The sequence below is a fragment of the Canis lupus genome, chromosome 11 (genome assembly GCF_048164855.1).
Source record: "Canis lupus baileyi chromosome 11, mCanLup2.hap1, whole genome shotgun sequence".
In the NCBI taxonomy this organism is placed as follows: domain Eukaryota; kingdom Metazoa; phylum Chordata; class Mammalia; order Carnivora; family Canidae; genus Canis; species Canis lupus.
The window spans coordinates 37,896,469-38,473,184 of NC_132848.1; the positions used below are offsets into that span (position 1 = coordinate 37,896,469).

The 576,716-nt window shown below is 39.3% G+C and overlaps 6 protein-coding genes, 3 long non-coding RNA genes and 2 pseudogenes across 31 annotated transcripts; 4 read left to right on the forward strand and 7 right to left on the reverse strand.

Annotated features, from left to right (window-relative positions):
- Window positions 1–7,077: 7,077 nt before the first annotated feature.
- Window positions 7,078–153,541, reverse strand: LIMS1 (LIM zinc finger domain containing 1). Of its 12 annotated transcripts, none has more exons than XM_072844339.1 (11): window positions 153,383–153,541; window positions 31,855–32,014; window positions 18,832–18,898; window positions 17,647–17,767; window positions 17,004–17,153; window positions 15,475–15,625; window positions 14,879–14,971; window positions 14,050–14,098; window positions 12,171–12,246; window positions 11,791–11,983; window positions 7,078–9,826 (listed from the first exon to the last, which is right to left on the reverse strand). In XM_072844339.1, the coding sequence occupies exons 1-10, from the start codon at window positions 153,412–153,414 to the stop codon at window positions 11,836–11,838; spliced, it is 1,047 nt and encodes a 348-aa protein (XP_072700440.1). In that variant the 5' UTR covers window positions 153,415–153,541; the 3' UTR covers window positions 7,078–9,826; window positions 11,791–11,835. The 12 variants fall into 12 exon arrangements, with proteins under 12 accessions (XP_072700440.1, XP_072700446.1, XP_072700442.1 ...); XM_072844345.1 differs by lacking the exon at window positions 153,383–153,541 and adding an exon at window positions 119,053–119,210; XM_072844341.1 differs by lacking the exon at window positions 153,383–153,541 and adding an exon at window positions 100,115–100,289.
- A 22,282-nt stretch (window positions 153,542–175,823) lies between these two features.
- On the forward strand, window positions 175,824–176,861 carry LOC140642253 (GPN-loop GTPase 1-like; annotated as a pseudogene).
- A 589-nt stretch (window positions 176,862–177,450) lies between these two features.
- LOC140642254 (uncharacterized) lies at window positions 177,451–180,009 on the reverse strand. The gene is made up of 3 exons (XR_012038745.1): window positions 179,889–180,009; window positions 179,545–179,618; window positions 177,451–178,379 (listed from the first exon to the last, which is right to left on the reverse strand). It is a non-coding gene; the product is annotated as an uncharacterized lncRNA (long non-coding RNA).
- Window positions 180,010–191,372: 11,363 nt separating this feature from the next.
- GCC2 (GRIP and coiled-coil domain containing 2) lies at window positions 191,373–245,718 on the reverse strand. 3 transcript variants are annotated; one of them, XM_072844347.1, is made up of 23 exons: window positions 245,604–245,718; window positions 245,230–245,286; window positions 243,962–244,046; window positions 242,379–242,446; window positions 237,642–237,746; window positions 234,501–236,960; window positions 233,704–233,773; window positions 230,652–230,752; window positions 230,457–230,555; window positions 224,258–224,377; window positions 220,747–220,911; window positions 220,320–220,424; window positions 219,527–219,689; window positions 212,451–212,551; window positions 212,290–212,367; window positions 211,304–211,441; window positions 210,283–210,404; window positions 208,743–208,919; window positions 205,296–205,513; window positions 203,710–203,904; window positions 201,981–202,120; window positions 199,985–200,186; window positions 191,373–193,604 (listed from the first exon to the last, which is right to left on the reverse strand). In XM_072844347.1, exons 1-23 carry the CDS (start codon window positions 245,607–245,609, stop codon window positions 193,534–193,536), a joined length of 5,046 nt encoding a protein of 1,681 aa, XP_072700448.1. In that variant the 5' UTR covers window positions 245,610–245,718; the 3' UTR covers window positions 191,373–193,533. The 3 variants fall into 3 exon arrangements, with proteins under 3 accessions (XP_072700448.1, XP_072700450.1, XP_072700449.1); XM_072844349.1 differs by having other exon boundaries at window positions 245,181–245,286; window positions 245,604–245,622; XM_072844348.1 differs by lacking the exon at window positions 199,985–200,186 and having other exon boundaries at window positions 191,926–193,604.
- Window positions 245,719–245,844: 126 nt separating this feature from the next.
- LOC140643019 (uncharacterized) lies at window positions 245,845–406,448 on the forward strand. 8 transcript variants are annotated; one of them, XR_012039396.1, is made up of 7 exons: window positions 245,845–246,401; window positions 300,927–301,100; window positions 329,772–329,962; window positions 337,016–337,128; window positions 341,553–341,675; window positions 380,004–380,111; window positions 403,657–406,447. It is a non-coding gene; the product is annotated as an uncharacterized lncRNA (long non-coding RNA). The 8 variants fall into 8 exon arrangements; XR_012039400.1 differs by having other exon boundaries at window positions 300,933–301,100; XR_012039399.1 differs by lacking the exon at window positions 403,657–406,447 and adding an exon at window positions 391,176–392,207.
- SULT1C4 (sulfotransferase family 1C member 4) lies at window positions 309,329–319,037 on the reverse strand. The gene is made up of 7 exons (XM_072844353.1): window positions 318,632–319,037; window positions 317,570–317,695; window positions 316,471–316,568; window positions 315,431–315,557; window positions 315,120–315,214; window positions 311,536–311,716; window positions 309,329–310,614 (listed from the first exon to the last, which is right to left on the reverse strand). The coding sequence occupies exons 1-7, from the start codon at window positions 318,798–318,800 to the stop codon at window positions 310,499–310,501; spliced, it is 912 nt and encodes a 303-aa protein (XP_072700454.1). The 5' UTR covers window positions 318,801–319,037; the 3' UTR covers window positions 309,329–310,498.
- Window positions 313,071–314,577, reverse strand: LOC140643017 (heterogeneous nuclear ribonucleoprotein A1-like; annotated as a pseudogene).
- On the reverse strand, window positions 375,859–405,074 carry SULT1C2 (sulfotransferase family 1C member 2). 2 transcript variants are annotated; one of them, XM_072844351.1, is made up of 9 exons: window positions 404,854–405,074; window positions 393,302–393,552; window positions 391,516–391,693; window positions 390,934–391,059; window positions 384,444–384,541; window positions 379,966–380,092; window positions 379,421–379,515; window positions 379,108–379,288; window positions 375,859–377,989 (listed from the first exon to the last, which is right to left on the reverse strand). In XM_072844351.1, exons 2-9 carry the CDS (start codon window positions 393,485–393,487, stop codon window positions 377,880–377,882), a joined length of 1,101 nt encoding a protein of 366 aa, XP_072700452.1. In that variant the 5' UTR covers window positions 393,488–393,552; window positions 404,854–405,074; the 3' UTR covers window positions 375,859–377,879. The 2 variants fall into 2 exon arrangements, with proteins under 2 accessions (XP_072700452.1, XP_072700453.1); XM_072844352.1 differs by lacking the exon at window positions 393,302–393,552 and having other exon boundaries at window positions 404,854–405,073.
- A 19,224-nt stretch (window positions 406,449–425,672) lies between the features above and the next one.
- On the reverse strand, window positions 425,673–459,846 carry LOC140643020 (sulfotransferase 1C1-like). 2 transcript variants are annotated; one of them, XM_072844355.1, is made up of 8 exons: window positions 459,657–459,846; window positions 444,510–444,685; window positions 442,433–442,561; window positions 433,785–433,882; window positions 430,430–430,556; window positions 429,315–429,409; window positions 427,470–427,650; window positions 425,673–427,239 (listed from the first exon to the last, which is right to left on the reverse strand). In XM_072844355.1, the coding sequence occupies exons 2-8, from the start codon at window positions 444,679–444,681 to the stop codon at window positions 427,127–427,129; spliced, it is 915 nt and encodes a 304-aa protein (XP_072700456.1). In that variant the 5' UTR covers window positions 444,682–444,685; window positions 459,657–459,846; the 3' UTR covers window positions 425,673–427,126. The 2 variants fall into 2 exon arrangements, with proteins under 2 accessions (XP_072700456.1, XP_072700457.1); XM_072844356.1 differs by having other exon boundaries at window positions 444,510–444,709.
- Window positions 459,472–479,140, forward strand: LOC140643021 (uncharacterized). The gene is made up of 4 exons (XR_012039404.1): window positions 459,472–459,838; window positions 461,415–461,535; window positions 462,734–462,798; window positions 478,790–479,140. It is a non-coding gene; the product is annotated as an uncharacterized lncRNA (long non-coding RNA).
- A 2,575-nt stretch (window positions 479,141–481,715) lies between these two features.
- On the forward strand, window positions 481,716–482,123 carry LOC140642255 (large ribosomal subunit protein eL39-like). Its single transcript, XM_072842690.1, has one exon. It carries the CDS (start codon window positions 481,762–481,764, stop codon window positions 481,915–481,917), a length of 156 nt encoding a protein of 51 aa, XP_072698791.1. The 5' UTR covers window positions 481,716–481,761; the 3' UTR covers window positions 481,918–482,123.
- Window positions 482,124–576,716: the final 94,593 nt, after the last annotated feature.

A 576,716-nucleotide genomic window follows, 5' to 3' on the forward strand; every position in this document is an offset into this window, starting at 1 on the left:
CAAAAAAGAAATCACAAGGGAAATTTTTAAAAATACCTTGAGGGATGCCTGGGTGGCTCAGCGGTTGGGTATCTGCCTTCAGCTCAGGGAGGGATCCACCAAGTCCCACATCGGGCTCCCTGCATAGAGTCTGCTCCTCCCTCTGCCTATGTCTCTGCCTCTCTCCTCTGTCTCTCATGAATGAATAAATAAAATCTTTTTAAAAATAAGTTAAAAATACCTTGAGATGAATGAAAATAAAGATACAACATACCAAAACTCATGGGGTGCAGTTAAAGTGGTACTTAGAGGGAAATTTATAGCTGAAAAGTCCTATATTTAAAAAGAATGATCTCAAATTAATAGCCTAAACCTTAACATATAGAAAAAGTAGGGACACCTTGGTGGCTCAGTTGGTTAGGTGTCCAATCTTAATATCAGCTTGGGTCTTGATCTCAGGGTCATAAGTTCAGGCCCCACTTTGGGCTCCCTGCTGGCCATGGAGCCCACTTGAAGGGAAAAAAAAAGACATAGAAAAAGAAGAACAGGGATCCCTGGGTGGCGCAGCGGTTTAGCCCCTGCCTTTGGCCCAGGGCACGATCCTGGAGACCCAGGATCGAATCCCACGTCGGGCTCCCGGTGCATGGAGCCTGCTTCTCCCTCTGCCTGTGTCTCTGCCCCCCCCCCCTCTCTCTCTCTCTCTGTGACTATCATAAATAAATAAATAAATAAATAAATAAATAAATAAATAAAATTTTAAAAAAAGAAAAAGAACAAACTAAGCATAAAGCAAGTAGAAGGGAGGAAATAACAAAGATTAGAGCTGAAATTGGTGAAATAGACTAGAAAAATAGTAGAAAAAACAAAAAAATCCAATGAAAAAATAGGTAGAAAACTTAGAAAAAAAAAAAAACTGAGACATTTCTTCAAAAATGATATGCAGGGATCCCTGGGTGGCGCAGCGGTTTGGCGCCTGCCTTTGGCCCAGGGCGCGATCCTGGAGACCCAGGATCGAATCCCACGTTGGGCTCCCGGTGCATGGAGCCTGCTTCTCCCTCTGCCTGTGTCTCAGCCTCTCTCCTCTCTCTGTGTGACTATCATAAATAAATTAAAAAAATTAAAAAAAAACAATTCCATTTAGAATAGCATCATAAAAATAAAATACTTATGAATAAATTTAACCAAAGAAATGTAAGATTTGTAGATTGAAAAGTACACATTTTCTAAAGGAATTAAAGGAGAGCCAAATAAATGGAAAGATATCCCATGTTCATGAATTGGATGAAAGCATGTGTCTGCACAAAAACTTGCATACAAATATTTGCAGCAGGAACACTTGGGTGGCTCAGTGGTTGAGCATCTGCCTTCGGCTCAGGTCATGATCCTGGGGTCCTGGGATCAAGTGCCACATCAGGCTCCACGGAGGGAGCCTACTTCTCCCTCTGTGGTTGTCTCTGTCCCTCTCTCTGCGTTTCTCATGAATAAATAATAAAGTCTCAAAAAAAAAAAAAAAAGACAGCAGCGCGATTCCTAACAGGCAAAGGTGGAAACCGCTCAAATGTCCATTAACTGTAAATTTATAAACAAAATGTGGTATCCCCATATAGCAATATTCTCTCATTCAAAAGCAGTGAAGAACTGATATATGCTTCAGTGTGGATAAACATTGACAACATTATGCTAATTAAAAGAGACCAGTCACTAAGACAACATATTATATAATTCAATTTATATGAAATATCCAGAACATGCAAATTTATAAACACAGAAGTTGCCTAGTGGTTGCTAAGGGATGAGAGAGGGTTTGGGGAGGGAAGGCTAACATGAATGGAATGGAATGGAATGGAATGGAATGGAATGGAATGGAATGGAATGGAATGGTCCTATAATTAATCATGGGGATGGCTGATTAACCTTGTGAATACACTAAAGAGAGAGAGAGAGAGGAGAGAATCACTGAATTAAGTTAAATGCTCTGGAGAGTATAGATATTTTTGTTGAGGCAGACAATCCACCCTGGTGCAGCGATTAGGTCCAAACCGCAAGTTCCAGCTCCTTTTCTATAATCTGCAGTTCCAAAGTCAGTGGGGTTCCCAGACTGTGGACGGGCTCCTCAAGCTCTGGCCCCCTCGTGTGCCACCTAGTGGCCGGGTGGGGGCCCTGGGTGGTGGCCGGCTAGCTGTGTGGTCTGTGGTGTGTTGAGCAGGATGGTCTGTTCAGGGGCAGCTCAGGAAGGAGCCCTGGAATTCAGAACCACCTCTGGGGTTCTCGACTTTTATTTCCTGAAGGGTCTGGTTTTGAGTCTTCTGATCAGAAAGCTGAGGCTTGACCTACTAGGCCACGCACGTCTGCCTCTGGGACCAAGCAGAGGGGGGCAGAGCTGGAACAAAAGTAACACAGTTTTCACCCTCTTGGTGTCACCTCTTGGGAGCAGAGCTGCACCAGGTGGAGTTTCTCCCCTTTGAGCTCTGGTTCCTGGGTGCCCAGGGCTGAGGGATCCTCAGAGGGTCCTGGAAAGCCCCCTCCCTGTTGCTGGGTCCCCCAACCCCAGATCAGCTGTCACCACCATTGGCAGATCTTTCCAGATTCCCTAGAATGAGTGGGTCTCTCCTGGGTGCAGTCTTCGAATCCTACTCCCATTCCTAAGGTGGGTTCTAGCCACGCTGTCCTTGGAGGCATCTCGTTGGCCCCGGTCCAGGTGAGCCTTCCACGGCTGGATGTTTAGGGCTGCTTCACTGTCTTCCAGCGCAGGGACTGACAGGAGTTTACCTTCAATAAATGTCTCTTGCATTGGTCTACTTGGGGTTTGCCCATTCCCCACTTCTGACTGGCATCCTCATATCGGGCATAGGAAAGTCATCAAGCTCATGACAATCGTGTATGAACTGAGCAGGCAACAAGCAAGGACCCAGGGGAGTTTTCCAAGTAGCATATGAATGTTTCTGCATGGATTTTAATAACCTTTGGTCGGTCTTTTTAAGGCTTTTGTTTCCCCATTTTTGCCTGTCTGCTGGTAGAAGTTGCTAGAAAGCTTGGTTCTGGATAGTTTAGGACTTACCACACAAAGTTAAATGGCCCTGGCTGCCCTCTGAAGGAATCTATGATTTTATTTATTTTTAATTTTTAAAAGATTTTATTTATTTATTCATGAGAGACAGAGAGGCAGAGACACAGGCAGAGGGAGAAGCAGGCTCCCTGGGGATCCCTGGGTGGCTCAGTGGTTTAGCGCCTGCCTTTGGCCCAGAGCATGATCCTGGAGTCCCGGGATGGAGTCCCACGTCGGGCTCCCGGCATGGAGCCTGCTTCTCCGTCCTCCTGTGTCTCTGCCTCTCTCTCTCTTTGTGTCTATTATGAATAAATAAATAAAATCTTAAAAAAAAAAAAAAAGCAGGCTCCCTGTGGGGAGGCCAATCTGGGACTCGATCCCAAGGACCCTGAGGATCATGACCTGAGCCCGAGGCAGATGCTCAACTCCAGCCCACCCAGGAGGGAAATAACCATATAAAGTTTTCAAAAAGAGAATAACGTTTAAGTATGGTATCTCCTGTTTAAATGTGGGGTTTGGGAGGATTCACTGGAAAGCAATATGAATAATTTTCAAAATGTTGATACGTCGACTCCAATATAATCCCTCTTCCAGGGTTTAACATGGTGCTAAAGGTATGTGGCAAACCAATATCCTTCTAGTAAGCTGCTCCTTTTATGCTTGTCTCTAATATTTTGTGGACTGAGATATTCTTCTCGGGCTATATAAACACAACATAGATTTCTAGGGAATATGAGTCCAGTCGCTGCCAGTACAATTTTAAATTTAAGAAGCCATTTGGGGATCCCTGGGTGGCGCAGTGGTTTAGCGCCTGCCTTTGGCCCAGGGCGCGATCCTGGAGACCCGGGATCGAATCCCACGTCAGGCTCCCGGTGCATGGAGCCTGCTTCTCCCTCTGCCTGTGTCTCTGCCTCTCTCTCTCTCTCTCTGTGACTATCATAAATAAATAAAAATTTAAAAAAAAAAAAAATAAGAAGCCATTTGGCCTATGTACCAATTAGTGACAGTCATCAGGTAGGAAATCTCCTACTTGATCTTGTGGCACCAAAAATTGTAATATGGCAGTAGGATTAGAAAGTAAAAAAGGAAATCCCAAGGTTTTAGAAGTCAGAAGAAATCACACTTTTTTCTTTCAAAACACTGGGGTCTCTGCAGTGGAGAAGTTGAGTCAGGTGAGGCACATGAGGCCCCCAGAGCTAGTGCACATACCCAGTCCCCTGTTGACTGGATTCCAGAAGATGAGGGGGTGAATCTGAGGCATGGAACTCGTGATCCACCCAGGACAGTCTTAAGATTTGGGCAATCACAGTACAGTTTAGGGAGCGGAGCACACCTGGAACAGAGCTTTACTTTCAATTCTGCTAAGTTAGAATTTTTGGGGCTTTATACAAGAGCTGCTTTAAAAAGGTCACCACTGGGGCACCTGGGTGGCTTAGAGGTTGAGCAGCTGCCGTCGGCCTAGGGCATGATCCTGGAGACCAGGGATTGAGTCCCATGTCGTGCTCCCTGCATGGAGCTTGCTTCTCCCTCTGCCTGTGCCTCTGCCTCTCTCTCTCTCTCTGTGTGTGTGTGTGTCTCGTGAATAAATAAAATCTTAATAAAATAAAAATAAATAAAAAGCTCACTGCTGCTCCGAGGATGGAGGAAAATTTGCCAACAACAACAAAAGATGTAAGCAATACTGCAGATGCATTAACAAAACACGTTAAAAAAATAACGTTACCATTTCCATTACTGTAGTATAGTATTAATTCTGGCAAACTGGAAAACACTACCTGAATTGAATAAAGCCCTCCTTCTTCCCTGCCAGAAAACCCCAAACCATCTCATTCATTCATTCATTCATTCATTCATTCATTCATTCATATCTATCATCTATCATCTATCTATCTATCATCTATCATCATCTATCTAAGAGCTTGTGAGCAGGGGAAAGGGAGCCTGAGGCGGGGCTCGATCCAAGGACCCCAGGATCATGATCTGAGCTGAAGGCAGATGCTTCACCGACTGAGCTACCCAGGCGCCCAACAACCATTTTACTAACATTTTCTAAAGATTGATTTATTTATTTTAGAGAGCGACACAGAGCGAGCGAGTGAGCGCCCGGGCGCCCCCCTGCCGCCCCCCCCATCACACCCCTCGCTGAAGATCCAGCACCTTTTGGAGCCTTCGGTCCCCCGCGCGAGGGGTGCTCCGCTGCCGAGACCTGCAGACCGGGTGCCCAGCCTCACCACATCCCGCATCTCTCCTCCTGGGGCGGGAGGAGCACAAAGGGGAGGAGTCCGAGGCTCGCAGGGACCCAGAATCGTCCAAGCAGGTGCAGGACGATGAAGGGCAGGAGAGGATGGTGCCCTGGGAGAGGAATACGCCTCGAGAGCACCACACACAGAGCCTCAGGGCTTGCTGATCCGCACATCCTTTGCTTAGAAGTGAAAAATAGGGATCCCTGGGTGGCGCAGCGGTTTGGCGCCTGCCTTTGGCCCGGGGCGTGATCCTGGAGACCCGGGATCGAATCCCACGTCGGGCTCCCGGTGCATGGAGCCTGCTTCTCCCTCTGCCTGTGTCTCTGCCTCTCTCTCTCTCTCTCTCTCTCTCTCTGTGACTATCATGAATAAATAAAATCTTTAAAAAAAAAAAAAAGTGAAAAATAGTGGAATTATGGTGAATAGTGGAAGACCTCACCACTGTTCCGTATGGTTCAGGGAATTGGTTGAACCACAACCATATACATGAATAGTTCTACTTTATATTCAAGAATACTTGAATTTCTCTCTCTCCCTCTCACAACCCCCCCCCCCCCAACAGAGTAGAAACCTTTATAAATTTGGAATCACGAGAGTACTTGGGTTCGAATTCTGGATATGCCACTTTTAAATCGAGCAACCTCAGAGGACCTACTTAATGTCCCTATGCAACCCTCTGCTACAGTGTGGAAAGAACTTTAACTCCTGTAATTGTAAAGATTAAAAAGATAGTATTTGTGGAAACCGCCTTGTGAATTTTATATAGAGAATGTTTAATTTGATATTCTTACATGAATGTAGATTATGACTACTTAAATTCTGTTCCAAAAAAACTACATGTAGTAAAAATTCTAAATGACTTTAAGTGAAACTTTTTTTAAAAATTGAGATATAATTGACATATAACATTCTATTAATATCAGATATGCATGATTCAGTAATATTTCTGAAATGGTGAAAGTCTAGTTATCCATCATCATACATAATTACAAAATGTTTTATTCTCATAAGAACTTTTAAGATCTACTCTTAGCAACTTTAAGGTATACAATACAGTATTATTAATTACAGTCACCATGCTGTGTAGTGCATCTCTACGACTTTGATTTACAATTGGAAGTTTGTGCTTTCTAATCCCCAACACCTGGCTTCTGGCAATCACCAATCTGTTCTCTACTGATAAGTTTGTTTAAGATTCCATATGTGAGATCACGATACTTGTCTTTCCGATTTGCTTTACATAGCATAAAGCCCTCAAGTTCCATCTGTGTCGTTGCAAATGGCAAAATTTCCTTTTTTTATGGCTGAATAAAATTCCAGTTTGTGTATGTGTGTGTGTGTATACACACCACAATTTCTTTATTCATTCATCCTTAGATGGACACTGAGGTTGTTTCCCAAACAGTTTTTTCTTTTTTTTTTTTTTTTGTAAAGATTTATTTTAGAGAGAGTGACAGCGAGTGAGGGGGTGGGGACAGAGGGAGAGAATCTTCAAGTAGATCCCTACTGAATGCAGAGTCTGACTCAGAGCTCAATCTCAGGAGCCATGAGATCATGACCTGAGCTGAAACCAAGAGTAGGACACTTAACCGACTGAGTAACCCAGGCGCCCCTTACAGATTTTATTTTTAAAAGTAATTTCTACACCCAACATGGGGCTCACACTCACAACCTGAGATCAAGAGTTGTACGCTCCACCAAATGAGCCAGCCAGCCAGGCACCCCACCAAGATGGTTTTCTTAAACATTAGTCCTATCTTCTCGTAGTTCTATGCCTCAGTCTTCCAAATGAAACAATGGACAATAGGATTATTCTTAATAATCATGAGCATTTATTAAGCACCAAGAGTATACTGCAATGGTTGCTATATAAAAGCTTATTTAACAATATAGTGTCCCTGCCATCGAGCTTACAATCTAAAATGAAATACAAGAATGCTGTTAAGACTACCTCAAAATTTCCTTAACTTAGAAATGGCTATTTTGGCAAGTAAGTGAGGCAAAGTGGCCTATCATTTTAGGTACAATGTTAATAAGGCTTTGAACATGATCCAGATGTCAGTGTGCAGCCTTAAGCCAGCACCCCGACATTTCCCTCAATTATATTAGGCTTGGTGAGAAAAAGAGCACTTAGAAGTTGGGTAAGAAGAATGAATTATTTCAAATTGCCTTGTAGGACTTTAAACAGAGAAATGCTTACCAGCCTGAGTTTTTCCACAGCCAGGAAAAACTCTACAAAAAATATTATGAGCTCAACCAAGCCCGTCTTCTATTCCACAAACTTTCGACTTCCTCCTCCTTTCCCAGGGCTGCAATGATGCATCTATCAGGGAAGAAAGTACTGTATCTAGACAAAATATCCTGAAGTAGCAGAGACTTACCATATCAAACTTCCAGGAGATATTAACTTGTATTTTAAAAGAAGAATGAGCAGACAGCAGCAGGGCTGCAGGAGAAGCCTGGCTACATAAGATACATAAACAAAGCAGCTGAGCTCAGTTCAGGCATCTTCAAACCGGTTGAGAATATGGGTAAGTGGTTATTTTACTGTTCCTTATTTCTGGTGTTAGGGGTATTTGACAATTTAGCATCAAGACCCCAAATTGTAAAGCCTGTACTATTTTGTCTATATCCAGAGTATTTAATAAATACTTTCAAAGTTTTCCTTGCTGGTCATGTATTAGCTGACAAAGGCACACTGAAGGGATTTTGATTCTTACTGTCAAATGCAAAGACTGTTTTAAACTTCTGAGTACATACAGTCTTAAACTATATATTGATTATTTTCAATCGCTGATAATTCTTTGAATTCTAAAAGAACACTAAAAAGTAATACGTTATAAATGATCAGAAAACCGAAATAGAATTTACTCTGTAAAGTGCATGCACAAACTTTTAAAAACATACATGCATAGAAATATTTTAATGGCAGAGTGGTACATCCTGAGTTTTTTTTTTTTTTTAATGGCAAAATGACATTTCAGCAATTTTTTTAGAAACCAATAATTTCTTCCTTAAAAAGTCTATGTTGGGAACTTTTTTTAAAATGGTAACACAGCAGCAGCAACATTTAACAAATATTCACAAAATTTGGTTTGCATACAAGTTTATCAAGAAAGAATGGCCAGAAACTTCAAGATAAAATAAAAACACTTTTTATAAAGTAGAATAATCTACTACTTTTGACCTAAAATTGACATTTAAACATCCCCCTTCCAATTTAAAAGTGTCATTTTAATCTCCTCCCTATAGTAAATAAAATCCAATTACAAGATTTGAAATGAAAAACTTGAAACATCTATCCATATCATTCTCTTTTGACAAGATGACAAAAATTAATTATCTCCCACAAAAAGGAGGGAAAATAAAAAATCAAGTATCACCATAGCTGTGGTAGAGGATTTTGGGTTTACAAATCTCAGTCAATGCACTTATTTTTGGTATTGCATGAAATAGCTAGAATTCCTGAATAACATATGTGTTTTTCTAAGACAAGGCAAGTTTGATTACATATAAAGCATAGACATTAGCATGGTTATAAAGGCAGTAAGACCAATACATATACATTCACTTGTTTTTAAGTGATACATTCCAAGCTACATAAAATTTAATTTTGTGTCCTATTCTAAGACCTACATCTTTGACCTTAAGCTTAGAAGCATACTTGCTATAATATGTTAAAAAATACTTCATTTCTTCCAATATCATAAAGTATACTGAATTTTCAAATGCCTAGTATAAATTTTTTTTGCACAAAATTTAGAAAGGCATACTATTAGCTAGCTATAACTACTGTGTTAAATAACTGTAGGAAGGAAGAAGTTCACAAGGAGAACAAATTATAAAACCAAGCATAATTATTGCATTTAACAACAACAAAAAGAAATCAAGTAGTTCTGAATACACTTGTTTCTTGTCTTAGTAATGTGTGTACTCCTCTTATAGCTACTAGTTTGGTAAACATACTTGGATTCTACAAGAGTTCTTTTCCTTGGCTGGTTATTTTTCTTCCTTATGTCCTTCCTAGCAGCAGTTTGAATTATTTATCTTTTGAATACAAAGTAAAACAATGTTTCCATTTTTAAAAAAAATCTGAGTCCTGTGAAAGCTGACTCCCTACTTTCATTTTTAAAAGTTAAACTAATTTTTTTGGACCTTAATTAAAATCTAACATCTATACCATGTGTTGTCTGTTGTTAAATATAGTCTACATTTTGACAAGTTGATAAGGGTTATTAACAAAAGCAAATCATGATTTCATCTGTGTTTTAATTACACAAGCTTTTTTTCTTTTTTAATGAGAAGGAAATGAAGAAACTCATTCATACAGGCCCTCTTTACTCTCAACTATTTTGAGATACAGCTTTAAATAGGGTGGATCAAGTCAAGTAATGTTGGTAATCTCTTTTATTTGCATAGAAGAGAGAAAAAAAATAAAGGAAGTTATTTCCTTCCTAAGGTCTCAGCTAGTTTCTTGAGTCTTTTCTTCAGCTCCAATGGAAATTTCTCATAGCACTTCTTACAGACGGGCTTCATGTCAAACTCCACAAATTTATTCCTAAAGACAGTAACAATAAAGGAAATAAGTAGAAATGTATTCAACACATATATAAATAATGTGAGGTAATTTTACTGAAGTAAATGAAGACACATGACATTGATATTCAGAGCAAAAAACTAATTCTCATCTCAACTTTTGTCATTGTAGTAAATGTAAAAAATTACAATATCATTTGAAAAAAGTCCTTATAAATTGATCTTATACATCTATCTGTATAATACAAAACATAATTACATTTTGGTCTGTACTATGTATATAGGACATCTAATGTCAGTATAGTTTAGGTAAGTAAAATCAATCACACATTAAAGTACTATGTAAACTGCCCAGGGTTGTATTTCTGTAATTTGAATGACCTTCTCTTTGTTGAAGGCAAAATAATCTTAATTAATATTTTAAATGAGGTAGGCTATGAGGTTTCATCTTTCTTTGCATAAAATGGTTTGCCTCCTATCTCCAACAACAACAAAAATCACTTTCAAAGAAATCTTAAATTGCAATGTACTATTTTGATTGGCTATCTGACAGAAAGGTTGGTGGGGTGACATAGGACAGTTTTTAGTCACTCTTAGGAAACAGAAATGAAATAGACTGCCTGTGGTTCCATTCTGTGAATGGTTAACTGTATGGAGAACTCAATTCTTTTTTTAAAAGCTAGAGCAAGACACATTATCAGTTTACTTGTAAAACAGTTCTGGAGAGACCAGGTTTTCAGGCAGCTTAACTGTCTGCTATGCATTTCCAAATGGTAATTACAATTTTGTATTACCGTTGGAATCTAGGGTCCTATGCTGTGAACTGAGGAAATATACAACCTTATAACCTGTGCCTTCTCTTAACTTGTTTTTAGGTGGCACTTCTGGAACAAATCCAGTGGTATATTATTATACGGCAAATGATTAAATCAGGTGATACAATTTTAAAGAGCAAAGTTAATTCCTAATCAAATATTTAATAAAATGAAAACTCTTTTATTTTCAAGCATCACATGGAAAGTATTCCCTTCTGTTTTTCACAGAGATATTAATGCTGAGAGAAATTCAAATGATGTTATTTTTTCACTGACAGTTTGATTTAAATAGTATTCCTGAGTTTTTATTTTCTCCCAAAGACTTCTTAGCAAGAAAGCTATTAAAACTGCCATTTTTTTGGATAAAGGAAATAAATTATCACTGCTTTCAGGGATACTGCTAAGCAAATCTCAACTGTTTTAATTTTACATTTGAATTTTAATTCCTCTTTATGGAAGGAAACAAAAACTGTGCCAATAAAAAACTTCTGGGGCTCGGAACACAATGGTGACTGAGAAGGAACAATGGGACAATCATGCTAGTAATTCAGCAGAATTTCAAAGACTGAAATATTTCCTATAAAAATCAGGAATAGAGTAGGGTTTGAAAACATCAAGAAGATGAATTCATAAACAGCAGCAATGAGCACTCTATGAAAGTGCACACAGACACCAAAGTCAGTGGATTTATTATGTACAGTAGTGGTCTTTGCTTAGATATGAAACATGCTGAGGGGATTTAACAGAGCCTAGAACATGTGGCACTTGGAATTTATCAATTAAATTATTTTTGGCAAAGAAACCAAAAACCAGGATTCTAAAAGCTGTAATTACCAGAGAAAAATACTTTAAAAACTTTTCCCAATATCTATTAAAGACTGGAATTCTTCCTTTTGAATCCACTTGTTAAAAAAAAAAAAAAATCTATACCATGTTGTGATCTAAACAAGGAGATGAGGGAGTCGACAGATTAAGGGAAATAAGTACAAGCTGGTAGTAGGTGGGGATTTATTAACGTAGGCTTTAATAATTTTAATAATTAAGCAAAAGGACCAGCTCTACACCGGAAAAGTACTTGTATTTCAATCTCTGACAGCTACAAATACATGCCAAAAAGAAACAAAAGAAGCAAAAGACCAAAACAGAACAAAATATACTCTAAAGAACTAACCAAAGAAGAAAGCAGTGAAAATGATGACAGAAGGGACAGAAAAGTTTACAAACAGACTGGCTTTTTCTTTTTCTGCTTCTCCTTATCCTTTGCTTCTCTCTCCCGTTTGGCAAGTCGCCTCTTAAATTCTTCTGGCATTTTTTCATAACAGTGTTTGCAGACTGGTTTTAGATCAATTTCAACAAACTTATCCCTTTGAGCAGAACAAAGAAGGAATAGAAGAAAGAACATAAAACAATTAAAAGAAGAACCTTTACTTTCAGAAGGCCTACACTGAAAAAATAAGGAATCAATTCTCTTTCTAAAAATTGTATTTTATAAGAATGTTACCCCAACGTGTTCAGTCTTAGGATTCACACTGGACAAAACTGTAGACTTACTTGAGTGTTAATTTAGTGTTGCAGGTCGAGCAGGCAAAACAGTTGACACACCAGGCCTTATTCAGAGCAGAGACCACTAGAGGAAATGGAAAGACAACTGGTCACACACATTGGTATGGAAAGCAGCGGAGCTGACACTTTCAACTCAAAGAGAGCTGAGGTGGCTTCCATGACGCGTGGAAGAGGTTCTCAAGAGCTTTTCTTTTCTTTTCTTTTCTTTTCTTTTCTTTTCTTTCTTTTCTTTTCTTTTTTCAAGAGGTTTTCTTACAAAAGAATCACATGACTAAAAATTTTAGTGCTGCTAATGTTTACTGAATCAATCAAATCAATTTATTTAAGGCTATTTTTTCCACATTTAAAAAAAAATGGAGCACTTATGTCTTCCATGACTGTAGGCTTCATCTTAGGGAAGATTACGATCACCATTTTCAATCTTTATTTATAGTTAACATTTTTCTTCTTTCCTTGAGGTATATAAATGGTATGTACCATGTCTTCCCATCAAAGCCTGGCCTCTCACTCCCATGGATGACGGGGGGTAGATATTCAACATGCATTACGTCACTCAGATGAGCTTTTCTGGCACAGGGCCTGCCTACGAGCACACTTGCTATTACCTTTCCATGCCGACTGCCACTGGCCCAACAAAGAAATATGGACAAGATAAGTAATTTAAAAAAATCCAGGGGTGGGGATCCCTGGGTGGATCCCTGGTTTAGCACCTGCCTTCGGCCCAGGGCGTGGTCCTGGAGTCCTAGGATCAAATCCCACATCGGGCTCCCTGCATGGAGCCTGCTTCTCCCTCTGCCTATGTCTCTGCCTCTCTCTCTCTCTCTCTCTCTCTCTGTCTCTCATGAATGAATAAATAAAATCTTTTTAAAAAAAATCCAGGGGTGCCTAGGTAGCCTCAGCTGGTTAAGTGTCTGCCTTTGGCTCAGGTCGTGATCCCAGGGTCCTGGGATGGGGCCCTGCATCAGGCTCCTACTCAGTGGGCAGCCTGCTTCTCCCTCTGCCGCTGCCACTGCTTGTGCTCGCTCGCTTGCTCACTCTCAAATAAGTAAATAAAATATTTTAAAAAAATCCAGACATTAACTTATTTGTCTGTGGAAGTTTTTCTCTCAAAGCTGACAAGAAGTGAGCTTCCTTTGACAGCTTCTCTCACCTGACAATTACCCCTCATAGGAGGGAGTTAAGTTTTATTTTCTATGGCACTGAAGAGTGCTCTCCTGAACTACTCCTTTCACAAGCTGCATCATGGGCAGTGTTTTGCAAAGTATTTCCCAAGTTGGGTTCTCTGACGAGAACCATGAAGCATGCTGCAAACAAGAATGTTTAAAACTTTGCCAGGAAGTTTCTAGCAGAATTGTGCTAGCCACTATTAGCAAACACAGCTGCTTCTGTTTTGTCCCAGTTAATTAGTCCTGCCTAATTACCACAGGACAAGGCTGGCCAGCCTAGAAATGTCTATAGAAAACTGCCAGGTTTTAGCATCTGCAGGGTTAAAGTGACTCTCGCTGACTGCCATGGCAGACTGAGCTGTTCCTAATAAACACCGCCCTACAGCTTCCAAGTTATATAATTCCAGGGGATAGAAATAGAAACAGATCTCAAGGTTGGCCACGAATGTTCCCACAATATCTACCGTAACAATCCCGTGGCACTGCCCTAAAGTATTTATCATAAAGGAGTAACATATCCAACTCTTAGGGTATTATCATCTCAGCTATGGATGACTTGAGAAATATGCCAAAGACAGAAAAAAAGTAACTGATAATGATCATATTCCAAACAGCAGCAGTCAGTGACTGCTAAATTTTCACATTACCAAAGTGTTTTTGTGTCAAAATGATGCCATATAAAAATACCTACAGACACGTACCATCACCCTCTATAACACGGTTGCAGTGGAAACAAACATCACCAAATAGCTGAAAATGAAAAAAAAAAAAAAAAAAGGTGGTAAAAATTCAAGATGTGTTAAACTAAGTTTTATAACATCAAACAATTTAATATAATTTCTGTTCTTTCTACCATTTAAAACAAATTACTGGCTACCTAGATCCAGAATTACCAGTACTAGAGAAAATTAGTAAAGTTCACTGACTAGTTTTTGCTTTTTACAGTGAAAATAATTTACATTTCATCACTATCAAAAACAAAAGAAGGCTTTGGAAATGGTCCAAATTTAAGGAAGCTAAAGGAAAATAACAACCCTAGACAGGGTCCGGCTCTGGAGTGGAAAAAAATGATACAAGGACATTACTGATACAAGCGACAAAACTGGAATAAGTACACTAGAGTATTATATCCATACTGATTAACTACAATTATCTAAGAGCACTCCATATTCTTGGGAAATATAAAGTGACATATTTAGGGGTAAAGGACCACGATGAACTTATCAGCAAATAATTCAGAAAACATAGGTGCATATATAATACATATATTTGTATATAAAGATATGTGCATTTATTAATGTATCATTTTATAGAGAAAAACACATGCAAATGACGAAGTAAAAGGTACATAGGTATTCTTTATATTTTTATTTTACAACCTTCCTGTGAGTCTAAAATTATCTCCCAAATAAAAAGTCAAAAGGAGAGCTCTCAGTCCAATGTACATTTTCCAAGAGATTTCCTTGTAGCTAAAATATTAAGTTCAAATTCATCTAAGTGTATCTAGTATCCAATGAGTACAAACCATACCTGGTTATAGTGGGTTTCGCAATAGGCCAGGCCCTTCCTTTCATAATGGCGATGTCCAAGAAATGGCTTTTCACACTTGGCACAAACAAAATGCTGAAAGAAATTGCTAGAGGTCATTTTTGAATTGCCATCTTTTATTTATTTAATGAAGTAAAACTCCAAAGTTAAACTATCCTCAAGGAAGACACATGCAAGTCTGATATAGTTACTTCACTTTGCCAGGGCTCCCCCTGTGACATGTTCAGTCTTACTTAATTCAGGTGTCTTGAATTAAGGTTCTGACAGGTTAAAGACATGGCCTATTTAAACAACACAGAATGAGAAAAGAGGTCAACATGTTAGTAGCATCTATAAGGGAGGGGCTGTTGGATATGGACCATGACATTTCCTGCTTCAAGGATTTAAGAACAAAAGAGCACATCCTGTATCATTACTGAGAGATCACAAAAGCAGTGTGTATTCTATATTAATTTTCTACAAGGTCATTTGTCTCAAAAATGTCCATATTTAATCTTCAGAATCTCCTACACTTGCCAGCACATCTGAATGATGGAAATTCAAAAGTCCTGGTTACTCCTCCACCATTTCAGACTCACCTCCACATGCCACTGCTTGCCCATGGCATTCACCACACGCCCTTCAATGGGCCGTCGACAAGCGCCACAGATGGGCACTCCCATTTTATCATGGCACGGCAGGCAGTACAGTTCTCCCTTCAGCTCCCGGGCATCAGCTGTCAGCTCCTTCCTGTCCATGAGGAAGATACCCAACTAAATACTACTACTGAGAGAGAAGAAACAAGCAGCCAATGTGGCTGACATACTTTGTAGCAGGTTTTTGAAGACTCATTCTAACAATCCCTGTAACTTTTTTTTCCCTCAGTGTTGTTCACAGTAGCCTAAATTAATAGGCTTGAATGGGTTTCAGATTCCTGTCAAAACATCATCATGCAACGATGATAAAATGTACAAATAAGTCTGGATACTGATCATATTTATCACTTCCTTGTCTATTATCACATTATAATCCCTCTGTCTTTCTTAAAAAGCTAGAAGAGAATCATCACAATGTTCAGGATGGACTCGGTAATACTATCTTTCCAAAATAACTGAGGTTAGTTAGAGACTAGTTCCATTTACTGACAATTAATTGTTGCAGGTTATTAAGAGTTAACAGTTAACAGAAAATAAACAAATGAAATGCCCAGAACGTTCCTCCTCCAAATGCTAACGTTCACTATTATTTTCTGTCCTTCATCAGTAAACATTTAGGCAGAGGTGGCACCAATTAGCCAAATAGACTTGTTTACATTTCATCTGTTTTAAGTAATTCCTTAGAAGTGCTAATGACAAATGAACAGAGAAAAATTCCACAGAGTAAAAAAATAAAAAAGAAAAAAAAGAAAACTTCCAGAGTGAAATAGGCAAGAAAATAAGATATAAACTGATAATCACAAATAAAAGATGTGATTTTTTTGTACTTACAGCACAAAGTTGTTTTCTTGATCTTTAGCTTACCCTTATTTCTCTCCACCCTGCAATAATTTAGCATGTGCGTTCACACTGATTATATTAAACTCTTTCCATTTAATTTTTAGATAATTTAGAAAATTGTAACCTAATAATTTATCATGAGTTTCTGAAGAAAAAAATTTCCTTTAAAGTAAATAAAGCAAAATTAAATAAAAGTAGCTTAGGATATTTTAAGATAACACTCTATTACAACTGAAAAAAATTATGTAGGTACAAAGAGAAGACTTTTTAAGAGTTCTTTTTTTTTGGTCCTGTGTTGAGAAAACAGTGATCAAAAATAGTTTTGGGGCAGTTGAGGATATTTTACTATTGACTGAATATTTAGAGGTATGTGGATATGTACATATGTACACACACACATATACATACACATGGGGGGAGTGTATGCTAAGCACACTCAAATGTGGTAAAATGTTAAGTGATGAAACTCAATCATAGGTATTTTTTATATTATTCTCTTGACTTCTTATAGGTCTTAAATTTTCTAGATTACAAGTTGGAGAAAAACAATCGGGTGTGCTGGAGTAACAGAAATACAGAAATATGTGATCTTTCATTTTATTTCTACTATTTATGTAATCAAATGGCAATACCCGCAATTGGCACAGTTGAAATGGTCTGGATGGTAAGGGTCATTCTTGAATATCAGCGGCTGCTCATCAATGATGGCATGGCATTTCTGGCAGATGTATTTTCCAAGGCCTCTGGCTTTCTCACGATTATGACAGGGGCGACATAGATGTCTAAACAAAGCCAAAACTTTTTTAGAAACTTAAATTTAAAATCTGAGGTTCTTTCTAATAATTAAAAAGAAATACGCCCTAAAAAAGAGTTAAATAAATCATTTTTATGTTTTTTTTTTAAGATTTTATTTATTTACTTGACAGAGAGAGAGCAGGAGTAGGCAAAACAGCAAGGAGAAGGAGAGGGAGAAGCAGGCTCTGCAGTGAGCAAGGAGCTTGGCATAGGGCTATATCCCAGGACCTTGGGACCCTGACCTGAGCCAAAGGCAGACACTCAACCCACTGAGCCAGTGACTGATCTTTAAGAAACTCCATTTTAAGTATGTATCCTGCTTCTGTTGGCCCAGGGACACAGAATTCTCGGGTCCTCTCATAACAGATAGCAGGCAAACTGATACACTGAGGTCTTGAGTCTCAGTCCCAGGGGAAAACATGCATGGCCTTGTAGTAGTTACTTCTCCAACCACACCTGATGAGGATGAAAAACTCCTACCTCCCAGCATTCTTGACAAACCCAATATCTGCCAGCACTTCCTGGCAGAGGTCACAGCGGAAGCACTCAGGATGCCAGCTGTTATTCATGGCTTTGATCACTCGGCCAATGATGAATTCACCTGTGGGAAAGTAACACAAAGGACATCCAGTGTGCACCCTATTGCTAAAAGCACTAAGGCAAAAGACACGGAAAAAAAATATATGTCTAATACTTTCTCCACAACTCGGGCTTTCTAGGTATGTGTTGGCCACAGTGAGCACTGCATTAGGAGGAAGCTTTCACCTGTGTCCTTGGTTGTGATTCTGTAGTCATAGTTTCTGGTTGTCTTATCACATCTCTGGATCTGGTTTTCTCTTTTCCCAATGATATACAGGGTTCTCTTAAATGCCTTTTACTTCTGGTCATTACCGACAGAGAAAACTGAAATCCACAGCACATTTTCTTGAAACCTATACCTAATTTCTTCTTTCACTAAATTTTAGAACATTCTACTCAGTTTCTCCAATGTCTGGAGACCTTCTAGTGGAATTGTTAGCAACCAGTGAGGTGGCTAAAATGCAAGCAAGTTAAACACTTGTATAACACACAGCCATCCTTAAGCATCTGAAGCACCCCTCCAATATTTTCCCTCTCTCAGCAACCCCAAAAGTGAGTAGGTAAAGGCTAAATTAACAGGGGGCAGGCACATTTCAAAAGATCATCTGATAAAAATCTTAATCAAAAACTAACTTTACAGTAGATGTCCTTAAAAATCATTTCTCTCTGGGTTTTGACACTCTTGTTATATATGTTTGTTATATATGTATACATATATATATTTAAAGATTTGTTATATATGTATACATATATATATTTAAAGATTGATTGATTGATTGATTTATGATAGACAGAGAAAGAGAGAGAGAGAGAGAGGCAGAGACACAGGAGGAGGGAGAAGCAGGCTCCATGCTGGGAGCCCGACGCGGGACCCGATCCTGGGACTCCAGGATTGCGCCCTGGGCCAAAGGCAGGCGCTAAACCACTGAGCCACCCAGAGATCCCCAGTTTGTTATATATTAATGTTAAGGCAAAGGACTGATAAAGCACCTGGATGCTACTTATAATGAGCACCCAACACCATTTTCACCACTGACATAATTTTGAGACTCACTTTTTACTTTGCCATTCAGCAGCAAAACTTACCACACTGATGACAGCAAGGAGCAAAGAGCATCTGAAAGTCATGTTCACAATACTTCCTTCCTTCAAACTGAAATAGAAAGTACCATCAATTTGTACAGATGAAACAATCACAGGATGAATATAATTATTCTGTGGAGACATATAGGAAAGTTGTTTTTGAACTAAGTGCTCTACCCTAATAATTTATAATTCTACTGAGAGTTTTAAAAGCAGATGTACTTTTGTACCTTCCCTAAAGATACACCAAACAACTGAGGTGACACCTGATATGGCTCCAGAATCCAGTGGCCTCCCTTTACTGATGCTCTTTTCTGGCTTGCGGACTCATCTTGAAGAGTCTAATTGAGAGCTGTAGACCCCTCTCCTGAGAAAACAGTCACATACACACAAACCCCTTCTCACTTTTTTTTTTTTGGGGGGGGGGCTGATATCTGAAATGTACCACAAGCTTAAATATTTACAAATGGTAGGTATTCTAGTATATTTTAGATTTACACATTTTAAAGTGAGGCCAAAACTGATTTAAAAAATAAATATTCTATTTTAATAGTTGGAAAAATTTTTATCCTCCACTTTTCTCCTTGAACTATTTCCATTTCATTTCCCCCAAAGTTTTATCCTGGTGTGATATTTTTCCCCTAAACTCTATACTGAAGTCTTTTTTTTAAAAAAGATTTTATTTACTCATGAGAGACACAGAGACATACGCAGAGGGAGAAGCAGGTTCCCTGTGGGGAGCCTGATGCAGGACTCGATCCCCAGACCCGGGATCACGACCTGAGTGGAAGGCAGACACTTAACCGCTAAGCCATCCAGGCACCCCTATACTAAAGTCTTCAACGGATCACCCTACCATACTTCTTAGCAATTAAAATGTTATGAAACTTTAAATTTTGTTTTACTTTATGAACCCATAAGGCTCTAAAACATTCTTTTTCTTCTGGATTAATTTACCATTACAATGATTATTAATACACAAATGGTCAAAACATGAATATGTCACAAATGGCAAATTTCACTTTCCACTATTTACTTGAAAAGCCTATCTTAATGAGATGAGCAGGGCTCCTCTTCCTCTCACAATTATTCCATGTATCCACGGATTGATATGACCTACCATTGGAAGACTCAGGGTTCAACATTAATTTTTATTTTGGGGGTTGCTTTTAACCTCTTCACATAAATAAGTCATGAGAATTATATCCTGTCACCCTTTGAATCATCGAACCCCTTGCAAGTTGTATGTCAAATATATCACATGCTATTTGACTATCAAAATCTATTTTTAATGATGTATCAATAGTCAACTCAGTTTGCTCAATCATGGAAATTAGCTGGAGATTTGCTCAATTTATTGAACCTACTCGGCTATAATTAATTGGCAGACCCGCAAAGCAGATTTTGTGCCAGAAAAAGGCTTACTTCATTTTGAAATTCAAATGAATAATGAATAAGCTCTGATACATTTAATGAATCTGTTTTTAAAAGTTAGAAACAGGTGGTAATACACTGATACGTTTATTGCTGTATTAGCCAATCCTGTGTCATATTGCACTGTATAGCCCCAAGCAGGGGTTATTTATGAAGCAGATATGTTCCTTTACTGGATATATATTACATATATATGTAGAAATCTCATGTTTTGCTTTTAGCAGTAGTCAAAAACTATTAAAATATAGACTCAGAATCAACTCCATTGATTTAGTCGGAAACCATAAATTGTTTACCACACACCCCAGTGTGGTGAAAGACCAAGGCTCAAAATTGTTTGTGTCAACTGGCCACTTATATTTAATAGCAAAAGACTGGTTAATGATAATAATGCATCACAACATCTTTAGAAGGAAAGGAGTGTGTGTGTGTGTGTGTGTGTGTGTGTGTGTGTTTGTGTGGCAGTTTTATTACAGTTTTTAAAATCAGTAATTTTTAATGGAAACAACTTGGCCAAAGATCTGTCACAGAATTTGGAGACCCATTAAAACAAAGTTTAATAAAAAAAAGAAAGAAAAGGAACACTCAACTTTTAGTTTGTATTTAACAAAAGGGGGAGACATATATTGTTTCAAATAAAAACAAAATGAATCCAGCAGTCAGTATATATATTATATTTACTGGCAGAAGGTAGACAAAATCAAGATGAGTTGTAATTTGAATAAGTCTTTTTCTTTTCTTTTTAAAAGATTATTTATTTCTTTATTTTAGAGAGAGGGAGAAAGCACAAGGAGGGAGGAGGGACAGAGGGAGAGGGAGAAGCAGACTCCTTGCTGAGCACGGAAGCCGGACATTGGGCTGGATTCTGGGACCCTGAGATCATGACCTGAGCCAAAGACAGATGCTTAACTGACTGAGCCACCCAGGCACCCAGTCTTTTTTTTTTTTTTTAAGATTTATTTATTTATTTTAGAGGGAGAGGGAGTGGGCAGGGGAGGAGGAGAGGGAGAGGAAGAGAATCGCAAGCAGACTCCCCACTAAGTATGGAGCCTGAAATGGTGCTTGATCCCACAACCCTGAGATTATGACCTGAGCCAAAACCAAAAATTGGATGCTTAACCACTGGAGCCACCCAGGCGCCCCTCGAGTAAGTCTTTTAAGATGTGATTCAAATAGGTAGCATAGCGTAGCAGTTAAGAACACTGACCATGGATCCGAAAGGCCCGAGTTTAAATTCTGGCTGAAGAACCACTGGCTGTGTGGCTTTGGCCAAGTTGTTTAACCTCTCAATGCCTTGTGAGAGTCACCAAGCCTCTTCTGTTTTGGCTGTTTGTTCTGGCTTTTAACATAAACTCATCATGTTTATAATTTCTTACCACTGCTCTTTCTGCTTTGCTCTTATAGGATTCTCCCTTTAAAAGGATGAGTCCTGTAGTATAAATATACAGAGGAATACCATTCAGCCATAAAAAAGAAGGGAATCCTGCTATTTGCAAAACAATGGACAGAACTGCATGCCATTATGCTGAAATAAATAAGTCAGGCAGAGAAAGACCAACACTGTGTGATCTCACTTATATGTGGAATCTAAAAATGCCAAACTCACAGAAACAGTGAATAGACTGGTAGTTACTGGGGTTTGGAGGGATGGGGGAAATGGGGAAATGTCAGGCAAGGGGCAAACTTCTAGTTATAAAATAAGTAAGTTCTGGGGATCTAATGTACAGATATAGTTAACAATACTGTATGGTAGACTTGAAGTCTGCTAAGAGAGTGGATCTTAAATGTTCTCACCACACAAACACACACACACGATAATTACATGAGGTGATGGATGTGTTGACTAACCTTACTGTGGTTATCATTTCACAATATGCACATATATCAAATCATCATGTTGTATACCTTAAACTTACACAATGCTGTCTGTTGATTAAATTTCAATAAAACTAAAGAAAAAGAATGAATCCTTTTGATTAGGAATGAAAAAGGCAAAGTCTTAAAAGGAAGTTCTCATGATTACTCCCCACATTTCCAAATCTGCCACAATTCTGAATATAGAACATCCAACACAGTTCCAGGCTTCATCCTTAACAAGAAAATTCATGAGGTAGGGAAAGACTGGAAGGCTTACAACTTTGAGGACACGTGACTAATGTCTTCTGATTCGTGTCCTGGAGCAATTATTCATAGTAAGATTTGAGATTCCTTTTTCTTGTGAGGTGAGAGAAGTGTTACTGTGAATATAAATATATTATCAGACAAATTAACTTTCAGAAGAAGACTTCAGAAATTTAGTTCCCTGAAACCAAGATACAAGGATCCAGGAATAGATTCTCTGGAAACCATCCATATTCCAAACCCCTTGCATATCCTGAAGTGTGCTTACTCATACAGAATGTCTAAGAACTCTGGTTGTTGCCACCTGCAAGGAACAGGGATTGTTCAGTATGGAGGAGGATGAACCAAAAATAGCTCTGCTCTGTACTGTTTTGAGTTCTGTGAAGATTCTCTTTGAGGGTGGGGAGATCCTGCTGCTTTAAAGAAAGCTCAGAATTAGAAACTTGTCTCATTTCAAGGTAAGTGCAAGCAAACGCTGACGATCTTCACTTGGTGATTTGTACTGGTTTGTTGTCAATGGTTTTGAAGTGAGAGGGTCAGCAGACAAGCACCTCCTCTGGTTGGAAAGTTTCCTCTCCACCAGACCTCCCTTCTCAGGGTTCAGCCTTCCTGAGTAATTATGATTCTGTATAAGAGGAAATGAGTGAAGAAATCTCTTTGTAAACCCTCTTTCCACTAAATCATTCATCATAAATTGGCCTTTCCTGTTATGCATTTTGTGATAGGGAAAAAAGGACGCATCTGGGAAATTCAAACTAAAGAGAGAGAGAAAGGAATCTGAAGTATTAACAAAGAACCTAGCCCCTAAATGTGTACTATGCTGAACTGAAAAAGGCTGCACACCACATTCCTAGTCCTTAGTTCAATCTACTGGGATTTGTAATGTTTCTGGAATTATATCTCTCTTTAACTGTTGGTTCCATTTTACTTACAAAAGTATCTTCAAAGGGGAAATATTAAGATGATCCTTTTACTGGAGATACTCCAAGATGTCACAAAGTTAGATTTAGGAGTCATTACAGTGGCTATATATAGTCGATGTCAGGGCCTCTGGTCTCCATAGGTATTCCCAGCCCTGCCCCTGCCCCAGAAATGGCATTTAAACAGCCTTCTCATGCCACCGCTGACTTGGTTTTTTACCTATATTTCTTCATATGTACTGGAGGATGATTGGAGCTACTAGCAACTCATGAAAACCAGCACTGATGGAAAGAGATTTCCCTTTGAAGCTAACTACAATACCAATTCAAAGATCACTAATCATATAGAACTCATACATTTATCCAACCCTTCTAAATTTTCCTGGTCTGAAAATGAGGAAAGTACCATGGAAGCCACCTTAGTTCTGCCCAAATCATTGTGAAAACTGTATTCACTCCTAGGACTAGGGCGCAGTGTGGTCTACACGCCTGTCACACATTGTGTTGTAAGCTTTCCATAATATTTACTGAATGAATGAAGCAGCAGTCATGGCCACATATAAGGGACCATTATTTCTCAGTCCTAGGAAACCATTTCAGTTTTGGAGTCAGGGCATCATCCTTGAGCAGACAGGCAAGTGTGAGATAAAATCCTGACCTGGGGCAGCCCAGGTGGTTCAGTGGTTTAATGCCGCCTTCAGTCTAGGGCCTGATCCTGGAGACCTGGGATCGAGTCCCACGTCCAGTTCCCTTCATGGAGCCTGCTTCTGCCTCTGCCTGTGTCTCTGCCTCTCTCTCTTTCTCATGAATAAATACATAAAATATATATAAAAAAAAAAGTCCTGATCTGACCACATCCCCACTAGTTAACTATGGGCAAGGCCTCTGAGCCTCTCATAGCCACATGTAAGTTGGGAATAAAAATACCTAATTTGCAGGGTTTGCAGGGAATCAGAAGAATGAAGTTTGTAACCTCACTCATAACAGAGGTTTAGTTATTTCGGAAATAAAAATATTAATGTAACTCACAAGTCTTTTAAAATCAGCAACTATAGGTCATTTATCCACATATAACGTACTACATTCAAGGCAAGGCGAAGGACTGTGAAGTAAGACAAATGAGGTGACCTTACTCTCAAGAGACTCACATGATACAAGAAACAGCACCTCAACTCTTGGTGCTAGTGTTGGAAAGCACTACCACTGTGACTGTTTTAACGTGTTCCTCGTTTTTATTACTACCCTGATCACTACCTGCTGATACAGACAAAACTAAAAGAATCAATAATACTTAAAAGTTGTTTAAAATTAAAATGCAGAAGTAGGGCATTTGAAAAGAGAAAAATAAATTTGTTTGTGGAACCAGTTCTAATTACCACATAAATAGTATACCTTGCTTTGCTGAGAATGATATTTTCATTATGAATAGCTGAGTGATGACTATCCAAGAATGGTATACTTATCTTTCCTTGTGCCTATTTAAACCAGAAGATTAGGCTTTCTGGAAGGTCTTTTTAAGTGAAATCTGTTTAGAAATACTTTTTAATTAAATTTATGGCACAGGAATTAACTCTAAGTGCAGTCAAGTTCTTAGAGACAGAAAAAGGGTTTTGTTTAATGAGGGTATCGTCTAAACAACCTGGGAAACATGCTCACCTAAAATGGACTTGGTATTACCATAGTGAAGTTCATAACCTCCTCAAAGGGACACACTCATTTAGTGGTTCTCAGCTGAGGGTGAGTTAGCTCCCCAATGGGTATTTGGCAATGTATAGAGAAACTTTTAGTTGTCACAACTGGGGAATCTAGTGGGTAGAGTGGTATTATTAAACATTCTACAATGTACAGGACAGCCTCTCAAAAAAAGAATTATCCAGCTCAAAATGTCAACAGTGGGGGATCCCTGGGTGGCGCAGTGGTTTAGTGCCTGCCTTTGGCCCAGGGTGCGATCCTGGAGACCCAGGATCGAGTCCCACATCAGGCTCCCGGTGCATGGAGCCTGCTTCTCCCTCTGCCTGTGTCTCCGCCTCTCTCTCTCTCTCTGTGGGACTATCATAAATAAATTAAAAAAAAAAATGTCAACAGTGCTGCTGCTTGAGGAAGCCTGGTTTAGTGTGTGCAAGCGTTACTTTATTTGAGCAGTACTCACCGGGAAGTGGTACTAGGGAGTGAGCTAACTTACTAGGTACGGTACATGCTACCTTGTAATTATCTTGTTAGAGAAAACTGAAATTCAAAAATGTTAAATAACTTGCAAAGCCAGCATTGCTGGGATTCATTCCCCAGCTGTCAGACGCTAAAATCTGTGCTGGCTTCTTCTGTATCCATCACCTCTCTTAGGCAGACTAATAGAGAATATAACCTAGAGGTCTTATATTATCTTGTGGGTTTTATTTATTTATTTATTTATTTATTTATTTATTTATTTATTTATTATCTTGTGGGTTTCTATTAAGAACTTAAAAATCATGATTGAAAGGTCTCCTGGCTTCTCTGCCAATACACACTGTGAACTTGAGAATTGGCCATCTGAACACAGATGAAGAGGTAATTCTATTGCGTGTGGAACCCTGAATTACTAGGTTCCTTTTTTGACCATGTACCAATAAAGACAATTCACCCTCTGCACCCACTGCACAAATCTGAGAAAAATGCTGAGGTCCTGAAATAGACTAATTATGGATACATGTTTCCTGAGAAATCCTAGGATGCCGGCTTCACTGGCAGCTTCTCTCAGTCAGGGGACCCTCTAAAGGCAAGACACTAGGCTAGAAGCTGTTGCAGATGTACATGCTGACAACCTGTAAAATCACATCATGATTGTTTTCTAAAAACAACTATCTTCCATTTATTAAGCTCTTTTACCAAGTAGTAGGCACTCTGCTGAAACATTATAAACATCATCCTATTCTAGTTTTCAGGAGATTCTGGGGCGGGCGGGGGGGGGGGGGGTCTGTGCTCAGGTAGATTTAACTTCTCCCTATTACCAAACAGTCTATAATACTGTGAAGTTTTCATATCTTTTAATGATTCAATCTTGGGCAGTCCAGTTTAACCCACTGTAGGGTAAGTTCCTTAAGACTCTAGCCAGCTTGCTCATCATTCTACTCCTAGAATGTAACATGGGCTGCCTGACACATTGTAACTGCCTAATGAATATTATAAACATTGTTAAATGGTGAATAAAGGATGAATAAACAACTCTTGTGGAAAATCTCATGAATGTCTGACAGACTGAAGTTCTTTGGTCATCTCCAATCTGTGAGAGTTCCTCAGTCTTGCACTGTCTTACATGACCTTGACATTTTTAAAGGGTACTGGTCAGCTGTTTTATAGAGTGATCCTCATTATGGGTTTGTCTCCTGATTAGGCTGAAGTCGCAGATCTGGAGGGATAATACCACAGAGGTTTAATGTGCTCTATTTCTTGCATCATATTGGGGAGTACATAATCTCAACAGGATTTCTTAATGGTCATGTGAACCTTGATCACTTGGTTAGGACGGTATCTGCTAGGTTTTGCCACTGCAAAGTTACTACTTTATACCTCCTCTATTTTTTTTTTTTAAAGATTTTATTTATTTGAGAGAGAGAGAGAAAGAGAGAGAGAGAGAGAGAAAGAGAGCACAAACCAGGGGGAGAGGCAGAGGGAGAAGCAGACACCATCTGAGCAGGGAGCCTAACGTGGGGTTTGATCCCAAGACCCTGGGATCACGACCTGAGCTGAAGGCAGACACTCAGCTGACTGAGCCACCCAGGTGCCTCTATGTTACCCTTTCTATAGCCCCGTCAGAAGTGAGTCATTAAGTCCAGTCCATATACAAAGAGAGAATTGTGCTCTTTCTTTTCCATTTAATATATGCTCTTGGAGATAGAGTTTAAAGTTATTTGAGTCATTTAAACAAACTGGGAGGAAGGGAGCTTTTAATATAAGAAATAGTACTCTAAGTATCAGAAGTGATTATATTAAAATCCCAACTAGATATAACATGTTACTCAATAACAGAAGATTTTGGTAAGGTCAGTACCCTCCCAAAGATCATTCTTCACTATGACTCTTCCATTATACCTCCTCTGCAAAACACACAAAAATTAAAAGTAATTGCATTTAGTGTTATGTGTCTATAAACTACTTTCAAATAATTTGGCAGGAGATGGGTGTGGAGGATGTGTGTGTGAGATGCACAAGGGCACATGATACTCGTATTATTCTTTCAACTTTTCTGTAGGTTTTATTTTTTAAAAAAGATTTTTATTTATTTATTCATGAGAAACACACACACACAGAGAGACAGAGACAGAGACAGAGAGAGAGAGAGGGGCAGAGACACAGGCAGAGGGAGAAGCAGGCTCCATGCAGGGAGCCTGATGTGGGACTCAATCCCAGGACTCTAGGATCACGCCCTGGGCCAAGGCAGATGCTCAATGGCTGAGCCACCCAGGTATCCCTTTTCTGTAGGTTTTAAACAAAAAGTTTGTTTATTCAATACTATCACACTGGCCTGAACTAACATATCAAGTCAGCGGTCCACATATGGTACTGAAAATACATCATGGCTCAGGCTTCTACTCAAAACTGAAATCTCCTTTGTTTCTATTTAAGAATTCATTTCTTTCATCCACCACTCTGGACAACAAAGCCTGGACAATGTTCATGGGATGAACGACGGGTAAATGAGTAAAGTGTACCAAGATTTTGAAGTGTATGTTAGAAAATGTCTGCCTTGGCTCCTAGTGGGTATATTAGCATTTTATCTTGCCATCTTTACTATCCAAGTACCGTATACACGGGATTGTATTTATTAAGCACCTAGTAGTCATCAAATACTGTATAACAAACGATAGAAATACCAAATTAATGAGGACAGTCCCGACACCAAGGTATTTAAAGTTAGAGGGAAAGAAGATAAACATATAAAGAAACATGTACAATGCTCTCCAAACTAAAGATATAAACAAAATGTTGTGTGTACTTAAAGAAGATAAACCGAAGTGAGACAGATGGGAGTGTCCTGAGAACATGACTGATGTGGTCTTGTAATAAAAACACCCTGAGTAAAGCAGTCATTGATGACAGAAGCTATGGAGCCCAAGAATCATGAGACCAACTTTTTATTCTTTGGTGGTGATGGATTACAGTCTTGATGGCAAACTTTAAGTTCACTAGCTGAACCACATGATCTGGTGGGACTGAAGTTCATCTTGAGTTAAGGAGCCAATGCAGGTAATAAACCTGGATGCTGCTAACTCATGCTTAAGAGGAGCTGCAGATGAGCCAGAAATAGCTGAGCTCAGTCAGCTTACCTCCAGACAAACATCTTTGTGAGTGGGTAGGAAACTAGTGTAGTGCTAGATTCGCCTTCAGGGCCATAGGGAGGAGCATCCTGGCCATCTGATCCAAAGTATCAGACATTCCACAGTAAAAGTGAATCCCATTTTCAAGGGGAAGTAAGTGCAGAGAACCCACGTAGAAGTCTTCAGAACTAATCCTATGGAGAAAAGAGTAGGGACTATGGAAATAAGGGAAAGATGATGTTTTAATAATAAGACAAAAGCAATATCAAAGCTGTAGAGTGGAAAGGACACATTTACTATTAGTTTTTTAAAGGATTTTATTTATTCAGAGACAGAGTGAGAGCGGAGTCAGGGGAGGAGCAGAGGAAGCAGACTCCTGAGCGTGGAGCTTGACATGAGCCTGATCTTATGATGCTGAGATCATAACCTGAGTCAAAATCAAGAGTTGGTCATTTAACTGACTGGGCCACCCAGCCACCCCACATTTGCTATTATTAGATACAGCAAGACTAATGTATGTACGTGTGTCTCACATGGAAAAGCAAGCCAGGTAAATTTTGGGGCTTCCTTTTCAATAACTGAAAATACAGACTATTTCTTGGAAGCCTTGGATAGCTTTCTCTCTAATATCATTCAACTAAAGGAAAGGCTGGATTTTCCACGTGCAGGTTTACAAATTTCTGGCCTTGGAAATGGGGTTTTGATGATAAGCATAGCTAAAATAGCAATCTTCCTCAGGATCCCAAGGACCTTAACCTGGGCAACAGCCCATTAATAGACAAGTTCTAAGTATTCGTAACATTCTGGAATAATATCAGACAGATCCAGGGAGCATATTTATAGTCCACAAGTGAAGAGGAGTAAGAGGTGGGCAGGAGGACAAGTGTGAGTCATGCTTTATTCTGTTCTGCCAAAAGCTCTCACAGAGCTTTCCCTCTGACTAAGCACAAGTGGCCTGGCAACTGACAGGCTGCAGATGAAGAACCAGGACCTTAGGGGGTGATCATGCTTGACAACATTATGAATTCCAAAGTGCTCGGCAAACCGACCATATAATATGGAATTAATGTTTGGAAACACAAACTCTGTCTTTCTCTTTTGGGTCCTTTTTTTGCTCCCCTGACTCTCTCCTAAGGCTTCTGCCATAACTACTCACTTTAATAAAAATATATTAAATTTGGGACACCTGGATGGCTCAGTGATTGAGCGCCGCCTTCAGCTCAGGTCCTGATCCTGAGATCGAGGACGGAGTCCTGCATCAGGCTCCTCACATTGAGCCTGCTCCTCCCTCTGCCTATGTCTTTGCCTCAATCTCTCGCTCTGTGTGTGTCTCTCATGAATAAATAAATAAAATAAAAAAAAATCTTAGATTTGAAAAGAATATTCAAGGGAAAGAATACCATATTGGGCATTAGTAACCAAACTAAGTTCTAATCCCATTTGTGTCACAGATCTGCTGTGTTACAGGGACTTTTCAACCTCTGTGGGCCTAGAGTGGGGGAAAAACGTAGGGGTAAGGTTGGGATTGACAGAGTATGAAGGCTCATTTCCTCAGGAGGCAGACTCCTGACTCTCTTAAGTCACCTCCTGGCACGCCCCTGCTGTGCTGACCTGAGAACCTGAGTGTTCCATCAAGACACAGAAGCAGGTCTTGTCCTTTTACTCCCGACTGAGGACCACCCTTCTTGCCCTTGCTCCCTTTCTCTCCCTGCTGCCCAGACCCCTAGAGATTTCCTTTTCTTCTTCAGGAATCTGTCACTCTCCTCATTACCACTGGCAGCCTCTCCCACAGTCTTCAGGGGGACCTGTCACCTTGATGTCAAGAGGTGTAGCCCCTGCTCCAGCCGCCTCCTGCCTTCCCTCCTACTGTGCCTCTCTTGACTGTCACTTGCCATTCCCAGCTCAATGCCATGACCTTTGACAGAAAAAGAGATCTCCCTGCCCAGGGAAAGAGGAAGAAATGAAAGCAAAGAGAACAAGGATTCCTGTTCCTCTTGCTAGGGTTTTTAGAGTGGGGAATGCAGCTTCTAGGATACAGCAGGAGCTCAAAAATATGTTCTGGTGAATAAAATAGTGCTCCCTAATCAAATCTCTTAAAGCTGTTATGTTATTATATACAGGGCAGTTTTGTATGTTATGAGCATATGATGGGCTTAATAGCTTTTCTGCAGGCTGGGCTGGAAACCTGTCTCTCAGGAGGCATTGTTTCTATGGGAAAATGTGGTCTGAGTGGCAAACAATTGACTTACTAATGACTGTTAAAAATTACCTTTCCTTCCTCAGGAATGGCTTTTAAAAGAGGGAAATTAAAAAATGTGCTAGGCAAAGAAGAAATCAAAGCGCAGCCATTTCTGGCTATACCATAATTCTATGTACGTATATTATTGTAGAGAGACACACATATATAAGTATGTAAGGAATAAGCTGGTAAAAGTATACTATCTAACTGGGCGCACGCGCACACACACACACACACACACACGCCTCCATAGACTAGCCCCCTAAACAGACATATTCTGTGAGAAGGGGTTTCAGTGATGGTAAGAAGAAATACAAAGGAAGTACAGACACCATGAGGTAACACAGGAGAATCAAGAACAAGAATTTGAGGGGTACCTGGTTGTCTCAGTTGGGGAAGCATGTGACTCTTGATCTCAGGGTTGTGAGTTTGAGCCCTACATTGGGTATGGAGATTACTTAAAAAAATAAAATCTTAAAAAAAGGGAAAAGATTTTGGAAAAGAAGATACATAGTATAGCTTAATATGGACAGACTATCCCTCCAAAATAACCAAACAAAATCCTCCTTAGCAAATAAATGCATGGAAGCTCCTACTCGTTGCATGAAAGGTAGGTAGGTAATGGATGCCCTGCTTTAGAGAAGATATTTCATGGTGCTCTGAGTTGGGGAAAGACAGAGGCAGGCATTATTAGTAAGGCATGTGTAGGGGGCATACAAGTGGGGACCTGAGTGGAAAAGCCAAAAAACCTGTGGCTAATGTTTATAAAAGGACTCTGCTGATGTGTGCAGGTCTGACAGGTGGAATCACAAGGTACTTAGGGTTCTGAAGGAGGGAGGCGGACTGAACAATATACATGGGGGGCATCTGTCAGGGCACTCTGCACATGAGCCATCGCTCAAATACCATATACTTCAATACAATTTTCACACCAAAATTTAAAGCAAAGAAGAATGCCTCAAAACAAGGGGAAGGGCAGAGGAAACAGTGCCCTGTGCTTCTGTCTGGGCTGACTCACCTCATAGAAGAGTCCCTCTGGAAACTGCTGGAAGCACTGAGCACACACGAAGCACTGCTCGTGGTACAGCTCCCCGTTACTGTTTACTATCTTCTCGGCGGGTGCAAAGCCCCCCTTGCAGCGTTCACAGGTGGCGTTGGCCAGAGCATTGGCCATGTTGCTGTAATACACAAAGGACAGGGAGTCACAGACTGTCTACCTTTTCTTAGACTTCAGACCAAATGACATGAAGAACTGAGGAGAACATTCTATCTGATCACAAAAATCATATTGCAGCCGTAAAGCCCAATTTCTTGTGTCTTAAGAACTCAAACTGCTCCCACCTCTTTGTGGGTGTTCAAAGAGCCTCCTGCTTGGATTCTTTTTCTTTAGCCTTTCTGACATTCTTCTTGCTAAATATACTGTGAGTACCTACTTCCTGTGAGGAACTAGGGATAGAGACAGAAGCCAAGCTTTGCCCTCCAGGAAGGAGCCTGAGGTTACAGCTTAAATAAGCAGCCTAATTAAAATATCCACAGGTCACCATCTCCAGGCCACTATCTCTCCCTTCTGAGGACAGAATCTAAACTGCATGTCAATTGAACACCGAATCCTGACACAGGTTATCTCTCTGGTTAGATCCTGCTGAAAGCAACTGTTGCAAGTAGTTCTTTTTTTTTTTTTTTTAAAGATAGATTCATTCATTCATTCATTCATGAAAAACACAGGGAGAGAGAGGGGCAGAGACACAGGCAGAGGGAGAAGCAGGCTCCATGCATGGAGCCCGATGCAGACTTGATCCCAAGTCTCCAGGATCACACCCTGGGCTGAAGGCGGCGCTAAACCACTGAGCCACCTGGGCTGCCCGCAAGTAGTTCTTAAACCAGACTGCCTTAATCCTGTAATCTCATTGGTAAAACAAGCATTGAACGCTAACATTGTAAGTTGTTTCTTAAAGTCACAGGATACATTGTGAAGATCCTTTTATGGACATGACACAGGAGGTTCAGGGAATTGGAGTGACCAGCCCAATGTTGTGACATGGTGAAGCTCAGTAGTTAGGGGAAGACATAGGACCAGAATCCAGAGTCCCTGTTCATAAAATCACAACCGGATTACGGTATCAATTTTGAACACTCAAGAGGACGTGATAGGGACACCATCACACTTTGCACATCAGGCAGTCACATTACCACCGATGACCCCAGTGACCTGGTCTCTCTCGCTTGCTGTCAATCCACTGCACCGTGAAACATACAAGAGGCACTTGATAAATGGACCCGCATCCTAACTAACCTTTGTGGAGTCTGGAAGAAGAAAAGTATATACTCAGATAATTATTTCGTTCTAACAAGCCCTGAGTTTCACATAAAGAACTGCTTCATTCTAAAAGGCTTTGAAGTGGGGAAGGTCACCTAACCAGAGTCATTGTTGGCCAGTTTGTTCTTCACAATTGGTAAGTTTATTTTCAGATGCCCAATGAGAGTACAAGCTCTACCTGTGTGTCTAGTTGCCTGGTGCAGCCTGTACCACCCAGATATTGAGTCAATCCACCTCAAAAAGTTATGGCCAACATTCTCTAGAATCTTCACAGCCACCCTATCAGGCAGGTGAGGAGTTTTCATCTTACAGACAGATTAACTGCCTTGTCCCCTCAGTTTTCCTGTTTCCTTAGCAGAAGGGCTCACACATACCTTGTCTCACCTCCATCCCACCCCAGTGGAAGATACCTTTGCCTTCTTGTCCCAAATGTTTCAAAGAATAGTATTGCTCTTCTGTAGCCTTTCCATAATGAGCCCCATGTAGAAGTACCACATTCATAACCACATATCAACTCACACCTCAACTTTACTTCATAGGTTTAAATATAGAATTAAAACATCACAAAAAAAAAAAAAAAGAAAGAAAAAAAAAAAAGGAAGAGAGGCAGCCTCAGTGCTTGGCAAATCTGGCCTAAGTCTCATACTAAAATAAATTTTCTACTTTGTCATTTTAAAATTACTGTGGGTTATGGAGAGAAATGCGTCACATTCCCTTCTTCATGTGGCTTTGGCATAAGCCAGATGAATTGTAGCAGTTTTAGCAAAGCTCTTGGAAGGGTCTGCACTTCCCCTTTCTCCTAATCAAAATCTGCAGGTGTCCCTGGATGAAGTATGGTAAACCAACACCTGCCCTAATATCGTTTCGAGGAAAAAATTTTTAAAAAGTATATAACTCTGAAAGCCAGAAGATGCTACCCAAATATAAAGGCATCATTATTAATTTTGAATCCTCTCAAAAGATTCACCAGATCCTTATAATTTTCACAGAACTCTCAAAAAGCAGGAAGAGAAGAACATTCTGGAATATCCTGCTCCATTATCTAGATCAAGTAGTTCTCAAAGTATAGGGGTCACTGTGACCCATTTAGGGGTTCAAAAGGTCCTTTTTCCACCTGCATCTGTGGGAGGCCTATTTTCTTTGTATATATATCTAAGGCAACATATAACACTAAGATAAATGCAGAAACAGAACTGAGAAACTGTCTTAGACTGTCATTAATGAAGATTTGAAAATATGTAATTCAATGCCACTTTTCCCACCAAACTTTTTTCATTTTGGAAAGAGTTATTTTTCATAAAAATTAACACTTATGAATAAATGCATAATGAGTTTATGTATCTCAAATGAATACATATTTAATTTTGTTCTTAGTTTGTATTTTCAGTAAATATTGATAAGCAAAAGCTCTCTGCAGACCTCAATACCTTTTTATTATTTATTTATTTATTTATTTATTCATTCATTCATTCATTCATTCATTCATTCATTCATTCATGAGAGACACAGAGAGGCAGAGACACAGGCAGAGGAAGAACCAGGCTCCACGTAGGGAACCCGATGCGGAACTCGATTCCAGGTCTCCAGGATCACGCCTTGGGCCAAAGGCGGCACTAAACCGCTGAGCCACCTGGGCTGCCCTTAAGAGTGGAAAGCAGTCCTAATATCAAAGCATTTGTCACCTGTTTCCTACTCATTGTACTAAACACTGTTTATATTCTAATTCAAATACTGAAATAGTGAGAAAATAGGTAGACAGTTTCTCATACACAGGAAAAATAAACTAGCTTTGGAGATAATATGTATTTTTGAAGAAGTATTCCTTTTAATAACAAGCAGGATAAGAAAAGAAACTACATTAGAGGAAACTTTCAGGAAAGAACCCCTAATAATCTCACTAACCTACTGAACTGTTTACATTAACTTTCCTTTCTTGTCTTTGACCCTCTGGCACTATATATTTCTTTCAATTGACTGTTTTTTTGAGCAGTTTTAAGTTTACAGTGAAACTGAGGCAAAAGGAGTCGAGTTCCCCTTCATCCCCACGTGCAAGCCTCCCCTGCTACCAACATCTCTACCATAAACGTAGTCTGTTATGACTGATGATGAATCTACAGTGACCTATGCATTTGTTTATAACTGTTTTTTATATATAAAAGTTACATTTTAGAAGTCATGAATGATAGTTACAACTGTCATCTGGCTAGTTATAATTAGTCGGCTAATTTTTCAAAAAAGGATTTTTGCTAAGAAGTATTGATGATAAAGAATATATATGTTGGGAAATATATATGTAGAAGCCTTTAGTACAGAACCTTCACATTTGGCCAGTAATAACTGATTTACCCAATCCACTTCTACAGATGAACCATACACAGAAAACTTGGTATCACTGGGCTTTTTTTCAAGTGTCTCACTGTTAAAAGTATGTAAAACAAATTTGCTGGCATCAAAACGAAAAAAATGTGTAAATCCAAAAAGCATCTTAAGAGTCCACAGAGCATTTTGGTTACAGTATAATTATAATTGCCCAATTACATTTAAACAGAACTCTTTATAAGTCGTGAAAACAGAGGACATCTGTTATAATACCACACATAATAGATTAATGGAAATAGAGAATCAGGTCAGTTAAATTCCCCTTAACTCATAATTGACAAATTGAGGATTTGCAGTTAATTCTAAGCTTATGACTTTGCGGAAGATCAACAATCTTCCATGAGTCTAACTACTACTTTGCACTACTTTTTAAAATTGTTTGCTAAAACTCATTTAATAACATGAATTAGACTTTTTAGAGTTAATGGCATATATATGGCATATATATATATACACACACACACACACACACACACACCTACATTTGCTAAATACACAACATTCTTATTTATTGATTCAATCCCCTTAAGACAATATTAAGAAATCCAGTTTGCCTACCTCAAATTGCTGTTAAACCTAACAAAAATGTGTATCTTTATCAACAGTCTGTAATTCAGTTTTACTGTTTCCCTCAACCAACTTGTCATCTGTGGGAAGTTTAAGAGTATACAATCTTTCTATTATAAACCCTGCCAGCAGCAACTCTAAGCCTCCCCCTTGGACTACATAATGAAAATGTACTATTATGAGGAACCTACTGAACACAAAGACATTACTACTATTACTTTAAAGGCAGCATTTTCCTTTACTTCTGCATCTCATCTGGTGTATCTCCCCGCCTGCTGGAATAGGCCTCCCTCCCCTCCATCACTCTGGAATGCCCCTGCTCAGAGTCGAGGAAATAAAACTATCAATGGCTACTGAACTCAAAGCCCAAGCAGACTAGATCTGGAAGATAGGAGCTCCTCTTCCAGGAGAGGAGACACTTACAATTTTGCATAAAAGTCACAAAACTCCTTGTAGACCTTTACGTCACTGTGCCTGCGCTGTAATTTGGACACAGCCCGCTCGTCTTCATTGCCATTAGCCTGGTGGACACTGTTAAGGACTGCCTGGGGGATTTCTTCATTCTCTGGGATAACACAAGGGTGCACCCTGCCCGGGAACGCCATCCCAGGGTGCCTGAGAGCTCCAAGCCCGGGGCAGAGAGTAGCAGGGCAGGGGACGGAGAAACAATATCCAGGCCTCCCCTGCTTCCCTGCCAGGGTCACTCCCACTGTTCCCACACACGTCAGCCCTGCGTTTGCCAGGGTCGCTCCTGGCCCTTCATATTAAGAGCTCTAACAGCAAAGCAGTCACTTGCTGTGCCAGTCCTGAGTTTTGAGGCATTTCTGGAAGCTCTAGAAAACATTCCCCAGAGCAGTGACACAGTCTTTGCTGGAGCAGCCTTCCCGGCAGACTGTGTCTGTAAACACTGCTTCAGAAATAGAGGACTGGTTGGCAGGGTCCAAGAGAAACAAACATCCACATGCCCTGGGGGATCTGTCACCAGGCATTATCCACATGAACACTGTGGTTCTTGTAAAACACCCTCAGATATTGTTTCTAACAAGCTCCCCACTGAGGCTAACGCAGCTGGCACACACTGGGGGACATCTTAATGCCCAGGACATGCTTGTCAGCTATGCCCATGGCTATCTTTCACCAAGGATCTGTGAGTCCCTAAGAATTTGGAGCTACTTTTGACTCTTATTGATCCTAGCAGTTGGCACATAGCAAGAGCTGGATGATGTGTTCAATGAATGGACACGAGGAAATAGGAAAGAGTTGGGCATCTAGTTAGAAACCCTCAGCTAATCCTGGTCTTTATTATGGTTAAAGATGCTGCTGGCATTCCTGCTATAGTCAGTCCACATTGCTGTCATCTTGCAGCAGTACTGCAGAAGAGGAGGGTGATGATGTAGGCCATGGGCAATACAAGGGCTCAAAACATTTCTCCAGGAACAGTCCTCTGAGCACCAAGGTGCCCTCCTAACCAAAATTAAGGTACCAAGGACCACTAAAGAAAGAAACACTAGAGATGAGAGCCATGAAATCAACAGCAAACAAACAGACAAAATGCAGCTGGGATTCCAAGTAACAACTAATAAATAATAATGCTATGCATTATGCTCATTATTGCATCCCTTATAAGGTAGGTATTATTTACAGGTGAGGAACTGAGATTCAAGGAGGCTGAATAACCCAGTAAGTACGTGGTAGAGTCAAGATTTAAATCTAGGGAGCTTCATCCTAGAGCCTATGTTGTCAACTACCATGTGAGAAAATGGTTAAACACAATCACTGGAGAACAAAATAAGTTAACTAGAAAAGATTAAGTAGTAGGTACAAATGAGATAGAAGCCCAAAATGAGATCTAGTCTTCCCTCTTTGAACCCTAAAGATCTCAGAGTACAAGTCAGAAATTAAAAGGCTGTGGGCTACGGATCCTCCCCAAGCCCCAAGCCTGTGGCTAATGCAGTAGGAAAAATCATCATTTTTAAATAGGAAAGAAGTGACCTCCTGGTTGAAATGGTGAATGAGATCTTGACATTTACAGCAACCTGGATGGGCATAGAGGATATTATGCTAAGTGAAATAAGTCAGGAAAAGACAAATACTATATATATAATTTCATTTACATGTGTAATCTAAAACAAAACAAAACAATGAATAAAGAAACAAAAGCAGAAACAGACCCATAAATACAGAGAACTGATGGCTGCCAATGGGGGAGGGGTGTAATGTGTGGGGGGAGTGGGTAACATGGGTGAAGGGAAGTGGGAGATACAGGCTTCCATTTTGGGGATGAATAAGTCACAGGGATAAAGGCACAGCACAAGGGATATAGACAATGGTATTATAATAGCATTGTATGGTGACAAATGGTAGCCACGTTTGTAGTGAGCATGCCATAGGTTATAAAGCTGTCAAATCACTGTTGTACACCTGAAACTAATATAATAGTATCAACTATACTTTAATTTAAAAAAACCACACACACACACACACACACAAAACCAAAATACATACAAGCAAAAATTTAAAAAAATTTTGGATAAAATATAGGATAATATAGGAGAATAGTTTTTTTATATGAAAAGGTTTTTTGAAGATTTATTTATTTTAGAGAGAGCGAGCAAGAGAGAGAGGGTACATGAGCATGCACATGGAGGGAAGGGCTGGGGGAGAGAATCTTCAAGCAGACACCCTGCTGAGCATGGAGCCCAGATTGGGGCCCTATCTCATGACCCATGAGATCATCACCTGAGCTGAAAACAAGGGTCAGACGCTCAATCAACGGAGCCACTCAGGCTCCCCCATAAATTTTTTTTAAATAAAATTGTATGGGTGTTTCCAGTAACTGATGCATTTTTTGATCCTAGCAGTTGACACACAGCAGGAGTTGGATGATGTGTTCGTAATACATTCATTCATGCCTGAGGAAAAAAGCTATCAGGCTCTATTTGTTTTCCTTATGATATTCTTACAGTTTTTTTTTTTAAAGATTTATGTATTTATTCATGAGAAACATACAGAGGCAGTGACACAGGCAGAGGGAGAAGCAGGCTCTCCAGGGGCCTGCTGTGTGACTCAATCCCAGGATCTCAGGATTACAACTGGAGCCGAAGCCAGAGGCTCAACTACTGAGCTCCCCAGGTGCCCCTATTCTTATAGTTTTTAATCCATACTAGTTACAGTGATTGCAAATCATGTTCATTCTCCTGCCAGAAACATCATTAGATCCAAATACTCAGCCCACACTGATGTGACACTACTTGGAGATACCAAGCAAAGGGCAGAATGCTGAAGGAGGTCCTGGAGACTTCCCTTTCTTTCAGTTCAAACAGTTTCCAGGGGATTATGCTATTTAAGAAATGCTATGTTAAGGTGAAGCAGGTAGGAGACCCTCCATTGTTTCTGCTTTCCTCTACTTCCAGCTGGGACCATGTTACTGAGTGTGTGCTTGGCACATAGTAAGTCCAAATAGACTTCAATAGAAGTTACCTCAATAAGAGTCAGTTTTGGGGCAGCCCGGGTGGCTCACTGGTTTAGCATCACCCTCAGCTCAGGGTGTGATCCTGGAGACCTGAGATCCAGTCCCACATGGGGTCCCTGCATGAAGCTTGCTTGTGTCTCCGCACCTCTCTCTCTCTCTCTCTCTCTCTCTCTGCCTCTGTCTCTCAAGAATAAATAAAATCTTTAAAAAAAGAGTTTTTGATTGAAGGTATCATACACGATGTTAATATTTTTAAACTATTTAATCAATCAGTGTGACTATATGGATGTTAAGGCTGATTTGTGGCTGTCTCTTTGTTTACAGTTTTGCCAGATCTCATTCTTTCCTTCTTTCCTTCTTTCCTTCTTTCCTTCTTTCCTCCCCTCCCCTCCCCTCCCCTCCCCTCCCCTCCCCTCTCCTCTCCTCTCCTCTCCTCTCCTTTCCTTTCCTTTCCTTTTATTACCAAGAAATATCCTAATGGCAGCTGAGAGGGAGAGGGGAAATTGAAGCTCTAAAGAAAGAAAAGATGGGGCAGGACAGAGCCCGATCATCTATCCTAAATCTCCTTCCTAAGAACTCCTCCCCAGGAACAAAAGACCCTGGCCAACTGACTTCTGCAGAGAAATTCCCTGAACTTTACACATGCTACTTATGCTGAAACAACAAAGGAACTCACATAGTAAGGGTCAAGGCCAACCAGGAAGGCTTAGCCCCTGCAATTGTGAATGAGCTCTGTATTCAGAAGCTAGTGGCAACAGGCTGCCCGGTCCTTTAAAAACTTTTCCATTACGGTCTATAGTGTCTTAAAAAAGTAACTGCTCATATTAGGGGCCCCTGGGTGGCTCAGTCGGTTAATTGTCCAACTCTTGATCTCAGCGCTATGAATTCAAGCCCCATAGTGGGCTTCACATTGGGTTGGGTGTGGAGCCTACTTAAAAAAACAAAAGAAAAAAAAAAGTAACTGCTCTCATTATGCCACTGTTTGCTTATTTGCATTATTTTATATCACATCTGAACACATGGAACTTTTAATGAGCTCACAATGCAACAGGGCTAAGGGGTACCTGAGAAGTGCCTGCTGAATGAATAAACAAGCCACAGCCTGTTTCTGAGTACACAAAGTACTCAGGGAAACAATATATGGATATATATGGTTTTCCCATCATTCAAGCATATAAAGGTGCAGATCTCTGCTTTAGTGCCAAGTGCTGAGTGCAGAGGGCTCTCTGTGTGTCCTAGTACCTGAGTAAGGATATCTGAGTAAGGACCATGTGGCCACTGCAAGGTCAGGTGGTGCTATTCACAAAGACTGCATAGGGGAGTCGGCTGGTCAATCACTTCTTATCCAGTTACCACAGGAAAGAGCTAGAAGAAACGTGTGGTTATTTTCCCAGGAGGACATGGGGGTCATTTTGGGCCAAACAAACACCATGGCTTAAGTTCTATATCCAGGCATTTTCCTACTTTCAAACCACTTTTGACACTTAATAATGTCGCTGTTAAGAAATGTAAACAATCCTTTTAGACTATGTTGCAACCATGAGAAGAATACTTATCTGAACATTTCTGATGGAAAATACTACTCTCACTACAGTGGCATCAAAATAGTCCTTGAAGGAGGGCAGGAGGCATATCTGCTGTTAGGCTGGCAGCTCTAGTGTCCTGTAAAGAATGCTGCTGGGCTTCAGATTCTACCAGTCTAGCTAACTCTATGATTTCAGCCAAAACAAATTCTACCCGATGTACCCGTAGCCAGAAACAAATAACCTACTTAGAGATATCACACAAAAATATTGTAGCTATTTGCAGGAGCTCAAATAATTAAAGCATGGATATAATCATGAGCATGGTTGGCCAAAAGTAATAATCAACTTTTTAATAACTGGTATTTTAAAATTAAAATTCTCTCTAATAGCAACAACTGAACTATGTGCATCACTACTAAATAGTTCATCTATGTGGTTCTTAAAATCCAAGCTGAACATTTTGACCAATTGCTTCTAAAACACAGGACTCTAATACAGAAAAAAAGGCAGTGCTATTACATGTTTAATGCCATTCCACAGACAGGCATACATGGATGGCTAAGCCAAGCCCTTGGCAATAACAACTATTAGAATGTAGCTTCTTCAATTTCAATCAAAGTCTTCCATGGATACTGGAGTATTCAATTGTTCAATTGTTGAGACAGCCGGGTTAAATTAATATATGGCAAAATGAATTATTCACTATGAAAATTCACTATGATTCTCTATTCTACTCAAATGGAAAATTTAATCTTATTTTCTTCCTATTATTAAAAACACAACAGTCATGACATGCAAGTAAAGATAATGGAGCTGGAAAGTTCTTTCTCATTTCCCAGGGACTAGGACAAATGCACTGTGTTTTCTTTCAACGACAGTGAGGAAAGAGACAAAGTTCAGTTAGTTGGCCAGAGAGGATATGGAGTTGCAATTCACATGCCATTTTGCCCTGTCTGTTAGGATCGTTTCCTAATTCTGGATTGCACAAGCAAAAAAAAAAAAAAAAAAAAGTATTACAACACAGATGAGAGAGTGAGAAAGAAATAAGATGCACATCTTAAACTAACTTCAAAGACAGGCGCATTTGTTACCTCCCCGCACAGGCACTGCTTATGGATCACAATCAAAGCAGGTAAGAACCTCTGGCTTTGTTACTGTACGTTAGAAATAACTGAAGAGAATAAGTGAAAAACATCACTGCCTCACAAAGAGGAAAGAACAGACTTAAAGGACCTCCCTATTTACCAGTAACCCCTTCCCCAGGGCCTCCCACTCTTCCCAAATACTTAGACCAGACCAACAGTGACCCAGAGGCAGTGACTCGAGAAGGTTATTTGTATCTGATTGTAACACCTTCTTAAATGAAACTCACCTAAAAGTTAGAGACTCTTTGATATTGGAGACAGATTTATAGCACCCCAAACCTTGTGCTAGTGGAAGAAGCGGGTTCATATCCCTCATAAGGAAAATGAGTGAAACACAACTCAATCTCAGGTTGATGGGTTTTCAAGAAGTAAACTTTAGGCATACCTTCAGTCCTAAAGTCAATAATTAAAATATAATGTTTCTAGTGAAAGCTGGTGAGGTGCAAATTTTTTATCTGATGTCTAAAACTGTCCTGGTTTTATTCTTGATGCCTACAGGAGAAGAATCCCCAGTCAGGAGCCATCAGGCCGAGAGCTGCCACATGTTCGCCCAGTGCCATGAAGGTCCTGTGACACAAGACAGATCCTGAGAGTGCTCCGCAGCTCAGAAATACTCTGCCCACAACAGGCATAAATTACTGAAAATTATATAGTTCAGTTTCTCAATTTTAACAAATTTAAAAAGTACTGACAACCTACTTAGTGGCCTAATTCTTGGGAAGTATCTCAATCTAGACAATCTCTAGAAGTTTTCCAACATTACTCCAAAATAAACCCATACCCATACTTCAGTGTAAAAAGGACGTGGAGCCTAGGAAAAGTGCAGGAACAAGACTGAAATAAAGCTTACGATGTTCTCCTGTTCCACTCTGAAACAAACAGGTCTACTTTATTAAGAGATGTTCTGAACCATGTGCAGAGAGAAATCAACAGAGTTCAAGACTTGTGGCACCTTTCTCTCTCTGGTACAAGCACAAGAGCGTAGATTTCCTGCCTACAACTAGCCACCCTTTCTCTGCAACAGTGACATTCTCATCCTGCAATGCAATCCACAATAGAAGGAAAGGCACAAAACTAGATCAGGAAAGTAGCAGGATGTGTGGCAACAAGGCAAAATCAATAATAACAGAAAACCAACAAAGGACATGAACAACGGGGCAGCCTCAGTTTCTAGAAGCTGTATGGGTATGGAAGTATGAGCATTCTGGGATGGGATTACTGGGTTGCACTCTGTCGTTTGGCAAGTTGAATTTCTCTACCCCCAGCAACCCCAAAGCAACACAGCTTGTTATAGAACATTTATAAAAGGTAGTGAAGACTCACTCATAATCCTGCAATCTAGTGATGAGCAATGCAACATGTTAATCTCTACTCCTTATAAAATACACATACACACACATGATTGTAAACAAAGGCAGGATTGTTGCAAGGTGATTGTTTAGAATTATCTTTATTCCTAGTACTGGACATAAAAAGATATAAAGTTCTTTAAATGAATACTACTGACTCCTTTTCCCCTGAACTCTCTGCCTCTCTGAAACTTGCCCAGTCCTCTTCTATTTCTATTTCTATTTCTATTCAAGGTCTTCTCTAAGAAGCCCCCTTTGAGCATTTCAGCCTGTACTAATCTGTTTAGCATCTATAGGGCTCACTGAGTATCCTGTTCAGTTGTGTTCTGTATTGCAAAGGCACTTCTCTCAAGAACACCATGAGCCCTTTAGTGTGAAAACTTCTGGAGTCTTTACATCAAGCACCCTCTTAAGCAATTAAACTGACTTTTTTTTTTTTTTAAGATTTCATTTATTTATTCATGAGAGACAGAGAGAGAGAGAGAGAGAGAGAGAAAGAAAGACAGAGAGAGGCAGAGACACAGGCAGAGGGAGAAGCAGGCTCCATGCAGGGGGTCCGATGTAGGACTCAATCCCGGAACTCCAGGATCATGCCCTGGGCTGAAGACGGTGCTAAACCGCTGAGCCACCAGGGCTGCCCCAAACTGACCCTTTTGTGAAAAGTTGCTAAACAGAATTGGGGAGGTGCTCATAAGCTGCCACCCTCCCCAGAAATTCAAGACAACTCAGTGTAAATTGATTGATTCTTAAAGATTTTATGTATTTATTCATGAGAGACACACAGAGAGAGGTAGAGACATAGGCAGAGGGGAGAAGCAGGCTCCCTGTGGGGAGCCTGATGTAGGACTTGATTCTGGGACCATGACCTGAGCCAAAGGCAGACACTCAACCACTGAGCCACCCAGGCGTCCCTCAGTGTAGCTTTAGTATGTAATTCAGCATAGTTCTTTTGTCAGTAAAGGTAACTTTCTTAACTGTCATCACTGCAGTCTGAAATCTATATGCTTTCTAAACAAACTTTCTATCACTAGATGCTCATGTTGTTCAAATAAGTGGAGTGTTTGGTCAACTGAAAAAACATTCTTAAAATTCTCTTTCATAGGCTGGGAAATTTTTCTCTGATTTTTCAAACATCTTCACTGGAAAATGTCTCTGTAGCGGTTCCTCCATTATCCAAATTATTTCTCCCTGTTATTCATACTGTGACCCACTAACACATATTCTCACCACTAAACATCTTTTTAAAAAGACACCTTGTGTCCTGACCAAAATAGATGAATTTGGGAAAGCCTGGTATTTCAAATATAGAACAGTATTTTTAGCTAAGAGTGTTGACTGGCTTACCAGGGAAATCCTTCAGTGAATCCACGGGTTCCTTATATGGTTGGGGTGGCCATCATCACCAAACTTTCTGGCTCTAAATGACATTCTTATTTTAGTTCTGACTCAGCCAAGGATACCTCACTGAACACTGACCTTCAGCTAAGTTGGGAGAAGAAGCCAACAGGAGTTCTTATTTTGTGAATAAGCTTAACATAAGGTCTGCTTTCCTCAATAAGATAAAAGAAAATGAGAGTTTCAGTATGGAAGGACAGAAAAAACCCACTGTACTCAAGTCAAATGAAAACAATCCTTTCAAACTTAAATCTATATATCTTTCATTTTCAGTTGTTTTCTTTTTAACATAGAACATATTTTACATATATTTTATTGCATTAAACAATATTTGAAAATATTGGACAGGATTAAGTAGAAGAACTGAAAAATATTTTTTTGCAACCTTTAAAAAGGCTTCTTTTCTTTCATTAACTTCAAATTTTGTGAAGTGCATACAGAGAGACAAGGAATTGTTTTAAATACCATAAGAATTACTATTAATGTGATCAAAAGATGTGGAGATGATATAAGGTCACAGGAGGCCTGAGCATCTGATGGTGTCATTGTAAGTCTATCTGGTACTCAGCTAGAGCTTCAGTTCTCCCAGGTGTCTTCTGCATATACCTCTTCTTCTTCTGGATCCTGTCCTCAGCTCTTCTCTCTCCCCATTGAGCTCACCATTCTCTGGCACAGAATGAAGTCTGGGTTTTTTAAAGTGGTTTACCAGTTTAGGTAGGAAGCTCTTGGTTCTGATCCTTTAGCTCTTTTCAAAGAGACACATTCATGAGTCCAGCAGTAATATATAAGAGTATGATCATTATGACTATAAACAGACCCCTCATTTCCTGATGGAAGATTATTGGAATATTTTTGGTATGCTGATGATGGGAAAGTGGTCTTTTTCCGCCGCTTGCCTCTGGTCCTGGGGCCTTTCAGCAGAGGGCGCTAGAGAGACCAACCGGAGGAAAAGGTTTTTGCATGCCGTTCCTTGCATGCTCCCTTGGCAAGCTCCTGGGAGCAGAGCCTTCTCCATTACAGCCTCCAGCAGCACACACAGCTTCTTCAGCATCCAGGTTGTGTAGGTATGACAGCCAAAAGCAGCCAGTTGGCAAGCAGCTTGTCTGGTGGAAGTGCCTAGTGGTTCTGCAGCAGGACACCTCTGTCTCCTGCAGTGAGTGGCAGCCCACAGCACTCTGACCGCCCCCCTACCTGGCCTCTCCAACCACCCTGCCCACCTCCCCCATTCTCAGCAGTTCTGGAATGGAGCATCTTGTGGCATCCTGTATGGAGGGTCTCCCACAAATTCAGATTTCCAGCATGTTTCACTGGTGTGGCATCATAGCAATTTCTCTGCTACTCCCATGAGCAATGAATGAGTCTTGGGTGGGGAGGAGGGCTCCTCCTCGCTAGCTCTCTTTAGCCCTGGAGTGGTAGCTTCTGCTTATAGCTACTATTCCTGTACTCTTAGCATTCTTTTTATTTCTTACTAGCCAATCCCTTACTACTGCAAACCTCTGTTGGAATTAACTCTTTTTATGTTTTTATTAAACCTTGCTCCTTCAAATTACCGTGTGGTTTTTCTCTTCTAATTGGATCCTGACTGAACCTCGGCTGATCCGCGGCCAAAGTCAGGACTCTTAACTGACTGTTATTAGACCTTGTAGGATCCTTTATCCAATATGAGGCATTTGTCTCACTTAAAACAACGTGCCTGCATATGAAACTAGAAAGGGACAGGAGGAGTGGATTATAACATAAAAAAGCCCAGCATAATAAAATGACCAGTTAGATGAGAGTTCAAACCATCTGACTTTACTTTGTTTCTCCATGCCAACAAATAGACTCCCTACTTAACTCGGGGCAAGCAAGAGGCAAGAGTTCTCTACTCTCCTCACCTGCCCAGTAGAGAACATGCATCCCTTCCCATAAGCACTCTCTAGTACAAGGGACTTGTTTGGGGACCAATTTGGGTTCTTACCGTATTTTCACACTAGGTATTAACACAGGAAAGAGACAAAAACAAGGGGACACACCTCCGTTTTGGTCCTCAAGAAACAAAAGATCACAGTAAAGGAATCCATGTCACCTTGTGGTCAAGGAGCCCACCTGTGGCCACAGCCAGAAAGCACAGGTCCCGGATGGCCTGAAATGCCAGCCCTGCGAGGCCCCCAGGCCTACACCACGTTTCTGGGCTTCCACAGTTTCTGAAGGTTCAGGCAGAATCTAAAATGTGACATAATATTCTAAACAACTTCCGTCATAGAATGTGCTAAGAGATGACACATTATTACTATTACTATTACTTATTACTATCTCTTCTGTCGTCTCCTCATCTGCCTCACTTTCAGGCCCCATATATACAGAAGCTGAACCGAATGGTGGTCACAAGAAACAGGCAGGAGTCACTGAACTGTGAGTGCTGCAGGAAACATGGCAGCAGCCCAGCCCCGAGGTCCTTCTTTCCCTTCCCTTTACAGACATCCTGGTAGCAGCTGTCTGCAGCCCTAAACAGGCTAGTGATGGACCAACTTCACAAGAGCTGTCTTTGTTCAGCCTGCCCTCCACCCCCCATTCTTGCAGGACTCCTTGAGGACACTGCTCACTGCTCCCTCCTCCTCCTCCAGCATGGCCTCTATCTGCCACAAAGAGACTAGAGACATTATCTAGTTTCCATCCAACCACAAACCTTCCAGAAATACTATTTCTGAAGAACAATGTACAAGAGAGAAATCAAGAAAAAGGCTTGGGGAGAGAAACAATACCATGGAGCTCGCAGACACTATTTCAGTTACTTTAATATAATTGAGGTTTACACATGTGTACGTGCACACATGTGTGTGCGTTTTGTCTTTTAATATTTAATTACTTAATGATATTAAGTGAAACTTAAACCTTCCTGGTGGTAGGGCATGGAGACTCCTGCTCTAATCCTTTTACAAACAGAACTGATTCCAAAGGTTTCAGTTTAGGACAGCAAACGTGTACTTGGAAGACCATGCCTATCCAAACCTTAACAAACATAGCAACAAGTGCTTTTTCGCAACGGTCTGCCACCAGAACACAGGTGTCGTGAAAACCACGGCTAAACCTAAACCAAAATGGGAAAGGAAAAGACTCACGTCAACATCATCGTCATTGGACACATGGATTCAAGCAAGTCTACTGTTACTGGCCATCTGATCTACAAATGTGGTGGGATCAACAAAAGAACTATCGAAAAATTTGAGGAGGCTGCTGAGGTGGGAAAAGGCTCCTTCAAGTATGCCTGGGTCTTGGATGAACTGAAAGCTGAACGTGAACGTGATATCACCATTGATATCTCCCTGTGGAAATTTGAGACCAGCAAGTGTTATGTGACCATCATTGATGCCCCAGGACACAGAGACTTTATCAAAAACATGATTACAGGCACATCTTAGGCTGACTGTGCTGTCCTGATTGTTGCTGCTGGTGTTGGTGAATTTGAAGCAGGTATCTCCAAGAATGGGCAGCCCCGTGAGCATGCCCTTCTGGCTTACACACTGGGTGTAAAACAAGTAATTGTTGGTGTTAACAAAATGGAGTCCACTGAACCACCCTACAGGCAGAAGAGATACAAGGAAATCATTAAGGAAGTCAGCACCTACATTAAGAAAATTGGCTACAACCCCAACACAATAGCATTTGTGCTATTGGAATGGAATACATGCTGGAATGTATGACATGCTGGAATGGTGACATGGAATGGTGACGTGCTGGAGCCAAGTGCTAACATGCCTTGGTTCAAGGGATGGAAAGTCACCCGTAAAGATGGGAATGCCAGTGGAGCCACTGCTTGAAGCTCTGGATTGCATTCTGCCACCAACTGGTCCAACTGATAAGCCCTTGCGTCTGCCTCTCCAGGACGTCTACAAAATTGGTGGTATTGGTACTGTCCCAGTGGGTTGAGTGGAGACTGGTGTTCTTAAGCCTGGCATGGTGGTCACCTTGCTCCAGTCAATGCTACAACTGAAGTAAAGTCTGTTGAAATGCACCATGAAGCTTTGAGTGAGGCTCTTCCTGGGGACAATGTGGGCTTCAATGTCAAGAACGTATCTGTCAAAAATGTTCATCGTGGCAACATGGCTGGTGACAGCAAAAATGACCACCAATGAAAGCAGCTGGCCTCACGGCTCAGGTGATTATCCTGAACCATCCAGGCCAAATCAGTGCTGGATATGCACCTGTGCTGGATTGTCACACAGATATTACTTGCAAGTTTGCTGAGCTGAAGAAGACAGATCGTCGTTCTGGAAAAAAGCTGGAAGATGTCCCAAGTTCTTGAAATCTGGGGATGCTGCCATTGTTGATATGGTTCCTGGCAAACCTATGTGTGTTGAGAGTTTCTCTGACTATCCTCCTCTGGGCCGTTTTGCTGTTCGTGACGTGAGACAGACCGTTGCTGTGGGTGTCATCAAAGCAGTGGACAAGAAGGCAGCTGGAGCTGGTCAAGTCACCAAGTCTGCCCAGAAAGCTCAGAAGGTTAAATGAATATAATCCCCAATACCTGCCACCCCAGTCTTAATCAGTGGTGGAAGAACAGTCTCAGAACTGTTTGTGTCAATTGGCCATTTAAGTTTAATAGTAAAAGACTGGTTAATGATAACAATGCATCGTAAAACCTTCAGAAGGAAAGGAGAATGTTTTGTAGACCATTTTTTTTTTTTTTTTTTGGTGCATGTGTGGCAGTTTTAAGTTATTAGTTTTTAAAATCAGTACTTTTTAATGGAAACAACTTGACCAAAAATCTGTCACAGAATTTTGAGACCCATTAAAACAAAAGTTTAATGAGAAAAAAACAAAACAAAACATTGCAACATGTAAAACAGAACAATCCCTTTTCACGGCATAAATAAGGAAGCAAAATATCATCAAAACTAACTTGGTACCAGGTCAAATTATAAGCTGGGAAAATAGAGCAGAATAATTGAGTTCTCAAACAGCCTGGAATATAGGAAAGCAAATCATATGACGACATGCTGAGAATGGTTCACATAAAGTAATTCAGTATGGCCTGAATATAAGTAAAAGCTGTCTAAAACAACAACAACAAAAAAACAAAACAAAACAAACAACAACAAAAGAGCTGTCTAGCCCTCGAATGATCGTATCTGTGATGGTTGCATCAAAAGTCAATGATCTGCCTCTATTAAAAGTGGCAGTAATTTCTATATTTCCACAGATAGCAACATTCCAGACTAGTAGAGACAAATGACTACATGTTTATTTCAAGAAACAGTTTTATCTAAAATAAGGGAAATAATTCTGTGTTAAAGGATAAATGAAAAACAAACACCAAATCAATTGCTATGAGTTAAGATGCTGCCAAAAGTGAAGAGACAGAACCACTAATATTTTAAAAGGGCAAACCCAAATTTTATACGGCTGTCATGATAAACATTTAAGTCATACGGGATGCACGAATACTTTCAGGGACAGAGGGGGAAGGGATACGGAAGGAAATCACGTGGTATAGTTTATTACCCTGAGCATAAATATAATCAGTGCTCAATATTATAATGGCTCAAAAAAGTAATGCCAGTGTTTTCTCATCCAGAAATCGATTTGTAGGCTTAGGATGCAGGTACAGATTGCCTCTAGGTACACCGCTTATATAAACACAGATGAACATTTACCTTCCCTTTTACTTAATGTTTCCATGTAAAGGTTGACAGCCTGAGTCATTATTACAGAGCCCAGAGGCCATAACCCCAGGGATCACGTTTAGCTCTGTAGAAGCAGTTTCAGACACTCAGGCCATGATTCATATTTTGGTTCTTTAGTAACTTTTGCATTTCCTCTTACATTTTTTTTTAAAGATTTTATTTATTTATTCATGGGAGACACAGAGGCAGAGACACAGGAAGAGGGAGAAGCAGGGTCCCTGTGGAGAGCCGAATGCAGGACTCAATCCCAGGACCTGAGCCAAAGGCAGATGCTCAACCTCAACTGCTGAGCCACCCAGAAGCCCCTCCCTCTTACATTTTCAAGACTGAAGAGGCAGAGAAAGAAGCTGGAGGCTTTTCTGCAGCTCATTTACCATTCATTTGACCCAAAACATCATTTGTGCTATAAAGTTTGGCACTGCCTGGCAAGAAACAAACTGTCCTAAACCATGAAAATTCTGAGTACATGCTCCCTTGGGTATTTCTTGATTTCATCATACTTTTTGAAAATCTTGCTTTTTTTTTTAAAGATTTATTTATTTATTTGCATGAAAGAAAGAGGAGGGGCAGAGAGAGGGGGAGAATCTCAAGCTGATTCCTCCCTGAGGAGCCCTGAGATCATGAACTGTGGTGAAATCAAGAGTCAGATGCTCAACTGACTGAGCCACCCAGGTGCCCTGAGAATCTTGCACATGTTAAGTGGCTCCAGCACTTAACTTTTAACAAGATGTCTTTCAAGGGAGAGAAGGTGGCTGAATTCCAACAAATTACTAACAGGTACTCAGGAAGCAAAGTAGAACGTTTCTCTCTTCAAAGAAAGAGAAACAAACATTCTGCTTTGCAAACATGTGTCTTCCCAAATAGTAAAAATGAAAAGTGTCTAGTTATTTGATATTCAAAATGAAATACAATAAATCTTTGAGTATCTCTAAATCTGTTAATTATTCAGTTGGCAAGTGGAGAAACTCAAGCTCTTAAAGTCAATTACTAAGTGGTGATACCAGATATTGGACCTAGTCTCTACTAACCCGGACTCGGAAAGCTTTCTTAGATGGCTCACATTTCATTAGCCAAACTGTTATTTTCAAAATAAACTTATTTGTTTCATTCTACAAATGAAACAAATCCATCTCTACCATGAAGGTAAGAGCAGTAAATGAGATGTTAAGTCTAATCTTTCCATACAAATTGTAAAAGGCTTAATAATGACCATAGGTAGACATCCTAGTTAAGATTAAGTGGCTCAGATCCCTTTCCACCCTCCTCCTCCCATCAACCTCCAAATCTCAAGTCGGAGCCACAAATGCAGAAATCCTGGTTGGGTTTATATATCACTGACAGGCAAGTAGCTGACAGGCTGTTGTTATGGATGTTGGACAAGGCACAACCACTGATAAGCCCAGTAAGGGATGAATTTTAATGTGATAGTTACATATGAGGAGGGAAAGGTTAAAATTATGTCACTTACCATAATATAAATCAAACAATTATAATTATTGAAAACTTGTTTTTTAAAAAAAGATGTTATTTATTCATTCATGAGAGACAGAGAGAGAGGCAGAGACACAGGCAGAGGGAGAAGCAGGCTTCCTCTGTGGAGCCTGATGCAGGACTCAATCCCTGAACCCCAGGATCACAACCTGAGCCGAAGGCAGATGCTCAACCACTGAGCCACACAGGCGTCCCATTTATTGAAGATTTCAAATACATATTAAACTAGTGGGAATAGTAAGATGAATCCCATCAAACCCAAGTCAACGCAAAAAGTTAGAAACCATGATCGATTTTTGTTTTATCTATTCTTCAACTATAAAGTATTTTGAAGTAAATTTCATACGTATCATTTGATCCATAAATTCTTCAGCATATAACAATACATATTTAAACTCTTATTTCCTACAGGGATATAATGTAAATTATATTACAATGTAATGTAAATTTTGAAGGAGGCTCAGTAGAGAGATGCTTGATTTCCACTATTTCAAAATTACAGACTGTTAGAAGTATAAGCAGGCTGTCCTCCACCAGCTTTCAGCAGCTGCCACAGGGCTGGGGGAAGGTTCAGGAAAAGAATCCGGTCTAGCCATCCCACCCCTTTCCTTCTCATCACTTCCACAGAGCATCACTGCTTTTGTTCTATACACCACAGTGCCCAGGGAAATCCTGTCTGGAAAATATGATTTTTTTGAAAAGCTTCTGATTGGACCTTCTATTCCTTTTCTCAGATTTTCAGATACTTGTTTTTTTGTTTGTCTTATTTTGTTTGGTTTGGATTTTTTGGGGTTTTGTTTTTGCTCTGTTCCTATGAAAACTGGAAGCTGTAAATACATGGACTGGTTTTCTGAAATGGTCTGATATTTTACCACTTCTATTATGAGTGAAAACTAATTCACTGGTATATACCAGTTTTTGTTTTTTTTTTTAAGATTTTATTTATTTATTCATGAGAGAGACAGAGAGAGAAGCAGGCTCCATGCAGGAAGCCCAATGTGGGACTCGATCCCGGGACTCCAGGATCACACCCTGGGCCAAAGGCAGGCGCCAAACCGCTGGGCCACCCGGGGATCCCCTGGTATATATCAGTTTTAACTGGTAATTGAGTTGATCAATCTCAGTTGCTATTTCTCTATATAAAGCTCAGAAGACCATCCTAGGCTCATTCATAGAGAAGCATTTGCCTAGAAACCACCCTGTAAATCCTTCTTTTTTTCCCTCAAACATAGCTGAAACATTACAAATAAGTAGCCCACATGTAAGCTGTGGCTTCTTTCTATTCCCATGCATACTCATATTTCTTCCCTATAATATTGTCATTCCCATTATACCCCTAAGGAATCAGAATTCTGACAATAAAATATACTATTTCATCTCAGTAGCATTCAACGATGCCTTAAGTAGCTGTTAATAGCAGATGGCAATATAAAGATGTCGAAAGGTGACCGTAGTAAGTTTCTGCTGAATTGCAGAGTTGATTATGGTGGCCACAAAACCTATCAGTATCGAACAGACATTTTTCCAAAGAAGACAAACAGGTGGCCAACAAACACATGAAAAGATGCTCAACCTCATTAATCAGGGAAACTGCAAATCAAAACCACAATGTGATATCACTTTACACCAATCAGAATGGCTGTTATCAAAACAACAAGAAATAACAATTTGTTGGTGAGGGTGTGGAGAAAGGCACTTGTGCCTATTAGTGGGAATGTAAACTGGCACAGTCATTTTAGGTAATAGTATGGAGGTTCCTCAAAAAATTAAAAATAGAAGTACCATATGACCCACTAATTCCACTTCTCAGTATCTAGTCAAAGAAAACAAAAACACTAGTTTAAACAACATATGAATGGATATCTTTATCTTGCTATTTGTGACAACATGGATGGACTTTTAGGGTATTATGCTAAGTGAAGTCAGACAAAAAGACAAATACCATATAATTTCACTTATATGTGGAATCTAAAAAACAAATAACATAAAAAACAGAAATAGACTACATAAATACTGAGAACAAAATGATGGTTGCTAGAGGGGAAGAGGGGATGGACAAAAAAGGCTGAAGAGGATTAAAAGGTACAAACTTTCAGTGGTAAAATAAACCACAGGGATGAAAAGTATAGAATAGGGGATATAATCAATAATATTATAATCATATTGTATTGTAACAGATGGTAACTACATTTACATGGTGAGCATTTAGTTATGTATATGATTATTGAATCACTATGTTGTATACCTGAAACTCAGAATATATTGTATGTCAATTATACTTCAAAAAGTTTTTTTTAAATTTTTATTTATTTATGATAGTCACACAGAGAGAGAGAGAGGCAGAGACATAGGCAGAGGGAGAAGCAGGCTCCATGCACTGGGAGTCCGACGTGGGATTCGATCCCAGGTCTCCAGGATCGCGCCCTGGGCCAAAGGCAGGCGCTAAACCGCTGCGTCACCCAGGGATCCTGTCAATTATACTTCAATAACAAAAAATTTAAAAAGCCTATCTATATTGCCTTATGCACATGTAATCAAAGAAGCATTAAAAAAACTTCTAAAACAGTCATGTTTTTAAAAGCCCCACCTATGTCATCTAATGACTTTAAATTTAGTTTGGAAAGAAAAACCCAAATACTCATTCTGATTTCACTACTTCTTCAATAAATGATCTAAACCAGTGCTTCCACAGTTCATTTCATTCATTTATTCATTCACAAATATTAACTGAACATCTACTAGTCTAAATTGTGCTAGTCACTAAATGAGTTAGACATTACTCCAGCCTGGATCTGACAGTCACCTGTTCACAGAAGGTATCTGATGCCATGAATACTGCAGAGCTTTGGAAATACCAGCAGCAACAACATATGAGAAATTGAGAAGCAGGAACGAGTAGGAAAACTAAGAAAAGGCAGCACTGGGGACATGAACAAAGGAGAAATCTTTAAGAAGGAAGCATTACTCATAATTTCAAAGGTGGGCAGCCCGGGTGGCTCAGCAGTTTAGCGCCGCCTTCAGCCCAGGGCGGGATCCTGGAGACCCGGGATCGAGTCCCATGTCAGGTTCCCTGCATAGAGCCTGCTTCTCCCTTTGCCTGTGTCTCTGCCTCTCTCTCTCTCTGTGTCTCTAATGAATAAATAAAATCTTAAAAAAAGAAAAAAATAAATGTTTATACTTTCAAAGGTAAGTAAAGGGAAAGTCACGTAATTTATGTGAGAGCCTTGGGACTGGGAGGTGGGCCCCCCCTCCTATGACAGATACTAATGAACAGTGTACAGTGTTATATATACTAATGAACTAAAGTACAGTGAACAGACTCACCACTCATGGATGCATGAGAGGGATGACCAGATAAAGGCTGCAAAGAGAGAAAACTTAACCTAAGGGCCTGGCTCTGGATCTGTGATGTGTGACCATAAGGGCCAGCTGGCCCAGCTTATCATCAGGGAATACAAGGAACCACAACATTGACAACAAGCTACCATAATTTTAATTTCTTCCTGCAACTCAGTGAACTTTTATAGAGTATTATGTAGAAACCACTGTAGAGGGAGAAAAAAAAACAGGGGGGAGTGCAAATCCCTCACAAATGATCAATGCACAGCTTTGCCTTCAGACATCTTAATTCAGCAAAGGAGCTGAGATGCATGTACAGCTGACAGTGATTTCAGCTACACTGTGTCCAACAGGACAGAGAAGCACATGGCACTGGGCAGGGGAACGGTGATGAGAAGCACTGGACTTGGGGTTGGAGAATTCTGGTCTGTCCCAGTCACACCTTTTGCTACTTGGGCAAAGGCAGGATTAAACAAGAGAACATGTGAAAATGCCTAATAGTGCTAGGATCGTACAAGCTTTACAAGCTACTTTCTTTCCTGGGTTCCCTTTGATTTCATTCAACAAACATTTACTGAAGCCCCACAATAAAGTAGTAGGTGGAGGGGATCGCTGGGTGGCTCAGCAGTTTGGCGCCTGCCTTTGGCTCAGGGCACCAGCCTGGAGACCCAGGATCGAGTCCCACCTCGGGCTCCCGGCATGGAGCCTGATTCTCCCTCCTCCTGTGTCTCTGCCTCTCTCTCTCTCTGTCTATCATGAATAAATAAATAAATCTTTAAAAAAAAATAAAGTAGTAGGCGGAAAGTAAAGTCAAGAAAGCTACAGCAGGATAGGCGTACACAGGAGAGGTGGGCATGGCATTCTCTTCATTCACAGAGTCAAGGGCACTGATGATATGGTCTAGAGAGTTGGAAAAATGGATTGTGAATGAAGGGAAACAAGGGCTGGTTTGACAACATGTCAACACTTAACCACCTGACTGACTTGGTGCTCTTATTCTCTATGCGATGTACATGGTTGGTCCTGATGCCCTAACTTAATTCCTTCCAGGTTCCCCAGGCTCAGTCAAGGGGCACAGCCCACCCCTTCCCGGCAGGCAGCCCCGAGGATGGCCCTGGAGACCCCACTTCCTGGAACCAACAAAGATTCTCTCCTTGATGAACTCCAGTCAGGCTCTTATAAGCTCGTTCTTACTGGACCCTGACTTCTGAGCTTACTCCAGTTTTACCAAAAGCCCCGTTAGGTCAGAGTAACTAACCTCCCACCCTTGCTATCTGCTCAGCCTCTCCAACTATTCAGGTTCCCTATCCTCTCCACCTCCCCACAGCTTTCAGCGAGAATGTCAGGTCAGTTTCGCCAGAATCCCCCCATACCTGTGATGTTTCTTCTCAGTAATTCTCTATCCACTGACCCCTACTCTGTTCCTGGGCTACGAATTCTACTTTTCCTCGCTGTATTTGGAGTTGAGCCCCATCTCACTCTGCCTGTGGGAAGCCCCACTGCAGTGGTCCCTACACTTATCTTGATCCTGAATAGTCTGCCTTATTGTTGTTTAACAGGTGTCACTGGATATTGTTTTTCTTTAACAATTTTCACAGCTTTGTAGAATGCCCTCATTTGCAGGGTAGGCTGGACTTACTGACTTGCTTCTCATGAAGGTATTACAGTAAAAGCAGTTAAGTCAGTTCTGAGATTTGGTTATAAAAAAGACTGTGGCTGCCATCTTGAGCTCTCTCCCTCTCCTGGATCACTCTCCCATTGAGCCTTGAAAAGACTACAGCCCTGACCAAAAGCTCAAGGGCAGTATCACAAGACCCTGAGCCAAAGCCACTGAATTAAGATGTACCTGGATTCCTCACTCACAGAAACTGTGGGATAACAAATGCTCATCATTTTAAAGCTATAGTTAGTAAATCAGTACCCACAGGCTAAATGTGGCTCACTGCTTCCAGAAATATAATTTTATTGGCACACACACAGCTCATTCACTTATGTATTTTCTACAGCTGTGTTCACACTACAACAGCAGAATTGAGTAGTTGGGACACGGAACGTATGGTGTGCACAACCCATAACATTTATTATCTGGCCCTTTACAAAGAAGTGTGCCACCTCTGGTTGCCCCTAAATTTGGGGGTAATTTGCTATTCAGTAATAGATAACTAATGCACGCTGATCCTGTAGCATCACAGCTATTCCTCTAGATATAGAATATTTTTTATTTCTCTCTGTAATTCTGTTTTTCCTACCATACACAAGGTTCCATATCAGCAAATAATGAATGTTTTAGTCAATTTCATATCCCCATTTCCGTGGCACATAGTAAGACCTTAATAAATGTAGACTGAACCAAGAATGTCTAGACAAATATATTTTACATACTAATGTGGGAAACATACAACCTAGAAATATATCCTTTAAATAAAATACATTACATTGAGAAAAGCCAAAATTACAAGTGGTGCTGAATAGCTACTATTTCCAGTTGAATCCGTTTTAAAGGTATTTGTTGAGTGCCACAAATGAAACAATGATTCTAGATCCAAGAAAACTATTATCTTTTAAACTGGCCATTCATTCATAAAAATATTTTATTTTTTTGAGAGAGAGAGAGCATGCTCATGACCTGAGCCGAAGGCAGACTGAACTGACTGAGCCACCCAGGCACCACTAAACTGGCTATACTTTTATAAAACCTCATTGTTTAAAATACCTGTATATCAGTTGCATCGGATACTTCCAAGATTATTGCCATTGTTTTATTTATTTATTTATTTATTTATTTATTTATTTATTTATTTATTTAATTTATGATAGTCACCCAGAGAGAGAGAGAGAGAGAGGCAGAGACACAGGCAGAGGGAGAAGCAGGCTCCATGCACCGGGAGCCCAACGTGGGATTCGATCCCGGGTCTCCAGGATCGCGCCCTGGGCCAAAGGCAGGCGCTAAACCGCTGCGCCACCCAGGGATCCCGCCGTTGTTTTAAACATGAAACAATATATTTTCCACCACCTGGAAGGCTTATTGAAAATTTCCAAAACACTGTAGAAATTTCAGTTTTATCCCAACAAATTCTGCATATCAGAATTAAAAACTAAAGTTGGCAGCAGTAACTGTCAAACATAAGTCAACATTCTACATGCAATGATTCACTGCAGCTTCCTATCTCATCTGGTTCCCTTCACATTCTGTTTGCCAGAGGCAGGAGGACAATATTATAGACAAAGATAAAACTTGGATATTCTTGCAATGTCCAATTTTAAGGAATATACTCATTATGACATATAAATGTAATACTTTTAGCTTTTTAAACCTGGATATTTTTTCTGGCAAATATCTATGAAGAAGAGGCTGAAAAATTCCATTTTTTGTTTCAATCTTATTATTTACAGGCAAGCACATGAGGTTAACCTTTACTTATACATTCAATGGTAAATTTTTAACTTTTAAGATATGATCAAGTATATTCAAAACTTCCACATAAGAAAACTTACTCTAAAACGTAAGTGAAGGACACCTGGGTGGCTCATTCAGTTAAGCATCAGCCTTTGGCTCAGGTCATGATCCCAGGACGTGGGTCCCACTAGGATGAGTCCCATTTTGGGCTCCCTGCTCAGCGGGGAGTCTGCTTCTTCCTTTCTCTATGCCCCTCCCCCCTGCTCATGTTCTCTCTCTCTCTCAAATAAATAAAATCTTAAAAAAAAAAAAAAAAAAAAACACCTAAGTGAAGCCCAAGTTTTGTGGTTAAGAGCTCATACTCTGAACATAGGACACAAATGGGTATGGCCCTGGGTTCAAACCTCAACTGCCCAAATTACCAATCATGTGCCTTTACAGAGAGTCCTTTCCTGTCTTGGAGGAAAGTGGGAAATCAGTGGCACCTCACAGGATTATTGTGAGGATTCAGTGAGGCTATGAAGCACTTACCACACAGCCAGAAAAGCACTAAATGGTATGAAAGGTCAAGGTGACTTTTAAAAACAGTTAATGAGTTTATAGTTATATGGGACATGTGTATTGATAATCTTACTGTAGGTTCGGGAAAAATTTTAAATAGGACACAAAAAAATACAAACTTTATAAACAGAAAAGAAAATCAAGTATCTTCTGCTTTTCAAAAGCTACTTACAAAAATAAGACAAGCTACAAACTGGGAGGAAACATTTGCAAAATATTTATCTGATGAAAGACTCTTATGTAGAATACAACAAACACTGTTCAAGCTTAATTCTATTAAGAAACATCCCAATAAAAGATGGGCAAAAATTCAACATTTTCCCAAAAATACATAGATTGCAAATAAGCACATGAATTGATGCTCAAATATATGAGTCATTAAGAAAATGCAAATTAAAACCACAATTAAAACACTAAAACACACCCTCAGAATGGTTAAAATTGAAAAGAAATTTACCAAACCAAGCGTTGGTGAGAATGCGGACAAATGGAACCCTCAGACACTGCTGGTGGAACTATAAATGGTACAATTTCTTTGGAAAGCATTTTAGAATTTTTTTTTCTTTTTCAATACTTAAAAAAAATCAGTGGCAGTCCTGAGGCTGACTCCCTGCTGAGATAGAGCCAGAGGACACTGAGATCTTGACCTGACCCGAAATCAAGGGTCTGCCACTTAACCTACTGAGCCACCCAAGCACCCCTAGACATCTCTCAAAAAACTTAATATACATAACCTAGCCAACAACCAGTCATTCCACCCAAGAGAAATGAAACTACATGTCCTAGGGGCACCTGGGTGGCTCAGTGGTTGAGCATCTGCCTTTTGGCTCAGGGCGTGATCCTGGAGTCCCAGGATTGAGTCCCTGCATCGGGTTCCCCACAGGGAGCCTGCTTCTCCTTCTGCCTATGTCTCTGCCTCTCTCTCTCTGTGTCTCTCATGAATAAATAAATAAAAATTTTTTAAAAAATTAAAAAAAGAAAGAAAGTACATGTCCTTGCAAGGACTCGTACAACAATGTTCACAGCAGCTTTATTTGTCATAGCCAAAAACTGGAACCAACTCAAATGTCAACCAACAAGCAACTGGCTAAACAGATTATAACCTTTCTGTAAGATGGAACATCACTCAAGGATACAACGGAATGGGCTGCTGATACAAGCAACAACATGAATGGATCTCAAACTAAGTATGCTGAGTTAAAAAGCCAGTTAAAACAGAGAAAACATTATTGTATGATTCTATTTTATTTTTTATTTTTTTTTAAAGATTTTAAAAATTTATTTATTCAGAGAGAGAGGCAGAGACACAGGCAGAGGGAGAAGCAGGCTCCATGCAGGGAGTCTGACGTGGGACTCGATCCTGGGTCTCCAGCATCACACCCCGGGCTGAAGGTGGCACTAAACCGCTGCGCCACTGGGGCTGCCGTATGATTCTACTTTATATGAAAGTCTAAAAAATACAAAGTAATCTAGAGTGACAAAAGGCAGAGCAAAGTCCTTAGGGATGCAGGGAAGGATTATATAATTAGGCATGAGGAAACTCTGTGGATGATGAGCAGGCTCATTATTTTGATTGTGGTGAGAATATCACTGTGTATAGGCGTCAAAATTGATCAAACTGCACATTAAAATTGTGCGCTTCACTGAGATTCATTAGTTCAACCTCAATAAAGCTGTTTCTTAAAAAAAACTGCACACCAGAATGATTTTTAATCTTTATACACTGCTGTATGAACACATCACACCACTGCTATGGGTTGAATTTTGTCACCTAAAAAGATATGTTGATGTCCTAACCCCTGGTATCCATGAATAGGATCTTATTTGGAAACAGAATCTTTGCAGATATAATTAAGATACAAGTTAAGATGACTGGTGTACTTACAGAAAGAGGAGAGAAGCCACAGAGATAAGACACACCCATAGGGTAGAACACCGTATGAGACAACGGCACACATGGAAAGGAGGCCATGTCACAAAAGAGGCAGAGCGTGGAACATCTACAAGCCAACTAGTAAACAACCATTGCCAGCACATGCCAGAAGCTAGAAGAGGCAAGGAAAGATTCTCTCCTTCACGTTTCAGAGGAAATACAGGCCTGCTGACACAGTGATTTCTCACTTCTAGTCTTCAGAACTGTGAGACAGTAAACGTGCTGTTTAAAGCCACCCAGTTCGTGGTACTTTGTTACGGCAGCTCTATGAAACTAACACAACCTTTAAAAAGACTTAAAAAGTTGGGGGATGCCTGGCTGGCTCAGTCAGTAGAGCACTGACTCTTGGTCTTGGGGTTGTAAGTTGACCCCCCATACTGGGTGTAGAGGTTACTTAAAAATAAAATCTTAAAAGAAAAAGCTTGAGGGGCACCTGGGTGGCTCAGTTGGTTGAGTGTCTGACTCTTGGTTTCAGCTCAGGTTATGATCTCTGGGTAGTGGGATAGAGCCTTGCATTGGACTCTGTCTGCACTTAGTGTGGAATCTGCTGGAGATTACCTCCATCTCCTCCTCCCCCTGCTCAAGCTCTCTCTCAAAGTAAATAAATAAATAAATGCATACATACATACATAAATAAAATCTTAAAAGAAACAAAAACTTAAAGGAGTTGTATATGCGAAAACATATTTATTTCTAAAAGTAGATTTTTAAAAAAGATTTTATTAATTCATGAGGAACAGAGAGAGAGAGAGAGAGGCAAAGACACAGGCAGAGGGAGAAGCAGGCTCCCTACAGGGTCCCTGATGTAGGACTCAATCCCAGGACCCTGGGATCACGCATGAGCTGAAGGCAGACGCTCAACCATTGAGCTACCCAGGTGCCCCTAAAAGTACATATCCTATAGGAGAATATTTGTGTCCAAAGTTGGTTTTAACTCTTTTTTTTTTTTTTTTTTTTTTTTTTATGATAGTCACACACACACAGAGAGAGAGGCAGAGACATAGGCAGAGGGAGAAGCAGGCTCCATGCACTGGGAGCCCGACGTGGGATTCAATCCCGGGTCTCCAGGATCGTGCCTTGGGCCAAAGGCAGGCGCCAAACCGCTGCGCCACCCAGGGATCCCCCAAAGTTGGTTTTAATCGCAGAATGGCCACTGGGTCTCACAGATACATAATAAATGCCTGTTTGTCCAAAATACACATTTAGGGCAGCCCAGGTGGCTCAGTGGTTTAGCGCCACCTTCAGCCCAGGGCCTGATCCTGGAAACCCAGGATCGAGTCCCATGTCAGGCTCCCTGCATGGAGCCTGCTTCTCCCTCTGCCTGTGTCTCTGCCTCTCTCTGTCTCTCTCATGAATAAATAAATAAAATCTTTTAAAAAAATAAAATAAAAACCTTAGTCATTTAAAAAATACACATTTATATATAAATATATACAAAATAAATAATACATTTCATTTTAATAGCATCTATCCAAATGATATAGGTAATGTGTTAAGTTTTTTAGTCAACTGCAATTTTTCTAATAAATGATTTATCATTGATACTTTAAGGTTTTTGTGTGTTTTAAACCAATAGGAAAGCAATTATAATGATTAAAATCTTGGTATTTAATTGTCATAGTAAATCACTTAGAAAGTATTATGTGTATTGACAACAAATTCACAAATTGATTCCAAAGTTGAGGTTCATTCCAAAATGTCTCTTTCCTATACAGAAAAACAGAAAAGGCATCTTTATCTCAAGACTTTTCACTACTTTTAACTATTCCTTTCATACACCTAATTTTTAAGCATTAACATTGCTATTTTTAATTTTAGCATATGCTCTCTAAAGTTATATAGAAATACTTTAGGTGACAAAAAAAACATATTTCCCTTTAGAAAAGAAGTTTTCCCAAACTACTTAAACATAAAATGACCATGATCTTTTGTTCATGGTATTTTGGTACATATAAAGAGGTATAGAGGTACCACTGCCACTTAAGTTTCTCATTTCTTCACTCATTCAATGAGGAATAGGTACTGGACAATGATGACCCACCAGGTACTATGGTAGATGCTAGAGATGCAAAAGAAGTAAGGCAAGGCCTTTGGTCTTGGAGAATCCTCTCTTTATTAATAGAGAGGGGCATAGGAGAGGGACAAGTTAAATGAGAAGACTGAGGAAGGGTGTGCCTATAAAACCAATTATTACAATATAAATACTTGTGGATTTTACTCTTAAAAACATGTGTAATTGAGATATAACTGACACTGTAAGTTTGAGGTAGCCAATCCAACCTGTTGGTTTGATACATTTATACATTGTAATACTATTCCTACAGTAGTTTTAGCTAACATCTCTACCATGTCACATAATTATCATTTCCTTTTTGTGTTAAGAATAGTTAAGATCTAGTCTCAGCAACTTTGAAGTGTTTAGTACAGTAGTGTTGACTATAAGTATAATTACTATGTTGGGTATTAGATATCCAGCACTTATTTATCTACTAGTTGCAAGTTTGTACCCTTTAAAACAACATCTTTTTAATTCCCTACACCTTAGGCCCTGGTAACCATCATTCGACTCAGTTCTTACAAGCTGAGTTTTTTTTTTGGTTCCACACATAAGATCATACTAGTATTTGTCTTTCTCTGACTTATCTCAGCATAATGCTCTCAAGGTCTATCCATGTTGTCACAGTTGCCAAGATTTCCTTTCTTTTTCATGGCTGAATAATATTCTAGTGCATATGTTTGTCTATATCACACTCTTAAACCCACAAGAAAGCACTATTTACTACCTTTAATTTTATTTTTAAAGATTTTATTATTTATTCGTGAGAGGGGTGCAGACACAGGCAGAGGGAGAAGCAGGCTCCCCTGCAGGGAACCCGATGTGGGACTCGATCCAGGATCATGAACTCAGCCAAAGGCAGATGCTCAACCACAGCCAACCAGGCATCCCTATTTACTACCTTTTAAAATGCAACCCTGGCAAACTGATACCTCTGTGTACCAGAGAGAGAGAAATATGTTATTAATTGTGTGATGTGTTCACTGTTAGAAGATTAAATGTGCTCTCACTGAACCATTAAATAATAGACAAAAATGGCAAAGCTTCAGTTTTATCCCAATTGTCTACTATATTTCTAAGACTAAAATACGAACATTGGTTTTTCATTCAAAAGACAGGCAAAGAAATGATTAGCAAACTACAAAGCAAGTGTGCAAGGAAATGCACAGCCTACGATGACCTACTCCAACCTCAACCGAACGCAGAGCACTAACTTACTTGAATCAAAGGACAGGAACTGGTTAATAAGGATGATCACCTTTTCCAATTTTAGGTTCTTCTTCCCTATTGAATTGTGAGTTAAAAAACAAACACTTCTGAGAACATGAGCCTTCGTAATACAGTGCCTGACCTATAACAAGGGCTCAATCAATGGTAATGTATTATTCAGGAACACATGATCTGAGTTTTCTGTTCTGAAACCACGTCAAGGACATTCCTACTACTTAAAAATGATTATGTACTATATCTAGAAAGATATGAGATCAGAACGCTTACTTAATAACCAGAAAGTAAAGGTTACTTTTCTTTGCACTTCCTCCTACTCCTGGTCATCCAGTTTCATCAGGAAAAGGGAGGAAAGACAGCACATGGAGGTTCTAACAAGTGACTTCTCAATGATTCATCCAGTCAACTTCACATAAGGATACAAACTTCAAAGTATTTTTTCTTTTTTTCACACTTATTTCAAGATTGACACAGCCCTGACTTTATCCCAGTATGATCAATCTAACTGTGCTGTGGGGAGGGTAGAGGCATAACTAAAGGAACAACAGAGAAAGATCAAGGGTTCTTTATGTCAGCACGAGATCAAGGATATAATGCCACTGTAGCAAAAAACTACCGGAGACAATATATGCAAATAAGCTTGGCTGTGTTCCAATAAAACTTTATTTATGGACATTGAAATCTGAATTTCATGTAATTTTCATTGTCATGAAATATGCTTTTTATTTATTTATTTTTTAAGATTTTATTTCTTTATTCATGAGAGACAGAGAGAGAGAGAGGCAGAGACACAGGCAGAGGGAGAAGCAGGCTCCATGCAGGGAGCCCGATCCAAGACTCGATCCAGGACTCCAGGATCACGCCCTGGGCGGAAGGCAGGCGCTAAACTGCTAAGCCACCCAGGGATCCCCAAAATATACTTTTTTTTAAGATTTTATTTATTCATGAGAGACATACAGATTGAGAGAGAGAGAGAGAGGCAGAGACACAGGCTGAGGGGGAAGCAGGCTCCATGCAGGGAGCCGGACTTGGGACTCAATTCTGGGACTCCAGGATCAGGCCCTGGGCTGAAGGTGGTGCTAAACCACTGAGCCACCTGGGCTGCCCCGAAATATGCTTTTTAAAAATTTTTTCCAACCACCAAAAAATATAAAATCCATCCTAAGCTCATGGGCCATAGAAAAACAGCCAGTGGGCAAGACTTGGCAAATGTTTCTATGTAAACTGTTTCTTTCTTTAAAAAAAAAAAAAAAAAAAGATTTATTTACTTATGATACAGAGAGAGAGAGAGAGAGAGAGAGAGGCAGAGACACAGGAGGAGGGAGAAGCAGGCTCCATGCCAGAAGCCCGACGTGGGACTTGATCCTGGGACTCCAGGATCGCGCCCTGGGCCAAAGGCAGGCGCTAAACCACTGAGCCACCCAGGGATCCCCTGTAAACTATGTTTCAAACCTAGCCAGTCAAGAGTTTGAATTTTGACATGTCCCCAATCAAGTATTTACAGATCCCTTTATATCTATCTGAGGCAGAGCAAAAGTAACAGAATTTTAAGGCTGTGTGTGTGCATGCGTGTGTGGATTGTTTAGCTGTGTTTTTCATTCCAGCTTCCTCAAAAAACAAACAGGCTGCAACATAGTCTAAGAGATGGAATAAATAGCTAAGAAGTAGATATATATAAATATCTTACATACAATTTTTGAGCATCAAAAATTCCAAGGAAAAAAGGGTGAATGCTCTGTAGAGGCATAAGGCTCAAAACAAGTTCTCAGCCCACTGACATAAAAGTGTGAGCTACTTTGTGCTAATGAGTCCACTGCTTAATTCAAAAGTTAAACTAAACCAGTTCTATCCAGGTCATGAGAGATGGCCCTAAAGACAATCTATACGCCTTTATACAGAGAGAATTCTGGGGTATAAATGAATATCCATGCTCTATCTAAATCCTTAACATTGAGCTTCATGAGGGAAAGTAATTCCCAATTGCTGCTTAGGCATGTTAGAACCTAGCCAAAATTAAGGACATGCTCCAGACCTCAAGACAAAGGCCCATAGTGACAACTACTATTTAAACAGCATAAATGGCCATACTGTAACCCTCAAATGTAGAGAATAATATTCTATTATACAAAGTATGCAAGTACAGCAGGGTTTGGCTTATATTTAGTACTTCAAAATAAAAATCTGTAAAGAGTCAGTGTTTTTCATGCGGACTTTCACAAGTGTGAAGCCAGGGTAGTTTTCATGTCTTTCACAGTACTCCTTAGACACTTGTGTTGTTTCAGAGCACAGTCTTTTATTTTAACTTACAAGAAAAATGTTTTTTTGGCAATGGGCACAGTTCTTTTATCTTTGATAGTCCTGTCAGGGTCCATAAACATGCCAAAATAGTGAACACAAGAGTGAGAAGGAATGCAAGCAGGAATGGGTCTTGCGCAAAACTGAGCCGGTGTAAGAGATGTTTGATACTACATGCATTCAAAGTCAAACAACTGCTTGCATGAAGAGCACCTGTTGGTCAGTCCATGTGCCAAAACTGTGGTGTGCCTTGGGGGGAAGAACTGTGTCCAATCCATCACCACTCTTTGTCTAGCACAGGGTAGGCACCCAATAAAAATTAGTTGAATAATGCATGAAAGCCATTAACCCTACAGTACTTCACACAAGATAATAATACCCCTGCCTCAGTAGGTTGGGAGTAAGGATTTTGAGCTAGAAAACGTTGCTGAGGGATCCCTGGGTGGCGCAGCGGTTTAGCGCCTGCCTTTGACCCAGGGCGCGATCCTGGAGACCCGGGATCGAATCCCACGACAGGCTCCCGGTGCATGGAGCCTGCTTCTCTCTCTGCCTGTGTCTCTGCCTCTCTCTCTCTGTGTCTATCATGAATAAATAAATAAAATCTTTAAAAAAAAAAAAAAAGAAAAGAAAACGTTGCTGAATAGCAGCAGTTATATTTTTATCCTCATTCTAAAGAACAAACTGAGGTTCAACATTACATAACTTGTCCAAACCAGTGGTGCTGAAATGGGTGTGCCTACCCTCCCTGATTCTTATTAGCTAAGAAACCCGATTTAATACTAAACATAGGCTTCCTGTAAAATTAGAAAAAAAAAAAAAAAAAAAAAAACGATTCTCCAAATTGATATAAAGTCCACAAAGAGACAATTGCCTATTTTTCCTAGCTAAGCACTGCACTCCAAATAATGGTCATTCTCTCTGCTTAGAAGCTAGAGAAATGGCAGAAACATAAGTCCAGGGAACTACATCACCAGACTGGGTGAAAATATATTTCCCCTTAACTCAGTGGAACAAGCAATACTTCTTAAGAATTATTCTTCCTCCTTTGATTCAAAGTCAAGACAGACGAAAAATATCTAGTTGTTTCGAAGGTCATTATAATTATGTGAATAACTACCTCCTTGGGCATATAGGCAATTTTATTCATCGTACTTTTGTTACTGTCTGAAAAGAAGTAAAATATGATTAGTCTCAAATATTGTTTTACATATCTTAATTTTTTTTTAAAGGGAATTCTTTAGGACCCCAAATGTGAAATTAAAACTGTTTCTGGTAACTTTTCACTCTTGGATCAAGAGTAGACTGGAGTCTAAACTAAATGTTGACTTTAGAGGCCACTTCCAACAGCCTATCTGGTTTGCAAAAGAGAGCTCAATATTTTCACTAAACCTCATATAATCTGTAACAATTGAAACTCTGAAGGCTTTAAATTTTGTCTAATCCAATCAATTCAAAGTTAATACATTAAATGTCCCTAAGAGACACCTGATACAGTAAGGAATAAATTCTAATAATGTTAGTACCGATCACAGTCCTTTAATGTTACTATTCTCTTCAAAGAGTAATGACAGAGGGGCGCCTGGGTGGCTCAGGCAGTTCAGCGTCTACATTCAGCTCAGGTCATGATCCTGGGGTCCTGGGATCCAGCCCCAGGTGCACTCCCTGCTCAGCAGGGAGTCTGCTTCTCCCTCTCCCCTTCTGCCTGTGTGCTCTCTCTCTCTCACATAAAAAATAAAACATTGGGCAGCCCAGGTGGCTCAGTGGTTTAGCACTGCCTTCAGCCCAGGGCCTGATCCTGGGGACCCCGGATCAAGTCCCACGTCCCGCTCCCTGCATGGAGCCTGCTTCTCCCTCTGTCTGTGTCTCTGCCTCTCTCTTTCTGTGTCTCTCATGAATAAATAAATAAAAATCTTAAAAAATAAATAAAAAAATATTTTAAAAACCCAACAAAAGGTAATTAAAGAGTTGATAATTTTCAAGTAAATGTTTCACTCCCAAACTACAGCTCTTGTAGTATATATAGCTTGCTGCAAGGCAAATAAATACAAGGTAACAGAAGTTTAAAAAGGCTTCCTTGACAATTTTTCCCTATCAAATTTCAATACTGAATTTAAAGCAAATTCTAAAAATGAAGTTATAGAAACAAAAAAGAAATAGTACACAGCATGTAAGTATTTCTCCCACCGTCTAATTGAAATATTCAAATACTTAAACCACGAGTCCATAAACAAATTTAAGTACTATACAGTAAATGTAATAAAAAGAAAAGGAAGTCTCTCTTTACTGCAGCCTCCTGTCAGCAGTAAAACAGGAACACTTCATCTCAGAAACAGAAAATCTAAACCCTTCACAGTTAACATAGTATTTTAACATATAGGTTAATGTTGCAGGGACATTTTAGAACCTAAAAATCCAAAACCAATTCTCAGTAGCTGTAACAAAACTAAAACTGTGTTGTTGGAGGCAAATTAACTTTGAAAACAAACAAAAAAATCCCCCCTAACCTTTTAGTTAAAATGCTCTCCAGATTTTTGATGTCCTTCCTTCCTAGGTTACATTCACTGGTTTCTGCATTCCTTTGCTGAATCTATTTCAATAACAAAGAATCCTCTTTGAACATCCCCAACCCCCACCCAAAATTCAAAGAAAAATTCCACACAGAAACTATGTTCTAATAAAACAAAGTAATCTATCTTTAAACTAAGGGGAGGAGGAATTAATTGTTTCCAATTTTAAATATTACTTTGATGATTGTATAATTTTTAAAGACATAACAGCACTGCAGGTTTGGAGAATAGCTAAAACAACTCACAGGATTTGTAAAGAAATGGAAAATGAGTTCTAGTTTTGCACAGTTCCAATCCAGCACAATCTTGGGATTGTGTTCAGTCTTTAATTACAGACTGAGAGGTTCCAATGGAACCTCTCTTCAATGTGTATTCCCTACTGCTGCATCCATTTAGGCACGGATCTCACCGCAATCACTAGGTGCCTTGACCTCCAGCCAACCATGACTTTGCACTCACCTTAGCTCTTCCTCCGGTAACCCATTTAGTCTCACACTATCGGGGCGATCTCGTCTTCTCCGGTAGAGACCTGAGTGTGACAGCTCTTTAAGCTGTAATGCAGTCATACTTCTCCCTACACATCAGTTAACTGACAATTGGATGCATTTATGCTGAGCAGAGTGGCTGCCAGAGCTCAGAAAGAGCGTGACTCTTGCCGGGACCTCAGCACACCTGACCAGAGTTGGAAACCTCCAGGCAAGCCTGGCTAAGCACAGCTTCCTGTTTCTCTGTTGGTACACACCCTCCTCAGCGAGGCCTGGCCCGTCTTATCTCAGGGCCTTGCACCTTGGAGGGGGTGGGGGAGTCAGTGACCTGAGTTGCTCACATGTTTACTAATAAGCAAAGTTTAATTGTTATGAACAATCCAATCACACCAATTCCCTTATAAATTTTTCCAGCATCGCTCTGAATTAAAATTGGGCTAAAAAGCTCCAGTAAGGTAATGACTAAAGAAGGGTCCTGCCCTATTTTATTTGCCAGGAAATCCAATAACACTCCACAAGCAGCTGTCAGTTTAAAGAAGTGCCTGGTCATCATGAGCTCTTCGGGATATTTTCCTTCAAAAAAAAAAAAAAAATTGTACTGAGAGACTGAGGGAAGCAGTGCAATTCCTCTCTCTCCCCTCTCTACTTAAAATCCTCTTTAGAAAGGAAGGAAATGTCTTTTCTTTTCCCCTAAATATTATTCAAAAATTCATAACTGAAAGGAACTGAAAGTGGTTTCTTCCTTCAATTTCCATTCAATGATTTTCTAAATGTAACTACCTACTCTAAAAATTCCCTCTCATCAAATGTGCACCTCAGAAGCCACACTGTCTGCCTAAAGGTGTTCTGGGTGCCTGTGCAGCCCTTGTAGTTAGTGGCATATCTGATCCTAGATGGTGATGAAGTTACAAAGGAGATTTGTTTTGGTGTGTATGGAGTGTGAGTGCTTTTGCAAGAGGGGTCTGCAGATAATGGAGGACAGATAACATGGAGCAAGTCCTTTATCTTTAAAGGCTTCAAATGACAACATCAGTGCAACAGCATGCAGGATTCTAGCCTCCGTTTCTGATTCTCAATACAAATCACCATCTCACAGACACAGGCTAGATTCTTGGCAAGTTCTTAGCTAATCATCTGACTTCATGGTTCCAATAATTTCTCTTTGAGTAATCTGTATCAGTTTCTTTCCCTTCTAGAATGCCCTCAATAAGAGCACAGGAAGATGTCTCTGAAACTTCCTTTTGCACCATGGGTTAAAGCGTTAACATATTCCCCCAACAGTATCTCTACAAAGATTAAGGTACCCACAAGGAAAGGGGGGAGGGGTCTATACCTTACTTCTACTCAGGACATGCTAGCACCCCTCAGGGCTACTATTCATCACCCCAGTTCCACCACCTCAATGAAAGAACAGATAGATTCTTACAGCTGCCATCAAAATGTAACATATGTTTTTAAAGATGCAAGGAAAAAATTACTAATTATAATACTAGATTTAAATAGTCATGAAACACATAAAAAAATCAAGTGACAAATTTACCTCTTTGTCTTTCTGGAAGGACACACACACATAAAAAGGGTAATACTGGAGGCTTCTGGGGAGCTTGGGGACAAGAGCAGAAGAAAGCCTTTCTGTTTATAAAGTTCTGCTCTGAACTTTGAATATAGAAGATCTGCATATGCCTTTTGTATGAAACTCTAGGATCCCACTGAGACCTAAAGTACAGAAAAACTTAAAGTTTACAGTAACAGAAACATATAAAATTAGGATTCCTAAAGTGTCTAATTCTCACATTCTTGTCAAGATACGTGTGAATAACAAATAAAGAGCAACAACCACCAATCTTCAGTTTCTTTTTCACTCAAGGCATCAGGACAGAATAGATGCCCAATGAATAAAACACAAATTAATTTTGTATTTACTACAAACACAGAGACCTCAACAGTATTTTTTTCCCTTTTCAGGCTTTTATTTAAATTCTACTTAGAATACAGTGTAATATTAGTTTCAAGAAACCCCAACATTAAACAGTATTCGGTTCTATAAAAGATAAAAATAAGAGATGCTGATTTTTAATAGAGCTTTAAAAGAAGTAATGCAGCATGCTGACAAGGAAAACATGCTTGGCAACTACTAAAGGTTAACAAGACAGGAAACACCTCGCTGTGTAGGATGAATCCTGTATTTGATGAGTCTAAGGTTAAAAGGATGTGACCAGAAAAAAAAAAAAAAAAGTTCCCGAGCTATATAACAAACACACTGAAACAATTCTTACCCTCTGACTTTTTTTTTAAAAGATTTTATTTATTTATTCATGAGAGACACATGCAGAGAGAGAGGCAGAGACACAGGCAGAGGGAGAAGCAGGCTCCAGTGCAGGGAGCCCGAAGTGGGACTCAATCCCAGGGCTCCAGGATCACGCCCTGGGCTGATGACGGTGCTAAACCACTGGGCCACCTGGGCTGCCCACCCTCTGATTTTTAAAATGGCTGTAATGACAAATGGGAACCTGAGCAAATCAATGCTTATGGGGGTCTAACAAAATTGCCACAATGAGTAAAACTAAATTCTGGGCTAGGGCAAAGCTTTTCTTACTTTGTTTTTTCACTGAGGAGGCTTCCTCTTTGTCCCCAGCACTCCCTCAGATATGCTGGGATTTTACTGAGCTGTAAGTAGAATGAGGGGAAGGATACACGGCCACACAGCTGGGTACCTGCACAATTTCTAAAGGGAAATTCACAAATGCCACAAAACACACCACTGACTGACCAGCCAGATTACCAACTTCTCTCCTCACAGCAGTGTTCCTGAACTTCAGCACCAAGGGAGGGAGAGCACACCCTTGGAACAACAGGGTGGTGGCCAGCAAAGGCAATCTCTTGTCATTTTTTTTTTTTTTTTTACTTTCATACTTTTCCATAGAAACAGAGCTATCAATTATACCTTCTGTTTACAGTACAGAGGGAAGCCTATGCAAGTGCCTCTTCCGTGGGCCCCTATACAGGGAAACGTTTCAGGTTCACACTCCAAGCATGTCTGAAGGCTGAAGGCCAAGCTAGCCTCCCATTCAATGTGGAATTCCCTACTATCTTTCTCCACGGGGGCTCACTCCTATATAGTATCATTTGCCTGGGATTCTCTGAACCTAATTACAACTTTTTATTCACTTCTATCCAAACTGTTGGGTTCTCTTTGAACCTGTACTTTGACATAATTAGATACCTGTTCCAGCTTAACATCATCAGAATAGCTGATAATTTCTTCTACAGGTTTAAGCTCTTGATTGAGATGACTCAATACAAGTTCTTCGGAGCATCACACAAGTCCTGTTCTGCCAGGCTAATCTAACCCAGTGGGTTTTCACCTTTCAGAGGGTCAGAGACCTTTTATAGATCTGATGAAAGTAAATGACTCTCAGAAAATGCATGTGAGCACATTTTTATCACCATTTCAGGGAACTGATAGTTTCTTCAGAAGCCAACAGATGGACTTTACCTTGGGTCTTTTTTTTTTTTAAGATTTTATTCATTTATTCATGAGATACAGAGAGAGAGAGAGAGAGAGAGAGAGAGAGAGAGAGGCAGAGACACAGGCAGAGGGAGAAACAGGTTCCATGCAGGAAGCCTGATGTGGGATTCAATCCCGGGTCTCCAGGATCACACCCTGGGCCGAAGGCAGGCGCTAAACCGCTGAGCCACCTGGGCTGCCCTACCTTGGATCTTCTGATTTGCACTGATCTTCCCCCTTCTCTGAAAACCTGTAGCATCACAGAAAATAGGACTGTGGATCTAATTTGTTCCTTTAATATATATTTATTCAGTGTTCTGTAATGGGCTAGACACTGTTTGTCTCTTCTACATTTCTTCTAACTAATCATTCTGCCACTGATCTTACCCTCTTCTAATCTATCCTCCAAATTTCAAAGTGCTCTTTTAAAATATAAACTGATCAGGGGATCCCTGGGTGGCTCAGCGGTTTCGCGCCTGCCTTTGGCCCAGGGCGCGATCCTGGAGTCCTGGGATCGAGTCCCGCATCGGGCTCCCGGCATGGAGCCTGCTTCTCTCTCTCCTCTGCCTGTGTCTCTGCCTCTGTCTCTCTCTCTGTCTATCATAAATAAATAAAAATAAATTTTAAAAAATTGATCATGTACTGATCCTGCTGAAAAACTTTTGAATGGCTCATTGCCATGGGGTGCAAACTGAGCCCAGCTGAGCCTGCACCATCTCCACATCTGCACTGAACTCCAGGTGCTTCCCAGGACAGGCTTCACTTCCTCTCACCTTCTGGCCTTTCCACACATAGTTTCCTAAGACTAGAAGATGGACCAACTCCTAATCATCCCACCAGGACTCAGTATAAGGATGAACTCTTACAAGAAACATTTCTAGACTCTAAGCACTCACAGTTCCCTTTCTGTTGCTCCCAGAGTGCCTTCCCCTAGCAACTGTGCTTGCTTCCTTCTGTCATACTCTCACAGCTCCATGATAGATTGTTTCTCCATCCACCTCTCCCCTTAGGATAACAGGTCTGTGACGGTAGCAATACATCTAATTGATAACTGTGTTCAGAAGGCCAGATACACGGTAGGTATTTGTTAAATAAGTTCTTTGGTTTAGTGGTTCAACCAATTGATTTTGAGATCCTAATCACTTAGCATTACCTGTGAGATTAAAGCTCCAGATTTTTTTTTTTACATTTAACACTCAATATTACCTAAATGAGATTTTTTAAGATTTTATTTATTTGAGAGAGAGAGAGAGAGAGAGAGAGAGACTGAGCGAATAAGGAGGAGGGAGGGGCAGAGGGAAACAGAGGAGCAGACTCCCACAGAGCAGGGAGCCCAACAGAGGGCTCAATCCCAGGACCCTGAAATCATGACCTGAGCCCAAGGCAGAGGCTTAATCGACTGAGCCACCCAGGTGCCCCTAAATGAGGTTTTTAGAAGGCACATCTACTCCATAGTTTTACAAAATTTACATTCTTGGTGAGACTGTAAAACTCAGAAGCTTTTCATATTTGTAGAGTTGAACAGTACCTCCCACAATATAAATACTTTCCATTTGGGATAAGAAAAAAAATAAACCTAGATTTCTGAGTATATCTGTTTTTTTAGGTTGAAGTATAATTAACATACAATTATATTATTTTTGGGCATACACGATAATGACTCAACAATACTGTATATGACTCCATATTCATCATAAAAAGTGTACTGTTATGACATTATGACAGTTTTTCATGTACTTGATCCAAGTACTCCTTCAGGCATGAGAAGGTAAAGAAATCTAGTTAAACATCAAACCTCTAAAACTGATCATTAGTATTACTAAACTGTCAAGCCAGTGGCAAACTGGCTTCTGTTAGAGTTAACTGGGCCTCATTAGCAGTACCTTTTGTACTAGCTACCAAGAGCCTGTAAAGTGGTCAAACAGTTGTACATTTCCAGGCCATTCATTTCCTTGTGTGACATATAGTAGAGAAGAATTTTATGTCTTGCAATTAACTTTTAACTTAATGAATCCTTTTTTAGTTTAAATTTTATCTCATGAATAATCATTTACAGGGGAAAGCAAACACTCTCTAGTAAAGCAAGAATATCATCCTTTCTCACTATGTCTAACATATTCAATATTCATCTCCTAAACATTTGTTTATCGGCCATGCTATCTCCCTAAAAGAGACCTCTCAAGAGTGTTCTGGGCCATGAATAGGAAGGAAGGACCCGTGCTGACAAAAGACCTGCCACAGAAGAGTTCAAATTCCAATATGCCATCGTAAGCAGGTTCAAGTTCAAATTAACCAGAGCAAAAAAATATAAGACAGAATAAACTAAAAAAAAAAAAAAAAAAAAAAAAGCCCACAGTCAGAAAAAAAATCACCAAAAAATACAGTCCCATTCATAAATAGATGACACTGCCAACTGTCTACAAGTCCCTCTGAACTTTTTCTTTAATTAGCTTTTCTGTAACTCACTCAAGATGGACACACCTGAGTGGACAGGCTGACCTGTCATCAGAAGCTTATGAGAAGCTCACTGTATCATTCTGAGTCAGAGACAGACTGAAGTTTCTCTCACAACCAGCAGTCTGAGGTCATCTATAGTATTTTGCTAGACAATTAATGTTCTCAGAAGATGCTGTCAAGATATGGCAAGTTTTCCTAGCATATTTCAAAGGAATTTGAAATAAAATTTCAAGTAACCTATCCCATCCACATTTTTAGAAGGCTGAGCACAAGGGAAGTTGGTATAAGGATACAAGGAAATCAGAAGACATTCCATGTTTGGCAGCTTACTTTCTGTGTTTGGCATATAAGCACACAGGAAGTCATTTCACTATCAAAGTCCTCAATTCTTCCATTTAGAGACAGAAGCAACTGAACCAGATGATACCAGTGGTCTTTTCCCTAGATTAAAATGACTTGACTTTGGGGCACCTGGGTGGCTCAGTGGTTGAGCATGACCTCATAGCTCAGGTCATGATCCTGGGGTCCTGGGATCAAGTTCCCGCATCGGGCTCCCCACAGGAAGTCTGCTTCTCCTCCCTCTGCTTGTGTCTCTGCCTCTTTCTGTGTCTCTCATGAATAAATAAAATCTTTAAAAAAAACCAACTTGATTTTAAGAAAGGACCTGTGTAACATGATGTGCCAATGTTGATGAAGTTCTAACAGTACACTTTACCCCAATCACTGTGTTAGTGAGAAATCCCATTCCTGAGTAAATTAGGAACACAAGGTTAGGATTTATACATCAGCTCTTCAACAAACATTGTTTGGAGCCTAACATATGCCAGGTCTTCACAGAGTGTAGAGGCAGGAACAGAGGAGAAAGACACTGAGCATCTTTGAATTTTTCTTGATTGTTGCTGTCCTGTTCACTTTCTGTTTCGGTCAAAAGAGCTGCTCCAAAGACAAGATCTAATGAGGATATTAAATACCATGAGAAGGCATCCTGATCATCCCAGCCTCAACACTTGCAGCAAAAACAGAGAATCTTCCTCAACAGAGCCCTGAAATCATAGGGAAGGAATAGGAAGTAGATGTTTGAGGAGGGTTGCACTTTTCTTCCACAAAGTAAACTGTAACGTACCTCATTTGATGCCCTAAACGTGTTTTTGGAAAACGGAATACAAGATTAAACTTTTGTAAACAGAATAATTTTTAATTCTCCAATGAAACTTGTTTTTAAAAAAAATTCTACTGGTAATATTTCAACGAAAGAGAGCTTTTCTGATTATCCAGATTTTCACATAATTCAACTTATATATGTTTTGATACAATTTTTTTAACATTGCTATATCATTTCTACTCTCTCTACCCGTGTACTTCATAGCGCGTTGATATCTGCTGAGCATATTTCTAAACTAAAATCTCATTTGAAAAAATCTAATAGGTGAAGTAATTATGTATGGGAGGACCAAAGAAACAGTTATTTCCATATTCTAAGGCAGGCAAAGTCACAAGCCAGCACTGTGGTCTTCTGAAGCCCCGGAAGAACAAACACGGTTGTGCTCCCTGCCCTGGGATTTCAGGTGTGTTTTAAAGACTAAACCACAATACCTGCCTTACCCCAATATAGGACTCATTACTACAGGCAGCAATGTCAATACATCAACTTTCACAGCAAAACTATTTTCACAAAGTTCTCAAAATATTTCTAGGTTCTGTATGTCTCATCTTAAAGGCAACAACATAAAGAAAATGTTTGTGTCGCCTCATTTCTAATGTCAGCATCATCTTTTCACTGTTATTTTTTTACCTCAGATAAAAGTTCAATTCCATGATAAAAATAGGATTTTTAAGAATGCTCTAAAGACATAATTATTTCAATAAGGGCAATATTTCCTGTACGGTTTTACTGTTCTAGAATGATCAATGGTAATTATTATTCATGATATAGTGCTGTGTGGAAAAAGGCTACAAGGTACTGCATACTCTTTCCATTTTGTACAAAAAGACCACATATGTGTACACCACATATGTGTGCACATCTACACATACACACACCACAGAGTCTGGAAAAGTATATACCAAAATATCTCTGGTTGGTAGGATCTGAAAAGATTAGAAATTATTCTTTTATGGATTATCTATGTTTTCTAAGTCTTCTACAATGTACAAATATAGTTCTATAATAAGGAACCAAAATTTAAAATGTTTAAAATAATGAAGAGAACAAAAATTAAATGAAGATACACTATTCAATCTTCCAAGGGGTTCGTAATCAAATCAGGGAGAAAGAACACCTCATAAATCTCAGTATATATAACCAAATACTAATGCGTCCCCCGGAGTCGGTTGGATTTGAGCGAGAGCTGCAGTACAGGAAAGGGTTTGGGGGAGAGGGAAGTAGAGGGCACTCCAGGTGGAGGAGACATCCTCCCATATGACTAAGAGAGATCTGTCAAAGGGATAATAGGAGCAGCAGACCTTCTAAGGCAGGATCACAGTTTTCAAGGTGGCCTGAAAAAAAATGGAAAGTCATGTGCAGAGGGTTTTTTAGCCCAAGTGTAAGATAAGGGTCCACCTGAGGATCTCATGAGAAAGAGAAGGGGGACAGATACAGACATTACAACAGGCCTGATGGGCAGGGATCGGTAAAAGCGTATAGAAGATTATGCTGTGACCGCCCCATGCCCATCATTGTACTCATACATGTTTAGTGCACACTTAACATGTGGCAAGTTCTGCTCTAAGTTCTTGCGGGGCCTGCAGGCTTCTGGTGGTACTAGTGCTAACCATATAATCACACAAACATATATTTAAAAACACATCAAATGACAGAATAGGCTGCCATGAGAATGCTTACAATAAGGAGCAGGGGGGGATGGCAGAGAAATGTTTCCTGAAATGGAAACATTAGCTCTGATACTGCAAAACCTAAAAGATGAAAAGTCACTAAAGGCTAAAGGGCCTAAGGGGTGGTGAGCATTTGTGGAAACAGGACCATTTGGTACAACGACCTAGGGGCAGGAGGATATGAAATCTGATTGTGTGGTGAAGGGGAAGCGCTGGCAGGTGAGATGAGACAGGCAGTGGCATGTTTCAAGGGGCCTTGTAATTTTTAACTGAAGAGCAATGGGAAGCCACTGTACTGTTAAACAAGGGACCAATACCACAAATTTGTCCACAAAGATTTCTCTCATGGTGGCATGTGGGGAGGGTGGATTTTAAAGGGCAGGTGGGGTTGGGCATGGAGGCAGTTTCCAGGGAAGAGATAACACCCTGAGCTACAGAGGTATGAGAGGAATGTTGGAGGTAACAGAGAAGCCAGGATCATAGACCGACAAAGGGGCAGGAGAGGCAGTAAGCATGGACACTGGTAACACTTCCCACGTTGTTAGTGACATAGCAACACTAACCTGGTAAAATACAGCATGAGCTGTGCTTTATGTTCCTTTAATTTTGTCCACAGAGAGGCAGGCAGTTTAAACCTACTTTGAATCTAATAAAATAATTTTTAAAGAGTGTTTACAAAACAAAAAGCTGGGACACAAAATGTTCGCCTGTCGTTAGTACAAAGTTCAGAGTCTCCTGATTCTCTAATATGGTTGGTCATTACTAACAACAGCAGGGTGCCTACCAAGCACACTATGCATACCATCTAATTTAATTTTCATCCCGGTCATATGAGGTGTGTATCATTATTCTTCCCATATTGCACATAAGGTAACTAGGTGCTAAAAGTTAAATGTCTTCACCAAACAACCTAGCCAATAAGGGAGACAGTGTGGATCTGTGGATCCCAAGTCAGGTCTACCTGACTCAAATGTTCCTGTTTTAGCCATTAACTACACTGTCTCTAGGACCCCAAACACTCTCCTCACACATCATCAATAGGTCCACTCTGACCTGGAACTCCCTTTCAACACTGAAAACTTAACCCAGGAAGCTTCTGGAACTTGACAGGCACAGGAGCCCTGAGGACAAGTCCCAGGCTGTAAACACAGACTAGAGACTGCCAAGCTCACCACAGCCAGCCCACATTTTCCGACCCTGAAAATGAAGAGTAGTCTAGTTATGCTCTAGACTAATATTGTGAATGGGCAGTCTGAGGGCTTGGAAGGAGGCCTGTGGTGTACTCCTGTACAATTCCCCCTGCTACACATCTTCCTCCTTGGCTAACCTTCTCCCACCAGTCTGGAAGCAAAGGCCAGTGAAAGAAAGGAGTCAAATTGGTAATATTCAATTTAACTGAATTCCGGGATTCCGTAAGAGTTCTGCAGGTCAAAATTACCAATGCTACCTCATTTCCTTGCAGAGTACATGGGATGACTCAATGTTTCCAAGAGTTGTGGAAAAAAGAGCAACGATTCTAATGAAAACAGGTTTCCTCCATCAGAGCAAGTCTGCTGAAACCATGCACACTGTTACAGGGGAGGCTTTGGAAGCAACCAAGATAACACAAAGATGTCAGAGGGTGTGGGTGCAGGAAGAGGCCCTGAGAATGTGACCAAGCCCATTTCAATTCCTTTGAGAGCACTTTACACCACAAACAAATGTTAGAGTTTAAACCGCACAGTCAGCTTATAAAGGAGTTAATTCTAAAACACAAACCAATCACTATGTGAGACTAATCAAGAAAGAAAAAAGCATGCAGTTTCATTCCCCAATCATGATGTAAGAATCCCCGTCAAGAGAAAAAAGGTAACTCCTGAAGCCTATATTTGATTGATCTACACATACTAGAGAAATATGTTCTACTGAATAAAAATTCTTAAGATAGAGGTGAAATACCTAAAACTGAATGAGATCCCTGTCACAAAATCAAAGCAAAGAACTCATTTCTAAGGAAATGGTCCCCCCACCCCTGTCATGGGAGCCAGCTTCTTCTCTGACATTCACTATGATTTAGGAAATACTACCTTTGTCAAAAGCTATGTTTACTGAGTGCTTACCATGTGCTAGGAACTGTTCAGAGCACTCTGCATGCATTTATCAAATTTATTTTTTGCAATGGTCAAATAAAGTAATATTATTTCTACTTTAAAGATGATGAAACTGATGTAGCAGTATAAGTAATCTGTCCAAGATCACACATTTTTTATATGATTAAGAATTTGAAACCTTATGCTTCATTTTAATCAAGCTTTTAACCATTACAATATATTGCCTCCTAGCTAGCAAATGGCTATTTTCTCAACAGTAGAAGAGAACTTATCATAAAAAATTATTTTAAAATTCAACCGAGGCTAAATGCAGTGTAGTATCCTGGACTGGATGTTATGAAAGTAATGTAAAACGTTAAGAGGAAACTAGGTGAGGGGTATGGAAGGATTCTCTGAACTCTCTATCTCAGCAACTTTCCCATAAATCTAACAATATTCCAAAATAAAAGTTTATTTTAAAGATTCAAAACTACAATTCAACATGACAAGAAAGCTGGTACCTCCAAAAAGTAATCACAGGAGAGAAAAATGGGGAAGGGATTTTCCTCTAAATTAAAAGTGATTTAAGATACATAACAATCAGTGTATTATTAAAATATGACCTTTGTTTAGATCCTGGTTCAAACAAGCCAACTGTAAAGGAATATTCTTAGGATAGGTGAAAAATTTGATCAGGGAATGGGTGTTGGATGATGCCAAAGAATTATCACTCACTCAGTTAGACATAGTAATAGCATGTTTTTTTGTGTTTTTTTTTTTTTTTTTTTTTTAAGATTTCATTTATTTATTCACAACAGACAGAGAGAGAGAAAGGCAGAGGGAGAAGCAGGCTCCACACAAAGAGCCTGATATGGGACTTGATCCCAGGACAACGGGATCACGCCCTGAGCCAACGGTTGACGCCCAACCACTGAGCCACCCAGGTCTCCCTAGCATATGTTTATATAAGAAAATGTCCATGTTATCAGAGACTAATTTTAAGGTATATTGGGATGAAATGACCTAATGTCTGGGATTTGCTTTAAAATACTACAGTAAATTAAGAGAGAAAAATAGCCCCAATAGCCAAAGCAATTTGAGAAAGAAGAACAAAGCTTATTTCAAACTATATTACAAAGCTACAGTAAACAAAACAGTATAGTATCAGCATAAAACACACACATAGTCCAATGGAACAGAACAGAGAGCCCAGAAATAAGTTTGTGAATTTACAGTTGGTTAATTTATAACAAAGGAGCCAAGAACATACAATGAGGAAAGAACAGTCTCCTTAGTAAATGGTGCTGGGAAAATGGAACCATCACATGCAAAGAATGGCACTGGACCACTCTCTTAAACCAAACACAAAAACTAACTCAAAATGGATTAAAGATTTAAACATAAGACCTGAAACCATAAAAACTCCTAGAAGTAAAACACAGGCAGTAAGCTCCCTCACATCATCTTCACAATGAGTTTTTGATTTGAAACCAAAGGCATGGGAAACCAAAATAAACAAGTGGGACTACATCAAGCTAAAAGCTTCTGCACAGTGAAGAAAACTATCAACAAAATGAAAGGGCAACCTATCAAATGGAAGAAAATATTTGGAAACCATATATATAGGTTAATATCAAAATGTACAAAGAAGTCATACAATTCAATAGCAAACAAACAAACTGATTAAAAATACACAGAGGATCTAGACATTTTTCCAAAGAAGACATAAAGAGGTCCAACAGTGCTCAATATCACTCATCATCAGGGAAATGCAAATCAGAACTACAGTGAGATAGCACCTCACACCACTTAGAATGGCTATTAAATAAAAAGATAAGAAATAACAAGGATGCTGGCAAGGATGTGGAGAAGAGGGAACCCTTGTGCATTGTTGGTGGGAATGTACATTGGTGCAGCCACTGTGGAAAACAGTATGTATACTCTTTTTTATTTTTTAAAAAATATTCTATTTATTTATTCATGAGGGGAGGGGGAGAGAGGGAGAAGCAGAGACATGGGCAGAGGGAGAAACAGGCTCCATGCAGGGAGCCCGGCATGGGACTCGATCCTAGGTCTCCAGGGTCAGGCCCTGGACTGAAGGTGGTGCTAAACCGCTGAGCTACCCGGGCTGCCCAGTATATATATTCCTCAAAAAATTAAAAACAGAACTACCATATGATCCAACAATTCCACTTCTGGGTACTTATCTGAAAGAAACATAAACACCAACTTGAGAAGATATCTGCACCCCCATGTTCACTGAAGCATTATTTACAATAGTCAAGACATCGAACCAACCTAAGTGTTCACTGATGGAGAACGGATAAAGAAAATGTGATATATAGGGGCGCATGGATGGCTCAGTGGGTTGAATCTGCCTCGGCTCAGGTCATGATCCTGGGGTCCTGGGATTGAGCCCTGCATCAGGCTCCTTGCACAGGAGGGAGTTTGCCTCTCCCTCTCTCTCTGCCCCTCCCCTTGCTTGTGCTTGCTCGCTCTCTAATAAATAAATTAAAAACTTTAAAGAGAGAAAATGTGATACAAACACATATGTGTATATACAGAGACACACAATGAAATATTATTCAGTCACAAAAAAGAATGAACTTTTGCCATTTGCAGCTACATGGAAGGACCCTGAGGTCATTATGCTAAATGAAATAAGTGAGACAGAGAAGGACAAATACTGTGTGATCTCACTTATATGCAAAATCTAAAAAAAAGAAAGAAAGAAAGATTCAAAGACTCACAGAGACAGAGAACAGATTGTGGTTTGTCACACATAGGAGTTGCAGGAGCAGCCAGGCAAAATTGGTGAAGGTGGTCAAAATGTACAATTTTCCAGTTTGTAAATAAGTCATGGGGATGTAACATATAGCATGGTGTCTACGCTTAATAATACTGCACTGTATATCTGAAAGTTGCTAAGAGCAGATCTTAAATGTTCTCATTACAAGGAAAAAATTTTGTAACTATCGTAAAAGATGTTTAGACTTATTGTGGTAATCATTTCACAATATATAAATATCAAATCATTATGTTGTATACCTGAAACTAATGTATGTCAATTATATCTCAATTTAAAAAGAGAGACAACAAGGATATGTGAAGCAAATATGGTAATATAGTAAGTATCTCAGGATAATGAGTATATGGAGATTCATTTCTTCCATTTTTATATTAGGAAATTTTCATAATAAAATTATTTTAACTTAAAACAAAATTCCACCAATGGGGATGAAATCAAGCATGAATACCTTGAAGTCAGAACACGATACCCTGACAGCAGTATAAAAACAGCCCACATGCAATGACTGGACAATAGAAAGTCTGGGACAGGATTCCTAGGTTTACTGGGTGCTTTTGTAATGAGGTATCTGAGGATGTCACATGTGAGGGATGTTTAAATAGCTCCATCACACAAAATACAGTAAAGGATATGTTCAATTTCAAAAGAAGGGCACAGGGAGAGAGGAGAAGAGAATATTATTCTAGGTAGAGAAAAAAAAAAGAACAAAGGCATAGAAAGGTGGAAACCTGTCCCACAAAAGAATAGCCTCATTTTGTGGAAACACAGTGGGAACAGAGGAATGCAAAAGATCAGGCATCAAGGCAGCGCCATATTTTGAAGATCTGTCAATGCCAGGCTAGGAAATTTATATGATATGTGATAAAAGGCCATAAATGGTTTGGATTCAGGGTGGATGGAGAGGGTTACAGGCCTGGAGATATCCAGCTGTGGAATACAGTGTAGGCAGCAAGATATACCCATGGGAGGAGGGAAGAGAAGACTCCAGAGTGGAGGTAGAGCCTTCATGATCTGTCAGGTGAAAAGGTTGCTAAGAAAAAACAAAACAAACAATAAAAGCGTATACACTGGGATGCCTGGGTGGCTCAGGATGGAATCCCACATTGGGCTCCCTGCATGGAGCCTGCTTCTCTCTCTGCCTATGTCTCTGCCCCTCTCTCTCTCTCTCTCTCTCTCTCTCTCTGTGTGTCTCTCATGAATAAATAAATAAATAAAATCTTAAAAAAAAAAAAGAGAAAAGCATAACAGGAAATTCTTTTGCAAGCACCCAGGCCAGATGATGCCCCAAATAAGACCACTTTGAACTCTCAGCACTCTCAAATCATCCACCCACTCTCTTTCCCAGCACTCTTGTGGATAACCTCCCCTACTTTAAAGAAAGCAGAAGTCATCTGAAAGAAGCCACCTCAGCTGTCTATAAATCCTCATTTTCACTATTCTCCCCCCTTCTCTCAGGATGACTTCCAGTTTCAACAGAATTTAATCAATGGCACAAAATAATGCTAGTTCTACATTACTGTCATCTTGTTGTAGTGATGATAATAATAATAATTACGGTGTTAATGCTCTACATATTATCTCATTTAATGGTCAGAACACCCTGTGAGACAAGTGCTATCCCTATTTTGCAGAAGTAGAAACCAAGCTCCGTACTTAGTGACAGCAATGGGATCTGAAAGGGGATACCAGGTCCCCAGCTCTCCAGTCTATAATCACTCTACTATACTGTCTCTAAATGCATATCCTTAAGAAAAAAGATGTCAAAAGTTGTGCTTTCTTCAATGGAACACTATGTAGCTACAAAAGAAAAGTCATTAACTAAAGTTAAATAAATCCACATGAATAAATCTAAACAATAATATTAAGTGAAAACCCTAAGTTTCATCGTAACACAAATAGTATACACTATATAAAATCCAAAACAAAAGAAATAATATCATGCACTATTAAGAATACATAAGTGTGTAATAAAAGTATAAAGATATATAGAGAAGTAATACAAATTTAGGAAAATGGTTTCCTCATGGAGGAAAAGTAGGGGTGGGGGATAACCAGAATAGGAAAGTGTACCAAGAGATTTCAACTATATTTGTAATACTTTCTTTCTTTAGATGTGATAGATATTTGAAGGCTTCTTCTACTAAATTCTATATCTCTTCTTTTTTTAAAAAAATAAAAAACAGATGAAGATACAGAGCAGACACTCTCTTAGTACATGTAAGTCCCTAAATTTCAAAGCACTCTTTCTGCCATCATGTGGCTCCTAAAGATACTACATGCATACAATTTTCAGAAAATGAAAGTAAGTTTAAAAAGGGGCATTGCTTTTTTTTTTTTTTTTTTTAAGATTTTATTTATCCATTCATGAGAGACACAGAGAGAGAGAGAGGCAGACATAGGGAGAGGGAGATGCAGGCCCCCCCATGCAAGGAGCCTGATGTGGGACTGGATCCCAGGACCGCAGGATCACACTCTGAGCTGAAGGCAGATGCCCACCCGCTGAGCCACCCAGGCATCCCTAAAAAGGGGCATTGTTAATTCTCAGGTACAATATCACATGAATGTAATCCCTAGTGAAAGCCTGAGCAGCCATCATTTGATATATAACCATCATTAAAAGCATCTTATCACTTCTAAATAATAAAATAGTAGACATAAAACATGATGCTGGTAAAAAGGATTACCCTGGACCCCTATCTTGCCCACTCACAAAAATTAATTTGAAATGGACTAAGAACTTACACGTAAGACCTGAAACTGTAAAACTCCTGAAGAAAACGTAGCAGGAAAGCAATTTGATATTAGTCTTAATAGGGATTTCTTGAATAAGACACCAACAGCACAACCAACAAAAGCAAAAATCAGTAAGTGGGATTTACATCAAAACTAAAAGGCCTCTGCATAGCATAAAAAGCAATCAACAAAATGAAAAGGCAACCTAAGAATGGAAGAAAATATTTCCAAACCATGTATCTAACAGGAGCTAATATCCAAAATATATAAGGAACTCATATAATTCAATGACCAAAACACAAACAACCTGACTAAAACATAGGCAGAGGCCTTGCAAAGATTATCCAAAGATATAAAAATGGCCAACGAATTCATGAAAAAGTGCTCAATATCACTAATCATCAGGGAAATGCAGATCAAAATCACAAGGAAATACCACCTCATAGCTGTTAGAATAGCTATTATCAAAAAGATAAGAGGTAAGTGTCCACAAAAATGTGGAGAAAAGGAAACCCTCGTGCACTGTTGGTGGGAACTGGTGCAGCCACTGTGGAAAACAGTATGGAAGTTCCTCAAAAAATTGAAAATAGAACTACCATATGATCCAGCAATCCCACTTCTGGGTATATATTTGAAGGAAATGAAATCACTGCCTCAAAAAGGTATCTGCATTCCCTCGTTCACTGCAGCATTATTCACAGTAGTTGACACATGGAAACAAGTGTCAACAAGTGTCCACTGATTGATTGATACAAATGGATAAAGAAAATGTGGTCTATGTATGCATACATATGCAATGGAATATTATTCAGCCTAAAAAAGAAGGAAATCCTGACATTTGCAACACAATGATGGACCTTGAGAGTATTATGCTAAATAAAATAAATTAGAGAAAACCAAATACTGTACAATCTCACTTATATGTGGAATCTAAAAACACTGAACTCACAGAAACTGAGAGTAGGATGGTGCTTGCTAAGGGCTGAGGGGTGGAAGAAATGGAGGGTGTAAACTACTAGGTATAAGATGAGTAAGTTTTGGGGATGTAATGCACAGCATGATGACTATCACAATTAAAAAATACATTTTGTTGATGTTAACGAAATGGTGATTGCGTAAGGTGCTGGCTGTGTTAACTAACCTTATCATGGTAAATGTTTCTCAATGTAGACATGTCTTAAATCATCACATCATATTCCTCAAAGTTACACATGTTATGTGGCATTTATAGCTCAATAAGCTGGAAAAATAAAAATTAAAAAAAAAAAAAAAAACAGGGCAGCCTGGGTGGCTCACTGGTTTAGCGCTGCCTTCGGCCCAGGGCATGATCCTGGAGTTCTGGGATCGAGTCCCACGTCAGGCTCCCTGCATGGAGCCTGCTTCTCCCTCTGCCTATGTCTCTGCCCCACCCCCCTCTGTCTCTCATAAGTAAATAAAATCTCAAAAAACAAAAAACAAAAACACATTTTGCTAGGAAGCACACTCAGAAGAAGAGAGTATTATAATAATGAGAGTTATTGGATATAAACTGTTTAAAAGAAAAGCATCAGGATCCCTGGGTGGCGCAGAGGTTTGGTGCCTGCCTTTGGCCCAGGGCACGATCCTGGAGACCCGGGATCGAATCCCACATCGGGCTCCCGGTGCATGGAGCCTGCTTCTCCTTCTGCCTGTGTCTCTACCTCTCTGTCTCTCTCTGTGTGACTATCATGAATAAATAAATAAAATCTTTAAAAAAAAAGAAAAGAAAAGCATCAACATAATATGCATTAGAGACAGTAAGGTTAAACAGTCAAGATTAACAAAAACAGATACAAAGGGCTAGCTTTCAGAGGCAATTCCTTTAATAGGTAAATGAAGATCTAGACACACTTGAAAACCCAGAATAAGCAGAAAGAACAGAGTAAAAAGAAACTCTGTCCATAGTATTAAGTCTCACTTAATTTAGTACTTTATAATTTGGTACCATTAATAGCAAATTTTATGAGAGATCAACATCTCTTTTCTGAATATTTAGGTTAGAGAGAAATAAACCTAAAAACTGTATCACAGTGAATCTTAACTAGATAGAAACATGTCCTGTGTAAAATTAATTGCATACAAGCACTACTTATACAGTAATGGTATCAGACAACTGGCATGCTTCCTTAACTTCTGTCACCAGTCGGGAGAGTGGGGAAGCTGAATATTGCACAGCAATGCTCGCCATGTCCTTTATCTTGATCAAAGGCTGCCAAGCTAAAATCTTGAAGTCATTCTTAGCAACTTCTTTCTCACTAAACCAGTCACCAAAACCAGTTGATTTAATGTATGAAATGTCATCTCCATTTCTCTCTTCATTGATGTTTATGTACCTCACACCCTCCCTACACCATACTGCATACCCAACTGAAGCCCCCATCCTCTATCTCCCTTCCATAAGAGGCTGGGTTCAGAGTCAACCAGACTTGAACTCAGATCCCAGCTTTTGTACTTACTTACTAGCTATTTTTCCCTTATTTCTAAAAAGGGGATGGTTATAACATACCTCACACAGCTCCTATGAAAATCACATGGGCTAATGGAGGTCAAGTGTAGGAGAAGGAGTAACAGAAACCTCACTGAAAACATAGTCAGGAAGCCCTGAAAGGGGAATTCTCACCAATGCACCACTTGCCACAGCCAGCAGAGCCAGCAGGAAGAAGGAAGATAATTCTTATCTTGACAAGAAAGGGTCCTTTTCCCACAGGAATTTTCTCTCACTTTTAAGAAAAAGAGGTACAATCTCTTCCTGCTCCAGAAACCTCCATAGCCCTAGCTCTTGTTCTTCTCCAGTGAACTTTTGTTTACAACAATCTTCCCCAATTTCACGATAACACCTAATAAAAGTGACCTTCGTGTTGTCCGTTTGGACCTGCCTGTGGTTTGCCAGAGTTTGCTGTCCCGAACTGCAACTTCTCTGCTATTCCTGAATAAATACATTTTGCTAGGGAAATAACTATTTTAAGGTTGACAAGTGGCATATAATAAATGTTAAAATACAGAATACATATCAACATTATCACCAATATTTCTCCTTTTCCTCCCTGCAAAGATTTTTTTAATGCAATTCTGATCATGCTATGTCTGTTTAAATATTTCTTTTTTTTTTTTTTAAGATTTTATTTATTTATTCATGAGAGACACAGAGAGAGGCAGAGACATAGGCAGAGAGAGAAGCAGACTCCCTGCAGGTAGCCCTATGCAGAACTCGATCCGAGGACCCCAGGATCATGACCTGAGCTGAAGGCAGACGTTCAACCACTGAGCCACCCAGCCTCCCTTGTTTAAAATATTTCAATGGATGTCTATTTTATATGAAATATGGTTCAAAGACCTTGGCATAACATATGAGACATATGTAGGAGTACTGACAATACTTATGCCATCTCTGACATCAGTTCATGTTCAATTGATGACCTTTTGGTGGCTGTATGTTCCAGGTCCCTTGGAGATTAACATACATACCTTAGAAATGCCTGCCAAGGCCCAGATGGGGAAGGGAGGCTGGTTTGGGCCTATGTTAGAGATATCAGTCTTCCCCATTCCTGATGCACAGGTGATGGCACCAAGATCTAAGCAAAGGTTAGCTATCCATCAGGTGCATGCAAGTCCTCGGAGGTATGGGCAAACGCTCTGATCTCACTACAGTGCCCTTCTGCATATTCTCTTGCTCTATAAAATCTGTAGACTAAGTTCTGGACTTTATGGAAAATATTGCTATCAGTAAATTACCCTGAATAAAACTCTGTTAACTGTATAGAGTCACCTGCTTCCTCTTCTGACCTCAGAGTGCCTTTTCAGTTTGGGGGACACTTTACTATCTCTCCTTTACCTTCTAACAACATAATACTTTACAATGTACTTACCTGTCTGGCCTCATTTCTAGCCATTTTTTTTCTTCCAATTGTGTATCCCCTTCCTGCCATGAATCCCCTTACCCAACTACTGTTCCTCCAACTCAGTGCACTCTTTTGTGTGCCCATGAGGACAAGCAGGGGACAGCCAAAGAAGCCAGTGGGTTACACTAGATGGCTTCCATAAAGCCATCACTGCAAGGAGTGATCACATTCCCCAACTCCGCCCCCTGTGCCTATGGTGCCCAACTGCCCCACAGAAAGAAGGCTGCAGCAGACTCCTGAGGCCTCCCTCTGGCTTTTCTGTCGTTCTAGCTATTACATGGCCACCAGCAAGTTTTCTGCAAAGCCTTCACTTTCCTTGCTTATAAATTAAAGACAGCATATGCTTGCTTCCCTCACATTTTTATTAAGAATTAAATAGGGTATTAATTAAAAACAAACTGGAAAAGATAATAAAGCACTACAGCAACGTTGGTCACTGAATGGTGGGACCTCAATATACTAACTAGTGGGTCACAGAAAAGTCAAAAGAGTATTAGTTTTTAGTATGTTTGCAGCAGAGGGCGAAGATACCCTACACAACTCCTTAAGGATATGTATTTTTAAAATATTTTATTTATTTATTCATGAGAGACAGAGAGAGATGCAGAGGCACAGGCAAAGGGAGAAGCAGGCTCCATGCAGCGAGCTGAATGTGGGGCTTGATCCCGGGACTCCAGGATCATGCTCTGAGCTGAATGCAGATGCTTAACCACTGAGCAAACCAGGCATCCCTCCTTAAGCATATTTTAAGGCACCACTACAAGCACATGCCAGGAAATCATTCCTTATTCCTAACCTTGCTCCAGCATGTGCCTCCTACCACCCACGGATGCCTAAAGCCATCCCCAAACCTCCAGGACTATTTGACATTTCTATAGGTAGAAACTTCTGCCTTGAATGAAATCATTGGGCAAAAGTATCACCCTTGTTTTACAGAATTCAAAAGTGAGGTTTTAATCCTTATCAAAATCTCAATTGTTTTATGCAGAAATAGAAATATCCATTCTAAAATTGTATGAAATTCCAAGAGACCTCAAAAAGCCAAACCAATCTTGAAAGAAACAAACTGGTCTCACACTTCCAGATTTCAAAACTTTCTACAAGTTCCAGTATCAAAATAGTGTGATACTGGCATAGATACACAGACCAGTGGAACAGAATGGAGAGCCTAGAAATAAACCCTCACAAATACGGTCAAATGATTTTAGACAAGGGTGTCAAGACCATTCAATGGTGAAAGGAGAGTCTTTTCAACAAATGGGAAAATTTATTTTTTATTTTAATTAATTTTTTTAAAGCTTTTGAGAAAGAGAGCATGCGTGCATGCACATACGTGTGTGGGGTGGGGGTAGGAGGAGCAGTTGGGGGAGGGAGAGGGAAAGATTCTCAAGTGGGGATCAATCTCAGGACCCTGAGATCATGAGCCAAACCAAGAGTCAGATGTTCAACTACGTGAACCACCTAGGCATCCCAAAATGGGTAAATTTATATCCACATGCAAAAGAATGGAGTTGAACTCTTAACTCACACTATACACAGAAATTAACTCCAAATGGAGCAAATAAAACTATGAAAAGAAAACACATGGGAAAATTCATGACATTGAATTTGGCAACAGTTTCTTGAATAGAACACCAAAGGAAGAGGCAACAAAAGTAAAAACAGAGAACCAGGACTACACATCAACATTAAAAACTTCTGTGCATCAAAAGATATCATCAAAAGAGTTAAAAAACAAATCATGGGATGGGAGAAAATATTTGCACATTATATATTTGAATAAGGAGTTAATATCTAGATTCTATAAAGAACTCATACAATTCAACCACAATAAAAAACCCAACCAGATTTAAAAATGGGCAGAAGACTTGAATAGACTTTTTTCCAAAGAAGGAATACAAATAACTAGTCAGTACATGAAAAGATGTTTGATAGGTGCACTGTTGGTGGGAATATAAAATGGTATAGTCAGTATGGAAAGCAGTATGGCCATGCCCGAAAAATAAAAAATAGAATTACCATGTGACCCAGCAATTCTACTTCTGGGGATATCTATAAGAATTCAAAACAGGGACTCCAAGAGATATCTCTATACACCCATCTTCACAGCAGTGTTGTTCATCACAGCCAAAAGGTGGAAGCGGCACAAATGTCTGTTGACAAATGCATAAACAAGATGTGATAAATATACATGATGGAATATTATTCAGCCTTAAAAAGGAAGGCAATTCTGAGACCTACAATATGAATGAGCCTTAAGGACATTACCCTAGGTGAAATAAGCCAGTCACAAAAAGACAAATACCGTAAGATTAAACTTCATATGAGGTGGTATCTGAAATCGCCAAATCCATATGGACAGAGGGTAAAATGGTGGGTGCCTGGGGCTGGGGGCAGAGGGGAATGTGAAGTTAAGAGTTTCAGTTTTGCAAGACGGAAAGAGTTCTGGGGATGGTAGCACAGCAATGTTTATGTAAAAATGAGGCTCCAAGCTGCAAAGTGGGGGACCTGAATGACTGAAAGATTCTAATTCATCCTTTTCATTTTTTAGGTGTAGGAACAGAATTAAAGTCCCACAAGTAAGACCAGAGAGCAAGACCATACTACACAGCTGACTACCAAAAAAAAAAAAAAAAAAAAAAAAAGAAAAGAAAAAGAAAAGAAAAGAAAAAAAGAGAAAAACGTATAATGCAAAAAGACTCAAAGACAGAAATGACAAGTTGAGTGGGACAAAGACAACAAAGTAGGCGGCACAATCACAGGAAGAGGATGAAAGGGAAATTCCAAGAACATTTTAAAATAATTCCTGTTTTGCTGCAATAGAAGGCTGAAACTATCATTTATCTTGCTCTGGGTAGAGCTGAAGTCTGTGGAAATTTCCATATAAGGTAGTTTGTTCATGGTTGTTTCCTCAAGCAGACATTATAGCTCCCATCTGAAAAAGGCATTAAGCGTTTGGAAGAACTGACTCTTCTGTCAACACCCTGCTCATGTACATTAAAAGCTGTGGTTCCATTCTTAATGGTTAGTAGATTTGCCAAGACATGTCATTCCTCCAACTAAGTATGGATCAGCATCTAGCACTTAATGCCACAGTTTTCCTGTGGTCATTACTGGCGGTGGTGATAATGACTGGTATGACTTTACTGCTCTTCATAAATGGCCCTTTGGTCAGTAATATGCCTTACACGATACGGTAACGTGTCTTTCTTTCAGATTTTATTTTTATGTAATTTCTATATCCACTGTGGGGGGCCTGAACTTACAACCCAGAAATCAAGAGTTGGAGGCTCCACTGACTGAGCCAGCCGAGTCTCCATCTTTACTTTCGTAATTTTCATTTTTAATTTAAGCATAGTTGACACACGGTGTTTACATTAGTTTCAGGTGTACAACACAGTGACTCAATGAGTCTGAACGTTATATCTTCACTTGCTTTTATTTATTATTTTTTAAAGACTTTGTTTATTCATGAGAGAGACAGACAGACAGGCAGAAGCAGGCTCCATGCAAGTAGCCGGACACAGGACTTGATCCCAGGTCTCCAGGATCACGCCCTTGGTTGAAGGCGGCGATAAACCACTGAGCCACTGGGGCTGCCCTCTTTACTTGCTTTTAAAGAGCAGTCCTGTCTTTCATGTATGGTACTTTTCTTCTATAGTTTTCCATCTTAAAAGAAGCTACTCTCCTGCCCCATCTTATTTCCTCCCAATGACTTCAAGGCAGAGCCTCTACCCTCAATTTTTTAGGATAAGTCTAGATACCTTTCTTGGACCTATGCTAATTTAGTAGCCACACAGCAATTTGGAATGTGGCTAGCTCAAACCAAGATGTGCTGTAAATGTAGAATGGAGTTGGGATTTCAAAGATTTAGCTCAGAAAAATGTAAAGTATCTCAATAGTTTTAATATGTTACATAATATGTATATAGTTTGGACATGACAACAGCTTGGCATGTGGAATTAAATAAAATATATTATTAAAATTAATTTCACCCGTTTCTTTGTGTATGCGGCTACTAGAAAAATTTAAATTATACATGTGATGTCGCTCATATTTTGTATTTTTGGATAGCTCCAAATTAGATAATAGAATAAGCCTGGTTTACTGAGGAAGAGCAGCAACCTGGACTCTATCTCTTATTAGCAAAGGCAAATTTCCTCACCTGTGGGTTAGATTCTTCATCCTTAAATATGGGCAGAATGAAACTCCCTCATAGGCTCAAGGACTAACAGAAGGGAAAGCATTTTAGCATTTACCAGCACAAAGTGCGTTCTTGGTAAATGTTACTTCCTTTTCTTTGAAAGTCTCAGAAACCCCGTAGACATGTTGAGTCGCTGGTGTAGTCATCCTGGGGTTAGTCATGGAAAGTCTGGATCGCAATTCTCTTTTTTTCTTTCCTTTCCACTCTAATTACGTCCACAGAATCACTCGTACCAGGCAGAGCTGTGGGGTACTTTCTAAGCAACATCTATCCCCCTTCCCCACAGCTGCATTATCTATTCCCATCATCTGTTTACCTGCCATATTCTTCCTCGCACCTTTCTACTGGTCTATGTGTTAATAAATCATTAAAATGAAGGTCAAAATTCTGGCTGCAGCTCACCTCCTTAGGACTATTATCATTGCTCATCGCTACTGACTAAAGTCATGTGTAGCCTTGTAATTTTAGCTACTTGATGTGTGTACACTATGCTCTCATAAAATGCATGGATACATCCTTTATTTCCCACTAGCATCCCATCAGATATAAAATGAATGAAGACCTTTATAACGGTCTGAGATGTAAGTAAAATCACACTGAATACTGATTTTCGATTACTGACCAGGCCAATCAGGATTATGGGGAATGAAAAGCAATCCCTTTGACTAAGAAATCACATCTAATTTGGCAGTCAGGGGTTTATTTCTGGCTGATTCATCTGTGAAAAATTCTTTTTTGATTTCCTCCAAGCTGTTGCTAACAGTGTGCTGAGCTGGCAACGCTGAAAACAGTTTCTCTCTTGGATGATGCTATTTTCTTATTTTCCAACCAACTTTTCCCAAATACTTGCCATTATTTATTACAGATGTCAATCGTTCTGAAAGTCTGGCTTAAAGAAGTTCATTATGCATCATTGTGATCTAGCCTCTTGATCTCATTCCTCCTCTAAAACGCATTCCACTAGAAGGACAATAACTCCAGGTCCAAGTGCAGCTGGGAGACAGAGAACGACCAGTTCCTGACAGATTTTCTCCCTTTAGAAAAGATGAGGGGTGACGACAGAATAAGAGGGGAGAGGGAAAAAGCTGGTGAGGAAAAGAAAACATACGGGCACCTGGGTGGGTCAGTGGTTGAGCATCTGCCTTTGGCTCAGGTAGTGATGCTGGGGTCCTGAGATCAAGTCCTGAATCAGGCTCCCTGCAGGGAGCCTGCTTCTCCCTCTGCCTATGTCTCTGCCTCTCTCTCTGTCTCTCTCATGAATAAATATATAAAATCTTAAAAAAAAAAAAGAGAGAGAGAGAAGGGGAACAGATTTGAGGAAGAAGAGCAAGAGAGAAAGAAGAAAATCTATGGATGGGAGAGTTTGAAGAGATTCACACTGTTTAGAAAGAGAGAAAAATCATTGAGATCATCAAATACTCAATAAAACTCTATTTCTTTCGATCTTGAGCTCTAGTACTTCTAGATCTTAAAGGAGACATGTATGAATGATGCAGAATAAAATGAAACACAAAGTGGGGAAACAGTCTGGTGGTCCTTCAAAAAGTTAAACATAGAGTTTCCATATGGCTCAGCAATTTCAATTCTGGGACCCCAAAGAACTGAAAACTGGGATTCAAACATACTATTTGTAGCCTTGTGTTCACAGCAGCATTATTCATAATAGCTGGAAGATGGGAACAAATCCTTCCACAGATGAACGGACAAGCAAAATGTGCTATACCCATAGAATGCAGTAATATTTATCCATAAAAAGGAAAGAAATTCTGACACGTGCTACAATATGGATAAACCTCAAAAACATTATGCTAAGTGAAAGAAGCCAGACAAAGAAGCTCTTATGTTATATAAGTCCACTTATATAAATATACAAGAGGCAAATTCATAAAGACAGAAAGGAAATTAAAAGTTATTGTGGCCTAGGAGGAAAGAATGGGGAGTTAATGCTTAATGGGATATAGAGTATCTGGGATGATGAAAAGTTTTTGACATAGTGGCGACAATTGCACAACATCATGAATACAATTAACTGATTTCTACGCTTAAAAATGGTTAAAATGGTACATTCTATGGTACATGTATTTTACCACTATAAAAAAAAAAAAAGAGAAAGAGAGAGAGAGGAGGGAACATTTCTTGACCACCTAAATCCCACCAAATATAAAGCCAGGATCCTTGTACACATGTCAATTAATCACCACTACTTACAGATTAGGAATTAATGCCATTTACAGATAAGGCATCTTTTGACTAAGGTATTTGAACCCATGTCTGGTAGTTCTAAAACCCACAGTCTTTTGATTATACCGAAGTATGTGAAGAATAAAGAGACTCAGTGAATAAATACATGAACGAGAAAGGAAGCTTCTCCTTACAGATCTGAAACTGTCAAATTAGAAAAAAGACCATGAATGGGATGCCTGGGTGGCTCAGGGGTTGAGCGTCTGTCTTTGTGCAGGGTGTGATCCTGGGGTCCTGGGATCAAGTCCGACATTGGGCTCGCTGCATAAGCCTGCTTCTCCCTCTGCCTGTGTCTCTGCCTCTCTCTGTGTGTCTCTCATGAATAAATAAATAAAATCTTAAAAAAAAAAAAAAACATGAATGGTTGAACACAAAGAACTAGCTGTCCAAACAGTTCCCCATGGTGCCAAGAAACTTCCATTTAGCATAGTTTTTAAGCCCTGTAAATATATTGCTAAGAGAATATCTGCCTCTTCTTTCCTCCCAACACAGAATATTTGGTAAAATTCATTTTTCTATTTTTCCATGTTCTATATAACCTATCCCAAACTCTCATCTGGGGTGGTAGAGTACCCATCCTCATCCTCAACAATACCATCATATACTTGTTTGGTATATAAAATACTTTCCTAATACATTACCTCACTTAATTAAATTAGCCACTCTGTAAGATACCATCTCCATTCTGTAGACTGGCAAACTATGCCCCCAAAATGATGCACTCATTTGGAGCTAAAATTTGACCTAGTATAGACACTGGGTAGAGGCAGTTATTGAGGTGCTGTTCATATATATATATATATAATCTTCTGAGAATGAATGTACCAATCAATGTATTGATAAGAACTTTTGGGCAAGATGTAATTCAAAATCACTGTCGGGTTTCTGTATTAAGACGAAAGACCCTTTGAAGTTCCCTTAAACAGCTTCATTTTTTTTTTCTCTGGGAACTCTTAGAGCTGTTGACACCAAGAAACAGTCAATGAGATTTAATAGTCTCTGCTACCTCTGATAAGGCCCTGGTTCAAGTCCCCATCACATCATTCATTGAGACCTCTACTGCAGGATGTTCACATATCTGCTCCTAACAATTGGAACTATTTCTCAGTCATCTTTGTATCCCCAGAACTGAACACAGTGCTTAGCATGGAGTTAAATGTCTACTGTGTGAAGGAATCGCTGGCACAATGTTTTGTATGGTATTGCAATCTCCACTCTCTGGTTCTCCAAGTCTATCCTCCACACTGCAAAGTTACATATATCCCTTCCCTGCAAAAATTACCCCAAAACTTTATATTGCATTCCAGACTGGTACTCCATATGCATTCCCTATCATGCTTATCCCACAAACACATCTTACGTCCTAGCACATTAGATACCTTTAAATTTCTTTGATTTATTCTAGACTCATTTACTGAGCACTTAGAACTCCAGGCACTGGGGACATAGGAGGGAACATGAAAGACAAAGTATCTGAAAGAAAGAGGAGGGACTCCTGAGTGGCTCAGCAGTTGAGCGTCTGTCTTTGGCTCAGGGCGTGATCTCGGGGTTCTGGGATTGAGTCCCACATCAGGCTCCCTGCGAGGTGCCTGTTTCTCCCTCTCCCTATGTCTCTGCCTTCTTCTTCTTCTTCTTTTTTAAAGAAGGTGTGCATATTTTATTACTCATGCCATACAAAATACAATAATGGTGTCTACCTGTATACAAATAGAGCAAGGAGCTATTTCTACCAAACTACCACCAGACTCAACAGCAGTTAAGAAAAATACTTCCACAAACAGTGTGGTAGGACTTTCAATGTAACAGAACATTTTGGTGGGAAAACATTCGGTGAGTGCCTTCAAGGAGCCAGGGCCAAGCCTTTGGGTGGTAGCAGGGGAGAGAGGGACAGTGCAGAAAGATAAGACACCGTCCTTGTTCCTGAGCCATTCACACAGTCTACACTCCCTGTGTTGAAGGCACATGTTTGTGTAGTTGTGCACAATTAATAACATGGCAAGACATCAGTGCTATCACAGCACATAAATAAAATCTTAAAAAAAAAAGAAAAAGAAAAAGAGGAACCCAAGGGCAGGGCACACATCAAGTATGCCCTTGCAGACCAGAATAAGCACTCTAGGTTCCATTCCAGATGAGGTGGAAAGGCAATAGAGGATTCTGAACAGAGAAGTAAAACTGACCTGCAAACCTTTGCTCAAGATGTCACCAACTGTACCTGGAAGAATACCTTTTCCCATCATATTTTAAGTGCTGAAATTCACTCATTCTTCGAAACCCAATTTAACAATCCACTAAATGGTGTTGTCCCTGAGAATTACAGGCCGCTTCTTCTTTTGGTCATCCCCCAGAATTTGACAGTACTCATGCTGGTCTGATTATACCCGGTTATTTATATGTAATTTTTTTTACACCATTGTGTGTATGTTTATCCAAGGTATCTCATTTTTTATTTTATAAGCCATGCACAGTGCCTTGTTGTTGCAAGCTAATGTACCCTTTCTATTAATTTGTAAGACCAAAGCAAAGTGATCATCCTCTTCTTAACCTTTTCTTTCTTGTACTTGAAAAAAAAGAATTGTTTTCCAAATGCTATAACGAGTCCTTATTTCATGACTATGTGTCTATATATAAAAAACATGTATCTATAGGTATATAACATATATAAAATAAGAAAGTCCCTTATACATCACCTCATTCTAGATCATAGCTGTGTTCCTCTCAAGGTTATAATGCTTCTGCAGACTGACTGATAAATAAATGTTTTCATGAATACATTTTAATCTCTAAGGAAGTTCATTGTGTAAGGCAGATCATGTGTATGGCACAAGATCCTTTTGGGGTGAATAATCACCTCTGAACAAATGTTCTACAAATGTGGCTTTGGCACATTAAGGTTGCTTTAGAAATGGCCTACTGGTTAATGAATAAGTAATTCAAACAGTTATAGTTGCTTTTTCCACGCCATGGTAAGACAGATATTCACTAATAGTATTAAACAGTATGTGATTGTTTATTTATTTGTTTAAGAGCCTACACAGAATTTGGGTTAAAAATATTTAATGTAATAAAATGACAAAAAGCATTACTATAAAAATATTCTATGTCTCTGCAGGACCATACACTATCGGCACTAAACACTATTCAAGGTTGTTAATGTTTTCTCTGCAAATCTTCCTCACCCTCTTTGAAACCAATAAAATATGTTTTTACATATACACATATGCTTTCACATATACTCAGTAATTAAATATGCACCCGCAGGAAGTAAGAACCACAAACATGACACTTTACAGCAGTGAAAAGAAAAATTTAATTAGTATTAGTAAGCTACTACAACTTACCCAAGACTGTTTTTCTTACTGGATATGCAAGTTTCAACGAATATCTTTTCGATGAATGTCTTCTTCCAAACTTCCACTTTTCTGCCTTAATAACTTTTGTATACACAGCCCCACCTCTGCAAAAGCAAGTCGATATTCCAAGTACTTTCCTTGCTGTCCCTTCAGACTCCCTTGCTCTCACCTCAAGAATAAAGCATCTCCTTTCCGGTACTTCTGCTCTTGTTTTCACTTATTTATCAGGGCCTGGGCAACCAGTTCAGATCACGGTGAATTATCTTTAAAGGCTCCTGTTTCCTACACCATAAAGTACTTCCTCATCTTAACTTTGTGTCTGTTGCCTCGAGCTATATTTAAGCCAATGAAACCAAGTTGAGGGTTTTTTTTCCTGCATTCAGTCAAGTCACGTGACTCAGTGTGTTACACGATAACCCCAAAGTTCTAAAGCAATAAGGCAACACCCCTAAATGTCATAACTTATATCCTGTTGAGTGTTTTATTATGTACTTAAGAAATTCATCCATAAACTTATTGAAAGCATTGTAATGTGCAGAAAATATTTAGAAAAACAAACAGTAATCAATCAGCTAGAAAGTGGTGGAGCTTTCACAAAAAGATAGCCCCCACCCTTCACCCTTTTGGATCTTGACAGTATCTACATGTTTGAATTAACAGAGCTTCTTTTACTTCTCTAATGCTTTACCACTTCAGTGTTAGGCGGCTAGTCTTATTTTCTCTTCCTGGTGGCTCAGCCCAAGTTTTGAGACAAGCAGGCCAAACTCTACCAGCCTAAGCAGACAAATAGCTCCTTCTGTCCTAGATACCCTTGACAAACAGTGCAGAGAAGGAGTAAGGTCAATACATCTCCCAGGACCCCTGGATGCCAAGTTTCCATTGAAGAATAATAAAGGAATCTTTGGTTGAGCTGGAGGAACTCAGTAGAACTAATTACAGCCTTCCACTTCCATAAATGACGACTTCCTTGCCCTGGCACATTGAGAATAGTATAAGGAAGTTTCTTACACAATTTCTTTACTATAAAGCAGCCATTTTTAGAATGATAACAGCATCTCTCAGAATGATAGGACCTGAGGCGAATCTTTAAAAACAAGAAAACAACTCCTCACCTTTGCTTATTATGCAAACCCGAGAGCCTGGGTACTGGCAGCATTGAGAGACAGCGACTGTCAGTAGAAAGGCAGAAGTGAAAGGCACCCCGAAGGGCCATCTACACCGTAGGGAAGCAGTCTGGTGTCTGGAGAGGTCAAAGAACTCACCCAGGACAAGTTACTGGCACAGTGAGCTCTCAACCTCAGGGCTCTGCCCAGCACTCCCGGGAGCATCTCACAGGCTCCACTTTCATGGCTCACTGTAAAGCCCGACCATCAGAGCTGGGTTTGGACTTTGCACAGAATACTCAACACTGTACAATTCCAGCCGGAGGACTTTTCTGGCCTCAATTCACTTATTCTCTCTTGGGGTGAGTGGGATACAGAAGAAGCTGGAAGTACAAAAGCTGTTTGTGGGTGAGAAGCAGCTTCCCTCCTCATTCCCACAGGGGACAGTACTATACCACAGACAGAGACCCTGGAAAGCAGCCACAAGCACTCCTGGGAGAAGGAAAACAGAACGGAAGTCTTCTGAGCAAGATTCCCAGCATATGGAATTCTCTTCAAGAAAGTAACTTATGTTATTGCAATTAAAATCCAGAAGAGGCAAATATCTGCCACGTCTTTGTGTCCCAATTCTTTACTGATCACCATGCACCATGAAGGGAAACAGTGTTGTGATGGACAAAGGGGCAATGCATGCTCAGGGAGGCCATCAGCAGAAGTCTATCCTGAGTCCTTCTAGCTATCATCTCACCCCCTCCTCCTCTCTTCGGACAAATTTTTCCAGGCAAGAGCAAATCCAGAAGACATTTTTCAATCTTTATCTTACATTTGACACTTATAAACAATGCTCTCCTAGTAATTTTCAATTCAATATCCTTGGTCTCCAGGCCATTACCCCTGTGTTTCTCATCACCCTGTCACTGTCCCCTCCTCCTCTGCTTGCCTTTTAGGTGTGGCAACTTCCCTAATTCAAACCCTAGCTCTCTGCCTGTATCACTATGCACACTGTCCCTGATGACTTCATCATCTCTCATGGCTCCACTTCCTGCATGTTAGCATCATTGGCCAGACCTTTCTACTGAACTCACAGTCACGCATCAAATTGTCTGCTGGCTGCTTTACTCAAAATGACTAAGTAAACCAGTCCCCCTTCCCTTCCATGCTCACAGCCAGCTCTTCCTTTCATATGCCTTCTCTAAAGTATGGCAACATTATCCAACCAGTCACCCAAGGTAGGATCCCCTAATCACTCTTGACATCTTACCCTCAAGCCAACTACTTCTGCTAATTTTAATTCCTAACTCATTTTTAAATGTGTCCCTTTGCCCCACATCATTCTCATTTTTAGCCCTGCTACTGTTCTAGTCCTCATGATTACTCACTTGGTCTGTGGCTGCAGCCTCTTAACTGGGTTCTCTGCCTTCAACCAAATCCAGGAGATCTAACCTGCAAGTCATCTAAACAACCAGGGGTCTCTCAACGGAACTTGCTTAAACTCTACAATGGTTCTCCAGTGCACTGAGCACAAAGGTAAGCCCCTTAAGAAGCCAACAAACCCTATATTTCCTGGCTTGCTAACCCTAATCTCTGGACACTCCCTGCCCCTCACTTTATGCAACCCTGCAGTGACACATGCCATGCAGGCCCTCATCTTGATGCTGCTGCTTATGCTGGCCCCTCAGCCTGACAGATCTTTCCATCTTCCTCTTGCTAACTCTAATATCCTTGTACAACTGAAGCATCAGGTCTTCAAAAAAACCTGTCCCAACTCTTCTCCAACCCCACTCTCCTGTATGTATCAGGCACTCCACTTCAGGGCCCCCATGACGTCCTCTCACTTACATTCTAAAAGCTTTTTTGTCTAACCCATGTGAGGGCAAGAACTGGGCTTCTACTTATCTTATGTAGATAAGTGCCTGTGTCTGCCACACACACTAGGCATTTAATAAAAGTTTAAAACCTGCCTGAGCCTGTAGGAGAGGTAGTGGTTCTTATCTTACAGATAAGGGAAATGATGCTCAGAGAGAGGTTACATGACTTCTTAAAAGTCATCCATGAAGAAGTCTAAGAAGGGAATGTAGAATGCAAAAATGTACTAGCTAAATTGAAGTCTTTTTCTTTTTAAAAGCAGAAAGCCTCTCAGAATTAAGCACAGGGACAGCAAGGAATGCATCTAAGTTTTTATTACTATTACCCTAGAGCCTGACAAGGTATTATCTTGCACACCTGGAGTATTTAATAAATCCTGGGTGGCTCACTAGGACTATATACAGAAAGAGGGTCACTTTCACTTATACACTGTGCAAGGGCAGGTCTGCTTCTCTCCAGCAGATGGAGCTACGGGTCTGTGTCATCACCAGCTACAGTTTGGGAGCCTTGGTAAAGAACCAGCCTTTTTCATCCATTCATTGCAGCGCTTCCTTTTTCCTTTGTAGGACTCACAGATAAAAAGAAATCAGCATACATGTTTTCCATAGAATACCCTCTGAATGTACACAGATCTACTTTGTAACTTGTTCAATGTCCTTGCGTATCTTTTCCTCTCCGGCTTTTTAAAATATCTGGGGGTAATCTCACCCAATTTGATTTACCCGATCAAGTGCTACTGCATGTCTCCATCTTTCTATGTTTCTTAGGTCCTTCTTTATGAAACACATTTATAACCCAACAAGTTTACCATGTTCAGCCCTACACATATATTCTCCTTGGTGTGTCTGCCCTATTTCACTTGAGAAAAAATTAGTTTACCAATCATCTCTCATTTAAAATAAAAAACAATACCCTTTTCAATATACATTTTTTATAATAAATTTATTTTTTATTGGTGTTCAATTTACCAACATACAGAATAACACCCAGTGCTCATCCCGTCAAATGCCCCCCTCAGTGCCGTCACCCATTCACCCCCCTTCCCCCCCGCCCTCCTCCCCTTCCAACACCTCTAGTTTGCTTGCCATAGTTAGGAGTCTTTATGTTCTGTCTCCCTTTCTGATATTTCCCACACATTCTTCTCCCTTCCCTTATATTCCCTTTCACTATTATTTATATTCCCCAAATGAATGAGAACATATAATGTTTGTCCTTCTCCGATTGACTTACTTCACTCAGCATAATACCCTCCAGTTCCATCCACGTTGAAGCAAATGGTGGGTATTTGTCATTTCTAATGGCTGAGTAATATTTCATTGTATACATAAACCACATCTTCTTTATCCATTCATCTTTCAATGGCACCGAGGCTCCTTCCACAGTTTGGCTATTGTGGACATTGCTGCTGTAAACATCGGGGTGCAGGTGTCCCGGCGTTTCACTGCATCTGTATCTTTGGGGTAAATCCCCAACAGTGCAATTGCTGGGTCGTAGGGCAGATCTATTTTTAACTCTTTGAGGAACCTCCATACAGTTTTCCAGAGTGGCTGCACCAGTTCACATTCCCACCAACAGTGTAAGAGGGTTCTCTTTTCTCCGTATCCTCTCCAACATTTGTAGTTTCCTGCCTTGTTAATTTTCCCCATTCTCACTGGTGTGAGGTGGTATCTCATTGTGGTTTTGATTTGTATTTCCCTGATGGCAAGTGATGCAGAGCATTTTCTCATGTGCATGTTGGCCATGTCTATGTCTTCCTCTGTGAGATTTCTCTTCATGTCTTTTGCCCATTTCATGATTGGATTGTTTGTTTCTTTGCTGTTGAGTTGAATAAGTTCTTTATAGATCTTGGAAACTAGCCCTTTATCTGATAGTCATTTGCAAATATCTTCTCCCATTCTGTAGGTTGTCTTTTAGTTTTGTTGACTGTATCCTTTGCTGTGCAAAAGCTTCTTATCTTGATGAAGTCCCAATAGTTCATTTTTGCTTTTGTTTCTTTTGCCTTCGTGGATGTATCTTGCAAGAAGTTACTGTGGCTGAGTTCAAAAACGGTGTTGGCTGTGTTCTCCTCTAGGATTTTGATGGATTCTTGTCTCACATTTAGATCTTTCATCCACTTTGAGTTTATCTTTGTGTATGGTGAAAGAGAGTGGTCTAGTTTCATTCTTCTGCATGTGGATGTCCAATTTTCCCAGCACCATTTATTGAAGAGACTGTCTTTCTTCCAATGGATAGTCTTTCCTCCTTTATCGAATATTTGTTGACCATAAAGTTCAGGGTCCACTTCTGGGTTCTCTATTCTGTTCCGTTGATCTATGTGTCAGTTTTTGTGCCAGTACCACACTGTCATGACCACAGCTTTGTAGTACAACCTGAAATCTGGCATTGTGATGCCCCCAGATATGGTTTTCTTTATTAAAATTCCCCTGGCTATTCGGGGTCTTTTCTGATTCCACGCAAATCTTAAGATTATTTGTTCTAACTCTGAAGAAAGTCCATGGTATTTTGATAGGGATTGCATTAAACGTGTAAATTGCCCTGGGTAACATTGACATTTTCACAATATTAATTCTGCCAATCCATGAGCATGGAATATTTTTCCATCTCTTTGTGTCTTCCTCAATTTCTTTCAGAAGTGTTCTATAGTTTTGAGGGTATAGATCCTTTACCTCTTTGGTTAGGTTTATTCCTAGGTATCTTATGCTTTTGGGTGCAATTGTAAATGGGATTGACTCCTTAATTCCTCTTTCTTCAGTCTCATTGTTAGTGTATAGAAATGCCACTGATTTCTGGGCATTGATTTTGTATCCTGCCACACTACCAAATTGCTGTATGAGTTCTAGCAATCTTGGGGTGGAGGCTTTTGGGTTTTCTATGTAGAGTATCATGTCATTGGCGAAGAGGGAGTGTCTGACTTCTTTGCCAATTTGAATGCCTTTAATGTCTTTTTGTTGTCTGATTGCTGAGGCCAGGACTTCCAGTACTATGTTGAATAGCAGTGGTGAGAGTGGACATCCCTGTCTTGTTCCTGATCTTAGGGGAAAGGCTTCCAGTGCTTCACCATTGAGAATATTTGCTGTGGGCTTTTCATAGATGGCTTTTAAGATGTTGAGGAATGTTCCCTCTATCCCTACACTCTGAAGAGTTTTGATCAGGAATGGATGCTGTATTTTGTCAAATGCTTTCTCTGCATCTAATGAGAGGATCATATGGTTCTTGGTTTTTCTCTTGCTGATATGATGAATCACATTGATTGTTTTACGAGTGTTGAACCAGCCTTGTGTCCCGGGGATAAATCCTACTTGGTCATGGTGAATAATTCTCTTAATGTACTGTTGGATCCTATTGGCTAGTATCTTGTTGAGAATTTTTGCATCCATGTTCATCAGGGATATTGGTCTGTAATTCTCCTTTTTGGTGGGGTCTTTGTCTGGTTTTGGAATTAAGGTGATGCTGGCCTCATAGAACGAATTTGGAAGTACTCCATCTCTTTCTATCTTTCCAAACAGCTTTAGTAGAATAGGTATGGTTTCTTCTTTAAACGCTTGATAGAATTCCCCTGGGAAGCCATCTGGCCCTGGACTTTTGTGTCTTGGGAGGTTTTTGATGACTGCTTCAATTTCCTCCCTGGTTATTGGCCTGTTCAGGTTTTCTATTTCTTAAAAAATGTATTTACTTATTTGAGAGAGAGATAGAAAGCAGAGTGGAGGGGAGAGGGAGAGAGTCTTTAGCAGACTCTACGCTGAACTCGCACACAGGACTCAATATTACGACCCTGAGATCATGACTTGAGCCAAAACCAAGTCAGAAACTTACCTGACTGCACCACTCAGATGCTCCCCAATATATCCTAATTGTTATCTTAAAGGCTTTGAGATTCTGAACAGGATAAAAAAGAAATTAATACTACCTATGAGAGTAGAGCTTTACAGTAAAATCCTGAGCAAACTTCATTTTTCACTCAACTTACAAATTTCAGGGCATTCTTGAAACACTTAGTGTTTACTGAAACTGTGTAAAAGTAGTCCATGATTATACCTAAAATAGAACCAGATGCTATGCTCAGATAATTATAAAAGTTTTTTTAGGGATCCCTGGGTGGCACAGCGGTTTACTGCCTGCCTTTGGCCCAGGGCGTGATCCTGGAGACCCAGGATCGAATCCCACATCGGGCTCCCAGTGCATGGAGCCTGCTTCTCCCTCTGCCTGTGTCTCTGCCTCTCTCTCTTTCTCTCTGTGTGACTATCATAAATAAATAAAAATTAAAAAAAAATTAAAAGTTTTTTTTAAAAAGATTTTATTTATTCATAAGAGACAGAGACAGACAGAGAGAGAGAGAGAGAGAGGCAGAGACACAGGCAGAGGAAGAAGCAGGCTCCATGCAGGGAGCCTGACATGAGACTTGATCCCGGGTGTCCAGGATCCGGCCCTGGGCTGAAGGTGGCGCTAAACCACGGAGCCACCCGGGCTGCCCAAGGGTTTTTTTTTCTTTTGAACTTGCACCAAAGTCCTGTGGATGCAAAGTCCATGACATCTAGCATCCCCAGCCCTCACCAACCCAATGCCTATGTGCCGCTTGCCCAAGCCATTAAAGTAACAAAAAAATACCCCACAAGTTCCTGGTTGCTCCTTAGGGAAGAGTTCTAGCCCCACTGAGAACTACTGCCCTAGAGGATTTCTGAGGCCATTAAGCTACCTGATGGCAAAAGAACTGATTAAAGTATCTAAAGGAACCACCTATCAGGGTTTGACTTGACCATATCACTGAACACTACTAAATTAGAACACTAACTATAAAACTTCCAATTATAATTTAAACTTTTAAATCAAGTCAGTCCCCAGTTTTCAAGTATTTTCAAACTCAGATGAGATTATATCAAGAAAACATGGTCATAGGGGTGCCTGGATGCCAGCCATCTGCCTTCTGCCCAGGTTATGATCCTGGGGTTCGGAGACTGAGCCCCATATCAAGCTCCCTATTCAGCAAAGAAGTTGCTTCTCCCTCTCCCTCTGCTGCTATCCCTCCTTGCATTCGTGCTGTCAAATAAACAAATAAAATCTTAAAAAGAATGAAAGAAAGAAAACAGTGTCATAGAAAAGTAAGCCTTGTCTAACCACAATAATATCTAAACAAAGACCCTAAAGGGCAATACCTGGTCCTAAATGCTCCTAGCTCTGGGAGTCTTTTTGAGTTTGAGCAAGATACAATCCCTAATTGCATCTTGGACCTGTAAGTGTTCAAAGTATAGGAGGATGAGAAGGGGATGCAGCTTGTAAATTTCCATGGCAATACTGTGGGAAGATTCTAGTTGCCCAAGGACATGACAGGAAAGGGACAGTCCTGGCCTATGTCCCTATATCAGAGTGAGAGGACCCTGATGGCAGGATTGGAATTCCAGAAGTAATGAAGCGTCCTTAAATTAAACATGGTCTACACTTAGGTATGCCAACTCAACACTTCAAATGAAAACCCTGTTACCTGCCTGAAATTAGCTCTTCTCCACAGTTCAGTGTTTGTTCTTATCCCTGGCAACAGTGACTGGTCCTGGTTGGGCACTGGACCTGAACTAATAAGCTAATTAGATTCTTTTTCTTGAAAATCAGAAATCTGAGTAGAGACAGTCCTCAGCAGGTAGGATAAGCCAACTAATGGTATCATCCTACAGAGAAATTCCATGGATTCTTCTGCTGAGATGCTAGGAGTTACTCTCGTTCTTTATCCTCTCAGAGACCTGGATGTTTGGCCCTTTCTTTAGTCCTCTGAGCCACCCCACTATCTTTCCAATAACTTCCTTTTAGCTCATGTTTGCCAGAGTCAATTCCTATTATTCATAACCAAGGAAACTTAACAATAAAAGCAGTCAGCCTGACACAAGATGTCCCTGCTCCCAGTGCCATTGCCAAGGTCTGCTCCCCATTTCACACACTCCAATCCAACCATGGGGACCTACCACACGTCAACATCCTATGTTCTTGTCCCTTCTGCTCTTCCTGCCTAGAATGGCATCTTTGCATAATTATCATCAGTTGGGACTCAACCTAAATGTCACTTCCTCTGGGAAAATTTCACTCAGCCTTTCAGACTGCTCATAGGGCCTGGTACTTAGTACTCCTGAAATAAACCTTAAGACTCCACAATTTGTTGCCTGATTCCTCACTGGCCTAAACCCAAATGAAGTTTATTATAAGTGGTGATTCTTATACACAAGTGTATCCCCCTACCTATGCCAGAGAGCAGACTCCTAGTCTCAAAGAAATGAACACACTAGGAAACTAAAAGTCCACTTAAACAATTCAAGTAAGTATTGAGGAAAATGTAATAGGAGTTGAAAAATAAATGTATTTCAGGACACCTCGGTGCCATCCAAGTCTTGGTTTTGACTCAGGTTGTGATCTTAGGGTTGTGAGATCAAGTCCTATGTCAGACTCCACACTGAGCACAGAGTCTACTTAAGATTCCCCCTCCTTCTGTCCTTCCTGCTTATTTTCTCTCTCTCCCTCTCTAAAATAAATAAATAAATCTTTAAAAATTAATAAATTTCTTTGGAATCAAGAGGGTCCTTCACATTCCATGTTAAATAAATTTTAGTATGAATTTATATTCAAAATAACTATGCATTCACTTTGTGAAAATTCATCAACCTGTGTGCTTAATTAAGATTTGTGTACTCTTAAACTGAGTCACTGGGTTGTTGAGCATCTGCCTTCAGCTCAGGGAGCCTGCTTTTTTCTCTGCCTATGCCTCTACCTCTCTGTGTCTCTCATGAATAAATAAATTAAATTTTAAAAAGTAAGATAGCCATCTTCTTTAAAAAAAAAGATTTGTGTACCCCTTTGTATGTATATTAAACATTAACAAAAAAATTTAAATGCTTTTAGCATAGCTGAAAATCACAGCTTTAGACTAGCTATAAGTTCAATATGCACAGAAACACCATATAGTGGTGGAAGGTGCCCTGACTACAAGTAAAAGTCCCTGGGTTACAGTCTTAACTCTACCACTTACTAGCTGTGACATTTTGGTTCAATCAAAATATCTGATATTCAGCTTTAGCAACTACAAAATGGGATAATAACCATTCTGTCTAAATCTCAGGCTCTACAAAGATAAACATAAGAAGTCAAACAAGCTTTTTTTGTTACAAAATTCTGTATCACTTGAGTTTTAGCTGAACGATAAAAATCATAATTATTAAAATGCTACATTTTGGCATGAAAATGCCTGTAAATTCTCATGAATGCATAGCAAAAAAGGTGATATTGGACAACAAATCCAGGGTGTTAACCTGAAAGTCAAGATTGAATTTATTCTTGGAGAAGACAGAAAGGATACCTCTACATCATCATGTTTCTTGGGAACTGGATTAAAAAATTTACATTTCATGAACTAAAACAAACATTTCTCGTACTTATGACAGCTGAGATGCTTTTGAGACTTCAGCCAAAGCATTAAGCCTTCTGGTTACAGGAACCTCTGTGAATGGGGATGCAGGAAAGCATAGATATTTCATACTCCAAACAGTCAAGGTCTTATCATGCCACCAACTTATACAGTTAACTTTAATATTGCAAAACTATTTCAGAATAAAAGCACCTCTATTTAAAGAGAAGATATAACAAATAGGATGGAGTATATATGGGTTAGAAATACACAAGTTCTTACAAACTCAAGTGCAAAGGATTTGCTCTGTTAAGAACTGCAGATGGAAGATAAACTGAGTCATAATTAGAAATTATTGGTGACTACCTGGCAATTTATTATATACTTCCCCATAGGTGTCGAAACATGTACAAGCTCATAAGTACATTCAAGTCATTTGGTAAGAAGGAAGAACAGTTGGACAAGAGTTTATTTCCCAGAAAAAATAGCTTTTCATTTTTTTTTAACTGCCGCACTGTTACATTCCCAGAGATGCTGATCAGTAGTTTAAAAACACATGAAGCTGGGCAGCCCCGGTGGCTCAGCGGTTTAGCGCCACCTTCAGTCCAGGGTGTGATCCTAGAGACCAGGGATGGAGTCCTACGTTGGGCTCCCTGCATGGAGCCTGCTTCTCCCTCTGCCTGTGTCTCTGCCTCTCTCTGTCATGAACAAATAAATAAAATCTTAAAAAAAAAAAAAAAAAAAAAACACATGAAGCATCATTTTCCTCTTACTTAAAAAATGAAGTATTATAATATGGAGAAACTGTTTTTGTTAAAAATGCAAATGGGTAAAAAACAGTAAAAATTAACTTTTGAGCCAATGCAAGTGTTAACTTATCATTACCCACCTTGTACCACTAAAACAAGGGGGTGAGTGGCAAATAAATAAATACTTGTAAGTCCCTTCATTTTTATTTCAGCAAATATGTACCCAATGACTACCATGTAATGAACTGCTGTAGGCACAGGGCACTAAGGATGAGTATGGCACACCCTCTGGCCCTGAGTAACTTCCTAGACTGTGACATACATACAAAGCACATAAGAGAGGCAGTGTTGGCAAGGAGACTCTAGAAATAGCAGAGGCAGTGTTGGCAAGGAGAGACTTCGGAGAGTAAGCTCTACTGGCTGTCCTCAGAAAGCAAAAGGAGGGAAAGGAAAATGCTCAAGGAAAGGAATCACAAAAAAGCACCACCTGCTAGTAAATGTCAGGCTCTGTGCTAAGCCCCAAGGAACAAGGAGACAGTTTCACTGCCTTTCAAGAGCTTATAGTTTATGGGAGACAAGTAATGGTCACTGATCATATAACAATATACTCAGTGTAGAGACAATTCTAAGAGATCATAATGTATTCTGAGAGGTTCAAACGCATTTTCAAGGAATTTGGACATATGAGTCAAGATCAAACCACAGTGTCAGGAAGTTATGAAGCAGTAACAGAAATGAGTGTCCTTATTTGAAGTGGTCAAAAACCTCTGTTAGCCTTTTTCTTCCTACCTAAGGGGAGCACTCTGTCTTTTGAGTACTGATTACTCTCTCTCCAGGATATCTACCATATGCTGCCATATATCAAGAAAAATCTGGGACACATGATAACTAGACTTACTGTGGTGATTATTTTTCAATATATTAATTTTTTAAAAGATTTTATTTATTCATGAGAGACACAGACATAGGCAGAGGGAGGAGCAGGCTCCATGCAGGGAGCCCGATGGGAGACTCGATCCCAGGACTGCGGGATCATGCCCTGAGCCAAAAGGCAGACACTTAACCACTGAGCCACCCAGGCATCCTCATTTTTCAATATATATAATTATGAATTATGTTATGCATAATTATTATGAATTATTATGGTATGCACCTAAAACTAATATAATGTTATGTCAATTATACCTCAATATAAACAAATGAAGGAAGGGAAGGAGGGAGGGAGGGAGGAAGGAAGGAAGGGAAAAAAAGGGAAGGGAAGAGAAGGGAAGGGAGGGGAGGGGAGGGGAGGGGGAGGGAAGGGATCAATGAGCTTATTTTGCCTTTCCGTTCTAGATTATAACCTGAGACCAGGAGCTTTGTTCCTTACCTTAAGATGAATGATAATTGGGACTGACTTGTTATCAAAAATTCTAATCTAACTCCCTCACACGATGAGTAAAACCTGGTATCCAGTAGCTCTTGTTCTTGTACATAAATCCTAAAATCTTATTTTAAAAAACAGAGCTAGGGGTGCCTGGGTGGCACAGTTGATGAGGCATCCAATTCTTGGTTTTGACTCAGGTTCTCTCTCTCTAAAATAAATAAATCTTAAAAGAAAAAACAAAACAGAGCTACAATGATTAGGGGAAATCAGTGATGCATAATGAGCCTCTATTACTGCTGTAATTCTAATATTAACATCAAGACCAGGCCTCTCCCTCATTCCCAAGCCCTCTTACTCATGTTATGTCTCATCTACCACCAACTGTAGAAAAACTTCGAATCCTGGCCTCAGCTGCCTTTGGTTCCTAATGCAGGTGTAGAGCACAAATGCCTATTTGCATTATCTTGCTATTGTTTTCTCCTGCTGGCAACCTCTTTCAAGTTGGTTCTGGCTATAGAATCAAGACTGCTATGTCCCGTGCTATCCAAATATCCACTGACACACACATGCACATGAGACAACAGACTAAATAACCCTGATGACTCAAGACTGACTTCTGGAATAGTCATTACAAATCAAACCATGAAATTCTTTAAAGAAAAAAAAAAAAAACAATGCCTAAAGGAAGAGGAGAAAAGGAGAGTTGGAGCTAAAGCTGCAACCTCTGAAAGTCAGTGTTCAGTCCAGTCCAGACCCACTCAGCCCAGCAGCCCTCCTACAACAAAATGTTATCAAACATAAGAATAAAAAGTCAGGGAAGAGACAGTATACAGAACTGCATCCGACCAAAAGGGCCTCCAGAAAATTTCAAGAAGTGTTTTCTGATGAAAAAGAGCAAGCCAAAAACATCTGGATGGCTAACATAGCTTTAAACAAAGAGGTACTTGTCAGGGCTTGCTACGTGCGCTCCTTGCGATCCTTAAAGGGCAATAAAACAATTCAATATTTTAAGCTAACTTTGGGAGAGCTCAGGTTTTACCAATCAAGGCCAACCTTGCTGATTTCTGTTTTTCATTGTTTGTAGAATGGTTAGTTCACCAAAAGTATATGACTATGTTTGGAAAAAAAATACTACTACTCCAGGTTTAAAAATCCCATCTCCATTCTAACGACATTGGATGGGAAGTTACAAACAATAAAGCAAACTAATAAGAAAAAAAAATAATAGGAAAAATTATTTTACATGATAGGTAACTCCAAGTGTGTGAGGCTTGTTACCAAGGGAATGTTATATATAAGAGATAATATAAGTTCCAAAAGTAATGAGTATCCCCCACCAAATGTGTAAGTATACTTACTCAAAGTATTAAATTTCAACATAGAAATCAGCAAGACATGGGAGGGGGGAGAGGGGGATAAACAGGCAGAGCACAGAGATTTTTAGGGCAGTGAAAATAATCTAAGACCATAATGATGCATATATATATCATAACATTTGTCCAAACATACAACACTTGAAATCATGAATGACAGCATGCCACTCCTCATCTTCCCCAACCCACTCTAGGGTTGGTAGAGGAGGTGACAGGGCAGAGAAGTCCAAGGTTCAGCAGCTAGCTGAACCAGGGCAGGAGTGCAAGAGGTCCTAGTGCAGGGGCTCCAAAACAGACCAGGCTCAGTCACTCACCGCTGACAAAATCCAAAGGCAGAGACAGGAGTGGTGGTGAAACAAGAAAGGAATTTATTTCAGTGAGGCCAACGCCAGGAAGACAGCTGACTAATGTCTCCAAAGTGCTAAAAATACGTCCAGGTGTATGTCTGGAAAATGTGGGACAAAGGATGGTGGGTATATGCAGATGGGAAGTAAAGGTCACCGCCCACCTGCTGCAGGGTCAGTCGTTAGGGTCTGGCTGGCTCAGGGCAGTCCTTAGTGCCTGAGGGGTCGTTTCAGTTCCTGTCAGGGGTGCTTCACCCACGGGTCTTCTGCCTGAGTTAAGAGAGAAACTGGAAAGAACTTAATAAATTAGGAAGTGGAGACTGAGGTCAAAATGGAGGCGGCTGGAGTCCTCTTTTAGGACCACAGGTAAAGGGTCTGGGGCAGAGCTGTTGGCATGTGCTGAAGGGAAGTCGCGGGCAGGGGAGAGCAACCAGACAAGTAAAGAGTCCCAACAAAGGCTCCTGTCAATGCCAAAGAGAGCTATCTGATAAGCACCAGGTCATTCGTAGTAAGGAAGGACTTACATAATCCTTAACTTCAAAGTACTTAGACAAAAGCAATGTCTTCTTTCCAAAGCTTTAATCATCACGTCTCCTTTGAAAATCCTTTCCCTGATTTTGTCTGGCTTTCTATGCCCCCTAGAGAAATTTCATCCACTTAAAAATGGAAACTCAACCCTACAAAACTCATCTATTTTGTACATTTAGGAATAAGATACTCAAAGCCTTGGAAAATATCCAGACCTAATCAAAAGCAAGATTCAAATAGAGAGCAGACTTCCAGTCTAACTCCCTAACAGACATAAATTACACTCCCACAACCAAATGGATTTGCACTTTATTTGAATTCAGGTATCTTTAAACCAGGAGCATAGATAGTGATTAAAAACTGTAAAGCATAACAGAAAAGGCCAAATATGAGTTCAAACCCAGATGAGCCATTTACTAGCTAGGAGAAAGGTCCTTCATATCAGTGAGCATCTCAGAAAACTCCAGGACCTTTACCACTGCCACTAGCTCTGAGTGGTTCTCTCCCCATCAGTCCCTTCAGGTCTCTGCCCAAATGTCATGAAGACTTCTCCAAGTACTCTAACTCAAATGTGCAAGCCCCACTGCCTATCCCCCTGTACCTTTCTCTAGTTTATTTCTTTCTACATCATTTATCACCAACTAATAGGTTTCATTTATTTATGATGTTTCCCCCCAACAAAGATGTGAGCCCCACAAGGTCAGAGAGTTTTATTTGCTCTACTTCCTGTTGACTCCCCCAGAACCTAGGATAAACCTGATCCATAGCAAGAACTCAGAAACATTTAACTGAATATGAACAATATAAACGAGTTAATTCAACCCTCCACTTAGGTTAATATCACCTATACTTCAGGGTTGTTTGTAGAAATTAAAAAAAAAAAAATGTTTTGCCCAGACTGAATCATGAAGAAATAGTCTAAACAGACCAGTTACTAGTAAGGAGACTGAATCAATCATCAAAAACCTCCCAACAAACAAAAGTGCAGGACAGATGGCTTCACTGGTGAATTCTACATTTAAAGAAGAATTAAAATCAACACTTCTCAAACTCTTCCAAAAAAATAAAAGAGGAAGGAACACTTCCAAAACATAAGAGGCCAGCATTATACTGTTGCCAAAACCAGACAAGGCTACCACAAGAAAAGAAAACTATGGACAGCATCCCTGATGAGCACAGATGCAAAAATCCTCTATTAAATATTAGCAAACTGAATTAAACAGTACATCAAAAGGACTATACAGCATGATCAAAGGTAGATTTGTTCCAGCAATGCAAGGAGGGACCAACATGTTACCAATACAAAGGATAAAAATCATATGGTTCTCTCAATACAGAAAGAGGATTTGACAAAATTCAACATCCATTCATGAACTGAAAAACTCAACAAAGTGAGTATAGAGGGAGTGTATGTCAACATAATAAAGGCCAAAGATGACAAGCCCACAAACAACCTCATAAAAGAATGCTTTGCAAATGGGCTGGCATATAGTGAGTATTCAACAACTGTTAGTTTTCTTTCTTTTTTTTTTTTTTAAAGATTTTATTTATTTACTCATGAGAAACAGAGACAGAGAGGCAGAGACACAGGCGGAGGGAGAAGCAGGCTCCATGCAGGGAGCCCGACATGGGACTGGATCCTGGGTCTCCAGGATCAGGCCCTGGGCTGAAGGCAGCGCTAAACCGCCGAGCCACCTGGGCTGCCCTCTTTCATTTCTTAAGTCAAACATTCTGCCAATGTAGAACATTCCAAGTGGGAAATTCTAAGAGTGTGCCAGAGAGATCTCTGAACCCACTGAAGCACATGGGGAAAAGTAGGGTTGTCTATCACAGTGCCACTCAGAGTAGCCTATGACCATGAGATTTTGCTATCAATCTGCACTAAAAACAGTGCAGAAATAAACAAGTACTTAGAAATTTAAAATTTGACAGAGAAATTTTATATCTGCTGAATCTTTTTTTTTTTAAAGATTTTATTTATTTATTCATAGACACAGAGAAAGAGAGGCAGAGACACAGACAGAGGGAGAAGCAGGCTCCATGAAGGGAGCCCGATGTGGGACTCGATCCCGGGTCTCCAGGATCACACCCCAGGCTGCAGGCGGCGCCAAACCGCTGCACCACCAGGGCTGCCCTATATCTGCTGAATCTAAAGAAAAAAATCGAGACTTGTATTCATATGACTTTTTAATTTCATTTTTCTAGTAATCATTTTTATTCCTTTACAGAAGCATCAAACAGCAATGGACTGAATGTTTTTTGTTTGTTTGTTTGTTTGTTTTTTAAAGAAGAGCCTCAATCCTCACTATAGTTTGGAAAGCACTGGCCAACAATGCTTAATGTGGCTGAGGAAGCTGCAGAGCACCAACAAAGCTAACCTACACTACATGTCCAGAACTGTAATTTCATGCAGGGCTCCAGGCCAAGAGAGGTACAAATAAGCCGGTGGGTGGAGACATAGGCTCAAAGACCAGGAACTGGCTCAGGGATCCAGACCAGTTCTAGAATTTAAGAGAATTCTCAAAGACAGTATTTCTTAGAACTTTTTTCTATACATGTCATTAGTGAAAGAGTCCCAGAGATCCAGAGAGAAGAAGAGACAGACAAAGGGGCATGACACAAGTTGAGGATGACATTTTCTTGATTGTGGTGATGATGTCATTAGTCAAAACTTACAGGGGTGCCTGACTGGCTTAGTTGATGGAGTATGCGACTCTTGATCTCAGGGCTGTGTTAGCACCACTCTGGGTGTAGAGATTACTTAAAAATAAAATATTGACAAAAACCTTACAGTGTAAAATTCAAATATGAATGGCTTATTTTATGACAATTATATCTCAATAAAGGGAAATTCATGGAAGGCAAAGGAGAACAATATGACATAAGGATGTGGGTACAAAGTCAGAGTTAAGATATAAGTCTCATGATAAAAAAAAGCTACAGTTACTCAAATCTTCAAAATAACTTTTCTAGTGGCCCTGTAATAGGCCATCTGTAATGCAATCAGTATTTCGACATTTATTCATTGTTTTATGTATGTGTTTTATTATAGTTTTGCAATTGATGCACTAAATTGACATTTTTCAGTAGAACTTTACCCTTTACCCACCTGTTTTAAAATTTAAGGGTCAGTAGTTCTTAGCCTGCAGGCAGAATGTCAGTCAAATCTGGCTGAACTCCAGAAGAACAGATGATGCAGAAGGAGATATTCTCTCTCAACAAATTTTAAGTCTCTCAATTGCCATTCACATATTGAATAGTTCTCCTAGTAATGTCGTTTAGCCCAAGCCTTTCTATCTATATTTTCTTACCATATAGGATTATGTGGTAAATTCTCAAAAACTAAAAAGAGTCTTCAAAGAAAGAAAAGACTAAATGTTTACAATTCACACTATTTGCATAATATTATGTGAGACTACTGTTCCTCAGTTCCCCCAGAATGCTAGTCCAACCTAAGGTGTTATATTTCTGTAAGTGTATCTATCATCCTACCTTAGTCAAATGATGTAGGTAACAATTATATACTTTGTATTGATTTTCAGAGGTATTTACACTGCTTGTAAATAGCTCAAAGAGAAGATCTAGTATAGCTGGACAGCAGAACCAAACATTTCACAATTACTATTTACACTAATATGACCTACAGAATCACTGTTTTGAAAGCTCTTATCATTTCCATACAATGTAATGTGATCAAGGACCCAGACCTATAAACTTTACATAATAGTCTGCTCTCAGTTTCTCCACCCTAAAAAAGACCTTTTTCTCCCTTTAGATAACCTTATAAGGTTATCTAAAATGACTTGTCTTCTTCTATCATTATTTATAAACATTTTATCTTCTGTACTGCATTATAATTCCAACGGAAGGATGCACAACATTAACATCACTCACAATAAATAATATATACAGATACTTAATACTTAATGAAAAAAGGAAAGGAAAGAAGATACAAATAAAGTTTCTATAATAGCCCAGAGATTTTAACAAGAGAATCAGACATTTGCAATGTTTTAGCAACTCTGGAAATGCTACCATTAGTCAAAAAGCTATACATACACATATATTTCCCCTCCCTAGTTAGCTATTCAGTGCTCCTATGGACTGAGTTTTTGGAGAGTCTGTTTTTTAGTCTATTTTTTTAGCTCACTTTAGGTGAAGGGGGAAGAGCTCTGTGCTCTCCGCTTCCCCTCCACCACCAGACCACAGGTCTGGGTACCTTCAGTCCAGCGCTGCTGACCTCCATGCCTCTCCCTTCTGGCTCCTGCATGTTAACTTTCCCTGTTCTTCTCCACTTCCTCTGTGGATGGCCACATGCCCTCGTGAGATGCTGCCCCCACTGTAAATCAGAGTACGAAGAATACAGCCTCTTTGAGTCCTTGGCTCTTTTTCTCCTCCACATCTGTTTGCTTCTGGGAGCTCAGGGCCTCATTAGTTTGCCATTAAAAAGGTTTCCTCCCCCACCACCAACCTGCCAGCAACTTCTGGATTCCAGAGACTTTGGATTTCTGCAAAGCTGGTGTCTCCGGAGCCAAAGAGAATATCTTATTACTGTAATGCCTTGATTTTCTTTTCTCCACATGAATAAATATAAATAATAGTTCAACTCTGTCTAAATCAAGGAAACAAATTCTCCATAATTCTTATAAACATACCATACAAAGATTTACAGATACCTTTCTCCATCTATGTAGCAGTAAACAAGGGGAATAATTAGCATTATTTCTTCCCAAAATAATGGTCTGTCCCTTGTCTTATCACTCTCTTTCCTCTCTCCTTGAAACAACAGTATGGTGGGAAAGAAGTCTCTTCTTCAACAACTGATGCTGGGAAAATCTCATACCCTATGCAAAAGGATGAAACTGGATCCTTATCTTAAACTACACACAGATATTAACTCAAAATGGATTTGGGATCTAAATGTTTAAGATCCCAAACTATAAAACTCCTAGTAGAAAACATAAGGAAAAAGCTGCATGACTTCAGATTGGGCAATGATTTTGTAGATATGACACTCAGCACAAGAAACAAAAGCAAAATAGACAAATGGGGCTACATTAGACCTCAAAAATTTTGTGCACCGAAGGATAAAATCCTTAAAAAAAAAAAATCAACCTATGTAATGGGAGAAAATATTTGCAAATCATATATATAAGAAGGGGTTAATATTCAGAATATATAAAAAACTGTAACTCCAAAATGAAAAAATCAACCTGACTAAAAATTTGGGCAAAGAAGTTGAAACAGTTTTCCAAAGATGATATACCAATGACCAACAAGCATTCAAAATGATGCTCAACATCACAAAACATCAGGGAAGTACAAATAATGGAGAAAACCATAAAAAAACAGATTAACAAGTGTTGGTGAGAATATGGAGAAGTTGGAACCTTGTGAATTATTGGTGGGACTGAAAATATGGAACTGCCATAAAAAAAAAGTGTGGCAGTTCCTCAAAAATTAAAAATAGAACTATCGTGATCTAGCAACCCCACTTCTAGGTATATATCCGAGAAAACTGAACACAGGCTCTCAAAGAGATATGTGCACACCCATGTTCAGAGCACTATTTATAGTAGCCAAGAGGTAAAAGCAACCCAAATATCTATTGATGCATAAACAGATAAACAAACTGCGATACATGTATCTATGCAGTGGTGTACTATACAGCTTTAAAAAGAAGGAAAGTCTGTCACATGCTACAACATGGATGAAGTTGGGGGACATTATGCTGGGTGAAATAAACCAGTCACAACAGGACAAATACTGCATTACTTCACTTACATGAAGTATCTAATGTAATGAAATTTGTCATATAGGAAGAATGATGACTACCGGTGGCTGGGGAGAACAGGAAATGGGGAGTACAGAGTTTCTGTTCTGCAAGATGAAAAAGTTCTGGATATCTGCTTCACAACAATGTGAATATACTTAACACTACTTAACTATGCTATGCACTTAAAAATGGTCAAGATGGTAAAATTTGTATGTTTTTTTAATCACAATAAAAACAAAACAAAACAAAAATCAGTACAATATATTTGAAAGAGCCTGGGTGTGAGTCTTACAGACCCAAGTTTGAAAAAAACATGGTCAGCTCTGCCACTTACTATGTGGCTGTGGGAAAGTTACCCATTCAGAGTCCTTTTCCTCAAGTGCATCACCATCATCAAAGCAGCTAATGCAAATTAAAGGCTTACTGGGTCTTGTACTGCCCTGATGATTCCCCAGGAACCCATGCCTCACAGGAAGGAAAGCAGGTGGGACTATAGTCCCCACTTCACTGGTGAGGAAAGTGGAGCAGAGAAGTGGCCTGAATTGCCCAGGCCCCAGCATAAGTGATGGTGCCTGGTAAATCCTAAAACACTTCATTTTATTGCACACAGACATGAGACAGGGCTAGTAATGCAGAAGATAAAACCAACAGCAAGCATTAAGAACAAAAGGGAGCATAACATATAAAAGAAGCCACAAAGATAGGATTAAGAAAAGTAATTTTACCTTTACAATTTACATTTCTTTAAAGATTTTATTTTTTATTTATTCATGATAGACATAGAGAGAAAGAGAGAGGCAGAGACACAGGCAGAGGGAGAAGCAGGCTCCATGCCAGGAGCTCAACGCGGGACTCAATCCCGGGACTCCAGGATGGCACCCTGGGCCAAAGGCAGGCGCGCTAAACCGCTGAGCCACCCAGGGATCCCACCCACAATTTACATTTCTGAGGATTGGTTTAAAAAGGTCATCTATTCTCTCACCCTGTCTTTTAAACAAGTTCATTCTCTTCCTAAGCATTCATTTTAATATTCAGCTGTCTTCCAAGACAGAATTTTAACTCTACATCAAGATGCAGTGTAAATCAATTTACTTCTTACTTTTTTCTCCAGCTAAGACAGGAAGGAGATGGTTAACACCCTCTGTGATAACTAAATGACTCAATTATGTGCCAGTCATATTTTTTTGGAGACCTTTGTTCCTACCAAATTTTAACTGTCCACTTTAGCTATCTTGCCAGGAATCATACCACCTTGGTTAAGCCCTAACATGATGACATCACTGTAGCAACCTTACATGCATCCCACTTCAACCCCCTTTGTGGAATGCAGACAGGGTATTCAGGAGAGGAAAAAAAAAAGTTACCCCTTGGCTTTTAACAGTACCCAGTGAGCAAGGCTGAGTTGAAAGAATCAAGTATTTCAAAGGTCAATTTGGTTATGGAGCAATTCTGGGTTTAGACAGAAATGGACAAAGGTCAGAGATCTCATCCAGCATACATCCTTCCTGAAACTACAGGTTTTTCTGAAAGAACTGGGGCAGAGTTCTGGCCCTGTCTGATCTTGTAACCCTGGGCTAGAATGACTGCAGTACAATATGCCTGTTTTAGATAATTGCAATAGACAGGTTCCTTCAGGCTACGGTGTGTTATCCACACCCTTATTTCTTTTATCCTCATTTTTTTGTGTGTGTTATCATCATCCCTTACACCTTTTAGAGAACCTCAATTTCAGCTTCAGCCCTAAATTTAATGACACCATAGCTGTAGCAACCTTATAGACCTTCCACTTTCAACCACTCCTGTGGAACTTAATTGTATGCTCAGTCTCAGCATGTGCTAAGCCCTAAACCAGCAGGTTTATCTGAGAAGAGGCATAGCATAATGGTAAAAGTAAGACTGGGTTTGAATTCCGCCAGCAGACAGCCTTTGAACTTGAACTACAACATTGGCTCTGCCCTGGGTCTCCAGACTGTCATCCTACCCTGCAGATTTCATAATTGTGCAACCCAATTCCTGAAGATCAATCAATCTCTCTCTCTCCATATATGCACACTCACATACCCTACTGGTTCTGCCTCTGTATAATGCAGAATATTTATTATTAATTTACTATGTGATCTTGATCATATTGCTTACCCTCTTCAAATCTGTTTCCCCATCTATAAAATGGCTAATAACAGTACTTACTTCATAGTACTTACTTTCTTATCTTTAATGAAGATAAAATATATACAATATGCTAAACTGGAATTCAAAGAGAACTTGAGGTTTAATCAATTCCAAACGTCATGCTTCCAGCCACTATCCTGCTCCTTATGTTTAATCAAAGGGATTCCACACATCTAAAACCAGCAAATTGACTGTTAAGATTTCTTTCAACTAAAGATTAGAAAGTATAGAACTCTTCTATTGTGGATCTTTCCACTGCCCCTCAAATGATAAGTACTTCAGAGAATAAAACGCAATGGAGCTTCTCCTTTAGGGAGACTGCAACCCAAGAGCTGGGAGATGCTTAGGATATTTCAAGCAGGTGAAAAAGATGAGAAGAAATGGCTGAAGGTGCCTCTACAGTCTGATACTGCATGATTCTTTAGAGTAAACATCCAAACATTTACCCTGTCAGCACATGTCACTCTGGATGTGAGCCACATCCTTTAATTTACATCAATTAAAAACAGTATCAACAGAGTGAGAGATTCTGTTAGAAGGCAAGTGACAAATACCATCACCACAGACAGTAAGATGTATACTTACTTGTGTTTGTAGTCAAAAGACAAATACAGCTGATTTTTTTCATTGAGCTACATTCATTAGGGAAGGCTGGGGATCAACCTCTCTGTTGTCGAACTGGAACTAGAACCATACCAATTGGCCTTGAGCCACAGTGCTGGCAAAACCAGTGGTCATTTAATCAAAGCACACACACACACACACACACACAGACATCATTCTGGTTCTACTAAAAGTATATTTCAAACAGAAACATTGGTTAAAACGTTTTGTTTTGTTTTGTTTTTACTAATTCAACAAATACTAACAGGTACTCATAGATGTTGCAGATGTATCAATGAACAAAACTGAAAAATCTTCACCTCGGTGGTCTTCAATAGTATCTCCATGGAGGACAACAAAATTAAAATCCATCCATCCAACCAAGGGGTGTATGTGTGTGTTTTAGAGAAACGTGTCGGGCGAAAAGTAAGGGAGGGAGATCGGGAGTGTCAGGGAAAGAAGAGTTGCAATTTTTGGTAGGGTAGCTGCGGAAGGCCTTACTAAGGAAGCCACATTTGAGTAAAGACCCACAGAAGGTGAGGGAGTGGGCCTGTGACAGAGCATTTTGGACAGAGGAAAGGTGATGAAAGTTTCAGGAATGGAAACCTGGCTGGCGAGCTTGAGAAACAACAAAGCAGGTGTGGTCGAAGGGGAATGAATGAGGGGAAGACCAGTAGGTGGTAAGGCCAGAAGGCAACAGGAGGCCAGATACTGTAGGCTGTGGCTTTTTCTCCGGGTATAATGGAGATCCACTGGAGACCTCTGAACAAGAGTGACAGAATCTGACTTAGATTGTGACAAGATCACTTTGGTTTCTGTTTTAAGAACAGCCTGGAGGGGTGGTGAGGAGGGGAAGAAGGAGGAAATAAGAATAGTTAGGAAGCTAACGCAATAATCCAAATGAGAAAGTGACAGTGAACTCATTATTACTCATTTATTCACTCAGCAAATGTTCATGAGACACACCACTCAGTGCCAGGCTTTCTGCTGGCCCCAGGAATAGAGTTGAACAACTCCACTCAGGAAGGGCTCTAGAGAGCCAGTCTCTTCCACCTTTCCCTCTAGGCAGGACATGAAAAGGTCAAAAGACTTCAAACTGTATACTCCATGGTGGTAAGGGTTGGGGTGGACCTCTATTTGCTTATTGCTAAATCTCCAGCACCTAGAACAGTTCCTGCTATAAGTATCTGAAGAATAAATGACTATCAAATAATTGCTTTCAAGGCTGATTTGGTGCCAAACTACTTTATAAATGGTTGCCTATTTGTTTAAATGTTAATTAACTAATATAAACACAGACACACACTGCTCACAAGTATGTGTTGAAGGAGACTCTTCAGATTCCACAGCAACCATATCACAGAATATGTTCAATTTCACACAGGGTTTCACCTGAGGGTAGGGAGTAGAATATTACGAGTCACAAAGAACATCTTCTAAATATGAACAATATGATCTCCACTAAGAGATGAGAGTTTTATCATGCCCTTTCATAATTCTGAAGTGGCATCTAGTGTAATACAAAACTAATGGTGTGCTGCAAAATAAAATAGTTTCTTAAGTTATTAAGATAGTAGATTATAAGACCATAGTTAGAAAGCTATACTTTCAAACTCCTGAAGGAACATAAGTAATTCTAAATCACAATTAAAATCAACTCATATTTACAGAGTAAGAAATAAATCAAAAGAAACCTTTTCATCATATGTAATGTGAGTTACTTGAGGTGAAGTTAGAAGTTACTTTCAAATGTTTTACTTTACTTTAAAAGTTGTTTTCAGGAACGCCTGGGTGGCTCAGTGGTTGAGCCTCTGCCTCTGGCTCAGGGCATGATCCCGGGGTCCTGGGATCAAGTCCCACATCGGGCTCCCTGCATAGAGCCTGCTTCTCCCTCTGCCTATGTCTCTGCCTCTCTCTCTGTGTCCCTCATGAATAAATAAATAAAATCTTAAAAAAAAAATAAAAATAAAAAATAAAAGTTGCTTTCAAATGTTTTAACATGGTGGAGGCCATTTCAGAATAGCATTTCTAACAGCCACGAAGTCAAGGATTATTACAAGTATTTACTTCCACAGCTTTCGAACATGGATTTTACGTGCAAGCTAAACTAAAGTCAACCTGGAAGGGCATATAAATTATTCCATATGGAATAGCTTCTGGGAAGAGGTGAAGCTTCCTGATCAATCAATCCCAAAAATCATCATTTCCCCCAATGGGAATGGAGTGCTGCATCAGTCACTTTGGCAGTATTATCTTCCTAACTTTAAACGTGTTCTTAAAAGTTCTCTCATAGTGGATGTAAAATGATACCTGTATCCAATACATTCTGCAGATGAAGCCTGTCTGACTAAGTCATGTTAAAAAAGGATGAAACTGCCAGGTCAGAAATGGCACTTTCAGTATTATAAAAATACAAACATGCACTGGTGAGCTGATAGAACCCATTTTACAATTTCTAGGAAAGAAAGGGTAATCAATTTTAAATCTATGATTATCTTCTAGTATATTTCAGAGATACTGCAACAAGAGTTCCACAGTGACTTTCTTCCTAATTCTTTCTGTACCTATAATATTTAGGCATCTAATAATCCAATGTTATTTCTGTTTGATAGAAAGTGTTTTTAGAACAGCAAGATCTTCTATTTTATACTCATATTTCCTTCATTATATATTCAGCCTTTCGTTTTTCACAGGTCATAAAGATGTTAGTGTGTTTACTGATAGAAGTAAATCAATTCATTCTCATCACATACACGAAGGAAGGTACTTGGACCTCAACAATCTCATGAATTATTTTACACTTAAATCTTTGACACATTAACTTAGAGAAACTATCAATTTTCTAATTTGATTAAGGAGGAGAATATACACAAATCTGATAGTGTGTATATTCCAAGTGTTATAAAAGGGTGAGTTCATGAGTCCCATGTTAAACTACTAAATTCTCTAAATTAATGAAAAAACTACAGTCCCAAGAGAAAAAACATAGATCCAACTTATAGTCTATTTCTAAACATATGATAACTATTCATTTTTTAAGAGTCAACTTTTCAGCAATTTAGTGATTCCCCAAAATGTTAAACATAGAACTATCATATGATTTTCAGGTATATACTCAAAAGAATTAAATGCAGGGACTCAAACAGATACCTGTACACCAATGTTCATAGCAGCATTACTCACAATAACCAATACAAGCCCAGGTCAATGGAAATAACCATAAATAGGTAAAACAGATAAGCAAAATACAGTGTATATATACATATATATGTATGTGTATATACACACACACACACACACACACACACAAACACATATATAAACACAATGGAATATCATTCAGCTATAAAAGAAATATAATTCAGACACACACAACATGGATGAACCTTGAGGACCTTATGCTAAGTGAAATAAACCAGACACAAAAAGACAAATTCTGTGTAATTCTACTTATATAAGGTATCTAGACTAGTTAAACAGATAGAGACAGAAGTTCCTGAGCGCTGGGGGCAGGAAAGAATGGAGAGATCTTGTTTAATGAGGACAGAGTTTCTATTTGGGATGACAGAAAGGTTCTAGTTATAGTGGTGATGGTTGTACATAGTGGGGTTTTTTTTAAATTAAAGATTTTATTCATTTATTCATGAGAGCCACAGAGAGAGGCAGAGATATAGGCAGAGAGAGAAGCAGGCTCCGTGTGGGGAGCCTGATGCAGGACTCGATCCCAGGACCCCGGGATCATGCCCTGAGCCAAAGGCAGATGCTCCCATGAGGAGAGGCTTAGGGAAATAAATGATAGCTTGAGAAGGAAGAATTTATGTATAATTGGGATTCCAGAAGAGACTGAGAGAGAGAGAGAGAGAGAGAGAGAGAGAGAGAGAGAAAGAGGACCACAAAGTATATTTGAACATATCATAGCTAAGAAATTCCCAAATCTGGGTTAGGAAACAGGAATTCAGATCCAAGAGATAGAGAGGACCCCCCAAAAAAATCAATAATAACCATTCAACACCTCAACATTTAATAGTGAAACTTGCTAATTTCAAAGATAAAGAAAAAATTCTTAAAGCAGCACAAGACAAGAGATTCTTAACTTATATGGGGAGAGGAACGCCTGGGTGGCTCAGCGGCTAAGCTTCTGCCTTTGGCTCAGGGCATGATCCTAGAGTCCCAGGATCAAGTCCCACATCGGGCTCCCTGCATGGAGCCTGCTTCTCCCTCTACCTATTTCTCTGCCTCTGCGTGTGTGTGTCTCTCATGAATAAATTTTTTAAAAAATCTTAAAAAAAAAAAAAACTTTATATGGGGAGAAATATCTGATTAACAGCATACCTCTCCACAGAGACCTGGCAGGCCAGAAAGGGCTGGCAGGATATATTCAGGGTACTAAATGAGAAGAACATGCAGCCAAGAATACTTTATTCAGCAAGGCTCTCATTCAGAATAGAAGGAGAGATAAAGAGCTTCCAGAATAGGCAGAAACTGAAAGACCATGTGACCACCAAACAGGCTCTGCAAGAAATATTAAGGGGGACCCTATAATACAAAGAGGGAGCCCAAAGAAACAGTCCACAAAAACAGGGACTGAATAGGTAATACAGTGACACTAAATTCCTATACTCAATAGTTACTCTAAATGTAAATGGGCTAAATGATCCCATCAAAAGACGCAGGGTATCGGACTGGATAAAAAAGCAAGACCCATCTATTTGCTGTCTACAAGAGACTCATTTTAGACCTAAGGACACCTCCAGCCTGAAAATGAAGGGGTGGAGAACCATTTACCATTCAAATGGTCCTCAAAAGAAAGCTGGGGTAGCAATCTTCATAACAGATAAATTAGAGTTTATACCAAAGACTGTAGTAAGAGATAAACAGGGACACTATATCATACTTAAAGGGTCTATCCAACAAGAAGACCTAACAATCATGAATATTTATGCCCCTAATGTGGGGGCAGCCAGGTAAATTAATCAATTAATAACCAAAGTAAAGAGATATTTAGATAATAATACACTAATAGTAGGAGACTTCAAAGGCAGATCCTCAACCACTGAGTCACTCGGCGTCTCTAGTTGTATACATAGTTAATGTGAACTTAACACCACTGAATTATACACTTAAAATGATAAATTTTATGTTATATATGTTTCACAATAAATAAGAAAATGAATTAGAAATGAGAAGTAAGCTGAGAAAAAAAGAGTCCAGTTTTCAAAGTAGCTCTACCTCCACCATTTCATGATTAGTTTCATTTTACAAATGAGAAAACTGAGATCCAAATCACCAAAATAGGGGCAAAACATGGGTCAACACTCCAGCCAGTGGGCTCCACAGTGTAGTGGGCTCATATTCTAGAAGGCTCCAGAGTCTTGTGGGCTCTACAGTCTAACACACATCACTTCTAAGTGCAAGTGTGCCCTTTTTCAGGACAGTCGTCCCATTCTTCTTTCTTCTGGCTTTCCTTTCCCTACACCAACCTTCAATCTGAGCAATTAAGTGATCACCACGTGGTCAATGCATTATTCAAAATACTAAGAGAAAAATCTAAAACCAGCAGAAAAAGTAGATATTTTGCAGGAGAATCAGCATATACAATACTCTGGGCATCTAGCATCCATTTCTGTGTATGAACATATTATGATGCTTTCAGGTGCTAGTAATAAAAAATATCTAAAAATAAACCATGAGAAAAATTTGTTATCACACATAATTGAGAGGCTGGAGGCAAGAAGAGATGCAAGCATACAAAAGATCAATAGCTCAATGCCAGAGTCAGAAACCCAGGTTCTTTCTCTCTGCTGTAACAACTTTAGTATCAGATTCATCTCAAGACTAATCCCCTCACGAAACAAAATGACTACCAGTGGAAATAAGGCTCCATTTCCATTATCTGAAGACTGATGACTATGATGATGATGAGCAGGCTTCCTTATTTTTTCTCTCCTGGTGAATGGGAGAGAAAATGCTTACCCAAAACAAAGAATCAGCTTTTCCTCAGGACTGAGTCAAACCATCACATGACTATCCCTGGACCATCAACAGTCACTGAGGGAAAACCATGCTCTGACCAGCTGAGACAAAGGACAGATTTGCATGGCTGTCTACAGGTGAGGGGGAAATAACTGGGGAAATAAACCCTGCATTTTGTTACCAAGAAAACCAAGTGAAATGCATGCTGTTATAATGCCACTATACCAGAACATCTTAAAGTTAAATATGCACACAAAGCCTCTTAAGGATCACACTAAAATGCAGATACAGACTCAGTAGGTCAAGGGAGGGGGTTGAGCCCCAAATTCTGCATTTCCAACAGCTTGCAAATAATACTGATGCTGCTGGTCCCTCTGTATACTTAGGAGCTACTCAATACAAGTTCCTGTATTTTTTCTTTTCTTTTTTTTAAAGATTTTATTTATTTATGGGGGGGGGGGGGGGCAGAGACACAGACAGAGGGAGAAACAGGTTCCATGCAGGGAGCTGATGTGAGACTTGATCCCAGGACTCCAGGATCATGTCCTGGGCCGAAGGCAGGCACCAAACCGCTGAGCCACCCAGGGATCAATAAAAAATATTTATTTATCCCACCAGGGATCAATAAAAAATATTCATTTATTCATTTGAGGGGGGAAAGGGGGCAGAGGGAGAGAATCTTTAAGTAGACTCCCCACTGAGTGTGGAGCCCAATGTAGGGCTTGATCTCACCAACCCAAGATCAAGACCAGAGTCGAAACCAGAAGTTGGGCACTCAACTGAGCCCCCTAGGCATCCTTAGTTTCTGTATTTCTTTCCTCCTCTCGTCAGCAAAGTACCTGCAGTCTCCTGAAGTTATCATGCCATGTATTTGGGCAGGCTGGTTGCCAACTAGGCCCTGGATTTTACGATCCAGCATGCTCTTCTCAGCTGCAATGGCAGCAGGTGTTGAGTACTGTGGGTGACAAATCATCCTGATGCATCCAGAAGCTAAGAAGCTTTTTACACAAAACACTTGGCAAAATAATCAATGGTGATGAATAAACAATGTACTCTAGCTCTAATGGCAAGCCATTATGATTTTATCACCCCATCTGCATCATAGTTTCTATAATAAAGGAAGATACATTTCTTCAGAGAAAGGCTGTCTTCCAGTAGCACTAATCAAAAGACTCCATACTTAAAACTGAAGGGAGGGGTGACAAGTCCTTGAGAATAGAGTATAGATGCCAGAGGCATGCCTTGGTCTGACCCCTTCCAAAGAAGTAAAGAGTAGTTAAGTGGCAAGTGAATACACGGGACATGAGCAGCAACATGTCTTAGGTGTTTCATGGGATCTCCATAACCAGCTAACCCACAACGAGCTGTCATTCCCCATCCCTTCTTTCATCGCTAGATAGGTGAAACCCGGTAAAACATCCAGCAGTTTCCTTGGTTTCAGAACAAAGAGGTCTAAATTTTTGTTCCCCACTAATGAATGAATTCCCAAGAAGCAGTTTAATGCTATAGGAAATGCATGGATTTGAAATTCCAGGATCCAGGTCCTAATTTTAGCTCTGCCACTTAACTAACCAGCTATATGACCCGACAAGTATTTTCTGAGTCTCAGTTTGCTCATCTGAAAAAAGAGGATGATGCTGACCAAGCCTATGTCCAAAAGTTGTGGGGGATTAAATAAAATGGCACAGGAGAAAAGTTCTTTGCAAATCATGAAATGCTGTACAAATGTCTGTCACTATTGTTCAAAGCTCCCTTACAAAGAGCCATCTCAGGTTTGTCCAATGCCAGAGACCTCCATAACTCTGAAGAATTCTCTACATTCAGAGTGAAAATGATCTGGTCCCTGACTCCTCCATATACAACAAATGTCTGCCGGCATCCACAGTGGCAGTCCTGGGCCTGATGCCAGGTCCCCAGAGATTCAGGGACGGCTAGGGTGGGTTTGCCCTAGCCTGCAATTTGGAATTTCCTGTTCCTTAGTGGTTTATGACACTGATGATGATAGTTTACAAAATGAGGGGTTCTTTCTGAGCAAAGAGAATACCACAAAATTGTAACCTTCACGCAAACCGTCATCATTTCTAACGAAAGAAGACTGGTTAGTTTTCTAAAGCCTCTTCCAGTTCTGCCACTTTGGGGTTCTGTGATCCTGAACCTTGCCTCCAAGAAAGCTTAGCCCAGATTCCATCACTATCAAAGCCTCTATTATCATGAATCCCACTTAATCTGCCAAATATCAGCCACTGTCCTCAACTGGCCCTCTACACTTATAAAATAACACTGGCCATTTGTTCAATCATGGAACAATGGTTTTTAAAAGAACTAAAAGTTAGAAGCCCTCTTTTAAATGGCAGCGAGCCCCAAAGGGGTACTCATTCTCTCTCTCAGAAGGAATTTACTTGCATTGAGCCAGACTGAATCCGGGCAGGGGAACAGGAATCACATCAACCACATCAATCCACATTAACCCAGCACCTCCCAGAATCAGCAGCTTGGAAATATTTTTTATTGTGAGGATCTGTTTCTTAAGATATTATGTATTATATGAACTAGAGCATCCATACTACTCCCTTTCATTCTTTCAGACTTATAAAGTGTTCTCCACCTCACCTACCTTCTCACAGTCCTATTATATCTTTAATTAGTACCAGACTGTAGGGCAGCCCGGGTGGCTCAGCGGTTTAGCACCGCCTTCAGCCCAGGGTGTGATCCTGGAGACCGGGGATCGAGTCCCCTGTCGGACTCCCTGCATGGAGCCTGATTCTCTCTCTGCCTGTGTCTCTGCCTCTTTCTCTCTGTCTCAATGAATGAATGAATGAATGAATGAATAAATAAATAAATAAATAAATAAATAAATAAATCTTAAAAAAAAAAAGAAAAGCAAGATGCAGGAAAACATATTTAAAAAAAATAATAATTAGTACCAGACTGTAGAAATTTTCTGTCTGGTCAGTGTCTGTCTTAAAAAACTACAAACAAAATTCTTTGAAGAGAATTCATCTTAGCTGACTTTGCATACCTGATTGGGCACTGGATACTAGGATTAATGAGATATGAATTACCTTTGCTTTGTTGCTGTTTTTAAAAGATTTATTCATTTGAGAGAGACAGAGTGAGCACACACACAAACTAGGGGCACAGGGAGAGAGAATGAATCTCAAGCAGATTCTGGGTTGAGCACAGAGCCCAACACGGGGCTCGATCTCACAACACTGAGATCAGTACCTGAGTCAAAACCAAGAGTCAGATGTTTAGAATCACCTGAATCACCTTTGTTTTTAAAAGGAATGAACTACAAATTGGTGGCACCCTCATGATGGCATATGCTGTTGTCCCCTGATCATTCCCCTTTTTATCATACCAACACCTGTGTTCTCCTTTGGTGAGACTGAGTAAGGAATCCCTGACTTCCAATGGCCAAGGGTGGGCACATACCCAGATCAGGCCAGGCAGACTTTCTAGTCCAGATATGGGAATCTTGAGCCAAATGGTATAAGCATGAAAACCAGCTGGAAAGACTCATCCCAAGAAAGATAATCTGAAGAGACTGTGACTAATACCCCTGTTCTTTCCAAAACCTGAATAATCAGTTTTCCTTTAATCTATTTCACAGCTTTTTAATAACTCTCTTTCTTGACTTCAGTTAGCAGCCAGAATTACTTTCTGTTGTTTGCAAGCAAGAGAACCCAATAGAATGATTAAAGAGAATGCTTAAAAAAGAGAGAGAGAGAGAGAGAGAGAGAGAATGATGAACCCCTCACTTCCTACACAGCACAATATGTAAGTCAGCTTGTAAAACTACAACAGAGATCTTCCAACGAAAAATGCCATCTTCCAGTATTTCACTTAAATGACTAATGCAAGGGGAAAGATTCCATCCATCATATGTACTCTAGGTCCTTTTGAAAACATGGAATAACTCCTTTAATATTTTATGGCCAAAACAGGTGGCACTTCAGACAACAAAGGAATTGGTACTTTCAAACAATGTGCAAATTGTATTTTATTATGGCAAATTTTATTTTGGCAAAATAGAAAGTGTCTATAATGTTGCATCGCACACTGCACACTGTTGTAAACAATCAAGGCAAGATTGTCATGTGAGTTAACATGCAATTTGAGTACATTATACACTCTAAAAACAGAATGAACTTGAACTGTGCAAAGGAACATGACCAGAAAAAGGAGCAAGCCACAGAGACACTTGAGTTCACTGGAAACTCTAGCGTGTTCCATCTTGAGAGATGTACACTTCTTAAGAACTAACAGCAAGGAGAATGAGCCACTGAAAACCGTATCTTTCTCCAAAAGATCAGAAACAAGACAAGGAAGCCACTTCTACCCAACATTGGACTGGTATGTCTAGCCTATCTAGGCAAGAAAAAGAAATAAAAGCATTCATATTGAACAGGATAAAGCAAGACTATCTTTACTTATAGAAAACACGATCATGTGCATCCTAAGGAATATCTTATAAAGCCCTAGGAATCCACATACCAAGAAAACTACTAGAACTAATGAACAGCTTCAGCAAGGAAGGATACAAGAACAACAAACAAACATTCAATTGTATTTTTATACTCTAGCCATGAACAACCCCAAAATAAAATTAAGGAAACAACTCCATTCACAAATAGCATAAGAAAATAAAATACTTACAAATAAAATCACATTGTTGAAAGAAATTAAAGAAGACCTACGTAAATGGAAAGACATCCATGTTCATGGATTGGAAGATTTAAATACTGTTAAGATGGCCGTACTCCTCAAACCGATCTACATATTCAGTGTAATCCCTATCAAAATCTATTTCTGCAGAAATTGACACGCTGATCCTAACATTAATATGAAAAAGCAGGGAACCCAGACCAGGATACAAGTCTTGAAAAAGACAAACAGTTGGAGAACTCATACTTCCTGATTTCAAAATCACTGCACAGCTACAGTAATCAAGACAGCGTGGTGGTATTGGCATAGAGACAGGCACGTGGATCAACAGAGAAGTAACTAAGGTAGCAGAACGCAGATGTATGTACAGAGAATGGGAAAGGCTGGATGCCAATGCTTCTAGTGTAGGAGAATATCGGGCTGATGATTACTGAGTAATACTAGCAGGCCTTTCCCATTCAACATTTATAGAGTGTCTATCCTGTGTAAGAAATTATGTTAGGGATTTAGACATGAAAAAGATGTAATGTTTCAAGTGGTTCAAGCCTAGAAAGGGACAATAGATGCATATAAACCAAGTAAAACACAATGTGATAGCTATTTTACCAATAGTATGAACAAAGTACCACAGTATTACAGAGAAAAGAATTATAAATTTTGCAGTGAAAGAAAATTTTGCAGTGAACATTATCACCAAGGAAGTGCCTTCTGAGTTAGATCTTAAATACGATTAGGAATTTACAAATGTAGGGCACCCCGGATGGCTCAGTGGTTTAGCACCACCTTCAGCCCAGGGCCTGATCCTGGAGACCCAGGATCGAGTCCTGCGTTGGATTCCCTGCATGGAGCCTGCTTCTCCCTTGGCCTGTGTCTCTGCCTCTCTCTCTCTCTTCTCTGTGTTTCTCATTAATAAATAAATTTTTTTTTAAAGGGAACTTACAAATGTAAAAGAAACTAAGAGTGGGATCCAGTGGCCTGAGAAGACTTCTGGGGTTGCGGAGGGTTATTCAAAGCAAGGAAATATAAAGAGGAAATGGAATCTGAAGGAAGAGGATATTGAGATTAGTAGAAAATTAGTAGACTTTGGTTGGGGCTAAATTGTCAAGGGTTTAAAATGCCTTTATCATGTAGGCAATGGAAAACCAGTAAAGGTACTAGAAAGTGAGTCAGTTTCAGGCTATAGATAGAAAGAAAGCAGGCTGTAATGAGGTGGAGAGGGAGAGGCAGAGCTTAGTTTGGTGGAACACAGAGAAGTCCTACTTATCTGGAGAATCATCAAAAAGTTTTTTGAGATGAGCACTAGGTATTATTCTATATGTTGGCAAGTTGAACACCAATAAAAAATAAATGCTGTAATATGAAAGAACCTTGCAAAATAATAAGAAATATATATATTGGGTTTGCCCTCGGCTTTTTTCACAGGGCTCCTAAAACCTTTGTAAATAGGGGTGCTGGGATCATCTTCTGTTCTAACATTTAGTCTTTGACCTTGATTTCTGGCACAAAGCTCCTAAAACCCTTGTAGTTTTCTAAGTGATAAGAGCACTAAGAACATCTTTTGTTCTAATATTTGGTCTTTGACCCCCGTTTCTAACACATGGCTCCTAATTCCCTTGGAATTTCCTGGGTGACAGGAGTGTCTTTTGTTCTACTGAGATGACTCTAAGTAGGCTCCAGGATAACTCCTGGAGTGGAAGACCAAGGCATGATTAGAAGCTTGAAAATTTTACCCTACCCTTCATTCCATAGAGAGGAAAGAGACTAGAAATGGAGTAACCAATTATGCCTAGGCGCGGCCTGTATAAAAGAAAAAAATCCCAAAAGTACAGGGTTGGAAGAGCTTCCAATTTGGTGAACACATCACCAGCATGAGGGTGACACAGCCGAGTCCCGTAGAGGCAGAAGAGCTTGCATCTCTTCCAGACCTCACCCTATGTATCATTCATCTGACTGTTCATCTATACCCTTTATCATATCCTTTAGTAAACTGGTAAATGCAGTATTTCCCCAAGTTCTGTGAGCTGATCTAGCAAATAGACTCTGAGCAGAGGAGGTCCTGGGAACCTCTGATTGGTAGCCACAGCGGACAGAAATTGTGGACAGCTGCAACTTGCAATGGCACGTGAAGTGGAGGGAGAGCAGTCTTGTGTGACTGAGCCCTTACCCTGTGGGATCTGGCATGACCTCTAGGCACATAGTGTCAGAACTGAGTTAAGCTGCAGGACGTGTAGCTGGCATCACAGAGAGTTGCTTGGTGTGGGGAAATCCCACAGTCCTGGCATCAGAAATGCTGGGCATGTGGAAGTGGTGAGAGTGAAGGAGACACACAGGAGGAGAACTCAGCTTCTCCTAATCAAGCCTCAAAAACACTCCCAAGTGAAAGAAGCCAAATGTTAAAGATGATAAAATGTATATTTCAATTTAAATTAAATGTCCAGAAAAGGTAGATTTACACAGACAAAAAACAAGTCACTGTTTGCCTAGGCCTGGGAGCAAGAGAAAGAGGCATGAATGAGAGACCTTTTGGGGGTCACAGAAATGTTCTCAAACAGGATTGCAAGGATGGCTGCACAAGACTATAAATATATGAAGACTTCATATACCTACACAATGGGTGAATTTTATGGAACATAAACTATACTTCAATAAAGCTATTTTTAAAAAAGTTCTTTTTATTTTCTAGCCATTTTCTGCTTCATTGTAAAGTTGTAGTTTACCATGTTCTAATTTCACACACTCCTTTTTTATTAACTAGAAAAGTGATCATGATATAGGGATATTATGAAACTTTAATAACTATCCTTTAAATACCTACATAATTCCACTAAACTGGTATCCTCCGGCTTTTTAAGTGAATTCTCTATCAATATGTATGTATTTTCAAACTTTCCACTAGTATAAATACTGCTGCCAAAATCTTTTCATACATCAAATTCTCTGCACTTTTAGAATAACTTCCTTAGGTTTGATTTACAGGAGTAGAAGTTACAAATCTTTTCACACTTGACACATACTACCAAATTATTTTACTAATAAATTTAATCAATTATAGCTTCACACTAGCAACATATGACAAATATGTTTTTAACAAGCTCTGCTAATATTGTAGGCAATTGATATCTATTTTAATATATACTTCTTTGGTGAGTCACTAGTGTTGAACAATTTTTATATTTTTGTACATAAGTTATATTTTCTCTTTTGTTTCTCTTTTTAAAATATTTTCTCTATTCATCTTTTCGCTATGTATATACTACAGTCTGCATATCCTGATCAATACATTTTATTCTATAGTTTTTATTGCAAATGTTCCCCATCTGTTTTTAATTTACAGAAGTTTAATTTATTTTTATTCAAATATATCTTTTTATAATTCATTCCTAAAACTTCTTTAAAAAATACCTCTCAGGACGCCTGAGTGGCTCGTGGTTTAGCACCTGCTTTGGGCCCAGGGCATGATCCTGGAGTTGCGGGATGGAGTCCCACATTGGGCTCCTCTGCCTATGTCTCTGCTTCTCTCTGTGTCTCTCATGAATAAATAAATAAAATCTTAAAAAAAATATTTCTCACTCTAGGAATCTGATAAATATTTGTTTCTATTTTATTTCAGGTTTATCTGGCTTGATTTTATAAGTAACTATTAAATATCACCCTTTGGAATTTTTCTGATGTCATATAAAACTCTAAACATTTTTCCCCTAACTGCTGACAAATTATCTCACCATTTGTGGGACATAACGGAATAATCTGCTTCTTTTCCACTGCAAAACCTTGTTTATCACATTGCTCATATTATAAACTCTCTCTGGCCCACTGACTTATCTAATACTATCCCAGAGACACACTGTGTGACTTGTATCAACTGCTTAAACAGCTAACACAGCTAATGTCCTCTTCCTCACCACCTTTCTTCCTTCCAACACAACTAGCTTTTTGCTATCCCTTGCCTGTTTATTCCTTTTTTTTTTTTTTAAGATTTTATTTATTTATTCAGGAGAGACACAGATAGAGAGAGAGAGAGAGAGAGGCAGAGACAGAGGCAGAGGGAGAAGCAGGCTCCATGTAGGAAGCCCAATATGAGACTCCAGGATCATGCCCTGGGCTGAAAGGCAGCACTAAACTGCTGAGCCACGTGGGCTGCCCAACCGTTTATTCCTCTTAAGAAACTTCAGGATATTCCATCAATTTTACCAAAAGAGTTCCACCTAGGATTTTGATGAATAATGCTAAAGATATATGTTAATATAGAAAACTGAAGGAGTTCACAAGAAAAAATATTAATGTTTGATCTAAAAGATTTAACCCATTCACCTGGAGGCTTCACTGCTCCATAACGTAGCATCTTCCTATATCAAATAACTATTCCTGCACTAAGTCTAAGGAAGGAAAGCAACTTGTGCATAGTATTGCACAAATACTTGTACTTACACAGTATTACTACAATTATGAAAAGCTGAAGTAAAGCTTCAAGTGTAATTTAATGCCTCCTGGAAGGTATTAATTTATTAGCATTTACTCACATATTATTTTCTGCAATATTTAAATAAATATACTTCACTAACCAAATAAAATATACAGCATTGTTATTCATTCACTTGACAAGTATTTACTGAGTGACTATTATGTGCTATGCCTTGTTATATGAGCTTGGGATACACAGGCATCCCAAAAAGCATAAGTAGCTTTTTGTAAGGTAATGGTACATTCTTAGAACTTAAGCTCTTTATCAAAATATACCTAAAAAAACCAATCTCATATTTCAACTTTCATTACATTTGTTCAGCTAATCTCTAGCAATGCTTCATTTTGCTTCCTCCTGGAAAGCATGATTAACACTAACTGAGCATAAGAAAATTTCATCTCTAAAAAGTTCCCAAGCACTGTATCCTTGGAGTTCCCATCACCCTCTTAATCAGCCTCTGCAGGCTTCACATTCCAGAACCTATCACCACAACTTCCTTCATAGAAAGCACTCTAAATGACCAAATACATTAACAGAAAGATGTGGGTGTTTATTTTAAAAATCAAAAGGGCTCAAGCTCAGAAAACTCTTCTTTTTAAGTCTGGTCTCACGGTCCCAAACTGACCTTTGTGGGGAAAAAAAAGACCTCTGAAATTTTGAGGAATCACTGGAACTTTTATCTTTTTGTTAAATTCAAAACAGAGCTATGTATTAAAATTAAGCATCACTTTTTACACTTCACCAATGTCTTTTGTCATCATTAGTAACATTCCCAAAGGGAAAGCACCTGAAAGTCCTGGAAAACCCAGGTCTAAAATAAAGTACCAAAAGTAAAGTAGCTTTTGTACAATTGTATAATAGTACTCATGATTAAAACATTCTATTAGAAAGCATTAAGAAATTGCCTTAAGCAGATGTCTGCAGATGTTTCATGCTTTGTACAAATCTGGCAAATGCCCAAAAGACAAAAAAAAAAAAAAAATGCCCTGAGATGTGACTTAGCCAGCATTGAAAAAAAAAAAAAAAGAGAGAGAGAGAGAGAGAGAACACATTAGGTCTAGAAATGCCATGAAATTATTTCAGACATTAGCCTTCCATCCACTTCAAAGTTACAACATTGTAAATCTGGTTCATCTCATAAAACAAAGAGCCTATGTCCTATACATATACCTTCAAGATATTTTTAAACACAGTGTTTTCATCATTATTCTCAGTCTTGTAAATATATTCAACCACCTGAAATGGGCTTCCAGATGTCATGGGGCTAGTCACAAAGCTCTTACTTTCTTGGACTAATTTTAAAACACAAAACTAGTCTCTAGCCATGTTTACAAAGGATTCGTGACTATTATAAAAATATCACTACCCACACTCCTAAAACAAAAGGCTGCTCATTTGATGGATGAATTACTTCATTTCGAGTTTCTAAAGAGGACTACATCATATTCCCTAAAACATGCTTCGCTGTGACAATCTACATTGTTTTCCAAAGAAAGACCTATTCTGACAGCCATTCACTAGAACCCAAGGGAATCGGTCAATGTATTTTAATGTGGGCAATGACCAGAAACTGTGATATTCTGGACATCATTTTCCCACACGCTCTCTAAATGAGAAAATGTGAAAGTAGTGAATGAATATTTATTTGTTCTCAACTTTCCCATTAGAGACAGTGGCATTCAAGTCAAGTTTGAGGAATCTGGCTAAATTTTAACCTGTATTTATATGTGTTAGCTGGGTAGAGACCTAAGTCAAAATGCCAAAGGTCCCTTCTTCAATTACAGACTAGACTACACTCATGTCATTTTTATCTGACTACTTCTGTTTTCATCTGATTTATCTGACTGTTTCTGTCTCTGGAAGCCCAGGACCACAACCTGAACCACTACCTCAGAGGGCATCCATCCGGCCCTGGAGCCAGCAGCAGTGGGCAAGCTAACCTGTTCTGAAGATTCTCTCACTGCCACGCTCTGACGGTTTGAAAAAGACAGACATCCTCAGGCTCGCCAAATTCCACGTCTCCCCCAGTGTCCTTCAGTGACACGCAGGATGCTGGCAATTTCCAACAAGGTCCTGTCAGGCTGTCTACCACTCTGGACTACGACTGATCTACTTCCCAGCAACTTCAAGTTCATCCTCACAACCACTGGGAAGTACACCGGTTGTGTGATGAAGTCAGAGTCTAACTGCCACTTGTAATCCAAAGGGTGAGGAAGAAAGCTTTACTCAAAATGTGTGTGTATATATATTTTAAAGATTTTATTCATTTATTTGAGAGAGAGTGCAGGTGCACACATGTGTTTCTGACAGAGACTGAGAAATCTGAGATCTAAAGTGTTCTTTAAAAAAGATCTTTCAGCCATTCCCTTTGGAGACATGAGGGTCCAACCCAGAGAGTTTGGATTACCCAGATAACTGCTTCAATTTCCTATATCCCTCTGCTTTTGGTAAACAAGACAGGAAATGAACAGCACAGTAATTTAATTCAGGTGTCCTAGAAACATTTATTTTCCCTACCCTAATTGACTCTTCATTTTACTTAGAGAATTTTAGTGAAACTTAAGAATAGTTGCTGTCTGAGAAAACTATAGCAGTATAATAAGTCTATAGAAGTTCCAATGGGGAACAGGTGGAAAAATGATAACTATTGCCCATTTAGGTGAACATGTATTTTTAAAAATGTTTTAAGGTCATTGTAGATTCACATGCAGTTCTAAGAAATAATGCAAAGATATCTTGTGTACACTTTACCCAGTTTTTTCAAATGGTAACATCTTATAAAAATGTAGCACACTAACATCACAACCATGAAACTTCTATCACCATAAGGATCCCCATGTTGCCCTTTCGTATCCATACTCTACTCCTCTCCAAACTCTGTCCCCATCCCTATCTCCTCTTAACCACTGGCCACCACTAATATGTTTCCCATCTCTAGAATTCTGTCATTTAGAAAATGCTATATAAATTGAACCACATAGTATGTGATCTTTTGAAACTGGCTTTTTTATTTCATTAAGTATAATGGCCCCAAGGATCTCAAGATCCATTCAAATTGTCACAAAGATCAATAGCCTGGCATTCCTTTTTATTACTGAATAGTATATCATGAGACAAAGGAACTATACTTTGTTTAAACATCTACCCGCTGAAGGACATCTGGGCTGTTTCTAATATCTGAGTATTAAGAATAAAATTGTTTTCTGGGTGTTAAACCAATCTTGTATACCTGGGATAAATCCCATTTGGTCATGCTGTATAATTCTTTTTATACTTTTTTGGATTCAACCTAATATTTTTTTAAAGATTTTATTTATTTATTCATGACAGACACAGAGAGATAGAGGCAAAGACACAGGCAGAAGAAGCAGGCTCCACACAGGGAGCCCGATATGGGACTCGATCCCAGGACTCCAGGGTCATGCCCCAAGCTAAAGGCAGACCCTCAACCACTGAACCAACCAGGTGTCCCTCAAGCTAAAATTTTGTTGAGAATTTTGGCATCTATGTTCACAAGAGATACTGGTCTGAAGTTTCCTTTTCTTGTAATGTCTTTGTCTGTTTGGTGATAGGATAGTGCTAGCTTCATAGAATGTGTTAGGAGGTATTGCTTCTAGTTTTATCCCCTGAAATACTATAGAAAAAAAAATCTGGGCAGCCTGGGTGGCTCAGCAGTTTAGCGCTGCCTTCAGCCCAGGGTGTGATCCTGGAGACCCAGGATCAAATCCCACGTCCAGCTCCCTGCATGGAGCCTGTTTCTCCCTCTGCCTGTGTCTCTGCCTCTCTCTGTGTCTCTCATGAATAAATTAATAAAATCTTAAAAAAAAAAAATCTCCCTACACTATTTGCCAGAATTGGCCAGTGAACCCATATAAGCCTGGAGTTGTTTTGGAAGATTATTATTTATTGAGTCAATTTCTTTCAATAGATACAGACCTATTCAGATCATCTATTTTTTCTTGTGTGAGTTTTGGCAGATTGTGTCTTTCAAGGAATTGGTCCATTTCTAGTAAATTATCAAATGTGTGGGCATTGAGTCATTCACAATATTCCTTTATTATCATTTTAATTTCCATAGGATCTATAGTGATATCCCCTCTTTCATTTCTGGTATTAGTAATTTGTGTCCTCTCTTTTTTTCTTAGCCTGGATATATAGCCTTATCACTTTTTTTTTTTTTTTTAACTTTTCCAAGAACTAGCTTTTGATTTTTACTGATTTTCTCTATTCATTTCCTGTTCTCAATTTCACTGATTTCTGCTCTAATTCTTTCTTTTTTAAAAAAGATTTATTTATTTATTTTAGAGACAGAGAGTGACAGCATGAATGGGGGGAGAGGGAGAGAGAGAATCCAAAAGCAGGCTCCCTGCTCAGTGCAGAGCCCAACAGGGGCTCAATCCCAGGAACCTGAAATCGTGACCTGAGCCAAAACCAAGAGTTTGATATTTCTATAAAGGAAAGATGTCATTTTTTTTCCTCTGGCTACTTTCAAAGTTTTTTTGTATCTTTAGTTTTCAGAAGTGTAATCATGATGTCTTGGCTTGAATTTCTCTGGATTTATCCTGTTTGTGCAGCTTCTTGAGTTGGTACGTTTGCTTGTTAATCTGGAGAAATTCTCAGCCATTATTTCCTCTAGTATTTTTCTACCCCATCCTCTTTCCCTCTCCTTTCAGGATTCAAATGACACAAATATTGGCTCTTTTGTTATAGTTCCAAAAGTCCCTGAGACATTGTCTCCCTACCATCTATTTTCTCTGTTGTTCATTCACACTGGGTAATTTCTATTATTTTAATCTTCCAGTTCACTGATTCTTTCCTCAACCCCCTTTAGTCGAACCTATCCACTGTTGAGTCCTCCATTGAACTTTAACTTTCATGATTATATTTTTCAGCAGCAGAATTTCCATTTGAATCCTCTTTATATCTTATCTTCTATTTCCTTGCTGAGGCTTTCGACTTCATTTGTTTCAAGCATCTTTACAGTTGCTCACTGAAGCATTTTTATTATATGACTGCTTTAAAATTCTTTATCAGATAATTTTAACGTTTCCATCATCTTGGTGCTGAGATCTATTTTATTGTTTTTTTTTTTCTTCACTTTAAGAGGTTCTTGATATGACAAATGATTTCCTAATAAAACATGGATATTTTTATTATGTTACGAAACTGGTTTTCTCTGAAATCACTCTAACAAGGGAGCTCCCTCATTACTGCCAGATAGAGGTATAAGTATGGGTTCCTCACCTGGCCTCTGCTGACACACAAGACATACACTCCTCATTAATGGTGGGTGTGTTTGTACTGACACTGTGATAATGGCGGGGGTGGGGGGGGTGGGGGGGAGCAGACAGGCAGTAATTACCAGCTGGTGAGGATGAAAGTCCTGATTCCCTACTTGGCCTCTGCTGACCCCACCATGACAGGGATGCTGGAGTGTCAAGTTTCAGCCTGATGAGGATGCAAGTCTAGGCTCCCCACTTGGCCTTTGCTGGCATAAGGAGGGATGTGAACACACTTTTTCCTGGGTGTTTGGTTGGAGTAAAACATGTACTGTCTAAATGTTTTATGTCTTGTTAGACTGTCTCTCACCTGGTCCTTGGCTAGAGAAAGCATTCCTTGGTTGTGGTTTTTTGGTCTGCACCTGTTGGCATGTCCAGACTGCCAGATTCTTCAACTCTAAGATTAGAATATATAAGGTAAAAAGAAAACCATGCTGCTGGGACCTGATGAACAACAGAGACTAACAAATTTACCAACTTATCAAACATGCAAACCTTACTTAGATCTCAATTCAGAAAAACTATAAAATAAAATGGATGAACCCTCTACCCCACAAAAAAGGAAAAACCAAGTTCAGAAATAAATACTGTGGTATGGTTGGCAATAAGATGATGTAAAGAAAGAGTAGTAGGGAATAAAACTGGATAGGCTAGTTGGCATGCTAAGGTAAGAGAAAGTCTTGAAATCTCGGCAAAGAACTAGAGAGCTCTGACCTACTGAACAATGCAGTGAATGGAAGAGACACATGCCTCTGTGGGTACAGTGTGAATGCCAGCGCTGTCACTAATGCGTGACTTGGTGAGTTCTTTACCTCTTTAACTTAGTTCCCTCATCTGTAAAATGGGCATTAAACACACTACTTCATGGTGTGGCTGTGAAGGTAAGATCTGTTATGCAGATGTTTAATACCTTTAAAGGACCTTTTGTCAAGTAGGTAATTAATAAAGGCAGTTATCACTAAGAAAGCTTTCAAAGAGTGGCCTGGCAATGAGATGAAATAATCTAAACAAGGATGACTAAACAGCATTTAAATCTCTTCCTAATGTTCAGCGGGTGCTGGGTCTCTGCCACTAGTATACATTACACTGTTAAGTTAAACCAAATGTGAAAGCTATCTTGCCTTACTCAGTTTGGTGACTTTATTCAAACAATGTCACAGGCACTAAGCAGAATCAGCTCTGAACTTTTCAATTCACTAACAAATGAAGGAATAAAAGGAGAAATACAGTTCATTTAAATCTAGTTTGTTTTTCTTTGGACATTTAATGAATTTTGATTAAGACGTTCCCTTACTTTCAGAGATTACAATTTGGCCGAAAAGATTAGACATATACACAAACAACTATGACATAAAACAGAAGCTCATAACTACCAAAAAAAAAAAAAAAAAAAGTGAAAATGCTTTGGGAGAGCAGATACAAGCTCCAAATCCCTAACTCCCTAAGCACACAAGGAGGGCTCGATAAAGTTCCAGAAATGTGTTATTTCATGGGAGAAGTGGCAGTTCTGCCACAAGTGCCAAGAAGATACAGGAGAAGATGATTTTCTGGCCCAAAAGAACAGCATGAGCAAAGACACAGAAACAGGAAACACCAAAGGTTTTCAGAAAATGGCAAGTAGGTAAGAGTTTAACAGCAACACAGACAAAGGGAACTGTGTGTGACAAAGCTATCCAGACAGGCGGGGCCAGAGCACAAAGAGCCTTCAACTTTAGGCTCTAGGCTATGGACTTTATTTGATAGGCAGTAAGAAGTCCTGTTAACATTTTGAAAAATGGAGTAATGTGACTGAAGTGGTGCTTTAGGAAAATCTGGAGCCAACATGAATGGTAGTAGAGGCAAACAGATACCTAGATGATCTGGGACCCGTTTTATCTGCCTTTTTGGTCATTACAGTTGCACCTGCACTGTGCCCTGCACATTAAAAAATCTGTGTAGAGGCATCTGGCTAGCTTAGGAGGTGAAGCATCTACCTTAAGTTTGGGTTGTGATCCCAGATTCCTGGGATCAAGCCCGACATTGGGCTCCCTGCTCAGGGGGCAGCCTGCTTCTCTCTCTCCTCCGTGCTTATGCTCTCTCTCGCTGTCTCTGTCTCTCTCAAATAAATAAATAAAATCTTTTTTTTTACGATGAGAGACAGAGAAAGGCAGAGTACACAGGCAGAGGGAGAAGCAGGCTCCCTACCGGGAGACCAATATGGGACTTGATCCCAGATGAGGGAATCACACCCTGAGCCAAAGGCAGATGGTCAACTGCTGAGCCACCCAGGCGTCCCGATAAATAAAATCTTTGAAAAAAAATTTTACATTAAAAATCTGTGGAATCTACTGCATTGAGAAGGAGGGCAACAAGCTGTGGCAGAGGCAGCAATTACCCACCCTCTCTTCCATGCTATATTAGTAAAGCAGATTCCATATGGGATAGCAATGTGCCCAACTTTAAAATAAAAAACAAACACACAAAAACAAAACCAACAACTCCAACATTTGCCAATGAGAAATAATTTACAATCTGTTTAAGCAGGTGGTATATATTTCACTTAACTGATGCATCAGTAAAGAAGTCTGCCATAGGAAGGAATCTCTCAGACAGTGCCATGTGGGGGAAGTAGACAAGGGTGGTGGACAAGAAGCCCCAAGTCTCTGGGAATGAAGAAACACAATCACCATCATGTGTGCCTACGAATGCCATGTCCCCAAGAACACATTTCCCAGAAGGAATCCACTTGAAAGAGAGTGACATCCAGGACCTTTGTAATAGAACAATTCTAAGGCAACATTTAATAATTCATTCAGACATTTCTAGAACCAATATGTTAATGGGGCTCAGAAATATCAAAGTCTCAACCCTCAAGGCACTTACAATATAGATAGTAAGATAAAATATATATGTAACAAACTATAACAGTGCAATTTGAATGAAGTAACAGAACAAACTAGCATAGTACAGCAGAGAGGACGTCACACTACCTTCAAAGTTTGGGCTCTAGTCCTAACCCTACTATTAACTCACTCTGTGGCCTTGAATAGAGGTAAATAAAAATTACCTCTCTATGCAACTCCGGACTTACAAAATAAAGGAACTTCTTACTGGACTACTACAGTGGACCCACGAAAGTATTGAGTACACTAGTTTAGTAGATTTCAACTTTTTCACATATGAAGCCATTTTTTAAATGCTAGGAAAAATTCTTAATCTTCATGTTACTGTAACTATCTCTTCAGTATATGCTAACAGAGAGCGTATGCTACAAAAACCCTACCACAAATCCCATAACATCTTTAAAAGAACCTGTTCTTTATCAACATTTAAATGACAAACAGGAACACACACAGAATTTTGTCTTTCCCAGTGTTACTATTGTTATCTTACATTCACTTAAAAGATAACCAGGATGAAGGTGAAAAAGAAGAAAGGAATGAAAAAAAGAAATATGGATTCAAAGAAAATTCTAAGGTATGAACTCAGCAAAAATGTGGGTATAGAGAGTGAAGGAAAGGAAGAAATAACAAGTGACTGTATCAGTGCCATTCATAGTGAAGTAGAAGTTGTAAGCTCTGAAAAAAGAACCAGGATGACGGGAAAAATCTACACCAACAACTACAGTTACCATTAACTGAGCATCTACTATGTTTCTGGCGTAATGTCAGATTCTTTAAAAAATTTTACATGCACATGTGGTTAAAAAATATCAAAACAGTACAAAAAGGTATATAGTAAGAAAATTTCCCTCTCGTTCTAGATTCCTAAACTCCTTAGATTCCTAGACACCCTCTCCAGGGGCAACAATTATTAACAGTTTCATTTGTATTTTTCAGAAATGTTTACATTGGCCTTCATATTTACTTCTCACAACAACTCTCTGAGAAAGATGGTATTACTTTATAAATTAAGATGATTAGCCTTAAAGAGGTTGACCAGGTAAGGCCATAGAGACATGAAGGGACAGAGCTGGGATTAGAACATGGGCCCAACCATCCATGCACATACCCACTCTGCACTCAGGGATCTCCTATAGAATACTGGCATGGATATTCATAGGACTTCTTAATAACAAAAAACTGGCCCCAAAATGTCCAACCAAGGACTAGTTATATAAATCATATCACATGTGTATTGTGAACTACTATACAGCCATTAAACCTAAAGTTAAAAACTTATGGTAGGTCTAGATATGCCTCAAAGGAAAACCTGTAAGACAGCTTATTAAGTTAAAAAAATAATTACCAAAAAAAAAAATAATAATTGCCAGAAATATAAGTAAACATTGTTCAATCACCTGGAGGTTCAGTTTGGGATGATGAGAAAGTTCTGGAGATGGAGAGTGGCAATGGCTGCACAGCAATGTGAATGCACTTAATGCCACTGAATGCACACTGAAAAATGATTAAGATGGTACATTTTGCTGTGTGTATTTTACCGCAATTTTTTAAAATCCTAAAAAAAATCAATTGTAGAACAGGACTATGATTCCATATTTGTACAGAGACTGTGCATGCATATAAACATTTTAAATCCTTTGTCTCACTTGATCACACCTGTCCCTCAGACATCCTGATAAGACTCTAGACTTCAAGTGTCTCCCACCTCCAACACATCTCTCAGTGTTCAAACTCAATTTCTAGCACTCTTATTCCTACCCCACACAGAACACACTATCCGGAGCCTGATTTATCTGTAACTTCCCAACCCCTAAGTTATATGTCCCTGTGGATTCATCAAATTCCAAAATATGCTCCAACATGAAAAAAAAAAAATGCTGGAAAATGTTTCTTCCTCTCCTGCCAGTGAGCTTCAATGTGGAAATGTCTGATGAGATCAAATAAGAGAAAAGATGATATTGGTATGAGGGGGATAAAAGCATCATGGGGGCAGAATGCATAGTGTGTGGCAGCAGGGAGAGCAGCCTTTGCTTCTCAAGTATTTTAAAATCGAAGTTTTTGGAAGACAACATGAACAACAGTTCAGCAGGTAATGTAGATGATATTCCTGTGGGTGGGAAACCACAACTTAAGGCATAATTACAAGAAATGTAAAATCGACAAATGGCCTGAGATGTTTGCCTTCTATTTAAGTGCAACCCTAACTAAGAACATGACCTACACCGGGGTGTATTTAAATGATTATCTGAAGAACAAACACAACACTATTAAAAATAGAGACTCTCAGAGCAAAGCTTTGCTCTCCCATTACAGGATCTGCTTAGCTGTTGGGAGTTTCTCTGACCCAGGGGAGCGGCAGAAAGGCCCTCTCTAGGAAGAAAGGAAAGTTCAAGTGCTGTACTCACATCTGGCAAGAGAAAAGATGGTTCAAGGGGCCACCACAGAGGAAAGGGATGGGAACGATAATACATGGAATTTAAAAACCAAAAACGAACAAACAAAACAGAAGCAGACTCATAAACACAGAGAACAAACTGGTGGTGGAGGACAGGGAGCAAGGGCAAAAGAGGTGAAGGAGATTTAGGGGTGCAAACTTCCACTTCGAAAATAAGTTAGTCAAAGGGATGAAAAGCACAAGACAGCAGGACGCCTGGGTGGCTCAGCGGTTGAGCATGTGCCTTTGGCTCTGGGTGTGATTCTGGAGTCCCAGGATCGAGTACCACATAGAGCTCCTTGCATGGACCCTGCTTCTCTCTCTGCCTGTGTCTCTGCCTCTCTCTCTCTCTCTCTGTCTCTCATGAATAAATAAATAAATAAATAAATAAATAAATAAATAAATAAATAAATAAATAAAATACTAAAAAAAATGAAGACTGCAGTCCTAACAGATTGTTTTCTCTAAGCTTACAGGGCATGGAACCACCAGAACTGAAGGTTATCTTTCCACCACCTAATTTTCATTAGTTTCTTAAAAATGAAGAGCCCAACGTCCTCACCCATACAAACAGGCATAGATCACTGAAGTTTCAGGAAGACACTGCCATGACATTTTCCCTTTTCATAACAACACTGCCTATCTAGTCAGGAAAATCCCTAAGGGCAGAAAACTGCTTTTTCCAATGTGGTTCTTCAAGTCTTAGTAAATCCCAGTAAAACTCCCCCAAACTAGAAAGCACGCAGAACAAAAAGCCTTTAGTATATATTTTAAGAGAAATCTTTCTATATATTCTTTTAAAAATATACCAAATATCCACTTCCCTCATCATTTAGGATTATGTCATAAACAGTGGTTCTCCAAATGTGGTCTCAAAACTCTGGACGAAATAGGGGTGGTGGGGGTGCCTCCAAGACTTTTACAGAGGTTTGGGAGATCAAACTCTTTTGATAACAACACTAAGAAGTTCCAGAAAAGTTGCTGTAAGCCTTTTCCACTGTAGTGACATTTTGCAGTGATTAACAAAAAGCAAAGATGGGTATAACTGCTGGCAGCTTGGTGGTGGGACTGAATTCTTCACTTCCATGGACCTGCAGGAAAAGAATGCTAACTTCTCTTTCAAACATCTTTGATGAAAATGGTACAGCCACTTTAGAACAGTTAATCAGTTTCTTAGAAAGTGAAACATGAAATTACCATACAACTCAGAAATTGCACGCTTGGACATTTATCCAAAGGAAAGGAAAACTTGTATCTACATAAAAATCTGCCCACCAACATTCATAGTAGCTTTATTATTAATAGCCCAAACCTGGAAACAGCCCAAATGTCCTTCAACTGGCAAACAGACTATCCCATACTCATAGCATAGAGTACTACTCAGCTACGACAAGGAACTACAATATGTACAACTCAGATACATGTCCAGGGAATTAAGCTGCATTTTTAAAAAGGCAGTCCCAAAAGGTTACATATGTATGATTCTACTTATATAAATTTCGAAATGACAAAATTTTGGAAGTGTTGAACAGATGAGTGGTTTCCAGGCTTTAAGAGGGAGGAAGAAAACGTGGAGGTGGGTGTGGTATAACATGGCAACATGAGGGATCCTTGTGGTGCTGGAATTCACCATTCTATATTTTGACTGTGGTGATAATACATGCACTAACTACTTGTGATAAAATTACACAGAAATACACACACACAGATGACAACAAGTAAAATTGGAAAATGTGAGTAAGACTGATGGATTTTATTACTACCGGCAACATGGTTTGTGATATTACACTACAAAATATCATTGGGGGAAGCTGGGTAAAGGATACACTGGATCTCTCTGAATTATTTCTTATAACTGCAGGTGAATCTATCAAAAATTTCAATTAAAGAATGCATAGTCATGTTCATAGCAGAATTATTCACAGTAGCTTACAGTAGCTTAAACACAGAAGCAACCCAAGTAACCATCAAAGGATGAATAGATTAAAAAAAAAAAAATGGGGCAGCCCCAATGGCCCAGCGGTTTAGCACCGCCTTCAGCCCGGGGTGTGATCCTGGAGAGCTGGGATCGAGTCCCATGTCGGGCTCCCTGCATGGAGCCTGTTTCTCCCTCTGCCTATGTCTCTGCCTCTCTCTCTCTCTCCATGTCTGTCATAAATAAATAAATAAAATATTTTAAAAAAAGATGACTGGTATATACATACAATGGAATATTATTCAGCTCTAAAAAGGAAATTCTGACATGCTACTACATGAACTTTGAGTACATTGTGCTAAGTGAATGCAATAAGACAATCACAAAGAGACAAGTACTGTGTGATTGATTCCATTTATGTGAGGTACCTGGAACAGTCAAAATCAGAGACAGAATACAGAATAGGAATTACCCAGTGGCTGGCAGGGAGGGAGGAACAGAAAGTCGTTGTTTAATGGGTATAGAGTTTTGGTTTTGCAAGGCAAAAAGAATTTCAGAGATGGATGGATGGTGAAAATTATCATCCAACAGCATTAAGGTGCTTAATACCAAAAAAAAAAAAAAAAAAAAGGAGGAGGGATAAAGGACAGACACTAGATCTGGGAGGTGTTCAAGGGTCTTAAAAGGAACAGTTTATATACTCTATACTGTGCATCCACTATATCATTATTCTTAATATCATATATATTTTTAATTTTCTATCGACTTAATATTCAATACATTTTTCAAAAACTGAAAAAGCAGCCTTGAAGTGGTACAAATTATTAATGTTATTAAATCTTGACCGCTGAGCTTCTTGCTACTTGTGATGAAAAGGGAGTCCTGCTGCATACCAAAGTAAGATAGCTGTCTGCAGGAAAAGCACGCATCCCTGAGCGCTGAGGTGAACCAAATGCTTTCTTCATGGTATACCATTTTACTTATTAATGATAAACTATCATTTTTAGGCTTTTTTTTTTAAGATTTTATTTATTCATTTATAGAGACAGAGAGAGAGAGGCAGGCTCCACGCAGGGAGCACGACGTGGGACTCGATCCGGGGTCTCCAGGATCACGCCCTGGGCTGCAGGCGGCACTAAAGCGCTGAGCCACCGGGGCTGCCCTCATTTTTAGACTTTTGTTTTGCAGGCATTTCTTGAAACTCAAATGAGTCCCTCAGTTTGCGGGGAAGCAATTGACAGTAGTTTCCTGCCAATAACACAAATCAAACTTTCAAGTGAAATTCAGAATGGTAGAAAATTTGTTCCCACTGCCTCTAGTTTGAGAGGTTCTCAATACCTAACACGTTTCTAATGCAATCAGTGGTAATGTCAACAAATATTATCTAGCAGTATTGTGTAATGAAATGTGTCAGCATTTGGAAGATCTGCCTAAGTCTACGAACGATATTTTCCAAATGACAAACATATGACGTTACAGTGGGTAACGAGCCCATTCAAACTGCAGGATAGAGCAAAGAATTTCGATCTAGTTACAGTGTGAAAAGTTCACTACCTGATAAAGCTTCAGATTCCAAATCCAAACGAATCTCTAAGAAACTACCATTTACCCAGTTTGGGTGTATCCACAATTATCTGCAAAAGCTTTTAAAAACACTCCCCCCATCCCCAACGAGGTATTTGTGTAAGATCAGATTTTCTTCACAGTTTAGCCAAAACACACGGCCAACAGAGTGCAGAGCATTTAGGAAATTCTGGTTGTTCTTCTACTATGCCAGACATTTAAAAGATTTGCAAAATGTAAAGGAACACCACTCGTCGCACTACTTTTTGTTTAGGAAACTACTACTTTCATAAAAATGTATTATGTCTGCTAACAACACATCATGGATTCGCTGTTTCTTTACTGAATAAGATACGTTAAATGTCCGGGTTTTCACTTGTGATCCAGTAAGTACCTACAGGCGTCAGCATCAGAAGCAGAAAGTTCTTTATTTTCCAGAGTGCTGAGACGAGCCGTTGAGAGCGGCTGGGGTGTGCACAGCGACCCCAGGTCCGCAGACACGTGCGGAGGGGCGCCCAGGGGTCGCGGCCGCCCCCAGCCCCCAGCCCCCAGCCCCCAGCCCCCAGCCCCCGCGGGACCTCTGACCGCCGCCCCCCCGCCCCCCGCCCCAGACCGGCCGGAGCGCCCCGGGGGAGCGCGGGAGCCGGGCGGCGCGGCCAGGCCTGCAGACGCCGCCGCGGTGCGCGAGGGGCTGGGGCGGCGCGCGGGGACGCAGGCCGCCCGCCCGCCCAGCGCGGAGCCGGGGCCGCGGGGAGGCCGGCAGTCGGTCCGCCGCCGACGTGGCGGGGCCGCGCGCAGCGCAGTCCGGCGGGGCCCGGCCCTTACCTGTTGGTCATTCCTGCCGCCACGCCCAGCATCTCCGCAGGCGGCCGTCGTCCCTCCGCACGCCGGCTGCCGGGCCGCTCCGACCGCCGCCTCCTCCCTCGCGCTGCGGCCGGCGGCGGGCTGGCGGGCGGGCGGGCCGCTAGCAGGAAGGGGAGGCGGGCGCGGGGCGGGGAGGCCGCCACCGCCTCCAGCCCTCCGCCCGCAAATGGCCGGGCGCGCCGCGCGGGGGCGCACGCGGGACAGGGCGACGCGGGGGGGCGCGGGGGGGCCGCCAAAGCGGGAACCCGGCCTAGGCCCCGCCCCGGCCCCGCCCCGGCCTAGGCCCCGCCCACGTCCGGCCCGGTTCCCCGGGCATCGCCTCACCTCCGACCGGTCCTCGGCCCCGCCCCCGGCCCCGCCCAGTCCCCGTCTGGCCCCGCCCCCTCTGGGTCCCCTCTCCAGGCACGCGCCGGACACCGTAGGGGGCGGGGCCGCGGGCGGGGGCGGGGCCGCGGGCGGGGGCGGGGCCGGAGCGGGAGGTCTCGCGGGAAGCCGGCGCTCCGGGCGGGCGTGCGCCCACGGGGCTGTGCCTCGGCTCTGGGAGGCGGCGTCGGCCGCGGGGTCAGGAGGCGGGCGGGTGTTTCCTTCTCGGAGACTCCGCTGGTTTTGGTCGGCCGACGGGCTGCAGAGCTGTCCCCGGTGTCTGGGTGGGCGGGCCTGGGTGTCCCCCTGGGACGGTGGGGCCGGCGCGTGCACTCGGGGGGTCCCGGTCTGCGCGGCCGCCGCCGGCCCCGAGCGGCCTGCGGGGCGGAGGGTTTCGCGGGCTGGCGGATGGGGCTGTGCGGCGGCCCGCACCCCAGCCTCCTCCCCGTACCGCGTCTCGTTCTCTTTGCCCGTCATCTCCAGCCGACCCCGAGGTCGGCCAGGGACTGGGCATACGCATAAAGAGCTCAGAGCCCCGGGCTGCGTAGCCAGGCTTACTCTCCCTGGCACCCGGTGCTCAGCGGTTGAGCATCTGCCTTGCGCTCAGGGCGTGGCCCCGGGTCCTGGGATCCAGTCCTGTGTGAGGCCCCACAGGGAGCCCGCTTCTCCCTCTGCCCGTGTCTCTGCCTCTCTCGTCTCTCATGAATAGATAAAGTCTTTTTAAAAAATAGCTAACAAGTATATGAAACGATACTTTATACTACTCACCATTTAGGAAATGCAAATCAGAACCACAGTAAGGTACCACCTCACCCCCATTAGGATGGCTACCCTCAGCAAGTATGGGTGGGAATATGCCGAAGTTAGCAACCTGTGTGTGCACTGTTGCTGGGAATATAAGATGGTGTGGCCACTGTGGAAAACAGTATGATAGTTTATCAAAAGATTGAAAATAGAAGTATTATATGATCCAGCAATCCCACTTCTGGGTATATATACCCAGAGAATTTAAGAGAATTTAAAGCAGGATCACAATGTTCATACCATTACCCACAAGAGTCAAAAGGTGGAAACAACCCAGATAGCCATTGAAGGGTGAATGGATAAACAAAATGGGCATATACACACAATGAAGTATTAGTTGTAAAAAGTAAGAAAATTCTGACACATGATACAACATGAATGAACCTTGAGAACATCATGCTAAGGGAAATAAGCAGACACTAGAAGACAAATACTGTATGAATGAACCCACTTTTTTGGAGTCCCTAGGGTGCTCAAATTTATAGAAACAGAGAATAGAATAATGGCGGGTGGCAGGGGTTGGGAGAGGGAAATGGGAGAGTTATTGACTAATGGGTATAACATTTCAATTTTGTAAGATGAAAAAGTTCTGGAGGTTGGTTGCACAACAACGTGAATGTATTTAACACTACTGAACTACACACTTTAAAATGATTAAGTTGGTGGGATGCCTGGTTGGCTCAGCAGTTACACGTCTACCTTCAGTTCAGGGTGTAATCCTGGGTTTGGGGTTTGAGCCCCACATCCGGCTCCCTGTAAGGATCCTGCTTCTCCCTCTGTCTGTGTCTCTGTGTCTTCCAAGAATTTTTTTTAAAAAAAGGTTAAGGGCAGCCCCAGTGGCTCAGCGGTTTAGCGCCGCCTTCAGTCCAGGGCCTGATCCTGGAGACCCGGGATTGAGTCCCACGTCGGGCTCCCTGCATGGAGCCTGCTTCTCCCTCTGCCTGTGTGTCTACCTCTCTCTCTCTCTCTCTCTCTCTCTCTCTGTCCTTCATGAATAAGTAAATTAAAAATCTTAAAAATAAATAAATAAAAAAGGTTAAGATGGCAAATTTTATGTCATGTATGTTTTACCTCAATTTACAAAATAAAAAGGCAGATGATATGCAATAATAATTAACTCTATGAAATATTTTAAGTAAGGAAATAAAGCAAGGGAGACAAGTTGGTTTAGTATGCTATCATAACACACACTTACCCACTTGTATATGTACAAATATCTGGAATGTTAAGATATACAAGAAACATAACAGGAATTGGATCTGTAGAAGGACCAGGGATTAGGAGTGAGGAGGGAACACACACACAATCTATATTTCCTTAATGGAGTATTACATATTCATCAAAAATTTGTTGTAAGACTGTATCAATACAAGAAAATATGTAATATGATTAATTGTATGGAATAACTTAGACATTTTATATATGGTGTGTGATTTATAAGTAGGTTAAAATGCTTAGAAATTGTGTTTTGCTTGAGTAACAGTTTATGTGAAGTTTTTCTACATTTGTTTTTCAGAAAATTATGTGTATTGATTTTTGGAGAAAAACATGAAAAAAATGTAAAGGCTTCATTTGTCTTGATTTCTCATCTGTCAACTTTCACCTCCCACTTCTTTTTGAACAAGCTCTTATTTGTTGCATGTATACGATTCAATAATTCATCTTTTACTTCATCTTTAAAAAGGGGATCACAATCGCTTGTTTAATTGTTATGCTTGTATTACATAAGGCAGATTTCTTTATGCAGTAGTTTGCTTCCAACATGCTATAGTTTGTGATCAATTAATCTTGCCATTATTTCAGGATAGTTATCTAAAACCTGTGCCTTCTTCTTGGATTCTGATTGGTGGTTTTAAAGTAGTAATTCATTTTTGTCATAGTTACTGTTCTGTGGAATGTACTGTCTGGGGAAGACTACTCTCATAGCTGACCAGTGTCTGTCACAAAGACATGGAAAAAATATTATCTGTAGGTCTTGAATGCTAAATTAAATTTCTTATTGCTCATGTTTCTACAGTTTCCCAGGATGAAAACACAGATGTTCCCATGACTGTTGCATTCATTTCTGTTCTGTCATTACTCAGCTTTCAAAATGAAATTTGGTATTTGTAAGTTCATATGTTATATATAGGTATATATACACACATACACAAATCACATTTTTGCAAGCATTTTGAAGGTTGTGTTCACAATAAACATTTAATACAGTTTTTCTTTTTTTCCACCTTCATTAACTTCCAACAGATAACCATATAATAAGATGGCAAGGAAAAGGGCATTTATTTGTCCCAAAATTATGGATTATCAACCACTATACTGCTTTCTATGTCTATGAATTTGGTCATTCTAGGTACATATAAGTAGAATCATACGATTGTCTTTCTTTCTGTCCTTCCATCCTTCCTACTTTCTTTCTTTCTTTCTTCTTTCATGTAAGTTCTATCCCCAACATGGGGCCTGAACTCATGAACATGGGCCCAAGATCAAGAGTTACATGCTTGGGGCACCTGGGTGCCTCAATAGTTGAGCAATTGCCTTTGGCTCAGGTGGTGATCCCAGGGTCCCAGGATTGAGTCCCACATTAGGTTCCCTGGGAGCCTGCTTCTCCCTCTGCCTCTGTCTGTGTGCCTCTCATGAACAAATAAATAAAATCTTTACAAAAAAGAGTTGCATGCTCTACCCACAATGCCAGTGCCCCCAGCATCTGTCCTTTAGTGACTGGCTTATTTCATTTAGCATAATAATATCCTAAAGGTCCATCCATGTTGTAGAATGTGTTAGAACTTATTTCCTTGTTAAGGCTGAATAATATTCTACTGTATACCATATCTCAGTTTTAGAGCTGGAATTTATATACTGTGATACCAAAGTTACATATATATGTGGGGCTCATTATATTCTGGGCTCATTATCCTAGTCTGTTAGTTAATTCATCTATCTTTGCAACCCCTCTTAATTAGTTTTATATAATTGTTGATATTTGTTAGGGTAAGTCCCTGGTTCTTGATTTTCTTCTTCAGAAGTGCCCTCGCTATTGCCTTTTCCTGTCCTATGTGCATTTTGCAATCATTTTATGAGGTGCCATAGAAATCTTATTACATTTTGGTTGTAATTGCTTTGATTCTATAGATTAATTTGGAAAGAACTGACATCTTGTGATGCTGAATTTCTCTACTCATGAATCTGTTCTTTCTATTTACTTAAGTCTTTAAAATATATTTTAGTGAGTTTTGTGACTTTCTTTCTAGGGATGTTGCATTTATTACATTTATTCCTAGTACTTGGTATTCTCTGATTTACAATAGTATCTTCCAGTTGTTTGCTGATAGTACAATGAAAGTACAATTGACTTTTAAAAATATATGAATCTTATGATCAGACAGCTTGCCAGGTGCTTCTATTTTTTTCTAATATTGAGCCATAGCTTTTTGTGTGTTTAATGTTAACCGTCATATCAGCTGTAAATAATAAATTTTATTTTTTCTTTTCTAGATCTTATTCTTGTATTTTCTTCCTCTTACTTTCTTGTACTATCTAGGGCTTTCAATGCCACATGAAATAAAGTGAGCATCATTTCTGATTTTAAAATGAATGATTCTAATAGTGCCCAGTTAGGATGATGTTTGTGCCTCATTTTTCATACACATTCTTTCTCTGTATAAGAATTTTTTCTCCTATCTTTAATTTACTAAGACTTTATATTAAAATATGTTGAATTTGGTCAAACGACTGTTTTCTTTTTTATCTGTTAATGTAATAACTTATACTTCTGGATTTTCTAATATTAAATTATTTTGCATACCTAGTATAAACCAATTTGTGGTGTATTATCTTCTTTTATATATAGTTGAAATCAATTTATTAATTGAATGTTGTTTCAGAATTTTTAGAACTACAGCTGACTCTTGAAAATGCAAGGGTTGGGGCACTGACCTCCCACACAGGTGAAAATCTGAAAATAACTTTTGACTCCCTCTAAATTTAACTCCTAACAGCCTATTGTTGAACAGAAGCCTTACCAATAACATAGTCAATTAATATATATGTTGTATATGTATCCTATGCTGTATTTTTAGAATAAAGTAGGCTAAAGAAAAGAAAATGTCATTAAGAAAATTGTAAGGAAGAGAAAACACTTACAGTACTTTAGTGAATTTGTTTAAAAATGCACATAAAAGTGGACCTGCACAGTTCAAACTTGTGTTGTTCAAGGATCAACTGTACAAACAACCATCATAACTTTATTATGTGGTTTTTAGGCTTTTAGACTGAAAACATGATATTGTATATTGTACGTATGTTAAGAACCCTCATGGTGGTGACTTATGATTGTTTCTTACCCATTGATTTCAATTCTGTTAACATACAATAGTTGACTTTTCTTGTTCAGAGTTGACATGAGCTATATATCTTAAGATCTGAATAAGAGACCTGCGTACAATTAAGTGTTTAATGAAGCTGCTTCAAATTTCAATCAATACATTTTAATGCTATTTGTATATTATATTTCATTCTTTAAGAAGATTCTGTAACAGAGATGCACACACATATACAAACACACACATGCACACACACATAGACAGACATGCACATGACTAGGTGAACTAAGTTTAGTCCACACTTGGGTTAGACTGCTGTGGGGAAAGGATTATGTGTTTTCCTCCTACTTTTTGCTACATGGTAACATGCAGAGGACAAGTGATTATTGTCCTCATGCTCCATTGCTTTCATTTCATTTTTTATTATCACAACCCTTTCATTTTCTATATCACAACATTCCCCTGACTTAACTAGTGTGGATTTTATTGGTTTCATTATTGAAGAGTTTATTTTGCTTAGTAAAGACATAGTCTTTCAAGCTGTACTTAAGGATTCAGAAAGAATGGTGAATACAAAGCTATCATATTTTTAGTGTATTTCAAGGGAATTTCTTCACCACCACCCTGCCCCAAGTTTGGCATTTCCCATTTGTTTTGCTTTTTTGGTTTTTAGAGTTTTTGCCTTTTAAGTTTAAATGTTTTTCTTTACATAGACATTTAAAATTTTTATTTGATAAAATCTTTCAGTCTTTTCTTTTATGAATCTCTTACTCTTTTGCTCTTATGAGTAGAAAGTTATTTTCTGTCCATTGTGTAAATTGTAGTTAACACCCAAATGATATATTTTTAAATTTTTTATTGCAGTATAATTACTAGTGTTTTGTTAGTTTAGGTGGAGAACATAATGACTCAACAATTCTACACATTACTCAGTGCTCAACATGATAAGTGTAGTCACCATCTGTCACCAAACCATATTATTACAATCTTATTGACTATTCCCTATATTGTCCTTTTCATCTCTGTGACTTATTTAATTTTTTTAGAAGAAACTATTTTTTAAAATATTTTATTTACTTATTCATAGAGACACACACACAGAGAGGCAGAGACACAGGCAGAGGGAGAAGCAGGCTCCATGCAGGGAGCCCGACGTGGGACTCATCCCAGATCTCCAATATCACGCCCTGGGCGGAAGGCGGCGCTAAACCGCTGAGCCACCGGGGCTGCCCGTGTTATCTATTTATCTCACATCTGCTTTATCCATTCGCCTATTGATGGCTACCTGGGTTGCTTTTGTATCTTGGCTTTGTACATAATGCTGCAATAAACATAAGGGTGCATACATCTCTTTGAATTAGGTTTTTTATTTCCTTTGAGTACATACTCAGTAGTGGAACTACTACATCATATGGTGGTTCTATTTTTAAGGGACCTCCATACTGTTTTCCACGGTGGCTGCGCCAATTTTCCTTCCCACCAACAGTACAAGAGGGTTCCTTTTTCTCCGCATCCTTGCCAACACTTGATCTTTTAAATAAAATTCTATATTTAGTGTTAAAAAATTGCTACCCCAACAAAATTTCCCATTGCTAATTATTTAACCTCAGCCTATCGTCATGAACTTCTTGAAGAAATGACCTCCCTGCATTCTTTCAAACATGGGATTTCTGCTAAATACTACCTAGTGGAAGTTTGATATTAGGGAAAATATTATCTTTGTTTTGCCTTGTTTAATAAGAACCAGTGGAGATTTTTATTTTTCAAATGATGATGTTGTTGCCCCAAAGTTTAAGTATGAAAGGATGAAAATCTAAGTCAATATTTACAAAGATACCACATGTTTCTAGTTTAATTTTTTTTTTCTTTTTAGCTACTCCCTAATGGTAAAGCACTAGCGATTTGTTTTTGCAGATTCCTTGTAGCCTGGAAGCCTGTAGCGAGACTGTGTTTTTTCATATTTGCTCTGTACTGCTTCACATCCCTAAGCTTGATCTTTAAACAGTGGGAAAGTTCAGTACTATTATGAAGAAGCTTTCCAAAGTCAAGTATGAATTTTTTATTTCTAAGATTTTGTTAATGAGGACATCTTACTGTGATGATGTAGGCCTTCCTAAATTCTGTACTGGTTCAACTTTGTTTATTAAGTTACAATTTCCAATAAACGTAGAAAAGTGAGATTCATCAATTATTACTGCATACCTATAATACATACTCAGTGACAGATGAGAATCAGAGTGGATATAACTAAGGATATCTTGGTTCTTTAATTCATTGCTGCTAAATGAATTTTAGGTAACACAGAGTATATAAAACTAAGAATGATTTAAGGTGGTAGTCAGAGTGAATTACTGCACACTGATACTCTGTGATGCCACAGGTGAAAATGAAAAAGATACTAAAATTATATCTGCAGATGTACTGAAATGAATTTTGGGAATGAGAATGAAGCAGACAGAAGAGATTTAAAATGATGTTGGTAACTGGTTTTATATTAGGAAACAATTATGGGCTTGTTATGGCACTAATTTGGATTTCATTGTAAGAACCAAGGGCTTTCTTTTTATATTTCCTCTTCTTTCCCCTGAGCAAACATGGGTATAATCAGTTTTTAAATTATAAATAAAGGACATAGATCTTAAGCTTTATTTTCCTGATCCTGGTATAGTCTAGTGTTTCTTTGGAGGCAGATTAAACACTTGTCTCATCTCATGTTATAACAGTAAAATTTTGGTTTTAGTTCAGCTCCTCTGCCCCCGCCCCTCCTTTCCCCTCACCTGTGATTTGCATGGTCATGAACTTAGGTATGTTATCAGGCCTCAGTATATTTGAATAGTAAGTATAATACATCTTAAAATTATCTGTAGTTGTGTGATAGAAGGTCATATTATCTGCTTGGTGCCTAGCACACAATTCCTCACCATAGTAAGTTATTGTCAAACTCTAACCTCAACTCAGCAGATTTTAGACTGGTATCAATTAAACTTATCAATTCATCGTCTTCCTTTGCTTGCAGATTGACTGTACCGTGATTGTCTTAATTTATAGTCTGTAAATTCTCAGGAAGAGCTGTTTTAGTTTACCTGTGCTGCCATGAAGCTGCAGTAACGTTATTTAGGTTTAACTGGGTCTTGGGTTTTAATTCATGGGTTTTTTAATGCAGTCCCAACATGCAACTGTACCCTATTCCTGCTGTGTGTTATAGCTTATGTTCATTTTAGCCAGAGATAAGAGCTGAAACAAAGCCCCTGCAGGAGAGTTGGGAACAGCTGATGTGCAAGCAGGTCTTCAAGTAAAGTTTTAAAACCACAGCGATGTGAGTCCTTTTGTATTAAGTGGGTGGTTACGTAGGTTATTTGATAATCTCTTTCAAGAGGTAAACATACGGAGACAGGGAAATAAATATGTTTCAGATGTTATTCTAACTGATAGATAATGATATTACTAACTAACATATCAGATAAAGGGCTAGTATCCAAGATCTATAAAGAACTTATTCAACTCAAGAGCAAAGAAACAATCCAATCATGAAATGGGCAGAAGACATGAACAGAAATTTCACCAAAGAAGACATACACATGGCCAACAAGCACGTGAGAAAATGCTCTGCATCATTTGTCATCAGGGAGATACAAACCAAAACCACAATGAGATACCATCTCACACCAGTGAGAATGGTGAAGATTAACAAGACAGGAAACAACAAATGTTGGAGAGGATGTGGAGAAAGGGGAACCCTCTTGCACTGTTCGTGGGAATGTGAACTGGTGCAGCCACTCTGGAAAACTGTGTGGAGGTTCCTCAAAGGGTTAAAAATAGAGCTACCCTATGACCCAGCAATTGCACTACTGGGGATTTACCCCAAAGATACAGATGCAGCAAAACACTGGGACGCCTGTACCCCAGTTTTTATAGCAGCAATGTCCACAATAGCCAAACTGTGGGAGGAGCCTCAATGTCCATCAACAGATAAATGGATAAAGAAGATGTGGTTTATATATACAATGGAATATTACTCACCCATTAGAAAGGACGAATACCCACCTTTTGCTTCGACGTGGGTGGAACTAGAGGGTATTGTGCTGAGTTAAATACGCCAATTGGAGCAGGACAGTCATTATATGGTTTCACTCATACAGGGAATATAAGAAATAGTGAAAGGGATTATAGAGGAAAGGAGGGGAACTGAGTGGGGAAAAATTAGAAAGGGTGACAAAACATGAGAGACTCCTAACTCTGGGAAACGAACAAGGGGTAGTGAAAGGAGAGGTGGGCAGAGGGATGGGGTGACTGGATGACGGGCACTGAGGAGGGCACTTGATGGGATGAACACTGGGTGTTATACTAGATGTTGGCAAATCGAACTTCAATAAAAACATATATATATAAATGAAATTACTGACTGGTTATTAGGAGAATGGTTGAAAAAGTATAGACATTTGGGCTCTTTCTATAGTTTGGCTATTGTTAATAATGCTGCTATAAATATTGGGGTGCATGTACTCCTTTGAATCAATATTTTTGTATCCTTTGGGTAAATATCTAGAAGTGCACTTGCTGGTTGATAGGGTATTTCTATTTTTCACTTTCTGAGGAACTTGCATACTGTTTTTCAGAATGGTTGTTCCAGTTTGCATTCCCACCAACAGTGTAAGAAGGTTCCCCTTTCTTTGCATCCTCTCCAAAATTTGTTGTTTCCTGTGTCATTAATTTTAGCCATTCTGACAGGTGTGAGGTGGTGTCTCATCGTGGTTTTGGTTTTATTTCCTTGATGATGAGTGATGTTAAGCATCTTTCCATGTGTCTATTAGCCACATAGATGTCTTCTTCAGAAAAGTGTCTATTCATGTCTTCTGCCCATTTCTTAACTGGATTATTTGTTTCTGAGGTATTGAGTTTGATAAGTTCTTTATCAATCTTGGATACTAACCCTTTATCAGATACATCATTTGCAAATATCTTCTTCCATTCCATAGGTACCTTTTAGTTTTGTTGATTGTTTCCTTTGCGGAAGCTTTTTATCTTGATGAAATCCCAATAGTTCATTTTTTGCTGTTGTTTTCCTTACCTCTAGAGATGTGTCTAGTAAGAAGTTGCTGTGACCGAGGTCAAGCTGATTTTCTCCTCTAGAATTTTGATGGTTTCCTGTCTCACATTTAGGTCTTTTATCCATTTTGAATTTACTTTTATGTATGGTGTAAGAACGTGGTCCAGTGTCATTCTTCTGCGTGTAGCTGTCCAGTTTCCCCCACACCATTTATTGAAAAGACTGTCATTTTTCCATTGAGTATTCATTCCTGCTTTGTCGAAGATGAGGTGACCATAGAGTTGAGGGCCATTTCTGGGTTCTCTATTCTGTTCCATTGATCTATGTCTCTGTTTTTGTGCTAGTACCATACAGTCTTGATGATCACAGCTTTGTAATACACCTTGAAATCCAGAATTGTGATGCCTCCAGCCTTGATTTCTTTTTCAAGAGTGCTTTGGCTGGTCAGGGTCTTTTGTTGTTCCAAACAAGTTTTAGGATTATTTAGGATTGTTTGATGTGAAAAATGCTGGTGGTATATTGATAGAGATTGCATTGAATGTGTAGATTGCTTTGGGTAGTACAGACATTTTAAGAATGTTTGTTCTTCTAATCCATGAGCATGGAATGTGTTCCCATTTCTTGAGTCCTCTTCAACTTCTTTCACCAGCGTTCTATAATTTTCAGAGTGCATTTTTAAAGAACTTTTAAATTAGATCTGTAAAAGCTATGGAATGTTGGAGTGTTTTAGCTCAACTAAGGTAGTTCTTAGTAATGTACAAGATGGAATTTCCAGAATTGATACTGGAGTTAGTTTTTGTAAAAGCGTTTTAAAATTATGAGATTATTTGGAATAAAATTGGTGCTTATGTGGGAACAGGGTTAGAGGATGTTGTCATTCCTTCTTTTCTTTTCTTTTTTTGAATCCCCTCTACACCCATTCTTCCTAATATATTAGAAATTTCTCCTTTTAGAGAATTTTTAACTACCACCTTCATAGCCTTTCTATATATCCTAGATTCACAAACACTGATGATTTAATTTTGCTGCTCATGAAGTACTTTAGAGAATTTTTATTTTTTCTATTTTACGTTTTCAAAAATAATTTAATTGTTACCAATGTGTATAAGTATCACATTAAAATTTTTTTCAGCTGAAAAAATAAACAAAAATTTGCTAGCCCCAACACTCTCGCTATAGCAAAGATGAGTGAAGTAGCCACAGGCCTGTGTGAGGTGAAAGTGGTGGGACTTAGAACAGAATAAAGAAAAGGAATATTGTCCTAAGCACAGAATTTCATAATTATGCTCTGTCCGTATATAATCTCATTTCCAGAAACTGGGAGAAATTTTCATGAAACTTTTGGTCTCTTCAAAAGAATATAAGAAAATATGCTATTTGTGAAGCAGAATCAAGTCCAGGTGTTTTATAGGATAATTGTTTTAACATTTCAAGGAAGAAATATATAAAGCCATGTAAACTGTTCCAGAATGTAGAAAAAGTATCCTAATTCATTTTATACAGTTAGTGTGAACCCAGTACCAAAACTTGTCAAAGAAGGTAGGAAAGGGACGCCTGGGTGGCCCAGCGGTTGAGTGCCTGCCTTTGGCCCGGGCGTGTTTCCGGAGTCCCGGAATCGAGTCCCACATCGGGCTCCCTTCATGGAGCCTGCTTCTCTCTCTGCCTGTGTCTCTGCTTCTCTCTCTCTCTGTGTCTCTCATGAATGAATAATAATAAAAAAAAAGGTAGGAAAGAATTAAATAGATTGAAAAATCTTGAAGAATTATGAACAAAGCAATACCACATGTATATCACTGGAACATTAATCCATGACCAAGTAGGCTAGCATTCATTCTAGAAATACAAGTTTGGCTTTCTAATAAGAAAAATATATTTTATTCTATTTGTAAAGGAGGAAAGCCATACAGTCATTTACTAAATACCTAAAAATGTTATAATTCAATTTATATCCCTGGTAAAACTTACTATGGTATGCTTAAAGGAATATGAAATCAATAACAAATTAACTATGAAGCACTATATACATGCTTCAGGTGAGAAATAAAATTAAGGAATCCACTGAGGAAGCATAACTTTGGGAAAGGAGAAAAAAATATAACCACTTGCAGATGATGTGATTAATTTGAAAATTAGCATTCTTATAAAATTTCAGCAAGATACTCAATTGAAAATAAACATTAAAAATAAAGCATTTACATATCCCAGCAATAGCTAATTAGAGATTGTTTTATTTACAGTAATAATAAACTTGATAGTTTCTATAAAAAATTAATAAACCTTTCTAAAATAGGTTGCCTATGGTAACCCCCAAGCCATTCTCTGTGTCTATGAGCTTGATTTGTTTTGTTTTGTTTTTAATTCCACATATAACTGAGATCATACAGTATTTGTCTTCCACTGTCTGACTTATTTCACTTAGCATCATGCCCTCAGTTTCTGTCCACGTTGTCACAAAATACAAGATCTCATTCTTTTCAATGGCTGAATAATATTTCATTGTGTATATGTATCACAGTTTATTTATTTATTTATTTAAAGATTTTATTTATTTATTCATGAGAGACACAGATAGAGAGGCAGAGACATAGGCAGAGGGAGAAGCAGGCTCCCTGAGGGGAGCCCAATGCAGGACTCCATCCCAGGACCTTGGGATCACAACCTGAGCCGAAGGCTGACGCTCAGCCGCTGAGCCACCCAGGCATCCTTATCACAGTTTTTTAAATCTATTCATCCTTTAAAAGGGATTTAGGTTGGTTCCATATCTTGGCTATTTTATTTAATGCTGCAATTAACATGAGGGTGCACATATCATTGGATTAGTGTTTTCATTTTCTTCAGCTAAATACTCAGAAGTGAAATTGCTGGATCATATGGGAATTCTACTTTTAATTTTTTGAGAAACCTTCAGGCTGTTTTCCACAGGGGCTGCACCAATTTGCATTCCTACCAACAGTGCACAAAGGCTCCCATTCTCTCTAACACTTGTTTCTTGTCTCTTTGGTAATAGCATTCTAACTGGTGTGAGGTGATATCTCATAGTTTTGATTTGCATTTCCCTGTTGATTAGTGATGTTGTACATCTTTTCCTGTACCTGTTGGCCATTTGAATGTCTTCTTTGGAAAAATGTCTATTTAGATCTTTTGCCCATTTGAAAATTGTGTTGCTTGCTTATTTGCTATCAAGTAGTATAAGGTACTATGTATTTTGAATATTAGCCTTTTATCAGATACATGATTTGCAACCTCATTAATAGGTTGCCTTTTCACTCTGTTGATGGGTTCCCTTGCTGTGAAGAAGCCTTTGAATTTGATATAGTCCCAACTGTTTAGTTTTGCTTTTGTGATCTTTGCTTTTGGTGTCAGATTTTAAAAATCATCACCAAGACTGATGTCAAGGAGTTCATTGACTTATTTCTGGGAATCTAATGTGTTCCCCCGATCTATGAACATGGAATGCCTTTCCACTTATTTATATCTTCTTCAATTTCTTTCATCAATGTCTTATAGCTTTAAGTGTACAGGTCTTTCACTTCTTTGGTTAAATCTATTCCTAGGTATTTTGTTCTTTATAATGTAATTCTAACTAGGATTTTTTCCATAATTTCTCATTCTGATAGTTTGCTATTAGTGAATAAAAACAAAATAAGTTTTTGTATATTGATTTTATATCCTGCAATTTCACTGAATTTGTACATTAGTTTTTTGGTGGAGTCTTTAGGGTTTTCTATATATAGTATTATGTCATTTGCAAATAGTGACAGTTTTACTTCTTTCTTTCCAATTTGGATGTGTTTTGTTTCTATTTATCGCGTAATTGCTGTGGCTAGGACTTTCAGTACTGTTGAATAAAAATGGTAAGAGCAGGCATCCTTGTCTTATCCTGATATTAGAGAAAAGGCTCTTGGCTTTTCACCATTGAGGATGATGTCAGTTAAGGGCTTGTCATATACGGTCTTTGTCATGTTGAGGTAAATTCCCTGTATACCTATTTTGTTTAGAGTTTTTATCATAAATCAGTGTTAAATTTTGTCAAATGCCTTTGCTGCATCTATTAAGATTAGCATATGATTTATTTATTTATTTATTTATTTTTTTTTTTCAAACTGTATCCAACTTTATTAAAGATACTTTTCATAAACAATCATGGTATTTCAGGCAGGACATGGGCGGACGATCGTTAACAGTATACAACAACTTTCAAACTCCCTTCTTCAATGGACTACCAAAAACAGAAAGCCATTATAAAACCCAATGAAGTCTTCATGTGATGCTCTGAACAGGGAAAGTTTAGAGGGATGGTTGACAGCTCACATTTAGCATGTTTAACAACTTTTCACAAGTCGACCCTGACTTTCAGGAAATGAAATGAAAATGGCAGAATTATCAATCTGAAGATCCACAAGCTAAAAAAAAGGAACTCTTTTGAGGGACGCCATCTCAGTGGTGAAACTGTAAAGTCCAGATTGCCTGACATACTGGGAACCACTTCTTGGGGTCAGGTTCCAACAGGTCTCTGGGTTTAAGGGAGTCAAGTCTATGTTGAAGGCAGAGAGGGAGAAGAGGACATAAAAAAATGATTTTTAGTTTTTCCACATCACCAAGGTGGCTCACGTGTGTCAACATCAAGGAATCCCTCCTCCTGGGAGCCAAGAGGAAGTTTCTCAAAACTAGAAGGGAAAGGTGTTTTTCCCCATGTTATCAATCTAGCTTCGGAGATATTCTATTAGTGACCTATGCCCTTCCCCCAAAACAAAAATGAAGTGTTCTTTGTGATAACAACATAGCTTTAAAAAAATAGTAAAACAAAATTCTGCTTTTTTATAAAACTTGATTAAAAAATAGTATTTCAAACTGTACAGTCACCAGAAGTACAGTTATCAAAAATGCACACGCTTCACTTGGCATCTCCAGCACCTTCAGCTTTCTGTGCCTGGTCTGTTTTGGTATCTCTCCATTTTCTTCAGGGTTATTTCCATCCTTGCCAGCATCAGCTTTCCCCTTTTTCCCTTTGGGTGCCTTCTCTCCCTTCTTTGCAGGGGCCTTTTGAGACTTGGGCACTGGCTTTGGAGGAGCAGATTTAGCAGATAACCTTGCAGATCTTCTCTGTGGCTCATCCTTCACCTTGGCTTTATCTCCTTTAGCATCCCCTTCAGCCTTTCTCTTGGGCATGGTGGTGAAGGTGGCGGGACGTAAGCGCTGGATGCCGGGATCCGCTTTGGCCGGTCAGGGGTTCGTTCTTGCCTCTTCTTCTTCACACTGCTCAGCATATTATTTTTTATTTTATTTTATTTTATTTTATTTTATTTTATTTTATTTTATTTTATTATTTTTTGATTTTTAAAAAAAGATTTTAAGTAGTCTTTACACCTGGAGTGACTGGGTGGTTCCATTGGTTAAATGTTAGAGTCTTGGTTTTGGCTCACATCATGATCCAGATGTGGTCATAGGATCAAGTCCCACATCAGGCTCTGTGCCTGGTGTGGAGTCTGCCTCAGATTCTCTCCCTCTTCCTCCTGCTCTCTCTCTCCCAAATAAATAAATATGATATAAAAAAGTAATTTCTACATCCAATAAGGGTCTGGAACTCATAGCATGACATCAAGTAGGGATGATATGGGGAGAACTGTTGGCAAGATATTGATGGGATGGGATGAACATGACTTTGGAATTCAGTGAAAGAGAGGAAAAATGTCAAATGACTTCCAGGCTTCTGACTAGTCCAAACAGTGGATGGTGTAGGCATAACGTGAAATAGAACAGATGAGATATGGAAGGGAGGTAGCAAGCAGATGACACATTCAGCATCATACATGCCACATTTGTGGAGCTTTTGGGGAATCCAATATGCAGTAAGATAGATGAATGTAAATGTAAAAAATTTGAAAATTTATGAGTCAAAAATCTAATATATGGGGGACCTGGCTGACTCAGTCAATAAAGCATGCAACTCTTGATCTCAGGGTTGTGAGTTCAAGCCCTATATTGGGTGTATTGCTTAGTTTTAAAAAAATGAAAGTTTACTTATGTTTTTAAAAAAATCTAATAATATAATTAGGGAGGGAGATAAATGAGACAATCATATAAATGAGAGATAAATAATATGACTAGGAGAGAGATAAATGAGATAAATAATTCACAGAGCAAATATTTAAGGGTCTGAAATATTTGGAGAAGCCAGAAAAGTCGTGGGGGAGCAAAAGCAAATGAAATAGGTTAGGTGGGGTTATCAGGGCTGCCTTCCTGAAGCCCAGAATCCAGTTTAAAAGTCGAACAGGCATAATCTTAAAAACTCTGAAATTATATGATTCCACTTACAGGAGGTCCCCAGAGTAGGTCAGATTCATAGAGACGGGAAGTAGAATGGTGGTTGCCAGGGGCTGTGGGGCGGGAGGAGGGATGTATGGGGCAGCTTCGATTCGCACGATGAAAAAATTCTGGAAGTGGATGGTGGTGATGGTTGCACCACAACGTGAATATACCTAATCCCACTGGCCTGTACTCCTAATAGGATGGTAAATTTCATTTTATATGTATTACCTCAACTAGGAAAAATTAAGCAGATAGAAAGACAGTGGCATAATCTGGATATGAACAGCCAAAGGAAAGGGCATGAAGTTAAAATGAGCTGGGTTGAGTCCCAAATGTTAGAGAATGCTAGATTTTCTTTTCTTTTTTCTTTTTTTTAAAGATTTTGTGTATTCACAAGAAACACAGAGAGAGGCAGAGACATAGGCAGAGGGAGAAGCAGGCTCCATGCAGGGAGCCTGATGTGAGACTTGATCCCAGGACCCCAGGATCATGCCCTGAGCCAAAAGTAGACACTCAACCACTGAGCCACCCAAGCATCCCAAGAAGTGCTAGATTTTATATAAAAAAAAAAAAAGTACAGATATAAGTGTATAATGTATATATGGGTGATTTAAAATAAAACCTCAAAGGCAATATTTTTTTTTCAAAGGCAATATTTATGAAAGTATTTATATGTATGTGGTTTGACAGAAGGAAATCTAGGAGAGAAGGTAGGAATCTGTTTTAGTAATTCAGCAAGTGATGTTGACGGGAATGGAGAAAGAGAATGTCGAGAACATCCTAGGGGTGTCTACCCAACTCTTGCTGGTTTGTTTATTTTTAAAAGTAGTTTACTTTAAACTCTTCACCCCTAAATACTTCAGAATGAACCTTTTTAAAGAAGAAAATTACTTTATCACATAATCACAATACAATTCTCACGTCCCATAAAAGCTCAACCACTGAGCCACCGGGTGTCTCCCCAGAAATGCCTTTTTGTGCTGGTTTGTTTAAATTAGGATCTAACAAGGAGCATGCACTGCATTTCATTGTTTTGTTTCTAGACGTTTTTAAAACCAAGTGCAGGGATGCGTGGGTAGTTTAGTGGTTGAGTGTCTGCCTTTGGCTCAGGGCGTGATCCCGGGGTCTGGGATCAAGTCCCACATTGGGCTTCCCACAGGGAGCCTGCTTCTCCCTCTGCCTCTGTCTCTGCCTCTCTCTGTGTCTCTCATGAATAAATAAATAAATCTTAAAAAAAGAAAAGTACAGTACTTGCCAGTTGTCTAAGGCCAATTTTCTTAATTTCTGTGTTTATCTGATTATTTCCTGATGGCTGATTATTTCTTTAACTGTTCTCATTTTTATTTCCAGTAAACTGGATTTTTAATCTAAAGGTTTGAATGTACTTATATCAAACAGTTTTGACAAGGATTCTTCACTTTAATACTATTTTTTCAGACACCACTATTAGAGGTGCTTAGATCACAGTACAAATGTAACCCTTCACTGGAAGGTTATATTCATCTTTTTGCAACCAGGACATATTCTCTTTTCTCTTTAAAGATTTATTATTTGCTTATTTTGAAAGATTTTATTTATTCATTTATTTGAGACAGAGAGACAGTGTGAGCTGGGGGAGGAGCAGAGGTAGAGGGACAAGCTGACTCCACCTGAGGGTAGAACCTGATGCAGGGCTTCTTCATCCCACCACCCTGAGACCAGGACCTGAGCCAAAATCAAGAGTCAGCTGCTTGGGCACATGGATGGCTCAGCAGTTGAGCATCTGCCTACGGCTCAGGTCCTGATCTTAGGGTCCTGGGATTGAGTCCCAGTCCCACATTGGGCTCCCTGTAGGGAGCCTGTTTCTCCTTCTGCCTGTGTGTCTCCCTCTCTCTGTGTGTGTCTCTCATGAATAAATAAATAAAAACTAAAAAAAAAAAAAAAAAAAAAAGAGTCAGATGTTCAACCGGCTGAACCACTCAGGCACCTCAAAGATTTATTTATTTATTTTAGAGCGAGAGAGCATGAGGGAGAGGGGCAGATAGGGAGAAAGAATTTCAAGCCGACTCCACACCAAAGGTGGAGCAGGGCCGCATCTCACAACCCTGAGATCATGACCCTACCCCAGCCAAAACCAAAAGTCCATGCTTAACTGACTATGCCACCCAGGCACCCCTGCAACCAGGACATATTCTAAAAGATTTATCAGCTCTGACCTCAGATTTCACTAGCCTTTCCCTCAGTATCCGATTTCAGGATTCAGTTCATGATCCTTGGCACTCTTATTTTGTGAAATGTCTCTCAGGTTGGGTTGCGTGTTTTCTCATGGTTAGTGTCCATGGATTTTGTGGAAGGATATCACAGAGGTGCAGTGCCTTCCCCAGAGCATCCTATGGGGGTACCCAGCAGCGATAGGTGCCGTGACTGGTAATACCAGCCTTGGCTCCCTGGCTATGTTGGTTTCTCCAATGTAAAGTCACAATTATTCCTTGCAGCCAACAAATATTCATGAGGGAGACACTTTCAGTCATGCAATATCCTGTTCCTTAAACTTTAGTCCACTAATGTTCATATTCATCTTTGATTTTGCCTGCTGCAATTACTAGTTTTGGTATTCTAGCAGTGATTCTTATCTCCCCCACTCCTAACAAATGTGTTAATTGGAATTCTTCTGTATGGAAGAGTCATCCCTTCTCCTCCATTTTGAAGTTCACGCATGGAACTCATGGGTATCTATTTTATTCTGTGGATTACAATCTAATACTATTGTTGTTTATTTAGTTGCTGAAATTGTTCCAGATTTGGCCACTGGGAGCTCTGCCAGGTTGGCCCCTGAGTCCCTTTGATATGCCCCCATCCTTTTGTGTTTTTTAGCACTTCCTTACTTGTTGGCCAGTTTTAAATTTTGTTTTGTAAAATGCAATGAATTTATGCCCTGCATTTATTTCAAGGTTTATGGATTTTTAGCTATTCTAAGGGCTAACAGAACTTTCACACATGTTATACTCTTTAAGAGAAGGAGAGATTTTAATTTAGTTTGTAATTCATGAATGATATTATGAAAAGGTCTGTGATTCTCTAAAGACTCATTTGTCTTTCCTAGGTTTTAGGGGGAAAGCAAGCTAATTATCTGATTATATATTTGATGCTAAGATGGGAATGACCCTGGCCTAATCTTCTTCAATTCACTTTTTAAAAGAGGAGCTTAATAGCCCCCAAGTAATATGTAATTGGAGATGGAGAATGAATATTTTTGAAGAGAGAAGGTGTATTTCTTTTGCTTGCTGGCTTTTAGGGATTGAAGTTCAAGGAAACCCCTTACTTGGCACTTTATTTCTGAAGGCATTTGGAGTTAATTTTAGGACTTAACAGAATGTCTCTTTATTTTTTTTTTTTAATTTTTAAAGGATTTTTTATTATTCATTCATGAGAGATACAGAGAGAGGCAGGGACACAGGCAGAGGGAGAAGCAGACATCCTGTGGGGAGCCCAGTGTGAGACTAGATTCCAGGACCCCCGGATCACGACCTGAGCTGAAGGCAGCCGCTCAACTACTGAGCCACCCAGGTGTCCCAGAATGTCTTTTTAGAACTTCACTGTGTAATAGAAATGTAATATAAGCCACAGATATATGATCATTACAAGTAATTTAAAAATGTTCTAGTAGCCACATTATAGAAAGTAAATAAAAATAGGTGAAATTAATTTTAAGAATGTATTTTACCAACAATACATTTTACTTATGCCAATATCTTCACAATTTTGAAATTTCAGCGTGTGATCATTATAAAAAATTTAATGAAATATGTTATTGTATTTTTTCACATGTCTTTGAAATCTGGGATGTATTCTATATGTACAGCATATCTGAAATTGAAATAGCCACATTTGCACATTTCAATCTTTCAAAAATCCACATATGACTAGGGACTAGTGTATTAGAGCAGTTTTAGAACAAAAGAGATCCTTTAAAATATTTCAGTCATTATCTATAAGGCAGTTTGAAAGCTCATCTGAATGATTTCCCCTTTTCCAGGAAAGGAAGCAGAAATAGTACAGTCATGAAATTCAATTAGTTGCATATTTTATGGGTCCCAGGAGAAATAGGCAAGGCCAGAGAGAATGATCTCAGTCAGAAACTCAGAACGAATCATGTGAATTAAATACTGGACAATGTCCAATACTCAACATGAGTTTGTAGTTTATAATAAGATCATGTTATACCACCATATACAGAGATGTTCTAATTATGCTCAGTGCAGGGAAGTATATTGATACATTGTTCTATAGACTATCTCAGATCCAAACTTTATGAAAAATTATATTTGATCCTTTGGGAATTGAAACTGCACTGAAATAAATACAAACTGTGTTAAATTCCTCAAAGTGGGTCTAAATCCTGGCTTCTACTTTGGTTATAAGAGAAGTAGCGGGGCACCTGGGTGGCTCAGTTGGTTAAGCCTCCAACTTTTGATTTCATCTCTGGCCATGATCTTTGGGTCATGAGACTGAGGCCCACACAGCTCTGCACTGGACATGAAGCCTGCTTAAGATTCTCTCTCTCCCTCTCCCTCTGCCTCTCCCAATCCCACTCATGCACATGTGCATTCTCTCTTTCTACCTCTTAAAAGAGAGAGAGAGAGAGAAAGAAAAGAAAGAAGAAAGAAGAAAGAAAAGAAAGAAGAAAGAAAGAAAGAAAGAAAGAAAGAAAGAAAGAAAGAAAGAAAGAAAGAAAGAAAGAAAGAAAGAAAGAAAGAAAGAAAGAAAGAAAGAAAGAAAGAAAGAAAAAAGTCCCGCTTTTGTGTACAAACAAGACACTGAAACTCAGTGGTAACTAACAAGCAGTGCTCTTACAAACAGGTAATTCTTTCTGGAATCCCATGTACCACTGAATATCAGTATGGCCATAAAGTTGGCTTATTCATTGTTTTCCATGTTTATACGTTTTCTAAGCAATTGAAAGGAATCCCTTTCATTGAAAGACAGCCTATGGTGGGACGTGTAATTGTCCTCAATCTTTATTCCACTAGACTTCTATCACCACCCAACTGTGCAAAGAGTAACATCACACCTACACTCATACAAAACAACTGGAATAATACATCACTGAGTGCTACAGATATACACTGAATAATAAATATTTTGACGTCAAGCAGCCCAGCCTTCATGAACAGATCCCTTCTCTGGGGGAAGTTAATGAAAGTAAAGACTGAAGGAGAAATGGAAGGGCTTCTCAAGGGAGCATGACCTGGAAATCCACTGAGAAAAACAGCCAAGAAGGGATTGCCAGTTCTCAAAAGAGGGCCCCAAAGGTAAGCATACTCTGTTTAGTCAGCAACAACGCTGTTGAGAAATAATGCATAAGATTTAGAAAAGTTGACCAAAACACAAACAAAAGCTCTCCAGGCACATGGAGAGGAGTGGAGAGAACCAGGAGAAAGATGGCGGCACCCACAGAGGCAGCTGAGTCACAGGCCTGGGCATCCTTGGCCCGCAGTGTGTCTGCCGTGTTAGGACCAGTGGGATCTGCAGAACCACCTTTGCACAGGTGATGTACAAGGCGCGGGAGTAGTAGAGGCTTACTGGACACCTGCATAGCCAAGGCTCTCTGCCTTACATGGTTAATCTGGACCCCGCTGTACAGGAAGTACCCTTTCCTGCCACTATCGACATTCATGACACCGTGAAGTATAAAGAAGTCATGAAACAATATGGACTTGTGCCCAGTGGTGGTATAGGGACCTTAATCAATCTCTTTGCTACCAGATTTGATCAGGTGATGAAATTTATTGAGAAGGCCCAGAATATGTTTAAATATGTCTTGATTGACCTACCTGGACAGATTGAGGTGTTCACATGGTCAGCTTCTGGAACAATCATCACCGAGTCCCTGGCATCCTCATTTCCAAAAGTTGTTATACATCAAGAAGTACCAACCCAGTGACCTTCATGTCCAATATACTCTATGCTTGCAGCATCTTGTACAAAACCAAGCTGCCTTTCATTGTGGTTATGAATAAAAGTGACAGCATTGATCACAGCTTTGCAGTGGAATGGATGCAAGATTTTGAGGCTTTCTAAGATGTCTTGAATCAAGAGACTCCATATGTCAGTAACCTGACTTGTTCAATGGGCCTGGTGTTGGATGAGTTTTACAGCTCACTTAGGGAGGTGAGTGCTTTCTGGGCACAGAGTTAGATGAACCCTTCGTGCAAGTCACCAGTGCTGCAGAAGAGTATGAAAGGGCATATCGTCCTGATTATGAACGTCTAGAGAAGTCACTGGCCAGTGCACAGAGCCAGGAGCAGAAAGAACAACTGGAACACCTTCGAAAAGATATGGGCTCAGTAGCCTTGGACACATACTGGACAATGTCCAATACTCAACATGAGTTTGTAGTTTATAACAAACTTAAAGAGAGGCCACAGACAGCTTCTCTCCTGCTCTCAACCCTTCTGACTTGATCCTGACTTGGGGAACTTTGGATGAAGAGGATGACAAAGCCGACAATGATACTGATGATACTGATCACAGAGTTACAGAGGAAAGCTCTGAAGAGCCATCATTCCAGAATTTGATGCAAGAATCAATGGCAGAGTACTGGAAGAGAAACAAGTAGTTTCTAGAAGTCCAAAATTTTGGAACTCTGAAGGAACTATCCTAACCTCTGATTAGGGGCTACTGTAAAGGAAAATTTTGTTCAAAGTAGCAGTTTCTCTTATAGGAAAATTTGACCCAGATGCAGCCAGGGAAAGACCACCGGACCTGACGGGTATATGCCATTGCCCCTTGGCCTTTCCCTTGGATTTATGCAAGGAAGGATATTCTGACTATTCTTGGATCCTGGACAGCCCTTCAAGCCTAAAACTCAAGTTGTATCATTTGAACTCAAGTACTTTTGCTGCTGATAGATGGAAAAGAGAGAACTTACTATTCACCTCCAATTTCTATGAGGCTGGATCTGTCCTCTACTTTCCCATCTTGCCCTTGACCCTGTGCCATGAGTTCCCTCGCCATTTAGCAGAAAGGGAAAGAGGAAGCATGAGCTTGCCCAGGGTGGCAGTAGAGTCTCTTTGGCAACCAATCAATGTTGGGTGCAAGTGGTGCCTCACACAGGGTAGCTCATTGTAGGACAACAGGTTCATTGAAGAGAGTCAGCAAAACATATGATAAATGAATACAAGTCCTGCTTTGGATGGTGACTTGGATAGAGAGTTTTTAATTTAAAAAAATACACAAACCAAAAACCAAAGACCTACTTTTTTCTAAGTTACTAAAAAGGATTCAAGGAACGCCACTAACAGAAATTACGATATTCTGGATAAACTACATATTAAATTGTTTTCATTAATTAGGAAAGCAGTAACAAGAATGATCCAGATGTTATTATATTAGCTTTAAAAATATTGATTTTATACTTAAAATGTAGTATACCTCTCAGAAAAGAATTGTAGCTCCAATTATTTGACTAGGTGATGTTGGTGTTAATATTCTTGGTAGTTAACAACAAAAATATATTCTTGGCAGTGACAATAAGAAGAGTGTGATGAAACTAGTTTGTAACTACACATTTGATGTAGAAAAAAAAATCTGTTTATCGTGTGTGTCCTATGTACCAGACACTGTGCTGGGTCAGGTTTTTACCTGTATCATTTGATTTAATAATATGAGGTTACTATTTTCACTTGAAAACCAGAAATCAGTCAGTTGCATGTAACAGAAATTATACAAATAAGGGTTTCTTTCTCTCATGTAACAAGAAATCTGAGATAAATCAGGGATAGTTTATTAATAAGAATTAAGCAGGATGCCTGGGTGGCTCAGTGGTTGAGCATCTGCCTTCGGCTTGGGACATGATCCCGGAGTTCCGGGATCATGTCCCACATCGGGCTGCCTGCAAGGAGCCTGCTTCTCCCTCTGCCTATGTCCCTGCCTTCTCTCTGTGTCTCTCATGAATAAATAAATAAAATCTTTAAAAAAAAAGAATTAGGGGATCCCTGGGTGGCTCAGCGGTTTGGCGCCTGCCTTTGGCCCAGGGGGCGGTCCTGGAGTCCTGGGATCGGGTCCCACGTCGGGCTCCTGGCATGGAGCCTGCTTCTCCCTCTGCCTGTGTCTCTGCCTCTCTCTCTCTCTGTGTCTATCATGAATAAATAAATAAATAAATATTAAAAAAAAAAAGAATTAACCTATTTTCTTCTGTTTTCAAATCTACCATTCGTAGCAAAACTGTTGCCTCATGGTAACAATATGGCTGCCACAGCTCTATGCAACACATGTACTTTCTAGTCAGGAAGAAGGAGGAAAGTGGTCCAAGAAGGTTCTCATTTCTTTTTCTTAAAATTCATAAACCTTCTCAGGTAGTGGCCAGCAGACTTCCTTATCTTATTCTTCATTGACCAGACATGAGTTACTTGGTCACGCCTAGCTATAAGGAAGGTTGGCAAGGTATCTGGCTTTCAAACATCTAGAACAGGAGGAACAGGGGAGAAGAAAGTGGAATGGCTGATGGGTTAGCCAAGTTATGATGTTCCTATGCCATTTAATGGATGTGGACACTGAGGCACAGCAGGGATAATTAACATACCTAAAGTCATATAGTAAGTAAGTAGCATATGAACACATGAAACCTGGCACTTTGCTTCCAAACCCTGTGCTCCTCTTTACCTCATTGCCTTCTCAGAGTGAAGTTAACTGCAGAAATCATGAGGCTTTTTTTGCATAGAACAATGTGTTGCTTACAGAATTTACTACCGTGAAATATAAAGTTAGTAATATATCATTTTCCTAAACATATTTTTAACTAATGTAGTTATAGCCAACCAATGAAATTAGGTAAATGTTAGTCAAAAAATGTGTATTAAATGGGCGAATTAAGAATTTATTTCTGATATAGAATGCTATGAAATAATCCTACAACACAATATAAATGGAAAGGCAGGCTGGGAGAGAGAAAAATCAAGCTAGAGCAATGATGAGTGGCTTACTTTTGGTTTATCCAGACTTACTCCATGAAATATAGGATCTGGAAGTATTTGGGTGTCTTGACTAGAGTTGAAAAGTTCACAAGAGTTATTTCTATATATAGTAATTATGAAGGTTAATTGTATCTTATCTTGACTGAGACACAGGTGCCTGTATATCTGGTTAAACATTATTCTGGGTGTGTCTGTGGAGGTGTTTCTGGAGGAGAGTAACACTTGAATTGGAGGAGGGAGTGAAGCAGATGGCTCTCGTGTAGATGGGCCCCATTCATTCCGTGGGAGGCCTGAGTAGAACAAAGGGCAGGGTAAGGAGGAACTCACTTTTTTTGTCTTTGAGCTGAGGCATTGGTCTTCTCCATTTGGGCTGAAACTTACACCACTGGCTCTATGATTCTCTGGTTTGCAGAAAAAATCCACAAAAATAAATTTATTTACTGTTGCAAAGTGAGTCTTATTAATCCATTAATTATTGTTTTCTATTGATATTTTTTTATCCAAGATCAATAGATTTAGTAAACACAACAAAAAATAGACAATAATTATAGATCCTAAAACTATAACTTTAACATATGTACTGTGTTGAAATGTGTACTAGTCAGCTCTGGGCTGCCATAACAAAACACCACAGCCCAAGTGGCTTAGAGAACAAAAATCTATTTACTTACAGTTCTGGAGACCAAAAGTCCAAGCTCAAGGTTTGGGCTGATTTGGTTTCTGGCGAGGGCATTCTTCCTGGCAGCCACTTTTTCACTATATCCTCACCTGGTCTTTCCTTATTGCCTGCACATAGGAGAGCAAACTCTAGTCTCTTCCTTTTCTTATAAGGACACCTAATCCAAGAGGACTAGGGTTCCACTTTTATGACCCCATTTAACAATTCTTGTTTACAGGCTTCATTGCTCACAATCACACTGTAGGCGAAGGCTTCCAGATATGAATTTGGGGGGCATGATTCAGTCCATAACTACAGGTGTTAGAGTGGTATCTCTGGTATTTTTGGGTTTTTGTTCATTACGTAAATGTATCATTTACTTGTTTTATTTGAAAAGGATTGTAAAAGAAAAACACAAATCCTTTGCTCTACTTTTCTGACCCTAGGCTCTGTCTCCAAAGGCAACAACTTTCAACTCTTTTCATAGCAGCAATTTTTTTTCTTTTTTCTTGACTATTTTATTTACAAAAAGAGAAAAAGAGAGAGAAGGAGAGAGGGAGAACATGCAGAGTTGAGGGACAGAGGGAGAGGGAGAGAGAGAGAATCTCAAGCATACTCTAGGCTGAGCACAGAGCCTGATGTGGGGCTCCACCTCACAACCTTGAGATCATGACCCAAGCCAAAATCAAGAGTCAGAAGCTTAACTCACTGAGCCACCCAGGCATCTGCAGCAATTTTCTTAATAGCTAAAAATTCGAAACACCAAAATGTCTACCAGCTGAAGTATGCATAAAATACACCATTCAGAATAGCCTGGGTGGCTCAGTGCTTTAGCACCGCCTTCAGCCCAGGGCATGATCCTGGGGACCAGGGATCGAGTGCCATGTCAGGCTCCCTGCATGGAGCCTGTTTCTCCCTCTGCCTGTGTCTCTGCCTCTCTCTGTCTCTGTGTCTTTCAGGAATAAACAAATAAAATCTTAAAAAACGCATTCATACAAGGGATTATTATTTTTTCTTTTTTTAATCTTTTTTTAAAATATTTTTTATTGGTGTTCAATTTACCAACATACAGAATAACCCCCAGTGCCCGTCACCCATTCACTCCCACCCCCCGCCCTCCTCCCCTTCTACCACCCCTAGTTCGTTTCCCAGAATTAGCAGTCTTTACGTTCTGTCTCCCTTTCTGATATTTCCCACACATTTCTTCTCCCTTCCCTTATATTCCCATTCACTATTATTTATATTCCCCAAATGAATGAGAACATATGTTTGTCCTTCTCCGACTAACTTACTTCACTCAGCATAATACCCTCCAGTTCCATCCACGTTGAAGCAAATGGTGGGTATTTGTCATTTCTAAAAGCTGAGTAATATTCCATTGTATACATAAACCACATCTTCTTTACCCACTCATCTTTCGATGGACACTGAGGCTCCTTCCACAGTTTGGCTATTGTGGCCATTGCTGCTATAAATATCGGGGTGCAAGTGTCCTGGCGTTTCATTGCATCTGTATCTTTGGGGTAAATCCCCAACAGTGCAATTGCTGGGTCGTAGGGCAGGTCTATTTTTAACTCTTTGAGGAACCTCCACACAGTTTTCCAGAGTGGCTGCACCAGTTCACATTCCCACCAACAGTGTAAGAGGGTTCCCCTTTCTCCACATCCTCTCCAACATTTGTGGTTTCCTGCCTTGTTAATTTTCCCCATTCTCACTGGTGTGAGGTGGGATCTCATTGTGGTTTTGATTTGTATTTCCCTGATGGCAAGTGATGCAGAACATTTTCACATATGCATGTTGGCCATGTCTATGTCTTCCTCTGTGAGATTTCTCTTCATGTCTTTTGCCCATTTCATGATTGGATTGTTTGTTTCTTTGCTGTTGAGTTGAATAAGTTCTTTATAGATCTTGGAAACTAGCCCTTTATCTGATAGTCATTTGCAAATATCTTCTCCCATTCTGTAGGTTGTCTTTGAGTTTTGTTGACTGTATCCTTTGCTGTGCAAAAGCTTCTTATCATGGGGATCCCTGGGTGGCGCAGCGGTTTAGCGCCTGACTTTGGCGCAGGGCGCGATCCTGGAGACCCGGGATCAAATCCCACATCGGGCTCCCGGTGCATGGAGCCTGCTTCTCCCTCTGCCTGTGTCTCTGCCTCTCTCTCTCTCTCTATCTCTCTCTCTCTGATGACTATCATAAATAAATAAATTTAAAAAAAAAAAAAGCTTCTTATCTTGATGAAGTCTCAGTAGTTCATTTTTGCTTTTGTTTCTTTTGCCTTCGTGGATGTATCTTGCAAGAAGTTACTGTGGCTGAGTTCAAAAACGGTGTTGCTTGTGTTCTCCTCTAGGATTTTGATGGAATCTTGTCTCACATTTAGATCTTTCATCCATTTTGAGTTTATCTTTGTGTATGGTGAAAGAGAGTGGTCTAGTTTCATTCTTCTGCATGTGAATGTCCAATGTTCCCAGCACCATTTATTGAAGAGACTGTCTTTCTTCCAATGGATAGTCTTTCCTCCTTTATCGAATATTAGTTGACCATAAAGTTCAGGGTCCACTTCTGGATTCTCTATTCTGTACCATTGATCTATGTGTCTTGTTTTTGTGCCAGTACCACACTGTCTTGATGACCACAGCTTTGTAGTACAACTTGAAATCTGGCATTGTGATGCCCCCAGATACGTTTTTCTTTATTAAAATTCCCCTGGCTATTCGGGGTCTTTTCTGATTCCACACAAATCTTAAAATAATTTGTTCTAACTCTCTGAAGAAAGTCCATGGTATTTTGATAGGGATTGCATTAAACGTGTAAATTGCCCTGGGTAACATTGACATTTTCACAATATTAATTCTGCCAATCCATGAGCATGGAATATTTTTCCATCTCTTTGTGTCTTCCTCAATTTCTTTCAGAAGTGTTCTATAGTTTTTAGGGTATACATCCTTTACATCTTTGGTTAGGTTTATTCCTAGGTATCTTATGCTTTTGGGTGCAATTGTAAATGGGATTGACTCCTTAATTTCTCTTTCTTCAGTCTCATTGTTAGTGTATAGAAATGCCACTGATTTCTGGGCATTGATTTTGTATCCTGCCACGCTACCGAATTGCTGTATGAGTTCTAGCAATCTTGGGGTGGAGACTTTTGGGTTTTCTAGGTAGAGTATCATGTCATCAGCGAAGAGGGAGAGTTTGACTTCTTCTTTGCCAATTTGAATGCCTTTAATGTCTTTTTGTTGTCTGATTGCTGAGGCTCGGACTTCCAGTACTATGCTGAATAGCAGTGGTGAGAGTGGACATCCCTGTCTTGTTCCTGATATTAGGGGAAAGGCTTCCAGTGCTTCCCCATTGAGAATGATATTTGCTGTGGGCTTTTCGTAGATGGCTTTTAAGATGTTGAGAAATTTTCCCTCTATCCCTACACTCTGAAGAGTTTTGATCAAAAATGGATGCTGTATTTTGTCAAATGCTTTCTCTGCATCTAATGAGAGGATCATATGGTTCTTGGTTTTTCTCTTGCTGATATGTTGAATCACATTGATTGTTTTACGGGTGTTGAACCAGCCTTGCGTCCCAGGGATAAATCCTACTTGGTCATAGTGAATAATTTTCTTAATGTACTGTTGGATCCTATTGGCCAGTATCTTGTTGAGAATTTTTGCATCCATGTTCATCAGGGATATTGGTCTGTAATTCTCCTTTTTGGTGGGGTCTTTGTCTGGTTTTGGAATTAAGGTGATGCTGCCCTCATAGAACGAATTTGGAAGTACTCCATCTCTTTCTATCTTTCCAAACAGCTTTAGGAGAATAGGTATGATTTCTTCTTTAAACGTTTGATAGAATTCCCCTGGGAAGCCATCTGGCCCTGGACTTTTGTGTCTTGGGAGGTTTTTGATGACTGCTTCAATTTCCTCCCTGGTTATTGGCCTGTTAAGGTTTTCTATTTCTTCCTGTTCCAGTTTTGATAGTTTGTGGCTTTCCAGGAATGCGTCCATTTCTTCTAGATTGCCTAATTTATTGGAGTATAGCTGTTCATAATATGTTTTTAAAATCGTTTGTATTTCCTTGGTGTTGGTAGTGATCTCTCCTTTCTCATTCATGATTTTATTAATTTGAGTCTTCTCTCTCTTCTTTTTAATAAGGCTGGCTAATGGTTTATCTATCTTATTAATTCTTTCAAAGAACCAACTCCTGGTTCTGTTGATCTGTTCCACAGTTCTTCTGGTCTCGATTTCGTTGAGTTCTGCTCGAATCTTTATTAACTCTATTCTTCTCCTGGGTGTAGGATCTATTTGCTGTTTTTTCTCTAGTTCCTTTATGTGTAAGGTTAGCTTTTGTATTTGAGTTCTTTCCAGTTTTTGAATGGATGCTTGTATTGTGATATATTTCCCCCTTAGGACTGCTTTTGCTGCATCCCAAAGATTTTGAATGGTTGTATCTTCATTCTCATTAGTTTCCATGAATCTTTTTAATTCTTCCTTAATTTCCTGGTTGACCCTTTCATCTTTTAGCAGGATGGTCCTTAACCTCCACGTGTTTGAGGTCCTTCCAAACTTCTTGTTGTGATAAGTTCTAATTTCAAGGCACTATGGTCTGAGAATATGCAGGGGACGATCCCAATCTTTTGGTATCGGTTCAGACCCAATTTGTGACCCAGTAAGTGGTCTATTCTGGAGAAAGTTCCATGTGCACTTGAGAAGAATGTGTATTCAGTTGCGTTTGGATGTAAAGTTCTGTAGATATCTGTGAAATCCATCTGGTCCAGTGTATCATTTAAAGCTCTCATTTCTTTGGTGATGTTGTGCTTAGAAGACCTATCGAGTATAGAAAGAGCTAGATTGAAGTCACCAAGTATAAGTGTATTATTATCTAAGTATTTCTTCACTTTGGTTATTAATTGATTTATATATTTGGCAGCTCCCACATTTGGGGCATATATATTGAGGATTGTAAGTCCTCTTGTTGGATAGATCCTTTAAGTATGAGATAGTGTCCCCCTTCATCTCTCACTACAGTCTTTGGGGTAAATTTTAGTTTATCTGATATAAGGATGGCTACCCCTGCTTTCTTTTGAGGACCATTCGAATGGTAAATGGTTCTCCAACCTTTTATTTTCAGGCTGTAGGTGTCCTTCTGTCTAAAATGAGTCTCTTGTAGACAGCAAATAGATGGGTCCTGCTTTTTTATCCAGTCTGAAACCCTGCGCCTTTTGATGGGGTCATTAAGCCCGTTCACATTCAGAGTTACTATTGAGAGATATGAGTTTAGTGTCATCATGATATCTATTCAGTCCTTGTTTTTGTGGATTGTTCCACTGAACTTCTTCTTAAAGGGGAATTTTAAGAGTCCCCCTTAAAATTTCTTGCAGAGCTGGTTTGGAGGTCACATATTCTTTCAGTTGCTGCCTGTCTTGGAAGCTCTTTATCTCTCCTTCCATTTCGAATGAGAGCCTTGCTTGATAAAGTATTCTTGGTTGCATGTTCTTCTCATTTAGGACCCTGAATATATCCTGCCAGCCCTTTCTGGCCTGCCAGGTCTCTGTGGAGAGGTCTGCTGTTACCCTAATACTCCTCCCCATAAAAGTCAGGGATTTCTTGTCTCTTGCTGCTTTAAGGATCTTCTCTTTATCTTTGGAGTTTGCAAGCTTCACTATTAAATGTCGAGGTGTTGAACGGTTTTTATTGATTTTAGGGGGGGAATCTCTCTATTTCCTGGATCTGAATGCCTGTTTCCCTTACCAGATTAGGAAAGTTTTCAGCTAGAATTTGTTCAAATACATATTCTGGCCCTCTGTCCCTTTCGGCGCCCTCGGGAACACCAATTAAATGTAGGTTTTTCTTCCTCAGGCTGTCGTTTATTTCCCTTAATCTATCTTCATGGTCTTTTAATCGTTTGTCTCTTTTTTCCTCAGTTTCCCTCTTTGCCATCAACTTGTCTTCTATGTCACTCACTCGTTCTTCCACCTCGTTAACCGTCGTCGTTAGGACTTCTAGTTTGGATTGCATCTCATTCAATTGATTTTTAATTTCTGCCTGATTAGCTCTAAATTCTGCAGTCATGAAGTCTCTTGAGTCCTTTATGCTTTTTTCTAGAGCCACCAGTAGCTGTATAATAGTGCTTCTGAATTGGCTTTCTGACATTGAATTGTAATCCAGGTTTTGTAACTCTGTGGGAGAGAGGACTGTTTCTGATTCTTTCTTTTGAGGTGAGGTTTTCTTTCTAGTCATTTTGCTCAGTGCAGAGTGGCCAAAAAGCCAGTTGTATTGGGAAAAGGAGAAAAAGAGAGGAGAGAAAGAAGGAAAGAAAAGAGAAAGAGAAAAAAAAAAGGAAGAAAAAAAGAAAAAAAAAGAAAAAGAGAAAGAAAAAGAAAGAAAGGGGAAAAAAAGGGTGGGGGAAGCAAACAAATCTAAAAGCAAAACAAAATAAAACAAAAAACTCACGGGGGAGTATCTTCTGACTCTGTATATTTTAAGTCCCTTGACTTCCCCTGGAACTTGTCCGTCTAGCTGGTCTTCTGGGGGAGGGGCCTGTTGTGCTGATTTTCAGGTGTGAGCACTTGGGGGAGCTGCTCTGCCCCCTGCCTGGTGCAGGGCTCAGTGGGGGTTGTTTACCCCGTGAGGCCCCAGGAGGAACAACCTCAGTGGCGGGGCCAGCCCTGGAGCCCTGGAGTCAGCCCCCGCAGTAGCTCCGGAGCTCTCGTCTGCAGGGCCTGGAGGCTCCGGGGCGGGGCCGCTGATCTGCTCAGCTGGGGCAGAAGCGTCCTTGCTGTCCTGGGCCCTCCCGGCCTCTGCCTGTCCCGGGGGGAGGCCGGATCCTGGGCTGTGTCCCGGCGCCCTGTGCTCGGGGCCTGCGCTGTTGGATTCGCGCTCCCGCCCCGCAGCCCCCTCCCCGGAGCCGCCGCCCGAGCCCCCCCACCCCCGCCCAGCTGCTCCCGGGACCGCGCAGCCCCCTCCGCACGGAGCCTCTTCCTCTGCCCGAGCCCCTCCGAGCTGCTCCCGGGGCCGCGCAGCCCCCTCCGCGGAGCCGCCCCCGAGCCCCTCCGAGCTGCTCCGGGTCCCGCTGGTCCCCCGTGCGCGCTGCAGCCCTTAGGGAGCTCGGCGCACTCTCCTGGGCGCGCAGTTGCTCTGTTACTGCCCCAGGGAGCCCGAGGGCATCCCCGCCCTCCTGGGTCCTGCTCCAACTCCCCGCGAGCCCCTTTCCACCGGGAAGGTCGGTGCAGCTCCTGCTCCTCCGGGACGGGGCTCTCCTGTCCTGGGGACACTCGCCCCGGCCTCAGCCCGGCTCCTCGCGGGGCCCCTCCCCCTCGGAGGCCTTTGTTTCTTTACTTCTTTTTCCCGGTCTTCCTACCTTGATAGATGCGCGAACTCTTCTCACTCTAGCATTCCAGCTGGTCTCTCTTTAAATCTCAGGCCGAATTCATAGATTTTCAGGATGATTGGAAGGTTTTCTAGGTAATTTGGTGGGGACAGGTGACTTGGGGACCCCACTCTTCCACCATCTTGCCCCTCCCCCCCAAGGGATTATTATTCAGCAGTAAGAGAATGAGCGCGGCTGCATGCTACAATGCAAACGACCTTGAAAACATTATACCTGGGATGTCTGGGTGGCTCAGTGGTTGAGCATCTGCCTTTGGCTCAGGTTGTGATCCCGGGATCTGGGACGGAGTCCACCATCGGGCTCCCTGCATGGAGCCTGCTTCTCCCTCTGCCTGTGTCTCCGCCTCTCTCTGTGTGTCTCTTGAATAAAGAGGTAAAATCTTTAAAAAAACAAAACAAAACATAATGGCGGTGAAGGAAGTCAGTCACAGAAGACCGCTCCTATGATTCTATTTATATGAAAAGTGTACAACAGGCAGCTCGAGAGACAGAGGATTAGTGGCTGCCTAGGGTTGAGGAGGGCTAACGGGGGAGTGACTGCCAATGGGTAGGGAGTTTCTTTTTTTGGAGGTAATAAAAATTTCTAAACTCAGATTGTGGGGATTCTCTCACAACTCCGTGACTGTACTAAAACCATTGAATGGGGCAGCCTGGGTGGCTCAGCGGTTTAGCACTGCCTTCAGCCCAGGGCCTGATCCTGGAGACCCGGGATCCAGTCCCACCTCAGGCTTCCTGCATGGAGCCTGCTTCTCTCTCTGCCTCTGTCTCTCATGAATAAATAAAATCTTTACAAAAAAATTTAAAAGGAATAAAAAAATAGTTAAAAAAATAAAACCATTGAATGGTAAATGTTCAACAAGGGAACTTTATGGTGTGTAAATTATATGTTGACAAATATGTAAAAAGCAAAACAATGTATCAATAATATCAGGAAGAAAAGATGTATGGTTATGGTGGGGATGGGAAGGAATGCATAGAATGAAGATGTTTGAGTAGATAAGAAAATAATCCTTAACTCCTTAATCCTCTTTCATTCCCACTCGCATCCCTTTACTCTTATTTAAAAATAATTCTTTTTAAACGGACACATTTTCAAAACTAAGCAAATTAAACATATTTCCTCAATATATTTTGTCAGTAATCATCTTTCCACTTCCAACATCTTTCAATAAGATTTTGCACATCAGCTACATTAAATAACCCACGAGCTCCATTTTCTTTCTTCTGAAGAATCCCTGTGGGAAGCCTCGGATCCTGGTCCTTCCTCTTCAAGCTCCAGGCACACTGGGAGCACTCACTCCTCAGCGCTCCCCGCACTCAATCTCCTCCTGGAGACTTCTCACTTCTGTTGTTCTCTCTCGGCATTCTGGAGCATGTTCTCTCAACACGAAAGGCTCAGGGGAAGGCATTTTTCCCCCTGATTTTTAAGGATCTGAAAAATGTATTTTCTCCCACTTACTTGAAAATTTGTTGCTTGTAGAATTTCAGGTTGCAAATCATTTTGCCTCAGAATTTTGAAGGAGTTTCTGCAAGGTCTTCTGGTGTGCTGTGTTGCTTTGTGAGATGTCTGATGCAATTTTCCTCCCCTTCCTGTGTATATGTGACTTTTTTCTCTTTGGCATATTTTTTTCTTTTGTCAATTTTGTTTTAACATTTAGCAATTATTACATTAGAATAACAAATTTCTTTCCGTGCATGCCATTTAACTGCTTCCAAAGAAAGATCTATTATCTCCTTTCTAAATTTCTGGGTTTGAACTTCTTGAGTCCACTTACAAGTGGATTTTTTAATGCAGTACAGAACTGGAAATTTATTTTTTTTCTTATTTTTTTAAATTGTAGTTGACAGAGTGTTATGTTAGTTTCAGGTATACAACATAGTGATTCAACATTTCTATACATTATGTAAAACTGGTGTGTGTAGTCACCATCTGTCACTAGAAACTTTTTTAGAGTTTTATTTGAGAAAGAGAGAGAGAGGTGCGGAGTGGCAGAGGGAGAGGGAGAGAGAAACTTTAGCAGTCTTCTGTCCAGAGTGCAGAGCTTGATGTGGGGCTCGATCCCATGACTCTGAGATCACAACCTGAACCAAAACCCAAGTTAGGACCTTCAACCAACTGTGCTATCCAGGCATCCCTGACACTAGAAACTTTTCAGGATCACTCTTTGTTCCAAAAAGTTATCAATATGCCTTTATTATACTGGATCTCTGTTAAGCCTTTTCTTTTAGATTCCTTAGTTTTGTAAACTTTTTTTGGTAATGTTTCTTTGAAACTTTTTTCTTCTATTTTCATATTTTCAGGGGCCAGAGACTCCCATTAAATTCTGAGCTTCTTAGATTAGAATCTTTTTCTTTTTAATAGTTGCTTTTTTTTGTTCAGTTCCTCCTTGTAAAGTTCCTTTGTAAAGTTCCTTGAATTTTAGTTTGAAGAGTTCGTTCTAGATTTTTATTTTTTAAAGATTTTATTTATTTGTTTATTCATGAGGGACACAAAGAGAGGGAGGCAGAGACAAAGGCAGAGGGAGAAGCAGGCTCTGTGCAGGGAGCCCGACGCGGGACTCGATCCCAGAACCCCGGGACCATGCCCTGAATGGAAGGCAGATGCTCAACCACTGAGCCACCCAGGTTCCCCACACTACATTTTTAATTGTTCATTTTCATTAACTAGCTGATCATATTCCATGAAATCCTGATTCTAGTTCTAGTTTGGGGCAGATTAGATTATAAAGTTTTAAAAACAAGAGGTGATTATAGGTACATGTGCAGGTAAATGTTACATTCACTTGCTGATTACTAAAATCACTTATTGGGATCCCTGGGTGGCTCAGCAGTTGAGTGCCTGCCTTTGGCCCTGGGCGTGATCCAGGGTCCCAGGATTGAATTCCACATGGGGCTCCCTATGGGGAGCCTACTTCTCCCTCTGCCTGTATCTCTGCCTCTCTCTCTGTGTCTCTCATGAATAAAATCTTTAAAAAATAAAATAAAATCGCTTATTCATTAAGCATATTTACTTAGCACTATGCCATGCACTGAAGGACAAAAGGGGGACAAAAAGAAAAGTGAACCGGTAAACCTCGTTGCAGGTTAAAGAAAAAAGATAGCATTAGAAAGGGGGAACTGATATTGGAGTGCACCTCTGTGCTGTGGTGGTGACGTCCACCTCTCGCAGATAGAGATAGGGGCTCAAATAGTCAAAAGCACAGCCTGAGTCAGTCAGTAGTGAAGTAGACATTCTGTCCAGGTCTGAGTGGAGTTTCTCCTCTCACCACTGCACTGTGTTCAGACACTTTAAAGTCACTCTCAAAGCACAGAAGTTTACTGAGGATGCAGGGACATAGTCTAGAACCCACTGAACCTGTCTCGGGCATTAGAATTAAAGCCCCTCCCCACCCCCACTTGTTACTTCTGCATGTCTGCTTAGCCTCCTGTGCTTTCTAGGTGGGCCTTCCCTGCTCCTTCTGGGCATTCCAGAGCTTCTGTCTTTACATATCACAATCCCAATTACACAGAGACTATAATTCAAGTGGACTTTAATCTACTTGGCTTGGGTTAGGGCTCTGTGTCTGGTTCAGTTGATTGCTTGCTCCTTGGTATGGTGGTGAGGCAAAAGTTGCCAGGATGAGGCAGGGACAGAGAGGATTGCTGTCATCTTCGATTCTAGAGAGGTACCACTATGTGGGTTCTGAGTGAGCCCACCCTGAAGGGAAGCCAGGGTGGTCACCTACATTATTGAAACTGAAATTCTATTTCTTCACCATATTTGATGTTCTATTCACATGCAGCTTTCTATTTTGTCCTTTAAAGTAACAATTTGAAGGCCACAACTTGATTCCACCTCCCTCCCCCATGTAATCACATTTTGAATGCAGGGGGAAAAGTCGTCTTCTGTGTCTGACCTATATGTAGATAACCAAATACTTTTTAACACTCATGGGTAAAACTTAGCTCAAAGTCACTCGCAAAGTTGTATCAGGTTGTTTTCCTTAGTGTGCATTTATTTTGAAATAATAGTTGATTTTCAGATACTAAGTCAATATAGGATAGTCTTAGACCAAGTTGTGACCACTACATTCCAACTTAATCATACAGTAGGAGTTACTTTTTTAAGTGTGTCCTGCTATTCATTAAATACCAAACTGTATCTTTATTGGAAATTACACACTCCTCAATACTATATATTCCAGTGACATCACCAGCTAACAATACAGGGTTTAAAAAGAACACAAAATACCGCATGCCTTTAGTAAGGCTTTGCTTTTCCAGTAAGCAGTTCAGTTACACATCTGCCGAAGTTTGTTTAAAGGAATATAATTCTCAAAGTTTGCTGAAAGTAAATATAATTCTTGATCATATACTGTTTGGAGCATAAGCACAGTTCACTGTATACAAGAGATGCTTTACATCACAAAGGAGGCTGAACTTACGAGGTGCCCAAAGAAAGGCTGCCAGTGGCTCCCGGCTCCAGCTGGAAGGCAGAGGTCAGACATGGAAGCATTATGATCTACACGTCACATACCAAGAGGTCCATCTATGTTCTCTCAAGCACCTGATACCCTGGGTCCCAAGAGTCTAAAGACAGTAGTAAGGAAATGTACAATGGCAATTCACAGACTTTAACTCAAAAACTCCAAAGAGAAAATGCCTAACGGAAAAAAGAGTAGGCATAAAAATATGATATGCAGTTAAACATATTTAATAGAAATATTAAAATAATCATTACATTTCCTCGTGCTGAAACCATGAAAGAATATCACTTTGTAACCAAAGTAATAATTTTTATCATGCAAAAAGGTATTTTTATTATTAACATTCGTAAGTAGAGACGGTACTTCAAAACAAGTTTATACAGACTTCAAAAAGGTCTATCTAGACTTACAGTGAAATTTATTTAGATACTATTACACTGTATGCTGCTGGCATATGCATATTCACAGTTTGTAAAGTAAAAAAACTAAACTTTTAAAGTCAGCTCTGAAATGGATGCATTTTCATTAATACATTCACTAGTTAGGTCTGTTCTAAAACAGGAGGAAAACAGATATAGGAGATATTTTTTTAAAGAACAAACTCAACAATATCAGCAGCAAATTTCAGTTAAACTAAATTGGAAACGAAAGGAATGTTCTGAATAATGAATAACTAAGTACAAAGTTGGTTTACCAGCTGAGATTGAAAATCAGAGTATAAATTGGAAGGCTCAAGGAAACTTTACAGAGTATACTGTGTGGTGATTTTTTAATAAATAAATATTAAAAATAGAATTCTCAGATTTACGATTTAAGAACACAATTTTGATCTTGTCCATAAAATATATTCAGAGGCATCGAAGGCAGGTAACACCTTAAGACCTGTGAAAATGTGACTCTGACCTCTAAGGTGTCTTCCTGAAGTTCCTCGTGATGGAGAGTGTATGGAGCTGCTTGTCTGCTGAATCATGGGAAGCACCACTCTCATGTTAGATACAATGCTGAATGACACAGTCAATGTTCTGATAAGTTTTTATTGTAGGAGATGGGAAAGAATTCTCAAAACAGATTCATGGCTTAAAAGTAGATGAACCCTCTCAAGAGCCTGGAGAGATACCATGAAATCACCCCAAGGTAATGAGCTGGTCCCCTATGTTCATGTTCCATGTCACACCAGCCAACACTAGGGCTTCTAATAACATACTGAGTTTTGAGTTATATATATTTTAGAGAAGAAAAAAATAGTTCATTTTACTAAATAAAATGTTAGTTTCATAATTAACTGCACATATTTGCTTTATAATCCCTTAATAAACATGTCAATTTTATGAATAAAGCATTTTCCTTCATATTCTAATTAACAAATTTTCTTTAACAATTTATAATAATAATCTATCTGCACGTTTGCTCTTGCAATAAATAGTCCTGTAACATTATTTTCAAAACCTAAATTCCAGTTGTACTGTACCAAAATTTACTTCAAAATTCACAGTACTGCCTAGATACAGGCGGGTCCTGAGGCTCCACAGAGGGAAAGAGTGACTTTGTTCTTGGTGTTTTCATCTGGCAGCACGCTTGGGAGGTCACAGAGTTAAAGTGCTGTGGACTGGTATCAACACTTCAGGCTGCTGAAAAAGTACTTCATACTTTTACTTCAAGTGGAGACTTTTAAAATACATCTGACTTACATATGTACAAATACACATAGATGTGAATACATACACACACACTTTTGGACAAAAGAATGACAGCAATATACATGAAACTTTTTTGCCAAATGGATTCTATTTGGTTAATAAATAATGTTTTCCCATCAGTCTTATCGAAGTCCAGACCAACTATGCAGATAGGATGCCCATCCGGAGGAACGAGAAGCATTTTCTTCCTCACCTTTGAGGAGTTAAAAAAAAAAAAAAAAAAAGCATTAATCTTCTCATACCATACTTTGACGTTACAAATCTGTTCTTGAACTTTCTGTATTTTTCTACATTAGATATCCAAAATAAAGTCCCCAGCACAGCTAAGTATTACTGACAATAAGGGGAATTTGTACATTCTTTTAAAACAGATGCTTTTGGGGCAGCCCAGGTGGCTCAGCGGTTTAGCACTGCCTTTGGCCCAGGGCAGAATCCTGAAGACCCGGGATCGAGTCCCACGTCGGGGTCCCTGCGTGGAGCCTGCTTCTCCCTCTGCCTGTGTCTCTGCCTCTCTCTCTGTCTCTAATGAATAAATAAAATCTTAAAAAATAAATAAATAAAATAAAATAAAATAAAATAAAACAGAAGCTTTTACATAACTTAGAATCTAAACTCCATAGATGTGTGGTAAACCGCAAAACTAAACCAAGCCAAAAAACCCCGTTTTTAGTCATTTTGCTATCAGGTATATTGAGGTATAATTTACTTATAGTGCAATTCATCTTCTTTAGGTATAGCATCACCATCCTCAATTTTTGCCTTTTTCTAGAAAGCCATATAAATTGGATCACATCTTGTATCTTTTGAGCGTGCTTTCTTTCACTTTGCAGGATACATCTGAGACTTTTCCGTGTTCCTGTGGGTATCAGTAGTTCATTCCTTCTTACTGCTGAGTATGATTCCACTGTGTGGCTTTACCAGTTTGTTTTATTCATTTACCAGTGAAGGATATCTGCACTGTTTCTAGTTTTTCTAATTTAAAAGAAAGCTGCTATAAACTGTTGGACACTACATCTGAGACTAATGACCTGAGCTGAAGGCAGACACTTCATTGTCTGAGCCACCCAGGTGCCCCAAGATTCACCCTTTTAAATGTATAATTCAGTGGTTAGGTTTATGCAGTTTTTTCTTTGTGTGTGAACACAGGCTTTCATTTCTCTTGGATAAGTATCTCAGAGTGGGACAGTTGTTGTACAGTGAATATGTTTAACTTTATAAAAAATGCCAAACTTTTCTAAGTTGTATCACTTCGTTTTGAGTGTTCCAGTTTCTATCTTTTTTATGATCAATACAAACAAATCCTATCATAAAATTCAGAAAAATTCTGGGCTTCCAAGAAAATTTTAGACAAGGCCTCCTTTACTCTTTTCTTCTATTTGTATACAATATATATAATCTGAAAGTTTTACAACCCTAAAAAAAAGTAAAAATCTCATTACATGTCCTCTCCCTCCTCCTTTCCCTTCCTCAGATATGACCATTAAATTCAATATGCTCCTTTCCAGACACCCTTCTGCATTGTCAAGCATACATACGAATCACAAATGATCTCATGCAGAGAAGCACTTCCAAAATTTTAAACAGAGAACTTCCTATAGTTTACAAACCATTTTCATTTCTTTTTCTGTTCACTGGTTTTATCCATGTATTAGTTATGAACTGCTGTGTAACAAACTACTGCAAGCTTATCAGCTTAAACAGCATACATCATCTCAGTTTCTATAGGCCAGGAGACCAGGCCAGGAGGGCTTAGCCAGATCCTCAGGCCACCCGCAGGTTGCATCCAAGGTGTTGGCCCACAATGGGTCTCATCCGAAGAACTGACTGGAGAAGTATCTGCTTCCAAGTTCACGTGGTATGTGGCAGAATTTAGTGCCTCAAGGGCTCATGGACCCACAGGGTCAGTTCCTTGCCACGTGGCCTTTTTTTCCCCTAAGATTTTACTTATTTATTTCAGAGACAGAGAGCGTGAGCCCCAGAGAGGGAGGAGGGCTGGAGGGAGAGAGCGAAGCAGGTTCTCCACAGAGCAGGGAGCATGATGCAGGGCTGGATCCCAGGGGTCCTGGGATGCTTAATTGACTGACCCACCCAGGCGGCCCCACACTGGCCTCTTTAATAATGTCAGCCTGTGAGTGAGTGGAGAAGGCAGAGTCTGCTGATGAGACAGAAGTCAAAATCTAACCTAATCGTGGAGTGACACCCTGTCACCTGTGCTGTATTCTACTGGTTAGAAACAAGTCACTAGGCCAGCCTAATGGCCACTTAAGGCAAGAAGGTTACATAAAAGTGTGAATGCCCGGAAGGCACTGTTGTGGCAAAAGACTTTTTAGAAGTTAGTCTTCCCACAGTCTGCATGGTGAAGAGCTTCTAGAAAGCCAGGGGAAATGATATTGTTAAGCGATGGAAAACTGGGCACTGACTTTGTGTTCTCCCATCAGAGGAGGCAGTGGCCTTGCTCCCCAGAATGATGAAAGCCAGGTACCTGCATTTCCTAAACAAAATGCACAAATCGCTGTGTGTTCATCTGGAAGGAATGGTGCACTTAGAGAAGTCTTGTGACACAACAAAAATTCAGCCGTATCTCAGATCTGGCAGGACTCAGCCCTGTGCAATGTCCTGGCAGCTGTTCATGTCCTCAGGTAAATAGGGACCACAGACAGGCTGAGATAGTGTGCATTTGTGCTCCTGCCCTGAGTAATTGCTCTTTTCTGATAAGATTCTAAGTTCTTTGCAAACCAAATCAGACACTAAGAGTGAGTATGAGTGTGTTCTCTTCCTGTCAGTCTGGAGATGATCAAAAGCTTGATAGTCTTTGCCTTTGTCCTACTGAAATTGTTGGGCCTTTTTCCTCCCTTTTTTCCCCCTTAATTGAGGTAAAATTGGTATATAACCTTCTATTAGGCTTCAGGTCTTTTTCCTCTTTATTTACTTCTACAGAGTATGAGACACTGGTAATACTGTATAGTAAGTAACAATACACAGCTCTGTAAATTATAACCTTGTTGGGGAGCAAAGAAAGATGGAGAGAACCAACTTTCAGTTCTTACTTGAGCAGCAGAGTTGAGATTCCAATCTTGCAAAGAGAAGCACCACATGCCTGCATTATTTAGGGCGTGAACCCTGCTCACCTCAAATTGTGTCTGAAGAAGACAACATCAGAGACTGTAAATGGTCTTTTGTCTTTAAGGCCTTGGTAGAGAAATGTCCTTTGGTCTGGCTGGTGAGGCCCAGGACCCTTAACCATAGCATGGTGACAAGTTTCCTGTTCATGACATTCCTTCCTGCATCTCAGACCTTTCACTTAGGTTTTCCTTATACATGAAGTACATTACATTGCTGAACATTTCCAAGGGAGGCAAATTCTTAAAGATTCCATTGGAAAAGATCTTGAAAAATACTTAAGGTTGAGTTATTCCTTACAGCACGCTAAAGACAGAACTTCACCAATGCTGCTGAGAAGTCCACTGTGAGCCAATCACTCCTTTAAAGGTGATGAGGCAATGGGTCTTCTTTTATGATTTTTCTCTGGCCTTTTTTGGCAGAAGTTTCACTTTTATATGAAGAGGCAGACTTCCTTTTATTTATCCTACTTGAAATTGTATGGAGATTTTTTTCAAATGCGTGGATAGATGTCCTTCAACTCTGAAAAATTTTCATTCTTTTCAAATACTGTTTCTACCTCACTCTTTCCTCTCCTCTCCTTCTAGAACTTTATTAAATATATGTTAGTTGTCTTCATTCTATCCTCTATTACCCACTCTCTGGGAAGAGTTTTCTTCCATTAATTCCTTTGTTTCTCTATGCTGAATTCTTTTTTTTTTTTTTAATTTTATTTATTTATTCATGAGAGACACAGAGAGAAAGAGGCAGAGACACAGAAGCAGGCTCCCTGTGGGGAGCTTAATGCAGGACTCGATTCCAGGACCCTAGGATCATGACCTTTGGCTCAGACACACAACCACTGAGCCACCCAGGTGCCCCTCTCCATGCTGAATTCTAAGTAATTTCTTCTGACCTATCTTTCAGTTCAGTAATTCTCACTTAAGCCATATCTCTATCTGCTACAAGACCATAACCCTTTTAATTCAACTTTTTTTATAAGTCTTCTTTTGTTTGCTCACATAGATAAAAGAAGTGAGTAACTTTTCAAAGGTACATTAGTTTACGTTTAATAAGGGTGGCGGCGGGGGGGTGGGGAGGGTGTCCTTCCTATACACTTAAAGGACTTAGCAAAAAACCTATCTCAGAGTTCTGGGTTTCTAATGAACTTCTTATATGCCCCCTATGGGATGATCAATGATATCTGTGTTACTAGGACTCTTAGGTTAGTCTCTTTGAGATCTTTTAATTAATATATCCTCAACTTACACGAGCCTCTTGAGTGTTAATAACACCTATATTACATTAAACATGCTGGGTTTTTAGAAAGACTATTAGATATGCTAAATATTTTGAGATCGTATCATTTAAGTATGTTTTAATTAAAAATACACATATCCAGGGATGCCTGGGTGGCTCAGTGGTTAAGAGTCTGCCTTCAGCTCAGGGCGTAATCCTGTAGTCCCAGATTGAGTCCCACACTGGGGCTCCCTGCAGGGAGTCTGTTTCTCCCTCTGCCTGTCTCTGCCTCTCTCTGTGTCTCTCATGAATAAATAAAAAAAATCTTAAAAAAGAAAAATACACATATCCAGGGACACCTTGGTGGCTCAGTGGTTGAGCATCTGCATTCAGCTCAGGTTGTGATCCCGGGATCCTGGGATTGAGTCCCGCACTGGGCTCCCCACAGGGAGCCTGTTTCTCCCTCTGCCTGTATCTCTGCCTCTCTATCTCTCATGAATAAATAAATAAATTCTTTAAAAAAAATACACATATTCCTTCCTAAAGTCCTGGTTAATTTTACAATGAAAAAAATAGTTTTAGCTTTGGCAGAATAAACAAAAAATTAATATATAAAATCAAATATGTAGGGTGCCTGGGTAGTTAAGCATCTACCTTCTGCTCAGGTCATATCTCAGGGTCCTGGGATAGAGCCCTGAGTCAGGTTCTGCATTCAGCAAGGAGTCTGCCTGTCTCTTTCCTCCTGCTCCTCCCCCTGCCAGTGCTCTCTCCCTCTCCCTCTCCCCACCTTCTCTCTCAAATAAACAAAATCTTAAAAAAAAAAAAAAAAAAAAAGCAACACGACGTTAACCAGTCAAAAGTGGGACAACTAAACATTCTGGGCTTACTGATGTGATGTCTCAGAAAGCATAAAACACTACCTATGAGGGATTTTTGTTTCCCATTCTGTCCAACTGCACCTGGATCTAAAAAGACTTCTGATTTCCTATTTATAGGAAACAATGGAACAACTTAAATGCTATCTCTCAAAGGGCCAAATCCAGAACTGTGTTTCTGTGGGACAAATGACCAGTTCCTTCAACTACTGATTGACATATTACAAAAATGAGCATGGAAATTGAAATGCTATAGCTAGCAAAACAAAACAGAGCTTAAGGGACATGAGCCAAATGCAGTGTGTGAGCCCTATTAGGGTGCTGTACAAAGACATCTGCGATAATGGGACACTGAGTGTGAACTGGTGCAGATGGCAGAGGAGTCTAATATACAGTGACGCATTTGCTGGGGAAATCATATGATGTGTGGGATTGGCTTTAGAATCTCTAGCTCTGCTCTTCCCCTGTCAAAAGAAGTCTGAGACCATGAAGACTGTTACAGATGAGTGAGAACTACAAGGGCGGAGACCACATTCTGCCTGTATGCTTGAAAAGGTCAATAATAACATTTTAAACTAACAAAAATGAAACCATGATCCTTAAGATGTAGTCTGAAATCAGGTAACAACCACAGTTGTATGTGAATCATTTTAAAGGAGTTTATGGGGCAGCTCTGGTGGCTCAGCGGTTTAGCGCCTCCTTTGGCCCAGGGCATGATCCTGGAGACCCGGGATCGAGTCCCACATCGGGCTCCCTGCATGGAGCCTGCTTCTTCCTCTGCCTGTGTCTCTGCCTCTCTCTCTGTGTCTCTCATGAATAAATAAATAAAATCCTAAAAAAAAATAAAGGAGTTTATGAAATCACAGTATTAAATCTATTTGCCACAAAAATCTAAGCTCCAAACAGGAGAGCTTTAAAGCTGCGTCTGCCTTGCGAAATGGGATTGTTGGGTATGATATAGACCAACGGTTGGGCAGAAGGGGTGAAGGCGAAGGTAGGGAAGGAGGAGAGTAAGCCAATACACCTTAAACAATTATGATATAAAATAAAAACCACATTCTTTGATACAATTCAATGCTAGAATTAAAAGCCTAATTTTCAAAGATCTAACTACAGTATTGTATTTTGATTCATCTTAAAATTTATTATGTACTATAATTGCCCTAAAGTGTTAAAATGTTAGCTTTTCAAATCTAGTTTCAGGTTACATGTATGACAGAACTCACCCAAATGAACAAAATTTAAATGTTTTAAGTCACAATGTCACGCAAAAGAATGTAAGCACACAAAGTCTCAACCACAAGGCCAACACTTAATGTAAGCTATGAAACAGGAGTTCCAATAATTTCCTTTCACCTACCTTGAGCAATTGCAGCCAGTTTTCCCTTTTCCTCAGGACTGAGCTGCAACATTGTATCTATAACAGGAAGGAGTCTCTCTTTCTCACTACCTGGCTTCAAGAAAATGAACTGTAGCAAGACATTCTTCAAGTATTCCAGGTTTGCTACAGACTTTTCTCGTTCCTGATTTCTTTCCAGTCTCCTTATTTCATTTTTGAGGAGCTAATGTTGGAGAAATGAGTTGAAAATGAGTTTTAGGACCTTCAGGTTAATCATCGCAGACTGAACACATGTACTCTTCCTTCTCTTCCCCTTGAAAAGGTGACTAGAAAGTCCCCATTGACTAGACTTGGACAGTCACTGATTAGACTCTAGTCAATGATTAGAAAGGAGAGATTAGGAGAGAAGAAAAAAATAGATGAGAAATAAAGAAATTCCTACAAGATGGGAAGCAGATAAAGTGGAAGAGACTCAGCCCAGTGGCTCACAAGTACTACTGACAAGATGACAGAATAGGTCCCGCAGAAACACCAATAAGCTCCTGCCTCAAAGTACAGAGAAGCACGGGAACTAGGATTGAAAACATGACTGGCGTCAAGTCTACAGAGGTTGGTACCATGATGCTCCCTTCACCTCCTGTTCTCTACAGAAAGTAAACCAGTGGGCTCAGGGCTGTGGGCTAAGTAACACAGTGTAAAGGGGGCAAGCACAGCTTGAAATCAGGACCAAAGTAAACACCTACATCCACCACAAACCCCTTCCCTGCTGCCCTGCTTATAGGCGGCAGGTAGTTATGGCATCCACTGGGAAGTCATGTTTACAGGATGAACAGTATATTTCACCAAAACAAAAGCCATGACAGAGTGAAAGTTCAGGAATGTAAGAAAACCTAACACTACCAGAGAAATGGGGCAACATATGATATGCAAAAGATGGTAGAATGCTAAAGTGTTTGAGGAAGATTTCTGGGTTGAAACAAACAAAAATAGTTGTATTTCATCATTTAGGTTAGTTCAGAAAAGTTAACCAACTCTGTCCTAAAACCTATAGTCATTTTAAAAAGTGACAACCAGGTCTAAGAAACCATTCAAGAATGTAATTTTGTGGAAATATAACATTTGAATAGTCACTTAATTCACTGGGCTAGTTAACAGCTTGTTAGATGGGACAATGTTAGGAAAATGTCATTTTATACACATGCATATTAAAATATTTAGAGGGGAATGTCATAATATATACAATTTACTATGAATAACTGAGTAACTCAGCATTAAAAAATTAATTTATTAACAAGGAGAACTGAGGCCCTGCACAGAGGGAGGATAGTCTATTTGGAGAAGCATTTAGAGGGCAGAGAAGCATGTGCTTTCCAGACAGACATGAGCTGGAACGTTGCTCTACCATTTATCAGCTTCAATCATTCTCTTACCAGGGATTTTGACGGTTAAATACAATGATACATGTAAAGCCCAGTACCTGGTTCACGAGAACTGAATAGGTAGTAGGACTATATTTGGAGAAATGATTTAGCTGTGAGCCAGGGCAGATTGTTTAACTCTCAACTGCTCCACAATTTGCCTGTTGCCTTGTTCCTACTGTCACCTTTAAATAGGAAGGCTTCCTGTGCTACTTTACTATCTCCACTCACAATCTGTGATAAAAAGTTTAATGCTATAAACATCAGCTGAACGATCTAATGAGAAGCGTCCATGGTTTATCTTTAGAATTTAAGGGCCCAGACCCATTTAATTTTTCCATAATCATATGTGGAACAATGACTTATGAACCTATTCTAATCCATTTCTAAATCTATTTTATTTTAGTTTCTTAGGAAAAAAACAGGAATTTAATTAGTTTTTATGCAACATATATCAAAGCAATTAATATTTCTCAGTTTCAGAAATGTAGTATCATAAAGAATCAAGATGTGATGGATGTATTTCATCTGGAGAGTAGAGGTCAAGAAAACTGACCTGTTGCAGAGAATATTTTCTGGGTGGTAGTATTTGAACTTACCTTAATTTGCTCCATAAGGATTGCATTAGTTGCTTCTGTTTCCCGAAGCAGGCCGTTTAAGTGATCAGCACTTTTTGTGGTGGAACTGAGCTTTTGAACCAATTCTTCTTTGGTAAGTTCAGCATGCCATAGAGGAGGCTCTGCAAGATGTTGTTCAAATACTTAATTTTCAAAATTAGAGATTATAGATGAAGATTCTAAGTAAGAAATATATCTAAGCATAGATATTTTACTCTGCAATGTAACTCAGGTCCACTCTCTGCCATTCTTCTACTCAACATATCTCAATCAAAAGGTTGTCGAACATAACACAAATAGGGCAGAATCTCTGCTGTAAAGCATGTAATCTAATAGAATTCAAGCTCTATAAGCCCCAATTCTAGAATTTGTTTGTTCTGTTTCTAGATTGTTCCTATCAGTTTTCCTACTCACACTCCTCTATGTCCTAAGAGTTTATGTCATTTACTTATAAACAAGGGGAGTAATAACATTTGCCAATCATTTATATTACGGATGCTCGTAAGAATTTTGTATGAGGGATGCCTGGGTGGCTCAGATGTTGAGTGTCTGCTTTTGGCTCAGGGCGTGATCCTGGAGTCCCAGATCGAGTCCCACATTGGACTCCCCACATGGAACCTGCTTCTCCCTCTGCCTGTGTCTCTGCCTCTCTCTCTGTGTCTCATGAATAAATAAAATCTTAAAAAAAAAAAGATTTTTGTATGAGGTGGGTAAGGATTATTATTCAAATTCTGTAGACGAGAGAAAAGGCTCAGAGTTGACAAATAATTTTGGCAAAAATCACAAAGCCAGATGTGATTCTGGAGCCCACTCATGGTGCCTCCATGGCGTCAGTACTAACCCTGTCTGGCAGGATTGCAGTTTCCACCCACACCACGATTAGTGACCACAGCCACAAAAAGTCCTTACTCTAGATCCTGAAACTTCAGGAAGAGGGCAGAGACCCCCTGAATTATGAACATTCATGGCAGGTAAGACTAACATATACTGAAGCTTTACTATATTTAATAAATTCAGCGCTAACACTTCACCCAGAGGAGTAAATGAAAGGTGTCAGCTTCTTAGAAGGGTGAGAGAATAGTTCATCCTACTTTTTGATACCACTAGGACTCCAGTCATCCATTTCTGGCTCAAGCTTGGCACAGAACCAGCTCTTTTCTTTTTTTTTTTCTTTCTTTTCTTTTTTCTCTTTTCTTTTCTTTCTTTCTTTTTTTTTTTCTTTCTTTCTTTCTTCTTTCTTTCTTTCTTCTCTTTCTTTTCCTTCCTTCCTTTCTTCTTTCTTTCTCTTTTCTTTCTTTCTTTCTTTCTTTCTTTTCTATCTATCTATTTATCAATCTATCATCCATCTATCTAATTAATTAATTAAAAAGATTTATTTATTTGACAGGGAGAATGTGAGGGAGCAAAGCAGTAGGAATGGTAGGTAAAGAGAGAGGGAGAAGCAGGCTCCCCGCAGAGCAGGGAGCCCAATGCAGGGCTCAATCTCAGGATCCTGATTTCATGACTTGAGCCAAAGGCAGAGATCAACCAGCTGAGCCACAGAACACCCTGCATTTTATTTTTAAAAATCCAACTGTTTCATTCTGTAGGAGAATTTTCCATGTAGGGTGGAACGCTGAAGAAATTTTCTTAGAGTAGCTCAAAGAAAGCATATATAACTTAGAGTTAGGATTTATTAGACAAGAAACAGAGCTAAGTAGGAAAAACATACCCAGTTTAGTTTCAGGAGAATTAAGCAGCTGTTCTAAAGACTGTGTGTGAGTGCCAGAGGAAGATACAGATTCCGTGTCAGTTGTCTCCATTCCTTCTCCCTCCTCCCGGGTTACAGCATACATGTCCAGAAGAGGCAGATCTGTGCTTCTCCTTTCTCGAAGGTTCTTTAAAGGCTGGTGAGAAGCAGCTGGGCCTATTAATTGTTTTTTTAAAGGAAGTGTGAAATTGTTCAAAATCATGGACTCTCTGTATTCAGAGATACACAATGAAATTTAAGTCATCAAAGAGTAATCAAATGGTAATGACAGGGAATCTAAATAACTAGAAGACAAAATAAATGGGATGCATAAAGAATTTTTAAGTCTACCCTAAAAATTTAGTTATTAACTTTTAACCGTTTATGTCATTTCAACAAAAGCTATAAATTATTTGCTACCATCTATATACTATAATAGAAGAGGGCTATACTGTTGCAAAATACTAGCAGAAATTCTAATACTAGACTCTATTTTTGAAGATTATGTATTGCAGAGAGCTGTGTCCTTTCTGACACAATATGCATGCTGAACTCTGCTGAGCACATGTTCTTGTTCATCTCTACCTTATACCTTCACCTCTGCTGGTTCCTACCATTGCCCCCTCACATCTTCGGTGTTCAGCCAAGAAAAGCTTAGAACCCAGGGCAGGGAACTAATCTATTATACTCCCCCAGCCAGGCTTTCCTGCTTGCTGATAGTGAACACTTGCATGGAACTCCAAGATTTTTAAGGCATATTGCTTTATTAATCCTGAGAAACCTGAAGGTCAGAAATTAAATGACTTTGCCCAAGACGTCATAGCAGGGGTAGGGACCAGAATTCTAACCGATATCTTTTAACTCCCAATTTCATTATTTTCCATTCCATGATGTTGTCTCCTCATTTCTCTCAGACCTTAGCCTCCAGCTGCCTATGTTGAAGCACTTGCCAAGATTTCTGATATTGGGCCAATTGCTTATTCCACTGCTGATTCCTAGATCACAATCTTTGGTGTGACAATGTTTCTTCCTTTGATGACTTTTGGCATAGGCTGAATTTCTTACAGCTGGCTTTGGACCATGATGAATGACCCATCACTGCCAATGTCCTGGTGACATTTTTCAAGCTAAGTGGTATTAAGCATAAAGTTGATACTTAATGCTAAAATGTAGTAATAAGTAGCCTCATCTTGTCTGGCATATTCCCATCTCTTTCAGGGAGCAGAATAGAAGAGATAGGTGCAGCTGAACTAAATCTCCAACTAAGAAATATTAAAGGTAAGAAGCTGTATTAACCAATCAATCCTAAAATTCAGTGGGACTTGGGGTGTTTCTAAGCTTCTCACTCTAATATTCCTAAGTACAAAATAGATATGTATAATCAAAAAGGGTTCAAATGGTTCAAATATCTTTTCAGCAAGCAAATCCAAAATTCATTAATCACAAAATTGGCACTGATTGTCACCTAGTAAATTTTCTTTTTTCTTATGAATTTGTGAAGAATATATTTAAGTGATATAACTATGCAAGAACACAAACGACTGAGGTTCTCATACACATACACATACTTCTTGTGGCTGGTTCACTCTTAAGCTGGAAAAGCTGAGCTTCCACCTTGGAGAGCTGCTGCTGTAAGGTTTCCATTGTCTTTCTGTGCTCTTCCTGCAAATGGCGTACTTGATCGCGGAAGCGGCTGTGAAGGACCTCGTTCTGGGACGTCAGTTGGCTCACAGTCTGTGCATGTTCAGACTTCAGCGTCATATTCTCTGATTGTATTGAACACAACCTGAAGGATGAGAGGAACTTATTTCATAGGAAATCTTTCAATCTGACATGCTGACTCAGCTTTTCTCAGCTGGGTTCTACTTGATAATTAGCCTTGAGACATCTACTAAATGTGTGAATTAACTGCTAAGCATACAAAATGGTACAAGTTGTGTTAACCATCTGGGGATTGGCTGTCATCTAGTTCAAATCATCTCTGTGTTCTGTAGTTCCAATCAGGAGCCTTGGTTGAGTAACTGCTACAATGGTTCAGATGAGAAATTCCTTCATTACTTATCAAAAAATAGGGCTGAATTTAGAGCAATGTATAATTATACTTTAAATTAGTCCCCTTTTCAGGTTATCTTATGTGGGAACTCATATAAACACAGGATTACTGTATTTTTTCTTTATTACCTTGAAAACAGGAAAAAAAATTACTTTCTTTTGATTCATAAATAAAGCCTTAAGGAAACCCTTAAAGAAAGTTTTCTGAATAACTTTTGAGCCAAATAACATAAAACTCTGAAACACAAAGGCTTGGTTTACCCCAGCTGTTTTCGAATCTCACGGTGCACCAGAATCATTGGATCCCTTGTTTTTTTTTTTTTTTTTTTTAATTTTTTATTTATTTATGATAGTCACACAGAGAGAGAGAGAGAGAGAGAGAGAGGCAGAGACATAGGCAGAGGGAGAAGCAGGCTCCATGCACCGGGAGCCCGACGTGGGATTCGATCCCGGGTCTCCAGGATCGCGCCCTGGGCCAAAGGCAGGCGCCAAACCACTGCGCCACCCAAGGATCCCCCATTGGATACCTCGTTAAAAATACAGACGTTAAAAAAAAAAAACCAGACATTTAGTTTTCATCCCAGAGCCACTGAATCAGAATGTCCTAGAAATCACCTACTTTTAGCAGTTCTCTATGCGATTTTTAGCCTGGTGTTAGCCAATGCAACTATAATTTGGGAACCACTATTATTAATGGTTCAATTGTAGTCTTGATGTTTTATGTTTGGCTTTGGTAAAAAAAAAAAAAAAAAAAAAAAAAAAGTTTTCTTTTTAAGCCAGGGAGCCACAGTACAAGTACTCTCATAAAAATTCAAACAATATGGAACCAATTATAGAAAAAATTGAGAGCCCTCTTATTCACTCCCACCCCCTGTAGTGTAAAAATCCCAGCTCTAGGAACAGACATTGTTAGTGGTTTAGCAAGTAACATTCCAAGATCTTTTTTCGTATGTACAGATATGAACACCATATAATTTTTTATTTTTATTTTTTTTCCATATAAGGTTTTAAAACAAGATTTAGTGGCTAAAGGGTGATATATAATAAAAACACCGTATGTTTCAGAAAAGGTTTCTTAAGTGCCAAGTTCATATTGATCAATGAATTCAGAAAATGCTAGTGTATATGTTATCCCTCAAATCTGCATTTTTCTGTGAGCATTTTTTCTCTCTCTCTTTTTTAAGATTTTATTTATCCATGAGAGACACAGAGACACAGGCAGAGGGAGAAGCAGGATCCCTGCAGGGAGCCCGACCTGGAACTTGATCCCGGGACCCTAGGCTCATGCCCTGGGCTGAAGGCAGATGCTTAACTGCTGAACCACCCAGGTGTCCCTTGAGCATTTTGTTCAAACACTACTATGAAAATAAAGGAAGAACCATCAGCAGTCACAACAGCAATTTTCTAAGGAAGATAATGGCTACATTATAGAGATAGGGGAAGGTTGGTAGTTTGTAGGGGTCTCAGTGACACATTTGACTTTATCTACTTAAGAGCTAGAAGCTTGACCCCCAACCTGGACCTGGAATGACTATGCTGATGGAAGTTTACTACCTGTCTCAGCTGTTACTGGGGTGTTTATATAGCTGGATCCTCTGGACAATGTAGGTATTAGCTGGTCAGCTTAATTATTCCTCTTGAGCCATTTTTACAATCTCATACAGAGAAAGTATGAATATTAAGATGTTTTAAAAAGAAAAGAATTTCTAAAGATAAGGCTATTCATATTGGGGCATAGACAGTAGCAGCATTATTCTTAATACTTCTGAAAAAGAGGGATAAGACTTCTAAAGATATCTCAAAATACTATTAAGTTTCTAGCACTTAGAGGAACGACTGGCACATAGTAGGTGCCAAAAAAATAGTTACTGAACTATAGAGGCAACACTTGCACTTTATTCATGTTAGCAATATAATTTGCAGTAACTTTTCTAGAATAAAGAATAAATGTGGGAAATTTCTGATGTAAATAGCAAGCATCACTGTATTTCAGCTAATCTTCCAATGAAACCTGGGGATAGGTAGCTAGAAAATTGGTAGATCTTCCCTGAAACTTCTGATTCACATGATTAACATATATAAATTATGTTATTAAAAGATTAGAAAGTCAAAATGAAGCTTTCAAGATTACCATAGATTAGGTATGTATTAAAAGCATACCTGAGATATGTAAAATATTCCAACACCCTTGATGCTCAATGAAGAGCTCTTTTCCTCAGTTTAAGGTACAACAGCTATTACCACTCAATTTCTTTATTACAGGAATTCAAAGTTCCTTGTTCACAATAATCTACTCCTCCTGCCAACACCACTGAGGTCTATTTAGAGTACTGATTAACAAAGGGTAATAATATGACAAGTTGAAGACAGTTGCAAAGGTAAGCTCCATATTCTTGTTCAGTTAGCAGCTGTCTGAATGCTTTCCTCTAGAGAAAAAGAAAAATGCTTGTAATTTGACACCTGAGTTGAAAAGTGGATTTTTTAAAGAAACATTCTGGCCATGAAGGCCAAAGGAAAAACAGATTGCTGGATGAACAGATAAAATTAACTGTTCTTAAAAAAGTGAAGGTTAAAACCAATCAAAAGGGGCTTTAACATAGAAAAACAAAGTTACCAAGCCTCTAAAAATATCTATTTCTTCTTTCTTTTTAAAAGATTTTATTTATATATTTTTGAGAATAAGAGAGAGAGAGAGAGAGAGAGCGCGAGAGAGAGCACATGCACAAGCAGGAGGTGGGCAGAAATAGAGGCAGAGTCTAGAGAATCCCAGAGGCTCAATCTCATGACCTGAGCCGAAATCAAGAGTTGGATGCTTAACTGACTGAGGCACCCAGGTACCCCTAGAAATATCTATTCCTTATTTTCAATTTGTATTTATCCCAAGGAGCAACTCATTAGGAGTTCCAACCAAGAAAAACTTTGCTGCTCAGCACAAACACAGTTAGTACTGCTTGCAACCTTACTTTTCCCGGAGTTCTGCCTCTTTGGACACAGTTTCCTGCAGCATCTTGTTATGCCTTTCTAGCAGAGTATCATGTTCAGACTGTAATGTCTGAAGTTCAGATACACTGATCTGTAAGTTATTTTGGGTGTCCTGTAATTTGATTTTCAGTTGATCAATCAGCATTTCCAGGTGTTCTCTAAAAGAGAAACAGTTTTACAAAAAGTTTTAAAAGAGGTAAACCTGATTTCGTAGTTTCAAATACATTTTATTTTAATCATTTCATCTTTTAATGTCATACACTTGCCATTATTATAGACAATTCTAATGGAAATCTAGTAATTGGAAGAATTCAGAGACCAGGGATAAGTATAATACAGAAGACCTTACTCAGATTTTATATCTTAGCCACTGCAGATTTTCAAAAAAATCTCTGAACTTGTAAATTTCATACTCAAACGGAGAAGAGACTATTAAGTGCATCAAAACAGCCTATTTTGTTATAGTGTTATGCTTTTAGTTAATGTAAAAAAAATCACAGTTCTAAGCTAACCATTATGAGAATGGTATGAACAACAGAATGTCTCAACTGATTCAATAGTTTCTTTTTTTAGAAAAAAATATACATATAAGAAAATAGAAGGAATGCAAAACATTTACATTAAAATAATTTCAATCCAAAATTCCAGCATGATAAAAAAGGCTCTTGTCAATACTGACATTGTCATATTAAAGGCTTCAATATTCAATTTCTGCTTTGAAATTTGAAGGTGAGCTAACAGACAAATTATCTCATTTTTCAGTCTACACTTCCCATATTTAACAGATACTTAAATAAAAAGTAACACAAAAAAAAAAAAACAAAAAACAAAAAAAAAAAAGTAACACAAGTATAAACATACAAACATTGCAGGATATTTAGTCCTACTTAGAACAGTAAGAGGTAGATGTAAAATTACTTTGAATACCGAACCTAAAACAAAACACACAGGCTATAGAATGCCCCATTTCATATTCCTAGTATATTTTTGAATAATTTACAAAAATGATCTGTATGCTAGTTTTAAAGATGCACTAAATAATATACTACTGAAACAAATAATTGATATGATAAATTTAAGAAGAAACATTTAATTCTAGGCTAGAATTTAGTATTGAATTTAAAACTTTTTGAAAGACAAAATGTTTTAAAGCAATTCTATTTAGCCTAATTAATGGTGGGTATAACAAGGAAGCATTTTTATTCTATTTCTAAATTTTCAAAATTGGAAAAACTAATCATAATGTAACTTTAATGTTTGTATTTCTACTCTGACCAGTTCCTGCTACAACAAGATGACACTACTTAGCCTATCTCCTGGTTTTACTGCTTAAATCACACAGTCTTATGAGTTTGTAACCTTCATAGTGATGCTTCCCTGTTGCTACCTGGAGATAGAGTGAAGTCAAAAAACTCTGCTCTCATTACACGTAAAATTCCACAAATTGAATCAAAGCAGAATTTACAACCTACTTGATGGAAAGGGGGAAACCCTGCATGTTCATTTTAATTTATACTTTACCTTTCTTGTTTAGCTCCCTCGGTTTCAGTCTGAGACACAGATTTATTTTTCTGTTGTTTCAGAACATTGTGAACTCGGACTTTGTAGCTCTCAAATTCAGAGGTTATAGCAGCTTGTTCTGCCTATGACATTCAAAAGAGAGAGAATAATTTTTCTACTGCATTTTCTATTGTAACATAATCCTATTTCCTTTTAATGACTTAAGATGAAACATGTTTTAGAAAATGAGTAAAATAACTGACACCCTTTAGCCCCTTGATAAACTTCCCCTAAAAAATGTGCTAGTTAGGCCTTACATCTTTTTAAAAGCCTTTAAAGATAGAATTTTGGTTGACAAGAGATGCTTCTACCATGTTTTCCTCCCTGGTGGATTCAATGAGTACCCATAAATTCTGTAAAGGCATATTTGCCTTTGGAATCTTAAAAGATTTTCACTTATAAGATTTCCTCTTTTCATAAATATAAGAAAAACAAATTCAAAGAAATTAAGCCTCTTAAACTTCAGATTTCTAAAGAGAGTGGGAAAAGTGGAATTCTAGATCTTCCACTTTCCTAATGTGATCTTCTGTGACCCTTCCGCCAAACTGGCTCATTATCAGAGCTGCACCTCTCACAAAGCTACCATATTAGGTCTGCTTTGCATGCTGAAGAAAGTAGACCCTCACAGCCATTCTATCAGAATATTATTTTATAATCATTTGGCCCTCAGAAAGAACTGTACACTTTTTAAATTATAAAATTAAGAGAAAATAACTCTTACACAGAAATTGCAAAACAAGGTGAAAATGGAAACAATGTGTACCCCCATGTCTTCCATTTTAACAACAACAACCAAAAAAGGTTATGCAAGTGACAGGATTAGGATGGGGTTAGAGTTAGGGACAGATGAGCTACACTAAGAATTCATCTAATAAGTGATCTTTTAAACTAAAGCAAATCCTAAAAGGTGAGATCACACCCCTCATGTGAACTGCTTAGGTGATGGTAACACCTGTTCACTGCTTCTGTGTGAAGCATGTACCTTGGCAGCATGGCACTCTTCTTGAAGTGCTGTCACTTTTTGCTGGTAAGCGCTCAGTGTGCGCTGGTGCTGGTCTGCCGAGGTCTTCAGGTGTTCATGAACTTTGTGCTTCTCAGAGGTTATTTCAGCTAGCTGAATCTGGGGCAAAACCTTTCAGTTAAGCTCTAGTAAATTGGATCTTCATGGTTAAACAGATTTTCTTTAAAAATAAACTTGAGTTTGTATCATTTCTATATATATATAAGAGATAATTAGATAGAATTAAAACTATTATTGAAAGAATAGAGACAATATAATAGAATATTTTCCCAATAAATTATTTCAGTTTTCCTTAAATCAAAATTAGTCATAAGTGATAATAAAAAAAATCCAGACTACTTGTTATAGTTCAATGTCTAATTGAATATATTAAGACATTATATATAAATTGGATATTAAAAAATATAAATAATGTAAATATACATGTAACATGTATACGACATTAAGTATATAGAACCATTTTTATTCTTGTGACTGCACTATCATTTTGAAAGCTCTGATGCAGGTCTGAGGCCATGCACTATTCTTAGTGCATTAAGGATTTTCAAATACATGAAGAGAATCTAGCTTAAGCTAAATGGGATACTCCAGTTATATGCCATATTTGGCTTACTGCTTTTACTTTTTAAATGAAGGACATTTAGGAGAAAGAAATGTGTGTATAAAAATATGTACATATAGGGACACCTGGGTGGCTCAGTGGTTGATCGTTTGCCTTTGGCTCAGGGCATGATCTTGGAGCCCCAGGATTGAGTCCCACAATGGGCTCCCCACAGGGAGCCTGCTTCTCTCCCTCTGCCTATGTCTCTGCCTCTCTCTATCATGAATAAATAAATAAATAAATCTTAAAAAAAAAAGTACATATAGGTATTTGGGAAAATTCCCCCATAGTACCTTAGTTCTACATGGACAGTTTGGTAAATCCTAAAAAGCAATAAGACTCTTACTTTATAGACTTCTACTTGCTGCTGGCTTGCCTCCAGTTCACCCTTCAAAGATGCTTGAAGTATTAAGTGATCAGTTTCCTACAGAATAAGAAACCTGATTAAATTTGAAAAGTGATTCAAAAATACATAAATTGAAATATGAAACTGGGAAATTAACATACTGCTTGCTTTGAATCTGCCAGTTCTTTTTTGGTTTTCACAAGCAGCTGCTTGATTTTGGTGTTTTTTTCCTCATACTGTTGCACTGAAGATTGTAGTGAAGCTAACAAAGGAAATAATTTCAGAACAGATTAAACAATGTTTTTTAAGATTTATTTACTTTCGAGAGAGAAAGAGCATGGGGGGAAGGGCAGAGAGAGCGAGAGAATCTCAAAGCAGACTCTGTGCTGACCACAGAGCTCCATGCGGGGCTTGATCTCATGACCCTGAGGTCATGACTTGAGCCGAAACCAAGAGTTGGCCGTTCAACTGACTGCACCACCCAAGCACCCCAAATAATCTTTATAAATGAATTTAAGTAAATGAATAAGTCTTTTCTTTGCATTTACCTATCTTTAAAAAGAAACTTGTCTTAAAAAAATAAAAGAAAAAAATAAAAATAAACTTGTCTTAGATTTTTATTATGGAATGTTTCAAACATACACAACAGCAGTGACAACTACTGTATCCATCACTCAGCTTTTTTTTTTTTTTTTCCATCACTCAGCTTTACCAATCACTGATACATGGCCAATCTTACAACACAGAACAGGAATCTGTCCCACAGGCTAAAATCTGGCTACTGCCTGTTTGTAAAGAGTTTTGTTAGAACACAATCAAGCTTATTTATTTACATTTGTTCATAGCTGCTTCAGTGCAACAATGATAGTTTTGACTAATGGTGTTGGAGACTATAAAATGGCCTGCAAGGCCTAAAATATTTATTGCCTGGCCCTTGATGGAAAGAGTTCGTCAACTCCTAAACCATATCCTTACCTATTCCTTGTACCCTCTTTGGTTTTGGTTTGTCTGTTTGTTTTTGGTTCTTCATAAGAAATCCATTTGTCTGTACATGTTTCAGTATATATCTTTAAATAAAGTTATATACTTAGTGTGTATTTAAAAGATAAATACTTTTATGAAGTATCTAAAAAAAAAAGTACCTCAAAAGTGGTGCCATATATTTCCAATTCTATCGCCACAGAGGCACATACCTGGTTGTTTTTCTGATACTAATTGTTTGGTAGAATGGGACTGTCAGTGATTGTTCACTAAGGAACATATTGAAACATGATAAAAATAAAAAAACTTTTATGCTAAAGGAGGTTAGAAATGAGTGGATTTACTGTCTAGATCCCAGGTACCCAAATACAACCAGCAAGCAGGCCAAATCTGGCCACAGCCTGTTATGAAGGAAACAAAGAATAGAAGATAGAGACCATGTAGCCTGTGAAGCCATGGAGAATGACTTCCTGGTCCTTTAAGAAAAGTGCTTAATACCTGGTCTAGGCCAGTTACACGGGCACCATGTAATTGTGTTACTAAAATATCTTATAAGCAATGATTAACTTTATAGAGTTATATCCACATATCCAGATCCTATTACTTGGTAAACATGAACTGGTATACTGTAAGAATATATCTTAACTATGCCTTTTTATGATAAGTCTAATTTAGTTATTTCCTGGCAACTATTTGCTTGGCTATAAAAAGCATTTTATAAAGCACAAATTACATACAAAAACCTTTGTTAAGTGCCCCAGGAATTGTGATTAGACACAGTTAGTTCCTGAGCTCAAAGAATAAAAATGAAATGGGGGGATAACATTTCACATAACATAATGCACAATACAAACATTACAAAAGAAATACAAAAGGCTTTGGGGCTCATAGGGGTAAAGGTTATACAAAGTTTGCAAAGGAAACTTAGAACAGGAGACGTTTAAGATTAGGAAGGACTCCAAAGGGTGGGCATGAGAGTGGGAGGGCTAGGACATGAAAGGAGATTTCCTTGAGAGATGAGATCTATAGTTACAGAAAGGCACAAATCATGTCTCAGGAAAAATGAATAGTCTTCTCTGTGAGAGAGTAATGAGAATTAACTTGGAAAGTCAGATTGGGGCCAGATGTTGGTGGGGTTTCATATTAAGACGTGTGTTGCTAATTTATTAGGCAATCTTTTTTTTATGCACAGAACATTGTCCAGATGCTTTATTATCTTTTCCCTACCCTACTGCAACTCCTGAGCTCAGCCTTCTAAGACCTTTGCTGACATGAGTCTCGTGACTTTTGACAGATTCTACACCATTCTGATAAGCTGATCTGATATGCTGGCAGACCAATCTTCCCCCATTGTCTTCAAGAAGAGCCTAAAGATATTGTGGTATTCAGGCACTCCACAAACTAGATAAAATATGTCTTCCTAATTACACCTCACTTCTTCTTAACAGGTCAAGCTTTTCACTGCAACTCCTCAAGACTTCCAAAATTACACCATTGTTACTTTTAATTTTGTTTATTCCATCGCTGCAGAAAGTAATACCCTGTTTCAGTCCGTTTTTTCTTTCCAAACCTTACTTTCAACACTTATCTCGAGCCCTAACTTATGATTCTTTCAGTCTACAGAATCTCTCTCCCCTCTGAACTCTTAAAGAGCACTCACTGCTTATACCACTCATTTCTGTACTTATAGGTGTGAAGTGGGTGTCCTTCTTGAACAAAGCATATCTTTTTAGTTTTTCCAGGGTATCAAGCTTCTCTTTCAGCTTAATAAAAAATATACACATTCACTAATTCACAAAACCAAATGTATGCATTGCAGGAATACAATCTAGAGCTCTGCTCTTCAATTTACACCAGGAACACAGCTGGAAAATATGGTTTTGCATAATGAAAGATCTACACCTAGTGAATTGTCTGGAAACTCTACAATTGTTCAATTATCTGAGTATTCTACATTTTTCCCCTGGATGCAGGTAGATCATCAGAACTATGCATCCATGGCTTCAATGCTTCATTAATTCGTGGAAATTACCGTTATTGAGCTGCGATTTGGCTACAAGCTGAATGAAATATGCACCATGAAATAGTCAAGGGAGATTTGCTACTTTATTTGTTGTGGGAATGCCACTGAGAATACAAATCCAGATTATCAGTGGTTTCTGTTAAAATTAAATATAAAATGGATACTGGGTTTGAAAATTTCCTGAGCAGATAAAACAATTTAAGTCACAAAAGTGAAACTTAATTTAGCTTACTCTGCAAAATAAGTGAACTTGTCATCTAAAAATCCCCACTGTAATATCGAATCATTATAAAGGTTACATTTACTCGTTTTACTTTATAAGCCATCCTGGGCTATCAGTCTTCAAATCTGAAAATTCCAAGTTCATGGCCTAACAGATTCTGATTTAATATTATTTATTGATTTGGTGGTTTTAATTTTGCTATTTCTGGGTGTTTCACATTCCTAAAGGTAGCATTAATTTCAAAAATCACATACGAGACTTTTGAAAACAGATTTCAAGGCCCCACCCCTTAAGATTCTGATTCTTTATATTTGTGCCTGGGCTTTCCAAAAAGCTCTCTGGATATTCAAGTTAGGTCTGGGACCATTGTTCCACATGACAGTGTTCCTTTATAAAAATGCCTTTAAAAAAAAACTTCTCTCACACATCTTAGGATCAAGAAAAGCTGTGTTGCTAACAAGAATCACATTTATTTTAATATTGTGGCTACCATAAACTTTGTAACTGGTAATGTTTCTGTCTTTGAATGGTTTCTGGGAAGCTGAAAGCCAAATTATGGAGACCTTAGTGGTAGCAAAAGTATACAAAACGTATACTTACGTCTTGATTTTATATCTGACTTCACTGTATAGTCCTACACCTCAACATTTCCTTTTATCCCATTTCCTCATTTATATATCTAAAATCGTGTACAGTAGTATTTTTGCACCACCTTAAATTATTTTATGGAACTTCAGCTTCTCATCACGAGGGAATAACATGACCTAGATATACCTTCTGCTGTAAACAATTAGGAAACTGAACAATATGGAAATTCCTGAAACCGAGCTATGATCTCCGAGAAAGGATAAATAAGGTGACCCTTATTACAGTCCTAGCTTTCTGTCTGGAGGTAATTTCTAGACTGTGGAATAGGAGGGGCATCTCCATTACAAACATAATGAAGAGGTAAATGAAATACAGCAAGAACAAAAAAAAAATACAAATGGAATTTCTAGGGATGAAAATATATCTAAAGTGAAAATATTATTGGGTGATATTTAATTATAACATATTAGACCTTGAAGAGAAGTTAAAGACTATTTAATAATTATATATCATTAAATCAATTTTAATAAAAGTGAAAAAAGAAGAGAAATGAAGAAAAACAGAGTATCACTAACCTATGAGATTATATCAAGTGGTCTAATGTATGTAATTGGAGTCCTAGGGAAAAAAAGGGAGGAAGATTTAGACAAAAAGAAGTAAATAATGGCCAAAAATATGACAAATGAAAACTAGAAAAACTACATACAACAAAGAAGCTCAACAAAACACAAGCAGAATATAAACAAGAAATGAAGACACATCAAGGCATATCACAAAATTCTATACTCAGCAAAATTATCTTAAAAAAAAAAAAAGATTTTATTTACTTATTTTAGAGCGAGAGAGAAAGAGAGAGAATACACATGCAGGGACGGGCAGGAGGAGAGAGACAGAAAGAATCTGAAGCAGATTCTGCAATGAGCACAGAGCCCAGTGCAGGGCTCCATCCCACAACCACGAGATCATGACCTGAGGGGAAACCAAGAGATGGATGCTCTCTTGACTGAGCCACCTGGATGCTCCCCAGCAGAACTATCTTTCAAAAATGAAGATTTTTTTTTCAGGCAAACAAAACATGACAGAATTCAATGCCAATAGCCTGCATTGTTAAAGGAAGTTCTTCAGGCAAAAGGAAAGTCACTATTTGATGAAATCCAGATATACATGATGGAATGAAGAGCACTAGAAATGGTAGACATGTGGGTAAGTATATGAAATAAAATTCTCTAGTTTTTCATTTATTTAAAACAGGAATTGGAAAACGTTTTAAATGGTGAGATAACAAATATTATAGGTTTGTAGGTGATACAGTCTGTAACAACTACTCAGTTGTTGTGTAGCACGAAAGCAGCCACAGATGATACACACAAATGGACATAGCTGTTTCAATAAAACGTTCATATAACAGGCAGCTACTGTGGGCCATGGTTTGCTGATCTCTCCTTAATAGATAGCTATTTTCAAACAAAGATAACACAATTATTGTCTGTAACACATGGAAAAGTAAAATGTATGACAAAAATACTACAAAGGGCAAAAGGAGTAAATAATCTATATGAAGTGGTATAATTTACTTAAAAGTAATCCGTAATAAATTCACGACACAGCCGTAATTAGTTCTAAGAACCAACAAAGAGGGGGAACCCTGGGTGGGGTTCAGTGGTTGAGCATCTGCCTTTGGCTCAGGGTGCGATCCTAGGGTCTGGGGATGGAGTCCCACATCGGTCTCCCTGGGAGGAGTCTGGTTCTCCTCCACTGCCTGTGTCTCTGCCTCTCACTGTGTGTCTTTCATGAATAAACACAATCTTTAAAAACAACAACAGCAAAAAATGAACTAACAAAGAGGTATAGGGTAACAAGCTAATAAAGGAGTTAAAATGGAACCATATAAATTACTCAGTTCAAAAGAAGGCAGAAAGAGAGGAAAAAGGAAACATATTACAAAACAAGTAGAAACAATCAACAAGGGCAGCCAAGGTGGCTCAGCGGTATAGCACCGCCTTCAGCCCAGGGCGTGATCCTGGAGATCCAGGATCGAGTCCCATGTTGGGCACCATGCATGGAGCCTGCTTCTCCCTCTGCCTGTGTCTCTGCCTCTCTCTCTCTTCTCAATGTCTTTCATGAATAAATAAATAAAATCTTTAAAAAAAAAAAAAAAACAGTCAACAAGGTAGTAGGTTTAAACCTAATCATATAAATAATTATGTTAAAAATAAATAACTTACACATTCTATTTAAACAGCAGAGGCTATCAGCTTGGAGAGCATTGGAAGAGTCAACTACGTGCTATCTAAAAGAAACACTTTAGAGACTTTGGTCGACAGCTAAAGGATGGGAAAAGACATGCCATGTAAACAAGAAACAAAAGGAAGCTGGAGTGGTTATATTAATACCAAAGTGGACTTTAGAAAAGAAATACCACCAGTAATTAAAAAAAAAAAAAAACATTTCACAATAATAGAGAAATTCAGTTACCAGGAGCAAGTATCAATTCTAAATGTATATGGAGTTAATTCCAGAGTTTCTAAATATATGAAGCCAAAAACGACATGTGAAAAGAGAAAGAAACCCACAGTTATGTTCAGGAAATTCAACATATCTCTCTCAGTATTTGGTAGAGCAGTAGTCAGAAAATCATTAAAAATATAGAAAACCTAAACTGTCACCTGACCTGATTTAACTGACATTAGTTAGAACACGCTATCCAATAACTAATATAGTTGAACACATTGTTTTCAAGTGCCTATGGAGCATTCACCAAAAGAAATCTTATTCTGGGCCATTAAACAAAACTCAATAAACTTAGAAGGACTAAGGTCCTACAGAATATGTTCTCTAACTACAAAGGAATTCAGTAAGAAATCGTTAACAGAAAGATGTGAAATTCCTTTAAATGAATAAAACAACAGACTTCTAAGTAACTCATGGGTCAAAGAAGAAATCCAGAGGAAATTAAAAAATATTTTGAGCTAAATTAAACAAAAGTATAGCATACCAATTTAGGAGATGTGGTTGAAAGAGTGCCTACAGGCATATATATACATCTTTAGATGCTTAATGTTAGAAATTATTTTATGGAGAAAGTGAAATATAATCACCTTAAAAAAAGATTTCACTGATATTTAAATGATCCCACACTGCTTGACAACCAGCAAATTGTGGACAAGACCATTCTTTATCTTTGTATCACTCATGCAGCTTGTACTTAAATATTTAAGTAAATGAATGCATTATGCACCAATACGGACTGTACACATCTAAACAAAAAATAGTCTTACAATCCTCATCGTCCTTAAGAATATTTAGCATTGTGTGAAAGATCTGTTTGGCAGTCAAAGACTGGTGAAATGCACAAATAAGGTTGCTTCCCTGTATTCTGTTATGATTAAATTATAAGTTAAAGTGAATTTTGTTTTACTCACTCATTTCTTCTTGCAGAGTTTCTTGTTTCTGCTTCTGAATTTTAATTTCTTGCTCCAAATCTTCTATCTTGCTGTTTTTATTAGCTAAATTTTGATTTAGTTCTTTCATCAAACGTTCATAATCAGCTATTTCCATATTCATCAATGTGGTTTGCTGGGCATCCTGCACATATCAGAAATAAAAGATCCACATAATAGTTTAACGTTATTTGTAAAATTGCTAATTGCATAACTATAAATTATGCCAAAGGAATAAACACATCCAATTATGCTTTTCTGTAATTCAGAAAGTTTATACATCATATGAAAAAAATAGAAATTGGCACTTTCTATTTGGTAATTTTATAAAATATTTTCATTGAATTTCATCATAGTTTTCATTAACTACAATTGACAGTTCTACACATGGAGCTCTTATTTATAAAATGTTAACATTTAAACAGCTCTTACAATACTTTTCTTTTTAGCCTCATCTTGAAAAAAGTAGAGAAAAATAAGCCAAAGATTTTAAATATGATATGAATTCTAACTTTTGACATTAATTAAATCTTCATGTGTCATATAACAATCCTGTACAAAAAAGGAAGTATCGAACCATTTGTGAGCCTATTCTTCTGAAAAGACAGCATTTACAAAAATGTTAAACTTTCCATTTTTTGAGTCAAACAATTTATACATGATTATGTTTATGCCTCAAAAACCTTGCTTTTGACATTTTTCTTTTCTAAACTATCAGAATCGTTTAACACTATGAATATCGACTTCAGTTTGGAATTTGGGGTTTTATTTTTACCTTTCTAACCAGCTCTAATTCTTGCATGGTTTTCTGAAGCTGTTTCTTTTCCTTCTGAAGTTGTAGCTGAAGTTCTTCAAGTTCATTTATAGAACTGGCATGCTCCTGAAATTAAAAATATTGCCACCCCACCCCCCAAACCAACCAACATTAAAATGGTATGGTATTTTTAAGGGTCTATAAAATAAATCTAACATATTAAAGTAGTAAAGTATTAAAAAGCTTGAAAATCTTTTAATATATAAAAAACATGCACCCCAAAAATCATAGCTGGGGATTCTCCAATTCATAGTTGACATACATCAAGGAATTAAACAACTCTGTTGTATTCACAAATGCTACTCATTAGTAAGTCTTTACTTCACTTAAATGATGTGATAAAAACATCACTATATAACATAAAGTAACCCCACAGGACTGTTTTTACCTTTATCTTCTGCTCTTTCTGAAGTTTTTCAGCTTCCAACTCTTTGTCTGCCACTGCTTTAGCTTTTTGGACTTCTAAAATCTGTACTTCTAATAACTTCACATTAGACTGTAGTGTCTCAATACGAGCTAAGAGATCTTCATTATCAGAATTTAATTTTTCACACTAGAATGACAAATGATTCATGACTGTAAACATGCAGAAAATATGTACAGGAGAAGAAGAATAAAATGATGCATTATAAGATTACTGGCACAGTATGAAAAATGAAGATTTCAAAAATAATTCCACATAATGTAAAATAAAAAGTAAGTTTAAAACACTATTACTGTTAAAATCAATTTAACATTACAAGAGACCAGGAGCACTGGCAGACGAAAAGGCAAAAAAAGAAACAAAACCAAAACCAAAACACCCCAGGAAGCTGAGAAGTAGAGCAATAGGTAAGACAGGATAGTTGTCAGTTGTTTTGTCATATTCTTCTCCCAACAATGGGAAAAAGAAAATGATACTAAGTTTTTATTAATTTTAATGAATTTAATTTTAATTTTTATGCAAAAATTTTGAAATTGAAATATACTTAATTACATTTTATGTTTGCATTTACTCAATTTAAAATTACGTGAAAGGCCCTTTCAAAAAAAAATTTTTTTTAAATTAAAAAAAAAAAAAGGTCCTTTCAACAAAGTGGGCGCAGAGGAACGAACCTGAACATAAGAAAATGCCATATATGAAGCCCACAGCTACACCATACTCAGTGGTGAAAAGCTTTTCCTCTACGATCAGGAATAAGATAAGATTTCCACTCTTGCCATTCTTACTTAACATAGTGTTAGAAGTCCTAGCTACACCAATAAGCAAGAAAAAAAACAAAAAAAAACAAAAAAAACCAGGCATCCAAATTAGAAAGGAAGAAGTAAAACTCACTATTTACAGATGATTACTACGTATAGGAAATCTTAAAGATTCCACCGAAAAAAAGTTAGAGCTAATATATGAATTCAATAGAGCTGCAGAATACAAGATCAATATACAGAAATCTGTTGTGTTTGTATACTTTAATAACAAACTATCAGGAAGAGAAAGTAAGAATAAATAATACCACTTACAACTGTATCATAAAGAAAACAAAAATCTAGTAATAAATTCAACCAAAGAGATGAAAGACCTGTATATTTAAAGCTATAAGACACTGATGAAATAAACTGAAGATGATACAAATGGAAAAATATTCTATGTTCATAGATTGGAAGAATTAATATTTTTCAAATATTAAAATATTGCTATCTGACCAAAGCAATCTATAGATTGGGTGTAATCCCTATCAAAAATCCAATGGCATTTTCTATAGAACTAACTAGAACAACAATTCTAAAATTTGTACAGAACCACAAAAGAGCCCAAATAACCAAAGCAATCTTGAAAAAGAAGAACAAAACTGGAGGGATCATGCTTCCTGATTTCAAACTTTTATAAAAGAACAATACTCAAAACAGTATAGTGCTGGCATAATAACAGACACATAGATCAATGAAACAGAAAAAAAGAGCCCAGAAAAAAACCCACGCATGTCTAGTCAATTCATTTATAACAAAGGAGCCAAGAATATACAATGAGAAAAAGATAGTCTGTTCAAAAAATGGTGTTGGACAAGTTGGATGGCCACTTGAAAAAGAATGAAACTGGACCACTATCTTATTCCTTACACAAAAATTAACTGAAAATGGTTTCAAGATTTGAATGTAAGACCTAAAACCATAAGACTTTTAAGAGATTGGCAGTAAGCTCCTTGACATTGGTATGTCATCGATTTTTTGAACCTGACACCAAAATCAAAGGCAACAAAACCAAAAAATCAGTAAGTGGGACTGAATCAAACTCGACTCCAGGATCGTGCCCTGGGCCAAAGGCAGGCGCCAAACCACTGAGTCACCCAGGGATCCCCTCAAACTCAAAAACTTAACAAAGGAAACCATCAACAGAATGAAAAGGCAGCCTACAGAATGGAAGAGATTATTTGCAAATCCTGTATCTGATAAAGGGTTAATATTCTAAATAAAGAACTCCTACAACTCAATAGTAAAAAACCAAAAATTCAATTTAAAAATGGGCAGGATATATAAATAGACATTTTCCTAAAAACATATAGATGGCCAATAGGTACATGAGAAGATGCTCAACATCATGGATCATCAGAGAAATGTAAATCAAAACCACAACGAGGGACGCCTGGGTGGCTGAGCATCTGCATTGGGCGCAGGGCATGATCCTGGGATCGTGTCCCATATCAGGCTCCCCATAGGGAGCCTGCTTCTCCCTTTGCCTATTTCTCTGCCTCTATCTCTGTCTCTCTCATGAATAAATAAAATCTTTAGAAAAAAGATTTAAAATCACAATGAAGTATCATCTCATACCTGTTAGAATGGCTGTTAAGAAAACAAACAAACAAAAAACAAAAACAAACCTGCAACCACCCCAGAAACAAGAAGTGTTGGCAAGGATATTGAGAAAAGACAATGCCTGTGCAATGTTGATGAGAATATAAATTGGTACAGCCACTGTGGATAAGAGTATGGAAGCTCCTGAAAACTTAAAAACAAAACCACCAAATGATCCAATATTTCAACTTCTGGATATTTATCCAAATAAAACAAAACCAGTAACTCAAAAAGATACATGTACAGCCATGTTCACTGCAGCATGACTTACAATAGCCAGGAATAAGGATGCAACCTAAGTGTTCATTGATGGATGAAATGGATAAAGAAAATGTGGTGTATACATCCAATAGGATAGTATTTGGCCATACAGAAGTATGAAATCTTGCCATCTGTGACAACATGAATGGACCTCAAGAACATGATGCTAACAGAAATAAGTCAGATAGAAAAAGACAAATACTGTATGATTTCACTTATATGGAAAACAATAAATAAATAACAGCTAAGCTCAGAGAGAATATGCCAGAGGCACAGGGCGGGATGTGGGTGAAATGAGTGAAGGATTCAAAGGAAACAAACTTCCAGTTATAAAATAAGTCATGAAATGTAATATAAAGTATGGTGCTATAGTTAATAACAACGTATTGAATGAATATTTGAAAGTTGCTAAGAGTAAATCTTAAAAGTTCTTTTTTTTTTAAAGTTCTAATCACAAGAAAAAAATTTTTTTTAAAGATTTTATTAAAAAAATAAAATAAAGATTTTATTTATTTATTCATGAGAGACACAGAGAGGTAGAGACATAGACAGAGGGAGAAGCAGGCTCCCTATGGGGAGCCAGATGCAGGACTCAATCCTAGAACCACAAGATTGCGACCTAAGCCAAAGGCAGATGCTCAACCACTTGAGCCCCCTGGTGTCCCACAAGAAGAAAATTTTTAACTACGTACGGTGATAGGTGTTAACTAGATTTCACAATATATACAAATCATGATGTTGTACACCTAAATCTTAATTAACATGATGTTATATGTCAATTCTACCTCAAATTTTTTTTTTTTTTTTTTTACCTGAAAAGTCAAATTCCTTAATTGTCTTGTAAGGTCTTCTATGTGATGCTCAAAATTATTAGCACGTTCTTTTTCCAAATCCAACTGCTCTGATTGCTTGTCATATTCTAATAAAAGATTCTTCAATAAAAGACAAAAGGATTTAACTTTAGGCAATTATTATACATTCAACCAGTCGGACTGTATTATCAAGCCATATTGATATAACATTTGAGTCCATTCTGAAAGCTTACAGTATTTAAGTTCAATATTTAGAATATTTAACTGGCATTATATAATAAAATTAGCAAAATTCAGATGACTTTTAGTATGGGGGGAGCTATTCAAAGGCAAAAGGATTTCACGTTTGTACAATATTTAATATCTGTAAGTTAAATATTCTAGTTATCAACAAAAATAAACTTCTGAAACATAAAATTTAAAGTTGCCTACTAACTTCCACCTAAAGAATTCTGATGAGAGAAATAAAAGATAGAGGTACTAATGGAAGAACAGGGGAAGATATTTTATAAAAAGGCTCATTCTCTGTGGCAAATGTTTAACATTTTCTGGACTCTAAAACCAAAGGAATTTTCTTAGTATTTCTGGTTGGCCCCTTCTGAAGAACAAAATACTCAGATCTTTTTGCAACATACTTGCAAATAAGGTTATCCTCCAAAATATGTACAATGAGATTGTTTCCAGACCGCGTGTGGATTTTTTTCCCCTCTCTTATAAATCCCATTTTGTTTTGTTCCTGGAGAACTACCTTCTGCTCTCCTTCATGTAAATGAATTTGTGTGCAAAATAACAAAACCTGAGTTCTCTTTAAATGTTTATTTTGGAAAGCCTAAAAAGTGGCCTTCATCCAGACCAGAACTTTCATGACCTTGGCTCTCCTCAGACTCCTCTGGGGTCTCATGTTTGACAATCATATGCTCTTTCTGGATCTTGCTTGCCAAATCTAATTTTGTTTCCAATTCTGATTTATACATAATCAACTATTATCCACACTGGTAGCTAAGCGTTAGAACCTGAATTTCAATTTTATGGTCTACCCATCTTGTGATTGGCAAAAGGAGGAATTGGAAATCTAGAATCTGGCTTATATATATGTGTGTCCACGTTCACTTTTCTGAGGATTATTACTTCCTGGCATATTGAAAAATCATTTGTCTTGTTTTCCACACAGAGAAGATTCCATGCTTGTTTTGTATTAGTGTAGATTCCTCTGACTCTATAGATCAGAGATCTTTTTCCTCTTAAGTTCTATCAGGTCTTCTTTGTTTTTACTCACTATGGTTCTAACAGTTGTCAAGGACTGCAAAACTTGAATACTAAAGCTGACTATAATTTCTATAGGAAATTCTGATTATAATCACATATCATTCCTAAGGAGAGCATTGGAACAAAAAAATAAATGCCATACATGGCCTAATTTCCTTGATGCATTCCATTTTATGTATATATACATATGCCACATCTTCTTCATCCATTCATCCATTGACAGACATTTGGGCTCTTTCCATAGTTTGGCTATTATTGATAATGCTGCTATAAACATTGGGGTGCACATGCCCCTTTGAGTATTTCTCTATCCTTTGGGAAAATACCTAGTAGTGCAATTGCTGGGTCATAGGGTAGCTCTATTTTTAACTTTTTGAGGAACCTCCATACTGTTTTCCAGAGTAGCTGCACCAGTTTGTATTCCCACCAACAGTGTAAGAGAGCTTCCCTTTCTCCGCATCCTCGCCAACATCAGTTGTTTCTTGGTTGTTAATTTCAGCTATTCTAACAGGAGTGAGGTGGTACCTCACTGTGGTTTGGATATGTATTTTCCTGGGGATAAGGGATGTTGAGTATCTTGTCATGTATCTGCTAGCCAACTGGATGTCTTCTTTATAAAAATGTCTATTTATGTCTTCTGCCCATTTCCTAACTGGATTATTTATCTTTTTTGGGTGGTGGGTTTGGTAAGTTCGATTTTGGATACTAACCTTTTACAGATATGTCATTCACAAACATCTCCTATTACATAGGTACATTTTAGTTTTGTTGTTTCCTTTGCTGTGCGAATAAGCTTTTTATCTTGATAAAGTCTCAATAATTCATTCTTGCTTTTGTTTCCCTTGCCTCCAGCAACATGTCAGGTAAGAAGTTGCTATGGCAGAGGTTAAAGAGGTTGCTGCCCGTGTTCTCCTATAGGATTTTGATGATGTCTTTTCTCACTTTTAGGTTTTTCATCTATTTTGAATATATTTGTATATGACGTAATACAATGGTCCAGTTTCATTCTTCTGCATGTTGTTGTTCAGTTTTCCCAGCACCATTTGTTAAAGAGACTTTTTTCCATTGGATATTCTTTCCTGCTTTGTTGAAGATTAGTTGACCACATAGTTGTAGGTCTATTTCTGGGTTCTCTACTCTGTTCATTGATCTCTGTGTCTGTTTTTGTGCCAGTACCACACTGTCTTGATCACCACAGCTTTGTAATACAGCTTGAAATCCACAATTGTGACGCCTCAAGTTTTGGATTGCTTTTAGTGACCATCATTCTTAAACATATCAGCACTGCTGATTTAATCTTAAATCCTGCTGTTTCATCACAAATGGAATTCCAACCTCACTCAAAGACTGAAAAGATTTTACAACTATAAAACCTATTTTAAAAGCGTTTTAATAGACTTCATTTTTTTTTTTTTTAAGAGTTTAGGTTCACACCAAAACTGAGAGGAAGGCACAGAGGCTTTTCATTATCCTTCCACATCAAATACAGAGCCCAACATTATCAACAGTCCCCATTATAGTGATACACTTATTATACATGACAACCCTATACAAACACATCATCATCCAAAGTCCATGGTTTACATTAGGGTTCATTTTTGGAGCTGTACATTCTCTGGGTTTGGGCAAATTTAAAATGACATACATCCACCATTATAGATTATCATAGTTTCACAAACTAAAAAGAAAAAAACTTTTGTTCCACCTATTTATATTTATCCCTTCCTACCCCAAACCCCTGGGAAACACTTTTTTTTTTTTTTTTTTAAACTGTCTTTTGCCTTTTCCAGAATGTCATATAGTTGGAATCCTATGTTACGTAGACTTTTCAGGTTGGTTTCTTTTGCTTGGTAGTAGTATACATTTAAGTTTCCTCCATGCCTTTTCATGGCTTGATAGCTCATTTCTTTTTTAATGCTGAATAATATTCCATTTTTCAATGTACCACCACAGTCCATCCATTCACCTACTGAAGGTGACTTCAGTTGTTCCCAAATTTTGGCAATCATAAATAAAGCTGCTATAAACACCTATGTGCAGGTTTTTGTGTGGATATGTTTTCAACTCCATTGGGTAAATACCAACGGTTATTAGATTCTATGTTAAGAGCACACTTGGTTTTGTTAAGAAATTGCCACAGTTCTCACCAAATGGCTCTATTTACTATTTTGCATCCCCGCTGGAGCTCCTGAGTGTTCCTTGCTCCATTTCCTTTTCAGCATTTAGTGTTGTTGATGTTTCAGATTTTGGCCATTCTAAGAGGTGTGCAGTGGTTATCTCATTGTTTTCATTTGCACTTCCCTGATGACACATGGCGTGGAATATCTTTTCATGTGCTTATCTGCCATCTATCTTCTTTGGTGCAGTATCTCGTAAATTTTTGGCCTATTTTTTATTCAGGTTTTTGTTTTCTTACTGTTGAGTTTTAGTAGTTCTTTGCATATTTTGGGATAACAGTTCTTCATCAGATACATGTCCTTTGCAAATATTTTCTGTTTCTCTTGACATTTTCAAAGAATGGAAATTTGTAATGTAAATGAAGTGTATATATATATATTCAATTCTATCATGGGTTGTACCCTTGGTGTTCTATCTAAAAAGTCACTGCCATACCCAAATTTATAGGTTTTGTCCTGTTATCTTTTAGGAATTTCATAGTCTAATGTTTTACATTTAGGCTTGTGATCTACTTTGAGTTAATTTTTGTGAAGGATATACGGTCTGGGTCTAGGTTCCTTTTTTTTTTTGCATATGCATGTCCAGTTGTTCCAGCACCACTTGCTGAAAACATCATCTTTGCTCAACTGTCAAAGATCAGTTGACTATATTTATATGGGTGTATTTCTGAGCTCTCTATTCTGTTTGACTGATCTATTTGTCTATTCATCCACCAATACCACATTGTCTTGATCGCTGTAGTGTTATACGTGAGGTCAGGTTAACCCTTCCGTTTTGTTTGTCAATATTGTGTTGTTTTTTCTAAGTCTGACCTATATCATTTCCTTCTCTAAAGAACTTTTTACATTTGTTGAAAGGCAGGTTTTTCTTTGCCTATGAAGCATTTTTATTATGCAGTTATACCTTTCGTTCTTATCTCACAGTTCTTTGATACTCCATTCTCTTTTTTCAGTCTTTTGAAATCTATTATTTTAAACAAAGAATTTGACACACCTGGTCTACCTATGGAGGAAATTAACAAATTAGATTATGGTGTTCTTAAACACTTGAAAGAAGCTGCTAATGGTTTATAAAAGACAAGCCTATATTAAACTTTAAATAAGTGTTTTAAAAAATGAATTGGTTAAATACCTTTATAGATTAAGGATATTAATTCCTTGTCATATTTTCATGTTAATTTTATACAGTTCAATCGCTCTTTTTTGTAACTTTGTTAACTGCTTTAAGTTTAGCCAGAAATCAAATGATTAAATGTTTTATACTAGGTTTTCAAAAATCCCTTTCACTTTTGACAAAATTCTTTAAATCCATCTAGAATTTATTTTGGTGTGTGGGAATGAAGTAAAAATCTAACTCAATTATTGAAGTAGTCATCTAATTCCTTATTTGAAGTAGTCATCTAATTCCTTCTTTGTTGGTTTCTAGGTTTTCAAAAATTACTGGGGTAGTGTAGCTTAGTTGGTATTCCAGTAGATCTGGAACCAGGCTGCCTGAATCTAATCTTGGCTTTACTATACTATTTGTTCTGTGAGTTGAGTCTCTTAATTTCTTTGTGCCTCATATTCCTTGCTTGTAAACTGGCAACGTTAGTAACATATTTCTTGGGTTTTTTTTTTTTTTTTTTTTTTTTTTTGAGAATTAAGTGTGATAAGATATGTAAAGTGCTTAGAAGAGAGCCTGGCCTAGAAGTGTTTGTTGTCATGACTGCATGTTGTGCAGAAGTCTCCATGTCTTCTGTTAAATTAATGTCTTATTTTTACATCCAAAATGTATCAAATTATGATTTCATAAAAAAGATTAGCATTTGCTAAAGCAAGATGTCCATTTTCTTTTTTCACTTTAAAAAATATTAAGTACTCTTGTGAGCTTATTTTCCATTTGAAATTTAGAATTAACAAGATTGCCCAATCCAAAAAAAATCCTAGATTTTTTTAGTGAAACTGTTTTAGAACATATAAACCAATCTGAAAACTAGTATTTCAAATGATAATAGTTGCCATATATATTTTTTACAGTTTTCTTCATGAAGTGCTGAATTTTCTCATTAGAGTTCTTCCAAAAAATAAAATTTTTGGAATTTTCTTATTTCAGTCAATCCCACATGGCTCACTCTCGTCTTTACAATCACCTTTACTGTTCTACACAGTAGTTTCTTATATTTTGTCTATTTGTCTATTATTGCCACTGAAATTTAAGTCCTAAAAGGGCAGGAATTTAGTGTATTTGATTGACTGCGTTTCCCCAGTACTCACTATTTAGCCTGACTGTATAAATATTTGCTGGATACATAAAAAAGAATGTAATGGTATTTATCTTACATTTAGTGATTTCACTGCACTCGTTTTATTTATTTTTTAAATAGATTCTCGTTAGGTTGACAAGCGTTATTACATCCAAAAAATTCTTTCACTTTCTTTTAAACTTGTTCTTTGAGCTTCAAGGTTATTCACTTGGCCAGAATATAAAATAATAACAGTAATAATAGCCATCATTTTTGTTACTTATTTATTAAAAAAAATCGCAAAACAGAAATTTAGTTTTAAAAAACAATAGTTTTGAAGGAACTTTAAAGCTTAGACACTTAAAATCTTGATACTAGGATGCTACCACATTACACACACACACAAAAAAAAAATAGAAAAAAAGGATTTACAATACAAGGTGACTGTGTTATGGACAAGAGTTTTACATTTCTAGCATATTCTTTAACTTGGAAGTTACGAAGATAACTTGATATTAAAATAACTATTTTTACCTTATAGCTTTCTGCTCCTTGAATGAGATCTCTCATGGAAGTAGACAATTGATCCTTTTCTGATCGAACAGAGTCTAGCTCTTCCCGTAGAGTCTGGGCCTATTTTAAATATGATAAGAAGTTTTTTTATGGACAGAAAAACTAGATTTTCTAACATGTAAGATTCTTGAATTTTGCATTTTTAAGTCACTTTACCTCTTTTTTGCTAGAATCTAGTTCTTTCTTTGCCTTCACAGCAACTAGTTTTATCTTATTTATTTTTTCCTCTTTCTCTTTGGATTCTTTTTCCAGATATCCTAAAAACACAAATGAAAAAAATTATAAATTCAAAAAGAAAAAATCTAAATTATTTACTGAAGGTAGGCTTAGAAATTGACTTTTAATCTGGAACACAAAATCTGTAATTTGCAATTAAAAGTAATAAAATAAGTACAGAAAAATATTAGTATCTTTTTTTAAGTGACAGCTTAATTATGCATTACCTAAGCAAGGCAAACAACATACAAAATGTCCATTTCCTACAATCCATCAAAATAGTCTACTTTAAAAAAAATCATTTCATAAGCAGCTAGAAATTGAAGAGGGTATTAGTACTCCTTTAATATTAAAAGATTTCCGGGACGCCTGGGTGGCTCAGGAGTTGAGTGACTGTCTTTGGCTCAGGGCATGATCTTAGAGTCCCAGGATTGAGTCTCACATAGGGCTCCCTGCATGGAACCTGCTTCTCTCTGCTTATGTCTCTGCCTCTCTCTTTCTCTGTCTCTCTCAAGAATAAATAAATAAAATCCTAAAAATATATATTAAAATATTTCCTAGAGGGCACCTGGGTGGCTCAGTTAAGGATCTACCTTCGGCTCAGGTCACAATCTCAAGGTCCTGGGATCAAAGCTCATGTCAGGCTCCCTGCTCAGTGAGGAGTTAGCCTCTCCTTCTCCCTCTGCCCTTCCCCATCCCTTCTTGTGATTTCTCTTTCAAATAAACAAATAAAATCTTAAAAAAAATAAAAAAAAAGATTTCCTAGAAACTCAAGTATGGTAGGACTTTAGGTGGCAATTTGCAAATCAGGGTCATGTAGGGGAAATACCAGGCACAGTTAAATACTTAGGCTCGTAGGCACACTCCTCTTGGTTGGTAGGTATGATTATACAACTAAACCATAATGTGTTTTATTATCCAATCCTGATCTCTCCCTTAATGTCTTTAGCTATCTCCTTTATTTTGACTTCTGTGTGCCAGATAGTTCTTGCTATTTCTGCTTAAATTACAATCTGAATTTGTGTCCTTGCTCATTAATCTAGTGCACCTGTGCTCACAGCTTTTGCCTTCCTGTTGCTCCAGATGACTGTTCTGTCTGTGTGTGTGTATGTGTGGCAACTGTTCTACTTCTGCATTTCATCCTATGTTCTCTCCAATTCTGCAATGCTTCCTCTCTTTTATGCAGCAAATCCCCCTAATGGATTTTTTCCCCTATTATGCAATAAAGAAAATATCAAGAACTTAAAGCCAAGATTGAACAGTGGAAGCCCCAAAGAGGAAGGGAAGAGGCCACAAAAGGATTGGTGAAACATTACACACATAAAGGCAAATCACCACACTTCCCCTCTGGATATCATCTCATCTCTTACCCTGTGTAAGAGCTGTGTACACATGCTCTCAAATTTCTCTTCCTTCATTTTTTTTTTCTTGAATTCATTTCAATTAGGCTGTGGCCTTAGCATATCACAAAACAGGTTATCAAGTTACCAATAACCCTTATGTTGCTTAATCTAATGATTAGTTCATTGCACTAATGTTACTTGACCTATAACAGCATTTACCACAGCTAAGTATTTGTTCCCTCTTCAAACACTTCCATCACTGGCAATTCATTGGTCTTAATTTCCAAAACTTTTTATGCTCTGGGTTTTCCTAACCTGCTGGATGTTCCTTCTCAATGTCCTCTGCTGTTCCAGTCTTTTGGATTTTTAAGTGACAGAGGACTGTCTCTGGTCTTCATCTTTTTTCTACATTCACTTCCTTGGTGATCTCCATCTCATGGCTTTTAATGCAACTATTATGTTAACTAACTTTTTATGTCTGGTCCAGCTCCCTCTCCCTAACTCCAGATTTGCATATTTAGCAATCTACCTGACATCTACATTTTGGTTATTTAAACTTGCCTAGGGGGCACCGAGATGGCCCAATCCGTTAAAGGTTTGCCTTCAGCTCAGGTCATGATCCCAGGGTCGTGGACTCTAGCCCCACATTGGGTTCCCTGGTCAGTGAGGAGCCTGCTTCTCCTTCTCCCTCTGCCTGCTGCTCCCCCTGCTTCTACTCTCTCTGTCAAATAAATAAATAAATAAATAAATAAACAAACAAACAAACAAACTCAAAATAAAACCCAAACAACTTGCCTCAAACTTAGTTCTAATTTCATCTAACTCCACTTGCCCCAATCATCCACTGCAAGAAAACACATTCATTATAAAATCTTCTAACTTCCTTCACCAAACTCGGCACTAAAGAACTATGGTCACTTAAGTATTTGTTTCATTTAAGTGGAAATGAAATAGGTACCCCATAATGTTAATATGATGAAGATGTGTTAGGACAAAGTCCTAACTCCTCTGCACACAGTCTATAGCTTTTGTGATCGGACTCCTGCCTCTCCAGGAACTTCTTGGTATGCTCCTTGATGTTATAGATGTTAATATGCATGTACCTGCTGTGCCCTTCTAGCAGAATACCTTTCTTCTCTTGAGAAATTTCTCATTCTTCAAGACACAACAGAAGTATAGCCCATTCTGTGATGTTGTCCTTATTCAAGACAGTTAATCATGCCTTCCTGCGCTGCCAGCACTATACCTTCTCCATACCTCAAGCTACTACAATATTAGCCCCTTTTGGCACTGAACTCTTTGAAGACATGGTCTGTATCTTAATCACTTTGCTATTACCAGGGCAGAGATAAGCTGGCATCAAAGTAAAGTTTGCTAAATGAATGAAAAAAAAAAAATCCCCAATCATGGAACCATTTATAAAGGGAATCACATCAGTCCTTTGGATTAAACAACAAATCGGTAATTTTGGCAGTAAACAAACTGCCAAACTGCAAACAGATGGCAGAGAAGCAAGAATGAGGACATTAGAAAGAGATAGCTAGTTATTATGATTTAATAACTCATTAATTGGCTACTACACTTCTCAATCTACTCTAACACTAGAAGAATCTGTATAATTTATTGCAACAACATATATAAAATCATACCTATTTTTTCTTCCAGCTCTTTTAGTAAAGAAGGTTGATCATTTTCTATGGGTGATTTCTCTAAGGAATCCTAGATTTTATAGGAAACAAAAAGAAAATCACTTCATTCTCCACAAAGAACTGGCCATCATGTCATGTCATGTACAAGAAAATCCTCATTAAAGAAAACTCACACAAAGAGCAATCTGATGACCAGTTTTTTTTTTACCTTTATAGACCAAGATAATACTGACATTATCATACATATATTTACTATAAAAAAAAGTAGCATCCAAGACCAAGATGAACAACCTGACACACATCAAACACATAATGTAATAAGGGAAAGGTTAAATGATTGCAGTTTATCATACTTTCATAAACTTTTTGGAGAAAAGTCTAAAATCTTGGCTAAAGTTAAATACTGCAATAGCCCACTTTTCTGCTCAACAGTGCTCTTTAAGAAGGGTATATATATGTATATAATGCAAGAATGAAATCCAAGTCTTTTTCATGTAGTTCTGGTGGTGCCTAGTTGAACAATTTTGACACGGACATTTAACCCTCAAATTATTTAATCTTATGCAGGATCAAGATTTTAAAATGATTTAAAACCAGAAAGTCCCCAATGTGACTAGACGATACACAACATGAAAATGATGAAAATGTTTAATGTACTTTCAGAAAATTGTCATTTGAGCTTAAATAATGAAACTTTGCTTCTGACTTCAAAGTGTAAAAATTTAGTTTCATATTTTCTAGAATCTAGGACTAGAGCTAAGTGTTTATTTAAACTAATAAAATTAAAATAATAGTACCTTTAATAATAACAATTGTGCTCTCACATTCTGCAATTCAGCTTCTTTTTGTTCTAGTGATAGCCTCAGATTTTCAAGTTCCTTTGCAAAAATTTGTTCTTCTTCATGGGTTTCATTTTTGCTACATAATTTTTGAGAGGCTTCTTCAACTTGACTTAAAAGATTCTGATTTTCAAGTCTTAGTTTTTCATTAGCATTCTTCATTTCTAGCAGATCAGACTGCAAGCCCTCTTTATGTGACAGGATTTCTTCTAACTCTTTACTTAAAAAAACTTTCTCTTGTTCATGGTCTCTGAGTAAAGACCGAAGTTCTTCACACTGAACTACATTCTCTTCTTGAAGGCACTTCATCTTTTTTTCTAACTCTGCTACCCTCTTATCATACTGAAAAATCAAGTTGTGTTTTTCCTCATTTATTTTAGTTAAGGATTCACCTATAGCTTGTAGGACATTCATGACATCTTGCTCTCCATCTTCTGAAGCTTTGGATCCCATCTGCTTAAGAAAACCATTTAACTGAGTTTTGACAAATAACTTCTGATCCTGCTCATTTTCACACAGTGTACTTAAATTATCTCGTTCCTTAACTGTTAACTGAAGTTTCTTTTCTAATTCAGAAATGTGTTCCCTAAGCATAAAATCTCCTTCTTTTTGGGACAGAAGAGCTTCTAAATTCCTATTCAATTGGCTCTTTTCTGAACTTAATCTGTTATTTTCCTCATAAAGAAACTTGGCTTCAGATGACAGTGCTTCCTGGTCTTCAGACATAGTTTTTAATTGAATCATAAGCTTTTCTAGTTTTTGGTTATTTTGATCCTTTTCTTTTAAAGTTTCTTCTAGTTCTCCTGTTAATTCATTTACCTTTTGTTCTAGTTCAGTGTTGTACTGGCTACTTTGCTTCACTTTTCCCCTAAGTTCTATGTTCAATCGTTCTTCCTTTTCACATTTTTTATTGAGATTATCCATCTCTTCATCAGATAATTTTATTTTACTTATGAAATTATTTTTTTCCTCAGTAAGAGAACTTATCTTTTCTTCAAAGTCTTGTATAATTTTATCTCTCTGATGCAGACTAATTAAACATACTTCATTCTTTTCTTGAAGACTTTTTATGGTATTTTCAAGTTCTCGTACTAATTCTTCTTGGGATAACCTTTCATTTTCTCTCTGGAGACGATTCACAGTTTCAAGAAGAGCATCTTTTTCGTTAAAAGCAGTTCTGAGCTTCTGTTGAAGTTCATTAACATCAGATGCTTGCTGCTGCTTCATTGATTCAAACTCTTGACTTATTTTCCCAGCAGATTCCCCCAGTTCTGTTTGTAAGATTTCCATAATTTCTCGCAAACTCTCATAATTTAAAATTGCTTCTTGCTTTTCTTGCTGTAGGTTTTCACACTGCTCCTTAAGACCCTGTATTTCAAACATTAATGTTAATTTTTCTTTTTCGGAGACTGATAAAAATGTCTCATTTAGTTCTGATATTTCTTTTTGGTGGTGTTCTTTAAGGCTCTGCACTTCTTTATTATGTTGTTCTACAGTATAGCAAAATTGTTTATGTGAATCGTCTAGTTCAAATTTTAATTTTTCAATTACACAGCACTGTTCTTCTTTAGCTAGCAACAATTCATTAATTTTAAACTCCAAGTCTTCTCGTTCATGTAAAAACTCATCCTTTACATGTTGTGCATCAATTTCAAGTTTTAATTTAAGATTATTCATGTAAGTTACCTCATCTTTTAAAATACTATGTTGAGACTCCAATTCTTTTAAGGTATTTTCTAAATGTTTGACTTTTTCATTTACTACTTGTTCTGCATCTTCTTGTAAGACCAAAGGAAACGCCTGATTTTTGTGGTTCGCATTTGGGGCATTCTTTAAGTTTTCTAATTCACATTCACATTTCTCCTGAACGTACATCTCACTTGCCTTGCATTGTGTGACTAAATTCTCCCTTAGCTGGTTTAAATTATTTACTCCTGCTTCATCTTCTTTAGCAGATGCTTCAATTTGGCACATCAATTCTTTAATCTGCTCTTGGTGGGTAGTTCTCAATTGCAAAAGTTCTTCTTTCAAACCATTAATATCTTTTTGGTAATGCTGGGAATTAGCCTCAATGACTTCTTGGAGACGAGTAATTTCTTGCTCCTTTTCATTTGTAGCAGCTCTTAATTGGTTTTGCAGATATAAAATTTGCTCCTCAAAGGCTGGCCTGATATTCTGAATCTCCTCTTGTAGTTTTTTAACTTTATCCTCACAATCACCCTGAAATTTAAGTTGTTCAGAAAGTTCTAACTGTTTTTTTGTTGCTTCTTCCAGTTCCTTTTGCAAGCTAGCTTTATCTTCACTGTGTTTAGAATGTATTATCATTAATTCATTTTTCAGATCTTCAATTTCTTTCACATAGTTTCTTTGTGATTGTTCAAACTCTTTGTACACATCTTCCATCTTAGTTACAGAATCCTATTATAAAAAAAAAAAAGCACACAAAAATTACTTAAGACAAAAGATACACCTAACTGCCTTCAGGAAAAATATTAGCCACAGGCTAATTAGAAAAGGAAGTGAATAAAAATGTACATAGAGAAATATGATATTGAGATTCTGTATCTCAGAATTCTGTGCAGGTGATTAAATATATTATTCAAAGTAATAACTAAATAAACAAAACCCAAAAAGTAATAACTGAAAATAAGAAATCTCTGAATTTAATTTCCTTTTAAAAGGTGCTCAATTGTGTAAGTTGTATTAAGTCACAGTGACTTTAATTAGCATCTCCTGAGTACAATAATAAAGGATTTTTGTAGAAAATTAACTGAGACCCAATAGGCAATTGATCATCCTAGAACTGAATGGATAATATTTAGAGTGTGTGTGAAAATCAACTTACTTAATAAGTACTATTTCACAAAATAAGTATTTTTATTAATTTTTAACAAAGACTGACATAGCAATAAGGAAGATTAAGCAATGCAACAACGTTGGCTCCATCTCCATGTAGCAAGGTGATTTTTTCTTTTTAGGTACCAATTTGTTTTCTTTTAAATTATTAAAATCTTCAGATCAGAAGCTTGTTAAGGTCTTAGCTCTGAAAATCCTCACTATATTAGTCAACAAATAAAAAACATTAAGTTGTTGCTTTACCTCAATCTCCTGCTTCATTTTAATATTTTCCTTCTTCAGACAAAGACACTGTTGCTCAGTCTCTGCTTTTTCCAAAAGAATAGCATCTAGACGTTCAGTCAATGCCTGTTATGGAATAAGATGATTTGTTTGCTGGAGTTTAAACATGGTGGATTGACCACATGCGTAATTTTCTCTTCACCTTTTCCAAAGCTCACTAAAGTAAGGATAACAGATTTAAAAAGCACAAGGAGAAAAGGTGAAAAGAAGTGAGGATATGGGAAATTTCACCATATATCTGAAAACTGAAAAGTAGGGACACCTGGGTGGCTCAGTGGTTGAGCGGCTGCCTTTGGCTCAGGGCATGATCCTTGGGTCCAGGGATGGAGTCCCACATCGGGCTCCCCGCAGTGAGCCTGCTTCTCCCTCTACCTATGTCTCTGCCTCTATGTGTCTTATAAATAAATAAAATATTTAAAAAAAAAATAAAGAAAACTGAAAAGTAGAGGAGGAACTGAATTAGAAGAGCACAGTATAACCTAAAGTACCTTTACAGGGAAGCACATATGAGAAGCTGGCAAATGCTATAGGAAAGTAAAGGCTTGGAATGTGGAGGCTCCAAATACTTAACAGTAACAGGGAAGTATATAATGTGTGGGTTTCAAAAACTGGAGATTGGTTGACAATCTGAGTAGGGAGTGGTTAGAATAATAGATCACCCATGTCTTGTCTTCCTCAGAGACAGATTTATTCTCTGCAGAAATTAAACAGGACAGGAAGGTAATGAAACAGAAACTAGATCAACAAGAGTCAGTTCTTTGAAAAAATGCTAATGAAACAACCTCTAGCAAGACTGACCAAGAGAACACAGAAGTCATAAACAAGATTAAAAAGGAAACATGTCTACATATAAATCAGAGATTAAATAGTTAAAAAGATTATGAACAATTATATGACAATATCAAAAACTGAAATCAAACGAATAAACATTGCTAGAAAAATATAGCTTCACTAACTCAAAAAAAATTAAAAAGTATAATTAATACAATAACTATTTAAAAATCAATCTAGTGGCTTAAAAACTGTGCACTACAGGAAGGAGACATTGAAACTCTCACGGGTGAATTCCATCAGATTTTCAAAGAACAAATTATCCCAATTACACATGAACTTGTCCAGACAAAAAAAGAAGAAATTTCCAAGTTATTCTATAAAATTTGCATAACTAGATACAATTATCCGAAGACTTTACAAACAGGAAAATCATAAATCCAATCCACCATGAATCTGGACAAAGGTAATCCTCAAGGTTAAAATCTAGATAAACATTAAAATCCTAAATAAGTATTAGTACACTATCACCCTAGATCTGCTTGCCTCTGAACTTTCATGAAATAAAGAAAAACTTTATGAAAAACAAAACAGATGCAGAAAATTTAGAGTTCAAGTTACAGATATTATTCAAACGGGTAGAATAAAGCCATTCTTAAATATAGGATAACAATCTTCCTTCCAGGGCAGCCCCGGTGGAGCAGCGGTTTAGCGCTGCCTGCAGCCCAGGGCATGATCCTGGAGACCCTAAATCGAGTCCCACGTCAGGCTCTCTGCATGGAGCCTGCTTCTCCCTCTGCCTGTGTCTCTGCCTCTCTCTCTCTCTGCATCTCTATGAATAAATAAATAAAATCTTTAAAAACAAAACAAAACAAAACAAAACAAATTTTCCTTCCATAAAACCCTCAGAGTGCTACGGAAAGACATGCTTTACAAAGATGAGGTTAACTAAGAAAGTGAATGATATGTAACCAAGCAGACAGGGGGCTGCAACAGTCCTATATTGGACAGCAGTATAGAAACACAGGATCATAGCACAAGGCCAATTTCAGGAAATCTGTGTGGCCGAGCTAGAAAACAACCAGAAAAATTTGTGCAGAACAGAAGGCTCTAGTTAGGAGGTGGTCCAGAAAAAATGGAAAAGAGTATTTGATCTATTTGACCTTTGGAGAGTAGGAGTTGTGAAAGAGCTAAATTTTCATCTACCGTAATAGCAAGTTAATAGCTAAATGTCTAAAATGGATAAATCAAGGAATAGCAATATAACCATATTATTTAGAAACATAGAAATATTCTCAGAAATTATTTAGTGTTATAATGAGCCATTTAGTTATTAGCATTATTTATAAACCATATGCATATATCATTTTGGTAAAACTATTTTAGTTTTAAAATTACTTTTTTTAAATTACATAATACATTGCAATATAAACTTCTGATTGGTAAATATCAGAGAAAGCCTAAATAACATTCATTAATTTTAGAAGATTAGTAGAGGCCATTAACAAAACAGCTGTTAAAAAAAAAAAAAAGATGATTAGAAGCACAGAATGGACAGTTAATTGTCAGGAAATATAGATTTGATTCCAGCAAAGAGATAATAACAAGGATGACATGTACTAGAAATTTCATTATCTTAACATGCAGTTTTCACCTTCCCCTTGCATTTGGAAGCAGTATATAAGTTCACTGCAATACGATACACCTCAAATTCTGGTATGGAAAAGACGATTATTATTCCTATTTTTAAAATAACCGTCAAACATGTCAGCTTTGAATAAAACTTTAGATGTATCCCAATGCACTAAAAGATCATTACCAAAAATAAGAGGAATTCCAGAAATTTTAATTACAATTAAAACTTGAAAAATGCCATACATTTTAAATGTTATATTGCAAACAGAAATTCTGTATTCAGAGTCACATTTTTGCAGTGTATTTTTCCCAATGAAGAGATAAAAACTTAGCAAGCAGCTTTCCAAAGGTACATGTAGAAAACCTATTATATTGCAGTATAGGATTTTTTTTAAATAGAAAAATTAACTGAAAATTAACTGCATCTCTTTCAATCACTCCCTAAAGCATTCTCTCATTAGAATTAAAAACCAAAGGTTTTATTCATGAATTTTGATTCATGAATTTTACCAAACTTACAGTCTGAAACTTGGTGAGGATAACATGCTCAAATATGAAATTAACCTGAAAAGTAAAGCTCATTAACTTAGAGAAATTTTCTAATCTCCTCTTAGAAGTTTTACAGAAAGAAGAAAACACTGATTGGGGATAAGGAGGAAATAGGGTCAGATATTTAGATATTCTGGAATGCAGCTATGTAACAAGTGTTTCAAGGGCTAAAAGTTAACAGATACTAAATTAGAAAGAAGCCTCTGTGGATTTCACTTCAAATACAAAAACATCTTTTTAGTGAGTATGTATTAAATACCCCCCAGAAATATATGGCAATAGCATAATATTCAATAAATTATTGGGAACTTATGTGACAGATGTAATTTTAAGTGCTATGTGTATATTAACTCAAAATACAACACCTTTATGAAAATACAACACCTTTATATTCTCTAGTCTATAGATGAAGGAACTGAAAGGAAGAACTTAGCCATGGCCACGTAAGTAGTACGTGGCAGAGCAGGGACCCAAAGATCTGAATCAGGGTGTCTGGCTCCAGATCAATACTCTTAGGTAAATATCAAGTAGTTTTACTTCAGCTATCACTGATTAAGAAAATACAAAATAACCAAATAAACAAAGAAAACTACTATGAGTTCACTAATACTAGGTAAATCAGTACATTGTGAATCCAAATGGTATTTATGTACACTATGCATACTTCATATACTGTCTTGGCTAAATGAAGAACAAAACAATAGTGTATGATATACACTGAGACTTTTTAAAGCTCTCTTAGAGTATCTCTCTGTGGGTCCTTCAATTGTACACTGCTCACAGTTAGGGATCCCCCTCCCCCGCAAGAAAATAACTTATAAGCTTATAATCAAAGAACAAATAGCAGGACTCAAATTATAAATATAGAATAGAAAAACAGTTATTGCAGAGCTTTGAGAAGTCAAAGAAACTCTAAAGGCTAGGGTGAGCTGGGAGTGGAGGAGGCAGTTAGTTACTATTAAGAGCATGTCAGTAAGAAAAAGCAATTCAGGTTCTTTGACAGGGAACAACAAAACCAGCATCAGTAAGAGTATGCAAAACTAAAGAAAAGAGAGCCTGTTTAGGGAGGTATCAAATACGTCAAGTATGACACCAGGCATTTACCATATAGCCATGGAAATGGAGAGAGTACTGATAAGCTGCAGTGTTATCCTGAAGGAACTATAGGTCACTGGTGGCTGACACATGCAGAGGATAAAAGAAAAAGGAAAACTGGAGTCTCTAAAATTAAAAGGGCTGAAAAACAGTGCTGTCACTGGTTGTCTAGGCAAGGGGATTTGGTCATGCTGAACATAAAACAAGAAAAATAAGCAAGTATTTCCTTCTTCAAACAGCCAGAAATGTCAGTAGTCACATTCAGGAATATATATATATCTACTAACAGATTTTATATATCTATCAGCCTAAAAATCATCATCAAAGTCCTGAACAGGAGTTTTCTGAGGGAGAGAGGGAAGAGCCGGGCTGTGATTAAGGCAACCCCCTAATTACATTGTGTGTGGGATGAAGACGAGAGGAATGCTCATTTCAGAACAGAAAAGGACGAAGAGATCATTTAACTCTGTACAGTCAGAGAGGTAAAAAAACTTAACCAAGGGCAAGGAGGAAGTGGAATAACAGGGACAGAAAGCCAGACAGGACTCTGGCACACTGAAAACTTTAAAGGAAATTTGATTTGTCATTAGGTATTTCCTCTAAGTAAATAAATAAAAATTAAAGCAATAGTCACAACTGTTGCATTACCTTAATAATATCATCAGCTCCTCCAGCAACAGGTTTTGATTTCAATTCCTCAATTTCTTTCTCCAATTCTAAATAATTAAAAAAACTCCAGTTCAGAAATGAAGAAAATCGTCTAAAGTGATAAGCACATCTTTTTTAAAAAAACAAACAAAAAAAATACTATAAGTTAGAATTCATTTAAGCAGCAGATATTTTGAGAGAGTATTAACTTTACCCAGTATTACTTTTTGTCTTTTTTCTTATGAAAAAAAATATGGAAAACTCCAAATAAGAAAATTAGAATAGTATAATTAATACACCCATCACCTTAATTTAACAATTATTACACGGACTCTTGTTTCATTCTGATCTGTATTATCTTCTCCCTTTTCCTTTTTTCTTACCCACCCTGATATTTTTGAAGCAAATCCCAGATATATTATTTTAGCTGTAAATAACTTCTTTATAATCTTTTTTTTATTTATTTTTTATTTATTTATGATAGTCACACAGAGAGAGAGAGAGAGAGAGGCAGAGACATAGGCAGAGGGAGAAGCAGGCTCCATGCACCGGGAGCCCGACATGGGATTCGATCCCGGGTCTCCAGGATTGCGCCCTGGGCCAAAGGCAGGCGCTAAACTGCTGTGCCACCCAGGGATCCCCACTTCTTTATAATCTTAAAGCAACTACTTAACCTCATATTAAGCATAAAGGCTAACCTATTTGCCAACTTATGTCTACCTCTGGAGCCTAGAATATTTTTCCAAATACATTAATCTATCACAAGCTGATCTAATCTTCCTAAACACAGTTTGACCTTTTCTGGTAGAAAATCTTGGCTTTTAGGCTGGGCAGTTAAACATATGGTAGTCATTGGAAATTCATTGCCTTACCACACATATTAAAAAGGATACTAATACCTACATCCTTTTGGAATATAAAGTTGAACAGGCAATCAATCCACCTCAGCAACTTCAGCAAATAAATATACTTAAATATTCAAGGAATGGAAATCTTTTATTATTCTATTTGAGGCCTCTTTTTTCTTCTTTGGGATCACAACCTTAGGTCTTTAACATTTCAACTAACTGCTCTAGAAAAAAAGTGCTTTTTCAGATCAATACATTGCAAATAAAGTAAAAAAAAAGAGTGCTTCATTTTAACAAATTGTTTTTTTTTTTTAGATCCTCTTCCATGACTTTAATAATTCAAAGATTACTGCAGTTTAGAGATGTGAAATGGTTAAAAAAAAAAAAGAATATAGACAAATGGTTAGAATGTAAATAAGAATAATTTCACTTACTAAGATTTTATTGGATTCACTGGTAAACAAGATAAGCCAATATACTATTAAAAATCTACTACTTTAGGGATGCCTAGGTGGCTCAGTGGTTGGGCGCTACCCTTGGGCTCAGGTCGTGATCCTGGGATCCGGACTGAGTCTCGCATGGGGTCCCCGTGAGGAGCCTGCTTCTCCCTCTGCCTGTGTCTCTGCCTCTGTGTCTCTCATGAATAAATAAATAAATCTTTAAAAAATAAAACTACTATTTTTAACCATGTTTCAATGAGATTGTGGGGAAAGATGAATATTTTCAATTCAATACCTGCACATCGGGATTTAGCTTTCTGTATTAGCATCATCTGCTTCTTGGCAAACTTGATAAGATCTTCCTTAGGCAATGTTTCCAGCTGAAAGGTGTAATGATATAACCAATTTGTTATAACTCATGTTTCTATTATGCCACGAAAAAAGAAACATCATGCCACAAAAAAAAAAAAAAATCCCACTGAATAAATCTTTAAGTCAACCAAACCGTATTGTAAAAATTAGGAAATGCAATTTTCACTCAGTAATTACTTGTTAAGCAACTACTATGAAATGTAAAACACAGTGCTATTCTCTCTTTTTTTTTCACAGTACTATTCTCTTATGTACATATACTCTTGGTTAGGTTAAGACTCTTCTGGGTTTTGATTTAATTGTAAAATTAGGGTACTGGGACTAATTCAAGTTCCTGTAAAATTATTCTAATCCAGACTGAATAAGTCTTTGTTACATGAAAATATGTAAGCATAATTACAGCAACAAGAGGAATCAGGATGCATTAAGTCTTTTCAAGAAATCAGGGAAATTGGGAGGCCTGGGTGGCTCAATCCACCTTTGGCTCAGTTGTGATCCTGGGGTCCATGGATCTAGTCCCACATCCGGCTCCCTGCATGGAGCCTGCTTCTCCCTCTGCCTCTCTCTGTGTCTCTCCTGAATAAATAAATAAAACCTTAAAAAAAAAAGAAAAAAGAGACCAGGAAAATTACTTGACCCCTGGGCTGTTTGCTCACGTGTAAAATCTGAATAAAAGTACCTGTGTTACCATTTAAGCTTACCGAAGCTTAAACGAAGTAACTGCGTGTTCCGGTGAAGCGCCAAAACCTTAGTATGCAAGCACTAAACCACTGTCTTTTTACAATCACTGAATGTTAAGCCTAGTATGAGGCCATAAAAATTACCTAATTCAACTTTTTTTTACGTCGTAGGAGGAGAAGTCTAGAGAATAGTCCCTTGACTCCTACTTACGTGTCTGCTCTTTCCACTATATAAATCCTTGCAGATTAGACTACTTTGTTTAATGTCTGAAAAAATGCAGAATATCTGGCAGTGCTAACCAGGACTACGAAGTAAACAAAGTCAACTCTTCATACCAGGAAACTTGAAAAAAAAAAAAAATTCCATCCACCACCAAGCAGATTGGTCACTGTGTGAACTAAAATCGGGACCCCCTGGAGAAGGATCTCCTTTCAACAGGCCGCCCCCTGTCCATTCATCACCCTTCCAGTCTTCAGGGCGCCCGCTACTCAAGCACTGTGTTCTCTTCACCTTGGATTTCCCGGTCCCAGGGGCGGCTGGTGACGCCACCCCATCTTGAACAGGATCCTGCAAAACAAAATCAAACCTAGGTGTCACAACTCCTCCTAATCCCAGACGGAACGCTCCTACGTGAGAATCAGGGAACGAGCAGTGTCGCTGAGGCAAATTGTATACAATCAGGCTGTACAGGGCCAGGTCACCGCGAGGGACTGTCTGGGGCCCGGGGGAGAGGCCGGGGCAGCACCGGGCTGGGGGCACCGGGGCGGGGGGGAGGCTGCCAAGCCCTCCACGATGCCCAGGCCCGTGCCCCAAACCGCGGCGCGACAAGGCCCGGCGGCGAGGGGGTGGGCCCCGCTCCCAGTCTGGCTGCCCGGCAGCGTTACCTCCATGGCAGCGGACCCGCAGCGGCCACGCGACCCCGCAGCCCCGCAGCCGCGCAGCCCGGCCGCCGCCGCCGCCGCCGCCGCCGCCGCTGCCTCCGCACTTCCGTCTGCGGCCGCCTCTGACGTACCTCGGCTGCAGGTTAAAGGTCGCGCTCTTCGGAGTGGCCCCACCCCCCGCGTCTCCATAGCGACAGCCCGGCGGCGCTTCCGCTTCCGCTCCCGCTCCTGCTCCGGGAGGCGGGTCCCCGCGTGCTCCGCCCCCGCTTCCGCTCCGCGGCCGCTGCCTCCTGGGGGAGGGTGGGTTTTCCCTGGGTCGGTGGGCGGGTTCGGCCTGTGGGGTTAGAATCCGGACACGGCCACTATTAGCTATAATTGAGGGCGTGATCCTTCAGGGCCTGGTTTTTCGTCTCCTAAATTCTGTGAGGATGACCGGGGTACCGCCCTGGGGGGCGGGCGCTCCCAGGAGGCCAGCGCCCCATATTTAGGGGCAGCTTCGGAGCGGCGGTCAGACCACGGAAGTCGGGGCGGGGGGGGCGGGGCTTCCTAGGCCGATGGTGGTCCAGCGGGGCGCCGTGTGAGCCCAGGCAGGGCGCCCGCGGGGCCGACGGCCGAGAGGAGGCCCCGGAGCTGTGCCCACGGGGCGGGGAGGCCTCCCGGACGTGGGGAGCGGAGCAGCGACGGGGGAGACACCAGGCAGGAGAAGAGAGCAAGGACCCTCATTCCCAAGGGCACGACCGCTAGAGGTGCTGCTGCAGTGGCCGGAGCTACCGTGGTGTCCCGCCTGCTGTCTTTGCTCAGGTGGTTTGCTGTCACGTCTCCTTTCCCATCACGTCGTCAACAACAAAGCTCATTACCTGGGTAGTTGGCATATGCAGCTTAGTTCCCTGGACTTCGGTAGGGCTATAGCAGTGTGTAGACGCAGCCTACGGCAGTATCGAATGAACGGTAGCTAATTATTACTATGTAAGGAGAGAGGTAACTAATAAAGAACGATTATAGCAGGCAGCGTAGCGGCCTCCCCAGCATCTGCTCCTCTGACAGCAGGACCCGGCCTTGGCGACTCAGGGATAGTGCCTGATGTAAGGTATACAGTCCGTGACATTTGGCATTTCTAGTTCGTATTTTGGTTAAGTGATAATGTTTCTCTCTTTGTCTGAACGTGATTGAAGAAGCCTACAGTCCCGATTGCTGTTGGTGGACATTTGCCACTGTCGATGTAGTTTCGGAATGTAGGTGAGGTTTGTGGGGTGAGGTCTAGAGCCAATGACCAAGAAAGAATTCTTGAGACCTCTTTGGTGCAGAATGGTGGTGTGATTAAAGCATTGGGACAGGACCGGTGAGCTGGAAGAGCAGCTGCCCCGGGGGTTGTGAGGGAGACTGATTTCATACTTGGGAGTTGAGGGAGGTAAGGAGAAGATAGGTTTCCAAAAGGGTTTTCAAATGCCAAAGAGGACCTACAAGATTCTGGAGACTTTGCCATCACCAAGTTAAAGGCTGTTTTAACAACCTTGGGAGCTTCCTGAGGAACGTCTCAACCACGCAGGAGTGGAGGTGGGGGTGGTTTAAAGGGTGTCAGCCTGTGCTTTGTCCTCAGCTAGCCTTCTGCTCCCTCATCACTATGATGGGATGCAGCTTGAGGACAAAATTGAAGATCAGGAAAAAGAACCAAGACAGTCACAGAAGAATGAAGCTGGAGTGTTGACCAATCCATAATGAACGAGTCAATAAACTGTCTTCATTATATGAGCCAGTTAGCATTGGGATTTACTGTTACTTGTAGCAGCAGTGTACATATCTTGGGAGGAAGTTTTTGCCAATTTGAGAAAAACACAAATTCTGTATTACTCCTATATTATTCTGCATTATTATTTCTGTATAATGAGCTACTCGAGAATGAATCCATATATCTGGGCATTGTGCGATGTTGTAAAATGAATGGCTTTCTTGGGGACTAGAAAAATAATCTCAGACGACTTTTCAAAAAACTAGAAACTAATGCCTAAAAGCCATGAAACACTTTAATGTTTTTATGGCAGCAAGTTAACTATTAAAGAAGAGTGAATAAATAGTTTGGCAGGTAGAATTAGAAAGACTCAAAGACTTTCAGCAGCCTTTGGAGAAAAAGAGGACTTTCTGATGCGCTAGATACAGCAGGCACTCTATGCCTGCTTAAACTTATAAACTTAATTGGATCTATTAGTTTGATGTAGAAAATGATCAGTGTGATGAGGGAGCTGAGGACAAAGTACAACCTGACACCCTGAAATCCACCCCACTCCCCACCCCCCCACCCCCCCCACTTCTTTTTTTTTTTTAATTTTTTTTTAATTTTTACTTATTTATGATAGTCACACAGAGAGAGAGAGAGAGAGAGAGAGAGGCAGAGACACAGGCAGAGGGAGAAGCAGGCTCCATGCACTGGGAGCCTGACGTGGGATTCGATCCCGGGACTCCAGGATCCTGCCCTGGGCCAAAGGCAGGCGCTAAACCGCTGCGCCACCCAGGGATCCCACCCCCCCCACTTCTGAGCGGTTATGTGTGGCATTCCTCCAGGAAGCTCCCAACTGTCTTAATGTTAATGCCTTGATAGAGGGGAAAACAACCTTGATAGTATCTTGTAGGTCTTCCTTAGCATGTGAAAATCCTTTTGAAACTTTCCTTTTCCTTACTTCCCCCAACTCCTATACTATCAGCCTCCCCTCACAACCCTGGGGCATCAGCTCTTCCTGCCCCCAGGTCCTGTCTCCTGTGCTTTAATCAAACCACCAAAGAAATCTCAAGAATTCTTTCTTGGTGGTTGGCTCCCTGCCTCACCCCACCAACCCTCACCTATATTTTAAAATTAAGTCAAATGGAATGGAACTTAAAGTCAATTTTTTCCAGGTTTTGAGTAAGCTTAGACCTGAAACTACAGTGATATTTCTTCTGTCTGTTAATATAAAAGAATCTATCTTTATTTTTCCCCTTCCAGTATGAGATCTGATCTAGGTTCATATTGCATTTAATTGTCATGTCTCTTTAGTCATCTTTAAACTGGAACATTTCCGCAGACATTTCTTGGTATTTTACAAAATTGACATTTTTGGTTAATTCTTTTCTATATTTAACTATATATAACTATAACTATATATAATTATATTTAAATATATATCTCCTTCAAACAACCAAGCTCAAAGATATGGAGAACAGATTGGTAGTTGCCAGAGACAGGAGGTGGGGAGTGGGTAAAATGGTAAAATGGGTAAAGGTGGTCAAAAGGTACAAACTTCCAGTTATAAGATATTATTTATCATGGGGATGTAATGTACAGAATGGTGACTATAGTTAATAATATTGTATTGCATATTTGAAAGTTTCTAAAAGAGTGGATCTTAAAAGTTCTCATCACAAGAAAAAAATTGTTTTTGTAACTATGTATGGTGATGGATGTTAAGGACACAATGGTGGATCCCTGGGTGGCGCAGTGGTTTGGCGCCTGCCTTTGGCCCAGGGCGCGATCCTGGAGACCGGGGATCGAATCCCACATCGGGCTCCCGGTGCATGGAGCCTGCTTCTCCCTCTGCCTGTGTCTCTGCCTCTCTCTCTCTCTCTGTGACTATCATAAATAAATAAAAATGAAAAAAAAAACAATATTACTATCATTTAAAAAAAAAAGGACACAATGGTGATCATTTCATAATATATACAAAAAGCAAATCATTATATTGTACGCCTGAAACTAATATATGTTATATGATTAGTGTCAGGTTTAATTCGATGGGTAGTGAAATAGAATAGAGAGGCCAGGCAAAAGTTGGTGGAAACAGGCTTTTAATGGGAAGCTCTCTTGAGCGAGATTCCCTGGCCTGCAGGGGAGGGAGGGCGGGGGGTGGGGAGGGTGGGGAGTATCGCCCAGACAAACCGCAGGGGGGTCTATAGAGAGTTTTCGGCGGGAAGATGGGGGCAGGGCGGCAAGGCGGCATTTTTGGGAGGTTGCTGGCCTGGGGTCGGCCGTTTCCCAACAATTAGAGTTATGTCTCATTTAAAAAAATAGAATTTAAGGCAGCCCAGGTGACTCAGCGGTTTAGCGCCGCCTTCAGCCCAGGGCGTGATCCTGGAGACCCGGGATCGAGTCCCACGTCGGCTCCCTGCATGGAGCCTGCTTCTCCCTCTGCTTGTGTGTATGTCTCTCTCTCTCTGTCTCTCATGAATAAATAAAATCTTTAAAAAATAAAAATAAAAGAAGAATTTTAAAAATTGACGTTTTTGGAGACTGTAGTTCTCACTTTTTATTTTATTTTTTAAAATTAGCATTCAGTAAAATTGACTTTTCTTTTTGCATATAGTTCTTTGAATTTTAATACATGTACAGACTTATGAATCACTGGGACACTCAGCCTGCAGAACAGCTTTACTATCTCTCAAAATTCCTTCCTACTACTCCACTGTAACCACATACTCCTCCCATTCCTAATCACTGGCAACCTCCATATTGATTCTTCATCATTATTGTTTTGTTGTTTCATGAATGTCATATTAATGGAAACATGCAGAATGAAACCGTTGAGACTGCCTTTTTTCTTAGCAAAATACAGTTGAGATTCATCCAAGTTGTTTCACTTAGCAATTTGTTCCCTTTTGTTGCTAAAATTCATTATATGGATATACCATAATTTTTTATCCATAGGGTACATACCTAGAAGTTGCATTTGCTGGCTTCTATGGTAAGCATATGCTTAACTCTTTAAGAAACTGCCACGCTCTCATCCTGATCATTTCATAGGACGTGGCAGAGAAGAAATGATTTTTTTCTTGGGACAGCCACATTTAGTGACCAACTGCCTTAGTAAGGTATGCAGACCATGATATGAGGGAAATGGTCAAAAACCTTTTCCTTTTTTTTTAAGATTTTATTTATTCATGAGAGATACACAGAGAGAGGCAGAGACACAGGCAGAGGGAGAAGCAGGCTCCATGCAGGGAGCCCGATGTGGGACTCGATCCTGGGACTCGATCTTGGGATTCCAGAATCAGGCCCTGGGCTGAAGGCAGGCACCAAACTGCTGAGCCACCCAGGGATCCCCAAGGTCAAAAACCTTTTCGAGTTGATTTGTATGGAGGCTGTTTCAGTGTTTAAGGATAGATACCAAATACCTGTGGATGGCAGGAAGTATGGAAGATCCATTGAATACCTGGTCAGCCCATTGTTAAATAAGCTTTTTTGATAAATGATGTCTATGGTCAAGTTCTAAATTGTCCAGAAAACCAAACACACAATACATAGTGATCTCAGGGTCACAATAGAGTGACTGTGGTTGGCTGGTTACGCTGAAACAACAGCACCATAACCTTAAAAATTGTCATCTGTGATGAGGCAGCTTCAAGAAATAGCCTGAGGTGTGGAGGGGGTGGGGTGGGGATGTTAAGTGTCAGTCAGCCAGGAGACAGCGTGCCAACTTTGGACAGCAGTCACAGGTTTGGAATGCAGAGGCAGCCTGCACAGACGCAGAGCCCTTCCCTCTGCCTTTTCTGTGATGGTGGATGTGTTGTCATGTCTGGTATGATGATGGCTCCAGAGCAGTGCAGGCCCATTAGCAGCTGGATTCTGAGCAATCTCACCAGAGAATGGCTCTTTATGTGGGCTTCTCCATGAAGGCCCCACAAAGTTCAGTCAGTAGCTGTCATTTTTTCCTCTTAGTTCATGGCCTCAAAAAGGGGTGTCTTTCATTCGCCAATCTAAAGTTTTCAAAGTGGCAGACCAGAGATATCTAGGCCGCTGGCAAAAGCCCAAGGGTCAGCAAACATAGAGCAGGAGCTCTGAGAAGAACCTTGAGTTCTGTCCTCTGGGTGGAGATGCCATGTCCATTTTTTTTTTCATGTCCATTTTTGGTGTTGCAGTGCTGGCATTGAGGCTGAACAGTGGCGGTAGTCCAGTGGAAACCACTGAGTTTTAGCTTAGCCAAACCACCCTCAGGATTTAGGGGAGTCTGTGAATGGAGGGCCCAATGAACCAGTAAAATAGTTCACATGACTGAGTGGATGGCAAAATTTTCCTCAGAGAGATAGCTGCCTCTTTTTTTCCATGATTCTGTGAAGCCTGGATGTCTGCGGGGCCAGGCTGGCTGTGTTCTTGAACATACTATTTACATTTGATAAAGTAGCAAGGTTTTGTGAGCCCTGTTCATATTTTCAGTCCTAGGGTTTGAGTCATCCCAAAATGGGAATATTGAGCCAGAGATTTATAAGGCTTACGTGAATCAGTCATTCAATTTTGACCACAGCTCTGTAGCAAGCTAATAGCTGCTTTTCAGAAGGAGTGTACCTGGTAACCCTGACAGGGAGGTACTGAGTTCAAACCCCCAGAGGTACCTCCACATGGAGGCTGCTTCCCTTACCCAGAAGTTCTTGTCAACAAAATCATCAGCCACAGAGACTTTTGGCTCAAAGGGGTTATTAGAGATATGGAGCCCCTAAGGCAGCAAGTGTGTCACAGTGTGCTATACAGCTTCCGATGAAGTCTGTTGTTTTGAACCACATTCCAAAGATATCAGTTTATGGGTTAGCCAGGATGAAGGACCAGGTAAGGCCAACATGAAGCAGGTACTATCCCCAGCACCCAAAGAGCCCAATAAGGAAGGCTTCCACTTTGGGAAGAGAGGCAAGGAGACAGCAGTTTTTCCTTGACTTTCAGAGTGATTGAGCCCTGTTGAGTCTGTTTAGTTGATTCATAGTTCCAAGAAACTTTACTTGTTGTCAGGCCCCTGACTCCTATTGGGGTTTACCAGCTTTCCCTATGGGAAGGGATGTGTTACTCTCCATCAGGGCCATTGAAACTGAGGCTTCCTACTGGCCAACCACCAAATGCACATCATCTCTATAGGGTATGCTTTTGGACATGAGAGGGGGAGGCATTTGCATTAATTCCTAAGGCACCCACTGGTAGCAAATAGAAGAGTTTGTCCCACTAGTCCTTCTTATGTGAGGTTCTTTCTTATTGGGAAGATGCCCTCTGGCACTTGGGGGTTGAGGAAGCACCAGCATGCAACCCATCAGTTCCTATATAACATTCAAATGTAGAAACAGTAGTAGTTGAATCAACTAAAAAGGCCCCTCCCATAAGATCACTTTAGCTTCCTTTCTGCATGATGAACCATGTCTAGACCATCAGTGGATGTGGCTGCTCCCTCCTTACAAGGGTCCAGGTTGCTCCCTCCTTATAAGAGTCCAGATAGGATGATCATAAAAATTTGAGTCTCTTATTCTTGAGGTTTCCTAACATATTCAGGTAGATACATATAGACTTACATGTTCCTCTTGCAGAGAGGCAGACCTTTGCCCAAACCCTAGTCTTTTTGTTTTGTTTTGTTTTGTTTTTAAAGCCTCTGGGTAGAAGGAATGGATAGGAAGAGAAGGATTAGGGATGAGAAGGGAAAGAGCAGCTGTATGCCAGTAAACAAGGCTTTAAATTACATTTTGTTCTAAACAGAGTGGTGGCTGCTTGGAGCTGAACCAAATGAACATCTAATGTTTTTGATCCTCTAAAAGCTCTAGATCCTCATTGCTGACACCATTTGTTTCAGCTGTACAAGATCTTTAAAAAGACAGTCCAGATCAAAAACTGAGAGCCTTTGCCTGAAAGATGCACAAAAAATGTAGGAAATCCGAGCAGAATTGCCTCTCTTTTTTTCCTTTCTTTTTTAAAAAGTTGTCTGTATATTGCAAAGTGGGGCTTGAACTCATGACCCCAAGATCAAGAGTCTCATACTCCTGACTGAGCTAGTGAGGCACCCCAGCATTGCCTCTTAACATTTTATATCTTATGCACTTTCTAACTCACTTATTAGTTTTAGAAGGTTTTTTGTGAATTTTTTTCCCCTTGGATTTTTTACATAAAAAATCATGTCATCTGAGAATAGGGACAATTTTGTACATTCCTTTTTAGAAATGTGCCTTTTTTTTTTTCTTATAGCACAGCCTAAGACTTGTAGTACTGTGTCAAATAGGAGTGTGAGAGTATACACTCTTGCCTCAACCCAACTTAAGTGGAGCAACATTCAGTCTTTGAACATTAAGTATGTTAGCTATCGGTTTTATGTGGATGCCCTTTATCAACCCTGTATACATGTAATAATAATAATAATAACAACCCCTGTTTTAAAAAAAATTTTTTTTAAAGATTTTATTTATTGATTCATAAGAGATACACAGAGAGAGATTGAGAGAGAGAGATTGAGAGAGAGAGGCAGAGACACAAGCAGAGGGAGAAGCAGGCTCCATGCAGGGAGCCTGACATGGGACTTGATCCCAGGTCCCCAGGATCAACACCCTGGGCTGAAGGCGGCGCTAAACCACTGAGCCACCTGGGCTGCCCCAACCCCCTCTGTTTTTAAAACACCATATGCCTTTATTATAAAAATAAAATTTAAGTCTGGTGAAATTAAAAATATGGTTTTCCTTAGTCCCCTATTCTTCTTTTTTTAATTTTAAAAGATTCTTATTTATTTATTTGAGAGACAGAATACAGAAGCAGAAGGAAGAACAGAAGGGAGGGAAAGAGAGAATCTCAAGCAGACTCCCTGCTGAGCACAGAACCTGAAAGAGAGCCCTGTTTCACAACCCTGAGATCATGACCTGAGCCAAAATCAAGAGTCAGATGTTGAATTGACAGAGCAACCCAGGTGCCCCATGTTCACATTTGCTAGATTTCTTAACAAAATATTCTTTTTAGAGTTTGATTGTTTGATTCAGAATGTTAAGACCCATACACTGCAATTGAATTTATATATCTCTTAAGTCTCTTAATCTAAGGGCCTTCTTATCTCTTCCTTTTTCCTTTCAATTATTAAAGAAATAGTGATTTATCTTAAACAGTTTCTTACATTTGGATTTCTCTGATTGTGTCCCATTTACCATATTTCTTTTCCCACTCTATTTGCTATAAATTACTGGATAAATTTAAAGGCTTGGGTGGCTCAGCAGTTTGGTGCCTGCCTTCGGCCCAGGGTGTGATCCTGGAATCCCAGGATCGAGTCCCGCATCGAGCTCCCTGAATGGAGCCTGCTTCTCCCTCTGCTTGTGTCTCTGCCTCTCTCTCTTGCTGTGTCTCTCATGAATAAATAAATAAAATCTTTAAAAAATAAAGGCTTGATCAGACTCTGATTTGTGTGTGTGTGCACGTGTATGTGAAGAGTACTTGATAAAGGGATGTTATGTACTTCCATCAGGAGATATATAAAATCTGTTTCTTGTGATGTGAGCAGTCATTGATGATCATTGACTAGATCATGAGGAGTTGCAAAATGGTGATGTTCTGATCTTATCATGCTTCAATTTGTTAGCTGAAGTTTCTAATTTCCTCTTGGGATGCCTGGGTGACTTAGTGGTTGAGTGTCTGCCTTCAGCCAGGGCATGATCCTGAGTTCCCGGGATCGAGTCCCATATTGGACTCCTTGCATGGAGCCTGCTTCTTTCTGTCTCTGCCTCTCTCTGTGTGTCTCTCATGAATAAGTAAATAAAATCCTTTAAAAAAAAAAAAGAAGAAGAAGAAACTTCCTCTCATTAAATATTTTGTTATCCTGAGGATAAATGTTTGATTCTCATTTATTTACTAGTTTTCACAGCAATGGATTTAATCCCAAATTGACCAATTATGTATTTTTCCACTTGTAATCATTTAACATTAATTTGAAAATGGTTGATGGGAGCATCTAGGTGGCACAGTTGGTTAAGTGTCTGACTCTTAGTTTTGACTCAGGTCATGATCTTGGGGATGTGGAATTGAGTCCTGGGTTGGGCTCCATGCTCAGCATGGAGTCTGCTTAAGACTCTTTCTCCTTCTCCCTCTGCCCTTGTCACCCTCTCTCTCTCTCAAATAAATAAATCTTTTAAAAAAAGGTTATGAATTTCAATCTATTGTAGCTCTTATTCTTTCTGAGGTTCAAATTGTCCCATTTTTGGTTTATGGGAGCCCCTTCAAGTTGGCTGTATAGTTGGCCATGTCTTTTAACACAGATATTTGGTGCTTAGCTCTCCAGGTTGGATGGTACCTCAGAGGTCAGCTGGTTTAATCTCCATTTCCGCTCCATTGTACTCATTTCTGCTTGCCATTCATGGAGCCTTCCTGAGGTGCCCTAATTATGTACTTATGGCTAACTTCCTTCTTGTGTTAAATCATTCTATTCTTTTTTTTTTTTTTAAGATTTTTAATTTATTTATTCATGACAGATTCACAGAGAGAGAGAGAGAGAGGCAGAGACAGAAGCAGGCTGCATGCAGGGAGCCTGATGTGGGACTCGATCCCGGGACTCCAGGATCACACCCTGGGCCAAAGACCGTGCTAAACCACTGGGCCACAGGGGCTGCCCAAATCATTCTATTCTTTTTTAACTCTTCTAATCTAATCTACTTTTCAAATTTTGTTCCTTATAGCTGAAGACAAACAGCATCATCTCTATAGGTAAATCACTTGCAATAAAATAGCAAGTTAATGAGATACTGTGCTCACACCAATCCTGTAGAGGTTGTCCAGGGAAACAGAGCAAGAAATAGTTACATTCCAGGAATGCAGCTGTATGAATAGCTACAGAAGAATTGATGTTGCTATAGCAGAATAGCAACCTGTTTTTCTCATGTTGGACACCAAAAAAAGACTTCTTTTCTTCCTTTTGATCCTCCGTCCCTCATCCTGTCCTCTCTTGGCATTGGGTTGAGTAACACTATCTATAAATTGTAGGTCAGGTAGAGCAGCATGGAACCCTCAGGGAACTGAGGGTCAGTGTGTCCTTAACAATGTCCCCAGGCCACCTAGCAACTGAATACTTCACTCAGTTCCAGTTCCCTGCCATCTGTCTTTCTGGATATCATTTGTGTAAGAATTTTATTTTCTGAGATGATAGAGATGGGCATAATGTCCTTGACCATCTGATAGCTTTTGCCCTTGTTCTTCTGAAGGAAAAAATTCTTTTATTTCTTATCTCACTAGTTACAGTGAGCACTGAAATTCCCAAAATATATTTATCATCTTTTTTACTTTCTTAAGTGAACTAAAGAATATTTATGAATTGATTGTGAGCTCTCTGAGGTCTCCTGATACTCTAAGTCCATAGTAAACATATACTTAGATTTTAGAAAAATAATCTTTAAATTTCACATTCTTTGGACTGATGAATTCATGTTTTTAAGACATATAATAGCATAATGAGACTAACCATGACCAGTTTAATAATGTACTTCTTTTTAGTTATACAGGTAACTTGAGTTCATTGTTGGACATCTGGAAAATACAGGAAAATCTCAAAAAGAAAATAAAAATCACCTTGAAGGGATGCTTGGGTGGCTTAGCGGTTGAGTGTCTGTCTGCCTTTGGCCCAGGATTGAGTCCCACCCAGATCAGGCTCCTTGCAGGGAGCCTCCTTCTCCCTCTTCCTGTGTTTCTCATGAATAAATAAAATCTTTTAAAAAAAATCACCTTCAGCATGTCATAGAAATAGAAAATAGGGGGACACATGGATGGCTCAGAGGTTGAGCATCTGCCTTTGGCCCAAGGCGTGATCCCTAGGTCTGGGATCGAGTCCCATATCAGGCTCCCTGTGGGGAGCTTGCTTCTCCCTCTGCCTATGTCTCTGCCTCTCTCTCTGTGTTTCTTATGAATAAATAAAATCTTAAAAAAAAAAAAAGAAAAAATATAGAGACAGTTGTCATTGTGTTTATCAATAATACATACTATGTTACTGGGCACATTGTATGCTAATGGAGACTGCTTTGTGTCAACCAGCATTATTCATATAATAAAATTTGAGGATGTTGAAAGGCCCTGCCTAAGTAAGTATATCTTCTTCATCAGTTGGCATGGTGCCACCATTTCCTCCTTGTATGATTTAAATGAGAAAGGTGGGGTGTTATTTCCAGAAAGGCCTCATTACAATACACCGGTTATTTAGGGTTCTGAGTGACATTTGATCTTTTGTTCTTAGTACATTGGCAGGTTTTAGTTCAGGAAATTAGTTCTTGGCTCATTAGAGCATCAGCTATATTTGTTAAAGTATGAATCTTGCTCACTTATTTATAAAGGGGCATAAGAAATTAAGGCCAGAGTTTAAGGTATTGGTTAAAGGCTATATAATGGCTAGTGGGAGAATTGGGACCAAAACTGAGGATTCTTTTTTTAATTAGAAAAAAACCTATTTATTTTTAAAACTCCAGTATAGGGTATCCCTGGGTGGCTCAGTGGTTTAGTGCCTGCCTTGAGCCTAGGACGTGATCCTGGAGTCCCGGGATCCAGTCCCACATCAGGCTTCCTGCATGGAGCCTGCTTATCCCTCTGCCTGTGTCTCTGCTTCTCTCTCTCTCTCTCTGTATCTCTCATGAATAAATAAATAAAATCTTTAAAAAATAATAAAATTCCAGTATAATTAATGTACAGTGTTGTATTAATTTCTAGTGTACAATATAGTGATTGAACAATTCTATACATTACTCAGTGCTCATTACAATAAATATACTCTTAATTCCCATCCCCTATTTCACCCATCCCCCTCACCTCCTCTCTGATAACCATCTGTTCTCTTTAATTGTTTTTTGGTTTGTCTCTTTTTTCTTTGATCATTTGTTTTGTTTCTTAAATTCTATATATGAGTGAGATCACATATTTGTCTTTCTCTGGCTTGCTTCACTTCACATTATACTCTAGATCCATCCATTTGTTGCAAATGGCAAGATTTCATTCCTTCTTATGGCTGAATAATATTCTCTTCTATATATGTACACATCTTTATCCATCTATAGATGGACACTTGGGCTGCTTCCATATTTTTGCTATTGAAAATAATGCTATGAACTAGTGTTTTCATATTCTCTGGATAAATAGTGGCAGAATCACTGAATCACAGGTTAATTCTATTTTTAATATTTTGAGGAACCTGCATACTCTCTTCCATAGTGGCTGCACCAGTTTGCATTCCCACCAAAAGTGCACAAGGGTTCCTTTTTTCCCCATTCTCACCGACACCTACTGTTTCTTGTATTTTTTATTTTAGCCATTCTTAGTGTGAGGTGATACCTCATTGTAGTTTTGATTTGTGTTTCCCAGATGATAAGGGATGTTGAGCATCTTTTCATGTATCTATTAGCCATCTGGATGTCTTCTTTGGAGAAATCTATTCATGTATTCTACCCATTTTTAAATTGGATTGTTTGTTTTTTGGGTGTTGAATTTTATAAGTTTTTTTTTTTTTTTAATTTTGGATACTAACCCTCTATCAGATATGTCATTTGCAAATGTCTTCTCCCATTCCATAGGTTGCCTTTTGGTTTTGTTGATTGTTTCCTTTGCTGGCAGAAGCTTTTTATCTTGATGAAGTCCCAATAGTCCCTTGCCTCAGGAAACAAGTCTAGAAAAAATGTTGCTATGTCTGATGTCAGAGAAATTACTGCCTGTGCTTTATTCTAGCATTTTTATTGTCTTGGGTCTCACATTTACGTCCTCGATCCATATTGAGATTATTCTGTGTATGATGTAAGAAAGTGGTCCAGTTTCATTCTTTTGCAGATAGGTGTACAGTTTTCCCAACACCATTTGTTGAAGAGACGGTCATTTTCCCATTGCATATTCTTTAGTGCTTGTTGCAGATTAATTGATCATATAATTGTGGGTTTACTTCTGAGTTTTCTATTCTGTTTCACTGATCTGTGTTTATTTTTATGCCAGTGCCATATTGTTTTGATTGCTACAACTTTGTAATATACCTTAAAATCTGGTATTATGATACCTCCAGTTTTGTTCTTTTCAAGACTGCTTTGGCTATTTAGGGTCTTTTGTGGGTCCATACAAATTTTTAGGATTGTTTGTTCTAGTTGTGTGAAAAATGCTGTTGGTATTTTGATAGAGATTGCATTAAATTTGTAGATTACTTTGGGTAGTATCAGCATTTTAACAATATTTGTTCTCCCAATCTATGAACATGGAATATCTTTTCATTTATTTTAGAACTGATGATTCTTGACCTTGAGTGTAATACTTTCTCCTCCATGATACAAAAATACTAATACCTATATATTATATTATAGAGTCACATGAACATACTCTATAGCCATATTAATTAAAATAATTAAGTAAAATTTTATTTATTTTTTAAAAAAGATTTATTTATTTATTCATGAGAGACAGAGAGAGGCGGAGACTCAGGCAGAGGGAGAAGTAGGCTCCCTGTGGGATCCCGTGTGAGGCTAATAATCCAAAATAAAGGTGCCGACAAGGTTGGTTTCTTCAGAGGGCCATGAGGGAAGGATATATCCAGGCCTTTCTCCTTAACTTGTAGATAGCCAGCTTCTCCCTTAGTCTCTTCACATTGTGTTCCCTGTGTGTATGCCTCTGTGGCCACATTTTCCCTTTTTATAAGGACACCCATCATATTGCCGCAGGGCCCACCCTAGTAACCTAATTTAACTTGATTACCTCTGTTAAGACCCTTTCTCCAAATAAGGCACATTCTGAGGTTCTGGGGTTAGGACTTTAACATGTGAATTTGTTAGGAGATATAGTCAGTCTATAGCAATTATCATCTTAGAAAGGCACATATAACAAACTCTAAAAGCTAGGAGATTCAGGAAAGTTGTGTCTCTAAGGAAAAAGAGGATGAAGTAGAGGTTATGATGGGAGAAGGCAGTGGTAATAAAGCTGAATTATTGAGGACAGAGTAGGGACAGGCAGGCCCTGGGGCAAGCTACTAGTTAACACTCCCAAAGAGAAGCACTTTCTACTCCATAATTGATTGTTTTGGGCTTTTCAGATTTAAGAAGAGAGTTGCAACAATGGTGCAAAGAGTTCCTGTAGATCCTTCACCTTGATTAACAATTTACCACATTTGCTTTATCATTATCTCTCTGAGTGTATACATATTATTTTTGTAAACCATTGAGAGTAAGTTGCAGATGTCATGCCTCCTTTTTCCTATATACCTCAGTGATTCCTTAAAACAAAGATACTGTCATATAAAATTACAATTGGGAAATCAACATTGATAGTTTTTTTTTTTTAACATTGATAGTTTTATATAATCCACAGATCTTATTTAGATCTTACCAATTGACCCAACCCAATGTCCTTAGTAGTGTCAACCAAGAAAAGGAGGCAAAACTGAAAAAGGACCAAGGCCTTTATTTGGGGCCTCAGAATTACAATTTTGAGGAGCATAGATTCCAGAATAACCAGAAAAAAGTATCTTATCTGGGAAAAGCAAGATGTTTATATGACGAAATAAGGAAGGAGTAATTTAAAGGAAAGAAGAAAAAACCTGCTAATTTATCCTGATCAGTTGAGCCCCTTCCAGTTACTATCCTGTTGATTATTTTATTTACACTATCAAAAAAACCTGTTCCTGGTATATTTTAATTCATTCTATTGTCTTCATATGACCTGAATCTGGTTGCTCTGCTGAAATTTTATGAGCAACTGCTTGTAAAATTGTTATGGCTTCTGGTTCAGTTCAAAAGTTCACTAGTTGAGGAGGAAATGGAGCTTCAAAATGGAGTCTCTTATGTGTGGAAATTTTATACAGTTCTGTAATAGCAAAAGGAAAAAACTTTTTGTGCTCTAGGGTCCAATGCACTTAGTTGTTATACTCTATACATCTAAATAATTCCTTACTTTGTATCTTTAATGACCTTGACATTTTTGAAGATTACAAGCTAGTATTTTGTAGGATCTTTCTGAATTTGGATTTTAGGTTGTGCAGTTTTGCCAGGAATACCAATGGAGCCATGTAGTATCATACTGTTGATCATATACTGTTGGTAAGTCTCTTTACTGGTGATATTAATTTTGACCATTTGGTTAAGGTAGAGTCTACTGGATTTCTTCACTGTGAAGTTACTATTTTTCCCTTTGTAATTATTAAATGTCCTGTGGGAGATGCTTTGAAACTATGTAAGTGTCCTGTGTCTCATTGAATTCTCACCCACTGGGGATTCTTGTTTGAAACACTTAATACTTTTATGGCAAGTTTCTAATCCCATTGTTCTTCCTGTAGTTTCTTAGGCATTCTACCACTTCCATTATTTATTTATTTATTTATTTATTTATTTATTTATTTATTTATTTATTTATTTATAAATTTAATTTGTTCATGAGAGAGAGAGAGAGAGAGGCAGAAACTCAGGCAGAGGGAGAAACAGGCTCCATGCAGGGAGCCCGAAGTGGGACTCGATCTCAGGTCTCCAGGATCAGGCCCTGGGCTGAAGGTGGCACTAAACCGCTGAGCCTCCTGGGCTGCCCCTATTTACTAATTTAATTTGATTTATTTCTTACACTGCAGATTCATGGATTCTTTTTTTTTTTAATTCTATGGGTTAGAATTCAATATTAATATTATTTATTTTGATGCTTGAATTGTACTAGATTTGATCAGTGGGAAAATTTTCAAACCAATTCCTATGTTCTCTTGACATGTCCTTATCATTGTTCTGTTGCAAAAATCTATTCTGGACATTATACTTTCCCTGCTCTAGTCCTGGAACCATTTCTCTGAGGAACCTTTGTTCCTTTTAGTGGAGTATGGCGTTTAGCAACCAGGATCTGGGGAAACAGTGTAGTCATTGCTACCGGGTGTTATTGCTTCTAGATCCTCTCAGCAGTGAGAACTAGGGCATATACATGTGTGTGTATGCTTGTGTGTGCGTGTGTGTATATATACACACACGCACACACTGGTGCATATATGTGTGTACATTGTGGTATACAGAATAATGGTTCCCCAAAGATGTCTACACCCTAACCCTGGAATCTCTGAATATATTACCTTGTATTCAGAAGAAACTTTACAGATGAAATTCAAGATCTTGAGATAGTAGAATTACTCTACGTTATCTGAGGGGGCCTGGTGTAATCACCAGGTATTTATTTATTTATTTATTTATTTATTTATTTATTTATTTATTTATTTATTTTTAAAGATTTTATTTATTTATTCATGAGAGACACACAGAGAGAGGCAGAGACATAGGTAGAGGGAGAAGCAGGTGCCCTTCTGGGAACCTGATGTGGGACTTGATCCTAGGATCCCTGGATCACCACCTGAGCTGAAGGCAGGTGCTCAACCACTGAGCCACACAGGTGCCCTCACTAGGTCTTTATAAGAGGGATGTAAGAAGTCAGGGAAAAGAGAAGATGCTGTGTTGCCAGCTTTGAAGATGGATGAAGAAGACTCTGGTCCAAGAAGCAGAGGTGACCTTTGGAAGCTGGAAAAGGTAAGGAAACAGATTCTCCATGAAGTCTAGAAGGTGCTGCTAACACCTTGATTTTAGGTTTTTCACCTGCAAAATTGTAAGAGAGTACATTTACTTTCTACTATAAATTTGTGATAATTTGTTACAACAGCAATAGGAAACTAACACAGAGCTAGGGAATATATGTATATGTCTACATATGCATATATCTATAAATACATGTATTCATACATATATACATTGATACATATCTTTATCTTTTTAGTGAAAACTGAATTCATATGAATACATTAAATTCCCTTTCAACACCACAGGACTCATTCTGGATTTCTCTTTTTCACTTTTGTAACGTTCTTCTCTCATAGTGAATAACCTGGTCTCAGTACCTAACATATATTTAGATTCTTGCTCTTTAATAGAATTAAGATAACGTGGTTGCAGAATTTCTAACACATACTACTGTAGGAAATAAGCCTACTACATAGACAAAATATTATGTTCAGAGGTTACTTGGGTCACTTCTTTTCATCAGTGTGGTTTTATTATTCATTTGAGATATGGTTAGACTAATTTGTTTCTATTACATTTTATTTTCCCATCCATGTGAAACATTAACGTAGTTCTGAAAGTCAGAACTCTTAAAAAAAGATATACTCAGTGTGATAGTTAATTTTATGTCAACTTGATTAGATCATGGGATACCCAGATATTTGGCTAAAAGTTGTTTCTGAGTGGTTCTGTGAGGATGTTTACAAATGAAATCATCATTTGAATTGGGGGACTCACTAAAGCACTTTGCCCTCCCTGATGCCAGTAGAGATCTTCCAATCTGTTGAGGGCTTGAATAGAATAAAAAAGATAGAGGAAAGAAAATTTTAGCCTTTCCTGCCTGACTGCTTGAGTGGAACACTGATCTCCTGGCCCAGCACTCCTGGTTTTCAGGCCTTCTGACCCAGACTAGAATCTCTACCATCATCTATCCTATTAACATCTGGCATTAGTGGGGTATATTTGTTATCATTGATGAACTAATATTGATATTATTATTAACTAAAGTCCATAGTTTATATTAGGGTTTTCTCTTTGTGTTGTATGTTCTATGAATTTTGACAAGTGTATAATGAAATTTATCTACTGATATAGGGTCATACAGAATAGTTTCACTGCCTTAAAAATCCCCTGTGCTCCATGTATTTCTCTCTCCTCCCTTCTTCCAAATCCTTGCAACTACTGCTCTTTTTACTTTCTCCACAGTCTTGACTTTCTTATACATTTTCAAGTGCCCTTAGTCCCCTGCTTTTTAATTTAACTTTTTACTAACTGCTTTGTCAGTTTCTAATGGCATCCCTTAACTCTAACCTCTTACTTGTATAACAATCAATGTGTTACTTTGTTATTTGAATGGTAGACTTATTATAGAAAATATCATGGAGTCTGAATTACTCATGACCCTTTGTATGCACATATTAGATATCTGATGAAAACTGTATTAAGCTCCGAAAGCTTGAGAGAAAGGTTTTATTGGGTCACATAATCAGCCTGTAAGAAGAATAGAGATGGAGCGGGCCTTGGTGATCTCTATAACTAGGGATTGGAATTGTTGTGGAAGTATATTGCAGAACAAAGAGGAGGATATACTTAGTTACAAGATTCAGAGTTCATAAATTAAAAACAAATTGCTACTCAGAAAGGCACAGCTTATTCTGATATTAAGACCTATAAAGTAATGTTTATATGGATCCTCGTGAAGCCTGGTGATCCCCATGAAGCACAGGGCTCTCAACAACATTCCTCAAACAAATAGATCTGATTTCTTATGATTTTCATTAAACACTGTTCTATAACAAGCTAAGATGATGTATTCTAGGTCTTCTGGCTAGATGGAAGATGAAATTTAGAATACTTAATACAATAGCACTTCTTGGCTTGGATTCTGACCACAATCTGAAGCAGTGTAGCATGCTACTGTAAGGTCACATTATCGTTCCCATGTCAAATTGTTCCAGAAGGACAGTTTTTAGTATTTGCAGAAAGAGTTTTTATCTTGTCTCATAGCAAGTCAAAGCCAACACAGCAGATGCATTTTCACTGTATTCCATCCAAGAGTGCTCTCAAGCAGTAGCACTGTAGCCAGACTCACCCCTCCGTCCCCCGTAGGAAATCTGGATTTAAATGTGACATAAAGATGGAGCTTCTTTCTTTTCTCTACCCTTCTCTTAAGAAGACAGAGTTTAAACAGCATAGACATAGAGTTTATTGACATAGACAGAGTTTATTATCAAAACAACAGTGGCCTTTTAGAAACATAGCTAGATGGGGCTCAGTGTTCTCAGATCTCCCCTTTAGCTTCCCATTTCACTTAGATAAATCCAAAGTTGTGACGGTGGTTTTTGGGGACCTACATGATCTGACTCCCAGTTAGCTCTGTGGCGTTAGTTCTCATTGCTCTTTTTCTGCCCATTTGTACTGGCTATTTCTTCTAAACTGAGCACTTTTTGTTTTGTATGCACTTGGCTTACCCCTTATCTCCTTCAGATCTTTCCTGATATGTATCTTCTCAGTGAGGCCTTCTATGGCCACATGATTTAGTATTTCAGCTCTGCATTACTTCTTGTACGCTATATTTTGCTGGTTTTCAAATTTTTCAAACCTCAATTCATAGTAAGAAATGCATTTTATACCTGATAAAATAGGTATGCACTTATGTACATAAACACAGATAAAAAGTTCAAAAGATTCCAGACCAATGCTTACTATTGCCATGTGCAAAGTACTTGATATTTTATCATCTATGACATAGATCACTGACAGAAAATATTCTTGTCTTTTTCATGGTTATATCTCTAGTGCCTAGAATAAATAGTGCCTTGCATATAGTAGGCATTTAATAAGTATTTGTTGAATGAAATGAATGAATAATAAGCTAGGAGAGAAAGAGCACCAGACGTACAGTGGGTTCAGCAATATAATCATGGGTATTTTTTTTAAGATTTTACTTTTTTATTTTTTAAAGATTTATTTACTTATTTATTCATGAGAGACACACACACACACAGAGGCAGAGACACAGGCAGAGGGAGAAGCAGGCTCCTCTCAGGAAACCTCATGTGGGACTCAATCCTGGATCCCAGGATCAGGCCCTGAGCCAAAGGTCGACGCTCAACCACTGAGCCACTCAGGCATCCGTTAAGATTTTATTTTTAAGTAATCTCTATACCCAACATGGGGGGTGCACCTACCTCCCTGAGATCAAAAGTCACACACTTTACTAACTGAGCCAGCCAGGTACCCCAGTCGTGGCTTTAACTGGGGAAAGGAATCAGCCATCTCTATAGAAATGAGGTTGCCCACCCTCTGGAGACTGAGGAACTGAGGGCCTCTGCAATATTGTAATAATATTTGAGTCTAGAGTGTTGCTACTTCCAGTGGCACAGAGACTGAACCATAATTTGTGACCTTCTAAGTTAACTGACTGTGTTAGGAACACACTGTAATCTGTGCAAACTGACCTGCCTTTTATGCTTCATGTATTTTCCCTAGGGTTTTCTCCTTTTTTAAACTTTGAGATTTTTCCTGAACTCTTTGTGAAGAGTTCTTTTTAAAATAAGGCTTGTCTTAGCTATAATCAGGAAAAGCAAAGGAAGAATTTTTGGCAAGCAGTTGAAGCAGACTATGAAGGGAAGGGGAAGTTCCTGGAGCATTGTAGTTGTGGCAGTGGGAAGCAGAGTGATAAATCCTCATGGGAAGAGGGGGACCCAGGGTAGAGAATTAAGGCTTTTGGTCAGTTTCTTTTTGGTTATTGGAGAATCTCATTCCAGGACTAAAGGCATGGAAGTTTTGTATTTTATTAAGTGAAGCTACATTATTTGTACCTTTGCTTCTATATGACTTATTTTTCTAGACCTTTATCTTTCAGGCTCTTGTAGTTTTTTATGAGTTGTCAATCTCCCTTTTAAAAGGGTGCCAGCAATCACCTCTATAGTGAACAGCTTTTAAAAGCTAGTGCTTCTTTCTAAAGAAGATGTCAGGCATGCTTACTGATCATTATGAAGAAATGAGGCTTTTTAAGCTCAGGTCCTCACTGTAATACAGCCCACCACTAAGAATTTATCTTTATACTGTCCTATATGAATTGGGGGTTTAGAGAAGTGCTGCTACTTTTAGATATTGCCATTGTTGTAAATTTAAAAAGTCCTTGGACTCTGACCTAGGAGCCTGCTGTCAGCATCTGTATAACTACAAGTAAGGTAAAATCACAAACCCTCAGTTCTTGAGATATGGAATTCAAATCCTTTCTGCCCCACTCTAACGTTAGCCATGATGCAGACACTGGCATCATGCAGGCTTCAACCACCTCTGCCAAGTACAGACTGACAGCATGTTGCCAGGCCTGTGCTGTTACACTACTCACTTTGTGCCCTAAAAGTTCTCTGCAGCCCTCTTGTGAGAACCTACTCAGTGCATAGGCATGTAGAGCAGGGTAGTACAGGAAAGCAAACACTCATGGAGCCATCCTTCCATACAGAAGGATGATATTTTCACTTACTGAATTGTCAAAGACTGTGGAAAGAGCAGGATTGGGGGAAGATCAGGAATTTTGTTAATTAGTTAACTAATTGAATTGGAAAATCCAAAGATAGATATAGTCTCTTCTCTCAAGCAAAAGTAGGGGAAATAGAAACCATTCAGAAACATTAGTAATTGTGTAGGATATTTGTAAGTGCCATTGAAATTAAAAGGGAGAGGTCAAAATAGTATCTAGACCCCTACTGGAAAATACGTTGAGAGCATTTATAGTTTAATTTCAATAAAGTGAGAGGCAAGGTCATCTGCTTCCAGTAACTTTGAGCCTTTAAAAGAGTGGAAAATGTTTGAACCAGTTGCTGAAGGAAGTTTGATAGGAGGGATGCCTGAGTGGCTCAGTAGTTGAGCTTCTGCCTTCAGCTCAGGGTGTGATCCTGGGGTCCTGGGATCGAGTTCTGCATCAGGCTCCCTGCATGGAGCCTACTTCTCCCTCTGCCTGTGTGTCTGCCTCTCTCTCTCTGTGTCTCTCATGAATAAATAAAATAAAAAAAAAAGAAGTTGGCAGAAGTTAATAAGTGAGGAATGAAAACTGCAATGAGGCAGCAAGTTTTCAACTGAAATTAGAAGAAAGTCATGGGTCTGATAATAATTTTTATAATTTCTATCTAACAAGTCTTACTAGCTCAAAAACAGGAGGGGAAATGGATAGTAGAGTCGAGGGAAGGGAGAACTGTGAGATTTTATAGTTTCACAAAGTGGACCTGACAAACAGTAAAGGAAGACGATTCCAGTATGGTGATTAAGGTACCTTTGGGAGGCCAAACCATAGAGCCCAAGTTAGGTAAAGAAGCCAAAAGGAGATGAGGATATGGAAAGAAAGGCAGGTTCATACAACTGAGATCCAGAGAAAGCAAAGAGAGAGTTTCTTAAGAGTGTGGGAATAAAAAATGTTGAACACTCCGATCTCAGAAGAGAAATCAAAATTTGGCATGTTGGTGTGCGGTAGAAGTAAAAACAAATTTAGAGAGGTCATAGAGTTTGCCTAAAGTCACAAAGCTTATAAATAGGAGACCTAGGATTAAAATCCAGTCTATGGGTGTTATAGTGTATGTTGACAAGTTGAATTTAAATAAAATATTTTTTAAAAACCCAGTCTAACTCCAGAACCTGTATTAAGTGTTAAATATATTTATTTTAACTTTTATTATGGAAACTTTTAAATACATATAAAGCATGAATGTTCATATACCCCCATCACCCATCTTCAACAATTATCAACTCATGACTGGTCTTGTTTCATCTGTTTTTCTCCATTTACCTACACGTGCCTTTTTTTGTTTTTGTAATATTTTAGAGCAAATCATAGATACGATCATTTCTATCCCAAATATTTCAGTATGTTTCAGGGCCCGAACAATCAAGGTTATTTCTCCTATTTCACAGATGAGGAAACAGGCTCAGAGAAGATTAAGTAAGTTGCCCAAACCATGGAGTAATAAACTGGTTCAGAGACAAAGTTAATTTAGTTACCAACTCTTTTCCTTGATTGCACTTCCCCGGGTGCAGTCTTCTCGGGTTCTGGGGTGCTTGTCCAAGTACCCAAGCCCTGTTTTCATCTTGGTTTGATTTTGTCCAAATCTAATTAAAATCTATACTAAATTATTCTTTTGTCAATCCCTGGACACTTGACTCTCACAAGAACCTGCAATTCAGGTTTTTGTTGTTTTACACAAGCCACCAAGGATTTTGTCCAAATCTAATTAAAATCTATACTAAATTATTCTTTTGTCAATCCCTGGACACTTGACTCTCAAAGAACCTGCAATTCAGGTTTTTGTTGTTTTACACAAGCCACCACATTCTTAGCATAAAGATGCTATTATTTATTTATGTAAGTCGTAGATACATATTGATGGTCATTGACCTACTTATACATAATAGAGTTCTGTTTGATCATAAGAAAAGAAATGCAAGACTCATACTGAAAGACAGTTGGTTTGATTGTCCAGTAAGCTTAGAGCAATTCAGGTTAACTTATATCTCTCCTGAATTTGACTGACTAGTTGAATTTCTCTTGTTGGGAGTTTATTCTTAAATTGAACTGATTTTTTTAGAGGGCACTGTATTACAAATGTTGCTGGTTTTGTACTCTTATAAAGGGATATTTGGATTGTTTTCTAGAACAGAGTTCTCTATATCTGTATCATTGGCCTAGTCATGGACATGATCCTGGTCTGGACAGGCAAGAAATGAACTTATTGGCCTTGCTATTCTTTATTTTCTTACTTTATGCTTAGAGTATGGCAGCAGAATTGCTGCAGCAGATTCAAATCTCATCCTATACATGAAATTTCCAAAGGAAGTGAGAGGATCAATTCTTGAAGTATTCTGAGACAAGTGAGAAATTTCCTACAAATAAAAATTCTCTGCAAACTTCTGCATGGCTTTTATTGGCCAAAGTATATTCCATGCCAATTCCTAAAGTAATCATTGCCCAGGAGAATGGGATTATATTTAGCCAATCAGGCTAGTTATTGGAGCAGGGGTTGAGATCAATTTCTCCTGAGGCATGTGGGCTGTAAGGCAAAGAGGTGGATACCTAAACTGTCATAGTGACTGGATATGGAACCAGCAATGTCCACTGTTGGGGATGGAAGGAAGCAGGAGAACTTTAACATCAAGGTGGCAAATGTGTTAGTGATGTATTATGGAGAATGAGGAAAGACATTTAGGATAATACATGGGTATCTGGCCTTGGTAGTTAGGAGCATGGCGAACTACTTGATGAAATATGAAACCAGAAAAAGTAGATTTAGTGGAGGAAGGTTGTAAGTTTGGTTTTGTGTGAGTTGAACTGGAGGTGCCAATGACAATGGTTGTTTGATGTCTCAAGAAAAAGATTTAGCCTGAATATACATATCCAAGCGACATCAGTAGGTAGGGAGTGGGTGAGATAACCCAGGGAGTGAGTGGGGGAAAAAAGAGGAGAGGGTTTAGAATCACTGAGGAAGAGAATGAAAGGAAAGAAGAAAGTAGTACAGGAAAGGCAGGAGGAGAAATCTGGAATGTGGGCAGCCCGGGTGGCTCAGTGGTTTAGCACCCCCAGGACATGATCCTGGAGACCCGGGATCGAGTTCCACATCAGGCTCCCTTCATGGAGCCTGCTTCTCCCTCTGTCTGTGTCTGTGCCCCTCTCTCTGTGTCTCTCATGAATAAATAAAATCTTAAAAAAAAAAAAAGAAATCTGGAATATTTGTTATTAGAGAAGCTGAGGGATGAGTGCATTTCAAGAAAGTGATGATGGCTATACTGTTAAATGCTGCAGAGAAATCAAGAGAATCAAGAGATACAGACTTAAAAGTATCCATTGGATTTAGTGGCAAGAAGGCCCCTGGGTGACCTTGACAATAATATTTTTGATGGATAGCTAGGGACAGAAGCCTAACTGCACTTGGCATGAGGAAGGAGAATTAGAAAAGGTGTATGCAATCAACTACTTTAAAAGTCAAATCTAAGTGTTTTTTAAATCAAGAGACACTTTAGTGTGTTCAAATGCTGAACAGTTGTCTGATTCAAGATGGCTGACTGACTCAGGTCACACCTCTCTGCTCCCATACAAATCTTGCATAGTTTAACAGTAGGATCTGCAGCAGCACTGGAAACCATGCACATTCTATGGGTAAAAAAGATACAAGGAGGGATTCCTAAAAGATGGAAAGGGAGGGATTGGATTTTTGGCAAAAGCAAAGATACTAAAAACCAGTATAGTAGAAGAGAACTATTGAAAAGTTGAGTTTTCTTAGAACCTTAGGAGGAGGATGGAGTCGGTAAGAATAGGCTGTGGGCAGATGGTAGGATCATTAATTTCAAGATTGCTGGAGCTGAGGCAGGCCCAGGGAGTGTCCCCATGGGTATTCCCCCTCAAGGCTATAGCTGAAGACAGCCTCATTTTTCATAAATGGCAGGGGGGTGGGGTAGGGTAGGGTGAGTGTGTTTTCCTTGGAAGGTGGGATGTCTTGGATAGTCTGAGCTTGGATCCAGAAACAGTTTAGGTTCTAGTCACCAAAATGGACATAGAGATTTGCCTTATGAAAGCAGGTTCCCCAAGAAGCATGAGAGGCAGTCTCCTAACTTCACTTTTCTGTCCATTTACCATGGCGAGGCCTCTGCTCTTAAGATAATGATGCAGTGACTTTAGTACACTAGCTAGAGATGCTTCACATTTATAAACTTGAGTAGATAACTAAAAGTAATCACATTTGTTAATAGCATGAACAACTAAACTAGGAAATAAATGACTACTGAGGAAATAGTTAACTGAGGAAACTAGATAACTTAAATTTTCATTAGTATTTTCAGAAATGATTGAAATGATATTGTACCCACAAAACATAGGCTACTCTGAAAAAGAAATATTTGAAGAATGAGAAATAGCTCTTTGAAGTGAAACAGAAAAAAACTTTATACAAGTTTATACTGTGAAATGATTCCCACAATAAGTTTAGGTAATATCTCTCACCTCCCAGAGTTTTTTCTTGTGCTGAGAACTTTTAAGATTTACTCTCTTGGGATCCCTGGGTGGCGCAGCGGTTTGGCACCTGCCTTTGTCCCAGGGCGCGATCCTGGAGACCCGGGATCGAGTCCCACGTCGGGCTCCCGGTGCATGGAGCCTGCTTCTCCCTCTGCCTGTGTCTCTGCCTCTCTCTCTCTCTGTGACTATCATAAATAAATAAAAAAAAAAAATTAAAAAAAAAAAGATTTACTCTCTTGTATGTTTCAAATACACAGTACAGCAGTGTTAAGTATGTATAGTCACCATGCTATACATTATATCTCTGGGAATTATTTATCTTATAACTGGAAGTTTATACCTTTTGATCACTTTCACCCATTTTGTGCCTTTGATCCCTGCTCCTGGCAACCACCAGTTTGTTCTCTTTATCAATAAGTTCAGTTTTTTTTTCTTCCTTTTATTTATTTATTTTTTGATTACACATATAAGTGATAGCATACAGTGTTTGTCTTTCCCTGACTGACTTATTTCACTTAGAGTAATGCCTTCAAGTTTCATCTCTGGGGTTGTAAATGGCAAGATTTCCTTCTTTTTCAAGGATGAATAATATTCCAGTGTATGTATGTATCACACTTTTTTGATACATAAATTAGTCAGTGGACACTTTGGTTATTTTCATGTCTTGGCTATTAAAAATAATGCAGAAATAAACATGGTAGTGCAGATATCTTTTCAAGACAGTGATTTTGTGTCTTTTGATTTAATATCTAGAAGTGGAATTGCTGGATCATAATTCATTATTTCATTCAATAAATATTTCATGTGCCTACTAGGTGCCCCTTGCCCTCATAGAGCCTGCAGTTTGGTGAGGGGTAAGACAACAAACAAATCTAACAACAAAAAAAATGTGTACATAATAGGAATTATTATGTAAATTGATAGTTTGCCATGAAGTACAAAGAGTTTCAATATTAATGATAGCTGAAATTTTTATAATTTTTAACTCTGTACCAAGTACTGTTTTAAGTACAAACTTTTTTTTTTAGATTTTTATTTATTTATGATAGGCACACAGTGAGAGAGAGAGGCATCGACATAAGCAGAGGGAGAAGCAGGCTCCATGCACCGAGAGCCCCACGTGGGATTCGATCCCGGGTCTCTAGGATCGCGCCCTGGGCCAAAGGCAGGCGCTAAACCACTGCACCACCCAGGGATCCCCTTAAGTACAAACTTTAAGGGGTACCTGGGTGGTTCAGTGATTGAGTGTCTGCCTTTGGCTCAGGTCATGATCCCAGAGTCTTGGGATTGAGTGCGGCATTGGGATCCCCACAGGGAGCCTGCTTCTCCCTCTGCCTATGTCTCTGCCTCACTCTGTGTCTCTCATGAATAAATAAATAAAATCTTAAAAAAAAAAAGGCTTCACCATAACCCTATGAAGTAAATATTATCTATGAGGAAATATCAAGAGCCATGAAAGATATGAGAGTTTATATTACTTGTAAACTAACAAGTTACTTGGAAACTGACAAAAGATATAAGACTACTGGGCCAGAAACACATACCAAGGCAAAGAGGCTGCATGGACTTGATGCTTGTAGGCAGAGGCACATGCGATAGGTTTGTATTATACTTGAACTCAGAGCTCAGGGAACCCAATCTTTTGTAGTGGGCTGAAGCAAACCTGCTCTTTTCTTCAGAGGGAGATGTTACCGTTATTACATTGGACAGTCAAGATGCCCTTTATTCCAGAGGGACATTCTCTTTCTACTAAGGTTGTTCTCTGTACAAACATCCCTGAAAAGACAGTCTAGAATAAAAATAGTCAAGATGTGCAGAAATGGCAGAAAACACAGATAATTGTCTCACAACAGGAAACGAAGGCATAGAGACATTGAATGACATGTCTAAGGCTTCAGTGTTGAGTAGTAGCAGAAAAAAAGATCCAAACCTAAACAATCTGGACACCTTACTTTTTTTAAAAATATTTTTTAAAATTTATTTATGATAGTCACACACACACACAGAGAGAGAGAGAGAGAGAGGCAGAGACATAGGCAGAGGAAGAAGCAGGCTCCATGCACTGGGAGCCCGACGTGGGATTCGATCCCGGGTCTCCAGGATCGCGCCCTGGGCCAAAGGCAGGCACCAAACCGCTGCGCCACCCAGGGATCCCTGGACACCTTACTTTTAATCATGGGTTAGCAAAACCTGTTTTTACATGGCCTGAATTTTTTCCCATTTTTAAATAATTGTAAAAAACAACCCCCCCCAACCAAAAACAGAGAGTATGTGATAGAGATTATATGTATATCCCACAAAGCCTAAAATATTTACTATCTCACTGGCGCTTTATACAATTTTGCCAACTTATGCTCTTAACCAATGGAAATAACTGCCTCTATATGATGTTTAGTGGTATGTGGGGGTCTAACCTAAGTCAAAGTGGTGGTGGTAGTAGAAGACCTAGATTGAAATTTGAATTGGACTTTGAAAGGCAAATAGAGGTTGGATGAAGAGGGGTGAGGAAACAGATTCCATGAAGAAACAAATTCACTGAATAAAGAAATACTGGAGTTTTTAGATCAAAATTCAGTGATAATAACCACCATCCACATTGGTGTGAATGTGACCATCCTCGAAACTCAGTATAAGTTGTAGTTATCACTTAGTGCTTGCATTAAGCCAGAATGTGGGACAAGGGACAAGATATGGGACAGTTTTCTTTTAAAAGATTTATTTATTTATGATAGACATAGAGAGGCAGAGACACAGGAGGAGGGAGAAGCAGGCTCCATGCAGGGAGCCTGATGTGGGACTCAATCCCAGAACTCCAGGATCACGCCCTGGGCCAAAGGCAGGCACTAAACTGCTGAGCCACCCAGGGATCCCTGGGACAAAGTTTTCTAAGTGGAGGAAGCTGACTGATGTAGGTACTTCACTGTATATACAGTTCTCAAACCTAGAGTTGCCCTTGATTAGTTTTTTCCTTCCTCATATCTAATTCCGTCTGGAGTGCTTGTTAACATTTCATTCAAAATTTATACTGAATTCAACTGTTAGTAATTTCCACCACCACCTCTGTAGTCCAAGCCACAATTATAACCTTCTACATTGATCTAATTGATTTCATTTTTGCTGCTTAGTTTCTATTTTCCATACAGTAACCAGAATAATGCGCGCTCTCTCTCTCTCTTTTTAAGATTCTATCTATTTTTTCATGAGAGACACACAGGGAGGCAGGGACACAGCAGAGGGAGAAGCAGGCTCCATGCAGGGAGCCCCATGTGGGACCTGATCCCGGAATCGCAACCTGAGCCAAAGGCAGATGCTCAACCGCTGAACCACCCAGGTGCCCCACCAGAATAATACTCTTAAAAAATTAATTTCAATATAGTTAACAGTGTTTTATTAGTTTCAGTTGTACAATATTGTGATTCAACAGTTCCATATATTCCTCAGTGCTCATTAAGGTAAGTGTACTCTTAATCCTCTTTACCTATTTGGCCCATATCCTTACCCACCTCCCCTCTGGTAACCTGGTTTGTTTTCTTATAGAGTCTGTTTTTTGGTTTGTTTCTCTTTTTTGCTTTACTCATTTGTTTTGTTTCTTAAATTCCATGTATTAGTGAAATCATATGGTATTTGTCTTTTCCTGACTCACTTAGCATTATATTCTCTAGATTCATCCATGTTGTTGTAAATGGCAAGATTTCAGGGGCGTTGGGTGGCTCAGCGGTTTAGCACTGCCTCCGGCCCAGGGTCTGATCCTGGAGACCTGGGATTGAGTCCTATGTCGGGCTCCCTGCATGGAACCTGCTTCTGTCTCTGCCTCTCTCTGTCTGTTTGAATGAATGAATAAATAAATAAAATAAAAAAAGATTTCATTCCTTCTTATGACTTAATAATATCCCACTGTGTGTGTGTGTGTGTGTGTGTGTGTGTGTGTATAACACATCTTTTTTCTTCATCTATGGATGGACACTTGGGCTGCATCCATATTTTGACTGTTATAAATAATGCTGCAATAAACATAGGGGTGCATATCCCCAGTAGTGAAATTGCTAGATCATAGGGTAGTACTAGTTTTTCATTTTTTGAGGAACCTCCATACTGTCTTCCACAGTGGCTGCGCTAGTTTGCATTCCCACTAATAGTGTGTGAGAGTTCCTTTTTCTACATATCCTTGTCAACACTTGTTGTTTCTTGTGTTTTGATTTTAGCCATTCTGACAGGTGTAAGGTGATGGCTCATTGTAGTTTTGATTTGCATATTCCTGATGTTTAATGAGGTTGACCATCTGTATGTCTTTGGAGAAATGTCTTCTGCTTAGTTTTAAATTGGATTATTTGATTTTTGGTGTTGAGTTGTATAAGTTCTTTACATATTTTGGAAACTATTTATCAGATATGTCATTTGTAAATATCTTCTCCCATTAAGTTGATCGTGTATTAGTTTTGTTGGTTGTTTCCTTTGCTGTGCAAAAGCTTTTTATTTTGAAGTCCCAGTAGTTTATTTTTGTTTATGTTTCCCTTGCCTCAGGAAAGATACCTAAAAATATGTTAGAGCCAATGTCAGAGAAATTATTGCCTGTGCTCTCTTCCAGGATTTTTATGATTCCAGGTCTCACATTTAGGTCCTTGATCCATTTTGAGTTTATTTTTGTGTGTGGTTTAAGAAAGTGGTTGTTTCATTCTTTTGTGTGTAGCTCTCCAATTTTTAAAAAACCATTTTTTGAAGAGACTGTTTCTCCTTGCATATTCTTGCCTCCTTGGTCAAAGATTAATAGACCATATGATTGTGGATTTATTTCTGGGCCCTATTCTGTTCCATTGAACTATGTGTCTGTTTTTGTTCCAGTACTATATTGTTTTGATTACTACAGCTTTGTAATATAACTTGAAGTCTGAAATTGTGATAGCTTCAGTTTTTTCTTTTTCAAGATTGCTTTGGCCTTTCAGGGTCTTTTGTGGTCCCATACAAATTTTAGGTTTGCTTGTTTTAGTTCTGTGAAAATGCTGTTGGCATTTTGATAGGGATAGCATTAAATACATAGATTGCTTTGCATAATTTGGACATTTTATTTTATTTTTAAAGATTTTATTTATTTATTCATGAGAGACACAGAGAGAAAGGCAGAGACATAGGCAGAGAAAGAAGCAGGCTCCCTGCAAGGAGCCTGATGTCGGACTCGATCCCGGACCCTGGGATCAGGTACTGAGCCAAAGGCAGATGCTCAACCACTGAGCCACCCGTGCATCCCTAATTTGGACATTTTAATAATGTTTGTCCTTCCAATCTATGAACATGGAATGTTTTTCCATTTGTTTGTGTCCTCTTCAATTTTTTTCATCACTGTTTTATATTTTTTAGAGGACAGGTCTTTCACCTCCTTGGTTAAGTTTATTTCTAGGTATTTTTTTTTTTTTGATGCAGTTGTAAATGGGATTACTTTCTTAATTTCTCTTTCTGTTGCTTCATTATTAGTATATAGAAATGAAATGGATTTCTGTACATTAATTTCGTATCTGGGAATTCATTTACCAGTTCTAGTACTTTTTGGTGGAGTATTTCAGGTTTTCTGAATATAGTATCATATCATCTGTAATATCTGGAAATTTTACTTCTTAACAGTGTGGATGCCTTTTATTTCTTTTTCTTGTCCAATTGCTGTGGCTAGAACTTCCAGTGCTGTGTTGGATAAAAAGCAGTGAGTGGACATCCTTGTCTTGTTCCTGGCCTTAAGGGAAAGTCTCTCAGCTTTTCTCCATTTAGTATGATGTTAATTGTAGGTTTTTCTTATAAGGCCTTGATTATGTTCAGGCATGCTCACTCTAAACCTGTTTTGTAAAGTGTTTTTATTATGATAGATATTGTGCTTTGTCAAATGATTTTTGTGTATCTATTGAAATGATCATATAAGGTTTTACTTTATCTTTTATTGACTTGCAGATATTGAACCATTCTTGCATCTCAACAATAGATCCCACTTGATTGTAGTAATTGATTTTTTTAAAACGTATTGTTGGATTCAGTTTACTAATATTTCACTGAGGATTTTGCATTTATGTTCATCAGAGACATTGATCTGTAGTTCTCTTTTTCAGTGGTGTCTTTATCTGGTTTTGGTATCAGAGTAATGCTGGCTTCATAGAATGAATTTGAAAGTTTTTCTTCCTCTTCCATTTTTTGGACTAGTTTGAGAAGAATAAGTATTAACTCTTGCTTAATATTTGGCAAAATTTGAGATGCCTGGGTGGCTCAGTGGTTGAGCATCTGTCTTTGGCTCAGGGCATGATCCCGGCGTCCTGGAATTGAGACCCACATCAGGTCCCCCGCAAGGAACCTGCTTATCCCTCTGGCTGCGTCTCTGCCCCCCCCCCCCCCTCTCTGTGTCTGAGTAAATAAATAAAATCTTAAAAAAAAAAAATGTTTGCAGAATTCACCTGTACAACCATCTGGTCCTGGACTTTTGTTTGTTAGGAGTTTTTTGATTACTCTTTCAATTTTTTTGTTAGTAATCAATCTGTTCAAATTTTCTACTTCTTCCTGCTTTAGTTTTGGTAGGTTGTGTTTCTAGGAATTTATCTATTTTTTTCTATGTTGATGAATTTGTTGGCATACAATTTTTCATAATATTCTCTTACAGTCCTTTGTATTTCTATGGTTCAGTTTTTATTTTTCCTCTTTCCTTTCTTGATTTTGTTTATTTGGATTTTCTCTCTCTCTTTTCCCTCTCTCTCTCTATTTCTTTTATTGATGAGTCTGGCTTAGAGGTTTATCAGTTTTTGTTGTTCATTTCAAACAACCAGTTTCTGGTTTCATTGATTAGTCCTATAGCTTTTTAGTTTCTTTATCCTTTATTTCTGCTCTAATCTTTATCATTTCCTTCCTTTTGCTGGTTTGGGTTTTTATCCCTTCTTTTCTAGATCCTTTAAGTGTAAGGATAGATTGTTTATTTGAGATTTTTCTTGCTTCTTGAAGTAAGCCTTTATTTTTTTTAATTTTTAAATTTTTATTATTTTTAAAGATTTTTATTTATTTATTCATCACACACACACACACACACACACAGAGGCAGAGACACAGGCAGAGGGAGAAGCAGGCTCCATGCAGGGAGCCTGATGTGGGACTCGATCCTGGAACTCCAGGATCACAACCTGGACAGAAGGCAGGGGCTAAACCGCTGAGCCACTCAGGGATCCCCAAAGATTTTATTTATTATTCACGAAACACACACACACACACACACACACAGAGACAGAGAGAGAGAGAGACAGAGAGAGGGAGAGAGAGAGAGAGGCAGAGACACAGGCAGGGGGAGAAGCAGGCTCCATGCAGGGAGCCTGACATGGGACTTGATCCTGAGTCTCCAGGATCAGGCCCTGGGCTGAAGGTGGCACTAAACTGCTGAGCCACCTGGGGTGCCCCAGTCTTTGTTTTAAAGTCTATTTTGTCCAATATAAGTATTGGTATCCCAACTTTCTTTTGACATCCATTTGTATGAGAAATGTTTCTCCATCCCCTTACCTTCAATCTGCAGGTGTTTTTAGGTCTAAAATGAGTCTTTTTAGGCAGCATATAGATGGGTATTGTTTTTTTAATCCATTTTGTCACCTTATGTCTTTTGATTGGAGTGCTTACTCCATTTACATTTGAAGTAATTATTGAGCCATATGTATTTTTGCCACTTTCTCCATTTTTGTTGTTTTTCTCTCTTCCTTTCTTCCCTTGCTCTCTTCTTACACAATCAGTTGGCTCTTTTTATACTTGGTTTCCTTTCTCTTTATTTCTTGCATATCTGTTACTGGTATTCAATCTGTGGCTACCTTTAAGTTTGTATATAACTTCTTCTACATATAGCAGTCCATATTAAGTAGATGGTCGCTTAAGTTTGAACCCATTCTTTGCTCCTTCCCCACCATGTTTTATGTATATGGTGTCATACTTTATATATTTTTTTATTTTGTGAGTCCTTTGACTGATTTTTAAAGATATACTTGATTTTACTGCTTTTGTGCTTCCTACTTTTTTTTTTTTTTTACTTCTACTTATGATCTTTTCTTTCTACTCAGAGTCCCCTTTAACATTTTTTATAGGGTAGTTTAGTGATCATTAATTCCTTTAGCTTTTGTTTGTCTGGGAAACCCTTTTTCCTTCTCTGCTTTTTTTTTTTCTTTTTAAATATTTTATTTATTCATTAATGAGAGACACACACACACACACACACACACACACACAGAGGCAGAGCCACAGGCAGAGGGAGAAGCAGGTTTCCATGCAGGGAGCCCGATGTGGGACTCGATCCCGGGACTCCAGGATTACACCCTGGGCCAAAGGCAGGCGCCAAACCTTTGAGCCACCCAGGGATCCCCTCTCTTTCTCTTCTTAATGATAGCCTTGCTGAATATAGTATTCTTGGCTGCAGAATTTCCCTTTCAGCATTTTGAATATATTATGCCACCTCTTCTGGCCTGTAAAGTTTCTGCTGAAAAATCCACTAGTAGCTTTTAGGAGTTTCCCTCATGTAACTGTCTTCTTTTCTCTTGTTGCTTTTAAAATTCTCTTTATCACTACTTTTTTGACATTTTAATAACTATGTGTCTTGGTGTGGACCTTCTTGGATTAAATTTGTTGCAGGGATCTCTGTGCCTCCTGGATATGGATATCTATATCTTTCCCTAGATTAGGGAGGTTTCCAGCTGTTATTTTTTTCAAATAAAATTTCTGCTCCCTTTTCTTTCTCTTCCTCTGGGATCTGTATAATGCAAATGTTATTCCACTTGATGGAGTTGCTGAGTTCCCCATCTCTATTCTCATTTTGCATTTTTTTTCCTCGCACCTGCTCAACTTGATTACTTTTCTTTACTCTGTCCTCCAGTTTGCTGATTCATTATTCTGGTTCCGCTATTGTGCTATTTATTCCATCTAGTGTATTTTTTATTTCATGTATTGTCTTCTTCAATTCTGTTTTTTAAAATCTGTTTGTTAAGTATATCACTGATGTCTTCCACTCTTTTCTTAAGTCCAGTCAATAGTTTTATGATCATTACTTTAAATTATCTGTTAGGCATATTACTTATGTCAGTTTCACTTAGGGTCTCTTGCTGAGGTTTGTCCTGTTCTTTCATTTGGGACATATTCCTCTGTCTCCTCATTTTGTCTAACTCTCTGTGTCTGTTTCTCTGTTAGGAAATACAATTACATCTCCTACTCTTAAAAGTAATGGCCTTATGAAGAAGTGGTCCTGTAGTGCCCTGTAGTGCAGTGCTCCCTGTTCACCAGAACCTGGCATTTCAGAGGTGTCTTCTATGTGTGTTGCACACTCCCTGATGTTGTGTTTTGAGTGCTTTTCCTTCAATTCGGTCATCTGCAGGGGCTTTCCTTTCCTGCTATGGGCAGTGTTTGGTCCCTCTGGTATTAGTGGTACTGCCTTGGGCTTGAGTTTAATTAGATCTGGTGTTTGCCAGAGATACATTAGCTCCAAAGTGGAGAATGCTTTCCCTTTGTTGTCCTCTGAATCATTGGTTAGCAGGGTCTGCTTGGATCAACTGTCTTCCCCCAGCCCATTGCTGGGGCTGAGGTCTGACTGATGTGTGTGGTTATCTTCCCCTTACCCTGGAGTAGGAGTCACTTTGGAGTGGTGCTGGCCCTCATTGGTTCTGCTTCCATACTGTCAGGCTCATAGTCCTGGTTTGAATTGGCTCCAGCCAAGAACATATTGAAGGGAGTGAATCTGCAATGTGTTGTGGTCAGAGTGTGTATTTCCCACAAGGTTTATGTGCCAGCAAGAGAGGATATGCATCTGCTGCTGGGACTGAGGTGCCTGGGGTGGGGCTCGTGGTTTTAACAAAGTATGTGCAGGTCTTCTGTGAGATAGGGCCCACTGCTGCTGCCTTCACCACTGTTGGGATGAAGTCCTGCAAAATACATGGGTTGGGTTTGCAAGATTTGCACCAATCATCTGGGGGCAGGGACCTGCAGCATGGGGAAGTGTGACTGGAAAAGGCAGATCTGCTAACGTGTGTGGGGGGGTGGGGCTTGGTGTAAGCAAGTTAGATAGTGAATGTTGATGCCCCACTGGTTCCCATAGATGGGCAGGTGTTTATGCTGGGGGCAGGAGAAGGAAATGGCAACTATCAGCTTCTTTGCTTTTAGAGGGGTTTCCCCATGATCTCTGTCCCCCTCGGGACATAATCTGAGATTATTAAATAGCTTTCCATCCCATATGCCCCTGGTGTTTTTCAAATTGTTGCTTCTATGCTATATCCCGTAAGGCTGTTTGTTGTGCTGTCTTTAAAGGCAGAGACTCGGTTTCCTATTGCCCTCCAGGCTCTTCCAGAACAAAACCACTGATTTTTTAAATTCTAGGCTTAAAGTCCTGCTGGTTATTATATCATGAAATTCAGTCTCCCTAGTTTTCAAAACCAAATGTTATGGCAGTTTGTCTTACCCTTGCTGTCTCCTCAGTGTGTTCATCTGTTTCTCTCCCTTCTCTGTGTCTATGAGTCCCTCACTCTATGGACAGTCCTGTGGGTCCATTTACCTCCCCATGTTTCTGCCCTTCCTACCCTCTTTGATGTGGCATCTTCTCTACATTTAGTTGTGGAGTTTGTTCTGCCATCCTTTGGGTCATTTTCTGAGTTACTTATACTGAGTGACTGAGCTATTTGTATTCATGAGGCAAGGTGAGAGTGGGGTCTTCCTACTCTGCCATCTTCTCAGACTCCTTCTCCTTAGAATAATGGGTTTTTTTTTTTGAATACTGTTTTTAAATTACAAGTCAGTTGATGTCATTTTTCTGCTCCAAATTCTCTGATGGCTTCTCAGAACATTTAAAATTAAAATGTTCTCAGAACATTTAAAATAAAATTTAAACCCCTTCCCATTGCCCTACAAACATCTTCAGACTTATTTTTTATACTTTTCACTATTATTTCCTCTTGATTTCTCAAGTCATTCTTCTTGAAGGTAAAATGATACTTGCCCCTGTCATTGTACAGCCCTGCTTTATATTCTCCACGACACTTGCCACTTCTTGAAATTATATTTATTGGTTTATTTCTTTAATGTCTACCACCAGAATGAAGGATTCTCTAGGACAGACTTAGTCTTCTTTATCACTCTATTTCCTGTGCCCAGGGAATAGTGTAGGGATGTTAATACTTATGTAATTGTTGAAAGAATGAATGATTGCATTATTTAATTTATGAACCTCAAGTGGAAACATACTATCTCTTATGACTGAATAAAAGCTTAACAATGAGGTAGATAAGCTAATCCTATTAGTGACAAAAGTTGCCAAGAACTACCTGGCTTTTCTGGTTTTAACACTGAGCGTCCATGAAACAAGTAGATAATGGAGGAAGTAATGGATAGATGTGTGGACCAGAGAACATGGGGTGCCTCATATCAAATCCAACCTTGTCGGGGATCCCTGGGTGGCTCAGCGGTTCAGCACCTGCCTTTGGCCCAGGGCATGATCTTGGAGACCTGGGATTGAGTCCCACATCAGGCTCTCTGCATGGAGCCTGTTTCTCCCTCTGCCTGTGTCCCTGCCTCTCTCTTTCTTTCTCTCTCTGTGTCTCTCATGAATAAACAACAACAACAACAACAACAACAACAACAACAAACACCAGCAGAGGGCTCCAAAGTGTCTGACATACTAATTAATCTTACTTTTGGATGATCTTATTTGATAGCCAAGAGATGGCCTACAAATGTAGACTGAAGTGGATTCCGCATACCATATCGCCCCCAAGTGGCTGATATTATATTAGTACTCAAATCACCCACCTCTCCATAGGACTTTGGGGCTTATTGCTCATAGGATATGTACCTGAATCCATACTCTTAGTAAAAGAACTGGTCATTGTGCCCTATGTTCAGTGTGATTAACTGTGTCAGTTGCTCTTGGTTGCAATAATTAAAGAGGAGATAAATAAATAAATAAATAAATAAATAAATAAATAAATAAATATTTTATAGAGGAGATTAAGAACACTGGTTTATTCAGATGTGAGGCAAATACAGAATCTTTTCAAAATCCCAGAAACACAGAGAGAGTTAGGGAATTGGGCAATAGCTCATGGAGGAGAAAGAGGGGATCTAGGCATGAAACTCCTCCAAGGCTTCCTTGGAATTTCAGGATCCATAACTGAAGGAGTTATTTGCCTCCAAGTCCTCCCTTGGGCATGATATCTTGGAAACACTTGCAGCCAGATCTTTCTTTTTCCTTTTCCCATCCCAAAGACTAGGAGTAGTGACTATTAAAAAAGGAGTAGTGACTATTCTTTTCTATTTCAGAAAGTAAACTATCAAGGACCAGATAACAAATATTTTAGGCTTTGGGGGCCATAAAGTCTCTGTCACAACTACTAAACTACTGTTGAGGCTTGAAACAGCCAGAGACAACACATAAAGAAATGAGAGTGGCTGTGTTCCAATAAAACTTTATTTACTAAAAGAAATAGTGGAGTGGATTTTGTCCTATGGAGCATAGATTGCTAATCTGATTTAGGCTATCACATAAACATTACTGGGATAATTCTCTCTCTTTCTTCTCCTGGTATCCCTGTAATAAGAATACCATGATGATGTTCCCTTAGTCTGTTCTCATTTATTATTATTTTCTCTTTTTGCTATTCAGCTTGGTTGCTTTCCATTACCCTGTTGTCCAGATTGCTGATCCATTTCTCTGCATTTTATAATCTGCTGCTGATTCCCTCTAGTGTATTTTTTATTTCTGTTATTGGGCTCTTCATCTCTGACTGGTCCTTTTTTATACTTTCTATCTCTTTGTTAAAAGGTCTTACTGAGATCTTCCACTCTTTTCCCACCCCGGGTGAGTAGACTATTACTTTGAATTCTTTATCAGCCATATTGCTTATCTTTGTTTCATTCAGCTCTTTTGCTATGATTTTGTCCTTTTCTTTCATCTGGGACATATTCCTGACTCTTCATTTTGTCTAACTCTGTGTTTGCTTCTATGTAAATGGTTTAGCTATCTCTGCTGGTATTGAAAGTTGTGGCCTTGTGTAGAAGAGATCCTGCGGTGTCCTGTAGCACAATATCCCCTAGTCACCAAATCAGGCACCCTAGGAGCATTTCCTCTGTAGCCTACATGAGCTCTAATCTCATGGCTGAGCCACATTTGCTTTCAGTCCGGTTGGTTGCAGTGATCTGCAGGACACATTGGGCAGGGTTTGGCCCCTGCGCTGTTGAGGGACCTATCAGAGATGGCCTTGGGCTTACCAATGGGTTATGTCAGCAGTCAGGCTGTCTGCCACAGTTGCAATTTCACTAATGGCAGTGCTCTCCCTGCATGGCCCCTTAAGGGGCTTTTGTTGGTGGACAGAGCCGGCAGTCAGACAAGATGCCTGCATTTGTTTCCTTTGCACAGCCTCCTGGGCACTAATCTCCGGGCTCTCTCCCTGGGTGGCCGGATAAGAGGCTTGCTTGTAAGAACTGTAGGTGTGCCAATGTGAGGGGTTATTTCTCCCTCTCCCCAGGGCAAGAGTGACTTTGAAGTTGTGCTAATCTGTGCCGGGCTGCTTGCCAGGTATGGCAAGGGCAGGAGCTACTTGAAGGGACTCTTGTGGAGGCTGGCAGGTTGGATGGGGCAGGACTACTGGGGAACTTGGGGGTGGGGCACACAGTGCTAGCAAGATAGGTGGAGAGTGTTCATGCTGGTTCCTGCAAATTTCTTGCTGTTGTGGTTGTTGGAGGGGAAGATAAATGGTACCTGCCAACACTTTTGCTTTTGGAGAAGTCTCCTGAAGAAACCTGTTTCTCCAGTGTACATTCGGAGATTAGTATATGAATTTCCTTCACATATACCCCAGGCACTTTTCAAACTACTGCTTTTATGTTGTGTTTCTGCAGGATTATTTATTATGCTGGCTCTTTAAGGGTAAGGACTGTTTCCTATTACCCTCCAACTCTCTTGGTACTAAACTGATGATACTTAAAGTACCTGGGGTTAAGCCCAACTATTTTTAAAAGCTTTTGAAGTGAAGCTAAATGTTATGGGGACTCATCTTCTTGGTGTGGGTCCATGTATCTGGGTTGCCTGGTGTGGGGTCTGATCATCTTCCTTCTCCATGTTCATTTGTGGTTAGTCTCATTTGGGGTTTGGTTCCCAACTGCCACTCTGCCTCTCCTATCCTTTTTGATGTGGCCTCCTTTCTACAATGAACTGTTGAAGGTCTGTCCTGCCAGTTTTGGGGTCATTTGCAGAGTTAGTTGCACAAATGTACCTATTATCTTGGAGTGTCTGTGGGACGAGTTGAGCTCAGCATCCTCCTACTCTCAATCTTCCTCTGAACTCTATTTAGGTGCTTGTTAAAGTGCTGTTTTTTCTTTTTAAAGATTTTATTTATTTATTCATAAGAGACACAGAGAGAGGCAGAGACATAGGCAGAGGGAGAAGCAGGCTCCCTGTGGACAGCCCTCTATCGGGATATGACCTGAGCCAAAGGCAGACACTCAAACACTGAGCCACCCAGGTGCCCAAAAGTGCTGTTTTTTTTTTCATTGGGTTTCAGGGCCAGTGAGTCTGCATGTGAGCCCTTTGAAAGAAGAATCTCCATTTCCTATAGCATGTTGGTCCCTTGGACATCAGCCCCATTAGTTTTCTAACTCAGAAATTTTTGAGGCTTTTATCTTTGGTGCAGATCCCAGAGGTTGGGGAATACCAACTCCTTGCTTTTCTGGGACAAGTTCCAGACTAGTGAGATGCCTCCCTATTGTGTGTTGCTTCACTGGAGGTGGGGTTTAAGGCCAGACCATGTCTCTCCCTCTTCCACCAATCTCAGTGTGGGCTTTTTGTCCTTTGCAGTTCACCTAGTTTGCAGATTTTTTTTCAGAGAGAATTGGTATATATGTAGCTGTAGATTTGGTAATTTGTTTGAGAAGGGGAGTTCAGGATCTTGCTACACTGCCATCTTGTGGAAGTCTCTTTCTAGTTTTTTTTTTTTTTTTTTTTTTTTAAGATTTTATTTATTCATGAGAGACACAGAGAGAGGCAGAGACACAGGCAGAGGCAGAAGCAGGCTCCACGCAGGGAGCCGACGTGGGACTCGATCCCGTGTATCCAGGATCACGCCCTGGGCTGAAGGCGGCACTAAACCGCTGAGCCACCTGCGCTGCCCTTTTTCTAGTTTTTATTTATTTTATTTTATTTTTTTTAAGATTTTATTTATTTATTCATGAGAGACACAGAGAGAGAGAGGCAGAGACAGAGAGAGGAGAAGCAGGCTCCATGCAGGAAGCCCGATGTGGGACTCGATCCCGGGACTCCAGGGTCATGCCCTGGGCCAAAGGCAGATGCCAAACCGCTGAGCCACCCAGGGAATTCCCTTTTCTAGTTTTTAAATGTACTCATCAATGGCATTTTAAGTGGCTGTCAACCACCGTAGTAGAAAGTGTACCTGTACCTCAGGCAGCAGTCAGTCATATGGAATTAAGCACAGCTATATTTTCTCTTCCTTTTCACTATCTTTGTGATTGGTATAATAATGCCAAATAAGTTATGTGCTGAACCTCATTGATGTGGCAACATGCTCAAAATCAACAAATTACTACTATGGTTCAGTTTTTTTTTTTTTTTTTTTTTTAAGATTTTATTTATTTATTCATGAGAGACACACACAGAGAGGCAGAGACACAGGCAGAGGGAGAAGCAGGCTCCACGCAGGGAGCCCGACATGGGACTCAATCCCCAGTCTCCAGGATCAGGCCCTGGATTGAAGACAGGCGCTAAACCGCTGAGCCAGCTGGGCTGTCCCTATGGTTCGGTTCTTTTTTTGCATGTATATCCACATGATACCATAAATCTCATTGAATTATATTTGTTCACCTAGATGTTTCTAAGTCATCTGAACACTTAATTAACTAATACTTTTGCCTTACAAGCATAAAAAACAAATTGCTTTTTATGATGAATATATTAGGATTTAATTTATAACATCTGATATGTCTTTTTATAATTCCTCAAATAAATGTATTTCTAGATGAAGAATTTGGTGGAATTGTTCTTACTAAAAGATTTGTATTATGGTGGGCAGCCCGGGTGGCTCAGCGGTTTAGCGCTGCCTTCAGCCCAGGGTGTAATCCTGGGGCCCCAGGATCTAGTCCCACAACAGGCTTCTGGCATGGAGTCTGCTTCTCCCTCTGCCTGTGTCTCTGCCTCTCTCTATATGTTTCTCGAATACATAAATAAAATCTTAAAAAAAAATTTGTATTATGGGACTAAGTATAAGATGAAAATGTGAACTGAGTAGTTTATATAGTCTCTTATAGTTGTATCCAATCTATGATTCTAAACATAGATATATTATATGAATAATTTAAAAATTTCATGATTTTGCTAGGAATTATAAACAAGTCTTACTTATTTTGCAAAATAATTGGGCATTATATAATTTATATTGGGTGTGATTTCATATTTTGGTAGCGATATAATCTTATGCTAATCAAATGAGCTGAGTAATTGTTAATGTACCATAAATAAGAAAATTGAGAGTGCTTTTCTAAATTCTATATACTCTGAATTTTATAAGCCTTAAAATCTTAGTTAATACAGCTTACAAATTATTTCCAATATAAAATTGGGTGTTTGATGAGCACAACTCTAATATAGAAGTAGCAGGTATATTTGTGATAACTCTTTCCCCAATTCCAGGACAGTGTGATCTCTTTGAAACATCTCCTTTATCAGTTACTGATTCTGGGACTCATCCATTTGGGCTTTGGCCCATCTGCCCAAAGGACCCTTTGTTATGAGTAGTTACTGAATTTAGGACAATAAAAGGGGCAGTTATCACATTACAACTATTCTGAGAAGTCAGTTGAATCAACTCTCATAGACTGCAGTGCTGTTTTGTAAATGGGCTGAAGGGCAGAGTAAAAATGTTCTTAAAGAATTTGCCATTTTCATCACTTTCAGAATCCTTAAAATTTTTTTCCCACAGTCAATCATTTTATAGAATGATTAGTTCATGTGCACAGATGTGGTCGCTGACAAGGAAGAACTTCTATCCAAGACCATGGAAAACAGTACAAGAAAATGTTTCTAAAAGGGCAGAATTGAGTTTAATGGAGGAACTGTGCCCAATGTGAGAGCAGAAATCTCCTGAACCCTTCCCTGTAAGGATTTCACCAACTACTGTATCTGTGACTGCTGTGCTGTTCCTTTACCTTTCTAAATAGAAGTATCCTGTGCCTTCTACAGCACTGTAAATTGTATGGATACAATGCCAAAAAAGTTATCACTTGGTTCAGAAGTTGGACTATATTCAAACTTATTGGAGATGACTGCATTTCATCCAGATATTCTCATCTTAGAGTTGGAAGCTGTAACTAGATGGGATTTTTTGGCACTTACCTGTTGAGAGAGGGGAAGACTGTATTCCATGAATGGAAAGAAAGGTAAAATAGGTATTTGGTAACAAGAAGGGTGAATTTGAATGAGACTGCTAGCTAATCACCACACTCATTTGTTCTTCCTGAGTCTACAGTGAGACATATCTCAACTTCACTTATAGTTAGATTTTTCAGTCCAAAGGAATATGAGTCACTCTCTGGTTTGGCCTATAAAAATATCTTCAAAAAATCCTTTATTCTTTTTTCTTCCATCTTCTGGCTAGACATCACCAGGACAAACATGGGAACCACTGGGAAAAGATAGCAATCAACAGCTATAAACTAGTGGGGTCAGGATTCAAACTTAACTTTCACTGATTCCAAAGTTTGTTAGGTGGTCTTAAGTCAGTTGCAAAATTAGCACATCTACTTGAATATCTAGTAGACAACTCAAATTCGTCCAATATCTGAAACAAACTGTAAATCTCCCATCTCATTTTAAATATGTTTCTCCCTGAATCTTCTACCATCTTGATTAAGTCTCATTATTCACAGTTACTCTGACTAAAAACCTACGAGTCTTCCCTGATTCTTCTCTTTCCTTCATGTTCCACATGAATTCATCAAAAATTGCAAGTTGTTCCTTGAAATTGGTACTATCTTCAATTTTTATCCTAAATCGCCTTCTCTATAATCACCTCCATCCATGGGACTATTATTTCTTGCCTGAACCACTATAACAACTCTGAACTGGTCCCACTTTCCCACACACAGTCCCGATAACTATTTTAAACAAAAACGCTAGAAGGATATCTTGAAACATAATTTGGATAAATGTCTCCTTTGGTTAAAACCATCCAGTATCTTTCTATTTCACAAAAATACCATAGTCAAAACTCCTTAACACAACCTTCAAAGCCATCATGATCTGGCCCCATCTTCTCCAACTGCATTTTTTTTTTGCATTTTTAAAAAATATTTTATTTATTTATTCATAAGAGACACAGAGAGAGGCAGAGACATAGAGGGAGGAGAAGCAGGCTTCCATGCAGGACTCGATTCCGGAATTCCAGAGGCAAAGGCAGACGCTCAACTGTTGAGCCACTCAGGGGTCCCTCCAACTGCATTTCTTATCACCTCACTAGTTACTACTCTCCACTCATCCTGGCCATCTTGCTCTTCCTCAAACATACCAAGGTCATGGCCACCTGTAATTGTCAGGATCACAATGGGAGAATTCAAAAGGTTCTCCAGGCTAGGAATAGCTAGAAGCTAGCTCTGGAAGGGGGGGTGGGGGGGGGGGGTGGGGAGAGCTATAGCTGCTGGTGAAAAAAAACAAACTGCTGTCCAATGTCCCTGATGAATATAGATTTAAAACTTCTCAACAAAATACTACCAAACTGAATTCAACAGCACATAAAAAGATAATACACCATAATCAAGTGGGGTTCATCCCTGAGATTTAACATATGCCAATCAATGACTGTGATATGTCCCATTAATAGAATGAAAGATAAAAATTTTATGATCATCTTAACAGATGCAGAAAAAAGCATTTGGTAAAATTCAACATCCTTTCATGATAAAAATTCGAATATTCGGTATAGAGGGAACATACCTCAACATAATAAGGGGCATATATTATAAACCTGTGGCTAACATACTCAGTGGTGAAAGGCTAAAGGCTTTTCCCCTAAGATCAGGAACAAGATAAGGGTGTTCACTCCTATCACTCCTGTTCAACATAGTACTGGAAGCAGTAGACGGAGTAGTCAGGCAAGAAAGAAATAAAAACTATCCAAATAGGAAAGGAAGAAGTATAGCTATGTCTGTTTGCAGATTATAAAATCTTTTATATAGAAAACCCTAAAGACTACCAAAAAACTGTTAGAGATGTAAAAAATTCAGTAAACTTTCAGGATGCAAAATGTGCACATAAAGATCAGTTTTGTTTCTACACACTAACAATGAACTGCCTGGAAAAGAAATAAATACAATATAAATAGAATAAATATAATAGCATTAAAAACAGTGAAATACAAATAAGCTTAACCAAAGAGGTGAAATATTTGTATAACAAAAGCATTCATGAAAGGAATTGAAGAGAAAATAAATTGAAGCATATCCCATGTCCATGAATTAGAAGAGTTAATACTGTTGAAATCTTCACTTAGTGAAAGTGATATACGGATTCAGTACAATCTCTATCAAAATTTTGATGGAATTTTTCATGGAAGTAAGAAAAGCAACCCTAAAATTTGTGTGGAACCACAAAAGACCACAAATACCCAAAGCAATCTTAAGAGAACATTTCCTGATTTCAAACTGTTACAAAACTATAATAATTAAAACAGTATTATATTGGCATAAAAACAGACACATAGATAGAACAGAATGAGAGCCTGGAAATTAACTCATGTATACAGGGTTAACTGACATTTGACAAGGAAGCCAAAAATACTCAATAGGGAAAGTATATTCATTTCAGTAAATGGCTTAAGGAAAATTGGATAGCCACATGCAAAAGAATAAACCCCTGTCTTAACACTATTCACAAAAATTACCTTGAAATGGAGTAAGGGCTTACACATCAGATCTGAAACCATAAAATTCCTCCTAAGAAAACATAGAGGAAAAGCTACTTAACATTGGCCTTGGCAATGGTATTTAAGATATGGCACCTAAAGCATAAGCAACAAAGGTGCAAATCAAAAAATAGGACTACATCAAATTAAAAAACTCTCTGCAACAAAAGAAACAATGAACAAATGCAAAGGCAACCTATGAAATGGGAGAAAATATTTGCAAACCATGGATCTGATAAGGGGTTAATATTCAAAATATATAAGGAACCTCTATAACTCAAAAAAAAAAACCAAAAAACAAAAAACAAAAAACACCAAACAAAACCAAACAAAAAATATAACCCAAGTAATCCACAATTTAACAATAGGAAAAGGACTTGAATAGATATTTTTCTAAAGAAGACATACAAATGGCAAACAAGTGCATGAAAAGGAGCTAAACTTCATTAATCATTAGGGAAATGCAAATCAAAACCACAATGATTACTTGGATGCCTGGGTGGCTCAGTGGTTGAGTGTCTGCCTTTGACTCAGGTCATGATCCTGGGGTCCTGGGATCCAGTCCTGCATCGGGCTCCCTGCAGGGAGCCTGCTTCTCCCTCTGCCTGTGTCTCTGCCTTTCTCTCTGTCCCTCTCATGAATAAATAAATAAATTCTAAAAAAAAAAAATATTTATTTTAGTGGGGAGGAGCAGAAGGAGAGGGAAAGGGAGGGAGAGAGGAAAAGAGAATCTCTTTTACAGATTCCCCACTGAGCACAGAGCCCAGCTGGGGCTCAATCCCACATCCTGAGACCATAACCCCAGCCCAACCAAGAGTTGAATGCTCAATGGACTGAACCACTCAGATGTCCCTCAGATCTTGCTTTTAAAGACCGTATTCAGAGGTGTCACTACAAGGCTTTGGGATAGCTTGTTGACCAGAAAGGATTTAGAAGTATCAGTCCATTGCGCCCATAGTTTCCAGCAGATGGATCCATGAGCCTGCAACATTTTGTCAGTGAGAACTTGGCTGGTCTGACAGGAGGAGTGGCTGAAGAGAGAGGGAAGGATGCCTTGGATTTAACTTTGTTATCATTTGTTCCCTTTATATAAGCTCTATAAAAGCCTCAGTTGTAAAAGCCTTGATGTCAAAGTTACTTAAGGGACCTCATTCTATTTCAGGAGACTATGGGAAATGTACATGAATGACATATTTTCTTCATCTTTGTTGTATCCATTCCTAGAACAAGTACGTTTAAGATAATACAAGCTCGGGGCATTGAATTGAGATACTACTGTTTTCTAGTTTCTTCCCTATTTATGTCACCTTGGGGTCCAACAAGAGAGGGCAAGCATTTTCAAAGTTTTTCAAGATCTTTAACACCTCTCCTAGGTCACTTTTCTCATTTCTTAAAAATACAGCCATAAATAGCTCTTTTAATACTATAAATCCTACCTCCTCCTGCTAACTTCCTGCTTTTACTCAGGAAAATAAAGCATTCTCTTCCTTACAATATAAAATCCTTAGTACTTTAATCCACTATTTCCCTTTGAGATTTCCAACTAAAATACTTCCTTCTGCACTGAAAGACCTCTGAAGTATATCCATCCCTTCAGTACATTGACAATTTTACTTCCCTATTATATGTTTTCCTTTATTTCATTTTTTTCTTGAAGTAAAATTTACGTAAAATAGAACTAACCATTTTATGAATTTATTTTTTTAAAAATAAATTTATTTTTTATTGGTGTTCAATTTGCCAACATACAGAATAACACCCAGTGCTCATCCTGTTAAGTGCCCGCCACCCAGTCACCCTCACCCCCCGCCCCCCGCCCTCCTCCCCTTCCACCACCCCTAGTTCGTTTCCCAGAGTTAGGAGTCTTCATGTTCTGTCTCCCTTTCTGATATTTCCCACCCATTTCTTCTCCCTTCCCCTCTATTCCCTTTCACTATTATTTATATTCCCCAAATGAATGAGATCATATAATGTTTGTCCTTCTCCGATTGACTTACTTCACTCAGCATAATACCCTCCAGTTCCATCCACATCTAAGCAAATGGTGGGTATTTGTCATTTCTAATGGCTGAGTAAAATTCCATTGTATACATAGACCACACCTTCTTTATCCATTCATCTTTCGATGGACACTGAGGCTCCTTCCACAGTTTGGCTATTGTGGACATTGCTGCTAGAAACATCGGGGTGCAGGTGTCCCGGTTCATTGCATCTGTATCTTTGGGGTAAATCTCCAGCAGTGCAATTGCTGGGTCATAGGGCAGATCTATTTTTAACCCTTTGAGGAACCTTCACACAGTTTTCCAGAGTGGCTGCACCATTTCACATTCCCACCAACAGTGCAAGAGGGTTCCCTTTTCTCCGCATCCTCTCCAACATTTGTGGTTTCCTGCCAGAACTAACCATTTTAAAGTGTACAATTCAGTGGTCTTTAGTACATTCATAATGATGTGCAACCATTACCTCTAGTTATGAAACATTTTCATTACCCCAAAAGGAAACTCTAAGCCCATTAAACAGTCACTCTCTATTCCCTGCTTCCCCACAACTCCTGGTAACCACTAATATGTTTTCTGTCTCTATAGATCCACCTATTCTATGTATTTCATATAAATTTTTTAAATTTAATTTTTAAAAATTTCATTATTATTATTTATTAGAAAAAGTTTTTAGTCATGTGGCTTATTTTTTTGTATATTTTTTAAATTGGAGTTATATTTGCCAACATATAGCATAACACCCAGTGCTCATCCTGTCAAGTGCCCCCCTCAGTGCCTGTCACCCCGTCACCCCATCCCCCCGCTCAACTCCCATTCCACTACCCAGAGTTAGGAGTCTCTCATGTTCTGTCTCCCTCACTAATATTTCCTACTCATTTTCTTTCCTTTCCCCTATAATCCTTTCACTATTTTTTTATATTCCCCAAATGAATGAAGCCATATAATGTTTGTCCTTCTCCGATTGACTTACTTCACTCAGCAGAATACCCTCCAGTTCCATCCACGTTGAAGCAAATGGTGGGTATTCATCATTTCTAATGGTTAATATCCCATTGTATATATAGACCACATCTTTATCCATTCATCTTTTGATGGACACCAAGGCTCCTTCCACAGTTTAGCTATTGTGGACATGCTGCTATAAACATTGGGGGTGCAGGTGTCCTGCATTTCACTGCATCTGTGTCTTTGGGATAAGTCCCCAGCAGTGCAATTCCTCTTTGAGGAACCTCCACACAGTTTTCCAGAGTGGCTGCACCAGTTCATATTCCCACCAACAGTGCAAGAGGGTTCCCCTTTCTCCACATCCTTGTTTCCCATCTTAATTTTCACCATTCTCACTGGTGTGAGGTGGTATCTCATTGTGGTTTTGATTTGTATTTCCCTGATGGCAAGGGATGCAGAGCATTTTTTCATGTGCTTGTTGGCCATGTCTGTGTCTTCCTCTCTGATACTTCTGTTCATGTCTTTTGCCCGTTTCATGATTGGATTGTTTGTTTCTTTGCTGTCAAGTTTAATAAGTTCTTTATGGATCTTGGATACTAGCCCTTTATCTGATATGTCATTGCAAATATCGTCTCCTATTCTGTAGGTTGTCTTTTAGTTTTGTTGACTGTTTCTTTTGCTGTGCCGAAGCTTTTTTTGATCCCGAGTGCCAGGATTGAGTCTTGCATCGGGCTCCCTGCAGGGACCCTGCCTCTCCCTCTGTCTGTGTCTGTGCCTCTCTCTCTCTGTCTCTCATGAATAAATAAATAAATAAAATCCTTTTTAAAAAATATTTAGCTCTTCTATTTAGGTCTTTGATGTATTTTGAGTATATTTTTATATGTGGTGTCAGGTAAGGTTTTTAAATTTATTTTTATGTCATGATAAATTTGAAATCTTTACTGTTAACAAATAATGACAGGAAAGGATGATTATTGATATTGCAATTAATTTTTGTGAAAAGTTTAGACTTTAAAAGTAGTTTAGGAGTTTTACCAGGAGAATTTTATGTATATAAAGCAATCTTATAAAACACAAATCTGGAATTTTAGCACTATAATTTTATTAATTAATTTATTTTGGAGAAAAAGAGAAAGTATGTGTGCACATGTGGGGGTGGTGGGGGAGGGACAGGGACAAGCAGACTCTAAGCATTGAACATGGAGCCTGAGATAGGGCTAGATCTCATGACCCTGAGATGACAACCCCTGAGATCAGGACCCTGAGATCAGGACTTGAGTCAAAATCAAGAGTTGGATGTTTACCTGACTGTGCCACCCAGGCTTTCCTATTTTGATAGTTTTTTGAAGTGACTGCTTAAATACCCCCATTCACCAGGAAGAACTTTCAAAGTATATATTTAAGAACAGATAATATATAATTTTCTAAGATCTTTATGTTCAGAGGTCTTGAATCTTAAATGTATTGAATGAATGATAATTATAATAATAGCTAAATTTATAGCACAGTAGACTTAAAGAACTTTTTATAATTTTAATCTCACTGTAGCATTTTATAAACATATACTTAATATGAATTATTGTCTATGTCTTATGTAAGGGGAGGTAGGTTTCAGATATTGACCAACTTGACCAAAATGTCATAATTAATAGGGAATGAAACCAAGGACTTATACTTGAAATTTTTGGCTCTAAACTTTAAGCTATTGGAACTACCCTACCCTTTGCCATGGAATGTTAGATATCCTCAACATATTAATAGGTGTTGTTTGGGAAAAAAAATTCAAAGCTATAAACAATTTTGCTTCTAAAATTACATATATATGTATATATGAAAAACTGAGCAGCATGTGTATAGTTATTTTCATGCAACAAGTTCCCATTATGTAATGGTTTGCCTCAGAGCAGCAAGATGTTGAATGAGTGATGTACGAGTGAAACAAGTTATGTCCTTTGTGTAAAACAAAGATATATTCAACAGTAAGTGTTAAACTTCCATATGTGTTCTGTCAAGTAATTTGGAAGAAGACTGAACCACGGGATGCTGCCTGTCACCTCCTTCACATCCTCCAAAAGGTAGAGAATGTGGTGCTGGTCTTGGGCCTCCTAACATCTGTTCATGAGAGACACAGAAGAGAAACAGGGCCATGAGTTTCATCAAGAATCACAGTGAAAGTAGAATTCACAAGGAAGTGGAAAACGTACTACCCTAATTGTTTATGTTTTTGTTTTTTTCATTCAAGAATGTAGAATTCCTTTATAGTTTTTAGGGAAGAATTCTACATATTAAGATATTTGATGGCGTGTGTGAGAATTGACTTACAGTAGAAGGCAGATACATTCCCTTTCTTTTCCCAGAAAAAAACTTTCAAAACATTCCTCCCAGGTGATGCTTTATTCTTTTTCTGGAATGGTTAATAAGGCATTGAAATATCCTTGGAATTTCTTGCCGTATGTATTACCTGGGAATGATGAAAAGAGGGAAACCAAAACAAGATGAAAATCATATGGAAGGGAAAATGCTAGCAATTTTAGCATTTGTTTGGCAATTGTTTAGATATATAGGTGGATCAAATTTTTTTTTAAAGATTTATTTATTCATGAGAAACACAGAGAGAGAGAGAGGCAGAGGGAGAAGCAGGCTCCATTCAGGGAGCCCAACGCGGGACTCAATCCCAGGACTCCAGGATCAAGCCCTGAGCCAAAGGCAGATGCTCAACCGCTGAGCCACCCAGGTGTCCCTAGGTGGATTGAATGTTATAGCTTATAATGGGCTGAAATGATTTTTAGAGATAATTTTCCTGTGATCATGGCTTTGTGAAAGGCGAAAAGGATTTAACACAGTAAGGTAGATTCAGTGTATTTGCTAGACAAACTCTTTCAAGTATAACATTCTATGGAAAATGTCTCCAACATTATGTCCTTAGTTTGTGGATGGTATATTTCAGAGGAAAAGATGATATAGTTTTTTCCATAAGCATTTATTTTACCGAATGGGAGTAAGATTATGATTTTCATTGAAAATCCAATATTTTCTTTATAAGTTTTACATTCTTAAAGAGTTAAAGGGGTTGAAATTGGCCTCTTTAGGATTTGGGTGGTTGGGCAGGCCTTAAGGTGGCTGCAGTCCCTGGACTGGTCACCTCTAGTTGGGCAATTATTCAGTGTTCTGGTGGCCAGAGTGGAATTCAGGCTGACAATGTGCTCTAGAAATGGTTGAATAGTAAACCTGAGTCTCTGACAATTTTGTGGTGTATTATTACTGGCTCTGTATTGACTCCTCTACAAATGTCTTTTACATGAATGGGAAATAAACTTTTAGCTTGTTTATTTCACTGTTTTATTGGGGGACACTCTGATACCAGCTGAATTTAATTCTAATGAATGCAGATGATAACATTTACATTTGTTCTGTAAACATAATTAAGTCTGCTTTGTCAATGGCAGCGGTTCTCAAACTTTGCTGCATTGAAGAAATTTTTTATTACTGAAACAAGTAGGGAAAGTAATGATATCCTAACTTATTGATTGGATCTATTTTGAGCAATATTTAGACAGTAATAATTTTTTAAAAAGATTTTATTTATTTGTTCATGAGAGACACAGAAAGAGGCAGAGACACAGACAGAGGGAGAAGCAGGGTCCCTTCAAGGAGCCCAAAGTCGGACTCGATCCCAGATGTCGGGATCACGCTGTGAGTCCAAGGCAGATGCTCAACTGCTGAGCCACCCAGTTGTCCCTACACAGTAATAATTTTGTAAATATTGGATCTCCTCCACCCCCCCAACCAGTGTTTAAATGTATAGACTGGTAGTTTTCAACTCTGGCTGTCCATTAGAATTAGCTGGAGAGCTTTTAATAATTTTTGTGCCCAGGCTGTCCCCCAGAGCATTGTCCGGATCTCCGACGGAAGTCTTTTGACTTTTTGTTTTATCTTAAACTGATTATTTCCTAAGCTTGTTGCTCTTCTTGTGTTTTCTTCTCACAAAACTTCTGGGTTAGTTTCATTGTTTCTTGAATATTATGACTTTATTTTTCTTTTAACTTCTTTGTTTCTTCTTAATTTCTTTTTAAAATTTTTTAGCCTACATACTTAAATAATTTTCCACAAAGACAGTGTAGAAATAGGAATGCTTGTTCCCTCAAAAACGTCTTTAGGTTACTTTCACAAAGAATTCTAGGTTCAAAATAATTATCACTCATAATTTTATTATTATTATTTTTTTTTAAAAAGATTATTTATTGGGATCCCTGGGTGGCACAACGGTCTGGCGCCTGCCTTTGGCCCAGGGCGCGATCCTGGAGACCCGGGATTGAATCCCACGTCGGGCTCCCGGTGCATGGAGCCTGCTTCTCCTTCTGCCTATGTCTCAGCCTCTCTCTCTCTCTCTGTGACTATCATAAATAATTTAAAAAAAAAAAGATTATTTATTTATGATAGACATATATATATATATAGAGAGAAAGTAATGTCTTTCTGTGTCTCTCATGAATAAATTTTTTTTATTTATCATCACCAATATTTATTTTTTAAAATAATAACCAGCCTAATGAAAATAGTGATATCTCATTTAGGTTTTGATTTGCATTTATGTATTTATTTGTGTGCTAATTGTCCATTTGTAGAAACACCTATTCAAGTCCTTTGCTCATGTTAAAAATCAGGTCATTTTCTTTTTTGTTTTTGAGTTTTAGGAGTTTTCCATGAATTCCAAGTATCAATTTCTTGTGTGATTTCTAGATGATTTGCAAATATTTTCACCTATTCCAGAAGTTGTCTTTTCACTCTGTTGATAATATTCTTTGATGAGCAGAAATTTCTAAGTTTGTTGTAGTCCCATTTGTCTATTTTCCTTTTATTGCTCCAGTTTTGGTACATAACGAGGAAATCATTCCTAATTCAATTTCATGAAGCTTTTCCTCTCTGTTCTCTTCTGAGAATTTTATAGATATTTTTTGTCTCACATTTAGGTCCTTTATTCATTTTTTAAAGCAATGTAAAGAGTGTCCTTTTTTTAAATTTTAAGATTTTATTATTTATTTGAGAGAGAGAGAAAGAGACAGTGAGAGACAGAGAGAAGGGGCAGGGAAAGGGGCAGAGGAAAGGGAGAAGCAGAGTCCCCACTAAGCAGGGAGGTAGACATGGGGCTCGATCTCATGACCCGAGGATCATGACCTGAGCCAAAGGCAGATGTTTAATGGACCAATCACCCAGGTGGTCCAGATGCTTCAGTTTTTATTTAAGTTTTAGTTACTTAATGTATAGTATAATACTATGCTATACTATAGTACTATACTATAATACTATACTATAGTATAATACTAGTTTCAGGGATAGAATTTAGTGATTCATCACTTACATATAATACCCAGTGCTTATCACAAGTGCACTCCTTAATACTCATTACCTATTTAGTCCATCCCTCCTCTCCTCCGGCAACCCTCAGTTTCTTTTCTATAGTTAAGAGTCTCTATGGTTTACCTCCCTCTCATTCCCCCATCTTTCCCTATGCTCATCTGTTTTATTTCTTAAATTTTACATATGATGGAAATCATGATATTTGTCTTTCTCTGATTTATTTTGCTTAGCATGATAAACTCTAGCTCCATCTATGTCATTGCAAACGGCAAGATTTCATCCTTCTTGATGACTGAGTAATATTCTCTCTCTTCTTTATCTATTCATCTGTTGATGGACATTTGGGCTCCTTCCATAATTTAGCTATTGTTGATAATGCTGCTATAAACATCAGGGTACACGTACCCCCTTGAGTCAGTATTTTTGTATCCTTTGGGTAAATACCTAGTAGTTCCATTGCTGGGTTGTAAGGTACCTCTATTGCTAACTTTTTGAGGAACCTCCGTACTGTTTTCCAGAGTGGCTTCATTAGTTTGCATTCCCAAGTGCAAGAGAATTCCTTTTTATCCACATCCTTGCCAACATCTTTTGTTTCCTGTGTTGTTAATTTTAGCTATCCTGACTGGAGGTGATATCTCACTGTGGTTTGGTTGGTATTTCCCTGTGGATGAGTGATGTTGAGCATCTTTTCATGTGTCTGTTGGTCATTTGTATGTCTTCTTTGGAAAAATGTCTATTCATGTCTTCTGTCCATTTCTCGATTGAATTATTTGTTTTAGGGGTGTTGAGTTGGTAAGTTCTTTTTTTTTAAAGGATTTTATTTATTTATTCATGAGAGACACAGAGAGAAGGCAGAGACACAGGCAGAGGAAGAAGCAGGCTCCTTGCAGGGAGCCCAATGTGGGACTCAATCCTGGAACTCTGGGATCACACCGTGAGCCAAAGTCAGACGCTTAACTGCTGAGCCATCTTGGCATCTATGTTCAACCACTGAACCACCCAGGCATCCCTGGTAAGTTCTTTATAGATTTTGGATATTAAACCTTTATCAGATATGTCATTTGTAAATATCTTCTCCCATTCTGTCAGTTGCCTTTTAGTTTTGTTGATTGTTTCCTTTGCTATACAGAAATTTTTTTTTTTAATCTTCATGAAGTCTCAATAGTTCAGTATTGCTTTGTTTCCCTTGCCTCTGGAGACATGTATAGTGAGAAGTTTCTATGGCTGAGGTCTCCTCTGGGATTTTGATGGATTCCTGTCTCACATTTAGGTCTTTCATTCATTTTGAATTTGTTTTTGTGTATGGTGTAAGAAAGTGGTCCAGTTTCATTCTTTTGCATATTGTTGTCTAGTTTCCCAACATCATTTATTGAAGAGGCTGTCTTTTTTCCATTGGAGTCTTTCCTGCTTTGTCAAAGATTAATTGGCCAGATAGTTTTGGGTCCATTTCTGGTCATTCTGTCTGTTCCATTGATCTATATATCTGTTTTTGTTCATACTGTCTTGATGACTACAACTTCATAATGTATCTTGAAGTCCAGAATGTGATGTCTCCAGCTTTCCTTTTCCTTTTCAAGATTGCTTTGACTATTCAGGATCTTTCATGGTTACATACAAATTTTAGGATTGTTTGTTCTAGGTCTGTGAAAAGGGCTAGTGGTACTGTGATAGAGATTGCATTAAATGTGTAGTGTTTGGGGGCAGAATGGACATTTTAACAATATTTTTTATTCCAGTGAGCATGGAATATTTTTCCATTCTCTGTGGCCTCTTTAATTTCTTTTGTAAGTGTTCTACGGTTTTCAGAGTATAGATATTTTACTTTTTTGGTTAGGTTTATTTCTAGGTATCTTATAGTTTTTGGTGTAAATGGGATTGATTCCTTGATTTCTCTTTCTGTTGCTTCATCATTTGGTGTATAGGAATGCAATAGATTTCTGTATGTTGACTTTGTATCCTGTGACTTTGCTAAATTTGTGTGTCAGTTCTAGCAATTTTTTGCGTGAAGTCCTTTAAGTTTTCTACATAGAATAGCATGTCTACATAGAGTATTATGTGAGTAGTGAAAGTTTAATCTCTTCCTTGCTGATTTGGATGCCTTTTATTTTTTTGTTCTTCTTGTCTGATTGCTGACTCTTGTCTCTATGTGTATTTTTTTTATTTCCTCATAAGCCCATTGGCTGTTTAGTAGCATATTGTTTAGTTTCCAGGTGTCTGTATTTTTTTCCAGTTTTTTCTTGTGATGAATTTTTAGTTTCTTATTTTTTAATATTTATGTATGTATGTATGTATGTATGTATTTATTTATTTTTTAATGTTTCTTTTTTTAAAGATTTTATTTATTCGAGAGAGAGAGAGAGAAAGAGAGAGAGAGAGAGAGAGGCAGAGACACAGGCAGAGGGAGAAGCAGGTTCCATGCAGAGAGCCTGATGTGGGACTTGATCCCAGGTCTCCAGGATCACGCCCTGGGCTGAAGGTGGCACTAAATCGCTGAGCCACCCGGGCTGCCCGAATTTTTAGTTTCATACAGTGTAGTCAGAAAATATGTGTGATATGATTTCAGTCTCCTTAAATTTATTAGGACTCATTTTGTGGTCTAATATGCAAACTATTTCTTCATAAGACTCTGAGTTACCATCTAGTATCCTTTCATTTCACCATGCAGAACAGATCTAATGGTGACAAGCTCCCTCAGCTTTTGTTTTTCTGGGAATACCTTAACTTCTCCCTCAGTTTTGAAGGATGGTTTTCCTGGCTATAGGATTCTTGGTTGACGTTTTTTTTTTTTTTTTTTCCCTTTTAGCAGTTTGAATGTATTAACCCACATCATTCTGGCCTCTGAAGTTTCTCATTAGAAATCTACTTTTTTAAAAATAAAGGATTCTATTTATTTATTCATGAGACACACACACACACACACACACACACACACACACACACACAGATGCAGAGAGACAGGCAGAGGGATAAGCAGGCTCTACCAGGGAGCCCAACGTGGGACTTGATCTTGGGTCTCCAGGATCAGGCCCTGGGCTGGAGGCAGCTTTAAACCACTGAGCAACCTGGGTGGCCTGAATCTTTGTATGCTTTCTGATTGTCTGGTTAAAAACTGGACATTTGAATCTAATAATGTGAAAACTTTGGCAATTAGATTCTTCCTTTTTCCAAGGGTGTGATTTTTTTTTTGTTGCTGCCTTTATTGTTTTTTTTTTTTTTTTTTAATTGTTGTAGGCTGTCTTTTTGCCAAAATTCTTCCTAAGATGTAAACTTAAGATATTCTCAAGTCTTTTCAGAGCCTGTGCCTTTCCCTGGACATACATGACCACTTTAAAATTTTTCCTGTATATGTAGTCACTTTTGAATGTCCCAGTCTCTAAGATTTGAGTTTTGAAAAGAGACAAAGAGGAAAATGAAGAGAGAAAAAGGGTACCAGCCTTTTATTTATTTTTTAATTTTTAAATAAAAAAAAGATCTTATTTATTTATTCATGAGAGACACACACACACAGAGGCAGAGACATAGGCAAAGGGAGAGGCAGGCTCCATGCAAGGAGCCTGATGTGGGACTCCATCTGGGGACTCCGGGATCATGCCCTGAGCTGGAAGGCAGACGCTCAACTGCTGAGCCACCCAGGCGTCCTGGGTACCAGCCCTGTAAATCTCATGGAAACCACTTTATCTAGAGAAGGAGGGGTTTGCAACAGTAAGGGGAGCTGCAGTAACAAAGGCTATCTGCCTCTTTTCTCCAATTTGATCATTAGTAGCAATCAGTCATAACGGTCACAATCAGTCACAACAGATGCCTAATATTTGAAGGTGAGGATCTTTTTGGCTCACTTCGGCTCCCCTAACAAACTGTGCATTTGTTTCAGGAACATGTGTACAGTTGCTTGTCATGGTGCTGGGGGCAGCTGCTACTGTACCAAGAGCTGAAATAGGCCAAAATTAATGCAACTTACAGTTCAACCATTTCCCTTAAGTTGCAGGTCTTTAATGGACTCCAGAATTCCAAAATGGTTATATTAGAGACATTTTGCGAGGGCAATTGTCCAGTGGGGGCAACAAATTCCTTGTGCTTTCTACTGTTCCATCTTCCCAGATGCAAGATACATTTTTTTGTTGTTGTTGTTGTTGGCAGTTTTTTATTTTCTGACTTTCTGAAATATATCACCTGAATGTGTGTGTGTGTGTGTGTGTGTGTGTGTGTATGTATGTGTGTGTGTTTATTATCCCTGTCTTCGGATCTGCAAGCTTTCTGCTGAGAAAATCCCTGATAGTCTTATAATACTTTTTCTGGTACGTAATGAGGCACTTTTCTCTTTCTACTGTCAAAATTCTCCCTTTGTGACTTTTTATAGCTTGATCATAATTGTAGTGGTGTAGATCTCTTTGAGTCTATTTTATTTTATTTTAAAACGTATTTATTTATTTTTTTAGAAAGAGAGAGCACAAGTGGGTGGAAGGACAGAGGGAGAGAATCTTTCTTTTTAAAAATAAATTTATTTTTTATTGGTGTTCAATTTACCAACATACAGAATAACACCCAGTGCTCATCCCGTCAAGTGCCCCCCTCAGTGCCCGTCACCCATTGACCCCCACCCCCCGCCCTCCTCCCCTTCCACCACCCCTGAGTTCATTTCCCAGAGTTAGGAGTCTTTATGTTCTGTCTCCCTTTCTGATATTTCCCACACATTTCTTCTCCCTTCCCTTATATTCCCTTTCACTATTATTTATATTCCCCAAATGAATGAGAACATACACTGTCCTTCTCCGATTGACTTACTTCACTCAGCATTATACCCTCCAGTTCCATCCACGTTGAAGCAAATGGTGGGTATTTGTCGTTTCTAATGGCTGAGGAATATTCCATTGTATACATAAACCACACCTTCTTTATCCATTCATCTTTTGATGGACACCGAGGCTCCTTCCACAGTTTGGCTATTGTGGACATTGCTGCTATAAACACCGGGGTGCAGGTGTCCCGGCGTTTCATTGCATCTGAATCTTTGGGGTAAATCCCCAACAGTGCAATTGCTGGGTCATAGGGCAGGTCTATTTTTAACTCTTTGAGGAACCTCCACACAGTTTTCCTGAGTGGCTGCACCATTTCACATTCCCACCAACAGTGTAAGAGGGTTAGAAGGAGAGAATCTTAAGCTGACTCCCCACTAAGCACAGAGTCTGATATGGGGGCTTGATCTCACAACCCATGAGATCAGGACCTGAGCTGACAGCAAGAGTTGGATGCCTAACTGACTGAGTCACCCAGGCATACCTCTTTGAGTTTATTTTAGTGAGAATTTGTTGAGATTCTTGAATTTGTCTTTTTTTTTTTTAAGATTTTATCTATTTATTCATGAGAGACAGAGAGAGAGAGAGAGAGGCAGAGACACAGGCAGAGGGAGAAGTAGGCTCCATGCAAGGAGCCTGATGCGGGACTCAATCCCAGGTCTCCAGGATCACACCGGGGCTGCAGGCGGCGCTAAACCGCTGCGCCACCAGGGCTTCCCTTGAATTTGTCTTTTTATTACTCTCCTAAGATTTGGGAAGTTTTCAGCTGTTCTTTTTTCAAATAACCTCTCTCCTTTTTTTTTTTTTTTCTTTCTATTCTTCTGAGACTTCTTCTTCTTCTTTTTTTTTTTTTAATAATTTTAGGATGATTTTTTTTTTTTTTTTTATGATAGAGAGAGAGAGAGGGAGAGGGAGATAAAGAGAAGCAGAGGGAGAAGCAGGCTCCATGCACCGGGAGCCCGACGTGGGATTGGATCCTAGGTCTCCAGGATCGTGCCCTGGGCCAAAGGCAGGCGCCAAACCGCTGAGCCACCCAGGGATCCCTCTTCTGAGACTTTTATATTGTTCTTGAATATCTCTCATGAATCCCTTAAGCTTTTTTTGCTTTTCTTCATACTTTTTTCTTTTTGCTCTTCTGACTCATTTTTGTTAAGTTCACTGATTATTTCTTCTGTTTAAGTTCTTTTTAATCGTTTTTTTTTTAAAAAAACTAATAGTTTCTATATCTTTGTTAATATTCTTATTTTATTCATGCCATGTTTTCCTGACTTCATTTAGTTGGCTGTGTGTGTGTGTGTGTGTGTGTGTGTGTGTGTTTTAGCTCATTGATCATCTTTAAGATGGTTATTTTGAGTTCTTTGACCAGTAATTCATAGATATCTGGTTTTTTTAGGACTTACTTCTGGAGATTTATTGTGTTTCTTTGATTGGCCATGTTTCTTTATTTATTTATTTTTTTTTAATTTTTTTTTTTTATTTATTTATGATAGTCACACACACACAGAGAGAGAGAGAGAGAGAGAGAGAGAGAGAGAGAGAGAGAGAGAAGCAGGCTCCATGCACCGGGAGCCTGACGTGGGATTCGATCCTGGATCTCCAGGATCGCGCCCTGGGCCAAAGGCAGACGCCAAACCGCTGCGCCACCCAGGGATCCCTCTTTATTTTTTTTTATGCCTTATGATCTCATGTTGAGATTTAGGTATCTGTAAAAACTGTCACTTCTCCTAGTTATTATAGATTTACTCTGTATAAGGGAAGGTCTCTATCAATCAGTCTAGTTAAAAATTCTGGGGATCTCTCACGCTTTTTCTGGGAATAAGACTTCTCTGCCTTGTTTCTCAGTTAAAGTGGTTTGTCTTTTTTTTTTTTTTTTAATTAAGGACTTGTAACCTCTTGCTTACCTTGGTATCTTTCATAATGTAACCTCTCTGATGCTGTGGTAGGTTGTTCTCAGCATCCTTCAATCTGGCTTTCAAAGTATATTACCTTTATCATTAGTTCTTTGAGTCTGGAGAGATAGAAACCATTTACTTTCTAATTTACTATTTTATTGTGGTGTTTTTAATCCCAGGGTGAGTTTTTATTTCTCTAACACAGGATTTAAGTTTGAATTGGTGTGAAATGCTTTTTTCTTTCTTTCTTTCTTTCTTTTTTTCTTTCTTTCTTTCTTTCTTTCTTTCTTTCTTTCTTTCTTTCTTTCTTTCTTCTTTCTTTCCTTTTATTATTATTATTATTATTATTGTTATTATTATTATTTTTAAAAATTTATTTATGATAGACATAGAGAGAGAGAGAGAGAGAGAGAGAGGCAGAGACACAGGCAGAGGGAGAAGCAGGCTCCATGCTGGGAGCCTGATGTGGGACTCGATCCCGGGACTCCAGGATCGCACCCTGGGCCAAAGGCAGGCGCTAAACCGCTGAGCCACCCAGGGATCCCCTCATTATTATTATTTTTAAGAGGGTTCCCTGCTGGGCTGAGATCAAGAGTTGGATGCTTAACTGACTGAGCCACCCACGGTCTGCTGAAATGTACTTATTTTTAAATTGTTTTTCTATTGGTACTTTACTAATAGACAGGAGCCAGGTAGCAATAGGATTCATTCCCACCAAATTTTTTTTTTAAGATTTAATTAATTAATTAATTAATTAATTAATTCATAGAGACAGAGCCAGAGAGAGAGAGAGGCAGAGGCACAGGCAGAGGGAGAAGCAGGCTCCATGCTGGGAACCTGACGTGGGACTCGATCCAGAGTCTCCAGGATCAGGCCCTGGGCTGCAGCCAGCGCTAAACCCCTGCGCCACCGGGGCTGCCCCACCAAATTATCTCTTACTGTTGCTAAGAATATGTGTTCTTTTTAATGTTTTACATAGAATTATAATACTGATTTTTTTGAGCTGTTTCACTTCTTACATCTCTATACATGCAGTTTGATTTTCTCTAATATTTTCTTGAGTTCAAACCTAAACTTCCTCCACAGGAGTCAAAGGTTATTGCACATGTATGATAAAATACAGAATGTGTGGAGTGCCTGGTTATGCTCAAGTCATGATTTCAGGGTTGTGAGATCAAGCCCCATGCTGGGCTCTGCATTGGGCATGGAGCCCGCCTAAGATTCTTTCTCTTGCTTTTCCCCTGTCCCTCCTTTTTCTTCTCTTAAAAAAACCACACACACACACACACACACACACAGAATGTGTACTCTGTATTGGTAGGATTACAAAACCTAGATGCATTATTGTAATTTTCTGCTAAAATGGAAATAGTGTTGACTAGATCTATAACATAATGTGCTAATCACTAGTTTTGAAAGGGGAGAAGCCAAGTTAAGGCCAGTTTGAGTTCTGTTTGGGGCTAGGTCTAGGTAACCAAAATATACAGATTGATTTTGCCTGCCAAGAATATATAGGTGATTTGGAGGAAAGTAAGAGGTAGCACCTTGAGTGCAATGTCAAAAGTCCAAGGGCCATGGACTGAGCACAAGCTGTCTGTGCTGAGGCACAGCAACAGGTCTGAGCTGTCTGTGTGAGGCAACAGGGCAGGGCGTGGATTTTGGTGTCTTGGGGGAGTGATAGTATGCGGGGGAGAACTGAACACAGCCACAGAAGGCACTGAATTCAGATAAGGGCCTGCAGAAATTATGCCCAGTTTCATGAGAAACCTAAGAGATATAAAGGTATAAGGGACAAATTTTAGACTGGACATCTGCTGTGGATGTCAAGTGGGAGGCTATTGTTGGCTTAGGGCTCTGTCTACTTCAGAGCATGTAGACAGTGGGAATGCTTCAGTTATTCAGTTGACTATTGTTAAGCTTCCCTTGATCATGGGGGATGATGGACAGTTTGATGCCAGTCTGGTTGTTTTTGGGTTGGAATCTGGGTTGGGTAGCCTTTATCATGATGCATCTGTGATGAGTCTGTGGCAGGAACAGGAAGGGAGACTCTATTCAGGTTTTGGAACCATTGGAGCTGTGTTTGAACTTAAACGTTAGTATTTCTTATTTGAGTAACTTAACTAATATCTCTAGACTTTAGTTTTAGTTTTCTAATTGGGATTTAGTTTTCTAATAATGCCACATTCAAAGGATTGTAAAAATAAAATGTCTTATTCAATAGAATTTTCTCTGAGGATAGAAGTGTTTTATAATGTCCAAGTGATAGCTACTAGGCATGTGTTGCTACTGAGCACTTGAACTTTACTGAATATGAGTAATTTAATTTTATTTAGTTTTAGTTAATTTAAAAGCCACATGAGGCTAGTAGCTAGTATATTGGACAAAAGCTATAGACGATAGCTATTATAGGGACTACTTAAAATATAAAAAGTTAGCTTTTAGAATTTCCTTGACTGATATATTCTTTCAGTTACTTATTTTTGTGCTTGTCATATTTTGTTTGATGTGCAATGAAATATATAGCAATGTTTCTATCATGGAGAAAAAAACAAAAATTTTAATAAATTTAAAAATTTTAATTGTCTTTTAAGAGAATATATACATACAAGAGATACAATATACTTTAATTTTAATGACAAATGAATTATACCAAGTGTAGAGGACTTCAGAAAAGCAAATGCTATCTTCAGGATAATGAACTACTTGCACTGGTTATTGAAGCATGTTATATATTTTGGATAGGTAGAAAGAAAGGAAAGGAAATTTCAGATGGAGGCATGGTAAAAATAAAACTAGTAGGATAGGAACCTGCAAGATGTGATTAGGACTCAGTGAGTAGACTTATTTGCTGAAGTATGGAAGTGGTTTAGAAGGTGAAATTAAGCTAGAAAAGTGTTTTGGAAGGTGAGATCTACCATATCATATCATTATAGCTCCCTTTGAATTGATGGCTAAAAAAACATAGGATTTAGAGCTAAAGAGAAATATAATGAAATTTTGTTTTAGGAAAGTAACCCTGGTAGATGTGTGAGAGACAGAGAAACGAGTTATGAAGCTTATACTAGTATGGGCAAGAGGTTACATGTTTCTGAGCCAGAAGGGTGGCTACACGAACAAGACTCCATAGACGTAAAGAGTCAAGATGTGACTCCAAGACTCAATCGGCATTAACTGGGGTGAGAAAAAGAGTTAAGTATATATGATGTGGTAAGAGATAGGCATAGATGTATTATAGGAGGAACACTGAAGTGAATCAGAAAGTTTTATGAGGAAACAGTCACTTGATGGTTACTTGACTACCAAGAAATTTCTGGGAGAGATAGTCACTATCTACATATTTTAGTGCTGCATTGAAAAATTAGCCTGAACCAATGCTTACTTTGAAAGCTTTAGTGTTTTCTTACACAAGGAATGAGACATTTCTAGTATGTCAACAAACACATGACCTGTCGAAAACATAAATATTATGATAATCAGCGATGATGCCATGATTGTAATTAGTAATTATTGAACCTTCTTCCTCCACATGCTATCATGCTTCCACTTTCTACCTTGTGCTCAATCTCTGCTAGCTTTATTCCTATTTTTTTTAGAGTGAGCAAGAGCAAATATAATACACAGCTAGTCTGAGAATCTGAATTTAGTATCATGTGGGTAATAAAGTTTTATTGGTTATTACCAGTAAATTAGGTAACAAACTAAAAAAATGTTGGTTCTTTTCTTTTTTATGAGAATTGGAAGTGAAAAGTTAGATTGGTATCAGCCATTTTCTTCTTGTAGTCTTCATTAAATCTTTCATTCTGAGCCACGGTAAAGTGATTCTTCCAGTCTCCAACTATCCCTGAAACAGTTATGTGGGAGAGAGTCAGCTTGCATTTCTCTATTCTCCTGTTTCTGTGTGTATACTCTATCTTCCAAGGGGGCAATATTAGACAAATTATTTCTGCTGCTAACCTGTCAATTTCATTCTGAAAGTTTAGAATAATTTCTTATCTGATTTGTGGGACAAGGATATCCCATTACCTGCTGAGTCACATTAATGGGGGAAATGAAACTACCAAAATTAAAACAGCAGGCCTGGGGAATTTCTTGTTTTTTTCCTCCTGCCTCTTTGCACATCAAATTGTGGTAGGTACTTATGCCTATAGTTTTTATCTACAGGCCCACTGAGAAAGGCTTGCATGTGGAAAAACTCAAGGTACAGTTTTGAGGAAGAAAACCAAAAAAGATCCACCAAATTCTCCAGTTGCAATCCCTGTAACCTTTCTGCAGATTGTTTTTTTTCCCATAGGGCTTACCATCATATATTATTCTGAGTATTCTTGTTTATTTTGTTTGTGGCTAGAATATAATGTTCACAAGGGAAGAAATTTGTTTGTTTACTGTTAACTGAACATTATCTAGAATAGAGCCTGACTCATTGTAGCCACTCAATAAGTATTTTTGAATGAATAAATCCAACCAATAGCATAAAGCCCTTATAAGTCTGTTATAAAATGGATTCTTTGCTCTATCTGATTTAATTCTGCGTTTTTTCACCTTATCAGCCAGATCTCTGGAAAGGGGGCATAAGGAGTTTGACCGCACCTCACTCTTCAATAGTCTAAACATTGTTTTCATTTCATTCCTGATTTGCTAAATACTTTTTTTCCCAGAATCATTTGTTATAGATCTTATTTTTCTTAGCCACAGAAAACTCACTCAAGGCTGTTAAAGACTGGATGATTCTTTAAAGATTATGACCAAAAGAAAATATAAAAACCTTTTCTCATGAATGGAGACACAGAGTGGTTCATGATTTTAGCAGGAACTGATGAATAGTTTGACATTGGATTCTCCTTCATAACATCAAATGAAGTGTGATGGACAATTTTATCTAGGATTTCATCATCTAGGTTTTTTCCAATAAACTCTGCCACCTTCTGAATTTCATGCTTTGTATTCTATGATGAGAGTCAAAAGAAAAGTGAAGATTTGGTGTAAGATAATTGGTTTAAAAAGAATATTGAAATGAATTAATAACAGTAATCAGTCACATGTCATGAGTTAAAATAAAACAAAAAATCTTAGGGGTGCCTGATTGGTTCATTCAGTTAAGCATTCAACTCTTGATTTTGGCTCAGGTTATGATCTCAGGGTTGTGAGATTGAGCCTTGTGTTGTGCTCCACACTCAGTGCAGTCTTGAGATTTTTATCCTTCTTCCTCCTGCTCTCATGCACTCTGTCTCTGTCTCAAATAAATAAATAAATAAATAAAACCTTAAAAACAATCTTATCTCACAAATACTCAGCTATCCAGAAATAACTTATTTTAACATGATGGCTCATATTGTTCTATTTTTTAGTAGCTGGAATTACTAAACTTTTCTTGCTCTAATATAGAAGCAAAAACTGAATAGTATTCATGAAAAATTCACCATATAATGACATGCAGTGCATGGAGAATGTTTCACTGAGAGTTATGCCCAAATGTCTCACACAAGTCAGTTATGAGAGGGTTCTCGTTCAGCCAAATGTTTAAGAGAGAGAGTCCATAGACTGATGATAACAACAAAGACATTGGAGCATGGGGCAGACGATTTAAGCCTGTCTTCTATTCTGACATTGATAAAAATGTCCCAGACCTTTTTAGTGGTGGCAATAAGTAGCAGCAAGAGAATGAGAGATGGCTATTTTGCACCCATGAGATACGCAAGAGGCACCCATGGCTAGTAAGTCTACTACCTAGCATGTCCAGGAACTGAGGAGCTCAGTTCCAATGTTTCCTCATCAGAGGGACACACAACCCTAGGGAGCTGTCACTATGGGAAATCCCTATCTCCAGGAGGAGTCGTAGGAGAGGGAAAGTGGAAAAGTTTAGCCTGAAAACTGTGTATTCTGCTTTAAAAGCTTGGATGTCAAAAGTAGTGCTTAATTTAATTGGCCTCACATAGACTGGGAATCAGCAAGAGTGATGAGAATATTGAGCTTTGAGTAACTAGTCAGGGGACATTCCAGAACATGATCACAGAAATATTTAAAAGGGATCTAGGGACTCTGAGGTTAGACTACCTGTGCAATAAAGTTTCTTTCTAGCATTCACAATACATTAGGATGTACTCCAGTAAAAGGGTGTCATTTCTGATGACATATCCTTACTTTGCCATATGTCTACATATGGTAGACAATTATCACCTACATGGAGTTTTCCTATTCTGAATTTATTTATTTATTTATTTTAAAAAAGACACATTTATTCAGCGTCATGATCAGACTATTACATTTAGCAATCAACAGCATGGGTGCAAAAAAAAAAAAAAAAAAAAAAAAGAAAATCTACACTAAAACCCTTTGTTGGAATGCTTTACACTTTCCACAGAACAGAAACTAAAATAACCTGTTATACAATTAGTCACAAATACAGTCCTTGAGTTTTTTGCCCATACACATGAGTATTGTCTAAAACATGTCTTCTTTGTAGCAGCTAGGCCCTGCCACCACTGTGCTTGGCTGAGTTCACAAATCTGTTGTAACCTGTAGCTTCCCTGTCACTTCTCTGGCTCTCCTCTCCTGCTAAGCTTTGTTTCCTGGCAGTAATTAAAACCTTCTGCCACTGCCATAGCTGCTGCTGCTGGAACCACCATAGCCACCTTGGTTTCATGGTTTGGCAAAGTACTGGCCTCCACCACCATAGGGGCCAGAGCTTCATCTCCAACCTCTTGGTGCTCTGGAGAATGGTACAGAGCTTCTGTCTCCAAAATTTCCTCCTTTCATGGGTCCAAAATTTGAGGGTTGATTGTTGTAATTGCCAAAATCATTATAGCTTCCATTACCTCCAAAGTTGCTTCCATCATTACCAAATCTGTTATAGCCATCCCCACTGCTACTGTATCCACCACCACCTCGACTGCCACCAAAGCTACCTCAACCACTGAAGTTCCCTCCATGACCAAAGTTGTCATTCCCACCAAAACCACCTCCATGACCATCACCAAAGTTTCCAGAACCACTTCAGCCTCTTTGGCTGGATGAAGCACTGGCCATCTCTTGCTTTGATAGGGCTTTCCTTACTTCACAGTTGTGGCCATTCACAGTATGGTATTTTTGAATGACAATCTTGCCTATAGAGTCATGGTCATCAAATGTCACAAAAGCAAAAACTCTCTTTTTGCCACTTCCTTGGTCAGTCATGATCTCAATCACCTCAATTTTCCCATACTGTTCAAAATAATCTCTTAGATGATGTTCTTCAGTGTCTTCTTTAATGCCAACAAAAATCTTTTTCACAGTTAAGTGGGCATCAGGTCTTTGAGAATCTTCTCTTGAGACAGCCTTCTTTGGTTCCACAACTCTTCCATCCACCTTGTGTGGCCTTGCATTCATAGCTGCATCCACCTCCTCTATGGTGGCATATGTGACAAACCCAAAGCCTCTGGAGTACTTGATCTTGGATCTCTCATTACCACACAGTCCGTAAGCATTCCCCATTGTTCAAAATGGCTCCTCAGACCCTCATCAGTTGTTTCAAAGTTCAAACCTCCAATGAAGAGCTTCCACAGCTGCTCAGGCTCTTTGGAAGACTCTGACTTAGACATGACGGCGGTGGGAGGAGAGACTTTAACGATGCTTACTCGGCAGCGTCCAGGGGCAGAAAGGAGTAATCTAACAAACATTATCTCCTATTTTGAGTTTAATAGCACCTTTCCTTCTATGGATTCCTCAGTTTGTCATACCTACTCATGGAAGGGAAACTCCTGCCTTACAGCATACTATCCCCTGCTATAATATTTCTTCTTTCTTTCTTTCTTTCTTTCTTTCTTTCTTTCTTTCTTTCTTTCTTTCTTTCTTTCTTTCTCTTTTCTTCTTTCTTTCTTTCTTTCTTCTTTCTTTCTTTTTTCTTTCTTTCTTTCTTTCTTTCTTTCTTTCTTTCTTTCTTTCTATCTTTCTTTCTTTCTTTCTTCTCTCTCTCTCTTTCTTTCTTTTTCTCTCTTTCTCTCTCTCTTTCTTTTTTTTAAAAAAGATTTTACTTATTTATTAATGTGAGATGCAGAGACAGTCAGAGACACAGGCAGAGGGAGAAGCAGGCTCCTCGCAAGGAGTCCGATGTGGGAAAGGTAACACTCATATTTTGCCTGTATGGAAAAGATGTACCATTCTCCAGAGCACCAAGAGGTTGAAGATGAAACTATGTGATACATAAACTCATGACATACCATGTGGGCTTTGATGCATGGACAGCAGTAACCAATGAAATGTAGCGTTTTCTATTCCTTGTTTCAAATCTGTGGGTCCCCAGTGGGATACATGCATTATGACCTAAATGTCTTATGGTCCAATGAGAACATATTAGGTGGTATTGCCCCTCACCTTCTTCAGGTCCTCATAGAAGAGGTAGAGAATGCGGTGTTGGTCTTTGGCTTTCCACCATCCTTTCACGTGGTCATACCAAGAACCCCAGCATACTGCAAGGAGGAATGAAAAACGGGGTAATGAATCATAGAAGCCCCCAAACAGATACTCCACTGAAAGGAGAGTTCCTAAAGAGAGGGAGAGTATCACACTGATGATTTCTTCACAGTAAAGCAGGCAGACCCCCAGCATAATAAGGAAATGATTCTTTCCTTTTGGAATGTTTGAGGATTTTGAGAAAGGAAGGAAATAAAGATTAATTCTCTTACCTTTCCCAGCCAGAAAATTCTCAAAATACTCTTCCCAGGTTCCTGGAGCAGGAAGAGATTTATTCATTCTTTGGAAATGGTAATAAGACACCATATTGTCCTTTGGATTTCTTGCCACATAGATTATCTAGGAATGGCAGAAAGAGGGAAAGAAGCAAAAATGGGATTAGACTTATATGTACTTATTGTCCAACAAATTATGTTCAAGTGGATACATTCCATACAGATGAGATTTTCTGATGCTGCATTCTTGTGATACTGGTTTTTGTGTGATTTGAAAAGGATTCAGATCAGTTTGCCTATTGATTATCGTGAAAGATAGACTCTCTTTTCTTTCTTTTTTTTTAAAAGTTTTATTTATTTATTCATGAGAGACAGAGAGATCAGAGAGAGAGAGAGAGGCAGAGACACAGGCAGACTCCACACAGGGAGCCTGACGTGGGACTCGATCCTGGATCCCCAGGATCACGCCCTGGGCTGAAGGTGGTGCTAAACCGCTGAGTCACCTGGGCTGCCTGGACTCTCTTTTCGTTAACAAGCGAAGAGGTTTTGTTTTTTTTTTTTAAGATTTTTAAATTTGTTTCTTTTAGAGAGAGAGAGAGAGTACAAGTGGGGCAAGAGGCAGAGGGAGAGGGAGAGAATCTCAAGGAGACTCCATGCAGAGTGTGGAGTGAGACACGGGGCTTGATCTTAACCATGCTGAGATCATGACCTGAGCTGAAACCAAGACTCAGATGCTTAACCAACTGAGCCATCTAGGTGCCCTAACAAGAGACATGTTTTAAGAGGAAGCTGAAGACCACTCTAGGGTTGTTCTAAGGAGTAAACTGTAAATTCTTTTTGCCTTTTTTTTTTTTTTTAAGATTTTATCTATTCATTCATGAGAGACACACAGAGAGAGAGAGAGAGGCAGAGAGAGAAGCAGACTCCATGCAGGGAGCCTGACATGGGACTCGATCCTGGGTCTCCAGGATCACGCCCTAGGCCAAAGGCGGCACTAAACTGCTGAGCCACCAGGGCTGCCCCCTTTTGCTTTTTACCTTGCAGTTTTTTTCTATGAAGGATGGTGGCAGCAAATGGATGGGAAGATGTGTTTTCAGGGTCCGTGGTGAGGGCATTTCATTAGCTCTTTCCAAACCTATAAAATCGATTTTTGATTACTTCTCATTATTTTTTTCTTTTTGCTTCAAAATCTTGTTGTTTCCATTATCACTACTTTAGGAACAATTGAACAATTCAAGTCACCTGTGAGAGAACTGTGACTGTAGTTTTTTGATCTGCAAGACTATATCTAGCCTAAGAATGACTTTCCTTTTTAGCTAGAATAGTTTTTAAACATAACAAATAAGAAAATAAATAATTTAGAACCTAAAAAATTCAAACCCTTCTACTATGAAATTATCTTACTTGGGCTCATCCTTGTGGAATAAAATTAATTTCTTTTTTTAAAGATTTTATTTGTTTATTCATGAGACACACACACACACACACACACACACACACAGAGGCAGGGACACAGGCAGAGGGAGAAGGAAGTTCCCTGTGGGGAGCCCAATGTGGGACTAAAACCCAGGACCCCGGGATCACGACCTAAGTTGAAGGCAGCCGCTCAACCACTAAGCCACCCAGGTGCCCCTAAAATTAATTTCTTTTTTTCATTTTATTTATTTATTTATGATAGTCACACAGAGAGAGAGAGAGGCAGAGACATAGGCAGAGGGAGAAGCAGGCTCCATGCACCGGGAGCCCCACGTGGGATTCGATCCCGGGTCTCCAGGATCACGCCCTGGGCCAAAGGCAGGCGCCAAACCGCTGCGCCACCCAGGGATCCCCCTAAAATTAATTTCTAATAGAGAATGAAAACTTAATGTACTTTTATATAAGTAGTAATTACACTAGAAGACGTCTGGAGTACAGCAATGACCAAACATAGTTAAAAAAATGCAGTCACAGAATCCATTACTAATTATTTGAATGCCTAGAATTTTTTTTCTAGTTTTTTTTTTTGAAGTGGTTGTATCAATTCTTATATCTTTTCTATAACTTTTTTCAGCTTGAATGCCTAGGATTTTGAGAGGGCTATGTGATAGTAAAAACCCCAGGTGTGTATTTAGTCAAGCTTGGTTATTCCATACTCACCAGATCCAATGGATGGGATTATCCATTCAATGAAAGGAATTCGTACATGAATAGGTGCTCTTTGACTTTTGTCAACATCCCCTTCATTTTGTATTAAGTCCACTATCTCCTGAGTCCATGTTGTTCCTTATTCCACGTGTAAGATGAAGATGCATAGACATTTAGTATACTACATTTCTTTAAATATGATCATATTTGTTAGAACATCTCTCTGAATTTTAAAGCTAGATTTATAGTGCAACTCAGAAAACATTTTTAATTTATGTATTGTGTTAATATAATACGAGTCAAGAAGTCTGACTTCTATAGCAACTTTCGTTAAACTGATTATTGAAATAAGGAAGTAGGTTCACAACATACCCCAAGGGAAGATGGAAATCAAAAAAGTAGTTTTCAAACCCTGAGGGGTCTTTGGGGGCTTCTGGAGGCTGCTGAAGTGAAATCAGCTTTGCAGGACCAAAGCTCTCCTAATTGTTCCCCAAGTTGGTCTTGGGATCCCCTTTTTAGCTTACACACACAAAGCTATTTTTTTACAGGATCTGCAATAACAGCCTGCATCGGGAACAAACAAATCAACAAATCTAGCTGGTTAGTTCTTGGCTGTTTGAGTCACTCTCTCCTGGGGAAGTAAAAAAATATGTACATCACAGGAAGAATTAAATTCTTAAAATTTCACATGTCATTTTATTTTGTTTTATTTATTTTTAAAGATTTTATTTATTTATTCCTGAGAGACAGAGGGGGGTGGGCAGAGAATAGGCAGAGACAGAAGCAGACTCCCTGCAGGGAGCCCGATGTGGGACTCAATCCTGGGTCTCCAGGATTGTGCCCTGGCGGAAGGCAGGCACTAAACAGCTGAGCCACCCCGGCTGCCCTTCACATGTCATTTTAATATTTTTTTTCTCTAGTTTCAGTTTCCACAAGTGATTTGTCTTAGCCATATCACTCTGTCCAGTAAACAATCTTCCAACCCAGATCAGTTTCTTCATTTCATTATTAGTGTATTTTCATTACTCACCTTCCTAATTCTCTTCCCCACCTTCCCCCTCCCCTTTCACCTACCTGCTTTAGGATAGGTGGCAATAAGCAGATCATCAGACTTGGCTTGGAAATTCCAGATCTGGTCCCAGATGTCACAGGTAGGTGTGGGTTGTAAAATCCCCTCCACATAAGCGACAGGTAGGCGTGTTGTTCCATCAAATTTAAAATCCTCCATTTTGTTTAAGGCCATTAGTGTCAGAAATCAGAGTAGTGCTCCAGATAAAATGTTACTGCTCAGTCAGCACAAAGCTGCACTTCTGTTATTGCACAGGCGATGCAAAATTCAGACTGCAAATTCTTCCTGGACAGCTGGGGATGGCTGTCAGTCAAAGGAGAAAGTAGCTACAGCTCTGTCCGCCCAAGTTCCAGGAAGCACGGAACTGCGATGTAGGCCTTTGTACTCAGGCGTTTTCTTAATGAGCTCCAGCCCTCCTCCCAGCCAGGCTGTGACGAAATACCAGAGGCCCTCCCAAGTCCTGGCTGCTGTGTCATGTTCAGATCAGTCCGGTTCTTCTGTGTCAGTTTAAAAAGAGTTAATGCCAAGTTGTTTATGTTCCGTTCTTTATCTTTGTGTTCATGAAATAATTCACAAATATTCATTAATTGTTTCTCCTGTGAATTTTATGCTAATTAAAAAGTTACAGGGAGGGGCAGCCCGGGTGGCTCAGCGGTTTAGCGCCGCCTTCAGCCCAGGGGATCCTGGAGACCCCGGATCGAGTCCCACGTTGGATCCTGGAGACCCCGGATCGAGTCCCACGTTGGGATCCCTGCATGGAGCCTGCTCCTCCCTCTGCCTGTGCCTCTGCCTCTCTCTCTGTGTTTCCCATGAATAAATAAATAAAATTAAAAAAAAAAAAGTTACAGGGAATTTGCTCATGGAATTAGATAGCAATATAGAATAACTTCCCTGGAAGACTGAAGGGAAATTTCTGTGGGCTCTTGGCAGGGAAGTCCTAGAATTGAATCTCCCAGCACAAACATCTGGAAGGGTCTCAGTGCTGTTATTTTTAAGAGTGAAATAAAAACGCTATATTAGAAAAGTTTCTTTCTTTTGTAGGCTGTACTGTGTCAGTATCAAAACAAGCATGTCTAATTTAAAGCACAAGAGATGCAAGCAATGCCTTGTTTTTTCCTTGGAATGATTTCTGGTTCCCTTTTAAGTTTTAAATATTTTTCTTCTATTCCATTATCTCTTCTCTGTGGGACACTTCTAAAACAAGGCCAGATTCCTTTTAGTTTTCTGGGTTTTTAAAAAGATTTATTAATTTATTTTAGAGAAAATGAGTGTGTGTGTGTGTTCACACAGGAGTAGGGGGGGAGGGGCAGAGGGAGAAAATCTCAAGCAGACTCCCTGCTGAGCGCAGACCCTCCCCCCGCCACTTTGATCTCATGACTTTGAGACCATGACCCAAGCCGAAATCAAGAGTTGGACACTTAACCTACTGAGCCATCCAGGTGCCCCTCCTTTTAGTTTTTAACTGCTAAATATTACCAGTCACCCACCTAGTTTTCCTGTCTCTTATTGTGGTATAATAAAGAATATATCAGGTCTTTTTCTCTGGTTACTTGCAGAGTTTCAAAAACTCTTGTAAGTTCTTGAATGATTGGAGTATCTTTGGTTATTCAAAAAAAGTTCCTTTAGACTATACCTGAGTTTATGCTAATGAGGTGACTCCTGGTGGGCCCTTAGATAGTTTCAGAGGAGGGGCTAGCCACACCAGAAAGATCAAGCAGGTGATTAGAGGGTTGGTTCTTTCAGTTCCATCTTCAACCTCCAGTGAACAGAGAGAGTCTAGAGACCGAGTCCAATCATGTGGCCAATGACACAGTAAGACCCCAATAAACCTGCTTCCTGGAGCTCAATGGAGCTTCCTGGTTGGTGAATACACTAATGTTCTTGGAAGGTGGCATACCTGGATTCCATGAGGAGAGAGCATGGCAGCTCTGTGTTTCCTCTCCATCAAGAGCTTTCCCTGTGCTCCTCTTCTATTTGGCTGATCCTGATCTGTATCTTTTATGATAAAACTAAAATTGTAGGTATAGTGCTTTTAGTGAGTTCTGAAAGTCATACTAATGAATTATTGAACTAGGGGGTCATGGAATACTTCAAATTTATAGCTGGTTTGTCAGAAGTGCAGATGGTCTCCAAGCTTTGCAGCTGGCATCTGAAGTGGGGGCAGTCTTGTGAATGACTTTGCTCTTAACTTGTGGGGTCTGCACTAACTCTAGGTAGTTAGTGTCAAACTGAATTGAATTGCAGAACGCCCAACTGGTGTCAGAGAATTGCTGTTGGAATATCTTTCTTGCCCTAGACTTTCTCAGAATTCATTCTGTTCTGGGCAATCAGGAATTTCACTTTTGCTTAAAGCCCTTCCCACCCAAACCTTTACAGCATCCCACGAGGGCCTTAACCTCTTACAAGGCTGCAGCCAGAAAGGCCTTTGTCCCATCCTGGCAGGCCCTGGGCTTCTGCCTGCATTGACACTGCTTTTTTTCTTCTGATACTGTCTTTGGTTGTTGCCTGTTTGGTTCTTGTTTGATTTTTTAGGTTTCTCCAAGTCTTTTTAAATGTATTCCTTAAAGGTATCCTTTCTGGGGAGGCTTTCTCTGAACTTCAGTGCCATCTGAAGTAGGTCTCTCCTATTTCCTTGCTTGTGGCACCCTCCTTTCCTTTAGAACAGCCATCAGAATTTAGTCTTGCTTATTTACTTGTAAAATTTTCTGCCTCCTATCCTACACTGTGAGATGTGTAAAACAGGGCCTGGGCTGTCTTGTCTTCTCAGTCTATACCAGCTCTATGCCTAATGCCTAGCATGCTCCTATTTCTTGAGATAAAGAATGAGTAAACCTAAGTAGAAAATGGAAGACGTGAGCTCTGTGAGCCATTGTTATTTTGTGGTTTAGGTGAGCATGGTGGCTATGACTTGGCAGTCTGCAGAAAGAAGTCTTCCTGTATGTGAATCCTGAACCAACTCCAAGTAGCTGTGGGCTTGCAGACTTGTCACACATTGGACACATTGGACACCAAAGATGAAGTTATATCCTTTCCTTCTCCAATTCTTCCCCAAACTACTATAACAGTATACTACTACTACTACTACTACTACTTCTGACTCTGACTCTGTTATTGCTATTTTCTGGTTGTGGAAAGGAGGTTCCAACTCCCAGTGCACTCATTGGATGTTCCAGTTGCAAACTTTAGTAACCTGTTCAGGTCACAAATATGACCATTTGAAAAAATTATGATTGGGACTTCTAATCTGTTTTTCTTTAATATTTTATTTATTCACGAGAGACACAGAGAGAGAGGTAGAGACATAGGCAGAGGGAGAAGCAGGCTCCCTGCAGGGAGCCTGACGTGGAACTCGATCCCAGAACCCTGGTATTACGACCTGAGCTGAAGGCAGACGCTCAACCACTGAGCCACCCAGGTGTCCCTCTAATCTATTTTTCTCAGGAAAAAACAGAGTGCTGGTCACTCTCCTTAAACAGGTTCTTTTAAAATATTTTTTTACAAAAGGAATCCATCTAAAATATATTTTGATTCAGCAAGCTGTTTTAAAAGACATATTGGAAAGTGAGCTAAGTTTGTATTGATAAAAATTTAATTGGAATTGCATTCACTCCTTGAATCAATATTTAGCTTAGGTTCATTAAAAAATGCCTCATTTTTATGCAAACCTTCAAACCAAACCAGGAGGAAGAAACAATAAGGCCATAATCAATATAACTTGAATATCCAGACTGTGCAAGGATTGAGAAATACTTGTGGCTTACCCAGAACTTGTTTCCATTCCACCTTATTCTATTTAGGTATCCTTTATATTCTTGGAAAATAATCAGTGTCAAAACACAAAACACCCAGTTATATTTGAATTTCAGATAAATAATGAATGAATTTTCAGTATAAGTATATCCCATGTGATATTTGGGACGTACTTAAACTTAAAAAATTATTTGTTGTTTATCTGAATTACAAATGTAACTGGGTGTTCTGTATTTTATATGGAAACTCAGATAGGCAAGAAGATGGTAGCTAAATCTAACTTTAAAACAGAAAAACTAAAAAGAAAAAAAAAGAAAAATAAAACAGAAAAACTCTGGAAGCTTAATGAGTGGGATTAGAAAAATGACTGAATCAGAAACTTTTTAGAATCTCATATAAGCTGAGTGAACTCTAGACTCTTTCCTACTGGTTTGTGGGCAAATGTGTGCTGTTTGCACTTCTCAGTTATTAGCATATTTGCAGGTTCCTCTTCTAGGCCTAGAGATTTACTCAGCTTGTTTTGTGGAGATGGCACTACTCCGTTGTGACTATGGGTAAGGAAATGACACATAAAAATTTCAGTATGAAATTCAATGAATAAACAGAATTGGTATAAGTTGAGTGTCTTAGGCAAGACTTTTATGTATGATTTTTCCTGACCTATCCTTATTAGTGTGGAGGGATTTAGGGGCAGGGAGAGATAGTGGGCACATGTGGGCCTCTTCATACTGCTGTTTCAGGAGAAGCTTACTTCATTGTGCTACAGCATATCCCAATACAGCATATTCTCCAATACCCACTTTACTCAAATGAAAAAAGAGAGAAAAATATTTTGGTGCCAGAAGAGGAGTTTTGAGTTCCCAATATCAGTGAAGAAAGGCAGGAATGGCAGATAAGCAGCCATAGCTAACATGTTAGGAATTCTGATAGATTGGTAAAGTCCCTAAAGGGGAAGGGGCACTGTTGTCTCTGAAACAGTTTGTGAGAACCACAAGAAGACCTTCTCTGAACTGGGGGCTGTTTTTGCTTTGTCAGTGTTCCTAGGGCCTCAGTAGTTTCTTTTTTTCTGTGAAGCGGCTACCACCTACCTCTGTTCCCAGGAAGTGGAGAGTGAGTGGGGTATACTCTCCCTGCCTTTCCCTCCTTGCTCACTTGAAAACAAGCACACAGGTTCTTTCTCTTTTCAAGCTTTGATGTTTATTGCTACAAGGAAACAGAAGGTTAACAAAAGATAGTCAGTGGGGTATGTATAGAATTTGAATTTTACTGGTCTCTCTTTCCTGACTTCCCTGCTGTGTCTTTCCAAATCTTCATGTGTCTGCTGGGCCAGGATTTAGCTGCTTTCAGAAATTAGATCAGAGGAAGTAGTAGTCAGCATTGACAATGGGAAGAAAAGGTGGAGACCCAGAGCAAGAGACTTTGGCCATTGATTAAGAGATCCTCAGAGATGAAGAGGGGAAAAGGAATTTCCAGTTTCTAAGTGCCTTCCACGTGTAGGATCTTGTGTCTACCTCAGTGGAAAGACAAGTCTCTGCTCGCAGGGAATTTGCAGTCTGGTGTAGAGGTAGATATGCAATCAAGCAATTAGAATATAGTATGTTATTTGCTTTAATGAAGGGTATGGAAACAGTGTTCTAGAGCATTGGAGAAGGAGCACTGAAGTCAGACTGGACTTGGGAGAGATCTTCTGGAATAGAGAAGACAATTAAACTGAGGTCTAAAGGATGTTGGCCAAGTGACTGAGATAGCAAGGGATTCTAGGTAGAGGAGCTTGCATATGCAAAAGCACAGAAAGGTGAAATGTTTTCAGGGGAAGGTGGGCAGCACTGCTGGAGAGTAAAGGGAGTGCAATGAGTGCTGTAGGAAGAGGAGGATAAGGGTCCAGTCTTGCAAAACCTTAGATGTCGCAGATGGAGCTTTAGATACTATAGTTAGATAGTATATCTAACTATAGATAGATACTATAGTATCTAAGATATCTATAGATATCTAATACTATCTATACTACTATACTATACTAACTAAGTTAGATACTATATAGGTAAGGAGCAGCTATGAAGAGTTTTCAGGGTGGCAGCAAGTGTCACATTTAATCTTTGCACTAGTTCTTTGAATTGGGAAGTTGTGTCTCAAATTTAGGTGGAAACTTGGAGAGGTTCAAAAAAGGACCTCTACTTCAGAGGCTAGTGGTAAAGTGAGGACTCCCTTCTATTCATTTGACTACAGAGTGCAGGCATCTTCCATTTCACAGAGCTCTATAGTCTGGAGAGGAAGAATATAAGATGAAGTGATTGTTAAGCATCTGTGCCCTGCTATAAGCATATAAGATGAGTGTTGGGTCTGGCTGTAACTGCCTCTAGGAAGACAAGTGAAGTCATTCAGCCCTCGGTCCATGCTGTCAGCCTCCAGTACTCTAGCATGGCAGCTTACAGTTATGACAGTGAAGTCAACTGCACATTTTAGAGAGCTTTAAAATGCAACTCGGTATTTACATGTTAACTTCCAACTCTCTGGAGTGTTTGCTTAGAATGAATGACTTATTTGAGGAAGGGGTTGTGTAACCTGTATATTGGTGGAGGCACTATCTAGAAATAAACGAAAGCCTTTGCAAAATGTGGCCACAAAAAGTCCTTAAAGGTTGGGATAGTTAATTGAAGTCACACATGCTATAGGATTGTTACAGGTTGGAGTCACCAAAAGTAGCATTTTAATCCTTGGGAAGGTATTGTGAATATTTTGCCATTGATATGACTAGGCCATGTGAAGTGTGCCAAAACTAAAGACCTCTCTGGAATTCACTCTTCCTTTGGGAAGTTTGAAACTTCATTAATCATTAGGGAAATGCAAATCAAAACCACAATGATTACTTGGGTGCCTGGGTGGCTCAGCAATTGAGTGGTTGAAGAATCTGCCTTTGGCTCAGAGTGGGATCCCAGGGTCCTGGGATTGAGTCCCGCATTGGGGTCCCTGCAGGGAGCCTGCTTCTCCCTCTGCTTGTGTCTCTGCCTCTCTCTCTGTGTCTCTCACGAATAAATAAATAAATCTTAAAAAAAAAAAAAAACCTAAGTAGCAGAATCAATGAAAATTTCTACTATTTTTTATTTTCACATCATTTACAAGTACTTCATTTATCATGACACAATTCTATCAAGAGGCACTGAACACAAGTAATTTGAAATATTTTAGTACTTACTGAAATACCAAAAACAAAGACTTTATTCTTTCCTTTAACTTTCTCTTCTCTCCTCTCTCCCCTTTTCTTCCAGTTCCCTCTTTCAGTATCTCTTATCTCTGAAATGGATGAATCACCTCTTGGGTGATTCATATACATTGACTATGTTGGGATGTTTACTTGTCTGGATGTCTCCTGTTGCTGGTCTCACAGCAACGAAGTGAGGTAAAAATTAGTAGGGTGTTTTGGAGACTGATTCCCAGGTATATCTCATTATCTCCTCACTTATTTCTTATTACTTAAGAGAATATCTAGGGAATTGGAAGAGCAATAAATGATGGCTAAATCAAGTGGTAGTGTGGAGAGACCTGGTTATAATGCCTCACATTTGTGTAGTGCTTTGCAACATCTCTGTGTTCCCACATATCCACACAAGGATATGCTAGTGTGGGTCCTGGGCGGAGGCAGCAGAAGATGGTGGACTAAGGGGAATTCTAAATGGCAGATGTCCTTGATGGAAGATATAGGCAAGGAAAACTTCCTTCACCTTACTACTTCCCACTGGTTATGATAACACTGATGGATATCAGATTCAGATTGCCTGATGAGCCTCTCAGTGTCCATGCCTACCATCCATGCATTTTCTGTAATAAGACTCTTTTCAATAATCCCATGAATGATGGAAAGTGATAGAAGTGAATTATCCACACAGAGGGTAGAAAGAATTGAGATAACAGTTCATGGCATGCTATTATCACTGGTTTATGCAAGGCCTCTCTCTCTTATTTTTATCCTTTTATTTATTTATTTTTAAATTTTTATTTATTATTTTTACCGTTATACCTCACCCCCATTGCCCTCTTCCCATAGAATCCATGACATTTAACAAATATCTTGTGGTTTGTAAATGTTCTTACAATATGAATATTTTCAGTTGGAGTGTGTATTTCTAAATTTATATAAACTATATTGGGATTATCTATCTATCTATTCATCTATCTATCTGCCTCATTTGGTTACTTACTTTTTTTCCTCTAAGCACAATATTTTAGAGATATCTTCTTGCTGCTATGTGTAAATCTGTTGCTTGTAATTAATGGTTTTCTGATATCCCAGAATGTGCATCACCACATTTCACCCAATTTACTTTCCTGACACTGAGCACAGGTCGCCTTCAACTCCTAGCCAGCAAAATATAAGGGCACAAGGAACATGAACATGAATATCCATATACACATTCCTTTATGGAATTGCCTAAGCATTTATTTGGAATATATATTAACAGGTAGAATTTCTGGGTTAAGCAATATTTGTTTACTTATTTTGCATAGGTATTGCCAAATTGTTCTGGGTAGCTCTACTTCTGTACATTTTATCAGCAATATGTTATTTGACTTTCTAATTTTTGCTTGTTTAATAGATATGAAGGTGTAGCTCACTGTTTTCATTTGTATTATTTTTTTAAAAAAAGATGTATTTATTTATTTTAGAGAGAGAGAGCACACATAAGCAGGGGGAGGGGCACAGGGAGAGGGAGAGAAAATTCTGAAGCAGACTCCCCTCTGAGTGCGGACTCCAACTCAGGGCTTGATCCCATGACCCTGAGATCATGACCTGAGCCAAAACCGAGTCAGACACTCAGTGACTGAGACACCCAGGAGCCCCACATCTTCGGTTTTTAAAAACTTTCTCAGAATGCTTTAATTTTATTTTCTTTATGATAAAAGGGTAACTATTTATTTTCCTTATTTCAAAAATAAATTACATCTGTTAAGAAAAATGTAGAAAAATACGCCCATACAGACAGATGAGAAAGAAAAGTTGAAAATCAGGATTTTTCTTTGAAGCCCTTACAGTGAAGTAGCTGCTGGAGGAAGCGGTCTCCTTCTGATCACCCAGCAGCTCTGGGGGTTTGAAGGGGTAGGGGAATGACACTTGACAAATACTGCTTTGTCGGTAGATATTATCATCAATAGCTCACTGCAGCATGGCTTGTTGGTTGCCCTGTGACTTGAGGCTACGGACATGGGTGGTCTGGATTGCTGTCACTTTCTTTAGGAGTAGGCAGTGATGGTTCCTAGGCAAAACATGAGAAAGACCAATGCAAAAAGATTAGCAGCTTTCCTCTACCAGTTCTCCTCTGTCTTTGCTTCCTCCAGTTACCCTTCTGTCCCAGGCTGCTGCCCATCCCCAACCCTTACTCCAACCAAAGTCAGTAAAGGGTCTCCTCAGGGCTTCTCAGGATTATAGGGTTTGTCCCTATAATCCACAAGCCCTTTTACTTCAGTTTTCTGCAGAGTTGGTTTTGAGGAAAAACCAGTCTAGCAGGGATCAGATACCTTTGGGGATAATTCCTAAACTAATATCCTAAGGGATTCATGGAAAAACAATACTGTAACTGCTATTAGCTTAATAATATACAACATTTGGCAAGTCTGCAAACATGTTCTTAATAAATGGTGTTGGGTCTACATTTTTTTAATGAGGGCTTTAAGATGTGGGTTTAAATTCCAGTTTAGATACTTTCTGTCTGTGAGGCCTCAGAAAAATTATTTAATTTTCTGAGTCTCAGTTTCCTTGTCTGTAAAATGTGAATAATATTACCTATCTCATGTGTTGCTGGAGATTCAAAATGAATTTGAACTTAGACATAAACACCACAGTGTCTGACACACAGATTCCTTATACAAAAATTCCTTTTATCTTTGGTGTAGAGCACATCCCTCTTCCTTCTTTTTGTGAGGGAGCAATCACCCTGGGTGCTGCCTTCAGTAGATCCCTTGATTTTCACAATAAGTTTGGCTACTCAGCTTCCTGGGGTATCTGACTTTTACAAGGCAGTATCCATATTCCAGCTTTTATTACCAGGACTTTCCTTTCTAAGACTAATATGAGATAAGCCCTTTAGTTGGCGTTCTGGTATATTCTTGAACTCATCCTCAAGTTGAAGTGAATGTTCAGTTGTTATTAATTTATGTCATCAAACCTGGCTTATGTCCAAGGCTAGAAGAAGGAACATTTAACCTGGTAGAGACAAAGTCTCTGGGGTAAAATTTCTCTCCATGAATCATCTGCTGCTGTCATATCCCTAACTCTGGGGAAGGGACCCGGCAAGATTGGGAAGCCAGATCCTACCATATAAGCAGAAAATAGCTAGTGTGTATCCTTATGTTTTAGATTATTATTTCTTTTTTTTTTAAATTTATTTATGATAGTCACAGAGAGAGAAAGGCAGAGACATAGACAGAGGGAGAAGCAGGCTCCATGCACCGGGAGCCTGACGTGGGATCCGATCCCGGGTCTCCAGGATCGCGCCCTGGGCCAAAGGCAGGCGCTAAACTGCTGCGCCACCCGGGGATCCCTAGATTATTTCTTAAGCATAACAAAACACTATATGAATTAATTGCACTGAAAAATTGTTCTTCAACTGCATTGTAGTTGGTCAATATAAATAATGAGGTTGTCTTTATGACCGGTCTTGATATCTAGCTTTACTTTTGTGAGCTCTATGCAGAAAGACAGAGAAGAACCAGCCACTTTTCTCTCACAGTTTTCATTACATTGTTCATTCTGAACCACTAAGTAGTGACTTTTTTTTCCAGCCTTCAGTGGTCCCTGAAACATGCCAGAAATGATAACTTAACATGAAAATACATGTATAGAAAAACCTGAAGAGTGTGTTTCAAAATGTTAAAGTTATCTCTGAGAGGTGGATGATATATAATTTAATAGACTTCTGGAACTTTCTATAATAATTATGCATTATTTTATAATAAGAAAGTTATTTAAAAGTTAAAACAGTTTATAGTTAATTATAATATAGAACTATTTTGGAGATTTAAAGTGTCTCAAAAGTTGTTTTCCTCCTAACATCTTAGTGAGAAAGGGAAAGAATTATTATTGGACAATTTGAAAGATTGTCTTTCACGAGAAAGACAGTCAGACAGCATATATATATATATATATATATTATATATATAACATATATATATAAATATTATTATGATGATGATGAACATCAAGGAACCCTGGATCAGAGCTGTTCTATAACTTTGACCTTGATCACATGAAAGATCAGAAGAGCCTGCATTCTGACTCCTACCTTTGTGTTAATTGTATTTATTTATGGAGGGCACAGTTTTAAACTCTTTACATGGAATAACTCATTTATTCTCTACAACACCTGCATGAAATAGATAACCGATATTCTCCCCATTTTACAGATGACACAACACTGGAGCAGAGAATTTGAGGAACTTGTCCAAGGTTATACACCCTGTCAGTGGCAGAGCTGGGATTTGAATACAAAAGTTTGGCTTCAAAGACAAAAAACTGCAAAATAGAAAAAGATATATGCAATATGGCATTATTTTTAGTGTCCTTTATATGTGTTTTTTGAGAGCAACAGCAAAAGGTATGGCTTGTCCCTGTATTTACACTTTAATTTACACTATATTTACACTTAAAATTATGAAATATTTATTATATGTGAAGTATGTTTTATGTGAGGAAACAAGAAGTATGGTCAGTGCTGCTGCTGCTTCATAATGTAGTGGAGGGAGGTAGCAGTGGAAACAAATAATTGAACATCATGTAATAAACACTGAATATTAAATGATATATTAAATATGTGATCTTATCCAATGACATTGAATTACCCCAAAGCAAAGAGTTTTTGGTGTTGTCAACTTAAATTTCTTGGTAGATATGCAAATAACTAAAAATAAAAGTTACGTATAGTTTAGGAAAGTACTTTAAAAAATTCAGAAATGATAAAGTATATAGTGCTAATTGTTATGCTAAAAAGGATATGACAAAAAAAAAATAATGGTAAGTAAGCCCATTGTGAGTTTGTTCCTAGATAGGGGAAATTTAGTTTTCTGTGTATTGGGGAGGTTTTGAAACTATCAATTTTACATTGCCTCAGAAAAAGTAAAATTCGGGGGGAGGAGCAAGATGGCGGAAGAGTGGGGTCCCCAAATCACCTGTCTCCACCAAATTACCTAGAAAACCTTCCAATCATCCTGAAAATCTATGAATTCGGCCTGAGAATTAAAGAGAGACCAGCTGGAATGCAACAGTGAGAAGAGTTCGCGCTTCTATCAAGGTAGGAAGACGGGGAAAGAGAAGTAAAGAAACAAAAGGCCTCCAAGGGGGAGGGGCCCGCGAGGAGCCGGGCTGAGGCCGGGGCGAGTGTCCCCAGGACAGGAGAGCCCCGTCCCGGAGGAGCAGGAGCTGCACCGACCTTCCCGGCGGAAAGGGGCTTGCAGGGAGTTGGAGCAGGACCCAGGAGGGCGGGGATGCCCTCGGGCTCCCCGGGACAGTAACAGACACCTGCGCCCCGGGAGAGTGCGCCGAGCTCCCTAAGGGCTGCAGCGCGCACGGCGGGACCCGGAGCAGCTCGGGGGGCTCCGGCGGCGGCTCCGCGGAGGGGGCTGCACCACCGGGAGCGCGAATCCACCAGCGCAGGCTCCGGAGCACAGGGCGCCGGGACACAGCCCAGGATCCCGCCTCCCCCGGGACAGGCAGAGGCCGGGAGGGCCCAGGACAGCGAGGACGCTCCTGCCTGGAGCTGAGCAGATCAGCGGCCCCGCCCCGGAGCCTCCAGGCCCTGCAGACGGAGTTCCTGCCGGAGCTGAATCCAGGTTTCCAGAGCTGCCCCGCCACTAGGGCTGTTCCTCCTGCGGCCTCACGGGGTAAACAACCCCCACTGAGCCCTGCACCAGGCAGGGGCACAGCAGCTCCCCCAACTGCTAACACCTGAAAATCAGCACAACAGGCCCCTCCCCCAGAACACCAGCTAGACTGACAACTTCCAGGAGAAGCCAAGGGACTTAAAGTACACAGAATCAGAAGATACTCCCCGGTGGTTCTTTTTTTTTTTTTTTTTTTGTTTTGTTTTGTTTTGTTTTGCTTTTTGATTTGTTTCCTTCCCCCACCCCCTTTTTTTTTCTCCTTTCTTTTTCTCTCTCTTTTTCTTCTTCTTCTTTTTTTCTTCCTTTTTTTTTCTCTTTCTCTTTTCTTTCCTTCTTTCTCTCCTCTCTTTTTCTCTTTTTCCCAATACAACTTGCTTTTGGCCACTCTGCACTGAGCAAAATGACTAGAAGGAAAACCTCACCTCAAAAGAAAGAATCAGAAACAGTCCTCTCTCCCACAGAGTTACAAAATCTGGATTACAATTCAATGTCAGAAAGCCAATTCAGAAGCACTATTATACAGCTACTGGTGGCTCTAGAAAAAAGTATAAAGGACTCAAGAGACTTCATGACTGCAGAATTTAGAGCTAATCAGGCAGAAATTAAAAATCAATTGAATGAGATGCAATCCAAACTAGAAGTCCTAACGACGAGGGTTAACGAGGTGGAAGAATGAGTGAGTGACATAGAAGACAAGTTGATAGCAAAGAGGGAAACTGAGGAAAAAAGAGACAAACAATTAAAAGACCATAAAGATAGATTAAGGGAAATAAACGACAGCCTGAGAAAGAAAAACCTACGTTTAATTGGTGTTCCCGAGGGCGCCGAAAGGGACAGAGGGCCAGAATATGTATTTGAACAAATTCTAGCTGAAAACTTTCCTAATCTGGGAAGGGAAACAGGCATTCAGATCCAGGAAATAGAGAGATTCCCCCCCTAAAATCAATAAAAACCGTTCAACACCTCGACATTTAATAGTGAAGCTTGCAAATTCCAAAGATAAAGAGAAGATCCTTAAAGCAGCAAGAGACAAGAAATCCCTGACTTTTATGGGGAGGAGTATTAGGGTAACAGCAGACCTCTCCACAGAGACCTGGCAGGCCAGAAAGGGCTGGCAGGATATATTCAGGGTCCTAAATGAGAAGAACATGCAACCAAGAATCCTTTATCCAGCAAGGCTCTCATTCAAAATGGAAGGAGAGATAAAGAGCTTCCAAGACAGGCAGCAACTAAAAGAATATGTGACCTCCAAACCAGCTCTGCAAGAAATTTTAAGGGGGACTCTTAAAATTCCCCTTTAAGAAGAAGTTCAGTGGAACAATCCACAAAAACAAGGACTGAATAGATATCATGATGACACTAAACTCATATCTCTCAATAGTAACTCTGAATGTGAACGGGCTTAAGACCCCATCAAAAGGCGCAGGGTTTCAGACTGGATAAAAAAGCAGGACCCATCTATTTGCTGTCTACAAGAGACTCATTTTAGACAGAAGGACACCTACAGCCTGAAAATAAAAGGTTGGAGAACCATTTACCATTCGAATGGTCCTCAAAAGAAAGCAGGGGTAGCCATCCTTATATCAGATAAACTAAAATTTACCCCGAAGACTGTAGTGAGAGATGAAGAGGGACACTATATCATACTTAAAGGATCTATTCAACAAGAGGACTTAACAATCCTCAATATACATGCCCCAAATGTGGGAGCTGCCAAATATATCAATCAATTATTAACCAAAGTGAAGAAATACTTAGATAATAATACACTTATACTTGGTGACTTCAATCTAGCTCTTTCTATACTCGATAGGTCTTCTAAGCACAACATCTCCAAAGAAACGAGAGCTTTAAATGATACACTGGACCAGATGGATTTCACAGATATCTACAGAACTTTACATCCAAACTCAACTGAATACACATTCTTCTCAAGCACACATGGAACTTTCTCCAGAATAGACCACATATTGGGTCACAAATCGGGTCTGAACCGATACCAAAAGATTGGGATCGTCCCCGGCATATTCTCAGACCATAATGCCTTGAAATTAGAACTAAATCACAACAAGAAGTTTGGAAGGACCTCAAACACGTGGAGGTTAAGGACCATCCTGCTAAAAGATAAAAGGGTCAACCAGGAAATTAAGAAAGAATTAAAAAGATTCATGGAAACTAATGAGAATGAAGATACAACCGTTCAAAATCTTTGGGATGCAGCAAAAGCAGTCCTAAGGGGGAAATACATCGCAATACAAGCATCCATTCAAAAACTGGAAAGAACTCAAATACAAAAGCTAACCTTACACGTAAAGGAGCTAGAGAAAAAACAGCAAATAGATCCTACACCCAAGAGAAGAAGGGAGTTAATAAAGATTCGAGCAGAACTCAACGAAATCGAGACCAGAAGAACTGTGGAACAGATCAACAAAACCAGGAGTTGGTTCTTTGAAAGAATTAATAAGATAGATAAACCATTAGCCAGCCTTATTAAAAAGAAGAGAGAGAAAAAAAAAAAAAAAAAGAAAAAAAAATAAATAAAAAAAATTAAAAAAAAAAAGAAGAGAGAGAAGACTCAAATTAATAAAATCATGAATGAGAAAGGAGAGATCACTACCAACACCAAGGAAATACAAACGATTTTAAAAACATATTATGAACAGCTATACGCCAATAAATTAGGCAATCTAGAAGAAATGGACGCATTCCTGGAAAGCCACAAACTACCAAAACTGGAACAGGAAGAAACAGAAAACCTGAACAGGCCAATAACCAGGGAGGAAATTGAAGCAGTCATCCAAAACCTCCCAAGACACAAGAGTCCAGGGCCAGATGGCTTCCCAGGGGAATTTTATCAAACGTTTATAGAAGAAACCATACCTATTCTCCTAAAGCTGTTTGGAAAGATAGAAAGAGATGGAGTCCTTCCAAATTCGTTCTATGAGGCCAGCATCACCTTAATTCCAAAACCAGACAAAGACCCCACCAAAAAGGAGAATTACAGACCAATATCCCTGATGAACATGGATGCAAAAATTCTCAACAGGATACTGGCCAATAGGATCCAACAATACATTAAAAAAATTATTCACCATGACCAAGTAGGATTTATCCCTGGGACACAAGGCTGGTTCAACACTCGTAAAACAATCAATGTGATTCATCATATCAGCAAGAGAAAAACCAAGAACCATATGATCCTCTCATTGGATGCAGAGAAAGCATTTGACAAAATACAGCATCCATTCCTGATCAAAACTCTTCAGAGTGTAGGGATAGAGGGAACATTCCTCGACATCTTAAAAGCCATCTATGAAAAGCCCACAGCAAATATCATTCTCAATGGGGAAGCACTGGGAGCCTTTCCCCTAAGATCAGAAACAAGAAGGGATGTCCACTCTCACCACTGCTATTCAACATAGTACTGGAAGTCCTAGCCTCAGCAATCCTACAACAAAAAGACATTAAAGGCATTCAAATTGGCAAAGAAGAAGTCAAACTCTCCCTCTTCGCCGATGACATGATACTCTACATAGAAAACCCAAAAGTCTCCACCCCAAGATTGCTAGAACTCATACAGCAATTCGGTAGCGTGGCAGGATACAAAATCAATGCCCAGAAGTCAGTGGCATTTCTATACACTAACAATGAGACTGAAGAAAGAGAAATTAAGGAGTCAATCCCATTTACAATTGCACCCAAAAGCATAAGATACCTAGGAATAAACCTAACCAAAGATGTAAAGGATCTATACCCTCAAAACTATAGAACACTTCTGAGAGAAATTAAGGAAGACACAAAGAGATGGAAAAATATTCCATGCTCATGGATTGGCAGAATTAATATTGTGAAAATGTCAATGTTACCCAGGGCAATATACACGTTTAATGCAATCCCTATCAAAATACCATGGACTTTCTTCAGAGAGTTAGAACAAATTATTTTAAGATTTGTGTGGAATCAGAAAAGACCCCGAATAGCCAGGGGAATTTTAAAAAAGAAAACCATATCTGGGGGCATCACAATGCCAGATTTCAGGTTGGACTACAAAGCTGTGGTCATCAAGACAGTGTGGTACTGGCACAAAAACAGACACATAGATCAGTGGAACAGAATAGAGAATCCAGAAGTGGACCCTGAACTTTATGGGCAACTAATATTCGATAAAGGAGGAAAGACTATCCATTGGAAGAAAGACAGTCTCTTCAATAAATGGTGCTGGGAAAATTGGACATCCACATGCAGAAGAATGAAACTAGACCACTCTCTTTCACCATACACAAAGATAAACTCAAAATGGATGAAAGATCTAAATGTGAGACAAGATTCCATCAAAATCCTAGAGAAGAACACAGGCAACACCCTTTTTGAACTCGGCCATAGTAACTTCTTGCAAGATACATCCACGAAGGCAAAAGAAACAAAAGCAAAAATGAACTATTGGGACTTCATCAAGATAAGAAGCTTTTGCACAGCAAAGGATACAGTCAACAAAACTCAAAGACAACCTACAGAATGGGAGAAGATATTTGCAAATGACATATCAGATAAAGGGCTAGTTTCCAAGATCTATAAAGAACTTATTAAACTCAACACCAAAGAAACAAACAATCCAATCATGAAATGGGCAAAAGACATGAACAGAAATCTCACAGAGGAAGACATAGACATGGCCAACATGCACATGAGAAAATGCTCTGCATCACTTGCCATCCGGGAAATACAAATCAAAACCACAATGAGATACCACCTCACACCAGTGAGAATGGGGAAAATTAACAAGGCAGGAAACAACAAATGTTGGAGAGGATGCGGAGAAAAGGGAACCCTCATACACTGTTGGTGGGAATGTGAACTGGTGCAGCCCCTCTGGAAAACTGTGTGGAGGTTCCTCAAACAGTTAAAAATATACCTGCCCTACGACCCAGCAATTGCACTGTTGGGGATTTACCCCAAAGATACAAATGCAATGAAGCGCCGGGACACCTGCAACCCGATGTTAATAGCAGCAATGGCCACAATAGCCAAACTGTGGAAGGAGCCTCGGTGTCCAACGAAAGATGAATGGATAAAGAAGCTGTGGTTTATGTATACAATGGAATATTACTCAGCTATTAGAAATGACAAATACCCACCATTTGCTTCAACGTGGATGGAACTGGAGGGTATTATGCTGAGTGAAGTAAGCCAGTCGGAGAAGGACAAACATTATATGTTTCCATTCATTTGGGGAATATAAATAATAGTGAAAGGGAATATAAGGGAAGGGGGAAGAAATGTGTGGGAAATATCAGAAAGGGAGACAGAACGTAAAGACTGCTAACTCTGGGAAACGAACTAGGGGTGGTAGAAGGGGAGGAGGGCGGGGGGTGGGAGTGAATGGGTGACGGGCACTGGGGGTTATTCTGTATGTTAGTAAATTGAACACCAATAAAAAATAAATTAAAAAAAAAAAGAAAAGTAAAATTCGGATCCACTTTTTTGGCAGTGGACAATGCATGAGTGTTTTAGGTCAAAAAGTAGAATGTTAATGTGATCTTTCGGGTGGTACTAAACCCTAAAGGGACTCTGCTGGGTTATTGGAACTGGTACACCAGATCAACATCCTTGGAAGAGGCAATGCATTAAATTACATCAGCTATGAGCACTGTGATATTTGCCCACATTTTTTTTTCCTTCCTTGTGCTAATTCCACATCATACAGAAAGACATGTCAAGGATAGCACAGCAACTACTGTAGCAGCTGATCTTGTCTTTGCTTTGGATTCTAGCTGACAGAGTTGATTCAGTCTTGTACTATTTGGAGTATGGTGAACTATTACTCTTATAAATGGAGAACAACCATATCGAATGTACCAGATAACTTTCAGGGAAGATTGATGATGTAAGTTGGCCTCACTCATGTTATTTGTAGGTTCCCTGGAGTATGTCAGATCACATGTCTATTAAAGGTACTAAATGACTCCCTTGGATTTTCAAACAGTTAATATAGTTTCCTAATTAAATAGAAAGTGAGTACAAAAAGCAGAACCCCATTCTGGGAAGAAAAATGGCCTATAAGATTTTGAAACATTAGGTTATATTTTTATTATTTATAAAATAATGAAGCATAAACATGGGGTAAGCTAAAATTTATTCCTAGAATCTTGGAATTCAATGATAAATATGCATCTTTTAAAGTTTGGAATTGGTAGTTTTGGGCAATGAAATAGAAGTGAAGAGATTGAAGAAAATGATCTCTAGGGTCATTTCTGCTTTAAAATTTTGTTCTTGTGTGATAAAGTTCTGGAACAAATTAACTGAAAGACTGATTAAGATGATGATTCTTTTAGGAAACATTTAGATACCATGAATGTGAAGTTACTGTTGGATTTCAGCTTACTGAGAAAAGCTAGGGATGCTAAGTTATGTGGAGATCATTCTTGGTTCTATAGCCATTTTTGGTTAATTCACACCCTGAATATAGTGCTGGAGAGACAATGGGTCTGACACTTTAGAAGCATTCTGAAATTCTCTCCAGAGAGAATCTGAGTACTAGATATATTGTTCTTCTCCAAACTTACTCTACAGTTGTTCTCCCACAATGATGGAGATAATAGTCACATGGGAAATGCATTTTCAGAGTCCTTGGGGGAAGGTAATGCATTCATTTGAAAGCTGCAAAAATGGTTTTGGGCTTTATCTGCTTGCAGAATGTGAACATTTTAGAATTTAATTGAATGATTCCCAGCCATTCTGGCATCCCTTGGGTCATTCTTCTTATATGTATTATAAGATACTTTATTTGTGGGCCTTCAAATTCAAAATTGTATAAAGAAGACCTTGGGATTTGTGTATAAAGTACCTAATAAGTTCACTTAGAAATCTAAAAAGTCTACTTGTTTTTAGTTATTTCCATCCTAGCCAAGTAAAATATATTTATACATATTTTTATAAAGTTTTTATCTATCTATTTATCTATCATTTATCTCTCTGACCATCATCTCTATTTTTTTGTTTGAGTAAAGCTCACAAATTGGCAGCCTATTGCCAGATCAGGTCATCAGGTATATTTTTGGACTTTATTTAAAATTACTAATTAAAATTTTTGACATTTTCACACGAAACCCTGGATTTTCATGTCCTCCAGAAAAATATATCCCATTTTCAACAACAACAAAAATGAAAAGTATGCAGAAAAATAATAAAGTATGACTTATACACTTGAAAAAAAACAACCAATGCCAACTGTCACTCTAAACCCAGATGTTGGACTTACTAGACAAAGATTTGAGATCAGCTATTTTAAAAATGTTTGAAGAGCTAAAGGAAATCATTTCTAAATAGATAAAGGTAAGAGAATGGTGCCCTACCAAATAAGGAATATTGATAAAGGGAGGGAGATTTTAAAAAGAAAACAAATAGAAATTCTGGAGTTTAAAAGCACAATAATTGAAATGAAAATGGTTTAAGGGCACCTAGGTGGCTCAATTGGTTAAGCATTTGCCTTTGCTCAGGCTATGATCCCAGGGTCCTGAGATCCAGCCCTGCATCAGACTCTTTGCTCAACAGGGGGCCTGCTTCTCCATCTCACTCTGCCTGCTGCTCCCCCCTACTTGTGCTCTCTCTCTGTTAAATAAATAAATAAGTAAATAAATAAGTAAGTAAGTAAGTAAATAAATAAATAAATAAATAAATAAATAAAATCTTAAAAAAAAAATTTACTAGAGGGTCCTAACACCAGATCTGAACAAGCAGAATATAAAAAACAATGAACTTAAATTATTATTTTTTAAAAAAGATTTTATTTATTTATTCATGAGAGACACACACAGAGAGAGGCAGAGACATAGGCAAAGAGAGGCAGGCTCCATGCAGGGAGCCTGATGTGGGACTCGATCCTGGGACTCCAGGATCACGCCCTGGGTGGAAGGCAGGTGCTCAACAGCTGAGCCACCCAGGTGTCCCAAATGAACTTAAATTAAAGATAGATTTCTATAAATTAAGGTGTTGATTGTAATCCTCAGGACAACCACTAAGAAAATAACTACAAAACATACAGTTAAATAAATGATAAGGCAATCAAAATATTTGCTTAAAAAAATAGAAGGCAGTACAGAAGGAAATGAGGAACAAAAAAGATAATTCATGCTAACAGTGGCCAAAAGAGAGCTGGAGTGGCTATATTCAGTTGAAAAAGGCTTTAAAAAAAAGTTGCTATGAGAGACAAAGGAAGACATTCATTAACGACTGAAGATCAAGAATATAAGTATAAACATATTACCACCTAGCAACAGAGCCCCAAAACCTGCCAGAATTGAAGTAAAATTGATGGAATTGAAGGGAGAAATAGCTCAATAATAATAGTTGGCAACTTCAATATCCCACTTTCAATAATGGCTAGAAAAATTAGATCAGCAAAGAAATGTAAGACTTAAAGAACACTAAAAACCAAGTAGACTTAATGTATCTGTAGACACTGTAGCTAACAGTGCACATTGTGCTCAGGGCACATGGAGTATTCTCAATGATAGACTATATAGTGGACCACCCAAACATAGACTCACATACTCACACACAAACATACACAACACCTCAGTAAATTTAAGAGAATAGGGGCACCTGGCTGGCTTAGTGGTTGAGCCTTTGCCTTTGGCTCAAATCATGATCCCAGGGTGCTGGGATCGAGTCCCATATCAAGCTCCCTGCAAGGAGCATGTTTCTCCCTCTGCCTATGTCTCTGTCCCTTTCTCTGCATCTTTCATGAATAAATAAATAAAATCTTTTAAAAAGAGAGAGAATTGAAATAATGCAAGATGTATTCTCCAGTCGCAATGAAATTATATTAGAAATTAATAAAATTCACAAATACGTGGAAATTAAGCAACATTTCTCTAAATAACCAATGGCTCAATGAAAACAATCACAAGGGAAATTAGAAAAGTTATTTGAAATACATTAAAATAAAAACATACCAAAACGTATGAGTTGTAGTGAAAGTAGTGATCAGAGGGATATTTAAAGCTATAAATTCCTATATTTAAAAAGAATATCTCAAATCAATAATCTAACTTTCCACCTTAAGTAGCTAGAAAAAAAAGAGCAAACTAAACCTAAATCAAGAAGAAGGAAGGAAATAATAAACATTAGAGATAAAGAAGCAGGACAAAGGAAATAGAATCAATGAAATAAAAACTTGGTTCTTTGAAAATATCAACAAAATTGGCAATCTTCAGCTATCTTGACAAAAGGAAGACTCAAATTACTAAAACCAGAGATAAAAGAGGACTCCATTTTTCATTACTATTGACCTCACAGAAATGAAAGTATGATAAGGGAATACCATTAACAATTGCATATCAGTAAGTTAGATAACCTAGTTGAAAAGGACAAATTCATTTAAAAACACATACTATTGAAATGGCCTCACAAAGAAATAGAAACTGTGAACAGGCCTGTAAAAAGTGAAAAGAATGAGTCAGTAATCAAAAAACTTCCAGCAAAGAAAAGCCCAGGGTAATATGGCCTCACTAGTGAATTTTACCAAGTGTTTATTATTATTTTTTAAGATTTTATTTATTTATTCACAAGAGACACACACAGAGAGAAAGGCAGAGAGAGACACAGGCAGAGGGAGAAGCAGGCTCCATGCAGGGAGCCCGATGTGGGACTCGATGCCGGGTCTCCAGGATCACACCCTGGGCTGAAGGTGGCGCTAAACCGCTGAGCCACCCGGGCTGCCCTTTACCAAGTGTTTAAAGAATGAACACCAGTCCTTCTCAAACTCTTCCAAAAATTAGAATAGGAGGGGAGACTTCCCAGTTCATTCTCTGAGGCTGGCAGGATTCCTAATATCCAAAGCCAGAGAAAGACATCAAAAACAAATATCCTTATTAATATATAATATAGATGTAAAAATCCTCAACGAAATAGTAGTAAACTGAATCTGATAGCATATCAAAATAATTATGCATCATGACCAAGTGGGACTTACCCTAGGAATACAAGATTGGCTCAAATATGAAAAATAATCAATGTAATATACAATATTTATAATAAAGCACATCTCAATAGATGCAGAAAGTGCATTTGACAAAATCCAACACTTTCATGATAAAACAAATATACAACAAGCTAAGAATAGAAAGTATATTAGGCTGAATAATAGTGCCCCCAAAAGTTATCCATCTCCTAATCCTTGGAGCCTGTAAATGTCATCTTGTATGAAGAGAAAGGAGTTTGAAGATGTTGTAATTGAGTATGTTAAAATGGGAAGATTATCCTGGTTTCTGAATGGGCTCTAAATGCTGTCATTTTTACCTCTACAAGGGAAAGGAAGAGGGAGATTTGTTTACAGACAAGAAAGCAATATATGCCCATGGTGCAGAGATAGGAGTGATGTGGCTACAAGCTAAGGAGTGTCAGCACCTACAAGAGTTTGGAAGACACAAGGTAAAGATTTACCCCTACAGCCTCTGGAGAGAGTGCAGCCATATTGAAATCTTTATCTCAGCCCACTGAAACTGATTTCAGCCTTTTGGCCTCCGAAACTGTAGGAGAGTAAATGTGTGTTGTTTTAAGCCACCAAATATGTAGTAATTTCTTAAAGCTGCCATAGGAAACTAAGCATGTCACAAAATGCAACACCCTTTCATGATGAAAACATACTCCACACTCAAGGAATAGCAAGTAACTTGCTAAACCTGATAAAGGGCCTTTATGAAAATCCTACAGCTACTAATTTATTGGTAAAAGTTTGAAATGTTTGCCTTTAAAATCAGGAGCTAGGCAAGAGTGTCTGCTCTTGTTATGTTCATTCAACATTGTACTTGAGGTTCAAGCTATAGAAGTTAAGCAAGAAAAAAGTATAAAATGTATCTAGGTTAGAAAAGAAGAAGTAAGACTATTTCTATTTTCAGATGACATGATTTTACATACACAAAACCTTAAAGAATCCACAAAAAATTAGAGCTATTAAGTGAATTCAGTGAAGTCACAGATGTCAAGATCAATATGCAGAAAACAGTTGCATTTCTTTTCTTTTTTTTTTAAAGATTTTATTCATTTATTCATGAGAGACACACCCAGAGAGAGAGAGAGAGAGGCAGAGACACAGGCAGACGGAGAAGCAGGCTCCACGCAGGGAGCCTAATGTGAGACTTGATCACTCCCTGGGCTGAAGGCAGGCACTAAACTGCTGAGCCACCCAGGCTGCCTAACAGTTGCATTTCTATATACTAGTAATGAACAAACCAAAAATTATATTAAGAAAATAATTCCATTTACAATAGCATCAAAAAGAATAAATAGGGATTAAACTATAAAATTTTGAAATAAATTAAAACCTAAATATGGAAAGACAGTTCATGTTCATGGATTGGAAGACTGAATGTTGTTAAAATGCCATTACTCCATGAATTGATCTGTGGATTCAATAGAATCCCTATCAAAATTCCAACTGCCTTTTGTTGCAGGAATTGATGAGCTGGTCCTAAAATTAATGTGGTAGTGCAGGGGAACCAGAATAGTCAAAATAGCCATGGAAAAGAATAAAATTGGAGGGCATACGTTTTTGACTTCAAAACATTTTGAAGTTGCAGTAGTCAAGAGAGTGTGATAGTGACATAAGGATAAAATATAGATCAATGGAATGGAATTGAGAGTGCAGATGTAAACTCATCTAAATATGGTTAATTTTTCTTTGACAAGAATATCAAGACTGTTCAATGGGTAAAGTCTTTTCAACAAATGCTGCTGAGACAACTAGATAGTCACATGCAAAATAACTAAATTAGACCCTTACCTCACAGCATATAAAAAATTCACTCAAAATGGGTCAATGACCTAAATGTAGGAGCTAGAATTGTAAAACTCTTAGAAGGAAACAAGTGTAGAATAATTGTGGCCTTAGATTAGGTAACAGTTTTTAAAAAGATTTTATTGATTTATTAGAGAGAGAGAAAGAGCATGAGTGGGTAGGGGGAGACAGAGGGAGAGGCAGATTCCCCACTGAGCAGGGAGGCTCAATCCCAGGACCCTGTGATCACGAGCTAAGCCAAAGGCAGACACTTAACTGACTGAGCCATCCAGTTGCTCCTAGACAATTTATTTGGTATATTTTTTTTATTGGAATTTGATTTGCCAACATATAGCATAATACCCAGTGCTCATCCCATCCAGTGGCCCCGTCAGTGTCCATCACCCAGTCACCCATGCCCCCTGCCCACCTCCCGTTCCACTACCCAGAGTTAGGAGTCTCTCATGTTCTGTCTCCCTCACTAATATTTCCTACTCATTTTCTCCTTTCCCCTTTATTCCCTTTCACTAATTTTATATTCCCCAAATGAATGAGACCATATAATGTTTGCCCTTCTCCAATTGACTTACTTCACTCAGCAGAATACCCTCCAGTTCTATCTATGTTAAAGCAAATGGTGGGTATTTGTTGTTTCTAATGGCTGAGTAATATTCCATTGTATACATAGACCACATCTTCTTTATCCATTCATCTTTCGATGGACACCGAGGCTCCTTCCACAGTTTGGCTATTGTGGACATTGCTGCTATAAACATTGGGGTGCAGGTGTCCTGTGTTTCCCTGCATCTGTGTCTTTAGTATAAATCCCCAACAGTGCAATTGCTGGGTTGTAGGGCAATTCTATTTTTAACTCCTTGAGGAACCTCCACACAGTTTTCCAGAGTGGCTGCACCAGTTCACATTCCCACCAACAGTGCAAGAGGGTCCCCCTTTCTCCACATCCTCTCCAACATTTGTGGTTTCCTGCCTTGTTAATTTTCCCCATTCTCACTGGTGTGAGGTGGTGTCTCATTGTGGTTTTGATTTGTATTTCCCTGATGGCAAGTGATGAGGAGCATTTTCTCATGTGCTTGTTGGCCATGTCTATGTCTTCCTCTGTGAGATTTCTGTTCATGTCTTTTGCCCATTTCATGATTGGATTGTTTGTTTCTTTGGTGTTGAGTTTAATAAGTTCTTTATAGATCTTGGATACTAGCCCTTTCTCTGATAGGTCATTTGCAAATATCTTCTTCCATTCTGTAGGTTGTCTTTTAGTTTTGTTGACTGTTTCTTTTGCTGGCAGAAGTTTTTATCTTGATAAAGTCCCAATAATTCATTTTGGTTTTGTTTCCCTTGCCTTTATAGGTGTATCTTGCAAGAAGTTGCTGTGGCCAAGTTCAAAAAGGGTGTTGCCTGTGTTGTCCTCTAGGATTTTGATGGAATCTTGTCTCACATTTAGATCTTTCATCCATTTTGAGTTTATCTTTGTGTATGGTGTAAGAGAATGGTCTAGTTTCATTCTTCTGCACGTGGCTGTCCAATTTTCCCAGCACCATTTATTGAAGAGACTGTCTTTTTTCCAGTGGATAGTCTTTCCTGATTGTCAAATATTAGCTGACCATACAGTTGAGGGCCCATTTCTGGGTTCTCTATTCTGTTCCATTACTCTATGTGTCTGTTTTTGTGCCAGTACCATAGTGTCTTGATGACCACAGCTTTGTAGTACAACCTGAAATCCGGCATTGTGATGCCCCTGGCTCTGGTTTTCTATTTCAGTATTCCCCTGGCTATTCGAGGTCTTTTCCGATTCCACACAAATCTTAAGACGATTTGTTCCCACTCTGAGAAGAGGGTCCATGGTATTTTGATAGGGATTGCATTGAATGTGTACTTTGCCCTGGGTAGCATTGACAGTTTCACAATATTAATTCTTCCAATTCCATGAGCATGGAATATTTTTCCATCTCTTTGTGTCTTCCTCAATTTCTTTCAGAAGTGTCTGTAGTTTTGAGGGTATAGATCCTTTAACTCTTTGGTTAGGTTTATTCCTAGGTATCTTATGCTTTTGGGTGCAATTGTAAATGGGATTGACTGCTTAATTTTTCTTTCTTCAGTTTCATTTATTCATAATTGTTAGGTCCTCTTGTTGGATAGATCTTTTAAGTATGAAATAGTGTCCCTCTTCATCCCTTCCTACAGTCTTTGGGATAAACTTTAATTCATCTGATATGAGGATTCCTACCCCAGGTTTCTTTGAGGACCATTTGAATGGTAAATGGTTCTCCAACTTTCATTTTCAGGTTGGAGGTGTTCTTAGGTCTCAAATGAGTCTCTTGTAGACAGCAAATAGATGGGTCTTGCTTTTTTATCCAGTCTGAAACCCTGCGTCTTTTGATGGGATCATTTAGCCCATTTCATGTTCAGAGTTACTATTGAAAGACATGAATTTAGTGTCATCGTAATACCTATTCACTCCCTGTTTTTGTGGATTATTTCTTTGGGCTTCCTCTTTATTTTACAGAGGTCCCCCTTAATACTTTTTGCAGAACTGGTTTGGTGGTCACATATTCTTTCAGTTTCTGTGTATCTTGGAAGCTCTTTATCTCTCCTTCTATTCTGAATGAGAGCCTTGATAGATATAGTATTCTTGGCTGCATGTTCTTCTCATTTAGGACCCTGAATATATCCTGCCACCCCTTTCTGGCCTGCCAGGTCTCTGTGGAGAGGTCTGCTGTTAATCTAATATTTCTCCCCATGTAAGTTAGAGATCTCTTGTCTCTTGTTGCTTTAAGGATTTTCTCTTTATCTTTGGAATTTTCAAGTTTCACTATTAAATGTCAAGGTGTTGAATGGTTTTTATTGATTTTAGGGGGAGACCTCTCTATCTCCTAGATCTGAATGCCTGTTTCCCTCCCCAAATTAGAGAAGTTCTCAGCCATGTTTTGTTCAAATATGCTTTCCTGCTCTCTGTCCCTCTTGGCGCCCTCTGGAACCCCAATTATACATAGATTTTTCCTTCTGATCCTATCATTTATTTCTCTTAATCTTTTCTCATGGTCTTTTCATTGTTTTTTGCTTTTTTCCTCAGTTTCCCCCCTTGCCATCAACTTGTCTTCTATGTCACTCACTCTTTCTTCTACCTCTTTAAGCCTCATCATTAGGACCTCCAGTTTGGATTGCATCTCATTTAATTGATTTTTAATTTTGGCCTGATTAGATCTAAATTCTGCAGTCATGAAGTCTCTTGGTTCCTTTATGCTTTTTTACTGAGCCACCAGTAGCTTTATAATTGTGCTTCTGAATTGGTTTTCTGACATCGAATTGTAATCCAAATTCTGTAACTCTGTGGCAGAGAGTACTGTTTCTGATTCTTTCTTTTGTGGTGAGTTCTTCCTTTTTTCTAGTCATTTTTCTCAGTGCAGAGTGGCTGTATGAGTGGGCTGTGTCAGGAATATCAACCATGACCTAAGTAAATTTCATCCTAGCTGATTCTGCCAAGGTCAGAGACCAGAAATTGAAAACAATGATCAGAAAGAAATAAAAAAAAGGACCACTAAAGTGAAAAATGAATTTTAAAACAAAGTAGTAAAAAATAAAGGGCCAGGGATCCTAAAGAAGAAGAAAGAAAAAAAAAAAAAAAGAAAAGAAAGGAAAAGAGGAAAAAAGGGGGGGAGGGGTACTGGGAGATGGTGGTGCTGAAGAAATTATAGTGGAGGAAGAATATAGTCTACCTGAGCTCTGTCTCATACTTGACGTGGAAGTCGTCAGCAGCAATCTGGGCATTGTCAATCTGCAGAATGATGCGGGCATTGTCCACAGCAATTGCAAAGATCTGAGCCCTCAGGTCCTTGATTGTCTTAAAGTAATGCCCGCAGACTCCGACCTGGGGGCCTTTCTTCTCCAGGTGTTCCCGGATTTTCATCTTCAGTCCCTGATTATCAGCCTCCAGGCTCCTCACCCTCTCCAAGTAGGAGGCCAGGCAGTCATTCAGGTCTTGCATGGTCTCCTTCTCTCTCTGGATGCCCCCTATGCCCGCCAGACCCCCGGCCATCCCCTTGGCGGGGCCCCCAGACCCCTCCAGCTGCCCGGAAGCTGTTGGAGCGGGATACGGAGATCCAGGAGCCCCAGCAGCCCCAGCCCCCCATGCCTTCATAGATGCTGGCCGCCCTACTGATAGGCCGGACCCGGTGGCCCAGGGACCAGTAGTTGGAAGAGAAGGTGGAGCGGGTGGTGAAGCTCATGCTGCTTGAGAGCCAGAGGGCGACTCGGGAGGCCAGGGCTCAGGCTCAGGCCAGGGACCCTCAGGCTCGGGCCAGGGACCCTCTGGTTCTATATACTGTAAATCCCTTGACTTCCCCTGGAGCTTTCCAGCACTGCTAGGTCAATAACTTGCTCTTCCCCTGTCCTTCCAGTTGGTCTTCTGTGGGAGGTGCTGCTGTGCTGGTTCTCAGGTGTGTGCACCCCGGGGAGCTGCCCCGCCCCCTGCCAGGTGCACGGCTCAATGGGAGCTGTTTCACCTGTGAGACCTCTCTCCCCTGGCAGCCCCACCTCTCCCAGGCACAGGGTGACAACAGGAGGAACAACAACACGGGTGCAGCCAGCTCTCCAGCTCTGGAGTACCAGAGTCTCCCAGTCCACACTGGCCTGGATGCTCCTGGGGTGGGGGGTGCTGATCTGTACAGCTTGTGGGTGCCCGGCGGCAGGAGAGTCCTTGCTGTCCTGTGCCATCCCCACCTCTGCCTGTCCTGGGGGGAGTGCAGTATCCTGGGCTGTGTCCCCTGGAGCCCTGGGATCCAGGGCCTGCGCTGCTGGAATCTAGCTCCTGGGCCCGGGGCGCCTGAAGGCAGCAGGGCGCAGCCCCCTCCACCCAGAGGCCCTGCCTGACGGACCAGCCTCTCCCCGAAGACCCGCTGGGCGGGCGCTCCAGCCCTTTACCGAGATGGGCTGTGGTGTGCAGCGGCTCTCCCCGGGCGCGTCCTCTGTTAGTGACCGTGGGAGGCTGGAGGCTCCACTGCCCCTCCTGCGGTTCTCCCCGAGTTCCCTGCTAAGTGCCTTTCCATCTGGGAAGAATCCGGTGTGGGTTTTTAAAGTTCCTGCTTCTCCGGGACTGGGCTTTCTTGTCCCGGGAGGCTTTCATCACAGGCCTTAGCCCGGATCCTCATGGGGGTCCCTCCCCCACTGGATTCTTTTTAATTTTTTAAAATATTTTCTGCCTTCCGACCTTGTTAGAAGTGAAAACTCTTGTCTCTGTAGCATTCTAGCTCTTCTCTCTTTAAATCTCAGGTTGAATTCGTAGGTTTTCAGGATGATTTGAAAGTTATCTTCAAAGTTAGTTGGTGGGGGGACAAGAGACTTGGGGACCCTACTTCTCAGCCATCTTGCCCCGCCCTCCCTAGGCAATTTCTTAAATATGACACTAAAAACACAGCACAAAAAAAAAATAGATAAATTTTACTTTATCAAAACTAAAATATTTTGTACCTCAAAGGATTCTATCAAGAAAGTAGACAGACAACCCACAAATAGGAAAAAATATTTGAAAAATCCTATGTCTGAAAATGAAATTGTCTTCAGAATATATAAATGATTCTTATAATTCAAAATAAAAAGATAACTTAATTAAAAACCAGAAACATCTTCATTATCCATTCATCTGTCCATGGACATTTGGGATCTTTTCATAATTTTGCTTTTGGCTATTGTGGACATTGCTTCTGTAAACATTGGGGTGCATGTGTCCCCTTGAATCATTTCTGTATCCTTTGGATAAATACCTAGTAGTAGTGAAACAGCTGGTCATAGGGTAGTTCCATTTTTAACTTTACTTTTCTTTTTCTGTGCTGTAGACTCTTTAAGTTTAAAGACTTCCAATCACATCACCTAGGGATCGTTTTACCCACTGCTCTGTTTGGCCAGCAGTCTCTTGTCTCTTTGCTCAGCAATGGTGAGGTGGATACCCTTTCCACAAGGAAGAGAAATCCATGGTTTGTTGCCTCTGCCAGTAACAAATATGTTGGAGAGTTGGTGGTGAAGCTGTTGCCATTGGCATCTTTCACATGAACTACATTAAAAGAAACAAGGTGTCTCTCTCAGTTGGTGATCACATCAATTCTTCCTAGGTTGGCACCTCCAGTCACCATACACAGATTACCAGTATCAAACTTGATGAAATCAATAATCTTTCCAGTCTCCAAATCAATCTGAATTGTGTCATTCACCTTGATGTGGGGATCAGGATAGCGGATGGTGTGAGCATCACGAGTCACCAGATGAGGGATTCCTTTTGTCCCCATAAAGACATAATCACTGATCAATCTGTGAGCTGGACCCAGGTGATCTGATGTTCCTTATCCCTTACCCTGTCCTTGGAATATGGGTTCTTCTTGCCTTTCCCACTTCTAGAGGCTGTGCCAAGGACACAACATTGAGTTAGTGATATGGTGTTGAGAATACCTGTACAGTGACTAAACCCAGTTAGGGCCTCTATATAAATTTTTAAAATTTGGTAGTTGGGGGTGGGAGTTCATTCATCTTGCTCCTGCCCAAGACAAGTCTCTTATGTAAATCCTATTTGCTTATTAAAACTGACACCTACCAACCTGGAATGACCTGCTTCTTTCTTTGGTCTTCTCTCCTTGCCTTCTGCCTTTGGAGACTAATATCAGATTATACATCAGAAGCTCCTGAGAGGGTTGCAAACCAACAGATATACAAATAGCCAGTAAACACATAAGAAATCCTTATCATCATTAGTCATTAGGGATATACGCCCAGGATAGTGGCTCAGGGATTGAGCATCTGCCTTTGGCTCAGGGCCTGATCCTGGATTCCCCGGGACTGAGTCCCTCATCGGGCTCCTTGCATAATAAAATCTTAAAAAAAACCAAAAAACCTATCCTGGATACCATTTTTCTATCATAAAGGGTCTTTCTGTGACCTGTAGGATTAAGTCTCTCTTTTGATATTGGAGAACCACAGAAATGTGGTAACTCAATGTCATGTTACCTCCTTTAAGTGTCAATAAGCTAATTTCACTGTTGCTCAAGGAACCATAGCCTTTAGGATATGTTGTTATCTACTTTCTCTCTGATTTGGTTGTCTGTTATCTTAGGTGACCAGCATTGCCCCCAAGATTGTAGTTGTCCTAAAAGTATTCCACGTATCAACCAATCTTAACTGTGAAAACCGACATTCTACAATTAGAGAAACATCCTTCATGTTATTTTTTAGTATTTTGGTATTTTTAGTGTTTCTTCCAACTACTTTATGAAGAATTTCCATGGCTCTATTTACCTTTATATGAAATTCATTTATGTTTTGTAATATATTGCTAATTTTATCCGTCTCTGTGTCCAGTGATGAGAAAGCTGCCTTTGCAGCTTGCCTTTGCATGTGTGTAAAATTGAGATTGTTTGATTTCAAAATTCTAAAAATTTAATGTGATTTCATCAATTTATAATTGAGGAAAAGCACTTGCGATTGCTTCTCCAATTAAGCCTCTTACTGGTCCAAGAAGGAACTGTAAAGGTTACCTTCATTTTAGTGAATCTGTTTTTGGTAGAGGTTGTAAGTTGGGAATAAATTAAGATGTATAAAACTAGGCACAATTTGGGAATCTCTATCTGGATTGAAAGTTCTGTATATTAAATTTCAAGGTATAGGTTAGTACTGTAGGTTCCAATATGACCATGAAGGTTTTATTAGCACAGGTTCCTATATTCTTGTGGTAGAAATCTGTTGATAGAAGCCTAGTGTATACTACCAAAGATAATGATATGTGTTATATGCTGTTTCCTATATGTTCTCTATATACCTTAAGAAATGTCCCTATTCTTTTAAAATCTGGACATAGTGCCCATGGATCTACTGTTAATTTTCTAGTAGCTAAGTATGACTTAAAAGCTGTAAGTTGGGAGTATAATAAATGATCGAGTTTGGGCTTATTTATATTTAAAGATATAGTTGTTCAACTGTATTCATGTGGATATGCTGTGACAATGTCTACTCCTAAAGGATCATCATTACCTATGGCTGAAACTACATATTTAGTATTCTGTATGGTAAAGTCATCTCATAATTTTAAAATATTTTTTCTATGTTTTCCCAAATTTTTGAATTTAATATTTTGCTTCTTACTCTTGGTTTTCACCAGTCATCTATTGATTCTTTATGTGTTTTCTTCCACAAATAGAGCATAATTTTGTTCCAACTGGCAATTTTTTATATATTATTATTATTATTTTTAAATATTTTTATTTATTTATTCAGAGAGAGAGAGGGGTGAGGCACAGGCAGAGAGAGAAGCAGGCTCCACACAGGGAGCCCGACGGGGGACTTCATCCTGTGTCTCCAGGATCACACCTCAGGCTGCAGGTGGCACTAAACCGCTGTGCCACCGGGGCTGTCCAATTTTTTATATATTATTAATGTAACAAATAGTTTTAAACTGATATGACCATGCTCTTGCCCCCCATTTGGTGGTGTTTATATCTACATTATTCTTCATTCAGCCCAATGCATATATTAGTTTAGAGATTCCTGTCTCATCACCAGAAGAGCAATCTGCCTGTGATTCACACTTATAATATTTGTATGTTGTGTCATATGTTCTACTCAAGACCATGTTGTTTGCATGGAAGTGGAGATAGTTTGTAGTTTATTTCAGATTTTTTTTTGTAGAATCAATAAGTGTCTTATTAAATATACAGTTGGTATGCTGGGTGTTTAATCTGAGTATTGTCCCTATCATGTTCAACATTGCCATAATAAAAATCATCATCATCATCATCATCATGATCATCGTGGTTCTTAATATTATCCAATCCAGGACCTCGAGAGGGCTAGCTATTTCTGGGAAAATGTCATATCACTGTCTAATAAAACCTGAGTCATGAGACTCTTCAGATGTGTATCAGTGGGCCATGTGTTTGGAAGATGATTGCCTACATGTATTTTGGGGGTTTAGAGATAAAGGAAATTTCTAAAGGAATTTTTGTATGTTAAAATAGACTTACAGGCTCCTGGGGGTTGGGCTAAGATTGCCTTCTGCCTTTAGCAAAGTATGAACATTGAGGCAGTTGAGTTTGTAGAGTAATGTTCCTTTGCCTGTTTCCAGGACTTGTCAATGTGCTGCCCAAAGCTTGTGCCTTGTCCTCAGCTAGCCCTGTGTTTCCCCCATCACCTTGACACAAATCATTTCCACTAAAGTGGCACTTTTAATGGACAGGAGTTTTTTTTTTTTATCACAAATCCAACAACTTAATGGGCCAGGATTACTCCCTTTAGCAGTGGCCTGGGAGATATGAATAATGGAGTTTTCATTCCAGGCCATTGTCAGAATAAAGGAAAGAAAGGGAAGAAGAAAAGATTTTGTGCTTAAAATATGAAATATTAATCCAGTATCTCCAATGGAGGCAATCTACCTTGATATCGGTCACTTCTCTTACTAGTCAATCTGATTGGGAAATCTCCAACACTTGTATGGGACCAAATGTCAGGTGGAGCCTTTTTCAACTGTGAGATACACATCCAAAATTAAATTGCTGAAGTTTGACTGATATCTGGGTAGTGAGGAGAACCTACACTAGTCCTTTCCAAGGAGATTCAAAAGTAGTCTTTTCTGAGATTCCAAATTCTGGAAAGAATAGGTAGAAAGACAGAAATTAATGTTTTGATTTATTCACAAAGGTATGTTTTATCAAGTTGCTTTAAATCAGTTAGCTTAAGAGAAAAGGTTTTCTTAAATCTAGAAAAACAAGACATTAAAAAGTCAACGTTTCAAACAAAAAATCATAAAAATTAAAATTATTGTCTGTAGTGCATTTAGTACCATGTTATTAATTCTTGTTCTTTTCTTAAGATTTTATTTATTCATGAGAGACACACAGAGAGGCAGAGACAGAGGTAGAGGAAGAAGCAGGCTCCTTGCAGGGAGTCTGATGTGGGACTCAATCCCAGGACCCTAGGATCACAACCTGAGCCAAACACAAGCAGATGCTCAACCACTGAATCATCCAGGTACCCAATTATTGTTCTAATTGAATCCACCCTTTTCACTAGTTTCAGAAATTCTTACCCAGTTCAGTTTTATGATCATAAGATGATCAGAAACCTATATCTTTAAAAGTCCTTTCTATGAATCTCTCTGAAGATAAAACACATTTGCAAAAGCATTGGAGTAAACCAGTAACTGTAAACTGTAAATGACAAAAGACAAATATAGCATGGCTAAGGATCTGCTTAGAGTTAATTACAATGCAACTGACAAGGAAATTTTTTTATTTCTGCAATACACAGTATTTCAAGATAACATAATGGGACATATCAGATTTCTAGGAGTTTCTTAAAATTTGTAAAACATTTATTGTAATAACATATATCTAAAAGAATATAATCAAATAAGGTTTAGTGTCACTTATTTGACAATGTTTCCCATGTAATTTAACATACCAAATAACCCTAACTGTTGAATATTTCTCTTTTATGAGGGGAACAAAACTTTTGAAATGTTCAAGGGATCCTCTAGAAAAATTTAAAGTTAGAATTTGACTTAGGGAGGTTTATAAAAAAAAATCAGAAGATTTAGAGAGAAAAGGAAGATTGCAGTGGAGTAGGAGGACGGTTGGCTCCTCTTGTCCCATGAACACAACTAGATGACTAGTTAAATACCCCAGAAATAGATCTGGAGACTGATAGAACAACCTCCACCATGAAAGGGAGAGAAGAGGCTACATCAGAGAAGGTAGGAAGTACAGAGACAGGGTTTAGGGAAGAAACAGATCACAGTGCTGTGGAGAGGAGAGAACTCTGGTCACAGGGAAAGGTGAGAAAGACTGAGGAACACACAGGGGAACACACTGGAGAACACTTCCCCAAAGCCATTGGCTTGGAAAATGAGAGGGGCTGAATCTCATGAATTCTTGCAACCAGAAGGGCTTAAAGCCTGGTGTTTCAAAGGTCAGCGGAATTGGCTGGGATAGAGCCTGGAGGGCACTGTGCTGCTCCTGGAGAGAAGGCAGGCAAACAACCCAGGGTCAGAGAGCATGGAGACAGTGACCTGAAGAACACCTGGAGCACACAAGTGGAGATTCGCTCTTCTCAGAGCATGTCACCAAGAGACAGCATTCATGGACTCACCTCTTTGGGAACAAAGGAGCTGGCAGGCACCATTTCCCTCCCCCACCTCTCAGTATAAACACAAAGCCACCTGCAGGAAGATGCACAGCACAGACACTGGCTGCCTAACTTGTATACACAAAACCCCACCTCTGTGCTCCCACTCCCATAGAACTGCCCTTCTCAGTCAGATTTGCTTCAGCCCCAGTGCAGCAGGCCCTTCTCCAGAAAGTTCAGCACAAACCCCTGCCCACACCTTGTCTCCTGACCAGAGAGTTCCGCAGTTCTGATGGAGGTAGTGGCAGGTCTCATTTTACAAGCAGACCAGAGCACACCTAGTAAAAATGCCATACTCAGGCCAGGGACCAAACACTGCCCTAGCAGACAAGGAGAGCATCTTCAATAGACTGGCCTGAAAGAGCAGCCAAAACACAGCAGCAGAATGTGTGTAGCACACACCAGAGACACTACCTGAAGCACCACACCCTGGGCACTACATGACCTCTTCTTCATAAAGCCATTACTTTCAGGAGCAGGAGATATAACTGGCATTTCTAACACAGAGAAGAAGACAGAAACTTAGACAAAATGCAAAGATAGAGGAATTTATCCCAAATGAAAGAACAAGATATCTAAACAAAACAGACATAAATAACAAGCCTGATGGAGAATTTAAAGGAACAATCATAAGCCAATCACTTGGCTTAAGAAAAGAATAGAAAATATCAGTGAGACTCTTAGCAAAGAGATAAAAGAGTTAAAAAAAGAATCAATCAGAGATGAAGATTGCAATAATTAGAAACAGGCTTAATGCAAGAAGAATAGGCTGGAAGAAGCAGAGGAATGAACTAGTGACCTAGAAGACAAAGTAATAGAAAGTAATCAAGTTGAACAAAAGAAAGAAGAATTATTTAACACAAGAATAAAAAGAAGAATTATGTAACTTAAGAATAGACTTAGGGAATTTAATGACTTCATCAAATGTAATAACATACATAATAAAAGAGTCCCAGAAAAATCAGAGAGACAGAAAAAAGGGAAAAAAATTTATTTGAAGAAATAATACTGAAAACTTCCCTATCTGGGGAAGGAAACAGACATCCAGATCTAGAAGTCAGAGAGAACTTCCATCAAAAACAACAAAACAGGCCAACACCAAGACATAAGCAGCAGGACAAAAAGAAGTCCTTAGCTTATAAGTGTAATCCCATAAGACTAGCTGAACATTTTTTAACAGAAGCATGGCAAGTCAGAAGGGAGTAGCATGATATATTCAAAGTGCTGAATAAAAAAAATTCTGTAGCCAAGAATATTCTATCCAGCAAGACTATCATTCAGAATAGAAAGAGAGATAAAGAGTTTCTTAGACATACAAAACCTAAAGGAGTTCATGACCATTAAACAGGTCCTGCAAGAAATATTAAAGGAGACTCTTTGAGTGGACAGGAGACACCCAAAGTGAGAAAGACAAGTCATGATCAGAATAATTCTTCAGAAACAACCACAAAACAAGTAATAAAATGGTAATATATATATATATGTATAATTATTTTGAGGACACCTGGGTGGCACAGCGGTTGAGCACCGTCAGGGTGTCATGATCCCAGGGTCTTGGGATGGAGTTCCACATCGGGCTCGTGACAAAAGGAGCCTGCTTCTCCCTATGCCTATGTCTCTGCCTCTCTCTCTCTCCGTGTCTCTAATGAATAAATGAATAAAATCTTAAAAAAATAATTACTTTGAATATAAATGGACTGAACACTCCAGTCAAAAGACATAGGGTGTCAGAATGGATAAAAGAAGACCCATGTATATGCTGACTACAAGAGACTCATTTTAGAAATAAAGACACCTGGAGATTGAAATTGAGAGGCTGGAGAAACATCAAGCACGCAAATGGATGTCAAAATAAAGCCAGAGTAACAATATTTACATCAGACAAAATAGACTTTAAAACAAAGATGGTAATAAGAGACAAAGAATGTCACTATATCATAATAAAAGGGACAATCCAATAAGAAGATCTATGAATTATAAATGTTTATGCACCCAACATAGAAGCACCCAAATATATAAAACAATAGCAAACGTAAAGAAACTCTTCAATAATAATACAGTAATATTGGGAACTTTAATACCCCCTTATATCAATGGACAGATCACCTAAATAGAAAACCAACAAGGAAACACTGGTTTTGAATGACACACTGGAGCACATGGACTTAACAGATATATACAGAATATTCTATCCCAAAGAGCAGAATACACATTCTTTTCAAGTGCACATGGAACATTCTCCAAAATGGATCACATATTAGATCACAGAATAGGCCTCAACAAATACAAAAAGACTGAAGTTGTACCATACATATTTTCTGATCACAATGCTATGAAACTTAAAGTCAACACAAGAAAAAGTCTGGAAAGACCAAATACATGGAAGTTAAATAACATGATACTAAAAAATGAATGGGTCAAGCAGGAAATGAAAGTAGAAATTTAAAAATACATGGAAATAAATGAAAATGAAAGCTCAATGGCCCCAAACATTTGAGATGTAGCAAAAGTTCTAAGAGGGAAGTATATAGCAATACAAGTCTACCTCAAGAAGCAAGAAAAATATCAATGTAACCCTATGCCTGAAGGAGCTAAAAAAGAACAACAAATGAAGCCTAAAGGCAGATGAAGGAAGGAAATAATAAAAATTGAGCAGAAATAAATGATCCAGAAACTAAAAATGAAAGACAAAAAAACAAAAACAAACCAAGAAACCCAAAACAAACTATAATAGGATCAATGAAACCAGGAACTGGTTCTTTGAAAAAATTAATAAAATTGACAAACCTCTGGAGTGCCTGGGTGGCTCAGTCAGTTAAGCATTTACCTTCAGCTTGGGTCATTGTTAAGGGGATCTGAGTTGAGCCCTGCATGGCTTTGGGCTCCTCACAGGGAGTCTGCTTCTCCCTCTCCCCCTGCCCCTCCCCCCTCCTCATGTGTGCGTGCTTTCTCTGTCTCTAGCTTGCTCTCTCTCAAGTAAATAAAGTCTAAATAAGTAAATAAAATTGACAAACCTCTAGCCAGCCTTATAAAAAGAAAAGAGAAAGAACCTAAATAAAGAAAATCACAAATAAGAGAGGGGAATTAACAACCAATACCACAAAAGTACAATAATAAGAAAATAATATGAGAAACCATATGCCAACAAAATGGACAACCTGAAAGAAATGGATAAGTTCCTAGAAGCACTTAACTACCAAAACTGAAGCAAGAAGAAATAGAAAACTTGAGCCGATCAAAAACCAGCAAATAAATTGAATCAGTAATCAAAAAACTCCCAACACACAGAAGTCCAGGACCAGATGACTTCACAGGTGAATTCTAACAAACATTTAAGGAAAAATTAATACTTATTCTCAAACTATTCTAAAAAATAGAAAAGGAAAGAAAATGTCCAAATTCATTCTATGAGGCCAACATTACCCTGATACCAAAACCTGATAAAGATATCACTGAAAAAGAGAACTATAGGCCAATATCCCTGATGAACATAGATGCAAAAATTCTCAATAAAAGCATAGTAAACCAAATTTAAGAATGCATTAATCATTCACTACTATCAAGTGGCTACAAATGTAGTTCAATATTCACAAATCAATCAACGTGATACATCACATTAGTAAAAGAAAGGTTAAGAATCACTTGATCCTTTCAATGCATGCAGAAAAAGCATTTGACAAAGTTCACAGCCATTCATGATAAAAACTCTCAACAAAGTAGAGATAGAGGGAATACACTCAACATGATAAAGGCCATATACTAAAGACCCACAGCTAATATCATCTTCAATGGGAAAAAAAACTGAGAGCTTTTCCCCTAAGGTCAGGAACAAGATGGGGCTTCACTCTCACCATTTTTATTAACATAGTACTGGATGTCCTAGCCGTAGCAATCAGACTATAAAAAGAAATAAAAGGCATCCAAATCAGCAAGTAAGAAGTCAGACTTCCACTATTCGCAGTTGACATAATACTTTATGTAGAAAATCCAAAAGACTCCTACTAGAGTCAACAAAAAAACTACTAGAACTGATACACAAATTCAGTGAAGTCTCAGGATACGAAATCAACATACAGAAATCTGTTGCATTCTATACACCAATAATGAAGCAGCAGAAAGAGAAATTAAGGAATTAATCCCATTTACAACTGCACTAAAAGCCATGAGATACCTAGGGATGCACCTAACTGAAGAGGTGAAAGACCTGTACTCTGAAAACTATGAAACACTGTTGAAAGAAATTAATGATGGCACAAAGAAATGGAAAGATGTTCCATGTTCATGGACTAGAAGAACAAATATTGTTAAAATGTCTATACTGCCCAAAGCTTTCTACACATTTAATGTAATCCCCATCAAAATACCAACAGCATTTTTCACAGAGCTAGAACGAACAATCTTAAATTTGTATGGAACCAGAAAAGACCCCAAATAGCCAAAACAGTCTTGAAAAAGCAAAGCAAAGCTGGAGGCGTCACCTTTCTGGACTTCAAGTTATATCACAAAGCTGTGATCATCAAGGCAACATGGTATTGACACAAAAACCGACACACACATCAGTAGAATAGAATAGAGAACCCAGATATGAACCCACGATTATATGGTCAGTTAGTTAGTCTTTGATAAGACAGGAAAGAATATCCAATGGAAAAAGCCTCTTCAACAGTGTTGGGAAGACTAGACAGCAATGTGCAAAAGAATAAAACTGGACTGTTTTCTTATGTCATGTACAAAAATAAACTCAAAATAAGTTAAAGACCTAAATCTGAGATCTGAAACCATAAAAATCCTAGAAGACAACACAGGCAGTAGCTTTTTTGACATGGGCCATAGTGACTTCTTTCTACATATATCTCTTGAGGCAAGAGGAAAAAAACAAGCAAAAATAAACCACTGGGATTTCATCATAATGAAAATAAATAAAAACTTCCTACACAGTGAAGGGAACAATCAACAGAACTAAAAGGCAACCTACCAAATGGGAGAAGATATTTGCAAATGACATATCTGATAAAGGTTAGTATTCAAAATATATAAAGAACTTATAAAACTCAACACCCTCAAAATGAATAATTCTACTAAAAAATGGGCAGAATACATGAAAAGACATTTCCCCAAAGAAGACATCCAGATGGCCAGCAGACACATGAAATGATGCTCAATATTCCTAGTCACCAGGGAAATGCAAATCAAAACTACAATGAGATACCATCTCACACTTGTCAGAATGGCTAAAATCACCAACATAAGAAACAAGTGTTGGTGAGGATGTGGAAAAAGGGGAACACTCATGTACTGATGGTGGGCATGCAAACTGGTGTAGCCACTGTGAAAACAATATGCAGGGTCCTCAAAAAGTTAAAAATAGAGCTACCCAGCAATCCAGCAATTGCACTACTACGTTTTTATACAAATAATACAAATACTAATTCAAAGGGATACATGCACCCCAATATTTTTAGTTGCATTATCTACAATAGACAAATTATTGGGAAACAGCCCAAGTGTCCATCAATTGGTGAATGGTTAAAAAAGATGTGGTATAGGGATCCCTGGGTGGCGCAGGGGTTTGGCGCCTGCCTTTGGCCCAGGGCACGATCCTGGAGACCCGGGATCAAGTCCCGCGTTGGGCTCCCTGCGTGGAGCCTGCTTCTCCCTCTGCCTGGGTCGCTGCCTCTCTCCCTCTCTCTGTGTGACTATCATGAATAAATAAATAAAATCTTAAAAAAAAAAAAAGATGTGGTATATATATAATGGAATATTACTGAGCCATCAAAGAGAATGAGATTTTTTGATGTGAAATAAGCCAGTCAGAGAAAAACAAATACCATATGATTTCACAAAACAAACAAGCAAAGAGAAAGAAAGAGAGAGAGGCAAACTGAGAAACAGATCCTTAACTATAGAGAACAAAGTAATGGTCACCAGAGGGGAGGTGGGTGGGGGATGGGTTAAATAGATGATGGTGATTAAAGAATGCACTGTGATGAGCAGAGGGTAGTAGATGGAAGTGCTAAAGCTCTCTATATTGTACACCTGAAGCTAATATTACATTGCATGTTAACTAACTGGGATTTAAATAAAAACTTTTAAAAAATCAAAAGATTCAAACATTTGAATAGGATAGGATCACACTTCATTTTGACACCTAATTATCTATTTAACCTAAGTAACAGTAAAAGATTTTAAAGGAAAATACAGAAGATTACATAGTTGTGAGAAAAACTTAGATCTTTTAATGTTATGGAAATACACAGTTTTTTCAAGTACTAGTAATCCTGATGAAGAAGAAAACACGGAATCTTTATTTTATTAAAGGTAAATTTTATTAAAGGTAAAAAGAAAAATCCTTTTATTTACAAATTTTTATTAAAGTAGACCAATAGTCTAAGAGAACTTTGTTTTTTTAACAGAGAGAAAACACAATTCTAATTTTGCACCAGTATACATTTGATATTAAATCTTATTTACTTAATGAAATGTATCCAATCATAACCGGGTCTAACCATACATTAAATTTCCTTTTAAAAGTTCCTTTTCTATAAACATTTAATACCATCTCCTCCTTCTTTTTTTTTAAATTAAGATTATGTCCTATATTCTACTTCTTCAAATAAGTAGCCTTACTTTAGTTAAAAATTACTTTCTCTTTTTTCCAACCAAACAGAGTATCTCCATTCCTCATATTTACTTTCACTGAAAGCACATAACCTACTTTTCTGGTACATAGAGTTGTTTCTCTTATGATTTTTAGTACCTTTAGCCACATATGTAATTAGAATTGTTAACCCTGAGAACTTTAATTTCTAGTAAAAACTAAGTAGTAAGCGATTGTAAACTGTGTTATACAGCATTCTTTAGACTGGCAAATTGATCAATATATTTCATAATTTCTAGATATGTTTTTAATACTACAATATTTCAATGAAACACAAAAAAATGTTCACTAATGGACCCAAATTTATCTTTATTTTCTTTTTAATAAGGAAGCCAAAATGTATAAATCTATCTTTAGTGTTCAGTTTCATTATTTTATCTTATTTTGAAATAATTTAGATATTCAATGAATTTAACTTAACCTATCTCTTAACTTAGCAAAATTTTAAGGTTTCAGGTTACCAAAAAGATTTTAGAAGCTATTTTCATTTTTTAAAAAGTTTTTTAAAATTTGAGAGAGAGAAGGAGAGGGCACAGAAGGGGAAGAAGGGGCAGAAGGAGAGGGTAAAACAGACTCCCCACTGAGCAGGGAGACTAAGGCTGGATCCCAGGACCCTGAGATGATGACCTGAGTAGAAGGCAGATGCATAACTGACTGAGCCAGGCACCTGAAGCTATTTTCAAGTAAAAGTTTTATTATAGCAAATTATTGGTGACAAATTTTGTAACAGTTATAGCATGAGCTTATTTTAGTAAATTTAAAATAAATTTTTGTATTTATTTTGAATTTAATAATTCAATTTTGTAGAATAAAATTTTGTATTTAATAATTCTAAAGACATGCCTATTTTAATTAGATGAACACCTGAATTAGCTTTAATACCAAATATTTTCCTTGACCATGTGAACCTGAAATTCATTTAGATTATATTTCTATTTTATTTTTGAGAAATTTTATGAATACTAAATTTATGTATAAGCACTTAATTTTCTTTAAGCCAAATAAATACAACTCTATTACAAATTAATTTTAGCAATATCATCTGAAGGTAGAAAATGCCAATTATTCACAATAGACATATAAACATGCAGACAGATGCAGAGAACTTTTGGTTATTGATTACTGTGGAGAAGATTTTTGAGATTTGTATTTTTCGTAAGGAGGCTGAGATCTAGAATTTGGGCAGGTGAGCCCTTCTAGCAAGTTGTATTTGAAAAAGTCTTTTTTCCTTTTCCCCCCTTTAGTTTCAGGAGACTGTAGGCTGTTTAAATTTCAAAGACATGGTAAGATTTATAACTTTAAGAAACAGAATGAATGCAAGTTTCTTTAAGAAGGACTTTGGTTTACAAAGGCCAATATTTTATATGTCATTTGAAATGAACAGGGAAAGTTTTAGGACTGGTAAAGGAATATGAGAACTTTGAATTGTTTGTTGGTCATTTAAATGTATTAAAGGCTAGGATACTTTAGTCCACCTGGCTTAGCTTGTTTTACCTGTTAATAATTTAATTTGCTACTACACATTGTATTTAGCTTCTCTGGTCCCTGATGATGGCAGCTTGGTTTGCACACAGCAGGAGAAAGCATGAGTTAGGCCAGGTGCGGTGTCCACACAAACCAAGGCATATTTAGAACCCTCAGTCTGAGGGAAGGGATCAATGTAATCAATTTGCCAGTCCTTCAGCAGCTGGGAATTCCATTGGATAACCCTAGATTCTGTTAGCAGTTGCCCTGGGTATTGTTTAGAACACATGGCATGTTGTTATTGCATTAACCAAGTCACTGTACTTCAAAGGCAATCTGGCATCCCTGACAATATGCCATGCTACTTGGGCACTGTGGTCTCCTCTCTTCCTGTGTAGCCAATCTGCTGTAGCTACTGAAGATTCAGTAGCTACAGCTTGTATCTGAGCTAAGGGATCAGCTTCCTGACTGCCAAGGGGTATCAGTGTCTGAGCTGGGAAATGAAAAATGATGAGAACCACCTCAGGCTCTTGCAGATGGACTCAAGTGTCTTTCCACATATCCTGACGCCTTACAAGCTTATTCATAATCATCCACCTGGTGGCCTTCCATTGTTATCTGAGCCATAGGGTTAATCCCTTTAGAATAGCCTACACATCAGTGCAAAGGGTTAATGGCTAGGGCTCATTAGACCACTCTGAGCTCAGCCTGATGTGGTTTAAGTGGTGGGGTTCAGAGCCAATGGCCAAGAAAGAATTCTTGAGATGTCTTCAGTGCAAAAAGGTGGTTTTATTAAAGCATGGGGACAGGACCCATGGACAGAAAGAGCTGCAAGGGATTATGGAGAGTGGCTAATCATATACTTTCAAGTTGGGAGGGGAGTTTAAGGGATAGCATAAGTCTGTAACGAATTTTGGAAGCAAAGTTTCTAGGACCTCGCGGGGGCTAGCTACTATAAGGAAAAAGTCATTTATTGCTGTCCAGCAGAACCCCAGTTAAGAGACTTTTCAGATGTATACCAGTGGGTCATAAGCTTGGGGGATGATTGCCAACATGGATCTCGGTGGGGTAGAGACGAAGTTTCCAAAGAATTTTTGTATGTTAAAGTAGACTCATGAGATCCTGGGGTGTTGGAATAATGTTAAGCTAAGGTTGCCTTTTGCCCTTAGTAAGGTTATCAACATCTAGGCAGCTGAGTTCCTAGAGAATGTGGAGAACAAAGGCAAAAGAAATGTATATAAAATTAAATTTCCTTATAACTTGCAGCCCACTGACGAATACTTGAGACAGGCAGAGCAAGACATTCCTTCAGGAACTCCCGACTATCTTAATGTTCATGTCTTGCTGGAGGAAAAAACCACCCTAGCCTGACAATAACCAGGTCTCCTGGATCCTCTAAGTCTTCTTTAACATACAAAAATCCTTTTGGAAGCTTCCTTAAGTCTTCTCTAACATACAAAAATCCTTTTGGAAGCTTTGTCTCTATACTCCCCAACTTAAAAGTATATAATCAATCGATCCTCACAATCCTAGTGCAGCTCTTTCTGTCAATTGGTCTTGTCCCGTGATCTAATAAAAACACCTTTTTTTCTACTGAAAACATCTGAAGAATTTTTCTTGACTGTTCACTGGGACCCCATGTCAAATCATGTCACCTTCCAGGTGAAGGCAAATTGATCTTAGTTATCAGAAACCTGTACTTGTTAAAGTCTTTTCCAAGAATCTCCTTGAAATAAAGCTTCTGCAGGAACTTTCCCCCCCAAAGCATCAGAATAAAACAATAACATCTGCAAAAGACTGAAAAATGGCCATGGTTAAAGATCTGTTCATTATAATGCAATCGAGTAGGGCATACCATTATACCAGGACATAGGATTTTAGGAATTTCGTACAAATAGATCCTAAAAGGAGTTTAGCATCACTTTTTATTTGACAATGCTTCCCATGAAATTTAACATATGTAAAAAGCTACATTGTTATAACAAATTTAGCTCTTAGAAGACTCAGTTTTCTCAAGGAGTCCAAAACATTATAAAAACATGTCAAACACAGTCTTTTTTCTAGACATTATGTAAAAGGTAAAGATAAAGTGTGTTTACAATTTCTTACTAAGAGCAGGCCAATAATCTCAGAAAACGTTTTTTTTTTTTTAAACAGAGAGAAAACCGAATTCTAATTCTAATTTCACACCAGTGTACTTTTGATATTTCTCTTTTTTTTTCTTTTTAACTTAAGTAAATCCATTCCAGTTGTAGCTTGAACACATTTAAATTCCTTTCTCAATACTTCTCTTCCACAAATCTTCTGCAACTTTCTATATTCAATATTCATTCAGCTTTCATTTCAAAACTCTAGCCATGAATCTGGTACCTACTCCTATGGCTAAAGCTGTTCACTGGTATCTGTGATCTGTGGAGGTTGTGGACTAGTTTCTGAGCCTGGCAACTCCTATAGCAGTCTGTATTTTATTTTATTATTTTTTAAGAGTTTTTTTTTTTTTTCTTCTAAAGTAATCTCTACAATGTGGAGTTGGAACTCATAATCTTGAGATTAAGAGTTGCATGCTCCACTGACTGAGTTCGCCAGGCACCCCTATAGCAGTCTGTTATTTTTGAGAGAGAGCAAGATCAGGGCAGGGGATGAAGGGCTGAGGGGAAAGGAGAGAGAATCTTTTTTTGTTTGTTTGTTTGTTTTTTTTGTTTTTTTAAATAAATTTATTTTTTATTGGTGTTCAATTTGCCAACATATAGAATAACACCCAGTGCTCATCCCGTCAAGTGCCCCCCTCGGTGTCCGTCACCCCGTCACCCCCACCCCCCCCCCGACCTCGTCCCCTTCCACCACCCCTAGTTCGTTTCCCAGAGTTAGGAGTCTTAATGTTCTGTCTCCCTTTCTGATATTTCCCACACATTTCTTCTCCCTTCCCTTCTATTCCCTTTCACTATTATTTATATTCCCCAAATGAATGAGAACATACAATGTTTGTCCTTCTCCGAATGACTTACTTCACTCAGCATCATACCCTCCAGTTCCATCCACGTCGAAGCAAATGGTGGGTATTTGTCGTTTCTAATGGCTGAGGAATATTCCATTGTATACATAAACCACATCTTCTTTATCCATCATCTTTCGATGGACACTGAGGCTCCTTCCACAGTTTGGCTATCGTGGACATTGCTGCTAGAAACATCGGGGTGCAGGTGTCCCGGCGTTTCATTGCATCTGTATCTTTGGGGTCAATCCCCAGCAGTGCAATTGCTGGGTCGTAGGGCAGGTCTATTCTTAACTCTTTGAGGAACCTCCACACAGTTTTCCAGAGTGGCTGCACCAGTTCACATTCCCACCAACAGTGTAAGAGGGTTCCCTTTTCTCCGCATCCTCTCCAACACATGTGGTTTCCTGCCTTGTTAATTTTCCCCATTCTCACTGGTGTGAGGTGGTATCTCATTGTGGTTTTGATTTGTATTTCCCTGATGGCAAGTGATGCAGAACATTTTCTCATGTGCGTGTTGGCCATGTCTATGTCTTCCTCTGTGAGATTTCTCTTCATGTCTTTTGCCCATTTCATGATTGGATTGTTGGTTTCTTTGGTGCTGAGTTTAAGAAGTTCTTTATAGATCTTGGAAACTAGCCCTTTATCTGATAGGTCATTTGCAAATATCTTCTCCCATTCTGTAGGTTTTCTTTGAGTTTTGTTGACTGTATCCTTTGCTGTGCAAAAGCTTCTTATCTTGATGAAGTCCCAATAGTTCATTTTTGCTCTTGTTTCTTTTGCGTTCGTGGATGTATCTTGCAAGAAGTTACTGTGGCCGAGTTCAAAAAGGGTGTTGCCTGTGTCCTCTAGGAGAGAGAATCTTAAGCAGGCTCTGCACCCAGCACAGAGCCTGACATGGGTTGATCACATGACCTGATCATAACCTGATCCAAAATCAAGAGTCAGCTGCTTAACTGACTGAACCACCTAGGTGCCCCAATTTGTTTTGTTCTTAAATTCCATCAGCCATTGCCATTTTATCTTTAAGTAAGCTTTCTGCCCTTTCTCTCTTCCTCTCTCTCTCCTTTTTCTGGTGTTCCCATGATTGTATATTTGTTTTTTTTTTTTTTTTTGATGGTATTCTGTATGACCCACAGACTTTCTTTACTCTTTCTATTCTATATCTTTTCGTTCCTCTAAGAGAGTAATTTCAGATGACTTGCCTTGAGTTTGTAGTTTCTGTGTTCATAGTAAGAAGTCCTAAAAGGCATAATCACATCTTTGTTCTCTTCCACTCATCCTCTAGTTAGCCAGGATAATCTTGTGAAAATGCAAATCTGATCAAGTTGCTCCCCTGTATAAACCTTTTCATTATTTATACATTGCTCTTAGGATTAAGCTCAGAATCCCAGACCTGGTGTGCCAGGCCCTGTGTGAACTGGCTCTTGACTAGTCCTCCACTTCCCCTTGCCCACTGATTGCAGGTCACACTTACCCTCCTTCCTTCTGCAGTAGCACCTTCTTTGTGTCTCTTCTTTAATTTTTTCCAGTGTGTCTTGCTCTGCCTTTCCTCTCTTAAATCAAGAGGACTGTGCCTCTCTGTTGAGGGAAGTAATTGAGAGGATGTGACTGCCAGTTGACCCATGAGCTGGACCCTGACAATTGGAGGCTCCTCACCCTTGCCCCTGTCCTGGGAATGTGGGTTCTGCTTGCCTTTCCTGATCCCAGAGTCCACTCAAGGACACAGCCTTGAGATAATGCTGTGGTTGGATGATATATGAGACTGAACCTAGTTGACGCTTGTATATCAACTTTAAGATTTGGGTGGGTGCAGGGAATCCATTCATCTTGCCTGAGACAAGCTTATATGGAAGTTCTCTTGCTAATGAAACCTACCGTCTACCAATCTGGAGTGGTTGCCTCTTTCTTTGGTCTCTCCCTTCCCTCCAAATATGGAGGCTGTACTCAGAGTGCACCCAGGAAGCTCCTGAGGGTTTTGCAAACTAACACTGGCCCTAAAATACGTATGGCCCTAAACTATGTAAACTTCTGTGTAGATGTGCACTTTGTCAGAAGTGGAGATATAACTCTTTCAGATTCTCCATGGGTTTTGTTAGGATTAAAAGTCTAAAACTTTTAATTTAAATGTTCATTTTTTTTAGGGCTCTGCCAGAAGCCTGTGTTTATTCTCATTTTGTTCACTTTTCCTGGTTTTATTTTTTTTGCCATGTTCTTCCACTGCTGTAAATCTCATATATTTATTTATTTATTTTTATTTTTTTATTTTTTAAATCTCATATATTTATTATTCACAAATTTGTCCTTAAACAATGCCTGTTTCCTAAGCTACAGTTTCCTGTGTCTGTGTCTCCACCTGAGTGTGTTGTGGATATTTAAGATTCAGTGGGCTCTGATTCAATTCATCTTCAGACAAACTTATTCTCTTCCTTCATTCCCTCTCTCCATTACTGGTACCACATTTAACTCAATTAAAATCAAAATTATACTAGATGTCTCTTTTTCCACTTCTTTCCACGGTCAAACCTTGACAAGTCCTGTATGTAGATTCTGTCTGTTTTGTACATTTGGAACATATCTTCCTCACTGCCTCTGCCTCACTTCACATCTGCCTAATTCTTTCCCTGGACTCTTGCCACCATCACCTCACTAACATCCTGCTCTCAGTCATACTCCATTCTGTTCGCCCCTCCACACCACCACACCCCAGGGGAGCTGTCTAAAGTGTAAACGGGCTCCTTTCACTTTCTTGTTCAAATTCTTCAGTGGGGGAATCCCTGGGTGGCTCAGCGGTTTAGCGCCTGCCTTTGGCCCAGGGCGTGATCCTGGAGTCCCGGGATCAAGTCCCACGTCGGGCTCCCAGCATGGAGCCTGCTTCTCCCTCCTCCTGTGTCTCTGCCTCTCTCTCTCTCTCTCTCTATGTCTATCATAAATAAATAAATAAATCTTAAAAAAAATAAATTCTTCAGTGGAACCTAGCCACCTGTAAGACAAAGTCTGAACATCCTAGTGTGGCAATGAAGCCCTTCCCCTGTGCTCCTGTCTACCTTCCAAACCTCATTTCTGACATTGTGTATATTCTCTTAAGTGTAAGAGTCTTGGTTTATGCTTTTCTAGTAAACAGGAATGCACTTCCTTCCTTTATCACTGGTAAATTTCTGTTTACTCCTCACGACCTAACTCCTCTGTTACCCTTGTCAACCCTCTTTGTCAAGGACTTATGTACTCCTACCTTTCTCCTCCCAGAACACCATACCTAGCTCTTCATTTTGGTATTCACCAGATTGCTGTTATAATTATTTTAATTTTACTCTTACCCCCAACCCAGAACTGGCTTTGTCTACACTAACATTATGTTGACATTTGTCTTCAACTATTTTTTTCTTTTATTTAGACTCCATTCTACACAGGAGTATGTACTAAGATCAGCAAGGTGGAGTGATTAAAGCCCTGCATATACTCTGGAGAACCAGGAATGGTATAAAGTGCTGATCTTGATAAGGCTGTCAAAGGGCACAGAATTGTCCCATGGAAAGGGAAGGGCAGGAGCTTGACTTAGTGCCAAGGACCCATCTGTAGACTCTCTGTAAGCAAGCACTTACTTAGACCAGAATGCGATAAATGGCCTCTTGGGTCTCTGAGAAACTTGAAACAAATTCTTTAGTAACCAACTGAAGATGTATGTGAAAATGCACCTGCACCAATATAGGCTTCAATATGGAAAGTCATTTTGATGATTATAAAATTTTGACAAAGTAATCCGGTTTTCATCAAGTGTCAGAATGACTAGAACTTGTAGGTGCCATTAGACACCTGAAAGAGACAGTTTGGCTACAGCAAACTAAAATAAGAGGATAATAGAACACATGGTTTCTGAGATTTCTTCAATGCCATCTTCCGATCACTTAAATACATACTCATTACTTCAGGGCTAGAAGCAGGCCAGCTGTATATGAGCTTAGGAAAAATGTGGTTGTAGGAGAGGCATAGAGTAGGTAGTGTGGGATGGCTGAAAGATCATGGGCTGTCAGGTCAAGGAGATCTGGATCAATAGCACAACTCTTCTACCTTCCTGTGTTTATTATTGGACAAGTTGTGTGACACCTCTGATCTATAGTGTGCTCATTTGTACCTCCCCCTCATAATATTATTGAGGGGCTGATAGATGCTCAAAATTGAGCCTAATATATGTTAGTCCTCTCCCTCTTCTCAACATAAGTGTATACTGAGCCCATCCTTATCAATGAAGGATGAAGAACATGGAAGATGAATGCGGGCCCCATAATTGATCTGTTCCTTGGTGCTCCTGATGGACGCAACATGGGGATGACTGGACAATGTTTTGGAATAAGATTCTTTTTTTTCTACAGATTTTATTTATTTATTCATGAAAGATACAGAGAGAGAAAGGCAGAGACGGAGGCAGAGGGTAGAAGAAGGCTCCAGGCAAGGAGCCTGATGTGGGACTCGATCCTGAGACCACTGGATCATGCCCAGAGCCAGGGGCAGGTGCTCAACCACTGAGCCACCCAGGCATCCCAAGATTCTTATGGGAGAAATCCAACTATCTTTATTTTCTGCTTCAAATTTATCTTGCATATAGTTGCATGGGAAGATGAGTTTTCAGAGTCTTTAGTGAAGCATTGCAGTATTGCAGTAGCTCAGTCAACTTCTGAAAACTTGTTGTACTTATTCTTAAATTTTGAAAAAGTTTTTATTTTTCATGTAATTAATTTTGTCAGTTTTTTTCACTCCCGGCTTCTGGGTTTTGTGTAATGTTTAGCTCTTTTCTTCTAGATGATAAAAAACATTCTTTTTTGTTTTCTTTTAGTTCTTGGTACTTTATGTTTCATTTTGCATGTTAAAATCTTTGATACATTAGCCTTCACTTGCTGCCCTAGTCACATTTAAGTCCCCCTCTCCATTTCTCATCCTGTTAATCTTCAATAATTATAGTAGTAGCACTCAGCAGAAAGGGGTTGTTGACATAGATGCAAATGAGGACACTTAGACCATGTGGCAGGAATTAGGGTATATAGTGGTCATTTAGATAATCCAGAGCATGCCTATTGTATTTTTAAATTGCCACTCAAATTAATAACTAAGAAATTGTTGTAGAGGTCTTGAGGACTCCCAAAAATGTGTTAGAGACAGATGGGTCTCTAACTCAAACCCAAATTATTTAGTATAGCCTAGAATAACTGAGATCTGCTTATTTTTAAACCTCACTTTTGCCACTTTTCCCCAAGCATCCTGGTATGATACTGACTAAACGGTTTTGAAACATGGCACATATTTGGCTACTTCAGAAAGAGAGAGAGAGAGAGGGAGAGAGAGAGAGGAGAAAAGACAAGACAATGAACATAAGTTGAATCATTTTCCAAAGAAGAGTTTATAAGTAGGTTTTTTTCCAGATGAAATTAGAATGGATTTCTGTAGAAACAGTTATTAAATATGGCCAGTTCCCCATGCTGGTCCGCCACAGTCTTTTAAACTCCATCCTTTACCTCAGATACATATACCAGAAGTAGTCCAAACAGGGAACACACACACACACACACACACACACACACACAAACTATAGCTTAGTGGTTTAGAGCATAGACTTTAGAAAGAGAATTCCTGAGTTCAAATATTGGCTCAGTTACCTATTAGTAGTGGATCTTCAGCAAATCATAACCTCTCTGTTCTCAGTATCTTTCTCTGTAACACAGGTATAAAATAGCAGCTACCTCACAAGGCTGTTGTGAAGACTAAATGCATTAATACATGGAAAGTAGGGATACCTGGGTGGCTCAGTGGTTGAGCATCTGCCTTCAGCTCATGTCGTGATCCCGGGGTTCTGGGATCAAGTCCCATATCAGGCTCTCCTCTGCCTATGTCTCTGCCTCGCTCTCTGCGTCTCTCATGAATAAATAAATAAAATCTTTTAAAGGAATACATGGGAAGTATTTAGAATAATAATGCCTGGCACCCTGGGCATGGAGCCTACTTAAAAAAATATAATACTATAATGTCTGACATATAGTAAGTGCAAATCTCCACTGCTTCAGCTCCAGACCTTCACTAGGGCAGGCACAGCACAAGCTCCCACTCCTTGCACCCACTCATTGTGAATCTATGGGGACCTCCAGAATGAATGATGCCCATCTCCTTGCTAAACCCAAAGGAAACTTTCTTTTCTCTTGCCCTCTCTGTAAGTTGGCCCCTACTGACCACTCCCTTCTTGATTTGCTCCTCTGCTCTTAAGTTCCTACATTCATTTATTCATTCATCAAATACTTATCCAGCACCTGTTAGACACTGTGTATATAATACTGAATCAAACAGATATGATCCTTGCGCTGGGGGCACTTACATTCTAATAAGGAAGTCAAAGAATAAACAATTATTCTAATAATTAATTGAATACACTGTGTTTTGTAAAAATGGGAGAATTTTTGAAAGCTCCTTGGAGACACCCCTCCCTCCTAAGCCATCAAAGAAATGAGAAAAGGGATCATTGAAAGGACACCAAGGAAGTGATGGGATGGTTGAGAGCTGAAGCACAGATGGCATGGTCAGTCTTGGGTGGGAAAAGGGTCCTATCTGTCCTAGAGACCAGAGAGGAGATCCAGATAGTTGGATAGGGGACTAGATAGTTGCTAGGGGACTTTGGGGGCTCAGACTTTGAAAAGTCAGAAGAAAGCTTGGCATAGAGACAAGGAAATGGGGAGGCAGTGACTGTTCTGGCTGAGGAGAGACACTGGAATTTGTAGTGATTTCTGAGCCTTCTTAGACAGTTTTTGTCTAGCAGTTCTGTGGCTCAAAAGGGAGAAAACTCAAAGATGAATGGATTCAGACCTAGGTATTTACAAGTTGAAGACAACAATTAAAAAGCAGAGTAATTGGAAGTGATGGTGAGTGAGCTGGGAAGGAGGGATTCCAATTCAGACAGGAGATTACTGGTATTTAAAATGTCTGAAGCTCACTAGTTAGTTGTTTCTATTTAATCACCCCTTCCATTAAATGCGGAAAGGGCTAGTCTCTCAATAGGGCATGGAAGAATTTCTAAGGGCCATGGAAGCTACTGGGACTCAAAATCCTGAATGTTGTCATATTTTTTTTTGTTTGTTTTATTGAAATTCAAGTTAGTTAACATATATGTTAATTCCAGGGTAGAATTTAGTGATTCAGCAGTTGCATATAATGTCCAGTGCTCCTTCCATCAAGTGCCCTCCTTAATGCCCATCACCCAGTTACCCCAACTCCTTACCCACCCTGAATGCTGTGAATTGAGATAGCCTTGGGATCTTCGAGTTGCCTATTGGCTTAATGGTCAAGGGGTTTTAAATTCCATTGCAAAGTATGATTTGCTATGGTGTGTAAGTAGCCAGTACCATGGTACCCAAGCCATTCCTGGGGCTTCTTTACAAGACCTGATAACAACTGGGAATAACTCACCAATTTGAATAATGGAGAGAGAAGACATGCAAATTAAAGAATGAGCTAAACTTCAGAATTGCTTCAAAACAATAATGTATTACATTAAATTACATTTGATGAGTTAGGATAAGCACTAATCAATCTTTTCAAGGAGAGATCTTAACCAATTTTACTTAATAGAGTCAAAATGTTCTCTACAATTAGCAACAGAGCATTATCGTGCACATCACAGTTTATCACTAAGCATCTGGAGATGTTGATTTGTGTCAGAATAATGAACATACAAGAGTACTCCAGTACCATTTAATCCTATAAGTTGTAACTGGGTTAAAACATTCCTTCTGAAGTCTTGCTTATATAATTAATAGTATAATACTCTATCAATAACTACTTTACCCCCAGCATGTCTTGGGAACTAGGGTCACAGAGAGATGCTCTTCCCTAACGGCCTGCCCTCCACAAGTCAGTGGTCTGGACACAGTTGATTCCACTTTCCTCTGTTCATCCAAACACATTGCTGCCATCAGTTCCTTTTGTCACCACTCTTGCTCCCAGTCTGTCCCTCCTTTCTGCCTTTATCTCTGCAGCTACTCTTGCCAGTGCTCTTAATGCCCTTGCTTTTTTGCCTTTCCCTTTCACTGGGAGCTGGGATCAATATTGATCAATGCACTCTGCTTCCAGAGGAGGGCCTTTTTCTCAATCTGTATGCTCTCCATGGTCAATCACAGTCTCTCTCCTGGCTTTACTGCCTGGCCATGGTCTGGTGACTCTCTTATTTACTTCTCTAGTCCAGAGGTCTCTTTGGGGTCCCATCTCCACTAACACATTTCATGGGTACCTCCTAATTCCTCAAGGAAGACTAAACCCACCATCCTCCCAGGTGCTCAAACTGGGGACCTGGGCAACATGGGAGGCCTGGAGAAGTTAATTAACTTGTCCAAGATCACACAGCTTATAAGTGGAAGAGTCTGAGGCTGCAGGACTTTCTCTTTCTACAGATCCACATCTTAGTCTCTCTTATATTTAGGAGTAAGGACTATTTATCTACTCATCGTCAGATCTCTAGTCATACATAGCACAGTGCTTAGCACACTGTAAAATTCAGTAAATTTTTATTAAAACAATAAATGCAAGTATCTTAGAACACTCTCTTCCACTTCCTCATTATGTATGTAAGGAAATGAAAACCAGAGGGGTTAGAGCATTTTCTCAAGGGTGTGGGGTGCCTCACTCTTATCTCTTTTATACACATCACCAACTGACGAGGAATTCGATTGCTTTCTCTTCTTCCTCTTCCATAATCAAAAGCTAATGGGAAGAGAAGTAAGAAGATATGAGGAGAAAATCTAAAATAAAATAAAATTATAAGGAAGCATGCTGAGGGAATGCTCAGGGTCAGAAGGTAGCAGGTTTAGGAAAACTGACTTCACATGTACTCATCTCACTCCTGGGCAGGGATAGATGACAATACTGCCTGACTCTGTATGTGTTTGTGTGCATGCATACATATGTGCCAGTACTTTGGTGTTTGGGTGCATATTGCCTAGCACTACTCAAGCTGTTGCTTGCTCTGCCAATGGGAATAACCAGGAGATTGGAGGTGACATGAGTGAGCAATAACCCTATGTTATACATGAGGGTATGTGAGTAAAGGCTTGATACTTAGATGTGCTCTTTGGCTTTGCACAACCTGCCTTCCTATCTTCCCAAGCACCTTCGCACACTTGTGTTAAGATATGTCGCAATGACCCAGCAATTGCACTGTTGGGGATTTACCCCAAAGATACAGATGCAATGAAACGCCGGGACACCTGCACCCCGATGTTTCTAGCAGCAATGGCCACAATAGCCAAACTGTGAAAGGAGCCTCGGTGTCCATCGAAAGATGAATGGATAAAGAAGATGTGGTTTATATATACAATGGAATATTCCTCAGCCATTAGAAACGACAAATACCCACCATTTGCTTCAACGTGGATGGAACTGGAGGGTATTATGCTGAGTGAAGTAAGTCAATTGGAGAAGGACAAACATTATATGTTCTCATTCATTTGGGGAATATAAATAATAGAAAGGGAATATAAGGGAAGGGAGAAGAAATGTGTGGGAAATATCAGAAAGGGAGACAGAACATGAGAGACTCCTAACTCTGGGAAACAAACTTAGGGGTGGTGGAAGAGGAGGAGGGCGGGGATGGGGGTGAGTGGGTGATGGGCACTGAGGGGGGCACTTGGAGGGATGAGCACTGGGTGTTATTCTGTATGTTGGTAAATTGAACACCAATAAAAAATAAATTCATTAAAAAAATGGATTAAGGCTCCACTATCCAAAACTAATAAAAAATTAAGTAAAAAAAAAAAAAAGATATGTGGCAATGAGATCATTAGGCCCAGCTGGAAGTGCTGTATTTTGTCTCAAGAGGCATACATGGCTTTGGTCAGCAAAATTCCCTGCACATCATCCATTTTGGGGTGTTGAATTTGGCCTTTCTGCTCTGTGGCCACTGGGAGATGGTATTCCAAGATAAAAATAACAAAGAGAGGGCAAAATATTTTATTTTAGTAGATGTAGGTTGTCTCACTAGAGATGTTCAGAAATGTACAAGCTTGTCTGATTTGGGGTGGTTCTAGCTGTCAGCTGGCTAGGAAGGAAATACCTCACTGGAAAGAGAGGATGGGGTATGATTTCACTTACAGTGCTGTTGATTCTAGCCGAGGCACTGTAATTTCTATTTTATTACATCATAACAAAGCAGAGTGGGAGCACACTCTGAAACGGTTCATCGGAGACCTAAGAATAGGTCTCATTGTTATTTATTCATGAGAGACACACATGCAAAGACAGAGACACAGGCAGAGGGAGAAGCAGGCTCCCTGCAAGGAGCCCGATGTGGGACTCGAACCCGGGAATCCAGGATCACACCCTGAGCCAAAGGCGGGTGCTCAACTGCTGAGCCATGCAGGCATCCCAGAATCCCTCACAGTTTTACCATGGTTTTCTACTGTTGAAAATCTCTATAAGTATTCTCTTGGTGGGGTGGAGGGAGGGGGGACAGGAAATTTCGTCCTGTTCCTAAAGATGAACTACATTTCCTGTACAATTCAATTACTGAATCATACCACTGAGGTGATGTTCATTCTCTTTATTCATTCTTGAGTTTTAAAACCATTACTAATAATTAGAGAAGAGAGTAAATTTCCATTTACAGATATTCAAAATTAGCAAACTATTTCCAGTAACAACAAAACTCTGCACTTATTAAACAAAAATTTTATACCTTGCAGTTCCCATTTTTTAAAATTTCACCGTTTTAAATTTTGAATACAAACAAAAACTCCAAGGAGTCACAAAGCATGATAGAATTGAAGAAATTCAAAATTTGCTTCTTCATTCTTATAATAACTATGCTATCAGTGTTTGTTCTGAATCTACTACTGTTTAAACACAGGGATGTTCATACACAACAGGGACGCAAATTGTACCTGAAGGGAGCCTGAAGGATCCTGAGCTGTAATGAGCTTACCCTGAGGAAGCAGGCCTAGTTGCATCTGTGTGTCAGTTACAGAAGCTGTCTCTGTGCTTGGGTGTTCTCTGAATTAACTTCCATACAGATGTAAACAGACATGAAACCAAACAGCAAAAAAAAATTTACAATCTAAAATTGCCAAATGTGGGGGATATAGACAGCTTTTTTTACACAATTAGAAGGCGCTAATTTGAAGTTATATATGTATGATTAAAACGTGGTAGTGACCAAGCAATTGCTTAGAATTTAGGGTCAAGAAGGCACCTGAGTAACTGTTAGTTATGCATCCAACTCTTGATTTTGGCTCAGGCCATGCTCTTAGGGTTGTAGGATGGAGTCCTACGGTGGTCTCTGTACTGGGCATGGAACCTACTTGGTATTCTCTCTCCTCTCTCTTTGCACCCCCATCTAAAAAATGTAGATAAAAATAAATAGAATTTAGGGCTAATAGAAGATCCTTCTCCTTCACCACAGAGTATTTTTTATCACTGACATTGTTTAGAGCTGCTAGAGGTGGGTGATAATAAAAAGCAGTCAGAATTGTATTTGGGCTTAATTTAACCTCTTATTGCCTTCCCCTCGGGTGAAGCAGGAGCACCTACTGCCCTTAGCTTTGGAATGCGACTAGTTGGGACTCAAAGTTGGGAATTTGTAATCTGAAATGTGCCTACCTTCTTGTAGTTATTCATCTATGCATTCATTTGCTTGTTACCAAGTACTTGCAGAACACTTGTTATGTACCATGCATTGCATTGCATACTGGGAGTGAGATGTTGAATAAGACATGGAACCAAATGGTAAAGAATTTACATTCCGGTGGGAGAAATAGACAAGTAAATCAACAAATATGAAGCAACAGGGCTTCAGCAGGATAAGTATGGGAAACCAGTGAAAAGGGCACGTAGCTTGGTAACGTTGGCCTCTAGAGGGCACAACGTTGCAGAAAAGACTATCTCCAAGTCTGACAACCATGCCTGGGCTGACTTTGTTGGTGCTGCGCTCCTCTGTCTGTGTTTTCTGCTTTTACCAGGATATAACTCAGGCTCCAGAATGGACACCCCTTCTGTTTCTGAAATTAAGCACTATGACTCCTTATCAGTGTTTGGTCTTCTGGCCTCTCCCTCCGTGCCTTTCCCTTTCCTTCCTCACCACCAGGGATGGCACTTGGGACATGTTTTCACAGAGTAGACTGCATCAGAACTGCCCTCAGAGTGTCCCTTTCATGGTAATCAGGTGGAACCCCACAAACTAGCACAGCTAGTTTGAATGGCCAAGACAGATGTTGGAGATTCCATATTATCAAAATAGATAGAAACTAATATTTTCATATTTATGCCCAAGGTATATTACAGACTAAAAAACAAGGATGAACTTTCCAGAATGATGGAGACCTAAAGAATCCTTGCAGTATTCAAGTCTTATATTTTACTTTGTTGAATAAGCCTCTTTATTTCTTACTTTGGAAAGAATGGTTGAGAAAATAAGCATTAGACATGATCCTTCTAAAAAAATAAAGCTAGTACATAGTAATCACAGGTTCAGTGGTACCATAATTGTGTACTTTACAAAATGCTTTCAGAGATACTCTGGCTGGGCTGAAGGACTTTCTATGTATGTCTTGCTCAGAGTTCTGTGAAATGTATTGAGCTTCCTTCCATCTTTTGCCTATAGATTTCATTAAATCTCTCATTCTGAGCCACAGTGAAGTGGTTTTTCCAATCCCCCACAGTTCCTAGAAAAGGAAAAAATCGAGATGCAGGTGTCACTCTGACGGAAAGTTTCTGTGGCCATAAAACACTCCTGCCTTGTTCCACTTCCCCTTGAATGCATACCCATCCACTGCAGCTCTCAGTTCTGAGAAGGGCCCTGGGGTGCTCTGTGCAGGGGGTGGGCTCCTAGCTCAAGGATACTATTGATGCCAAGGCACAAAGGCGCTGGTGCCTTGACCCCACCTGTGGTATATTCACATAATAGACCACTGCACAGAAATGAAAAGGAACTACTGTTATAGCCCCATGGAGGAATATCAAAATGTTACATTGAGTGACAGACACAAGGCACAAGAAGGTACATACTGTATGATTTCATTTATATGAAGTCAAAGAACAGGCTAAATCAATCTGTAGTGATAGAAATTATAATGGTGGTTGTATCTGAGGGTGAAGATAGACTGGAAAGGGCCATGAGATGGAATTTTGAAAGATGAGAATGTTTTTTTTTTCTCAAAAAAATATTAGCTGGGGCAATTAGAATTCCTCTTTTGGGAATTGGAAACTAAGAAATATTAAAAGAATGAGGCAGTGCTCAACGGTAGTTATAGTTGGAAGTCATGATGTAGAGCATGTCTGGGCCATGATCAAGACCAAGCTGAGAGCAGAAGCTGAGTCAACAGAAGATAGAAAGTAGGAAAAAGGTGTAATTGGTAGAGAGATGGGAAGCTGATCAATGGAGGAAGGACTCGTGGCAGACATGTGGAGGGCAGCTGAGTCCTTTAAGTGGTGGGGACTTTGGGCAAAGAGCTGTACCCCCCTACTGCTGAGGTCCTGTCCCTGAGATTCAGGGATCCCCATGAGGTCTGGACCAACAGTGGCTCCTGCTTTTAACTACCTGTGAGACCACATTTCCCTTACACCTGTACATGACTCCTTCTAAAAAGCCCCTTGTGTTGGGAGCCACCCAGGATCAAATCCCCATCTTATTAGTGGTAAATTGTTCCTAATAAGCCAAATATTTTTTCTTGAAATTAATAAAACCTAACATCTCCTTGCTAAGAAGCAGACAGCATATTACTAGACAAACTGAGTGTTTCATTTATACTTGTATTTATACAGTATTGGAGGCCACACAAACCTTTTCTCATGAAGGGGGAAATGGACTGGTCCAGGATAGATTTAGGAACCGTGGAACGATTCACCATGGGATTTTCTTTCATTTTCTCAAATGATGTTTCCTGAACAATTTTATCCAGCACTGTTTCATCCAGGTTCTTTCCCATGAACTGCATGACTTTCTGAATTTCATGCTTTGGGTCCTGTGGTGATAATAACATCACATTGGAGTGGAAGGAGGTATCAGGATGGCACTTAAATTCTTCAGGATGTCCCTCCCAGAAGCACAGCCCTGAGACAGCCTGGAGCAGTCCTTCTGAAGGGCTTTTACTCACCTGTTTTATGTCCTCATAGAAGAGGAAGAGAATCTGGTATCTGTCTTTTATCTCCCACCATCCCTTCACATGGTCATACCAGGAACCCCAGCCCACTGTAACAGACACAGGAAACAGAACAGTCTGCAAAAGGATCATTCAAAGCCTCAGATATGTCCTGAGTCCACATGTGTTTAAGTTGGAGGGTGACGTGGTATGGTACAGCCTCGGGGTAATTTATCCCAACATGCTACCTAACGTGGCTTCCTATTTATTGTGTATAATCATATATGCCCTGATATCAGCACAAGGATACCCTTTGGAAGGAGGGTGACTCTACAGGTCAAGTGACCTAGCATAAAGCCTTTCAGATTGGGTGAGAGATATTTGCTGGGACTGGGGGTATTCATTCTGAGCTCAGCCACCCTGCGCCTCCAAGTCCCAGTCTGAGGTAGGACATGCCTAAGGAGGAACATAAGCTTCTCAGGACTCAAAATGCTATGCTTGATTCCTAGACTGACCCTACATGGAGTGGGCATGCAAAGATGTGAAGGATTATTCTTTACCTTTTCCACTGATGAAGGTTTCAAAATATTCTTCCCAGGTACCAGGGTCAGGAAGCATTTGATTCATCCTTTGGAAATGGTAGTAGGAAACCATGCAGTCTTTGGCATTTCGAGCTACATAAAGGAACTTTGGGTTAAGAAGAGAGGTGAGTAAAAGATGGTATGAAAAGTGAATTTTCACAGAATTCACTCAGGTGAATTTCATGCTTTGCACATTTGGTTCAGTTCTCCTGTGCTGGCAGTTCAATTTGGCTGGTGACCTCTTCCTCCTCTGGCTGTTCTTGCTTCTCTGTTGATTCCACTTGACCTATGACCTCGTCTTCCTCTGGCTGTCCCTGTTTCTCTGCTGATTCTCCTCTTTATTCCAAACTCAGTCCTGGTAAGTAGCCTGACTCCTGATTGCCCTTTTAGTTGTCAGGGTCCAATCCTTCTCTAGCAACTATGAACTACCATGAGACAGAAACTTCCACGTGCTTGCTGATGATCCTCCTAATACCTTCATCTCCATGTCCTGGAAAATCGGAATGGCTTCATGTTCTTATTTTTCTCCTGTTCTCATCAGCTCTATTATTTTCATCTCAAATCACTCAACTCCTGCTCTACAAAGCATCCTGTTTCATTTTGACTACAACTTGTATCTTTCTACCCTCCCACTTTAACCTAATTTGACCTTTGATCTCATTGTGAGTGCTACGTACTCCACTCAAATTCTGATGCATCAATCCCAAGCTGGCCTTGTTGACTGGCCAGCCACCTCAGATCTATAACTAGTCATTTCATAGTGATGCTGTTTTTTTTTTTTAACCCTAAAACTGGCAATGATTTTGCACACTAGGCAACCTATGGCAACGTCTGGAGGTATTTTTGGTTGTCACAACTGGGGGTGGTAGTTCTACTGGCATCTAATGAGTGGAGACCAGGGATGCTGCTCAACATTCTATAATACTCAGGCGAGCCCCTCACCCCAACTCCCTCAAAAGAATTTTCTGGCCTAAAATGTCAATAGTGACATTTTCTGCATTCTGATACTCTGACATCCTGGGGCCTTGCTGACCTTAGAGGGATTGCTTTTGCCAGGTTTAGCCGGTTACTACAGATAGTGACAACTCACTATCAAGCTCATTTTTTGCATGTAAGGCAACCAGTCCGGAGCCTTTATCTCCCTTATTGGGCTTTCATGCTTTGGGTCACAATCCTTCTGCTCTAATCACCCCAGGGCCAGGACCATATAACCAGGGGCAGTCCCTATGTCCCAGCATCTCCAGAAATCACCCAAAGTACCCAGTCCTAAGCCTGATTACCTATCTCACCCATTCCTTCCATCAAAAACTACAATAAAGACTCTTGCCCACATTTTACCCTTGCTCCCTCTGCCTCCTGATGGACCCTGGTGCTTTTCAGGTGTGAGGCTTCATTACTGCTTGATATTCATTTTATCAATCTTCCTCTCGTATTTCTCACCTCAAACCACAAGGCTCTCTCCTCAAAACTTCTTCCCATTTCCCCCTGCAAGTTCACCAATTCTCTCTTCTGCTATGTCTATTCTGCATTTTACCTGTTGTTGAATTTGTGTTAATGTATTACTATTTTTTTTGTTAGTTTTTAAATCCAGAAATGGAAAGGACTAGAAAGAAAAGAACTAAGAAACCAATGTGAAATAGCCACAGGTGATCAATAACACTTTCTGTGAAGGATGCATGACAGTAAGTGGCAACAAAAATTATTTTCATGGCAATCTCACATCCCACAAACACTGAGAGGAAATTTGATCGTCAGGGCTTGGGTTCTACTACCAGTTTTGTGCTGCTGGTTCGGGTGCTAGGAACACGATCTTAATCTCTAAGACTGGTGCTTTGTATCTTTGTAAAGCAGAGATGGTGGTGATGAAGCTGAAGTCCACAAATGCAGAGACAGAGGGAGGAAGTCAGTTCTGCAGGTGCAGACTGGGAGATGGGGTCCTACTGCACAGGAGACCAAGAAGCAAGTGTGTAGATGACGTGGGACAGGGCTCCTCCTCCCTCACCCACAGCAGGGTCTCTGTCTCCATGGCCACCCTGCCACTCATGAAGCTCTCTAACCAGCCCTGGTGCCCTGGCCCCCTTGGGGCCTTGGTGGTCCGTCTGAGGCTCGGCGGCCCCTCCATGCCTGTGGCACTGTGCCCTCCCCAGTCCCTGAGGGAGAGTCACCCCAGGTGCTGGCAAACCAGAGACCTATGGTTGAATTTTTGTAGCAAATGCTTATATATTGTTTCAGTTACAGAAATCCTATTTATTTATTTACTTTAGTAAAAAAAATTCTATCTTAAAAATAGTATCTTATTTCTTTTATGTTTGATTCAATCTTTCATTTACTCACACAACTTCAACATTCTTACATTTCTATATCTGAAGTCCTCGAGGTCTACCCCTGCTGTTTGTGCTTTTTGCAGACTTTCTCTTGCTGGCTTGTTCCTTTCCTTTTTTTTTTTTTTTTTTTTTTTTATAATTTTTTTTTTTAATTTTTTTTTCATTTATTTATGATAGTCACACACAGAGAGAGAGAGAGGCAGAGACATAGGCAGAGGGAGAAGCAGGCTCCATGCACCGGGAGCCTGACGTGGGATTCGATCCCGGGTCTCCAGGATCGCGCCCTGGGCCAAAGGCAGGCGCTAAACCGCTGCGCCACCCAGGGATCCCCCTTTCCTTATTTTTTAATGTGAGGTGGTGAGCTCAAGCAGGCCATTGTGGCCCATGCTGGAGTTACGTCCCCCAGTGTTTGTTTCTGCAGGTCATCCTGGGGAGGCTGGCAATGGGAACCACCTTATGCTAGTTTCTCAGCATGGGGCTTCTTGGACAATGCAAGAATTATAACATTGAACCTCCTTCCTTGAGACAGGAGGACTATGGCCACACATTTTCAGAGCAGCTGAGAGCCCAGGTGAAGACAGAGAGGTTTCCTCGGTTCTGCCTTGGCCCCCTCCATCCACCCATTGAGGATGAGGCCCTTCAACTGTCCCAGCTTTGGTTCCTCACTTTTCTGATACCTTCTGCTCTGGGCTTTGACCCAGTGCAGCTGATGTAGGAATGAGTTAGGGGCAGATGGGGCTAGGCAGGGAAAGATAAGGGAAAGGCCCAAAGTCAGGCTCCCATAGATCTGTGGGTTCCCATAAATGCCAAGGCCATTGAGAGGCCCCAGAGTCAGTCTCCCACCCATCCCAAGGAAACAGAGATACAGCAGCAAAAACAGGAAAAAAGATAAACCTGGCTTCCCAGCTCCAAAATGTTAGGGAGTGTCCCCCTTTGATAGTTACTAAGTAATCACAGAAACTCCCCAGACCACAAAGAAATAAATCATTAAGGTGTTATCAATATCCCTCCTCAAACCAAGACAGCACAAGAATCTCAAGGCCATGGGCTCCCAGGCTAGGTTCTCAATAAAAGCTCCCACTACAAGCCCTTGGTGGCAACCCTGTCAGGACCCTGCTCGCTTCTGAGAGCTTGCTCTGTATCTCTGCTTAATAGACGTCTATCGCTTTGCTCATTCTCCTGTGTCCTTGAGATTCATTCTTTGACTCCATGAGACCCAAGCCATGAATCCCACGCTGCTGGCTTCTTCAGGTCGTCAAATACCTGCAGCACAGCTCCAGGCTCAGTGACCTCTCCTTTTCATTGAGGAGCTTAGAGATTTCCTTTCCTCTCTCTGGATCTCAGTGACACATTTACAAGGAAACTTGTCGTGTGTTATGTATTATTGCAAGGTGTTTCGTACAGAAGCTCTCAGGGTACTTAGCTGGCTATAATCCAGAAGTGGAGATTCTTGTTCCCTGAGACAACTGGGCTGAAAGGACTCCCGTGATTGCTACTGCTCCCTAGAAATACACCCATGTTAGTCCTTTGTCCCCTTTATTCCCACTTTGGAGAAAACTTTCTTACCAGTGTTGGCTGACACCTCAGTTTCTCCCCTCACCTCCATTCACTCTACAGCCACTCACTTGCTGTCATTCAGCATCTGAATGTCCTCTTTGTGCCAGGAGCTGACTAGGCACTGGAGTGCAGAATAAATAAAGTCCCAGAATAAATACAGAGCCCAGATTTTATGAGAGGCCAGAGCCAAGGCTCCCTTTAAGAAACATTGCTCCACCCTTTTAAACAATATTTAGGGTTTTTTTTTTTTCTTTCTCCTCAGTTTTTCTTCTCTGCTCTGTTTCTTCTCTTAATTGCTCACACCCTTGCGTCACTCTGAACACTCAGTGTCTCCAGTTCATACCAAAAATTCAGTCTGGCTTTTGCCTTCATGTCTTGTTTGAAATCCTTCAGGTGAATATCCTGCTGAGTATAGATAGAACTTTACATTTTATTTTCCTGCTTATCAACAGTTAATACATCAGAGATGGTGGAAGAGTAAATATAATGACACTGTTGTGAGTTAGGGACTGGATGGTTTGCTCCCAGGAGGCCCCAGTTTCCTGCCTGTCCCCAGGGAAGCTGTTGCTGTCTTACCTTGCAGTTGTTTTCCCAGAAAGATGGAGGCAACAGCTGAGTTGGAAGGTGAGTCCTTAGTATCCGTGGAGAGGGCATTGCGTTGGCCTTTTCCACCCCTTTAAGTAAATCAAGAGGAAACATCTGCATAGTACAAGCATTGCATGGGAAACTTATATTTTGGGCTCTGTCCAGAATGTCCTAACACCTCCCTTCCCTTTTTCTGCTTATCTCTTGACTTTCCTTTTTGATTTCATAATGAGATTATTGAGATGACTACCACTTTTGTAGACTTCTACAGCTAGAGAACTGGAAGGGAGCTTCAATTAATATGCCACTTTAAGGATGAGGAGATGAAAGCTGAGAATGGACAAGCTAGGTCTTGTTGTGGCAGAGCCAAGGGGACCAGAGTGCAAGTCTTTCTTGCCTTCTAGATAGCGCCCATCCCTGCATGTCTGCAGTAGGCTGCCATGTACCTGACCTACGTGTTAGTCATTTGTTTCATCTCTAAAAACACATGTACTTCATGGCATGTGAGTCGTGATTTCCACTCTGTACTCTAAAACACTGACTGGGCACCCGCTCTGTGCAATCATTGCATAGACTGAGGTTAGGCGATGGGCGATGTGAGATAATAGAAAATTTATATTTGTTTCTGCCCCTGCTTCTTGGCAGAGAGTTCCTGAAACCCCTGTTGTTTGGGTATAGGGGTGTCCTGTTCTTTATTTTTTTTTTGAAGATTTATTTACTTATTTGAGAGAGAGTAAGAGACTGTGCACATGCATCATCAGGGAGAGGAGTGGATGGTGAGAGAGAGAGAGAGAGAGAGAGAGAGAGAGAGAGAGATTCCAAGCAGACTCCCTGCTCAGCACAGACCTGATGCAGGGTTCAAGCTGACGACCTGAGATCATGACCCCAGCCGAAATCTGGTCAGCCACTCAACTGACTGAACCATCCAGGTGCCCCAGGTGTGTCCTATTCTAATGAAGTGACTCCAGGGGGGAGGTTCCTGGATGGGGGCTGGTCACCAGCAAAACCAACCATGATTAGAAGCTTGGAATTTTCTCCAAATTGGGGAGAAGGGCTGAAAATGAAATAAATGATAGATCATGCCTGTGTGATGAAGCTCCATTAAATCCCCAAAGTCCAGGGTTTGAGAGCTCCTGGGTTGATGAACATGAGATTGGGGAGGATGGTGCCTGAAGAAGGCATAGAAGCTTCGAGTCCTCTCCCTATGGTTTGTCTGAGGTGTCTCTTCCATCTAGCCAAAGAGAGGGTTGTGGGAACACCTGATTAGTAGTCAAGTTGGACAGAAGTTGTGGGTAACCTGGGAATCTACTACTTGCAGTTGGCACCTAAAGTGCAGGGAGAGCAGTTTCGTGAGCACTTCACCTGTGAGATCTGATACCATCTGCAGGTAGGTAGTGTCAGATTTGAGTTGAATTGTAGGACACATGGCTGGTGTCATAGACAGTCTGTTGTTGGTGTGAAGGACCCCCCAGCCGCGGTCAGACACATGTTGGATTTGGGGTCTGAGTCTAATACAGCAGAAAGGCAACAAAGTTAAAGAAGACATGCTCCTTTTCTCTAAGAAGCTTCCATTCTAGTGGAATCACAGGCTTATGCAAAGTGAACAGAGTTAGTTATGAGAAATGAATCAGCCCCAAGGATCTGGAGTACATTGATGTTGTTCAGGGACACACTGAATTTGGACCCTGATATGTAGTTGATGGGAAAAATGCCTCTATATGAAGGGTCAGAAAGGCTGCTGGAATGTAGGAGGGAAACAAACCTGGTAATAAAGAAGCATTTTATTGTAAATGTGTATCAACAAGTTAAGCTCTGAAGCAACCTTCTACACTGGCTTTCCACATCTCTTCATCCCTGAGTACTCCAGTGAGTGGTTGGTTTTCCAAAGATGGGCAAGGGGGGTAGAAAGAAAGGTGTGAAGGAGATGCCCCTGACAGACATCTTGAGAGTGCTGTTGTTATGTTTGACTTGTAAAAAGCTGGATCCCAGGTAAGGTCACTTAGTCCAAACTGCCCTCTTGCTGATATAAATTGTCCACGTGGTCTGTATGAGCATTACGGCTTTGGTTATTATCCCTGGCTTTGGGAGGAGCAAGAATCTCTGCAGATCACAGTAAAGAGGAGGAAGACAAGGCCCTTCACCCTAGGAGGGAGTAGGTCTGGAACTGGTCTTGTTACCTACACTTGAAAATGTAAATGCTCCCTGGTGCTTTCAGATTGTTGCTGCTTTTGAGCAGCTCAGACCACGTGACTCTTGTTTGGAAACCTTCCATACTCAAGGTGGTTTTTCACATTTGCTCCCCAAGCTATGTGTTTAAGAGGCTGGATTCAAAGTGGAGTTGAAAGGATGTGCTTCATTCTGGTCATTTTTGATTTTGCTTATTTTATATGTTGGGAATCCCTAGTAGTTTTAAAAAATTGTAGTAAAATACATATAAAGTAAAATTTGCCATCTTAATCCTTTTAAAGAGTCCAGTTCAGTAGTGCTAAGTGCATTCATACTGTTGTGCAAGAAGCCTACAGAATTCTCCATGTTGCAAAATTGAAACTCCATTCCTGTTAAACACTAAGTCCCCATTCCACCCTCCCCCAGCCGCTGGCAGCCACTATTCTTTCTGATTCTATGACTACTCTGGCTACCTCATAAAAGTGGAATCATACAGTGTTCATCTTTTTTTGTGATTGGCTTATTCCACTTAGCATAATATCCTCAAGGTTTATTCATGTTGTAGCCAGTGTTAGAACTTCCTTCCTTTTTAAGGCTGAATAGTCTTTCATTGCATGTATGTATCACATTTTACTTATCTGTTCATCTGTCATGGACACTTTGGTTGATTCCATCCATGGCTGTTGTGAATAATGCTGTCATAAACACGAGTGTGCAAGTTATCTTTTCCAGTCTCTGTTTTTTAGTTCTTTTGGGCATATACCCAGAGGTGGAATTGTTGGATGACAGGGCCCCAACAATTTTTTTTTAAATAAAAAAATCCTGGTACTGAAAAGAAAAATTGGAAAACCACTGGTTTATTTATTTATTTATTTTTTAAAACCACTGGTTTATACTTAAAGTTTATATTCCTTAGCAAGACGTGTAAAACTGTCCTGTCTCTAGCTCCCTTCCTCATGTTCTGTCATGTCTCCTGCTCACATGTTCCCCTTCAGAGCTATCTACATTCATCCTGCTGCTCCAGGCCCCTTCCTTCTTGTCTATGTCTCTGGGCACCTGGTTGGTCCCATTTGTTCTTTAAGAGTCTCTCCAGACACTTCCACTGCTAGTAGTATGGTGGCCTGGACACTATGAAGACCTGTCCTGTTATAAAACACATGCAAAATCTGATTGAAACACTACAAACAGCCTTTAAATGTATAGCCAGGCAAGAAACTAATGGGGCTTTCCAGAGGCCCAAGTGCAGAGGGAGTACAGGACAGAGAGGTGAGAAGGAAGAAGAGAGAGAGAGGTTGTGATGACCTGAGCATGTTTGCCCCTTAGTTCTGGGGCCCAATGACCTCTATGTGGGAAGGAGGCTGGTACGCTTAGGCTTTCCTCCTCCTACATGCAACTCTCCCAGCAGGCTTGACCCAGCTCCAGTTTCAAAGTTTGCTGCTGAAGAACCCCTATAGCAGACAGAAATTTTGTGGGTTTAGGGCTTTACATGGAGCATCCACGAATGTCTTTTTTCAGAGGTTCAGGTAAATTATACATTTCTCTCTCTCTCTCTCTCTCTCTCTCTCTCACATCAGTACCTCAGAGGAGCTGGTTGGGTGGCCTTATTCCTTTGTCACTGACATGAGTGCTCAGCCTTAGGGTTGGGGTTGAGAAGCGCAGGAGAGAGTGTCCGTGAACACACCTCAAGCCACAGAGTTGATTCCTGAGCCTGACCCATGAAGGAAGGGGGCCAAGGGAGTCATTTTTGGCTCTCATCATCTGCGTGAGGAACTTGCAGTCTGGCAGGAGAGACACAGCAATAGCAGTAGCAGCTTGTAACTGCAGGTGTCACCTTCCCAGGCATTGGTCTTCAGGCCCATTCTTTACCCTGCCAATGGTGAAGTCCTATGAAGTCCTATGCTAACTCCACCCAACATACCCACTGCTTGTCATCATATGGTCTGCATTTGTCTCCTCCATTGGACCATGGATTATTGAGGGCAAGTGGAGGTGTAGAGTCTTATAAGTACAGCCTAGGGCCTGTAGTATAAATGCTTGTTGAGCTGAAAGGGTTATTCCTAGATCTCATCTATATATTCTTTCTTCCCAGCCCTGCTCTCATTAGGTCAGCCCTGCAATACCTTTGATGTCAAACAGCTCTCTAGCTGTAGGTGGTGGTAGTGTGGGGGGCAGGGGGAGTGGAAGGAGGCCTGGGAGGGAGATTCGCTATGTGGGACACAAACTTGCACTATATCCAGCAGTGTTCGTCCACTCCTGAATCCTCTGAGTGTGGTCAGTATACTTGACCAGCTCCCATCAGTCTATTTGGACAACCATCCTACCCTCCTAATGGTAAGTCCTTGCCTTTGATGGCAGGGATCATGTACTCTGAAATAAAACCACTGCCTGGATGGAAAGACTGTAAAGCCTTAACTGCTTGTCATCTCTTTGGACATGAGGCACTTTGATTTTTAAGAAACTATCTTGGTTTGTATATGATGTGCCATGCTCGGTTCTTGGTTATCGACTTTTCTTGAATTCTGCAGCTCCTGGCATTGCCTTGAGATAAGTTCTATCCTGTTTCTTATGATAACTTAGTGACTGGATACTTTGCTCCCCACTGTCAAGAATCCTCACTAGAAATCATGCTTAGGCTTTTTTTCCCCTCTCTTTAATCCCCCAAATTGTCAGAGGTAAGACAATGGTGGCAGGTGTGGGATGTAGAAGTGAGATCAAACACTGGGCTTGGATGCTTCAGGGAACACATGCTTTTGTGGGGCAAAGGATTTAGCCTAAGAGGTGGTCAGTAATACTTAACACTTAAATAAGATCTACTCTGTCCCAGGTACTGCTCTAACCTTTTTACACATATTGACTCTGCCAAAGTGGGATCACAGTTAAGCAGGCAGTGCTGTGGGGCTCTGACCCTGTGTGTGGGGTCAGAGCCCCACAGGTAGTTCAGAGCAGGGGTCAGACCAGGCATTAGATTGCTAAGCTAGTGGTCAACCAGACGGATAGGAACTAAGGACCAGAGGAGTCTGAGCAGCTGGGCAAGGCATTGGTAGATTTATCTGTCCACACTTTCTCCAAATTAAACTTCCACACTAGAGTTGTATTGCTTATAGTTTTGTGGCTCTAGCTAGGTGTGTTTCCATTTTTTTTTTTATTGAGCTGAACTATACAATGCTGAAACAGAAAAGTAGGCCTTCCTCCTATCTCTGTTCTGCAAAATGCATCCAGTAGCTGCCTGTTACCTGGAATGGCTTCTTTTGCCTTCTGATTGTCTTTTTTTTTTGGTGTGAAGAAAAAAATTTCTGGGTTGAGTATTACTCTAAAAAGTTTCCCTACAGAACAGAAATAGTTGGCTGCAAATGCACTATTTTTTCTAGTTATCTGGCACCTCCTTGACTCCACTGGGAATTTGTATGGGTAGAGTAAGGAAAGAAGAGAGTGTGAAGTGTTCCACATATAGCTTTCCACCCTCTCTGTATGTTCTACAGCAGCAATGGTCAGAGGGAGCATTGAAAAAGAAAATAAGGCAGATTCCTTTTTACTTGATGATTCATTTTTGGCAAACAAACTTAGGTAATTTGTAGAAAGAAACAAAGAGGAAGAAAGGAGGAGGAAACCCATGGTGATAGAAATGAGAGGGGAGGAAGAACAAAGAAACAAAACAGAGGAGAAAAGAAAACAGAGACAGGAGAGAGAGGAAGAGAAACGAAGAAGGACAGCCACAGGAGAGCCTACTGCCCTTCAGTAGGATAAATACACTGTGTACATCTAAGCAATGGGATCGCATTCAGCACTGGCAAGAAATGAGCTCTGAAGCTATGAAAAGACATGGAGGAAACTGAAGTGCACATTACTAAGTGAGAGAAGCCAGTCTGAAAAGTTCATGTACTGTATGATTCCAACTATATGACATTCTGGAAAAGGCAAACTGTAGAGACAGTAAACAGATCAGTGGTTGTCAGGGGCTGGGGAGAAGGGAGGGTGAAGAGGGGGCGCATAGAGGATTTTTAGGGCAGTGAAACTACTCTGTATGGTGGTACATTGTTGGATCCACGTTATTATACATTGGTCCAAACCCAAAGAACATACAACATCTAGAGCAAATCCTAATGTGAACTATGGACTTTGGGTGATTAAGACATGTCTGTGTAGGCTCATCAATTGTAGCAAATACAATCTGGGGGAGGAGTGAATATTGAACAATGGAGAAGGCTGTGCACGTGTAGGAAATCTCTGTGCCTCTATGTTGTTGTAAACCTAACACTGTTCTAAAAAATAAGATCTTAAAAGAAAGGAGCCAGGGCAGTACGCAGGGAGCTCTCACCAGAGGGCTGGGGTGGCCGAGCCCACTCAATGAAAGGATGGCGGTGTTGAATGATGGCTCTCTGACATTTCTCCACATCTCCATTGTGCTCAATCATGTCCACAATTTCCTGAATCCATGTAGTCCCTGGAACCCATGTGGAAAGGATGAGAAGGAGAAACCTGTTAGACAATCTGTCCTATGTGTTTGGGGGAGAAAAGGGGATGTGGAGACTAATGATGTTTGGTTCAACCTCCCCTCAGGTCAGGATCCTGTCAGCCATGACAGATGGATGGCCATGTGAGAAAAACCCACGAAGTCTCCATGAAGAGAAAGAGCAGCAGAGGCAAAGCCACATGACATTGTCACCCAAGAGCTGTCCATGACAGAGGACAGCAGGCTGGGTCCCCTAACCCTATCATGCTTGACCCTGGCTAAACCCAGGGACACTAAGCATCCCAAGATCACCTCATCATGGGCCAGTGAAAAGAAGCAGCTTTCCTTGAATGAGTGCACTGTATTGAGGGGGATTTTAACTGATGTGAGCAGCCCTTGCTGACTCCACAGGCTGAAGTCTGATTGTCCCCCTGGTCCCACAATCACCTGATTTAGGGTAGGTACAGATGAGGAGATCATCTGGCTTGGCCTCAAAGTTCTGGATCTGGTTCCAGTTGTCCACAGTGCTAGCCTGCAGGGGGATGCCTGCCACCTCTCTCAGTTGTAGCTGTGCCTCCAATGCTGTGGCCAGGGCCATACTGTCTTGCAATGAGAGGGGAAGTCCCTGTGGGCAGAAGACAGAGGGCACTTTTAAAATAATTGTGGTAAAATACACATAACATAAAATTTACCATTTTAACCATTTTTAAGTACAGTTCAGTGGCATTAAGTACATTCTCATTGTTGTGCAGCCATCACCACCATCCATGTCCAGAACTTTTTCATCTTCCCAAAATGAAACTATGCCATTAAACATGAACTCCCCATTGCCCTTTTACCCCATCCCCTTCCACTTTCAGTCTCTATAGATTGATCTTCTCTAGATCCTGCATATAAATAGAATCACACACTATTTGTCCTATTGTGACTGGTTTATTTCACTCAGCCAAATGCCTCCAGAGTTCATTCATGCTGTAGCAGGGAGGCTGAATAATGTTCCATCATGTGTATATGTGACATTTTGTTTGTCCATTCATCCATGCATGGAACTTGGGTTAATTCTAATTTTTGGCTTTTGTAAATAATGCTGTTATGAACACTGGTAAGCGAGTATTTTTCCAAGATCCTACTTATAATTCTTTGGAATTAGAATTGCTGAATCATATGATAATTTTATGTTTTTGAGAACATTAAATTTTTGAGAAATTGCCATGCTGTTTTCTGCAGTAGCTACACCATTTAACATTCCAGAAAGGCACAAGTGTTCCAATTTTGTCACACCCTTGCCTTGCCAACACTAATTATTTTCTGTTTATTATTTTTATTTATTAAGTATATGTTAAAAATTTTTTAATTTCTATGTTAGCCATCCTAATAGGTATGATATGATGTTTCACTGTGGTTTTGATTTTCATTTCCCTAATTATTAGTGATGTTGAGCATCCTTTCATGTGCCTATTTGTCATTCATATATCTCTTTTGGAGAAATATCCACTTAAATTTTCTGCCCATTTCTTAAGTTTTTTTACTATATTTTTTAAATAAATATTTTAATTTATTTATTTATGAGAGACACAGAGAAAGACAGAGGCATAGGCAGAGGGAGAAGCAGGCTCCCTGCAAGGAACCCAATGTGGGACTTGATCCCAGATCCCCAGGATCACTCCTGAGCCCAAGACAGATGCTCAACCGCTGAGCCACCCAGGAGTCCCAAGTTTTTTTGCTTTAAATGCACAAAATGAGGAAACCAGGAGAAGTGGGCCATACTACTCCAGAATAATTGGCTATTGAGATAGCCATGTGCTGGGCTTAGTGCCTTGTATAAATAACTCATTTTAACTGGTGCATAAAATGAGTGCCAGGACTTTAGAGCTTTTTAGGAAATGTAAATGCCCTGCAATTACTTGTTTTCGTGTCTAGTTCTCCTGGAGCTCAGGGACCTGGTCTAATCCCCTTTGTAGGTTCAGCATGTAGGGGAAGATCCAGGTGGGAAGGAGAGATGGTATTATAGGACAGGGATTTTGGAGATTTTTGCCTCTGGGTCCTGAATTTCTAGGCTTTCCACTGTTAGGTTGATATCTTGGTTATAAATCTCTTTTACCTTTTAGGTTCCTTAAAACATTCTCTGGCTTTAGTTAATCACTTCTGTCTATACAGCAGTAAGTACATCATGATAATAGAAATAAAAAAAAAAATCATCAAGTTAAGGATTTCTTCTAAGCCATATTCTTACCTTCAAGTTCCAGCTGAAAATCAGCAGCCCAAAGTTCTGATCAAGGGTCAGTGGGCACATAAAGTACATTCCAAGGAAGCAGGGCAGCATTCCCTGGGTATGGCAATTGCAGAGGCTCAAATTACTACTGTGTCTGAGGCACGTGGGGCCTTCGGGAGGTAAAGTTCCTCTGGGAGCTCTTGGCATCAACACAAGATGGAGCCATTTCTGTGAGAATTGGTACTAAACGGGAACAAGCCCTGTGACCTGGCCTGAGGTGAAAGAAATATAAACAAGGTCAAATGTGGCTTTGACCTCTCTGCAAATCTCAGCTCCCTTGAGTTTATGTGAACTTCAGGGATGTTTGGATGAACACACCGTTCCTTCCTCTGAGCTCACTGCCTAGCGTCTGTGCATGCCTGTCAGTAACTGAGCCTGGTGGCTGAACCTGGCTTTGACGCTGCTGCAGCTCCTCTGGTGCTACAGAGTCTAAAACACTTGGACCTGTGGGAAAATGGAACTTGGCTTCAGGAACAGATGCATCCAGCTCCAAATAGACTCTTGCTCCCTTAGTGTTCTCCTTCCTTTGCTTGGCTTCTTAGTCTGACTCACTTTCAGCATGAGGGTGACTGTTCCTGTCTCCAACTAATGTTTTAAGATTAAAAACAGCAATGTTAATGAAAACACCTTGCCTACTACATAGTAAATGCTTAATTTTTAAAAAAGATTTTATTTATTTTATTTATTTATTCATAGAGATTGTATTTATTTATTGAGAGAGAGAGAGAGAGAGAGAGAGAGAAAAGCAGAGACACAGGCAGAGGGAGAAGCAGGCTCCATGCAGGGAGCCCGACGTGGGACTCGATTCCGGGTCTCCAGGATCAGGCCCTGGGCTGCAGGCGGCGCTAAACCGCTGCGCCCCAGGGGCAAATGCTTTAAAATGCCTTCTTCCCAAAGTGTATTCAGTCAAACCTGAATGCATAGAGAACGGAAATCTAGAGTCCAGCTATGTGTGTATTTATTTCTACCGTGCCTTATCCTAGAGGGCATACTTCCATGGAGGCAGAGTATATTCCCTAATGGCCTTGGCTACCTGAAAATTAGAATCCATCCCTGTGGTAAATAATCTCTGAACCGCTACAGTCCTGCTGACTCCCAATCTTATTTGTGACCTAGTATTTTTCTTCCTGGAATTTAAACCCTGGTCACCCCTCCTGCCAATGTCTTCTTGTCTCCTTTGACTCTGAACCTCCGGATGCTTCTTCATTGACACCTCTTCCTTGTTTTCCAAAGTTTTTTTTTTTTTTTCTTTCTATAATCTCGATCCATTTTTCTTCGTTCTGCTCTCTTCTCTTTGACAACCTCACTTACTCCAGTGCTGTTAACTCTTGGAACCTTGGCTGACTCATAAGTTCTCAGCATTAACTCACATTAACTGTTTAACTGACAAAACCATAATTTCCAACCACTTGCTAAGTAAGGTTCTGCCAAAATCAGAGCGACCCTGCGCCGCGTGTTTTGCCTGTCACGAGCTGTCTTCTGGTCATGGTAGCACCAGCATACACATCTGAAACATCATCTTGGACTAAGGATGGGGAAGGCCCTCTACTTAACAATATCGGTTATTCATCTAACATATAGTTACGGAATGCAACTGTAAGCAGTGAATAAACCTGTGGTTCTTTCAATCAAAGAATTTCCAGTTAGAAACTGCTCCGCATGTTGGCTTCTTCCACATCCCCCTCAGATGAAGTATGATATTGCAGAACTTTCTAGCAGATCTGTTCACCTCTGGCCTCTTCTTGTTTGGTTTCTTATGCACTTAGCATATAAATTAAGTTTTATGAGTTCAGATCAAGTTATCCCTTGGTTGTTTATGGCCCCAAATCTGAATGCTTTTAACTGAAACGACGTCATATCAAGTTTTACTATAAGAGCACATGAATTAAGGCAGTGTGGTACTTGTGCAAGGACAAATAGTCCAATGAGACAGAAGAGAGAATCCACAAACAGACCCACACAGAGACAGCTACTGGGTTTATGAAGAAGGTGTCACTGCAAAGGAGAAGAGGAAAGCACAACCTTTCCAATAAATAGTGCTTGAAATTGTATATCCATCTGGAAGAAGCTGAATTCTCACCTCATCATATGCCATACCTGAAAACCAATTCTAGGCAGATGGTAGATCTAAATGTGAGAAGTAAAACAATAAAGCTTTTAGAAGGACATGAAAGGATATTTCTATGATCTTTGGAAAAGCCAACCTTTATTAAATAGACTAAAACAAACATCTACCATAAGGAAAACAATCACGAAATTGGATTAAATTAAAGTGAAGAACTATGTTCATCAAAAACACCTTAAGAGAATAAAAAGGCAATCTACAAAGTAGGAGAAAGTATTTCTCAAAAGAGTCATATCCAGGTTATACACAGAACTCCTTCAAATCCGTGAGGAAAAGACTAACATCCCAAGAGATAAATGGGCTAAAGACTTGAAAGGGTACTTCACAAATATGACATGGCCAAGAAATACATGAAAAGATACTAACATCATTAATTACCAGAGAATAGATCAAATCAATAAATTAAATAAAAAATTAAACCCCCAATACAACTATCCAACCACTAGAATGTGTAAGAGTGAAAAGACAGGATTTGTCAAGTTTTGGGGATGATGAGTAACTAGGATACAATGACAGTTGCCTTTTCTTTTCTTTGTTCTTTTCTGTATTTTCCCAATTTTCAACTGATATGATGCTTTTCTGTAATCAGAATATAATGATATTTTTCTCCAGAGAATAGTCTTTTTTTTTTTTTTAATTTTTAAAATGCTCCTCAGCTCTGCATCTCAACTGAGGGATCTATGTAAACAAATCTGGTGGGTTTACTCTGGTTCTTCAGAGTGCCTGGGGTAATTTCATAGAAACAGATTGTGGAGGGTAAACTGAAGGACGGAATTTTTGACTTCTGAAGGAAGAACTTCAGGAACATGTTGTGGGTTCGTGCCTCACAACAGGTAGAGTGTGGATGACTTCCACGGTGGTGGGGAATTGTACCTCTGAGTCTAATTGAATGGAATCAGTGACAGGGTCTTGGTCACTGCTGCTGTTTCTCGGGCCTCAGTTCTTCTACGAATTCCTATTCTGATATATTTCTTTCCAGAAATTGTGATAGTCATTAAACTTTATAGTTGTATAGGTACACGGCAGACTTACCTAGGATGATATTTTATTTCTATGTACATCTCCATGATGTGGATGTCAGCCAATGAGAGTAGTATTGTTTTTTTTTGTTTTGTTTTGATGTTATAGTATAGTTCTTTAATGTGTTTATGTTCTGATGAACAAACTTCAATAAACCACCTTAGATCATTGCTAGCATCTTCCTTTCTTTTTATTTTATTTTATTTTTTATTTTTTTTTAATTTATTTTTTATTGGTGTTCAATTTACTAACATACAGAATAACCCCAGTGCCCGTCACCCATTCACTCCCACCCCCCGCCCTCCTCCCCTTCTACCACCCCTAGTTCGTTTCCCAGAGTTAGCAGTCTTTACGTTCTGTCTCCCTTTCTGATATTTCCCACCCATTTCTTCTCCCTTCCCTTCTATTCCCTTTCACTATTATTTATATTCCCCAAATGAATGAGAACATATAATGTTTGTCCTTCTCCGACTGACTTACTTCACTCAGCATAATACCCTCCAGTTCCATCCACGTTGAAGCAAATGGTGGGTATTTGTCATTTCTAATAGCTGAGTAATATACCATTGTATACATAAACCACATCTTCTTTATCCATTCATCTTTCGTTGGACACCGAGGCTCCTTCCACAGTTTGGCTATTGTGGCCATTGCTGCTATAAACATCGGGGTGCAGGTGTCCCGGCGTTTCATTGCATCTGTATCTTTGGGGTAAATCCCCAACAGTGCAATTGCTGGGTCGTAGGGTAGCTCTATTTTTAACTCTTTGAGGAACCTCCACACAGTTTTCCAGATTGGCTGCACCAGTTCACATTCCCACCAACAGTGTAAGAGGGTTCCCTTTTCTCCGCATCCTCTCCAACATTTGTTGTTTCCTGCCTTGTTAATTTGCCCCATTCTCACTGGTGTGAGGTGGGATCTCATTGTGGTTTTGATTTGTATTTCCCTGATGGCAAGTGATGCAGAGCATTTTCTCATATGCATGTTGGCCATGTCTATGTCTTCCTCTGTGAGATTTCTGTTCATGTCTTTTGCCCATTTCATGATTAGATTGTTTGTTTCTTTGGTGTTGAGTTTAATAAGTTCTTTATAGATCTTGGAAACTAGCCCTTTATCTGATATGTCATTTGCAAATATCTTCTCCCATTCTGTAGGTTGTCTTTGAGTTTTGTTGACTGTATCCTTTGCTGTGCAAAAGCTTCTTATCTTGATGAAGTCCCAATAGTTCATTTTTGCTTTTGTTTCTTTTGCCTTCGTGGATGTATCTTGCAAGAAGTTACTGTGGCCGAGTTCAAAAAGGGTGTTGCCTGTGTTCTTCTCTAGGATTTTGATGGAATCTTGTCTCACATTTAGATCTTTCATCCATTTTGAGTTTATCTTTGTGTATGGTGAAAGAGAGTGGTCTAGTTTCATTCTTCTGCATGTGGATGTCCAATTTTCCCAGCACCATTTATTGAAGAGACTGTCTTTTTTTCCAGTGGATAGTCTTTCCTCCTTTATCGAATATTAGTTGACCATAAAGTTCAGGGTCCACTTCTGGGTTCTCTATTCTGTTCCACTGATCTATGTGTCTGTTTTTGTGCCAGTACCACACTGTCTTGATGACCACAGCTTTGTAGTACAACCTGAAATCTGGCATTGTGATGCCCCCAGATATGGTTTTCTTTTTAAAATTCCCCTGGCTATTCGGGGTCTTTTCTGATTCCACACAAATCTTAAAATAATTTGTTCTAACTCTCTGAAGAAAGTCCATGGTATTTTGATAGGGATTGCATTAAACGTGTATATTGCCCTGGGTAACATTGACATTTTCACAATATTAATTCTGCCAATCCATGAGCATGGAATATTTTTCCATCTCTTTGTGTCTTCCTCAATTTCTTTCAGAAGTGTTCTATAGTTTTGAGGGTATAGATCCTTTACCTCTTTGGTTAGGTTTATTCCTAGGTATCTTATGCTTTTGGGTGCAATTGTAAATGGGATTGACTCCTTAATTTCTCTTTCTTCCGTCTTATTGTTAGTGTATAGAAATGCCACTGACTTCTGGGCATTGATTTTGTATCCTGCCACGCTACCAAATTGCTGTATGAGTTCTAGCAATCTTGGGGTGGAGACTTTGGGGTTTTTTATGTAGAGTATCATGTCATCGGCGAAGAGGGAGAGTTTGACTTCTTCTTTGCCAATTTGAATGCCTTTAATGTCTTTTTGTTGTCTGATTGCTGAGGCTAGGACTTCCAGTACTATGTTGAATAGCAGTGGTGAGAGTGGACATCCCTTCTTCTTCCTGATCTTAGGGGAAAGGCTCCCAGTGCTTCCCCATTGAGAATGATATTTGCTGTGGGCTTTTCATAGATGGCTTTTAAGATGTCGAGGAGTGTTCCCTCTATCCCTACACTCTGAAGAGTTTTGATCAGAAATGGATGCTGTATTTTGTCAAATGCTTTCTCTGCATCTAATGAGAGGATCATATGGTTCTTGGTTTTTCTCTTGCTGATATGATGAATCACATTGATTGTTTTACGGGTGTTGAACCAGCCTTGTGTCCCAGGGATAAATCCAAGTATTCACCAAGTATGGTCATGGTGAATAATTTTCTTAATGTACTGTTGGATCCTATTGGCCAGTATCTTGTTGAGAATTTTTGCATCCATGTTCATCAGGGATATTGGTCTGTAATTCTCCTTTTTGGTGGGGTCTTTGTCTGGTTTTGGAATTAAGGTGATGCTGGCCTCATAGAACGAATTTGGAAGTACTCCATCTCTTTCTATCTTTCCAAACAGCTTTAGGAGAATAGGTATGGTTTCTTCTATAAACGTTTGATAAAATTCCCCTGGGAAGCCATCTGGCCCTGGACTCTTGTGTCTTGGGAGGTTTTGGATGACTGCTTCAATTTCCTCCCTGGTTATTGGCCTGTTAAGGTTTTCTATTTCTTCCTGTTCCAGTTTTGGTAGTTTGTGGCTTTCCAGGAATGCGTCCATTTCTTCTAGATTGCCTAATTTATTGGCGTATAGCTGTTCATAATATGTTTTTAAAATCGTTTGTATTTCCTTGGTGTTGGTAGTGATCTCTCCTTTCTCATTCATGATTTTATTAATTTGAGTCTTCTCTCTCTTCTTTTTAATAAGGCTGGCTAATGGTTTATCTATCTTATTAATTCTTTCAAAGAACCAACTCCTGGTTCTGTTGATCTGTTCCACAGTTCTTCTGGTCTCGATTTCGTTGAGTTCTGCTCGAATCTTTATTAACTCCCTTCTTCTCTTGGGTGTAGGATCTATTTGCTGTTTTTTCTCTAGCTCCTTTATGTGTAAGGTTAGCTTTTGTATTTGAGTTCTTTCCAGTTTTTGAATGGATGCTTGTATTGCCATGTATTTCCCCCTTAGGACTGCTTTTGCTGCATCCCAAAGATTTTGAACGGTTGTATCTTCATTCTCATTAGCTTCCATGAATGTTTTTAATTCTTCCTTAATTTCCTGGTTGACCCTTTCATCTTTTAGCAGGATGGTCCTTAACCTCCACGTGTTTGAGGTCCTTCCAAACTTCTTGTTGTGATTTAGTTCTAATTTCAAGGCATTATGGTCTGAGAATATGCAGGGGACGATCCCAATCTTTTGGTATCGGTTCAGACCCGATTTGTGACCCAATATGTGGTCTATTCTGGAGAAAGTTCCATGTGCACTTGAGAAGAATGTGTATTCAGTTGAGTTTGGATGTAAAGTTCTGTAGATATCTGTGAAATCCATCTGGTCCAGTGTATCATTTAAAGCTCTCGTTTCTTTGGAGATGTTGTGCTTAGAAGACCTATCGAGTATAGAAAGAGCTAGATTGAAGTCACCAAGTATAAGTGTATTATTATCTAAGTATTTCTTCACTTTGGTTAATAATTGATTGATATATTTGGCAGCTCCCACATTTGGGGCATATATATTGAGGATTGTTAAGTCCTCTTGTTGAATAGATCCTTTAAGTATGATATAGTGTCCCTCTTCATCTCTCACTACAGTCTTCGGGGTAAATTTTAGTTTATCTGATATAAGGATGGCTACCCCTGCTTTCCTTTGAGGACCATTCGAATGGTAAATGGTTCTCCAACCTTTTATTTTCAGGCTGTAGGTGTCCTTCTGTCTAAAATGAGTCTCTTGTAGACAGCAAATAGATGGGTCCTGCTTTTTTATCCAGTCTGAAACCCTGCGTCTTTTGATGGGGTCATTAAACCCGTTCACATTCAGAGTTACTATTGAGAGATATGAGTTTAGTGTCATCATGGTATCTATTCAGTCCTTGTTTTTGTGGACTGTTCCACTGAACTTCTTCTTAAAGGGGAATTTTAAGAGTCCCCCTTAAAATTTCTTGCAGAGCTGGTTTGGAGGTCACATATTCTTTTAGTTGCTGCCTGTCTTGGAAGCTCTTTATCTCTCCTTCCATTTTGAATGAGAGCCTTGCTGGATAAAGTATTCTTGGTTGCATGTTCTTCTCATTTAGGACCCTGAATATATCCTGCCAGCCCTTTCTGGCCTGCCAGGTCTCTGTGGAGAGGTCTGCTGTTACCCTAATACTCCTCCCCATAAAAGTCAGGGATTTCTTGTCTCTTGCTGCCTTAAGGATCTTCTCTTTATCTTTGGAATTTGCAAGCTTCACTATTAAATGTCGAGGTGTTGAACGGTTTTTATTGATTTTAGGGGGGGATCTCTCTATTTCCTGGATCTGAATGCCTGTTTCCCTTCCCAGATTAGGAAAGTTTTCAGCTAGAATTTGTTCAAATACATATTCTGGCCCTCTGTCCCTTTCGGCACCCTCGGGAACACCAATTAAATGTAGGTTTTTCTTTCTCAGGCTGTCGTTTATTTCCCTTAATCATCTTCATGGTCTTTTAATTGTTTGTCTCTTTTTTCCTCAGTTTCCCTCTTTGCTATCAACTTGTCTTCTATGTCACTCACTTGTTCTTCCACCTCATTAACCCTCGTCGTTAGGACTTCTAGTTTGGATTGCATCTCATTCTATTGATTTTTAATTTCTGTCTGATTAGCTCTAAATTCTGCAGTCATGAAGTCTCTTGAGTCCTTTATGCTTTTTTCTAGAGCCACCAGCAGCTGTAAAATAGTGCTTCTGAATTGGCTTTCTGACATTGAATTGTAATCCAGATTTTGTAACTCTGTGGGCGAGAGGAGTGTTTCTGATTCTTTCTTTTGAGGTGAGGTTTTCCTTCTAGTCATTTTGCTCAGTGCAGAGTGGCCAAAAGCAAGTTGTATTGGGAAAAGGAGAAAAAGAGAGGAGAGAAAGAAGGAAAGAAAAGAGAAAGAGAAAAAAAGGAAGAAAAAAAACGAAAAAAAAAGAAGAAAAAGAGAAAGAAAAAGAAAGAAAGGAGAAAAAAGGGGGGTGGGGGAAGGAAACAAATCAAAAAGCAAAAAAAAAAAAAAGAACCACGGGGGAGTATTTTCTGATTCTGTGTACTTTAAGTCCCTTGACTTCTCCTGGAAGTTGTCCGTCTAGCTGGTCTTCTGGGGGAGGGGCCTGTTGTGCTGATTTTCAGGTGTTAGCACTTGGGGGAGCTGCTGTGCCCCTGCCTGGTGCAGGGCTCAGTGGGGGTTGTTTACCCCGTGAGGCCCCAGGAGGAACAGCCCCAGTGGTGGGGCCAGCCCTGGAGCCCTGGAGTCAGCCCCCGCAGGAACTCCGGAGCTCTCCGTCTGCAGGGCCTGGAGGCTCCGGGGCGGGGCCGCTGATCTGCTCAGCTCGGGGCAGGAGCGTCCTTGCTGTCCTGGGCCCTCCGGGCCTCTGCCTGTCCCGGGGGAGGCCGGATCCTGGGCTGTGTCCGGCGCCCTTGGTCCGGGGCCTGCGCTGTTGGATTTGCGCTCCCGCCCGCAGCCCCCTCCGCGGAGCCGCCGCCCGAGCCCCCCTCGAGCTGCTCCGGGTCCCGCCGTGCGCGCTGCAGCCCTTAGGGAGCTCGGCGCACTCTCCTGGGCGCGCAGGTGTTTGTTAGTGTCCCAGGGAGCCTGAGGGCATCCCCGCCCTCCTGGGTCCTGCTCCAACTCCCTGCGAGCCCCTTTCCGCCCGGGCAGGTTGGTGCAGCTCCTGCTTCTCCGGGACGGGGCTCTCCTGTCCTGGGGACACTCGCCCCGGCCTCAGCCCGGCTCCTCGCGGGGCCCCTCCCCCTTGGAGGCCTTTGTTTCTTTATTTCTTTTTTCCCCGTCTTCCTACCTTGATAGAAGCGCAAACTCTTCTCACTGTAGCATTCCAGGTGTTCTCTCTTTAATTCTCAGGCCGAATTCATAGATTTTCAGGATAATTTGAAGGTTTTCTAGTAATTTGGTGGAGACAGGTGATTTGGGGACCCTACTCTTCCGCCATCTTTCCCCTCCTCCCCTTTCTTTAAATTAAAATATTTTTATGGCATTTCATGTGATGGCACAATAATATATCATATAATTGGCACCATTCTAAGAACCTCACATTTTTAAAACTTAAAAAAATATTCTATTTATTCATTTGAGAGAGAGAGAGAGAGAGAGAGAGAGAACAAGTAGGAGGGAGCAGCAGGCAGAGGGATAGGGAGAAGCAGACTCCCCATGGAGCAGAGAGCCCAGTGTGGGGAACATGACCTGAGCCGAAGGCAGACATTTAACCAACTGTGCCACTCAGGTACCCCTCAGATTTTTAACTATTTAATTTAGACCTTTAAATTAATGTGAGGTGGCTGCTACTACTGTTGTCACAGCACAATGACACTGAGGGACTTGAGGAGTAAATACCCTACTCTGGATCACAGCAACAGAGCCACAATTTGAACCCTAGCAGGATGCATCCCTAGTGCAGGCTTTTAAACACCAGTACAGCATGTTTTAAGTCCAACTTCTATAGCTTTGTTTTCTGGTGATTGTAAAGTAGCACTGGTACAACATGAGGAATATTTCAGATTGGGTCACTTTTTTTTGAGGTCAGAGCTCCAGCCTCAATATCTGGACACAAAGGGCCACAGATACTTTCTCAAAGAACAGCCTACTCCTGAGTCCCTTCCCCATATGTTCTCTGGGTCACATCTCTAAATCACTTATAATTCATCTTCTCCTTCAAAGGAATTGTTTGCTCATCTTTGTAGTCTTATACATTAAGTGTAAAGGATACTTTGATATTTCAGAGTGTGGAGCAATATCACTGTTTAAAAACTTTTCTTTTCCAGAGGAACTGAAGAATATTTTTCTAAAAAAGACCTACAAATGGCCAACAAGTACATGAAAAGATGCTCAACATCACTAATCATCAGGGGAATACAAATCAAAATCATAATAAGGTTACCTCATACCTGTTAGAATGGCTATTATCAAACAGAGAAGAAATAGCAAGTGCTGGCAAGTATGTTAAAAAAAAGGAACTTGTGTACTGTTGGTGTGAATGTAAATTGGCGCAGCCACTGTGGAAGACAATATAGTTTCCTCAAAACATTAAAAATAGAACTACCTTATGATTTAGTAATTCCACTTCTGGGTATATATCCAAATAAAATGAAAAAAGAATATTGAAGAGACATCTCTATTCCATGTTTTTTTGTAGCATTATTCACAATAGCCATGACCTGGAAATGACCAAAGTGTCCATCAACAGATGAATGGATAAAGAAGAAGGGACACACACATACACACACACACTGAAATATTATTCAGTTATGAGAAAGAAGGAAACACTGCCATTTGTGACAATATGGAATGACCTTCAGCACGTTATGCTAACTGAAATAAGTCAGATAAAGACAACTACTGCATGATTTCACATATATGTGAAATCTAAAAAACCGAACTATTAGAGAGCAGAATGGTGATTACCAAGGTCTGGAGGGTAGAGAAAATGTCAAGGGGTATAAACTTCCAAATGTAAGATGAATAATTTCTGGGTATCTAATGTACAGCACTGTGAGTATAGTTAACAATAATGTATTATGAATTTGAAAGTTGTTAAAAGAGAGTACACCTTAAATTTTCTCTCCTCCAAAACATGAGGAATATTTCAGATTGGGTCACTTTTTTAGTTATGTAGTTATGTCACATAATGGAGGTGTTAGCTAATGCTATGGTGGTAATCATTTTGAAACATGTAAGTGTATGTAGTGTGTTGACACTATATGCCTTGCACTTACATAAAGTAATATGTCAAGTATATGTCAATAAAGGTGGGAAGTAATTAAATAAAAAAGAAGTAAAAAACCGTTTCTCTTAGGAGTCAAGTGCACCTGAACTTTACTTTTGTTTTTCAAGTGGCTAACAATCTAACCCCCTTTCAAAATTAATAACATATTTCATTTTCAATATTTTAATCCATTTCATTTAAAAGACTAATAGAAGAGCTGCAAATACAATCTCTCTCCGTTTTTATAATTACTTACAGTTGGTGTTTAAAGGCAAGTGGTATATCTTCAGGCAAGGAAGTCGGGGACCAGATCTAGATATTCCTTAGAGACTTTTACCAGGCTTCACCTTTAGGCTGTTTGAGCAACTTGATCCAGGATAAAATGGCAACATGGAGGTCCATTCACCACTGATCCCACTATGGAGGCATGTGGCTACATTTTTGGCAATCGTGTAGCCTGTAGGGTTGCAATTCATTTGTCACCCTGTTTAGGGCCCTAATCAAAAAGTTTACTTTTGATAGCATTGAACACACCTAGGTATACAGAGTCAGGGTTGGGTTTCTGTTCAAAGTGCAACACAAGGTGAATTAATTCCTAACTGTGGAAGGAAATGACTGAATGAACATTCTTCCATGAAAATCAGACCACAGTGAGAGGACAGAGCACTCTCTCAAACTTGAATTACCATATGATCCAGCAATTCTACTAGTGTGTATTTATCCCAAGGAAACAAAACACTAACTCAAAAAGATATATAGACATTCATGTACACTGATTTTTGTATCATTATTTAAAATATTCAAGAGCGTTCATTGGTGGATGAATGGATAGAGAAAATGTGATTTACATATACACACTGGAAAATTATTCAGACATAGAAAAGGGAAATATTGCCATTTGTGACAACATGGATGGACCTTGAGGCTATTATGCTAAGTGAAACAAAACAGAGAAATACAAATACTATATCTTCCATGGATGGACCTTGAGGCTATTATGCTAAGTGAAACAAAACAGAGAAATACAAATACTATATCTTCCTTATATGTGGAATCTTTTAAAAAAAGTCTTTATTTATTTATTTATGAGAGACACAGAGAGAGAGGCAGAGACATAAGCAGAGGGAGAAGCAGGCTTCCCATGGGGAGCCTGATGTGGGACTTGATCCCCGGACTTGGGATAACACCCTGAGCCGAAGGCAGATGCTCAACCACTGAGCCACCCAAGTATCCCGATGTGGAATCTTAAAAAAAAGAAAAAAGAGAACTCAACAAATTCAACCCACAGATAGAACAAACTAGTGGTTGTCAGAGGTGGAGCATGTGAGATGGGCAAAATGGGTGAAGGTGGAAGTGGTCAAAAAACACAAACTTCTAGTTATAAAATAAGTAAGTCCTAGAATGTAATATACAGCATGGTGACTGTAGTTAATAATACTGTACTGCGGGGATCCCCGGGTGGCGCAGCGGTTTGGCGCTTGCCTTTGGCCCAGGGCGCGATCCTGGAGACACGGGATCGAATCCCACGTCGGGCTCCCGGTGCATGGAGCCTGCTTCTCCCTCTGCCTCTCTCTCTCTCTCTCTCTCTCTCTCTGTGTGACTATCATAAGTAAAAAAAATAATAATAATAATACTGTACTGCATATTTGAAAGTTGCTAAGAAAGTAGATCTTAAAAATTCTCAACACAAGAAACAATTTATAATTATGTGTGGTAATGGATATTAACTAGCTTTATTGTGGTGATTATTTCACAATACTATGGAATCATGTTGTACACCTGATACTAATACAATGTTGTACATCAATTATGTCTCAATTAAAACAACCAACCAAACAAACAAAAGGGCCTGTGTCCTTGTCTCAGAAGAAGTGGAAGTGGTGTTGGGCCATGCTTTCCATTGTATAGCCCTAGGCAGAGATGAACAGAGGTTCAAGCAGAGGGTGACCACCAGTGGGAGAGACATAACACAGAATTCTGGGGGGTCTGTGTCCAGGACAAGCATACACTGCTTGTTTCTCCCCCATCAAATCCACTCTCTGAGGAGGAATATAACATATCGATCTTTTTCATTTCTTTTGGGTGTATACATAAAATTGTATACATGGGGAGGGGATAATACTAAACATTCAAATAAGATAAGTGTTTAAAAACAATAAAATAATTTTAAAAATTTCAAGTATTTCCTTAAGAGAATTCAGCACTACAAGCTACATGCACTTTCTTTTTTCTTTTTTTTTTTTGCATGCACTTTCTGAGTTGTTCATATCATTGAGGCAGCTTTTCTTCTTTTAAAACATCAGGAAATGCATTATGACATATAAATAGATGCAACTGCCCTTAAGATTTCAATCTTATGGGTTTTCTTTAAATTAAAACTCAAAAAAAATAAATTAAAACTCACACAAAATAAATAAATAAATAAATTAAAACTCACAAAGTGCATAATTAATGTTTATCAAAAAGACCCTATTAAATTTGTTACTCTAGCAAGAGGTTTCCACGCTTAATACTTAGTGGCTTATTTGACCGAATTAGGTCTTTTCAGGGGGAAAAAAAGATAAGCCACCACAAAACATTTAGTTTGAAATGTATTCTAATATTTTCTTAGAAATAAAAATTTATTGAGGAAAGGGGTTATCATAAGGGAAAGAAAGCAAAAACACCAGAAAGATCAAGAATTTTCAAAGAACAAGCACCACAAAGGAAGCTTGCATTTTGTTCTATAATATTCATCAATGTATTTTTCTTACTTCAAGTAGTCTACTTCATCAAATTCTGAATCATCTTCTGAATCACTATATTCCACAGCAGTACAGCAGGACAGGATGGTGGCAACATGATTTTCAATGTGTTCATGTATAGTTCTTGTTTCATCCTGCTCTTTTACTTTTCATACTGGATACATTTTTGTATTGCTTCCAGAAATACATTCTGAGTATTACAGATTATGGACATGATTGATCAGTGACACTTTGGCTCAGAAACAGATATAACTTGCAGTGTCAGGGAGGGGAGGCATTAATGGAACATAGGGACTTGGGGCAGAGGTAGGTGATGTTGGATGCAGCCTAGAGGGAAGTTGAGCGAGAGTTCCAACTATGACAAGTGAAGATGGTCAAACACCAGGTAGAGACAGAGGGGAGGTGGTGGGTAGAGGCAACCCTTGGACTTCACCTTGTGGATTGGATGAACTAGGGCAGTCTTACATGCTGGGTTGGGTCTAACTACTGGTGGGGAAGGGGAGGGCTGTACTATGATAGGTATGATGGGGGAAGAACTCTGGGGCAATCTGAAGAGGGGCTTGTTTGTAAGCAACACCAACTGACCATGGTTAAGTTAGACACAAATATTTTATTTAAATACAGGTTAGCTCACAAAACCAAAAGAAAAGAGAAAGAACTAGGGCAAGAAGTGAAGCAGCTCTAAGAATCTAGGTAGAATACCTAAGGAAAAATCTCTCTTCAGGGCACTTCTCTCAAGTTAAGTGAGCACCAAGTAAATCCAGTGTCTGCTCATACTTAAAATTCTAAAGCTAAGTATCTGACTGGCTTAGTTTGGCTCATGTTTTTACCCTTTTTCCAGAGAAAGGTGGGGTTCTTTGATGGCTAATCCCATGAAATAGTATACACTTGAGGGCGGGAAGTTTGTCAAAGCAAAATTGAGATGGTACTAGGAGGAGGAGGAATTAGTGTTGGAAAAGTGAGAACAACAGGTGTGTATTAGGAAGGAATAAGATAAATACATAAACAGGAATAATTGAAGGGACCATGTTATAAGTACCATAGAAGAGATATAAATAAAATACTTTGAAGAGTCTGAAGAAGGAAACATACACACACACACACACACACACACACAAACGGTGGTGGCCCATCATGAAAAATTGCACAAAAGAAATCACATGTAAGTTCCTCTTTCAAAGGAAAAGAAAGAAGTCTCGTGATTAGAGGTAGTGGGACAGATAGGATTCTGATTGAGGAAACAGTCTCATTAAAGAGGAGGAGCTTGGGAGGTGTTAGGTCTGTTTGGGAGAATAGACTAATCCTGTTTGACTTGAACAGTGAGCAGCAATTTTCCAACATGTGCTCTGGGGATCCCTGGTGATCATTGAGACTCTTTACAGGGTGTGTGAGATCAAAACTGTTTTTATAATTATAAATGATGTTTGCATTTTACAGACTCATTTTCTTTAGGAGTGTACAGTGCAGTTTTCTGGAGCTATAGTATCTGTGATGATGCCATTATTTTGACAACAAATGGGGTAATGGAATGAGTATTAGGTATTCCTGTGTTTTAAACATTTCTTGGTTTTTTTTTTTATTTCTCAGCTTTAATTTCTAATATGGGAAATATTGTTAGAAATATTTCATTTATGTAATAAATGAAACCTATTTGGGGTTCTCAAAAATTTTTGAAAAATATTTTCTTTCTTTATTGGAGGGAAAGGGTGACAGAGTACAAATAGGGGGAGGAGCAGGGGGAGAGAGACAAGTGGGCTCCCCTGCTGAGCAGGGACCCTGATGCAGGGGGCTCAATCCCAGGACCCTGAGATGATGACCTGAGCCCAAGGCAGATGCTTAACCGATTAAGCCATCCAGGCACCCCTCAATAGTTGTTTAATATTTAAATTCAATTTGATTAACATATAATGTGTTGTTAATTTCAGGGGTAGAATTTAGTGATTCATCAGTTGCATATAACACCCCATACTACATCAAGTGTCTTCCTTAATGCCCACCACCCAATTATCCCATCTCCCATCCCCTTCCCCTCCAGCAACCCTCAGTTTATTCCTTATTCTTAAGAGTCTCTTATGGTTTGCCTTCCTCTCTGTGTTTATCTTGTTTTATTTTCCCTTCCCTTCCCCTATGTTCATCTAGTTTGTTTCTTAAACTCCACATATGGGTGAAATCATATGGCATTTGTCTTTCTCTGACTGACTTATTTTCCTTAGGATAATACACTCTAGTTCCATCCATGTCACTGCAAATGGCAAGATTTCATTCTTTCTGATGGCTAATATTCCATTGCCTGTGTATACCACATGTTCTTTATCCATTCATCTGTGCATGGACTTCTGGGCTCTTTCCATAGTTTGGCTATTGTGGACATTGCTGCTATAAACATCAGGGTGCATGTCGTGCCCCTTTGAATCACTATTTTTGTTTCCTTTGGATCAATACCTAGTAGTGAAATTACTGGGTCCTAGGGTAGTTCTATTTTTAACTTTTTCAGAAACCTCCATACTGTTTTCCAGGGTGGCTGCACCAGTTTGCATTCCCACCGAACAGTGTAAGAGGGTTACTCTTTTTCTACATCCTCGCCAACATCTTGTATTTTTTGAGTTGTTAATTTTAGGCATTCTGACCAGTTTGAGGTGGTATCTTATTGTGGTTCTGATTTGTATTTTCCTGATGATGAATGATGTTGAGCATTTTTTCATGTGCCTGTTGGCCATTTATATGTCTTCTTTGGAGAAATGTCTGTTCCTGTCTTCTACCCATTTCTTGGCTGGATTTTTTTGTTGTTCGGATGGTTAGTTTCTAAGTTCTTTATAGATTTTGGACACTAGCTTTATCTGATATGATTTTTGCAAAATCTTCTCCCATTCTGTAGGCTGCCATTTAGTTTTGTTGATTGTTTCCTTTGCTGTGCAAAGATTTATATCCTAATGAAGTCCCAACAATTCATTTTGTTTTTGTTTCCCTTGTCTTTGGAAACATGTCTAGCAAAAAAAATTGCTGTGGCCCAGGACTAAGAGGTTGTTGCCTGTGTTTTCCTCTAGGATTTTGATGGATTCCTGTCTCACAGGTCTTTCATTCATTTTCAGTTTATCTTTGTGTATAGTGTAAAAGACAATGGTCCACTTTCATTCTTCTGTGTGTAGTTGGTACCATTTTCCTGACACCATTTGTTGTAGAGACTGTCTTTTTTCCATTGGATTTCTTTCATAAATGTTCTATAGTTTTCAGAGTATAGATCTTTTGCCTCTTTGATTAGGTTTATTCCTAGGTATCATATAGTTTTTGGTGCAATTATAAATGGGATTGCTTCTTTGATTTCTCTTTCTTCTGTATCATTTTTAGTGTATTGGAATGCAACTGAGGTCTGTGTGCTGATTCTATAGTCTGTGACATTGCTGAATTCCTGTATGAGTTGTAACAATTTTTGGGTGGAGACTTTGGGTTTTCTGTGTGTGTGTGTTTTAAGATTTTATTTATTTATTTGGCAGAGAGAGAGAGAGAGAGAGAGAGAGAACAAGTAGGTAGTGGCAGGCAAAGGGCGAGGGAGAAGCCCTGATGTGGGACTTGATCCCATGATCCTAGGATCATGATGTAAGCCAAAAGCAGATGCTTAACTGACTGAGCCACCCAGGCACTGTTGGGTTTTCTACATAGAGTATTATGTCATTGTTAAGAGTGAAAGTTTGACTTCTTCTTTGCTGATCTGATTGCCTTTTATTTCTTTTTGTTGTCTGATTTCTGAGGCTAGGACTTCCAGTACTGTATAAGCAGCAGTGGTGAGAGTGGACATCCTTGCCATGTTCCTGACCTTAGGGAAAAGGTTCTCAGTTTTTCTCCATTGAAGATATTAGCTGTGGGTCTTTCATATATTGCCTTTATGATATTAAGGAATGTTCCCTAAATCCCTACACTGTGGATGGTTTTTATCCAGAAAGAATGCTGTATTTTGTCAAATGCATTTCTACATCTATTGAGAGAATCATATGGTTCTAATCCTTTCTTTTATTAATGTGGTTTAGCGTATTGGTTGATTTGTGGATGTTGAACCATCCCTGTAGCCCAGGAATAAATCCCACTTGGTCGTGGTGAACAATCCTTTTAATGTACTGTTGGATATGATTAGCTAGAATCTTGTTGAAAATTTTTGTATCCATATTCATCAGGAATATTGGTCTGTAATTCTCATTTTTAGAGGAGTCTCTGGTTTTGGGAATCAAAGTAATGCCAAGCTCCTTTAGATGTAAAGTTAGGTGTAATGTGGGAACCACTGGTATAGACCAAATGAATAGAGACATGGAAATATGCTGTGGTGGCTTTTTTAGTAAGGTGAGACTTTTCTTGCTTCTTGAGGAAGGCCTGTAGTGCTATATACTCCCCTCTTAGGAACACATTTGCTGTATCCCAAAGGTTTTGAACTGTTGTGTTTTCATTTTCATTTGTTTCCACATATTTTAAAAAAATGTTCTTTAATTTCCTGGCTGACTCATTTAATCTTTAGCAGGATATTCTTCAGCTTCTGTGTATTTATGGCCCTTCCCTTTTTCTTGTGGTTAACTTCAAGTTTCATAGCCCTGTGGTCTGAAAATATGCATGGTATGATGTCAATCATGTTGTAGTGGTTGAGGACTGAGCTGTGACCCAGTATACGATCTATCCTGGAGAATGTTCCATATACACATGAAAAAATGTGTATTCTGGGGGTGCCTTGGTGGTTCAATTGGTTAAGTGTCTGTCTTCAGTTCAGGTCATGAACTCGGGGTTCTGGGATGAAGCCTGGCATCAGGCTTCCTGCTCAGCAAGGAGGCTGCTTCTCTCTCTTTCTCCCTCTGCCCCTACCCACTGCTTGTTCTCTCTCCCTCTCTCCCTCTCTCTCTCTCTCTCTCTAAAATAAATAAGTAAAATTAAAAAAAAAAAAAGAATGTGAGGACACCTGGGTAGCTCAGCGGTTGAGCACCTGCCTCTGGCTCAGGGTGTGATCCCGTGGTCTCAGGATCAAGTCTCACATCGGGCTCCTTGCCTGGAGCCTGCTTCTCCCTCTGCCTACGTCTCTGCCTTTCTCTCTCTGTGTCTTTCATGAATAAATGAATAAAATCTTTTTTAAAAAAAGAATGTGTATTTTGCTGCTTTAGAATGAAATGCTCTGAATATATCTGGTTGAGTCCATCTGGTCCAGTGTGTATTCAAAGCCCTTGTTTCCTTATTGATATTCTGCTTAGATGATCTATCTGTCCATTACTGTGAGTAGGATGTTAAAGTCCCCTACTATTATTGTATTTTGATCAATGAGTTTCTTTAAGTTTGTTATTCATTGATTTATACATTTGGCTACTGTCAAATAAGGGACATGAATATTTATAATTGTTAGATGTTCTTTTTGGACAGACTTCTTTATTATGATATAATGTCCTTCATCTCTTATTATAATCTTTGGCTTAAAATCTAGTTTGTCTGATATAAGAATGGCTACTCCAGCTTTCTTTTGATTTGCATTAGCATGATAAAGTTTCCCCACCCCCTCATTTTCAATCAGGAAGTATCTCTGGGTCTAATGAGTCTCTTGGCAGCAACATATTGATGGGTATTTTTTAAAGTCTATTTTGATACCCTATGTCTTTTGATTAGAGCATTTAGCCTATTTACATTCAGAGTAATTATTGAAAGATATGAATTTAGTGCCATTGTATTACCTGTAAAGTCGTCGTTTTTGTAGTTTGTCTCTGTTCTAGTCTTTGTTACTTTTGGTCTCTCTTTCCACTCAAAGAGTCCCCTCAATATTTCTTGCAGGGCTGGTTTAATGTTCATGAATTCCTTTAGATTTTGTCTTGGAAACTCTTTATCTCTCCTTCTATTCTGAATGGCAGCCTTGCTGGATAAAGTATTCTTGGCTGTGTATTTTTCCCATTTAGCATATTGAATATATCATGCCAATTCTTTCTGGCCTGCCAGGTCTCTATGGACAGGTTGGCTGCCAGTCTTATGTTATCTACCCCTGTAGCTTAAGGATTTCTCCAGAGCTGCTTCAAAATTTTCTCTTTATCTTTGTAATTTGCAAGTTTCACTATAATATGTTGTGGTGTTGACCTATTTTGATTTTTAAAAAATATTTTATTTATTTATTTATTTTGACAGAGGGAGAGAAAGAGAGTGAGAGAGCGCCCATGTGAGAGAGCACAAGCAGTGGGAGCAGCAAAGGGAGAAAGAGAAGCAGGTTCACCACTGAGCAGGGAGCCTGAAGTGGGTCTCAATCCCAGGACCCTGGGATCATGACCTGAGCCAAAGGCAGATGCTTAACTGACTGAGCCACCCAGGTGCTCCTATTTTTACTGATTTTGAGGAGTCTCTTGGACTTGAATGCCTGTTTCCTTGCCCAGATTAGGGAAGTTCTCATTAGGGAAGTTCTCAGCTACAATTTGTTCAAATAAGCCTTCTGCCCCCCTTTTCCCACTCTTCTTCTGGAATTCCTATAATATGGATATTATTTCGCTTTATGGAATTGCTGAGTTCCCTAAGTCTACTTTTAGATTTAATAGTTTTCTTTCCCTTTTCTTTTCAGGTTTGTTATTTTCCATAGTTTTATCTTCCATGTTACTGATTGACTGTTCTGCTTCATTTATCCTTGTTCTTATGGCTTCCACTTGGAACTGCATCTTGGATATAGCATTTTTAATTTTGGCCTGGCTAGATTTTTGTTCTTTTATCTCTACATTAACCGATTCTTTGGTGTCTTCTATGTTTTTTTCAAGCCCAGCTAGTTTTCTTATAATCATTGTTTTAAATTCTATTTCAGACATCTTACTTATATCTGTATTGATCAAATCCCTGGCAGTGTGTACTACCTCCTGTTCTTTTCTTAGGGATGACTCTCTTCATCTCATCATTTTGTCCAGGAAGGAAAAAAAGAAAGAAAAAGAAACAACAACAACAGATCCTGGGTGTGTTTTGCTCTGCTTGTTAAAAGAAACTAGATTACAAAATAAGAAAGAAAGAAACTATATATATATATAATATTATATAATAATATATATAGTTTCTATACTATATCTATATATATATATATAATATAATGAAAGGAAACAAAAATATATAACAAGTATATATAAAAAAGCTTAAAAAATAAGAGATTGAAAAAAGAAAACTGAAAAAATTTAAAAAGATGAAGAATAAAAGTGCAGAGGATGAGAGCTGAAGCTTTGCAGCCCTCTATGATCAGTAAGCTTGGTGAGTTGTTTGTGCTAGTCTTCTGGGGAGGGGCCTGTTGGGCTGGTTCTCAGGTGGTTTTGACCTAGCGGAAATGTGCCTCCAGTGTGCAGAAGCAGAGCTCAGTGTATGTGGCTTCAAATTCCACTAGGGGGCATTGTTTTGCTCCCTGGATGCTTTCAGCATTGACTGGTGGGATGAATATGGCAGATCCCTGCTTTCTAGCCCTGGAACTGAAAATTTGTGCTGCCTACTCTTCATTGAGCCCTCACAGAAGAACAATTAATTCCTCTTGTCTCCAGTTTCCACCAGGACTCTGTGTTCACCCTGGCTGTGTCTGAGCTTTTTTATCTCAAGCACAAGACTAAGTTTCAAAACTCCAAATTTTAAGGACTCATTTGGTGCAGCCTGTGCTGTTCCTCTCAGGGAGGGGAGGCATCTGGCCATGTTTTTGCCTTTTGCTGGACCCCTCCCAGGAAATTTGTTGCAGAACCATGCAGCAGTTCCCAGTTTATGGCACCACAGAGCAGAAAGTTAGCACCTGGACTCACTTTTCAGCTGGCTTCCTTGCTCCTATTCCTGGGAACAGTGCTGCACTCTGGTATCACTCCTTCTTGTGACCCTGGAGATCCTCCAACCACATTGTCACACCTGGGATTCCACCCCACTTCCCTACCTGAGCACCTTTAAGCCAGGCATGTCTCCCATTGTAGCAGACTTCTAGAAGTTCCAATTTTGCACTCCACTGCTTATAATATTTTGCAGTACCTCTTTAAGCAGACTCCTTCCCTTCATATCCTTAGATATATCACCCCGGAGTCAAGTTTCCACATCTCCTACCTTCCAAAAGGTGGTTGTTTTTCTACTTGTAGATTTGCAGTATTTATTTTCTCAGACCTCCAATTGATGTCTCAGGTATTCAGAATGATTTGATAACTATCTAGTTGTATTCAAGAGACCAAACTTAGGGTCCCCATATTCCTCCACCATCATAACTCCTGCACACCTGGAATTGAGTTCTCCATAATTTTTAAGAGTGTGTAGGGATCCTGAAATCAGAAAATGTGGGAAACACGATGTTGACCAAATGTGTAGAGAAATGGAAATATGCTATTGTGGCTTTTTAAGTTTCTTATGACAGAGAATGTGTGGTTACTTTGGTAGTCAATGGATTACTGCTGAAAGGTTTTGAGCAGGAAAATGGCACACTTGGAGCTGCTTTTTAAGAATAACATGAAGTAGACTATAAAATGATTTGGAGAAGGGTGCTTTGGTGGCTCAACTGGTTAAGCATCTTCCTTCAGCTCAGGTCATGATCCCATGGTCCTGGGATTGAGTCCCATGTTGGGCTTCCTGCCCAGCAGGAAGCTTGCTTCTTCCTCTCCTCCCCACTTGCACTCTTTGTCGCTATCTCTGTCTACCTCTCTCAAAATCTTAAAAAAAAAAATGGTTTGGAGAAAGTAAAGGGCTGGAATTACAAGACTGCTCTAAGAATCCAGGCAAATGTACGTGAACTGAAATCTTTATGTCTTCCCCGAAAGAGGCCCTCGTATCCTATACCTGCAGGGCTAAGATGCTGAAAACCAAACCCACGATCTCATCTTGCAAGTTGCTGGATTACAATGCAATGCAATGCAATGCAATCATTACAATGCAAACTGAATACCCAGCTTCATAGGCTATCTACTGTTAAAGTGAGGGTATTGACTAGGAAGGAATGGAACTCTGAAAGTTGGAAAGCGGTTGTGTGGGAGGACCCTGGTAGAGTTGGAGACTTTGAGCCCTTAAATTCTGATGACTCTTCTTTCCCAGTAGAATAGCCTCTCTACTTCTGTTTGAGGGATTGGACCTTGCATTGCCTAAGGAAACTGCATTGGCATCCCCTGAGGCAGTTGCCTTGCGAAATACTATTCTCCTTAGGACCCACTCTAGCTCCCTCTGTGCTTCTAGACCTTTGACTAGACTTAAGTTCCAGCAGGCCCTTAAAGTGAGGTGTGACCCATGAGGAGGTGCATTACACTCTCTAAGAACTACTTGAATGTAAGGCTAAGGAGTAATGGTGGAAGGAGAATAAAGTTTAATTAAGCCAAATTCATACACGAGGGCCCACTAAGCAGAGATTTTACATTTACTGCTGCAACTCTAGGGGTTAGGGAGGGCTGCATCTGTCTGGTTGGTTGCCTGAAGCATGACCCAAGAGGTAGACCGCTCTGGGAGAACAGGAAATGCTGGACCTGCATTGGTGGAATATAGAGGAAGACATTTGAAGACTTAGGGAGGACTGAAATGTTAGGGTGGATTTGTCACTTAGGACCTATTCAGTCACACTGGGAGGGTCCAGAAGGCATCCTGTTTACCATAAATGCGAGGAATAAATTTATGAGAAGAGCCCTGGCATCAGAGCTCAGTGACTGTAGATTCCATGTCATTGTGGAAACTGTAGACAGTGAACTAGGGAGCCTAATGCAAGGGGAGTAGTTGGATTCTGGGGTGGTGAGGCCAAGTGGTGGCACTCAACCAGAGACAAGGTGAATGTGGTTGTTACCAATCTATCTATCACAGTAACTAACTCAGGAAACAAAAGGGTGAGCCTGGTCCAGTCATTGCAAAATATCTTTGTCAATGTCTGAAGAAAGTGTGATAAGAAATAAGCATAATGGGTTTCAGTTAGAGATGAGTTAAGCTGTCTTCTCCATTTCCAGTTTTAACCGTTGGTGTCTACAGTTGAGCAAGAAGGCTCACTGACACAATTACCATAAAGGAGAGCTGAGTGCTTAGAATACTCTGACATGTACAGACCAAATGGCATTAGCTAGTTGATTGTGGTATCTCTAGAAGTGAAATGAACAGGTGGCCTGTTAAATTCTCACTTGAACTTTATAAGCAGAAAAGTTCTAGATCAAATAAACAAAGTCTAACCTCACTCATCAGAACAGAAAGTTAAGGTTCCTCAGTCAATTCAGAGACATGTGTCAGTTTGGAGACCTGGAATCACAGAGTGAAGGAAGGCCAGGTTCTCTTGAGGAGGGACTCTGATAAACTATCAAACATATACCATTACTCTTTCTCCAGCCTTCCCGAAAGGGACCTATAGCCACTTATTTATCAAGGTAATGATGCATTGGAGAAAAGGAAATAATCAGATCTGTTAGGGACTACTAGACACTGTCCCTGAATTGACACTGATTCCAGGAGACCCTGAATATTACCATGGTCCTCCAGTCAGAGTAGGGGCTTATAGAAGTTAGTTGTTTGACAGAGTTCTGTCTCACATCAGTTCTGTGGGTCCTCACACCCATACTGTGATTATTTCCCTCAGTTCTGGTATGCCTAATAGGCATCCTCAGCAGCTGGCAGAATTCATCCTCATGTTCATTCCCTGACTTGTGGAGTGAGGGCTGTTGTGGAAAAGGCCAAGTGGAAGTCACTAGAACTACCTCCACCCAGGAAAATAGTAAACCTAAAGCAATATCACATTCATGGAGACATTGCAGAGATTAATGCTATCTTCAAGGACTAGAAGGATTATTCCCCCCAGGTCCCCAGTCAACTCTCCTATTTGGCTGGTGCTGAAGACAGCTGGAGCTTAGAGCATGATGGTGGATTTAACCAGGTATTAATTCTAATTGTAGCTGCTGTACCAGGTGTTGTGGTTTCCTTACTTGAGCAAATTAACACAGTGCCTGGTACCTGTGTATGTGGCTATTGACCATGCAAATACTTTTATCTCCATATTTTATCTTCATAAAAACTACCAGAACATTTGCTTTCAGCTGGCAAGGCTGGCAGTACACCTGCACTGTCCTACTTCTGGGGGATATCAGCTCTCCAGCCCTATGTCATATTTAGTCTACAGGGACCTTGACCACCTTTCCCTTCCACAAGACATCACACTGATCAGTTACATTGGTGATATTATGCTGATTGGACTATTGAGCAAGAACAGCCACTCCTCTAGACATATTGGTAAGACACTTGCATGTCAGAGGGTGGGAAATAAATCCAATAAAAATTCAGTAGCCAGGACGCCTGGGTGGCTCAGCAGTTGCGCATCTGCCTTTGGCTCAGGGTGTGATCCTGGGTCAGGGGATCGAGTCCCGCATTGGGCTCCCTGTGAGGAGCCTGCTTCTCCCCCTGCCTGTATCTCTGCCTCTCTCTCTCAGTCTGTGTCTCTCATGAATGAATAAATAAAATCTTTAAAAAAATTCAGTAGCTTTCTCCTGCTGTGAAATTTCTTTCTTTCTTTTTTTTTTTCAATTTTTTTTCTGCTGTGAAATTTCTAGAACCCAGTGGTGCAGAGCATGTCGAGAATTCCTTCTAAGGTGAAGGATAAGTTGTTGCCTCTGGACCTTCCCACAACCAAAAAAAAAAAAAAAAAAGATGCCTGTGTGCCTCCTTGGATTTGTAGGCAACATATTGCCCATTTGGATGTGCTATTCCAGCCCACTTACTGAGTGACCTGATGAAGCTGCTAGTTCTGAGTGGGGCCCAGGATAAGAGAAGACCCTGAGTTACAGGTCCAGGCTGCTGTGCAAGCTGCTCTGCCATTTGGGCCATGTGATCTGACAGATCCAATGGTGTTTGGAGTGGTAGCGGCAGAAAAGGATGCTTTGGAGCATTTGATGGGCTCCTATAGGTGAATTGTAGGCGTTCGGATTTTGGAGTAAAGACAATTAATCTCTTCAAATAATCACTCATCTCTTTTTCTTTTGCCTTAGAGGGGGTGGGGAGGGGCAGAAGGAAAGCGAGGAGAATCTTAATAAGCAGGCTCTACACCCAGCATGGAGCCTGAATTGGGTCAATACTTGAGAGACTGGTAATGGTGGGAAAGCAAAAGTTGCTTTATTCAGGAAGCTGGCAACTTGGGAAGCTGGTAGACTAACATTCCAAAGACCGTCCTCCCTGTGTAGGGGAACCAGTGGAAAGTGTGAGAAATGGGGGAGGGGGCTACATGCAGGAGAAGCTGATGCTCAGCAGCTAATCATTCGTGCTTGCAAGGCTTCCAGATTCCTCTGCTCTGCTAATAATCAAGGCTTCCAGGTGTCTATCAGTAAAGCATATCCCATGCAGCTCAACGAGCTGTGTCCTGGCAAGGCAGTCTGGACTCCTCCCCTTGTACAGAGATTCAAGACTCCCAGGTGTCTCTTACTAAGAACCCTGTGGTCATGGTGGCTGTTTTCAAGTGTGGTCAGGCCTTATCTTCTGGATATTCTGGTCCTTTGTTCCTCAAGGCCACGGGTCTGAAGGATCTCAAGGGAGGTAGGATAGTTCTGCTACAAACTATGGGGTTTAGGTCAGCAAGCAAGGACTGCATAGCTTGAAGCAAGGTAATGCTTAAGACTGGTTTGGAGTGCTGTTACAATATGATTCGCCTTCCTTGGATGCACTGCTTCTGCCAAAACTATTATCCATGAACTTATAGAATGCTTTCTGCATCACCAAGGTATTCCACACAGCATTGCTTCTGATCAAGGGGATCATTTCATGGCAAGTGAAGTGAATCTATTCACTGGTCTTACCATTCCTACCATCCTGAAGCAGCTGTCTTGATGGAACTGTGGAATAGCCTTCTGAAGATTCAGTTACAGTGCTAACTGGGTGGCCACATCTTGCAAGGCTGGGGCAAGGTCCCTCAGGAGGCTGTGCATTCTCTGAATCAGCACTCAGCAGATGCTGCTGTTTCTTCCATAGCCAGGATTCATGGGTCCTAGAATCAGAGGGTGGGAATGGGAATAATGGCACTACGGGATGTTATACCTAGAGACCCACTAGCAAAGTTTTGCTTCCTGTTCCTGTAAGTTTATGATCTACGGGTCTAGAGGCCTCAGTCTCAATAGGTGGGATGATTCCACCAGGAGACTCAAAAATGATACCATTGAACTAGAAGTTAAGATTACTTACAGGCTGTATTGGGCTTTTCATGCCTCTGAGTCAACAGGTAAAGAAAGTAGTTGCTTTGCTACTACTCCACAACAGAGGTGAGGAAGAGTCTAGAACATGGCACTTCCCTTAGAACACCTCTTACTGTTACTATGTCCTGTGATTAAGGCCTTTGAAAAACTGCAGCAATATAATCCAGAAGTACTACTAATGGACCAGAACCTTCAGGAATGGAGGTTTGGGTCACCCCACCAGGAAAAGAACCACAACCTGTTGAGCCTGCAGAAGGCAAAGAGAATATGGAGTCGAAGAAGGTAGTTAGGAATACCAGCCATGACCACATTGCCAGTTACAGAAATGAAGATGGTAACTGTCATAAGAATTTCCTCCTTATTTTGTTATGAATATATTTGTGTTTATGTACACATATCATGTTTATATTTTCCGTCTCTCATCCCCTTATTCGTAATATAAGCTGTATTGACACCATGATATTTAAGTATTAAATTTATTTCATAACATCTTGGTATTTAAATTATTGGATAGGAGTTTTTGAAGGGAGCAGAATATATTCAAATTTGAATTTCACATTCACAGACGCTAGACCAGAAGGAGCCTTAGATGATTCTCTTGTTTCCACCTCCAACCCAAATGGAAGCATGTCATCTTCAGGCTCTCTCTTGTGATGAATCTCAGCTCCTAATAAATATTTGGGGGGCTCAGTGGTTTCGCACCACCTTCAGCCCAGGGCGTGATCCTGGAGACCCAGGATCGAGTCCCACGTCGGGCTCCCTGCATGGAGCCTGCTTCTGCCTCTGCCTGTGTCTTTGCCTCTCTCTGTGTGTGTCTCTCATGAATAAATAAATAAAATTAAAAAAAGAAATATTTGTACAGGGATTAGTTGACAGACTAATGTGTAAGCATGCTCTCTTGAGTGTGAGCGAGAAACATGAGTCAGGTGCCTGAGAAATGGAGGACTTCCACTTCCGTCAACATTTATGACACTATTTCGGAAACAAAGCTGAAATCCAAGGTCTTTTATCACCTCAAGGCTCGCTGTATGAAGCTTTGTGTGCAGACTGCTTTATGATTTCAAAGTATAAATTTGAAATTTAGACCCTCTTTGACATAACTGCACACCAGCCTGAAGGTTGTTTGTAAAGGAAAATCTTTGGGAGACGGGAACATCTTGCTGGGGTTGATGTGCCAGGCAAACCCTATAGTGAAATCTCGTGGCATGCAGACATTAACAAACGCCCATGCAATCAAATACACTTTAAAACGGTTTCAAATTTTTTCTCTGTAACTCTATCTACCATCTATGTATGTACGTATCTCAATAAGAGGTTTCATTATAAAATTCAATGTGAAGGGGGAAAGTTGAAAAGTTTAAAATTTTTCAGCTTTCTCTCAGAAATTAAGTATTTAATAAGTCTTTAATATGTCCAGAAACTAAAGCGGTATTTTGTCCCTTTAGTTTAGGTGGTGCTCATCCATTTAGGAATTTTGCCATCATCAGACAAATCCTTTCTACTGCTCACTTTCCCTACCCCTCCCGTCCCCTCTCCCTGTTCCTCCAGGCCATCTTCTCTGGCAGCCTTGTCTCAGTCCCCCATTTCAGACTTAACTCTTGACTCTGTCCCCCTGATCACAGTAGGACTTGTATAGTATCTCCCGGGACCCCCTACCCTCTGCCCCATGGAAGGGGACTAGGGTGTGTGCTTAGGTTCCAGGAGGTTCCCACCTGAGTGGCCACACATAATGTGTCAGGGAGCAGCATGTGGGGGAAAAAGAAGAGGGACTTTCACCTGCAGTTGAAGACACTGCCAGCTTGGGTGGCAAAGGCCAAGGCAGGGTTCATAACGCTGAGCTGGCACACCAATCCCACATGTACTGCCACTGGATCCTTCCTCACACTTATCAGCCCCTGTCCTCACCCTGTGTCCCCCCCCCCCCCCCCCGACTACCCAGTTCCCAGCTTCAGAATGAAGTGTTCTAATTATGTAGAGCTCAAGGTTCTTGGTGACACTGCCCCAGTGGTGTGCTTTTCATTCAGTGGTGGGCTCCTCTTCACTGAAGTTCTCTGGAAATGGAGCAGTGCTCCTGGTGCCCTGCCCAGATTCCCTTGGACTGGCACCACCAGCCTCTGCCTCAGGCTCCAGCTGTGTGTGTCCTTCCTATAGGCCTGGGCCTGCTTCAGAGAAGGAAGTCTGCCCTTGGGCACTGGGGTGGCTTTCCCCAGAAGCTCTCAGAACACAGGAATCTGGGAGCTGACATATCTCAGGGCAGCCACAGGGAAGGACTGAGGGTAGGAAATGAAAGCCCAGCTCCCTGCCCTGCCTCTGGGAGGGGCTCTCCTGGAGCCCCTGAGAATGAGGCTGGGACTGTGCAGACTCCCTCCCCATCTTCCTTCCCCACTCTCTACCACTCTCTAATGATCCTCTCCTAGAAACACTTTTGAAATAAGTTACTCGCACAGGAATCCTCATTCCAGGGTCTGCTTTTGGAAACCAACCATAAACAGGGGATACCACAGGCTTCTGGAGAGCCCTGAGAATGCTCTGCCTTGCAAGGCAACCTGTGGTCAATTGTAGCAGGAAATTGCAGCTTTCTGCTGCTTCTGGAAGCAAGGTGGTAACCTGACCACCCATCTTCCTGGGACCTGCGGGGGCAGTGTTGGGACATGTTTTGTGCTGGTGTCCTGGGCTCAGAGCACAGGGTGCCGGGAAGGACACATGAGCTTACTGTTGGGTGTCACAGCCAACCCTGTGCACAGAACCTCGTATGGGGAGCTTGTCCAGCCCAGCTTTCTGCATATCCCCACTCTTCCCTGCTCCACACTGCTGATCCTGGTGGTGGTCAGGGATTCTCCACCTTCCTGGAGCTCAGGAAGGAGCTAGTGGCCTCCTGGTTAAGGCCATGATGGACTGTGGAGTTTTGAGCACGGTGTGGACTTAAACTCTAGCCAGTCAGTCCAGCTTTTTCTGCTAAACTTTGGACTTTAATGTGACCCCCCCCTCCCCCGCCATGGCTACTCCTGGGAAACTGGTTAGCCACAAGACCCTGGTAGTGCAGGGGTTCACTGGGGTGACCTAATGCATGGAGAGCTATCCATTAGCCACTCTTCTGGCTGGGGACTCTATTCCTGCTACTGCCTGAAATCTGTACTCTGTACTTTAGAATCCTTGCTAGCCTGGTCCATGCCCACCATGGGTCCTGACTCTGCCCATCTGCCTGCTTCTAGAACCTGCAACATGTGTACTGCTTCTCAGAGGGACATCCAGATAGGGTTGGCAGAGCAGACCCCACCTCAGGACCGGGCATCCCTACTGACCTGAGCCCTCCTTGGACTTACATGGCTGGAAGTACTACCCTCACAAGTCTCAAATGGAGGTAGGCCCCCACCCTGGTTGCACACACTCCTAACAGGAGGTGCCTCTTCCTGTTCTTTGGGCAGCCGAAGGAGAAGCTCAAGTTCCAAATATAGGAGCCTGAGTCTTCACAAATATGGCTCTTCAGGATGCTTCCAGATTCTTTCACACAAGGTCCTGGCTCAGCTGATGCAGACGCAGAAACTCAGCTCAGAGACTCCGTAGTCGATGATATTTCAGGCTTTCTTTGTAGGTCCCTTCTTCTTTGTTGATGTTTTTGCCACAACCTTTTTAAATAGGAAAGCCCTCTCAGCTCCTGGGCACACAAGACGAATACGAATTTGACTCAACGGCCATAGTTTTTCAACCCCCATGACCCAAGACCAACAACCCAGAGGGAAGAGAGGAGGAGGGCACTGACAATAAGGGGATGGGTTGTTTTCCACTTAAGAGTAAACCTCTCAAGGGCAGGCCGGGTGGCTCAAGCGGTTTAGCACCACCTTCAGCCCAGGGCCTGATCCTGGAGACCCGGGATTGAGTCCCACATCGGGCTCCCTGCATGGAGCCTGCTTCTCCCTCTGCCTGTGTCTCTGCCTCTCTCTCTCTCTCTCTCTCTGTATCTCTCATGAATTAAAAAAAAAAAAAAAAAGAGTCAACCTCTCAGAAGAAAGCTAGTCATCAGATTTTGGCTTGGAGGAACTTGAGTTTATACTGGTGAACCTGCACAGGTGTATCACCAATGAGATGCGGAAGGGACAGGAGGTGTGTAGATGCAGGATGGGGAGCTGGGCCTGTCCCCGAGGCCAGGCAGTGGGCGAATCGCACAGCGAAGCTAGCAAGCGGGTCCGGGATTCCGAATTCAGTGACCGCCTGATTGAACTTCGCCTCCCACCCAGCACGCGGAGCAGGACCGGAGCTAAGGCGCGCCACGGCCAGGTGCGGGCGGTTACCCGGCCCAGGGCCAGGCCAGTCCGGAGGTCGGGGCGGCCCTTGCGCTGCCCGCGTCGGCCCCGCGCGGTGGACCATCTCGGTTCGGTCCCCAGGGCCGTCGGGCAGGGCCTTCGGCGGCAGCGGACGGTCTGCTGCCCCAGTCCTTCCCTTGCTAAAGGACTCTGCTCAGTTTCGCAGCCCTCCCCTGGCCCTGTCGGTTATCAGATGTGGGTGTGGGGGGCGAGGGGACCCCAGGCTAGCTGCTAGCCGCTCTGCCTTCAGCGCCCGCATCACCGCTTGTCGCAGGGACAGAGCGGAGACCGGAGAGTCCGCCTCGCTCCCTGCAGACAGCCCCGCCGTCCGTGCACGGCCCCGAGCTCCAGGTCCCGGGAGCCCGCTGCGGCGCGGCTGGGGAGGCCGGCTGGGGCGGCTTGGGGAGGCTGGGCCTCACCCCAGGTGAGGTCACTGGACCCTGTGAACTGATCCTTGGATTCTCGTTCTGAAGCTTCAGGGTTCCAAATCCAATCCTATTTCCCAATGCTGTGTGCTCTCCAAGGGCATGGCTTTAAAGTCCCTTAGCCACGAACATTTACAACGTGTGATCTTGCACGGCTGTGGTATACACAGGAGTGTGTATGTGTAAACGCGTAATTAGAATAAAACTTATTTTAAATGTATCCACGTGGTTCACTTCAAGTCTTTCCTCAGAGCACCTCAACACTGCACGGATACTGCATGGGATTGCCATGTGGTTCGTGATTTTCATGCTTACCTTAGAAAGCAGAATGGTGGAAGAATGCAAATGGCCTTCTTTGTTCTTGGGTGGACTTGCTACTTTCCTGTATCTTATGATTAGGTGGTGCACCCACTTGCACAAGCTGCACCTTCCCACCATTCTTTTAAAATAACACGCTGATCTTTGTGCTACTTGTGTAAATGACTCCACACACTTCCTTGAGACAAGTTTTATTATTTTAAACTTTCATTTGCTTTTTATTTATTTGAGAGAGAGCATGGAGGGAGAGTGAGAGGGAAAAGCAAAATCCCTGCTGAGCAGCCAGATATGGGTCTTGACCCCAGGAGCATGAGATCATGACCTGAGCCTAAGGCGGCCGCTCAACCTACTGAGCCACCCAGATGCCCCTTGCGACTGGTTTTAATGAAAGAAAAAGAAAAAGAAGCAGAATATGATTATATGTGTGCCTGAATAATTTGGTGGTCCTGACAATTTTGCTAGGAACCTCTTTTTAAGCAGCATGAAATGTGATCCTTCCAGAGATGTGGTAGTTAAGATTTTCTTAAAGTGCGTGTGGTGCTTGTATTTTGTTTTATTTGGGGGACAGGAGGCCAATTTAAGGATTTGTCCCCTTTGTCTCTAAGAAGCCCATCTGAAATATAAGTTGTTTTCTGCCTTCCAGCCTTGAGCTGGCCTCAGAAGTAAACTGTTCCTTGTTTGTCCTGCGCTGCTCATCACTCATACCCACTCTCGCTTTTCTCTTTGGTCTTGAGACCATAGCCAACTTGAGACCGCCTGAATCAAGCACAGCTCACTAGCACCATCTGTGCCTCATAACCTAGTACTTCCAAGAGCTGGGTCATCCTCTGTGTCTCATTCTTGATGGTTAGGGATAAACTCTGGTTCTCCCTATATATTCTTCCTAGTGTTCACTTCTCTTCCTCTGCTTCTCATTCACTTTCTTTCTCTTAGGTTGATGTTCCACTTTTATTTCTCTCTTTTCATGAGTTCTGCATCTGGGGAGTCAGGCTATTGTGAGCTAGTGATGAGATTATGCCATGTGTCTTTTGCATCCCACCATCCCTTCACATGGTCATATCAGGAACCTCACAGCACCGGAGGGAACAAGAGAGATGGGGTGGAATCACTATCAACTTGAAACTTACAAAATGAGCAGGGATGTCTCAAGTAAAAGAGACTGAGGCAAAGAAGACAATGACTCCTGGCCAGAAGTCCTATTTGCAGAAGACAGGGGCTTTTAAATATTTAGGGAGATGATAAAAAGTACTCTGGATTCCTTGTTTTATAGTTCTGCCTTTGAATTTACTACCACATGAGACAGAGTGTAGCAGTCAGGGATCATAATCTTTCTTTACCCTGCATCGCTGTATGGTGCCCAGGTTAGTGCAACACAATAAAGAGGTGTCTATGCAAATGATCACATAATATAATTTTAAATTTCTACCCAGATTTTGATTTCATCAAACATCTACCCAGGATCTGATTACATTTGGATGAAGTATATTATAGTGGCATAGAATCTATGGATAGTGTAGGAAAGCTCAGGATTGGAGGACAGGTATGGTAGTTTTAAGTATTCTTGATTATGAGGCTCAAATGTCTAAAATCTAGGAAGGAGGTCGTGACTGATGGATTCCCCTGTTGTTCTCAGATCTCTGTGCGGAAGGTCAGGGTAGTCCCTGCCATCTTCTTCTGGTAGTCCTTGTCAAATTCTTCATTCTGGGCCACAGTGAAATGGTTCTTCCAGTCCCCAGGCATCCCTAAAACAAGGCAAAGTCTCAGGAATTGCCAGAAGAGTACAGGGAGGAGGGAGCACGCATCCTTGGAGCCAGCACAAGAATGGGGGGAAAAAAGGAAGTTTGCCTCTGAAAAATTATGCAGTAGTGTCATTGAAAGGAATGAATAATGGGGCATGAGACATTACTGAAAAATCTAAGCAGATCATGGGTACTACAGAGTCCAAGCTGGCATTTGAGAATATAAATCTTACCTTTCCTCATAAAAGGGGAAATAGATTGGTCCATGAGGTTGGTAGGCCAAGTGGTATAGTTGGCCATCGGATTTTGCTTCATTATATCAAAGGAGGTGTGATAGATGATTTTATTCAGAATTTCTTCTGGCATTTCTTTCTCCAGGAACTTCAAAATCTTCTGAATTTCCCGCCTTGGATCCTGTATGCAGATCAGTTATACAAAGCAATTAATTTTGGATTTTCAGGATATTCTGTTTGGACCAATAGTATTTGAGAGGAATGAATTAAGGAATCAGTTCAAATATATTCAACAACTATCCCTCAGGTGATGACTATGTGCAAGGCACTATACCACCCCAGGTGCTGCCATGACACAAATTTGAAAGCCATTCCTTCCCTTAGGAGGCTCACCCTGCAACAGGGAGATGGATATAAGCATAACTAACAGCAAAACGTGTTGCTTGCACACAGAGAGTGCCATGAGATTTGTTGAAAAGAACAATTGTAAAAAAAAAAAAGAAGAAGAAAGAAAAGAACAATTATGACTCCTGGTAGAGATCAGGAAAAGTTGTATAAAGGATGGAAAAATGTTGCTGGTGAAGTACGGTATGACACTCTCGTATTTGAGCTATAAAAGATGGCAAAAGAGCCTGTGAGTTTGGTAGGAGGCTAGTAAGGGGATGAATACAAAGATCTTAAGTTGACCCAGAAATACAAATTCTTATGCACTGGTTCTTTCTGTTGAAAGAGTTGCAGAAAAGGAGCTATAGCTTTTTTTTTTTTATCTTTTTCCTTTTTCCTTTTCTTTTTTTTTTTTTTTTAAGATTTATTTACTCATTTGAGAGAGAGAGAGCGAGAGTGAGCGAGAGAGCAGGGGGAAGGACAGAGGGGGACAATCCTCAAGCAGTCGACTGAGTGTGGAACTAGACATGGGGCTCAATTCCATGACCCATGAGATTATGACCTGAGCTGAAACCAAAAGTTGAACACTCAACCCACTGAGCCACCCACGTGCCCCAAGGAGTTACACTTTTGATTAGATTCCTCGGCATTGGCATCATAAGTAGTTTATAATTATAGGACACTATTTGCTGGGGTTATGATAGTGAATTTGTCATGCTTCTCATCCAATGACTTGAAAAGGAGAAATCGGTCAGCCCAGGTGGCTCAGCGGTTTAGCGCTGCCTACAGCTCGGGGTATGATCCTGGAGACCCGGGATCCAGTGCCATGTTGGGCTCCCTGCGTAGAGCCTGCTTTTCCCCCTGCCTGTGTCCCTGCCTCTCTCTCTCTCTCTCTCTCTGTGTGTGTGTGTCTCTCATGAATAAATAAATAAAATCTTAAAAAAGAAAAGAAAAGGAGAAATCTGTCCTCTGTCCCAATATGCGGGACCAATCCTGCCAACATTTATATGCATTAAACTTCATTTGTGATGTGGGTCTGGGGTGTGGAATGGGGAGAAGGAAACTCTCCCTGAGTATTCACCGAACACAACTAGGCACTTTGCAAATGTGATCTCATAAATCCTTATAGTATTTTGTGAGATACAAAATGAGATGATACCCATTTCACAGGTGAAGACATGTGGTTCATGAGTGTCAGGATTCATTAGACTATAAAGGCATGTGACATTTCCTGAGGAAGAAGGATCTTCTGGAAGTTGTGAACTGAAGCAAAGAAGATTGAGAAGAGCAGAAAAGTAGTTAGAACTTTTGAGTATAAAACTGAGTTGGGAAGAGTGTCATGGAGAGAAAGGACTTGCACTGAAGGTTCTTCTATGGGCAAGTCCACACATCAGGGTCCCATATGTGGTTTACTTCACTGGAGAACATAGTGGGTCTAATGGAGAATGTGCTGCACTTCACCTCCTTTATGTCCTCATAGAAGAGGTAGAGAATAGGATGCTGGTCTTTCGCATTCCACCATCCCTTCACATGGTCATACCAGGAACCCCACAGCACTGGAGGGAACAAGGAGAAAGGGGGAATCAATATCAACTTGAAACTTACAAAATGAGCATGGATATCTCAAGTAAAAGGGACAAAGAAGACACAGACCCTGGCCAGAAGTCCTATTTGCAGAAGACAAGGACTTTTTAATATTTAGGGAGACGATAAAAAGTATCCTGGATTCCTTGGTTTATATTTCTGCCCTTGAATGTACTACCACATGAGATAGTGTGTAGTGGCCAGGGCTCATGAGGTTTCTTTCCCCGGTATCACTGCATTGTGTCTAGGTTAGAGTTATGCAATACTATCTCCTTGTGGGCTGATTTTCATTCTTAAAAATCTATAATTACCAGATATTTGGACATCTTTACTCTCTATAATGGTGACCAGGAAGAAGAGAGGTGCACTGGGTATTTTTTGTTGGCCCTTCACCTTCTTCCACCCCGTGAGGTTGACCTCTAGGGACTATGTCAATGGGCTCTTTTTTTTTTTTTTTTTAATTGGAGTTCAATTTGCCAACATATAGCATAATACCCAGTGCTCATCCTGCCAAGTGCCCCCCTCAGTGCCTGTCAATGGGCTCTTTTGTGCTCAGGCTTCCACCTGGGATTTGCCAGTAGAAGGCACTGAGAGGCTTTTGGAGGCAGGAGTGAGAAGGGTGTGTTTATATCCCTGATGCCCTTCCTATTGGCTCACTAGGGGAGAGTGGTGGACTCTCCCCTATTGAAGGCCTCAGCTACTGTTAAGGGACTCTGTCCTTTCTCAGGACGCAATGGCTCCCTGTTGGTGCTCACCACAGAATGCTGCACTGTCACTTGTTCATTTCCTTAAACTCTGCCCATAGCTTTCTAAAGAGTCTCTTAGCTAAATTCTCCCCAAATGATCCAGTTTGAATGTGCCATCCACATCCTCCCATGACCTTGATGACCATGATCATTCAACAAAAACCTTTCCTTTCTGATGTCAGTGGTGAACAAGGAAATGTGAAGAATAAATGAGGAAACATGAACCCATAATTTCCTTTTACTCACATTTTCCAGCTTTGAATGCCTCAATATACTCCTCCCATGTACCAGGGTGAGGTACCAGTTTACACATTCTTGAGAAATGGTAGTAGGATACCAGACAGTCCTTTGCATTTCTAGCCACATAGATAATCTGAAATCAGCCAGCAAGGGAATTGAGACAGACAGAAAACAAGACAGAGAAATACTTTTGCTCAGTGCACAGGACCGCGTTATTAGAAGAATCTTAGATTATCCCATATGAGTAACTGAACATGCATGCATTTTCTATGAGCAGGAGGATCACATCTTTCAGTTTGCTCAGCCAGAGTTCCATTGTATATGTATGGTCTGAGATAATGATTAGGAGCATGCCCCACCCCCCTCAAAAGTATCCTGGTTTGCATGATAAATACTATAGTCCCCTTAACACCGATATTCCTAGAGGCTAAGGAGGCCACTGTGGTATTTTCCAGTGTATGAAGGATAGGTCCTTCTTGGCTTGCATTAAGCAAGGAGTCTAGCTAGGTTATTGCATGGGGGAGCTAAAGTTTAGTCTCCTAGCTGACTAGTCTAGTCTTCTCTACATACAATGAGCTGCAGCCTTACAGATGAATGATTGCTCCTACTTTTCATTTGTGGCAAGATTGTAGGATTTTTGAGGGCAGTGCTAAGTCTCTCTTTGGAGCTGCTTGTGACGATTCTTCTCATTGGAAAATCAGGGAGGTGGTCTGGCTGGGGAGAGCTGACCCCTTGGCTTCTTGTCCTGCAATTCCCTTTCTCCCATTCACTGCCCAGACTTCCATGCCCACCTGTGCTGCTATGTGCATTCTCAGCAGAGCTGGGGAGGAAGAGCACATAAAGGGTTTCTCAAGCATTTTCCTAAGTCTCACTACTGAACAGAATTTCTGTGTCCAACAGAACCACTCACCCAGTAACATTTTCCTCTCAGGCAATCAACCCAGGCTCTGGCTTTTCTGACTGCCTTTCCACAGACTGCTGCCTTGGAGCAGGAACTGGGAATGTTTCTCTGCCTCTTTTTCTATTGTTCAATTTTTCTCTGATATTTATGAGAGCATATAGGGAACCAAAAAATGTGACACAGTTGCACCATCTTGTCATAATGTAAATGTATTTCTTAATGCTTGTGTTGGTTATTGGCTTTTTGTAAGGCTGAGTAATTGTGAAGGGGCAGTCTGGCTAGACAGGGAACATATTCAGTGTGCTCGTGGTGGGAGTGAGATGACCCAGGGTGACCTAACGTCCAATACACCTTCTGCTGATCCATCTGTGTGAGTCCTCTGCGGCAGCTGTAACAAATTCCTACAGGTGTAGTGGCTTAAAAAACAATAAGAAATTTATTCTCCTATGGTTCTGGGATTTCACTAGATTTCATTAGGCTCAGGTCAGGCTGTTGGCAGGGCTAGTCCCCTTTGGTGAGGTTAGGGGAGAATCTCTTCCCTTGCAATTGCTAGCATCTGGAGGCCACCTGCATTCCTCGGGTTTTGACTCAATCCCTGGCTTCATTTGTCACATCTACGTCTTCCTTTTATCCTCTTGCCTCCCTTTTATAAGGATCATTGTGTTGATATTTAGGGTCCAGGATAATCTTCTCATCTCACGATCTTCAGCTTAATCACATCTGCAAAGCCCATTTTACCATATAAGGTAGCAGTCACAGTTTCTGATGATTAGGACATGGATATCTTTAGGGGATGGTTATTTAGCTTACCACTGCATCATAAAATGAAAATCTTGGGCTAAACTCTCTAATGTTACTTCCTACTCAATCCACAGTTCTGTGTAGATAAAAAGAGGTGCTGTCATTGAGATTTTTACATTTTTAAGAGGCCTGGTTTTACAAAAAGAAGATGCTAGTGTGATGACTAACAATATGTTATTGTGTATTCTGACATTGAGTCCACAATATCATTTGGTAATAGTATTGCTTCTTGAGCAGCAACAGTCACATATGAGTGAAGTTATCTATCTGTGTGACTAAAGCAGGAAGTTTTCACAAGTCAAGGTGACCTGGGTATAATCTCAGGGAAGCAGATCTAGGAATGGGATAGTGGGGCCCCTGGGTGGCACAGTGGTGATCCCGGGGTCCTGGAATTGAGTCCTACTTCTCCCTCTGCCTATGTCTCTGCCTCTCTCTCTCATGAATAAATAAATAAAATCTTTTTAAAAAAAGTAATGGGATAGCGCTTTGATATGTGGAATCCTATTCAATTGTATTGTACCTTGCTTGGAGATGGGCAAGATGGAGAGCTGGTGACTCAGAGAAGTCCAGAAAAAAAGAGAGTCAAAAGCAATTACTTGCACTGTGTATCTGAGCACTGCACAGAGGAGAGAGTATCTTGGCTAACAGACGACTCTTAACGGTTTCAGTGGTAAGGGTTCAGTCCGGGTTTTCTTTCTTTCTCTTTCTTTCTTTCTTTCTTTCTTTCTTTCTTTCTTTCTTTCTTTCTTTCTTTCTTTCTTTCTTTCTTTCTTCTTTCTCTTTCTTTCTTTTGTTTCTTTCTTTCTTTTTTAAAAATATTTTATTTACATTGAATTTGCCAACATATAGTATAATACCCAGTGCTCATCCCATCAAGTGCCCTCCTTAGCATCCATTCAGTCTGGGTTTCTAAAATACCTTGCTCCCAGAGAGAAGACATGTCTAGCTGATACAAGCTAGATACATTTGATTTGATTCTGCTAGATGGCTACACTTTTTGTGGCAAGTGTATAAATCAATATTTGATTTATATTCTATAGTTCATTGACTTTAAGACTCACCAGTGAAGCAGTTATCAAAAAGAAATACTGGTATATTCGATGTACATTCCACATTGAACCCAAATTTGGAAGTGTCAAAATAAATGGAAATTTTTGAAAATGGAGAGCATAGAGGTGTAAAAGTTCCTGGGAGTTTGCTCCATGAGATATGCTCTAAGGGTTGCCAATGTAATATCATGGTCTTATGGTTGTCCATCCACCTTTGTCTTGCTCTACCTTTCCCTCCACAGGTTTTACCTAAATAAATTCTCTTCCTTGGCCTTGGCTTTTTCCTTCTTAGATGATTTGAACTAATATGATCGCCTTCTTCAGGAAATGTGTCTTTGTTTTACCACTTGCTCTCTTTTGGCTGTGGCTTAATCAGCAACCAACTAGAATGATTTTGTCTGAAAACCTTTTAGCATGTACCCAGAAATAATATTTGGAAGGAAAGCTGGATCCAGCATGCAGTATGTGGGAATATGGGAGTAATGTCACCCTCTGCCCTATACCTCCATTGGTTATTGATTTTTCAATATCTTTGATTGTTTCCACCTCTATGGAGACATTGTCTGTCCATACTGACCAAAACTGGGTTTGAAAAGTTGGCTTTTCATACCTTTGAATTTTCTTTCCAGAAGGAAGGTGGCAGCAACTGAACAGGCAGGTGAGTCTTCATAGTTCTAGGAGAAGGCATTTTCTTGGCCAACTCCAGACCTGGGAAAGAAGGCCACACCATTTAGCTAAACACTTTTAAGCAGCTCTATGAATTCAATATTATTATTTTGTTAAATATCTGTAATGAGATTTACCAAATAGTTGCCTCTGCCTAAAATTATGGCTTATATGTTTAAATGCTCCCCTCCTAATGACACCTTTACTGTCCATTCAGCTAGAGGAAAGCACTAATAAGATACTAGAAACCATGCAGGCAACGGTACTTTCCTTATTTGCTGGTTATTGGTTGTACTTGTGTGGGAGGATAAAGATGTGCTGGGAGGTCTGAGGCTGCTGACCCCAATAATTACTTGGATATTTGTCCTTTGGGGCTTTTCTGTTTCTTCAATGGGAAGTAGATAAAGGCAGCTGGAAAAAAGCTGGCATCCCTCTTAAGGGAGGAGGGCTATTGGCCAGTTCTACAAGGCTAACAGTTCCATGGGAATAGCTTCAGTCTTTCTTTTAACCTTTACAGACCAATAGCAATGCCACCAGTCAAACACCAGCACTGTGCTCTGTGCTGGCATATATTTTCAGATGAAAAATTGAGCCTTACAGTGATCAAGTAATTTCTTCAAGTTAGTAAATGTGATAGCCAGGACTGGAAATCTGTTAGACTGTGGGTGTGGAAAGCTATAGAGGGGGAGGCTTAACAGACTTTGTGGAAAGCAGCAGAGAGGCAAGGGATAATTAGATAACAGATAAAATCTTCCTTGGAAACAGAATGCCCAATGCTGAATGTTAAAATACCAAATGCAGGCTGGGATTTGGCCACACACAGCACCAGATTTGGGGAAGGGCTCACAAGGGAGGCAGAGTGGCAGCCTTGGTTGGAGAAGCACAACTTCTGGTGGAGAATCAGATATATAGAGAAGGGGAAGCACCCCTAGAGACCCAGCAGTGACGGGAAAGAAGGAAGTATGAGGAAGAAAATTAAAAATCCTGCAGAAGTGAAAGAAACGGCATGCTAATTCCTTCTCCCTGCCCACCACTACACCACCTGTAAGCAAAACTGCACGGCAGAGGACAGCTCAGAGAAAAGAGTGTGTTTCAAACTAGGAACTAGGGCAATGAAATTAATAAAAACAGAAAAAAGTAGATCTCATGAATACAAAACTGCTATAAAAACCAGGAAAGGCAAATCAAGACCTTTAACCTGATGAAAATGCTACCCTCAAACCCAGTTACAAACCTAAACAAAATTGTAACGTGACACTCCAAACTTAATTAAATATCCCAAACAAACATTTGGAAATATGAACAAATAACTCAGAAATATGAAAATTAGGAACCAAAATAGATGTCTCACCCCCTCCCCCAAAAAAGAGAAAAAGGGGACAATTGAAGAGATTCAATGGAAATCAGGAGAAAAAGATAAGAAAAAAGACACAATAACATAAGAAGTGAGGATTAAATCATAAGGTTGACAATGAAGGATAGTTTTGAAAGAAAATTTAATCTAAGTTGTTGGAAAAAAAGAAAGAGACAACCAGGAGACAGGCAGTGAGGAAATAAATAAGTAAAAAGGGTCAGAGAGAAGGTGTTTGAGTTGGAAGACAGGCACAGCAGCTCTAACTTGGACATAAACTGCAGTCCTGAGAAGAAAATGAAAACAGTGAAATAGAAGTAATATTTAAACCTGTAACCCGAAAAAGCTTTCTGGAAAAGAAGACTTGAATTTGCCTCTGTCGAGATTTTGGCTAAACTACTCCATAATATTGCTACCCTGTCATCCATTCTGTGTGGCTAGGTGACCTGCAGGGGCTTTGAGCTGACCTTGCCCCTCCTGCCAGCTCATGCCCAGGGGCACAACAGCCTGCAGAAACTCCCCAATACCCCTGGGATCAACAGTCTCCTTGCCTCCCAGGACCTTTCCCTTGAGCACTCCCTTAGATAAGACCCCTGCAGAGTTTACCTAAACCCTGCTCCTTTTGGTTTGAATTGACCAATCTGGATTTAGCCCAGGAACCCCAAAGTTTTCCTTCTGTGGACCCTAATAAGGGCATGTGTCCCAGGTCCTGTCTCTCTGCCTGCATCCTGTCTTCATCTTTCTGTTTGGCCCCTTGAGGCATGCCCCGTGCTTCCCCCAAGACCTGGGAGTAGTAAACCTCTCTATTTCAATTCCCTGTGGTCTTTTCTTGAACTGAGGCTCACCAGCCCACCTGGGGCTCTACTTAACAAATGTTAGCTTAACAAAGTCACAGTTGGCTTCACAAGCAGGGTAAGACTGAGTCAGTTTCCCTTTGATAATGAGAAATGCATTTTAGCTGCAAATGGCTTATCAACTGGCTTTCTCAGGTGGTAGGAGTCCATTGCCTACTGGACTTTGTGCACTGCTTTGTGCTATTGCATACGTCCATTCAGAGAGGCTGCTTGAAGTTCCCATCCCAAAAGTACAAGCTCCCCCAAAAGCAACCAGAGTTCTATCAAACCTCAAGAGTATTGCTAATTGCATGTAGATGTGTTTTCCTTTCATTAATGCCCAGGGGGGTACACACTTGCTAAGTATTAGACTTTGAGTGTGATTCTCAGCTCTTAGCACAGACCCACTTGCTTACTATTAGGGACAACTGGCTAAGAATTTCGCAAGGTCTGTTGCTCTTAGTTAATAGAGGGGAACATGTGAGTTGTAAACCTTGCCCAAGTGTGGGACCAGATAGAGACGCAGTGCCCCTAAGAGGAGACTCTCCTGACTTGATTGGCTGTGCCTGTAGGACGCACTAGGACTCTGAGTTCTAATCTGGATGATAGGGATGCCCTCACTGGGGAAGTCATGGCCCCTCAAAAAGGCAAGAGTGGCTGGGGCCTGTGGACCCTCTGTCACTGTGTACCTTGCTGCTGTGGAACCTTGTTCCCTGGCCCCAGGGGAAACATGGTCCCACTCCTGGTGTGTACTGTACAAAATCTAATGACCTAATACAAATGACCTAAGCACCTGGTACCTGCACCAACTAAAGTGCCTGAGGAAAGTAGCCAGCTTCCCACTAAATGTAAAACACTTGTAAAGGTGGCATGGGCACTGATCAGTGTCAAGATGTACCAACATGCCAAGGCACTGGCTCTATACTCTTGGGGCCTAGGGGCCAGCCCTAATCATCCTGCCATTCGTTCAAACTATGTTTGATGGTTTCTGCCATTAAGGTTCCCATTCCCAGTATTATAGAGATAGTAGGTGCTACCCCAAAAGCTTGGGGTCCTTACTTTGCTGTCCTAGATCTAGCCAATGTGTTTCAATCAGTCCCGACAATGGGAGACTCCCAACTTCAATTTGCTTTCAGTTTCAAGGGCACCTTGAACATTTATTTGGCTGCCCTTGGGTTATTTAGGTACTCCTGCCATTACATATAGCCTATGCAGACAAGATTTAAATTCACTCAAACTAACTTGCTGCCACCTTTGGTATTATATAAGTGACATTCTCCTTCCAGAGCCCTTTAAGGATGCCATCCAGAAGACTTACATGTAGTAACACATTTATAGCAAAGAGGATGGGCCATTACCCTGCATAAGGTCCAAGAAACAGCCATTTCTTTCAAGTTTCTTAGCATCAGGAGGCAGCTGAGAACTGTGAAATCCCTCTCACTATAAAACATCAACCTCTCATAATTAAGCCTCCTATTATATTTTGGCAGGCACAGCACATATTAGGTGTCTTCCTTCACCTTTTGGGGGCAACACATTCTACACACACCACTTTACTAAAGCCTATTTGTGCTGTTAGATGCAAACTAGCTTCTTTCCATTTGGGAGAATCTCACCAAACTGCCTTGTAGCTGGCCTAGCAAGCATACAGCAGGCTCTGTCCTTAGTCTCTCTGGGTTCAGACTTCTGAGTTGAATCAATGGAGACATCGGATTAGGCCTCGTGGAGTCTCTGGACTGAGCACAGCTTTATCTGGCTGCCCAGGGGATCTGGATCAAAGATCTGCCCCCCATGGCAGCCTAGCACAAGCAACTTGAGCACCAAATTTTGGCAGCTTCCTGAGCCCTTTTAGAGACAGAGGCATTCACAGCCCACACTGTTTTGCAACAAGTTCCCATCCTGCACTGGGTTAGGGATTCAATCCAGCAGAGGCTCAGCATGGCTCCTAAGACCTCACTGTTAAAATAAAAATGATACCCTCGAAAAAGGGCTCAATCTGATATTATAGGGCTTTCCAGATAATAGGAAGACATGTCTCCCTCACACTTAACCTCTTGCCCACTGATAATGGAGGTGCAGCTGGTGGTATCCCCACTGTCAGCCTCTCTAGCAGCTTGAAAAGCTCCCTGGACTGTGTGTCTGACATGGAAAGAGAGTCAGTGTTCTTCACATACGGCAGTGCCACCGTTGTGGCTAGCCTGGGTAATAGGGTTGTTGGTAGATCCCTCCAGCCTAACCATATCTGTGCTGGAAAAAAGTCAGCCAGGCACACAATTGTTCTGCGGGATGGCTGGGCACCAAGGGTGGCAGGCCCTATTAGAAGAGTTTCTTTTAGCATGCTACCAGATGTGGATTCTGACCCAGAGCTCATCTTCCTCTATATTAAATGGTGCCAGTGGGAGCGGTGCTTAAAGGAGTCATTCCATCCTTACACCATACCTCAAATTATATCCCAGGCTGAGTGGCCCTACTGATATAACCAAATTACACCCATCTGGCTGGCAGGTTTATACTCTCACCACCCTACCATAGTTTTAATGGACTTATCACTGGATTATAAGCTGCAATCCACAAAATGTCCCTACAATGAGCCTGTCAATGTGCCTAGAATCTACATGCATTGTGGATGGGGTTCTCACAAAGCTGTGCCACAATCATGCATGCCTCTCCCTCTCCTTTAGGAGAGAGGGAGTGCATGCACAAGGGGGTGGGATAGAGGGAGAGAGGAAGAAGCAGATTCCCTGCTGAGCAGGGAGCCTAATGTGGGGCTGGATCCCAGGACCCCGGGATCATGACTTGAGCTGAAGGCAGATGCTGAAATGACTGAGCACCCAGGTGCCCCCTCACAACATCTTCTTAACCATGCATATATAAAAAAAAGTTGATTTCTGTTGATCAACTCTGAGATACACCAAAGTGAAATTATTGTGTTTTAAGAAAAAAAATCTTTAGTGTCTCCAGATGAAATGGTTCATAAAGTCAAGGGAATTAAACTGGCTTCTCCAAAATAGCATACAAAGCAAGGAAACAGCACAGCAACATTTTTAAGAAACTTAAAGAAGTGTGAATGAAAGATATACCCAAGCAAGTTGTGCCTCAAGTATCAAGATTATAGAAAAAAGTTTAAAACATGCAAGAACTGGGGACACTGGGTGGCTCAAAGGTTGAATGTCTGCCTTTGGCTCAGGTCATGATCCTGGGGTCCTGCGATCGAGTCCATCAGGCTCCCTGTAGGGAGCCTGTAGGCAGCCTGCTTCTACCCTCTGCCTATGTTTCTGCTTCTCTCTGTATGTCTCTCATGAATACATACATAAAATCTTTAAAAAAAATGCAAGAACTCACAGAATACAATACATATGCATATATATACACACACACATACATACATATATATATATATTCCTGAGCAATTTAGTAGGGTGAGTTTAATTTCCCTGAGAGATGACTAGGAAAGCATTATTACAAGGCTTGATGATGAGCATTTCACAATATTTAATACTAGAACTAAAATTTAAAAGGGTAAGGGGATGGGTGGAAGAACAACATGTAAATCTTAAAGTTTCCAACAAAGTAGAAAAAATGCAACTTAAAATTTAGAGTGAGATTATTTGTGGTTGTATAAATAATCGAAAGAATTAAAAAATTCCTTTGAAACTGGCAGATCAGGTAATAAAACTTTAAGTAAGAGAAAAGAGGATTAAGTACTTATAAAAGGGGATAATAATACACAGGCAACCAATCACTAGGAAGAAAATTAAAAGTTTCTTAAACAAAAACAAAAAGTCAATGGGACGCCTGGGTGGCTCAGTGGTTTCAGCTTCTGCCTTTGGCTCAGGTGGTGATGCCAGAGTTGTGGGATCGAGTCCCGCATTAGACTCCCTGCAGGGAGCTTGCTTCTCCCTCTGCCTGTGTCTTTGCCTCTCTCTGTGTCTGTCATGAATAAATAAATAAAATCTCTAAAATCTTTAAAACAAAAACAAAAACTCAAAATAAAAGCAAACCAGAAAAGTGGCACACAAAGGCATCCAAATTGGTAAGGAAGAAGTGACACTTTCACCATTTGCAGGTGAATGATACGATATAGAAAACCTAAGGATTCCATCGAGAAACTACTAGAACTGATAAATTTGGTAGGGTCACAGGATACAAAGTCAATGTACGAAATCTGTTGCATTTCTATACAAGAATAATGAAGCAACAGAAAGAGAAATAAAGAAAGCAATTTGATTCACAATTGCTCAAAATAATAAAATACCTAGGAATAAACTTAACCAGGGAGCTAAAAGATCTGTGCCCTGAAAACTGTAAAACATTGATGAAAGAAATTGAAGACAACACAAAAAAATAGAAAGATATTCCATGTTTATAGATTGGAAGAAAAAATGTTAAAATATCCATACTACTTAAAGCAATCTACAGATTTAATGCAAGCCCTATCAAAATGTCCTTCTACATTTATTGAAGCATTTACAAAGCCAAATTATGGAAGCAGAGCAAGTATCTATCAATAGATGAATGGATAAAGAAGTTGTGGTGTATATATACACAATGGAATATTACTCAGCCATAGAAAAGAATAACTCTCGCCATTTTGTAATAACATTACAAAAAAGGTGTGGCTAGCATCATACTTGATGGTAAGACCTGAATGCTTTTTTACCTTAGGATCAGGAGCAAGACAAGGATGTCTGCTCTCATGATTTCTTTTTTTTTCTTATGATTTCTGTTCAACATTGCACTGGAGGTTCCAGGGAGTGCAAGAAAATAAGGAAAAGAAATAATAGATATCCAAACTAGAAAGGAAAAAGTAAAAATTTCTTTATTTACAGAACACATGATGGTTCATGTAGAAAACCCAAGAGAATGTACAAGAGTTACTAGAACCAATAAGCTAGTACAAGTACACTTGCAGGGTACAAGGTTCAAATACAAATATCAATCATATTTCAGTATATGAGCCACAAATAATTAAAAATTAAACTAAAAAATACAATTTATAATAGCATAAAACAAAAATATTTATGGCTAAATTCGATTGGAGATGTGCCAGACTTAAGTGGTGGAAGGTACAAAACACTGGTGAGGGAAATTAAACAAGGCCTAAGTAATTGAAGAGATAAACCACATTCACAGATCAGAAAACCTGACTTTGTAAGAGTAATAGTCCTCCCCAAATAGATCAATAGATTCAATGCAATCCCACCCAAATATCAGAATTTTTGTAGAAACTTATGGCTTGATTCTAGAATTAACAAAGATCCTGAAATAAATAAAGCAACTTCTATAAAGAAGAAAAAATTTGGAGATTTTTATATTACCTAATTTCAAAACTTATAAAGCTAAAGTAATCCAAGGGGGTGGTATTGGTATAAAGGTTGACACATGATGGAAAGGAACAGAATAGAAAATCCAGAATATTCCCATATACACATAGTTAATGGATTTTGTAAAAGGGGCCAAGGTTATTCAATGGGAAAAAAGATAATTTTTTTGAACTAAATGTGCTAGATTAGTTGGCTCAATCTATTAGGGGTTTTTAATAGATATTCCTTTACAAATGAAGAAATATTAGGTTTTGAGAGTTAATAATTTGCTCAGTGTCCCCTATATAAAATACTTGAAGCTGAATTGTTTGATTCCAAAGTCTATGGCTTTTCAGCACTGGGTGACCTCCTATTACAAAAGCTACTATTTGCCACTATTTACTTTATAAAAACACGTCATTTATTTCCTTTTTTTAAAAAAGATTTTATTTATTTATTCATGAGAGACACAGAGAGAGAGGCAGAGACATAGGTAGAAGGAGGAGCAGGCTCCCTGTGGGAAGCCCAATGTGGGACTCGATTCTAAAATCCCAGGATCACTCCCAAAGCCAAAGGAAGATGCTCAACCACTGAGTCACCCAGGTGTACCCATCTCCTTTATTTCTAATTGATTTCAAGCTTTTTAAGGGTGTTGTCTGTGTCTTATATTTCTTAGTATCTTTGAAGTGAAGTATAATTGTTGATGATAATGATATATATAATTTAGTTTGATTCGGTGGTAGACAGGTTATAGATAAATATATTTGAAGACAATCCTCTAAAAGAAGGGAGCATGATGAAAGAGGATGCTAGGAATCATCACCCTGCCTTCTCTGTTATACATTCATCATCAGTCTTGAATTCCCAGTCACCAGTAGAGAATGTGCTGTGTCATGCTACCCAATCATATATTTTAGAATAGAGATTTGGAAGTCTAATTTCTCCGTTGAAGGGAGTATGTTGACCTTTACTGTTTTCCCGGTGTCCCTTGGAAATTTTTTCCAGAAGGCTGTAGAAATAATTCTCTTTTCAGATGCAAACTGACCTAGCACAGTGGTCATGGGTCTTAGTTATAGCTTCATGAGTTTTATTTGGGCAAACTTACCTGAGTTGAGGGGTGGGGGTAAAGCCCACTCAATGAAAGGATGCCGGTCGAAGGTATTGGCCCTCTGGCACCTCTGCACATCTCCGTCATTTTGGATCAGGTCCACAATTTCTTGTGTCCAGGTTGTGCCTAGAGTATTGGTTATTGTTAATTTCATCCACTCACTGCACAAGTTAATTCATTTCCTCGATTATTTATGTATGCAGTAAAATTCACATATGCTGAATGTTAAGCAGAATCAGCTCACTCTTAATCCCCAGTGCCTCACACAGGGCTTTGTACCTAGTAAACATAGTTTGAACGAATGAATATTGAATCAAATGCATGTAGGAAGATGCAAAGATGAATTAACCCCTGTCCTTGTCCTAACAAGTTTACAATCTTTTTGGATTAGATAAGTTGGGACAGAGACTACCTTTTGCCTAGCTTATATTCATTCTTCCTTTCTTTCTCAAATTAATAGATCCTTGATTTTTATCTGGGCATATGGCTAATTGCCTCAAAGGTAATATTCTCCAGTCTTTCTTGCATGACGTGGCCATGTCATTTTGGGAAGTTGTCTTTCAAGACGAGGAACATGACCTTATTCCTCCTTTCCTACCCTCTTGCTGCTTTTTGGAATGTGTGGAGGAAGTCAGAAAGGTCTTCGATAATCAATGCAGCCAACATTTTAATCCTGACTACTAATCTCCAGGCTGCTTTTTCTTTTGGGTTTTCTGACACTTGTAGCCAAGTTGACTCTTAACTGACACAGAAGAGGAGTGCAAATAGGCTGGCAAAGAGCTAGACTGTGCTCACTGTCCACCAATATCCATTTTCCTTTTCCCATCAAAAGTATTTGGTGTCTCTCTCGCTCTTAGCCAGACCTGCTGCTCACTGATACATATGACATATACACAGATCACTAGAAGATGAACACTATAGAATAAGGGCAAAAGAATATTCAAAGGACTGCCTGAGTTCAGAGGACAGTCAACTTGCTGCTGAAGGCGTCAGTAAGGCTCCGTTGAGATGATAGCTTTGGAGTGAAGAGTTGAAGCAGGACTGGAATATCCATCTGCATTAAGAAGTCAGGGCATCTCAGGATCCCAGGTGGGGAACCTCAGGAACCAGAATAAAGACAGTCACATTTCCACATTGGAAGTGTATATAGGTTCCCAGGGGGTAAGAGGTGGTGGGGGAGGTAGGGATAAGGCTGGAAACTTGGGGGATGTCCTGAGGGGCTTTGAGATTGACTGCATAATTTCAAAGGTGAGCTGAAAAAAAATTCCTGTTCCAAGGTGCAATGCAAATCCAAGTTCAGTTCTGGGCAAAGGAAGTATCCAGGGCAAAGGAGACAGAAAAGGAGATTCTTGAGAAATTGAGCCCTGCTGACAGGAAGCCCCTGCCTTAGTTCAAGTAATGCTAAGTCATGAGAACAGAGTGAGGCTAAGGAGGGACTTCCCAGCCACGGGGGACAGAAATGTTCCAAGGAAGGTTCAAAGAACTATGGTAAATGGACCCTCTTCTGAAATCTTTCTGGTAATGAATACCGAGAGTTCCTCTTGTGGAGTTTAATGGCCATTGAGAAACTTTTCCAAACTTGTTAAAGCTTCAAGAATGTTTTATATTGGGGTGAAAGCCCTCATTTCCATGTTAGTGTCCCCCACTAAGAGATGCTTCTTATGGGCAAAGAGTGCGGTCACTTCCCAGATTGCTGGATGGGAACCAGGAATGACTCGGCAAGATTACTGTGAGAACTTTTGTGTAATTTCTCAGACTTTGCTTTTTAAATAACTTTGTAATTCAGGATCTGGCAATCTCTTTCTTTATCAGGGACCTACACAAACAGGAGAACCTTGGATCCTGGGGAATTGGAGCTCAGAAGCAAGTCTGGTTTCAGTTTTCCCAGGGCCAGCCCTGGTGAAAATTTGCAGTTTATTTTATTTTATTTTATTTTATTTTATTTTATTTTATTTTATTTTATCTTATTTTTTTATTTTATTTTATTTTATTTTTTGCAGTTTTAAAATAAGGAGGCCTCTCCAGGCATCACCATTCCTCTACAGCTTACCCACTGTGAGTTTCCCAAACCTACCTGACTTTGCATAGGATGCAATGAGGAGATCATCAGATTTTGCTTGGAAATTCCAGATGTTGTCCCAATTATCACTTATTATCTTGGTCATAAGGACTCCATTCACTTCTGTGGTTTCTGGTTTTATGTATTTTCCCACCAGCTGGAGATCTTTCATTTCTTCGAGGGGCATCTTTCTATGTAGGTTTAACAGACAGGTGCTTAAAAGAAAGGTCAATTCTCAAAACAGTCATTCCTGCCAAGAAAAATATTCTCTGAGGAAGTTAGGAGAGGTGTAGGTTAGGAGAAGAGAGTGAGAAGTTAGGAGAGGAGAGTAGTGGGCATTCACTACTATGCTTAATGTTAATTTAAGTGAGAGAAGTCAAAACAGGGGAGCCAGAAGCATTCTCAATAGCTTCCTTTCAGGGTATCAGGATGGTAAAGACACAAATATATTTCAGAGAAAAGCACATTGGAAGATGTGCCAGACCAGATGGGTATCGATGGGCTTGTTAGAGATAGCCTGTCTGTCTGAGGCCTGAGTGACAGGAGGGGACCAGGCCAGAAGACCACTGAGTTCACAATCCCTTGTCAAGTTTGAAGCAACCAGAGGGGCCAGAATGGAATCAGCACTTAGGCTGGCCCTCTACAACCCAACAGTGAAGTAGGCTGCGGGTGGGTTGGTGAATTTATCAATAGCTCTAGAGCTGACACAAGTCACAGAGCAGGTGGGGCAGAAATAAACTCATATTAGGGTTCCCTTTCAGCACAATGACCAGCAGAAGTTTCAGTGTGGCAGGTCTGGATTAAATAAAAGTCCCCATGTGCATCTACAGCTCTAGGGGTGACTCCCTGCCCCCAATCGCTGGCTGAAGAGAATTAGCCGCCAGCTGAGGAGGTAACCCCAATTTGCTTGGGGGAGTAGCCCCCACAGGCGTGGGATACCATAACTATTCCCTTCGCAGATAACTTTGCTTGTTTCCTGAAATCTTACATTTATTGTAGAAATGTAGCACATTAAATCAAACCACAGTATTACTAATTTTAAGAGTAATGTTGGCACATTTCGTAAGTACTTTTTATGTAGAAGCAACTTTGACATACTGGAATATCCAATAGATGAGCCTTGCAATGAGAAGTTAATGTGTTATTGAGTATTTTAGTATATAGACTTGGGATTTTAGGTTCAAAGGTTAGATGATTTTATCTAATTTAAAAAAGTTTAGGAGAATTTAAGAATCAATTCATAAGCTTAATTTTACTAGATTTGTAAGATTTAGTGAAGTAATTAGAATTTCTTTCTCTTTTTGTTATTATCAGACAACTGAGGCCTTTAAAGAGAGTAAATGCAATTTGAAATATTTATGAGAATTTTGTTAACTAGGTTAAAGAAGACTTTGTAAGTGGAAAACATTGACTCATATGCACCTGATACTCTGTGACCTACTACGGGGTGCAAGACTCTGGTTTTAATCTTAATTCCGAATTTTGCTTTCCTATCTGTAAAATGAGGGGGTCCACTCTGTAAACTCTAAGTTGCCTCTGATTTAACTGCATATCTAAATGAACATTTTCCTTAGCCGAAAGTCAAATAAAATTGTGACTATTTCATTTACAGGATGCTTTTGCTTTCTGAGACCCCTTCATTTTGAATAATTTCTATTGTTACATCTCCGAGTTTACTAATCTTTTCTTCAACAGTGTCCAGTCTGCTGTTTCTCCTGTTCAGAGTGTTGTTTGTATTTGAATTGTTTTCTTTTTTTTCATTTCCAGAAGTTTAATTGGGTCTTCTTTGTATCTTACATACCTCTTCCATCATGCTTGCCCTTTACCTTTTTTAAGATATAATTTTTATAATAACTTTTATTTTATTGTTTTTGTGGGGGGATATTTTTAAAAATTCATTTTATGTAACCAAAATAATTCACCCATTTCTCCTAATACCTTCCCCTCACGTGTGACAGCCACCATCGGTTCTCTGTATCTATGAGCCTAGTTTTAAAAATGCATATTTTTTCTAGAATCCACATATAAGAGAGATCCTATAGTATTTGTTTTTCTCTGTCACATTTACTTCAGTTAGCATAATGCCCTTGAGGTCTATCCATATTGTTGCAAATGGCAAGATTTCTTTTTCTTTTCTTTTCTTTTTTTTTTTTTTTTTAAGTAATCTCTATACCCTATGTGGGGCTCGAACTCACAACTCTGATTACAGACTGAGCCAGCCAGGTGCCCCTTATTCTTATTTTATGGCTAAATAATATTCCATTATTATTATATTCCATATATATATAAACATATATGTATATATGTATATATGGAATATATACATATATATCACAAATCCCCCCTATTTATTCATTGAAGAACACTTAGGTTATTTCCATATCTTGGCTATTATAAATAATTTTGTAGTGAATATGGGAGTGCATATATTTTTTGAATTACGTTTTCATTTTCTTCGTTAAATACACAAAAGTGGGGGCACCTGGGTGGCTCAGTCGGTTAAATACACAAAAGTGGGAGCACCTGGGTGGCTCAGTCAGTTAAGTGTCTGCCTTTGGCTCAGGTCATGATCCCAGGGTCCTGGGATTGAACCCTACACTGGGTTCCCTGCTCAGTGGGGAGCCTGCTTCTCCCTCTGCCTCTGCCAGCTGCTCCCCTAGCTTGTGCTCTCTCTCTGTCAAACGAATAAATAAAATCTTTTTAAAGTCAATAAATACACAAAAGTGGAGTTACTGGATCATATGGTAGATCAATTTTTAATATTTTGAGAAATCTCCATACGGTTTTCCACAATGGCTGTACCAATTTACCTTTCCAACCGCAGTGCACATGCTCCCTTTCCTCCATATCCTCACCATCACTTGCTGTTTGTTACTATTATTAAACATGTGAGCCTCCTTTGCTTTAAGTCTCGGTGTGACCTGCTGCCTCTGTGCGGGCCCCAAGGTGGGGGAGTTTGGGTGCATGGGCCCCTGAAGAGCTGTTTCTCAGTTTCCTACATAGTCTTGGGACATAGTCCTTGGTTTTCAAAGTTAGATGTTCTGGAGATTCATCTCTGAGGTATATGCCTTAAAAGTTGGGGTGCCTAATGTGAGGTATGGACACTTTGTTCCTTAGGGAGAAGCCCTGGGCTTTGAGTTCCCTTTCAGTTGTGGGATGTGGCGCTGAAGGTAGGATTTATAGTGAGATTTTGTTCCAACCTGTCCTACCCACTTCAATTTGGTCTTCCCATTTGCCCGATGTGTAGCTGTCACTCAGCCAATCTTTAGGGGCTTATAGAGAAATTGTTTCATTTGTAACTGTGGACTCAGTGGTTTGTGAGAGGAGGTGAGTTCAGGATCTTTCTACACTGCCATCTTGAACCAGAACGCAGTCTTTGGTGGTGATGCTAGGTATGTGGGAGGAGGGGTGTATGGGCAATCTCGGTGCCAACTTCTCAACTTTGCTGTGAACCTAAAACTGCTTTAGAAAATAGGGTCCATTAAAAAGTTAAAATGAGGGGCACCTGGGTGGCTCAATTGGTTACGTGTCTACCTTTGGCTCAGGTCATGATCTCAGAGTCCTGGGATCGAGGCCTTGGTTGGGCTCCCTGCTCAGCAGGGAGTCTGCTTCTCCCTCCCCTCTGCTGTTCCCCCCACTCATGCTCTCTCTTTTGCTCATTCTCTCTCAAATAAATAAATAAAATCTTTTTAAAAAGTTAAAATGAGTTTTCCATTCTTCCTTGTGATACATCTATTAATGTTTTGTCTAAAAATGTTTCCTATCCACCCAGAATGTTCAAGCCAACTGGATGCTTCACAGATATGTAGTCTGTTTGAGGCACACCCAGGCCTGCTGCACGTATTTTTTGCAGCACTCATGATGTGTTTAAAAATAAAGTTGACAGGTTACCAGTCTGGCAGGTTGGCTTTCATAGGGCCATGGGACATAGTGTGAACTTCAAGAAGTGACTCCAATGGTGGAAAATTCAAACAGGCCAGTGGAGCAGATGTCAGCAATTGTTGCCTGCCACACCTGTTGGTGCTACTGCTTCCTCATAAATGGAATGCCTGTTTTGCCTGAGTTCTCTTAGAAATTGTTCAGGTTTGGGTAGAAGTTTGAGATATTAAAAAATGGCATTTTTTCCAAGTGTAGAGAAATATGACTGTACCAGTGATTCCAAACATGGCCACAAGGAAGAGAAAATCTGGTCCCAATGGAGATCCTTTTTCATGTGCCATCATTCTTTCTCTCCATCATGTCCTGTGCTGGACCCACACTGGACTTACTTCCATTTCTTGAGTGGTCTTCAACCTTTCACAACCCTGCCTTTGTGTATCTATGCCCTTGCCCCTGGCTAATCAATGTCCAATTTATTCTTCTAGACACTAAAATGTAACTTCACTGTGCTTTGACCATATATTGTTACCATACAGCACATCAACCTCATACATCTCTATTTACACTTTATGCAACATGTTTTTGCAGGGAAGGAATCAGGTTATTCATGTCTCTCCGAGGAAAAAAATAGATGCCGCCTGTTTCAAGTCACATAGCACAGAGTATATAAAGAACTGATGTTTTAAGTTTGGAAAGTGTACACCTGTTATTCATCTCCTTTGTGTCAATCCACAATTCTTTGTAGAATTTTGTGAATGGAACTAGGTAGAGCCCTGAGACCAGAAATATGACTCAAGTCCCCACCTCTTCCCCCAAAGGAGACTGGTGCAGCTCCTACAACCCAGGCCTGACCCCTCCAGTGCTGCACTGGGGGGCTGGGAGGCTGCGGTTGAATGCTATTGCCAAGGATTAGCATGATATCCATGTGTCTGCACAGAGGAACACATTTCATTTATCTTGATGTCTGAGCAGAAAGCAGGCCTTTCACTAACTTCATCTGCAATCCCACAGCACTGGAGAGAATGGAGTGGCCCCCAAATATCTACATCTTAATCCCTGGAGCTTATGCATATGTCACCTTACATGGGAAAAGGGATTTTAGAGTTTAGAGTCTTGAGGTGGGGAGATTATTCCTGATGATTCAGGTGGGCCTGATATAATCACAAGGTCCTACATGAGAGAGGCAAGGGGATCAGACTCAGAAAAAGGGACTGTGATGATGGAAGCAGAGGTCATCAAAAACAGAGGCTAGGGATCCCTGGGTGGCGCAGTGGTTTAGCGCCTGCCTTTGGCCCAGGGCGTGATCCTGGAGACCCGGGATCGAATCCCACGTCGGGCTCCTGGTGCATGGAGCCTGCTTCTCCCTCTGCCTATGTCTCTGCCTCTCTCTCTCTCTCTCTCTGTGTGACTATCATAAAAAAAAAAAAAAAAAAAAGAAATCTTAAAAAAAAAAAAAACAGAGGCTGGGAGACTGTTCTAGAATAAAGGAGGCTAAAGAGAAATAACCAGATGCTTTGATTGAAACTTGATTAGATCTCGATTTAAAAACACTGTAAAACAGGGATCCCTGGGTGGCGCAGCGGTTTGGCGCCTGCCTTTGGCCCAGGGCGCGATCCTGGAGACCCGGGATCGAATCCCACATCGGGCTCCCGGTGTGGAGCCTGCTTCTCCCTCTGCCTATGTCTCTGCCTCTCTCTCTCTCTCTCTCTCTCTCTCTCTGTGTGACTATCATAAATAAATAAAGAAAAAAAAAACTGTAAAACAAGATACTCTTGAGACAGTTGGGGAACTTTGACTACAAACTGTTTAATGGTATTATGCCTAAGCAGGAGAGCATTTGAATAGCTCTGGCTGATTTATTCTCATGATTGTACTGTGAGTCAATATTCAATGAACTCTGCTCATCTATTCATTTCTCTGCTTGCATATGTTATTTGTGTTATTAACAGTCTTCAATAGCTTTACTCTATTTTGTCTGATTCAACATTTATGGAATAGAATAGCTACTAAGATTATAAAATTTGCCAATTTCTTCTTGTGTTTCTCTCAATTTTAATTCTTTATACTTTGAATCTGCTAATGAGTGCATACTAGCTCAAAAGTTTAACCTTCTGAGTAAATTTTTCCTTCTATTATTATGAAACGCCACCTTTATTTCTGATACTGCTATTTTCTTAAAGTTTTGTGTGTCTGATACCAATGGCCACTATGGTAGCTACTCTTTAGATAGTGTTTTTTCCTGGTATACATTTTCCTAGGCTTACTCATTTTATTGTTTACTGGTTTCTTTCTGCCATTAAGAAATCCAGTCTCTTAAATAGTTCTTTTTTTTTTTTCCTTCTAACATGTTTTTCTTCCCTACTTTGCAAAATAGTATTTTATCTGGTGTTCTCAAGTTTCTGGGACAATATCTAAGATTGTATTTATTCTTATTTACCTTGCCTGGAACTTGTACTTTTTGATATCAAGTATTTGTAAGTTTCATAGAGTATTTCACATATTGTCTTTCTCCCACTGTCTTTGTTCTTACCTTGTGGAACTAACTGGCTTTATGTCTGACGTTCTGATTCTGTCTTCGTATCTCTTAGCCTCTCCATATTTTCCTTTGCTCTGCTTCTCTGGCTGTAGTCTATGTGATTTCCCCAGCCCTCCCTTTTATTTTATGAATTCCCTTTCCAGTTGGAAAGAGAGTGGCAGTGTGTTATCCTGCCGGCAGCGCCATGCTTATCAAAGATGGCATGTGGGGCGGCTCAGTTTATTGAGCTGGGGGTGGTACAAATGAGTGTGTAGAGGAGGTTTCCATGATAAGCCTCTGGTCTAGGGTTTTTTTTGGCTCATGGACAGTTGTTAACTGTCTCCAGTTTGGTCAGGTCAATGGCAGCTGGATGATTTTCATGTTCAAGGCCGTCCTATTTGGGAGGGACATTGCCCAGGAACCATTGCCAAGGAAGTTACCCAGGTTTCAGTGCATACAAATGACCACACAAAGGCTATGCTTAACCACAAGGCATATGCCTTTCCTCTAATCTGGGTCACCAGCCATTTGGGCTCTCAACCTCTGACCCTACCAACCACTCTGCAGGCTCCCCATATCCCGTGTTAATCCAGGACTCCTCAGCTCCACCATTCTGGCCTTTCTTGGTTACCACTCCCACACTCCGTATTGCTCCCACATCTCCAGGTCACGAGGGAGCTGTTGCCACACTGGTCTGGGCCTACTGCAGGGCACCACACTTGTGGTAGCCCTTGCAAATACATTGTTCTGAATTGCAAATAACACTCCTAACCCAAACACTGGAAACTGGTCATGCTGCAAGGGGGGGGGGGCACCCTTTCAGCCACTGGCCCTTTGATTTCATAGACCACTGCCTCTGTCACTGGCACTATCTGCTTCACTATTACGTGTGTAGATACATTTCCCAGCCTACTGCTGGCTACACCCACCAGGACAGATCGTTTTTCTTTCCTAAGTCCGTCCTGCCCCCATTCAGCCCTCCTTGGCACCACTGACTCAGCTCAAGGATCTCATCTTACTGCCCGTTTAACACGGCCCTAGGCTCTCCTGCAGGATGTCCAATGGAACTTTCACCTCCCCTACCACAGTAGGCCTCTGGCATTACTGAACCCCTCAGTGGTCTTTTAAAATCCCTGCTCCTTAAGTTCCAGGACAGTACATGGACTCTTAAACGGGCTTCCTTGCTGCAGTGACAATTTAAACTTTTGGCCACGTGGCTACCACTTTCCTTACATCAACTGGGCTTGCTTGGCTGTGCTGCCTGATTGCTATCAGAGGGGAATCTGCTGCCTTCATCTTATGGGAGGAGATTATTTACAAGTTTCCCAACAATTTTGAGTCCCTTACCAATTTAAAATGTCAATCATGGGGCACCTGGGTGGCTCAGTCGTTAAGCACTCTGCTCTTGATTGAGGCTCAGGTCATGATTTCAGAGTCGTGAGATTGAGTCCTGCCTCAGGCTCTGTGCTCAGTGTGGACTCTGCTGGAGATTCTCTCTCCCTATCCCATTGCTCCTCCCCCTGCTTGTGTATGCTCTCTAGCTCTGTCTCAAAATAAATAAATAAAAAATAATAAAATAAAATAAAATGTACATCATCTCTCCTTCCAATATTCATTAGTGACCCAATGGGGGATACCTGGTTAGTGATCACCCCCTGGTTATAGACAGTCCTGGCCCATTAGAAAAACGAAGACCCCTCTGCTGCTGGACCACACCTACCCACTTGATATGCAAATTCCAGCTGAAATTCCAAAGTGTAGTGGCCTTAGTGGATGGCTCATTCCTCCTAATCACACCTCCCCATAGGAAGTGGAGACAGTTGCACCCAGAGCAACCAACAGAAGAGTGTGGATCCTTAAAAGGGGGAAAGAGGCCCTCAGGTTGGCTGACACCAGCAACATTAGAAGATGGCAGTGTGGTGCAACAGTCACAATAGTTGGCCCTACTCCACCTTGGAGGAGGCCACCAGTGGGTTGCCAACCCACAACAGCCCCAGAGTAAATCTCCACATGGGGCAGTCAGTGTGTAGGCTTGAAAACTATAAAATGCAAATGTTCACTGCTGCCTCTTGTACTGTGCCGTCTGGGTGGTGGTGCTTCTCCTGTCCCTGGAAAAGCTGAAACAGCACAGCCACTCGTTTGCAATTGCACCCAGGGTTGGGGCATGGCTAGTGTTTGAAGTCAGCCCTTCAGGGTTTGAGCCTGAGATGACACCAGATGTGGATACTAGCTGATGAGTCAAGCTTTCTCTCTCACATTTAAGGGACCCCTGGCACAAATGCTTAAAGGCCACCAGCCCTGCCCGATTTGGTCACGAGCATCCTGGCCTCCAGAAACAGGCCATTACACTGCCCTAATTTCAATCCTAATTGGCTGATAGGTTTATGCAGTTCAGATGCATCTCTGGTACTACCAACCAGGCCACTCCTTAAACTGCTGGGAGCATATCACACAATTTTCTTTAGATCAAGGCTATCCAGGTGCTTCAAATGGTTCTGTTCAATGATAGACTCATGCCTTGGAAGAGAGTACTATTCAGTCATTTGTGAGGTGCATCTCTGGGGGCCCCCAAACTTTACTGAGAATTTGTGATACCAGTAAATGCTCCTGGCAGTGCAAGCAAACCTTAATCAGGGCATCTTGAATCCATGAGACCTTTTGGCCTCTCAGTGCCCCTCCTGAGTCACCCTCCTCTGGGATGGTTCCTTCATCTGTGGCAATGCTGGAGATGATGACACCCAGGCCCATGATGGCATGGCAATCTGAGACATGACCACATGGACAGCGAGGATTCAAGATGTGGCAGTGTCCTCACCCATGACACAGCCTCATCTTGAATGGTACCTCTGGGACCTTTGCCTGTAGCAGAGATGGCACCCAGCAATGCATGACAGCTGATGATGGTGAACACTCTCCAGCTTGGTTGTGAACTGAACTCTTACTTATCATAATTCCCTGCTGGTAACCCCCTTGAGTGGTGTTTTCCAGAGCTAGCTATGTTTACCCCAAGCCTCCTTGCTTGCCGCTTGACTGTGAGGCAGGCTCCTCTCTACTGTGACTTTAAGCTTTAGAAAGCCAGGTATGTGTCCAGTTTTATAACCTTGTGCCCCCCCACCCCCGCCCCCAAAACCCTTTACTCAATGGCTTACTCTCACCACTCTTGTTAGATTGGTCCTCATCATGCATCCTACTAGGAGTTAGTGAATTTAATTTCTGTTGAGAGGACCCTTCCCTGGCTGCAGATACCACCACCACCACAGCACCTTTACAGGATCAAAGCTGCAGAGTCACCTTCCTACACACCCCAAGGGGACCCTTCCCCATCAGTCACCATACAGGGCTCCATGATCTTCCTGTGAAGCCTCTAATCATCTTGTTCGTTAGTCACTCCTTAGTGATTTCTTAGTACAGACGGTTGGCTTTAGATTCCTTATCGACACAGCAAGAAGGTGTATGTGCTATAAAGACTACCACGTGCTGCATATATATATATCGATGATTCTGGACAAATTCAGACAACTCAACGGTTACAAGTATTCCATAATCTCACCCTAGTTATCAAATCTACTTTAACCTTATCCAAAGACTCTGACTTATTTTGTTGGCTGGACTTCAATAAATGAAGGGAATGGTGTGACAGGATTTCAAACTGTGGTTTGTTCAATGATACTACTGATTGACATTTATGCTTTGCTCACATGTTTCATATACTGGGTGACCAATCCCTCCCTTTTAGTGGCTTTTATTTTTTTTTTATTTTTATTTTTTTAGTGGCTTTTATTATCTCTGCTGCCTGGGCAGTGCCCATGATTTTCCATAAAGACTAATGCCAAGGGATCGCGGGGTCAGTTGCAATGAGAAAACAGCTATTTTGATTTGCTGCCTAGGCATTTTACAGTATGACAGCCCTGCTCACACCCAAGATCTAGAATTCAGACTAGGACCTGAGTTTAGGATTGGCACCATAATTTCCTGCTTCATTTCCCCCAGGCATCTTCTAAAATAACTACTTAGAGTTAAGCCCACAACCAGTGACCTCCATCTCGACCTCCTTGTAATTAGGAGGTGCTTGCTCCCCTGCTCTCAATCCACTGCTTGCTGGTGACCTGGGCCTGAAGACTGCCCTTCCCCCAGCTCATTGCAACACCTCCCTTCTGGGATCTCTAAATAATAAGTCTTGTGGCTTTACTCTCTTTGTTTGGGTGCATTGAAACTGGATCTTTAATCAAAATGACTCCAAAGTTTTCACTTGCCCAAAGAGGGAGCTCAGATGTTGAGGAAGGTACCTGTTGCCCCTGTGTGGGTGGCTTGCACCTCTTCATTCAGCAGGTTATAGCTCAATACACTTGCTCTGCCTTCTCAGCGCAATTTACAATCAGTAACACTTTATATGTGGGACTTCTTTAGCTCTATTTGGAAGGTAAGTTCCTCCAGGAAACATTTTTGTTTGCTTTGCTGGGCTGTGTGTCTGCTTTTTAAGCATTTCAGCTGATCTCTATGGAAGAATACAGCTAACAAATGTAAAAGAAATGATAGATCTAAAGACAGCACCAGTGGAAGTTGAACACCACTGGATACAATGTTGAGAGAAATGGGATAGTCACACAGTTTCGAAGCATCCAGTCACAGCAAATTACAGAGGGGAAGATGCTTTCTAATGAAGAGACCTGGAGGGGAGTCACCTCTACCAACTGTCAGTTAGCGACCCTGACAGCAGGATGACCTGCATTATATGCCAGCTGTGATGCAGCAAGATGTCAGAAGCAGGACGTGGGGCATTTTCTGGTAATAATGTTTGAACTTCCATTTGATCATGAAGAAATGATTGGATACAACCACAATGGGGATGTTCTGTGAGACAACTAGCCTGAGTTCTTCAAACCAATCAACATTAGGGAAATATATAGCAAAAGAAAGAAAATGTTTGGGCCAGGGGTACTGTCCCAGGCTGTAAGAGACGAAAGAGACGGAACAAAATGTAATGCAAGGAACTTCACTGAATTCTGAATAGGGCAAAAAGCAGCTTTAGAGGACATTCTTGGGTCAGTTGGGAAATTTGCACAGACTGTACGTCCAGCAGTGTTATGATGAGAGAGGAGAACGTCCTCATTTTAGGAAATATCAGCTGAAGTACGTTGGGGTGGGGTGGGGAGTGTAACAGTGACCTCAACTTACATTCTGATGTTTCTTTAAAATAATATATACATTAGTTCGTATATATACACAGTGTGTATGTACACAGATACATGTATGTAGGGGGGCTGGGGAAGGTGCAGCATAATCTTACTAGGTCATCTAGGGGAACATTTACAGGTATTCTTTGCACTATTTAAAAAATTTCTATGTAGTTTAAAATTTTTTTAAATAAAAATATTGGAGGAAAACAAAAGTCTCACTTGTTTTTCTGACATCTAGATACTGTGAGTGTGGGCTTCTAACATGGGTGATGACCAGCTGGTGATTTTTTCATGAGTGGGGAGATTTCTCCCCCCTCCCCGGTCCCCAGGCCAAGATGAGGAGGTCCCTTGCCTCCCGTCTTCTCAGGATGAGCTTTTCCTGAAGTTCTGCCTCTTGCCAGGCTCCCCTTCCTGCAGGGCGCTGGGCTTCCTTTCCTAGCCCCTCTCCCTGGCTGTCAGAGCCAGAGCTCAGCATCAGACACCTTCCCCCCACCACCCCGATCCTCCTGGGGAGCGTTCAGGGTTGTGGATTTTTACTTGAAGTTTTGCTGGCTTCACAATACATTTTAAAAGATATATTTAAAAAACATTTTGTCTAGCTTTTAAAAAAGATGTTCTGCTGCTAAAGGCCTGTTTGGGGTATTTACTTCTCTAAACATACAAGTCTCTTCGGCTGTGCCCAACCTATACTCTAAGGTATTGATGGCTTTCTATTCTTATTACCTGAAGTTCTAAGCAATCTTCATATGCTGTCTGTGCTTTCTGCTGGTTCTTTCTAAGTGAGGGTGTAATTTTGCGTCTGAGATCATTTTCTGTGGGGACATGTGTCCGAGTCTTCTCTGGTCTGGTTGAGGTTTTGGTTGTGTTCCTGCCAGGTGGCCCAGTGGTATTACTAATTTGTGATTGGTTTTTCTATTAAGTTATTGTGTTGGGGGTTCCTGAGCCAAGTGGGTCATGTAATTTGATCTGTAGCACAGATTCATAGTTATAAATTCTGAGGGGACACTTCTTTTTCATCCACAACCCAGAATGACATAGTTAAATTTCTTCACTATTTCCTAGTACTGAGACCAGTTTTCTCCAGAGTGCTCTGAGGGACCCAAGTTCACAATGGAACTGTGTCCAGGCTCTCACAGGTCTCCACTCCTGACCTTCACAGGCATTAACGTGAGATGGGCATTTGACCCAGCACACCCAGCGCCAGTACTCTGCTACACCAAACCTTTTTTCCTGGGCACCTTTTTCTTCCTTCATACTCAGCTCCACATTTAATAGAATGTTTGCTGTATGTAATGGAGTTTCTTGGTGTTTGCATTGGCAGGAGTTTCAAGTAAATTTGTCTGTTTTGTTATTGGAACAGAAAGTTCCTTAATCTATTATTTTTGGTTTAGGTAAAAACAAACAAACAAACAAACAAACAAACAAAAAACCCAAACAAACACCAACAAAACCTGTAATTCTGTAAACAGGCAGAAAGCACCTCCCTGAGCACATGTTTAAACTTTTTAAAAGTCTTACATTGAGTCAAACAAAACCCACATTTATTTAAAAATAAAATTCTTTCCTGAATTAAAGGTCATCTAAACACATTAAGTTTGGTGAAAACAATTTCCATGGCATACAAAAACAAACTTTGCCTTGGAAGTCTATAAACAAACTCATTTCAACTTCCCAGTCCAGGAAACATTCTATTCATTTTGGTGCCTCTAGTGCTGGTCTGATAACTGGCACAGGGTGAGAGCCTGATTTTTATTCTTGTCATTAAATGACTTTGAAATTGTTTATCCACCCATCAAACAGGAAGAATCATCTTTTTCTTCTCGAATCACAGCTTGCCTTCTGCCCACCCCTAACCCCAACTGTACATCATCATTACTGCTACTTACAGACAAAGTCCCAGCCTATAGATTTCCTTGTGGGAAAAGGGAATTGGCATGGGGTCAGCTCTTCTGTACACGGTGAAGGTGGAACTTTCATCCTGGTTCCCAAGGGAATTTCAGATCCTTTGGATACAACCTTGATCACAGCTAAGGCAATGAAGGTTTGCGTGTGACAAGATTTGCCCAGGACACTAGCCTTTGAGTGCCCCGACAGACCTCTGGGGCTGGTGCTCTGTCCTGGTGGAATGTGAATGTGTTCTGCTGGGCCAGGGATGCATCTTGCTTCCCTATGCATCTATTTTACTACATCCTCACACACTTTTGTGGGGCTCCAACGCAGGGTGAAGGGCTCAGGAGCCCACACTGCCCTGTAGAGCAGCTTTCAGGAGGTTACGGGGCGGGGGGCAGGTCCCTCTAGGACACTATGAGTGCCCACTTGAGGGAGAGGTTCAGCTCTGGAAGGTGACAGGGTAATCTGCTGACTTAATCATGCTGGGCACACAGGGATTGTCCTCACCACCCAAGTTCTGGCATCTTGGGGTGGGGGTGGGAAGCTTCAGTAACAGGTCAACTGAAGTAAAGGGTGAAACTTTCAGAGAACCTCTGAGCCTGGTTTATGCAAGATATAGGTAATATAAAATGCCTTGTACAACCTCCGACTCCTGTTTCTCCTGTGGCTTTGGAATGTCGCGACTACCTGGGCAGAAGTTCCTCTATGCCTGGGACTCTCCTTCTGCCCATTGCCCTTCCAGTCTCCTGATAAAGAACTTTCTGGGCCTTCTGTGATTCCAGAAGGTCAGAGCAAAGTGTCTGCAGTTGCCTGGGCTGAACCTTTTTTTCAGAACAACTTGCAGTGAACCTGATTTTTTTTTTTTCAAAACAACTTGCAGTGAGCAAGCAGGGAAATCTGGCTCAAGGATGATACTCTTGGCAGAGAACCTGGGATCTGACTGTCCTTGGTTGGTCTGACCCCTGTTTTAGGATGGCCACAGTTGGGCAGCCCAGGTGGCTTAGCAGTTTAGTGCCGCCTTCAGCCTGGAGTGTGATCCTGGAGACCTGGGATCGTCGGGCTCCTTGCATGGAGCCTGCTTCTCCCTCTGCCTGTGTCTCTGCCTCTCTCTCTCTGTCTCCGTGTCTCTCATTTTTTTTTTTTTTTTTTAAAGGATGGCCACAGTTATCTGACAGACTCAGATTGGAAGCCTTACTCCATGGAGGTGGAGCAGTAGTGTCTCCCACCTGGAGGAGGCAAAGGACCTAGCAATAGTATGCTCAGGGGGAATTTAACTTAACTTTGAGGAAAGAGTTATACTTTAATTCAGTAAGGCCACCATATGATCAATGGACAGAGGCCTTGGGAATATGGGACTAAAATTGTTTTCTCCTTCAGATCTTTGAAAAACATATTTTTCCTTTTTTTTTTAAATTTTTTTATTTATTTATGATAGTTACAGAGAGAGAGAGAGAGGCAGAGACACAGGCAGAGGGAGAAGCAGGCTCCATGCACCGGGAGCCCGATGTGGGATTCGATCCCGGGTCTCCAGGATCGCGCCCTGGGCCAAAGGCAGGCGCCAAAATGCTGTGCCACCCAGGGATCCCCTATTTTTCCTTTATGAGCTTAAGAGACTTTTTTCCCATCTTCCCGACCTTGCTCTCTGTTCTAGAGGGAAACTAATCTGGTGATTTCATATAAGGACTTTCAGGAAATACTCACAAGATTCCAGCTGAGTAGTTTAATGAGACCTTGATCTTTCCTTTCTGTTTGCTTTAGGTGTTTTCTCCAGGATGCTTTGTGATTTCAAAGCTTCAGAAGTGTGCCACAGATCAGGAGGGCCGGTGGAGCAGGACTTACATTGATCCTGTGCCTTGGTTCCCTTGATATAGGATCTGCTTAAGGTAGGTCAAGGATCAGGCTATATCTATGCTTCACAATGGAAAGAGGTGGTGAAGGAAATAACCAATGAAAGCTCTGGTGATTATCTCCAGCAGATCTCACTGACAACACAGACCTTTGGTTCCAAACTGTTTTTGCTTTGTGACTATACATTTTCTGACACTGGCAAACTATTTTGGAATTGCAAATTTGGAATTATAAGGAGGAGTAATTTTGTGGCATGCACAGTGTCACTTTTCCTCCTGTACTTGTAGTGTACTTTGAGAACTGATGAAGGAATTCTTTCCAATGAACTCTGATGTGTCCTCAGAATCCTCCTTAAACAATGTTCCAAAGAGTCACTTCCATTACTTGCCATTGATAGTAGTAGGCTAAAAGATGAAACCTATTTGCCATCCCTGGTTTATAGTGTACATAATGCTCTGATAGGATATGCCAAAAGTTAAAAATGCAGTGGATTTTCTTTGTTTAGAATTCCATTCATTGATAATTGCAAACTAAGCATTTTTATTTTGTTTTGTTTGTTTCATTGGACTCCCTGGGTGCCTCACACAATTCTATAGTCATAAAATATCCTTCTGGACACACTGCAGGGTTATCTTACACATTTAAAAAAATCTCTTTGCTTTTATTTACTTCACAAAGTGATAGCTACATTTGTTTCTGATTTTATTTCACTCAGTTTAAATTGCATTTTTTCTGATATTTTCAAAACTTAATATTTGCCCACTTACAGAAATTACCGTGTAAGGAAACTGAACCCCCAAATGAATTAAGTCAAACAATAAGGAGCTAACACTTATTAAAGGATAATATATATTAGGCTCAATTTCGAAGTGCTTTACTTGTATTATTATAATTTTAAAGTTCTGACCATAATCATGCCAGAGAGATACTATCGTTTTTCCTATTTTACAGATAAGGAACCTAAGTCTAACAGAGCTTAAATAACCCCCCAGAATCCTATCTTTGGCCAGGAAGTTGAGGTTCAAAGCTTCTTGGTCACTATACTGTTCTTACCACAGTGGAAAGAGAAGTTTCAAGTGTAAAGGTGATCATTACAGTTCAGTGCCAAGATGCTCACATTGAACAGACAGAATGGGATATATTAGATCCATTGAATTCTCCACATTTTCAAGCAATGACTTTATGTTATAAAATTAGATTAGATTATGAAATTAGAGTGGTAAACATAACTGTCTAAATAAACCATACTTTAAGGTTCTATATGTTAAACCAATTATCTTACCTACTAAGATAGGTAAGCCAAGTGTTTACTGAAGATCCTTGCTCTGAACTATAAAACTAAATTCTAATATACTATATATTTGATTTCAGTTTATGAAATCTGTTTCTGTTTGTTCTGGGGAGAAAAGAGTGAGACGGTAGAAATCATATACCTCTCTTTACAAGGATTGGCAATTTCTGGAAATTTTATGTTCTGAACTTTCAACAACACTGTTAATATTCATCAACTCTTGAGGCCCACACCCAGAACTTAAATCACAGTTATCTGGATGATGTGTTCAATTGTGAACCACAAATAAAACTTAATAATTGCTTCTGCTACCCATGTAGAAATGCCTCAGGACTTCTAACTGAACTAGCCAATGGGAAGGATGGCAGAATGAATCCTCAGGGAGAAGTGACCAGCGAAGGCTGGACTGCTGTTCACATCTGGACTATAATAATTTAAATAGTAAGTGGGTTTGTGGGTACCATGTAGGGAAATACAGAGTATAGGAACTTAGATAGTTCAGAACTAGAAAACTATGGAGTCTTTTGTCTGAACTCTTAGGTAGATAAATGGTCCTTATTTGTCCATCCATGCATCGATCCATTGTCCAACAGATAGTTACTAAATAACTTCCATATGCTAGGCATCTCCTGAATGCGATGAAGCTTCACATCTGGTACAGGGAGACAGATAACAACAAAATGATAAACAAGATTGTAGCAGGTGCTATGCTATGAAGAAATAAGAAAAGCCATGATAAAGAGCAATGAGGTCATGACATGATAAAGAGCTGAGAGTCATGGAAGTGCTCTTGGAGGTGGTGGAATTCAGGCGGGAAGGAAGCCAGGCTAGCCAAGAGCCTTGACAAGGGAATAGCAGGCCGACAGAGCAGCAGGTCCTAAGACTCAGGGCATTACCTGCTTCTGAGCCAATAGAAGGCTCCAGTGTACTGACCTGGGGCAAGATCAAAAAGTAGATGGTGATCAGGTTAAGCAGATTTTGGGACTGAAAGCAAGTGTGGGTTTTATTCTAAATTAAGAGGACCCCTTTGAAGGGTTTGAGTCCCTTGCTAAAAACCAGAGCTGTGATTTACACCAGACAGGGAGCACACTGACTGCTGTTGGAAAATGGTTGGTAGGACACAGGAATGCCAAAGAGGAAGAGAATTTCAGAAACTCTTCTGCAGTCACATAATTACTTATTGGAATTTGTTCAGCTTTGGAATAATGTTACAAAGGCGTTCACTTTATAGACTCATTCTGGAGTATAGGTTTTGGCAACAGTTATGGGAACATGTACTCTGGTTAATGCTATTACAGACCTGTGGCATCCATGGGGAAAAAAACCAGTCACAGATCCCAGCTGCCTTACCTGTTGGCACCTTTTTAGTGAACACACCTGTTGGGGTGTATTGACTTACTATTTGGACACCTGAATTAATTTCTGTCCACAAAAGAAGCATTTTCATAGAAAGTTAGACTCACTAGTTACTTGTGAGATATCACATGATTTCATCATTGGTGGGCTTAAAAACAAGAGGATTAAAGAATTATTTACCTGATTATGAGGAAGTAGAGGGCATGTTGGAGCCTGTGAACACATTTGATCTGTGGATAATGGGCTTGTCCTGGCTGCCCACTGACTTCTTCCTTCCTTCCAGGTGAAGAAGAAAAATGCAGTTGAGTGAAACTCAACTTTCAGAAAGGGATAGGACTATAATTTTAGGTAAGTTTGTATTTGAGACCAAAATGAAACAAAACAAAAAATTTTAGGGGAGAAAAGTAAACTTTTCTAGTGATGGAGTCCCACGCCCGGGAAACTTACTACCTCAATGTGTATTTCTTTAATAGATTCTTCTTTAATTAATGAACTTCCTGAGATAGGGGCCATGACCCATCTGCATGTCCCCAGAGTCTGTTCTTTGTCCTGGTTGGGATAGGAGGTCACAGGACAGTGTATAGAGAGGGAGTTAGTTGAGATGGGTCCTGAAGGTGTTCTACGGGATGTTGGTATTTTAAATATTTTATTTATCTATTCATGAGAGACATATACAGAGAGAGGCAGAGACACAGGCAGAGGGAGAAGCAGGTTCCTCTCAAGGAGCCTGATGTGGGACTTGATCCAGCAACTGGGGATCCCACCCTGGGCCAAAGGCCGGCCCAACCGCTGAGCCAGCTAGGCATGCTGGGGCGTTGGTATTTTCAGAGAATTCACGTCTCCTTAAGGGAAGACTCATGATTGCCAAGTTAGGAGGCTGGGTGGGGCAAAAGCATGTGAATCTCGCTCCGGAGTTGAACTGGAACCAAATCAGGCTTGGCTGCTTGGAAACTCATGACTGACATGGAGACTTTTCCCAGCAAAGCTATAGTTAGGACTTTTTCCTAACCAAGTAGGAAAATGAGTGCAACTAGTCTCTCCTGAGTGGCTTGGAGTGTCTGGCCCTCAGCTTGTAACCATTCTTGGAACGTGTAGCTGGGAACTAGTCAGCTCAAAAGAGAGTCTAGAAAGAAATTCAGACACATTTGTTAAAGGTCAAGAGAAAATGATACTTCCATTGCAATCTTTAGCAAGTTACAGTTGCCTTTGCCTGGACTACCTCCCAACTTAGCTTTTGGCCAGGATCTTGTTATGAGTTGAATTGTGTTTCCCTAAATTCTTATCTTGAAGTCCTAAACCTTAGTATTTCAGAATGTATATTTGGAGATGAGGTCTTTGAGTAGTTAAAGTGAAGTCGTTAGGGTGGACTCTAATCTAGTCTGACTCATGTCCTTATAAGAGGGTTGATTAGGGCAGAGAGCACACGGAGAGACCATGTGAGGACACAGCAAGATGGCAGCAATTTGTAAGCCAAGGAGAGACGCCTCAGGAGAAACCAAACCTGGCAACACCTTGATCTTGGATTTCTAACCTCCAGAACTATGAGAAGATAAATTCTGTTGTTTGAATCACTCAGTCTATGGTATTTTGTGTATCAGCCCAGCAAGCTACTATGGATATTCCTCAAGACTCAGCTGAAGCTTCTCACCTCCTTGGTGGGAAGCTTGACCTGTGGTGGTCCTCCTTGACCTCTGTCCCCTGCTCTACACTGTTTTTTGCCCCTCTCCTCAGGTGACTGTATAATCTATCACCTAGTGGAGTAAAGGGTTTAATTTTAGCAATTCTCACAGGATAATGGATTTAAACTTGTTGTTTCCTGGGTGAACAGGAGATGTAGGGTCATCCCTTGATCTGAACCTCCATGACACTTCGTGATATAATGTTGTCAGTAAATCTCTGAATGAGCATCTCTCTCACCAAAAAGATCATAAGCTTCTCAAAAGCAGAGATGTGACTTGATGACTCTGTGTCCCCAGTCACTGAACAGTGCCTGGCACATTGTAGCCAATCTGTATGTATTTACTGAATGAATAACTACATTTATATAGAAACTTGATGGCTTGGGACACCTGGATGGCTCAGCGGTTGAGCATCTGCCTTTAGCTCAGGTCGTGATCCCAGGGTCCTGGGACTGAGTCCCACATCAGGCTCCCTGGAGGGAGCCTACTTCTCTCTCTGCCTATGTCTCTTCCTCTCTGTGTGTGTCTCTCATGAATAAGTAAATTTTTTTTTTTTTTTAAAGAAACCTGATGGCTTGATGGGCTTAAAACTAATGGTATTTATTCAGTTCAAAAAAATCTCTAAAGTATAGGAAGAAAATCAAAGTTAACATAATTCCATGACCTATTAACTTGTTAACATTAATTCAAAACTGAAAGTAAGAAAAAATTTAAAAACACAAAGGCATGGGGCAGCCCCAGTGGCTCAGCGGTTTAGCGCCGCCTTCAGCCCAGGGCTTGATCCTGGAGACCCGGATCGGGTCCCACGTCAGGCTCCCTGCATGGAGCCTGCTTCTCCCTCTGCCTGTGTCTCTGCTTTTCTCTCTGTCTCTCTCTGTCTCTCTCTGTGTCTCTCATGAATAAATAAATAAAATATTTAAAAACAAAAACAAAAAAACACAAAGACAAGATAGGTTGGAAAGTAGTCTTTCTTCCCTCTGTTTCTACTCTCAGCTCTTTTTTCCAAAGGTAAACAATTGTCAATGTTTTCTAATGTATCTTTCCAATAAAAGGTTACACAAATATGTGTGTAGGTGTACTATCTATTTTTTATCCTTTATCTATCAATCACCTCTGTTTTATTTCTCTATTTTATCTTGTTTATCCAGAAGAGATCATCCTAAACACACTGCTCTGTACTTTGCTTTTTAAAACAATTTTATTTATTAGGGGGGAGGGGCAGAGGGAGAGGGAGAGAGAATCTCCAGCACACTCCCCACTGAGCATGGAACCCAACCTGGAGCTTGACCTCATGACTCTGAGGTCATGACCTGAGCCAAAATCAAAAGTCAGACCCTTAACTGACTGAGTCCCTCAGGTGCCCCTGTATCTTGCTTTTCTAAGCTTAGTAAAGCTCATGTAGCTTTTGATTTGAGTGCCTACAGATGTTCCTTCTCATTCACTCTTTTGCGTGACTACTCTATTCCATTGGAAAGATACACTTATAGTTTATTTAAGCAGTCCCCTAGGCTGTAGAGAGTTTTTCTGGACATACGTTTTGGAAAGTTTCATGATCAGATCTGCACTGCAAAATTGTAGGGCAGGGAAATGTACATTTAAAGTTTTGATAGATACAGTCAAATTTCCTCCAAGAAAAGAAGTACACTCCCACTACAGGATGAGCATCTATCTGCTTCCTCATACCCCTTCTGCACTGGGTATTCTCCAACATTGTGATATTTATTAGTTTATGAGGAGAAACGTACCCTGTTTGAATAGAAGCCATTTACATATAAGAAACCAAATATTTGCACATGTATTTCAATACCCCAGTTATCATTTGTCTTTTAACTTTGTGGCCTGTTTCTCTGGTAGTTAATGTATATAAATATATCCATACTTAAATTTGTCAATATTTTCCTTTATGGCTTCTGGGTTTTGTGCTCTGCTTTGCAAGAGCTTCTTTATTCTGAGATTCAAAGTAATTCTTTAATTTCTTTTTGCTTTTAAATCATTGATTCATTAGGAATCTATTCATTTTATTTTATTTAAAAAATTTTTTTTAAAGATTATTTATTTATTTGAGAGAGAGAGAGAGAGCATGAGCATGCACAAGCAGGGTGAGCTGCAGGCAGAGGGAGAGGGAGAAGCAGGCTCCCTGCTGAACAGGGAGCCTGATATGGGGCTCAAACCCAGGACCCTGGGATTATAACCTGAGCTGAAGGCAGATGCTTAACCAACTGAGCACTGGTTAAGCAAATGCTTAACCAACTGAGCCACCCAGCTCCCCCTGGAATCTATTCATTTAATGGGAAGACTTTGGTAAGATGTCAGCCTTATTTGGTTCAAGTGTTAGCCCCTGATTTTTTTAAATTTAAATTCAAGTTAGTTAACATATACTTCATTACTTCCTTCAGGGTAGAGTTCAGTGAGTTCAGTGACTCATGTATATAACACACAGAGCTCACCACATCAAGTGCTCTCCCTAATGCCTCTAATTCAGACACCCCATTCCACTGCTAACCTCCCCACAGTAACCCTCAGTTTATTCCCTATAGTTAAGAGTCTTTTATTGTTTGCCTCCCTCTCCATTTTTATCTTATTTTATATTCCTTCCTTTCCCCTATGTTCAAATATTTTGTTATTTAAATTCCACTATGAATGAAGTCATATAGTATTTGGTTTTCTCTAACTGACTTACTTTGCTTGGCATTAAACCCTCTAGTTCCATCCATGTCATTGCAGATGGCAAGATTTCATTCTTTTTGATGGCTGAGTGATATTCCGTTGCACATATATACCACTTCTTCTTTATCCATTCATCTGTCCCTGGGCTTCTGGGCTTTTTCCATATTTTAGCCATTGTGTGCATTGATGCTATAAGCATTGGGGTGCATGTTCCCCTTCAAATCACTCTTTTTGTATTCTGTGGAATAAATACCTGTGCAATTGCTGGGTCCTAGGGTAGCTCTATTTTTGACTTCTAGAGGACCCTCCATATTGTTTTCCAGAGTGGCTGCACCAGTTTGCATTCCCACCAACAGTGTAAGAGGGTTCCCCTTTCTCTACATCCTAGTCAACATCTGCTGTTTCCTGAATTGTTAATTTTAGCTATTCCGATATGTGTGAGATGGTATCTCATTGTGGTTTTGATTTGTATTTTCCTGATGATGAGCAATGCTTCAAATGCATTGTGGAGCATTTTTTCATTTGTCTGTCAGCCATTTGTATGTCTTTTTTGGAGAAATGTCAGTTCATGTCTTCTGCCCGTTTCTTGACTGGATTTTTTGTTGTTTGGGTGGTAAGTTTCATAAGTTCTTTATAGATTTTCGATACTAGCCTTTTATCTGATATGACATTTGCAAAAATCTTCTCCCATTCTGTGTGTTGTCTGTTAGCTTTGTCGATTGTTTCCTTTGCCATGCAAAAGTTTTTTATTCAGATTAAGTCCCAATAGTTCATTTTTGTTTTTTTTCCTTTGCCTCTGGACACATGTCTAGCAAGGAGCTGCTGTAGCTGAGGTCCAAGAGGTCGTTGCCTGTGTTCTCTAGGATTTTGATGGATTCCTGTCTCACAGGTCTTTCATCTATTTTGAATTTATTTTTGTGTATGCAGTAAGGAAATGGTCCAGTTTCATCTTCTCATGTAGCTGAACAGTTGTCCCAATACCATTTGTTGAAGAGACTGTCTTTTTTCAGTTGGATATTCTTTCCTATTTTGTCAAAGATTAGTTGACCATAGAATTGAGGGTCCATTTCTGGGTTCTCTTCCATTGATCAATGTGTCTGTTTTTGTGTCAGTGCCGTACTGTCTTGAGGATTATAGCTTTGTAGTAGAGCTTGCAGTCTGCAATTGTGATGCCTCCATCTTTGGTTTTCTTTTTCAACATAACTGGCTATTAAGGATCTTTTCTGGTTTATACAAATTTCTGAATTCTTTGTTCCAGCTCTGTGAAAAATGCTAGTGTTATTTTGGTAGGGATAGCATTGAATGTACATGTAGACTGCTTTGGATAGCATAGATTTTTTTAAAAAGATTTATTTATTTATGAGAGAGAGAGAGAGAGAGAGAGAGAGAGAGACAGGCAGAGGGAGAAGCAGGCTCCATGCAGGGAGCCTGATGTGGGACTTGATTCTGAGTCTCCAGGATCATGCCCTGGGCTGAAGGCAGCACTAAACCGCTGAGCCACCCAGGCTTCCCTAGCATAGACATTTTAACAATATTTGTTCTTCCAATCCATGAGCATGGAATATTTTTTCATCTCTCTGGGTCTCCCTCAGTTTCTTTCATAAGTGTTCTACAGTTTTCAGAGTATATATCTTTTACCTCTTTGGTTAGGTTTATTCCTAGATATTACATGGTTTTTGGTGTAGTTGTAAATGGGATCAATTCCTTGATTTCTCTTTCTTTTATCTCATTGTTAGTGTATAAAATGCAACTGATTTTTATGTGTTGATTTTATATCCTGTGACATTGCTGAATTGCTGTATGAGTTCTAACAATTTTGGGGTGGAGTCTTTGGAGTTTTCTACCTAGAGTATCATGTCTTCTATGAAGAGTGAAAGTTGACTTATTTGCTGATTTGGATTCTTTTTATTTCTTGTTGTTTTCTGATTGCTGAGGCCAGGACTTCCAGTACTATGTTGAATAACAGTGGTGAGAGTGGACATCCCTGTTGTGTTCCTAACCTTAGAGGAAAAGCTCTAAACTTTTTCTCCATTGAAGATGATATTAGCTGTGGGTTTTTCATAGATGGCTTTTATGATATTGAGATATGTTCCCTTTACTTATACATTGTGGAGGGTTTTAATCCAGAAAGGACACTATTTTGTCAAATGCTTTTTCTACATCTATTAAGAAGATCATATGATTCTTATCCTTTCTTTTATTAATGTGGTGTAGCATATTGATTGATTTGTAGATGTTGAACCGTCCCTGCAGCCGAGGAATAAATCCCACTTGGTCATGGTGAATAATCCTTTAATGTACTCCTGGATCCTATTGGCTAGTATCTTGGTGAGAATTTGGTATCCATGTTCATCAGGGATATTATTCTGTAATTTTTTTGATGGTATCTTGTCCAGTTTGGGATCAAGGTAATGCTGGTCTCATAGAAAGAGTTTAGAAGTTTTTCTTCCATTTCTATTTTTTGTTTTCTAAATTAATTAATTAATTAATTAATTTTCTTATATTTGTTTTTATTTAAGTTCAGTTGGCCAATATATAGTATAACATCCAGTGCTCATCCCATCAAATGCCCTCCTCAGTGTCCATCACCCAGTTACCCAACCCCCATGCACTTCCCCTTCTGCAACCCTTTGTTTATTTCCCAGAGTTAGGAGTCCCTCATGGTTTGTCTCCCTCTCTAATTTTTCCCAGTAGGTTCCCATCCTTTCCCTTATAATCCCTTTCATTATTTCTTATATTCCCCATATGAGTGAAACCACACGATGATTGTCCTTCTCTGATTGACTTACTTCACTCAGCATAGTACCCTCCAGTTCCATCCATGTCGAAGCAAATGGTGGGCCTTTGTCCTTTCTAATGGCTGAGTAATATTCCATTGTATATATAGACCATCTCTTCTTTATCCATTCATCTGTTGAAGGACTTTGAGGCTCCTTCCACAGTTTGGCTATTGTGGACATTTCTGCTATGAACATTGGGGTGCAGGTGTTCTGGCATTTCACTGCTTCTGTATCTTTGGGGTAAATACTCAGTAGTGCAATTGCTGGGTCATATAGTAGCTCTATTTTTGACTTTTTGAGGAACCTCCACACTGTTTTCCAGAGTGACTGCACCAACAGTGTAAGATGGTTCCCTCTTTTTCCACATCCTCTCCAACATTTGTTGTTTCCTGTCTTGTTAACTTTTGCCATTCTCATTGGTGTGAAGTGGTATCTCATTGTAGTTTTGATTTGTATTTCCCTGATGGCATGATGCAGAGCATTTTCTCATGTGCTTGTTGGCTATGTGTATGTGTTCTTTGGTGAAATTTCTGTTCATATCTTCTGCCCAGTTCATGATTGTATTTTTTGTTTCTTGGATGTTGAGTTTAATAAGGTCCTTATAGATCTTGGATACTAGCCCTTTGTCTGATACGTTATTTGCAAATATCTTCTCCCATTCGTAGGTTGTCTTTTAGTTTTGTTGACAGTTTCTTTTGCTGTGCAGAAGCTTTTTATCCTGATTAAGTCACAATAGTTCATTTTTGCTTTTGTTTCCTTTGCCTTCATAGATATATCTTGTAAGAAGTTTTATGTCCAAGTTCAAAAAGGGTGTTGCCTGTGTTCTCCTCTAGGATTTTGATGGATTCTTGTCTCACATTTAGATCTTTCAACCATTTTGAGCTTATCTTTGTGTATGGTAAGAGAAAGTTCCAGTTTCATTCTTCTGCACGTGGCTGTCCAATTTCCTCAGCACCATTTCTTAAAGACACTGTCCTTTTTCCAGTGGATATTCTTTCCTGCTTTGTTGACTATTAGTTGACCATAGAATTGAGGGCCCATTTTTGGGTTCTCTATTCTGTTCCATTGATCTATGTGTCTGTTTTTGTGCCAGTACCACACTGTCTTGATGATCACAGCTTTGGAATACAGTTTGAAATCCAGCCTTGTGATGCCCTCGGCATTGGTTTTCTTTTTTCAATATTCCTCTGGCTATTGGGGGTCTTTTCTGATTCCTTACAAATCTTAAGATTATTTGTTCCCACTCTGAGAAGAAAGTCCATGGTATTTTGTTAGGGATTGCCTTGAACATGTATATTGCCTGGGTAGCATGGACATTTTCACAATATTTATTCTTCTAATCCATGAGCATGGAACGTTTTTCCATTTCTTTTTTTTTTATTTATTTTTATTTATTTTTTATTTTTTATTTATTTATTTATTTATTTATTTATTTATTTATTTTACGTTTTTCCATTTCTTTGTGTCTTCCTCAATTTCATTAAGATGTGTTCTGTAGTTTTTAGCTATAGATCCTTTACCTCTTTGGTTAGGTTTATTCCTAGGTATCTTATGGTTTTTGGTGCAATTGTAAATGGGATTGTAAATGGGATTGTTAATTTCTCTTCAGTCTCATTGTCAGTGTATAAAAATGCTACTGATTTCTATGGATTGATTTTGTATCCTGCCACAGGGCTGAATTGCTATTTGAGTTCTAGCAATCTTGGGGTGGAGTCTTTTGGGTTTTCTACATACAGTATCATGTCATCTGCGAAGAGGGAGATTTGGACTTCTTCTTTGCCAGTTAGAATGCCTTTTATTTCTTTTTGCTATCTGATTGCTGAGGCTAGGACTTCTAGTACTGTGTTGAACAATAGTGGTGAAAGTGGACATCTCTGTCATGTTCCTGATCTTAGGGGGAAAGCTCTCAGTTTTTCCCTATTGAGAATGATATTCACTGTGGGCTTTTCATAGATGGCTTTTATGATATTGAGGTATGTTCCCTCTATCTCTATACTTTGAAGTGCTTTAATCAAGAATGGATGCTATATTTTGTTCAAATGCTTTCTCTGCATCTATTGAGAGGATCATATGGTTCTTGTCTTTTTCTTTCTTTCTTTCTTTCTTTCTTTCTTTCTTTCTTTCTTTCTTTCTTTCTGATTTTATTTATTTATTAATGAAAGACACACACACACACACACACACACACACACACACACACGGAGGCAGAGACACGGGCCGAGGGAGAAGCAGACTCCATGCAGGGAGCCTGATGTGGGACTCGATCCTGGGTCTCCAGGATCACGCCCTGGGCTGAAGGCGGCGCTAAACCACTGAGCCACCTGGGCTGCCCTTGTCTTTTCTTTTATTGATGTGATCTATCACGTTGATTGTTTTATCAATGTTGAACCCCCTTTGCATTCCGGGGATAAATCCAACTTGGTCATGATGAATAATCCTCTTAATATATTGTTGGATCCTATTGGCTAGTATCTTGATGAGAATTTTTGCATCCATGTTCATCAAGATATTGGTCTGTAATTTTCTTTTTTAGTGGGTCTTTTGGTTTTTGGGATCAGGGTAATGCTGGCCTCATAGAAAGAGTCTAGAAGTTTTCCCTCCATTTCTATTTTTTGAAACAGCTTCAGAAGAATGGATATTAGTTCTTCTATAAATATTTGGTACAATTATCCTGGGAAGCCATCTGGCTTTGGAATCTTGTTTGTTGGGAGACTTTTTAAAAAAAGATTTAATTTATTTATTCATGAGAGACACAGAGAGAGGCAGACACGTAGGTAGAGGAAAAAAGGAGGCTCCATGCAAGGAGCCAGATGTGGGACTCAATCCTGGGAATCTAGGATCATGCCCTGAGCCAAAGGCAGATGCTCAACCACTGAGCCACCCAGGTGTCCCTTGTTGGGAGATTTTTGTTGGGAGATTTTTGATTCCCACTTCAATTTCCTTCCTGGTTAGGGGTGTTTTCATGTTCTCTATGTCTTCTTTTTTTAGTTTTAGTAGTTTCTGTGTTTCTGTAATGCATCCATTGCTTCCAGATTGCCTAATTTGTTGGCATATAGTTGCTCATAATACATTTAAAAAAAAAGATGTTATCTATTTATTTATGAGAGACACAGAGAGAGGCAGAGACATAGGCAGAGGGAGAAGCAGGCTCCCTGTGGGGAGCCTGTTGCAGGACTTGATCCTAGGACCCTGGGATCACAACCTGAGCCAAAGGCAGATGCCTGACCACTGAGCCACCCAGCTGGTACCATTAACATTTTTACATTGTTTTGCCTTTCAAGAACATGATATATATTATTGTCACACACACACACACACACACACACACACACATATATTTAATATTTGAGTATAACTGACACATAATGTTATGTTAGTTTCAGGTGTACAACCATATTGATTCAACAAGTTTATACAAAAACAGCTGCCATTAGCCCACATATATCACATCATATTCTTTGGATATATTCTATTGATAATGAACATGTTATTTATCTTTTTATTATATTAATTCCTAAGTATTTTACTTTTTGTTGCTATTGTAAATGGGATTTTTTTCTCATATTCATTTGTGGTTAATGATTGCATATGTGAGAAATTCAAAATATATGTAGATTTTCTGGATAGATGCAAGCATCAACTGCGAATGGCAGTAGTGACTTTAAGGACCACAGGGTTGGTGGTTTGTTGTTAAATGCCAGTGACATGCTGAAGGGATAGAGTGAAGGCCCAAGTTTGCCAGCTGCCAATTCAGGGCCTGTTGTGGAGTAAGACATCTTCCTTGGCAGCATTCAAAAAGACTGCCATCTATCTTTTCTAGAAATAACACTGCAGAAAAGTACACTAAGGATTTAATCGTGAGTGTGGCAGAACGACATGGCAGATTTAATGTGCAGGTGTTGGTGGGATTTGATGTGAGGTCCAGGAGCAAACAATCAAGAAAGAATTCTTGAGATGTTGTCAGTGCAAGAAAGGTTATTTATTTATTTATTTATTTAAGCATGGGGACAGGACCCATGGACAGAAAGAGTGGCCTTAGGATTATGAAGAGGGATTGATTATATACTATTAAGTTGGTGGGATGATGGGGAGAAGCAAAGGAAATTTCCAAAAGGATTTTCATACATTAAAGAAGATTTACAAGGATCCCAGAGGCCTTGCCATTGTCAGGCTAAGATTGTTTTTTGCCTCTAGCAAAACATTAATATTAAGAGAGTTGGGAGTTCCTGGAAGAATGTCATGCTCTGCCTGTCTCAAGTATTTGTCAATAGGCTGTAAGTTGTAAGGAAATGTAATTTTATCTACATTTATCTATTTGCCTTTGTTCTCTGTGTCAGATGTGACAGGGCTTTGCTAATATCAGGAAGCATAGAAACTCAGACCTGGAATATCCTGAGAACCTCAAGTCTTTGTACTTTCCTGAAACACTCTGGTATTACAAAATTGGTCACATTATGGCTCAATTGGGAAAGGTATATCCTGTTTCTGGGGGAAAAGGATTGTACATAAGAAGCGTTGAAGGACGAGGCCAGGAAGTGGTAGATAACTTGGGAGTGGATATAAAGTGTGTTTGACTGGGGCCTGGTGGACAGGCTATAGAACTAGAAAAGAGTTAAATCATGAGGACACTCTCCCATGATTCCAAATTTAACATCCTGACAAGGTGGTCTGGAGCCAGTCTTACTCTGCTGCTGCTGGGATGACCCCTCACAGCTACAAAATGATACCCCAAGAAGCAGGTTTTCTCAATTCAATCCATGTGATATTTTGAGGGGAAGGAGGATCACTGAATGCACTGTAGGGTATTTAATAGCATCCCTAGCCTCTGCCCATTAGATGTCAGTAGTGTCTCCCCAGCTGTGATAATCAAAAATTTCTCCAGACTATTGAATATCCCCTGGGGGAAGGGGAACTCACTCCCAATTAAGAACCACTGTTTTAGAAGAAGAGGAAAATAGTCTTTGTTTCCAGGGAAGATAAAGATGCTCTGTGGAGCTTCTGGTAAGTCCCACTAAGAAATCCACAGTGCACACTCCTATGGCTCTGGAGCAAGATCTTGTTGTTTACAGTAGAGAGCTGTTATCTGAAGACCAGCCCATGGCACAGCATACTCAGTGGTAGCAGATTAAGCACCAGTTCTTTCTTTCTTTCTTTATTTATTTTTAAAATAAATTTATTTTTTATTGGTGTTCAATTTACCAACATACAGAATAATACCCAGTGCTCATCCCGTCAAGTACCCCCCTCATAAGCACCAGTTCTTGAAAGGTCAAGTGACTATGAAGGCAGAACTGCTCACCACGAACTAGGTACTGTCAGACCCATCATATCATAAAGTTGCATAAGCAGCAATCCATTGTTTATTAGAAATGGACATTTAGGATCAGACCTGAGCAGATCCAGAAGGCATCAGTTTCATGAATAGATTCTCAACACTTTCTTCTGTCGTCTCATCTTCTCTCCTGCTCATTCTTATCACCTTGTGAAGAGTTCCATATGACCAGCTGATGGAGTAAAGATGTGAATTAGGATGGATTTGTAGTCTGTGTGTTCCTTATGTTGTTGAGATCCAGTCATAGGCTATTTCCATATCACTGGGATGGTGTAAGACTATAATGAGGTAAAGAATTCTCAGTGAGCAGAGCTCTGAGCATCATTTGTGTGGAGGCAAAACTGTCCTGAGCTGAGAATATACACGGACTTCTGGGCAGAATAAAATGGGCCACAGGTTGACCAGTGTCTTGGAGGAGCAAGATTAAATACTGGAAATTTGGAGATCTGGGGCAGAGCAATGTGAATGGATCTATGCACATGGGAATAAAGTGTGTGGACCTCTGTGTCTGTGTCTCCTACAATGCCCACCATAAAGGATTCACAACATCCACTTCAGACTGCTGGACCAGAGTTCCTAGTCCCCAGAGGAAGAACATTTCTGAAAGGGACTTGATAAAAGTACAACTAAATTTAAAGTTATTGTTATTGCCCTGGCCAGTTTTGCCTCTTCATGACTGTGGAACAGTAGCCAAAAATGAATAACTATGTTGCCAGGTGTAATCAACCTGATTACCTTGATGAAAGAATTGGTACCATATACTGGAGGCAGAGAGGAGTATGTCTAGAGCTTGGGAGACTCCAACTGTCAGGGCCAACCAGCAATCACATCTTCTCTATGACCTCCTTTAACAGTGCTTTTCAGGATTTCTTAGAGATTCTTTGTGGCATGCTCATTTAGTGGCCCTCTATGAATCTGGGCTAGCTCACATGGTCTCCCTCTCCCTCCCTGAATCACACCCACTTTTCTGGTGGGAATCTCCTCATCTACCAGGGAAACCATTTATATTCAAATTATTGCCTCATATCCACTTCTGGGAGTGCCCAGAAGATACTGACATACAAAGAAAACCTAAGAAAACTAACCAGAAACAGAGCTAACAAAAATTTGGTAAAGTGATCACTATATGCATGCACACATGCACATACACACACATGCACACCCATGTATAAAATATTCGCATATAATCAATGACTTTTTTTGATGCTAGTACTAAAGAAAAAAGTTAAAAACAAAAAAGGAAAGAAGATCCTTTTCAAGACAACAAAGAAAGTGAAAAATAAAAAAATTCACAAAATATGTTCATATCAATATAAAAATTATTAGAGGAAGAAAATTCTATAAAATGTAAATATGTGCAATTATATTCTGTTTGTGAAAGTGAAGATTTAATTTAAGCAAGAATATAAAATCATTCTATAATGCAGTTTCAATGAAATTACAACTTCTTTAATTTTGAAAAATATTCTAAATCAACTTATAAAACAAAAATAAGGGAAGTGATAATTTTATTCTTATAGGTTGGCATTATCATAGATAAGCAGATTAGTGTAAGAGAATATATGTAATCATCGCTTCAGAAAGAATGTAGAATCTCAAATTAGTGGGAAATAATGTGTTACTTGGTTAATGTTTGGAAAATTGGGGAAAAATTAATTTAGATCCCTACGTCATGCTATATATGATTATGGACACATTTAAGATTTAACCTGCAAGTGTCCTTAGAGATGGATGAATGCTTTCCAAATCTCTCTCTCTTTTTTTTAAAAGATTTTATTTTTAAGTAATCTCTATACCCCGTGTAGAGCTCAAACTTATGACCCCAAGATCAAAAGTTGCATGCTCCACTGACTGAGCCAGCCAGGTGTCCCTAATGCCTTGTTAATCTTGAAATGAATATCAAAAACCATAAAAGGAAATAAATGTAGGATTTGATTACAAATCCTAAAAATTTGAGAAAATAGAAAAATATCTGCATGACAAAAAAAGCATAAACCAAGTTAAATATAAATGAAGAACTTTGGGAGAAATTAAATATATACATATACATGCAGATATATAATATATAAACATATCCATACCTTATAAACCAGTAAGAAAAAGTATGAACACCTCAAAACAATAGAGGTAACAATAGTATGAAACAGGGAAATCAGTCACACACACACACACACACACACACAAACGCATACTTGCGAACCCCCCTCCCACACACAAAACTCTAAAGCATGAATGGTACATAATACCAATAACAAAACAAATCACACAAAATGAAAATGAGTAAAATCTATTGGCTATCAGATTATCAAAAACTAAGGGGTGATGATAAGGCCCATTGGAGGGAAAAGTGTGGGAAAACTGGTCCTCTTCTACACTCCAGGTGGGAACATCCCTGGGGAAGCCTCTATGGGAGGTGATCCAGCATATCCACATATCTATCAACTCTGTTAGGTCTCCCCAGCTTGCGGCCAAGACATGGTGCTGAAGGATAAAGAGTAGCTCAAACCCTCCATGAACAAGAAGTACATGGCAACTTTGTTCATACCCTCATCAAGGGATTTCATCAAGGGATTCTCAGTTCTTCCCAGTTCTTGGCACCACATAACCAATATGCTTTGCCCCAAGTACATTAGCCCTGGCACACACCTGAATCTCAGTACTGCACCCTTAATACCTGCAGGGCCATGCAGGTATAATCCACTCCTTGAAGAAAGCAGGTAATGAGCATTCAAGGAGTCCAAGTGATAACACAGGAAATGTTTTTACTAATACCATTCAATTGATTTTCAATTAGCAGAGAAATGATTTCCCAGTAGGAAAACTGGATTCATTTTTCCTTCAGTGTCTCTTCTTTTTTGAGGTCTACTTTGGATGTGGACCATGACTTAGTCCCCAGGGCTCTTTATTCATTATGTCTTCTCACTTCTCAGATTTCAAAGTCTACTAGTTCCAGTAACCAGGTTTTAAGTCCAATTCAGAGATGATAGATGACTCTATTTTTACTCTGCCTTTAAGGAGTTATAGTGGAAATACTCTGAGAGGGTATTTTAGGGGTTTGGGTTACAGGGTTGGTAGAGGCAGTGATACCTGATAGGGAAACCAGCCAGGACACCCTCCATCCTCTCTTCTTATAGCAGTCTCTGGAGCCTCGCTGCTTTCCTTTTTTTTTTTTTTTTTTGCTTTCCTTTCTTAAAGACATCCTCTAAGTTGGCTAGAGAATGGGACATACTCCTCCTGGCTTTCTTTTGCTTGGGGTGAGGAACAAAGCACTGTCTCACTACTACAATCAAATGGAGCAGCAATCACAAGCACATGTTGTTCTGTGCATTGAAGTCTCTGTATGTTGTTCCTGATTACCTTTTGAAATGGAGATTGAGGTGTCTTTTTAGATTTCTCTGGTTTTATTTCTGAGTTTAAAACTCTAAATTCCTCCCTTTTGATACTTTCCTTGCAGCCTCTGTTTCTCTGAGGCCTTCTGCCCAGATGGCAGCTCCTGGTCAATAAACCCTCTCAGTGGCTTCTCCTCAAATGGGACAGTTTTCCTTGGTTAAATGAAAAGTCAGCTCCTCACTGAAGCATAGTTGAAACACCAAATGTATAGTGAATCTGAGATTATACTTATTACTAGAGCGACTCAAGCTAATTATGAGAAATGACAATGCACATGCTTTCACCCCAAATCTCAGTTTGTAGATCAGATACATGGAGTGGTTGCTATTTAAAATTGTGATTATAAAACCTATTTATCAACTCTTTTCTTTTGCAAGTTGTATATCCATAAATATGACAGTGGAGTTGAAAGCTCTATGCCTACGCATTGTCCCTTCTCTTAATAAGAGAACTCATGAGATTTATCTCTTTTGTTGTGAAATACACTTTAGATTATACACGATGTTTATAGCAGCAATGGCCACAATAGCCAAACTGTGGGAGGAGCCTCGGTGTCCATCGAAAGACGAATGGATAAAGAAGATGTGGTCTATGTATACAATGGAATATTACTCAGCCAATAGAAACGACAAATACCCACCATTTGCTTCAACGTGGATGGAACTGGAGGGTGTTATGCTGAGTGAAGTAAGTCAGTCGGAGAAGGACAAACATTATATGTTCTCATTCATGTGGGGAATATAAATAATAGTGAAAGGGAATATAAGGGAAGGGAGAAGAAATGTGTGGGAAATATCAGAAAGGGAGACAGAACGTAAAGACTGCTAACTCTGGGAAACGAACTAGGGGTGGTGGAAGGGGAGGAGGGCGGGGGGTGGGAGTGACTGGGTGACGGGCACTGGGGGTTATTCTGTATGTTGGTAAATTGAACACCAATAAAAAATAAATAAATAAAAAGATTATACACGTAAATGCATCGTATGATTGCTCTTGCTTTATCTGTTATGTACAAAACAGCACACATATATTTTAAAAAATTCTGGGATCCCTGGGTGGCGCAGTGGTTTAGCGTCTGCCTTTGGCCCAGGGCGCGATCCTGGAGACCCGGGATCGAATCCCAAGTCAGACTCCGGGTGCATGGAGCCTGCTTTTCCCTCTGCCTGTGTCTCTGCCTCTCTCTCTCTCTCTCTGTGACTATCATAAATAAATAAAAGTTAAAAAAAATTTTGGAAAAAAAAATTCTCACAATGCTCAGCCACTTCTCTCTACTCATTTCATTTGCTGGAGCAGATCAGTATTTTAAGTTATGTTTTATTACTATGCCAAACTAGCCATACCTCTTGGGGGAAAGAGACTGAATGCTAATAAGCTTCACATTCCATACACACCTCCTTGCTCAATATGATAAAGGGCAGTGTATTTATCATAGTCTCCTGTTTTCTAGTTCTTTCCAGATCTCTCTGCAGAAGGTCTGTATGTTCCTTACCATCTTTTTATAAGCTTGCCAAATTTCTTACTTAAGGCCAGGTTAGATGGCTCTTTAAACCTCTAGGCATCCCTGAAGGACAGCAAAGAAATTCACAGGCAATCTCTCAGCTTCACCCAGCCTGACCTTCCCATCGCATGGCACAAGGTACATCATGCTCCTTTTTTTCAAGTTCTGCAGGTCCCACAAAGGTGCCCACCTGGACTGTATTGTTCTGCCTCTTGTCCACTATTGGCTCTGTGATGCCATCTAACTTGAAGTCCACAGCTTGTTACTATTGCAGACTTCCTCAGCCCTACCTATTTCATTCCCTCAGGAACAGTGAAATACTTTACAAGGCAGTATTGCCTTCTTAGATGTTTCTTACTGGATGAAATCTAATATAATTCATTCCTCACAGGTGGCATTTAGAGAGCAGTGTACCTTGGCAGTCCAACCAATGCAGAACTGGTTAATTATTTCTTTAAATTCTTTCTAGTGGTTTCCCACCCCTCTGCAAGCTGTTTAACCAGAAGGGCTTGACAGTACTATGGAATTCTAGATTCTAACTTTAACCAAGGAATTAAAATCTTTAGGAATGGCATCACAGAAGCTAGGCTTTTCTAGTTAATTTTGTCTCAGGCAGGTGGACTGTATTTGGGACCCACTTGTCATAGCCCCCTTATAGAACTCTGACCTTCTACTAATTCAGTAATAGTTAAGAGCCTGTTAACCTCTTGAGGACAGAAATAATATCTCATTTGTATATCCATTCATACACTCATTTGCTCATTCATCCAGCTGATGTTCACTGAGTTCCTGTGGTATGTGAGGTATTGTGTTAGGTGCTAGTGGAACAAAACTGAGCTTGACACTCTCTTCTGGACAATCCATAGTCTTTGCATGGAGATGGGCATGAAAATAAATAGTTATGAGGCTACATGCTGGGGGCTAAATGAGCTCTGAACAAAAATATTGATGGACCCAGCAAGGAAAGTAACCATAGCTGCCCAGAGGATGCAAGACATGCAAGAGATGAGGTGATGCTTGAGTTGGGTCTTAATGTTTATGAAGGACAGAAGTTCTCAAAGTGTCCAGCAGCAGCAGCAGCAGCAGTAGCACCTGGAAACTTGTTCAAAAGGCAGATACTTTGACCCTTCTGGACTTATTGAGTCAGAATCTCTGGGGTAGGCCAGTAGTCAGTGTTCAGTAAGCCCTCTAGGGTCCCTGCTATAGATCAAGTCTGAGAAGCATGGGCCTGGGCTTTTGCCAAAAAGGCAGGATGAAGGGGGTAGAGATTCTTACTGTGATTGAAAGATAGCACTTCTTCCTGAAAATTAAGTTTACAATTATTTTTGACTTGCAGGGCAGAATATTTTTCAGAATTGAGTTAAAAGAAATGCCACCAACTTTTCCTTAAGAATTCTGCAGATGGTGAAATCATTTATGTGTGAAGGTAGATTGGCTTGCCATGGGATTTTGTTCATGACATCAGATGAGGTATGGTGGATGTTCTTTTTTAAAAGTTATTTATTTTTTTATGGTGGATGTTCTTATTTATAACATCCTCTGATAAGATTTTCTCTAAAAATTCCAAGAGCTGGTGGATCTCTCATTTTGGATTCTGGCCATAGTGAAAAATGTTATGAAGAGGGGAAAAAGAAGAAGAGGTTGGCTAATTTAAAAGACGGGTTCTGGTATGGAGTAATTGTCAGGAGGCTTTGCTGGGTCTGATCAATGACAGTTAGTGGCACTTAATCTTTTTCACGTCTGAGAGAGAGAGAGAGAGAGAGAGAGAGAGAGAGAGAACCTGGTGCTTGCTCTTTCAGCCTGCCACCCTTTCATGTGGTCATACCAGGAGCCATGAACCACTAGAGGAGGTAAGAGCACCGTTAGATCTCAATACCAGGGCTAAACCCAAAGCAATGCGGTTAATTTGGCATCTCGCTCTCTCCTTTCCGCCGCCATCCTGGTTGCGTGTGGTTGACTGTGATCGCCATGTCTTCTCACAAGACTTTCAGAATCAAGCGATTCCTGGCCAAGAAACAAAAGCAGAATTGTCCTATTCCCCAGTGGATTCGGATGAAAACTGGTAATAAAATCAGGTACAATTCCAAGAGGAGACACTGGAGAAGAACCAAACTGGGTCTGTGAGGAAGCATCGCACATCATGAAATAGCAAACATAATTGGCACACATATTTAAGCCACATGGAGATCACATGTTCCTATCTTATCAATATGGAAACATCCTTCCTACCTGGCCAATAGACATGTCTTATCAAGAGAATGATTTTCTCTGTTACTATGCCTCTATACCAGTAGGTTGGTTCAGTAATAAATGTGAGACCTTTCAGCTGAGCTGCTGTTGTGTGCTGATTTGTGAAGTACTGAATTCCCCCTCCTGTCAGATCTCACATAGCACCATCTGATAGAACTTTCTGCAGTGATAGAAATGGCCCTTGACAACAAAGTATTTAAAGTGTGGCTAGGGGACGCCTGTGTGGCTCTGTCTGCTAAGCGTCTGCCTTTGGCTCAGATCTTGACGGGGAGTCAACATGTCTCTCTCTCTGCTCCTCCCCCTGCTCATGTGCTTTCTCTCAAATAAAATCTTTTTTTTAAAAAAAAAAAATTGGCATCTCTTTGAAATAAGCTTCTAACACTTTTATTCAGCTTATTTAGTGAAGGACAGGTAGTTGCGACTAAGAAAAGCTGTATCCATCTTTACAGTTTAAGGTGGAGATTCATCATATGCATTTATCATATGTGACTTTGTCCACATAGACCATTTTGTGGGTCTCATACAATTTTAATAATGAAATACTTCGCCTGTTCCTGGTTAACGGTACTTAGTTTCAGATCCATTACTGAATCTGGCAGCTCAGCGTTAGAGCAAGGGTCCTCCTGTGGCTCTCACCTCATGGCTGTGCTTTGCAATGCACAGTTGATTAATCAGAAAGAGGTACAACAAAGAGACAGAGAGAGAGATACCACTGAGGATAACTTTTATTATGATGAATGCGCTTTGCCTACTTGGCAAATATGGGATTGGTTTTCTTTCACTAGTTTTAAAGATTTTCATTCACACATCATAGGGGGATGAATGGAAACTTAGTTAGCTAGTACCATACTTTTAGTTCATTCCGGTGATATTATAGTGTACCAGATGGATTGGTACAAGTGGCAGCTTCCTGATGTTGGCTCTGCACAATAATTATAAAAACTATATTAGCATATTATGTATATGTTATATATAGTATATATTACAATATGACTAATTATAAAAAAGTAATCTTAATATTGGATGTTTGCTATGTTTGTAAGCATTGTGTAAAGTAGACGTGAAACTTTGTTCAGAGATTAAAGAGTCTACAGATCAAGAAGGCAAGTAGCTGAAACGTTCTTTTCTAAGTCAGTATGAACAGAGAAGTATGTTTGTGGCTGACTACAGCCCTCATGCATCATGTTGACTGATACATGTATCAGTCAGAACTCTTCAAAGAAATAGAATCAATAGGAGATGACGTGTGTGTGTGTGTGTGTGTGTATTTTAAAGAATTGCTTCCTGCAATTGTGAGGGCTAGAAAGTTTGAAATTCATGGGACAAGCTGGCAGGCTGGAAATGCAGGCAGGATTTAATATTGCAGTCTTGAGGCAGAATCCATCTTATCTGGTAATCCTAAATTTTTGCTCTTAAGCTTTCAGTTGACTGGATGAGGCCCACTCACATTACTGAGGGTAAACTTGACTTAAAGAAATGTGTGGGAAATATCAGAAAGGGAGACAGAACGTAAAGACTGCTAACTCTGGGAAACGAACTAGGGGTGGTAGAAGGGGAGGAGGGCGGGGGGTGGGAGTGAATGGGTGATGGGCACTGGGTGTTATTCTGTATGTTAGTAAATTGAACACCAATAAAAAATAAATTAAAAAAAAATAAAAAAAAATAAAAAAAAATAAAAAATAAAGTTACCTGATGTAGGTGTTCATAAGATCTATAAGATACCTTCACAGAAACACCCAGATTGGTTGGCTAACTAACTGGGTCCATAGACCAGGCAAATTGACATGTGGAGCTATCATAACACAGGACTTGAGGATAATCATAAGAGAAGTCTTGGATACCTTCTCCCTCCCATGCATCCTTCTTCCGTGACTATTCTCAAAAATTCTCTGCATAAATATTGGGAAATGTACTCAATTGGAGTCTTATCTAGCTTTGTAATTTTTCTTATCATTAGCTGTCTGCCTTCTTTCATCATATTTGCTTCTAGAGAAGTTGTTTTGACAGAGTCTTCTCTCTTAATTCACCTGAGTGACATAATTGATAGGGACTATTTTTAATTTATGTTTCCATAGATTTCTGTTTTATTACAAATTGCATTGAGGAAGTACTTTCATTTTGGTCTTTTTCTTTCCCTCAAGAGAAAGGGTTGGTCAGGATAAGGGTTGGCTATAATGTGTTGGTCATAATGGTCAGGCTTGACTATAATGAATTGTGGGGGCAATGCAAATACTTCCTGATTTGGACATTTAATTAAATTTAATCAGATAAATGGATTGTCATTAGGGGCTCTGAGATACTGTTATCTTGATTTTTTTGACAATGTATTATTTTTGTCTTTGATGACAGTTAAGGGTCATCTGGTTCTACTTTCTGCTTGAAAGCCGTCCTTTGCCCAGTATACTGACAGATGCTTACTCAGGGAAGCCCAAAGACTGGGCACTCTCAATATTAAAAACTAGTCATTTCCTTTATAGGAACTATACTTATTGGAGAGATACTCAGTATGTGGAGCAGAGATCCATCCATTTGTCTCAGTTCTTTCCATTGCAATATAAAATGTAATGACATATTATAAACTTGTTTCTACTTTAAAGTTGTATGTGAAGAAGGTACGTACAGGCCTTAAATCCTAAATCACCCATGTAACCCTCTAGTCTCTTCTGTCTAAACAGTGTTGTATCCCTGAGATATCTTCTTCTGTGGAGGTTTTAGGATCCTTTCAGTCTGTTTTGACACCTTCCAATTCTGGTCAATTGCTTTTTTGACAGGTATATCCCTAAAGTGTTCACTAGTTTCCTAAGCTGCCCAGATGTGATCTTAATATTGAAGATGAGAGGCCACAACTGTTAATGCTAATTTGAAAACCCTGCTAGAGAAGACATATAAGATTGCACATATGGTCTATGGGAATGGCACTCTCTGTGGTTGTGCAGTGTGAAACTTTTATGGCTGTATACAGTGGGTCTGCAGCTCAATAACACAGTTAGATCAAATTGGCATGAAGTCTTAGAATTACCTTCTGTTGCTGTAGATCTTTCCATTTGAAATAAGTCTCCTTAGTTCATTTGAAATAAGTTCTCCATAGTTTTGAAGTTAATTTTTAAAATTCAACTCCAGAATTTGGAGATTTTTACCTTAGTCCCTGCACTGACCTTGATTTACATTTGCATCCAATTTTAGAAAAAAAAATCTCTTCTATCTGGCTTCCCCAGTCTCTATTTCCCCAAGATAGGACCTGGTTGCTCAGGATAGCATTCAGTGGCATTCTCTCCTAGGATTCCAGGGGCCCTTCATTGTTAGAATCTCCTGAAAGACAAAATACCACAAAAGCAATTTGCACTCCACTTTTCCAGGTGTGAATTTCTCACAAAACTCCTCCAAAGCTCTGAGAGTCAGACATTAATGAGGTCATCCTGTGAAAGTAGTAGTTAGATATTAGGCAATCCTTGGGATTTCAATGAGAGGAAATCAATGAGAGGAAAGGAAGTCATAAAGGAAAGACAAAACTATAGAAGACTTTTCCAACACAGTGATTAAGTACTCCTTATAAATACGTAATAATTTATAAATTTTAGTCATTTATTAATTAAGAATAGTAATTGAATAAACAGATTCCATCTTGTTGACCCTGCTGCTTTGAGGGACATGTGGAGCATAGAGACAAGGAAACAGCCCTATGCTTAGAATGGTTATATAGTAGGAGGATGAACAAGATGTTAGCACAGTACTGTAAAATTATGATTCGAAAATAACATGCCAAGTACTCACAAAAGGAAGAAGTGACAGAGCATTCCTAGGCATTCAGCGGAGGAATCATGAAATGATGAGTCTCAGATGTATGTTGACAGGTGAACAGGAATTTTAAAGCTTCACAATTGGGGAAGGAGAAAACATTTGCACATACTATCTTATTTGACTCCTATAAATGTTAAGGATAGGTAAGAAGAGAAGGGACACTCTCCTCCTCTAACTGGTGAAGTAACTGAAATTTAGAGAATTTGAGGGATTTTCTTATTAATATATGTTATTATTCAATGGGGTCAGGTCTGAAACAGAGAAAATTGGGCATTGAGTCTAGCTTCCTCCATTATACCCAGAGAACCTGGATATATTGACAAGAATCTTCACTGAGGAATGTCTCAGACAGTGTTTCTCAAGAATTAGAGTGTTTTTGCTAATATATAATTGTTTTCTTAGTTGGGTTGCTTTTGGCTTCACCCAGGGAATCCAGGCAAAATAAGGAGAGTGGCATGGCAATCTGCTGATTGAGAATTTATGATTGTTCATGCAATCATAAATGCCTGAGCAAACAAGTAAGCTCCAACTATGTGCCCGGCTTAGTCCTTTCCTTCAAGGAAGTCAGTCAAGAAAGGAAAGAACTCATAGTCGAGACAGGCAAGAAAAGAGAAAAGAGAAAACGACAATGCATGAATACAATGATAGGACAAACATACCCACGTTTAAGTCAATATATATGTGAAACTTATCCAGCCCTGGGTGGTCAAAGGAAGCTTCCAAGAGTAGGCAGTGTCTATGTAAAGATCCGAAGAGAAGTAGGAATTATTATCCAGGTAAAGATGAGAGGGGGTGTGAGTCAGATGAATAGCATATGAAAAGATCCAGGGTGTGGGGAAGCATTGTGAGTTAAAGGATGATTGTAGCCAAGAATGGAATGGCTGAAACAGGGCCCAGGCTGCCAATGGCCTTGAAAGTCATATGAAAAACTTGGAATTCAATCTTTAATCCATCTCTAAAGTAGAGAAATGCCTTGGTCAGATTTGTATTTTACAAATATTACTGACTACAGAAAAGAAAGGTTGGAAGGGTCAAGATGAAATGCAGGCAGACAACTGGGAGGCAAAGAGTGCCTTGACATGAGTAAAGCTGCTAGTGATGTGTTTACGGGGTTGATTGGAGAGGTGTTAAGGAACAAACTGGACTCTGTGAGGTGCCAGATATGGAGGCAAAGGAGATAAAAATGATGACAGGTCTGAATCCATCCAGCTGGGTGGTTTATGGATGCAGGAAACCCTCTAAGAGAAGCTTATCCTACACTTTTGCTTCTGAGGCTAGGAAAAGATCCTTTAATATTTTGGCAGAGCAAGGCAAACAGGTTTTACTTTAAAAAGTGTTTCCATTGATTCTAACTCCTCATCTATTCTCATTTATAACAATACAAATTATTTTGGAAACTTTGGCAAAGGAGTTATCATGAAATAGGGTCAAAGGAAACAGAATTTTAGTAAAATGGATATCCACAAATTTCAATTCATATAATCCTTGGTTTTAAGGACTTAGGTCTAGGAAAATGTGATCTTGAAAATACCTTCAGTTCCATCATTTATATCAAGCTAAGAGAAATTTGAAAGATCAGAATTTTTAACTTGCAGTTTTATTTCCAGAAAGATGATGGTATTTGATGTGAAAGAAAGTGTTTTTAATATTCATAGTGAGGCATTTCAAGAGCTGTAGCCATATCTAGAAAAACAATTCATATTCATTCATTCATTCATTCATTCATTTAAGTAATCTCTACACCCAATGTGGGGCTTGAACTCATGACCCTAAGAGTAAGAGTCACAGATTCTTCTGACTCAGCTAGCTAGGCATTCCACAATTCATATTTTTCATCTATTCCTATTACTCGTGGGAAGTCCTTGAAATCACATTTGTCTTAGGTTAAAGAGTGATTTTGTTTTATTTATTTTTTCCCTAGGAGACCATAGCTGTATATTCAAAAAGATGTGTAGACCATCCCTTTCTTCCTATTTTCAAGTAAATATTTCTTTATTTTATCTTATTTTCTGGGTGTTTAGACTTTTAGGACAGTTCTTTAGCTCCCTCAGTGAATTCTGTGAAAGTCCATAATATATGCCTCTCCTCTTTTCCTGCTCCTTCTTTTTTTCCTTTAGGAATCATCATTCCCATCCTTTTACAATAGTTCAAAACCAATTTCTGGTCCTTTCACTGATCTAAACACAGGAAATAGGAAAAAAAAGAGGAGAGCACTCTCCATCAATTCATTAGGAATCAGAAAGGAAAGAAGTAGAAAGAGTAACTTGTTAGTAAGATAGAGGTCATTACCTAAGAACACAAGGAGATGCTGCTGGTGCCAAACCCAGAGCTTGACTTCTTAAACTGCAGATAAGTTGGGTTATAAGAAGGAAATAGGCTCTCCCAGACCTCCACAGGACCCCCTTTCTGAGGCCCTGTGAGTTGTTTGGTTACCTTGTGGTCAGAGCCTTTTCAATCTTGCTGCGTATTGCTCACCAGGTGTTTCTTCATAGGGGAATTCTAATTCAGTAAAAGGATGTCTTCAGTAGAGGTTGCTTGTTTGCATTTTGCCACATTGCCATCATTAGGAATCATGTCTAAAATTTCCTGTATCCAGGTTGTGCCTGAAAACATTAGAAATAGTTCTTTAGTCTGCTGGATTTTCATCCTAAGTAATCGAATATTTTGAAGAAAGACAGGAGTATGAGAGGTGGAAATTTATTTTAAATCGAATTGGGAATTAGATGAGGTTGTAAAGGCAGGAAGGAAACATTCTGTTGTATTAGATTTCCCCTTAGGTATGAGGTGGTCACAGAATTTCCTGGGGGAGGACTTAGAATACCTTTACCTTTTATTGTGAAAAAAAATTTAAACTCACAGAAAACTTGGAAACCTAGTATAAAGCACACTCAAAACATTCAAATTTTGAAAATCGTTTTGCTCTGTAGGCTTCAGCCTCTCTTTTATCTGTCTGAATCTATCTAGTCTATTCATCTATCTATCATAATCCACATATATCTAGCCATCATCTTTTATTTATTTGTTGTGTTTGATGGAACCATTTGAGAGTAAGTAGCTAATATCAATACATTTCATCCCCCAGCCTCTGGCAACCACCACTTCCTCCCTGTTTCTATGAGTTAAACTTTTTTTTTTTTTTTTTTCAGATTCTACATATGGGTGAAACCATATAGTATTTGTCTTTTTGTGTCTGGCTTATTTCACTTAGCAGAATGCCTGACACTGCCTGAGCTAATTTTTTTGTGGCTTGCGAGATGTTAAGTTTTTAATCCTATCATTTCTTCTCTATTTACTAGGTAAATCCTCCATCAAGAACTTCCCCCATTAATTGGGAAAGAACTACAATTCCTCCAAATTCTTTTCTTTAGTTACTCATTTTTAGGGTAAGACATGAATAATAGTTATCTTCAATAGTGCCAAATACATTTTTATTCCTTTTTTCTTTTTCTGCTGTCATTATGGACTCATAGTTTTTTGAAATAAGCTTTATTGGTGTAAAACTTACATGGAAGAGAATGAACCCATTTAAAATGTATTGTTTGATGAATTTTGACAAATGTACACACCCAAGTGACCATTACTGTAGTCAGGTTTAGAATATTGTGTCCATTTGTAGGCAAATATCCCTCCTCTTCTGGCTTAAGCAACTGCTAGTCTATTTCGTGTCACTACAAATTGGTTTTATGCATTCTGGAATTTCATATAAATGGAACCATACAATATATATATTACTCATGTGTCTGACATCTTTCATGCAATATCATGATTTTGGAACTCAGCCATGTTAATGTGCTTATTTGTAGTATTTTTTTTCCATTGGTGAGAACTCAATTTTATAGATAGATACAGGGCAATTTGTTTATTCATTCATCTATTGGTGGACAGTTGAATTGTTTCCACTGTGGAGCTATTTTGAATAAAGCTGTACCTATATGTACACATTTAAGGGTGAACACAGGTTTTATTTTTCTTGAAATTATTCTACCCCAAATGCCAATCTTGCTTTATTGATCAATATGAATGTCCAATAGTTTCATGTCCAAATGTAGAACATTATTATAAGTTTTTTAAAAGATTTTGTTTATTTATTCATGAGAGACACAGAGAGAGGAAGAGACACAGGCAGAGGGAAAAGCAGGCTCTCCACAGGGAGCCTGATGTGATACTCGCTCCAAGGACCCCAGGATCATGCCCTGAAGCAAAGGCAGTTGCTCAACCACTGGACACACAGGTGCACCCTATTATATGTTTTGATACCCTTACTTGACTTTGGGTAAATTGCAGAATAAGATCATAAGGTCTGGCTTGGAAATTATAGATTTTATCTCACATTTATTTTGATGATATTGACAAAGGGACTCCATCCTCTTTCAAAACATTAAATTATGTGGTCTTTTAAAAAATTTTTAACTTTGATTAATTAACACAAATGTATTATTAATTTCTGGGTTAGAGTTCAGTGATTCACCTGTTGTATATAACACCCAGTGTTCATTACATCATGTGCCCTCCTTAATGCCCTTCCCCTGTTACCCATTCCTCCAACTCCCTCTAGCAACCATCAGTTTGTTTTCTGTGGTTGAGTCTCATAGTTTGTTTCCCTCTCTGATTACATCATATTCTACTTTTCTCTCCCTTCCTCTATGCTCCTCTGTTTTGTATCTTAAATTCCACATTTGAGTGAAATGATATGATAATTATTTCTCTGATTGGCTTATTTTGCTCAGCATAATACATTCTAGTTCCATCCACGTTGTTGCAAATGGCAAGATTTCATTTTTTGATGGCTGAGTAATATTCCTATATATAATATATATATAGGAATTGCTCTGTATACATACACATACACACCACATCATCTTTATCCATTAATCTCATGGAAATCTGGGCTTTTTCCATGGTTTGGTTATTGTGAACATTGCTGCTATGAACATTGGTGTGCAGATGTCCCTTAGGATCACTACATTTGTATCTTTGGGGTATATTGCTGTTCCTAGTAGTGCAATTGCTGGGTCCTAGGGTAGCTGTATTTTTAAGTTTTTGAGGAAACTCCATACTGTTTCCCAGAGTGGCTGCACCAGCTTGCATTCCTACCAACAGTGTAAGAGGGTTCCCTTTTCTCCATCCTCACCAATCTGCTGTTTCCTGACTTGTTAATTTTCACCATTCTTACTGGTGTGAGGTGATATCACATTGTGGTTTTGATTTGTATTTCCCTGATGGCAAGTGATGCAGAACATTTTCTCATGTGTCTATTGGCCATTTGCATGTCTTTTTTGGAAAAATGTCTGTTCACGTCTTCAGTCCATTTCTTAATTGGATTATTTGTTCTTTGGGTGTTGAGTTTGATAATTTCTTTATAGAGTTTGTATACTAACCCATTATCTGATAAAGCATTTGTAAAAATCCTCTGCCAATCTGTAGGCTGTCTTTTGGTTTTGTTGACTGTTTCCTTTGCTGTTCAGAAGCTTTTTATCTTGATGAAGTCCCAATAGTTCATTTTTGCTTTTGTTTCCTTTGTCTTTGGGGACATGTCTAGCCAGGGACTGTGGCTGAGGTCAAAGAGGTTGCTGCCTGTGTTCTTCTCTAGGATTTTGATGGATTCCTGTCTCACATTTAGGTCTTTCATCCATTTTCAGGGTTTGTGTGTGTGTGTGTTGTAAGAAAATGGTCCACTTTCATTCTTCTGCACATGACTGTCCAATTTTCTCAGCAAAATTTGTTGAAGACATGGTCTTTTCTCCAGTGGATATTCTTTCCTGCTTTGTTGAAGAGGAGTTGACCATAACGTTGAGGGTCCATTTCTGGGTTCTCTATTCTGTTCCATTGATCAATGTGTCTGTTTTTGTGCCAGTACCATACAGTCTTGTGAATTATAGTTTTGTAATACAGCTTAGTCTGGAATTGTGATGCCTCCAGCTTTGGTTCTGTTTTTCAACTTTCTTTTGGCTATTCAGAGTCTTTTCTGATTCCATAAAAATTTTAGGATTATTTGGTCCAGCTCTGCAAAAAACATTGATGATATCTTGATAGAGATTGCATTGAATGTATAGATTGCTCTGGCAAGAATAGACATTTAACAATATTTGTTCTTCCAATCCATGATCATGAAATGTTTTTCCATTTCTTTGTGTATTCCTCAATTTCTTTCATGAGTGTTTTATAGACTTTAGAGTACAGATCCTTTACCTTTTTGGTTAAGTTTATTCCTAGGTATCATGGTTTTGGTGCAATTTAAGTGGGATCGATTCCTTGATTTCTATTTCTTCTGTCTCATTGTTAGTGTACAGAAATGCAGCTGATTTCTGTGCATTGATTTTATATCCTGTGACATTGCTAAAGTCCTATATGAGGTCTAGCAATTTTGAGGTGGACTCTTTTGAGTTTTCCACATAGAGTATCATGTCATCTGTAAAGAGTGAGAGTTTGGCTTCTTCTTCGCCTCTTCTTCTTTGCCTTTTATTTTTTTTTGTCTTGTCTGATTGCTGAGACTAGGACTTCTAGTACTATGTTGAACAACAGTGATGAGAATGGACATCCCTGTCGTGTTCCTGACCTTAGGGGAAAAGCTCTCAGTTTTTCCCTGTTGAGAATGATATTTGCTGTGGGATTTTCATAGATGGATTTTATGATACTGAGTTATGTTTGTTCTATCCCTACACTGTGAAGAGTTTTTGTGTGTGTGTGTGTGAAGAGTTTTAATCAAGAAAAGATGCTGATTATGTCAAGTGCTTTTCTGCATCTATTGAGAGGATCATATGGTTCTTACCTTTATTTATTAATGTAGTGTATCATATTGATTGATTTGCAGAGGTTGAATCACCCTTGCAACCCAGGAATAAATCCCACTTGGTCATGGTGAATAATCTTTGTAATGTACTCTTGGATCCTATGGACTAGTATCTTGGCGAGAATTTTTGTATCCATGTTCATCAGGATATTGGTCTGTAATTCTCCTTTTTGGTGGTATCTTTTCTGGTTTGGGGATCAAGGTAATGCTGGACTCTTAGAAAGAGTTTGGAAGTTTTCCCTCCATTTCTACTTTTTGAAACAGCTTCAGAAGAATAGGTAGTAATTCTTGTTTGGTGGAATTCCCATGGGAAGACAACTAGCCCTGGACTTTTGTTTGTTGGGATATTTTTTATTACTGCTTCAATTTATTTGGTGGTTATTTTCTATTTCTTCCTGTTTGAGATTTGGTAGTTTCTGTGTTTCTGGAATGCATCCATTTCTTCTAGATTGCCTAATTTGTTGACATATAGTTGCTCATAATATGTTCTTATAATTATTCATATTTCTTAGGTATTGGTTGTGATCTCTTATCCTTCATTCATGCTTTTATTTATTTGGGTCCTTTCTCTTTTATTTTTGATAAGTCTGGCTAGGGGTTTATCAAGATTATTAATTTTCAAAGAATCAGCTCCTAGTTTAATTGAATTGTTCTATGTATGATTCTTTTGGTCTATTTCATTGATTTCTGCTCTAATCTTTATTAATTCTCTTCTCCTACTTGGCTTAAACTTTATTTGGTGTTTTTTCTCCAGCTCCTTTACATGTAAGGTTAGGTTGTGCATTTGAAATTTTTTTGTTTCTTGAGAAATGCTTGTATTGCTATGTACTCCCTGGTAGGATCACCTTTTCTACATCGCAAAGATTTTGAACAGTTATGCTTTCTTTTTTTGTTGTTGTGAATTTTAAAAATTCTTCCTTAATTTCTTGGTTGACCCATTCATTCTTTAGTAGGATGCCCTTTAACCTCCATGTATTTGAGTTCCTTCCAAATTTTCTTGTGATTTGTTCCAGTTTCAAAGTATTGTTGAAAATATGCAGGGAATGAGCCCAATATTTTGGTACTGACTGAAACAGGATTTGTGACCCAATATGTGATCTCTTCTGGGGAATGTTCCATGTGCACTCAAGAAGAATATGTATTCTGTTGCTTTAGGATAGAATGTTCTGTACATATTGTGAAGTTCATCTGGTCCGGTGTGTCATTTGAATCCCTTGTTTCCTTGTTTATTTTCCACTTAAATTATCTGTCCATTGCTGTGAGTGGGGTGTTAACATCTCCTACTTTTATTGTATTATTATCAATATTTCTTTTCTTTGGTTATTAATTGGTTTATATAATTGGCTATTCCCAAGTTAGGAGCATAAATATTTATAACTTCTTGTTGAGTAGATCCTTTAATTATGATATAGTGTCCTTCCCCGTCTCTTATTACAGTCTTTGGTTTAAAATCTAGTTTATCTGATATAAGGATTGCTACCTCAGCTTTCTTTTGAGGACCATTAGCATGATAAATGGTTCTCAATCCTCCACCCCCTTACTTTGAATCTGGATGTGTCCTTAGGTCTAAAGTGGATCTCTTGCTGACAGCACATCGATTGTTCTTGCTTTTTTACCTAACTTGGTGCCCTGTGTTATTTGATTGGAGCACTTAGACCATTCACATTCAGAGTAACTAATGAAAGATATGAATTTAGTGCCATTGTATTATCTGTAAAGTCACTTTTTCTGTATATATTGTTTCTGTTCCTCTCTGGTCTGTGTTACTTTTGGGCTCTCTCTTTGCTTAAAGGATCTCCTTCAATATTTATTGCAGGGCTGGTTTAGTGATCACAAATTCTTTTAGTTTCTGTTTGTTCTGATAGTGTTTTTTTTGTTTTGTTTTGTTTTTGTTTTTGTTTTTTTAAATTCTCTCCTTCTGTTTTGAATGACAGCCTTACTGGATAAAGTATTCTTGTCTACTTATTTTTCTTATTCAGCACCCTATCCTTTCTGACCTGCCAGGTCTCTGTGGATAGATCTATTGTGAGTCTAATGTTTCTGCCCTTGTAGGTTATGGACCTCTTGACTGAGCTGCCTTCTGCATTTTCTCTTTGTCTCTGAGACTTGGTTGAAATGTTGACCTAGTTTAATTGATTTTGATGGGGGGTTCTCTGGGTCTCCTGGACTTGAATGCCTGTGCTTTTCCCCAGATTAGGGAAATTCTCAGCTACCACTTGCTCAAATATACCTTCTGGCCCTCCCCGCGCCCACTTCTTCCTCTGGGACCGCAATTAATCTAATATTGTTTCTCTTTAGGGTGTCGCTGATCTCTTGATCCCTGCCTTTGTGATCCAGTAGTTGTTTATCTTTCTTTTCTTCATTTTCTTTATTCTCCACCATTTTATCTATGTCACTGATTCTCTCTTCTGATTCACTTATCCTAGCAGTTAGAACCTTAAGTTTTTATTGCATCTCAGTAATGTCCTTTATTTTGACCTGATTAGATTTTAGTTCCTTTATTTCTCCAGAAAGGGATTTTCTAGTGTCTTCTATAGTTTTTTCAAGCCCAGTTCATATCTTTATAATCATTATTCTGAATTCTAGCTCCAAAATTTTACTAATATCTATGTTTATTGTGTCTCTGGCAGTTAGCACTCTCTTTTCTCTGGGGTGAGTTTTTTCATCTTATCAGTTTGTTCAGAGAAGAAGAGATGAACAAGAGAACAAAATCCAAAAATATCAACCATATAGCAGCAATGTGTACCTCCACAAATCAGAAGAGATCAAAAACCGAAAAAGAAAAATATAAAAAAGGAAAAAAGAGAATATAATCAAACAGGTGGGCAGAACAGGATAATACATTATGTCCTGTGTGTATTTTGGTCTGTTTGTTAGAAGAAACTAGATCCCAAAATTATAAGGAAAAACAAACTTATACATATACAAAAATAACATTTTGTAATGAAATGCAATGAGAATTGAATTGAATAAAATGAAAGGAAGCCAAAAATTAATAATATATGTAAAATGTAAATGTAAAAATGAAAATTAAAAAAGAATTTAAGAGTTGATAAAATAAGAAACTAGTTGGAAGAAGAAAAAAGAGTAATAAGAAAAAAGAGATTTTAAATGAAAAAATTAAAGAATCATGAGAAAAAAATCCTTGAATCCTATATACTATTTTCCCCAATGGTGGAGTTTTGCATTCTGTGTGAATGGTATACTTGATATTAGCCAGATGTTCCTGCTGGTCTTCTGAGAGAGGGGTCTGTCACACTGATTTTCAGGTGCCCTTACCTGGGCAGATTTGCACTGCCCTTACCAGGGGGCCATGCTCACTATAAGTGGCTCTGGATTGCTCTATGTGGCTTTTGTTCCCTAAAGGCTTTCCACACCACTTTACAGGATGAAAATAAAAATGGTGGCAGGGGTTGGGGGTCACTGAGTGATGGGCACTGAGGTGGGCACTTGACGGGATGAGCACTGGGTGTTATTCTATATGTTGGCAAATTGAACACCAATATAAAATAAATTTATATATATATAAAAAAAGAAAGACAAAAAAAAAATGGTGGTGACCAAATCTCCAGCCCAAGAGCTGAGCAATGGATGGTGGCCTCCACTCTTCAGTGCAGGGAAAAGCAGTCAATCACCTTTGTCTCCCTGGTTTCTGTCTGCACTAGGAGAGCAGTTGCCAGATTGTTCTGGGGCTTGGGGTTTATGGCAACACTAAGCTGAAAACCCACACCTGGGCTTGTTGATCATAGCCTGTTCCCTGCTCCTATGCTTGGGAACTCCGCTGCACTCAGGCACCACCATTCTTTCTGTAACCCCAATCCTGACACCACACTGTCCCACCTAGAATTCTGCCCAGCATTGCTGCCTGAGTGTTTTTCAGTCAGGGACATCCCTCACTAAAGCACACTTCTAGATGTTCTAGTTTTATGCTCAGCTGCTATATCACTTTCTGGTAGCAGGCTTATGGAGGCTCCCTCCTCCCTCAGTCTATCTTCCAATCTGTCACCTCAGATTCACTTCTTTGCATCTCCTGCCATGCAAAAAGTGGTCACTATTCTATTTGTAGAATTGTAGCAATTCTTGTTTGGATCTCAGGTTGAGTTCATCGGTGTTCAGAATGTTTGGACAGCTATCTAGTTGAATTCTGGGGACCAGATGAAACTAGGGTGCCCTGCTCCTCTGCCATTGGAGCAGCCAGTTACAAAGGCCTTTCATTCATTTCATTTTAAAGTTTACAATTTTGTTTGTTTGTTTTTGAATGCGGTATGTGCACAGTTGTTAGTTGTATTGGAAGCAGGACAAAATGTCACTTTTTTGCTTCCATACATGTCATTCTCATTAAGACAAATAAATTTAAATATGTGTAATGTGTGTTAATAAATTGCAGATATACTTATTTTTTTTTAAATTTTTTTTTTATTTATTTATGATAGTTACCAAGAGAGAGGGAGAGAGGCAGAGACACAGGCAGAGGGAGAAGCAGGCTCCATGCACCGGGAGCCCGACGTGGGATTCGATCCCGGGTCTCCAGGATCGCGCCCTGGGCCAAAGGCAGGCGCCAAACCGCTGCGCCACCCAGGGATCCCGCAGATATATTTATTGATTGCCAAATTACCCCATCTTTGGTAGTGGAAGTTTCTTCAGGTTGGTTCCTGAGTCTTTTCACATGCTATGTGTCATGACAAAAAGTTGCAGGCTCATTTGGGACATTCTCATCCCAGACTAGCAATCAGCCTTACCTTCAAGGAGCCCTCACTTCTCCTTAGCAGGGAAGGGACTAGGGAGCCTTAAAATGCCTAAGCATTCTCATTTCCATCATGTTCATTGGTTTCTAGGCTTTTTCACTGGTCATGGTTAAGAATACGTAGCTTTTGAGGAGAAAATATTTGATTAGTTCACATTGGCATTTCCATTTCAAATTCAGATCTACAGGGTTTTATTTAACCACCTGAAACTTATGTTTGTGTCATCTTTCTTTCATGACAGAAATTCTGAATCTAGCAAACTTTATTCTAAACTTAGCACAAATGTATTTAGGAACCAGACATGGAAATTTCCAGACATGGAAATCCTAAAGAAGATGTTAGTTAATTGAATCTAATAGCATACTAAAAATTTATAACTCATTTAAGAATAATAATTCAACCTTAGACAAATCTATCAAAGTGATTTACCACAATCATGAACTGAGTATTTTTATCATGGCAAAAAGTTTACTATTTGTGTATGATTAAGCAACAACAATAAGAACAATGATAACAACAAAAGCCTTTCAGAAACTAAAGTTTCAGAAACCAAGTTTAGAAGAAAATTTCAACTTGGTATAGCCCATTTGCAAAAAAATAAAATATCTGATTAATGAAGAAAGTCTAGATGCATTTCCTTTAGGATCTGCAACAAGACTTGGATGCCTGCTATAATTGCTACTGGCCAACATGGTACTAATGTCCAGAAAAAAAATGAGTTAGATGAGGAAAAAAAAAGAGATAAAAGAGAGATAACACTTGTTCTTTTCCAAAAATGAGAAAAAATACAGCGAGAACTCATAAATAAAAAGAACAATACCAATAAGTTATTTCTAAGTTGTTGATATATCATGAGCACTCCAATAAATAGTGCTTTTCATAGAGATATAAATCTTAAAATATAATGAAAATCAAATAATATACATGAAGAATGCATGAATGATTATAAAGAATGATTTAAACTTTCAGGACTTAAAGAAAACACTGGATAAAACTGTCAGTTTTCCCTAAGTTAATCCACAGATTGCAACCTTAATAAAAATTTCAAAAGGATTTTGAGGTAAACTTGACAAGCTGATTTTAAAACTTATGTAGAACAATAAAGGAATGTGGACAGATAAAACAATTGAGGAAAGAAAAACAAATCAGAAATCAATCTTCTTACCAGATATTAGGAACTATTTTAAAGTCACAACAATAAAAATTGTGTGTTACTGGAGCTGGAAAGACAGGTAGATCAATGGAATGAAATTCTTTACCCATGTAGTGATGAGGAATTTATAGGTAAGAGTGGTGACTTTATGAATATGAGTGGCAGGAAGGCATTATTTTGTAACCAATTTGGGCCAAATTCCTCAGTATATATATCGAGAAATAAAGTATTTCATAGAATACATAAAAATAAATTCCAAATGTATTAAAGTCTAAAATATTAACCACAGAAACCAATAGGATAAAATGCAAGGAAATATCTTCATGATTTGCTATACATTTATTAAACACAAGTTGTCATGTGAAAATTGGGTGGATTTTACTACAACACAGTTAAAGATCCTTGGTTAGCCTTAGGCTCTAATGATAGACTTAACAGAATGGAGGCAGAATGGGAAGGCACATTTGCTGTGTCTGAAACTGACATGCACAATAATAAGAGAATGTCTCCAAAGAAACAAGAAAAAACCCTAAAGAAAAATGAGTCAAGCATATAAATAGGTACCTCATAGTGATATAAGTTTATAATCCTTCCAGTATTGGAAGGAATCTCGGAGGTGAGGAAGCCAGTTCTTAACTCAGAAGGAGGTAGCCTGTGTGTTCCGCAGAAGACTGATATGATTGCCATCAAGCCTGGCATTACTTTGGACCTTGGAAGTTCACGGGTTTTTAAGACCTTTGATAATTATATGTCTAAAATTCCATTAGTTCTCTTTATTTTTCCTGCACTTTGGGGATGATGAGGACAGTGGAGTTTGAGTAAAATGTAAAACTTCACAAAGCTCTTTAAAAACGAGATCAGTGAAATGCATGCCCCTATTGTTGGATAGGGAGGTTGGGACACCTGTAATGGGGAATACAAAATCAAGATTTCCTTCTACCATTACAGCCACAGCTCTCCTTCAGTAAGTAGAAGCCTCAGTCCACCCCAAGAATAAACAACAGTGAGTGCCTGTATTCACAGCTCATTTGCATTCAAAGGGGTCTAGATGTTTGGATTCCAGTCTGTGTCCTTTTTCTATAATCTTGCTGAGATGGCCTCATTGACAGGTAAACTTTTGCAAGACACTTATATTATCCACCCATGTCCCTTCAGTATCAAGGCCAATATATCTCTGCTCTTACAGTTAATCTTATTGAACATTTTTGGAAAAACTCCACTTGAATTATGACTATCATCTTGGGCAATAGCAAAGCATATTGATATTCCTTAACTTGCCATCCATTTAATAGTAGTTCCCGCAGAAGTCAGGTATTCTTTCTTGTTTCTGAAGCATTTTGAAGATGTAGACTTGGCCCCAAATCATATATCTCCTTTCAGTTTAAATATGCACTCTTTTGTCTTTTGTCATTTGGTCGATTTGACCTAAGGCAAGTAAGTTAGCCATCTGAACTGTTTAATTTCAGTAAGCTTAGATGTGAGTGGTTAACTGAAGTTTCTAATAGCATAGCCCACTTGGAAACTTCTGAAATTTAGTTTGTTTTGTTTTGTTTTTAAATGAAGCATCAACAAGCATAATTAAATCAGATAATCCAAGGGAGTCTGTGTGGAAGGTCTGTAGGGAGCACAGCTAGTTCCCTAAGAGAGGTTAACCACCTTTATCCTTTCACCTGAAGGATAAAGATGGTTGGGTCTAAAGTTATGGACCATGATGTGCAAAGGGTAAAACAATATTTCAGTGGAGGTTAGATCATTAGATGAAAAGTGGTAAGCATTTTCTGTCCTTAGACCCTCTTGAGAAATCTTCTAGAATATATTTAGTTACTGAAAATATAATTGAAAAAAAAAAACTGGAAAAGAATTAGATGTGAATCTTGAATCTCATTAATAGTAGTATTAAGACCAAATAAATTTGGGATTAGAGTTAGAAGAATGTAAATTTTAGATTAGACCTAGAAGAATGTAAATTTTATATGTTCTAATAATGTATAAACATTTTTTGAGGAGGCTAAAGTAAACATATGTATATTGTTATCCAAAGGCATTTGATATTTTTGAAGTAAGAAACAGATACCCTATAATTTACCCTTATTTATAAATGAAAATGAGTTAGCCATAACAAGTCTGTTCAATTTTGAGGTAATGTTGATCTTTACTGATAATGCCAGCTAACTAATTTCAATTGTTTTCAATGACGTAAAGAACATTTTTAGTTTCAATTAACATTTTCAAGACAGAAAGGTAAGTAAAGGTCCTAGTAATTACTATGGACTCAAAATGTACTAATAGTTTTGTGAGTTCACTCCTCCAATCAACAGATACTTTGACGGACCTACTCTGTGCAAACTTAGATGTATAATAGGCCTATGAAAGACACTGAGGATGAATGGGTGGCAAGGTGCACAAGGTCATTGCCTTCACAGAATATATGAACAAGACAGACAATGAAAAAGTAATTGCACAAAGTGAGAGGAATATCATGAAAATGGAAGCACCATGTTTTGGCAATGCACATAGCAGGGGCACGAAACATTGAGAGTGGAGTCAGGGTAGTTTTGCTAGAGGAAGCAACATTTGGGCTGAAACGTGGAGGATGAATTTGTTTTATGGAGATGAAAGTGAAATAGTTTCCAGGTATGAAGTGTGACCAGGTGCATGCTATTCTCAAGAAACAAACATGTTCAGTTGAGATGAGGCATTATCTAGAGAGGGGTCAGAGAGGAGCATGATAGAACAATATCTACTAGTATCTTAATAAAATTACCAAATGTCAAAAATAAAGAATGAACTAAGTAGATACCAGTCAGGAGAAACAAGTCTTTTGGAGAAAAGAAAAATTGGGCTGGTATTAGATTTTCTCATTCTAATACTTAGTTCCAGAAAGTAAAGGAGTAATGTCTATAAAACTTTAAAAGGAAGAAAATGCAGCAAAAATTTTTTTGTATGAAGCCATCTTGCATTTCTTTTGTTGTTTCAAATTTTTATTTAAATTCTAGTTTGTTAACATATAGTGTAATATTGGTTTCAGGAATATAATTTCATGATTCATCATTTACATGTAACACCCAGTGCTCATCATAACAAGTGCCCACTTTAGCACTCATCACCCATTCAGCACATCCCTCATTCACTTCCCTTCCAGCAACCCTCAAGTTGTTCTCTATAGTTAAGTGTCTCTTATGGTTTGCCCCCCTCTCTCTCTCTTTTCTTTCTTTTCCTATATTCATCTGTTTTGTTTCTTAAATTGCACATATGAGTGAAATCATATGGTATTTGTCTCTAACCGAGTTATTTCACTTAGCATAATACTCTCTAGCTCCATCCACATCATTGCAATGGCAAGATTTCATTCTTCTTGATGGTGAAGTCATCTTGCATTTCAAAAACAAAAGAAAAAAAAAAGAAACAAACAAAAAAAAAACAAAAACAAAAGAAACAAAATGATTAAGCATAGAGGAACTCAGGAAATTTAGCTTTGAACCTTTCTTTAAAAATGAAAACAGAACAAAAATACAAAACAAATAAACCAAACAACACTCTTTGATGATTAAATTCAGCAAATCAATTTAAATTGAGTATGGTGGCTCCATGGTAAAAGGTATTGATCATTATTACTTCATTTATGTAAAGACTCCAGACTAAGTAACTGTAAGAACTACAGTTAAAAGTAAAGAAGTAGGTGTTATATCCTTTTCTATTACAAAATCAGTAATAAACCCAACAAAAATTGACTTACAAAAAATGAATATGTAATTAATAGCGAAAACTCCAACTGCTCAGTGTTTGTTGTAATCTTGTTTCTTGACTTTACTGGTTGACTTTAAAATAACTGTTACTAACTGTGACAAACATCCTCTTCAAGCTCAGCAAGCCCTCTAGTTTCACTTCAGTTGAACAATGGACATAAATAGTACATTTTGTGGTGCAGTAAAATCCCAATTTTGTGACATTCCATCTATTCTCACCATTCTCTTCAAGTATTGTCTATGACTTCACCTAGCAATTTCTAGTAGTTAGGTAGGCCATTTAGCTCTTGGTCATTTTCTTAAACAATCAGCAGTATTTGACAGAGATAACCTCAGAGAAACCTCCTTGTTGAATCTCCTTCTTTAGTTCTTAGGCTATGTTGTCACCTGTTCTCAATGGCCATTCCTTCCTAGTTTCTTTTTTTTTTTTTTTCCTTCCTAGTTTCTTTACTGATTTTCTTCTTCCTGACATTTAAATATTCAAGTACCTAAGCACTCAATATGAAATACCTTCTCTCTTCTGAACTCCGTTTTCATATATCCAGTGCTACTACTGGGCAACTCCCCTGGGATGTATAGTAAGTGTCGAGTTTAACACATCCCGATCTGAACTCGTGATTTGCATCCCTCGTTTCCCCTATCCCTCTTGAATCTTTCTTGTATTTGTGAATCTCAACTTTGTACTTTTAGCTGCTCATTTCCAAAAACTTGGAGCCGTTCCTTATTTTTTTCTTTTTGTTTAAATTCCAGTTAGGTTAACAAACAGTGTAACATAAATTTCAGGTGTACAATATAGTGATTCAATAATTCCATACATCACAGCAAATGTAATTCTTAATCCCCATAACTTATTTAACCTATTCCCCTCACCAACCTCCCCTCTGGTAACCATCAGTGTTTGTTCTCAATAGTTAAGAATCTGTTTCTTGGTTTGCTTCTCTTTTTTTCCCCTTTGCTCAGTTGTTTTGTTTCTTAAGTTCTATATACAAGTGAAATCATATGGCATTTGTCTCTGACTGACTTATATCACTTTGCATTATCCTCTCTAGCTCTATCATGTTGCAAATGACGAAACTTCATTCTTTTTTATGGCTGAGTAATATTTCATTATATATATATATTATATATGTATCATATCTTCTTTATCCATTCATCTATTAATGGACACTTAGGCTGTTTCCATAATTTGACTATTATAGATAATGTTGCTGTAAATACTGAGCTGCTTGTATCTCTTTGAATTAGTATTTTTGGATTCTTTGGGTAAAAATCTAGTAGTGCAATTGCTGGATTGTCAGGTAGCTCTATTTTTAACTTTTTGAGGATACTCCATACTGTTTTCACGGTGGCTACACCACTTTGCATTCCCACCATCAGTACACGAGTGTTCCCCTTTCTCCACATCCTCACCAACTTGTTCTTATGTTGTTGATTTTAGTCATTATGACAGATGTGAGGAAATATCTCATTGTACTTTGATTTGTATTTCCCTGATGATGAGAGATATTGAGCATCTTTTCATGTGTTTATTGGCCATTGGGATGTCTTTTTTTGGAAAAACATCTATTCATGTCTCTGCTTATTTTTTATTTTTAAATTTTTAAATATTTTATTTATTCATGAGAGACACAGAGAGAGAGGCAGAGACACAGGCAGAGGGAGGAAAAGCAGGCTCCATGCAAGGAGCCCGATGTGGGACTTGATCTTTGGAATCCGAGATCAGTCCCTGAGCTAAATGCAGACGCTCTACTGCTGAGCCACCCAGGCATCTCTCTGGTCATTTTTAAAATTAGATTATTCATTTTTGGGGTGTTGAGTTTTATAAGTTCTTTATACATTTTAGATGCTAACCTCTTATCATGTATTTCATTTGCAAATATCCTATCCCATTCTGCTTGTTGCCTTTTAGTTTTGTTGATTATTTCCTTTGCTGTGCCAAATCCTTTTATTTTGATGAAGTCCCAATAGTTTGTTTTTTGTTTTTGTTTCCTTTGCTTCAGGAGACACATCTAGAAAGAAGATACTATGGTTGATGTCAAAGAGGTTACTGCCTGTGTTCTGTAGGATTGTTATGGTTTCATGTCTCACATTTAGATCTTTCACCTATTTTGAATTTATTTTTGTGCATGATGTAAGAAAGGGGTCCAGTTTCATTCCTTTGCATGTTACTGTGCAGTTTTCCCAACATCATTTGTTGAACAGACTGTCTCCTCCCCATTGGATAGTCTTTACTACCTTGTTGAAGATTAAGTGGCCATATAGTTATGGTTCATTTCTGGATTTTCTGTTCTGTTCCATTGATCTATGTGTCTGTTTTTGTGCCAGTACTATACTGTTTTGATTACTACAGCTTTGTAACATAATTTGAAGTCTAGAATTGTGATGCTTCCAACTTTGCTTTTCTTGTTCAAGGTTGCTTTGGACATTTGGGGTCTTTTTTGTTTCCATACAAATTTTAGGATTTTTTTTTTGTTTTAGCTCTGTAAAAAATGCTGTTAGTATTTTGACAGAGATTGCATTGAATGTGTAGATTGTTTTGGGTACTATAGACATTTTAATAATAGTCTTCTGATCCATAAGTATGGAATGTCTTTACAGTTCTTTGTGTCATTTCAATATCTTTCATCAGTATTTTTTAGTTTTCAGAGTAAAGGTCTTTCACCTCTCTGGTTAGGTTTATTCTTATATATCTTATTGTATTTGGTGTAATTGTAGGTGAGATTGATTCCTTGATTTCTCTTTTTGCTGCTTCATTATTAGTGTATAGAAATGCAACAGATTTCTGTATGTTGATTTTGTATCCTGAGACTTCACTGAATTCATGCGTCACTTCTAGTACATTTTTGGTGGAGTCTTGGGGTTTTCTATACAGAATAACATGTCATCTGCAAACAGTAAAAGTTTGACTTCTTCCTTGCTGATGTGGATGCCTTTTATTTCTTTTTGTAATCTGATTGCTGTGGATAGGACTTCCAATATTGTGTTAAATAACAGTGTGAGAGTGGATATCCCTTAGAGGAAAAGCTCTCAGATTTTCCTCATTGAGGATGATACTAGCTGTGGGTTTTTCATATATGGCCTTTATTATGTTGAGGTATGTCCCCTCTAAACCTTCTTTATTGAAGGTTTTAACATGAATAGATGTTGTGCTTTGTTAAATGCTTTTTTTGTATCAACTGAGAGGATCATATGGTTTTTTTATACTTAAAAAATTAATATGGTGTATAATGTTGATTGATCTGTAAATATTGAACCACACTTGCAACCCAGGAATAAATCTCAGGTGACTGTGGTGAATACTTTTTTAAATGTATTTTTTGATTTGGTTTGCTAGTATTTCATTAAGAAATTTTGCACCCATGTTCATCAAAAATATTGGCCTGTAGTTCTTGTTTTTAGTGGTTTTGGTATCAGGGTAACACTGGCCTCAGAATGAATTTGAAAGTTTTCCTTCTTATTTTATTTTTTTGGAATAGTTTGAGAAGAATAGGTATTACTCCTTCTTTAAATGTTTGGTAGAATTCACCTGTGAAGTCATCTGGTCCTGGACTTTTGTATTGGGAATTTTTTGATTACTGATTCCATTTTTTTTGTGGTTATTGTTCTGTTCAAATGTTCTATTTCTTTCCATTTCAGTTTTGTAGTTTATATGTTTCTAGGAATTTATCCATTTCTTCTAAGCTGTTCAATTTGTTGACATATAATTTTTCATAATATTTTCTTATAATTGTATTTCTGTGGTATAGATTATTATTTCCCCTCTCTTATTTATGATTTTATTTATTGGAATCCTTCCTCTTTTCTTTTTGTTAAGTCTGGCTAGAGGTTTATTAATTTTGTTAAATTTTTAAAGAACCAGCTTCTAGTTTCATTGACCTGTTCTATTGTTTTTTTTTTTTTTAAGTTTCTATATAATTTATTTCTGCAATTAATCTTTATTGTTTCCTGTGTTCTGCTGGCTTTAGGCTTCATTTGTTGTTCTTTTTCTAGCTTCTTCAGGTGTAAGGTTAATTTGTGTATTTGAGACTTTTCTTGTTTTTTTGAGATAAGCCTGTGTTGCAATATATTTTTCTCCAATGATTGCCTTTGCTGCATTCCAAAGGTTCTGGACTGTCTTGTTTTCATTTTCATTTGCTTCCATGTATTTTTTCTTTCTTCTTTAATTTCCTGGTTAATCCATTCACTCTTTAGTAAGATGTTTTTAACCTTCATGTATTTGTGGTCTTTCCAAAGTTTTTTTTTGTAGTTGACTTCAAGTTTCATAGCATTGTGTTCTGAAAATATGTGTGGTATGGTGTTAGTCTTTTTGTAGTGGTTGAGGACTGAGCTGTGACCCAGTATATGATCTATTCTGGATAATGTTCTATGTGTACTTGAAAATAAGGTGTATTCTACTGGTTTGGAATGAAGTATTCTGAATATATGTTAAGTCCATCAGATCCAGCGTGTCACTCAAAGTCATTGTTTCCTTGTTGATTTTCAGCTTAGATGATCTGTCCATTGCTGAAGTGGGATGTTAAAGTCCCCTATTATTTTTGTATTATTATCAATGAGTTTCTTTCTGTTTATTATTGTTTTATATATTTGGGTGCTTCTTTTTTTGGTGCACAATATTTACAATTGTTATATCTTCTTGTTGGATTGTCTCTTTTATTATGAAATAGTAGCTTTCTTTATCTCTTGTTATAGTCTTTGTTTTAAAGTTCAGTTTGTCTGATCTAAGTATTGCTGCTCTGGCTTTCTTTTGACATCCACTTGAGTGAAAAATGTTTCTCCATCCTGGAGCCATTCTTGACTCCTCTTCTTTGCTCATACCCTGCATCCAATCCATCATCAAACTGTCCAGTCTACCTATAAAATCAAAGAAGTTCTTATTCAGGCTGAGAAAGTCACAAGACACAAAAGACTTTCCAAGTACCAAGTTTTCTAAGCTTTAAGAAACAACACAGGACAGACAGAGTATACACAGATGCCACATAGTAAAGTCTTGTATTCCTGGGAAGTTTCCAAGGATCCCAGTCATTATGCATGGGTGTGTGTTGTCATGAGAAATGAGACTGAGTAAGTAGATGTGTTCTACTTCAGCTCAGTGAAGCCGTAAGTTCTGGGGTTCCTTAGCTTTAATACTTTGCATGTGATTTATATCCATTCATCAGTGTAGCTGTGTCTCAAAATTTATCAGTTATACAAATAACTGTTCTGAAGTCAGTATAATGCAGTCTGATATTGCGCTCAGTACATAGGGATCGCAGCAAAACTTTCACTTGTCTGGAATCTGTTAAGCTTTTCTACATTCTTTAATTTAGTGTTGTAAAGAATTTAACTGCTAGTCAAATCCTCAGGTGTTTCTGAGGCTGGAGGTATATTAGTGTTCCCTGGTAGATTCTTTTCTTCCCAAAATATTGCCCGAATATATTTACAAATGATCACATGGTCACTTCCCATCAAGTCTCCAGTATTTCTCTCCTGAATTGGAATAGCCTCAAGACCTATCACCTTGCCCCACCCTTGCTCCTTATAGCTATTTGTCATGCAACAAGAGAAATAATTGTGAAAATATATGTCAATTTATGTCTTTCCTCTGCTTAAAAACTTCTGGTGACTTTGTTTTCACTCTGAGTAAAAGTCAAGGCCCTCAGGGTGCTCATGATATTGTGTGCCTAGCTGCTATGCTGCCTGACCTTCCCTCACACATCTTTCCCCTCTGCTTGCTCTGCTCCAGCTACCCTGGCCTTCTGGCTATTTTGGGACACTGCACACTCCAATCTTAGGACTTCTGGATGAAATGTTTTGTTTGTCTTTTGTTTTGGCTTAGAACACTGCTTTACCCTCATTTATTTTAATCTCTGCTTATTCTTTTTTCCTTATTAACTCTTGACATATCATATGCATTTGTTAATTTATTATTGCTAAAGTAAACTATTTGGGGCAAACTCTTGGCTCTCTTTTCTACTAAATCTCTTCTCCAGTGCCTAACACAGTGACTACCTCATCATAGATACTCACTAAATGTTGAATAAAGATTGTATCTATTTGTAGCTCTTCTGCTAGCTTTCTGTATCCTTAGAGAAGTTGTTGGAATAATTGTTGCCAAATATTGATGATGCTTATATTTAGGTGTGGGGATTGTGGGTGAATTTTAAATTTCTTAACTACACTTTTATATATTAAAATTTATCCAATTAAAAAGTGTAAATAACTGTGAGAAACAAATAAAAAAGATAACTGTCAGCTTTTCAGAGAAGGGCATGGACAGTCAGCTGTTTGAGACCTCTTGCCCTTGCATTTTCCAAGAAATTCCTGTCCCTGTAACACATCTTTGTCCCTGCCTTTTCTCAAAGAAACATGAGCTATGTGTAAGTGGCTATCATGCTTTTTTTTACAAAAATGATAGGTTTGGGTCAGAAAGATCTTTGCACCTCATCCACACACCATGGGGATTCCATGTGCACAGTCTGAGCCAATGCTATCTTAATATTTTCTTAGAACAAGGAAAGTGGTTTGGATGAATGCATGCATATTCCCTAAAAGAGCTTAAAATTCTTTTAAAAACAATTTTTACAATAAACAGGAAAAAGGGCTGAATTGCACAGAGCTAGTAAAGAGGTTTTTAAGACACTACAGTAGGACTTGTGGTGAAGAAGTATATGCTTAAAGCCCTAAAATTCCTTCAGTTCACTTCCTCTTCTTTTTTGTTCTATTAGTTGGATTTCTTCTATATTTTTCTCACTTGGAAGCCTTTTCTCAGATGTTGTCAGGACAGAGGCTGGAACCTGATTCTACTAAGGCACTAATGAGAGGGTGGAGCATCTCTGGATGCCTGGAGAGTTGTTTGATCTCTGTGCTCAGATACAATAGCTCTTGCTACTGGGGCTAGGTCTATGGTTACTGGGCTTTGGTTCTGGAAGGCATCTTCCACACCAATGAACTGAACCTTTCACTTAGCACAGAAGGAAAAAAAAAAAAAAACCAAATCTGTCTGGTTTTTGTTTATGAGATTTGAGCCATCTGAAACAGAAAAATAAGGCATCTGTCATTCAGTATAAATTTTGTTATTAGAATACGCAACTTATGCAGAAATATAATGATAAATTCTAGATCATAGCAGTCTGCAAACTTACCAAGAGTGGGATCCTTCAGTTGTTCTGCACTGTGTCATCTCTTCAGGTGCCAGCAGATGGAGCACCCTTCACTTAAACTTTCAAAAGAGGGTTAGACTCTAGCATTTGATGGTTATGTTTTTTCTTTACAATTAGCCAGATTTGTGTTCAAATGTCTGATTGACTTCTCTTAGCTATTCATCTTTAATTTTAGATTTCTAGTATTTGATTCTTTCTTAGAGTTTCATCTCTCTGCTTACATTGCCCATCTGTTCTTGCATGTTGCTCACTTTTATTTTATTTTATTATTTTATTTTATTTTATTTTATTTATTTTTTAAAGATTTATTTATTTGTGTGTGTGAGAGAACAAGCAGAGTGGGTGCAGGTAGAGGGAGAGGGAGAGAGAGAAAAGCTCAAGCAGACTCCCTACTGAGCACAGAGCCTGACATGGGGCTTGATCTCACAACCCTAAGATTATGACCTGAAATCAAGAGTTGGAGGCTTAACTGGCTGAGCCAGCTAGGAGCCCCTTAACCACAATTATTTTAAATTCTCAGTCTGATAATTCCAGAATTTTTGCCATATCTGATCTGGTTCTGAAACTTACTTACTCTCTTCAGACTGTGGTTTTTGTCTTTTGTATGCCTTGGAAATTTTTGTTGAAAATTGGACATGATGTATTAGGTAAAAGGAACTATTGTAAATAGCATGTTAATGTGAGGTTTTATGTTTATCTGGCTAGGAGTGTGGCTGAGTTTAATGGAGACTTCAGTTTCATATAGTGTCTTCATTTCTATCTTTTCCATTGTCTTTGCTTTTTCTTAGAGACTCCTTGAATAGAGTCTAAGGCTTGTAGTTCTTTTAGCTCTAATATCCTGTGTTTATACAGAAACCCAACTAAGGTGGTAGTGAAATGTTGGAAGAGGGGAAGTGTTCTATATATCTATAATTAGGTCTCAGTTTTTTGTGAAACTTCCAGTGACCTTTTTAAGTGCTTCTCAACCTCCTCCTTACTTCCTTAGAGGAGGCAGAAAGGCTATAGGGGTTGTAGCTAAGGATTTCTTTGTCCCCATGTGAATGGGTGGAGTGGCTGGAGCTGGGTATTTTCAACTTTCCATCCTGGGTAGGCTCTGGAGAAATAGTCTCCTATGAGGGCAGGACTTTGTAAAGAACAGAGAGCTCTGAGAAGCATATTTCAAAAGAGTCACCCCCCCCCCCCCCAACCACAGGAGCTTTTCTGCAGTCTTCACTGTGAAGACCTGATATGTTGGTACCTGGAGGTAAAATTCATATGAGTTTGGGGGTATTTTTCTAAACCTGGGCTTCCTTGAGGTCTTAACTATTGCTATTGTCCACACTGAGCCTCTGGTTATTGAGCAATTATTGTTTAAGCTTTCCACTTCAGTTTGGCTCCTGCGGCAGTTCCTGCTCCTGAGCCTTTGTTGCCGTTAAGCTATAATTGTTGGTATTGACTTGTCTGTCCAGTTTTGATGTAGCACTTTTCCCTCTGACCTCAATTCTTTGATGATTCTAGGAAGAGTGGTAGATTTTTAGTTTGTTCAGCTTTGTCTTTATGCTGATGGGAGTGATAACCTTCAAGCTGCTTCCATGTTTAACAGGACACTGAAGTCCTCCATAGCTCTCCAAGGCTAGGTTTTCTTATCTGTAAATGGGACTAATATTTATTGTTTCTCATAGGGTTGCTAAAAATGAGTAAATTGTACAAGGAAATTAGGACAATATCAGCACATAGCAAATGTTAAGCAAACTTTATCACTTGCTGAATAACTTATTGTTGATGATATTAACTTTAAACAAAAGGGAGATGCAAAAAGTCATGGATATAAAAATCTTTAATTAGCAAGCAACTTAGACCGTTAGGAGAGGCAAAAAAAAAAATAGTTGATAGATTTTACATCACTAGGGTAAAGATCAAGGGGGCACTTATTGGAATTTCAGAACTTAATCATTGAGGAATGATATCAAGATTGAAATTGAGAAAGCCAAGAAATCAAAGAAGTTAAAGACATAACAAGGAATCTACAGATAGTTAGCCATTTCTTTGTGCTGGTAAGACTTTTTCCCACTAGCCCACCCTTTCACTGAGTGTGCACATTTTTAAAGAATTCTAGTACTATGTAGGGGTTTCAATTCTGAACTCTGGACTGCTTGGGCCTAAGGCCTCATCTCCTTTGTCTGTCTAGTGATTAAAACCCAAGCCTTTAGCCTTGCTACTCAAAGTTAGCCACTTTGGAGATTATTGGGAAATGTAGAATCTTGACCTGTCTCATTTACTACATCAGAGCTCACATTTTAATGAGATTCTTTGGGGTTCAACACACCTTAAAGTTAGAGAAGTGCTGGTCTAGATGATGAAAACAAGTAGTGACTCTGAATCTCCTCTCCACACCCCCTTCTTCTCCCAACTGGGGCAGATTCAGAAGCATATTGTACAGTTGCCATTGTGGTTTTTTTTTTTTTCTATATTCTTGGAACATAAACCCTTTGAGGTTAATTATTCATTTCTCAGTTTTCCTCCCCTCTTAAGTGGGGCTTGGTGGCCAGAGTGGACTAGATATGGGTATTTTCTTTCCCTAGGTAGGTTAGGCTCTGCCGTAATCCCAGCAGATTAGGTTCTGGTTCACTAGTTTCCCCTGAGTACAGAACTTATTAAGAGGAACAGAATACTCTGATGTATTTCAAAATGTTTCCTATTTCCACGTTTCCTGCTGAAAGCACAAGGGGATTTTTTCTGATCTATACTGTGAGAACTTGGTTGAGCTCTTGGTGGTAAATCTCACAATATTGCATACTCCACCTTCCCCCCAGCTGGGTCTTTGGACTTTTTAACTCTCAGGCTTATCCACACTGAGCGTCCAGTAACTTACCAGTTTCAATTCCAGTTTTCCTACTCTGGCACTGATTCTCACGGTGGTTACTGCTGTGAGTCTCACCTGAGGCAGAAGTTTTCCCTGTGTCCTTGCCTATTTTATGGATCCAAGAAGAGTTGTTGATTGTTCAGTCTGTTCAGGTTTCTATTTGTTAAAAGGGAGTGGCAGTTTCCAAACTCCTTACAGGCAGAACTGGAAACCAGGAGTCTAGCTATTCATTTGCAGAGATACTTGTTATAAATTTCCCTGAACTTAAAGTGGGCGCTGATCAAATAATCTAGATTGTCAAGATCTAGGAGCCAGAAGTCAGTCTTACTTTTTCCTAAGGATTTATTTCCTAACTTCTTATTTACTGAGGATCTACACTTTGCCAGGCTACTAGTAAGCATCCCATGATCCTCTGCCATTGTGTATAACTATGTTCCCATTTTTCACAGGAAGGAAATGAAGGTAACAGACTATAATAATTATAATTAAACAAACAAGGTACACCCCCATCTGTATGCCTCTCCTATATGTCACGTACTGCAGAACAGGCGGAGAATGTGTGGCTTGCCAATCTCTTAAGGATTTTATTTGTTGAGAGATTCTCTGACTTAGTTTTCTATACTTCTATTTAGTAAACGGAATAGTGATTAGGGTTTAATGTACCAACAATTTTTGCTCTGGGCAAGTAAGTGAAGGGATCAGAGGCCTTCAAGCCCCCATCCTTTGGAAATAGTTGTTAAAATGTGTACATGAGCATTCTGCCTACATCACCGAGATAGCAACATAGATTGTTCCTGATGTCAACTTCCTTATGAGAAGAACAACTAACAAATATTCACAGACAAGACAGCATGGAGAGAATTCTACAGCATGAAGGTGATGATGAAGCATCACCTGCACCACAGAGACCATGACAGACCACATCAGAAGGGTAAGAGCCCCTCCTCCAGGTTGGCATTGTATCATGGGGAGAGGTCTTTCCTGAGCCTGTTGGTCCTCCAGTGGGGAAAAATAGCCCAGGGTGGATATCCAGCTCCCTCAGCATGGTGAGTCATTCCTTGGGAGCCCCTACTTTGGTTTTACCTCATGAGGCTTGCAGAGGAATTGGCAGGGTTTGATCACTGGAATGTGGTTATTATGAAGAAGGCAGAGGTTCACAACAACTAGTACTCAGATCTTGGTAGACCAAGTTCATACCGACAGAGCCTAAGGAATAATCTCAACCAGCTTCTTTCTCATCTGCTGAATCAAGTCAATGGTTCCATCTGACTAGGGAACTTGGAAGGCTGCAGGTCTGCCTGTTTTAGGTCTTCAAACAGAACCTTGCTAGCTTGGGAACATGGTATGCTCCATACAAGAAAGGGAGCTGAGTCATAGCCCAGCCCATTAATGGATGTAGCTCTTGGCTGCATCCAACCAGAAAGACTGGCAAGAATACCTGGACGTGCTGCAGCCCAGCAATGCTCAAGCATGGCAAATACAGTTGATTGCCCTAGAACAAAGCCAGTATTGGAAACAGAAGGTTCTCCTTCTCTGCCCAGGCAAAGTAGCTGAGTCTTAACCCTGCTCACTGCTAGGTAAAGCTCCTAGCCCTTCCCAATTACAAAGCCTGAACAGAACAGAACAGAACACTTGAAAAGCTACATAGCCTAGCAATGTTTAAATGGACTATCAAGCAGATAGGCACGATAATGTGCAAAGCAAAGTCAGTGGCTCTGTTCATTCAGGGAACTTGGGCACAGGTCACCCTGATTTAACACCACAAAGAGCCTTTTGGCCCTGCAGCTGGTTCTTCCACTATGGGTGGGCAGAGAAACTAATTCATAGCCCCACTCATTGATGAATACAGCCTACAGCCTGCTGGACCAGGAAACTTAACCAGATCTACAGAGGAACCAGGTAGCCCATCCAACAGCCCTGCTGTGATGAGAAAACAGCTCTTTCGAGTTGCTGCCCAGGCATTTCACAGTATGACAACCTGCTTATACACCTAGGGTCTGAAATTCAGATAAGGACCTGGGTTTAGGATCCCATTCCTAAATCCTGCTTTATTTTTCCCAAAGCACCTTTTAAAATAAACACTTAGAAGAATAAAATGAAATAAAATAAAATAAAATACAAAATACTTAGTATTATATTAGTAATACTAACCCACAAAAGTCAGTGACCTCCACCCCACCCACCTTGTAAGTAATAAGAGCCTCCTACCCTGCTTTCCATCTTCTGCTTGGTAGTAACCTGGGATGGAGGAATGCCCCTTCCTGGCTCATTATGCTCCTTCATTTTTGAGATCTCTAGGTTTACTTCCTTCATGAAGGTGTACTGGAACTGCACCTTCAATCTAAATGACTCTAGGGTTTTCATTTCCCCAGGGTGGGAACTCAGATGCTGAAGGAGCTGCCTGCCAGTGCTGTGTGGGTGGCTTATGCCTTCTCATTCAGGAAATCACAATATGTATACTTTATATTTTTTGCCTTTTTTTTTTGTTTTGTTTTTATTGAAGTTCAATTTGCCAACATAAAGTATAACACCCAGTGCTCATCCCATCAAGTGCCCATCACCCAGTTACCCTAACCCTTTCCCCCTTCCCACTTCCTCTTCCAAAACCCTTTGTTTATTTTCCAGAATTAGGAGGCTCTCAAGTTTTGTCTCCCTCTCTAATTCTTCCCACCCATTTTCCCTCCTTATCCCTTTCACTATTTCTTATATTCCACCTATGAGTGAAACCATATGATGATTGTCCTTTTCCAATTGAATTACTTCACTCAGCATAATACCCTCCAGTTCCATCCATGTCAAAGCCAATGGTGGGTCTTCGTCCTTTCTAATGGCTGAGTAACATTCCATTGTATACATAGACCACAGCTTCTTTATCCATTCATCTTTCGATGGACACGGAGGCTCCTTCCACAGTTTGGCTATTGTGGACATTGCTGTTATACACATTGGAGTGCAGGTGTCACAGTTTTTCACTGCTTCTGTATCTTTGGGGTAAATACCCAGTAGTGCAATTGTTGGGTCATAGGGTAGCTCTATTTTTTACTTTTTGAGGAACCTCCACACAGTTTTCCAGAGTGGCTGCACCAGTTTGCATTCTCACCAACAGTGCAAGAGGGTTCCCCTTTCTCCACATCCTCTCCAACATTTATTGTTTCCTGTCTTGTTAATTTTCCCCATTCTCACTGGTGTGAGGTGGTATCTCATTGTGGTTTTGATTTGTATTTCTCTGATGGCCAGTGATGTGGAGCATTTTCTCATGTGCTTGTTGGCTATGTGTATGTCTTCTTTGGTGAGATTTTTGTTCATGTCTTTTGCCCATTTCATGATTGGATTGTTTGTTCCTTGGATGTTGAGTTTAATAAGATCTTTATAGATCTTGGATACTAGCCCTTTCTCTGATATGTCATTTGCAAATATCTTCCTGTAGGAAGATATCCATCCTGTAGGCTGTCTTTTGGTTTTGTTGACAGTTTCTTTTGCTGTGTAGAAGTTTATATCCTGATAAATTACAATAGTTCATTTTTGCTTCTGTTTCCCTTGCCTTCATAGATGTACCTTGCAAGAAGTTACTATGGCCAAGTTCAAAAAAGGTGTTGCCTGTGTTCTCCTCTAGGATTTTGATGGATTCTTGTCTCATATTTAGATCTTTCAACTATGGTGTAAGAGAATGCTCCAGTTTCATTCTTCTGCATGTGGATGTCCAATTTCTCCAGCACCATTTATTGAAGAGACTGCCTTTTTTCCAGTGGGTAGTCTTTCCTCCTTTGTCGAATATTAGTTGACCATAAAGTTGAGGGTCCACTTCTGGATTCTCTATCCTGTTCCATTGATCTATGTGTCTGTTTTTGTGCCAGTACCACACTGTCTTGATGACCACAGCTTTGTAGTTCAACCTGAAATCTGGCATTGTGATGCCCCCAGATATGGTTTTCTTTTTTAAAATTCCCCTGGCTATTCGGGGTCTTTTCTGATTCCACACAAATCTTAAAATAATTTGTTCTAACTCTCTGAAGAAAGTCCATGGTATTTTGATAGGGATTGCATTGAATGTGTAAATTGCCCTGGGTAACATTGACATTTTCACAATATTAATTCTTCCAATCCATGAGCATGGAATATTTTTCCATCTCTTTGTGTCTTCCTCAATTTCTTTCAGAAGTGTTCTATAGTTTTTAGGGTATAGATTCTTTACCTCTTTGGTTAGGTTTATTCCTAAGTATCTTATGCTTTTGGTTGCAATTGTAAATGGGATTGACTCCTTAATTTATCTTTCTTCAGTCTCACTGTTAGTGTGTAGAAATGCCACTGACTTCTGGGCATTGATTTTGTATCCTGTCACACTGCCAAACTGCTGTATGAGTTCTAGCAATCTTGGGGCATAGACATGACCAACACGCACATGAGAAAATGCTCTGCATCACTTGCCATCAGGGAAATACAGATCAAAACCACAATGAGATACCACCTCACACCAGTGAGAATGGGGAAAATTAACAAGGCAGGAAACCACAAATGTTGAGAGGATGTGGAGAAAAGGGAAGCCTCTTACACTGTTGGTGGGAATGTGAACTGGTGCAGCCACTCTGGAAAACTGTGTGGAGGTTCCTCAAAGAGTTAAAAAGAGACCTGCCCTACGACCCAACAATTGCCCTGTTGGGGATTTACCCCAAAGATACAGGTGCAGTGAAACGCCGGGACACCTGCACCCCGATGTTTCTAGCAGCAATGGCCACAATAGCCAAACTGTGGAAGGAGCCTCAGTGTCCATCGAAAGATGAATGGATAAAGAAGATGTGGTTTATGTATACAATGGAATATTACTCAGCCATTAGAAATGACAAATACCCACCATTTGCTTCAACGTAGATGGAACTGGAGGGTATTATGCTGAGTGAAATAAGTCAATCGGAGAAGGACAAACATTATATGGTCTCATTCATTTGGGGAATATAAATAATAGTGAAAGGGAATAGAAGGGAAGGGAGAAGAAATGGGCAGGAAATATCAGAAAGGGAGACAGAACATGAGAGACTCCTAACTCTGGGAAATGAACTAGGGGTGGAGGAAGGGGAGGAGGGCGGGGGGTGGGGGTGACTGGGTGGCGGGCACTGAGGGGAGCACTTGACGGGATGAGCACTGGGTGTTATTCTGTATGTTGGCAAATTGAACACCAATAAAAAATAAATTTATTATTAAAAAAGTAAAAAAAATAAAAAAAAAAACAAACAGGACAGCATCAAAAGAAACTAACAAAGTTCCAATAACTGATCCTAAAGAAATTTGATATATGAACTGTTAGCCAAATAATTCAGAATTATCGTCTTAAAATTCAGTGAATTACAGAAACACACCAAACAAATTTAGGAAAACAATGCATGAAAAAAATGAGAGATTCACAAAGAATTAAAAAAAAAAAACCTCACAGAAATCTTAAAGCTGAAAACACAATGAGTGAACTGAAGAATTCAACTGAGAGTGTCAACATCCAGATTCAATGATGCAGAAGAAAGCACCAGTGATGTAGAAGATAGGGCATTTGAAATTTTCAGTTAAAGGAGCAAAAAGAAAAAGGAATGACCAAGATTGAAGGATGTCTATGGGCCTTATGGAACATGATTGAAAGGAACAACACTTGTAGTATGGGAATTTCAAAAGGAGAAGAGAAAGAAAAAGGGACAGAAATTGTATTTAAAGCAATACTGGATGAAAATTTCCCAAACCTGGGGAGAGAATGCATATCTAGTCGCATGATGTCCAAAGGACTCCAAATAGGCTGAATCCAAAATAGGGCTACATTGGGACACATCAGAGGAAAATCCTCAAAGGTCAAAAAGAATGAATTCTGAAAGCAGCAAGAGAAAACAGAGAAATTAAATATAAGGGAACTTCCATAATCTATCATAAGATAAATTCCTCAACAGAAACATTTCAGGCCAGGAGAGAATGGGAGCATGTATTCAAGGTATTTAAAGACCCCAAACAACCCGTCAATCAAGAATCATATAATAGGCAAAGCTGTCCTTCCAAAACAAAGGAAGGATAAGGACTTTCCTGAACAAACAATAGCTGATGGAGTTCATCAGTTCTAGACTTGCCTTATAAGAAGTGTTCGAGGGAATTATGACAAGTAAGAGAAGTCACACAGGAAAATACAATTACAAGTGATCTCATTGATACCTTATGTTTTTATGATGTTAAGTAGCACCTCTTTGCTTCCACTCAAAGAACTACCTTTAGCATTAGGTGAAAGTGGTCACAGGTACAAATTTCCATTTATATGATAAATAAGTACTAGGAATGTAATATACAGCATGGTGACTATAGTTAACACTGTGGTATGGTATTTATGAAAGTTGTTAAACAAGTGAATCCTAAAAGTCCTTATCACAAAGACAAAATATTTTTTTCCCTTCCTTTCTTCTTTCTTTCTTTCATTCTTTGTTTCTGTCTTCCTTTTTCCCTTTTTTTTTGTATCCATGAGATAATGGGTGTTAACTAACCTCACTGTGATAATAATTTCACAACATATGTAAGTCAAACCATTTCTCTGTATGTCAATTTTGTCTCAATAAAACTGGAAAAATATTTCAAAAACAAATGTGCTGAACATAGCAATCTAAATGCTTCTCTGTTAACATATTAAATAAGATCTAGATGCAGGTCTATGAGAACTACCATCATTTAGAAGTAGTCATAAACATAAATAATATTTTATAACTGTAAAGGAATAAGAAAAACGTTTTCTGTTCAAGACAAAGTCACAGATACTTTTAGTAATACATTCATAATAGAATGAAGGAAATGCTATGTTTTGGTGAGGGATTAGCACAAGTAAAGAAAAAACTTTTGCTATGTATCTTGATAGATTTCCCTGAATTCTTTCCTAGTTCTTTAAGATGAAAATGGAGTAAACACTTTACAACATTGTATAAAAGTGATAAATGATATGTATGGAAAGGTATATCGATGACATGATGGAAAAAATCCTAAGGCAGTTAGAGCTGACCTGAAGGGTGTCTGCTGGAGGTGGTAATTCTCCAGCTAGAGAGAAAAAGCATATGTCAGCTAAGTTTAGAAAGTGGGAGACAATGGTCTGGATGGAGAGGCTCCATGAAGCATCCTGGTGTGTGAGAGGGCTGGGGTTGGGGGTGTGTCATTGTGAGGAGCCTTCAGAAAAGTGGACACATGAAGGGGGCATTTTCTGGATGTTAGGAAGGTGCCTTGCTTTGGGGACACTGATTCATAAGTCCCAAGGGTGAATGGGAGTGATGGAGGTGGTTGTCTCCTGGGAATCAGGAAAGAAGTATAAGGAGAATGAAGGTGCCCAAAGAGGACACTTACCAGGACCATCACAGAAAGGAGAGGAGGAAGGAGGGATCATGGAGGCCATGTCAGGAGGAGTTATGAGGAGCCTGCACATTCTTGCAGAGTCCAGAGTGTTAGAGTACTGGTGAGGTTGAGGATGCTGACCTGCTTGGGACACTCTCAGGGTTGAGGTGAGGTGAGGTTGAGGTGAGCTACTGTGTGGAGAAGCATCTTAAAGTATAGGTAACCTGTTGGACAATACATAGAGATGTGTGGGGCCTCCTGTGCTTGACAGCTGTAATTATAATTATCATGTTTCATACATAGTTAATATTTTCCAGCATTCTTGTCTTATTTGGTTTGAAATTCAAAACAGATACTAGTGTTACCACTGTTTTATTGATTTTAAAATAAAGTTAGTGTCAGGATAGATGACCCATCAAAATCATAGTTAGAGTTAGACATTGGGTTGAGGCAGTCCTAAAGCACTGACTTGCAATGTTGTAGTTGAGGAAGATACTCAGAGACTCAGAACCTCTGGGCTTTGGCAAGTGGAGCCCTGTCCTGCCCTGGGTCAGATCCATCTCACAGCTGGCCCAAACTCTGAATACAGCTTTCTCCCCTGGGTCGCTTTCCCCCCAAGGTGCTCCAAGGCCCAGAGAGCTGCATGGGAGGATGGGCCAACCCAACAGGATGAACCTGAGCTCCCAGGACAAAGCCCTGATGAATGAGAACTTGCCTAGGTATATTAGTTTCTGGCCCTTGTCCAGGGCTGCCTGACAGCCTTGACTCCTTCTGGTTTGTCCTGAGTCAGTGTTCAGGAACCACCCCTCCAGCTGGACCCCAGGAAGCTATTATACAGAATAGAAGCCAAGGTTTGTTAGTTTGTTTTAATATATGCAATGTATGTGACATTGAAACTTGTTCTTGAATTAAATAGCCTTTCAGTTCAATTATATTGTGAAGTTAATATGCAGCTGTGCTCTGTGGGCATTTACCCCATCCAACCTTTCCTTTGTGAGTCTTCTAATGGTGCTGCAATGGGAATTGTGTAATTCACAGTAGCCCTGCTAGCTGCTGAGAGCTTCAGAGGCCTCTACAGTTAGCTCTCCCTTTATTGCTATCAGGTGTCCCAATGGCCCTGACACGAGGACTTTGTAATTAGATGTTTTCACTAAATGATAGAAATTTCTCCAAATCAGGCTGCTTTGCTTATTGATATTAACAATGCAGTAGGTATCATTTATTAATGGCATAACCTGTGCTGAGGTTTTTAGAAGTTCTTGTCTTAATTCTTAAGTAACAAGTGTAAAAAGTACCTGTTTTACAATGAATCTACGACTTAGAGAGCTTAAGTCATTCACCTAATAAAGAGACAAGGCTGATATTTGAATCCTGGTCTGTCACCCTCCTGAGGTCAAGCTCTCCATCACTGGTAGTAGCTGTAGTCTGCTGCCACAGCAAAATAGTATTATAGAACACAACTATTCTTCAAATGTCTTTTATTCCGCTGGGGAGACTTCAAGTTAGATTTTATTGACGAACTTGTGAAGGTGAACATTGTGTTCCAGATCATATCTCACCTGGGTGTCTACTCTATGAAATAATCGCTTTATTTAGAGCCCTCAGTCTGAAGATCCCAAACACTGAGCCATTTGTGTGTGTGTGTGTGTGTGTGTGTGTGTGTGTGATGAATGTGTATTGAGCATCCCCACGTATTCCTGTGTCCTCATGGTGGGCAGGTACCAGAGAGATTTCTGAAATCTGGAAGGCTTCCCTGATGAATCAGGGACCAGAGGCAGCACATTGATCTCAGTTAAAGTCAAGTCAGTAGAACCCAGAGCCAAGTCCCGGGGACACTGTGCAAGGGCACAGCAGGTGTATACTAGATGGAGCTTCAGCTATAGAAACAAAGAATCTGACTTAGACACATGTGTTTATGTGACTAATGGGTGGGGAACAGGTGAGGAATACTCCTGATTCTTCAGAGCTTTTGAAGGTAGATGGAGGCTGTGTCTTGGGTTGGCTTACAGTCTGGAACTACGGATTCAGAGGAGCACTTTGCATCAAATGGCTTTGTTCTGCCTCCACCAGATGCTGATACTTGCCCCCAGCTACAATACAAGTCCCAGCTCTGCTGTCCTTGGTGACTACAAATTTTAGTGGTCCTGCTTCCCCACATGGCTTCTGCAAACAACTAGTAAGAGTGTGAATGAGTGGGTATAAATGGGCAAATAAAAGCCAACGATCCATTATTCATTACAGTGACAACCTTTGATGGGAGCCTCACATATTGTACTAAAGGGCCTCAATGGCACCCTCAGACATGAACTTGCAACAATTGCAGCTCATGTCCTCTGCCCCTTGAGGCAAACACATCCATCTCTTTCTTCCCCAACCTGGTTGAGGAGAAAGTCTATTTTAGGGAATCAGAAGGTCTGTGCCAAAATCATAGGTACCCCATTTCCCTGTGTATGTGCGTATATTTCCAGGGAAAGAATATTGGAGTCAGTGGGCAGGAATTTGTTGAGACAAATTTATGGCTGTCATTGAGGGTGAGGAGGTTAGAACAGTCTCTAGAGCTTCAGGTGTTGTACCCCTCACCTGGTTCTTAGTTAAATTTCTGTTTAATTGCTGATTTTACTCTTTATACCCAATGCTTCCTAGCATCCTGTATTTAAAAAAAAATTGTGCAGAGTTAATTATTAAAATTCTATATGAATATGTCTCTCAGTCCTCTATTTTGCAAGACTCCTGGATACCATCCCAAACCACAACTTCAGTTAAACCTTTGGGACAGAGTCATGGCTTCTTTATCTCTTTCTAAAATATAGTTCTTTTTTTTTAAGATTTTATTTATTCATGAGAGACAGAGAGAGAGAGAGGCAGAGACACAGACAGAGGGAGAAGCAGGCTCCATGCAGGGAGCCCAAGGTGGGACTCGATCCTGGGACTCCAGGATCATGACCTGAGTGGAAGTCAGACTCTTAACTGCTGAGCCACCCAGGTGCCCCTAAAATTTAGCTCTTGATTAAGAAACTGTAGATCAAAGCCTATTAGAGCACCATCTGTGAAGCTAAGTGCCCTGGGTACACAGATTACTCTTCCATTTATTAATTAAGACCTTGGGGAGGTTTCTTAGTCTTTCTGTGCTCAGTGTCATGGATTCTTGTTAAGATTTACACCAACTTTTGGCAAATTGTTTCAAAGGGTCAAGTGACTTATATGTAAAACACTTCTAGTAGTGCCCAGAACAAAGTAAGCAATATATATGCTTATTAATATTATTTTTACCTGGAGTGCTGAACTGATGGCTTTGAGTCTCCAAAGTTCAAAAAGCAGTATTTTATTCATATAATCCATAATCACCTGCTCAGGAAACTGATAGATCCTCTGTCTGTGTTCCCTCTCCTGTTTTATGTACATTGTAAACATGATCTATTTTAGGGGTACTACAAAGCTTTCAATAAAGCCTGCAAATCCTATTACTATTCTTTCTTGTATTATTCAGTAAATTGTTAAAGGCTAACTCAGATTAATACTGTTGACAGAGCGGCTTTGACTCACAAACACTGACTTATTAACTTATTAGCAAGAAAGAGAAAAACATTATTCAGGTGTTAAAACAAAAGTTAAGACCTGCACACTTACTGCGTATTTTGTCGTTATAAAGTTGATGTCTGCCTAGGTCTGTTTGTTGAAGATGTAAAAAACCTTTCCCCTTGGGGTGTCTGGGTGGCTCAGTCAGTTAAACTGGATGCTGGATTCTGGCTTAGGTCATGATCTCAGAGTCGTGAGATTGAGCCTTGTGTTGGGCTCCACAGTCTGCAGGATCTGCTTGGAATTCTCTCTCTTCCTCTCCCTCTGCCCCTCCCTGCTGTGCTCTCTCTAAAATAATAAAAAATCTTAAAAAAAAAAGTAAAAAAGCTTTCCCCTGTGGAACATAACAGTTGATTTTGCTGTTAGAACTGCTTCACCTGGGGGATCCCTGGGTGGCTCAGCGGTTTAGCACCTGCCTTTGGCCCAGGGCGTGATCCTGGAGTCCCGGGATCGAGTCCTGATGTCGGGCTCTCAGCATGGAGCCTGCTTCTCCCTCCTCTCTGTCTCTCTTTCTCTCTTCTCTCTATGTCTATCATAAATAAATAAATAAATAAATAAATCTTAAAAAAAAAAAGAACTGCTTTTCCTTTCTTCTTTTGGGGAGAGGTTATGAGTTAAGACACTTGCATGAATATTTGTTGTGAATATTTGCTCAGTTAATGGTCTACTGAAGTGATTAAATTATGAAAGACTTTAAGATAGGAAGAGAAAACTGATTATCTTCTTGAAGAAATGGAAATAGTATCTTCAACACTGATTAGCTTTTGGGAACTATTAATTTACTGCATCTCTGGTCCAACTGTGGTATTGAAAATGTAATTACTTTTCATGGATTCCTAAAGCTCTAGTCTTAATAGTTATATAGTATGTTGGAGAAATAATTTATTATTCTCTCAATGTATTCTGTTCAGCTAAATAAATTGTATGGACAATACTAACTTTGTTAATTTAACAAAAATGTTAATTTTTGTGGCAATGTATTTGACACTTTGAGATGTACAAATTTGTGGTTTTGTCAAATATATAGATTTATGATTATAATCTGCAGAAATCTACAAATAATTGAGAAAGAGATCATTTCAAATCGGTTTTCTCTCCAGTTCCAAAGGTGTAACATCATATGCAAAGTTGCCCCTACTGAGGGTGGTGTCACCTGATGCATTTTTCAGTCATTAGAAATTCACGGAAGCAGAACAGGATACAAATATGCATGTAGCTCCAAATATATTTACTAATTGAACATTGAGAACATTATAAATCATGCCAAATAATAAATACATTTTCTCAGTATGTTTGTCAAATGTAGAGTAGGATCTTTGTTCTGCCAGTGACTTTCTTTCTCTTCTACATATTGGGAAACATTTTAGAGTAATTCAGTTTAAGGAAAAAGTATGTATCTGAATAAATTTTTCTGATGAAATGCATTTCTGGGAAGAGTATTCTCTTTTTCAACAAAATTGGAATTTTTGTCATTGTGTTATCCCTTCCGCACCCTGCAAGCTTCAGGATGCCCTTCTTTTTGTACTTTTTACAAATTATTACCATAAATTAACTGAACACTGAAAAATAAAAGTGTGAAATTGACATTGGATTATTTATTTTTTTGACTTTTCAATAATTTTAAGATTATAGAATTACAGGACAAACTATGGGGGGAAGATATAGATCCTGGTGTCACAAGGGACACCATATTTTTTGTTGAGAATCATGTTTACCTTTAACAGGACATACATCATCTTTTCTCTGTAATTTTTGAATTTTTTGAATTAAAAATTATGAACATGGGATATCTTTTTGTCCCATCTTCAGTTTCTTTCATCAGTGTCTTATGGTTTTCAGAGTATGAGTCTTTCACCTCCTTGGTTAAATTTAAGAAATTGATAAAAATTATTTTTAATTAAAATAAAAAATTTTTAAATTGAAATTCACATGACATAAAATGAACCATTTTAAGGTGAACAATTCAGTGGCATTTAGTACATTCTACAATGTTGTGCAACCATCACTACCATCTAATTTCAGAACACTTTTGTCATTCCAAAAAGAAACTCTATATCCATTCAGGTGTCTGTTCCCAACCCTTTTAGCAGCTTCCTGTGTATAATCTGAAACTGGCCCCCATACTCAGAGGGCAAGGAGAGAACTAAGAAAGAGGCAGGTCACTCCAGGTTGGTTGGTGGGTAGCAGTTTTAATAAGCAAAGGGGACTTACAAGAGAGGTTTGCCTTGGGCAACAGCAAGACAAATGGATACCCTCACCTGCCTGCTTACTGAATCTTACAAGTTAAATAGAACCTTAATAGGTTCAGTCACATGTACTGTGCAGGTGTTCTCAACACCATATCACTAGCTCAAGGCTGTGTACTTGGAGCAGCCTCTGGGAGTGGAAAAGGCAAGCAGAACCCACATTCCAAGGACGGGGAGGGCGTGAGGAGCTCTGAGGGCCAGCTCACCAGTCAACCCGTGGTCATGTCCTTTCAATGACCTCCCCCAACATAAGCTGTCATTCCCAATTCCCTTCTGCCAGCAGCTCCTGGTAACCTCCAATTTGCTTTCTGCCTCTATAGATTTAACTACTTGAGTTATTTCATATAATTAGAATCATATAATTCTTTTTTTTATTGAAGTTTGATTTGCCAACATATAGTATAACACCCAGTGCTCATCCCATCAAATGCCCTCCTCAATGCCAGTCACCCAGTCACCCCATCCTCCCATCTGCCTCCCCTTCCATAACCCTTTGTTCATTTCCCAGAGTTAGGAGTCTCTTATGTTTTGTCTCCCTCTCTAATTTTTCCAACTCATTTTCCCTCCTTTCCCTTGTAATCCCTTTCACTATTTATTTATTTATTTACTTATTTATTTATTTATTTATTTATTTATTTTTAAAGATTTTATTTATTTATTCATTCATGAGAGACACACCGAGAGAGAGAGAGAGAGAGAGAGGCAGAAACACAGGCAGAGGGAGAAGCAGGCTCCATGCAGGGAGACTGATGCAGGATTCAATCCCAGGACTCCAGGATTATGCCCTGGGCCAAAGGCAGGCGCTAAACCACTGAGCCACCCAGGGATCCCCACTTTCATTATTTCTTATATTCCCTGTATGAGTGAAACCATATGATGATTGTCCTTCTATGTGATATTTTGTGTCTGGCTTCTTCTGTTTAGCATAATGTTTTTAGATGTTTATTTACATCATGATATGTATCAGTATTTTATTCCTTTTTATGGCTGAAAAATATTGCATTGTATGTATATGCAGCATTTGTTTATGCATTCATCCACTGATGGCCATTTGCTTCGTTTGTACCTTTTGGTTAAGTGACTAGGTTTGGTATAAACATTTGCGAAGAAGTATTTGTTTGAGTACCTGTTTTCAAGTATTTTAGGTATATGCCTAGGAAGGGAATGGCTAGATCATAAGGTAATTTTGTGCTAAACTTTTTGAAGAACTGTCAAACAATTTTCTATAGTGGCTGCACATTTTACTTCCCCAGCAGCAATGTAGAAGAGTTCGAATTTCTCCACATCTGTGCCAACACTTGTTATTTTCCATTCTAAAAATTATAGCTGTCCTAGTGAGTGTGAAGTCGTATGTCATGTAGTTTTGATTTGCATTTCCCTACTGACTTTTCAATGAGTATACTATGAATCAATAAAAAATTTTACATATACTTTGCTTTTAATCCATTTTTAGGACACACAATGTATAATGATACTCTGCCTGAGTTTTAATTGGTAACTTGCATGGTTAAGTATTTTTATGTAGTGTATGTCATGTGTATATTTAATACTATGTGCAATATATGTATTTTAATAAGAATCTGTTTAATTTAGGCCACGTTGTCTGAGGGAAGGAGAGGTAAAATCACTTCAGAATTATCTTAGAGGGTTATCAATATATACACATCACTTGTAGCTGTAATTTCAAGGGTTCCTCTGCCTTAATCCAAAGAAGATAGGAATTCTAGAAATTATATAAATTAAATATATATAATTATATAATATAATTATATAAATTAAATTCTAGATAATATATAGAAGAATGTCTCCAGAAAAGAATTTGCTAAAGGAATTTCAACAGATTTTTAAGGTTTTTTAAAGGCAAATAGTTGCCATATAGTTAAATAAGGTTGGGGTATGAGATTACAGGTGGTCAAAGATATATACCCGTATAATATGTGTGTGTGTGTACATACATACACATATGTATATTTATATATATAATATATATTTAAAGTATTACAAGAAATTTGAGTTATTTCTATCTAAAAAAGAATGATAGGCTCCTAAATCTCAGCAAATACTTAAAAAATTAGCAACTGAATACTACTGAAGATGCAGTTAAATGGTCATAACTCACCCATTGCTGATGGCAGGGGAAATTGGTGTCTTATTTTTTTAAAACAATTGAGCAGTATGAGACTTAATGAGTTTAAGCTCGTTGAACTGGTTGTTACATATCTGGAAACAAACCTTAGAGACTTAGGCTTATGTACAAAGGTATTTACTGCACTGTTAAATTAAAATCACAAAACTGCAAAATTTTCTCATTGTTAGGAATTGTTAAATGAATAATCAGTCACTAAAAATTCTGCATACAAATAATTATCGTTAAAAGAATAAAATGTTTGACAGCAAGTCATTGTGAGTGCTTTCATGTTGCAGTCACTGGATAAACATTTTACATGGGTATGTCTGATAAGCCTCTCAAGAAGTATTTGATATCGGTGTTATTCTTACATATATTTTATTGGTGAAGAAACTTTAGAGGTAGAGTGGTGTTCAGTAATTCTCAACTAACAAGAGGTAGGGTTAGGATTCAAATCCAGATCCTGTCATTGCAGTGTCTGTTTTCAGCCTCTACACCATTTTGCTTTTCTCTAGTTCAGGGAATTCAAGGATCATGTCCAGAGTAACAAGGTCAATAATTAGTAAAAGCTGGCACTATGCCTGAACAACAAATTTATAGACTTGACCTGCAACAAAGTTGCTATAAGCAAAATCTCTGATGAAGGGGGTCAAGTGGGGGAACTTAATATCTTCAAATATTTTAAGAACCATAATATGGGTCCAAGTCCCTGCTCCGCTGTGTCGGGTATACTTGGACCCAAGCTCGAGCTTGTAAATAAACCCTCGTGTGTTTGCATTGGTGTCGGCTCCTCGGTGGTTTCAATCTTGGGCACAACATTTGGGGGCTTGTCCGGGATCCGAGAAATCCCCAGGACCCCATCCAGAGGGTTTCATGTGTGGTGAGTGCACTCAACTTTTCCCACGTTTTGCGTGCATATTTTCTGAGAGCTCTAAACTGTACTTTTACCTGTAGGAATTCCAATCTGTATTGGGTAGGCATTGGCTTAGGCGGATGTGCTGGCGGGCCATCGACCAGGGGTCTTGAGGAGACGTCCCTTGCCCCCGCCTGGAGGACGAGGTCCTCATCTGTAAGGAGGGTGGGGGTCCTCGTCTGTAAGGGGGACGAGGTCCTCGTCTGTAAGGAGGAAGGAGGTGCTCATCTGTAAGGAGGGCCGGCTGCCAGCCCTTCGGGTTATTGTCTGTTTTGTCTCCACGGCCGCACTGGAACGTTTGTCTGTGCTACTATGTCCTTGTTAACTGTTTGTGTATTTGTCTGTGTTACTGTGTCTTTGTTAACTGTCATAACTGTTTACATAAGGAGAGGGAGATTTCAAATTTATTGCAGATCAGAATGGCCAACCTTTGATGTGGGATGGCCCCGAGAAGGAACTTTCCACCTACCTATTATCTTACAGGTTAAGGCCGTGATCTTCAGGGACAAACTGGATGGCCATCCTGACCTGGTGCCCAACATCCTGGCCTGGCAGGACATGATCCAGAATTCCCCTCCTTGGCTAAAACCCTTTTTACCCCCCAAAGTGCACAACTCGGCTGAAGGAAAGACGGAGTCACCTCAAGAAGCTGGCTTCAGGGACAGGTAAGGAGGATGGCCCTGGTCCCTGTCGGGAGTGCCCTAAGCTGAACAAAAACCAATGTGCTTATTGCAAAGAAGAGGGCCATTGGGTGAAAAACTGCCCTAACAAAAGATCTAAGGCCCCTGCCAAGATCTCGCAAATGGAGAACTTGGGACGATTAGGGGATTTGGGGTTTGGCACCCCTCCCCGAGCCCAGGGTAACTCTTAAAGCGGAGGGGCAACCTGTTGAATTCCTAGTGGACACTGGGGCAAAACATTTGGCTTTATTACATCCCCAAGGGAAATTGCCAAACAAGACTTCATGGGTGCAAGGGGCCACGGGCACCAAACAGTACTCATGGACTACCCGAAGAACTGTGGATCTCGGCATGGGCTGGGTATCCCACTCCTTCATGGTCATCCCTGAGTGTCCCTACCCATTGTTAGGTTGGGATTTGCTCACCAGGATGGGGGCACAAATTTGCTTCTACCCCTAAGGGGCAAAAGTCCTAAACAAGGAAGGGCACCCGATTCAGGTGCTTGTCCTGAGTTTAGGAGACAAATATCGTCTCCACCAAATGCCCTCAACCCCAATGACTGACATTGACCGTTGGCTGCAGGAATTTCCCCAAGCATGGGCAGAAGCTGGGGGAACTGGGTTGTCCGGGCACTGACCGGCCATATACATAGAACTAAAGCTAGGGGCAGACCCTGTCAGGGTCCGCCAATACCCCATGCCTCTCGTCTCCCTAACCCAGACTGGGACACCCCTCTGCATGACTGTCTAGAAATTTTGGCACAGGTGCACGAAATCAGAGCTGATCTCCAGGACCAGCCACTGCCGAATGCAGACGTCACCTGGTGGTACACGTCGGCAGCAATTTTGTCCAAGAAGGAGTCAGATACTCCGGAGCAGCTGTAACCATGGAAACGGAGACCATCTGGGCGGAGCCACTGGCAGCTGGAAGGTGGGCTCAATGGGCAGAACTGACCGCACTGGCCAAGGCTCTGACCATGGGGGAAGGTAAACGAATAAACATCTACACCGACAGCAGGTACGCCTTCGCCACCGCTCACATCCATGGAGCCCTTTACAGGGAGAGAGGGCTCCTGACCGCAGAGGGAAAGACTGTTAAAAACCAAACGGAGATTCTCGAACTCCTGAGGGCCCTCTGGCTGCCCAAGGCCCCAGCCGTCATCCACTGTCCGGGGCATCAAAAGGCAGACACACCAGTAGCCAGGGGAAACTGGCTAGCTGACTTAAAAGCAAAGGAGGCGACCCTTTTGGTGACCCAGGTCTTAACAACCACGCTACCCGATCTGGGGGCACCGACCCTGCCCAACACCCCCAACTATACTGATGCGGACTTACACTGGATCAAACACTTGCCTATGACCCATTGCTTGCGTGGCTGGTGGAGGGCCGCAGACTCCAGCATCATCCTGCCAGAGGAACTGGGACGGCGAGTCCTATCCAAAATACATCGGAGTACTCACATGGGGACAAGGAAGGTGGAAGACCTCATACGACATGCAAAGATTGAGCAGATTGTGGCAAGCTGCCACGCATGCCAATTAACTAATGTCACCACCCATGGATCTAACCTGGGCACCCGGCTCTGAGGGGACCGCCAGGATCCTACTGGGAAGTGGACTTAACTGAGGTAAAACCTGGAAAATACAGATACAGGTATTTAGTAGTGTTTGTAGATACTTTTTCAGGATGGACGGAGGCATTTCCCACCAAACAGGAAACGGCACAGACTGTGACCAAGAAACTGCTGGAAGACATCTTACCGAGGTATGGTTTTCCTGTTAAAATTGGATCAGACAACGGCCCAGGATTCGTCTCTAAGGTAACACAGGGAGTGGCACTAGTACTTGGGGCAGATTGGAAATTACATTGTGCATATAGGCCCCAGAGCTCAGGACAGGTAGAGAGGATGAACAGAATATTAAAGGAGACCTTAACTAAATTAGCCCTGGAGACTGGCGGGGACTGGGTGACTCTCCTCCCCTTCGCCCTATATAGGGTGAGGAATTCCCCATATAAGATGGGACTGACTCCCTACGAGATCATGTTCGGTCTTCCTCCACCTGTTATCCCCAATTTAAAATCTGAGGCGCTTGCTGAATTTGATGATCACCAACTTCTTTTCTCCCTCCAAATGTTACAATGAACCCATGAGCAGGTGTGGCCTAAGCTGAGGCCCTCTATGAGACTGGGCCACCCCCGGACCCCCATCGATATCGGCCAGGTGACTGGGTGTACGTGCGGAGATACCAACACCAGACACTTCAACCTCGCTGGAAGGGACCTTCCATCGTGATCCTGACCACTCCCACCATTCTCAAGGTCGAAGGGATTACTCCCTGGGTCCACTACACCCACATGCCCGTTCGTTCTCAGGGACTTTGTTCCAGAATGGAAAAGTCAACCGGACAAGGACAATCCCCTAAAGCTAAGACTGCGCCGTTCTCACTTATTTCCCACCTCCAAGACTCCCTAGTCTGAGGTTGTCCTTCAAAATAGAAGGGGATTAGACTTAGTCTTCTTACAACAAAGGTTGGGGGGTGGGTTATGTGCTGCCTTAAACGTAGGATGTTGCTTCTTCACTGAAATGTAAATGGGAGCGAGAACAGCAACAAGGTTGGTGGAATCCTGGTTTAATCATTCCCCCTGGCTCACTCTGAGAGCAATCTGGACCCATGATTGGGTCCTTCCTTAGGTTCCTCTGAGAGGGGGAAATGTGGAGGCTGAGAAAGTTAAGGCCATTCCACTTTAAGTTCAGCGTTAGCACAAGTACAACCATCCCAGGCCCCTGTGAATAAGAGCTGAAGTTTACATTATTCAGTTACAGGAAGAAAACAGCTTACAGCTTAACACCCTAGAAAGCCCCATATTAGAATAAGAACAGAGCCCAAGCCAAGGGCAGGAAGCCCCTATTAGAATGAGAACAGAGCTCAATGCGCTGGAAAGCCCCATATCAGAATGTAAACAGAACTTGAGAAATTCCTCCACCCCTTCTGGAGGTCTCCTAGACCAGCCCTTAAAAGTAAGCTGAAGCCCACCTCGGGGGTCCAAGGTATCGGGTATACTTGGACCCAAGCTCGAGCTTGTAAATAAACCCTCCTGTGTTTGCAAAAAAAAAAGAACCATAATATGAAGGATGAAGTGGATCTGCTTGAGTATCTCCAAAGAGCAGAATTATCACATGCAGATTGAAACTTCAAATAAACTCCAACAAACTGTGTGTAATTCAGATATTTAAACAATTAAAGTCATCTAGCTATTAGGCAGAAAAAAAGTAACGTTTTGATCAGAAGCTAACAGACCCTATTGTACTAAGAATATCTGCACTGAGAAAGATGCTTCTCTTAATTTTAGGAACCTACCAACATGCCGTGATTGTTCTTAGAATGCTAACCGAAGCATAAACATTATAAACTAGTATTTGCAAAGCACTTGACATTTGAAGTATTTACCTTTGAAGACAAACTATCAGTATTATTTATAGGCATATATATATAAAACCATTGTAGATAGGCATAGGCATATGTACATATATATATATATACACACTAGATATTAATATTGTCTTTTTTTTTTTTTTTTTTTTTTTTAGAGAAAGAGTGCAGGAGTGGGAGTAGGGGCATAGGGAGAAGGAGAGAGAATCTTAAGCAAACTCTATGATGTGATGAGTGTGGTGCCCAATGTAGCACTTGATCTCATGACCCTGAGATCAAATCTGAGCTGAAATCAAAAGTTGGACTCTTAACCAACTTAACCACTCAGATGTCCCTAATGTTGTCTTTTTAAAAAAATAGTTTATTGAGCTATAATTGCCACACAGTACTGTGTAAGTTTAAGGTGTTCAACATAATGATTTTATTTAAGTATATTATGAAATGATCACATGTTCAGTTAACACCTATCATCTCATATAGATACAAAAAATGTTTTTTTCCTTGTGATGAGAACTCTTCAGACGTATTCTCTTAACAATTTTCATATATGCCATACAGTGGTGCTAACTATAGTCATAATGTTGTGCATTTACATCCTGAGGATTTTATTTATTTTCTAACAGGAAGTTTGTACCTTGTGACCACCTCATCCAAATTTCCTCCCTCTTTGCCCTGGTGACTACAAACCTGATCTCTTTTTCTATGAGTTTGTGTTTGGAGTCCACAAACAAGCGAGATCATACAGTGTTTGTCTTTCCTGTGATTTATTATTTTTTTAAATTTTTATTTATTTATGATAGTCACAGAGAGAGAGAGAGAGAGAGAGAGAGAGAGGGGCAGAGACATAGGCAGAGGGAGAAGCAGGCTCCATGCACCGGGAGCCCGACGTGGGATTCGATCCCAGGTCTCCAGGATCGCGCCCTGGGCCAAAGGCAGGCGCCAAACCGCTGTGCCACCCAGGGATCCCTCTGTGATTTATTTTACTTAATGTAATGCCTTCAAAGCTCACCCATGATTTTTTTTTTTTGACTGAATAATATTTTGTGAATATATATATACTACATCTTCTTTATCCATTCATCTGTTGATAGATACTTAGGTTGTTTCCGTGTCTTGGCTGTTGTCAGTAATGCTGCTAAGAACACAGAGGTGCAGATAGTATTTTGGATATATTTTTAGAAGTGAAATTACTGGATCATATGGTAGTTTTATTTTTTTTATTTTTTTTTTTTAATTTTTTTTTAATTTTTATTTATTTATGATAGTCACAGAGAGACAGAGAGAGAGAGAGGCAGAGACATAGGCAGAGGGAGAAGCAGGCTCCATGCACCGGGAGCCTGATGTGGGATTCGATCCCGGGTCTCCAGGATCGCGCCCTGGGCCAAAGGCAGGCGCCAAACCGCTGCGCCACCCAGGGATCCCCTAGTTTTATTTTTAATTTTTAGTTTTCCACAGTGCCTGCATCAATTTATGTTCCCACCAACGAAGTTTCCTTTTTCTCCTCATCCTCATCAGGATGATAGGTAGTCCAACACATATGAAATGATATCTCATTGTGATTTTGATTTGCATCTCCCTGATAATCAACTATATTGAGCATCATCATTTCATGTACCTGTTGGCAATTATAAATCTTCTTTGGAAAATATCAGTTGATGTTCCTTGCCCATTTCAGTTGGATGATGATGATGATTTGCTATTGAATTGTAGAAGTTCTTTGCATATTTTGGATATTAAACCCTTATTAGGTATATGGTTTGTGAATATTTTCTCCATTCTGTAGGTTGTTTTTCATTTTGTAGATTGTGTATTTTTGCTGTGCAGAAGATTTCAGTTTGATATAGTCTCACTTATTTATTTTTGATTTTGTTGCTTGTACTTTGGGTATCATATCCCCAAAATCATCACCAACATTCATATCAAGGACAGCCTTTTATTTCCTACTCTTGCCCAATTGTTGAGGTGAGAACTTCCAGTCCTATGTTGAATAACAGTGGTGAGAATGGGCATTCTTGTCCTCTTCCTGATCTTAGAGGAAGGGTTTTCAGTCTTTCACCACTGATTATGATGTTAGCTGTGGGCTTCCCTTTATTGTGTTGAGGTACATCCCTTCTATATCTAATTTGTTAAGGGTTTTTGTCATGAACGGATGTTAAATTTTATCAAATGCTTTTCTGCACCTACTCAGATGATATGATTTTTTTCTTTCATTTTATTAATATAGTGTTCACATTGATTGTTGCATATATTAAACTATCTCTGCATCCCAGGGATAAATCCCACATGATCATGGCGAATGATCCTCTAAATGTGCTGCTGGATTTGGCTTGCAAGTATTTTATTGAGAATTTTTGCATCTATATTTATTATGGATTTTGGTCTGTTATTTTCTATTCTGGTAGAGTGTCCTTTTCTGGCTTTGGTATTAGGGTAGTGCTGGCCTGGTAAAATGAGTTTGGAAATGTTCCTCCCTCCTCTTCTTTTTTTTTTTTGGAAAAATTTGAGGAGGATTGGGATTACCTTATTTATTTATTTATTATTTATTTATTTATTTATTTATTTATTTATTTATTTATTTATAAAAAGATTTCATTTATTTATTCATGAAAGACACACAGAGACAGGCAGAGACATAGGCAGAGGGAGATCCCTGAAGGGGAGGATCCTAGGATCATAACCTGAGCTGAAGGCAGACACTCAACTATTGAGCCACCCAGGTGCACCAGAATTACCCCTTTTAATGTTTGGTAGTATTCACCAGTGAATCCTGGACTTTTCTTTGTTGGGAAGTTTTTGATTACTAATTTTAAATACAAAATTTTTCTTTTATGAATGCTGCTTGCCTCTGAGTTTTGGTAGTTATCCTTTATAAAGTTACCCAGTTCCCTTTTATTCTTAGAAATATTTTTATTTTAAACTGTGAATTGGTTTTGAATTTCATCACGTTATTTTTATGCAGCTGTAGGGATGTTTATATTTTTCTCCTTTATTCTGTTGATGGGATTATTAACAGCATGGGACAAAGACTAAAACTTTCATCAGATGGTTCTTATGAATGACTTTGTTTGTTTTCTTGCCACCTTCTTTGTTCCTCCCATCCATTCTGTAAGCCATCAGACAGCCCCTGAGCAAATTCCTCTTATACTTAGATATTTTTTTTCCTGTTTTTGTTAATACACATTTTGAAAGCTGGATAACTGGTTGAGATTATTCCTCCAAACTCAGAATGCAGGGCTAGATGATCCTGAGTGATTCCAGTGGGAGGAGAAAATTGCAGCTTCTTTCTTTGGAAATTAAGAAAGAGTTGCTAGATTTTTGAAACTTGACTATCCTAGATCACACTAAGTGGAAGTCTAGAGAGATTGGGACCCTGTATAATTGAGTTCCTTCCTTCAACTGTTCAAAGCATGTGGTTTTGAGTGGCACTTAGAATTGCCTGGAAATTCCTCGTCTGAAAAATGAGGCATGGTGAAGGGAAATCTACTGACTGGTTCATGGAGGAGGTTCACCATGTTGTTAATCCTTAAGCTAGGCTAGTACAGTCATTGAGTCCTGGTCCTGTGGTGGCTTTTCATCCATTCCACTCCAGGTAACCCCTTCCACATCCACCCTCAACTTCTCAGGCAGCAGAGGGACACCATGGCTCCTCTGGTTTCTAGGTCACAAGGACAATCCTCAGGAACCAAGCCATGAGAACCATGTAGAAATGTGGCTAGGCCTGATTGATGTATAATTTTGAAATATTTAGACTTTTGATATAGGAGCCTCCATTTGTACTCTTAACCAAGACCCTGAAACGTTAAGGCCAGGAATATAGTTCAGGTAGAGACACATGCTCAGTTATAGGAAGATGTCCAGACCCCTTCTCCAGAGTGAAAGCTTGACATGCATGGGCCATGAAGTCACAGATCATATCTGGAACATTCATATGGAGTCAGATGCTCACTCTGGGGCCTCATTGTGCTACTACTTCAAATGTTGATGTTTGCTTAGTCAACCAAGGCATGTCTGCTTCTGTTCTCATCTTGTCTGTTTGAAATTGCTAAATGAATGTTAATGTACACATGGATTTCAGGAACCACCTGGTGACCTGAGAAACTTTGGGCTGTATTTTCAGCAATTTTCTCCAGCATCATGTGATAGAAGAATATACACAGTGGGTTGGTATTTTATGTGAATAACCTCTCACAAAATTTAAATCAAAGCTTCAGCCAACAGGATGACCATGTCCCATTTCATAGCTTTGCCCACCCAGAGATGAAAAAAGTACTTTTGGTTTGTTTGTTTTTAAGAAGTTGATGTGAAAATAATATCTGTGTATTGGATATATAATACAAGATTAAGGAGGTGAGAAAGGGCCAAGATACCTTAGCTAACTTATCCCATGACTCAAATTTAAATGCCTCAGGGACCAGGAGTTAACTGTGAGGCAGATCCAGGGCAGGACAACAGAGTTGGGGATCACAGTGGTCTAGACAGTATAGACTTCATCTAAATACATTAAAATTCTAGGATGCCTGGGTGGCTCAGTGGTTGAGCATCTGCCTTTGGCTCAGGTTGTGATCCCAGGGTCCTGGGATTGAGTCCTGCTTCAGACTCCCTGCAGGAAGCCTGCTTCTCCCTATGCCTATGTCTTTGCCTCTCTCTCTGTGTCTCTCATGAATACATAAATAAAATCTTTAAAAAAATAAATACATTAAAATTCAGTGTTTGCATTCTTTAGTAAATTTTTATAGAATTTTGAAAGGTATACAGTTCAGTGGATTTCAAAGGAAATGTCTCAGTGTCACTGACATACAGATCAAGAAACAGAATATTACTAGCATTTCAGAAGTCTTTCTCAGCTCCTTCAAGTCATATCCTCTCTGTCTTGTTGCTCCCACCTCCAAAACATAACTACCATTCTGTACTCTTACACCATAGATTGATTTTTTTTCTGGTTTTGAAATAAAAATAGATTAAATAGATGACAGGTTTTGTGTCTACCTTCTTTCACTCAGTTTGTATTTGGGGGGGGGGGGTTCTTCTATGTTGTGTTTAGTTATAATTTGTTCATTTTTATTTCTGACTATATTCCATGCTATGAATATGTTGAAACGTAGTTATTCAGTTCATGTCTGGACTTTTGGGTTGTTTTCAGTTAATGCCTACTACAAATAGTGCTAGCACTTTTATGAATAGTCTAGTCCACTTATTTTAGTGCACATATGTATTTATTTAAGTTAACTGTGTACATAGATGTGGGTTTGGTGGGCTATAGTACAGGCATATTTTCTACTTTATGAAATCCTGCCAATTTTCCATAGTGGTCCTTTCATATATACTGCTCCCAGCAATGTTCAGGAGCTCTAGCTGCTCCATATAAGACCCACCAATTCATGGTATTTTTCATCTTTTATATTCTGACCATTCTGGTGGGTGGAAAAGCTATTTTATGTTTATGTTTTATGTTTAATTTACATTTCCCTGATAATGAAGTTGAGCTCTTTTGTATATATAGTTATTGGCCATTTGGATACCCTCTGTGGAAAAGAGTCTGTTTTAAGAACAGCCCCCCTCCCTTTTTTTGGCTTATAAAAAGGTTTCTCTTTTTCCTATTAAATTATTAACAGTTCATTTAAAAAATATATTCTGAGGGCATTTGAGTGGCTTAGTTGGTTAAGTAGCCAACTCTTGCTTTTGCTCAGGTCATGATCTTAGGGACTTGAGATCAAGCCCCACAAGTCTGCCTGTACCTTTCCCTCCTCCTCTACCTGTTTCTTGATCACTCTCTCTCAAATAAATAAAATCTTTTACAAAGTAAAAATAAAAATATATTCTGGATTTGACATCTTTTGTTGCAGATATGTACTGCCCATATTGTTCCCAACCCTGTGGCTTGCTTTTTTATTGTCTTAACAGTGTCTTTCCAGATGAATGGAAGTTACCGATTTTAATGCAAACTAATTTATTAGTTTTTCTTTTATAATCAGTGGGTTTTTTTTCAGTGTGTATCTTGGGTGAGAAATCTTTGCCTAGGTCATCTAAAGCTCTCTGTTTTATTTTTCACATTTAGATCTACAATTCATCTGGAATTGATCTTTGCGTATGGTGGGAAGTAGTGGGAAAGAATCAGTAGTGGGTCTGTAACTCAGTCTCTCCACTCTCATAGTGTTACTGGACTCGAGTCCTTGGACCCAGCAATGGCAAAGATGGTGCTGGACCCCAAATTTAAAGGCACAGGCAAAGCTTTGTTGGGGTAATAACAGCTGCAGCCGAATGGTGACACAGTCACACAAAGTTATCAGACTGGCTCATGGAACAATAGCCAGGGCAAGTTTTAAAGGGACCAGGAAAGAGAGATGATTTAGCATGCAGGGTCAGGGAGTCCCAGAAAAATAGGTCTGCAGGTGCAGTTGACAGAACGTGCTTCAGTCTCATTTGCATATTAAGTCTCCACCTCTGGGTGTGTGTTTTAGCATTAAAATGAGGAATAAGGTCCATAAAAGGTTAAATTCTGTGCCATCCTGTCTCCCATCAGTTTGAACTGGTCTGGATTACCTCCTTGGTCCATACTCTGCTCTGCAAGAACAGCTGTAGCAGACATCAAGGATACCCTGGGTGCATAGAAGCTTGTTCCCAAGGTCCCTGTCTCAGCAGCTTTTTTTTTTTTTTTTTTTTTTTTTTACCTGAAACAAATCTCTATTAACACATTGGTGGGATTTCCTAGCTGGATAATTCCAGAGAGACTGTTGAGGGATGCTATATGATAAATTCTTATCTAAAAATGCTTTAGCAGAACTACTTGATTTGATTGATTATAGGTAAACTTGTAATTTATGACTGCATAGGGTGCAGCTGTACTGGACAATGCAGGAGAGTCGTGAGTGCCCTCTGGATGTGAAATCAATGAGGTATAAGAAATTGGGGACTCTGAAACTGAACACCTTCCCTGAGCTGGTTTGCTGCTGCACAGAGAGTGCTTGTCTGTTATTCTCAAACCAAACATCTCCCAGCACAGAAAAGGGGATCTTTAGGATATTGCTTCTGATTGTTAATAGAAGGACTGGCCATTTGAAACCAAAGCCTGCAGTATATACCCTTCTCTGCTAAGTATATGAAAAGGAGTCAGAGAGTTGCAAAACATTTTACTTTTTAGAAATAGGAAATAGAAATAGGTGTATTTAATTGCTCTTGTTCCTTCTGAACACCTTTGCAAGCCACTGCTGGAGACTGATCCCAAGAAAACAATCCCCCCCCCTTTTCTAAAGATTTTATTTATTTATTCATGAGAGACACAGAGAGAAGCAGAGACACAGGCAGAGGGAGAAGCAGGCTCCTCACAGGGAGCCTGATGTGGGACTCGATCCTGAAATCCCAGGATCACGACCTGAGCCAGACAGACGCTCAACTGCTGAGCCACCCAAGTGTCCCCCAAGAAAACAATTCCGAAGTGTGATGGAGGAGCATTTCCCTAGTAGGATGTGGAAACTTACCTGGGTCAGAGGCCACAATGAAAGTATAACATTCATGGATCTTTGGTGTTGAAAGAGATCTTGATGTTCATCTACTGCAAACTTATCATTTCACTATTGAGAAACTGTGCTCCAAGAATATTAAGTAATGTGCCTCTGGTCACACAGGAAAGCTGAGACAGGACCCTGATTCCATGACTCTAAGTAAGGCTGGTGATCATTCTACATTGCTGGTTCTTAAATTGTGGTGCCTTGACTAGCGGCATCAGCATTACATGGAAACTGGTTAGAAATCCAAATCCTCAGGTTTGACCCCAGACCTGCTGAGTCAGAATCTTTTGGAGTCATGTGTAAGAATCTGTGTTAAAACAACCTTCTCCTCCAAGACATTCTAATTTGAGAACCACTGGTATTACTTTGGCTCATATATTTTTGCACAGCAAGGCAGGCATGTAAGGAAAACCTGATTATAAGGAAATATACAAAAAGAAGAGAAGAACAAGGCTCTTTTGGTAATAATCGAGACAGATATATATACACATATACATACTTTTTCCCTAGGACAAATATGTATTCATTTTTTTCATTTTGAGGTATCACTATTTAAAAAGCCACTCTTCTCTTGTGATTTATCACAAAGATAAAAGTATATTTTCAGTTTCAGCATTATTACCTAGGTGCAATAATGGACTATGAGCTCTTCCAAGTGTGTATATACACACATATATATGTATATACTAGTATATACACACACACACAATACACACACACACACACACGAGAGGGCAGGAAGTGTGTTTATATGTGTGTTTTTGTGTGTATGATATATTATTGTCCAGTCTGTCGTGTTATTTTTCTCTGAATATATTACAACATAAAAAAGTAATATGAAAGTGCCAAGAAATTTATGTTTCATGATAAAGCCAACATCTCTGGAATGCTTAAATCATGCTACATAGAGCTGTCAATTTCTTCCCTCCATAGTGTCTGAGGGTGGTATATGAAATATATTGTTTAGTAAAATAGTGATTTTTCATGGGTCTGGACAGATCTTTCTCACTTGTCATCAAACCCTACAGAAAGGCTTGGTGATGCTTTAGCTACTGGATTTGATATTTAGGGCAGAGTTTTATAGTAAAAGTTTTTTTTTTTTTATTTTTTATTGGTGTTCAATTTACTAACATACAGAATAACCCCCAGTGCCCGTCACCCATTCACTCCCACCCCCCGCCCTCCTCCCCTTCCACCACCCTTAGTTCGTTTCCCAGAGTTAGCAGTCTTTACGTTCTGTATAGTAAAAGTATTGAATAGACTTCTAACAGTCTCAAAAAAATGAAATAGTTGCATTATTTCTGGAAAAATTTGAGATGAATTGGCTTAGGGCATGATGAACCCTGAAAAAATATAAACATATCTGATTACCTTAGGTTCTGACTAGACTGGCAGAGAGTATAATTTCTATATGAATGTCTTTACAATTCTGTTGGTATGTGCTATCATTTTTCTTACGTTGAAGTCTTAATCTCAAAGGGCGGTTGAGGATGTGGATCACTGAATTATGGGAAGAGTTATACATGAAAAAGCCTCTTTTATGTTTTGAGCACTTCAATAGTCCTTATTTTTATTCTTGTTCATTATCAAGATCATCGACAACTTCATAGCTGACATTTATTGAACATTAGGGATGTGTGAGGCATTGAAATCAGAGTTCTCATGGACCAACTCATGTAATCCTTACCAGAACCTTAAAGATAAATGCTACCATTGTCCATTTTACAGATGAAGGAACTATGATGAGAGGTTGAGTAATCTGCCCAGAGTTACATAGCTAGTAAGAGATGGAGTCAGGAGAGAAGTCCAGATGTTTGATATCAGGGGCCTGCCCTCTTACCCTCTATATGATGTTGCTTTTCCATTCCATTTAATCCTGACATCAGCATTAAACTACAGGGGTTTTTATTCTCTCCATAAAGATGAGGATAACTTGGCTCAGAGAAAGGAAGAAACTTGCTAAGATCACAGGGCCAATCAGTGGCCAGATTGGTCTGTGTGTGCTATGTGCACTTCCCACATTGACTTCCATAGTGCCTCCCACACATTTCCAGGGTCTTGTATTTTTTGCATTTGCTTTTTGTGCCAGTGTGTGATATTTTTCACATTTGTCCAAGAATCGGACAGGCTTCTGATATTTTTGTCAAATGAAGAAATAGAGAAGGTGGCTGAATTTCATGGGTTTTCTCGTTCTCATTCTCATTCTTACACCATGGTACCTCGGCTATTACACTATTTCCTGTTGCTATTCATATTTATTAACATACTGGATCAGATGATCAGGATCTCTGTCAACTATATAATGGTAGAGGAGAGTTGTCATAACCAATCAGGGTGTATTGCTGTCTGTACCAGGTGAAGGCAAACTGCTTCTAATTTATTCTGATTTATTGGAATTGAATAAAAAGAGGATATACCAAGTCAATATCTGCATAACAGGTGCCAGGGGTTTTCTTAATAAATATATCTGTAATCACAAACATATAAATTATTATTTATAATAACACAGTCCTTTTTTAAAGTGCTAGTAGGTTTCATCATTCTTGCATCTTTAATGTCTTTTATAGTAACACTAAACTCTGCTATTTCTTCAGAAATGCAGTGTTACTTTTGGCTTATTATTTTGTCCAGAGGTGGAGCAGATGCTTCCAGAAGCTTTCACTTGGTCCTTCCTACCACACTAGTCCTTACTCCATAGGTCAAGTGTTCAGTGTGGTAACTATGCCAGTTCTAAGCATATTTATTCCAATTACATGTTCAGAAATGAGGGAAATGAACACAGAGTGGGTCTGTGAGCCTGCAGAACACTCTGTGAGACAAATTTAGGGCAAGACTCCATTTCTGAAAGCCCTACTAGAACCTTTTGATCACCATGTGGTTTGTGTCCCCTAGGACTAACATTTCTGAGGTAATAGCTAATACCCTGAAGATCTGGGCATCTCTCCTCCCATAGTCTCCCTTTTAAATGGCTGCAGGTTTCTCTGAAAAAGAACTGAAGAAAATTTACAGTATGTTTGGGTCTATCCTTAGCGGCTCCCTGACTATCTCTTCACTCAAGGGGCTGACAATATGCTAACTGACTGGTCTAGAATCTGGGTGTTGATTCATACCAGCACCTCAGTTTTTTGTTTTGTTTTGTTTTGGTCATCAGACATAGTGATTTCCAGATTATATTAATCAAAGAATACCTTAGAAAGTCATCCATCTCTTTAATTAATAAAGAACCAATAATAAATCCAAACACTTTTCCAAGTGTCAGTATACCCTGACTGCCACATCTTTATTGTGGTGTGTTATGCTAATGGGACCAACTTTGTCTCTGATAGTTTAAAGATTTTTTAAAAATTTATTTATTCATGAGAGACACAGAGAGAAAGAGGCAGAGACACAGGCAGAGAGAGAAACAGGCTCCATGCAGGGAGCCTGACGTGGGACTCGATCCTGGAACTCCAGGATCATGCCCTGAGCCAAAGGCAGGCACTAAACCGCTGAGCCACCCAGGATCCCCCTGTCTCTGATAGCTTAGCTTTACAACTGGGTCTCTGCCACCCTGTGCTGTCATTATTCTCATTGAAATTAGAACACCCCAGTCAATAGCAAAATCTCTCATCATTATCTCAAGGCTGCATAGGACAGCCATACAGAGAAGTTCAGGTATGCTGATGCCTTTTATCAATGTGTTTCTTTTTGCTTCGTTATGGGGTAAGGTTAGGAAGTAGCTACAAATCTTGCACATTAGAGGTCCACTTCCACATTTCTATTTTAGCTTCCAGTTTCCTGGAATTATAATATGCTAGAGAAGTTTCCATGTCTCAACTCATTGCTTTCAGGTCACTATGGGAAACAGGCTTCAACTAATTAAACAGAGCCACTCCCCCTGCAAGGTGTGCTAACATGATAAATCCCAAAGAGTTCACTCCTTGATCTAACACTATTAGAATATATTCCATAATGCTTTTTATATGAATATAAGAATATATGAGATTTATATGATATTAATATAAGGTAATATAATACACATCATATTTATAATATACAATATAGGCCTCGCTTGCTCCCTTATATATATATCTATATATATAAATATAATACATTTATATTATAAGAATATATATTGATATATGTGCATATTATTATATATAATATCTATTGGTATAAATTAGTAAGACCTTCCACTTCCAGAAGGCGTGATTAGGCCCTGAGAAATTAGCACTAGAAAAAAATTGCTGACAATCCTAGAGCAAAGGGACACAGAGAATTGCTGTAAGAGCTGAAACCATGGGAGAAGGGCCACCTTATGGCAGCTATAGTTATAAAAGTGTATAGCTACTTCTAGAGTACAGGACAGATAGGAAGTAAATACCCTGATCTCTCTCCTCTGTCTTTTGACCTTTGGGTGATGTCATTCACTGGCTGAAACCACTTGGAAACAAGTCAGCAAGGGAACCCTGATGATGTCCTCTGTGGATTGCTCCCAGGGCACGGAGCAGGATAGAAGAGGTTGTAGAATGTTTCAGAAATGGGGTATTCAAATGGAGAATGACAAGCAATTCTTACAAAAAGCCCCAAAGTCAATATAAAAGGTCCTGGGGCACCTGGATGGCTGAGTGGGTTAAGGGTCCAACTCTCAATTTCTGCTCAGGTCGTGATCTCAGGGTCATGGGATCCAGTGCCTCATGTGGTTCTTTGCTGGGTATGGAGCCTGCTTGGGATTCTCTCTCTCCTTCTCACTTTGCACCTCCCTCCCCTGCTTGTGCACTCTCTCTCTCTCTCTAAAAAGTATAAATAATTTAAAAAAAACCCAGATATCCTGTGTTTAAATTTTAGAGCCTCATAAATTATAATTCTCATTGGTAAAACATGAAATATGTTTGGAATTTGTCAAAGACTTGTAAAGTTACACTCCAACCAAGGAAGGCCCTTATTGCTTCATGGCCATTACTAAGGTAGGATAAGTTATCCTGCAGCTATAAACTTTCTGATCTATCTTCTGATATATTGGAAAGATGTTAATCTGGCATTTTTAGCCATTTCCCATTTCTGACATGCTTACTGGGATGAGAGAAAAAAGAGATGCATCGGGGAAGTAATTTCTTCCTGGACAACTTTCATCATTTCTTCTACTTCTTTAAATCTACGCCTGCTGAAAAGCACATTCCTGGAAGTGGCCAGTTTATTCATCCTTCATCAAATTGTGATTAAGAGTTATCTGCTTGTTAATGGTAATTGAAAACTTAAATTTATTTAGATACTGTAATTTTCATAAGCCCTGCAGCCTAAGGAACTTCTAAGCTTAATAAAAAGCATGGCTGGCATCTTTTGTCATCTGCTCTGTAACCCCAGGCAGCCCTCTGCTGATACTTCATCCAAACAAGGCCTTGACCTCTTAGCCCTTTGGAGCTTAGGCCACCTGAAACATGAAAAATGTATTATAGTAATACATGTGCTTAATTATAGAATTAAACAATACTGTGATTGAATATTTCTTAAACATTAGTAGAAGATGCTAACACTCAATAAACACAGGTATATATTGAGATAGAAATTTATGTAGACTGTAATTATGAATATTTTTCTTATATAAACTTTGCATATTACTTCAGGAATTTGGGAGAAAATATAGTAACATGTATGAGAACTAAAAAAAGCCTCTCATAATTCCACTACTAACATTTTTAGGAGTAGAATTTTAGTGTCCTGTTTTGCTATATCCGTTTCTGTCTGTATTCATAGTCTCATTAAATCTGTAAATCTACTGATACATATATTTTTTTGATACATATATTTGATATGAAATTGATATACAAATTGGAAACCCCTTTTCATGTGACATATTATCCATATATGTTTTAACCAATCTAAAATGTGATTTTTAATTATTTCATAGTGTTTCATTACTTTGTTATAATTTACTAACCAATTCTCTATTTTTAAAGATTGTAAACAACATTGCAACAAATCCCTGAATTTTGGAATACAATTCTTTATTTAGAATAATTAATTATGAGTAATTATCGAGTTAAAAGAATAGACTGGATTATTAATTTTTACAATTTGTATATTTTAGTATAGAAGAAATGTTGTTAGTTGTTTTATCTGCATTCATCACAGATACTTTTGTATGCACTGTGCATGCATCATGTCAGAAGGTTTGAAAATCTGAAGGATTAGTCTGGACAGAACATTTTCTTTTTCTGAAAGAAATGGTTGACTTCCAGTCCTGTCTCTCTGCTTCATTGAACAGGAGAGCCTGTTATGTTTGACTGCATCTATTTTGAAGTTTCAAATGGTCACGGCCTATAAGGTAGAGTGGCAAAAGGCCATCAATCAACCTAAAGAAGTGCTCAGCCCACGGGTCTGGTCTTGTGTTGGTAAGATCCTCAGAATGTAAATCTGTCTTTTGTATTGAGATGGTTAGTCCAGAAATAGGTCATCATGCACAATGGGGTCTCTGACATCAAGTGCGTTTTTTTGAAACCTGAAATACATGTATGCAAATATCATTCTTGAAAGCAGTGATGTTCAATGGCCATAAAATAATCTCTGTGTACCTGCTGGTAGGAAGAAATGAAGCAGAACTCGGTTATTAATTCTGTTGTTCTTTTTAAAATTATTGCCTTTGAGCATCTGAAGGCTGACCTGAGGAATCAGCTTTAAAATCAGTGTCAAAAAGGAGTCTCCAGCTGGACTTTAGGTTAGGCAATATTAGAGGACTCCTAAACAGCTTTTGTATTGAATGAATGTAAAGGGAAACATGGCCTTTACTGCATGCTATGCCATCCATTCTTCCAGGGGAAAATGTCTTTAGTAAGAGGTATGAGACAGGGCATGTGTGATCCTGCAAGTGCATTACTGAACTTTCCTAGATGCTTCCCCCAAGCTATCTGACAGAAGGGCTTTTATCCTGACTGACATTTCTTTGCTAAAAGGAGTAACTCTGAGACATTTCTCTCTTCCCCCTTCCTTTCCTCTGTTCCCCCCTCCCTATTATTCTTTCTCTACTTCTTCCTTCTTTTCCTTATTCTACCGAAAAATTGGAAAATATGGAAAGTCAAAAAGATGGATATTATCAAAAGTGTCTAGAATCACATTTCACAGAAAGAATGCTTTATGTTTGGAGTGAAAATGAGTATGAGTATATGCGTGCATGCAGAGTCATGCATGCACATGCACAACTACATACATACATATGCAGGCAATACATAATTAACCAAAATGGCCAGCATTAACTTTTGGTGTCTTAAGAACAATTAAGCAGGATATTCTTAACTAATAATTCTCTTTTAAGATATAGCCAATGAAAAGTGCTAGTGTCACTTACAAAAACAGTTGATGCCTTTCCTACATGTTTGTTTCATTGTAAATATGAGCCAGAGAGAAACTAGCTGTGCCAGGCTCACAGAATAAAATTACGTCCAGAGCTGTTACTGTTTTCTCACTGTAGATGGCACGGTTTTGAATGAATAGGATTTGGTTGAGTTAGTTTGGAAAGGTGACAGAGTAGTTCTTTAAATGAGGATTCTGTTGTCATGAATTCCAAAGCTTTGTTACCAAAAATGAAATAGTATAAGGAAATAAAGAATAAGAAATGTTTACCAGGTCTTAGACCAGTGCTATCGTATGGAAAAAGAATGTGAGACACAGGTACTTCTAACGTTTCGAATTAAAAAAGTAAAATAGGGATCCCTGGGTGGCGCAGCGGTTTGGCGCCTGCCTTTGGCTCAGGGCGCGATCCTGGAGACCCGGGATCGAATCCCGTGTCGGGCTCCCGGTGCATGGAGCCTGCTTCTCCCTTCTGCCTGTGTCTCTGCCTCTCTGTGTGTGACTATCATAAATAAATAAAAATTAAAAAAATAAATAAATAAATAATTTTAAAAAAGTAAAATAAAAAGTGCAATTAACTTTAACAAAATATTTTATTTAACTCAGTATATCAACATATTAAAATTTCAGAGTGTAACGATTATAACAGTTATTAATGGTGTTTTGCACTCAGATGAGTAATACTTCAATTCCTTAATAATCTGTAACTAACGGCTGTGTTTTCCCTTTCTGGTTTTCCAGAAACAGGGGTGATTTTCTAGAACAATTGACCTATACAGAAGTTTCCTCACTTTGTTTAGGGTAAATTTTAGTGTTGAGTTTTATCCTTACCAAGGTAGAGTCTTCATTCATGCAAAAGATGTGTGTGTGTGTGTGTGTGTGTGTGTGTGCGCGCATGTGTTTTTGTTAAATACCAGTTTTTCCTCCAAGAAGAGGACAATGCCAGCATCCAGGATAACTATTAGAAAGTCCTCTGTCATCCACTAAATAAATATCCATTGAGTTCCTTCTATGTAACAGGCACTGCTCTAACAGATGAGAACCATCCTCATAGTCTGAGACTAGTGTTAAGTAAAGCATTTGAATAGACACAGTGTGATTTATATCTTTTCTCATTATTGCTTTCCTTTCAGTTCCTCTAATTGACATTGGTTCTAACCTTCCTCCAGGAAGTTTTCTGAGTGCCAAGAATGCACACATGAATAAGACGGCTGCCCAGAAGATGACAGTCTAATGCAGGTGTACAAGAAAGCAATTACATAGATGGCACACGTTATGACTAAAACATACTCAGTATATTATGAGAATTTGGAAGAGGAGCCAAAATCCAGACTGAGAGCACTAACGCTGGAAGAGGGGAAGAGATTAAATTTCTAGAATGGTTTGATGTCTGAGCTGAGTCATAAAAGTATGGATTATGGACAAGGCTATAAGAGGTGGAGGATGGCATCTTCAGTGGGCTGGGGTGCATCCAGCAGGGGAGCCACATTAGCATTTGCTTGGAAGTATGGGGCAGTGTGATGTAGTTGGGGAGCTACAAGCAGGTGAGGCTTCCTGGTGTGTAAGGCTGAGAGGTACCAAGTAGAAGGGAGGAGCCATGCTCAGAACATTCAAGTGTCCAATTCAACCTCTTTCCTGTTAAGACAAGGAAACTGAAGCCCAGAGAGGGACAAGCAGATACCAATCACCTCTCTTATTTTGGTCCTTGAGTGACTGCTAAATATTCCAGTTGTAGGTATAAGGCTGCTGAAAGGAATATAGTCATTCGTTCAGCATTTATTTTAATAAGAATATAATCCCAATGGCTCTGATATAGGAGTTTAGAGTCATGGAGGTGATACGGGACACGTCTTAGGCAAATACAAAGCAAGAAGAAGCTGGAGCAGAATTCCTAATTCCAGGGGGGCATAAAGCTAGTGACTCTGATCAGAGCTGATGGAAGGCAGTGAACATTCCTGGCCTGGTCATTCAGACAGGCCGAGAGATCAACTATGCCACATATTGATAGGAAACTGGTATTCAGGTATTTACACAGTGTGTACTGGCTGAAGAGTGGAAAAAACTGTTTTCACTGAGGCCCTAAGCCATTTGCTGTGGTGGCCCTGTCCACAGAAGAATATAGAGTGACCGTCAGTTCATGGGGAACCTACTGTGAAGACTCAGTGTGTGTGTGGAGGGGGTTTAGCCCACGCAGTAGGACCAAGCTGCTCACTTGTGCCTTCACTTTTGTACATTGTCTGGTCTCAGTCCCAGTGTAAGCAGAGTGGGAGGAGAGCATAGTATGTATTGGCCTTGGATGTCTAGGAAGGAATTTTTCAAAAATGTTGTAATATTTATATTTAATGTTTATACTTCACTTTTCATGTTTTCCTTCCAGAGCCCACTCTTTAAAGATCTAAAAATGATTGTACTATTTCTAACAAAATGATTATTTCTATTTTAGGGTAGAAAGTCAGAATTTTCTGTACATTTCAATCTTTCTATCTGATTTTTAGCAAAGCTAGTGCCCTCTTGAGAGAGAAAATGACCTTCTTGGTATCTCTGAAATTCACCATTTCTCCCTTCTTATTCTCTTTAATTCCAGAGTAGGAGGAACAGATTAAGACAGACATATCCCTGCTGCTTTTTCAAATAAAAAAATCATTTTCGAAAACCCTAAAACGTAAAAACCAGGTATGATTTTTCTTGCAGGTGTGGGTTGCATGTTTAATCTACCAGGTGTTGAATTATTGATACTGTACTTTTCTCTTAATTTGATAATACTTCCTATAAACTTGACTTCACTGTAGGCTTTCCCCCTGATTTCACATTTTATTTAGCCTGTGTCAACCATTAATAATTTAGCTTCCAAAGTTATATGTTATCAATCTCCTTTGGAGATTTTCAAGGCAATGCTGACTGAAATAAAATTTTCTCTGTATTCCTGAGTGTTTTTTATGGAAAGATGCAGCTGCACTATTTGTCTGAAGCATAAGCACATAATCATAAATCAATATGGTTACCCGGTGTGCACATATGTTTTAAGGTAGAGATGTAGTAAAAGTTGCTTTTTACCTATTGGGTTTAGTAAGTGTATTATGATAGAGGTGGCTAGGATTAGTGATAAGGCTGCTTAGGAGACTCCCACAGTTGTTAGGTGCCAGGATATGCAGTCTCTGAAATCTAAAAGAAATTGGTTTAAGAGAATTATGTCCATGATTATCTCAAGAGGTGGGCATCGCTAACAGAATTCACTGAACATTTGAGTCTCTTCCAACAGCTAGTGTGGATGATAGGTAATGAGGGTGGGGACTTGGGGAGTGGTGGGGTCTTTTGGTTTTTGTTTTCACTGAGGTAGTCCACAAGTAAAATATTTCCCTTTTCTTTTGGAAAGGGAATTAAAGTTGCCAAATTTGAAGTAGTTTAACCTGAGAGTTCTGCAAGTAAACATCTTAAATTATTAAAATTTCCTGTGTTGAATTTATAGATGTCAAGCTGCCACCAATAATTCCTTTCTTCTCTTTAGCATTTGGTCATTTAGTCTTAGCCTTTAAAAAGTTCTGAAAAGGGCAGCCCCGGTGGCTCAGCGGTTTAGCTCTGCCTTCAGCCCAGGGCGTGATCCTGGAGACCCCAGGTTGAGCATGGAGCCTGCTTCTCCTTCTGCCTGTGTCTCTGCCTCTCTCTCTCTCTGTGTCTCTCATGAATAAATAAATAAAATATGTTAAAAAAAGAAGTTCTGAAAGTAATAAGAGAATCACAAGCATCTGTGATTGTATTGTAAGTGCAGTTTGTGCCACTGGAAGATTCTAATGCCAGAAAGGGAAGCTTACAGAGTCAGAGAGGCTTGTTTTCTGTGGGAAAGTGTTCTGGGCACACTCATGAATGAATTCTACCCAGTTACAACTGACTACACCGCAATAATTCATCTTTCTGCCCCACGGAGTATCACCAGGTATAAGGCTCAGAGCGGGGAGGAAAATGCCTTCCTATTCATTGTTTCTGTTAGTTGTTAATAATGTCCTTATGTTTAGGCTTAGGCTTCAGCCAGTAAAACCTTCTGTGTTGTGCAATCTTTAGCATTTTACTGAGGTCCTTACAGAAGTGAGGAGACATTGTTAGGGAACATTTTCAGGGTAAACACACATGACTCTGTTCACTATCCTGTTCCTGGACCATGTACAATGGTGGATCCAGAGTGACCCCTGAATGCATGATATCATTTGTTTAATGAATACATGAGTTCAAGACACTTAAAATTCCAGGCTGTGACTTGAATTAAATTGGTGGCATCTCATGCTAATCCCCTCTTGCACTACAAGTATTTTCTCCAGGCTGGGTCTCTGAACTTCTCCACATATTCCTCCTCTTACACTTTCTATATCTCACATTTTTATTTAGAAACTCTTTACAAACCTTAACTGTGTTTCCTGAATTTCCTGAACCTGGAAAGAAGCCAAGCTGTCTCTAACTGCCTCCTTTCCCTCTGGGTCTTTGGTTTCCTTCTCTTCCCTTCCCCTCATGACCTCCTTCATTCAAAGTGGTTAGGCTGGCTTGTGTCTTTGGTGCCATTCTACCCTTTTCTGCCTCCATTTCTAGTTCTTCCTTCCTTACTAGGATGCGAAGTCCCAGACTTTACTTGGCCCTAGGAGCTCCACCATAAGCTTTAGGTTTCTACATTGTGAAGTCCTGTTGGTCTTAGAAACACTGGACTTTGAGATGTTAGGAACTGGAAGATGTCTTTGATTCTCCTGTTAAATCTCATTAGTATTCAAATGGCTAAAGTCACTCAGGGAACACAGAGCAGTGATGGTATGAAAAGAACTTCTCCTGACTCCCAGGCACTGCTCCTGTGTTCAACTGCACTGCCTTTGAGAAAGTTACAACAGAATTGGGGCAGGTAGTACAGTGCTAGCACTTGGGCATCTGTTGGCCTTGCATTCTAAGCAAAACTTTAATTGCCCTGTAGGAGAAGGACTTGGGACCTGAAGAGAGAAGTAGAAAAGAAACGAGTAGAGGTGGGGAGAGGGAGGGGAAAGAGATGGAAACTTTCTGTAAAAAAGGGAAGTTTATGACTGGCTTACTTTACTTAGCATAACATCTTCAGGGTTCATCCATGTTGTCACACAGTACGGGATTTTCCTCTATTTTAAGGCTGGATAATATTGCATTTCATGTATACACCACATTTTCTTTATCCGTTCATCTGGTGATGGTTGTTTCCGCATCTTGGCTGTTGTAAGTAATTCTGCAATGAACACTGAATATCTGAATATCTTTTTTGAGATCTTGATTTTAATTCTTTTGGAGAAATTCTTAGAAGTAGGATTCTTGGATCCTATGTTAGTTCTATTTTTGATTTTCCAAGGAACCCATACTATTTTCCATGGCAGCTGTGCCATTTTGCACTCCCACCAAGTGTACATCCAATTTCTGATTCCACTTTATGATATATCTAAAATAGTCAAACTCATAAAAGCAGGGAATGGTGATTCCTAAGGGTTGGGGTAAGGAGTAAATGGGTTTATTAATCAATGTGTATAGAATTTAGTTAGGCAAGATGAATAAGTTCTAGAGATCTGATATGTAACACTGTGCCTGGAGATAACAATAATGTATACTTACACATCTGTTAAGAAAGTAGATCTTATATTAAGGATTCTAACAAGAAACAAAAAAATAGCAAAACAAAAATAAAACAAAAAAGGAAAGAAGTTTCAAAGTACAAATGTTCACATTCTCACATTGAAATTGTTAGTATTTTCCAGTTACACATGGTGTGATGATGTGTCAATGATGGCAAAATAATTCCCAGGCTCTGGACACTGTCCTCATTGTTATTTAGAATAAACTACAAAGAAAGTCTTGGGCACAATTCTATACGAGATTATTGAAACCATATTTTCTTTCCTTATTGTTTTTAACTTAAAAATATATTTAGCAGGGAGATAATGGCTTCCACTAAGCTGGGAATAAGTATTTTGAAATGAGTGAAAAACATTTCTGAAACTAGATAAGATCTATGTTTTTTCCTCTTTACATTTTGAGTCTTATATTTGAGTTCCCATTTGCACAGTTGCATGAATGTGCTCCTGAGATTTTCCAGGTATTAAAAAATAAAAAGTCAAAACAAAAGTAAAATGACTAGAAATAAGTGTACTGTTAACACATTTGTCCTATAGAGAAAGATTCTGCTGGTTAATGTCACTTGCCTCAAACTTCATGTCCTAATACTTTTAATCAAATAAATAAAATAATTCAATCAAAAGCATTTTTTTCAGGATTCCATATTTGTTTTTTCTAATCTAGTTATCTAACATGTATTTAAGTCTGTCTTGTTAATTAACATCTTCCTTAAGTTTACAATTGTTTTTATGAGAATAAATCATAAAGCAATTCTAATAAATTGTGACATTATGGCAATGCTCTATGTTTTTACAATGATATCTGTTTATATCAATTTCCACTCATTTAAAGGTCTTATACATGACATGATTTATCTCTTTCTGAGCAGATGTTGTTACTCAGGGAAAGACATTTGTGCTTGCATAGTATGTATACTCCGGAGACTTCAAAGTACTTTAACTGGATTTAAGAATCCGGCTCTCAGACTTCAGAAAAAAACATACATTAGTCCCATTATAAACTTAAAACTTTATTGAATAGAAGATACTAAAATTCTTACTTACTATGAGCATTTTAGATATCCATCTGTCTGGGTGTAAGTAATTCCAGGATTCCTGATGCCTGACTTGTGTTTCAGGGTATGTTCAATTTTTCTCCCTCATCTAGGGCCAATAAGCAGCTTTATTTATTTTTTTAATATTTTAATTATTTATTCATAAAAGACACAGAGAGAGAGGCAGAGACATAGGTAGAGGGAGAAGCAGGCTCCTCGCAGGGAGCCCCATGTGGAACTCGATCCCTACACCCAGGATCATACCCGGAGCTGAAGGCAGATGCTCAACTGCTGAGCCACCCAGGTGTCCCTTAAGTGGCTTTATTTTTAAAACATTTTTGAGTGTTTCATTTTTTCCAGAATTATTGAGATATAAATGGCATATAACATTGTGCAAGTCTAAGATGTACAAAGTATTGATCTGATATACATATAAATTGTGAAGTAATTACCACAATAAGGTTAGTGAACACATCTACCACCTCACATGGCATTTCTGGTGTGTGTGGTGAGAACTTTTAAAATATGCTCTCTTAGCAACTTTCAAGTATACAATCCAAATTGTTAACTATAATCACTGATGTATGCATTAGATCCCCGAACTTATTCATCTTATAACATCAGGTTTGTACTCTTTGACCACCTTCACTTCTTTCCCTCACTGTCTCACCCTCTTGCCCCTGGCAATCACCATCTACTCTGTTTCCACTAGTGTTTTTTTCTTTCTAGTACAGATTATATAACATGTATTTTTTCTGTCTGACTTATTTCACTTTGTATAATGCCCTCAAAGTTCATTTATCTTGTTGAAAATGGCAGGATTTCCTTTTTTATGGGTGAATAATATCCCACTGTCCAGATTTGTCATATATTCATAACCTATTCATTTGTTGAAGGGCACCTATTGACCAAATTTCCATGACTTGACTACTGTGAATCATGCTGCAATGAACATTGGGTTGCAGATATCTCTTCTAGAGAGTAATTTCATTTCCTTTACAACTATACCTAAAGTGGAATTGCTAGATCATTTGGTAATTCTCTTCTTTATTTCTTGAGAAACTGCTGTACTACTTTGAATAGTGGCTGTACCAATTTATATTCCCACCAACAACAGTGTACAAAGGTTCCCATTTTACAAAATCCACACCAGAACTTTGTATCTCTCTTTTTTTTCTCTTTTCTTTATAATAATTATTCCCACAGGTGTGAGGTGATAGCTCATTGTGATTTTGATTTGCATTTCACTGAGTGACTTTTTATGTATTGTTGGCCATTTTTATATTTTCTTGGGAAAAATGTGTATTAAGGTTTTTTGCCCATTTTCTAATCGGATTATTTGCTTTTTGCTATTGAGTTGTGTGAGTTTCTTACATGTTTTGAATATTAACAACTTATTGGATATATGGCTTGCAAATATTTTTTCCCATTCTTTAGGATGTCTTTTCATTTATTGATTCCTTCTTTGGTTAGGGGGAAGCTTTTACATTTGAGGTAGTCCCATTTGTTGATTATTACTTTTGTTGCTTGTTTTTTTTTTTTTTTTTGATGTTATATCCAAAAACTTATTGCCAATACCAATGTCAAGGAGCTTATTCTTTTTTTTTTTTTTTTTTTTCAGGAGTTTTACAGTTTCGGGTCTTACATTTAAGTCTTAGAATTAAATTTTAGGGCAGCCCGGGTAGCTCAGCGGTTTGGTGCCTGCTTTCAGCCCAGGATGTGATTCTGGAGTCCCAGGATTGAGTCCCACGTCTGGCTCCCTGCATGGGGTCTGCTTCTCCCTCTGCCTGTGTCTCTGCCTCTCTCTCTCTCTCTCTCTCTCCCTGTCTCTCATGAATAAATAAATAAAATCTTAAAAAAAGAGTTAATTTTTATAAGCGGTATAAAGTAGGGGCCCAGTTTCATTCTTTTGCATGTGAATATCCAGTTTTTCCAACACCATTTATCAAAGAGACTATTCTTTTTCTATGGAGTATTCTTGATTCTTTGTCAAATATTTTTTAATCATATAAGTGTGGCTTTATTTATGGGTTCTTGATTCTATTCCATTGGTCTATGTGTCTGTTTTTATGTCAATACCATAATATTTTGATTACTATAGCTCTGTAATATAGTTTGAAATCAGGAAGTGTGATGTCTCCAGGTTTGTTTTTTTTTTCTTTTTTTCTTTTTTTTTTTTTTTGGTTTGTTTTTTTTTTCAAGATTTATTTGAATATTTAATGTCTTTTGTGGTTCCATATAAATTTTAGGATTGCTTTTTCTATTTTTGTGAAAAACACCATTGGAATTTTGATAGGAATTACATGAACCTAAGACTGTGGGTGGTATGAATATTTTAACAATATTAAATCTTCGGATCTATGAACATGGGTATCTTTCTATTTATTTGTGTTGTCTTCAATTTTTTTCATCAATGTCTTATAGCTTTCAAAGTGTAAACATCTTTTACTGCCTTGATTACATTTATCTCTAAGTATTTTATTCTTTTTGGTACTATTATAAATGGGATTATTTTCTTTATTACTTTTTCAGATATTTCATTGTCAGCATATAGAAATATAACTGGTTTTTGTATGCTGATTTTGTATCCTGAAACTTTACTAAAAATAGTAGATTAATTCTAATAGTTTTTGGTGGTCTCTTTAGGGTATCCTATACAAACAGCACAATTTTACTTCTTCCTTTTAGAATTGGATGCCTTTTTAAAAAATTTTTTCCTGCCTGATTGTTCTAAGACTTCCAGAACTGTTAAGTAGGGGTGGTGAAAATGGGCACCCAAAAAAAAAAAAAGAAAATGGGCACCCTTATTATGTTCTTGATCTTAGAGAGAAAGCTTTCAACCTTTCACTGTTGAGATGATGTTAGCTGTGCAAAGTCATATATAGCTTTTATTATTTTGAGGTATGTTTCTTCCACACCCAATTTGTTGAGAGTTTTTATCCTGAAAAGATGTTGACTTTTGTCAAAGACTTTTTAAACAAAGATTTTATTTATGTATTCATGGGAGACACAGAGAGAGAGAGGCAGAGACACAGGCAGAGGGAGAAGCAGGCTCCATGCAGGAGGCCCGATGTGGGACTCGATCGGGGAGCTCTAGGATCACACCCTGAGCCAAAAGCAGATGTTCAACCTCTGAGCCACCCAGAGGTCCCTCAAAGGCTTTTTCTGCATCTCTTTGAGATTATCATATGATTGTGATCTTTTTATTATTGTAATGTATCACATTTACTGATTTGCAAATGTTGAACCATCCGTATATTCCAGGGATGAATCTCATTTGATCCTGTTGATCTTGGTATATGATCTTTTTTTAAAAAAAAAAAAATTATTTATTTATTAAACTTCCTTTTTCTCTCTGAGTTTTATTTTTAATAGTTTATAATGGTGGACCTTTACTATCACTGATCATTCCATACCCCCCTCCCTCATGTCTAATTGGCTGTTAATTACATCAGTAAATTTTTCATCTTAGAATTTGTAGTTTTCATCTCTAAAAGTGTTTTGGGGGCCTTTCTCTACCTTCCATGTCTGTACTCAACATTTTGAACATATGTGATACAGCTACTAGAACCTTTTTCATGTCCTATTTGCTAATCCTAGTATCTGTAATAGTTCTGGCTTGATTTCAATCAATTGCTTGTTTTCCCCATATTGAGTCATCTTCTCCTGATTTTTGCATGTTTGATAATCTTTGATTGGATGTCATACATTATACATCTTATATGGTTGTTTTACCTGGTTGGTTTCTGGATATGTTTGTTTTTCAGTAAATTTTGAGTTTCTTTTTCTTTCATTATTCAATGATATAGTGAAGTTACTTAGAAACACTTTGATCTTTTTGCTCTCATTTGTATGATTTCTTAGGTAGATCTGCAGCAGAGCTTATTCTAGTACTTATTATTCTCCCACACACTGAGGCAATTCTTGAGTTCTTTACTCAAAACCTTGTAAATTATAGGATTACTTAGTCCAGTCTGTGGGAGTAGGCACTATTTCTGGCCCTCTGTGAATGCCAGACATTGTTCTTTCTAGTCCTCTCATGTGATTCTTGGCCTTGGATAGTTCCCTGGCAAGCATATATTGGTCACTATTGCTGAATACTTGAGGGGAACTTTTGCAGATCCTTGCAGTTGTCTTGGTGCAGCTCTCTGGTCCCAGTACTCTACCCTACAAACTGTTGGTGTCTTGGTTCCTGATTCTGAGCTCTGTTTACTCAATGCTGGGAATCTGTCAGCTCCATCCTTGTTTTTTCTCTTTGTGCCAAGTCTTGGAAACTTGCTAAAGGCTATAAAATGGGACTATCATATGGCCTACCTCATTTGTTTCTCATATATCAAGAATCACTACACTTTTTGCTTTATGACTGTCTTTTTTCCCCTCACATACTTTTTATGCTTTTAAAAAGTTGTTTCAGGGGAAGATAAATCTATTATACCCTGTTACTCCAACTTGCTTAGGAGTGGTTTTTTTTTTTTTTTTTTTAAACATCACTGTAAAAAAAATTAGGGACATAAGTCTCTTATCTGTAATATTATGTTGCTAATATTTTCTCTCAATCTGTCATGTCCTTTGCGTTTGATTATGGTGTATATTTTACTATGCAATCTTTTCATTTTTATGTAGTAAAAGTTATCAACGTTTTACTGAATCTGGAATATTAGTGATAGTTAGAAAGGCTTTCCTTTTAGTTTTTTTTTAGAAAGGCTTTCCTAAATGTTCCTACTAGTGCCCAGTATATTTCCAATTTTTGTAAACATTCCATGTGCAGTTGAAAAGAAATAATATGCTTTCTTACCAGCAAATTATGTTTGCTATATATCCAAATATTTTATACCCTTACTTATTTTTTATCTATTTTATTTGTCTCCTATTGAGAGTGGTATGTTAAAATCTTTATCATTACTGTGTTTCTATTTCTTTTTGCATCACTTAGAGTTTGTTGTGTTATTTCATACATAGTTATTCATAAACATCAGATCTTCATGTGGAATGTGCCCTTTACTGTTATAAAGTGTCCTTTGTCTCATTTAATGCTCTTTGCCTTGAAGTCTACTTTGTCTGGTATTGGGATTCCAGCACATGGTTTCTTATTGCTTCTATTTGCCTGGTAGATATTTATTAATCCCTTTATTTTTAGCCTACTTGAATCACTGAATGTTAAGTGTATCTTGTATATATTAGAAGGTTGTATGTTGGTTTATGACCCATTTTGAAAATCTTTTTCTTTTCACAAGCACATTAATTTTGTTCATATTTATTGATATGACTAATTTGTATGGTCTCAATTTTGTCCATCATCTTATGCAGATATTTATTTGTATATTGTTGTATGTACTATTTTCATTTCTTTATTTGGTGTGGTGATTTTGTTTCTTAAAATTTTTCTTTTGATATTTAAGAAGGTAAAAATATTATAGTGGTTACCTTTGGATTAATACTTCTTATAGTGCCCTTAATGTTTTTTTCTGACTTAACTTTTCATCTTCTGACAGCTTGAAATGGTACCCTTTCCCTCCTGTTGACAACTTACTTTTTCTTTTTTCTCTTCTGTTCTTTCTTGTTTTTAGTTGCTTTTTTTCTACTTTGCCTGAACATAATGTTTACATATTATCTTTAATCATGACCATGTTCTTTTATTGTTCTTAGTTCTTCAATTAAAAATATGAAATGCTCACTGTAAGTCATTTTGTGTAGTTTTGGGGCCATTCTTTGGCTAGATGAAAGCCATTCTCTGTTGGATTCTTTTGGAACTGTTCATGTCTTCCCTCATTCTCACATGTGAGAAACTCTTTGTCTATGGCCTTACTACTTTTAGAAAGTTTTGTTGGATGAATATTAAAATTTTTAAATTCTTTAGGTTTCTTCAAAATTACACACTCTGTTGTTTTTCTTTATATATTATTTTGAAATATCTCAGTCTGATTCTTGTGCCTTTGTAAATTTTTTCTTTTCCTTTTTCTTTCCTCTTTGCACCTCCACCTTCTTCTTTGCCTGGAGATGATAGAAATTCTTATTATTTTTATCTCTAAAGTATTAGTTTTGCTAGAACGTATGTTGAGGAGCTTCTTTTTTTTCTGGAAGACTTTCTTGAATTTATAGTTTTAAATATTAGTTCTGCTTAATTGTCTATATACATTTTAAGGACACCCATTATATATAGGTTCAACTTTTGCCTATCTTCCATTTCTTTCCACTTTCTTTCTGACTCTTTTATTCCTTTCTTTATGTCATATTTCTTCCATTGTTCTTTAAAAAATTTCTTAATGCTCTCTATTTTTATTTCAATTTGTTCTCCACTGGGTATTTTGTAATTTAATCTTAATTTTATATGATTTTTTAAAATATTTTGTTTATTCATAAGAGATACAGAGAGAGAGACAGAGAGACAGAGAGACAGAGAGGCAGAGACACAGGCAGAGGGAGAAGCAGGCTCCAAGCAGGGAGCTGGACGTTGGACTCAATCCCGGGTCTCCAGGATCATGCCCTGGGCTGAAGGCAGCACTAAACTGCTGAGCTACCAGTATTGCCCAATTTTGTATTTTTATTTCTTTCTTGAATTCAAATCCATTTCCATTTCATTTATTTCTGCTTTTATATGCATTTTTGTTCTTTGCTTTTTTATTTGATTCAAGACATTTTGCCATGTCCCCACATTGATTGAGGATATTCAATATAGTTTGAAGTTTTCTAGTACAGTTTTCTCTAATTTAATGTTTAGTTTGTCAGTTAAGTGTTCTCATTAGCAGAAAAGTTTTTCTATTTATGTACATATTCATTTCCTTACATTTTCTGACACATTGCAGTCATTTTATATGAAAGTGATCTGTTATTCTTTATTCCTACTCATTTCATGAACAGGACTTTTAGTTTGACTGTGCCCCATCTGTGCAGTTTATGGTGATGGTGATGTTGGTGGTGCATAAGGGGGAAAGGATTAGCATGTCTTTCATTTCTGCAAAATTCTTAATTTTCCCTGTCATTTCCTCCTTTTCCTCACTGAGTTATCTTCAAGGTCTACCACCTCTGTTTATATCTATTCTTCCTAAAAGCCATAATTCTTCTAAGCTACCCCTTCTGGCCCTTTTTTCCTTATTCAAGTATTTATTGGTGCAATTTCTCTTTTTGGGGGCAGTCTTCTGCTTTCTCACATGGAATCTTTTAAGCCTTCCCTTCTGCATGCTTCACACTTAGAGCTGTCTTAAGAGCTCTAGGTTTCCTTTTCCTTTCTTTTTTATCCTCTCTAGTTATAGGTAATTTGAAGACTGTATTTTCTTAGTGTCTAGAAATGCTGGATTTGTCTTCCCTCTTGGTGTCATTTTTTGGGGGGGGGGCGGGGGAGCATGAGTGATTGGGAGGCTAAAGGTCAAGCTTTGCCATTGCTCTCTGGACCTGAAATTTCTCATGTGTTTGTTATTTTTTATCTGATTTCTTTAGATGTTTTTTCTACTTTTACTTTTATTACCTTAGGCCTTTCTTGACTTCTAATAATTGGATTCTTAGCAAATCTATATATAGCTTTGCTCTTTCTAATACAGCAGTTGAATCTCTAATGGCCTTTTTCTCAACTAACAACTTCTTTTTTTTTATTAGTTTCAGAAACAGAATGTAGTGATTCATCAGTTGTATATGACACTCTGTGCTCATTATAACAAGTGCCCTCCTTAATACCCAACACCTAATTATCCCTTCCTCCCACCTGCCTCCCCTCCAGCAACCCTCAATTGTTCCCTATAGTAAGTCTTTTTTTGTTTGCCTCCCTCTCAGTTTTCATCTTATTTTATTTTTCCTTCTCTTCCTCTATGTTCATTTGTTTTGTTCCTTAAATTCCACATATGAGTGAAATCATATGGTATTTGTCTTTCTCTGACTTATTTTGCTTAGCATGATATCCTCTAGTTCCATCTATGTCATTGCAAATAGCAAGATTTCATTCTTTTTGATGGCTTGGTAATATTCTATTGTATATATTATACATCTTCTTTATCCATTCATCTGTTCATGGAGATCTGGGCTTTTTCCGTATTTTGGCTATTGTGGACATTGCTACTATAAACATTGGGGTGCATGTGCCCCTTTGAATCACTATGTTTGTAGCCTTGGATAAGCACCTAGTAGTGTAATTGCTGGGTCATAGGGTAGCTCTATTTTTGAGTTTTTGAAGAACTTCCATACTGTTCTCCAGAGTGGCTGTACCATTTTGCATTCCCACCAACAGTATAAGAGGGTTCCCCTTTCTCTTCATCTTAATGGTCTTTTAATGTTTAACCCACTTTCTTGTTTTTTTTTTTTTTTTTTCCATCTCACTCTTCTGTTTAATCATCTGGATTTGGAATTTTCAAGTTTTACTGAGTCTGCATTCTTCTATAGCTTAAAGCATTTGTAGGTTTATTCCACATCTTGGGTAATTTTCTTCCAGAATGAGTTTTTAGTTCCTCATTTTTCTTTTATTATCTCTCTCCCTTTTTTTCTTGCTTCCTTCTTCCTTCCTCTACTATTTTTCTTTCATTTGTTTACCTAGTTGCCATGCTATTTACTATCATCTTATTATATTATAATTGGCAGCCATCTCTACAACTTTACTTTTCAATGCTATAGGATAGGTAAATACTTCTCAGCATCCTTCTTGTCCATTCTAGGACAGTTTATTTAATCTTTTTGAGTATACTAGATGTTGTCCACTGATACTTAATACCATCTCAAATATTTTAAACTCTAATTTGTATCTCAATGACTAGAAACATGAAAACTATATTTTCCATGTTCCTTTGATATTTCTAGCCTCCATTCCACCAATAAGAGTCACCTGAATGACGTTTGGAGAGTAGGAAAAAAAAGGAGGGGAAAAAAGGAAGCTATTTTTTTCCATTTGCAGTTGCTAATAGGCCATAGGCAGATGGGAATGCAAGGTTTGCAGTGATTTCCAAATAAGTTCCTGTGAATCACATTCTTTGATAATGTAAGTAGTTAAAATACACAAATTATTTTCTGTTTTCCTGACTAACCACTGATTGACACACTTAGCCCCTTTTGAGGGCTAATGGAGTTTTCTATCCACTTTCATGAAGCTTACAGCATGAGGATATGGCATAGGGATGTCAGATAATATTAAATGTACTATCTTTGTTGTGCAAACTGGCTTCCTCTTCAGAGAAGCTATTAACTATTTTATACTTGAGACCACTCCCTTTAGCCAGGTATATGCACAACTCTTATGAACATCAGTTATGATGATTTTGACTTCAGAGACAATTGTCTGATAAGTCCGAGGATAACTGTGGATAATGATAATATAAAAACATTCAAAACGACAGATTCATAACTTGCTATTAATAAAAAGTATGGGTCTTCTCTGTGTCATTATTTAATTCTGAACATTTGACTGAGAATCCAACCAAATTTGTAAAATCTTAAGTCTTTTGGGGTGCCTCTGGTTCCTATGAAAATAGGGTTAGTTCAGATTAATAGGGATATTAAGTTTATCTAGGATTTCCAAGTCAGCTTTGGGCTAACTTAAACTTAAATGACAAAATTTAATTGATAAGGGTCATTTAGATCCCTCAGATGTTGCCATGACCAAAGGAAAGCTGGTCAATAGCATTGCAATGAGTAAAGGTCCAAAGGCGATCAAATTAAAAATATGCAATAGGTATAAGTCAGTACAGCACATAGTTTGTAGAAGCATGCAATAGGAAACACAGTCTACATAGCATCCCAGTCTCATTGGGTGGCACAGTATTAGTGAGTACTCTGGGTCTTTAGTGCCTTCATATTTATGGAGCATGTGCATCTGCTATAGATGAAAGTCAATATGTGTGTCACCTTGACAGAGAAGCTGTGGCTAAGTTTCCCATCATTTTTACCTGATTCTCTTACATAGGCCCAAGGCTCACCTGTCAACTCATGGTCCCCAAATTCAGGTACCATATCATAGAAAAAAAGATGTTCACAACAAATAAGAGAGATACAACATGTGATACTTTTCTGAACACCATTTTCAAATATTACTGTGACAGAGGTTGGTCTAGGCCTGATATTAACCCTTTTTCCAGGATTGGGTTGATTATCCAGGAATACTAAGCCTGATTCTTATTTTAATGCTATTAGGATCCAAACAAAATTAGGTGGAAATATGGGAGGTGCTCTGCCCTGTCTTCTAGCTATAATTGTATGATAGCAGAGAATCTGGAATGTTCCCAGGAAGAGCTGAGGTGGCACCATCTTGGACGGGTCTTGAGTTTTATAATTCTAAGCATAGGTTATAACTCACAGTTGGGTGAACCTAGGATTGCTCACATGCAAGTGATGATAGTTTAAACAGGCTTTGTTTTAGAATGAGATGAAGTCTGTTTATAATAGAGTTAGAGTTTGCTTTGTTTTGTTTCTGGCTCTCATCAAAAAGAGCAACATGAAAAAAAACAAAACCTCTGCTTGACTTTCTCTTACAATACACTACTGGTAAATTAATCAGAAGAAATGTTCTTGAGCTGTCTCTCTCCTGGTTTCTTTAGTCCACGCCTGGCTGGGCTCTCAGCTGATCTTTCATTAGCGTTGATGAGCTTGGGGTGGAAAGGCACTTCTCTTTGCTCCTGAGAGAATCTCCACTAGGTAGCCTCACAATTTTAATCACCGCTAATAGCTATTTTGGCACACATTCAGAGTAGGCTCAGTGAGGGGCAGAGGAAATATTTTGCATTAACTGGATTATTTTAAGTTTCCAGCCCTGCAATGTTCTTTAGGACAAAATGGATGGTGCTGGGAAAGACAGCTTGTTTTCCCCAGAGTCTGCAGAGAAATGACTCCTGTGATGCCAGGTTGAATTCCACTTGGCTGCCTGCTGGATATTGTGCTTAGGAGGCTTTTCCTTCAGGCAGTGAAAATGGCAGCTGTAATTAGGATGTGTTTGCTGCGTGGCAAGTATGGTGGTCCACTGGTAACTGATTGCAGAGGCTGGAAAAACAAAGGAAAAGGCCATAAAAGCATGTTTTGGTTACTCCTTTCAGATGTACATGTTAGACTTAAATGCTTCTGTGCTAGTTTCTCTACAGGACATTCAGAATAGTTAAATTGTTTGCAAATATTGAAAAGACTGAGAACATTTAGAGGTTGGGTTTGAAGTTTCCTCCATAACTTGATTTGAGGATCTTACCTCCCAAGGAGGTGCTCTCCCATGGGCTTGAGTCTTCTGCAGCCTTCAGCTTTGCTTAATCCATTATGCTGAAAGTACCACTGACTTGGTCAGGAGTGAGCCATCTTAGCCCACCAGAACTAATGCTCCAGCCCTGCTGAGGTCAGACCAGCCTTGCTTGTCTGTTGGAGACCAACTGAGAATAAGGGATGAAGACTGCATGTTTCTAATCCATTGGTCATTATTAAAAAATCAACATGCTACCTTTTTGTGGAAATACTGGACAGTATCTTCTAACTCAGGTAAAAACTAATGAGTTTAAGAGTTAAAGATATATTGATGCTTTGGTAAGACAGTTCCTTTAACTCAAGTGTTTATCAGTGTCTGAGGCTCTAAATATTGGCTTCTCTTTCAGTTTTAATGATAGTTTTAATATTCTCCCCACAGAGTAGATGCAGTGCTCTCCACCCTCAATTCCAGAACTTCTTCTGTCTGGGACCCAGAACACCTCTCTGTGCCTCAGTTTCCTCCTCTGTCACTAGAGCCTCTACTTAAGAGGGTTACAATTAGAATGAAATGAAATGATCTATAAGACAGGCTTAAAACAGTGTCTGCTAAATAGTGTTTTTCCACTTCTCCACATTTAAATTTTACTTCCTCAAATTGAAGGTGGAATTCCTAGGGGCTCCACAGTGAGGTAAGCTCCAACTCTGTAGCATGCTGAGCAGGGAGAGTGGGCGTGCTGATGGTAATCTGGTTTTTTTTTGTTTGTTTGTTTTTTTGTTTTCTGAGTTGGGCTTGTAGAAGAGAGAGAGAAGGATACCGGGTATTTTCAGTGTCTCACATTATGTCAGACATATGTATCAACTCCTGTGACTCTAAACAGCCCCAGGAGGGTAGGATTTAACTTCCTGATGTTATAAATGGGGAAACCAAGGTAAAATCAGACTTTGATCCCGGGTCTCGGTGAGCCCAGAATCCAAGCTCTTTCTGCTGCCAATAATCCTCTGACTTTTGGCTAAAGTAGAAAAATAAGACAGAGCATGGCTATTGGCTTGCCTCTGTGGAATTATTATCCTTCTTGTTAGAGATTTCCTGACAGCCATTTATGCATATTTCCAGCTCACGTATCTAATTTAGTGACTTCTCCATTATTCAATTCATTATTACCTTGGAGGAATGATTTTTATTACCTTGTTTCAGCAGTTTGTATGACGTTCCTGAACCCATCAGCATCACATGTTCTTTCTTAGAGACCAATTCATTGAAGTGTTTGAGGTGAAAAGCCACAGTGCAGGTCTCAGTGGCTGGGAGCTTTAACCAAGAGTTACTGAAGGCAAATTAAGCACTAAAAAGATTTATTTTTCACTCAATGCTGAATTTGTACTATCATAATAATGAACTAATTTTAATTTTGAAATGTAATTAATATCAACTGAAGATAATATTTAGATTTGAGGAATTCTGAAATCTGATACCTAATGCATAATATTGCCCCTGGTCAGTCTCATGGAATTCTGTCCACAGTCCCTGTAACATTGGCACACAATAAATGTTTGTGGGTTGAATAAATGAACATTCTTACAGATATGCTTCATGGAAATACAAATATCTACTCACACTGTTATGACATTATGCACAGTAGTTGGCCTGAGATGATTCTCCTATTTTACTTGTCCTTTTGCATGTGAAAAGAGAAGGTGGCCCATGTATATAAGGTCTCGTTGTGAAATCTTTACTTAATTTTATTATAACATCTGTAAATAGGATAAAAAGTTTGAATTAAGATTAAGATGACTGTAAATTTGCAATAATGAAATACTAAGGTGACTTTTTATACTTCAACAGTTATTTCCAGTGGTAAAATGAAGTGTATCCTATATAAGCTCCTTGAATCATGGAAGAGAGTTTTGTTAAGAACAATTTTATATCTGTATAGATTTAATGTTAAAAGTTATCTTACTTAGTGATCTTACTTGTGAGACCCACTGCTGGTTTGTGTGAATAAGCTCGTAGAGATTCTTTCATAAACAAAAAGTGCATTGGATGAGTACATGTAGTTTTGGATGATGCCCTGATGTGAGATGGAACTAGTGTCCAGTGGGACTAAATTGCCTGTCAGTGCCAACCCGCTGAAGCGAAGCTCTTTTAACAAGATGATCTGCCATCCCGTCAGTTTTTGTTTTGACAGTTACAACGATAATGTCGAGACTAGCATCGAAATGTTCTATTTTGATCCCCAAATGAATTCTCCTATTTGTTACCCATAAAAAATGAGTTGTATAAAAAGGCAGCACTTCAATCAAAATTTCCTAAGTATGTAGCATGGCCAGGTCCTGCTGAGAGAGGATGGAGAACAGTCAGGAAGTTCATGTCAGGATTAACCTGGGTCCTGCGTGATGAGTCAGTCTGAAGTGGGCAGGAGAGAGAAAGATAAATACCTCCCAGGGTTCCATAGATAATATTAAGTTATAGTTCATACTACGGAAACTACTCAAATTGATTCTGGTTGCAACTCCTGAGAACACTTTATCATTCTGACTAAATATGCAGAACCTGTCATATTTAGCAAGAGGTAAATATTTTTAAGTCTCTAAATGGATTTGCTGGCAACTAAATGCTCTTTTAATATAACTTAGGCTTAATTAAGTTCAATTTATCACAAAAGTATTTTGCTTCAGGAGCCAGACAAGAACTTTGGGAAAATTAAAGAAGGAAAATAATGATGCACAAATTGGTGGGACACTATTTTCCAGACCAGCCAGCAATTCCCAGAGGTCCAGGTTGGGATAAAGAGCTCTCCAGCAAAAGGACCTCCGTGGTTTCCTCCAGCATGTGCTAAAGACCATTCACTCCTTGTCCATTTATGTTCTGGGAGGACTGATCTTATTCATCCCTGCATTTGTTTATTGAGCATTTATTGTAATCTAGCAATTTCTAGTTCCTTATCTGCATGTGGCATTCAAGAACAGTCAAAAGCAATGTGTAAATAACTATAACCTTGCCCTATTCATCAGAGACTTAAAAAACTACCATCAAGTTTGTGGGCGATGGTAAACTGGATTTTTCTAAAACTAAATTGGATCTTTCTTGGATTGGATTATAAGAAGGTCACCTGCTGGATAGTAAGAAGAATTTCCTTTAACTTGCATTTTAACTTACTTCTTCTTTTATTGTAAGTTTCCACCAAAAATAAAAGTCCTACATATTATTCACTGTAGTATTTGCTATAAAAATATTGCTCTGGACTTCCATATGAGGAATTTCCTTTAGAATTTTCCTTTTCTTGAGAAATTTGTGTTTTGCACTTTCTGTTTAAGGAGAAACGAATAATTGATTGCTTTCATATGGGCACAGGCTAATAAGAAGCCCAGCAACAAAGTAAAAAAAAATTGTTGAATTTCATAGATTCTTCTTTTCTTTGAGCCTGCCTTTCTAGCACTTTTATATTTTTATAAAGTTTTATATTACAAAGTTTTATAAAACAAAGTTTTATATTATATTTTTTCACATTGAGTATTTTTGGCAGACACACTATGAAGTTCCTAATGAGAAGCTATGACTACATTAAAGAACACATACATGTTTTTATGTATTACCTCAAACTTTTTGCAAATGGGTGAGATACAAATATAAATTTACAAAATAAAACAAAATCTAATGTAAGAAATGACCACTGCCAAGCAGGCCCAGCACACTTTAGGATATGAGATGAACTAAGTGGAGGCCTATGTGCCATGTATCTAAACATTTAAAAGTCATGAATCATGAATCAAGCTAGTGAACATATATTTGCATATGTATATACATGCACATGTAGACACACATATGGAGTCTTTTACCTTTACAAATCATATTTTATAACAATATGTGTATATATAACTGAAAGTCTGCAAAAATATCAGAGCACTGAATTTAATGATTCTCTTTTTTGCATTTACACTTATGTTTATACAGTGTAATATTAGTTTCAAGTATATAATTTAGTGATTTAATACTTCCATACAACACCCAATGTTCATCACAACAAGTGCACTCCTTAATTCCCATCACTTTTTTAACCCATCCCTCCACCCACCTTCCCTCTGGCAACCATCAGTTTGTTCTCTATAGTTAAGAGTCTGTATCTTGATTTTCCTCTCTTCTCCCCCCATGATTGTTTTGTTTTTTAAATTCCACATATAAGAGAAATCATATGGTATTTATCTCTCTCTGACTTACTTATTTCACTTTGCATAATATTCTCTAGCTCCATCCACATCATTGCAAATAGCAAGATTTCCTTTTTTTTATTTATATGGTATATAATTTGATAAATGTGGTATATGTATATCTATATTCTTTATTCATTCATTAGACAATGAGATCTTTCCATAATTTGGCTATTGTTGATAATGCTGCTATGAACATTGGGATGCTTGTGTCCCTTTGAACTAGAATTTTTGTATTCTTTGGGTAAACTGTTATTTATTGCACATGCCTGGGTGTTTTGTCGATGGACCAGCAATGTTCAGATGAGTAATAAAATAGACCCGTGTAATCCACACACTACTATATTTATAATATAAATTTACTTTTCTTTTCTTTATCTTTATTTTAATGAGATCACTAAGTTATAATTAAGATTTCACTTAATTTATTGAAAACAATAAATTAAAAGTAAAATGCAATTAGATTAAAAGTAAATAAAACTTTTTTTTAAAAAATTTATTTATTTATTTATTAGATACACAGAGAGAGAGAGAGAGAGAGAGAGAGAAAGGCAGAGACACAGGCAGAGGGAGAAGCAGGCTCCATGTAGGGAGCCCGACGTGGGACTTGATCCCGGGTCTCCAGGATCAGGCCCTGGGCTGAAGGCGACGCTAAAACGCTGAGCCAACGGGGCTGCCCATAGATTAAAAGTAAATAAAACTTAAATATATTTCATAAAATGCTAAAGTAAATGTAAACATTAGAATTTGTGTGTATTTTTAAGCATTCAAAATAGTTATTAAAATTAAATGGTAAAGTATAAATTACAATGATCATGTACCAAATTTTTAAATAAAAATGGCATATTAGAATGCTTATATATAATTTTTTGAAATGTTAATATTTATAAAATTATAATAGTTTATAAATTTACTTTATAAGATTTTTATAGGACTAGGTACATTCATAAAAGTAAACTAACGATAGTTTAATGTTCAATATCCACTAGGAGTCAGTACAAAGAATCAGTATTATTCTTTGTATGATATGTCTAGAGCTATATATATGCATATATATATATATTATATTTATTTATTTTAGAGATAGAGGTAGAGAGAGAGTGATAAAGCCAGGGAGGCAGAGGAGCAGAGGCAGAGGGTGAGAGAAATTTAGCATACTCTGCACTGAGTGCAGAGCCCAACATGGGCTCCATCTCAAACCTAGCGATCCCAGCCTGAGCTGAAATCTAGAACTGGTGGCTTAACTGATCTTGCCATCCAGGCAGAGTAAGGATACTGAGATAAAAAGGATGATGTTATACTCCACTCCTCCCATCCCCAAGCATCTGTGGGGTCATAGAGGTGTACTAACCTTGTCTAGGTGGTGACCTCTGGAGAGGTTCATGGAATTTGAGGAAGGATAGTTATGGAATATTTTTGCTTTAACTTGCTATTATTTGAATATTTTTATGAACTATTTGTGTCATTAGGTAAAATGAAATAAAACTATTGTGATATTCCCAAGGGCTAAAGGAATCTGTGACAGAATAGGCTTAAAGAGGCTTAAAATTCCCAGGCACTAGTTTTGTTTTGTTTTATTTTGTTTTCAACCATTCCACTTCTCATTCTTCTTTCTCTGCCATGTTAGATGCTGGGCTGTTCTCTCCCTTTGTGGTTGGTCTCCTCACTTCAAGAAAACCATTCTGTACAGCTCCCTCCCTTTGTTGTTATTCAGAAAGTCTGAGGTGCTGGGCCCATTTCCTCACAGCTATGAGCATCCTGGCTCTGGTTTCACAGGTTTGTACCTAAGATGGGTAGCCTTTTGACTTATAAGGATTCCAGTTAATTAGTTGGTACTAATTCATATTCATGTTGCCTTCGGTCTCTAAGATGCTCCTAGAACTTAGAGTGGCTAGTATGGGTTGCCCTCATTATTTAACAGAATTAAATTCTATGCAGCTTGTAAAAAGCCAAAACCCTCCCAATGCATTTGATCATTTATAATCCCAGCATGCTCTGGGTAAATGGAAAATAAAGCCCAATATCTGCATGGTCTACACAGCAATTGGGAATATAGGTCTTGGATTGATATAATCTGATTCCTTTATTTCAGTAAAGGTACACGTCTTGCCAAAACGGTTGTACAAAATGAGAAGTAGAAGAGATTTTCTTGTGGATAAAGCTCAGTATTTCCAGACAAATTTCACTAAGTAAAACTCCTTTATTTCATTCTCTTAAGAAAACCAAAATCAAACAATCCTTGATTAATGTAGATGGTGTCTGTTTGGTTAAGACATAACAAAATCTCCTTCCATCAGACAAATGATGTCTGGAGCAAGCTGTCCACCAGATTTATCATTTATACTCAGGGGAAATGACCATTTCTTATAACATGCCTCCTTCAGAATGGATCTATATCCCGTACTCCATTTAGAAACCTTGCAGCTGCTTCCCAACATTGTTACTTTCCCTGGGCCAGATGAGGCCAAACGTTATACATTCTAATTACACAGGTCATTTTAGCTAGTATTTAGTTTGTTAAAGATATATTTGCAAAGTAAAAAAACCAACAACTGTGGGTGCCATTAAGCAAGATGCCTTCACTATGAGGACAAAGCTGTACTCCACAGTGACTCTGCAGACAGGAGCCTGAGATGCATAATTTGGATCCATCTCCATTCAATACTCCTCTACTCTGTCCCATAATGTAATTAACATTGGAGGTCTCAAGGCTCTTTTTAAAAGAATTAGAAACCATGAGTCATTTGGGCCTCATCAGAACAAGCTCTCCTAATGCAAAATGACTCAATTGCAGAGATTGCTACCTGGCAGCATTCCAAGATATCAAGACCTGAAAGCCAGCACTTAATCTGATTTAAGGCCTCTTAAAATATTCTTCCAACTTGACTAAACATTTCTGTGGTGAAAAAGATTGAGAATTATTTTAGGAACCAACCATGGCCTGAACTGTCTTAGCTGTGCTATTGATTCCTTTTAAGTAATTGCATTTAATTTGGAAACCTATGCACAAACACGCTAATGAAGTATGACTATGCTAAGTAAAGTCAGACTGAATATGTAGAGCAAAGATAATATAAAAATAGAAATCTTTAAATATATATACTGTTGTTCTACTCTACTGTTCTTAATGTTGGACTTATTAAACTATGTAAGGGAATTTTCATGGTGATTTTAGTAACATTGAAAATAAAAGATTAACAAGTATCCTGACAGTGTGCCAAGGACTTAGGAAAGTTAGCCCATCAAAGTGATAGTATTTCATATTAAAGAGTTGGTGTAGATGTAAGGTATTCCATACTTAAAATGTTTCCAGTATGGTGCTGCATGTATCCTGTTGTTTTGGGTCATAATATCTTTTTAACTTATACCCAAGTCAAAGAAACATAGTGTGACAATAGTATGGCTCATGATTAGTTTTGGCAGAATAGTTCATGGGCAAATTTATAAAACAACTAAACAAGGATGAAAATGAAAAAATGAAACAAACCAAGTTTCATTAGAAAATGGTGATGATATTCCAGATTTCTCAGCTGGCACCAGTAATGTCTTTCAGTGTTTATCAAAATTCTTGGTAGAACTTGTAACTGGCTATCTTTGCCCAGAAGACTATGTTTTAAATTTGAGTAGGATTTTGTAATTTCCCAGCCATTTATTGAGGACACACTCTGTGCAAGTTCCCTACCCCTCAAACAGACTTCCCCTGGATTCCACAAAGGCAACTCTGACTCCCTCAGATCCCCATTGAGAGGACCTTTCTCACCTGCATGTAGAGGCCACAGAAAGAGCTTGTTGTTAAAAAAGTGCTGTATGGCATAGCAAACTCTTTTTCTAGGCATTCATAAGGAAAGAGGGGCAATAATTTCTATCTTCAAATGTCTTATGTTACTTCAGTTAATTTTTTTTTGAGAAAACAAGAACAGAATTAAAATGACAAATTAATGAGTTCTTTTCCACTGGCTTGGCTTTTGGGCAATAGCTTCAAAGATCTAAACTGATACCAGTTAAAGATTATAAGATGAAAACTTCTGGAAAATGTGATGGATATTTTTGTTTTGGGGAGTTTTATCTCTAACTGTGTTTGGTCAGTTCAACTGTTTTCTTTTTTAATTTGAGAGAGAGGGTGAGCTTGAGAGCAATCATGAACAAGAGGAGTGTCAAGTGAGAGGGAGAAGCAGACTTCCTTGCTGAGCAGGGAACCCAACAGGAGGCTCCATCCCAGGTCTCTGAGATCATGACCTGAGCTGAAGGCAGATACTTAACTGACTGAGCCACCCAGGTACCCCCTAGGTTTTTTTTCTTTAATAGGTGTAATCCTTAGGTTGAATATAAAAACGTATTTCCTCCATTTTTGTTTAAGAAGTTATTAACTGGAACTAGTTTTTATCATAGGAAGTAGAACTATCTGGATTGAAAATTGTCATGATGATAATTTGCATTAAAATTGAAACATTAAATAGCTATAGGACACTGAAATGTTGCTTGAACTCTAGTTGATGGTAGACTCATTTAAAACCATGAGTACTATTAATTTCAGGTGGTTTGTTTGGCTACTATAAGATAGGTATAAAAAACAATTTTCGGCTGGAAGGAAACTTAGAAATTTAATTTAAAACATTCTGTCTCAAGAGATTGACATCCAAGGAATTAAGGGCCTCACCAAGGCAATGCAGTGTCAGTTCCAAGATTAAAACTCCAAATTTCTTTCCCTGTTCGTTGTTCTTTGTTTGACATCCATTCTCTTTGACCAAGACAGTTAACAATATATGACCAAACAAATAGCGATGTTTGGAACTAAAATAAACTATATACTCTTAACAAGGATCTGAGTAGAGTGGTGAGTGTGACAAGCTCCTGTGGTATTTCTAAAAACATCGTTGGCCCCGAAGAGTTAATCTCAAAGTTCTAGCCAAGATAGTTGACTCTATTCTATAACCTCTATTTTTAAATAATTTAATGTGAAGCTAATCAGTGGGCTGCAGCATGCAGTGTCCTATTAGTGTTCTAGCAAGTACAAAAATTGAACATACATATATGGAATGTATGTGCACATTTCTTTACATAAAGCAAATTATGACTAAAATGGTCACAGAAAGAATTCAATTATATTGAAAGGAAATAATACTGCACTCAAAATGTGTTTGTTAAATCAGTTAATCATTATTTGTTAGAAACCAAACTTTCTCACACTACTGATCTGTTGCTGGAACATATGCTCATTATAAGGATTCCTGAATGTAGCAGGGTAAGAATTAAATTATTTTAAAGAAGAACTTTAAAGGAAATGGCAGGTGGACGGTTTTCTAAATACTTTTTCACAGGTGCTGGGTAACTGTCCAAGGTGCTGAAAGCACGTCTCACAGATATGCTGTCTCTCATTACATTACCCCCCAATCCTTTTCTCCTTTAAAGCAATACACTGGGGCAGTAGGAGCAGACACTGAAGCTGGGATGAACAGCAAATTAATTCCTGGTCCCAAATCATCAGGCACTTGGTTTTTATCCAGGAAATATTTTTGAAGGTCATGGGGGTCATCCTTCTGATTTCTTATTTGGAACAAGAATGGTTGATGGTGTTGTGTTGTCTGTACAAAGGGAAAGAAGGGCCGGATGTGTAAATCTGTCTTCATATGGTATTGATTTCCATTTCAGTATGGAAAAGCCCTAAGAGGTTCTGTGGGCCAGAGAAAGAAGTCCTGGACATTCTGAGAAACAGCCAGTATAGGATTGAGAGCTGTGAATTTCTTTGCAGAATCTTTAAAGAACCTTTGGGATTTTTTGATGGGAGCAATGACACTCCTAAGTATCTCACAGTTCTGCAATTAGGGCAACAGATCTGTGTCATAGATGCTTTTCTCCCCATTGCTTTTCTCTCTTTCTTCTTCCCCTCATTTTCCCACCCCACATCTTCCTACCCCCACTATTCAGGCCTCTAAACTTGAGTATGATTCAAGAGCTTTTGATGTTATCTCTTTCCCCTATTATGATTAGGATTTTCTTCAGAATCATGTGAATTTATAATTTAGGGACAGCTCATGACATTGTGGCCTCTACCCTATATCAGAACCAAACAGATGTAGAAGCCATACTTCCAAACTCCACTTTGATGTGCACTCAGTGAGATCACATCATCAAGAAAGTATAACATAATTGTAAGCATGAGCTTACTCAGGTCCAGGGGGGCATATTCTCCTTTTGGGAAGCATTATAACAGTCCAAACCTCAAAAAGATTTCAAATAAAATACAATTTTCCACCTGGTAGAGAATAACAAAATTTGATTGCCCACATGTTGCTCCTGGGCTCTGAGACTATTAGGTGGCTGCCTTAGCTCCTGGTAACAGATGCTTTTCTGAATGATTTGAATCAGTCTAGTTACTGCTTTTTCTTCTGCAAAAATAATCGTCAGTGGAGCTTTAGGATGTGCAATGGCTATAAGATTATACCCAAAGGAAAGATTGTGACTTTAAGATCAGCATGAAATAGCAACTGCAACAAATGATGTCTTAAGGAGTTGTGAATTTATTTCCCAGCAGATGTTCTTAACTCAGAAGATTTTGAGATAGGAAACAGAAAGTCTAGTTGATGGTAACATATTTGTTCGAAAATAAAATAATTTCCTGAATGTTTAATCAGCAATTAGTTAATTGTTAAGGCATCATTGCTTTTGATAGATGCTGTTGGTCTCTGAATATAAAGAAACTGATGAAAATGGTAAAGTCAGGAACTATGTTTATGGAAGCAGATAGGGGTGTCAACAGAGGGCAGGGAGTGGTAATGACTAGGTCTGGGTCATTTGCATGTGGACCCAGCCACACCGTGTTGAGAATAACAGTGGTGGTCAAGAAACATGTTTACTCATTTTCCTGTTCATTCCAGTATGCATGTAATCAAGAACTGGTTTGTTTCCACACAGATCAAGGCACCTTCGACACAAGGAGCAAGAAGTTTCTTTCGTGTTTTCTTTCAGGTATAAGGACTTTATAGGGATCCCTGGGTGGCGCAGCGGTTTGGCGCCTGCCTTTGGCCCAGGGGGCGATCCTGGAGATCCGGGATCGAATCCCACATCGGCTCCCAGTGCATGGAGCCTGCTTCTCCCTCTGCCTGTGTCTCTGCCTCTCTCTCTCTCTCTCTGTGACTATCATAAATAAATAAAAAAATTTAAAAAAAAGGACGTTATAAAATGAACAGACACAAACTAACTAGAGACAAATCTTGAAGCACCAAATAGGCCAATCTGAGGGAGTGAATGCTTGAATATGGTATATGAATAAAATTCAAAGTAAATAATTTTTGGGGAGGATACAGTTAGTCCGGAAAGGCTGCCTGGAAAAATGAATACT

What these genes read in the sequence shown, in the direction of transcription:
- SULT1C2 (XM_072844351.1), bottom strand. Translation starts at nt 393,487, where the DNA reads ATGCCAAGAGCTCCCAGAGGAACTTTACCTCCCGAAGGCCCCACGTGC. An exon ending in TCTGGGAAAACAACTGCAAG is followed by an intron (nt 380,093 to 384,443) that starts GTAAGACAGCAA and finishes CTTAACCCAAAG; the next exon opens with TTCCTTTATGTAGCTCGAAA. An exon ending in TCTATGAGGACATAAAACAG is followed by an intron (nt 379,289 to 379,420) that starts GTGAGTAAAAGC and finishes TTATCACCACAG; the next exon opens with GACCCAAAGCATGAAATTCA.
- LOC140642255 (XM_072842690.1), top strand. Translation starts at nt 481,762, where the DNA reads ATGTCTTCTCACAAGACTTTCAGAATCAAGCGATTCCTGGCCAAGAAA.
- SULT1C4 (XM_072844353.1), bottom strand. Translation starts at nt 318,800, where the DNA reads ATGGCCTTAAACAAAATGGAGGATTTTAAATTTGATGGAACAACACGC. An exon ending in GAATTTTCTGGCTGGGAAAG is followed by an intron (nt 315,215 to 315,430) that starts GTAAGAGAATTA and finishes TCCTCCTTGCAG; the next exon opens with TATGCTGGGGTTCTTGGTAT. An exon ending in GTCTCCATTCATGAGAAAAG is followed by an intron (nt 310,615 to 311,535) that starts GTTTTTATATTT and finishes TAACTGTTTCAG; the next exon opens with GGATAGTTGGAGACTGGAAG.
- LIMS1 (XM_072844334.1), bottom strand. Translation starts at nt 36,704, where the DNA reads ATGGCGTTCCCGGGCAGGGTGCACCCTTGTGTTATCCCAGAGAATGAA. An exon ending in TGTGACTTTTATGCAAAATT is followed by an intron (nt 32,015 to 36,522) that starts GTAAGTGTCTCC and finishes TGTGTATTACAG; the next exon opens with CAACATGGCCAATGCTCTGG. An exon ending in GCGAAACCCACTATAACCAG is followed by an intron (nt 14,099 to 14,878) that starts GTATGGTTTGTA and finishes TTTCATTTTCAG; the next exon opens with CTATTTGGTGATGTTTGTTT.
- LOC140643020 (XM_072844355.1), bottom strand. Translation starts at nt 444,681, where the DNA reads ATGCCCCTCGAAGAAATGAAAGATCTCCAGCTGGTGGGAAAATACATA. An exon ending in TGCATCCTATGCAAAGTCAG is followed by an intron (nt 442,562 to 444,509) that starts GTAGGTTTGGGA and finishes CCAATACTCTAG; the next exon opens with GCACAACCTGGACACAAGAA. An exon ending in TTCCCCTTTTATGAGGAAAG is followed by an intron (nt 427,240 to 427,469) that starts GTAAGATTTATA and finishes GCCTTGTTTTAG; the next exon opens with GGATGCCTGGGGACTGGAAG.
- GCC2 (XM_072844347.1), bottom strand. An exon ending in AAATGAAGCAGGAGATTGAG is followed by an intron (nt 236,961 to 237,641) that starts GTAAAGCAACAA and finishes TTTTTATAATAG; the next exon opens with GATTCTGTAACTAAGATGGA. An exon ending in AAGGAGCAGAAAGCTATAAG is followed by an intron (nt 224,378 to 230,456) that starts GTAAAAATAGTT and finishes CTTTTATTGAAG; the next exon opens with AATCTTTTATTAGAATATGA.